This window comes from Tauraco erythrolophus, chromosome 14 (assembly GCF_009769465.1).
Source record: "Tauraco erythrolophus isolate bTauEry1 chromosome 14, bTauEry1.pri, whole genome shotgun sequence".
Lineage (NCBI taxonomy): Eukaryota > Metazoa > Chordata > Aves > Musophagiformes > Musophagidae > Tauraco > Tauraco erythrolophus.
The window spans coordinates 7,881,678-8,458,393 of record NC_141478.1 but is presented as its reverse complement, the minus strand read 5'-3'; the positions used below and the strand labels follow the sequence as shown (position 1 = coordinate 8,458,393).

The following is a 576,716-nucleotide window of genomic DNA, read 5'->3' as shown; positions in this document are numbered from 1 at the left end:
AAACTCAGCTCCCCCCACCTCCACTCCCACGCATGCCACACTGCAGGTAACTGTTAGAAAGCCAGCTAAATGAAAACTGAAACACCGATGATACCTAAACAAATATTCAAGGTCTTGAGTCAGAGCAGAAACAAATCCTTAAATTGATCTCCAATTCTGTCCATCGTAAAGCTCTCTTTGAAAGACAGCTCTTACATCTTGCCCTGATGGGCAACAAAACTGGGTGATTCCAGGCTGTGCTAAGTGGAGATGTTCCAGCAGTGTCACCTACTGGCTCCTTGCCATGGAATCACACAATCCCAGTCTACGCATTCCTTGGGGAGCACCACAGAGTGGGACAGACTGCATTAGCAGGAGGTTTCAAGTAGTTCTCTCTCAGCCTGAACCAGTACCAGAAAACGCTGGAAAAAAAGTCTGAGCTGCAGAATCCATGTTAGAAAATAAACCAGTCACTGGAGTCACCTGAGTGTATGCTCCCCCTATCTCCTCCTTCCTCTCCCATATCACACACGTTGTCCAAGGGAAAATAAAATGGATCCCTTGAGATCTCAGAGATATACTTCCCCTGAGGAAAAGAAAGGGAATTGTTCAATACAGTTCAGCCCAGGATATAGGAACCAGCCCTCCTGCTCTACCTAGCCCTCCCTCCATGGTCTCTACCCACAGCAATATCTTCATTCTCCTGAGAATACCCAGGAAAGCTCACAGGTCTAATATCAGTCTCACCTTTCTTGCAATTGTTGGAGGAGTCAAGGGCTCTTATCAAACTCAGCTCTACCTTATCACCTCCTCAGTCCTTCCCTCTTGCTTCTGACATCCTCTCCTGTAGGTGTTTCACTGTCAGCTTTGCACAGCCAGATACTTCACAGACCTAATAAGAACGAACAACATCTATGTCTGATTAGCTGATAATCACAGACATGGTCTTTGCCAAGTTTTTTTGAACGCAGAAGCCTGTTTCAGCCTTCCTTCACCCCAGCATCCCACTGCCAAAGCCCACAAATCACATCAATGTAAGGAACGGGTGAAAAACAAGATCCAGCTCATATTGTCTGCCATCAAATGGCTGCTAAATAATGCAAAGAAATGAAAACAATTTGGTTTGGATGATTGATTATAGGGAAATTGCTTATACCTCCAAAGTGTGGCACTTCCAATCACATCTTTGTTTCATTTGTCAGCAAGGAAATTAAGTTCCTCTCCTGGCACTGAGCCCGCGCTGTCCTGTTAGCTACATTTGGCACACTGTTGCTTTGCAGCAGTTTCTTACCCCGCTTCAACACCTCACCTTGCCCCACCAGAGCTATCAAGTGGTGACCAACTGGGACATGAGGTTCGGCTCCAGTTTAGCAGACAACAGCATCTCAGCTCTTCCCCGAGGCAGTTCTCCCAGCTGCTTGCGTTAACCTCAAAGACATTCACTCCCATCAGCACAAAGGGTTTGCAGCCTTGGAAAAGTCAAGAGGACACTCAGTACCTGAGGATTTGCACTCACCTTTGAAGAAGGTCTTCCCAAACTTGGAATTCTCTCCTTCACTTTGGTGCAGTTATGCGATTATAAGATCAGAAGGTCACACCTCTGTTTAAAAGGAATATCGGTAACTGCCTCACGTATGAAAAAGCACAGGGATGAAAGAGGTACATTTGTGTCAATAAAGAGCAGAACACAGTCCCACTGGCATAAAAATACTTCTTTCCTCCTCAGCTCCTAAAATCCAGCAACAAAAGGGATCTCCTAGTCCTGGCCTCCGCTATGACAGGCAGTAGTTCTATATAATCCTTTGAATTAATTTAGCAAGCTCCATTTTAAAAACAAGTTCTGATTTTTGCCCCCAGCATTCCCGTTATGAAAGGCTGTTTCAGAACATTGCTGTTCTGACAGTTTGAAACTTTCTTTCAATTTCCTGCCTAATTTATGCCTGGCCAGTTTTATACTCATGTTGTTACACCAGTGCTGTTCTTTAGTTTAAAGAGTTTTCTTTCCTCCTGATGTTTGCTCCACAATGATATATTAACAGAGCTGTCACATAAGGCACGTTTAACCTAGTTTTACCAATAAAAGATAAAGACTTTATCTAATTATAGATGGGTTTTTAACTCCTCAAGGAAGAGACTGTGCTTCTACATTGTGCTTAATTATAGATACGTATGGCAGAAAGGCAGTTCATGGGATCGTCAGGGGCAGGATCAAAGACACTTAAATAACTATTTGTCCTAATAGTTGTTTGTCTAACCCATTCCTAAAATTCACTAAGAAAGAGGATACCACATCCTTCCTAGACAGCCTGCATCAGTGTTTTACCCTTCTTGGGATTAGAAGGGGTTTCCTAACAAGCATCTTAAATAATTGTCATTATGAATTCAAGTATTTTCTTTTTCTTACACCAGTGACCGTAGAAAACAGCTCATCACCAGCCTTTTTATAAGTACTATTTATACGTAGAAAGACTTACTACATTCCATTTCTATAATTTCTCTCCTAAAAGGAACAAATGTAGTGACTTCCATCTTTGTTCCTAGGACTTGTTTGCCTAGCCTCTTGTCATTCACTTATTTTGGTAGGGTGTTGTTTGTTTTTTGGGTTTTGTTTTTTTTTCCCCCTGGACTCTATCTCCAAATTTTTTAATGGATGTAGACAAAGTTTCACATCAGTTCTGGACACCCACACTTAGCTGAATCTCTGCCAGCCCCAAGTAGGTTTGTAATAATTGCCTCGCGTATCTAGCAAAGAGCACTCTTGTAAATACAGTATCAGATACAATTAGTTGTTTTGCAGCAGCGTCGTGGGACTGATTCATATTCTGCTTGTGAACCACCACAACCCTGGTCCTCTCCTGCTGTACTACTGCCTCATTGTGTATTCCTTGCTTTGTGTTTGTGTATTCTGCTTCACCTGCCTAAGAGAAGCGCTTTGCACTTGTCTTAATTTCATCTCTTTTGTTTTCAGGCAAGATGTCTTATTTGTAAAGACTGTTGTAAACGTTGAGCCTTTCTAGCAGGGTCCCATATTTGCCTGCCACAATAATGGATGGTGTTGAAGACTTCCAGACAACAAGGTTATGATGTACCTGCTGCCCGTTATGAAGCACACCGCCCTCCAGCACAGCTCAGCCAGGATATGGATGCAATCTCCACACCTAATAATGTTGCTTTTCCAATTAACATTCAGGTAATCATAGTCTTGATTTTTAGAGATTACTTTCCCCAAAAGGGATCATACACCTTCTCCTGAGCAATCTTCTACCACAGCATCATCTAATGACATTCCACAAGATCTGCCTTTTAGATCTCTTCTCCCACAACATAAAACTTTCTATCCACCAAATGACTCTTCCTCTCTACTCTATGGCCCTAATAACTCCTGCCAACACCCTAAAATCAGCCACAACCTTGAGGTGGGACCTCGACTTTCCTTGAAGCAGCCACATGATACTATCCAAAGCTGGAATACACTAACATAAACTTTGACACAAGTTTCCTTTGAGCACAGATTAAACGAGGAGTCAGAAAAACTTACCTTCTGGTCATTGTGTCCCTGCAGCACAAGGTTCTCTTCTGCTCTGCTTCCTAGCAGCTTTCAGTATCTCTCTGCACTTGAGTATCCTCCTTCCCACCTCCACAAAGGCTGGCCAGGGCATCACAAAGCTCTCAGGAGTCTCCCAGTCTGCATTGTCACTGGCTGAGCATGCTCAAGAATCAGGCCTCCAAAAAACACCTCTGTAACAGAAGGCAATCTGGGAGAAAGAGCCCTGTACCTCAGCCAGTGCCTTTTAGCAGAACAAATCCTCTTCATGATCCCAGTGGTCAGAGAAAAAGCAAACCAAATGCTTTCACCGCCAACCCACTTTTGTTTGTTTTGACATAATTCCAGTTCTCCCCTCTCAAACCACCTCACAGCTCAATTTTGGCAGGAAGGACAGGGGCCTATAAAGCTGGTAGGTTGTGAAGAGCAAAGCCTTCTAATTTACATTTTCCTGAAGGACATGGCACTATCCTGGCATGCTTTCACCTGAGGATTTCAAAGCACATCAAGGACTGCCACCTTCCTTGGCACTGCAGTGAGATATGGGTGCAGTACAGCCTCCGTATAAAGCATGGAGAGTTTTCCTCAAGTCATCCATTTTCAAGGCAACGAGACCAACTGAAAGCTGCTGAGTGCCCAGCTTACAAAAGGCACTAAACTCAGAACCAGAACTAGGCTGACAGCAGGTTTAAAGTAGAACATAATACAGGTTAGGACTTGGACCTGGTTTCTCAGTCCTCTTGGGGATGGCTGTGTGTGCTCAGGCAGTGTGGGAGTCAGAGACTGGGCAATTGCATTATTGTACCTCTTGGAAAAGGCCTTCAAGACATGATGAAAGTCACAGTCCTTCCCTATCAGGAGGTTACCAACCAAATGACAAAAAAAAGTAAATAAAATCTTAGGGCAGCTTGGTTCTGCGAGAAGGGAGAACGAGCAGCGTATCAGCAGAAGCTCTGGGCTAAATGGAGCACGATGAAATCAGGTAGCGCTGCCACTCCTTGTAAGAGAGTGATCTTTCAGGATTTGGCTGGAAAGCTGCTCCGAACCGCTGCCATGGACAGAATGCTGATTCCACGCCCAGCTCTCTCACCCATCGCCATTTTCCAAATGGCATTTTCTTGTGCTTGCTCAAGCACGGAGCAAGCCTTCCCCCTTTCCCCCCGGTGCTGCCTGCTCTCGTTCTCACGTCTGCTCCCCGTTCACGCTAACGTAGGGCAGGATCTTTCCTGCTTGCCAGAGGTGTGAAGCCAATGTAAATTACTTTCCCTTTTACATTGAGGGAAAGTCTTATTATCAACCTGTCAGATCTAGACAGCTGCCAAGATGCTTTATAAGAAGAATTAAATCAGGCTCAATCTCAACAGATAGATTCTTGTCCCTCTTCGGAGGCCCCATGCAGGGCTCTGGCCTCTGCCAGCAGCAGCAATGTAGATCAGCAGGTTTTTTTCTTCTCTCAGTTGAGCTTTATCAGGCAAAGCCAAGCATGTGGGGGAGACTGCGGCAGCATAAAACAGTCCACTATCATCAAACCGTAGGTCATAAGAAAATTGTTTCCCAGGCTTTTAGCCAGAGACATCTCACAATAAGCTGACAGAGGAATTACTTGGTTCATCCTTGAAATGCAGCCCGCAACAATATTAGAAAGAGGCGGTCAGCAGAGACCAGCACGGCCCCCAAAGCAGTTGGCATGCCAGAAAAAAGACAGTACCCCTAAACATAAAAGAAAGAAGAGGGAATTTTGCATGACAGAACAAGATTATCTGCTTTGCAATCCAGCCAAGACGCTGAAAGGAAGCACATCTTCCCCTCCCTGGCTCGGTAGGTTCCCTCCACACACCACGGACACCACTTCAAAGCGGAGGTGGGGGTTCTGGCACTGCTGTGGCAGTGGTCGGGTAAGGTATAACCATTGTTTCTGTGGGATGCTCATTTGCTCAGTTGGCTTCTCCAGCACTGGGTATCAACATGTTTGCCTCTATTACGAGGCCTGATGAGTTCCAAAGCCACAGTTATGAGGCTGACATTCAAATCCGTGTGAAACTCAGCAGCCACAGAGTCCGTAAGCTATATGCATTTCGTCTTTCTCTACAGGAGTGGAAAAAAGTGCTTACTGCAGACAAATAAAATTAAGCTCCTCAGATTCCTTCTCACCTTGCTCCCTCATCCTCCAAAGTCTCTGCAGCCTGCATGTTACTGTAAACTAGCTGTGTTGTGGCTTTGATTTAATATGGTGACAAAGCAAATTTCCTCTGAGTGTGGAGTCCCCCTGGGTATTCTCTACTCTGCAAGGTTTCACCTATTTTGCATTAGTTTTGACCTAATTCTCAATGAGGTCATGCTGGTGGATCAGGGGCTGTGCAAGACTAACTGTACTGCTCTTCTCTTTGAAAGGTTGGCCTGAAATTAAGGGCTTAGAAAAGAGGGATAAAGATTGGTAGCCATGCCAACCCCTTCAAAAGAGACAGGCCCAAGGATGGCAATGTTGGTCTCTCAATCAGCATCCATAGACCCTGCATGATCCCACCTGTTTGGCAGATGACAGCAGTCACGTTTGGAGGATTAGAGTGCAGAATTCATGTCCAGATCTTCAACAAGCTCCTACATCAAATCTTAAAAGAAAATGTTTCCAAATGAGATGCATGAGTTTTTTCACAAACACCTGGCCAGAACACAGGAAATGAATCCTGAGCCGACTCTCATCAAACATGAAAGAAGAGAAAGGAGAGACAACTGAAAGGATCCTGGATACTTCATGTAGACAATATTGAGAAGACTGGAGGGGAAAAAAGAAAAGATTTTAGAAGGTAAAATTACGATTGTCTTGAAAGCCAGCTGCAATTTTTGCCATAGATCCTGGAAAGAACCAAATATGTCAGCAAATCCTCCTCTTCACACTCTTGATAGATTCAGTCCTGCGAAGGTGGAGATGATGAGCAGGGCACATTTCCCTGGCCAATACTGGTCTGCAGAAGCCAGATATGACCAGCTGAGGTTGCTTACCATGGTGCCCCTGGACGACATGGGTGCACAGAGAAACCATGACTTCAGCACGCTGCAATGGTTCAAATCACTTCATGTGATCATCCCTCCTTTCCCTGCTCCAACAGCCATCTGTGGTCACCTCAGCACCTCCTCTTCCCTAGGAGGAACAGCCTCCTCTCTCCTCATAAGATGAAAACTTTTAAGACAAGAGAAGTGGCAGAAACAGTACAGACATAAAACTTTTGTTCTCTCAGAACACTGAAATGGCAATTTATAGCCAACAGCTTTTTTGCCGGGAAAGGAAAGTTGTTATTTGAATACCCTTGTACCCCAGCTGTGCTCCTCACTGCCTTCACAGCAGCAACGCTGGCTGCAGCTCTGTGGGGGAAGGTTTTATGAAAGTCAGAAGTGGTGAAGGCAGTGGAAATTAGGAGGAAGCAGGAGTCCCTCCTTCTCTCATCAGTTCCATCCCACTCCTATAGTTTACAAACTGAGATATGGCTATGCAGGGTCACAGCTGCATTAGCTAGCTCTTGCACAAATCACACAGATACACACACACTCACACTCCCATGGAAACATGCTCCTGGCCCACACCGATGATTTATCTCACGCAGAACTGACACATTTTCAGATCTAATTATTATCGCAATGCTCTAAACATCGCAGAGCAGACTCTCAGCCATTGCTCATCAATGCCCAACTGCTCCCACTGATCTCTTCTCTTGGAGCAGCAGTTTTTTAGCTGCAGGAACCGTCTGTCATTTTGAACTCGGGAACTAACAAACCAGAAGAGGTTCAGGCCAGGATTTGACATCTGCCTGCCAGAGGCTCAGATTTGATGCCCAAATCTGAGTCCTTGACGTTCTGGGTATTTGGATTCTAGTCCCATGTGAGCCACAAGAGACCGTACCTCTCACCAGTGGGTTCATGGCCTGGAAAGTTACAATTTCTGCTGAGGAGCAAAGGATTTTGAAATGGGATCAGGTAGCTGCATGCAGGTGAAAAAAATCCCACCTTCCTTCCTTACACTTTGTGTGTAAACAGCCACTGTCCTCCAAGCCCTGACGCCAGGATGCCCTGCCTTGCTTGCAGCAGTGCTCTCGGAAGGAAGCCTGCTTGTTTGTCATCAAGAAGGAAAGCCAAAGCATCTTGAATTCCTCGAGTTGCTGCTCCCTCCGAGATGGCTGGATTAGCACTGTCTGTAAAAAGGAACACTTCAGCTACAGTTTTTACAGCCCAAGTCTAATAGGAAACCTCCCATTGCCAGCGTTCTCTCCGGAGTCTGTAAGACATCAGCCTCCATGAAAGCTGGCTGGATGCTTCTCCAAAATCAGCCTACACACCTTGGCAGCACAGCCTGTCACTAATCCCTAGAAAACAACCCCCTTTAAGAGCTAAAAATAGATGCTATTTTTTAAGAGAACAAATTAATTACTCCTAAATTTCTGTATATTAAAACTATTAAGTCTCTACTTTCTAGCTGCCCTCAAATTGGCTTTTCACCTTCAATTACGTTTCCACACACATCAATGATGGCAGAGACTGGCATATCCAGACAGTGTCTGCAAATTAAGTGTGCTGTGAACCTTCTTAAGCCACAGATGGAAAAGCATGAAGGTTGTGCTCAGAGACTTGTGCCATCAGTTTGCTGCTCACAGATGAGCAACCCTGGCTGGAACAAAAGCATTCAGCGTAACCGAACGCCAAGGAATAAGTATTTGGGTATTTCAGCAAATCAAATTCAGATCCCTTTCCCTTGTTAAATCTGCCATTTTCCAATGGTCATGGGCAACAGTGAGGTCTTCATAGCAGTTTTTAAACACATCAGAATTTCATGCACTGAAACTCTGGAGAGGAAAAGCAAAATAAAACATAAAATTGCTCTCTCAGCACAACACACTAGTATTACCTAGCAATGTGACTGTTTTGTATAGAATTTTTGTCCATCAAGTACCTTCCATAATTTTAGCAAAAGTATTCCTATTTTCAGAAGCATGGAACTAATTTTTTTCCTCCACTGCTTTCGGTCTAGCTTTTATAGTATGGAAAAGGAATGAGACCTAAAAGCCAGGCATCTTTCCATAGAAATCAGTGTATTTGCCCCAGTGAGAAACCACATTGGATCTACTCATGTTGAGTCTACTAATCACCATGAAAAGAGCCTTTTTGTGATCACCATCTCCATTAAGGTCATGCCAGCTTCCAATGAACTTAAATGAAAATATATCTGTGATTTTGCCAGATGATCCAGAAGCTTGATCTGGTCTGCAACAAAAACCTCTTCCCATCCAGCTGCAGGAATACAAGTCAAATCCCTTGGACCTTATAATCTCATAGCAAAATATCATTTTACCTGTTATACATCTTCCCTTACCTTGTGGTACTTAGAGCCCATCCCATGAAAGATGTCAGCTAGAACATCCTTACACTTGTTTGACCTTTCTGAGCTTGGTTGAAGCTCAAAGGCCAGGAGCAGGGGGGGCGAAGGAAAATAATTTGTTATTTGAACTTCAGCTCTGGTTCAATTACAGCCTGGGGCAAAAGCTCAGGTTGATTTCATTTTATCCCAATGGTCTATTTCTTCTTTAATCTGCCCCGTCCTTGCACCTGTTATATAGATATATAGAAATCAAGAAGGCCTTAAATCTGCAGTCCCTCGTTAAAGGAGGCTCAGAGGCCTTTCAGACCAAACACAGATGTCTCTATTTCAATTCAACCATGTACAGTGGGGCCTTCAGTGACTTTAATCAGAACCATGACACTACAATAAAGATTATAAATTAAAGAGCATTTTTGAAACCTGGCCTGGTTTCCCTGTAATAAAAACGCATAAGTTTGAAAAGGTGAAGAAACACTCACTGCGCTGTGTTGTTATCAACAGACAATCCCTCTAGCTCAGCAGTCTTGGGTTTTATCACACAAAGAGCTCACAAGATAGTAATCAATTAAGCATTTTGCTAAAGCACTTAGTCAGAATGGGAACATCTGGAGTTGAGGTTCAATTGTCCAGAACTAGCTGTCTGATAATTAATATTCCTTCAAATGGCTCTTCTATCAAGGTGTCCCTCCTATTTCACCAACCATTCCCTTGTGGCTTGGATACACTACTGAGTAGTTGTTCATCCCCCAGCTCAAGCCTTGTATAGAAACAGTGGAGACAGACGAGATGGAGAATTTATGGTTCAGCATTGCCTCAGGCACATCCAGCGAGACTATGTATGAAAAACGTCACCTCACTTCAACAGCAACAGGAGAAAAAAAACACTTGATGAAATGTTCTAGGAAATACATTTGTGTTGCCTTCATAGGACAACTGCAAGGAAGATGGATTCACCGTCATAAGACCTCATGAGGATTCACCTCCAATTCTAACATCTGCACTTTGCGACTCAAGGGTGACATCCTTCAATGACCTTTTGGACCATGCTCTGGTGCAACTCAGAAACGCATCTTTTGCCATCACTAGTCAGGTCAAGTCCTGTATCTCTGTCTAGCTTACACATGCAAGTTTGGGCTCTTCAAGCATAAACTGACATCTATATAATTGCTCCACACTTAGATGGTGCTTGCTGCTCCTTAATGCAGCCCAAAAAGCACATCCAACTGAATTGCAAATATTTCACTCTCTCAGTGCTGAGCAGCAAGGGAGTACCTTCAGCTGTCTGAAAAACACCTTGTTTCAAAGACACCTTGCTTTCTAGTTGCAGGGAAACAAAATAACTAGACTGGAGGGAATGCATACACCCTACATCAAGCAAGGATGTGTCCATAAATATTGATAGATCATATGCTAAGCATTGATAATGAGCAGCTGGATATCTTCACTCAATAAACTCTTGGTACTTCTCAACTTTAACTGAGTTTGTCCACTATTTTCTCACCTTCATTTTGCCTCAAAGCATCTCCCCCTGGCAGGTCTGCACACTGGTTTAGAGCCTGGTCCTATCTTCACAAGTCTGTCCTAGGGCATCATCATTGCTCTCGTCATTGAGCTCTGCCCTGGGGAAGGGCCAGAAAAATCGAAACACCCACACAATCTGCAAGTCCAGCTATGTATATTCGGTTTCAAGTGCATTTCCAGTCTCTTTAAGCTTCCAACAGGGAGAAAGTGATCTGATTCTATGCAATCTCATTCACACCTCTTCTCCTACCGCTGTGGAAGCATGATGTTGACTTCTCAGCAAACATAGCCCCATTCCTCAGGGTCTCTGAATTGCTTGCTTAGCTGAGCCCCATCAAATTATGTTCAAATCACACTAAGACAAGAGAAAAATCAGAATGTGCCCCTTCCATACCTGGCTTTTGTATTTATTTGCTTCTAATAGAATTTATCATGCAGAAGAATTTCTGTCTTTACAGAGCTACTTCTTTTTCCCTCTGCAATTTGGGTCAAATCCCATCAGTGAGCTCTGCTAAGTTTGTTGCAATATTAGCATTGCTGTCCCCAGCCTGGTGGGGATCTGACATGTAAACATTGCTGAGCTGTGCCCCAAATCTGATCTGAGAACACCAAGAGGGCTGTGGAAAATAGCTGAGGCATCCTAGCCCAGCTGGCTCCAAGGAGCCTAAGGCTGGAAGAGGATGAGACAGGCACAGAGGAAGTACTACCTACATCTTTCATGGGGAAGGAGGGCTGGAACAGCCCCTGCAAACACCACATTTCCAGGTACCAATGCAGAGACTCTCCTGTGTGTCCTGCCCTCTCTATCAAGAGATAAACCTGAACCATCAGCCTCTAAATCACAGCAGCCATAGGGCTGGGAAGAAATAGAGGATGACAGTGGAAGGTCAAATGGACAAGGGAGGTAAAATCACAAGGAAATAAAGAGAAACAGGGCTTTTTATTAGGCCTATTCTGATGATGCACAGGTGAGAACATGACTAGGGTTGTTCTGACATGTAATTCAGGCTGGCTGTTGCTTAGAAATGGATGTGTTTCTCCAAAAGAAAAGCTGCTTTCCTCATTTCTGTCTGGCTGGAAAAGTGGGCAGTGTGGACAAGAAAGTGGCGAGGAGGCATTGCCTATAGGGGACAAGAACTTGGACCTTTGGAATAACAACAAAATAGCTCTGGTCACCTCTGGGTACACATTTGTGGGCAACAGCACACTTCATCAGGGACTTCTACCCTCAAATTAATTCAAACCAACTACAATTTTAAATAAGCATCTTCAGCATGGAAAAGGACTCTTTCAAGTTTACTACCCCCAAAGGACACATCAGGCAGCAAATGGGAAGGAAACAGTTCCCTGCAGTAAGGACACCACCCTCCCTTTCACCTCACCTCATTCCCACCTCTTCTTCCCTCTCTGTCTCCAAACTCAAGAGGAAGAAATGAGCTAAGCTGACTCCTATTCCTGCTGCTTAGGGGCTCCCTGAAAGGTTCAGCCCTCTCATTCCTTTATTATGCTTATTATCTTTCTCATTATTATCCCAGTGCCTCAGAGTCTGCATGGAACCTTGAGGACAGACCCCATATGGAAAACATAAAATGACTCAGTCAATACGTGGAGGACATACACCTTGGAGCATATGGCACATGTGCTGACTAACACTGTAGATAATGTCAGTAATCATGCTCTACGGCACGCACGAGCTGGGCTGCTCAGCCTTCCAACTGAGGAGCTCAATGCAGGCCTGGCTGCTGTGTCGTATTTTTAACGCGTGACATAAAAGTAGAGATGTAATGGGTTTATGTTTTCAAATGGGCTTCCAACTGTGCCACCTGGAAGTCAAGGAGATGTGAGAGGACAAAACCAAACCATTAGGTCGTAAAAGCTCCAGAAGAAAGTCAGCCAGCATTTGGTAACCCAGGTCTCTGTTCTCCAAGGTGCCAGTGCTCAGAGCACCTTGCAATCTACAGAAATGCTCAAGGTTTACTCCTGCAAATTGCTACAGCCAATGAGTTTCATGCTCTTGCAGTAGGCTCATGGAATTGCCTTTTGGTAGAGAAATAAGTCCTGAAGACAAACCAATAACTACTTAATGTACAGTCCAACAGGGCTGAGATATTTTCCATATCAGTTCTAGAGCTGAAACTCACCGGCTTCTGCCCCTACAACAGTCTCACCCCGGAGGTGATTTACATCTCTCACATGAGGGATCCCTGAGCCTTGGGTTAGTTTAGCAGCTAGGGTTTTGTGGTCAGCAGTGGAGAGATACTTGTGGAAGATATTTGGCAAAGTAAATAGTACAGAACAGCCAACAGATAGTCTTCTCCCTTCCACAGCCTTCAACGAGGTCTTTGCTTCTTATCAGAACAGCAAGGGAACAGACATCCCTCTAGCCTCTCCAGCACATAACTGGCCCCTCTGAGGACCAGGAGATGCAATCATAAGCAATGAGATACAGACAAGGAGTATCTCTGAACTCATTTTTCTGCTGATAGGATTCAGGCCTTATTCCAACCTGCAAATGGGATGTGCTTCACTGGTTTTAAATCACTCAGCAGGTGATAAGTGGTTAACGCCTGGAGCCCTGAGGTGCCTTCAAAACGTAATTGCTTATTAAAATAAAACAATAATTAAGTGGAAAACACAGAACCTTGTGATTTCTGAAAACTGGATCATTTTTTATAATGAATCTCTGAGGCTGAGAGCAAACGAAGTATAGCCACAAAACAAGGGAGAAGAGCTCAGTGAGGAACTGAGGGAGCGTGCTGCTCTGGCAGCTGAGGAAGGGAAGAAGCAACAGAATTTGAGAACACTCATGGAAAGGATGCTCCAGGATGCCACCACAGTGAGGTATAGCTGTGTGTGATGAGCGGGGAGTAGTTGAGGTGTGCACTGCGAGGGACAAACTTCAGGCTCAAAAGATCCAAAACCAAGACAACCATGGCATCTTTTCAAAGTGCTGGGGGAAGAGGAAGGGGCTTACTTGGTGACAACTGCTGCCTTGTCATGTGACCATGGCCTTGACAGTATGGATGGAGGGTCACAGCTTCTCGGTTCCCTTCAGGCTCCAATTAAACTGTCTCAGTAACTGGCATCTAGCTCCGGCCCTTCTGGAGCCAGTGTAAATCAAATTTCTCACCCTCCCAGAACCATCCATCAATGATTGATCTTGTCTGCGTGGAGATCTGTATGCCAGAAACTCAAACAGGACATCCATCACAGAGTTTTTGATATCTGAGGTACCAGGGGATGGTTTATATTCCTGTATTCCCTCTTCATTCTCTCCTTCCAAGCATGGAGACCAGAAGTCTTCATCTCTTCTTCAGGAAAGATATGCCAAACCCCAAGAGCTTTGATTTGTCAGAGTAAAAACCACTGCATTAACTGCTCAGTAAGTAAATACCTGATTGTCTTCATCCTCTTCACCACAGTGTGAGCTGCACAGTTTTAAAATCATCCCTTTGGGCTTAATCCCGATTATTTCATTGCAAACTTCAAGATCATTACTTACAGTGCCATTCTGGGCTGTTACTCAGACCTTCAGGTCAGCAGATGACGAGGGGATCCTCATGGGTTACCAGCTTTCTGTGCCTCCTGCTTCTCATATGGCGACCAACTCCTGCAAGCCCTGAGCTGAGAACTAACGAGAAAGCATCAGCATAATTTCAGTCGTAAACTTGCAACTCTTCCAGCTTTGCACGCTCCTTGCAAGTATATTCCCACAGAAGAGGAGCAGGGATAGAAAAGTGAAAGTGTTACCCTCCAAACACTTGTTTTACAAGGTCACCTTAGACAGTAACAGGGAGCTGTCCCACATACCAGGCAGATTATCAAGATCAGTTTGTCTGTATGGTAGTTTTAAAATATTTTATCTTAATTCAACCTCAGTTACAAAACTACCTAGTGTTAACTGGCCCTTCGTTAACAACCTCAGCAGAGGGTCAAGGCTGGAATGGGCAATGGAGAAGTTGTCCCCAGAGTGAATTTCTTACCCTCTCCTCTGAGGCCAGGGTAAGGAGAAAACCACACACCACTGTCTGCCCTACAGCTGTCCCCGGAGCTCCCCATACTGGCAAGAGATGTCAGACAATTTTGGCTTCTAAACATTCCCACTTTAAATACAATTACCAGCACTTCGACAGATCTCCGGCCTGAGTGAGCAGGAAGGAGGTAGCAAGCAGTTAAATGCAGAGGCTATTTTTAAGCTGGGCCTCTTTTTTAGAGAAGAAATTATTCATAACCTGTATGCACGCAGGGCATCGGATAAAAGACAGGCTTGGCTGCAAGCGCTCGTTAATGGAGCTGCTGGCTCCCTCCTTTCTGCACTGGGAAGCAAGAGCCCTTCTCGCTGTGTTACAAGGGACTGCAGGGAAGCACCGAAGGTATGAGATTACCTGTATCATGCCCACCTGCGTGGTGGCTGCTGTGGTAGGAGAGGAAGCAGGGGCTTTGAGGCACATCGTAGTTGTGGCACCAGCTGCCCATCTCCCATTTCATCCCCACTCATGCTCAGAGTCATTCTTGGGGCTCACAGCTCCAGCTTCTTCTGTCCCCTTCAGCCAATGAACATGCTGGGTTCTGCACCCTTCTGAAACACAGACATTAGCCTAGCCTTATGGTCTCCAGTCTTTTCTCTACATGGGGAAAGTGCAGGTTTCCTGCACTTGGAAACCCTTTTCTTGCAGCCCTCTCACTTCTCCTACCACTTACATCCTCTGCCATAATCAGTGGTCAAACGCTTTTGGCCCAGCAAGGGCACAGATCACATTGAACTGCAGTTCTGAGAATTAGGTTTGGCAGGCAATATTTGGCTTTAAGACCTTTCTCATCTTTTTGATTTCCCTTTTATGAAGTACATGCTCAAGGATTTAAACTCTGAAGGTAAAAAAGACTATTATGATCATCTAATTTGACCTCTTGCTTACCTGTGGATGTGAAAATTCACCCGGTGGTTCTTTACTGAGCTCAGGAACTTCTAGTTGAGCTGGATTGCCTCCTTCAGAAAAGTGATCTGAACTTGATATATTGGATTTAAGTAACAGAGAGCTTGCCGCATCCCTTAGGCAACCGCTCCAGGGGTTCATCATTCCATTGTTAAAAACATCCACTTCATTTCCCAATTGGAAATCGATGTTAGACAAACACAGACATTGGATGTTGTTATATCCCTTTCTCCACTGGTCTAAAAAGCCTCTTAACATTTGGTATCGTTGTGTATTTTCCCCTGAACTGTGAACTAGCTTCTCCTACCATCCGTGTGGTGTGCCAGCTCTAGAGCAGAATACACATAACAGATACGCAGCAGCTCTAAAATATGCTGGCTTATCATCAGTCTCAGTCAGAGCAGTTTGGCTTTTCAATGTGTTTTTTTTTCTGCTTGGAGAGCCCCTATCCCATGCCTGTCCCTAAGGTCAGGTGGCTGCTTTCATGCCTTCATATCTCAGCCAACTCAGAGGTGCTACGTGCCACTGACCTCATCCTAACAGCTCTTTCGCTCACATTAATTATGAAGGCCAGGTTAGCAAACATGCTTTTGGTTCGTATTAGCCTAAGCCTCCTGCTGTCTTTCAGGCTCCAAAAAGCCTGTGACACCACTGTAAAACATTCAGTTCAGTTTAGCTGCTTAAAATTAGACTGAGAGTCTCCAGGTCCCTTGAGATGGAGACATGCAGTGGGGAGAAGGGAAGAAAAGAGAAAGGCAAAGCTCAGAAGTCAGCCAAATATTTAGGCTCTGAGTTTAGCTCACAAACAATTGCAAACCATGTTTTCAGTCTGCAGCTTAAGGACTCCTGGGATCCACAGACCACTTCTAAGAGTTCATAACAGGTAGTTAAGAGAGCAAACAGAGCCATAAATTCTTGCAAGAAAAGTCATCATGCCACTCAAAACTTTTTGGAGCCCACATTGCAAGTGGAGATAAGACCCATTGATTACAAGACAGGGGTACAACATAACTGAAGAGGAGTTTGTGCTTCTTTTCCTCCATGACAAAGAGCTTCTGCTTTTCAGTGAAAAATCACACCTTAAGAAAGCACAGACACTCCAGCTATCCCCAGAAAGCAATTGGAAAAACAAATGTGTCTAATCAGAATGTAGCTTTTCCTAGTTGCTCACACCAGACCAACAGCTCTCACACATAACTTCCCCCAGAAATAACACCAAAGAAAAACATCACAGGCAACACACAAGAAACAGTTATTTAAAGGGGATCAAAGTAGCAACATATCTTACAGCTAAAGTTTGAGGGGAAATCAACTAAAAATAAAACCCAGTCAAAAAAGCCTCCTCTCCTGACTCCAGCAGCACCAAAACACAACTTCCCCAACATGGGTCCTTTCAGTGTGCAGAGGAAATTGAGGCAAGTGATGAACTGATGCCCAGCAGCTGGGCCACTTTGCTGCTCTGGCAGTCCCTGCACTCAGTCAAGCAGCTGTGTGCCCTTTCCCAGGCAGACGAGGACTGCAATTAGCCTCTTCTCCCCAAATTTCTTCCATGAGCTCTTCACTCCAGCTTGCAGAAATACACCATGTGTTGAACTTGCTGTTGTGTGGAGGGAGATAGTACAGGTGGGATGGATTAACCAGAATATAAATAAAAAGCCTAAGATGCAGCAAAACAATAACAATCAAAATCCACCTGTACCACAAGCTCTGAAAAAAACTCTCCTCTCTCTTCAGATACTGTGGTGTATGCACACCTTCATCTTTCCCATGGCTACGAGTCCCGCACTGCTAGCCTGAAACTTCTTTTCCTGAAAAGAAATATGAGGCAAATTATTTTTTTTTCTTTTTGAGAAAAAGGACAGAGCAATCTTTGTATGAATCCATAAAACATAACTTCTATTATCCCCCTATCTGCTTTCCCACCGGATGGCATGTGTTTGCAAAGCAGCCCTTGGAGGCAAGGGAAAAGAAGGAAAGAAAGAAAGTTGCCGTGAAGAAATCCAAAGTGATGGGAAGATCTTAGGGTAGCTGTTGTAATTCATAATCAGCCCATTTAATACGGAACACTAATGCACAGCTGCTCAGAAAACTTGTCCAATATGTTTCTGCAACAGCAAAAAAGGCCTCTGAGGTCATCTTGGCGCCTACATTATGCTACAAAAATTGTCTAATTGCAGAACCCTGTGTAGTCTTCAGTATTAACCTCTTTCCCTCACAGCCAGCCAAGCAACACAGCTCTCTAGTTTAGAAAGCCTGGAGCAAGAGAACCAAGGGAAAATGGATTAATAAATCCAACATGAAGAGTCTTTTATTGTTGATTCTAGATTTATATTGGGAATAATCTGGTTTTTCCCTTGAGCAGAGTACTAGGCCAATGACGGAAAGCAGGACTCACCTTAAGACTAATAATGTTTCCAAGCTCCTTTCTTCCGTCCAACTTGCCAGTCTCTGCCACAAAGCCTCTGGCTCGTTGTGCAGGGGCTGTAAATTCCCCTGGCCTGTGTGTTCCCACGGTTTTAAGGTGATTTCAGATTCAGAAGGACCTTGATCCTGCAGACAAAACATAAACAACTTCAAGGAGAGCCCAGGACAGGGTGAAGAGGAGAGAACAGAGCCCAAGAGACCGTTGCAGTGCTTGGGCAGAGCAAACACACCAGAGTCCAGAACTTTAATGCACCATGTAATCCCTGTGTGCTGGGGACTGGACAGTGGTTCAGGCAGCTCTCAGGCTGACTGCTGATGGAAAATATTAGTAAAGCAGCCCAGTGTCTCTGGAGAGGCCATAAAGCTTGGAAAGTAACTTGGAGAGGTGGCTAAGGAGGAGACCTGTGAGCAGGAGTTTTCTCCTTGTGATTTTTAAACCATCATCATCACAAGCTGAAGCAAAATTACTTCTGTCTCAGAAGTCTAGGAGGTATCTGCAAACCTGAGGTTATGTGCAAATGGGCCCCAGCTGACAGCCAGATCCCAGGGGAAAAAGCAGTAAGAGCTGTAATTTCAGTTCTTAGAGGTCTACATGAGAATTTCACTTCTCAGGGCTTCTGCTTTGCTAAGCCTGTGTCTTTGAAAACTGGGTCTGAAACAGGCCTCAGCATTTGCTCATAACTTCCACAACCCGCCTGGCATCCACCCCACACTAGAAACCCTTGCTGCCTCTCTTGAAATCTGGCTCAAGACAACACAAATCCCAGCTTCAGGCTAAGTGAACATTTTGTGAACCATTCCGCAAGGCTGGCCTGAGGTCCAGTTGGCAGGTGATTTGTTTTCTGCGGGAAGGAGACAGTCAAACTCACCCACATCACCTGAAGGCTGGTTGCTCAGCTGGAGTGAAGGTAGAGCTGAAACAGGCTGTCTGTGCCTGAAGTCATGAGAAGTTTGGGACTGCTCAAACAAAGGCTGTAACTGACTGTTGACAATCTTTAAAAGCAATCAACTGTACACAGAATGTAATTTTAGTTATAAGCATACTAAATAAATGTAATGAATTGAATAATCTTGTGTATGTCAGATACTATTGTAACACAGCCTTACAGAAACACTAAGTTTCTTAATAACCTCCCAGAAGCCTCTGCAAGAAAACAAAAGTGCCAGTGAACTTTGAACGCTTGTTAATGCAGGTGAGATAGTTAGCCAGAGAAGGACAAAAAATTATGGCTGAGCAGGCACCAGTCTGTTCACAAAGTGTTCTCCAATTAAAAGCAAAATGGTCATGTCAAGGATAAAGCAAAGGGTTCCCGAGGTATTAAATTTTGTCTAATTAGCAATTGCTAAGAACCAGTGAGCATTTTGATTTGGATGAGTTTGAAAAACTCTACGTTAACAAAACTATATTAGAAATGGAAGTTATTCCAAGAGATCATGCAACAGAGAGCCTTAATTAGGCTAGTAGTTCTGTTTGGAAGAGGCTAGCTCTTCCCCACTGGAGTTAGGGATCACCCATGAAACATTCGATTGCATCGGGATAGTTATGGTGTGATGCAGAAAATGAGTGGAGTTTAAATAATAAATCTACTAGACTACTCCTGATGTCTGTTTGTGGTCTCATTTTTGGATTAAGATCACCAGAGCAGTTTTGACCTTTATTTTGCTGAAGCTGCTTCCTCTAACATACCCAGTTCCTTAGCTAATTCACCAGCTCTATAAGCAGTATGGGCTTCTTTCCTTTTGATCCCTGCCTACAGCCAAAGTGGTAACAGCCATGAGATCCATAGATTTCTATTTTTATTTTTAAATTGGTTTGTCGTTCTGTGGTTTAATATTTACTTTGCATTTGTGACCACAGCTCTCAGCTCATGCCTTCAGAGCCTGCAATCCCCTCTTGCACTCCCAGTCCAGTATTAGCTCAACCTGCAACTGTTGGGCTTCCAAAATCTGGACTGACTGCAGGCAGTCTGATGTGACCATAGGTGATTGTGCTACTACAAAGCTTACACTTGCAGTTATTTTCCTAGCTACAAGAGGGTGACGTCACACATAGCTCAGCATTAATGCCATTTTAACCAGAAGAAGACATGTTCCCTATCTCAATTTCCTCATGGTACTCATAAGGCAAGAGAGATCAGACAAAGTCTACAAAGACCACAGATTTTTGAGCCTAAACTTGAAAGTTCAGGTAGGAAGAACCTCTGTTTCACCAGCACTTCTAAAATTTACCTCCTCCTAACAATTGTAGCAATGGGTTTAGTTCAAACTCCAATAACTTCTGGAATAATTCAGTCTATTAGTTTTCCTTTTGAAATACAGCTAGAGTCCACACATCAAGTATGTTATGCCTGGGCCATTTCCTCTTATTTCTAGGAGCTGCTATCAGTTTTGTCCTAATAGGTATCTGGCTCCATTATTCTATAAAAAAAATAATTACAAAAATCAAGACAAAAGCATCTTTAATTCTTCAGCTCTGTGAATCAAAACATCCTCGTTCGGATGTCATGGCAAAAGTCCCAACACCTAAGTAGACAGAAGAACAAGGGTCATTTTACAGATATTGGTAGATGAAGAAGCCGAAAACAGGATTTTGTGGAACCACTTTAGAGAGGATATGAAATATCCATGGGGAATTTATTAAAGCCAACAACGCATCTATTCTGTAGCTTTTTGAGGCATACAGAGGATCAGGTCTTTAGCTTCTTTCAAGCTTGTTTCTGCACTTGAAATTGAACTTGTTATCCACAAAACTGACTGCAATTACTGTGCCAGAACAGGTTGGGTTTTGGCTGACTAGATCTCTGCACACCTAGCCTCAGGAAAACTAGATGTAAATGCAGACCATTTCATTTTGCATGTGAAAATCAGAATTTTCTCTCAAAAAAATGTGATCCTTACTGCCTCACCCAGTAAGTCAGCCAGTTTGGAGTGTGAAATGAGGATCAAAAAAATGGATCATCTATGTCTGCTTCTAGTAGATTGTACAAGCACCTTAAATGAGTCATTATTGTCTTTCTTGTACTTCAGTCTGGACATAAGAATATGTTACTAGCTCTGTAATTCACGGCAACTTTTGAGTATGCCTGGGGCAACTCTGAAGGAAAGCTGCTGCAGTAGTCTGAGTTTGATTTCTTCTCCATCCTTTCTTAAGATCTTTTCATTTTTCTTTCTCTTCTGTTTTTTTTTTTTGAGGAGGCAGCTGGATCCATGTGTTTTACTTTGTATACCATTGCCACAGCCACACGTTGCTTGTTTCCTACTTTCTGACCTGAAATGGCACAGATGAAGCAGAGAACATCGCTCTCCCTGCAAACTCACCCTGAGCCGCTCGGCCTGGGTCAAAGCTGTGTCCCTGACTTCCTTCTCAGACAAGCCTGCAGCCTAGCAGCTCTCCCACCCTTCCTGTTATACCCCACTCACATATCTAAGTGCAACCGGCCTTTAGGTGTTGCACCTATTCAGATGCCCTTTCCCAGACCTAACTACTATATATTTTCTTGCTGTGGTTGAAGCACTGGTTCAAATCCACCAGCATTTCCCATTTTCCAAGTTTCTACAGAAATAGCTGTTAAAATCCTCTTTCCGGTAGCATATACTGTGACACCCCTCACTTTGAACTCTTTCTGCACCAAGCTGCTTTGTGGAAAATGATTTAGCCAATTTTTGACAAAAGTTTCTGATATATTTTATTTTTTTAAATCAGCTGACAGTGGGGTGTGGACTGGGGTCTTGGTTTGAATACAGCACTGATGTTTCCTCCTTCTTCCTCCTCCATTTTCTCCGTATTCATTCAAGTGTAAAACAAGAAGCAAACAGACTCTTCCATCTCTTTTGGTTCCTTATGCTAACATTTACCCACAGCTTTTTGATTTGAATTTATGGTAATCACTTTTTTCAAATATTTTTTCATGGTAGCGGTGGTCTGTCTTTATCTTCTCAGATCAGATATGTTCATCCTAGCACAGCCAAGTCATGATCAAACCCATTGACCGTTAAAACACCAATTCATATTCATCAGCTTGAAAAGTCTGGCCATGCCCTGGCAGCTGGGACATGGACTGGGACCCCGCTGCACTGAGCCCTGTGTGCACACGCAGGCACACGAGTATGGCACTTTGCTCCAGACTCTGCTCAGTCACCGGCACAATTTCAAAGTGTTAAAAAGCCTGATATAATTTGTGAACTCACCTCAGTTTATATGAGCACTCAGAGAGTTAAAGCTAGCAGTTTATTTCATTTTTTTTTTATAGTGACTATGCGCTTCTCAATTTCTGTATTATTCACACCTCAACAAATCTTATTTCATTAGGTTTTGGGAACTGCAACAGTAATTTTGGTGATTAACTTTAAATTGGGGATAATACAGGAGTAGACATTAACATAATGTCAAAACAATTTTGTACAATTGTTACTTAACCTCGGTCAAATCATTTCCACCCCCAGCGTCCTCCCAAATGGACCTTTATTAATACGACAGAGACAAACACAAGAGAACCCTGGGCTGTATGCAGGGAAATGATTAAACAAGAACACTTATCAGAAATGATCACGCAGGGTAACAAGGCAGCAGGACAAATCTCTGAATTCTCATATTCACAGGGCTACATCTGGCCTTTAGAGGAACTACATGAACAAGTCCTCAACAGGATGCTTGGGAAGGGTGTCATAAATTGTCTTACCTGGGTGACAACTAGCGGAAGCTCAGCAGCACGATGTTTAGCTTTTTGCATTTATTATACACAGGTGATTTTAAAGCTGATGGATGGGTATTAATTACTGTGGAGACAGAGGATCTTTATTTCTATCTTCTTGCCACAGCTAAACTTCAGAGAATCTATTTTTCAGGGTTGAAGGCGAGTTTGTTCTCTGTGGCCTCTTCAGTCAATGGACAGACCAGAAAAAAAGCAAAAAAAACCACGAGGAGTGATGTGTCAGGGACAGGTAGGTGCCTCCCACTGTCAGGGGACATATTTTACTCCTACAAAGAAAGACTCACTGCCTCTTTGCCGCGGGAGGTTGCTCGTATGAGCTCCATTCATCGCTGCACAGGAACCCCATTCCCATCATACACCATAATTGTCAGAGAATCCCCCTGGGCTTCCATCTCGTTAACTGTCAGGGGAAAATGAAAATGTTCAGCCAGGTGTCCAGCTTTCAGTCTCACTGGATTTCCTAGGGCCTCATCTTGCAATTCCCAGAGCTTTTTTTACTATCAGTAAACCAACTCCGACTGGCATCGAGGGGAGTGGGCTAACTCCCCTGGTATTGTGGCTGGGATGGAGGGGTACAGGGCTTGTTGCAGCCGTGTTGGGGGATTGCCTGGCCAGCTACCTGCTTTGAACATTTACTTGCCCAATTTATCACTTCCATAGCATTGGAAAAAATGGAAATCAGCTGATAATTTGTGGCTTTGGTCTCCAACTGGGAGCATTAAAGGGTAAATGGGAAAAAAATACCCTAATTTGTCAACAGACCAGCTTTTATCCAAAGTGCAACCACAGAGATTAGTGCTTTTGGCAGAAGAAGAACTCCCCTTTGCCATCTAGCTGAGATGCTTCTGACCGGATCTGTTTGACGTTAGTTTGCATAGCCCCATATTCTTGGAGAGGAAATCCTTCCCACAACCTCTGCTTGGTGCAACACCTGGCAGTCCTTCAGGTCTGGACTGTGGAGAGATTCCCATCAGCGCCATCAAGCTCTGAAAATGTTTGAAAGTTTGAAAATGTTTTGCTCTGTGAGGTATATCCTCTTCTACATGTCCAGCCAGAGACACTCAGCTTTCTAAGAGAGGAAGAAGCAGATAATCACCTTGCAATCACTGGGAATAGATCCACAAATCACCTCCTGCAACTAAATTCACTCACAAGAACCTTCATTTAGATACTCAAAGTTTTAAATATTCAAGACTAATGATTGCCTTTGACAACGTTTACTTAAATTCATTCTGACATTTATTCCAAAAGCGTGGGGCAAAGAAAAATAGAAGAAAGGATCAATAACTTTTTTATTTAGTTCATGTTTTTGTTTGAGACTTTTTTTGTTTAATTTCACGTAATCGGTCTGAATGGAACATAATAAATCTGAGAAGGTAATAAACAGCTCATAAAAAATCACTTTTCAAACTGTTGCTAAACAACCTCACAACAGTTGGTGCTCTAATGGCTCACTGGAGGGATCAGAGAAAGCTTAGGTGAGCTGTGAGCTTCAGGGTAACAAAAAGTGCTGGTTGTTAGCACAGCACCGTGGCTTTACATTAGGAAAAGTCAGTACCAGTTCAAGAAGAAAGCATAAGGTAACTATTAGAAGCTGTTTACTCCTTCCTTTGCCTTTGATGTCTCCCATTTTTCTCTGTAATACACCCCAGTTTTGAAGGTTTTGTCTTTTCTACGCAGGGTCTGAGGTCTTGCAGGGAGGTGTTTTGTGGCTTGCAGCAGGTAGAGGGTATGACACAGATGTTCTGGGGAATCATCTGGACTGAACATCTGCTAAGGGGTTGGCAGCGATGTGAGGAACAGGATTTGATGCATGGGATAGTTTCTTCTCTGTTGTGTTAATAGCTCCTTTTCCATTTGGAGGCCTTTTCTGTTTCAGAGGGATGTGACAAATGCATATGCATTTACCACATCTGCATTTTACCAAAACCACATTTCTTAGGGAAAAAAGAAGACATTTATCCAAACTCTCACGGCAAAAAAAGTCTTTGGTTGAGAAGAAGCCCTTGTTACTGTCAAACCTCACTGCAACAACAAGCCCTCAAATAGAGAGACTATGCATTAAACAAAGAATCACGTTGACTCTGCTTGAGGAAGGAGGAACAAAACATGAGTCACTGTGACGTACACAAGCGGAATTACGAATTATAAGCTAAAAATAAAATGCTTTCAAATACAGTTGTGTTCCTACTTCTGACTGAGGAGTATATTCCTCCAGGGGAGGTGATACCTTCCTATCATCTCAACTGGGCAGCATCATCAGCCACACGCAGGGCCCCAAGCAAGCAGGTCCCTAATTGCCCCACAGCGGCAGCACAGGACTTTAAGCCTGCTCGACGACACCAGCCACGCTCTTGCCGAGGATGGGGAACTCTCTAGTTGTGACATCATCACTCTTCAATCCTTTGGAGGCCATTCAGAAGAGGCACCCTTCACGTCAGCTCTCCCTTAAAAGGAGACGTAGCATCTCATAGTCTTTTTCTCTGATAGATGCTGTGAGCAGCTAATAAGAATACATGAGCCAGGCTGTCAACGCAATGAAGCTCCTCTAAGCTTTCTAGTGCATTCATATATTACAATGTAAATTGCTTCACCCTGAGAGACGTCCCAGCAATGTAACAATGTAAGCGCACAAATGCTAAGGTCATGGCTCGGTTTTCACAGTTTTTCCGTAGTGTTTAGCCACCTCGCCTGAGTAAGGGCAGGGTAAAGTCCAGGCAATGACTTCAGCTCTGTTTCTTTACAGTGCAAAGAACTCGTAGCTCTTGACAACACTTCTGAGTATATAGCAGCTCCTGCTTGATGTTACCCAGAAGGGGAAAATGACAAAAGACAAAGTGGGCTCTTTTAAAGCTTATTTGCAAGCTTGAACACCTCCCTCCGTTTTTTCTATTTTCATACAAAAAAGTGAAATGCTGACATTCCTCGTGTGCAACACGTCACAAGTCCAGAGAAGAATCCCACCACCAAGATTCTGGAAAATATTTGGAATTGTACCTGTACTCCAAATCTGGGTCAGGCTCACATACAAACCCAAGCAACTGTGAGTGAGCAGAAGCAGAATATCAGAGAGACAACATCGGGTAGGACTGGATCCACCTTGAAGTAGGGGAGGAGAGACCATCAGCAGTTGAGTTGCCAGTGTGTAGTGCTCGCTTCCCTTCCTGTTTCCCAGGAGGATTAGGAGTACGGAGAAGGTGATAAATGAGCACTGAGCAACCACAATAAGTGACTCACAAAAACCAGCAGATATTATCACAGGACAGAGGAGTCCAGGACACTTCTAAGGCTGTGAGACAGTTCTCAGTGAAGAAGACAGCTTTGCCTTGATTTTTGAAGACTAAATATTGCTAACCTCCATGGGCTGGGAAGGGGATGGCGCTCAAATTTTTAAAAGGAATGAGGAAACAACAGCCATGTCTGACTCGTCTTTTTTGTTAATGAGCTATTAGAAGTTGTTTTTGAGCCGTACTCTTTGCCCTCATTATAACTGTGCTCCCATAAGCTCTGCCTGTTGTAATGAGGAGAAATCTGGACTGATGCACAGTTTTAATGAGGTACAGTGTAGATGTAAAACAGAAAGAGTAACATCTGAAGCAAATCCTCAAAGTGGAGTAACAGAAACAGGTAGAGAATTTACCTCCACAGAGAAACCTGGATAGGAGAAGAGGAAACAGCCACTTTAATGTCACAGGCAGAACAGATAAAACTTGCCCCCCAAAATTGAATGTGAATTCAAGAGGTGATATCTAGAAGGATGCAATTCACCAAGGGGAAAGGAGGGAAGCTGAAAAGAGATCCAGCAGCTAATGACATCTAAGAGTTGAACGGTGAGAGGAAACGCTCTCTGTCGACAACGCCAATGAGGAATAAAACAGCCAGCAGAACATTTCTTTTGTTCTTGTTTCATATCTTTTCATGAAAATTAAAAGGGCAGTTTTCACAGCTGGTGAAGGATTTTTTTTTTTCCCCTTTGCTCTGCCATCTGATGCTGTCTCCACTTTGAAAACAGTAAATTTATGCCTGAAGCTGAATGGCTAAAAATTGGACTCTGTTGCCTGTGGGTATATTGCCATGAAGAGCAGCAGGATCTGATGAGAGATTTCATCCAGATCAAATCAGAGAATATTCAACAATGTCTCTGTTTTCGCAGGAGACTTTTCTGAGCAGCGAGAGGGAGCCAGCAGCCAGGGCTCAGCTGGGTGCACCCCAGGATGTTCAAGACAGTCTGTGCTATGAGGGAGAGAGAGCGGGGTAAGACTGACAATTTTTCCTGCATTCTCTGAACCCAGTCTTCCATGCAACTATGTTATGTCTCAGGAAGCTGAGAAGCAGGGGTAAAACCTGTGTGAGTTCCCACCTTCTCAATAAATCTGTCTGACAGTGTTCTGCTGGTGCACAATACTGTCCTGTCCTCTTTGTTAGCATCATGTTTCTCCTAGAAAGATCAGTAGTGAAATGTTCACCAAGAGCGACCCTGAAAGAGTCCTGGTCAAGCACCAGGACAGGTTGTTGGTCTTCAGACAAGAAGGGGAAAAAATCTCCATTCTTTCAGGAGTAACTGGGGCTCTTTTCTGAACCTGGATTTACATCAGGGTAGCACTATTGCTTTCTCCTTCTGCCTTGTACCTGCTCAGACTCATGCCTGCTGCTTTGAACTGTACATAAACATATTCATGTGGGGAGCTCTGCAGTGGCCATGTTTAGAAGATAAGTCTTGCAGCCATAAAGACTAGAAATTTCTCATATTATCTTCCATGAAATTTTAAACACTTCAAATACTGATACGGCTGGCTCAGCATCCCAGCGTCGACCGGCTCATTCAGACTCGGCCTATGACTCAAAATGGTTTAGTCTTGATGTGTGTCCCTGAGAAGATTTCTGTCCTGGGATGACCATGGGCTTCAGAAAATCCCATACGTGGAGGAGAAGTTTATTCTCCAAACCCCCAAAACTGCTCATTTCCCTGACTGTACTAAACTGTGGCCAAATTTCTGTAGCTTCTCATTAAGAGAGAGGATGAACATTAAATGCAGGCTGCTTTCCGCAGTACTCGGCCAGCTGCAACTCTCAGTCCCAGAAGCCTGTTGTGGTGCATTTCCCAGCCTCTCTGTCTCCCAGGGCTCGCTCCTCACTAAGAACTGCTCTCCCGTGACAGTGTCTCTCATTTTGCAACAGGGCAGCCAACATGATGTTTTCACATGAAGAGAAGCGCACTGTCCCTCGATGCAGCGTTCGGGAAATCCAAGATTGCTGTGTTTTATTTTTGATCATTGGATATCAAGGATTCAAAACTGACTAGTTCTGAAAGGTTTTGCTATTGCAGATACTGTTGGTTTGGGATGTAAAACCATGCTCTGCTTTCCTTCATCCCACCTGGAATGAGTTAGAGGAAGCAGACAATGAGAACGCTGCTTTTTAGTAATTTTTTTCCTCATTAGCAGTCATCAGAGCAGCCACTGGCAGAAAGTCAGTGCATACATTGGGGTTGGTGCATGCATACCACAGAGGGTGTGAAATAAGGGTGAGTACTTGCATGTGTAAAATGCATAAAGCACGGATCAGGCAACTGAACACCAATATGTGCCTGATCAGGGGATGTATCTGTGCACACGTGGGTGCCTGAAGTCCCTGTATATTTCTGTGTTGTGCATCTTTTCTTTGTGTGCATGCAGATGTCTGTGTGCCTGAATGTAACGGCAGGGAGGAATTGTGAAGAGTCACTTTGGGTGTAAGAAAGGGTCACTATTACTGCCTGTAGGACTAGATACATATGTTCAGAGGGAAACGTGCTTCTGAAGGCCGAGGCTCTGTTTTCGTATGGCTGAAGGATGCAAACGCTGTAAAGCCTGCACATGGCACAGAAGGGGTGAGGCAGGGACAGGCCTAAGTCCAATTAAATGGAAGGGCTGTGCAACCGTGCAACATCGACTGTGTCGTATGACCCAGGAATATGTGGCATCCACTTCCAATGGGGGCTAAACTGCCCTTGCTTTCATGCCAAATCCCCTTTAGCAATGTCCTGACCCCCTTTCCGACCCACTGGGATGGTATCTGTCAGCTCTGGCAGCATGATCTGGATGTCGGTACCCATTCAGTTCTGGAGCCTTTCCACTCTTGGCAAGAAGCTGTTAAAAATAAAGGGGTGGTGGGGAGGGGGAATGTATCACCTAATTGATTAGCTCCGTGAATCACAGAGATGCCAGCCTGTCAAAGAGTAAATCACTGAAGCTGTCTTTGATGTCTCCTTTGGTCAAGGACACACCAGCCTGCTGCAAATGTTGTCTTTCCTTTAATGTGCTTTCTCTCCTTCTCTCTCTCTCTCTTTAGACTTGTGCATGTGCAAGTAGGGATTTTTTTTCCACTGGATGCCTGCAGCTGCTGTACCTTGTATTTCCATTCCTTCAGCAATTACTAGCTAAGCAGGGTTGGGAAGGACAGGCCTGAAGAGGAGAGATTACTAAAGAATGGGAAATGCAAGGAGGGGTATTAGAGACCCCTCAAGGGAACTCTCTCCCTCCCACCATAAAGCAGTCGCTCACTCCAAAAAATACCTCCCACTGCAAATAATCTAAGGTAAAGGGGACCTCCAGTTAATCCTATTTTGCGGTAGCATCAGTTGCTGGAGAAGAGGGGAAATACAAATGGGGATGGCTGTTGTCAGAAAGACATGGTCTTTTTGCATAATCTAAAGATCTGTTGGTTGTTTTTTCCCATTTCCAGCATGGCTGGAGATTCACTAGCAGTCATGTGGTGCTGAAAGACCATAATAAAAAGCTAAGTGATGATGCAGCTTTTGTGATGGAATTTCAGCACTCCCAACAGGAGCTGAAGCCAGAAGCCGCATGCAAAAAAAAGCGCTATTCAGACAAAACAGAACAAGTTAACCAAATTCCTCTGAATTTCAAGTCTGAGCTAGTTCCAAAGCTTCAGAAACTGTTATAAGGCACATCTGATCTTGCTGCCAATACACACCACATCTCCTATCATGTGCCATCTCAGATGGAAGAGTACTCCCCAGGAATGAACTGCTTTTCCTTGGTTTCTTGCCAATGCCACCTGTCCAGCTTTGTCTAGGTAAAGCAACACAGTGATAGTGAGTGTTGGCTCAGACAACGACTCGGATCTGGGCCAAGATGGGAGATGGCCTGTTAGTAGCTGTCGCTCGCTTGGCTGGGCTGGTTGTGTGGTGCTGGGAGAGGGTTCAGCAGTTGAAGGCTTCTGCCAAGATTTTCTGCATGACAGCACCCTCCTTACCACAGTCTGTGGCCCAACTGAGCTTCTTCCTGCGCTTCCCAAGAGCAGGCCTGTAAAGGAAAAGAGTTCTGACATTTCCAGGCTGTTCTCCTTGGAGGTCCCTGCAAACACAAGCTGCTCCCTGTCCTAGTACACACAGCCTATGTGTTAACAGCAGAGAGGTACTGGCCATGCAGGCGGAAAGAGTGGGGCTCTGGTGCTGGCTTCCTTCCTTGGAAGGTGGCCTGACCCTAAAAATGCTCATGGGACTCTTGCGAGAAGAGGTCTACATTCCCAGAATGTACTTTGCTGTCATTCCCTCTCTTTCCACCTCCCTGGAAAGTAACTCAGGGAATGTCATCACTCTGCAGGCTTAGGACAAGTCTAAAGTGTCAAAACAAATCAAACTGCTCAAGGCTTGAAACAACAAAGGTACTAGCGAAGAAGAGTGAGATAATGGAAGGATGCTTTACGCTAAATGCCCTGAAAGGCATTATCTGGTTTGTCTTTCAAGCCACTGTAATTTGCTGTTTCTGTCTTCCAGGCTGAGCTTATTGCCACAAATGTTCCCCATGTAAAACTTTCAAAATTATGGCCAAGTCAGCCCATCAGCTGGTCTTTGGTAAGGCACCTGGGTGGAGATTTGAGTCAAAGGTGGCATTTCTCATCTTCAAAACAATTACTGTGACTTTTCTTCTGAATTGCCTTTCATTTGCTGACAGCTTTCTTGAACTGTGAAGACCAGCACATGGCACAGATTTCCAGTGTGGATACCTGCCTGTAGTTAATACCAGCCTGCTCTTCCTACTCTTCCTTCTTTTTGTCTTCAGCCCATTACCTTAGAGGACAATTAACACATGTTCCAGCCTGAAATCACCCATGGACATGTGCTTCTGGGGGTCACTACTTCCCAAGAGCTAGAAATATCAGATCTTGGAGGTTACACATGGAAGCACTCTGAGTGATTTCCCTTTTCATTCTCTGTCTCCATTTTGCACTCTGTCAGGTTTAAATCCACTTCATCCATGCTCATCCTGCATTGTTCTAAATTCCTCCTCAAAACGACAGTCAGTATCTATTCAAATGCTTCATACGGCAATCTTGTTATCACTTCCAATCAAATGTCTAATTTTCTCTTCCTCTCCTCTCCCCAAAAGTATATGATCTTAGTTTATTAGGTTCTATTTCTATAAAACAAGCCATGGTACGAGGTACAATAAAAATATAGAGAAAGGTGATGAGGCATCTTATTGCCACCTCTGAATTTCAACTAGTTTTCCAGATATACAAGACATTAGGCCATCATTAAGAATAGACATGGTAATCCCTCTTAAATTAGCTTCCAAAGCAGAGGTGGCTTTTGAAGGGCATAATACTGTTGAATTTAATAGGCATGTAACTTGCTGTGACTTCCTTGTGTATCTTTAGTGAGAATCCCCTGACAGGATGCTAATGGCTGGATTCATCTACTGAAGAAGAGGTGATTATTAGAAATGTAGAGATGATGGTTTAACATCACAGTGTATGTGTAAGTTCTTTATCTTGGACTTGAGATCTTAAAGATCCTCTCAAAGGTAATCAATGGCACTTTAGTACCCTTTGAAGCTTTTATTCACAACACTTGCGTGGTACTTTTTGCCACATTGACTTTACTATTTTCCTCCAATTTTGAACAAAATGACTCCAAACCTGCATTTAAGATGCTGTAAATGTGGTGATCTGTCAGCCTCATTTGTGCAGTGTATCGAGGGCTCCCTTTTCAGTAAAATCTGTGGTCATCATCACATTTTCCTATGCTTTAGGACATCAATGGCTTAACTCTGTGCTTGCCATTCTGTGAATTGATACACCGCACCATAAGAGAACACAACAGGGTGGGCATTGACCTACTGGAGAGGTACAGTGCCTGAAAGTAAAATTGATGTAACACTGAAGTAAAGGCTCTGAATGGGGAATGTTGTATATGTTAAGTGAAGGAGGGCTGGATGTTCAAACAGCTTCTTTAAAAATGCAAAAGCAATTTCCTAATTTTAAGTCTGCACATACATTTAGAGCTTGATTTGACACCTTAAACAGGCACTTTTTTTTTCTTTTAACTACAGCTTTAATCTCACACAGGCACATGAGCTAATCAGTGTCAGAAACAGCTACACTGGTCCAGCCTGTAATAGCCTTCATGAGAAGAGGAGCCATCACAAACTACCTGTAAGAGCTGTTAGTCACATTCCTTGGTGTAATACTGGGAGCGCCCAGCTGTAATGCTGGTGAAAGTGGTGTGAAAGCCAATTTAGAACAGAATAAAATAGCTATGTGCAAGATTTTTGAAGAGACTGTAAATGTGCAACATGAAACAGGGAGATTGTTTTAGCTTCCTTATGATTTTAAGCCACATTTCATTTGCTCTGCTGTCATTGCTATCATGGCAGTAAGAACATTATAAAATCTGGCAGCGGGAGCTGAGAAGGTTCTTTATACCACAAAACCTAAAGACTCACTTTTCATAATCCTTAAAACGCACAGTACTCCAAGGAAACCCACCACTCTCTACTCCATTCCAGAATCTGCCATTCAGGCTTTTGCCATTCCTGCTCTGCCTTTCCTTGCCTATCCCACTCTGCAATGTCTAATAACCTCTTGCTTTTCTGATGATTTCTCTATATGGAAAAAGTCAAAGGCATTTATATCTTATGGATATAAATTAGAAAACTTCTCCTTTAAAAATGCATCAAAAAGTATAATTTATCCATCTGCCTGGGAATCTCTCCTTCCTCCATATCTTATATTCAGCCAAGCTCTTTCCTGCAGCTGGTGCTGTGCAAGCAGTTTTCCTTGCAGCTCAAAAGACTGGAGTCAACCTCACTTCCAAGCAAAGCTTCCCAAGCACAGCCTTGTGACCTACCTGTAAAGAAGACCACGAAGAGCTCAGGGATCAGCACCCCGAAGTCATGCATGACCCAGGCTGGACTTGGCTACACCGTTCTCTCCGACTGGGAGCAGTAAAAGTTTGGCACGAGGCGTGAAATATTTAACCAGGCTGCCACTATGTAAAAATGATAGAGTGTGCCTGAGTAGAACATCTGTCAGCAAGGTGGCAGCTGGCAGAGCCCGGCAAGGATTTTCTGGAGAGAAATGGGGCATAACTTCCTAATAGAGAGCTGCGCTGCTGCGCTGCATGGGAGGGCGAGGGGAGCATGTGTAAGCTAGCGTGCTGCTCACTCCATGAAGAGCCAGAAGAACAAGTACCCTGAGGAATCTCATTTGGGAGGGCAGACGTGAGTGCTGCAGTGTGTGAGAGGAGATACGGATGATTGCTGGAGCATGCATGCCCAGCAGGATGGTTCTTCGTGGCCCAAGCAATGGTTTCTGATTGCCCACAGGCTCTTGCTGCTCTGGCTCTGTCGGTGAAGCATGATCCCGGGCTTCTTTCCTTCCAGAATGTTTTTGCATATGCAAGGGTCTGGCTCCAGGCCTTTTAAGAAGGGGACATGTGGAGCAAGCTGATAGTTTCACTGTGTGCCCAAACTCTTGTCTTAGTGGTCTCACTGCACATGGGGCTGAACAGCCCAGTCCACAGGCAGATATCCAAGACCAGGCCCAGCAGAAGGCAAGAGCTTTTGGACCAGGCATCATCCAACGTAGTATGGGGTGAGTTGGTCTGGTACTGCTCTCCTTTCTGTACTCCTGCTGCTTTCAGAGAGCTGTGTTTGACCTTCCCCAAGCACAGACTTTGAGTGGTCCATCACCGTCTTGCTCCTTGCTTCCCTGAAGAACCCACTTCTCCCAAAACTGAGATCACAGCAAGACTTCCATGGGAAAGGACACTCGTGCTCAGGAGGGTACTACGGAGCCCTAGGAGCTCCACGCAATGGCACAGGCAGGTGAGGCTGGAGAAGGGACAGGCAGTGGAGGGAGGCAAACAAGGAGAGGCTGAAACCTGCTGTGAGAGGGAGTAGGCTTGTGGGTGCTGATGAGGGATGTTTGGAGAGAGAGCTTCAGGGATGAAATGGTCTGTGGAAGTCAGCCTGGTTGCAAAAGCTCTTTGTAAACACAACAGGGCTTCAGCTTGCCATTTCAATGCTTTAGCTCTGTGCTGGGGTAACTCCTTACGTGCACATGTGTACCCACACCTCCACTCTCTTCTTTTACCAGATAATGCAAACATTAAGAAATGAAGCAGTTAATTTCCCCATCATTACCACCCATCTTACAGACACTTTCACTGGCAGTTGAATTCAACAGTACTCTGAAAACAAATATTTCCACTTTTTGCACTAAGGTAAAGATTGCCAGGCACTGAGAGTTTTATCCATCATGCAGGGCACTAGAAAGGGTTAATCAGCCAGGGGTACATACTGTTTAAGAGCAGGAGTGTGGGAGTGAGACAATGAGAGAACAGAGTTGGACTCAACTCCTTTGCATTCTCCCCCACGCTCCTTTTGGAGGGTGTTTCAGGGACAGGCTGTGAGGAATGCACACTATCTAATCTGCATGTATAATGTAAATATGCACATTTTTATTTGCTCTCTCCATCTGCAGGGAACTTGCTGGCATCAGAACAGCCATGTGGTCTCACAGCAAAGTTTCCCTGCAAAAGGAAAGGAGGAGACTTAGCAAGGCTGCTTACTCTCTGCCTTGTGCATCCTGTGCAAATGGGTGCACAAAGTCAGTCCTACTCACACCTTCACATGTTTGCTCTTTGGTCTCAGGATCTTGGAAAAAAAGACTGGACTGGGCTCTTTACAGGGAGCTGGGTCATTGATTGAGCTGGAAAATCAGTATGGAGGGAAGGAAGAAAAGAAATCGCACTTGGCCAACCTTGAATGATCCTTTAAACCAATTTCTCTAGCAAAGCAGAAAGTTAAAAAATAATTAATATTTAGGATAGGACAAACACTTTTCATCTTTTGGAACAGACAATGTTGAATGGAGGCAAATTCAAGAATGCTAAGCTTTTCAGCATGAGGAAATCAAAATGTTTCATCTGAGTTGTCAAAATAAAACGTCTAGGCTGTATGTTTTACAATTTTTTTCCTGTTTGCATTTGAAGCAAGTTGAGTAATTTGCAGATTGACTAAAGCAGCCTGATTCTGCATTTTTGCCTAAAAAAAAGTAATTTTCATCAAGAGCTGTTACCCAGCTCCATTGTGGCCTTCTGAACAATGCTCATTACACTGGCTGGGGAGCAGCAGCAGCAGCTGGAGTTGCTTGCCCTGCCATCGACAGCTTGCAGTGCTTGAAGTCCTGGCTGCCCTATAAATTGTCTATCTCCCGACTGGCTGAAATATCTGATTTTGCTCTGAAAAACGTTTTGGACTCTGGTCGCTTCAAATCAGCGAGAGATGTTGCTGTGCAGAAACTAAGGCTGCAAAAGCATGGAAGTTTGCACAAAGTCACCTGGATCTAGTGAAAAGTTCCTTCGTAATGTCTTTGAAGAACACAGATCTGCCTTTCCATGGGTTTTTGTAAAGGCATGACTGACTCAGAAGGGGTTTTAATCTATTTTCCTTACTGTTCTACAGCATGCATGTGTATTTGTGTGAGGTATTTGTGTGTATGTGGATGTGACAGTATAAATATTAATAGCACAAGGGTGAGAATACATGTGGCCCTCAAATGAGGTTATACAAACACATAGCTGTTGCGCTATTTGTAAATTTATAAAGACACATTTCCATCAAGAGTGTGAAAGTCAAATAAGCGTGCAGAGAGAGCGAGCGCATATGCTTCATAGACTGCACAAGAAGCCTATAGGAATTACATGGTGCTGCTTAAATCCCAGTCCCACTGAGGTCAACTGGAGCTGTGTCACTGACTTCAGTGGGATCAGGACTTGGCACAGTGCGCCTGCTGTGATTTTCCTGGATAAGGCAGATCGAGCTGCTGGAGAAACAGGTCACACTCCTATCACAGTAGCAAAAGTGCCGATCTCTTGAGGTTTGCTGACATCTGAGCCTGATGGGGATGATGCAGCGGGGTAACACCTCACCAAAGAGTCTCCAGTCTTGCCTCCTGTGGACTCTGCTATTGATAGGAAACCAGGATCTGGATAGGATGGGGAACCAGGAGCAAAGCAGCTCTGTGGTTGCTTCCCTGCATTCCCCTACACACTGAGCTCTGCTAGAGAGGGACAGTGGTGGTGCATCGGTGAGGCCAACAAAAGAGCATCGCTTGAGTGTTCGAAAGGGTCATATGTTGACAATGTGCAGGTCATACCTGTGGACTGCCACACAATCCCATTTGTGTGGCTTTAGCAGCTGCTTGCACTCAGTCTCCCCGGAGAGGTTTTGTAGTCACTGTCAGACTACATTCTGGGTGACAAGAACTGATGGGTCTAAGGTTTCATCCCTTGGACAAAGTGGAAGATGAAAGTAGATGAGTCAGAGGCAGGAAGGCTTGAGGCACAAACAGGAATTGTTTAGCCCAAGAAATAGACTAAGAAATCAAAACCCCCTTATTTTCTGGGACTCTCAAATTCTGAGGTTCATTTTTCCTACTGCAGATGATGTTACTCATACCCCAATGGCAAGTGCAGGATCATTTTTTGAGCTCACAGAATTACCTTGGTCATGATAGCAGCCTTTGTTTGAATCAGAGGCATCTTCCCAAGAGGTTATATTTCTGCTGCAATGGAGCAAGTCCATGCCCAACCTAGATAAAGGCCTGGGCATGCAGATGTTTGTTTGAATCTTCTCCACACTCTGTATTCCTCCAGGTTTGGTTGAAGTGTCTGAGGACAAGCTCATGAGAAACTATTCCTTAGCTTCTTTGAGGCAGCCTACCACATAGGAAGGTTGTTGTGCAAAAATCTGCTGATTTTGGGGGGTTTTGTAGGGTCACTGATGCTTTAGTAATTAGGCCAAAATGTAGGCATGCAGTCACCCAACCCTGGAAGGACATTCTTTATGGTCACAAAAGGCCAGGATTCCTCCTTTCTAGCTGCTTCATCAAGGTGCCTGAGTTGGTATAAGTTTGGCCCAAAATCTCTGGCTACCCAGTGAAGAGAAGCATGTGTCCAGATGGCAATTCGGTCCTTAGGTCAGATAAGGAAAGTGCATTGAATCCAAGCTTCGTTCTGCCTTTGTTCAGGATAACTTGTCTTCTAATGGTCTAACTTTGTCCTCAATGGAGGGCATCCATCTGGGGGAGGTTTAATGCAACAGGTTGGGTTGTAAATGTGTACCAGAGCGCACTGCACACTCACCTCCCTCTGCAGACAAGACCTTACACTGAAATGAGAGTATGAGTTTTTCAGTTAATTGAATTTTCGGTTCACTAGCAAGAACATTTCTTTTCTGTGTTGTTTTTGACCGGTTATTTTCAAGCCAAAAATAAAGGAAAAAAAAAAAAAGGCATCTCAGTTTGGGCAATACATTTCTTTTGTCCCTTTATAAGAAGTAACAGCTGGGTTTTGAGTGTACCTTTCAAAATAAAATGGAAGGCAATTTCTAACCAAACTAAATTTACAAATGAAGTATAAAAATATTTTTTTTGAAAGTGGCAAAATGAAACATTCAGATTTGAATAACAAGTTCAATGTCAGAATGAAGTTTTTAAATTCCCCCTTCGATCTCTGAGAAGGATTCAGTGAAGCAAATATAATTTTGCAAAAATTTGCTGTTACAAAATCTGCATTGCCCACTGAAAATAAAACAGTCCTAAAATGTCTTTCAGACCTAAAATTGATTCCACAAATGCAGGAAATCAGGCAGCTGTTTCTTGGACACAGTGCAGAGCAGTTTTAGCTAAAGTTTCAGCAAGTCACCCTCAGGCTTTACAGCAATGACTCTCTTCAGTGATCACGAATCTCTTGTAATTTGGTACATAAAAATGTCCTGCTAGTGCTATCGTAGACAGAAGATAGTGACCTCATCCAGACCGCAATATGAGAGCAACTTGGGCTTGATTTATCTTACCTTTCTTTAAGTTATTTGTATTTGTTGCAGCCAGTCGATTGGCTTTTGCTATATTAGTTTCAGTCTGGGGAGAGGGCTGAAAGGAGTGATACAAATTTTACTGGAATATTTTGTATTTTACCCTAAGTGTTTCTTTCTTCCTTATGCAAAATATGAGTGAAAGAAGCAGGCGGAGGGAAATTGTGTTTTCCCAGACCAGTATGGTTGTGCAAACAGAAAGGCCACATGGGTTTTACAGAGGAAGCCTGGGGATGAGTTAGAAAGCCCTGGTAGATGTTGATCTCCCAGTCTACAGGGTGGAGGGAGCACCACTGGCCATCAGTCAGCAGCAAGCCCTGTTCTGGGTGTATGACACACGGGCAGGTGGGTATAGCTGAGAAAAGCCTGAAGGTGGAGACAGCAACTGACCTACAGGCACACACAGAGAAAAAAGCCAGTCCCTCAGTATCCTCTGGCTTGTGCATCATCATCATGGACACCTCACGTTGCCTTGCCTGGGTCAGGACTTGAGACCACATGGAGGGAAGGAGCCGCTGCCTGAACCGAGCTGGCTGATCTACAGGTGACCAAGCGATGCTACTGGAATCGCTTTTCCCAGCTGCCGCATCGCCCTCAACAGCGTTCTACAGACTTGTACTTAGCTCAGCTGGACGGCCTGGCCTGACGCACCCGCTCCATCATTATCCAGACAGGGATTTCGAAAGCTACTTGAAATGCCCGTGATTGTACACGCGTTAGGTGGCAATTTGCCGGCTGGGTCCCCGCGTTGCAGCCGGCAGGACAGCGGGCGACCGGCGGAGATAGCGGCTCACCTCCGGCAGGCACGGGGAGTGCGTGCGTGTGTGCGTCCTCCTCCTTCGCCTTCTCGCTCTTGTTCTCTGGGTTTCTCCCTTCTGCACTGGAGAGCAGCCTGCAGCAAAGCAGAGTGGCTGAACTCCTTCCTCTAGTCCCCTCTGGCTAGATTTGATAGAGGAGATAATTTATCTCTTTGTGGTTGCACTCAAGAGCTTTGGAGGTTGAAATCTTTGCCTAGTTTTAGATGTCTAAACATCTGAAATGCTTTTTGAGCCATGAGGTTGGGGATATAAAGAGGACTGTGTGTTACCACTGGTGAAGTTATTCTGCACTTGCATCATTGCATGGAACATACTGTGCTGATTTTTCCTCCCCTGTGCAGTCTGCAGGGAGGTGTGTTTGCACATGGGGCCATCAGCCCCACAGCTTCCACGAGATTTACTCAGCTGATGCATGAGACGTGCTCTGCTCGGGGTTGGTGCTGGTGTGAGCTGTGGCCTGACCTTAGAGCCACTGTTTGGACAAGAATCCCCTCTGATTTTTTCCAGGCATACTCTGTATAGACTAATCAAAGGGCCCCGGCTGCTGTCCCTCTGACGCATACACTTTTCAGTTTGATTTTCCTCTCCTGTCACACACGGAGCTGCCAAGCATCCAGGCTGTATGATTGCATATTCCCCATGTCCCTTCACGATGGATACTAATCTGCTCAGCTGTATTTCACTCTGACATCCTTCAGTAAGCACCGGGCTGGGGCACAGGGGAAGATGAAAGGAGGCATCGTGTATTGCCAGGCACAACCCCTGGCAGTGGCAGGGGTTCAGCAAGGATGGGGCTGCGGCTCTCCCCAGATTGGGAGTGATGTGTGAGAGGTAGAATGGGTACAAACACTCAGCCCGATGAGGGTTCACATGAAAGGTGCCATCCTCAACACGGAAATATGTAGATTTTTTTTTGGAATGGGAAGTGTTTTTTCAAAAGGGTAACTTGTGTTGGTGTTACAGAGTCACTGATGGCTGAGAAAATCAGTAAATCCTCCAAATGAACAAGAGCATTTGGGAATTTCTCTAGGAAAACTGCAGAGATTAAGTGAATTTGCTAATTGTTCCACACCAGGTTGTTTCGTTTGGCTCCGATTATGTCCTTCCAGCAAAATAAACTGTTTCTCATCCCCTTCCTGATAAGTGAGCAATGGAGTAATTACCTGAAATATCGCACTTGAATAGGAAAGCCACCAACACTATTAAAGCTACAACAAACTATATGGTACTGCTGACTCCCACTGTTCTCCCTGTAATATTTGTCTATTGTGTAATTCCAGATCTATGACACCTGCTATTCTCTGTCCCTTCGAAATAACAATGTCTGTCTTTACACATCACTTTTCCACCACAGATCTCACAGTACTTCACAAAAGCGAGTATCATTATTATAATTTTACGGATGAGAAATCCAGACACAGGGTGGTTAACTGCCATTGGACTATCCTACATTTACTCCTCTACCAACAGATCATCCATCTATGATGCAGGTCAAATTTCTCTGTCTCCATTCCTGGATTGCACTCTCTTCCCTGTTCATTCCAATAGAATCCAAAAGCTTATGCAGAGGTTTAAATTTATGTGGAGTTATTGACACTGTGTTCTGCTCTTTGTCTCTCTGTGGTTCCTGGAAATTCTGCTATTTCTGCCTGCTTTAGAAAAAGCTGAGATAATTTCTTTCTCTGTGAGTACAGATTACAAAACCAGATCTGGTTCATGTATATTCCAAACTCTGAAGGAGCCTGACTGTGGGAATCCAGTTAAGCCTGTTTGCAGGATAAAGGGCAATTGTAATACTCATTATTTTAGACTCAGGTTTCCACTCCAATGTTGCACCTGGCTTCATAGGGTGAGATGCTGGTGTTTCTTTACATTGGAGCCTTGTTGGCCCATCTCTGCTCAACAATGCTTATGTTTAAAAATTCAGAGGAAATATAGACAGTTGCCTGTGTCTGACCTTTTTCACCCAATACCAATTGTGTTGAGAAGAGAAAATGAATCTTTACCTTTGAATGATAAACTGTTTTAAAATTGGGCTTATAATGGCAGCACTGACAGACTGTCATTTACAGCAGCTTCAATAGGATGAGGATAGTATATTTTATGGGACAGAAAAGAGTGACAAGAGAAAACAGAAAAAGAAAAGAACAATATTTATCTCTGAGGTGTTCCCTCAGCAAAACCAATCACTGGTCCAGTTCTTCTGAAGGATGGGGAGTGGCCAGCAAAATACCAAGCAATGGTGCAGAAGATGCTTTTGTCACATCTGAATTTCCCTTTGGGACTTGGATAGGACACCAAAGACAGAACAGATGAAAGGACATCATTCAGTCGGTCTCAGTTGATTTGCAGATCATTATTTGTGCCAGAACCTTCACTCTCTGACACTCTGTTCTGTTAGTGCAATGTACACTTTGGTGGAACCAGAATAAACTCAGAACATCCTCATCAGAAGACCATTAAAATGGCTGCACAGAGGCAGCTGTCTTGGCAGGGGTCTAAAAAAGAGCTTAAGAATAGGGCAAGGATTTATGATGCTTTCTTTAAATCTTCCTGAATTCTTGATCATTTTAGCCCTTCATTGCTCTAGTTCTCCTATTGCACTCCCCATGCACAGATACTTCTGAGTGCACATCATGATACTGTACAGGCATATGCCTGTACAAATCTTCAAATCTTGAATCCAAACAATGAACCACATTGTGTAGGGTCCTTGCAAATCAAGGTCAAAGCCACTTGGATCACAAATAGAGATGACTACACAAATGCTTTAGAGTAAATTCTTAAGGAGAAAATAATTAGAGACATGGTGGTAAACGCAAAATGAGATAAAACGTTAGATAGGTTTACCAAAGACAGAGAGTGCCAGACTAACTCGATATCCTTCTTTGATAAGGTAATTGATTTTCTAGACAAAGGAAATGCAGTAGATCTAATCAATCTGGATTTCAGTAAAGCATTCGATACGGTGCTGCATGAGAAATTATTAGTTTTGTTGGAAAATATGTGGTTTATCACAGGAACTGTAATGTAAACAAGGAAACAGCTGAAGGGGAAGCAACAATAGGTTTTAAAGGGAGAAGCATCAGTTAGAAAGAAGGGTTGTAATGGGAGTCCTAAATGGGCTTCCTGGAGTCTAATCTGGCTTAAACTTTCATGAGTACTTTGTGTACAAAAAGTACATATATTTCTGTGAGTACAAACCTGGAAAGCATTGCAAATATGAAGAAAGTTTGGACTATCGTAAGAAGAGACAGATGATTTTGAGTGTTGGAATAACAGAAACAGTATGGGATCTACTAGTATAGACAACTATGTCATGTATTTCTGTAAGAGTAGTTATATTTTTTACTACGATCTGGGAATCTGTCACCTGGAAATTATATAAAAGGAGAAAAACGTAGGTGTAAGATTGATGACAAGATAGCTATGACCCACCAATGTGATATCACCATTAAAAAGGTCAATGTTGGGTTTGAGTATAGCAGCTGGTGTAAGTCTACATGAAACAGAAAAGTACTGATGCTATTGTGCAAGGTCAGATCTCTTGATCTAGTGACGGATGGTCAAGAGGGGTGGATTCAAAGTGGAGCAGTTGTGGAACAGGACAAGTGACTGAGAACGGAGAGCTGGTCCTACCAGAAGAGTTAGGAAGACTTGCCTAATATAGCCTAAAAAATTAAAGACTGAGATAACTATGTAGTGCTGTAAACACCAGGAGAGGGCAAAAGCACTTCAACCTGAAGGTCAAGGCTGGTACAAGAAGGTACCTCTTGGTAAAAGATTTTCACAGACTCATTCAGCTCAGATTTCAGAGGATGATGTCATTCCACCAGAATAGTAAACTTCTGTTAGGAGAAATAGTTTCTAAAAAACCTGCTAATTTAAAGATGGAAAGGGATTGGTTGTGACGGAGCTGTTTTGGGGAGACTTGAACAGCACATGTCCAAAATATTCAGTCTCCAGCACTGTTTTTTAGTCTCTTTTTAATCAGCATGGAGAAATGAAATCATAAAACAGTATGAATCAGGAAACAAACAGCCAGTCTCCTGGTTATATGTTCTATCAGTCCCCTGCTGGTGCCTTGGCTTAGAATTATTTGTGTTCATTCTCAGTGTCTCATATCTTACCAGTTCAAGTCGATTTCTAGCACATATTTTTGCATTGGAGTTAAGTACCTTGAGCTCAAACTGAAATACAATATTCACAAGTCCCTGATAGCCGTGAGATTCCCTTCAATATAGACTCCAGAGGTAAATCCTGCACCCCAGTGACAGGGATGTATTATTCATCTCTGAAAATGACCTTGCCTTTCATCCCGACCTCAGTGGTCAATCTAAATTGTATTGCTCCAATAAAATGTATTTAGCTGATGAGGTCAGATATATTATTTTTTCCTCCCTAGGCGTAGCCTGCAGCCTTAGTTTGCAGCGGGTTAGTTGGCACTGATAGAGTTATCTCTGCATTGGAAAAACAGATTGACATGATGGGCATGAACAGTTTAGCAGGTTGGGGGCCAGGGAAGCAGGAGTTTACCAGCAAATTGGTTTAAGTACAGATTGCTTCGTTTTTGAGAACAGCAGCAGGGTGCTCTGAAGTTGCATGCTGCTGCAGCTGTTTAGCCATTAGTTGAAGAAAAAATAAACAGACAAGACAAAGGAATGATCTTTGAATAGCAACAAAATACTTCAAAATAGGATAAAAAACTTTAAAGGGCATCTTTGTGAGTGATAGAGGACAAAATGTGAGATTGGCATCAGCAAGATAAATAGGGATAGCTATATAGAGTAGACTCAGCGAATTCAGCCTCTGTACTAATCCCTAAAATATAAATTCGACACTCTGGCCTGGGAATCCATTCAGTAAACATGAGGATAACGCAGAGCGAGCAGTGTAAATGCAAAAGTAGAGTAAAACCGAGTAGAGAGAGTTAAATGGTCTGCTGTGAGCTTACCAGGAGCACGGCTGGGAGAGGGATGACACACTGCACAGCCCTGTGGGGCTCTGCTTCTGCTACACACATCAGCAGATCAAGACATCGCAGTAATGTCAACACAGCTGCAGTTTGGAGCAACTTCAGCCTTTCATCAGGGAAAACGTAAACTCCTCTACTCACAGTCCCTGCTATTAGGAACTTAGAAGTCATTTAAAGATTAGCTGAGATGTTATTTCTGTCAAGCACTCTTTAAGCTTGGCCATTAGCAGCAAATTGGCTGTGAATAGTGTCTGAGCACCTTTCATTCTGAAAGACAGTTTACAGGTGAGGGAATTCCTGAACTAGAGATGATATCCTTATATTTAATAATCCCTTACAGAATTTTCTCTCCTTATTTATCCAGCCACTTTTTAAACCATATAAATATTTAGCATCCACAACATCTCGTGGCAAGGGGTTAAAAAACGCATTGTGTGCAGAGTAATCTCCTGATGTATGTTTTGAACTTGTCATAAACTAAATTTATTTGATAATCTCTCATTCTCTTATTGAAAGAGGCAGTGTATGATAATTCCCTGTTTGCACAGGGAAATAACAGCAGAAGGAAACAACTGCTTGTGTGCCCATAAGTATCAAATTTTGACCACAACATATTCTAGCTTTGAGGACATGTCAGACAGTGGATCACAAATATCCCTTTGCTACACAGCTGGAACAACGGGATGGCAGAAATTAAGACATCTTGAAGGCCCTATATTTTCAGCTTTTTTTTCCCTTCCCTCCATTTCCCAGACTTATTTTGAGACTGATCTGTCTTACGATGCCAATGTAACTTGCAGGTGTTTTATATCAGTGCTATTTCTGACCACATTGGCTGAAGCTCCCACTATATAAGGAACAAGGCATATGTACAAGAAATCTATATTTTGTATATTTTTGATGATAACAACAGGAGCTTAAGTTTCACTGATTTGTTGACAATGTCATAACCTGTCTACGAATAGCATCATAGCATAGTCATAGAAGCATAGTTAATTGAAGTCCATTTTGGTGAAACTACAAGGGAATTTGGCCTCTTGTTTTACAGCATTCACTTAACATACTGTGTTCCAAAGTAAGGATCAATAAACAAACAAACAAAAAAAAGTTTTTGAGTTTATTCAGCACGGAAAGAATTACGACATGAAGGATAATGTCTCCCTGTTTTATAATACCTCTGGCAATAATATATCGAAATTGTTATGAAGCCATGATCATATTAGAGACATTGAGCAAAGAAACAACCACAACAAAACTCAATTTTATATATATTCCTTCGCATGAGAGACAAATCAATCAATTCTCATAAATAATATACAAAATCCCTTGAATAGCTCAAAATTCAATACACTTATTAGAATGTCACTAGAGCCCTGGGAACCATGTGCATAAAAACATAGGTGGAAAGAGTGATCCAAGCTGCATCATTTCAAAAATTCCCAGAGAAAAAGTGGTCATTAAAGATGCCATCTGATTTTATGGGAGGGAAGGGTTTTAACATACTACAGGGACTCCACTCTGCTCTGATGTCGGTCAGCTGTGTTCGTTGAGACATTACTAAGTTTTATGCAAGGCAGATGAAATTGGTTGAGGATGTGGGCAAGACTGAGGATTAGACATACAATTTATGAGGCTGTTTGGGCAAAGAAGAGAGCAAATCTTCTGTAGTAATTTATAATATCATTTTTCACCGGTTTAGATAACCTTTGTGTCCTAGCAAGGTCATATATAAAGCTCCTTTCCTAAATATAAGTCCCTCCTTTCTGTCTTTCAGGCACGCTTGTATCCTGGTGCCCTAATACGAAAGTGCTATGGAACAAATTCCGAGTGTCAAAATTAAGTTGCTTTATGCGAATAAAGGCTGCTGAAATATCAAGTCTTACTGATCGCTTCTGGAGGACTTTACATACACAATGAGTTAAACAAAGATCACACATGGTGCTAACCCAAGGCAGAACCGTTTCATGTTTTTAACTTCATCAGCCTTGTCTGTTCAGAATTAGTAGCTTTCACGCACGCAAGAGAGAGACCTGTTCTGATTGCTTTCACAAAGGCTGACTTTGGTCTCAAACTGATATAAATCCTTGTCTTTTGGAGGAAGGACTCCACTGAAGTTGCTGGAGACACAGCTATTACATGAGCATAGCAGGCTGGCTTCAATGTGCTCATCCCCAATTTGTAAGTCACCAACATATCTCTAATCCTAAACCTTTATCCAGAGCATGGAAGAACAATAGGGGTCTCTTGGGACAATTATTATTGTCACTATTAACAGAGATCTCTAAACTGAGCCTTAGAGTTGTTGCAACCTTGTCCCTTAAAGAACTGGTGCACCAGAGTTTTCTTTCTAGGTTCTTCTCCAATACTGATCTGATGCTGCTTTGAGCATGGGAATTTCACAGAAGAGTTTTGTTTTTGTTTGGAATGTTTCTTGCTTTGCTGGTACAAATCTCCAAGGGACATTCCTGGTAGTAACTCATCTGTACCCTGACTCTGAGCAGTACAAAAAAATCCATGTCCACTGCAGGATACATCCCTGTGTTCTCAAAACCCATCATGTGCATGTTTTGCCTCCAAACATCTGTTGTTTGTTGATATTACAGTAATCCTGAGTCCAGAGACCCTCGAATTCTTTTGGTTTTTCTTCCTTCCTCATATCCTATCCCTGGTGACTTGATCCACACTAGGCCACCTTGTCCTCCAACCAAGGCTACCTCCGGAGTGAGTATTCTGCTTTCGTCACCTAAACCTTTTCCAACATTACCTCCCCTCTGGCACAGGCAGAGGAGAGTGAGGGTGTCAGCCAGGCCCACACCAAAAGTGGGACTTTGTACAGGTGGTGGGGCTGAGACAGACACCAAATTGACGGATTATTTTATGAATCGTACTGTGTATGTTTTTAAATAAACTCAGGGAAAACTTCATCTTATGCTGAGCGTACGACTACCATAACAGTTTGTCTCATAACAAGATTGTTAGCCAGAAGGGAGAGCGAAATTGTTGGGTTTTTATGTGCGTAACTAACCATGCCTGGACAAAAGGGTGCATTGGCAAAATTTGAAACACTGATGTGTCTCAATGAAAACTTCCCTCAAGACTCAGGGAACAGCCCACTTGGTGGAGTTGGGGGAGCTGGAACAAGCCCTGCATGTTGAGCGCGGAAGTTAGAGTAACGAGTGAATTACTGGAGTATTTTAGGTGCAGATAAGCTTGTCTTGATGACAAGCATGTCAGGAGCTTGGATTCTGCATCCTGGAGACACTAAAGTAAACAAGATCATTCCTGCTAAATAGCTACCTTAGGGAGGATTGTCTTATTTTTATTATTTTTAAATAAAAAGCTTTTAAATACAGATTCCAGAGGACTGAACAGAGCTAATGCATCAGGAGCACTGAATGCTGATTCTTCATTGTAACAAAAACACTGATATGAATGAGAGAGGGAACAAACCATACCAGTGTAACTGGACAGCCTATCTTGCTGGTTCGCTTCTACGCTTTGGATTAGACTTTCCCCTATCTTCACAGCCCATTTAACCAAGTCCAAGTGCTTCCTTTCACTGCCTGCCATCCTAATCTATATAAACCAGCTCAGTCAGGCATTTTCCATTGAATTAATACATATTAATGGGCAGTAATACATTTGTACTATTGCATACATTTTTTTTGAAGTACCATTTTCCATCCGAAGCATTTTATTCACATTGTCGCATGGTAACTGCATCCACAATAGTATCTTTAGTGATTATTCATTACAGGAATAATACAGCTGTGACAAACACTGTATTTTAGTGGCTTTGTTTTTTTTTTTTTTAAAGCAGAATATGTGATGATATTTGTAGACTAATTGTATTATTGTCATTAACTAAAGAAAAAGGTTTTCGGCTCAGCTCCTGGGAAGAGCAGCGGACAGGTAGAAATCACGCATCTTTCAGATATGAACTGAAATTGTTTTTAAGAAGAGATAGAAAATAGTAGATGTAGGGTTTGGACTAAGCTTGGCTCTATTATTTGGGTGTAAAGATTATGAAGCACATGAATTGTGCTAAATACACATAAACAGGTGCCAAATGTTATTAGAAATTGGGCAAAATTGAAGCTTAGATGTCTGGAAAGTTGTCAAATACACAACTCCTTCACATTGGGGTTTCCATGTACTTACAGATCTGGCAGATATCTCACTGGAGTCTGTTTTTAAACTCAGGTAGAATTGGGTATGAATGAGGGACAGTTACTGTTAATGGTCAAACAGTTGCTCAGTGTAATGCACAGCACGTGTAATGAGTAGCCGTTGGACATTCTCATGTTTCCTTTAAATGAATACTCCGTAATGGAGACATAGACTGGTAAAGAAGGTGGTGGAAGTGAGTTTGGCTTCAATTCATACTGAATGGTTTTTTCTCTGGGCTCACCTTTCTCCTCATGCCTTGTAAGATGCCCTCACTCGGCACCCTTGGGAACACAAACAGACTGCTCAGCTTGCTTCAGTCAATTTGCTGCCACAATAGGAAAAACCAGAGATGCAAGACACCATGTGGAACAAGATTGATGGGATAATAATGTGTGTCCATCTTTCTCACTAGAAAACTTCAACATCAATTACTGTGTCAGCTGTAATTGTGTTGTCTGTTGAGGAGAGGCAGACAACGCCATTGTTCTAAGGAGGCAGGAGGCTCTATCCTATCATGATTCAATATCTTTCTGAAGGGAATGAAGACATCTCTTGAAAACTAGCCACAACTAAACAGGTAAACTATAATTAGCTGCAGCAAAATAATTAGCAGTATAAACACCTTCAGGCAATAAGCATTTCCTGTTATTCCTATGGACACAATTTGACCTCACTTAGTGTCTATTACACATAACGTTCTAGACCCTTATTGATACTATAGTGCCAAGACCTATGGGATTTGCCAAAGTTTGTTTCCACCACTTACCAAGAAAACAGCAGCTCTACAGTTGCTTAGGAGACCAATTAACCTGTCAAAGAATTAAGTAGACAGCTTGTAATGAGGGTTCCCATTTCATAACTGATTTATCATTTCAGAAGCTTCCCAGATTTATCATTTCAGAAGCTTCTTTGTGTAAAGACTTCCATACCAAGAGAAAAATATTAAGATATGGCTGAGTTGAGGGGAGCTTTGTGTACATTTAACTTACTATTTTTTCTGGTTTTGCCCTGGGTTTGTGAGGAATCTGGTAGTGGCGCAATAATCACTGGAAGAATAAATTGCAAGTAAAAAGTGAACTTTTAGGGTTGGATGACTATTTTCATTTTAGTGGTAGCAGATTAGCATTGGCTGAATGACAAGATCATATTTTTAATATGAGCTACTGCTGCAATGAGTGATTAAAATTATTTGGTCATCTGCTGGTCTAATGATCAGGTCATGATCTTGGCAGACCCAGGTTCAGCTACCTCCTCTGCTGTGCAGATACCTCGCTTTCCTGTGCAATACTGGTCAAGTCTCACAGGACTGTGAGAGGTCCTGCATATGAGAACCATGTTCAGAAGAGCTTAGTTTCCACTGCAGCACTTACAGACAAGTTTTTCAGCTTGTTTGCTCATCTAAAAGGCTGGAGTTTTCTAGGAAGATAGTACCGACTGAGGATATTGGCCTCTCTGGAAAACCACTGGTCCTTCATCATATCGTACCTCATCTGTGAAATTGGGATAAATAGGATTGCCCAGCAGCCTAAGGGAGGTAGGTCTTGTGGGAGATGGTGAAGTGATCAGTGATGAGCTAAGTACCGAGTGCATTAACACTTTTTATGTACACTAGCTTGTATTTGTTTCTCTTAAAAGCATTTGCTATCTTAAGGGGTGTCTTGGGAATTTGTAGCATTGAATCTCCAAAGTTCCACTGGTTTATTAGTTATCTAAGACAGAAGGTAGTAAATAGAAATACTACACACCATTCACCTTGCCCCTGAATGTAGAACCTCATGTGAAATTGTGACACATAGAACCATGAAGGCTGGCTCTGCTGGTAAGATAAGCTCATTTTCATTGATTTTCTTAGAGGAATATATATTACTCACATGAATATGCTGACATTTTGTTGGAGCATATGTGAAAAATTCTGCCTATTTGCCTGCCAAAGACCTTCCCAGGAAAACAGTTGTGCTAGCCTGTTTAAAGAAAGCATCCACCAGGATATTACAATCCTGGGAGTGCAGAAAAATACATCAAGAAATAAATCTGAGACTGGATTTTGAGTCTGCATGTGTTCTGAGGGGACATTGGTCTGGGGCAGTTTATTCCACCCTCTAGTTAACATGAATAATCGTTTTGTTCCAGGCTAGAAACTTTCAACTATCAATAAAATGTAGTTGGTGTAGTCAGCCTCCTGTGGGGTGCTTAATGATCCACAAAACTGTTTAAAGGGAAGCTGCCAACCTGATTTTGGCCCAACCTGTGACTTTAGTTTTGATGTATCTATGTTATACACATGCACATTTGCATTTTTTGGCTGCGAAATGGAGACTTCAGAAAGTCTAGAACTGTCTGTGCAAACTCCATTTGCCTCTCTTATACACCTGGAATTGTACATCATATTTCATGACATGATCGCAACTGTAACTTCCAAATCACCAATGTCCTGTCATCCTTCTCCCAAAGTGCTGGGAGACAGGGCAACTTCATTATGGAAATAATGGAAGGATGGACAGGTCAAGGAAGATGACTGGAGGCAAAGCCTCCACCTTCAACACCGCTACAGATGTGCATGTGCTTACATAAAAGCTTTGCTATCACTTTGCTTGCCTGGCTGCAGTGCACCCATCCATGAACCTTTTTACTTTCAGACTGGCTGGGGAACACGTGGCAAATACAATTCGTGATTGCATCATGCGGCTGTACAACTCCAGCACATGAGCAGTGACACGTGCATGAGGAGCACAGCTAGGACCTTGCAGACAGTTGAGACCTTTCAGCCTCAGACGTGGCAAATGGCACAGCAACACAAATCAACTTGAGACCATCCACTTGCCTTGTCTGGACCTTGCTTCACCTAACTTTGAATGTTCTCTGCTGAGTGTATCAGGATGGGAAATGATGATGCAGATTGTTATCTCCCTGTTTCTTTTGCACCCCCCACTTTAGACTAGTGCATCTCTCAAAATTGTTTGCTGTCATAGTCGATCTCTTTAAGGACTCAGGGAAGAACACTTTAATTAGCCCTGATGAAGTGGCAGGAGCCAAGTGAAGCCTGGTGGCTCTTGCTCTCCTTATGTTTGTGTTTCCTACTGTGTATACTTGCTGGCAGAATTTTAAACCTGGCTAATTGCCCTTTGTGATGTCTAGACATCTTTAGCAAGTGCTTCTTCCCTTTCCTACCAGTGCTTATAATTTACATTTTCTTGCTCCCCCCATTCACACTGCACAATCTCCGGATAGATACATCACACAGAATTTTATGCTCAAAAAAGAGAATGAAGACAAGCTTGGAGGACTCTGGAAATTGCACCATAACTATCAGCAATGATGTCCCAGCTTTTCCAGTTACTGACAGATCCTTGCACCAGTTTTACATCCCTTGCATCAGATTCTAATCCTCACCTTCCAGTCTCCCAAGGAAGATAAATCAGACCTTTCATTGCAGATCCAGAAAAGGGTATCAACGCATTGCCTGCTTGCTGTTATTTTTCCATCACAGTGAAAAAGCTCCAGTGATGAGGAAAGTATCTTACTTCTTTAGAGAAGCCATCAGATCATGTGAATGTAGGTGTTTGTGACTAGCAATGAGAGGGCCAACTGCCCTAGACTAAATAGTCAAATTGGGATTGTGGGAAGAGATGCCTCTGTAGACATAGAGCTGTGAAAATCACACAGTCACATCAGTGGAAAAGCTTGGGACAGAAAGGAGATCTGCTGGCCTCACCTCAGGATTTGACTTCCCTGGGAGGTATTGCATTAGGGTGTTACGCAAAGCACAGGGTTCAAGCTAACAACCAATAACGCCAACATGTCACTGCATCCTGAAAGAGTACCTGGAGTCATCCAGCTATGCCAAACCTTCACCAGCAGTCTGCTCATCTCCTCTCACACCATGCAGCGGAGCACGGGCATGGCCCAGGGTGTCACAGGATCAATCCTTTCCCCTTCAGCTGACTCCCATTTGCTCTCTGCCTGTATGGAACATGAAAGGTTCTGTAAACTGTATTAAAAAGCAAAATCCCCCTTCTAATTTGTCCTTCAAGAGAAGAACCACAAAGAAGCCAGATGTCCAGCATATGACTTCAGTAGATACTAGTCTAAAACAGAGTAAACAATCATCTGGGAGGAAATTATCTCGTTGTTAATAGATCCTTCAGGAATACTAGCAGACTGCTATTGCTTATGTTAGTCTCTTGAAACTCAGCTGCTTTTTCCTCTGTATATATTCCATATTCACTCTTCTCTTTCTCTCCTTATAGCCAAAACCATCATTCAGATCCTCTTCATTTACCACTCCATTTCAGCAATTTTCCCCAACTGATGTTTCAATGATACTCCTCTTTCCTTAGTTTAGTCCATAGGATATGTAGCATTAATAGACTAATATCTAATAACCAGTTCTATACTAAGGAGAAGGAAAATGGCTTATTTCCATGGGACCAAAAATAAGCTGAAATCATTGCAATTCAATTCCTTGCCTGCTTTGTGTCCACTTGGGAAAATTTAGCCCATGGCAATTAAGAAGAGAACCTGACAAACTAATTTTCCTGTATGAGCTGATTAGAATCTGTGGAGAGGTTTCTGTAGGTGAAATGCTACTTTGCATCCTATCACGATTGCTGTCTCAAAAATTCAGCAAGCCCAGTGTAATAATTATATTAATCACTCTCAAACTCCGGTAGGACGTCACACATCATGAAGTCATAGTCTGCTACAAAATGATTATTCAAACCTTCCCCCACCAGAGAGGCCAGTACATAGCCATACCATGTACTATGGTATGTACATGGTATGTACAGAGCAGAGAAGCTGTGTAATGTGTCTTCCATGACTTCTGCTGTGAAACAACTGTATTTGAAGCTAGCAAGTTAAGGCAGTTACAACTTTTGATATCGAACCAAAAATAAATACATATGTTGATGTGACAGCCTGCGAGTGCTGTGACAAATGAACACTATTCTTTTCTGAAAAGTATTCCTTGTTTTCAAGCAGCTCCACTAGTTGAAAAAGGACAATGTGTACATGCTATCTTGAAAACATTCAGGAAAAACATTTCAGAATGACAATGCTCAGCCATGAAACCCCCAAACTCAATAAACAAGGCAGGAAGACTTCCAGGGAAGTGCTCCTTGGCTAATTTCTAAAGCAACGGCTCTGAGAAAAGCAGGTGCTTCCTTCTTGCTCCTTACTTACCTTCCTTCTCACTCTTAGTAGGACTGGCATTCACTCCTAAAATGCCAGATCAGAAACAACTGCTGCCACTTATTTATAAATACCTCCCAATTAACCACTCTGCATAATGACTGCAGAAGACAATGGGCCTTGGGTGACTCTTCCTCTCATAACAGTTCATGGGCTTCACTGCAATTATTTCCAACGATAATTGGAAAGATAACACCATTTAAAATATCTAATATTTTATTCAATGTTTTGGTGAGTTTCAATTGCTTCCAGTTATAATTCAACAGCTTTCTATTTAAAACAAGTATTGTCCTTTATAACCTGTTTCAAGTCAAATAAATTGTTTGCATTTATTCATCATTGGCTCCTTCCATAGGTATTCATTCTAGGTCTCCCTTTGGTTTTCCAGTTCCCCATTAAATTGTGTAGCCTTTCATTAACCCCTTATGTGCACTCCAACTCTACAAAACAATCAAACCTTTGACAAAAAACTGTCAGTGCAGCCCCTGAAACAATCACAATCAATTAAGCTCATTAAAAATATATATGATTCAATTACAGGCAACAAGACATAATTGTGGTTGATTGAATAGTGCTGGGATGCTTGAAGCTAAGCAGAGGCTACTGGGGTGAGGATGAGCCTCTTCCTCTAGGAAATGAAGGTGTCACCATGATCAGTGACTTCTTACAGGAATATGAGCACAAAGCAAACAAGGGGAATATTGCTACAGTCCATCTTAAAATGGCAATAGTGTGGGGCAAGACCATTCTTTGGTTCATTGACTTCATGAGGAAATGGTGCTTGAAAGGGAAGAGTCTCCCTAAGACATGCTTACAGTGATGTTAGTGTATATGTTATTTTCTTACTTATTTGTAGCATAAAATATAATCATGCCCTGATAACAGGAACTGGATATGCTGTGATTTTGGGTAAAAAAAAAAAAAAGTGTTTGATCATAAAACTATTTGAATCTACGAAAAAAAACCCTCCCTTTTGATATGGGACAGGAAGAAACCCTTCATTTGCAATTCGTTGTCTCCTTGCAGCTCTTTGAAGGTGAGAGCACCCTGTTCAAGAGCTTTATGTAACTGCAAGAGCTAGCAGGGAATAAAAAAGTTTATTTTGTGTAGATGTATAACAGAGGCACTTTGTCCTTCATTTCACTCAATTTCTTTTTTTTTTCCTTGATGAAAACTTGTCACATTTAACAAATTCTTTTTTTTTTTAAAAAAACCCAGACATTGTATTTCCCAAGAGAAAAAAAACAAAAACAAAAAACAACAATCCCAAATCTTTCAATCAAAAACTAGGAATTTTAAATTTTTTTTTTTTACTAGTGGGATATAGCTAAAAATGAAAGCATGTGTTCTTCTGTTTGGATTTTTTTTTGCCACAATATTTCTCTTTAAGTAGAATTTTTTTCCCCACAAATGAAAAGGAAATACACATCAGAATAAAAACATCCATAAAGCTTAAAAGATTTCATTTGGGATTTTTCTTTGGAAAAGGAAAATTAGAGAAAATCAAAATAGGTCAGGAAAAGATTTCCATTTAGCCAAAACAGTACTTTTGAATTAATTTATTTCCAATCAAAACAATTCACTCAGCTCCAATCGCTGGTCTGAAGTCACTCTGCAGCATTCAGAAGGAGTTGATTTAGATGCTCCCATGGGTTCCCATGAATTGGAAAAATAATCAGTCAATCATTTTCCTGCTCTCACAGTTTGCTGTTGTTGAGTAACTCTCAAGATCATACTATCCTCTTGCCGAAACACTTTGTCTGGCTTATATTTGTACCTAGCAACGACGACTGCAGTATCGACGGCCCCAATCCAACAAAGCACTTTACTCATACTCTTTAGTTAACTAGTCTCCTTAATGTTAATAAGGTATTCATGTACTTAAAAGTTAAGCCCAAGCTTAAGTGATTTGTTGGACAGAGTCCTAAGCTCTGGAAATGAGAGGTGCTGAGATCTGGTTTGTGGAAGCGTCCGCAGCTTTTAAAGAAGTGTGGCTTGGCGGCGGTCAAAAGTTGTATTGATTCAAGTAAATCAGTTTAGAAATTGATGAAGATCCACTTAAGCATCTTGCTTTCAAGGCTTCTTTCTAAGATGCCTTAAAGCTAATTCAATGAGAGATGCTCTCCAAGCAATTTAAGAGTGGGGCTTGCTCTGACTGACCAAGCTCAGTTCATGAATGATCTTCTGAGCTCCTGTAGGCATCTGCAATGAGTAACAGCTTGTGCTGAAAAGCGTGAGATTTGTCCCTGGACACCCATGAGTAATCAATCACCTTGCTGAAGAGGAGGTCTGAACAAGTGAAGTCAACTTTTTGAGGTTTTATACAAATTATATACTTTACAGCCATGTTTTACTTCAAAGTGATCAACCTATTCTGATCAAAGCTCCATTTCAGGTGATATAACTGTAATGTACTCTGCTTTAGTATTACTTACATAAAAAAAAAAAAACAATCCACTGTTATATGTAGTTGAAGAGTAAAGAAAGTTCTTCCCACCTTCTTGGACTTTGGAACCTTATGGAGTCGTCTGAAAAGTAGCAGGTGACATCAGTCACACTGTATAAATAGAGCTATACAGTGCAGCGCAGTGATATACCTGTCCCTAGGGCCTGTCAGAAAATCCCATGTCTTCCCTACAGAGGAGAAAAAATGTATATATTTATTGAAAGTCACCAGTGAATTACTTCAGAGTCTTCCTGCTGACCTAACTCAAAAAATGTATTTGAAATGTCAATTCAAATAGTTTCAGAGACAAGTTTTCCTGACTGGCAAAAGGAGACCCGTTACTGACAGTGCTGTGAGAAAAAAAATATCTGCTGAAAAATATCAGCCAACACCCTTGCCTTGGTCTGGGAAGCAGATAGTGCAAAAGGATTGTGTAATTTGATGCAGGTCCACTGCTGGGCCAAGTGTATAACAAGCTTGGGTGGTACCAGTAAAGTACATCTAATCCAGGCCCAATTCTCACCTGTTGCACCTAACATATGCTTCAGCCACTCGGATTTGAGTGGGTTTTGGTACAAGTATAACAGGTTGCCACACATTCTCACTTGATCCTGACAAAACCCAGTCTGAGTGAGTTATTCTGAGGTCTGTCAGGTACAACAAAGTGGCACAGCACATACTGCTTGCATATTAATCTCTTTTCTCTGTAGAGGTAAGCTATGAAATATCAATGTATTAAATCTCTAGTTCATTGATTTCAGAATTAAAGTCCTTCTATTTTATCTCTGTATCTGATCACAACCACCCAGACACAAGGGACAGGGATAAAAAATCCATAAATACCAGTATGTGGTTAAAGAACAGCTATTCAAGATAACACACAAACATTAAAACAAGGACAGACTGAAGTCAATATGCTCGAATATATTTTAATCGCTTCGTAATAAGTGGATAATTTTGAGATACTTCCTAACTCAATCATCTTTTGCTTTGTCTATTCATTCTTCTACAAAGCCTCTTCTGTTTCAGGATGGAGTGGGGAAAGGTGTTGGAGCACACCAGTGCCTCTCGTTGATGCTAGCTGGACTCAAGTTGTGTTGGAGTCCATCAGTCAAATGAGTTCCAGTGTATTCCCATGTCTCTGGCTTAGCCCAATAGAGAGGTTGTGCTGACCCCTTCCTTTCTCCTCTGCCATCGCTGCTGCTCTGCTGAGGGGTGAGAAGGTCCGTTTCAGCCCCTCTCATCATATTTCAGTCTGACCTCCCTCACAGCTCTGCCACTGCATCCCTATGCAGAGCCCAGTGTCCCTGGGGCAATCCATGCAGCTCCATCAGTGAACCTCATCCCTCTCCTGCAGCCCTCTTCCCTTGGGTAGCCAAGGCAACTTGGGCTGCTGCCTATCGGATCTGCCCACACACCAGCTCTCTTCTCAACCCTGGTCGATGCCAATCAGTTCCTGCCTGAAATCCACCAGCCTGACAGTCCCCATTGGGAGCATCCCAGTACGCAGCCGTTTACGTTAGCGATGGAGACGGATAGTCAGGGTCTGCTCACCTGAGGCAGGGCTGCTGCTGAGGTGAACTGATTAAAGTATTAACTGCTGGAATAGCTGTCCATCCCACTCATCTCCATCAGAGGCAATTAATATGGATTATATATATTTTGCAAGAAGAATATCTTTCCTTTCAAACCTTGGAGTAACTCCAGAGAGGATTAGGTGGAAGACTGAATGAGCTAATTTGCATAAATTAGGTAAAATGTGAATAGTAATTTGCATTCAGAAAGGCTCTTTTTGACTCTTTATGATATATTGATGCCATCTGGAGAACCTAGCTATGAACCAGACATTTGTTGGACTCATTTTCCCCAGGCTGTTCCCACAAATTTTGTGGGTATGTTCAGAAATATTCCCCATTTCTCCTGTTGCTTGGAGCAGGGTTAAAGACCTTCTTATATAATTGGCCTTTTTTATTGAACAGAAGACAATTCAGATAGCTTAAAGAGACATAGATGGTACATTGGAAAGACTCTAATTGCTGTTCTTCACCTGAGGCAAGTGTTCGCACAGAGTGCTGTGTCAAATGTCCATGTTAACATGGCAGAAGGGTACCAAGGTAAGAAAATGGTCAGGCTGGAGTTTCACATAGTTTTTCTTTCCTCAGCTTACATCATTTCCTTGGGAACCATATTTTATGAGCTTCTTTTTATTTCCCTTTGAGTTACATCGCTTTTCCTTGTATCACACGGTTTTCAGTCCCACTCCTTCCTTTAAAACAAGTGGTCTGCAGGCTGTCCTCCCAGGGCTGTGACTGTTGCTGAGGCTCACAGTAAGGACCTGCTGAGCCTCAGCATCACTGCTTTATACAGACAAAATCATCTGGCTGGAGCTAGACCAGGCAAAGGTAGCACAGTCGGGGCATTCGTGGAGGAATGACGGTTAATGGCGTAAAGACCTTACATGCCTCAAGGTTTTAGGGTGAAGAGACAAAGACAAAGGGTCAGAGAAGTTCAAGATGCCAAAAATGAACAGAAAACTTCTTTAGATGTAACCTTTTTAAAGCAGGATGGTAAAGGAAGCTGGCATCAGGTTTTTGAATGTGATTTATAGTATTCTTATACAATCAGAATTGCCACCAACCCCCCAAAACCAATTATTTCCACAGCTCTTCTCAAGACGAATGCGTCTGAGCTGAGAGACGAACACGAACTGGAGCATGAGTCACTTGTTCATGCAATTGCCAAGATCACAGATGAACTCTGACAAGTCAAGCCTCTATCAGCTGCCCATGCTTGAGAGGCTGGATTTGAAATATCTGAGATGAACAGCACTGGACAAAAACTGCCAAAACTGGGTTAAAGGTAATAATAAGATCAGATTCGTTCCAAATAAACACCTTCAGAGAGTATTTGAAATGTCAGAAAGATGGATAAAGGGTTTGGTGATTATTTGATAATCATATAAAAATAAATTTGTATATTCTGGAATAAATTTCTGACAGCTATGGAAAGCTTGCTTAGAGCTGTAGAATTAGAGGTCATTTCTGTGTGACCTGAAGGCTGAGATGGTATCAAAAATATCTAACAAGTTTTAGACTCTAAATCCCTGATCGTGCCTAACTCCTTTAGGCCATTCTTTTTCCTTTTGAGAACACCAGCAATAACTTTTTATGCAACTTTGTATACATTATATAAACTTTTAATAGTAGATGGCAAGCTGACAATTTTCAGATTAAATGTTTTTTTCTGTTGGCAAATGTCAGTAGGTCAATACAAACTGTTTGTGGAGGAGCTCAACTTAAATGAATTTCCCCATTTGAAGGAACCATAATTTTTTTAAATGGGGAAAACATCCTATTTCCTCATTTGCAACAGCCAAGTTAATTATGTTTTTATTTCAGAAAGCTCACCACCATCTAAATGAAATATTTTCAAGGTATCTAAATGAATTGTGCATTGATCCGATCTGTACCTTTTTCAGATTATTGGTTCACGAACACTCATGAATCCAGAATGGTGAAAATAATTCCAAAATCTTGCAAATTCCCACAGACAGAAAAAACATTTCTTTTACTGATCTAATAACAAATAGCAATAATAATGAATGTCATAATTACAGTGATCATGAGGACAACTATTGGCAATTTAAATCAAACCTTTCCCAGAAAACAGGAGGTGGGAAGGAGTGAGGTGGGTAGATGGTGGCTTAGAAGGATGGTTATTGATCGAGTTGTTCATGGTTGATTAACTCAGGAAGGGAGAGTTAGATTTATTTTCTCTTTATCTGTGAAGAGACATTGAATATTTTCTTGATTTTATTGCGTATGTACAGCATAGCTCAATGATTACACACAATTTGTACAAAAAAACATATTACAGCAATTAAACACTCATTATGTTAGTATTCCTGGCTCAGGAGGAGGACTAAGTATTTCCTTGGGGTCTCCTTCAGCCCTGTCTTCTATGCTTCCGTAGCCTTTACAAAAATGGTCTTTACTGGGCAGGGCTGAGAGCCGCCTGGAGATTAATGTGAATCTCCATTAAAATCCATTTTGAGACCAAAGGGTAGATGGTTCAGCCAGGCAAAATGGTAAACTCTCCTAGACTTTCCCTAGACTCTAGGACAAGTTGTCTGCAAGTGTTTTTCAACCTTTTGCAATTTGCTGGCCTCTCAAACCTACTTACTTGCCATGCATAAGCTTTATCCAGTAATTGTGAGCCTACCTCCAATAGCTTTACGGTTTTGCAAGATTTATAGCTGCCCACAGCAAATCCTTCAGAAATAACCCGCAGACCCCCAGGCACCCTTGGGTCAGTGGGTTGAAAACCACTGGTTTGCACCAAAGGACTTCAAAGATGTCCTGCAGAAGGATGGAGTAGCATCTCAAATGTGCTGAAACTAATGGGACAGGCACGAATCTCAGCTAGAGATAATGGAGTGGAGAAGCATTCAAGACTTTAAAACTGCCCACTTGGGTACCGGTAGCAACACAGCTCTGCTTGACCTAATTTACTTTATTCTCAGGTAGATCTTGCAGCTCTGTGCTGCTGGCTGGTACCGTGGCACTGCCAGAGCTACGCCATTTAAAGCCAACTTGTGACCCAGCCACCTCTGCCGCACCGCGGGCACTGGCTGCCGGGGTGAGAAGGGTGGTGTGGGCACGGCGAGCATCGGGGCTGAGCCAAGGCTTTCCTTGCACTCCCGGGGCCCCTGTCTATGTGTTTGAGCACAGGAGGTTTCAGAACTCCCTGCCAAGGAAAACCATTGACTTCTCTGTCTGCAATAACACGGAAAAGCCCCAACTCTGATTAAAGCTGGCTGGCTTGCTCGCCCTCTCTGTAGTTAACACGGGCGTGTAGGATTCGCCGATATCCGCTACACTTTTCCCCCTGGAGAAAACATTTCAGCAGTACTGAGAGGAGTCTAATCAGGTATTAAAAACAAAGTGAATTGCACTTGCTGTAGAATCAGGGGTAAATTACTAGTGCAATGATAGAGCCCCTCTCCTGTTTTAATCCATTTTAATCTAATTGTTGAGTTAATAAAACCTATTGGTTTACTAAATCAATGTAGGGTGTGATTCATTATTATGCACACTGGTACACAGATTCTAACGCAAACTCTCTCTGCTATAGACTGGAGCATCACTGAGCCAATGGAAGTTGGCTCCAGGGAAAAATTACCTCTTACCAGTTGTCATAGAAAGATACTCACTACGGTAAATTTTTGCTTGTGTGAGACAGAGGTTTTATTTGACTTTCTTGATGCTGACTGCACTTGAAATATTTTTACAAATTATTTAATCTACAAACAGAAAAGAAACCTCCCTTTGTTTGAGTTCATATTGCATTCATTTGTGACCATTAAGCAAAACAACTATGTCCTATAATGAAGAAGGATTAGTAGGGAAACAAATATATTTGTTAGTTTTATTCTTCCCCCTGCATTTATTAGAATAAGCCTGCGTTTCCAGTTTGCATTTCATTTTCTTTATGGCAGGCTGCTGGAGTTGAGACATAAGTTAAAAAGATAAATTTATATAAACTCTGAATTTTTGTCTTTTTTCTATCTCAGATCATATCATTCTTTCCGACTGTCTTCATTTAGGAGGGTCAATCTATATTTTTACTAGAGAAACAGACACCATTTTTTCATGCTGTTTCTCCCAATAGCTGGCTGAAAATGAAGAAGTTTTATGAACTTAAAAAGTATCTCTCTATTTATAGCTTTGCAGATATCACAGGTTTGACAGGACCTTTTTCTTCTTTAAAAATCCTTTGTCAGTTTTTACTTTTTTATTTTTAATTCTTGTAAAAGGACTTGGAAGGGCTTGAATCAGAAAGTGCTGGTCTCTTGGGAGGTTTACACTGGTTTTCCCGGTCAATAAAAAGCATCTAATCTGTCACACCCCATGTGAATCTGGGCTATATGCAGCCACAAGTCCTTGCAAATAAGAATACATCCCAGGGTAACAAAACCAGGACTCCCAAAGACTTCACAACAGCTGTGAAGGACTCCAGGCTCTGCCATATGATCAAGAGAGAGCAACTTAACAAGTTACTAAACATCGGAAGAGCTGAGGTAGCAGTTTGGGCACAGGTTCTCAGCTTGTGACAAAGACATAATAATGCAATTTAACTTAGCTGACAGTGAAACAAAGTGAAGCTACATCGTATTATTTTGCGTTATCTCCAGGCAAAGGGCATATGTATGGTCAGGTACGTTCACTCTGCTGATGTGCAATAACATATTAAGCCTCCATGACATGATGTTTTATCCAAACCCTCAGATCTTCCTGCTTCAAATATCTCAAGCTTTTACCACATCAGCTAAAGGGGATTCTTTAGCCAAGGTTGATCAGGGAAAGGCAGCAGTGACACACCACCCCCTGTGCAGATTAATGTAGTGCAAACAGATTGCACTGAGCTAATATGGGTTGGGGGAAATAGGGATGGCCACTTAAACTGCCATCTGGCAACGGAAAGATGATGGAACTGGGAGGGTGAGGGCTGATATTTGCTCTCTCTATTATTTATAGAATAGCAAATGAAAGAACAAGGCAGGCGCGCATGCAAACATCTAGTTAGTTGAGATTATGGTTGGCTCCTTATTGATTCCCCCATTTTTCCTAATCCTTCCTATTATTTTCTCCAGGCTGGGATTATATCTGGATGATAAATTGCCTTTTTCTTCTAAAGTTGCCTGATGAATGGCATAGGAAGGTGTTGCTCTCTGCAACACCTCCTGGCACTACTGTAACACAATTCCAGGAGATGGGGGACAGCCATGTGCCATGTGGCCTGTCTGGCTCAGCAAGTGGGTTCACGGGAGAAAAGAAGTAGGCAAGGAATAGCAAGAAGGACAAGGACAGAGCTCTCAACTGGAAGTGACAGAATACAGGTAACTTCCCTTTTCTACTTGCTACATTGGCATATCTTGGAGCTCTGAGGTTCTAGTGATGGATTAAATACAGCAGAACAGGGTCAGCAAACTCTTCCTCCAAAATGCATTGCTCAGTTCAGTGACAGCTGTGGAAGGCAGCTGTCCTTCTAGGATGCAGCATTCTTCCTTTTCAAGATATCTCCAGCAGAGGCGTTTTTTCCCAGCATCTGTCCCTCTTGCTATCTTTTCTTTCTCAGTTTCCTTCTTGGATCAATGGGTTTCAAATCACCAGGCCACCCTGGCTTTTTTACAGCAACTGACCTGGCAAGAACTGCATCAGTAAAAAAGATCCTCTGACTGAAATTCCAGCTGTCAGACTGTCAGACTTCAGAGATGTCTTTTCTATTACGGAGCTGGAGTAGATATGTATGTACGCAGGCCCATCAAAAGAATGCATTCCTCTAGTCCGTGGAGCATTTTCAGTTCTTGACCCAAGGTTATGTCTGTGCACAGAGAGAACAACAGGAAAGGAGAGGGGAGCAGGAGAGAGAGGAAAAAATTAGGACGCTAGTACGTATGCTCAGTGGTACAGATATTAATATGAATTCAGTTATTCTGCTAAGAGTAGAAGTGATAGACAGGATCTAGGGGAGTGTGACAGTGGGGGGCTGCTGAGGTTCCCCTGGTTTTACACACTCAGGCAAAATAATCATAAAAAAGCTTATGTGGAAAGCTCTGACCATTCCAGCGTGTTTCTGCTACTCCCGCTGCAAAGGTCTTTCCTTGTGCCCTGTGTATGGATATGCCTATGTACCCTCCAGATTAGATTTATGTTAAAATAAATCCCCCAGTGACTCCTACAGCACATCCCAGCTGGCAGCCGCCGCTCTGGGCTGGCCGTGGCTGATCGCCGAGCACGTTACGCTTTCTTGGTCCCTGCACAGGGCAGATCCAACAGGGAAAAGACACAAATCGTGTTTTGCATCGGGGCCAGGAAAAAATCTTGGTGCATAGAGCTCGTGGGCAGACAACTCAGATCACCGGCACAGAACTAAACTCTGGAGTCGTCGTAACACCTGGAGGATTGTTCTTCTTAACCTACTTGCATTTTATTTTCCTCGTCTCTTATTTCCGCCTCTGCCACTCCCACCGCTAAGTTACAAATCTGTCTAGTAGAAGAATCTCTGCTCTGTCAAATGGCCTCCCTGGGCTTTAGAACTCCATTAATTAGCATCTTTTAAATGGTTGGGTAATATTCGTTTCTCCTTTTCCAAACTATTTCCCCAAGCCCTAATTTTAATAAAGCTGGTGCTCATGAACATTTGAATATTAAAGCCCTTGGTTACAGAAAGACAAAAGAGGCTTTTTAAAAGACAGCCAAGGATTACTTAAACGGCTTGACATAATTGTGTGTGTGTGTGTGTGTGTGTGTGTGTGTGTGTGAATGTGCAGCACCTCTGAGATAAAACATTGTCTTAAAGGCATTTCTGTGTCAGCGTGCATAAGGTCAGAATAAGTGTAATTTGGGAGGCGGCTGTGTCTGTCAGGAGAGTAACAACATCAGGGGCCCTGAGGAAATGTAGCACAGTGCAATATGTTTAAGTGTGGATGACAATTTATTTCAAAACACACCCGAAAGGGCTGCGTTGGCTTTGTATAGCTGCATGCGCTGTTTCAGGTGTGACAGGTGAACTGAAAGTTGCCACATACTTACAGATCTTATCCTGGGAAGGGTGTTTTGTATTTTTATTGAGAGCATAAAATTGAAATTTCTTCACTCAAACTTTATAACCCCACCAGCTGGGGCTGATGGCGCCAACGGCAGAAGCAGCATGCCTAATTTTGTGTAAAGCACTTATCTGATGAGGATGATGCTACTGAAATCAGGGGGGGTTTGTTTGTTTGTTTTGGGTTTTTTTGGTTTGTTGGGTTTTTTTTTTTCACTGTCACTAAAGACGTGCAGTTCAGCAGGGTATCCCTGGCAGGGGTTTCTTCACCTTTCCAGCAAAGGTTCAGCTTTGCCGTGGAGGAACCCGTGGGCAGCCTGGACTGCGTCACCCTTTCTTTTTTTCTCCTGAGGCTGCCAGCTGAGGTGTCAGACCGATGATGTTTTTTGTTACGTTGATACATCTTGTCAACTCCGGACAGGGCATATAGACTTTCTGATTCATATCTCACAGGCTAGCGGATCAGATGGCAATGATTTCTGTCTTATCACAAATCTAAGGCTCGGTGATCAGTGAGGTATAAGTACTTCTTCAGATACTTCAGCCTGCCTGGGCAAGATTTACAGCGGTTTCCTTGCTGAAAGGCTTTATACACTGCCAAACCTCTCCTAAGTCAGAAAGCTGCCTATCGATGGACCGTTATTTGCTCAGAAATCAGCTGTGTTTTCCCACTAGACGTAATGGCACAGCCATGATTTGTAGCTGTTGTAAAACGATGATAATCTGTTATTCACAGCCCGCCGAAGGTGTGGTCACGGGGTTTTGCTGAGCTCTACCTACTACCCAAGCTAATACAATACCTTAAAAATAGATTGGAAAATTGGTTCTTCTTTTAATTCACCTGCCATGCTCCGATCTCGCTGTCCCCTCTGCTGTGGCTGTTGCCGAACTTGAAAGCATCCTGGGCAAACCTTGGGGAGCTGCCCAGCCGCCGGCCAATTCACACCGTGGTGATGGTCCTCACCTCTGGTGGAGCTCTGCCTCGCACTGAAAGACTCAGGTGAAGGAAATAACCTATTTTTCAATAGTTTCATTCTCTGTTTTTGAGCCAGTGACAGATTCAGGCAACAGTTTCAATTCTTAAGGTACCTTCTTAACAAAAAGGCTTTTCAGGAACGCTGAAGCACTCCCCGTTCCTCTTGTGCAGGAGCAACGCTCTGTGTGACAAGAATGCATGTGCTGCACTGAGTCCTCGTCCCTTCTGCTAAGTCATGGGCCTCTACCCACTTAACCTTAAGGAGGTGTTCCTTAGCTGACCTCACTTACCGAACTGTCACGGGAGTTCAACATTGTGCCCTGCCTTGCAGACAGTAGGCCAGCACACTGTATTTGGAGGTCAGTGTGTTGAATTCAGAGAAATTGCAGCAAGAAGATAAGGCAAGAGAGCCTTCAGGCTTCCATGCTGGATCTAGGGCCATGAAGATGGCTCCTTGTTCTTGTGCTATTTCCCTCTAAACCATTGAAAACATGTAAGGTGCAGAGAATCTACCTACAGAGGTCTGACTGCAAAAGTCTGGGATTTATATTCATGCTTTGCATGGTCACAAACCCCAAATGAGTACATAATCCTGAAATTTGACTCCTTTTCCCCCTGCTTCTTTGAATTGTCTCTGTGGTCTGGGCTTGTTTCTGAAGGATACCTTTGCAATTCCAAACGCTGGGTGTAAATGGAGGTTGAGTGAAGCAGAGGTTAAGTTGGATTTGCTGCAAATGAGCCTAAATGTAGTCCATGGATTTGGAGTTATTAGTGATAGGCTGAAGTTGAAGTGGCAACAGCCACACTGGTGCTCTTCAGTTGCATGTGGATTGCAAGCAGATCTATCTTCCGTACCCTTTTTTCGAGGGGCAGCCCCTCATCCTGCAGTGGAGGAGCCCAGCAGAGCAGCAATCATCACACCGCTCCTGGAGCTCCCCTGCATCCCGCTTACCCCAGGTGTGTGCATTCCGTATGTGAGTATTTTGGTCTCTGTTTGAGAAAATCAGAAAATTTACCCTCTTATAGAAGGTTGAACTTCTCTACTTAAAGTAAGAGAAATCAGCTGCCAGGTCAAGGGATACAACAGCAAATACAGCGGGACAAACAAGGCATGTTGCTGAGGTTTATGTAGGGTTTTACCAGCTCCGACCATCCCACAATATGCAGGATGTGCCTGCCTTGTTTTCTGCACTAGGTGGTCTTGTGCTTCTCTTAAATTTTGCTTGTGGTTAAAACGTAGGATGGTTTGTTTTAATACTTGGAAAGCTCTTTCTTGTTCACATTCATGTTGCAATAGAAATCTGATCTTGACAGACGGAAAGAAAAAAAGGGACTTTAAATGCTCAAATATTTGCTTTCTCTATCTTGTTTCTCTGCATATGACAAAATAATTTCCTAGAAGTGGAGACCCTTCTAGATGAGATGGAGAAGAATACATTTTTGGGGGTAGTGATGCATAATAGGTGAAAGAGATTATTACTAGTTCTAAGTGCAGAATAAAACCCAACTTCAGACCTTCTTGGCTTACGATGAAAATATCTTTTCATGATTTTTATGCGCATGAAGGAAAGTGAATCTTTTTTTCTTGTAATTGCATTTTTGGTCACAATCGCCTGTTATCTTTGCATTTCCCACAGGTGGAGATATTGGTTTCCACAGAGGGCTTGCTGTAGCTGTTCATCTCCCAAAACCCTTTGTGGTATTACGAAATGCCAGGCTGCCAAGTAATCAGCGTGTTTTTTTTCTAATGAACACACATGCGCAGGCAGTAATTTGTTTATTCAACTCCTTGTGCAGGTTTGCAATTTACTCCAACAGCAAGAAGCAGCATACAGAGACACCAAATTATGGTTCAGGAGAGAGATGGAGTCCCTTCTCAGGGACTGCCCTGGGAGCAGATCCAAAGGCCTTCCGTTCACTGGCAGTCCTTGACACCACCCGTGGGAATCTGTTTATCTTCCCTCCATTCAGCTAATTTGGATTTGAATATTTAATTTCTTTATCAAGAACCCTTTCCTGTATCATTCATGAATTCTCTTCGTCAGCATGGAAATAATTCTAATCACCTAAGTTTATTTTTCCCTTGTTCTCTATTTTTACTGCAGTCTGATGAGAGTGGTTTGGTCAGCTTCCCATTTGTTAATAGGCAGATTCACTTTCTGATTTTCAGTCACGCACAACACAGCAAGAAAACAGCTCACGGGGGTGATCAAAACACCTCACTGAAACCATTTCTGCTTATTCTGTGTTTTGCAATTATTCTTTTTCTCTATTTCCTTCAGCATCATGGACCTATTGAGTCAAAATTAGGTTGCCAACATCACTTAAAAATAGATGAACTATTTTAAATCCCTAGTCAGTGTTAGAATCCATAGGCATTCTTAAAAAAAAAAGGCAAATATTTATCCTCAGAATCAGCATAACTGACAGTTATTCTTTGTTTTACCTAACAAGCCCTGAATTTCAGATTACTTGTTTTTTTTTTTTCCACTGATGTTGGTGAATATCAAAAATGTGGAAGAAAAGACAGGATGCCATATTGCTGAGGAAAAAAATTATTAATCCACTTTCCTCTTCTGCTCTGTCCTCAGTCTGTTGGGAGGAGTGTGAAGGCGAAAAGGGTAGTGAAAAAATTTCTGAGAACCTGTGCAGTGGCTACAGGAGAACAGCATGAAAACAGGTCTGAAACTCATTGAAGTATTGTTTTATCCCTGTGATAACCTCACTTAAACCATCTTTCACCTCGTTTTTAGATTCTGCTACAAAAGAAAAGGGGGAAACAGGACAATGAAGAGGGATGGGAGAGATTTTTCTATTTCACAGTCTTTCCCAGAAACGTGACGGTAACAAAAAGGAATGGACCCATCCCCAGTCTGAACTTGGGGCTGTACGCTTCAGGAAGACCCGATTTGCAGCAGATTTCCGTTCTGCAAGGCCAGAACCACTCTTTGTCAAGCAGATCCTGTCCTAGAAGCTTAAAGAAAACTGATAGTAACATGAAGCTCGTAGTCTTGCCACCAAGTGTTGCCTCCATGTAGGGCTGTGGACACCGAGTAGTCAGTAAGTGGTGGTCCCTGGTCGTGGGTGGAAAGAGCAAGTCTCCTGGGCTTGCACATCATGTTTTCCTGTGAGGAGAAGCGAGCTGTGATATCAAAACCTTCAATCCCTCAGAGCAGAGACATGTCTACCTGTCACGACTCCTAACTTGATGTGTTTTCAATGCAGTTTTACGTGATGGATGGTTTGGGCCCCCTACCATTTACCTGCCAAAAGTTAATGTAAATGCTCCAGAAGTTTGCAGAGGAAATGAAAGCCCAGGATGTTTATGAAATCCAGGAGACAATTAGTGTGATTTACATCCTTGGCATTACAGGGAGCTTAAAATTTCTCATGTTCCCATGAAATGTTATTGGAGAGGTGGGGGTTTGGGAAAATTATATTGGCTGAAATACGTCGATCAGGATACTTGTGAATAATGTAGCTGCTAACGCAGATGGAAAGCTGATAACAGGCTGAGGGGGTTTCAGATCACGCTGCTGCACGAGGACATACTTTTACAGATGCTGGAACTGCTGAGCTAACTGCTTTTCATTTGAAAACTACTGCTTTGAATGGGCAAGAAATGTCTTTGCTATACTTAGAGGTGGATTATGCGACGGGAAAAAAATAGAAGGGCTACTTCATGTGCCAGCACATGAAACTGCCTCCGAGTATTGCCAGAAAAGGAGAAAAGCACAGCAAAAGCTTCTCAAAATCTGGCTCTAATGAGGAGCAGGTGTGAATTTTGCGCAAGTGTAGGTTGCAGGGTGGCTCCAGGGAAAAGGCGACATTATTGCCATAGGGAACGAGAACACAGAGGAGCAGAGAAGTGGGAACCTCTGGACTCCAGGCCTTAAGATTTAATTCGGTGACAGATGACAAACTGTCAATGGCCACTGTTCTCAGAGATCAGTCACTCTCATCATCGGGACTGAGGCCGCACAGCTCGGCGGCAGGACTGCTGCAGATTGGGCAGGTCTGTGGATGGGGAAAACGCTGCTTGGCAGAGAGGAGCGCCGACTGGGTGGAAAAGCCTCAATGCTGGAGGCTCTGGAGCAGAACAGAAACACAGGGCAGTGGCAGACAGAAGTGAGAGATGCTGGTGGAACAGGGCTAATAGGAGGTTTCAATCTTTCCAGACTATTTAGGGAACTAGCCAGCATAACGGCACCTTTAATTTTTTTTAAACGTAATTTAACTTCACACATTTTTGCCCTGCATAACCCTCTCTCGCCTCCTCCTGAAGAGATCATTTCAGTCCACACCAGTGAGTCTCCATGGAGACTACAAGCATGTGATGGCAAGATGTGACTCCACACCGCCGGAGCCTCACCACTTAATTATTTATTAATAGGTTTTTAGCCTCGTAGCCTCAAGAGACGCAGCATCTTGTTACTAAGGCTGGGAGAGAAACAAGAAACAAAGGCACAAAAAAGGAGGGAAAAACACAGGCAATTACAAATAATTAATTAAAAGCACTATAAACATGCCAGGAAACATGTAATAGGAGTGGAAACTGAACTCAAAAACCTGTAGGTCAATATGGTTTAGCTGAGGAAATATCTAGCTAGCACAGGAAAGACGCTTGTGTGTGAGTGTGTGTATGTATACATATATATATATGTATATGGGAAGGTAAAGTCTGTGGCCTCGGTGTTGGCAGGGTCAGTTCTCTGGGTACCCACTGCAATCTGCATGTGGAAACATGTTGTGCACGTTCTCAGCTGGAAATGAACCCCAACAACTAGAACGCCTTGCCCTGCCTTTAAATCTTGCCACAAAGATTTCAATCACCCATATCAGGGGTAAGGACCTTGGGGACAACAGGACCATGTGGCTTCCATGGCTGGTCACAATTGAAAACCTCTCACTGCCTGAATTTTTGGTTAAAACAGACTTGGTAAATAACAGGCCAATTCACAGGAATGAGTGCCAGTTTACAAAAAAAGGTCAAAATGCACAGCAAGATTTCTTTGCTTTGCATTTGTTTTAATTGAACAGCTAATCCAGCCTATTATAATGGAAAATAAGTAGAGGCAAAACACTTATTTGAGTCATCTTATTTGTATCTCTTTACTCTGCTTTTCCTCTAGACCTGTATAAGAGCTACAGCATTGGCAGATCAGGTACCATATTTTCTGGTCTTCTGCCCAATCTAATTAACCCAACAACTTTCTTAGAGATCCTTGTGGCTGCTACAATTGGTGACTTTACTGTAGGAGGACCCTGAGAACAAGTTGGCACTTTTAGAGGGCTTGTAAGGGGACATCTGTGCCCTCTAGATAAATATCAGACATGACAAGACAATGCACTGGGCACAAAAAATGAAAATCATTTCATAATATGTCTTCAAAGGGGAAAAAAAAAACCAAAAAACCCCATCCTTCAACCCCAAGTACAATATAAAGCAAAGCTAGAGGAAGCGCATGGCATGGAGCCAAGCAAATTTAAGGAACAAATCTAGCAAACAATGAAAAGTAACAGCTCTGACCAAAAACAACCATTAAATGTTAAATGCTGCTCTTGTAACTGACAACACCAACAACTTTAAAGGGCTGTTTTACTAGCATGTGTATGTGTGTGTGGGGAATTGTTACCCTCTCAAAGGGCTGACTGTAAATTTGTATTTCTAGTGTTTTGGTTTGGAATTTTTTTTTTTTTGTGGGATTTGTTTTCTTTGTTTTCCTTTAAAAATTTGTGGTAATTGCAGGTGAAATCTAGAGCCCAGCTAATTACAGCTAACAGGTTGGAGCACTTCACATGTAGTCTGCATGGGCATCCCGTGCCTGCTAGCCCTCAGAGTTACAGGGCAGGTTCACCTGGAGACACCTCTTTCTACCACACATGAATAAGGCAAAAATCTTGCAATGATTAGACAGAGAGGAGAGGCAACAGGAGACTAGGAAGGAAAAGAGTTTGCTGTCATTCCTGTACATTTTGAATAACGTTTCCGTTCGCTCCCTTTGCTTGTAATGCACTCCCCAGAAGCGTGAAGCACTGCTGGCTGTATACATAGCCACAGAGTGGCCTTAAGTGGGATCGTGGTGTTTACCTGAAGCATTATCTAGTGTCCAGGCTTCTGATGTTTAAGCATCCAAGAATCTTTATTGCATTTTTTCTCACCATTTCTTTCCCCTTTGAAGAAGGACAGTGTTTGGATCCTCCTCTTCTGCACAAAGGAGCCTAAGGGAAGGACTTCAGGTACAGAGGAATCTGAGGCAGCTTGCAAAAATTGGTGTTCTGGTCTTCCACTGCCTGGCACAGATCAGTAGTGTTACATCAAACCCATCTCCAACCACTTTTCTTGCTAGCGCTAAATGAGAACAACCTTGAATGCTTTTGTTCATGTGAGAAAATCACAGAGCCAAAAGACTTGTTCATAGTTTTGGCAACGTGGACTCAAGCTGCCCTTTTTCTTTGCTGTTCCACTCTTCTGTTATCCTCTTGTCTATCCTCCAAGAACCCCAAAGTCTCTGTCAGTTTCTCTCTTCAACCCCTGTTGACTCAGCTATGCATTTGTAAGGATTCATCCTTACCCATTCCCCTGGACTTTTTTGGAAACGGCTCCTAACAGCTCGTGTATTCTCCAACACTAGCCAGGTGATTCTCTAATCATATTTAGTACAGCAAGATTAACCTGTCATTAAAAATATAATTGTCTTCAATTTGCACTTCTTTCTTAAATGAAGGCTGAGCAGAGCTCCAAAGCCCTGACTGGAACTTTGCTGCAAAGCCTCTGGCAATAAAAAGCTTATTATTTGCAAAAAGAGGGGATCCTAATTGGAAAATATGATGGAGAGAAAATAGTGAATCCCCAGTAATCTCCTTCCAAAATGATAATGCATACAGTATAATGAATATTTATGTATCATATTTATGAAATGAGGACACTGGAACGTACAAGATAAGTTTTCCTTCTCTACGCGTTGTACTTGGCAAATAACACTTCTTGCAGTCACGTCCACCCAGCAGTCCCCCTGCACACCTCTGTCTCAGACACAGCTGAACCACTGCTAAGCAAAAATGCACCCAAAATTTCCTCTATCTATGACCCTCCAATAGCCACCATCCCATCTCTGGCATGCCTTACCCACAAGTCTCCTCTTGGTCATTACTCATTTCAATCAAACATGGCACTCCTCACACAGCCTTGCCCATCCCCGTGAACCTAGGAAGTCTCATGAACATGGACCAACTCTGCTGAAAACATAGTGTTGTTCTAATTTCCACTATTGCTAAACACTGGGTATCAACCTAAGTGATCTTGGAGAAAGGGAGATGTTTTATCTCTATTAATATTAGGTTTCAACATAATTCGACTGGATTTTAGAGTCAGGTTTTTCAGCCCTTCTTGGCTTCTTGAAGACACTGGAACTACTTGTGTGAGAAGATGCCAAGCCAAAAAAGTCAAGAACTCACAATCTAGCCCTTAGTGTTTAGATATTAAATGCTAAGAAGTACCAGAGTTTGTTCTGAAGTCCTAAGTGGAGATGTTGTTACCCAGAGATCCCCTCATATTGGCTAAATTCTTGTTTCCAGCACGGTAACCATAGTACATAAAGTTTTCTAGGACAATTGCCTCTCCCTTAAGTATAATCATTACCTGTTCTGGCAGATTTCTTTGTAATTTAACTTTGTAGACTCTAAAAATAATTCCCAGAGATCTGAGGTTTATTGGGGAGAAATATTCTTTTATTTACTTGCTCATTCCCACACTAATATCTTCCCGGTATCTGGTTCCTTCGGAATTAAGTGGTTAACATAGTTACCATGTAGAAAAGTAGATTTCCCCTGGCACTCCTTGGAGTGAAGAAAGGGTAATTTCAGACATTTTCCTCTTCAGGTAATGCATTTGCCAGAGCTATCTCAATATTTCTATGGGACAAATGAGACTGACAGCCTGGGAGAGCAGGAAAGGAAGATCACGCCGATAAAAGACCTGGGTGCAACTCCAGGGATATGCACTCAGTTCTGGCCACAGACTCGGTGTGTGACCTTAGGAAAAACATTTAATCTCCCTATTCCTTAGTTCTCTACCTGCCAAGAACTTTACTTTCCCTCAGCTCTTTTTCTACCATGCTGGCGTAAGTTACAAACTCTCAGATATGGTCTCCATCTCATCTTGTCATGTTATTTAGCAGAAAGGAACATAGATCTTTGCAGGAGCCTTTAGAAACTAGAGTAGAGATAACAATAACAACAATGACAATAGAAAATATCATCCTCAGGACTACAAAGGGGATTCCCTGTCTTCTGATTTCAGTCCCCATAATCCCCACAGAGAATCAAAGTGTTGCAATCATCATGTGGTCCCACTAGGATTACAGAAATGATTCACCTGCAAAATACTTGATCCGTTAGCTCTCCTAAGATGATGATTTGAACGTAAGGGTGGCTTTGGGGCTGTCATAGATCTTTACAAAGGGTGAACGTGGAGTGTGACAGTAAGTCATGTGCTCTGGCTTTAAACCTGGTCCCTGCTACTTCTGATAAAACAAGGTCTCAGCAACCTGCAGCTTAGAGGCTGTGGCACAGACAAGAGTGGCTTTGAATACATCCACGACAGGGTGCTGTACACAGGACACAGTGTCATATGTCCTATAGGGACAATGGGACACATCTCATTGCAATAGGTTTGGGATGTGCTTCCTTCACTCTACCTCCAGCAAATGCTAGGATTTGCATCCACATGTGTTATTTCAGAAAGTATCTAGTGCTATGAGAAAAAAACCTCCCCCAGGCTATCCAAAACCTTCAGCCACTGCCATTCAGGACAATCTCTATATATGGAATAATTATTTTAATCAGGAGATGTGTTAGAAATAGGATACGTGCAGCTGTTGTGTGGTTCCCTGCACTTCCTGGAATGGCTGCCTGAAAAAATGGATTAAAACTGTAGGTAGAAGGGTAGTTGCCATGGAAACTGCATCATTGGAAGCTTCATTTCAGTCTTTTCTTCCTTCTGATAAATTTCTACCCATTTTACTGCTCTGAACGGATACCATTCCATCTTGGTTCTCCCTTGCCTTCATCAAACTATCTGTGATGCCACAAGCCACAAGTCCAGGCTTGGAAGTGAATCTAGTGGAATGAAATATGGGAAAACAGTGCCAAGGTTGCACTGGGGGGCAGTTTTGTGGGTCACGAGAGGAGCTGATTTCACTTTTGGCTCAAATGCCAAGCAGAAAACCTCAAGGCGTGGGAAGGAGTGACTCTTACTGGGCTAGTATTGGCAAAAGCCACCCCAGTCCCTACAGGACTATACTGTGAGTGCATTGCTCTGGTGGCACCAGGTACCATCTCAGGTGTGCCTACCTGGGAGACTAATGCCCTCTGACTGCCCAGGGATCACTGGACACTTGAGCAGTTCTTCACAGGCTCATGATGCTCCAGGAGTGGGAGGAGAAATGGTGATTTTCTATCAGCTAAGTGTCGTTTTCAAATAAAAGGGGCATACAAGAGAGGTCATCTTCAGGGCTGCAGCCTTGAGCACAGCATGTGCCACTAACCATTTTCTGTAAACACTTGTCTATGCTAAGGGCTGAGATTAAGTGCCTTGGTGTATCTCTGTGACAATGAAATAAACCTGAATTAGGCCAGCTTCCGAGATGAACCGGTGCAACGCAATTCCAGGTCCCTGGAACAGGAGTGGGATATGAAGCGTGTTTTCTGCAGCTGGAAAGGGAGTGGAGATGGATGTTGGATGGAGCAAATTCACCCAACAGGCAAGTTAAGCAGGATATGGAGCTTAGTCTGCCCTGCTTCTGAAGGAAAGTGCTAGCTGGTCTCAGGCAATTTCAGGATCATATTTTGGAGTCTTGAATGGCAGAAATTTTGAATACTTCTCTGAGCCTTGCCAGGTTCACGCCTACTAATCCTGTTTCAGACATGAAGAGCTGGATAATTGTAGCACACAAAGTCCCTCCAGAGAACTTGAAGGCAGTTTGTTTTGCAATGTTGAGAGACAAAGAGAGAACTTAAAACTTCACTTCTCTGCCTCCTTGTCTGGTCTGTGGAGCTGATTCCTCCAGACACTCCAGGCTGTACAAACTTGTGTTATCAGATTTGCCTGGCTGTTCTGGTTTTCACAGCTGCCACTTCAGGCATCATTGCATCAGGTAGTGGAGGTGACTCTCCAGACTTCCTCTGCTTCATATCTGGGATGGAAACCTTGACAGACCGATTAAAATGAAGAAATTAAAGGGTGGGAGTGAAATCCAGCTACTTTCACAACAACTGTAATGCAATGGATCAGTTCCTCGCTGCTTATTTTTACAACGATCCCTACTGTTTGTGACAGTTCCACTACTTCATTAATATCATGTATTTCAGTGTTATCTGCACAGCTTCTGACAGGTCAGCTGGTTTCTCTGGGATTATTTCATAGAGGGTTGGAGGCCTGAAGGTTCATTCTGGGTGTGCTGAAGCACAAGATTTGTAGCAACCCTTAAGCCTCAGTGAATACCACTGAGATTTGGCTCATGAATTTTCTTGCTCAAGGGGGCAAATTCCAAATGCTACAAGATAAATCATCACATTAGCTAATTTGTTTATTTCTCTCCTCGTTTCAGCAGGAGTTGGGGTTGGGAGAAGTTTGATTTAGTCTAGCACTCCTGAAAATGGAAGTTCTCTTGCCAGCTCAGGCATAGCATAGTCTTTTACAATACAAGCTTTCAAAACTCTACTGAGTTCCAACGCTATTACCTACCTTAACATTGGGTACAAAACTTGTGTTGATGCCTTAAGGAAAACAAATCTGGTTTTCCTATGAGCCTTCCCCAAGCTCCAAAACCAGATGTAGCAGGTAGAAAAGTAACTGAAGAAAAAACATCCCAAACCAAAACAAATCAATCAAGAGATCTGCAGTCAAAGCAGTGAAACTTCTCAGCCAACTCCATTTGCACTGAGGACAAAGGTATACTACTTCTTTGAGAAAACAACCTGCTTGACTCACCTTAGTGGTGCTCTGTATGAACTCACAACCTCCCTGCCAGATAAAACTCATACAAGTTGCCACAGCATCCTCATGCTGTTCATGGTATGGATATTAGGGCTTCCTCATTACTGGTGAACTTTACCTTCCTTTACAAATCAGACTCTGGTTTTTGAAGCAGAAGACCCTAAACACCTGGTACTTGTACTTGGATCCCACTTTGTGTACCACCTCTGCTTCTCCTACTGCGAACTACTTGTCTTCAAAGACCCTTAGGTCTGTCGTGCTTCAGGGTGTGAATAAGATGGACTTTATACACAGATGTCTGTGTAGTATCTCTGGCCAGGCTTATATGGACAATCAGCTCTATACTCCCTTTCAAGGCTTTAAAATCTCTGACTTGCCAATGCTTAGTCTGTGAAGCTAATGGTTCTGATATTGGTACTCTCATGATACTGTGTTATTGGTTCAATATATTATTTTAACCTACAGTTTTTCCTGAGAACTATTTCCCTTAACCACATGGCTGATTTTTAGCTCCTCTTCATTGTACAGAAATACACAGGTGACTGAAACTACCCCTACGAAGTCTAGTGTGACATTCAAGAATATATTTTGAAAAGTTATCATCAGCATTTTCCTTCCATATTATTGTTCTGTAATTAAGCAATACATGTGACTCAAAAATCCTTAATAAATCTTAGCATGATTTATGGAGATGATTTGTTTCAACTTTTTGTTAAATGGCAGTAGATTTGGAGTTTTTATTACAAATTGTTTTCATTTAGACTTTAACCATCCTCTAGCCTCTGGATAAAACACTTATTTGCTGCATGCCATTTTTTATCATTTAGGTGCTAGACCTAAAGCGAAAACAGAATGGAAGAACAATCCCAGTGGAGAGAAGCAAATGAGAGAGGCAAAGGGGTGAGGAGGAGAACAGAGAGAGCAGTAAATGAAGAAGCAGATTGGGTGACTGATCCTCTAAGGAGGTAACTGGAGAAACTGTGGTTGAGAATGGAGCTTTTAACCTCATATTGTAAAACTGCAAGTCTTGGCATGGTTTTGTTCTTGGCTAGCTTTTAAGTACAAGTTCGTGCTACAGGGAGATCAGAAACTGCTTCTGACAACCAGGACATGTGGGCTTAGAGCAACCCTGTCCACTCCACAGTATCTGTGTAAGTGCAGCTATGCTGAAACCAGGCTATCCACTGAACAGGGCCACTAGCCTAGAGGACCAGCGCACAGCCTCAGGAGTCATCTTCATCCATGTTTATCTCAAACATAGCTGAGCGTCAAGGTACAAGACTGCTAAATATAATCCGAATATAAACATTCAGTTTAACTTGGGTTTCTAGTTTTGTTTTCCCCAAATACACAGATTGCTCCAGTGCATCCAGATGATGTTCCCAAACCCCTAAACCTTAATGAGCTTTTGTTCGGGTCATTGTTCGGTTAAAAAAGAACAAACAAACCAACTTTCCAGAAGGTGCCTTGTTTGTTATTAGCACTTTTCTACCCACTATTCTCAGTTTTGGAGAAAAAACAAAACCATGTGGTTTGGGCAATCAATCAAACCACGTGAAAAGTGAATAATTTGGACTAACGAACCTGAAAACGATTGGTCCAAATTATTGAGTAAATATAGCACTTAAGAGTAATGAACCACTGGGAGTGGTTTCAGAGCCATTTGCCAACCAGGCAGCAGTCTCAATTTGCAGCAAATGCTGGGCCTGATTCATTGCTGTGTTTTCTTTCCCTGTGGGACCGTGGTGGCTGTATTGCAGAGTAACGAATCGAGTTCATTACTCAAGGTGCCTGGTCCCCCTGCCCACACCAGACTGTCACTTCGCGTTCACAGAGGTCTGGCAGACCTAAGTTGGATGTTATGCAAAACTTAAGTTTTAGTCAGTTTTCAGCAGGTGTGAGAGGCAGTTGGTGGGACACAGGAACAAGAGCAGAGCCACCATCCAGCAGCAACCAGTGTTTTGCCCTGACTTACGACAATCTTTCTGTTGTTTCCTGGCCATGCCTATATTTTTTCACCCAGTCCTAGTTTTATGTGAGAAGCAGAACCACAGCCACAAAGATGGCTTGGTCTTGCAGAGTTGTCTCTGCTTTAGGCCCTTAGAGTGCTCCCCAGAGATGTCTGCAGAAGGACCTGCTCAGTTGAGTGTCTTAGGCTCACAGGAGTAACTCCAAACCACAAGACTACCAGAATTACCCAGCTATCTCCATACCAACTTTCAGATTTTCACTGTGCTAATGAAAATGGAATCTAAAAATGAAATGGATGTTTCTATGCTGATTTAACATCAGAAACTTCAAATTCAGCATCAATTGAGATTATTATGTTCTGTGCAGCCTGTTTAACTCCTTATTCCTAACGACAGTATCTGATAAGAACAATAATGACTCATCTATGTGTGTGGCAGTGCCTGCAGCAGGAGAAAGGCTTGATGGCAGAGATGATCTACTGATGAGGCTTTGACCAACCTGATCTAGTGGAAGGTGTCCCTGCCCATGGCAGGTGAGTTGGAACTAGATGATATTTAAGGTCCCTTCCAACCGAAACCATTCTATGATTCTATGAACAACCTTGACTTCTGCAGGTTTGCAGTTTCTGTATGTGAAAGTCTGCAGCCAATAAGATGAACACTGGTTGGCTGAGAAGAGGGAGAGAGGGATGTGTAAGGGAGAGCTCGGCCGCAGGGAGAGTTCAACCCCCAAACTACTTTCCCTTCTCTGGATGGGAAATGGCTAGAGCCCTGTTTTTCATGAATGAGAAATCTCATTGCCAGCTACCTGTACATCACATCCAGAGCCCTGTGGCTGGGATGTGGAAGGATTTATAAACATGTAGGCTGGACTTTTATTTTCTGATAATCTAGTTTAGTGTGACAAATAGCCCCATGAACTGGACACCCTCTGGCTCTCGCCATACACGTCACTTGGACAGCCTCCAGCTTTCCAGTGCCTGAGGTGCTGGCGTCCTTCCCAGCGCTTTCCTCTATCTGCAGCTCTCCAGCGAGTTTTCACCACTTCAGCCTCTTCAGAGGCAGTGACCCCGATGTACTTGTCACACGGTGTCCTCAAGATAGCCACAGCACTTCGTAACGTGCCTGAGTGCCAAGCACCAGTTACGAAGTCAGACAGTACTTCACTTTCTTTACCATCTCTACTCCTTCTCCTCTCTGCTCTCTTCCTCTCTCTCTGCTGCTCCATCCAGGGAGGCCTTGGATGAGGTTGTAGGTTGCTCTTCACTCACTCCTCTAGTTCTACTACTATCTTCTGTGTGATAACCATCACTCCAAGAGTGAGCTTACCCTTCTGTGAAACGGTGATATCATTTGCTTATTCTACTCGACACCTCCAGATTCAGTCTCCAGTTCTCAAATCATGTTCAAAACACCTCAAAAGGGAGTTTCAATACCACTTGCACCAGATGTTTGCCTTTATCTGCTTCTCCATTACCACTCAACTGACTTCCCACCAGTTTAACCAATTCTTTCCCTGTTGCAAGTTGTGAAGCAATGGAAAGGAACCATGTTATCTTTTGTACAGAACCATGGCAGTTTGATTCAGTATAAATAATCCTGGTGTCCCAAAGTTCCAAACATTTCTGGTTAATGGAATGAATGTTTGTGAGAATAGCAAATATCTCTGCATAAATCAAATGAGGTGGTCTGAACTGATATCGAGATTTCAGGGGTATCTTCGAAGAGGCTTGAATCGTCTTAGAGTGCAAAACATTATTACAGCAGGGTGGAACTTACTGAACTGGGTTTTTTTGCAAGCCACAACGGCAGGATATACTGAGGTGGGCAGACAGGTACATTTTCCAAAGGGCAGAATATATCATTTTGCTTGGGTACTGTAGGCAATGCCTGGCAGGCAGTTGCACCTGCAAGAAAGGTACTCTCCATTAACGCATAGGTGCACAGGTGACATTGATACATATATGTACTAATACATGTGACACACCCTCATATGCTGCACTCCAGAGCAAATGCTGTTGTGCATCTCACACTCAGATTTTCATATGAGGTAGACTTTTATCTAATCACTTTCTGATTATGCTTGAAAATTCATCTATTGCATTCTCTGAATCACTGCAGTCCAGTTCTCATATAGAAATCATTAGCCTATGGAAATACTCTCTTTTTTACCAGCAGATGAAGCCATATTCTTATCCAGAGGCAATTACTCTTCTAATGCGAGCTCTATAATAACCTTAAACAGTACAGAATGGCATAATTGTTTGCTTTAATAAATACTTCAGAGCACTTTAGCTGCACTGTAAAATGGCTGCACAAAATCCTGTTTCAGCTTCTTCCAGTCTGTCTGCAATGACTCCCATCCTTCTGGCCTTTTCTTTTCTTGGAATTCTGCTGTGACATCCAAACAGGGACGTTTTGAATCACAAATGTGAGGAGTTAAGAATTCTTTTCTCTTTTCTCTTAAATGATTTTTCATCATGTGTTGGAGCCAAGTATCTATCAGGGTAAAATCAATACCAGCTCCCAGAACTAAGAGAAAATGCCCCAGACTTACTACACTTCATGCACAGCCACTGCAGCTGTATATCTAAAAGGAAGATAATAGAGTGACTCATTCTACAGGTTACCGATGTTTGAAATATGCCCGTTGCTAAAATGGTTAGGAACTATGTGATTCTTAACATCACAACCAAAGCAGGACTCCTGCTTCTTTGCCTTTACAGATACATCAGAGCATCAACTATCTCTCTGGTCTCAGTCCTTAATATCTGAACACCTGCGCGTGCTAGAATAGATATAACCAAACAACCTCCTTCTTCCTTTCTTCATTCCTGTGGGAATTCATGTGAAAAGTTGTATGCTGAGTGACAAGGACAGATAGGAACTGAAGAGACACGTCCCTTTGCTGGGACTTCAGCATCCCATTGCCTGTTCATGTGAGGCTGGAAGCAAAGGTCAATGACCCTCTAGTCTTTTCTATTTTTATTTTCTTTTCTAATATTTCAGGTGGGTTCAAGGCTCCTTTTCCCTCTCTTCTCCTCCGTGTGTTATGAAGCAGCCAGTGAGTTGGGAAGGATCCTCTGGCTGACAAGAACTGTTATTTAAAATAAAATTATTCATCTGAGCACCAAAACTTCGTTGAAGACCATCTGAGTGATACCCATGACACTCAGCTTGCATGTAAACGCAACCTTTGCTCTTTGGGACTGTCTGGGTCAGGCACGCATGGTTGACAACAACTTTGTCTCCAGTCCCTCCATGAAGAGCAGGGCACAGCAGGACTATGAGCTGCATAACAATCAGGGAGCACTGGAGAAAGCAGCAGAAAGACATTTCTTCTCTCTCTCTCCCAGGTCCTGCGATGTGATCCATTCAGAATATAAAACACACGCTGTGTTTAGGAAACTGCAACCGAAAACCACGTGGCGACATAAATACCGTGGCTGCAGCCCGTTTCGCTGGTGTGTAGATGGACAAAACAGCAACAGTATTACATAGAATTCAGGAACATTAAAGAAAATACTTGCTGGAACACATAGTGCTGCCCTCCATCTGCCTTATCACTGGATTCCAATGGTTGGGTGCCCACAGACCTTTTGCATTAAATTTTACATTGATTTTTATGACCAGTTATTACATGTAATGTCTGAGCACTCCAACTGCTCTGTCTCCTCCCTGGTGTGGTATGAAAGAAAGTTCATGGCAGTGGTGTAATGGATGGTTCGGACCAACTCCAAAAGTAGGGGTTTATCAGGTAATTATTCGAGGGGAGTCAGAATATGTGCTCTTTTATGTCTACATATAAAAAATGCATTAAGTTTGGAAAGAGCCAAAACATGTCATATCATGGGTTCCCAGCGCTTATTACTTCAGCCCCATTTCTCTTTCCTCCTTTTCTCTTCCAGGGGAGCATTTCTAGGCCTCTGCTTTGCTGGGAGGAGGCCAATTCCAGCTTTCCATCACTCACAGACCAGGGAGAAAGCGATGCACTGGTGTATCCCTTTCTGGAGCACAAGTAGGTACCGAGCTGGATGGTAGAGCACAGGCTTTTTAGCAGCTGGCAAACCCAAAGTCTGCACATCTCCTTTTATAAGCTATAATGTGGCTTTCAAAATTGTAAGTCCTGAGGCTGCCTTAGCAGATATTTGGTAAAGACGTGCTAATACCGTCTGCATCCTGGGACCTTCTCCACAAGAAAGGCAGTTCTTGATGCTGGCTTCAAGAGGAACTGTACTCTCACCAGGAAAGCTTAGCAGATGATGGATTTGCATGGCCTTGTACTGCATATTTGCACATTTCAGCATTTTTTCCTTAAAAAGACTGCACCACCAAAAAAAACCGTGTATATGTATATGTTGAAACATTTGCTAAGGTGAGAGTAATGAGTTAAAAAGAAATGGAAAAATTCCTCCATTTTCTACACGGCATTTCCCTCTCTGAGGTACAGCTAAGTGGCTGGTGGCTCTCACTGGAAGGGGGATCAGCGTTATTTGATTGCTGTGGAGGGAATTGTGCTTTTTCTATACATCTCATTTATATCTATCTGAGAAGAGCTGGGCCCGTTGGCTCAAAATTGCTTTGAGATGGGACAGGATGAAGCAGGCTGTGGATACATGAGCTATTAGGGCTATTAGTGATGGTGATGTTAGACAGTATTGCCTGTCGGTCTGCTTTACAGTTATAAATGTGCATCATTTAAAATACAATAAGGGGCCAGATGTGCAGCTGGTGTCTGACATCTACCCACCAGGTTCCCACTGCTGCAGCTTTAGCATAAGTCACTGTCTTTCCAGGGAAGACAAATATTAAAAAAAATTGTTGTTGGTGGTTTTGAGATCCAAGCTATGTCCATGACAACTGGATTCACCGTCGGGCCACATCTCCTTGGGATGGCATTTGGTTGTGTATACGCTGTCCTGAGATTGTAAATTGGGAGTGGAAAGGAGGGTCCAAAATATTAAAATAAGACCTTTTTACTGCAAATTTTCCAAGAATGCTTGCTTGTTCAAAGGCAGAAAGTTAAAATGATTTAATTTTTAACATGTCAGGGACCAAGTAATCCCTTTCTGTCAGCCTTGACATCTTACTTCAGCAAACGCCAGTTTAAAATGGGTGAAAGAAGATGAAGACCTCTATGAATCACAGTCCTTGGGTTCACTTCACCTCCGTGTCTGCATAGTGCCTCCAGACCAGCTGCTGAGTGTTATCTCTGGTTTCTAATCCTCTAATTTCAGAGTTCTTTTGTGTAGATTATTACTAAAAACTTCATGTAATTAATATCAATTATTTAGATTTGCATTTTAATCAGTGTCAGATATTTTTCAGCTCAGAAAGCAGCATTATTGCTGTTGCTATTATTATTAATTGCTAGTCTTGGTCACCCAAATAGATGATAACAGATACAAATGCAGATTCAGTTAATAGCAGGACTATGCATGACACGAACTGATAAAAGCCAGGAAACTCATGAGAATCACATTTTTATTCTTGCTACCCTGCCTGAATCTGTCTGGTTTGTCAAATCCGATCTCTCTGTACCTTCCATGTCCCTTTGTTGCCAGCTAGCTGGTGTATTCCATTTAGTTTGCTGCTGAACTACTCTGAATAAACACGCATTTAAATACTACATTTACTCATACAAATGATGCCACGCTCTTCCGCCTACTCCAGGTCACTCTCAAACCTAGAGTAAAACCCTCATATCCTTTTATTTTTAAATACGGTCAGCTGTAACTTCTGGTTGTGAAGTGTAGTCACAGAATACTCAATACGTGTTTAAGGCCATCACGTTAGGAAATGCAGCAACGTTTTTTCCAGTTTATGTCAAAGCCAGGTGGATACTATCCCATGACCTAATTGCTAAGGGAAAGATGTCACAGAAAAATGTCTTTGCCCAGGAACGTGCAACTGGCAGCTCAGGGAGTGGAGCTGACGTCTCTCAACTCCATCACACCCCAATTCTCAGACCTAAATCGCCCTGTGTTTTACCAGCTCTATTTGGTTACAGCCCCCTGCTTCCCCTCTTGCAATACCTGGTATCAGAGGGTTCAAAATGCTACCAAAATTAACGCTGCCAGAGGTAACCATGTATTTGAGATTGGGAAGCTGGAGAAGGGGAAGCCAGTGCCTGGAAGATGGAAGCAAGTGTCTTAGACCACGCAACTTACCTTGAGCCGCCATGACTGCAGCGCAGGTGGGAGGAAGAAGATGTGCATTTGCCACCATCAGAAGATTCCTGCATTTGAGTGCTGTCCGGGCTGCACCTGGAGACAAAATGAAAATATATTCCTGAGAGAGGACTAGAGGAGCTAGAAATACTGATATTTTGGTAAATATTTCAGCTAAAAAGACATAGGTAGGTAGTGCAAGAGTATCTATAAGCTATTGGCTTATGACATGGCTTAATATGAACTGTTTAGGTGCCTGATTTCATGCCAGCTGAGATGATCATTTTCATTTTCAGTTGTGGTGGGTTTTTTTTGTGTTTTGTTTTGTTTTGTTTTGAACTTTTACTTCTCGCATCATTCAGCCATTTACTAGTATCTGATGCAGTAGAAATTCTTTGCTTTACTGATGTTAAGAAATTCTAGTAGCAATTTTATGGAAAAATTCTATAGCCCACATAGTCTGCAACAGGGGCATGAATGCAATCTGGTGAGGAGATCATCCTGTGTCAGAAACATAAACCTTTCCTTATATCTCACCTACTCTCTTTTAGCCAAGTTACAAACAGTAAAAGAGACAATATGAAGCACGTGGAATGTCACAGTGTTCATATTTCTAGGCTGTGTAGGAAATTGTAATTATGGCATGGCTTAATTTACAAGCACTTGATTTTACAGCCTTTACACCCTTTCAATGCAGCACTTTGCTCATAATGCAGGACTTCGTTCTTCTCTCAGTGGAGCCGTGTCTGAGAGTGATTTAGATGCTTAACTCCTGCTCAAGTGTCCCAGAGCCACAGTGACTGCTGACCCTCAGGTATGGGCTATCAGACCTGGCCATAAATGACTGCTCCAGATCATGGTCAAGGTGCACAGGCAGAAGTGGTGGAGGGACCCTGGCTTGCCTTTGGAAAGGCTCCATGGATGGGATGATAAGGCTCCTGACCTGCCTGCCTTTTTCTTGAGTCTAAACAATACTGCCAGTCTCCAACTTTTCAGCCCAGGAAATGCATGTAGAAAATTTTATTAGGAAAAATAAAAAGGGAAGGGGGGAAGAAAAATAGAAAATCGTACCCCACGTGATAAACTGTTTATAATAAACTCATTGTTTTGGAGAGAGAGAATGTGGCATTCTGCACTTTCAAAGAGAGCATCAGCAGAATAGAGCAGAGAGAATATTATCTCTAAAAGCTATGCATCATTCTCTTAAAATGTTAAAGTCCCATTTCCAGCTGAACAAATAAACCTCTACAAGTTGGATGCAACTAGTACTAATGAATCAGAGTGCAGACTGGGAAAATAAAGAATCAGCCTCTGACTGCAAAAAAGCATCTTTCAAGAGAGAAAAAGAATCAGTCATTATTTAAAAATTGTTCCACTAATGTGCTGCGAACAAAGGGCTGTTAGTTTGAAAGGACCAAACAGCTTTTATTTCAGAGTACTTTATTTGCAGCAGGATTATAAACAAGATCCTCAGCAAGCCCTTCAAACAGAGCATGTGTTATTAAAAAAATTCAGAAGCCTTTTTCTCATTTACCATTTCCTTGAGATGTTTTGTTTTGTCTCCCTGATGTATTTACAATGAGCGTGCAGTCTCCACGTGGTTTAACATCCAAACCAAAGTTTGGATGGAGACAGGGAGCAGCATTTCATGTCTTAGTTTTATAGTCTCCACTTAGTTCCTAGTGCCACAAAACCCATTGCAAAGATCAAGATAATGCAAAATCTGATTTCATATATGCTCATGTCAAGCGCAATGTTGAACGAAGACTTCAGGCTATTTTTATCATCTAAGCACTGAAGTTTATTATCCGTAACACATTCCTGCCTAAAAGCACTAGCCAAGGTTGTGTTAGACACTAAAGAGCCACCTGGAGTTCTTGCCCTCAGGAAGAGCTAATTTGGACAAGGTGGTTTGAAGGCAGAGATGGAGCGATTTGTTAAGGGATGCAGAGCAGGTCAGTGGTATAGATGTTTGCCTGAATGCACTGAGTCAGTAACAGTGTCCTGATGGCAGTACCTCCAGGGACAACGCTGGGTGTTGATATAGTGTTTTTCGGGCAGCAAAGTGCCTTCGGTTTTCTTTCCCAACTGCACAGCTGCAGGAAGCTTGTACGACTGTGTCTCCCATGCTGTGAGGGATCCTGAGCCCTGCTTGGGACATCATTTCCAAGCACGCTGTCTCCTCTGTATTCCTTCCGATGTCCCAGCACCCTGCACATGGGATGGCAGCGCTCAGTCCTGCCCACACTGCTCAGAAACCTTGAGCTAGTTCTAAAAGTCTGTTGGGCTCTTGAAAAAGATCATGAAAAATATCACCATAGACATAGCTGTCCTCAGGAAAGTTGATCCCTGTACTTCACAGAACTTTCAGTCTCTTTTTGTTTTCTTTTTTTTTTTTTTCTCCTGTGGTCTTTAAAATAGACAAATTCACTCTCAAAATCACTGTCATTATCAAGCTGGTGGCTTCCAGCTAGTGCTCCCCAAACATCGCGGTTTCTGTTCTTTCCATCCCAGAGAAATTTCAGAAAAGACTGAGCAATTTCTGAAAAAGGACCCTGGCATTTTGAAATTTCTCGTGAAATGAAGTTTCCCTTCCCCAAACTGATTTTGTAAATTGCCTCATTGCAATGTTTATTGGTGTATAATATAATTCATTCGAGAGCCAACGTGATGAGGCTGAAACAAAGTGCTTCAACCTTACCCAAGCAGAATGTTAAATAAAAGTCAGATGAAATTGATACTGTCCCCTGAAACATTCAGATTTTCAGAATCAGCATTTTCTCATAGCAAGCTGTTCCAGATCCCCTGCTGGCAGCAGGCTCAGAGACATTAGCTTTTTCTGGAAAAGCTTTAAAAGCTGGGTATTATTGTTATTATTATCATCAATAATATGCAGAGGAAATGGAGCTGGAAAAGAGAGGCAGGAGGATAGATTCTGCTACAGCTTTCTATGTTCACTAGCAATATCTTTTTGGATTCACAGGGTCACAAAAGAGAGGAGATTTCACCTCTACAAAATACTCTCAACCTCTCTTTGCCTCCGTGTTTCTATTTGTGAGTACATCAGGTGCGCCCAGCACATTCCTCCACTCCTTGATGGACTCATTCACATTCGACCACCGCCAGGCACAACATCAAAACTAACTCCTAAATGCTCCTTTTGTGCTTTTTGCCATTATTTTTCGCAAATTGGATAGAACAGAAAGGTAGCACCAATGCAAAGGAGGGGGAGGTCTTTGGACTGAGGTGAGCTCGACAGCACTCTAATTAGCTAAGTGAGGTGGACTCGTACGGTGTGACTGCACAGATTCATTCAAATATCTGGTTGACAAGTGCAATTTAAAAGCCTGTAGGACAGATGTTAGTGCACACACGCATGGTTGTGTGCCCGTTCGATGAGCAATCCCATTAGGTGGCTAAGCCTGGATGGCAGAGAGCCGTGGAAATGAGAGAGGGGCAGAATGGGTTCATGTCTCATGGCATGAGCTGCTCTCTCAGGCATTGGCAGTGGGTGTTATAGTAGGGCACTCTCTCTCTCAGAGAGTTTTCATCCCTGCTAGGGAGCCTGTGGCTGGCCACAGGGCTGTCATTGCCTCCGCATGCCATTAAGTCCCCATATGGTATCTATAAATATATTTTCCTTTAGAAGGAATTATTGACACACATGGCTGACACGTATCTTTCCAGGCTTGGTCCTTCACGCGTGAAATGTGTTGTCTTCCCCTTTAAGGAGTTTACTGCCTCACTGACCTTTATATCCTGCAAAGAGGCATTTTAATCTCCCACACTGCTGCGCTGCTAAGTGGTTTCTCATTTGACTTGTGCTACTCAATGGTCTTTCCATGTTGACGGGCTCTATTAAGACACTGGGAGTTAGTCCGAAACTCTTCTAAGCTGTTATTTTCAGTAATAACACTCCTATTTGTTCCCCAGGTTCGCCGCACCCACAGGAGGTGGGAGGAGATGTGCAAGCACAAATGCTCATTAAAAGAAAAAGCAGTTTTCATCGGGAGTGAGCTATCGCAAAGCAACTGGAAAGAGACAAGGCACTGGTTCCAGTATAAACCAAGCTAAGACTGGAAATCTTTGAATTAATCAATTCTCCTATTGAGGAGTTTCCCAAAATGATATTTGTCACTCGCAGCCTGTCAGCTAGTCTCTATGAGACCAGAGTGTGTCTCAATATTTTACAGCTGAACGTTATAAACGTTCACTCCTATCAGCGTTGTCTCTCTGGGTAGAGCTTGTACATAAACAAATTGCGAGCGCTCATTTTTCAGCGCTATTCTCCATGTACAAGTTGCCAGTCATGTGACTTATTTTCCTTGAGAAGAACGGGGGAAAAAAAGCAAGAAAGACCTTAGGAAAACTCTCCATGGAAGACAGAAGAACACACATTTTTCACTGGACTCATCTCTCTGTCACAGAAAGGATGGGAACAGCCAAGTCGTGTCTTGTGTGCAGGGGCCAGTTACTCACCCAGCGTGGGGTGAGTAAAGATACGGACTGAATGCAAAAATGGCAGAGCTGGTCGGTCAGCCCTGGAAATTCCCTGGCTCATCTACCTGAGAAATTAAAAAGAACCTTTTCTACTGTTCTCCACTGCTGCTTTATCCACTCTTTCTCTCTCCTTGGATCTGCATTCAGGAGTCTTGAAATACAACAGCATGGACAGCCCTAATGATATTTCCAACCTCCTTTTTTATTTTTTTGGAAGCAAGCATAGTTAGAGACCACGTAAGGAAACCCTCTGACTGTGAGGCCTTTGGTGCAAGTGCCTTGTGTTGTTCAAGCTCTTGTTGGTTAGAGATGCCTGCAAGCCTTTGCACTTTCTCTCTTCTCCCACTCACTCACCAGTTCCACCCTGTCCTTTCCCTCTGTGCCTATAATATTTGGCTGGTTTTATATGCCTGTACAGCTGTAGCATGATGAGGTATAGGGCTCCCAGCCTAGTGTCCTCAGGCACAGTGACAATCGCTAGTAATGATCACCCAGTTGGGACAAGGATGGGACTGCCAATTTTCCTTGCCTGAAGGCTGAATCCTCTGCACCACTTAGTTAAAATAATCAGAAAGGGCATTTGCCAGTGAAATTGTTAGTGTTGGAGGAATATGAGAATCTAAAGATGAGGAAGCCGCCTGTGGATGATGCCCTTTGACTCCTCCTGACTGAGCAAATGTGCAAGCGAAAGCCTGTGGGAGCCACGTGGCTCTTGTCACCGAGATGAGACTCTGAGAAATAACAGGAGGGGATGGAAGTGTTGTCTTACAGCAGCAGGCAGCCGCTGGGCAATAACCTCAAAACTGGCTGAACTCTACTCAATACTTTTTAAAGATATTCTTCACCAACAGTGACACATGGAAAACCAAGTGAGGAGCAGGACAAAAACCGTATTTTCCCCCCAAATGCTGCTCTCCTTATTTGGTTTTCTGGAGGATGAACTCTGTTTTGTAGTATCATAACTTCTCCAGAAGTTCACAACAGGGAGAAGCCACTGAGTGTCTGAAAGTTGAACCACACAAAGCTTCTTGATGTAGCTCCAGCTGGAGAAACTTCTCAGGCTGGAGGACACCAGAGAGGTAACATGCACAGAAACAGTCTCCAAAGACACCTCTCAGGGTGAGCTCTTGTTCGCTATTTTCTGGGCTAGCCACAATGAAATTGTATACACATATAGTACAATAATAAAATCAACCTGATAATGACTAGGGAGAGGATAAAAAATATGGGCTTTATCAAAAAAATGATCTCTTTTAACAACAAATTGTAACTAATTAGACTTTGAATAGGAAATCAAATGAAAGTGCATGAAGGCTCAATTTTCCATACAGCTGACGATCTGACCTTTTTAGGAGTGGGAAAGAAAATTATTTTTAATTAACATGACTAATCATTTCCTGTCATTTTCAGATAATTGGATTTGTCAAAAAAATAAGCTGTTTGGGGGGGAACTGGGTGGAGGGGTGACGGTGGCAGCTTCACTGGCGTGTTTAACCTTTTAGATTCTGCCTGCAAAGGGAATTTTGAATCCTTGCTGATGTGGTGAAGAGGCTTTATATGGAAATTTGCTGCCCTCTCTCCCTTCCCTTCCATATGGCTCATAGAAATTCATACATAGGGAAAAAAAAATATTTGACATGCTGCTAGACTTCTTTCACTTTGAAACAGTCCTTTATTAAAAAACGCAGAGGAGACAGTTTAGCTAATAGACTGTTTTCTGCTACATCTTGAGGTCACTCGTGGTCTAGGACACAGGGTCATATCTTGGAGTCCTGAATAACACTTTCTGCTCAAGCTAGTTGGGAATTTGGCTTGACTGAGTGTAACCAACTTTTATTCTAACTGAATGGCGAGCAAGTCAAGGCGGCCATCGAGTGCTGTAGGGACTATTTCGTTGTACCTGCTTGCCTGAAACGTGGAATATTCCTGTAATAGAATCTTAGGCCATGGGATATGACTTTGCTCTCTTTTAAGCAGCAATGAAACCTGGTGTATTGGAGGCTTTCCTAGGCAATCGGCGTAAGGTTTTAATGCACGCTTCAAGGGACGGGCAGAGCGATTGGAGAGAGACTAAAGGAACGCAGGAACATCAAATGTCTCCAAAACATGACCTGCAAGCAAAGACTGAACAGCCTGGGATCGTTCAGCTGAGAGAACAGAAAATTCAGGGGGGAACTTAAGTTTTGAAAATCTTCAGAAGGCATCTGTCCTCTGCTTTCAGAGTTAGCAGTGTATGTAGAAATAGGAATATTTGCAGCAAGAAAGACTCAGAATAAATATCAGGAAACACTTTCAAGTGATGGAGAGAGCAGAGTACCAGGAATACAGTAGAGTCCCTGTCTCCCGTAGTCTTTAAATGGGACAAACATCTGTCACGGATGACATGAGGACAGTTCATCCTGACCTGGGGCAGCGAAATGGATCTGCTGTTCTGCTGAAGCCCCTTCCAAAAGTGACACCCATAATTGTAGAGGAGAGGAAACATTCCTGTTTGATACCAGCAGTACTGAATAAGGTTCTAAAATAATGAGCTGGTTTTGCAACAGAAGGAATCACAGAATCATAGAATGGTTTGGGTTGTAAGGAACCTTAAAGATCATCTAGTTCCAACACCTCTGCCATGGGCAGGAACACCTTTCACTAGGTCAGGTTGCTGAAAGCTTCATCCAAACTGGCCTTGAACACTTCCAGGGATGGGACATCTACAGCTTCACTGGGTAACCTGTTCCAGCATCTCATTGCCCTCATAGCAAACAATTTCTTCCTTCTATCTAATCTAAATCTCCCCTGTTTCAGTTTAAAGCCATTGCCCCTTGTCCTATAAAGGAAGACATGAGCATATATATTGGTGACATTGGATGTCACCACAGGCACAAAAAAAAGCACCATGGTTAAACAACTAAGTCAATACATACAGATCCTTTACTCCAGCAAGGAGCTGGTGATTGTAGCATGGTTAAATAACAACGACTTTAAGTTTTTTCAAATCCCTCTTTTTCCCATTGCCCCCACTTGCAGAGCATTCTAGTTTCAGGAGGATGAGGAACAAGCAGAATAAACTCCTAAACTACATAACAACAGCAACTCCTGTCCCTTCCTCTTCTTTAACTGACATATTCCATAGCCATGCAATCCCCTGTTTTATTATATCGAAACCGTGCAGTCATTTCTATTCATGAAGCAGATCAGAACAAGTTCCACTAATGACTAAGAGATGTATTTGGGAGTGCAGAATTCTGCAAATTAGCAATCAAACACAATAAAAAAATCAAAGATACTGTATTACAAAATACACTTTGTTCATTTATTTTAACAAGTATCACTTATTTTCAATTATTTACAGTGCTAGTTAGCGTACTCATAAAAGTACTGTGGCATATTGAGTTAAAAGTAATGGATTCTTAGTGCTGGGAAATCTCAGCAGAGCACTCTGCTATTAAACACTGGTAAAAAAAATGGAAAGGAAATGTTACAGTGGGTTGTTTTCCGTTGTAGGTTTTTTTTTTTTTCTTATTGTAGAGCGCTTTTTGATAGGGTGAAGATAATTGGGTCTGCAGATTAAGAGAGTTAGGAATTAGCTGAGTTCTCACTGTGAACAGTTTTGTAAATTCCCACATCACACTTTATGTCTTCCAGCTCCTCTTTTTCTTTAACAAATCCAACATTCAGGGATTTATCTCAGGGTGTCCTTTTTAGTCTGAATTCTTTGGCTTTCTTCAGCTGCTTGTCCTTTAAAGATAGTTATTTTTCTGGCATTTCATTTCCTGCTTTTTTCCTCTTCTTCTTGCATTTTTTATAGATGGTGATAAATGTGAATAACAATGCGCCCAGTGTGAAAGGCGGAGTGTAAAACCCAATTCCATTCGATTTCTCTTTTATTCTAACTTTAAGCCTCAGATTTACCCATGTCTCACTCCACTGGACCTGTCACCTGAATTAAATAGGGACTCTTAAAACTGATTGCTGCAAGGAAATAGATCTTAGAAGTAGGAAGGTAACAGCACCTAAAGAAAATTTCCTAATAATTGTTGAACCTCATTTAAATTTTATTTCCCACCCTTGAGATATGGAAGCAGCTCAATGCTAATCAGAAAGGGAGAGAAGTGACCTTAATTTTGGATGATCTATTTTCAAAATCCTGTTGAAGGCAGCAAAATACTCTGATCATTTGCACATCATGTAAATGGCAGAGAAAGAGGGGCCGGCAGGCAGGGAATGCTGAGACACGCTTGTCTGCTTTTACGCGTCACTGCTGACACCTGCTGCGTGACCGCCTGGCATAGCCATCTTCCTCAAAACAGGGAAAGAACCGGCTCCTCCGGCTCAGTAAAGGAAGACCCAGCTTTTATAGCAGGAGGGTCGCCGTGTCAAGCTTGTCCACGCTGTGACAAATGAAGCAGGTTTAATAGCAAGAAAAAACCCATCTGTCTGGGTTGGGGAGAAGAGCCTTTTTCCAGCTGTATACTTTTTTTTTTTTTCTCCCCCTAGAATTCAGGGCTCTTGCCTGTTTTACAGTATTTCCTTGGCATCTTGGAACCTGAACTTTTTTTTTCACTGTCTCAGGCTCTGAACTGGATGGGACTGAGCTGCCCTTGGACCCTGGCCAAGAGAGAAGGGATCATCAGGAGGTGATGTTGTAGTCCAAGCTGATATAGGTCCAGGGCAAGATTGGTTTAGAAATAAAAGTGACCAGCTCGACGGTTGTTTCTTCAGCATATCTTGCTTGTTGAATGGGTATGGGTTAATCTGGTTGGTGGCTCCCTGCCAACATGTGGGAGTTGCTCTGGCAAAAAGTGTGTTTTTTCTCTCTGTTCCTGCTGTAAAGTGAGGAGTTCTCACCTGCCATAAACCTTCATGCTGCAAAAAGCTGCTCAACATAAGGAGATGTCCAGCAGTGTCATCATAGTTATCTGATGTGACACAGTAAGCATTTAGGAGTCAGCTTACTTTGGCACGGTGAAACAATGAGGAATGTGATGGACAATTTGTATTAACATCACAGAGCTGAAAGGGGGAAAAAAAAAGAAGAAATAGAAAATAATTTTCTCTTTAAATAGATGCTTGATAAAAGAACAGAGGCAGGTAATGGATAGATTTGCTTTGTTAAGGAATTGTCCATAGTATTTGCATTTTATAATTGCTCCTGCAAAGGTTGGTGTGAGCTGAATCTCAGCTCAGCTTTCTTGTGCTTTTTCTTCTTTTCTTCCCATGTGGAGTGGGAGAATGCTAAATAGTTTCATTTCCACCATGCCAGTGGTTACTGTATGATCTCTAGTCATTCTTCCACTCATGGCAAACCAGATGCCACTCCACCTTCACCCCCAGCACTAGTCTGGAGGAGAAGCCTGGCAGGAGCCATCCCTGGGGACCACCACAATGGCAGTGTGACTTATCCCCCCACCCCGCACAAAACAGACCACAACTGGCAGAACGATGCTCCCCATTATTAATCCCACTGTGATCCTAAATGTCATGCTATTACTGTACGCACAAAGATATTTGAAGGTTTTCTGATTTCAATTACGATTATCTCCTCTGAGAGATGTTTTTTCTGCTGTTGGGAAATCTCTTTAGCTGATCTACTCTGCAAAAGCAGCAGACAACCATAAATAACCCTGTTTGTATTAAGATTGCATTCCCACTGGACTTCCTCTACCTTGTTGAGGTCCCCTAGCTTTGTCCTCCTCTGTGAGAGATGATCGGAGATTCTCTCAAGATAGGCTTTGGGCTCAAGAATTCGACTATCTCTGCCAGAAACATCCTCTTGTGAAATGCTCAGGAACAACACTTCCTCTGCGAAATGGATGCTGTGGAGGACTGGGAAGTGGTGAGATTTGCTGCATGCATGCTGAGACTTGATACGGGCACAGGTAAGGGGAACCCAAGTGAAACAGACTTGCATTGTTGTTCCATTTAAGCCATTTGTGAAAAGGATGATGCCAATGTCAAGCTATGAAGTCATCCCCTCTAAACTCCAAGAAACCTGGAATGTCCCAGCACACAGAGCTGACTGCAAATTATGTGGGTTTGTACTGTTGGTTCTCTTCCACATTTAATTTACACTATCTTTCTAACTACCTATGCCAAGTGGAATTCAGGATTTTCACGCTGCAATCATCACTAAAAATTTTACTCTAAAGGACCCTTGCTAGATGTGAAAATAAGTTGAATACTTTTATCCCAGGCTATTAAATCACACCTCAAATATTAGTGTGTTCATGTAGCCAGTCTTTGAGGGCACCACATGCAGTAGGAGTTAATGCTCTGGGAACAGTGAGTGTGCTGCTGCAATGTCATCAGAAAGAGCGTGGTGACATAGGGCAGCATGAATTTTGAGTCACCAAACCAAGATTGGGGTCATCAGTAGGACTGCAGCTCTAATTTACGCATGTCCTTCAAGGAGCAGTACTTAGCATGACGTACTCCAGAGCAGCAGCAGCTGAGCCCTGAGAACATCTAGTAGGTCTCTAGGGGCCCCAGGCACCACCTGAGAGCTCCCAGGGGACAGACATCCACACTTAAAATGACCAGAACAACCCATCTCCTCTCTGTTGGTCTCAGCAAGGTAGCCAAGGGCTGAGCTGGCCAGGAATAGAAATCACAGGCAGAGCAAGAGAGAGACAAATGACTAACAGATGTTTGCCCTGCTATTCCACCTGCGCTATGGCTAAGGGGTCAGTCTACTGCAGTCTGCAGGATGTCTTTGCCCTGATGCTAAAAATGCTGAATATTCAGTGTCCCAGATACTTGCTGGTGTCTCTCCCAGTGTGCCAAGTCTGTATAAACTTACAGCTACCGCAAACCCAGTCACTTCGTTGTCTTCCTACTTCTGGATACGAGCTTCCTTTTCCCCCATAACTATCTCCAGAAGCTTCTCTCCCACACAAATTTAATATTAGAAACACCTTCACTTCAAAATAACGTTCTCTTCCTTCCTTCAGATGTCCCTTTCCTGGGGTGAAGTGTAAGCAAAACTTATGAAGATACTTCTTAACCCCAAGGCTTCCACTGGCTGCCATTTCTTATGAATGTTTTACACAGCCTCCCAGATGCACATTAAGCTTGATGTGGACTCTCTAAATCTCAAGAACATTTAATAAATGGGGAATTAGTCTGACTAAGTTGTACCGGAGATGAATTTCTTACATCGATACAATCTCCAATGAGCACTGCACTTCATTTAATAAATGTATTTATTAAATACATAAAAGATTTGTAAATGGAGCTCTCGTCTTGCTGAACCTTATTACCTTCATCCTTATTTAACATTTATTTTCCTGAGATGAGACAATATTTGTTAAATCTTGAACACGTCATTGCAAAATCCGCCCATGGTTTATTCAGTCTGACTCTAAATATTAAATTTCAACATTTGCTAGACCTAGCTCCTTGTTTAATCTACGAAGATCTCTAACAAGCACAAGGAAAGATTTGCTAACTCAAAAATAACCGTTATTGAATCTCCAGTGGGTTTGTAAAAATCTACATAATATTTAATAAATCTGCCCTAAGATTTGCTTAAATCTGTTTAACCTCCATTAAAATGGGAAAAGGAATTTGTTGGAGTCCTTGTCAGATTCATGAAAAACTTCATAAGTATATCAGATGTTACCAAAATCCTATTAAACTGTCATGTGAGTTTTCTGTTTCATTTCTCATCATTGTTGATTATTAATGTATTTGTGCATAAATTGTGCATCCTCCTAGGCATTGCATCCATCCTCCTGTCCTGCTCACTCACTACCATCAGCATTCAGCTGGTGGGAAATTATAAGTCACTGCTAGAGCTGATCCCACTGCATTTCTGCTATGCCACCTTTGAAATTGCAGACAGTAATTTTGCAGACCTTTGCTGGGAATACATAGATTGTCTTTGTCAATTTTATACAACTTCTCTAAAGAGACACGTTGTAAGAAAAAGTAATCATGCTGTATTAATAGCAGAAACAATGCTTCCTCACCTCTTATTAGCCCAGCATCTCGTCAGACTAAGACAAAATAACAAACATTGTACTTAGTTTTCAACCTACATGCAGAGCATTTTTATGTCCCTATCTGGTTCCAGTATTTCCGTGGCAGCAATCCCAAATTATGCTTGGCCCGAAACCTCTGCCAACTTGTCTTGCAGATCACCCTGCACCCTGATCATAAAATTTCACTTGAAAAGAGAAAACTGAAAACAATTATGTTTTTGTGAGTTTCTGTATACCACTCCCCCTGGCCTTTCAGAATCCAGGGATGGGTAAAGCACAGCCTGGGAACCCTTCTCCAGCACGAGGGCAGTTTAGAAACATTAAGTGAGTAGGTGTAAGTAGTCTAATTTATTTGCTCTGCGTTTCCAGCCTTTTCATTTCTTGACAGTTACCTTGAAATTGCCTCTTTTCCATGACAATTAATGCAGATCTTTTCTCTAGTAGGTCTGACCTTGGAGCAGGTAGCAAAAGGTAGCAGATGATATGCTAAAACTCTCAATGCAGGAGATGAAGGTTCAAACCTCCTCAAGGCTAGAGTGGAAATGAGCTCAGCCGTCTGAATCCCGTCGCTATTTGTCAATAGCATGAAATATCTCCCCCATTTTTCTTGCTTGGCACTCTGTGCACAGACGGAGATAGCAGGAATACAACGGTGGACAGTGCTGCTGGGTGCCTGCATGAGGACTCATCACCTGAATAGTAGGTAGTGCTGCAGTGCAGAGGGAAGGGGCTTTTGCTGAATGTTACAGAAAAGTGAGGCTGGGATAGCCACCAAGAGCAGCTGTTCTTGGAAACACACTGGCAGAGCTAATTCTGGTACATAATGGGCAGATTCAGCTCTCCTTGTAGGAGTTTTATGGCAGTGCTATCAGACTGCCTTTATTGCTTATCAAAATCCTCTTACAAAAACATGATGCCAGTGTATTATTTAATATGAGTGCTCTGATATGACAGTGAAGAAGTCCAGACAGGCCACACATGACAGATAACTGTTGGCAGTTAAAGCTGCCACTAAAAATAAAGGAATGGATTTATTAAAGGGTTACTGAGAAAGGCTCTGCTTTCCAGCTGATCCTGTCTACAGGGCCCACATATTAAACATTTGAGTTTAAGCTCAAGTAAAATATGTAAGTCTCTACAGATTTGTAAGTTTGCCTGTGATAATTTGCTACTGGGTTCAGGCTATTCTCCTAGTGATTTATAGTCTTGGATGTTCTAAGCAATATTTATTGCATCAGATAGTAAAGCCAACTTTTAGGAAACGCTGATACAGATGACACAAGCCTTGCACATTTGGGGATTTTTTAAATAGAGTGGCAGAATTGTGGGAAATTATTGAAAAAGGCAGAAAGGAAAGACATGGACAATGTAACTACAGGCACTCAGAAGCGGTCAGTGATGTGATTTTCTGAGTGCCTTAAGAAATGCTACTACATCTATTTCTGGAAAAAGCTGGGCATTAGCACACTGAAAATCGGTCCTCTTCCATGGGAACTGTGGCAGGACTGCAGCATGGAGATACGCAGTACATGTAGCTACTTCTGGAAACCTAGTCTTGTGAATTATTAATAAACAAATAAACAAAAGTGCCAAAAAAACATCCCAAAGGAGATCTCAGACTGCCTATATGCTAACCCAGTTATTTAACATATGAAATGTTTTATCCTGAAAAGAAATCCTGTCCCAGTCAGGCATAATTCTGCAGTTCTTGTTAATACATGTCTATGTATTGAGCCTGATGAATATAGAAAGGCTGGATACAGAGTTCTGAGATCCTGCAGTAGGAAAACAAACTCCTCCAGTCCTGACCAGGACTGGATTCAAGACATAGCTATTTAAGAATCAGTCTGTAATAACAAGCACAATTTAATTCAATCCAACAGTCTTGTAGGACTGAGAAACAAATAAACAAACCCTTCACTTCAGTAGCATAAGCATTTATCTTGAGGAAAGCTAACTTCATAAAAAATGAGGCAGAAAATCAACAGCTAAGAGGGTAAAAACTTTTCCTGTGGCATGAAAATTATTGAAAAGATCACATTAGACGCTCACTAAAATTTGTAGCATCAAAAATTGCAGAAGGACTGAATACAGGGAAAAGGGCTATGTTTAGTTCAGCTGTAGATTTAAAAAAAGATTCTTAAAGTAGAAGACATGCACTGAAGAGCAGAAATTGGGCCAAAAAGAGAAAAACAGAAAACAGCAAACTTGGCCAAGTTCAATGTAAAATTTATCATGCACCAGGGCAAAAAAGATTTTCAGAAACAACTCCTGAAAGGCAATTGAAGTAACAATTCCAGCACATCAGAAACAAGAAACTTGTCAGCTATTTCACACTGGCAGTTCATGATTAGGGTGTAACGAGCGCTCAAGGAAGAAAAGGCTACAGTGGATAAGTCTAATAAATTATTTTGTCAGAGTTCATCAGGGAGGAGGTCAGCAGTTTAAGAGGGATGAGTCTGAAACATTCTCTATTTGAAATGGAAGTAGAACAACTTTCAGAATATTTTGTTACAAAGCGCATTGTAACCACCCTTCCAGATCAGAAGATACTCTGTGTTGACAAATGTAAAGTGATGCACATGAGGAAAATAAATTTTAATTGTAAATACATAGAAACAGGTTCTAAATTAGCTAGTGTGTCTCAGGAGATATCTTGGAATCACTGTGAATTTATCCAAAAAAGTCCGTTTAATGCTCGGCAGAGGTCAAAGAGGCATATAGAGTATGTTAGTAATAATTAGGAAAGATCTCGAGAACAAAAGAAAAAAACCACATCAATATGCTGCTAAAATGACTCACATCCGTTGTTCTGGTTGTGGCCTCTCAGACAAATATTTTATAGAAATAGAAGGGGCTCAGAGACGGCTGGTAAGTATGACCAAATGGGTATGGAGCAGGTCCTGTACATGGAAATCAGAAGGCTAGGGCTCATCAACTTGGAAAATCAATGAGTGAAGGGTGTATGTATGGTTATATAAACCCATAAATAGCACCGAGGAAGTGACTGCAAACAATTATTCACTGTTTCTTGTAAGGCAGAAATAAGAGGCACCGAATAAACCGATCAGGCCATAGACTTAAACAAACAAAAGGAAGTCCTTTTCCACACACAAAGCACAATCAAAGCGCAGAGCTCATTGCCCAAAGTATAAATGGGTTCAAAAAGCAATTAGACAAATTCATGGAAGAAAAGTACATCAAGGGCTTATTAAACACAGTGAAGTGGATCCAAGCTCCAATTTGGGACTCTTTAAGCTGCAGATTACTGAAAAATGAAGAGAGGTGTTGGCAGGGAATTTTCTTTCTCTGATTTTCCTCCTTTTCTTTCCGCTTTTTCTTATATTAATTTATAAGCACTCACTTCTAGCCATGGACAGAGACTACTTTGCTCCATCTGGATGTTTGCTCTGAGACTGGAGGGTTGTTCTTAGGCTGTTATCTTCTCTGTTGTAGGGACTGTACAGAAATAATTTCCAATAGCTCTCAGCCTTGCTTCTCCAAGGTCAGTTGCTTTCATCCCTTGCACAGGAGTGGCTGTAGGGGTGCAAAGCTGGCTGCCTCTACAGGAAACCTCCTGTGTAAGCTAAGACCAAAGCACAAAGGTAGGCAGTGTGGTGTCTCACTGGTGCTGCATTCTGCGCCTGCTGAGTGGATAAACTGGGACCCATCAGTGCCTTCAGCATTCACGTGAAGTCAGGGTTTAGAGAAAAATCTCCTAAAGGCTGCTAGGGCAACAGGTGCAAGGTGGATGCTGATGGAAGAGCACCAGGCTCACCAGCCCCGTCAACACCCCAGGGATCAAACTTCTGCTGCTCAGACAAAGTTGGTGCTCAAAAGCATGCTTTGATTTGTCCACTCCCAACTGATAAATGACCACTAATTCACTTTGCAGACCTTTTGAAACAGAGCTCCAAGGTCCATGTGGTTTGGGTCCGGAAAGTGACAAATATGTAGCACTGAAGAAACCTGGAAGCGTCATACCACTCTTATCACAGTTAATCTTTGGAGCTACTTAATCATACAGGGCTTTCAGTAACTAAGGTCCTTTTTAATTTAGAGCAAAAGTGTGTGGTAATTAGCCTTAACCAGGTCATTGATCTTAGGGGAATATACTCTATGAGAACCTACATCCATCTTGCATACTTGTGGGAGGGAAGGGTTGATAGGCTTGACATCTCAGCTCACAGTATTAAAAAGGCAGGTTAATACTGACCTTCTGCTAGGGCCCTTCACACCTAGCTGGCCATGGAAATGCAAGGGTATTTCTCCCATAAGCCTGATTATTCCTTTGGATTCAGTAGTATAATTGCACTGACGTGAGTGGAGGGTTTTCACCTTTACCTCACTGTAAGTACATAGATGGTCTCCATGACCTGCCATCCACTTCACAAATATCATCAAGATTTATGAACAGTTTCAATGGGAACTTTGCTCCCTCCCTGATTCCACTCCTCCCTGAGGCAAAGCTCCAATCCCAAGACAACTACTTGCTGCCGCAGGAAGAGCTGAGATGTCACACGTAGTGCTGTGCAGCTTTCTGTGGTCTGCAAGGATGGAGATGCTGAGAACTCAAGATGAATAGATTCATCTCAACAGCATGCGCCTTGCTTCGGGGATGTAGGGACAGAGGCCCTGAATGGGCACTGTTCCACACTAACGTTTTCACAGCCACTTTCTTCAAAACGAGTGATCAAATTCGCCAGAATCATTCAGCACCTTACATTTCATCACAGGAGCCACTCACTGTGACCATGCTGTTCGTGACAGTAGGCTCAAGCCCAAGGTCAGGCAGCAACCATCATTCACTAACGCGCACCAGGTATTAAGGTCTCTTCAACACTTACTCTGCAAGGGTTCTCATTGGCCCTATATTTTCAAATTTCTGCTTGGAAAGTCTCTTTTCTGGCTTTTCAAGAACTTTTTGTTTCTTTTTTTCAAAGTTGGCTCTTTAGGAAACTCTACATGGACTAATATCTCACTTTCCCCTTACAGCCTTTGTGGAAGACAAAGGGTAAGTGGGTTGGACCTCTCCCCTACCCAGATTTCTCACATCATGTTGTTCTTATTGCTAGGTTGTGGTTTTCGTTTTTTGTTTGTTTTTGTTTTTTTCTGGGTCTCCTGCCAAACATTTGTCAGTTTTTTTTTTTCCTGGGGAAAAAAGCCTGTTTAATCTTAGCAAATGTTTTTTTTTCCACTTCAATAGCCTCAAAATTTTCCCTAGAGAGCTATAAGCCCTTTAAATATATTTAGGTTGCCAGATTTCTTATGTTGTCTCTCCAGGAAGCCAATTTTTCTTCTAAGCTCTTGAGAAAGGGCCAGTCTCATCTTTTTGTGCACTTTGAAGCTGTTGTACACCACCTTCCCACTTTTCTCTTTCCTTTTCTCAGTCCTCCTTAGGTTTAATGCTTGTCCCTGAGGTAGCATAAAGGCCAGAAACCCTTCCCAGGCTTGTGTTAAGCTCCTTATCCACTCCGGGTCTTTCATTCTGTATCCATCAGCAACTCATTCTGATGTTTCATGACAATCGTCCCCACGTGCATTGCTGTGCACCAGGCTGAAGAGACTAACCACAACTAAACGCTTCAATGGCTGTGTGCCCTGCTCTGATTCAGAAGCTTCATGGGGGATTTTCTTTTTTTTTTTTTTTTTTCAAAATCAGCTCTTTAGGAAACTCGGCACGGTCCATTATCTCATTTTGTCCACATTGATTTTTGTGAAAGACAAAGATGTTCCCAAGCTCCCTTTTTTTCCTACTGAACATCACCATTGGAATTCTTGCTGAGTGTGGAAACCCCAGAACGAGATGGGATTCTGGGATCTGGCCCGTTCCTTATGATCCAAACCTCTTTTCCAGATATCTTGATTTGTTTCCATACTGTTTGAGCATGATCAGACACAGATACAGTGCCTAAAAAGCCTCACTGCACACATGGAGACGAGTCTGGTTCAATTACAAAAGGAAAGTGGTTCCAGCGCGCAAACTGAAGGCAAGACAGCTTGTAGTGTCTATAACTGAACCAGTAAATGAGTTGTATAATACGTGACCTCTGGGACAAACACAAGTCCCTTCTTCAGATGTTGGCAGGTTTATAAACAATGCAAAAGAAAAAGAAGAAAAAAAAATACAGCTGAAGTGTTCTGTGATGACCTGAGGAGAAGAAAGATTTACACTGCTGACTGACTGGCTTCATGGTGAGATTGGAGCGGTGTAAGTAATGTATCTTCAGACACTGGGGAACAGGCATGGCTACTCAATAAAAAGTGCTGTTTATTTCATAATCAACAGTTCGAACTCTAGAAACTCTCGGCTTCTCTTATTCATGATGATAAATTGTTTCTGGGATCAATGAGCTTCCTTTTACTGGCCCCCTATTTAGCATATATAAAAATATGCACTCATTAATGTGCTTAAATAGTACCTTTCCAGCCAGGAATTAAAAACACATTTCACACATCATTCCATAAATATGTCAAGATTGTTACTGCCCTAAGACAAGCTTTCACTAAGGCACTGTCCATCTGGTGTCACTAAGGTGCAGAAGGGATTTAATAAGCCAAGAGTGCATCTGGGAACGGACTATGGGTGTCCTGATTTGTGCTCTAATGAGTGCACTTTCATCTCAGAAAGACACAGGGCTGCAGTGTGCCAGGAATGCTGCTTTGTCCACCCAGCATCCTGGGAACAGAGAATTATTCCCTGGGCTCATTAGAAAATTCCCGTCATGTGGGGAAGGACAAGATTTCTCTGATTGCTTGAATCATGAACCGGGATGAAAAGTTAAAATATTTAATTTTTTTTTGTGAATCAAAATATTCTGAAAATACTTTCTTTCAGTCTTATCAGAACACTCAGCCATGACATTGTATTGTTTGCAAATCCATTCAGATAATAATTCCAGTGCACTCATGTACAGAAAAACATAAGACCTTTCACACGTAACATCTGAAGCCACTGCTTGGTTAACCTGGAGCTGCTCTGCAGCACGACCTTGAGCCTGAACACTAAAAAAGCAGCTTAAGAAAGAAAAGGTTCCAGGTGTAATTACAGCAGGAGCCTGGCTACTGAGAAACACAGAGCAAAACACAAATAGGATTCGCTCCCATGAAATCTTGACGACGGCTGTGTAATTTTTACAGGGTTCTTTGGCTTGTCGGCATCGTTCTCGCTTTCTGGGCTCCACTTCTGTTATCTCAGAGCGGAGGCGGCCACTGTTGTTCTCCTGCCAGACCCAACAGCCTTTAGTCAGATTTAAGAGAAAATGGCTGTGGGAAATGAAGATTAACACTCTGGAGACAGGTGAGATTATCTCGTTGAAGGTCATTATAGTTTCCATAAATCGAATGTATACGTCTATGTATACACACAGAGATGTCCAGCAGATCTATAGCACAAGATATAAATGGAAAGCCTTGGGAATATTTAATCACAAGGACTTATCGAATGGGTCTGGGTGAGGCAATGCGCTGTGTAAGTGGCAATGCTGCTGGCCTTCACAATATACAAAACGCAACAAGCTGCAGGTTTAGCGCAGGGCTCAAGTCTCTGGGTTCTGAAAACACCGCAAACCACCTTCCTGTCAATCTGCATATAGCTGGAGAGGTCTGTACAGCAGCTCGCAGGCAAGCATCGCGTGTGCTGCATGCATTCAGTCCCCTCATTATGTAGCAGCTCCAGCAAACAGCTTCTGATTATGCTTCTCTAATTTTTTTTTCAGGGAGTAGGTTGCCAGTCACCTTGTATCTGTCTCTGATCTGCTATGGATCTGCCTGGTCATATGTCTGCCTTTGGAGAAACCATTCCTCCAGCCAGGGCAGGACCTACCTGGGTTGGAGGGGGAGAAGCTGAGCGAGCAGCAGGATTTCTAAGGAGCCCAAGGTGGGGAATTTGTTGCTATGGATTAGTGAGGCCATGAGCTCTGTGCCCTGTGCAACGTTGTCAGAAGTCAAGCATTTATCTTGTAGGGAGGTGGCTGTCTTCTGTCCCCTAGATCTAGTTCTGGCTCTCTAGTCTCTCTTCAAGCTGTTTCTTTCTCCTTAGTGCAGTTATTAAACAAAGGGAGAACCTGAGGATTGTACAGGGGAAAAATTGAACCCTGAAGAGGGGCCCATCCAAACACAACACCTCCTTCAGGGTTCCTTGGATCTTTCGTCACTGCCTTTTTGCTCTTGCTCACAAAGGCTTATGCCTACAAAGTGAGCTCTGCAGTTCACATGTGAACCATTGCCATAAACAGAGGGACAGGCATGACTCGCTTGGTAGTCTCTTGGCTGGAGCAGTGCTGCTGCAGCAACCCAAATACCTGCTGGCAATGTCAAATGAAGCATTGCTCGCTTTTTCAAGGAGACATTTTATGGGCTTGTGCTCTTACTTCTGAAATAAAAGTCAGGAATTACCTACTAGTTATCTGTGCAGAGAAGAGCATAATCCTCTGCTTGAATTTGGTCATGGTTGTATAGTCACTTGGGGAGCACAGTGTGCATCCCCTCATTGGAAGAGATCACCTCCACTTTTCCCCCAGGACCTCAGCACCCTTCAGCGTTGATGCCCATCATCTTGGCATGCCACTGAGCCTGCATGAAGTTTTGTACCAGAAGTAAATATGAACGAGCATAAGTAATCACCTGAGTCATGGTACACTGATCTTATCACAACAAAGAAAAGATACCTCTTACTTTCCTTCTTCAGTTATACTGTGTTCAAAAACCCCTGACATTGTATGGCAAATAATTCAGACTTGTTTATTACAATCTCAGGAAAAGGAGCAGAACCTCAGAGGTGGCAACGTGACAACAGTAGTTTTTTACATACCTTTCATCAGACCAGCAGACTCTCCTAGGGACTGATTTCCAGATAGGCTCCCATCAGGATCCAGAGGTAGGTAGAAACTCCGCAAATCAGGGCGGCAATCCTGGAACAACAAAGGAGAGGTGAGATCCAAACTGGATCATCTTCTGACTTTGCTAGCTCAGCCCCAGGCATTGTGAATCCCTCATACTGGCAAGGGTGATGTCGTAAAAGAAGTAGAGGATGACACAGCGGAGTACAATAACACAAATGTGTAGAGGCATCATTTGTGACTGAGGCTCCTTGGTTTTGGCATTATATCACTACCCACTGAGATATATTTACTCCCCAGGAGGGAATATGATCTAAATAAGACAGGAAAGGAGTAATAGGAAGTATTATTCTTCCAGTATTACAGATAGGTAGCTGAGGCAAGCAACTAACTCACACCTCTTTAGCGAGTCTGCACTAGAAATTGGTCTTAAATCTGCATCTCCTGGGGCCTGTTGCAACATTTAAGCAACAAAATCAGCTTCTTTCCCTGTAGACCAGCTTTCTTCCTCGTACAAATGCTCAACCAGTGTTTAGCTGTTCTGCAAAACAGGCCTGGCCAACTTACAGGACGAGCCTTTCTCATGAGGCTCTCAGTGCTGCTCACTCGGAAATGTCTTCAGTAAGTTGGAGAGTCAGGGAGGGCCACTGAAAAAACTGGCACTTAATCCCTCAGGTTTCATCTTCCACTTCACCTAAATAGTGACTTTCCTGATGAACCATGCAAGTTAGCTACACTTCATTTAATGATGACTTTTAATACGAGTCACACCTGGAAGTAACTCCATGGCCAGTGTTTCCTAACCTCTATCCACTAGAGATGGCTTAGTCAGACATGCTCACATCCCCTCCCTCCATGCCAAGGAGTGGATTTGATCTCGTTCTTTCTGTCTGTCTTTCCTGTCACACTTTTTTCCATCTTCTCATTTCCCTTAAATGAGAAAAACAGCATTAAGGACAGGGCATGTTCTACTTTCTGGCTGCAATGAGACTGAGGTTGTCTTTAGAGCCTGGTGCCTGATAGATCTGAGCTGCGTCCTGCAGTCCAAGCAAGTCACCCATCATCTTACCTACTGACTGTTTTTTGAAATTGGGAATATAAGTAGTCTTTTGGGTAGATACAAATTCATACAGCCGCTACTTACTCCTGCCTTTCCTGTCTCTCTCATTTGCAAACCATGTTTTGAAGACAGAGGCATGAAACAAAATATTAGACATATTCCACCTGTAAGCTTTTTTTTGTTGTTTTTCTTTTGTGCTCACCAATCATATCTTTGATCATGTTAATGCAGTGAAAAGGATATCTAGTGAGAAATGCTATTGAAGATAGTGAACCTCAGAAACTACCGGTTAAGATCTAGCTCTCTGGACATCTCTCCGAATCCTACCAGAGCAACCTGAAGTTCTAGCATCTGTGAAAGTGTGCTGGAAAGGTTTCAGAGACAGACTCCATCATGAGCAGAGCTGCATGAATAAGTGTGTTTTTTTGTTTGTCTGTTTGCTTACAGTTCTGGAAGATCAGAAAAGAGATTCATTTCAGGGTAAGCCGAAATACATATTTTAAAAAACATTCTCAACAAACAAAAGGTAAACTTGAAAATTGTTGTGGTTCAATAGAAGGATTTTAAGTGAACTGAAATGAAAGTTTCTTTCAGATTTTGATATTTTTTTATATATCCCAAAATAATTGCATCTTTTTTTTTTTTTTTTTTTGTCCTCCAGAATGTTCACTTTCTTGAGTTAAAACAACTGATTGAATTGACCTACATTAATGAAATGTCTGGAGTAAATTGACCAAACTGTATTTACTATTTAAGAAACAAAACAAAACCAAACCCCCTTCATTCAGAAATTCAACTCCATCAGAAAAAACCTTTCTCATGCTATTTCAGTTTTACTGTTCTGTTCAGATTTTCATTAAAATAACTAAGGTGAATGATTTGCCAAAATTGGCTCCAGTTTAGCTTGGGACATAAATAACTTCCTTGAATTTGTCTTTATTACGCTGCTGTCAGCTTTTACAAAACAAGCAGCATACTGTCTTCCTTATTTAACAGAACTTTAGAAGAATTTGAATTAGCTTCTTAAAGCAGAACAAAGCAATTAACAGGGCAACGTCAAAGACAAATTGTTAATAGGACCCGACCACTTAAGATCTCTTAATTCTGTGTCTGGCTGCTAAATATTGGTAAATCTAATCAGGGCTGGCAATAAATAAAATGTTTGTGACATCAACAGATCTGCCTGAATACTCAGCATGGAAAAAGCAAGGCTCTTTATCATCAGCGTGGAGACATTGGTATCTTGGGGGCACAGCAGGCTTGCACAAGCATCCAGGAATTCAGTTATTTATTCAGACCCTTGGCTAATATTCTCAGCACTTTCGAGTTTGCAGATCTTGGCTGAAAATCACATGCTAACATGCTCTTTGCTATTATTGGGGCAGGATATTGACTGTAGAGGTCTAAGTGGTAAACACCATGGAAACACCTTTGCCTTGGCATTTCTGCACTTCGCATGCAGAATGGGAGTGGGAGGAGCAGCAGTAATCAACACATATATTTTAAGTTATCCGTGCTCCCCTCCACCCTCTTTTTTGAATCAGAAAATATTCTTGCTTCTGAAGTTAAGTTAAAGGATTGGGGTTAAAAATCAAGGAAATTAATAGTTTATCCTTTCCCAGCCATTGAATCTTAATATATCACCGGAATAAATACTGCTGCAGGGTCAGCCCAGGCCAAAAAAAAAATCTTGATTAGTAAAACTTAAGGAAATAAGCCTACTGAAAGCAGAGCTTCCTCATCATCACAAAGACTTCAGAGCTCTTATTCTTTCCTCACAATATGCAGGCAGTTCAATGGCATTGATAGAGTTTGTCCTGCTTTGCCTATTGATGCAATTGAGATTGCAACTCGGTCCAAGAATATCCAGTTTCTTAACACAAATACTTGACTGTGCTCCATTTGGGCTTTTGGGCACCCATGAGCAGAGGAAAACTGGAACCACGTGCTAAGCACTCTGCAGTGTGAAACACCTAAAAGATGTCTATGTGGCAGAAGATGATACCCTTATAGACAGCTTCAGAGGTTTTCAGGAGGAGCTCTGCTAAGCAGAGAAAAGGATGGGACCATTTGGCTGACTTTCAGATATGCCTCTTCTCCCCTGGGTTTGAGCCATGGACAACTGCTGGGTTTCTACAGCCTGCTAGTTCTGTGCATGCCACCACCCAGCTTTTCTGGCAGACCACCGTGTCACGCTCAGTGTCACAAGCCCCAGTCTACCATCAAATTTACTTCGTGCAGCACTGGCAAAAAAACATCAGCACTGGGTGAAACACCAGCCAGGACCGAAATCAGCTGCTGAACTCACTCAGTGCCCAGGGAAGAGCCCACCCAATCATGTTGACAGTCAGCAACGTTAGGACCAATTTGAGAATTATATTTGCTTTGCTCAAAGGATATTGTAATTTACTGAAAAAGAACTAGGAGCTTGAGGTCAGAAATACTACAGTTTCTTTAAAGGCTGAAGGAAAAAGACTGGCAAAGGATAAGCAGAAATGCTCTCTACTGAAGTACGATTTATTTTCCTTTTTTTTTGCCAGGTACCTGTTAATTAGGATAAAAGTGGGAAACACTATCTAACAAGGTTCCTGGGAGCAAAGCAGAAAAAGCATTAATGAATTCAGCATTATGAGATGGTTCCTAAGCAACAGAACATTTCGGTTGAATATTAACCCTAGTCACAAAGAGACAATAAAATGGTCTCAAGAATAACCTAAATGTCAGTGAATTAAGTCTGTCTCTTCTGTGCAGACCTGCTTTTGGACATCTTAAGGCAAGCATGGTTTGGGTAAAGCTTGCACAAACTGGTGGCTGACAGTTTAATTTCCAGACTTTTTGGAGTTCATTTGCTGCTTTAGTATTAATCATAACCACAATTGCTTATAATAAAGCATGAGGTAAATCACAATAGAAAGACATAAATCCTGTAACATATACAGAAGTATACTCCAATCAGTGCACCATCCATGAGTTTGGAGTGGCCACAGTGTATCTTCAGGCAAAATGAGATGAACATTGCAAAACAGTGGTATAGAAGTTAGAGATTTTGAGATGAGAGTAACATGGTAAGGACTATGTCACTGTTTGGCTAGTTGGTGTCTAGTTGGATGGGTCCAAAACATTGCTCAGTACAAAAAGTGAGATCGCACACCTGAAAATAAGTTATCGCAGACGTCAAGTAGCAACTGAGCAGCTACGAGGAAGAAATTCATTAAACCACGGAAATTTTGTCCTTTTCAATCACTTTATCATGTTTCCGGACAAAAATAAAAAGTCCATCACTCTTTTCTGTGCCTAAGCAGGATCTAATTTCTTAAAGACATATGAAGGACACAGCTTTTCATCCTTAAAATTATAACTCTTACTCTTTGAGTATGCAATGAAGTTTTTGAAGATGCACAAGTAAATCAATTAATTTGTTTATGAAATAAAATCAATCATAAATTCAGTCCCTTCAAAGAAGAGTAGCATCTAAGGCAATTTCTTCTTTGTCCCAAATGATTTCAAAAGACTGAAAATAAAAACTCACGTAAATCAAGAACTTTCAGTATGGTTATATTTAAATAAATTAAGCTGATCACTGTATTAGAGTTTGTGTAACTGTGTGGAGGTCACCAGCTCTCTTCTGGTACATAACCAAGGGAAATCCAGTTTTGGGCAAACAGGGAAACTGTGAATGCTGGGGCAGGTTCACTGGTATGTTTTGGCAACTCTGCCAGTGCAAATCTGGTAGTAAGTCCTAGTTGTTGGTGTTTGCTGGCTGGTATCTCAAAGCAGGGGTTCGCAACCTGCAAAGTCTATGCGCTCATGAAAGACAACCAAATCCAGCAAGTTCTTACAATGTGATATATTGAAAGAGGTTTTTAATTTCAATAATAAATTTGTAGACTTACAAAGACTGAAATTCAATATGAAAAATCTGCCCTTAAAATGAGTTTTTAAAAAATACAATCTAAGGCAGATTCTATATGACTGCTAATCTGTAGCACTATTATCTAATAACAGTCTCCCTGGGTTTCTTCACCAGTCTTGTATGACATTTCTGATAGTTAAGGGAAAACAGAAAAGAAATTGAAAAGCATTCCTAGACAAAAATGAAGTTAAAGTGGAGTTTAAATTGCATCATGTGTGTAACATACAGGTGAAAACTTTTTGAAAGAGACTGCAATTAGCCGCCAAACCAAATTTTGCAAAACCTGGTTTAGAATCATTCTACTGGGGAAAAAAAAAAAACAACAAAAAACAAACAAACCCACAACTAGTTTTACATTTAGGTAGGAAAAGCAAAGGTGATGAGTGATCTTAACTCTGCCTGCAGTGCTGATACTGGGGTGAAAAAGTGTGAAACACAATTGAATGAGTCTTTAAAGACCATCACTTAGAAGCTGATGATATTGAACCTCTGTAAGTGTAACCACCTTCTCATTTCATGGCATGACAGTAGCCAGGCTTGGATAGCTCAATGCTTCTTTACGTGGCCTCTGAGCACTGGAGCAAAAGAGCTTTGTCCGTGATGGTGAAAAAGAACACCGTGAAAGGAGGACCTGCTTTGGGCTGCTGTATTTCTCATTTTCCTTTTCTCATTTTGCCTTGGCTGGTTGAATCCATTTCCTCTCATATCTTTTCTCTATGTACAGTCAGATGGTGGACAAGCAGTACCCACCTAAAAATAACCTGCCTTTATCCAGCGCAAAGCATCAGCAATTTTGCATGGAGCAGGCACTCAGATCTAACAGGCTGCACAGCACCAGGCGCGTTTCCCTGACCGACAATTACCTCCTGGTTTTGCAGAAGGCAGCGAAGGAGAAGGTGGCTTGGGTGAGGTAAAAGCCTCCAAAGGGCAGTGAAAGAAACCCTGTGCGTGACAGCGTGCACCACGCAGCAGGTTCTGCTTCACTAGGAACTGTTAATTGTCCTCCACGTGGAATTAACTCTCCAGTCATCCCAGCAACTACTGCTGCATCTAAATCTTCCCTTTAATGGGCTCTCAGGGAGCAAGCGGCATGCAACCTGAACTGTGCTCGCCACTACATCAATCTTCCCCTCATCACTCTCACGCTATGCAGCAATCCAGAGGAACAAGCATCGAGTGGAGCCACTCACTCTGGCTGTAGTTCCCAACACTGTGCTGCTCCTCCAATGCTCAGAGAGGGGATTTCATCAAAAAGGGAAGGTGCTTTGGAAAAAGCATCTCCCACAGTGGAGAAAAACCTGGGAATGGGCAAGAGGGAAGGAGAGATCCTGGGCTGGGCATCAGAAAACCAAAATGTCTCTGGATGGGCAACAGGGAAAGCAGAAGGATCTACAAGTTTACAAGCAGGAGGCAGCTCTTGATTTTAAAGGCTAATCAGATGCATTAGAGATGTACTTCAGCTGTAAGCATTCAGGGATCAGTTCTGCTTCTGTGTTTTCACAGTATCCAACACAATGGGTTTCTGAAAATAAATAGCACTAAGAGTGGTTGGTTTGGGGAGGGAGCAGGAGCTCAGGGGAAGAAACAGTCATTCCCATGAGCTGCAGGTGGTCAGCCTTTATTTCCATGCACGTCAGGGGATCCTGACCTGAGGAAGAGGTTTGCTTAATTATAACTGGTCAGGCATGCCAGTTATTTGATCAGGGATCTGAAGCATGTGTAGATAACTCTGGGAATCCAGTAATTGTTTATAAGAAGCAAAGGGTCAAGGTGAACAATTTTCACCATGTGTTGAAGGCTTAAATTGATTCCCATAAAACTGCCAGCTAAATAGTCCAGCTGGCAAATATGAACTCATGAAATATTTTTGCAAACAGGTGAAAAAAAAAAATCAGTTGATAGATGATACTGTTTATGTGGAATAAATACCCCATCTCTGCTAAGAATAAGGGTTCATAGCTAAGCAACTGATTTCACAAGAGTGGGAAGCGAGCTATTTTTCCCCCTGTGACCAAATTACACACTTTCCATTCACACATCCAGATGCAAGAATAACCTTTCTGCAGACATTACTTTTTTAACAGTTTAATTAATATTTCTGTTTACCTGGAGTAGTTCACAGATATTGGAGAAAAAAAAAAAAGACAGTGTAGCAACGCAGAAAAAAGAAAGAAAAGCCGAGTGTTACTTTAACACTGACAACAAAAGTCACCCTTAGATGAATTAGTGATAAACTCCTGGGGAAGACTTCAGCTCCATATGGTGATATTTAATATTAGTCACGTAGAATCAGCCAAATCAACTCCACATACTGTGGTACCTGCGGGACTAGGTCCTGCCTGTTTAGCATTCCACTGTGACCACCCGCGAAACGCTGCAATTGTCTCTCCTGATATAAATAAATAACTCCAGAATGCCAAACAGAAAGAGGTGGGGATGGGAATGATAAATCCTGAGTCAGAGGCGACTGCACGAGAAGGAGAGTGGCAGGGCTGGGGCTGTGATTTAGTGGTGCTAATGAGCCTCGACAGAAAGAGCTTCCAACAAGCCCGTGTTGGTAGCGTAGGTCCTGTCTGATGAAAACCAGGTGTGCAAGGTGCTGTATGGGTTCACAGGCTCCGTGTCTCTGGCCTACTTTTTCATTCCTGAATTATTAGATAGAAAAGCAGCTATTCCTTCACACCAGAGGATAACTCTAAGCCTCCAAGACAGCGTCTGCATCCAGATTTGGCTCATTGCGGCACGGGGCTCAGCGTGTTCATGCTGGAGCTTTGGGGTTTAGGCTGATCTCGATGGAGGAGGCAAGGCAAGAACAAAGCTTGTCTGGGCTCTGCTCCGTCCTGAACAGCTGTTTTTCAAAAGCTGCACATGAGAAACTCACTTTCTTTGAGGAATAAGCTTCCCTGTTTGTTTTTGCTCCCTGATGCTCCCACTACAACTACTAATCCTGGCCAAGCATTCTGTCTCTTGGAGAGTAACCCAAAAGCTGGAAGCATTTGACTCCACTCAGCAGGACCAACTGAATCATTCCTCTGCCTCTGATGGGACCACCACAAGCCCTCTCCAATTAGCCTTAAACCACCAATACACCCAGAGATGTTTCCAGGAACGGAAAATAAACTAGGCTTAATCCATGTTTGTTTGCACGTGGCACTGTTTCTCCCTCTTGAATGGGATGCTCACAGGAAAATAAATTAAAACAATCCTCTCCCAGCACCTGACTCACTCAATTTGTATACATAGGTTTTGTCACAGATTCACAAAGATCTCTTATTTGGGGCTTGTTTTTTTGCAAGACCGTTGACAGCACATCCTTGATCTGTACTCTCCAAAGCTCATCACTACGCAGAATTTTCCTGTTGATCTCCCAAGGGCCAATACTCACAGAAGACTCCAAGGCCGTGCTAAGGTGGAAAACCTCTGGCAAACAGTCTTTTTTAATAGATTTTAATTTTTTATTCTCCTAAAGCAGTAGAAGCAGTGAAGCAGCAGCCACCATTGAAAATAAAGCCCGACGTTTGGCAGCAGACGAAGCTGAGTCCTGACTTAGATGAATATCTTGGGCAGTGGCGTAGGTCAAGTTCCACCTTATTACCCTCACCTGTGTGAATACCTCCCCACATGCACCCAGCACAGATAAATGGCCCACATGCATTTACACAATATTTATAACCACAGTTTTTCTTCCTCTGCCCTAAGTCAACTTATTCTTTGGTTTCCTACTGCCCTGAAGTCCATCAAAGCCAGTTGCTATGGAAATAGTTATGATGTGCTTTCATAATGTCCTCAGTCGTGAGTGTATATCAAGAGCTCTCTCTGCTGGTCTGGAATCACCATCATCCCTCATGGCTCCAGATGGTCACGTCACTGCTGGTACCTGGAAGCTCTCAGAGGTACAGCCTATGTTTCTAAGCATCGTCAGGGTCTGAAGTCTGGCACAGTAGCTCCTATTTTTGAGCTAGCTGGAAGACTCAGCTTACTGAGAAACTGTAATGGCGAGACTCCACTTTCTCACAATTTGTTCATCATTCAGTGAAGAGTGTTTAGGTAAGTGACCAGGGGAGCAATGGGGAAGGAGAAACCTTGCCTGTGGTGGGACTGCTAGAGAAAGCTCCAAAGTAAGACCATAGAAAACTGGAGGAGTATAAGAAATATATTTTTTTTTTATTTCAGCAGTGCTGTCAGCCTAGGAAAATTGGCAGTGGGCCTAGGAAAATGGGCCTAATCCCCTGCCCAAGCAGTACTTCTTTTTTTTCTTTTCATTTCAGCAAAAGGGGGAGTTCCTTGTGTAGGGCGTGAACACACAAAAGCCCCTTTTCCGTATTTGCCATAACAGCCTTAGGAGGACTGATCTCACTGCACGACTTTTACCATACAGAGTCTCAGTAATTTTTCCACGGGCTGAGCATGCTTTGCTGCCTCCGGAATACCCCCAGGAGCAGCAGAGCTAAGGATTATTATTAGCATCATTTGTTATTGTTATCTCCTCCCTAAACTACAGCTTTTTAGGAGACCTGCACACGACAGTCTGCTACTAGGTCCCAGAGGTTCTTCCAGGCAAAAGATTTGCAGGAGCCAGTTCTAGGTTTGCTTTTCACAGCGTGGAGGTGCATGGCCATTAACAGACACAATCTGTGCACCAACCCTCTGATCTCCCTTTCTGCTTGAGCTTATGTCCTCTGTATGCTGGAAACCCACTAGAGGTTTCTTTGCAATTGGCACCCATGGAGCACCCTGAGACAAAGCCAACTCTTCCACCTTACACCACTTTCTTATAAAGTCAATCTCAACGAGTTGAGCTCTCAGAAAAACTCCCTTGAAAAACATTAGGATCTGACATAATTGGTGTAATTACCATATAAAAGGAAGAAAGTAAGATTTAATTAACCAGGCACTGCTTCTACCAAGCTTGCTCTCTGCTAAGCACACAGTTGAAGAGCTAAGCATGCTATTTCTCAAAAAGTGTTTGATTTTTTTGTAACTGTCATGGTGATGACATCTTTCTGATGGACCCAATAGCAGTGAAACAGCAAAGACAACCACTGAGGTGTTACTAGATGTCTGCCTTCCACTTCTTGCAGTGCAAGCTAATTGCTAGCTTTCAGCAGAGCCCAGATGGGCCTTTTTTACTTAAAAATAATAATTTCCAGAGTTGTATAACACTGTGGGTTTTTCTTAGGTTTTGTTTTTAAATTGTTTACTTCAGAAGTGCATGACTGTGTATGAAAGCCACTTCTAATCTATGCACAAATCATCCAAGGCACTTTCTAGTGCCCAAGCCTGGGTTAAAGATTCTTGGAGTCATAATTAATAAGGGACCTTTTGCTTCCTCCAACCACTGTATGTTTTTGCTTTACTTTACGAAAAGTAGAGAAAAAAAATCACCACAGATAATTTAGGAGGGAAACATAGCAATTAAATGATGCAATAGAAGGATAAGGAGCAGAGGGGGCTGCTGTGTTATAATCTGAAAATCTCAGAAAGAACTAAGTCGACCAAGCACAGATTATTTTCCCTCCACTCCTGCTTCATAGTTAGTAATTGGCACAAATAATCAATTGGAACCACGGTGCAAATATATAAACCAGAGAGGCCTTGGTAAATGATTCTCTTCCATGAACTTATTAGAGCTGATTAAAATCTTGCCATCGATTTTTTTGGGCCATCCTAGGGAGACCAGACATGAGGTCAAGCACACAATGGGTAAGTGTATCATTAAATCTAGCCCGTCTGAGAGTTAAGAAGTTACATGGAAGTTTTAAGTGCTCATCCTGAAATCTACCTGTTTCATAATGTTTCATTTTGACAACAGCCATCCCCCTCACATCCCACATCCCAAACTAATGAGATATTTAGTCATCGAGAAGAGAGCATTGTGCCAAATACCAGCTCACAACATTTCCAACCTGGGGGAACAAAGTCAGTTGTATGTGACCATTTTCAAGCCAGCAAAATAAAAGTTTTCCGCTGTCGAGTCTTATTTCTACCCCACATGTTTTGTCTCTCCTTCACTCAAAAGCATGGACACAGGACCATTGGGAAGGTTTGCATGGCATCCTGGAATGGAAAAGATGTTGCCAAGAGCAGGTTGTGAGGTGAAGATTAGCCCAGATTTATCCAAGTCAACCAAATTACTCCAATCTTTAACTGTAACCTCCTGTACAGTCAGTAGAAAGACCTCCAGCAAGCAATTTATTTTGCTAGTAGTTAAGCACCTCAGCTGGGTACTTCACTTAGGCACTGCCATGGGTTTACAAGGGTTGGGAATGGAGAACTTCTGGCCATCTATTACTGCCCATCAGTACAATTCCTGCTCCCATATCAGACAGTACAGTGACAACAGGGCAGTGCCTACTGCCCTTTTTTGTGTATTTGGGGCTGTCTGCCCCGGTTAGACATTAAACACTAAGTGAGGGGAATTTGAGCTTGCACACAGATTTGAGGAAGATGCCATTCAGTCTATTAAAAATCCTCAGGCACTACACTCATTCTATCGAAATTTATGCAGGAGAAGTTTTTAAGTGTGGATTAACATAGCAAGAAGCCTCTTTGATATCTATTCTGGATGCCTGGTTTGTGTGGCAGACTGCTGAAGTAAAGGAAAGGCACAGGCTAATGGAGTAAGGTCAAAGTTTTAGTCAACCTTGGCCTTTTTCTGTAAGATGCTGAGCTCAACATGTGAGCAGTTAGATACTCTCAAGGGCCACTAAAGCCATTGAGAATCGAAAGCACATCAAGCACAAGTTTGGATCAGGACTATTTTCCCACTTCCTAATCCACTCCACCTGGCCCAGCAAAACCCTCGCTGTGTGAGCGGATGGTCCATGCATGTGAAGCCTGGAGGCACCTGCTGTTCCTGCTGTACCTTAGCAAACCGCTGCCTGGGAACTTGGGAGAGATCCAGGTTCCTCCAGCAACAACGGACAAGATGCTGCTTCATGTAAACCTCATTTGCATTTCTACTCTAAATGTGTTTCAACTCTACCATCCATATGTTTATCAGGGAAGAAAGGGAGAGCAAGGAGAGAGGAAAGCAGCTGAGCACCTTTCCTCAAATCATTGCACTCTTATTTTAACTTCTATTTCATGCTGAATTCCCTCGCACCCCCCAAAAGTGTTTTCAAAACCTTCCTTCCACCTTCCTTCTTCTGTTCACTTGCCTCAGATCTCAATTATCACTACAAACCCATCCCTGGAAATGTTCTCCCTTTGTAAAGACATCAGATTTTAGACAACAACAGCGTCGCATCTTTTAATCCACTAGTGCTTTTACTTCACCTTCATGAATGATTCTGGTTGAAATTCAGATCTCTCTGGGTTGACCGATGGCAGAACCACATGAGAAGTAAATAGACAATGAACTTGGATAGCAAAGGCATCCCCGTGATCAGGAGAGGATGAATCAGTTTGAAGTGAGTGATTTAAACCAAAGAGATACTTCTTTGAACTCCCTGCATTGGTAGATGTGACAGGTTCAGCTGGAGAGGAGGGATAGGAGCTCACTGCATGGCCAGGCAGTGACTCTTCAGAATTTGATGCTCATAATATTGCTCAAAGGTGGGCAGAAAAGGATTCTGCGAGCAGTGTGTCATCACTCAGACTCCGTGAGGTGAAAACCAGCTTTTTATGGAGAGGTAGAATGAAGAAATCTAGGAGATTCTCAGTGCTTCATCTCTGCTTTTGTTTTGAACAGAACCTTTTGTGGTCCCATTTTGGAAGCTGACAGATTTTTCTTTTAAAGGTCAAACCAAACCTAAAGATGAAATGCAAATTGTTCAATTCAACTCAAGTAAAATGGGTCATCTGATCTGGGAACATTTCCCTGTGCTGCCCTCTTCCTCGGTTCAGCAAACAGTGCGGCAATGGCAGGCAGTGCCCCAGCCCAGGGCTGCTGCAGAGCCCCTCGTCTTCCTGCAGCCAGAGAGGGAGTGAAAGTTTGAAACGAGGGTTTTCCTTCTGGAAACCGAATGATGACATCCAGATCTGTGTGCTCAGCTTCTTCATCCACCGCTGGACTGAACAACATACCAAACCAGTCACGTATTTCTGTGCAGACAACTACAGAGCTCCGTGGGGAGAACTGAAGCTTGTTTTCTGGTCTGGAGGGACACTGGTTATTTTGCCAAATGCATGGTTTTGGTTATTTTGTTTTGTGTGAGACTAGGAGGAATTTTTCCCTGATGTCAGCTAAGCTTTCCTGTCCTTTCTGGTGTGCTCTGTGGTCTGCCTCATGGGCTCACGCAGAAGTTTCATGTAGCAGCCACGCTACTATTGGAAAATCTAGGACATGAGAGGCATCCTCTGTCTCTCCTGCTGTCTTCTCTTGCAAAGATTAGCTGTGGAGTTTTTTTATCTTTCATAAATCATGTCACTGATTTGGGGTGCAGGGCTGTGGGACATGTTCTTGGATGGCAGGCAGAGCAGCTGTTCTGCAAATATTTCTTAGACACAGATCTACTGTATGGTTGTCTCTGATGCTAAGGACAGGACACAATGATTCAAAATGGTCCCTTCTAGTCCTGTACATCGAACAGCTAAACAGTCCCTCACTGGTCTCAGAAATAAAGCCTGCATCTCTCGGACTCTGCTGTTCTCAGGGTTGTTTGTGAAACAGGTCAGTGCAGTGGCACAGTGAACTGAAGCTTAAGCGAGCGGAATTCCGTCCCCGCCAGCCAGTTTTCACTAACTTCCTCCCACAAAAAAATTAAGTTTAGAGTTAATTGAATTAGCAAAGGCCTTCAAATACTTCCACAAGGGACTGGCTTCGTTTTGGCCTTACAAAGCCAATCAAATCAGCAGAGAAGCAGAAAAGCCAGTAAATGACTCACATTAATCGTCTGAGAGAGCAAAGGGAAAAAAAAAAAACACAAAACCAAACCAACAAAACCAAACAAAACAGAAAGGCAAAAAAACCCCAGACTGCAACTCCTGAAAACTTGGCTCACCCCAGACATGGAACACTAGATGAAAAATTGACTCTGTGAATTGCATTATAGATTTTGAAGATGGGTCTGTTTCTGAGAGTCTGAGATTGAAAGTCTGGTACGTGCTGCTGAAGCTCACTGCAGCAGGGACCAACCTACGCTGGAAAGCCTGGAGAGCACATGCAGGGAGCCCAGGGCTCACTGCGCAGATGTCAAAGGGTCTCTGCTCATGCACACTCTGCCCAGGGCATCAGATCTGCTGCAGGTACTCAAGCCGTTTGCCCCCGCAAGTAAAACAAGCCGAGCACGTGCACCACAGGCGCATCAGCGGGTGGCCCTCAGGGTCCACTCTCGGATTGAAGAGGGCACCTGAGCTTTGCAAGAGCATTGCTACCCATCTAGGAGTTTTTTCCAGAGCTAATAGCAGGACTGCCTTCCTTAGTCTTCCAGTCAGATAAATTAACTGGGGAGCTTTGAAGTTTGCATGTCCATCCTACCTCACAACAAGGAACATGGGGCGTCCTTTACCATACCAGGAGAGCACCGTGATGCCCAGATGTGGCATCAGTATCACACAACTGGCACAAGGTGCTTCGCTGCAGATTTGCTCCTCCAGTTGCCATAGTAAAGGTGCCCCTCAGAGTGCTGCAGACTGCAGTCGTACGGTGTGTTAAATCCTCCCAACTTCTCACCCCAGATGAGCACAAAACACCTGCCACAACCCGTCAATTCAAAGGCAGCTCTACAAAACACGGTCAAAACAGGAAAGACGATTAAGCTACCTGGTTTATCTCCCTGTCAGGCAAAGAATTTAGGTCGGATTTGAGGCATATCTTTGTATCTCTTTCTAGTTTTTATTTTCAAATGAGTCTGTTACAAAAGGCACCAGACTGAAAGCCTGTCCTTCTTCCCAGTTTTCATATGTGCAACACGTAGATTCAGAGCTGGTAAATAATTTTTTAAAAGATAATTTACTGTTTTCTTTAAAAAAAAAAAGCTGCATAAGAAAAAAAATTCTCATGAAAAGGATTAGTTTTGATTAATTTCTTTGCTCAAAATATTTCAGATGATCTTTTGCACATGAGGGCTTTTTGAGGTTTTTTGTTTTGGTTTATGTTTGTTTGTGGGTTGGGTTTTGGGGTTTTTTTTTGACAGAAACCCCTGTTTCCCTTACTTAGTGATTTAGTCGGGGTAAAAAATAAATCATCTTTGTGAATAAAAAAAGATGTTTCAGATTATTGCAACAAAATTTCCCAAGTATCTAAAGAAAATATTTCCTTTAGCTTTTGTCTCAAAAAACATATTGAGACATGATTTTTCCTCAAAAAAATGTGGAGTAGAAATACTTTTGAAGGACTTGAATCATTTTATGGGACAAAAATCTAATTTGATAGTTGTACTAGAAAAGTCCTGGAAAGTAAAAGATGAAAATAGAGCCCTGTAATTCACTTCTATAGTAATAAAAATAGTAGAAAGGGATGATTATAATTTTATTTTATTGGTAGGAAATGGTTATGCTAATTTTAATGGAATAAATGTGTACAAGAGATCAAAGACAATAACATGTCCAAAGCAAGTAAACCACTAAAAATTCTTAAATGAAGTTCAGAGGCTTTTGTTTTGTTTTGTTATAAAGACTTTAGTAAGCAATGACAAGCTCCAATGGCAAGCAATCACAATTAAAAGTCATTTAATTCTTTTATTAAATATGCAAAAGAGGGAAGAAATCTCAGCTAGAAGTCTTTGTAGTGTAGAAAATTATGTAAAGCTTTCATTTACAAGATCTCTCATTCCCTATTTCTTCAGCAACAACTTCAGTTGCATAAGATGACCCCTCCAGAGAGTCTTTCAGATAGAATTAAAGATGGTATTAGCTGTCCTTTATGAGAAAGGAAAAAAGCATTGTGAAACTTGTGTTCTTGCCCTTGTTTTTGGAGCCAAGGTTTTTTCCTTAAAAACAAAACAAGATAACCACATGAGGAAACATGAGGAAAGAGAAAAGAGCAAGACAGCAAATAATGAGACCTCAGTGCTGGAAAAGGGCAGGTTAATTCTTGGTCACCTTAACCTCTCTGAAACTGGGCGAAATCATATCACTGCTGGATGTTTAAGATACTGCTTTCAGCTGCCTTTTTGTTCATTCCTGTTTTCTAGTGTTATCACAGAGATATAGTCTTAGTTGGTTAAATCTTTTTTTTCTTTCTTTTTTTTTTTTTTTTTAATGAAGCAAGATAAAGATGAGGGGAAGGGGAAAGAAGAAAAAAGATAGGGGAAATTAAAAATGAAGGGCAAAAGAAAAAAAAAAGAACAAACCCAGCTGCATGATTGCACAGTCGGCAGCAGTTTGGCAAAGCTGGTGGAGACAGCACTGTTACTTGGAGCTTTCTCTAAAGCTCACCACAGTGAATTTGTTCTCCCCAAGCAAGATGGGAAAAGCCTGAGTTGTCACAGTGACCAGAAGATCCTGTGGCCGCAGCATTTGCAGTGGTAAAGCCTGTTTCGTCTATGCTCCTCTTTTCTACTAACATCGTACAAAGGATGCTCAAGGCTGGAGACAAAAGGCAGCCTAACCTGTCACCACATTAATTCATCCAGCAGATGAAGAAAAATTAGGAATAAACCAGATGTTTCCTGTCTCCCAGGTGAATTCCCTGCCCATTGGGATGCACTGCAAACTCTGCCAATCCAGGATATCCTCAACGCCATTACCACAGGTCTGGAAAAGGCAAATGGGCCATGGCCAAGAGAGCTCAGACCTTCCTGTTCTACCTTCCACTTGTCATTTCTCACTCAAGTGATGAAATAATCTGATTAGGTAAGCTGGGAATCATCAAGATTCACTCACTATCCATACTTTCACATCACAGGCAAAGGTAGCGATTGCCAGTAGACTGTGAAACACATGCTGAGAATTTAGTTCAATTCCCATGGTCCCAATTTCAATTCTGAAATCAAAAGATCTGAACTGTTGTCTTCTTGCTCTTTTCAAAACTCTGCCTGTCTTCCAGCTTCTGTGAGAGCCCTTTTTCCCCAGCGGCATTCTGCCTGACACATCTGCACACTCAGGTGTCTTTCCTTCCCCTCCCTTCAACATGATAGAGCTTGACTAGTGACCTTGAGCTTGATCATTATAGTTATTAATTCTATTTCCTAACAATAAACATAGATATTTTTGTGACAGACTAGACAACGACCCAGACAGGTTCCCAATACACATAAAAATACTGTAAGTGAAGATGCTTCTGCTACCAGAGGGAGAAATCACTGATGCAGACATGGTGCATTAGTAGGACTGACTGGGTAGCCCATTAAGCTCCACAGATCTCAGCAGAGTGTATCTATGTTAATGAATGCCAAAACGAACAAAAAGTGGGACAGTTTATTACATCTCTTTCCAAATGCAATGTCTTTCTGGCCTCAGTTTCATGTAACTGTTTCTCAGCATGTCTTGTGCTCCATGTATCTTCAAGTATGTGGTCTGTGAGATCTTGAAGAAAGAGATGGATCAGACCTTGCATGTTTGTCATGCACGATCACCCGTTGGCTGACATCAGCCACCTGCAAAGATTGTGTCATAGAAAGTACTGAGCTTTATGAATTGTCTCCTAGGAATTGTGATTGCCTATTAGTTATGTGTCTGGGAAGGGAGAGGCTCCCACTCAGGGAGTGGGAAGAGGGCACAGGGATGGGAGGGTCCATTCTTCAGCTCAATCACAGCAGTCAATTTACACTATCATAATTAAAAAGGAAAATAAAGAAGCAGTAACATAGCACTGAATCCTCATTACTTTGCTGGAGAGGGGACTGCAGCTGCTGCTTTACTACACAAACTGCCTCATCCAAGCCAAGAGCTTAGCATTTCTGGCTGGGAGAGGGGTGGAATGTATTAGGTAGTGCCGACTTGATCTCGAGCAGTGTAAATCACATATGTACTGATTAATACATCACAAGCTTTAAGCATACTTCTCCCCCTTTATCTCCTCTTTTTTTCCTATTTGCAGATGAGCAGGTAAGACACATGACCCAGGTTTCAACAGCAGCATTTGTGTTCTACAGAGATATTTATTTTTGTTGCTTAATCCTCAAACAGGAAAAAATAATAATCCCAGAAACTGGATGACCGAAAAGGTGTCGGAGCAGAGACAGCCAGAAAGCATGGGGACTGAGGCTCTGGGCAGTGCACAGCACGGGCATTGCCTCACAGCAAGAGCATTTCAAATGCAAAGAGAATCACTACAGGACTCTCAGCCAAAAAAAAAAAAAAAAAACCCAAAACAAAACACAAGCATAAAACCCTGAAACATTAAGCAACAGGATTTCACAGGGAAAGGGAGACTTTTCTGGGGAAGATCCCTCAGCAGACATGTTTCTTCAAGTCAGTGCTATTCTCAGAAAGCCATGTGGTATTTGGGTACCACAGTGCTGCTGAGCTACAGAAGTCAAAATAGACAGTAGAAGAGACATAGTATTTCACTCTGTAAAGAGAACAATATTATCAATCCGAGTTGTGTTTGCAATGAAAGACCAGTACCCGTCCAGTGACTCATACACTCCACTGACACTCAGGAGACCCAGGCATTGTTCCTGGCTTGCTTTATTGCACAGCCTTGGAACAGTTGCTTCACCTTCTTGCTCTTTTCTAGCTTCTACCTGTATAAATCTTGATGTCTTTGGATACTGACTCTCTGTCACCATAGGATGAAATATTTCTTGGCCCACACAGCTGCATGTGTAAGAGGGTGAGAGGGACTTTCTGTAATTATTATAGTAGCAAAAAAAAAAAAAAAAAAAAAAATTATTTGAAAGTGCCTGATGCCTTACTATTGAGTGAAGGTTTTGGTTTGGTTTTTGAAAAAAAACCCACCAAAATAAATTGTTGAATGATTTCTACCTTTTTTTTTGGCTGGATTTTGCTTTATTGCATCTCTTCAGTTTTGCCTGTTTTGATAACACGGTTGAGGTTTCTTTACTTCCCAGCATAAATTGGATCAGGACATTTCTGACTACTGTACCAGATTTTCATGTGCTTGCATTCAAGCAACACTACTATAAGCTCTAGCTGAACCTTACTGGCAGTAAAACCCAAAATTCTGGAAACATAAGTGAATGATGAGAACTTGTTTAAAAACTTGAATAAATATTCACCAGGGAAAACAAAAAGACTGTGTTGCTTTCATAGAGCTAATATTAATTTACTGATTTCTTGATTAAAATGAAAATGGAAAAACAATTCCCAGCAGGTCCCTCTTTTCTTGCTAAGTTAATAGCAGGGATGCCATTACACTGAAACTGATACATTTGATGTTAAAACCTAGAAATGTGTTCATTTCTTCGATTCATTCACCTGGTGAGGCTCAGTGCTGTTCCACTTGGCTAGGACAATCTTCCTGCATTCGTTAGATTGAAAGAGAGGGTTGGAAAGAGCAACTCATCATTACATGCTCTAACAACTGGCTGTTAACTGGAGCCCAGAAGCCTGAAGCTATGAAATGAACCTGGAAGGGGAACACAGCAGCAATCCAGTATTGCTGCTGGTCAGCCATCGTGTCCTACGGAGTGGGAGCAGAGAGTAAAAGTGATTTGGGAAGGACAGGGCAATGTGGGATCTCTAACTCCATAAAAGAAGGAAATCACCATAAGCAAAAAGATAGGTGCATGATGAAAGCATAAGAAAGTTCATTTGTTGAAACCTGTTCTTAACAAGGAATTCAGTTCAGGCAAAGATAGAGGCTTCGAGAGGTGTCCCTGGGCACATGGAAGCCAGCAGTGATTCCTGTTACTTTCAGAGGTATCTCTCCAAGAGGGGTTTGGCCTGGCAGAAGGCTTTTTGCCTCTCTCTGGTGCTTACCAACTCGTATTGACATTGATGTTAATAGCAATTGAAGATCCTCAAAGATTTTCGTCCTTCACAAAGATCTGATGTTATTTATTACTTGTACTGCCATTTTGCCCTTGCCATTTTTCCTTCTTGGGTGAAGCAAGATAGTGGAGATGAAGTCAAAAAGTCCTTTCACAAGGATCCCAATACCTTCTAAGAAGGCTCATGAGGTTTAAAGGGAAAGATACAGCTGCAAAAAAATCATGTCCAAAATGCCTTCAGACACCTGTAGGATGTGCTCCCTGGCCTTCAGCTAATGGTTTCAAAAGGTCAAAGATCTCCACTGGGTCCTGGATATATCTGCAAGTCTCTGCTACCCTTGGGCACCTAAAATGGCATACCTATGTTCAGATATCCGTTTTCTGTCTCAAAATGTCAGTGGCTTTCTAACATTCAGGTAAGAGGGTTGTTTACTTTCAAGAGGAAAACTTAATCCCCGAGCGAAGAAACTTGAAGACAAAGTGTCCAGTGGGGTACAGCTGAAGTGTACAAGAGTTTTGCAGAAGTGCTCAGCCCAGCTAGGTTATCACCTGTCAGCAAAGCCTTGGCTGTTCCATACCAAAGAATAATCCTTTCTGGCTGCCAAAATGACATGAAGCTGATAGACAAATCCTGCTTGTTATACACCACGGCTAAGTGCTGCCCACACACTCTGTAAGTACCTAAGGGAAAAATGGGCTCTGCCACTGAATTAGAGTACAGATCCTCACAGTACAAGATAGCAACCAGCATGTGTAGTTCTGAATCAGCTGCTTTTGGAGAGCTGAATGCATTTGAAAAGGCCACCGCTACCAGCTGCGCTTCTTTAAGATGAATTTTGCATTTAGCACATAATTAATTTTCCCTTGCATGAATGAAAAGGATGTTGGATTTCTCAGAGACAAACATCCCTGTGAGCTTGGCCACTGGGCAGAAGATGTTCTTCATCACAGATTCTGGGTCAGGTTTGGGCAGGGAGGGTGTGTTTCATTTCAAGTATTAAACAGGATAAGCATTTTTTGTTGAATTCCAGAACTCCTCAGGAAAAAATTCCTAGTTGTAGGGAATGTGCAAGCAGTGACATTCCACCCATGCAGTGTTGATTGTCTGTGTTACTTGCGCTGCTGCTGTGCCTCCAAAATCAACGCAACGTTAAGCAGTCAAAAGCCATTATAAGGCTCAGTCTGTTTAGTTGGATGCATAATGCACTTGGATTTATGGTGAAGTCTGCTCTCTTCCCAATAACTAAAATCAAATGAAGGCTTGGCTTGCAGAAGAATGCGACTTGAGCCATTTGTGTGCAAACTGGCTGTAGGGGCAGTGTTTGGGCATGAGCTGTGCATGCCCTACAGTGTCTAAACTTCCCAGCCTTGAGAACAGATTTAGTGGGTCCTGACAAGTAGAATGTGACATAACACAAAGGCAGTGCTAAGGATCAGGAATATTGCACTAAATAACATCATAGCACATAACGGTGTAGACATAGACTACCGGGCTGTAGAATAGCAGGGCAACTTTTAAGACACAGCATTGTGAGTTGCAAAACTGATACCATCCTGCTATGACTGAAAAGGAAATCATCCCCAGAAGAGAAAAAGCAACAGGAATAGAACTGCAACACATCCTGTCATTGTGGTTCCAAGGTGGTCACCTTGGATTGGGAAGTTACCTGAAGAACTCCCTGTCTAAAAAGGGTACGTTTGTACTCCCTGTCCTAAAAGGGAGTGAAGAAACTGAACGATATCTGAAGGGGCTACAGGACATCAAAAGAGAGAAGACATGGTGATTAAATATAGTCTTCATACCATGCTCCAATGCTATCAAAGTTGGGATGGTTCAGAACCACTGCAAAACTGCTGCATGGATCCATCAGAGAAGTGGCTGAACAACCAGCTCCTGGCAAACAGATCACCCTTGGCCTGCCTTGTCATAGTTGTTCTTTCTTATTTTGCTCTTGTAGGAAAGCAGGAGCCTAATCTGAAGGTACTGTTTGGGGCTTGCTATAGTAAGAGGCAGCAGATGGAAGTATGTAGGGAAACTGCTAACAGTGTGCTGCACCCAGGCTGAGGATACCCTGGAACTGCAGGGGTAAGTCCATGCCTTTCATATGCATGAAAAATGCACAACTAAAACCCTGAAAGAATCAAAAAAGGAGAGAGACTGCTTTTCTGGAAGGGTCCTTTAAATGACCCAGCTTTTGAGTCCTCTGTGCACAGCGCCAGCATAGTTGATAAAATGATGGATTATTCGATCAAGCCTGGTGAACGTCAGAAGAACTCACACCACTGAGCTGGAAGACTTGCTCTGCCACCTCCTAGAATGCCAGCCAGGCTTCGAGCTCACATCCAAATCTGTTGGGTTTGGCCATTGCTTTCCCCACAAAAGAGCGAGGGAGCAGTACTGTGGAACACTTGTGCTTTGCCAGGGGAGCTCCAAGAGCAGGAGCTGAGGGAGGGAGGGAGGGAGGGAGGGAGCGAGGGAGGGAGGGAGCTCAGCAACTCGCGCGAGTCGATGCAGAGCTGAAAGGCGAATTCCGGCTCCAAAGAGCATGTGAAATTTGCAGTTCGCTGCAAATGTTTTTTGCTGATTGTGTCACACTCAGTTTCCTAAGGAGGAAGCAGGGGAACTCAGCCTTATTTGCATGAGTTTCACATCCCTCTCCTTGGCTGAGAACACACTGTGCTATTCGATGGACAGCTCCTTTCTGATTCACTGCTCTAATTATGTTTTACAGCCGGAATATGGTACTTATGTCAAAGCTGATGGGTAAAATTCTACTGAGAAGCAACAACATTTTGTAGCATTCTCCTGTTGTTCATTTCCATGGCTTCCCTTCATTTTTTTCCCCTCAAGGCTCATTTTCCAGGCACTAGTCATTCTGAAGAGAGATGTTCTCACCTCCTTGATGCTTTCTTTTGACTAACAGTCATATTCTTTTTTTATTTGTTTATTTATTGTACATTTGCAGGCATATGGTGACAGAAAGAGAAAATAAGTAGAACGGGCTTATGATTTGTCTAAAGTAGCTGCTAAAGAGCTGGAGTATCTGTCTGCAGGTAGACCCCCACAATGACAACAATCCTTTTACACAGGAGAATAGAACCATACAGGGTTAGAGATATGTATACATATTTCCAAGACTAATTCAGGCCCCTGGGCCACCTGGAACTGCCTCTGGTATGCTCTTCTGTCCCCACATGCAAAGCCTCTCCTGGACCGTATGTCAAGGAAGAATATTCATCAGTTGGCTCCCCCTCTCATCCCAGACAAAAGCCACCAGCAAGAGCTAGGAAGTTATTTCTTGGTCCCAGCCATCGACAGAGGGACTATCCCAAATTTAGGGGATCTACTCACTCCGTTTTGGCTTGTTTACTTCTGAGAGGCTCAGAGAAGCCGCCTCTCAATTGCAAATCTGGCCTTATCATTCCTTATGCAACTAACTCACAGCACTCTGTAGCACTTCCCAAGGGAGAAAGGCTGGTACGATGGATCCCCACCCTACATAAGAGCAGAAGAGGCTATTTCAGAGGAGACGTAGTCGTAGGCATTATAGACTCCAGAGCACCAGTGCTGCTGGGCTTAGCTTCACGCCATCATCCTTTTCTCCCATTGCTTTCTTCAGGTCAGCTGATGTTGGAGCTGTTCCCGAGGCTCAATTATTCCCTGGCTACTTCATGCTGTAAACTGCAGCACGACTCCATGCCATTATTTACAGCCAGACAGATCCAGTGTTTCTCTGCGTGTTTGGCAGGTGCAGAGAGGAGAGGGAGGGAAGAATGTTCACTGCTGCAACGGCAGCAGGATCACAGCTTGGGTAACAGGGAAAAAAAAAAAAAAAAACAAACAAAAACATGATCTCTCATTTAACTGTGCTAAATGACAAATTGCTTACAGGCAAGGCTGCCCACTGGGGAAACCAACACAAAAGAGATTTTCTCATTTCCTAGAGACTGCTGACCAAAGGAGGAAGGGGAAGAAGGTGCATTTGAAATGCTGGTCAGGTGCTTTACAGTGCTCAACCGCAGCTATTTTCTCCATTGTCACAAGAACATTTGGTACAACATTATTCTTAGTCCTTGGCAAAATTCAAACGAAAAGAAAAAAGCTCAGGTGACTGTTTCAAAGACAATTTTCTTTCTTTTCTTAACTCTAAATTCTGCTTCAGCAGAGCTTGAGGTACAGATGGTTTCCTTTTCTTTTTCTTCTTGTTTTTTTTCTAAGCTTAAACCTGTCAAACTTGGGGTTCAGAGATCTGTCTTTTCACACTGCACCTGCTAATGGTCCAAGCACCTACACTGTGCTGGAACAGTACTTTTGCACCACCCCTTCCCTGCCAAAAACCACATTCTGCTGTTGCTAAGGAAATCATGTACCCTAATCTTGGCAAGGGAAAAGAAATGCTTAATTTAAAAGAAAAAAAATGCATAAACTTTTCATTCCTTTCTTGTATTTATTTGCTGTACCACACGGTGCCTATTCATAAAACATAAGCCTCATTTTCTTAGAATTATAGAATAATTTAGGTTGGAAGGGACCTCTGGAGGTCATCTAGTACAACTGCCTGCAGAGCTAACTTCAAAGTGAGATCAAGATGCTGAAGGTCTTTTGTAGTCAAATCTTGAAAGCCCCAAGGATGGAGAGCCACACCTCTCTGAGCCCCTGTTTCAGTACTTCAAAACATTCACATCAACTTTTTTTTTTTTCCTTATATACAGTCAGAAATTCCTTTGCTGCAACTCATACCCACTGGCTCTTGCCCATTTATCGTGCACCTCTGAGAAGAGTTTGGCTCGGTCATTTCTATAATCTCTCTTTCAAAGGTTCGCTCGCTCATTAGCCAGCCACTGTGGAGAAGCAAGAATGTCCCAGTCTCACATGTGCAGGTCTGTTCACGTTTTCTGCCCAGTTTTTCCCTTTATCTTTGCCTCAGATGACCCATTCCATACCTCCCAGCATGACCAAGACGAGCAAGCCCATCATGTAGAAGATGAGAAGGAAAGATACATGAATCAGATCTGAACGAAACATCAACACAGGTGTCTGGGCAAGGGAAATAGTCCCTGTGGCTCCCCCTTGCCCATCTGAACGCTCAGTTCGTACTTGTTGGCTGCTAACTATTTTGTAAGCATGAAGAAAAGTCACATTTTCCCCATCTTACTAGCTCAGCTTTGTTCCACTTCACATATGCATATTTTGTCAAAAACAAGACATGTAAGTCCAATAACGAGTCCAAATTCAGCAACAATCTAACCTTTTCCTCCCCACTGTGAAGGAACACTTGATAGAATTAACATACACTAATTAATATATTCTTAGCATCAGAAAAGGTCTTTGATAAGTTTTGATCGTATTTTGATGCTTGATCTTTGCGTTTCAGTTTCAAGATGCTTCACGTTGTGTTTTTATTCTTTTCCTCTTACTCATTCTGATCAATACATATCTAAATTCTGGCATGAAACCTCAAGAGTGTTTGCGATAGCTCTGAGCAGGCCAAAATCTCTGTACTTGACAACTCAAAACCGCATTGAACTTTCTGGGATTGTACAACGACAGAGTCATGTTAACAGCTTTGACTCTATTTTCCAGCCAAATTGCAGATGACCTTTGAATAGTCTTATGGAGAGATTTCTCCAGAGACTATCAGGCCAGATTTGTACTTAGAGATCATTTGTTCCCTGAATAAACTGAGGTTACCAAGAGGTGACATTGCAACAAAGGCAACTAATTTCTTCAGTAATACATTTCGATAGAGCCTGGTCTGGGACATACCAACGCACTCCCCAGGTACATAAAGAGCTAGTAACAGCAGTTGGTACTGAGGTGGGCTAAACCTGACTTCACAGCTCAAATTCTGGAAGGAGCTCTACAGCCTTAACACTGTTTCATCGTAACTATTGTATTTGATTTTATATGCAAGAGTATCAACAGGAGAAGGAAAAAAATGCCAAAGGGAACAGTCTGTTGCTTTCTCTGTCAAAAATGTTTTAAAATGGTTCATTAAATAAGATAAATTGTTTTCTCATTACTATTCAAACCAGTAAATAATGCATTTTTGAAGAACACTTTATTAATTAAAAATGTTTATGTCTTTACTAAACAGAGTGCAACAACTCTAATATCAAAGATGATGTTATTTCTCTGGTGTTATTATTTGCCTATTGAATTATCAATAAACAACCCCAAACCATTAAATATTTACCCCTAGAGTCACACTTAGCCTGGAGAACTGTACAGGGAGCAGCTCTCCATGCCTGATATCCAGGTATTGACTCCCTTGAAGGAATAAGGCTGATACCTTGCATTATTTGTACCTTTTGGCTTGAAGAAAAACACCAGCATGAGAAAAGCAAAAAACAACAAGAATCAGGGAAATGGGCGTACCTAGCAAGCATTCTGGGTTGTGCATGTACCTGAGAAGGATCCTAGCTCAAGTTAAGAATAAACTGCAAAACCTTTTTGAGCGTGTGTGCGTGAATTTAGAAAACTAGTACTGATTCTCACTGTTTGCACCAGGTTGGATTGGAGGGATGGTTAGGATATTTCTGCAAAAGCAGGATCGTGAGACCAGCTGGAAGACTAGATTGCAATCTCACCTGAAAGGACTTCAGTTTCAACCTCCTGGACACAATCCTAATATTTTCTATGCCATGCCATGTGGCAGTGCTGTGACAAGATGGCATAAGAGGACGTGTGTGGCATTGATGGAAATTACTTTGGGGATGGAACCAACAATTATGACTTTTCCTCCTAGTGAATTGCTCTTCAGAAAAGTATTTGTCACCTTTCCAGTGGCAAATGGAAATTGCTCAGTTGCCTTGTGCAAAACACAATACTTTCCTCCCCGTGTGACATTTAGATCAAAGGCTGCAGAAGTTCCTACATCAAAAAATGGTGGAGTACTACTCTGTCAGAAAAGTGAGAAAGACATAATTCTTAGTGTCATTTCTTGTTCCATGACCCAGCCCTGCAAAATAAAACAAACTCCTCCTGACTCCTGAAGGAAACTGCCATCTCTACCCCTCATAGGAGATCTTTAGTATTGCTGACTCAACTGTTGAGAAATAAATGATCTTTAGTAAGGGAAATTCTTGTTTACATGTGTATGTTTTACTCTTCTTAATTCAATGTTCCGGTAAGGGTTCTGTCTTCCCTGACGGATAAATTCCTTCCTTCTGCTAACAGGACCCAACATGCCTCTTTAATGAAAGATCTGATGTTCCGTTTCTCTAAAGGTTACGATATTTCATGACTGCTATCATTTGCGCACAGCACAGTTATAAGGTAGGATTCAAAGCCACTTAAGTTGATGGGCTGAGGTACAAGGACCTTTCTTTTCTGCCAGCACTACACCAGACAGTGCTCCACAGCTAGGTGGCATCTGTCATAGTGTGTCTTGTTACAAACTAGTTTCAATGGCTGAATAGAATGACAGGACTTTCTATTTCACGTCTACATGGTCCTCTGACATCCCCTTGGTATTTTTATGAAAGGAAAAGAAGATAGAGGGATTCAGTTTGGTACATATGTGGGAGCCAGTCTGAAATTTGCTTTGGAATTGTTTGGAGTTGGTGTTACAGCTGTTCGTAAACACCCTGCAGCACAAGGTGCTGACTTATGGCCCAATTTGAAGCCGGATCCCGGCACAGCTCAGAGACGTTGTTCCACAAGAAGGAAACACCCTGCTCTGTCAGTGTCTTAAAAGTGCTGCTGAGCCCAGTATTCATTGGAAACAGTGATCTAGGAAAGTCTCATGCCCAAGGGGGAGGTTATTGCTGCTTCTGGGAAGAGGTGGGAGCATCTCCTAGACCATGCTACCCTGAGTTCCCTGGGGTCTCTGATCACAAGCCTTCCTCTTCAAGTCATGGTCTGACACCCATGTCATAGGACAGGATAGAAAATTGATTCCCTCTTCACTCTTACTGCTGTGACATACTATGATCCTTTTTATAGGTTGACACTAAGTAAAGCAACAGAGAGATGAAGACATGAAGTAACAAATACATTCCTAAGTAGGACAAAAATGCAGTCTTAGAATTTCACAGCCTGGCCATTTATACCTCTGCTCAAAATGAACAAAGGGACGTATCCAACATAATTTGAATTTTGGAGTTCTCACTTGACTATTCCCACTAAAGTAAGCGTGGGAGGTGGGCAAGGGAGGCAGTGTCATTAAATGGGAAAAAATGAACAAGGCAACATAGTTACTCTGAAGTTACAGGACTTTGGCTGCTCTGTGCTGGTTGCTTGAATGCTTTTTTTCTGAAAAGCTTTTTCGTAAGGCACAGCTTCATTTCCAAAATGTTAACAAAGCTAAGGCCCCAGGAGCAGGCAAGAAAATTAGAAATGTTCACACATTCAAAAGTATATAAAAAAATATCCCTTTCTATTTTCAGGACAGAAATACAGGGAGCTGCAGCAGTGTACAGCACCCTGCTGAGGGTACCTGGGGCGTTGCAGATGGGAAAAGGGGCAAAACCAGCCCAAGCTACAACAAGTATCATAGAATGGTTTGAGTACTTCATTATCAATGTGTTACTACCTGATGATTATCGACTTCAGATTCTTAACAGCAAACAGTAAATATTGCTGATCAACAGGACCCCCTGGGATGAGAAGCTACTCTACTCACTCATCTTTGTTCTGAGTTTTGGACCTATTCTGGTCCCAGAACCCTCAGTTTCTATGGTACATCACAAATTCATTTCAATTACACCATGCTATTCCAGCCTGAGTTAGCCAGAAGGTATCTGTAAACGTTTACGAGTGCAAGTGGCAGAGCACAGTCACATCCCAGCCAGAGTCCCTTGGTACCATCAGTCTGGAGAGGTATGGAGGGCAGTGGGAGGAAGAGACAGGAGGCTGTTTTGCTTTCTTGGCTGGGCAATTGTCAAAAAGGGCCCAGGGAAATCAGTGACAGCCTTGCTCAAAGGATCAGGAGGACAATGAGCCTAATGAACTCAGCGTGAACATCCCAAATATCTTCATGGTCTTGTTTCAGGTGTCTCACAGGCTTCTACTTTGATGATGCCCCATAGGGACCAGTATGCCTGACTTGGAAAAGATGCAGGATGTTATGAACGGAGGAGCAGCAAGGGTCTGAAAGAGGTGACCTGCTGAGGCAGGCGATGAAGGATTTAGAAGGGGAAGGAACAGAATACGGGGAGTCAGGGAAGATAAGGCAGCAAGGGATCTCAGAGACCTGCTGGGGCTGTGATTGAGAGGGAAGAGGAAGCAGAGGTGACTGATTAAAATAACGTTGGCTCTTGAATGTGTCTGACATTTGGATGAGACAGTGTCTCTAGTCAGTATTCAAAGCAATAGCTTCCCAGACTGATTTCCTTCACCAAAGGAAAAGCAGTTTCCCCCTGGATGTAAAGGCAAAAACCCCGATTTGATTTTTGGGGGGAGTGCTTTGAAATTTTTTTAATTACCAAGTAAATTAAGAAGCTTAAGGCAGGCAAGAGTCTAGCCAGTTCCCTGAACACCTCAACTGCTGAACCTAACTTAAGACAATCCCACCTTTGTGCATCTCCCATTTGAAAAAGATGATTAAGTGAACTGGAATAATTCTGTGAGTAAAAGCAAAACACCCTCTACTTCAGGAGGAGAAAAACTCGCTCTGAGCACATATTTCAGTATTTGTTCCAGTTATTATTCCTTTTGTCTTTCAACATCCAGTAATCAAAGGAATTAAAAGGATTAAAAAGCACGCACACAACAAGTGATGGCTTAATACATCAAAGCAGGTGTGACAACAAGTGGAACAGGAGCCAGGGGAAGCAACAGCTTCAAATTAGAGCTCGAAAGCCTACACGTGAGGTGGTCACGACATGACACATGGATCCCTGTAAACCACAATGGCAACTCAAAATGTAGCCTGGGATAAAAGCAGGACAAGATGCACTTGTCAATGTTAAGGATGTCACTGTGTCCTGTGACACTTTGGATTAGAGATGACCAAAGCACAGCCCCATCTGTAGTTAATGCCAGCACAAAGCTACTTGCCCAGTAAGGCACTAAACTGGGCTGTGCCACTAGGCAGGCAGGACAGTTTAGATGTGTCTGTCCACCCCTATCACCTCTCAGGTATTGTCAAATACTCTTTTCCTAAAATGAATGGGTTTTCTTAACAGTGTATTTCTTCCTTTCCCAGCTGCAGTTAACGGCAGAGACCCTAACCTGCAGTGACAGGAGTATCTCAGTACAAGGTTCCCAGACAGATTTAGCCTAATTAAAACATCCACTGAAGTAACATTCAAAAGCTACACGCAGCCTTATAAATATCCCACACAGCTGTAAATTGAGTATTTTCTCACACTTACAGGAAAGGTTTCTGGCTTCAAATGTGCTCCAAAATGATCCACAGCTATCCCCCAAAGGGCTGTAAATGAGAATAAATTAACGGGAGGTTCTGATGACCGACACTTCTGTGTGTGGAGGTGGGGAAGAGGTTCAGGGCATTACCAATCCTATTTTCAACTGCATCACGTTCAGAGCACAGCAAAAATCATACAACTAACAATCTAGTTGAATCGGGACAGCCATGGAGTTGCCTCCAGCACAATCAGCATGTCCCTGCAGATCAGAAATGATCACCCGTAGCTGAATATCATCACCCACCAGCGGGACGCTGGCTTCTTCCCCACTCCCACCTCCCTTTGACCGAAACATTGCAACAGATTGTGCAGGCAGTCCTCGACTGTTTCGGTGCAGAGTCAGTCTGCCTGGCTCAAGTCCCTTCCCTTGGGATACATAGATGCTGCATCACACTAACATGATGCTGCTGCAATTGGAACTCCAAGGGGAATGCCATTCCCTTCTACACAAATAACTAAGATTTCAGAACGTACTTTTCATTTCAAATGAGAGCAAAGCAAAGACTAAGTACACACTTGCTGCCTCACAGAAATGCACTGCACATGCTCAGATGCTTCGCTGGATCAGGTCCTCAGTGTAGACAGGATCAATAAAGTTCGTTGTTATGAACCACAATATAGAATTTCAATGCCCTGATTTAAGCAGCTCCTGGTCACCTGGGACACAAGGGCTGCTGATGCTGTTATAGTGGAACATCTTGCGGTTACTCAACAACATCAACACACTGCAATGCAGCGTGCAAGTCGGAGCATTTGGCCACTTACAGAGAGTGGTTGGTTTTCTGCCAGTACATCTGGCAATACTGCTCCCAGTGACTATCACCAGTGCTTAGTACAGCAAGGCACCATCAGTACTGGCCAGCTTTGTTATACGGTGAACGTAGGAGCCATACTTCTTCCAGACACATAATAAATCTATACAAAATGAATATTGTATTTGTTGCCCAGAGACATGAAAATTTTGTCTTTCCTCCAACTTCTAGCTTGGAAATCCAAACTGATCGGGGTAAGAAGTAGCAGGGGAGGACTCAGGATGCTCTGGCTGAATGACATGTTATTCAGCTTGTCATAACGGCCAATTGCAGACAGCCAGGTTTCCAATTAACTCCTTGTGTGTGATGGAGTCAGATAGCTCTTCTGTTGGCAGTACTTCTAAAGGCAAAAGAAACAGCAACACTTGTCCCCTTGAAGTACCACAACTTCTCAACACACTCAAAGAGGTTTGCAACTTCCAATAAACCCTGAGCCAAAATTGGATCTTGATTACTAACCTGTTAGAAGGCTAAAAAAAGTGCAAGTTAAACAGAGGATAATGTTGAAGGTACATCTCTAGCTTTCTAAGAAGAGACAAGAAGGAATTCATTTCTCATTGATGAGTGGGTTAACACAGTTTGCTTGTCTGCAAATGAGAGCTGTGTCTGTTAGTAACGCAAGTAAAGTGCAGGGCTGTATGTGGCTAAACAGGAGGCATTTGAAGATCATCTCAACAGCTGTCTGCAAAGAAAGTTTGGGAATTATAGGAGATGCAATTTATATAAGTCCTTGAGGGAGCTGAGCTGGTAAAGGGAAGTGGAGGTCTTTCTTCTGGCTAAGTTCTTCCAAGGGAGAGTTAAATGGAGAGTACCTCTGGTGTCTTTGGTGCTTTGTGTGACATTGAACAGTGTCCTTAGAATGTCTTTTAAAAGCAGAAATCCTTTCTACAACCATCAGCAGTGCAGCTGAGCTTGGAAACAGATAAAACTCCTTTTCCAGTGTATCAGTGTCCTACGTCTCTGTTGGCCTTAAGAAGCCCAGTTCTCACTCATGACTGCCCCTCACATACAATCCTATCTCAGACCTGAAGTCTTCCCCTCCATCCCATTTCTTTTCCATGTCACTGGTGTAAAGCAAGAAAAAGCCCATGTTGGTGCTATGTCAGTCCTGTACATGTGCTGATCTAGACCGAGGCAGGACGGACAATCATGGCAATCCTCCTTTAGCAGAAACATGTAAATCTCACTCCTTTGCCTATTCTGCTCAAGGGAACATTATTATTCTGTTCAGAATGGCTGAAATTGGTCAATTAATTCAGAGCCCATTAGAGGAAGACTGAGGGACAGACAAAACAGGTGAGGGAGCATACGATTATGGATTCTCAGCTTCTTGGGCAACCAAGTTAAAATTAGCAATAGACTGAGAAAGCACCAAACTATGAGATGCCCTGAACCATGCCCTGAAGAGGTCTGTCTGCAGCATCACTGAAGCAAAGCAGGGTGGGGAAATCCTTCCGAAAAACTGCTCAGAAAAGAAGTTGATCAGCAGAAAGTCAGTGCTTGCTATTATCTATCTATTCCTTGGCCTCAGGAAGAACATAATTGCGTTTCAGCTTAACTGTAAGGAAAAAAGGGTGAGACGCTCCCTGTCTTTGATCACATAAGATGTTTTACCAGGGAGAATCGCTGTCTCCCCCTACAGAGTGATCCATATCCAAGGCTAATGAGTCTGCTAATGAGGATTATACAGCTGCCGATCTCCAGCTCCAGAGAGACACCTCGCAGAGCAAAGTGTGCAGAGCTCAGTTCCCAAGGGAGAACACTGCAGGAGGACAACGCTGGGGACACCCTGGGGTAACGTCGGATGTAGTCACACAGGGTGACTGAAGGAATTCTAGGCTGATAAAATTGTATTACTTTACTGCAAAACTCTGATTTGTTTCTCTCCTCTTGTTATAAGTCAAGGGGAAGGAATATGTTCTTCCTTTCCCCCGGCAACACTCATTTGGATGCAAGTAGAAATTTCTTTTGGTGCTGTTTCTGGCTCTTCTCTTCGACAGACAGGAGAGTGCTTATTAGAGCAGATGTACAGAACATAGGAGAAAGCCTGATCACATTCCAGTGTTAGTCGGAGAAAATTCAAGTAAATGTCTGTCCACCCTGCAGTGAAACATTTGCCAATCTTCTCAGGCTGTTCAAAAACAGCTTAAGCTCAAACGGTTCTTCGAGTAACACTGGGTACTGCCGGTCTCCTCTAATCTGATGAATGGCAGGTTTAAAACGCTGCCTCTCCCACTACAAACTCCCCAGAATCCCTTGGATTAAACGCTGTTTAAGGAAGAGATTCCCACATCCTTCATTAGGACCTAGGAGCAGACTAAGCAGCCCAGGAGTCGCAGTCTCTAGCTCAGAGCAGATCAGCTCAGAGCAGATCAGCATGGCAGAATCTGGTCCTTATCTTACACTGCAGACAACACACGCTGTCCTACATCTCCCGAGTGCTTAACAGACACAAGCCTGCCCATTTTAGACCTGTTCCTAGTCAGACGCAGAAGGTGACCTCACCACTTAGCAGTCCTTCATGCCATCAGATCACCACACGCTTGAGCAATATCCAGACAAGAAGGAAAGCAGAAAGAGGAGGCGAGGGGGCCAGGAGAGGCTGCAGTCTCACCTCCCGCCTGTGTGGTGGGATTCGTGATGCTTTGCTGCTGCTGTGTCAGAGCAATGTGAAACTTTCTGCTGTCAGGGAAGGGGGAAGGAAAAAAAAAAAAAAAGAAAAGAGAACCTTGCAAGAGGCGTGTTGCTGTTACAGAAAAAACAGATACCAGATCAAAAAGGTCTGCTTAAAGACAGTACATATGCCAGCTCCAGGGGATTTCAAATATTTATGGTTTGCTACATTTTTAATCTCTAAGAGTTCCAGGGTTGCTGCGCGTAGAATATGATGTGAGCATATTGCATGTCTGACATGACTGAGGCTTGTAAACCGCTGCGGCAGTGGGAAGGGGAAAGCAGGCTCGCACAAGGGTTCCTGAGGCTCACCTCACTGCTGGCCTGATGGGATTTTTCCCTGTACCCTAGAAGCAAACTCCAAAATATGCCCTTACCTGCAGACTCTGGTCCTGTTTCTGCCCTAGCTATTCCATCCCAGGCAACAGGCACAGCACCTTCAGAAGCGCTCTCGCTGCAGGCAGAAAGGTGCAAAGGAGACACGGTGCGAGATGATCGCCTTAGGCCCATGCCACCACTCCAAGACATGTTATCCCACCTCTGTGACAGATGACAAAAGAGTCCCGGTTCTACTGCATGGCCTAAATAGATTTCTTGCCTTCCAGATGATTAATAACCCGAAGCAGGTTAATATTTAAGATCACACTGGGGAGTAATTTGCAAGGTACAACAGAGGTTTTGATTCTTCTGGTACAGGAGCATGGACTGAAGTGCTTTAGCAGGAGTTTGGTGTGTGTGAAGAACACCTTAGGCATACACAGGACTAATGCATCTAACATAGGTGCCGGAATTCATGATTATTTCAGCTCATGTCAGCTCCAATTAGAAGAGATTTCAAACATGTTTGCTCATATGCCTCTTCTTCTCTATGTTGCTTGAATAAAATAAACCTAACACCCAAAGCTGAGGCAGTATTTCAAGAAAGTCTGCAGCTGCTGCCCACTGGCTGATGTTTGTCTCTTAACTTGGGGTGCAGCTGCATAAATTATTCAGGTTCTTGTATTTTAACTGTCAGAGAAATTTAGGACCCATTTTGCCAACTATCATGTGAGCTAAGGGAGTTTGGGAGAGAGAATGTACTTTCTAGAGGGTAGAAATGTTCATTCTCACAAAGAAAATCTAAGATGTGATGTTCTCGGGTAGAAAAATCACACCCTGCTCCACTTTTCTAAGGACGACTTTACTTTCGCTCACTCCGAGGAGGCTGTAAAAGCCTGTCACACCAGAACCGCTGTGGAGGTCTCCACTTAAGTTGTCCCTCAGTGATTACACCCAGGTCTCTGGTGCTGATGAATCAACGTGCCAGCAGGCTTTCCCTGAAAGCCCTGGTACTACTCTACATCTTCCTGTGCTAGCACGCTCTGGGGCAGCACGAGCATCAGCCCCCCTCCCCGTGCCATCCCATGCACATCACTGCAGCTTATCAACCAGTGGGTTACAGCAGGAGAGGAGCACATCAAAAGGCTGGCCCGTCCCCTTTCCAAAAATGAAAGGTCTTATCCATCTTGAGCGAGCTGAGCTCTCCCATGGCGGGGATTTAAACATGCAGTACTTTTCTGTAGGGTACGTAGAAATTGATAATTGTCCCCAGCTTTTGCCTGCCTACTGTGATCTGGCAGCACTAGATGGTATAAGGAGAGCTCATTTGAGCAGCAGTTAAGGGATTACAACTGGACTGTGTCTGACTGTGCTTTCTTTCTCTGTACAATGACCAGGTCATAATTAGGACGGGAATGATGGTGTTCAGTGATGTGGAGAGGCATTAAGCTGCTGAGCTTCTGGCGCCATGAGCAGGTACATGCTGCCAGGTTTCAAAGTTCAGCAGCTTTTAGGACTGGCAAAACTGTGGCTTCCCACTGTGGCATGGCCATGGAGGTATATTGCATTTCTGCAGAGCCAAGCTGTGCTGAGAAAGGCCAAGGAGTGGGCATGGCAAGAACCGCAGCATGGTCGGAACAGCACAGTCTTGTGCTCAGTCCCTGCACCCCTACCCTGGGAAACACACATGGCCCAAACTCTGCCCCTGCCCAGGAAAATTCTGAAGCAAGGTGCTTCACTGTTAAACACAGATCTACGGCAGTTTCACTGCAGTTCAAGTGTACATCCCAATTTAGGCAGCGCTGCTGGAAAAGCTATGCCAAAACAACTGCTTCCTCATCAATCTATTTGTAAGAACCCAAAAGTGTTGCTTTACTGCTGTTTTTATTCCTTTTTGGTTTTTAATCCTCCTGACCTTTTGAACAAAAAAATTGTATTGACTGGCTCTTGCAGCGTTGTCACTGTCCTGCAGTGTTAATATTTATAACCACATAAAAATGAGGCTAAGCACTGGAGGTTCACTTGCCAAAGCTCCATCTCTACTCCCATGCATATTTTTCATCTGCTCTTCATAGCAATGTATCTGTTAAAGAGTTCTACCACCAATTCTTCACTTCTTGTGAGTACTCAGTCAAGTAAAGCATTAGTCAGGCTTGGCCACTCTAACATTTGAATTAGGAAACTGTCACCATCACAGAAATCCCTGGATTGCTCATACAATGCCATATAACCCCCTCAGCAGAAATCTGGATGCTTCAAATTTACAATTTTAAACAATTTCTAAGAATGCAATTCAATGTGTTTGGTCCACATAGATTAGAAAAAAAAATGTAGCAATTTCAATATGACAATTTGTCAAGAAACAAATGGCAGTACACAAGACCCTGTAACTTACTGGCTATTCAGTGCCCTAAGGGAAATAGCTTTCCAGTCATTTTTATAGGTACGCGTGGGTGAGTGCAGATTTCTGTGAAGACGTGCATAAGCAGGGAGTGAATAAAGGAGTGTAAAAATATGTTTGGCCATATGTGTCACAGAAAGGGTATCCTAAATATTTTTAAAGCAACTTTCTATTGATAAGACATTGGTATTTTTCTTTTTTAATTCTGCAGCCTGGCATTATATTTCGAACATGCTACAAACACATGGTATGACTTCAAAACGGAAGCTTTACTACATCTGTGCATTTCTTGAAAAAAGTAACTGTACTTTCCGGTTTCAGATGATCGGTTAGTTCGCAAAAAATGCTATGTTATGTTAGTTCGAAAATATGATTTTATGGAGTGTTAAAACATCTTCCTTTCACGTCTACTTCGTTTCAGGCAGTAGTAAAAGGTGGTATCGAAGGACAAAAAACCACACCTTTTTCTGTTGAGGAGACTACCCTGAGATTTCAGCCATACTTTCACCATCCTGAAGGACAGACTGTGAAAGATTATTCATCTGCCTTCCAATCTATCTACAGCAATATGGGTATCATCTGCTTCTATGATAAAAGCCCCCTGGGAGGCTATGCTGTGCTTATCGGATGTGGCAGCAGCTGAAATATCAGACAAGTAAGATAATAAATAATAAATGAGCCTATATATTTTAATCTGATGTAGGAAAATGTTAACTGTTAATCCAGATAATGGAGACTCCATGTCCTAAAAATCCCCTACCCGTGAACTTCAGGCAACCTCTCTCTGATAGCTTCAGCCTTGACTTTTCACTGAAATCAAGTTTCTGAAGGCATCAGCATTTCAAGGGCTTTCTCAGAGGAAAGCACAGCCCCATACTAAATAGGTTCATTTGGTTAGCGCTGATAATTAGTATTCCTGAAGTGCATTTACAATCTTGGGACTCAGATCCTGTGCTTTGAGAGACATTGGGAAACACTACTGGTTCTTCTGTCAGTTTTCCCCAGAACAGCACCTTCTGTAAGGGCCTCTCAGTCCCTTCAGCCTGCTGAAGCAGCTGATGCCTCATTCTTCTAAATCAGCCTTTTTCCCATCTTTGCTTTAATTGGAAGATTAACATTTGAAAGCAAGGTACTATGAGTTTTTAAAGATTCATTCCTAGAAGTTCCTGAACAGAAAAGTCTTGGGAGCTACAGGCACAATAAGATAAATGGAAATGCTAGTTCAAACCAGGCTGTCGTGGATTATATCTGAAGGTGTCCACAGCAGGATTACTGCTGTGAACCAAGTGGTGCCAATGAGCACAACCCAGCACCGCCTCAGCCAGGTTCTCAAAACAAAAGCTCTAAGCAGAAGCAATGCCCTCAGCTCTTGGGACCTCTGCTGACAAACCGACGATTGAAAGCTAACACTGACCTTTCTCCTCCTCATCCTCTCAGGGGAGGGACCAAAGCAGCAAGCAAAACAGCAGCCCATGTATAATTTCCATGTAGTGTGGATGCACGTGTCACATGCACGTCCTTCCCAGTAGCTCAGTTTTCCTTTGACATGGCCCACACCTTCTAGGCAATAAGGAGTTAGGAGTCCAGCTCCATCACCATACTACGCTGTGCTGAAGAAACAATACCAGACACAGGAACATAAAGCAAAAGCATCAGACACTGGAGAACCCGATTTTGACAATTCCTTAAATGACGGCAAGATTTATGTTCATGTCACAGGTAGCTTTTGCTACATGTAGCATCAAAACATAGCAGGTGTTTTATTTACAACTGCCATGGAGAAATATAATCTGATGTAATTGTTAAAGATCTGTTCATATTCCAGGCAGCACACTACCATTTACAGGATGAAATTGTTTGCTGTTTAAACACTGCCAGTCAAGGACATTAATTGCTGTGGGTTAAATTAAACTAGATGGCACAGCAATAAGATTTGAAGCCTGGGAGAGGGGTGGGGAGGAAGGAGGAGGGGAGGAACAATCTTCTCTTATAAATAATGGGATCTGAAACGGAATCTTTACAGGGACAGATTAATCTGCAAAGAGCCAAGTTCAAATCTAGTTCACGTCCTATGGGTACACCAAGCAGCCCTAGGGAAGGAAAACGCTGCCCCCATGCCAAAAGCAAGAGTTCGAGCTTCTATCGGGTATTTATTCCAAATATCTGATCAGCATCAAGTGCCGTATCACAGGCTGGCTGCCTTCCAAGATGGGACAAACCGCACTGCGTGACCGGGAGAGGAGATGCTGTCTTGCCATTTTTAAATGAAGCTGTAGTAACAGCCAGCGGCAACAGGCAGGTAAAGGGGCAAGTCCTCCTGGCAACCTTTTGGTTTGGTTCCTTGCAAATCTCTCACACACCTACACATGCAAGCAAAAGACATGTAGAGCCATATATTCATTTTACTTTGCCAGAAGAGAGGTAATTTTGGTCTGATGTCTTGCACTTGTATTCACCCTGGGTGCCTTGCAATAAGCTCTCTTACTCAGCTCATGGGGAGGCCTGTTATTTATTCCTTACAAATGTAAGCCCATTGTAAATAAATAAATAGCAGCTCTGGGCGCTTTTTTTTTGGAGCTGTCTTTAAAAAACACTAATCGAAATGTAATGACAGGCTGACAGCCAGCTTCACTATCCAGACTGTTGATAACCAGCTAAGCTTTCCAGCCACAAAATTAGCATCACACCCGCAAAAAAAAAACTATCCTCCCATCATTCACCCTGTCCCAACTCTTTGGGAAAAGGCAAAAACCCCCCAACCAAGAGCTTTATGGCATGTTTTGAAGGTCAAGAATTTAAGGCACAGTTTAGATCAAGCATGGAATGAAATTTTAACTTGAGTCCAGCAGAGAATACCTGTCATTTGTCAGACATTAATGTCATAACCAGTGTTCAATTTGCTCTAAACACCTGTATTAGGTACATCAAAGCAACCAGGACTTTCCCAGGATGACTCATTTGATTCACTCCATATGAACAAGGATTTTTTTCTTCCAGCTAGGAAGGATGCGGGTTGTGCCCATGAGGGGGACAGAAGTCTTTGTCTTCTCACCCTGAGCAGAAGGGAGAGGACACTACTACTGTTTGCTTGTAGTAATTGTAGAAAACACAACCTTCTAGGTCAGCACTCTGGGACTTCCAACATGCAAGACTCCCATGGACATCCCATCGAGTTCTGTCTCTACTGGAAAGCTCAGAAGGAGTAATTTAAATACAAGGGCAGATAGAAATTGACCCTCAGCATGAAATTAGTTTCTAATAGCTTCAAGTATTTTGATTTAAAAAATACCTTGCAGCACCCCAAATTAATTGCATGCCTAGTCAAACGAAGACCAGAATTAGAAAACCAGGACCTGACTCCTCATTCTATGCAATCATTTTACCCTGGGGTAATGCTGTTGACTGCAGATGATCTGGCACGTGCAAGTGAAGGCCTGGGGTTTTAATCATTGTTTCCAAAGTTGTCGTGCAGCAGCAGTGATAACACCAGCAATGCTTATGTCTCCCTCCCTTAGGGCCACACCAGAGCTCTCTGCTAAAAATTTGGCATTATCAACTTCTAGATGTCAGGAAAAATGAGTAATTTTCTGACAATACTATACCTAAATCAGTATTTAAATTGTATGTTAAATAAATGCTGTGATTATTAGGAGCAGACTTCTTGAAGTTGAACCACCAGGTAGCTGATAGCTATCCTATTACAAATTCCAGAAGCCTCAGTAGAGATGTACTTAATAATTGTTTGGCATTAATTTGTCATGCATAATTATCCTATTAAATCTAAATTAAACCCTCCACTCAGACACTTCACCTAAAGTGTGAACATAACAATTAAGAGAGAGGGGGAAAAGGGGAATGATTTCTGCATCATTTTCAGTATAAGATTTTGTGCTTTTGTGACTAGAAGCAACAGCAGCAAAAGGGATTTAAGATATTGCATTGAAAAGAGAAATCATTCTGAAATTGAAACACACCACAAGCAAAAATCCATCTTCTTAAGTTACATATGGTGCACAGCTTAGAATATCATCTTGCTACACTGCAAATTTCAATGCATTTATTTCTTTACCATAAGGAAATTTTGTATTGCACTTCCTTTCTAAGGAACAAAAAGGAACTAATAAAAAAAAATAAATTCAGACAATCAATGAAGGCTGAGATTGCTCTCATCTATCCAACCAAATAAAACCTCCAAAAACCAGGCTGAATTTTTCCGCAAGCTCCTCCTGTTGTCAACAGCCAGAGATCAGGCTCTCCAGAGAGAGATTCATCCCACCCACCTCAGAGCTCAGATCTGACAGCTAAAATGAGAGAAGAATGAATCCCATCCGAAAGCCAGACAGGAAGCCTGGAAAGAGAAAGACTTAACTCCAGTTCTCATGTCCTAAACTGAGATTTGAGGCACAGAGCTGTTCTTCCACACACGATAATAGAGCTTGACCGTGCTTAAATGTCATTAAGTAGCACTGCTGAGCTGAGGACAGTCCGTGGGCGTATATGACAGTTTTCTGGCCTTTTCCTGGCCGATTTAATTTTGGAATCAAGAAGAATGACTTCTTAAAACCAAGACAAGGTCTCTTTCCACTATGGCTTGCAATTGCTCAATGAATTTCCACATGGGTTGTAGAGCAACAAGGTACACGACAGTCACAGGAGGTTTTCTTCAACAATCAGAGTAATTCCTTTCACAGCATTTAGGTGTTCTTTAAAAATGCAATCTCCTTCCCTAGAAGAACATCCTCTTTAGGTAAAAGCCCTGTTTAGCACTCTTTCTTGACCATGGTTTCCTCAGAGACAGCAGTCCTTTATATCCTCCAGACCCCAAAATACTGGTTGTCGTATTGGTTTAAGGAGCATGATATTCTCTCTCCCTTCCCAGGCTGCCTAAGCTGAGTGTGTGTCTCTGTGCCGTTCTCCTAGGAGATAATACCTCTTCACCTCTCTCTTCCTCTACTAACGCCTTTTACTCTGCCAGCTGCATTTTCCCACAGAGATGGTATTACTCATCTCTACAAAACTCTGATGATTTCCTCAAATTATACTGAGCTCTCCAGTCTGACACTTGTGTCTCTGTTCTTCAGCTGTATCAGTTTGTCTAATAAATGTCTTGTCTAGATCTTTAGCCTATTACAGCTACAAACACCACAGCATTTTTCAACCAAAATATTTTCCTCTAAATCACCAAAAAATGTGACATGAAGGTTTGTTGTGGATTAAACTATTCACTGACTCCGTTTCACTCCCATGAGCCTGTTTCCAACCACACAAGTCAGCTTGGGTTTAAAAGGTTGGTTTAAAAAATGCAGAAAGTAGATATCAAAGGGAGTAGGAGCACATTAAATAGAAGAGCAACACGCTTTGATAGCAGGAACAAGAACAGTAAGTAACCAGATCTCTGAAAAGTTTATTTGTAAAATTCAAACACAGATTAAACTGGAAACTCGTATATTGAGACGTCTGCCAATAACAGACTGAGCAAGCCAGCATAAACAAGGCCTGTTCAGGTAATCATAAGCAAATGTAACTCATAGCAGATTAAATCAGATACTCTGTTTATCATGAATGGCACCCACACATGGTATATTTAGTAAAATTTTCTTTTCTTTTAAATGAATTTAGTGCTGGGGAAAGTGCGAAACAGACAGCCCGGAAGGCTCCTTGGGACGAATGGGCAGACCAGAGCAGCACACACTTCTTCACTGCAGCCAGCCTTGGAAAAGCAGAACATCTCCACACTTGTCCTGTGGATCACCCAGTGCCTTGTGAGCCATGGCCAAGCTAAAACCAGGTTGTTACACTGTCTCCTACAATATTGTGAGAAGGGGAAATCCTGGAATCTATTAAATATTCTGCAACAAGAACAGGGCATTTGTACCCAGTCCCTAATCAGGAAAGGATTGGTCTGTGCTCCAAAACATTGCTTCATGCAGAACTGCGAGGACTCTTAAGCAGCATTACCTCATTCCCATGACAAGAGGTCTTGGATCCATCATAACTATCCATAAAACATTTCCTCATTTGGCCACAGACAGGAAAAAGCTACATATGGAGCTGCAAAGGAGACCTCAGTTTTTTCTCCAAGGCAATTTTAGAAATGAAGCAAAAAGATGGTCATAGGAGGGTTGACAACACAGTTCTCTGAAATATCTGTCATGGAAATCATTACTATTTAAAGACTGGAGATTCATTATTGCTGTTGCCTTTATGGAGCTAGTGCCATTAACCCCCTTACTTGAGCAAAACCACAGGGTGTGTTGCTAATGGCTTCCAGGTTGCTTTTTGGTTGGTGTGAAACCTATTTGATAATTAGTTCTCTAAATTAGTGCTATTTCCATTGTAACCACTCCCCTCCCCAAAAGATTTCACATCACTGTTTCTTTGTAATAATTTTTTGTCTCATTTCCCATTATCACCACTGGAATCACATTGATAACGTTTATTTAATCTTTTTCCACAGCTCTCCTGTATGTTTACTGTCACCATCTGCACACACATTGCATTGATCATACGAGACTTCCCAACTGCGTTAGTGTGTGTGGACTTATGAATATATCGAGTGTTTAGAGAAGCCTTTTTAAAATTTGTTACTGGCTGGCTGTGTCCCTGCTGGTGTCCTCTGGGGAGATCCAAGGAAGAGCAATTGTTTTATCCTTCCTAACAACACTAACACTGCTGCCTACCCCTGTTCTTTCACAGGGCCCTGGAGATCTTTTATAGCATCCTACACTGGCACTGCTGTGCTGTTAAAACCTCATGAATGCAACAATGAATTAATAACACTGCTATATACCATAAACAATTGCTAACATAGAGGTAGCAACAGCTCTCCGACAACACCACCATCTTCTGATGCACAGCTAGTGGATAAAAGAAAATTGTCTGGCTCATCTTGCTCAGAAGATATTTACAGGCTGATTTCTTTCCCTGCTTCTCCTCCTTTTTTTTTTTTTTTTTTGGTAGGAGGCAAACTAGGGCTCAAAGCCAAATCCAAAATATCCTGGAGCTTTTCACTGCCTTATAAACAGTTAGTTATAGTCATTGATACATTGTTGGCATGTAATAACCTTTAATGCCCAGATTGCTTGTAAAAATACATATCTATTATTGATGTATGTAACAGTTGTGCCTGAAGGCCCTCTTTTAGATGAGCTTCCCTTAATTTTAAGACCTAAGCATGTTCACATTAAACAGACACTCGGTAGCTCAAAAAAATTAGCAGTCTAAATATAGAATCTAGAGAAACTCAGTGATTTGACAGAGGTCATGGTGGAAGTGTGGGGCATACATAGGAACAAGAGCACAACTCCTGTGGCAATTAAATGCTCTACTTATAATTCACCAACTGCCTATATTGGCAGGAGATAGAAGGAAGAATAAGCTGGTAATGTAATGCTCAGCTACAGATGGCAATATTCTGGCTAGGACCTGCTAGAAGGCCAAAGTAATAATTCAAGAAAATGATTTCTGCTACTCTCTCCTGGTGATGTTCTCCCCTTCTAGAGTTTCACCTCCAGAAAAAACAATTCATGAGCTTCACCTTTAATCCACACGATTTTTTCCAACATGCCTGCTCTCTGCACCATGTACCATAGCAGCAATATCATGGACTCCATGGACAAAGTTTCTGTCTTCTCTAGCTTTGAGACTGGATGATCACTACACAAGACCTTGCTGTCACCACACCCCTCACCAACAACAAGCCAGTGCTGGGATTCACCTCTTTTCCATCCAGGGCAATGACCCTGCACAACCCAGCCTGCTTCCAGCCTTCAACAAAACCAACGAACAACAGCTGTTGAGCCAAGCACAGCAACCAAGCTCCATATGTCTATGAGGATTTTGGTCTTTCAGGGCAGCTTCTTGACCTGCTGAGCCTGGTACAGCTAGGAATTCTGAGTCAACACATTAAATGCATACATATATATGCAGGCAGTCTTGGTAGACTGACCTTAGGCACTAAAATGAGCAGCAAAATATTTAAAGAAACTGTTAATACTGTATTTTCTGTAAATACACACTGTACAAATTGACAAAATGCAACCTAAGGAGTGCATGTTCTAGAGAAGTCCTTGTAAAAGGTAAGCAGAAATTTTAAATGAGGATAACGTGCCTCGAGGCTTATGGATCATGCATAATGGCTTAAATCACATTAATGCAGTGTTGGTACATGCATATAATTTCTAGTTGCTCCTATTTGACTTAAGCATTATACAGAGCAGTCTCACATGTGGAAGACACATGCACAGCCATTCTGCACATGCCAGGGGCAGAGGAGGAAGGACACAGAGTAAATTACTGTAGCATGCTCAGGGCTGAAATACATTAAGATCCTGTGAATTTCAGGCTGTGTAGTAACAAGTGTGTAGCAACAGGTAGGTAAATTACTTACATCAGTGTCTCATAATTTGCATCTGTGTGAGGGTTTTTCTATGTGAAAGCCTGGTTTAAAATTCCTGAGGCTTTCATAAGCCTAAGAGACATCTGCTTCCTTCAGGCATCACCACCTCCTACAGTGACTAGCAGAAATGCTCAAGCAGGAATCCCTGGATTATTAGGGCAAGGGAACTTCTCAAAGACAGTTGCTTCCTAAAGTCATCTTTCCTCTGCTTGAAGAGCTATCAGGTGGGCAGAACTCATGAAACTGGGGTTTAGAGGGAGTCACAGAGATTATGAGTACAAGGAATACAAAGATGTAGAGGAGCAGGCAAAATATGTTGCCAAGATTGTGTTTCAAGCATTCCTACTCAAGACACCAAATAAGGGCTGTTGCTACATTAGTGAGCCACTCAAAGTGACAGTAGCTCCCACCATGTCCTTAGGTTTCAGTCTGGGCAATGAAAAGTGTAAGAGCACCAACATACCTACTCTATCATGTAACAATCCCAGCTTTGTTACTAGGAGTAGAACTCATGGAAAATGAGTTCAACTGAGTTCAACTCCTCAAAAATGGCTTCAACTGAGCCAATTTAACCAAGGCTCATATTCGCTAGTTTCAGCAATGCTTTCAAAGCTAAACTTGGATGCTCAAGGGATCCCACCTCTCTGTCAGCTTGCAGCTTATTGATGTTGAGGTCCCCTTCCTTTAGTTAGCCCAGAGCATTCTTTTCTCTTAAATAATCTAGCAGTTCCTTCCAATTTCCTAATTGCTGAAGACTCTTGCCCATGTAGCAGGACTAGTAGCCCATAATACTGTGGTTTAAGGAACATCAGTGTTTCCAGCAGGAAGAGTGCAAAAAGACATTGAAAACCCCAGTAGTCAGGGAAATTTGTTAAAAAAAAAATCACCACTCTAACACATAGATATTTGCATGCCAAGTTTTAGTCCAACTCTTTTGAGAAAGGCTTTGCCATTATGCCTGAATTTAGACATTCCTCTACATTAACATACAAAATCTGGAAGCACAACTTACTAAGGTGTGTAGGACTGTGCAAGACCTGGATTTGACATTGAGGGCTCTGCAAGAGGAGCCTGATTCACACAAAAACAATGTTCCCAGTGTGCGATTGTCATTTTCACAAAATTTCTTGGCAACCTTGTTTGCTGGGCAGTGAACGTAAGAATTTAACTCCATCTTTCTACCTCCCACCTTTTCACAGGGAAGGCTTAAAAAAAATTGTTGGTTATTGTTGTCTCCCTTGAACATCCCATGGAGACTTCAAGACTATTTACTGCAGTTGTTCTGACAGACAGCTGATAAAGTTCCATTACAGATTTTTAATGATTGGACATAGCTGGGGAAACAGAGAATTTACCTTCCCTTCACTTGGTGTTCGCTGTTTCCAGTGGCAGAACTGGTCCCCTTTTCCCTGCCCCAGCTACTCCTCTCCTCTCTTCCATTTCTCCTATAAATTTGAGGGTCAACTCTAGGTCGGGCATAGATGGGAGACAACGTGAACAGATGTGACCTTGCTAACCTTGGTTTAGCTGATGGTTTCTGGATAAATTGGATTAAAACACTTAATTTGTCACCTCCAGAGCATGTCTTTCCTCACTGTCAGACACTGGCGCTGTGAGCTGCTTCCCAGATTCACCAGCTTCACGCAAGGTGCTCTGGCCGTGCTTTCTTTTGCCTATCCAATTAAAGACAAAACCAGTAATAGGCTCTGGAGTTCTGGAGGAAATAAGGTTTTGTTCTTGTTTCAGAAGATGTTTAAGCAACAGATAATATATAATTTTTTCAGTACTTTCACCTGCAAGTGTTAGGAGAAACCATAGAGAGACAGTGCCAGCAACATTCATTTTTCCAGCCCCTATCAGCCTCTGCTGCAAAAATGTTCCAAGTGAAACTTTCTGTGGCCCTCAGTAGTCATCATCCATCCTCTGCAGCAAGACCCTGTAATTTCTGCCTCTATCTTCATTCTCCTCTTTCTGCCAAAGGGCAGATAGAAGTGCATTAATACCTCAGGCCTGTGCATTTAGAAATGTGTTAGAAGGTCTCAAATGATGACAACCTGAGATGAAAGCCAGCAATTCTGCAGAAGTTTACGGGAAAGTAGTAAGTACCCCAAAATAAGAAAACAACAAGCCAGCTTAAACTGCTCTCCAGCTCCAAGATACAACTTCACGGATTCAAAAGGCCAAATTTTGCCTGTCTTTCCGTATCCCTAGGAGAGTCACCAAACATCAGCTATTCCTGACATTGGCACATGTTAAAGAAGTGGCAAACCCACCATTACTTTACTAGCTTATTCCTAAAGCCAGTTTCTTAGTACTAAGTATAAACTTGAAGTATTGTATTTCTGTGAGTAATCAAAGAGAAACAAGAAACTGTATGGATTCAGGCACAACTCGGTAGAAATAAAGATAATAGTATATGCTTAGAAGAAATTTACATGATTGCTGCAGAAAATACACTTTTGTTAAGTTCCCTGTATTACATTGTAGCTGAAAGCAGATACAGAGAAAATCCTTAGGAAAGTCTTTTCCTTACACTTTCTACCTTGCCCAAAACTAAGTAGCAGTGTTGAAATCTTGCAGGGAAGCTCATTCCCTTGAGGTTGCTAATCAGCATTTTAGACAAAAGTTTGGGGAAGCTTCCAACTAAGACTTCAAACTTTTATCTGAAGCAAACCAGACTTCCAAATTGCATTCTGGTTTTGTAAGACAATCATTAATAATAATAGCAAAATGAGAATTATAAAGATTATTTTTCATGTGTTTTATTAACATGAAGGACGACTCATTCTGGTCTGATCAGCACAGTTGCATCAGAGATGAATTTGGTCCATTATTCAATTAATCCTTCAGTGCACTCCTGTGGTCGAGGTAATATATTATTATTATCTCCACTTCTGTTATTCCCATTACAGACATTAGTTCCAAGAACGTGAACCATTTATTGTCTAGGGTCCTGATCCTGTAATAGGATGTGCTGGCAAAGACTCCAATGCCCGCACCAAACTCCACTACCCTGAATGAAACTCATCATCCTTGATTAGGACAACTGTTGCAAAGAACCATTACCTCCTATTGTGTCCACCCAGTTGAAAAAGTGCTTGCGATATTTAATTTGAGCTGGCAATAATTAAACAAAGAACCTGTTTGCATTTACTGTAACTGGGGCATATTTAATTGACCCGCCCTGCTTTCGGGAACATCCCCTTGTCCTCACTAAAAGGAAGAGGGAAGCACAAGCAATACTAAGTGTCAAAACAGAAGTACTCTCAGTAATCAAACAGAATAGATGGGCAGTCAGCACACTCCACTTCCCTGCCTGCCAGTCAATGTAGCTGACTAATTTCAAGGTAGTAGCAGTAATCTTCTTCCTCTTTAAATAACCAGTGAAACAATTCTCCTTTTGACATTTGATCCACCTGCATTCATGTTTTATTTCGCATCAGAAGGATTGTGCTTTTAAAAAGCATCTCCAGATTGTTCCCCACTTAATGTGTGCAGACTCACATTACAGAGTGATCTTAGCTGAATTTCTTCTGGGTGTGTTAACCAGATTCCTTCTGGACAACATTTAACTTGAAGATATGCTCTAGGAGAATTAAAATAATGCTAATGATTATTCAGTCTGTAAGGCCAGACTAGAGCTACCTATGGGAAACCCCTTGAAACGTATACCCCTTGCTATGTATACAATGTGGAGACACAATCCTCAGCAACATTGTTTTGTTCTTTAGTTCCTACTATTTGCTAATGCAGAGCAATCCACTGTCTCATACCCTTGACCCGCAGCTAACTCCAGTGAAAACAGTATTGCACAAACCAGTCAAGCTGATTGCGTTACTGTTACAGAGTTGTTAACACAGACACCCGCCCATTGTGAGCCAGAGCAATATTCTAGCTCTGTCAGGATTGGTCTCCAAACAGCTGTTAGATAGCCTGGGAACCTTAGCTGCAAACACAAAAATTCAGTAAGAAATAATTCTGCTTGCTAGTTAAACTGCAAAAAGCAAATAATAATAGCAAGCAATGTAGCAATGTCATATTTTATTCATTAGCATTGCTAACATGCAAAATGTTGCTTTTGCTGTGATGAATCTCACTCATTATACTTTCAATATAGGAGAACATAGTCAGAATATTGTGTCAAACACGCAAGTACATACTATATATTTAGAGTAACATGGAAAATGGCCAATTTTGAAATATTTTAAAAAGAAGGTTTTTATATTGCCACATATATTGTTCACAGATGTTCAATACATTTTCTGAAGTATATAGTATATCAAACATATAGGAAGCCTTCCCCTCCCTTTCTACGCTCCACCTTCTTTATGGGATATACTAGCTAGATTAATGTTCTTAGCAGAAGACCCAGGGCAATAAATTCATGGCGTGATCCCTGGAGCTCATTGTGCTCAAGACTGGACGATGCTCCCTAACATTTGGAGGCAATACCTATCAGGTATTGCAACCGGTAGCAAATTGCCTCAGATAGAGCTATAATTTTTTTATTATAATTCTTGCTGGAAACTGGCCCTCTTAGCAGAACGAAAAACAAAATAATGAGCCTGTCTTTTTAATCCCCGAGAGGACCTGTTAATTTACATTCGCTTACTGTTTAGTTTTCATGGGTCCTAAAATTTGCACGGGGCCTCAGGGTGTGCTCTGTTCCATGATTAAGCGAAGTGCAGAGCCAGAAATGCTGTTCTACAGCTCTTCAGTTACAATCTGCTTACAAACAATAGATCACTCCATGGTGTACAAGAACAAATACGTTTCCTCCTGTCATTTACTAACTCAGACAAATGCTTCCTTATTTACTGCCATACCACAGACCACAGAGAGATCAAGTTCTGCAGTGGACAGGTCACCTGGCCAGAAATGGGATGCCTGATGTCATTCCCAGCTCAGGCACTAAAACTCCATGTGAATTGTGAGTCAGTTTCTTCAATACTTCCATTGCAGATTCTCCTCCCCCTCCCACTAATGAGGGCTAGTCTTTTTCACAGTGGATTCCCCCACTGAGTACTTCAAAACAAACTATTCCACTAAATGAATATACTCCATCCCCCGGAGGAAGTGACCGTTTGATTTAGAACGTAAACGTTTATATGTTTTGATTCCTATATCTTTTTTCCGCTCTCTATACACACACACATATGTATATACAAATATATACGCTTCCAGAAAAAAGGTGAATCTAAGTTTTTATAAGTAAAACAGCCACAGTGAAGGGAAGTATGAGGGATGAGCATACACATAATCTCTTAAGTAACTTACTCCTGTTATGGTTTTCTTTGTAGCTAAACAATAGAAAGGCTTCAGCAAACAAAGAACCTGTGCAACATAAATCTTAACAGGGATATGCATCTCTCATTGTGTTAGCCTTGGTCTTTGCTAGTGCACTGGTGGCCAGGATGGCTCTGAGTACCATCCACCCTTTGGGGTCATTGCCAAAGCCTACAGCCCATGACCATGAGGGCCCTTACTTTGCTGATGTAAATAACAGATGCCCACATACAAACAAGGAAATTCTCAAATCATTTGGTTGAAGTATCAATTGACTAGCCTTTTACACCACATGAAATCACCAGCTGTAAGATACAAATAAAAAATTTGCTCTGAATGCTACAAGAGTACAGCCAAAGGAACAACTCTCACAACATGAGTAAGTGTGAAAAACAGAAAAAAGCAAAAGAAAAGAAAACCACATTAAAGAAACAGCCAACAGTCAACTAAGAAAAAAGCTTTTCCCCTGCTCTTGTAAGAAATAATGCCAGTTGGAATAAAGATCAAGTTTCCCATTTACACTTTCCATGGCTTATTTTTTCTCCGATGAACAAGAGAATTAAAACATGGACGAGGACGTGCTTTCTTGTTGAATGTAACTGAGCGTTTCCCATGGAGGCATGCCATGCCACCACTTCAGTGGGTTTCCATTTCACAGTTGCTTTTGCAGATAGCAACAACCTTTGCCTTTGCATATATCAGAATCCAAGCAGACAAAATAACTTCTTTACTAGAAACAAACACTTCCATAAGCAACCAAACAAACGAAGGGAAGTTTTGGTTGAAAGGAAAACAAAATAAACATGGAAGTGACAGTTAAAGATTTGATTTCTAGCGTTTACAAACACTGATAAGATAAAGAAACGTAGGATTTGTTTTGGCTTATTGTATAAATGTTTATTTCTAGAAAAGAAAGAAAATAGGTTTGCCAGAGAATAAAAAAAAAAATCCTACTTTAAGAGACATGTTTACCACAGGCATAGCCCTTCCCAAGCAGAGATTACATGAGAAACAGAGACCTGTATTTCTTCTTTAGTCATATTCAGTTTTTTTCAAGCTATGACTGTTACAATGAAGGCTGAGCCATCAAAGTGCCATTGAGCTCTGAGGAAGGAGAACGAACTGAAGCTAAAGGAAACTACTCATTACGAACACAAACCAAGGGCATTTATTTTAAGCAGAAAATGAATATATTTCATATTAACCTCATGCTAAAAATCTGATTGCAGTAGGAGGATTTCTAATTCGTCTGGTTTAGTTACTGCTGAATAAAGATCTTCAGGTTTGATCCTTACCTTATAAAAGTCCTTTAGTGAAGAGACAATGGAGCAGACTATGATCTTGCTTATGGCTGTGTAAATCTGAAGTAACTCCACTATAATCACACTGCTATAAATACTTACAGTTCATTGTAAGCATTTTGAGAATTGTAGTGGGATCAAGCTTCATGGAGTACAAGGTATTTTAAGTGTTGGATATGCAGGTTTTGTACTTGCAAATGCCATCCACAGGGCTTAAATTTACCACTGTGGGCAACACTTTATGGTGTAATGCAAATCCAATTTCTTCAGTCAAGACTCAAAGGGCATTACTTAGCCTCTTGTTTCTTCCATGTGAGTTGGAAGGGACTCAAGACAGAAATCTCAAAGCACCATTGAATAGGATCACATGCAAAGATGGTGAGCAAATTCTGCTTAGGTCCTAGCAGGAACCTGAGAGAGGGCCTATTTGAGAGAAGGTAAGGCAATACTTTGCTGACATTAATCCACTGAGCATCTCGTCATCCCTGGTTCTTTCATTTCCTAAATATGACATGCATCTTTCAAACTACACATTTTCACTTGATAATCATTTAATAAAATAGGGATGGAGTAAGCAAATGATGGCTCGAGAAGGAACATTTAATTTCCAAGAGCGTCCTGAGAGATGCCTCATTGGGGGGAGTCATAGCAATTACTTGCAAATTCAGTGTGAGACACATCTCACTAATTCAAGAGTCAGGAAGACAATGTGCATTAGCACTAGGAAGGTTGTAGGTAGTGATAATCAGATAATGAACATCACAGTGGTGAATCTACAGGCAGAAATTACACAGCTGCTTGCCTGAGATTTGAAATGCAAATTACTTTGCAGATTTACTCAATGAACTCTCGATCCTTTTTAATGCTTTGGCTTGGTATTGTTGGGATGATTCCTCATTTACCTCATGACCTTTGGCAGATATTTGAATTTGCCTTGGTGATGAGGATTTTGGCTAGTAGGTGTTGAATGCAATGTACTTTCAAGTTACAGGGAATTTAAGGACAAAGAGCAGAGAAACAAAGTTCAGCAGTTAATGGTGTTACGCCAGTGCTATTGGATCAGTCTCCATTAGTATATTTCTGAACAGCTGGATCTGGCTACATATTAATACTGTTTATACCAGGCCCTCTTGGGAGAGTCATATGCCTAAATATAACTTCCAGCGTTAGTTAAAACAAAAGTCACAGTCTGAAAAGCAAAATAATGTGTTAACATCCACAGATTAGATCAGTCTCCTGGTCGATATCGTGAAGCATAGTAAAACTGCATTAATTCAGGTTTTGTGGTAAATAATACTGAAGACTAAATGATATAAATTGAAAATGGAGATAGTCAAGCCTTGGAACAGAGAACTGCTGTCCTCCTAGTTCCTTCCACAAGGCAATTCCTTTGATTCACTCTGCACCAAGGGATGATGTTGAGCATAAGACAAACCTGGCTGCTAACCTCCCGTGTTGCTTTTCATATTGCTGCACAGAAGCAAAACTACTGACAGATCCATGCTGGAGTCTCTGGTGACTGAGAGATTTTCTGCAGAGCATTAAAACTTCTCCATAAATATAGGAATGGGCTGAACCATCTTAACAGTGCTGGGTAGTACTGTACTCCTGGAGTACTCTGCTTAAAATTATTGGTGAGGTGAATCAAAGTGCCAAGACCTGTCTCTTACCTGTGCTCACTTGGTATGTGTATCTCTAATATAGTTGGGTAGTATATTCAACAACAGTGATAGAGAATCCTCAAGTACAAACATGCACCAGGTGAAATTTCTGATGTAAAGGTTAATGCCAGTTGAAACTGCTTTTATCCTTCCCTACTGCGGATAGGAAAGTGTTCTTCAGATTTACTGTTCCAGAATGTTCTCTTTCAGGATCTCAATACTTTGCCCCCAAGATTCTCATTCTCTTCCTCCAAAGTTGCAAGAACAAATTACAAACGTGATTATTTGCAACCTTAAACGCCTTTGCAAACTACTAACAGTCTTGATTCTAAATCTTATCATTGGACATCAGTCAAACAGCAATTACCCTCTTCCGACAGCTGTTGTCCTGACTTCCTACCAATGCTAAGTCATGAGTCTTTCAATCATTTGCTAATAGATGGAATGATTTCCTTTTGCTGAAAACTGTTTTGATACTATACTCTGTTCATCTCCCTCCCTCTGAATTGTGATGGGAAATCTTAAATGCTTTGAGATCAGATAGATAGATAGCTGTGAAATTTTATCGGTTAATATTTGTGAAGTGCCTAGAGATTTTTAGAATAAAGGAGGCATGGGAAAAGCAGACGTTTCTTGTTATGTTTCAATGCATGAATGCAAAAAGAAGAAGAGAGGGCGGGAAGAATCAAGTCAAATAGTACGGCAGGCCTCAGAAAATTGATCGCTTTAATCCATGACTTCCCTGTTCTCTACCATCTCAACTGGCACTTGCAGAACCAGACTTCATTTGTTTCCTCTGAGATTTTCCTTTAAAAAGGATCTGAATAGAGCTAGGGATTTCTAAAGAGAACAGGTAATTAGTGCTGGAGGACTCTGATTATCTCTTTATACCACTCCTCACCATTTGACACAATTCCACATAATAAGCCTTCCCTTGAACAAACCTGGTCTGAGACAGTATCTCCTAGGAAGCTGATTCATGGTGTGAGGAGAAGAGCTTCAGATTTCCATCATCTACAGATGCTGCTGCTTTTCTTCTTCACCTCTCATTAATGCTTGTTGGAGAGCAGAAGAACGACATATTGCATTTAAAGAGAAAAATTCCTGTCCCCTACTATTTCCTGCTGGTAGGAACCGTGGAACAACAAACTGAACATCTTTTTTCTTGTTCTAATTTCTTTTCTATGCTTGTCCTATTTTAATTAAAAATGAGATGAACAATCCACAACAAGCTCAGGAAAGCTACACTGAATATACACCTGCATTTTAGTTTTATAAAAATTTAAAAGTTAGGGTATTAAATAAAATTAAAAAGTTTCCCCTAAACATAGTGGGAATTCAAATAAAACTCAACAGCAACAACAAAACCAGGAAAGATCATGATCAATTAATGATGAATGTTGCATTGCCTTGTGTTTGCCATATATCAGTTCATGCCCAAAGAGATAATTTGGAAGAGGGGGAGAACTATTAGGGGTGCTTAGGGAAATACCAACAAAGCCCCAAAAGCTAAGCTATAAGACAGAATAGCAGGCAATAGCAAAAGACCTTGAGGAACGCAAGACTAATTAGAGAAATCGGCCATGCGTTTTGTTATCACTCCATTACAATGAATGGAAATGAGGCCAGGTGTTGAACATCCCAGCTCAGGAACACGAGTAGGGAAAAAGCTGATCTGCCCTTGTATTAGTTATTTAAGTTCAGAGAAAGCTGCTTTCAAACAAGACAAAAAATAATAATTGTTAAAGATCAGAAATTCACAAAACATTCAAAGAAGGACTCGATAAAAAAGAAGTCTGTGGGAATTTTATTATAGTAGTCAATGGGGCAGGTGAGATAATGAGGGAACTCATATTAGGGAGAAATAACCATTAAACTTCATGGATACTTGTTTAGAAACAATTTTCTTGTGCCAATAGCTAGAAACGGTGCAAGCTTCAATACTTTTATTTGTACTTAAAAGAGAGGCCACTTGTCAATATTTGCACAGAATAAACCTCAGTTCAAAGCATTTGAATGTATGCTTTGCTTTAAATATGGTAGTAATCCCACCTCTAGTCAGCCGAATACTCAAAGTCAAGCTGTGCTGAACCACATCTCATCTGTCTCTTGAGATTCCACAATAAAATTATTGTTTTGCATTTCAGCAGCGAACGAAGTGATTCCCATGTACAGTTTGTTTGTAAAACACTTTGTCAACCAAATGGATCTTAAGCAACTGCATACTCTTATAAAGCAAAACACAAACAGAAAATTCCCCCACCCTCTTTCTACATGTGAATGGCAGTAGACAAACATGACAAACCGAAGCCAGCCGGACTGCTGATTCCTCTCGGCAAGAAAAGCTTGTCTGCAACAGCATCAAAGACAGCAGACAGCCAGCTCCGCCTGCGGCTGGGATGATGATGCTAATAAACAGTTTGAAGGTGCTAAAATAGATGACACGGTGCTGTTTCAAGAATCAGGCCCCATAACAAGTATCTGAGGATAGGCTGGTGAAAATGCCAACTGCTTCTCTTTCTAGCCATTTTTCTGAATGATTTTGCCGTTCCTGCCTAAGCTTGTGACAAAGGCAGTATTTTTCTTTCTGTAGACAAAACCCATTGTTTAATGCTTCTGAATGCTATGACAACTAGAAGGGTGAAAGGCAACCTGCAAGTGACAGTAAATGCATTCTCTCTCTTTTTTAATATCCAGTGTGTATATCTGTAATGCACCGTTCAGCAAGATTCTCCAAGGCTGCCTCAACAGACAGCTGGGAAAGTCAATCCATTGTCAAAGCAATAGCAGCTTTTGCTCTTCACTCAAGAAGTTTTGGGTTCCTTGCTTCTACATCTTATGATGATATAGTGGCATCAGCTGGTGGCAAAAAATAAAATACATTCCCCTATCCAACCAACATTGCTTTTGTTTGCCCTTCTTTTCCCTTCCTTTCTAGAGCTTGGCATAATAGATCCAAATAGCCTTCATACCACAACAGAGAAATATTTCTTGCCCAGCCAGCGGAGTTAGTTTCACATTTCTACTTAAACTCAACATTCTCAGGACAAAAATCAAAACAGAAGACAGATGTTTGATAAGTATCTAGTCTAGGTGGAAAGATTGCTATATATAAGGAAGGAAAGGAGAACTTTCTCATTCCTCCTAGGGGAAAAACACATTGTTTTTACATTTGCAGTGGAAATCTAGATTGCATTGTGTGAAGGTATGCCAGACAGTGCAAGTTCGCAATGGGCTTTGTTCTGGTTTTGGAAATATTTTGATACTGATACCCATCTCAGACTAGTAAATTTGATAGCATCTCTTCGGCCAGACGAACTGCTGCTCCCTTGCAGGTCACTAGATGGTGACGGGGAATATTTGAAAAGCTCTTAATACAGACAGCGAAGCTGCAGACCTTGCTGTAGTTAATGAGTGAAGGAACACTCGCTGCTCCCCGTCATTCCTTTCAATTCTGCTCACATCATGTAATCTCAGACAGCACAAATTACCATCAGTGTGAGATACCAGGAATGCCTCAAAAACCACCATGGAGTTCAGTACGAGAGGTGGAGACTGAACAGCATCTCTAGGCCATCCCTCTGGGGTATAACTTTAATTAACAAGGTTCTATCTAAAGAATTTGTTGAGTTGGTTGTTTGAAAGAAAAAAGTCCATCCGGGCTCCTGGAAACAGAACCCATTTTAAAATTGTGTTCCTTTTTATACAGCTTGAACACAGCAGAAACAAATGGCCAGAAGGGAAAAATCTTCAGAAGATAAAAAGAAGCAGGCTGCTCTCTGCTGATCCTTTGGCACTATGCCTACCAGTATTTGAGAAGAACAAAGCTGAGAAACAGCGATTCAGTACGGATAAGATGTAGCCGCTATCTCTGAAGCTCTTGCACCCCACAGCCCACTAGAAAAATCACTCACAGGCAAAGCCTTTAGCCTGAGAGGGAGACAGGGAATGGGAAGCTGAGCCAGTGACACTGAACGAGTCTGTCTTGTTAAGAGGAGAACTGCAGAAACAAACAGAAAAAATATTAGCTGATATCTTTTGCCACAGATTTCATGGGTGGGGAACAGAACAACTCACAAGAAGAGAAGAGGGGACAATTCTTATGTGTCCCAGGCACACTCCTAGAACTTGAAGCAGGAATTCCCAGATCTACCTACAAGAGTAGGCTTGGAGCCAAAAAACCCCTCCTCTTTTCAGGAAATCTCTCCTCTCCATGGTTTGGAGTGGGGTTTTTTGTTGTTGTTGTTTTTTGGTGGTGTGGGGTTTTTTTTATGCCTGCTCATGTTAAAACATCTCAAGAAATTTTTTAAGCGCTGACAAACTGGAAAGTATTCAAAGAAGAGCAAGGAGAAATGAGTTATGAGTGCTGGAGGGACTCACTCCCAAGGAAAGATTAGAAGAACTAAATATATCTAGCTTGGCAGAGAGATGACTAAGCAAGGGAGGGGAAGTGATAAATGTCTACAAATATTTGAAGGGTGTACACACTGAGGAGGCAGAGATTCTACAGTGTGAGCCATACCAGGTGGTAGGATTAGGAGCAAAGGGATGGAATCAGAAAAAGAAAAACCAAAAAACCTCACAAAGCAAAAATTCAGCTGAAGGCTAGATGAACGAAAGTCCCCATGAAACTGATATATATCCACATCCCACACAGGGGACGTGGAGGTTTTCTCAGAGGTGGAAAACTCAGTATATGAGACATATGGGAGGACTGAGTGAGTGCTTTGATGCATGCAGAACTAAGCGAAAGAGTTGTTCCTTGATTCTGGGAGACAAACAGGAGCCTCAGTGGACAACAGGTGTCCCACCAACACTAGCAATTAGCTTCAGACAGGAAGCGAAGGTAGTTGTTGAATCCAATCGAAATCACAAGAGGAAGGTTTGTTTGGAATAATTTAATGACCCTGAACTTGGTAGAGCTACAGGACTTTATCTAACCAGATATACTCCAGCCAGACAGTCCCTGGGAAGCAGAAAGCTTTGGGTCTGTTAAGCATTCAAAAAGATGGTTATGGAAAGCCTGAAAGATCAAGGAGGACAAAAGCATCATGTTCCTCCATCTTAACCGAGGTTAACCATCCTCCAGCTTAATGAGGGTGAGACAGGGGAGAATGTGGTTCGTCCCTCAACTTAGTTTTTGAGACAAAGCACACCAGTGCTCGCTTTAGCATCTTGAAAAGTCAGGAACTGAATGTAGCCAACTCCTCATTCAGGAAAAAAAAAAAAAAAATCTGCTTTCCTTCCACTTTCAAACATGCAGGAACTCAGACACCAGCACAGACATCCCCCCAGTACATCATTTCAAGCCCTCTCCTGCTCCACATGAGAACCCCTATCTGCGAGCAAGTGGAAAGACAAGGCAATCAAGAGATCACCTCTGAGGGCACGTAACTGAAGGTTATGTTAGTTCCTTAGACCTAGTTCAGCTGAATTCCAGCCAGGACATGGAGCTCAATTGCTTTAGAGGCACGGATGAATGCTGCTTCCTCCTGCCAATACATGAGGGCCTGACCACTATTTCTGTCTTCCTGGAGCTGTGTCACTCACAGCCCCCTGTCCACAGCACTCAGCTGTTTTGCCTGAGAAGGTGGCATGGGTCCAAGGCAACGCAATAAACTGCTTTGAGCCCTTCCTTAAGAGGTGCCTGTCCACAGTTAAACCTCTTCCTTGGGCAACCTTGTGTAAATCAGGCAAGTCTGGATACAAGAAGTATGTCACAGCCTTTCTCTTTAAACTAGATTTGATTTAAAGTCTGACGGGAAGCCACAGCCTCAGCTTGTGTTTTCAGGGTGCTCCATGTCCCTGTTAGAGGGCTGCAGGGATAAAGTCCCATGCCTGTGACAGGGAACTCTGTAAACTGTGTGATGCTCGTCTGTTTGGCAAGCAAAGCTAATTCTAATAACACGGCACTTTTGTAGGAGGAAGCAAAAGGAGACGATAATTGACCAAAGTGAAATTTCAAGCTGATGACTGTGTTCCTCTAGCAATCAACAGAAATAGGGCTGCAAATGGGGCAGCCAGAGGTAACAGCAGTTTGTGTGGTGGATCAGCTCGATGGGACAACATTACCATAAGAAAAAAGACACATTTCGCTCTCTCCCTGCAGAAAACTATCCCATTTTTAAGTATGGCACTTCACACTTGGAACAGGAGTACTAAAAGCCTCAGTACAAGGACTATCCCATTTTGGTTGGGGAAAGCACAGACAAAGGGAAACCTTCAGCTTTGAAGGACAGAGGTGATAGAGGCAGAAAGGAAGTTTTCCAGGATTTCCAGCGTTGCAGGCACTAAAATTCAAACCCAAAGCCAGCCATTGTTTCCAATAAGCCAAAACCTCTAAGTAAAAGAAGCTCTTAATAACATAATTCCCACCAGCAGTTACTCTGGAGAGCCATCACAAGGTCCTCCCACCCCAACAGAGTTGGCTGCTCAATAAACAGATTCTTATCATCTGTAAGAACCAAGTCCCAGAGCTCCTGTTTACGAGTCATCCCTAGGACAGAGCAGCTGCAATGACCTTTACATGTGGAAAAAAGCATGAGACATCCCAAGTAAAACACAGGGAAAGAGGTGACAACAGATACGTTCCTCTCTCTGCTGTTCCTACATACACAATCCTCCTGCAAACAGAAAGGATGCGAGATCCCAGTGGAGCTATTATGCAGCTCCTGCTCTTCTTACACTGGATGAAGCACCATGACATACCTCGGTCTGAGTGCAGCGTTGGGTAAAACAGGCGTTGAGTTGGCTGTACAGGCAGGCTGGTTTTTGACTCATCAAGAAAAGCAGCAGCTACCGTTCTAGACTCAGCTGAGCCCATTTCAGGCACAGTCTTGGGACCCATAGCAGTGCAGTCATAATGGAAGTCAGGCTCATCCTCATGAAACACCACAGATTCCAGTGTCCTAGCATGGCTGTAAGGAGTACAGTACTGTTACAGCTCTTTTTATTAATTAACCAGAGGTTTAACTTCAGTATTGTGGCTAAAATCCAGCATGGAGAATTACATTTCCATTCTTTACCGAGCCTTCACTCAACAGCTTCAGCTGGAGAAGTTTCCTCCCCACCACACTCCTGGTGCAGTCACTGGAGAGCAGGTGCAGTACATCACCCCAGAGCAACCTGCATTTCAGCAGCAGGTGAGAAACCACTCTTTGGTCTGCCTCACCCAACGTCTCATGGACCCTACTGTGTAAACATAAGGCACTATTATCTCCGCTCTCCACATGGAATTACTTCATGGAATTTATTATTGTTATTTGGAGCTCAAATTGAAACCCTCTGGCCATGTACAAACACTAAGCCTGCTTAGGGAACACAGGAAGGAGCTAAAGTGGTGAAGAGGCAAAGATTTATGACAGACAGAAAAGAAATTTTCTTTTCTAGCAACAAGCTTCACATTCCTAATCTATTTCTGCTGTTCTTGCTACTCTCTACCAAACTTCTGACAGGTCTTAGAGGCTAACACTTACCATACTGCAAGCTGTTCCTCTAAATCCTATTTTATCATAGTTTATAACCACCTGGCTAGATTCCCTGGGTGGTATTTTTCACTCTTTCTTGAGGTCCACTAAGAGTACATGTATTGCCTACACCACAGCCTCCATCTTCACCACCTCCTTTCTTCCCTCCAGCATCATCTCAGCTGGCCTTAACTGGACCTCCTTAAATCTCTTCCTGGGGAGCTCCCACTTAAGTACTCAGTCAAATCATCTCGTTAGTGAGACAGATTGTCTCCTAAACAGGATTGCAGCCTCACTCCCTCCCATTGCTTTAGTAAAACCTACTTCTGTAAGATCTTTACAAATATTTTTCTCTCCTTGATAAAATGATGTTAGGTGAAAAGGGAGATCTGTGAAAGGAGAAAAATAGCAGTGACCATGAGAAGTCCCTCCCAAACTGTCTTTCTGAAAGCTCCAAATGGCTTTATAACAGCATGAAAGTGCTTCCTAATTATTTCCAAGCTGAGGAAAGCCCTAAGAGTAGACAGGAGAGAGGAGAGCATGGATGTTGGAATCTGAACGTGAACTTACCTAAAGGATAGGGGCAAAGGAATATATAAAGGAAGAAGGGGTGTGGTAGAAATGCTGTGGTCCCTGACGCTCCCTGGGATGCTAGAGCAGCCCCGGTAGCAGTTACAAGAAGAACGCAGGGCTCCGTTTTTTTCCCCCACACTAAAAACTTTCGGCTATTCCCTATGGGGGGTGTGGGGTGCATCAGTCTCTTAGCCTCTAGGTCCCTGTGGACCTCCCCTTATGATCTATGATCTGCAGCAAGATTTTACAGCAGAAGTTTCAACTAGGACTTATCAATTTCCCTCCAAACTGTCAAATACATCTTCCTACTTTACAGTGCTTTATCTTTTCGGATCTTCCTCTCGTAACATAAATGGGGCTGACCCCCCACTCCCAAACCCAGACATCCTGGGAGATCATGTGGGGAAGACCTGGAAGGGTGCCATCAGTGCTGCTCACACCCATCACCAGAGCCAGCAGCGCTTGCTTGCAGGAAGGAGTGTGGCTAACACAAACCTCACGCTGTGTTCCCATGGCAACTGAAGTGTCACATTCATCATCGTCTCATTTTTGGAAGAAAAAGATATAGGTCCGATGAAGAAAAATCCAGGAGTCCCAAAGGGCTTTGCTGAGGCTGGGCAGATTTTTAACATGATTTCTTGCACCATTTGCCCCAGGGGCTGCTGGGAAGCTCAGCACCCAGCTCGGCGATGGCACATAGGTTTGAGCAGGAGGCTGTTGGGGATTAAAATGCATCCAGTCAGATACATACAGTTCATGTCTCATCTGTTTTGTCTCACTTTGAAGCTAGGGACATACGATTAAATTACCACAGCTATAGAAGTTACTAGATGTTAGTAGAAGAGGCTTCAGCTTCACCCATCCTGCCTCACATTTGACGTGACCTGGGGATAGTGGTTGATATTAGTTATCTTTGCTCAGCAGCACACGGTGACTTATTAAACTGCAATAATTTAATAATATGTCTGAAGTTGCAGTTGCTCTGCCTGAGGCAGCAGAGACCTCTGTGTGCATCAAGTCCCCTCCTGGACTCGGCGAGCTGCCACAGCCTCATGGTCCCACGCTCTTCTCTGCTGATACTCATATCCCAGAAACCAGCCCAGTTGGGCTCCAACATTTCCATTCCCAGGAATCTGTATAAGCTTCTTTGCTATGACTACACAGCAGCAATTAAAGCATTGCCACACAGATTTGCACATGAGGGAGCTCAGCTCTCAGTTCTAAGACAAACACGCTACAAAAGGGAGTCTGGAGGTGCATCACTGGACACTTTTGGAACTCTCTGATGTGTTCTTGCTGGAGGCACAACAAGATCTAAGGCTGGAGGATTCATTTCAATCACTTTAAAATCAGTTCTTCCAATTAGTAGTTTTTTTCTAAGGAAAAAAAAAAAAGTAAGAGGAACTTCCAGCCTGAAGAACAGAAAGAGACTTTTAAAATGATGCTTAGGAGAAAGCAGCATCTGCCTGCAAAAGAAGATCGTATCTGTGCTTGAGAGGAAAAGAGGAAGGGAAGTGTGAAAGAGAATGGCAGCGTTCAGTCCCTGGATAAGGCAGGAATAAGTGATTTTAGCACTCCACTGTCTCCACATCCCCACGCTGAAGCATGATTCCAGTAAGGTGCAATATTTAGATGATCTGGTATCATACGTCAATGCAGTCAAGGGGTAACATCCCTTTACATTTGGAGGTGAGGGATGTCTAAAGAACATTAGTGACGTTGCTATTAATCCTTAGTTTGAAAACCTCAATTTTATTTTTATTTGGTTTGGTTTTCCCTCCCTAAGCAGTTTTGCTGGCCCAATAGTGCAGTGTTCAAGTCAGATTTATACTTGTAACTGGGGCAAGAACTCTAGCGAAGAGGTTGTCCTTATCTGGAGCAACCTCTTCCTCCTTAAGACCAGACAGAAACCTCACACAAGTAGCTTTTCATGAGACAGATAAAGGCATTCACATGTGCTTTAATGGAAGAAGAAACTAGGGATTAAGGATGACAAAGCTTGAGGCAAGTGGTTCCACGGATGTAACGAAATTTCTGTCCCCTGCATGACATTGACAAAAGATAGCCTGCAGGAAAGTGCTCAATATTGTCCCATGGTCCCCAGGCTTTGGTCCAGAGGAGTTGAGTTTTCACCTAGGTCTCCAACTGATTTGTAGCATCACCTCGCTCAAGTCACTCAGCCATTTTGCACCTTTGCTCATCTTTTGGGAAGTCCTCTGCAACCAAGAGATGAACATCCCAGTCATTTCCATTGCCCAGACAGCAGCTCTGAGCCTCTGAGCTGAGGAGAGAGAAATAAGTTTCAAAGCTTACTGTTTCCTTTCCAGACTAACCCAAGCTAGTAATCAGCTGTGATGGTAATACAAATGGAAATACCTGAGGGGCCATTAAGGTGCAGCCTGGTGTCCTGTTATTCTCCTCATAGGCTGAGAAACAAAATGCTACCCTCAAGGTTAGGTGATGTAAAGGAGTCCATCAGCCTAAAAGGGCCTGAGATCACAAATCAAATAGCTACGGATATCCTTAATTAAACACAGCAGCGTATTCATTCATGCCTTGCGGGGGTCAAGGCAGCTAATGAGAGAGATGTGCTGCCCGTTTGCTTGCTCCTGTGACTGGCTGCCCGTTTAGAGGCTGCCAGGTAGCTGGACTGTGCCAGCCAGGTTTTTGCAAGCATGTGAAAATTAAGAAATCTCATTCTGAGCTGGAATGGGCAGATAATGGAAATAATTAAAATTTAAAAAGTTAAAAAAAAAAAAAAAGAAGTAAAAATGAGGAAAAAGAAAGAAAGAACAGGGAGATGAGCCAAAAGGAAACACTTTAAAGGCCCTTGGCTGGCTTATTTCTGCACTGCCTGGGAACATCAGCGAAAGGAAAGCACGAGTGAGTGGGTGCTTCAGCAGAAGTGTCTTTGGTGGAGAAGACTGAAAGCTACAGGAAACCAAAGGAATTAGAAACATGACTGATATCTACATCCCAGCTTCCTCTGGCTCATCTGTGTATGAACATTGCATGTAGGATGTTAACTCGAAATCCTAAGCCAGCTGAATCTGTGCTGAAGGCGGCAGGTAGGCAACCACAGGGCACTGGGACACAGAACGTCATCTACCTGGGAAGATTCAAGCAGAGATGTCAGGACTACAGATATATAGAGTGGCTCAGATGTATAGATATATACATATTTGTGTGTGACAACAAGGCTAGAGAGGGTAAATGCAACCTCCTCAAAAGCCTTCACTTCATGCAGTGAAGTCTTTGTCTCCACCGCTGAGGCAGGAACAAATGCCCACCTGCAGCCAGTGGGGCAAGTGGTCTTCACAAGAAGGTTGGGTGGAGGACAAATCAAGGCTTTTGTTGGAATATGGGTGCTGGAGTCTTTATTCCCCAGGGCATCTTTGTGAAAGATGGGGAAAAAAAGGAAAAAGGGAGAGGAATTTGAGCAGCACAAAACCTGAGTGAGGAAGAGCAGAGTAAGGCTGTGTCGCAGGATGAAGAAACTGTCCTTAGAAAACAACATGTAATTGTTTCAATTATTGTAGAAGAGACAGTGAAAAAAGGAAAAAGGTTTACAAAGGCAAAGCCTTGATTAAAAAGAAACAAGAGTGAAAGATAGGAGCATAATTTATTAAACACTCTGACTTATTTACATAAAGGGAAGACAAAAGAGGGTGCATTTAGTTGTAGTCAGAAGCCGAAATTTTTCAGGGGTTTTTTAAGGCAGTGCCACATGCAGCCACAAGCAGCAACAGCCTGTGATTTTGTGAAATTTCCATAATAGCACAAAAAAATGAAGCCCAGAAGCAATTGCACCTGGATTAACCTTCTCAGTCTACCAAGGCCTGTGTTTAGGGAGCAAGGCAATGAGGAGACATCATATTTGGGTAGAGACTCGTAGCCCAGAGAAAAAAAAATTAAGCTGCCCTTTCAAAAAGAGGTACATTTCTGCAAGTGGTAAGATGCAGAAAACAGCTTGAAAAAGAAGAAATCTGATTTTTAACACACATTAGAAACTGTTAGACTATTTTACCTAAAAACACCCGAGATGCTATTACGCTCAAAAACTCTAATGCAGAACAACAGGGGATATTTCGCATATATTGTCTACACAGGTTGTTCAGGACTTTCAAAGGCATGTAATGATTTTTGATAACACCTGCAGCATTACTACAGTGTGGGCACTTTCCATAAACAAAACTCTTGGATTGTTGCAATTGTGGGTAGTTAGGAAAAGCCAGCTTTGTGCAAACATCCCTTCTCACTCTAAAATTTTAGGACTCACTGAGAAAAAAAGGGCCAGTCTAATACTGCATGAAGTCAGAGATAAATGAGCACTTTATTCTCCCCAGAGTTATACTGAGCAAAACAGAACTTCTACCTTCTAACTGAATATTCTTTTTCACCCCAAATTCCATTTCTGCTAAACTCCCTATGAAGTTTGCTAAGTATCCCTTGATCCTCCTGCCAGCATTGGGCCTGATAACGCTAATAGCGCTCTCGCTGTGTAGGCGCCCAGAGAGAAGTGTGTTCTGGAGTCACAGGCTGCTGAAAATATCTAGGCATCTGGCAAAGTGTGGTAGCACACAAGCCACACAGGATTTGCTCTGTGTGGTCAACCGCGGTTCATTTAACTTGTAAACTTTCAATAATGCCAAAAACTGATGAAGGAATAACGTGCCTGAAAACTCTGCTTGTCAGTTTTAACAACCGGCCTTTTGTTGCAAACTTGTTTTCTCTGGCATCCTCAGACTATCAGGGCTACAACACCACTACTCCAAGGCTTGATGCTTCCGACAAGGTGGCGAGGTAGCTGTGCGATGCTGCAAAGGACAATAGGCTATTTCCAGATCCCTGTAGGTGTTTAACCAAGCAGCAGTGCCTCCGAGCCATTTAAGGTTTGCTCACAGCTAGCCACACTGGGAAGAATTCAGTGACCTTCAGGATATTAATAGATCCAAAGTCCCTTTGTTCCTGGGGAGCGGGCAGGGGATACTTCACCATTTTTGACCTGCAATTACTCTCCCACCCAACAGAATAGACTTTGCTGGCTGGCGTCTACAACAATTACTGGGCATGAGCGGTGTCATTTCTAACAGGGCCAGACAAGAGAGAGCATCCTGGTGTGCCACTGTCTCGCTCTCCGCCTCGGTCCCTCTGCGATGCTCAGCCTGCCGAGCGCTTCCCATCAACGGCGTGGAGTTGCCAAGCAACATTTGTCGTGTCCCTCGGTGGGCTGCCGCTTGCCGCTCCGTGGCAGCTCAGACTTTGAAGACAAGGGTTTGTTGTGAAGAGTGAAATAACTTTCCCTCTCCCTTTCTATCTCCTCTCTTCCAGCTTGATGAGGTGAAAAATGAATCATTCTGAATATGACAGATCAAATCCTGCATTCGGTTGCTCTGGGGTAAATCTCGCTGAAAATTGTCTTTGGGGAATAAATTCACTGCTAGATGCCAAGGACTGGAGCTGCGTACCTGGCACACGCATCCAGAATACAGCTAATGTTCCCGCATCACACACATTAGAAAAAGCAGCTAGAACTAGTCAAATCATAGATAAAATTATTGGCAAATAATTTATTCATCCGTAGTCACGAAGGAATTAATCTTATCCATTATTCTCAAACATGACTCAACCAATTCCTGGAAATAACACAGCTAAAGCCTCTTGCTCTGAGCTGCGAACCCTAAGATTTAAATTCTTATTTAATTCCACAGCTCTTTCCCTCTTGCTATTCTGTTCAACAGCGTGCTGCTGCTGTTCGTGTGCCAACGATACAAGGTTATAAGGCTTAGATGGTTCAAAATGTTCTCTCCGCATCAGTAAAGTTAAAAGTACAAAGCAGCTCTTACAACTGAGAGCAGTCAGGCCATCTGGCATCGTGGCTTCGGTGCGCAGTCCCTGCTCCAGGGCTTTTGGCATCTACCTGGGTGCCAGTCGCCAGTGCGAGCGTGTGCTCCGATCCTGCTTTCATCTGGGATGTAGCCCCCCAGATCGCCGGTATTTAGTATATTGGGGCCCGGAGGGGTGAGACTGGCAGAGCGAAGGATGGGGTTAGAGAGCTGGATGAGGGGAGCTCTGAGGCAGAGCCCCACATGGGAGAGGCTGGAGGTGAGGCTGGCAGGTGTGTTGATACAAATAGAGGTGTGTGAACAGGGAGCCGAGTTTCGATTTTGGGCTTTCCTGAAAAAATAAATGGATTCTCCTTGGCATCGTCTCAGTTGTTTAAGTAAAATAATGTCCTAGAAGTGTGAGTGTGAAATACTTTCTTGGGGTGGATTTAAAGCTAGATGTCCTGTCTGAGATCACTGTTTAGCTTCACTCAGAATTTAATGAGGCAAGGAAGTATCTCAGCACAGGATCCTTTACAAATAGGAGGTGATGTAGACCCTCTGGGAGTGTCTCTACATTTACTCTGTATACAATAATTTAGACTAGATGCCTAACTTTTAGAAGGCTAACTTTTGTGGAGATGAAACCTGGCCTTCAGGAGTAATTTCTCAACTAGTGTGCACCTACCTTACAATGATTTCATACAAACTGTGTTTCTTTAGTTCCTTATGAAAATGTAATGTCAGAAAATATTGAAAGCTTTCCTAAAGCAAAGACATATGTTACTTCTGCCTTATCCTCTAAGCCAATTAGCCAATAAAAGAAGGAAGTTAGATCAGGTTGACAAATCCATGTTGATTGTTTTTTACCACATTCTTATCCTCTAGCTGCTAATGAACTGTTTGGTTTATAACTTGTCAAGGTTTCTCTGTAGTCACTCAGCTTAGTTGGCTGATGTAAATTTCCTGGCTCTTCCTTTTTCCATCTTCACAAACAAATACCCTATTTGCCATTCCCTAGTCTGCAGAACCCTCTCAATATAGGAGAAGCTCTCAAAGTCCATTCCTAACTGTTCACAGACTGCTTTTCTTGGACATCCTGCAGGGCAATTCCCTCAACTCCAACAGTTTGAATGTACTTACTCAATGTAAGGATTCTTTAACTGACACCCCTTTATTCTGGCCTATTCCCATCCCTGAATCAGTGTGACGTCTGTTATATATATCTAGTGGCAACAGTTTTGGTGATAAACGGAATTAAAAAGGCAGTGACGATTCCAACCCTCTGCATGTGCTCTCCTTCCGTGGTACATATGGCACACTTTCATTCCTTCCAGTGTATTTAAAGGATTTCTTTCTCTTCCCTTGTGTGTTCCTAGCCACCTCTAACTCATTCTACGCCAGGACCTTTGTGATTTCATCCACATGTGCTTTGGTATCATTCTGTTCACATTCCTAGTCATCTGCTGCTGCTTCAACTTTTTTAAACTATTAGTTTCTCATTTCAAGGCATTAATGAGGTCCTCACACACCTTTAGTGTTTCAATTCTATTCTTCTCTCTGCCTTAGGAGATCTTGTCATTGTACCTCTGCTCTAACCTCTAAGTCAGTGCTTGCTGGCATGTATTCCTCTTTCCTTGACCCAACCTACCGATTCCCCGGTGTTTCACAGCCAATTAATCCTTCTTCTGCTGTTCTTACTTTCTCTTTTCCATGTGTCTGGGAAGCTGATTAACTCATAGCTTGGTATATGTACTAAGGCTTTATATTCTTCCTGTTTAGCCCTTATGCTCCTAGCACTTGGGCAGAGACATTTCAGATGTTTACCAGACTGCTCCATTCTTCTCCCAAGTGTCCCATTTTCACCTCTATTAAATTTCCCATTTTCCCAACTCACTAACCAGCACACTGCCTGGTTCTTGCAAGACCACTGTGTTGTCAAAAAATCCAAAGCAGTTTTGTTGACACTGTCCATGCTTTCCCCTCGAGGATTTGCCTGGCCCACCCGTGCCACCTTCTACGGAGACCAAACCAAACACAACTGCCCCTGGAAAGGAGTTAGCAATGATCACAGTGAAGTGCAGTGTTTTTGTTTCATGGATTGCAGATGTATGATGGAACCAGCAATTAATCCCTCCTATTTGCCTTCTCTAAGGATAACACATTGTGTTGTAAATACTGGTGATTTAAGCCTCATTGTGACCCCTTTCACCTAAAATAAATATTAATAACCCCACTTCATAGACAGGGAAACAAGCGAAGAAAAACTAAACAACTTTTCACAGAAATGCTGAGGCAATGGCAGGAAAACTTTGCAGCTCTGGTCATGAGCTGCCAAAGCATACGCTGGAAACCATTCAGGAAAAGCCTTCAGTCAGGCGTTGAGGAACAAGGGGGCAAGAAAGAGGGCTGTGGTTGCAATTACATCAGCTGGTGAGGAGCCAGCCCTCAGTGCCCAGAGCTCAGTTAGCCAAAGGCTACAGTAGTTTACTGGAACTGGAGTTATTGCCAGGGCATCCAGTGGATGATTGGTTTTAGTGGTAGATTTGTCTTCTCTTCTTGCTGGTCCCTGCATGAGCTACAAGCAGCTTAATCAAAGGTTAAAGAAAGCCTCTGGTGCCAAATAGCTGCCTCACCATCTTGGTGGAGATCTTGCTAGACTGATCGTAGGGTGCTTCTTTCTGCCTTCTCCTTTCTCTCTCACTCCCTCCTGTTCACCTCCTCCATTTCTCTTTCTTCCACTTTTTTAAAGTGACATGAAAGAAGCAGAGCAAAGTAGCCTCAAACTGCTTCATCGACAATAACATGCCATGGATCTTCCAGAACCTGTCTGAGGATGTCAGTCCCTGGAGAGGAAACCTAAGGCCAGAAATGATACAGGCTTAACCACCATGAAAAGCACTCACAAAACACAGCGCTGAGCACACAACGCGGCGCTGAGGATACAGACTTGGCTGCTGTTTGTGGAGTGGGGAATACAGTGGCAGATTTATTCTACAGCAGAGAGGGTTGTTTCTTGATAGCGTTAATACTGACACATTATCTGGGGACGGAAGAGGATGCACAAATAGGAATAGTTCTCCCATTTCTCTGTCTGTGTCTCCCTCAGTGCCCCCTACTCCTATTCCCATCTGCTCTCTTCATCCCTCTCCATGCACTGAGTCCCCTCCTTCCTCTCCTCTGATTTATTTCTTCTTTCTCTAGTCATCGCCTTCAGCTTTTCCCAATGCAATTACGTGTACAGAGTTTTTAGTTCTCCAAGCCTTTGGATATTATCTCCAGCTGGAGCCTTGTGTCCAGCCCTCTGCTTGGAAAGCCATACAAGAGTTTTCAAACACAGGGTGAAATCCTGCTCACTCTAAAACAGGTGTAAAAATTTCCACACTGTGAGGACCAGGCCATGGGACAGGATAGGCTGATAACAACCTGCAAGGACAGACTTTTAAAATTATCCAGCACTGCTTCAGAGGAACGGCCTAATGCACCATCACCATCATCATGCCTCGTCGAAGTGGAAAGTAGTGATGGCAACTGCCACCACACTCCTGCACAGAATAATTCCAGCTGCCTTCTCAGCTGACAACAACTGAAATCAGTACAGAGCAAATACCTGGCTAGTTTTACATCCTTATTTCTTCCTCTCCTTTCCACAAACCACACACTACTTTCACTCACACCTTACTGTATCTGCCATGAGGAATCAAAGCCTTGCTTACATCTCACATCAGAACTGAGGCTGGGAGCTGAGCATGAACAACTTGGGCAAGAGCACATACGAGATCTGTGGCAGAGCAAGAAATACAATCTGAGTGACCCGAATTGGCTGCCAAACAGTCGCCCACTCATGCTTTGAGTCTCCAAGTGATGACAGGGGCAGTGGATCTTGTCCAAGGACAGATAAGACAGGAGATAGCACTATCACCTGCATCTCTGCTTTTTGGCAGGAGGAGAAAAGCAGCAGAGGAGAGGGGCTGCTGCCTCTTCCCCTCCCTAATCTGCTTCCTGCTTGCCTCAAAAACAACCCAGTGCACGGTTGTTTATTATTATTATCACTGTTATTTTCCAGAGTGCTGTAAAACCAGGGGATAGAGCACTCCGACAGCCTCATAACAAACAGCAGATAAAACTAATTAGATTTTGTTCTTCCTTTAGTTTGCTGACTTGATTCTTTTTATTTTTATTGTTTAATTATTTATTTTTAGCCCAGAGGTTTACACACACGTGTATTTCACTAGACCCTGGCAAGGCATCCTTTAGGATCGTCTCATAGGAAAGGGCTGTTGTGGCCAGGCCGGCCTGAGAGCCGGCGAGAGGCTGAGACAGAGGGTGCAGTGTGAGCCCGGCTCCGCGCTGCATCTCCTACCCATGTCATGTAAACCACGGAGGGGGGGGAAGGAGAGTGGAGCTATTCACAGCCGCTAAGAGAGTCAGTGAGACAAAAGGCATCAGTAAAAAAAGTTAATGTGCCTGGCAGGAGCCCAAAACTGCTTCGGCAGCGGGGACTATGCGAGTGCCTCTAGGACACCGTCTCTTTTGGCCATTAAGGAAATATTCGGCTTTCGTCTCAACCTGACAGTCTTGCTGACTCTTGAGGAACGGCAACGGTGGGGAGCGGGGCGACTTCCCTCTCCTCCCTCCCTTTCTCCATCGGCTGTTTCCAAATTCTTAGGGATTAGCCAGCGAAAGCAAGAAAAGGCACTGGCCTCGCTGCTCAGCACTTCGCAGGCTGAAGTGAGGTGATGTGCCTCAGCGCGGGGGACAACGGCTCCATTCACTGGGGAAATACCAAACCAGAATTACAAGTGTGCAAGAATAAACAAGGCTGGAGTTAATCTGAAGTTGTTTTACACTCTGTTTTATTAAAGTCAATGCACTTCCGTTCCTCTGTGCGGAGCCTAGTTCTGCTTAATTACCATGACTCAGGGAGAATTTTAATAGCTGGGAGAGCCGGGCGCGCTGGAGGTCCTCTCCTGACCTCTACAGGTCTATCAAAAAACGGAGAGCATCTGCTCCCCGTAGACGTTCCTGGCAGAAATGAGGCAGTCCACAAAACTGCTTCTGCTGGAGGTTTCCAGGTGCCATTCCTGACCGGTGGTCACCCAACCCTTTTGCTTACCTCCTCTGCTCCCATCTACTCAGCAGTAGCCTGAGTTGCCTTGGGCTGGGGGTTTCACCTGGCCATTGCCTTCCACAGCATCCTCACCACTTGCTTGACAAGTTGTTTGGCACAAACCTGGAAAGCTGTCAGGGAGAAGACTTGGCCAGGCTTTTTGTATTGCACAGCAGCATTTATGCAGGTGTGGCTGATGTGAATGGACACTTTGCACCCAGCTCGGCTACTGCACTTGGATCCCAGATACCGAAAACACCCTAATGACCTCTGCCATCTCTCTACCTCCTGCAGCTCCTAGCACAGGGATCTACGAAACAGTGGTGCTGCTCGTATACAGTTGGCTCCAAACACACATGGAAGCTATACCTCTTCTTTTATTGTATTAAGACGACTCTCCCGCAGTCTATTGATTCAATGAATCACAACTAGGGCAGAGTTTTCCCACTGAACTGAATCCGCCCTAGCATGAGAAATTCAGAATGAAACTGCTAGGAAGCTGAGAACTGCCTATAGTATTTATAGCCAAAATATTGGTGTCTCATTAAGAAAAAGGCTGATGTAAGAATATTTTTTTTTCCTTGGCAATAGGGTGTACCATTGGCAAGCCTCAGTAAGCATCATTCAGTCCTTGCTGTCGCAGGGCATTGCTACAGAATGCAGTGTGGGAGCGAAAAGCAGCTCTGGATATACACATGTACATCTACAGACAGATATGTACAATGGTATTTTCTGCCCTGTTTCCTGGCGATGTGCTGAATGCTGAAGATCTTACAGCATGGCCTGTGTTTGCTGCAGTCTGGACTTAGCACAGGGTGAGTTTTTTGTCATGCACACAAATGTTGGATTTTGAAGTTAACTATGCACGTATATTGGTTTTTATTAATAAGCTTTGAAGCAAAGTTACACAAACTATTATAATGGGAACACCTGTTTTACCTCTCACGTGTCCATTGCTGTGAGCCAATCTCTTAGGAAAATTCAGTATTATGTGCAACAAGCTGCACACTAAGGCAAGTAGAACAGGACATCTGCACAGAGACAAACACCATACCTAATGAATTAGTTTGGTCTAAGAAGCTCAGCTTCTAAGGACCCAACCTGCCTGTCTTTTGAGCAGTATCATAAAGAAAAAGCTAGAGACACAGAGAATGCTTATGTGCTGGTGAAGACTTTAAAACACCTGGATACTGAAAACCCAGCAGGGCAGGAAGAAGCTATTTCTCCAAAGAGCAAGCTCCTATGAGAAAATATGTCTAGGAAGTCTGGGGAAAGGTGTTCAGAAATGCATCAGATAAAACCTCATTCTGCACCAGGAATTCTCTCCACAAACAGCATAGAGATGAGAGAATGATATGGTGCTTTTAGTCACGCATCAATATTAATAATAATCACTGCTAATGGAGACCTTATATGCTGTAATGCTACAACACACTATACATTCATCCTTCTCCTTGAGCTTCGTAAAGTAGTGACAGAGGTGGGAGCCTTTTGCATAGTGCAATTAGTTCCACTTGGGTTCAGGGCAATTCCCCATCTGCAGCAGCAGAGTCTAAGACATATGAGAAGTTCAGGCAATATGAGTTGTGAGATGCGATGATGTGGGTTTCATGCTTTAGGGATGTTGGGCACATGCACGGGTTCTCAGTTTGTGCTGGATTCTCAGGAGTTGGGATCTGTGTTTGCAGGCAATCTTAAGAGAATTCTAACTCTTTTTCTGTTTAGGGATCAAAGGAGCAGCTGTTCTGACTCCCTTAAGGGAGTCACTGGTAGAACACGTCCTATATATAACCTGACAGTAATGTCTTCTACTATATTGCTGTTTGGCACAATGGGGTCCTGTTCCCTGAACTTGGTTTCCTTAGTAGTATCATAATAAAACTAACAAAGAATAATCAAGTCACTGGACTGATGCTTGAGCTGAATTCACTCTTGGGTGTTGCCACCATCACTAATCTATTGACAGAACAGAGATGTGTTCAAGAGAAGACATTTTTCTCGTTAAAATGCCCCAAATCCTTCTTGCTCCCAACAGCTTTGAATAGTAGCTCTAGTTCCCCAGGATGAACTGTTGTGTCTGAACTCTCTTAGCTGGAAGGTGTCTCACAGGGAAAATGTAATTTCACAGCGTCTGTGAAACAAATTCTACACTTGGGCCCATCAGTTCAAGCATGAAGTGACTCAACTGAGGTTATGCTAGACTAGTTCATTTCAGTGCAGCAAAGAGGAGAATTTAGCCCAGGTTTCCAGAGGACTGCTCTGTATTTTCACTGGTGCTTTCCTTACTATGGCACATTGGATCTCCCACACTGTTGCTGAGATATGACCAGCTCAGAAGCATGCACGTCCTGACCCAACCTGTTGAACACACTGTAAAAATTCTGATCAGATAGAAATCGAGTATATGCTCTGCAGGTCGAGAGAAATGAATGGCAAGGAGAGCTCTGGCCAAAGGCAGCAGTAACTGTCACTCTTCCAGGCAAAGGCAGCTTGCCATAATAAGAGCCTAAACTAGGAAAGCGAGAATCATCTCTGGTTCCTTGGTCTCAGAATACCATTCCTCAGGTCAATCTGTATGAAACCACATACTGGAGGCAGTCATGAAACTGGAGAATATGTTTAAGAATGGATGATATTCTCATGCAGTACCATCTGGGCCAGCAGCCCCCCTGCTCTGCCTTGTGTACAAAGCATAAGGAGTCAATCTCAACATATATATGTATACAAATCACACAAACAGTTTTCTATTCAGAACTGGAGCAAAACACCTGGGAAGGATGCTGAAGCTGGCAAACAGGCAAACATGAGCAGTAGCATTTGCTTCCTGCTCTGCAAGTCAAAGCCTTGTTCACGCAGGGCTGCTCTCGAACCCATTGTACACCCCAAGGGCTGATGAATGCAGAGGGACAGACGTATTGTTGGATGCTGGTTGGCTGGAAATGTAGAGCTCCCTGAGAGCCTTGGAGCTGCATGTCTGTCCTGTGGCCACTTCTTCATCTTCTATCTCTCCTTCCACCCATGAGAGGCATTCCTGGATCTCCTGGTCTAGCTCTGAGAAGTCTCCTTCACTGTCAGAGCAATTGTCACTGTTATAATCAATTTCTTCCACACAAGGAGGTTCATCATCAGACTCCAGGCTGCTGTTGCTGCAGCTTCTGCAGAAAAATCACAAGAGAGACTGGACGTCATCAAAAGAGGGTGTGCTCTTTAGGGGTGAGAGCAAGTAACAGGGAAATGTGTTTCTTGGTTTCAATCCTGGCTCTGCTAATAAGGCATGAGATGGCACTAAGCAAGATCCTGTATGTCTTTGTGTCTGTTTCACCATCTGTAAAATGAAGAGTGATACTTCCCTATCCCACAGGAGAAACACATTATTATTGTTATCACTATTACTGCTGTTGCTTATGCAGAAACAGAGTGCTTTATATACAGACAACGCCATTCTTGCCTTGAGGCGCTTACAAGGTTATAGAAGCTGAAATATAGCAGAGGAGGCGGTATTCAGTTTCCAGAAGGCTGCTGGTTTAATCATAATCCACCTCACTGTAGTTCCACATTTAGTGTAAGACCTAATTAATCCAGGTGGTTGAAGTGCTTTGGTACCTTTTCCTCCTGTTCTGTGCAAGCTCAGAGCACTGCAACAAGAGGTAGCACAAACAAAAAATGGAGGCTCTGGGGTCTTTGATCACCCTGACTCCAAGGAGGGCAGAAATACCAGGAGTGCTCGTGTATTGGAAGGAGCATGAAAAGGCTTTGACAGCACGCCTTCCCAAGGAACGGACAAATTCAGAGGCAAATCTGAATGGCTGAGGAGAGACTCTAAACAGACGTCACAGCTCCCTCGCCCCGCTCTCAGAAGGGCAGGTTACACCACTTTGCCTCCTGCCATTTACTTACAGGAATGGTCACAGGCTTTCTTTCAATGTCCACTTTCTACACATACTGTATTAGGTTAGCCTAATGCAATATTTATGGCCGAATTGTAATCACTAGACTAGATGGCTCTGGGGTATAGAGTCTTTCCTCTACCTAGCTGCCTAGTTCCTATCTGGCCCTTAGCCCAAGAGGGCAGCTGGATGATGATTGAGACCAGAAAGAAGCCTGTGGCTTCAATGCTGCCTGGGTCAGAGTCTGGATGAATAAGGGGGACAGATACTGTGTTTTTCACCTCCAGGTCAATGTTTTCAATCAGACTCAAAGCAGGGGAATGTATTGCTTTGGGGGACTGGGAAAGGAATAACAATCTTCCACCACTGGGCCAGAGTTTCTAATTTGTCCCAAGTTGGGAAGAATGAATGGCTTGGCAGATGGAGCATACACGGCTTTAATGTGTGGTCTGCTCATTTACATGTCAGTAACAGGAATAATCTTCCAGCTCTCAGCTGTTTCACAGCAGTGCTAGCATCTGAGGTTTCAGAACATACCAAAGGTGTAAAGAATTGCTTTTGGATGTATTGATTTCTCTTCTGCACTCCAAAAAAGGCATAAGATTTTCCTAGCTTTGAGACTCCAGATCTTAACTGTACATAGACCACTCTGCAGGCAGAAACGAGCGGTGTCAACCCACTTCTTCTCTGACTGATCTCTGGCTTAGTTTACTTCAAAAGCTGGGTATAAAAGATTCCCTGAAAGCTTAATAGAGCTGTACAGCTTAAAAATAAATAAAAGTATAATTATGAACTTTTACAGTTTCTGGCTTCACTTCAGTCTGCCCAGAAATCTGGGTCAGGAAGAACTCATACTGAAATTGAGTATGTGACATGAAATAAAACAAACAAACCAGGACAATCCTGCCAGCACAAACAGCAACAAGCAGTGGTCTCCTGAGTCTGACCAGTGGGTTTGGTTTTGGTTTTGTTTTTGTTTTTTTTTTTCATATGCAGACATGGCATGAATTACCATGATACCAAGTACCTGTGATAACGTTCAAAGCTGACTAAACCCAGGGGAACTACAGTTTTCGTTTCTAAGCTCTGCTCTTGCAGCTTTGCAATCAAAAAGCACCAAAACAGATCTGTTTTCAATATCGCACTTGTATGTTTGGGAGGAGCTGTTAATGCCATTGAGACAGAGCATTCCTGCCATCCAGCTCACTGGTATTTTACAGATGGAATGATTCGGTTTGCAATCTAGGAACTGAAGGGCAAACATTTGCATTCAAATATAACCATTTAAAAAAAAAATCCCTATTATTACTCAAAGCTAGGAAACCCAGTAACAGAGGACCTTCTGAATTTTTAGGTAACTTAAATGATTTTAGGACTGTATTTCTGAGGAAAAGGGAAAATGACTTCTAACATAAAAGCACTTTATTATGGAAGGGAAAACTGGAAGACAACAATCACACAATGACAAAGGAAAGCACAAAAAACTGCCATTTCCTTACATTGAAGACTGAAGGGATAGCGGTTAGAAAGCGAGTATACATAAAACCTTTGTAATGGACTTCAAAAGCTCTCCCTTCTGAGATGAGTGTTGTCATGTTGCCTACATACATAATACATAAGACACCAAGACCAGGACCATTCAATACTCAGGCAGATATACTGCAGAGAGAGGTTCCCCACATGTGAGGACGTGCCCAGACCATGTTTAGAAGTCAGGAAAGAAGTCTTTCATCCTGGTTTGTTCTGTCCTTTGCTCCTTTGCTGTGACAGTGAACGAGCAAGCCAATTAGCAGTGACCTTAGTAGTGGTTTCTCCAATTTGGACTGATATCCACTGGATCGATGCCACCACCACAAATCACATAATGAGCTACTAAACAGCGAATAGATGATACCAGCTTCCTCTTGCTGCCAACACAGGCTGTAATCACACTGGTGACTTAAAAATTGAAAGGCTCTTTATCACACTACCAAACTCTGCAAACCAGCTACATCTCTCTGCTATGTGGAATTTTCCATCCCAATAATTTGCTTTCTGCTGTGGAAGGATTTAAAACACATAACAAAGCAATACAAATAGGCTAGTTCAAATCAGTAGGTTAGAGGTTCTTCTGAAAGAGGAGAGGTGGCAGCACATGGCATGATGAGGAGCCAGCTAGAGTCCCACTAAAGAAGCTGCCAAAGTCATTACATGCTGCTTCTCCACATCACAAGACCAGCTCCTTTAGGAGACAATGCAAACGGTGAAACATGGTAATGAGCAGAAACACCAACATCTATAGTATTGCATACCGTTGCAGAAGACATGGCTTGCTTTTCCAAAAAAGAGTTGTGGGTTTTCTTTTGTAGGGACAGGTTCTTGGTATTTTTATTTGTTGTTGTTTTTTTTTAATCTGATTTTTGAAAGCTGCAAAAGCATTTCCCCCCCCAAAAAAAAACAAAAAGCAAAAAACCTCTGGGGATGTGAAACAGATTTACCAAAGAATAATGATGTTGTCTTACAGAAGGTAAACAATGAGGAAAACCAATGACATTACATTAGAGAACTCCAAGACAAATATAGTCTATGAATATCACTGAATGTGAACGCGATACAGAAGAGGGGGAGGGAAGGCTAGTAATATATCTGCAGCCAACAGCCCCCACCTGTAACAATAAAACATGTATGCATGTTGGTTGATCTACTAATTCAAAAGCTACAGCCTTGTAGCCCTCATCTATTCCAGCCGATGGGAGTCACAACAGCAATTTGCAACTTTATGTTGTGATAAATAGAGTTTCTTTGTTTTGATTTTTAAATTGCATATTCATTGAGATATGACTTGATCTTAATTAGTTCTCCTTTTGTATGTGGGTGTGTTTGTTTGTTTGCTTAGTTTTGGAAAGCAAGCAAGCTTTGCTACCCTGTAAAATGATTCTGATTTCTTTGCTGACTTAACACAAGGAGAAGGAGAAGGGAGCCCTGTCCTTCTTTACATATCAGCATAATTGGAGCGTTCTGGTGTGACTGGAAAACACTTCTTTCAGGAGCTTCCAGCAAACCTCTCATTCTAAGTCAGCCTAATTGTTAGGTCACAGCTGGACAGGAACCTGCTGTCCTGCTGAACTGCAAGCAAGGAAAGACAGTCTCTAGCTGTGGTTGGTAAACTACAGATACACACTGTACATGGGTACATGGGGATGACTGATCATCTCTCTTCCATACACAATTCTCCTTCACTTGTGCATACACTTCCAGGGAATGGAGAAAAACTAGAGATGTCTAAGATATTTCTTGCTTTTTTTCACTCATATTTTTCTTGTGTAGCGGGTCACTCACTCTCTATGTTCTACCGACAAGCTCAAAATAGAATGCGTTTTCTTTTTTCTGCTGGAAAGAACAGGCACTGACAACTGTCCCTCTTAGGGAATCTGTGACTATTGTTCAGGGTTGCTGCTTGACCTTCACTTGACAGGTCTTGCAGTTGCAGTATGTTAGAGAAGGAAATGGAACATTTACTTTTTTTTTTTTTTTCAGATTGCTCCTCTCACTCTTGTGAAATTTGCTGCAGTCTTGCCAGAGAAAAGCTAGGAAGTGAGTGGTTAAATGCTTCACACAAAAAGGAGGAAAAAGCTAAGCCTGGAGACCACCGCTGGTCGTGAGCATATCAATGACTCCCTGTGAAGAATGTATCAACACACAAGCAAACACGCCTTCATCTTCTCTCTGCAGTAAAAAATAACATTCCAGTAGCTGCATAATTACCCTGTCTGTGCCCCTATTTTTTCCTCTGCCTAAACCTTCTCTCCATGATGATACGTTCCAATCCTTTGGAAGCTGCCCAATGCAGGGATATAGCTGTGTGTAAGGAGCCAAGCACATCTCTGATACAGTTCATAGACTAAATAAGGCAGGAAATGGCTTTCTTGAAATTTTTCAAGATATCAGACATTTCCCTGTGAGAAAAGAGAAAAAAGATTTACGTCTGACATAAATAGGCCAAGTTCTCAGCAATTAAGACATTGACCTGAAAGAAGGGTGTGCTTTTCTCTACTCAAGCAGGGATTGGAGACCCCAGCAAGTTACCTGACCACACACTGTTATCACCTGTGCAGAAGGGGAATCTCTCATCTTTTTCCAGCAAAGTTTAACCAATTGTATGAACAGTTATATATATGCTTGTAAGTAAAGTGTGCTGCAGCTTTTAAGATATGCTGCCCTCCCTGCAGTGAGTTGAGATTGTCTTGCCCTTCTTTTTTTTGGCATTAAAATTCCACCTACAACACCAAATCGAAAAGAGTGTGTGGTCTTGCACTGTTTTGCTTTTGAGGAATCCATACGTTTTAATAAAAGTATTTTGCAGGAAGACTGCTTCTGAAGTCTTGTAATGAATCTAAAATTAATCTTAAGCAGATGTATTTGCAGTTATCCCAGAATACAATTCTGCCTTTAATAGCTTCATAAAATAGTATTTTAGGAGATAAATGAAACAACTATGATGCTTTTAGGTAATTACACCTGTAAGAAACACACTACAGCAACAAGATGCCAAGAAAGAAGGGCTTTAGTCTGCCCTTAGTCTCTTGATTGACTTGCTACAAGGTGTGGTACACACCTTGTGATGACTTTCCAATTTGATCTCTGCAATTCAGGAACTTCCCAGACAGCAGCCTGGCTTCCCCTCCTGCCTGAGAAAAGCCAGACAAGGCTCTATTCAGTCCCTGACCTCGCCAAGGGAGCGAACCAGCTCTGCATTGATGCAAGATGGCTCCAGCTTAAGAACTATTGCATTCCCCTCCTTTGTTTCTACACGCTGAACAATGATGATATGAACTTTGTAGGCTCCTGTGAGATTTCCCTTTCCAAAGACTCTTTGCCAAGGACTTTTACATCTTACAACATCTCCTGAGAAAATGTGTGCTAAGCCCGAAGCAATGCCAGGTGTCCTGGCTTTCATCGCACCATGGCCCATCCTTTCACGATCAACATGAACATAATTAAACACTGCCTTGAATTCTGTTTGCTGTGGCTGAGAGATGTTTGGTCTTGTTTTGAGTGTCGGTTGTTTTTTGTTTTTTTTTCCTTCCTGCTGCAAATAGCCAAGAGAAAGGTGTAATTCATTGCTAAGTCTCGTACTAATTAGTTTTTCAGGAGTTCCCAGGGTAATTGTAGGCTGTAATATTTATAATTGATTTGGCCAGATTAAAAATGGATGTCTGGCGCACCAGTTAGACACGTCAGGAGCAAGTGGGGCTTTATCGTTTAGAGAGAAGGGAAGACAACTGGTAAATAAAGGGAGAGCAAGAAGAGCAAGAAATAGGCTGACTCTTGGCCAATACTGTCCCCTAATGTTCGTTCAGGCTTGCAACAATTTAGCCCTGGGCAGCATTTTACTTGCCTCTAGCAGCAACTCTCTTAGTCTTCTCAGGGATGACTGTTACCATTATTGGTGAGAAGATGGCTGACGACTGCTGTAAGAGCAGAGGAGGTGTTGAGTACACACCTCTCTTTACACATGGTTGGGAAATCGAAAAGCCTTGCATGAATGCGAAGAACTGCATTTAATTAAATTACATCACGTCACCGGTACAGCTTTGATCCTTCTGTAAAAGACGAGTTTGTAGAGAGGACAAGCAGGCATCTTTCTCCCATTTGCAAGGGTACTAGCTTGACATTAACATGACATTTCTGGATTCCAGATATCTCAGGTCAAATCCAGGCATGTTTCTGATGCTAACCAATAAAATTCACGTGAGCTGGTCTTTAGACTTGCAAGATGGAAAAGCTGGTGAGAAGCCAAAGGCTTTGGATTCGGTCTTATGAGCAATCATTAATTTCTTCCTAATGGAGAATCAATCTATATATCAGCACAGGGCTAACATTGCATCTTTAGCATTCTTACAGCTGTAGGCTTGTGAGCATTAATAAAACCCACTGACTTGAACAGATACAAGTCAGCCACGAAATCAAGCTATGACAGTTGGTGCAGACTCCAAAGATAACTAGTTTTCCTTCTCTCACCCTTCAATGGTTCTTAGGTTTCATCTCTATTTTTTCTTTTGTACATTTACATTTCAGCACATGAAAGAACCATCCTGTGTGTACTTTAGGAGAGATTTGTGAACTTGTATATTCACTATGGTTTTTGATGATACCCTTTTGCACACAGTGCAGTGCCTGGCTTGAACAAAACACTAAAGACCCTACAAATCTGCTGCTTGGAAAGGCAAACATGAGCAAAGCACCTGCATCCCCATCAGCACTGAAAAGCTAATTCAGGGTACTGAGTAAAGTTTCCAATTACCTACGGTGAGAAGTTAGTTAAAGATGAACCTAAGCATGGGAATAAGCATGGGAAACTGGCTACATGTCCACAGATACACTATGCAACCTGCTAAACTTCAGTCATAACAAAACCAAGTTCAGCCTCTCTGCACAAATGGGGAACAATTCATTCACCTGAAACTGGCACCCAGCACTGGCTTCTGAGAGAACACCTTGGCAACACAAGACATCCCTGAAGACAACTTGAGACCTGGCTGCCTATATCTGCATAGTGCTATGTTCTTGAGATTTGGGTCAAATTCTTGGACATCAGAGCTCAAGTCCTGGAATACAAATTTTAAGCAACTTGAAGACTTTTATAAGAAGACAGATGGTATATTCAGGCACCATTGGGAGACTGAGCCCGGTTAGAGTGTCTTGTGAAAGAATAGTCCTGATCTTGATTTTTAGATCCTCATTACCCTACAGCATGGTGTTTATTTAATGGACAATATCACACAGCATCAGCTCTGGACCAGCACGCAGGCAGCCCAGCCCATATTTGTTGCTGAAATCAATTAGAGATTCTTATCCAATGAGTACCTATGAGACACCTCAATGGTATGTTTTGTTACTTTTGGCTAAATGTTGCAGTCTTATGCTGAACAGAAATTTACGGCCACAGGTCCAATGAAGTAAATGGTTTAAAATTGTGTGCATTGTGATTAAATTCATTAAAAATGGAAGATAAACAGAGGAAATATAAGATGAGTGACATCAAATAGATGGGATAATATCCATCTGCCAGGCAGCACAGTCAGTGGGTTGGATTTTATTCTGAGTTTAAGACTCAAAAGAAATGCTTCCAAACCAGATAACATTTTGAAGCTTAAGCTTCCTGAGAAATTTGAGCAGTCAAGTCTGCCTGTATGGGAAAGTATAACTCGGACTACCAAAACTCATTAGGACACTGAATAATTTAAGAGTTGCTGAAAATATGATTTTGAAAGTGTTTGGGAGCTTTTCTCACAGTGTCTCTACCTCAAGCAATTTATTTTCAAAATGATAATCACGTTATTGATGACACTTAGCAGTCCAGCCACAGTAATACAGGAAGATTATTGGAATCCTTGTAATTGCTTTTTGGGTGCTTCTGATAATTGAGACATTGGCACTGTAGGGGGGGGGGGGGGGAAATGGGGAAAGATTTTGGCTTAGATGCTGAAAATTTGTACTGAGGAGGATAAATAATGTAAAGGCATGCAAGTTCTCCTGGATTCTTGTTTCCCTTGGTGCAGTTTCATATAATTCCACTGACTTCATCCAAGTTTTGTAATTGATTCTATATATTTAATTTCAAAAGTCAAAGTTCCATATGTATCTGTCCCTTAGTTTTCTCCAGTGACTTAAAAGATTTGGAATTTCGAAAGTAAAATGTTTTAAGATAGCCAAGACATGTCTAGACTGTGTTTTAGTTACATATCTGTTTTATGTACAGGGTATTTTTTTGGGACAGATAACTATGCATGCAAATACTTGCTTGCATACCACATGACAGATAGACATCTGACTATCCAACTGAGCTAATAAATGCTGTAAAAGACTAAATTCCAAGCACCACATCTCTTGGAGAAGAAAGCAACTTCTTAGTTTCTAGCTTTTCTTTGTGAAAATCTATTTTTAGCTGATAACCACTCTGATGTTTTAGAGAATCTATAATAGATGAGTATATGTGTGTATGTATATGTAAATATACCTACGCAAGCACACGAAGTAGATCATCATCCCTTATCTATCTTTGCTTATAGACAGACAAATAATAGATACACATATATGTATATATGCCTACACGCAAACACCCACACACCTACACATCCACACAATTACATGGTTTGGTCTGGATTCAGAGCACAATTTTCCTTACAAGACATAAGAGGTCTCAGGAGATACTCCTACAGCTACCCAAGAGATAACAACAGACAACCACTGAACCTTGATGCTGCTGCATTCAAGAAGAAGCAACCTCAGGGTGAGAGCTGGCTACTGACTAGGGGAAACCAGTTCTTTGACTTTAGTCTTCAGGTGAGTGTTGACAAAGCAGTAGGTCACCTGAAGGGGGACTTATACCATCTGTGTAGGACTTGAGATATATTAAGATGGCCAACAGGCAGGCAGAAATGGTTGTCTAAAACATAAAGTGCTATCATCAGCTATTTGAGAGCTTAAATAAAAGCTAAAAGCAAGACTGTGTGGCAAAAGTTAAGATCTTGGATTCTCAGTAGGGAAATACGACATATTCCTATTCCACAAGCACCTGACTAGTTCTTTTACCTTTTAAAGTAAGGAATGACTGTTTTAGAAACCCTTCTAAATAGCTCTTTTTTCTTTCACAATCACGTGTCTTCAGATAGGTAAACAATGACTGGGACTAAAAGTAGTGAGCTCTGGTAAAAAAGAATGATTCTGGTTCTGGAGTGTCCAGAGAGAGGAAGAGGGTATGGCGTCATAAGGGGGTTCAACAGCTGGTTTACCACTGGATTCTGCTTTTAAGGAAAGCTTTCGAGAAAATCTCGGCTTAAGGGTCATAGAAAACAGTTTCTGGAGCATACTGAAAACAATTAGTTTAAGGCCAATATGATAGCAAGGCACTAAAGCCAAAGCTGACAGACATCAGTGAACATGGCCAGCTCTCAAAGTAACTTCATCTCTACAAGGTCCCGGTACCCCAGATTTCTTAAAATTAATCCAACACAAATCTGCAAAATTGTAATCCCCCTAAAAGTTATACATCTCATTCTAGGGATGTTCATCATAACTGATCTGAGAAACTTTCTGTAGTGTAAAAAGGTCTGAGACTAATACCTAACTTTTATCCTCTCATTCTTTCCTGCAGAGAACAAGCGTGTTTAGTCCATATCATAATTAGGAAAGAGAGAGACTGTGTGTCTGTACTCATAAGAATAAAAGGCAGAGAAGGCGAGGTCAAAGAAATCTATCTTGCCTTTAAAGCAAATCGAAGTGGGGTTTATAGCAGAAACATCTGATGAAGTATGTGTGATCATAGAAAACCGACAGTAGATCCAAGTTCAAACTTCAGCCTCTGCCGTCATCCTAAATCTTTTCTCAGACATAATGAGATTTGGATAAAACAAATCTGAACACTGGTGTTCAATATATTTCAAAACATTTCAATCAATTATGTTTTTAACACCATATGGAACCAAATCTGAAACCTTGCTTAACCTCACTCATTACACAGCTGATTTGCATATGCTTTGGACTCCATTAAGGATAACAAAAAATGTCAGCTACAGCATATAAGTGGCAACTCTTGCTAATTCCCTGATCTTGCCAAAGCCTTGCCAGATGTTTCATGAAGAATAACAAATATTTCATTACGCCCTTCCTGCCTCCTCAAATTTGTCTGTCAGGAATTGCAAGAATGAATTTTAGTGGTTTAGCACACAAGAAAAACAATAAGCATGGAGGGCTGACACAAACACAAAGCACCATCTTCATCCTACATCAGAACTCAAACAAAGCTTAAAGGGATTCTTCATGCCAGAAGGAAGGTTCCTACCAGCCAGGAACATACGACTGCTGGTAAACAGAGGAAAGAGGAAAAACAACAACCGTTTGCTATGATCTAAGGAGATGGCATCACCTTGCTAAAAGAACATTGTGAAGCACGAATAAAAGTTGCCATTGCTATTTGTTGTACAATAGATCTCCTAATACCTTTCTGTGTTCCTGTCGTAGGTTTTTAATAATGTTTCACCTGTATAACAGTAGGATTCTGTTTTCAAACGAAACCATTTGTAGCTTGTAGCATCTATCAATTCCCAGCAGGGAAACAGTTTTAAAACCTCTGTTAACATGAGTATTCCCTGCATATTTTATAAAAATCAATTTTCAAATGCCTGCCAAAATGTTCTATGTGTTTTACCTGAAAGGTGCAATTATATTTTCTTACTTTTTCTGTATCTGAATATGTGTGTGTATATTTATATATGCATATATAAATTCCCACTAAAATTCTTGAAAATATACTAACACATCACAGAAGCAAGCATATTCTGAGTGAAAGCTGAAGGAACATAAACTGACAAAAGTATTCATTTAATCAAAATAAGACATGCATTTGAATGGATGGGGAAAATTAGAGCACAGCTTGCAGAGCAGTGAAACAATCACTTTACAGAGAACCACCCTGAGCCTTTAACGTCACCCTCAGATTTACAACCAAAAATGATAAAAGGTCAGTTCTTGTGCGCAGAGTAAGTGCCTGAAAAGATATGTCAGACTGTGCATCAAGGGAAAATTGAATCATGAGGTTAAAACACTCGTGTTTGAAAGATAAGGGTTCTACACTCAGTAGGCTGGCAGTCACTTTGGACAAACTGCTTTTCTCTCTCTGCCCCAATGGCCCAGTAACATGGACACAAAAGGCTTCATCACTCTACCTGGATGCCAAGGTTATGGCATGGAGGCAGAGCCAGGGTATGCCTGAAGCCCTCCACTATCCATCTATTGCTGATTGAGGGTGCAAAGCTATTTAATTGCCTCTTCCATGTAAGTGCCTTTCTCACTACTGGAAGCAGTAAGAATACAGGTGCTTAAGAATTATGGTGGACGTGGTCCAAAACCTCCTCTCAGCAAATCAAGACTTCAGTAAAAAAAAATAGTGAGTTTCCAGATCCATTAGGGGAAGAAGTCAGTGTTCATGATTCTGCCAGACGGGAATGTAGAGTTTAGCTGGAGGAATGATGAGGATGTAGGACTCCTGCTGACATCAGGAGGAGAGAGAGGTGCTCAGTAATACCAAGGATTAGTTGCCAGGTCATATTTCAAAGAGAAATGTTGTAATTCTTGCAGTACTGAAAACAACCGAAGGCATAAAAGTGAAGGGGAGATTATTCAGATGGAAAAGAAACTGTCGCCAGCTGCCAGATTCTCTGTACCCAGTATGGCCTCTGAATTTAAGCTGTCCAGCTAGCCTGTCTAGCAGAAAAAGCCAGCCATCCAGCTCAAGGGAAGAAAGGCTGAGAACTTGGGCATGCTGGTTCCACTGGACCTGAAAACCTCATTAGTCAGAATATCTTGTATTTCCTGGTATTCGTCTTTGCATTTATGCTTTCCTAGCTCCTCATTTTGTCTCTCTGCTTCAGGAAGCTGCTTATTGCAACAAAATAAAGTGACATCTGCTCTTCTCATGGTGGGTTCTGTCTTCCAGGAACTGAAACACCAGGAAAAGACCAGATCATGAGTTGCTCTGGCTCATGAATTGTCCCACAAGACATTGAAAAACTGCATAAAAATTACATTTGTCAGTACAAACAGCACAAATCCAAGTGCTAGAATGTACATACACACTTTACAGAGAGATTGCGTTTGGGAAGGTTACGTTCATGAACACGTACAGGGTTCCTGACTGCTGTGCACTGTGATAGGATCTCTTTTCTTGTTCCTTCTTCAGCATCAAATCATGATGGCATCATTTTCTCTACAGACCTTTTTGCTGCACCAGGTTTACATAGGTATCCCCACGATAACATTTCTAGTGTCAGTAACACACAATCCCTCAAAAAAACACTGTATGCTGGTGAAGAACCCAGACTCTCTGAATGGTGGTGATAATAGAATGGTTTAGCAAGTGCAGCCAAGTCAGACTGCCACTGACTTTAGCCTGAGTTTGCCAGGCGTATGCTGGACTTTCTCCTTTTCTGCACAGCCAACCTGCAGATAAACTGTGTCAGATTTAATGGTGCATGATACAGGCAATTCAGAGCCAAGGAGAAAAAAAGCAGCTCTGAGGCAAGGTGGGTTATCAGCTTAGCTCAAAAAGCAGCCCATCAAGAAACACTGCCAAGGCAATTTCAGAAATCTATAATTTAGATGTTACTTTAAGCCTAAAACTTTGTTTGAAAACTTCATACTTCCCACAAGCAGACTAGCAAAGCCTGGGAGTATCAGACCAGATATCAGTCCAGACGACAAATGCACTCAGTGTATATGAAGAGCTGTACACATGAAAGGTACAGGAAAGATGGCAACATTATACGGTTTTATCTTGCAAGGAATCAGAGTCTTTATTACATAGCAGTTTTCTCAGGGCTATTACACTCCATTGCTTACCCACCAGTCAGCTTTCCTTTCTGGGCTTCCCAACAATATGAATCACTTTTAAATAACAATGCATTTACTTTACGTACAAGCCGTGCAGCCTTTACCCCATGCTGCTTTCGGAGAGCAAGGGAAGCAGTCTGATGATGGCTCTGGAAAAAGTCTGCTGATGCGCTCGGAGCTGCACCGGCTGAACTCCTGAACAGCATCCTTCACCACTAATTTTGCAGCCGTTTCTGAGGCAGGGAACAACACCGCTTTAACTTGGTGTTTTTAAAACAGGAAGCAAAGAATTCCAAATTCAGTGAACAGCCAGCAGAACAATTTTAAAAAATGCAAGACACAAGAAATACGCCTTGTGTCAAAACTTGGCAAAGGTACAAGGTCTAGATCCCTAATTTCATAGAGAATTTCTTAGTTTATTAGCAAGTAAGGATTGTTATGCAATGACAGTCATTTGATAATTACAACAGCTTTCTCTAAGAAATATTGGGATAATATCGGTATGTAGATACGTGATGCCATGTGTATTTCACAGAGGTAAGTGGAAATACTCTAATTTGCTTCAATTCAAAGCAATGTACAGGCGATAGGAAGAGAGGTTCTAGCAGCAGACCGAAAAGGAACATTTGAATCCCAGCTCTTTTAGAGGCCCTTATCCCAGCCTGACCACCAGTTTGCCATGTGTTTCTGGCAAATCATAGCGCATATTTCCCATCCCACCATAGTCTGCCACGTCTATGTAGACTACCAGCTATGAGTAGCCTGGGCACTATGACAAGGCATAGTGCAAACTGCAGGCACTGCTGGAGGAGTGGTGCCTGCTTGTGTAGTTCTGGGAAAGCACGGGGCTTGGGAAGTGACAGAACAAGGTCAGAGAGGCTGTATATGCTGATCCAGGGTATCTCTTAGGCAGCCTTCTTCAGCCACGCTCCTAGCAACAAGTGTCAGTGAAAGACAACACAGATCCTGCTGGGATAATGTATTTACTGTAACTGTCTACTAGAAGTTCAAGAGAAAAAAAGCCCAGAATTAAATACACTCATAGTTAAGGTCATATTAACCTAAGCTGCTGAGGGTGAATTCATTAAGCAAAATGGGTAAATTACATGTCCAAAGATCTGTGATGACAGAGGAGCAAAACCAGGCACCACAAACCAATAGGTCTAGCTTCAGAGAGATGCTTCCTTCCACCTTCTCATGCTGTTCTAGACATTTCCAATGCAAGAGAAGTCCACAGAGAGACAATCAAGGAAGAAGAAAATTTCCTGAGTGGTCTACTCTCTTGCTGTTTTCAAGATATTCCCCCTCAGAAGTTTGGCAGACCCTTCTCCCACGCTTCTCCCTGTAGTCAGGAAATGCCTACCTTTTCACTTCCTACAGAGGGTCTCCTTTGAGGTGGATTAACCTAACATTGCTTAAACTCAGACCTATCAATTTCCTCTGTTGGAGTCTTTGAATTTAGATATCTTTGCTGTACTAGAAAATATCCACTGATAACAAGTCATTATTATTACAAGATATATCCTTGGAGATAGAAACTTGCTGCTAGTAAAGATTGAAATGAAGGGAAGAGGGAAAAACCAAAAATACTATTCTCACTTAACCTGACAGAGTTTTAATCACTTTCCCAGCGTGTTGTACCCAAGAGCCCTTGGATAACTTCCTGAACAAGACTCAATTGACACCTACCATGTGAAGCACTTGATTCTCTCACTATAACATTAAGCATGATTACTGGAAATGGATAGTAGAGTTCAATGATAATTTCAAATTTAATTTGATATTTGAAGTCATTAAATATATATACAATCTCCTTTTCTCCCCACGAACTAGTATTTAGGTCCTGAAGGCAGCATCCATAGCAAGCTAAAAGACAGTTTGTGGAGTTCTTTCTGTAAGACTTTATGAGTGTGCATTAGATCGAATGATTCATAAAACATATACCTAATGTAATGTCTGTGACAGCAAGAACTGAAATCGAACAGTTTGTGGTAAGGACTGTTTTAAAGCATTAATTGTAGTGGGCAGGAGGTGCTGCAGGAGAAGAGCTGGGGTTAATGTGCCTGTGTTTCCATCGCTGTGGACCTGCATACGGGGAATGTTCAGGTCACAGAGAAAATGAACTGAGCAAACCAGCTCTGGCATATGCCAGATTGACTTTGAGACGCATCATAAACTCTCAGAGGGTTCAGAGCACAGGCGAGCTGTGCTGGGCAAGCAGCAGTAGCAGTAGCCTGCAGGATGCCTACCAGCGCCCTGAGAAGGAACTTGTTTGCTTCAAGGGCAGTGTGATAACACATGCTAAGTAGAGACTGATAGCCCCCAAATGAGCATCTCTGACACGAGGCTAAGCAATCAACAAAAGGAGAGATCCTGCCAAAGCACAGGGTAGAAAGGTGGTTACAGCGGTGAACAAAACAGTGGCTGGTACAAAATTCCATTCAGCAGGAATATAGAAAACCTCAGTCTAGACCACAGCAAGGAAATGGGACCTCTGTAAGGCTCAAGAGAGGCCAGAGGTGAGACAGGATAGACACAATGACAATGGAAAGATGTAAAGTACAAAAGTACGTTTACCCTGGACTCCAGCCCTGACCACAGCAACCACAACAGGATCTGCCTCCCTGGAAAGGCTCTCAATTTGGGCAGCATTTGCCAGGGTGCAGGAGTAAGCCTGACAGTCTCAGCAGGAATAGGTGTCTGTGTAGATTACAACTCTTGCCCCAAGTCTGTCACAGGAGAACAGGATGTTCTGCGTCGCTGCCAGGACACTCAGTAGTGAGACATTTGACTGCTCACTGTGGTCAATAAGGTGGCTGAAGAAAGCTGGGAATGGAGCTCCCTACGAGGGCTTGTGGGGTTAGCCCAGCAGCATGGGGCATGGGACAGACAAGCTCATAAGGTCAGGCTTGAACCAGTACAACACAGTGGTGGAAATGATTTTGAAATGTGTCGTCCATTAGTAAGCATGAATACAAGATCAGAAGCTCATACCGAGATTGTTGGCTATTTCCAATTCTGAAATCCAAATATTGTGTTTTCCCATTTACTTATCCAATGTTGCTTCAGCACTTAATTGTCTACCTGCTGGCCTGGCCTTTTCTGCCATGCTGTTGCCAGGCCATCAATGATGTGTCCATCAGGGTGAAATGAGCTTTGAATCAGGTGATAAATTGCTGGTTTTGCCGCAGCTGCTAACATCTCTTAAATGTTTAAACAGTGTGATCGTACACATATCAAGTAACTGCTTGGTTATGTTTATTTTGGATGAGGTGCTACGCAGTTTCTTAGATGAGTGTGTCAAATATTCATAGATGGCAGGCTACTGAAATATCTTTCTGTAGTATTTATTTATAGAATTTATTTATCAACAGAATCAATCTTTGTGTGCCTAGCTGCAGTATTACTTGTTGCCTTACCCATTTTTCCCAGACAGTGTCTGTCTATCTAACAATATCCCTCTTCCTGCAACATCTATTCGCAGTATGTCTGTCCAAGGTATCTCTTCCCATGTGTACTCATAGTATCCATCTCTTTAATTTTAGCTATATATCCACTACACCTAATGCTCGTCATCTATCTGAAGCACTTGCTGTATCTCTCCATACCATCTCTTTCTCTAGTCAATGGTATCTGTCTCTCTGCAGTGATTCTCTGTTCCTTTCTCTTAGTCGCACACAGTGCCAGAATGTAATTATGGATTTTGGACCACAACCATAGTTTCCTTTTTTTGCCAAATTAGGCTCACAAATCACAAATTAATTTATTTGTTTTGACGGAAAGGCTAGATATGAGAAATGAACTCTGTGAGGGTACAAGTACCTTTGGGTCAAAGACCCTTTCCCAGGCTTATTTGCTTCCCTGCTGTGCGTGAACTGTTCACTGCTTCCAGGGCAGGGAGCTGCACTAAGCTGCTGTTATCTGAGAAACTCATCTTGGAACAAAGATGTTGTAGTGACTACTGTGTCCCTGTTCTCCTCCCCTTTTCCCTTTCCCATTCTCTTTTTGTCTTCCAATCTTTCTTCTCTTGCCTCCCCCAACGCTTTGCATCCGTTCCTCTGAGTTTGTCCTTTCCTTCCTTTTGCCCACTTTGCATTTGCAGCATGACAAGTAAAAGTCTCTCCTTATTAAAAATTCACTGCCAAATAAATATTAAAGCATGGGGAAAAATCCATTTGGGTCTGTGTGATTTACTGTGATCTGAAAAGCAAGGCCCAGCACAACAGGTTAAATAGGTTTCACAGCCTATTTACCCGCTTCGCAGGGGTATGAAGGACTCAATGACCCTCAGCTCTTAAAAAGCCTATGATTGGGAAAGATCTCCCCACCAAGAACACTAGTCTGAATGAGATGGAGAGAGACATGCTCTCAGGGCCAGGAGAGGAAGGACAGTAAAAACTAAAACCTCTTCTTGCTTTTTTTCTTCCCACTTTTTTCTCATCCAGATGAATCCTGACAAGAACAGTACAAAAAATGGTCAGGTCACTTGGAGTGATCAGAGACTCTGTTAAAATGTCTGGAGCATCTGAAAGAGAGGAGATGGGAGGAAAAAAAAAAAGAAAGCAAGCAGAGCAAACTGACAGAAAAGGAGAGAGGGAAAAGCTTCCCTATCTCTGGTTTTGGTTCCCTGAGCAAAGACCCCAGCAGTTCATAATTTTCCTTCAAGCAGGGACAGTATGGTTCAATGGCAGAATAAAATGTGCATTAATTAATGAACAGCTTTACAGTTTCATGGATAGATTTAACTCTTTCCCTTGTTTAGAGCTGCTGGAAAAAAGACTGAGACAGATGCAAAGTAAGGCAACATGAATTAACTGGTATTGACATGGAAGGAGCAAATGACATTTTCACTGAAGTCAGCAAATCTGCCAACAGTTTATGGACTGTAGAGGAGAACCAGATTTCACCCAGAGAGAAAAGAACCTCTGGAGAACAAGAGATCCCTAAATGGAAGCAAAAATATTTGGGCCTCGGTGGTAGCTGTCAGCTGAGGCAGGGGTAGAATTTTGAATTGCCTGCCAAGGGCTGGCACTGTGGTAGACTGGGCATCGCTCCTCTGCACCAAAATGCCTGATACGCCTCAGAATTTATCTTATCTGTCTTCATAGAGGGCTTTAAGATTTCTCTAAGAAATATTTGGATAATATCAGTAAGTAGATACGTGATGCCATGTGTATTTCACAGAGGCAAGTGGAAATACTCTAATTTGCTTCAATTCAAAGCAATGTACAGGCGATAGGAAGAGAGGTTCCAGCAGCAGACCAAAAAGGAACATTTGAATCCCGGCTCTATTAGAGGCCCTTATCCCAGTCTGACCACCAGTTTGCCATGTGTTTCTGGCACATCATAGCACATATTTCCCATCCCACCATAGTCTATGTAGACTACCAGTGCCTAAAACTAAACTGTGCCTCAAGTTTCTTCATGGTGAAGGACAGGAACACCTGTGCTCTCAGGAGTGACTTTCAGTCACATCATGATTAATCCTTAGGGAAAAAGGTGAGAGGAGGCAGCCATCAGATGGGAAGGCAGAAGAACAACCTATTCTTCCCCTTTCCTGTTCTGGTTGGGACTACTTAACAGATTTTTCAACATGCAACATAGATGAAAGAGCTGAGTGCTAACATAATTAGAGTGGGGAAAGTTTTCATGCAGGAGCAAGCCATTAACATACCAGTAGGTCCACAGGAGATGTCTGATGTTAGTGCCTGTCTCCTAAACAAGTAAGCTACTGCCACGTCCAGACTCATGGAAAGGACCATAGGAAGAAGCAGCAGTGGAAGAGAGAAAATGGTGAATGATGAGAACGGGGGTCAGCTGTTCAAGAGGTTTTGCCCAAATGTCTCTCCTCATGCTCACCTAGATCATGGTGCGAAGACAAAGTATGTACTGATTGGAACAGGATGTGGAGACACTCCAAAGGTAGATCAGAAAGAAAAATCCATCTCGTCTGACTGGGCTATATAATTTACTCATTGTGAGCAGATGGGTTATGAGGTCTGCCATCAGTGATGAATTACATTCATGATAAGTCATTCCCAGCTAATGAGGATCCATTATCATTAGCTGCTAAGGAAGAATAATGGCTTGCCAGGACAGAGTGGGGGTTTCACAATTTCCAGGGAAAAAATTCTGGGCTGGTAGCCACCTGGCAATTGAATTTTCAGGAAACTGAAAACTTTCCAAGATGGATACCTTCTGCTTACTTCAGGTCTTGGCTTTTACTTTCCTTGGGCAAGTTCAGGAGAGGGAATGTTAGAGGAGGTGGAGGAAGAGGAAGCAAAGGAAAATAGTAGTAACTGTACCTGATAAGATTGTGATTAAATCAAGGTCTCACTTTAATTACACTGCATTTAAATAAACTTTGCCTAGTAAGTAATTGTAATTAAACTGCAATTAAACATGTATTTATATCACCATTTCCTCCCCTGCGCAGCTGTCTGTTTCCACCTCCTGTTGTTGCTGTCTACCTGCCAAAACCTCTGAGTTTAGCACAAGGGACTTTACATTTCCTTGGACTTCCCAGAAGAGATGTTGGGGGGGGCACGGCCTGAGACTCACCCCACATGCTCCCTTGGTGCAATCAGCTAAAAGAAGCTTGGAGCTTCTGTTTTCAAGCTGTGTGTGGGGAGAGAGATGCAGCTGATGCTGTGATAAACGAGATGTGAACAGGGGGCAGAGATGAATGTAGGGAGGTGGGTGTCTATTTTCCTCTCATAGGAACTTGAAAAGGTGCATATTTCCCCTTTTTTAAATTCCTCACATTTGGGCTAGAAATAAAGCTATTCTTCTTGCCTTCTGTAGAGCACCTTTGATACAAGTATATTTTCTAAAGCTTCAGATCTCTGTTTACTGCATCACGGTTGTGCTCGTGCATTGTTGTACATGACATGGAGCAAAAGAGCTCACTTGCCTACACAGTACCTACAGGTGGGAGTCCAGAGCTGGGAAAACAATTCTTGAGCCCTGTTGTCAGTTCTTAGGAATGTTCACTAACTTTAACTGTGTCTCAGTTTCCTTTATTTGCAGCACTGAGCTACCTGTACATAACAACTCTATAAGTGGTCTAAGAAGTTTACTGCAGTTCTGAACAATTGGATTAGGGAAGTCTGTTATAGAAAAACAGGAAGTTCCACTTATTTAAAATGGAAACTATGTTCCTGTTAGGAATCTGAAGGTGGTAAGGAAGGGAAAGGAATTGAGGAAGAAACAAAAGAATAAATAAATAGCTAAAGGGAGAGTGAATAAAAATGAGGAGGTGAACACATCACAGTGCAAAGGATGCCTGGGGCTAACAAAAGCAAACCAGCTTCTCTACCCTACCTCCCTCCTCACCAGAGATGATGGAAAACATCTCCATTTGCGCCTCTGCTATCACATAGCTCTAATTAAGGGACTGGAGAAATACCACCATCACCCTCATCTGTTTGTGTTCAGTTGCTGAAAGGATACCATGCATCTCCCTGACAGCTAGTCATTACAGCTTCGTATCAGCACCCCTCCTTCCACCAGAAGTATTGAGCCCTCTGTTAAATACCTCAGACGAGACCCTTGCTACATTCCTGTTACTTGAGGGAGGTGAGCCATGAAGCCTTTATCATGGGAAATCACTGCCAGGGGGATAAGGGCACCTGATGGAAGAGAGACGGAATGCTAGACATGCTAGCAACACACTAGACATGTTGCTTCAAAAGATGCACAACAAAGGAGAGAATCCATACGTACACACGTGGGGTGCCTAGAAGTGCATATGGGCATAATGTAATATAATAATTAAAAAAATGCTTATTATCCAAAAGCCGTTAAACAAATCTATTTGGTAACTGGCAATTTCGCCATGACTACTATGCTATAAGCTGTATTCCCTCTCTCCATCCCTATCCTCCTTCAGACATTTCTATTTCCTCCCTGAATAACTGGTCTCGGGAAGGTCCTTATGCCAGGTATTAGTGAGAAAGAACAGAACAGGTATCCTAAGCTTGATTTTCTGATGTGACAGTAGTCAACCTGATCTGGTGTGATCTGTCATGTCAAAGAATATAGATCCCAACTCTGTGACTCTCAATTTCCTTCCAAACCTTTCTTTAACCTGCAAACCTCAGTTCTACTTCCAGAAAGAGGAGACAAAAGCAATACTACTGGAGTGACATTTATCAGAGGAAGGATTGGACGTTTCTTTCCCTGCAGACTCTCACTCCAGAATCACTGTTTATTTATCGGTTAGTTCAGCGACATTGTTCGCTCACAAACAATCTGATTTAAATGGTATCCCTTCTACAGCTTGAAGCCTCACTTTCTAAATCAAAAGGGTGAAAACCCCTAAAAGGCTGTCATCACCCATGGTTCCCCGACATAGCGGCTCACATCCTTTTTAATTAGGAACCAGTGAAAGAAACGCCTTCTTTCTAATGTACATGAAGTGCTGCCCTATCTCCCTTTGGCAACCTGATGCCCATAGAGACATGCCATTGAGTCCATGATACTTTCAGTTCGATTTAGCTCAACTTAGAGGTGTAGTCAAAGGAGGCAAGTGACTGTCACAGGTCAAAGCCTAAACCTTCCCTTCTCTTTAATGGCTCTGTGAGTGCCTTAGGCTTTTTGTTTTCACTTGCAGTTAACTCAAGTGTCAGTAATTTTGTTCTGCTATTAGGTAGATGGAACAATGTGAAAAATTATCAACTCTCTGCATTCTCTGTCTTTCTACTTTAATGTAAATACATCTATTTGCAATCATGGATGGACTTCAACCGCCTTACAGCATACCCAAGACAGATCTTTTAGAAATGAGGTTTAGACAACAGTCTTCTGAACACTTGGTAACAAGTGTCCAGCAGCATGGATGGAACTGCTTGTGTTAGTGCCAGAGAAGCCCTTCCTGTGCCTGTTTGTCGTGCATAAGTCGGTCCTCAGATCCAGGCTGTGCTTTGCAAGCACTGTGTGCACAACTGAAGACTTGTTCACTTCCAGAACTGAACGTTCACAATGAATCCTCACTCTCACATTGGCTTTAGTTGACTTATTGGAATCAAAAAGAGCCACCAGCAGATTTTAAATACCAATGAATTCAGCATTCCTTCCCCTCCGCATTCATTTGCACTACAGTGGTAGACAGCAGCTAACAACGTTTCAGTGCAGGGGCTATTTGCTTCTCAATGGCTCACTAGACTAGTAATTTTAACATTCTAGAGTGTGATCAAGAGCTACTGATAGGAATAAATGCATTGTTGTTAACTTAGCTATGGAAGGAATAAGGATCTAGTTACTAGCAAAACCCAGATATTCTTTCTAAATTCCCAGAGCAGAAGAGAGCTGTGAGGAGGAACAGGGAAAGCAGAACAGAAAGCCTACAAGGGTAGAGGCAGAGGCTATGAGACATTATCCTTCATTCAGAATGCAGATGAGTTTGCAAGGCAGGAAGCAAAATGGAGAAAAGGTATCTGACGCATCACATGTCATCTCTGCTGTCACTCACACACTTTAATTATCCTTAAATCAAGTGCAATAGCTTCCTCAGCTCTGAAATACGTGCTGTCTGTCTCCTTATACACATAATAAGGCCTGCAGGGATTTCAGAGACTTTAGCTTTGCGTGTCTCATTGCTCTGATCCTCAGGTTTCTTTAAGCATAAAACCAGCTGAAAGGCATTGAAAGGCACAACCTTATTTTTATAAATCCCTATTCTGCTTGCCAAACCTAGCTGAGTCAATGGATGCCCAAGATTGTGATTTGGAGTCTCTCACACGGAATATATTTGTGTACTGCTGTTTCCATATGCCATCACGTACTTGCTATGCTGCTTGTTCCTCCAGTCATATTTAGCCAAGGAAGCACCCACAGCAGAAAACTTGCAATATTTCTAATTTACCTGAGATTTCTAGGAACAGGCAAAATATTTTGGAAGGAAAAAACAGACGCCCAAAAAAACAGTCCCCTCCCCAGACTCCAGATTCCAATCAAAATTAGTTCCTCGTAGGGGAATTAAGGTTATGAAAATTTAGCTGAGCTCTTTTTTTTTTTTTCTTATTTCTATCTCCAGTTCTTGGCCTTCAATTTGCTAACTACTGTGGCTTGCTGTCCCTGGAGACATGTAGAAAATTAAGTACTAAACCACTGTAAGAAAGAGTGGAATTCATCTCAGGTAGTTTAGTCACTTAGAATTAAGCATCTAGGCTAAACTAAATTTCATCGCTACCCTTCAAATCAATGGAGGGAGACAATATATACATTGTAGCCATAGGTAAATAAAGTTAATTACAGAATCGTAGAAGGGTTTGGGTTGAAGGGACCTTAAAGACCATCTAGTTCCAACGCTCCTGCCATGGACAGGGACACCTTCCCTTAGATCAGGTTGCTCAAAGCCTCATCCAACCTGGCCTTGAACACTTCCAGGGATTGGGCATCCACAACTTCTCTGGGCAACCTGTTCCAGTGCCTCACCACCCTCATAGAGTAGATTTACATTAGCTATAAGGAAGATACTCTTCACTCTTTCAGTTTAAAGCTTGTCCTACCACTACATGCCCTTGCAAAAAGTCCCTCTCCAGCTTTCTTGTAGGCCGCCTTTAAGTACTGGAAGGCTGCTAGAAGGTCTCCCTGGAGTCTTCTCTGAATCATCTTTTAGCAGTGCCTTCATCTTTTCAAGAAGGTACCTAACCAGCTCTGTTTAGACACTCAAATTTTACATACGAAGAGCTACATTTTGCAAAACATCATGCTGCTCAGAAGGGGCACTCCAATGAGATATTTTAGCAGAGACAGATGGAGGATATTAAAATGGTCAATGCAGAAAGAGATGAACCTAAACTATTAAAACCACATATTCTTGCAAAGTTCAGCACCAGGGCTGTCTGAATATCCTATGCCCTGAATTTTTGATATATGTCATTGAACTAGAGATGGTCTAGACCATGCAAAAGATAAGCAGAAAAAGATGTGTTTTCCTTAGGTATTTGCTTGCTTTTCTCTGCAAAGACAATGAACGTGTTTTACATTACACATGATGCAAAGTGAGAGCAATCCTACCCCTAAAGAACTTGCATAGGACTAGGCTGGAATATAGAAGCAGTATGGTAATACATTAAGTGGCAATACAGCTATCCTGAATACAGCCTCTCAGCAAATGATAGTCTTGTTAACAAACATGATGTGTGGTTTGCTGGCTCAGTCTTGCAGGATATTTGTTGTCCCATATGGATATAAGGAGAAGATTGAGAGTCCAGGTTGAGCAGTCCTTGAGGAGTAGACCTGGGATCAACATAGTTTAACTGGAAAGCATGAGCTGGATTTTTGAGTTCATTTTGTGAATAAATGAAACATGTAAGCTGCCACCTGCTTGGGATGCACTTGAAAGCAAAGAGAATGAAAAACATTTCAGGAGCTTAGATATCATAAAATCATATTGTTTAGTTTGATTCCAATCTTGGAGGCATCCACAGGAAGCGCATCTACAGGGGGCATCTGAGGCAGGAAAGGGCAGTGGATTAGGGAATTTTTTCTACTACTGGTAGAAGAGAAAGCGCGTTAAAATGTGAGGGGGTAAAAAGTTTGGGAAAATATTATTTTAACAAAACCTAAGATTGTAACAACACTGTTGGTTCCTAATACATCAGAAGTCCCTGGCTCTTATTTCTTGCATGAAACTCCAGCCCCTTCCCATGCTAAATGTAGTTTAAGTCTCTCCTTACACAAGACTGGCCAGTTTGTTGGCAAACACTCTCTTGATCCACTCAGTCATTTTGTGCCCATGCCTGAAACCTGAATAGGAAGAGGTGCACTGGGTAAGGATGGTGATGCATTCACAGTTAAGACATTAACACTTTCACAGCACACGTACTCCTTATATCTGTCTGGTGCTACCACTGACATCACTTCGTGAGCTTCTGATTATGTTTTATCCAGATTAAAATAAACACTGCTGTAATGATAAACAACACATGGTGAGCAGGAAATATGACTGCTGACCTCACATATGTACCTACAATAGAGAGTAGAAGAGATTTCCATGAAGTATAGGAGGCAAATCAATAGCTCACTTATGATGTGGAAAGCAGTCTTGTGGCTTGCAAGAACTCACTGAACTTACAGGTTAAATTCATCATCTGGCAGTGGCACGCTAGGCACTGGTTCTGAAATGCTGTTACCTAAGCATCAGCACTGCACATGCCTGCCGTGTATATCAGATCCTCTGGTACGTGACTCGAATACTTCCCTTCCCATTTGTCTCGCTCCTCAGAAACGCTGAGTACAGTACGTAAAATCAGCAATAGCAAGGAGTGCTCAGCAAATTTGAAAACAATGCCACAGGTAGGTAAATATCTGAGGAAGGAATGAGCTGCCAAACATCAGCCCCTTGTCTCCTTTGAATATTTTGCTTCTCCTTATTTTTACATATGCACATGCTGTAAAGCCTGTTTATCTGTTCTCTGCTTGCTCGATGAATCTCCAAAGCCTCCTGTGTTCTAGCTATGATTCATTTCTGAATAATTTCATGAAAGGCAAACAGCATGTTTCCAGTTCCATACACTTGTCTGATAGTGCTGGGCACTTCATCATTTGGAGGCAATTTTTTCCCACTTGTCTCAATCTTCTCTTCTCCCCCTTTCCTCCTCTTACATGTAAAATCATCACCCCTACATTCTGACCCCTCAGAGACTGCAAATCCTTCTACGTGGAGGAAAGGTTGAGCCCCAGCTTTGTGCCTGATGCATTTTGTTTAAGTTGCTCGTGCTGTTCCAACATCTGTCATATCCTCCACAGCAGTGCAATCAAACTGTCAGGGCTGAGTGAAGTTTTGCTGATCCAATCTGCTCCGTCTGTGATTCCTGTCAAGAGCATCAGGAGGTGGTGGATACAGTTGTGTGCTCTTTAAACAACAGATCTTTATTTTTGCACATTAGAGGAACTGTTATTGTTTGTTACTCTTAAGCTCACAAAGCGCTCTCTTTGCTTGCAAAGCCCGGTCCAATGTGGTTGCAATCATGAACCACGCTGTGCTTCCCAGACTCTGCTGAGTTCCTATGGCTCTCCAGTTTTACATCCCCTCTTCCCATGCGAGGTCAGAGCCCATAAATATCTCTCAATCTAACTGGTGTCTGTAATTCCACAACACATCTTGGAAGCACCCAGGAGGAAGTTACTTCTTGGAAATATTATTAATGAGGTAATTAAGCCAAAGGGTTATGGGGTAAGGGAGTCATATTTTAATAAGCTCCCTTCTGGACACTGCGCTGTGAATTGCCAGATGAATGCTGTTCCCTGTTAACGATACCAAAAGGATCTGATACTAATTGATATTATTGATACTAATATCACTAATCACCTTGACTAAAAAGAGATGTTCTTTCATCATTTAAAAAGCAAGTACCTTTGATGTACCTTAATAACCGAAAGAATTAAGACAGAAATTATTCCATTTGTGCTCTGTTAATATGTAGCATGTATTTTTAATCAGCTTTCCAGCATGATGCACCTTTTTAGTTCTGACTGAAGCCTTAAACTCTTGCTGTGAAATGGAAACTTATGGTTTTATCGTTTAATAAAAAGAACCTAAATCTGAGGTGAATAGTATGGTTCTGCCCCATTTCTGTGTTGGTCTCATAGCCTGTGGCTTTTCCATCAAGGCAGAAGGACTTCTAATTACAGCAACACACCAATGGAAAATGGAACTTGGGACGCCACTGTGCCCTCTTCTCTGATACTTATATTGGCTGGTGACTCCTGCTGCGATGTAAAAGCAGGTTCAGAAACACTTTGATTCATTAAAGAAAAAAATGTTTTTTAAAAAATGAAAAACCCTAAGATAACAGACTTTGGTTCCCTAATACATTTGCTTCTTTAAAAATTTCCATCTCCAAATGTAGCTGGTAGGAAAACATGTTTAACTTTCCATGATCTGACTTCACTCCCACCCAAAGAATCCCAGACAGAGACTGGATTATTCTCCCTTGGACAAAGAAGAAATCTGAAAGCCCTGCCAGAGAGGAATCCAGCACTGCATACAGGAAAGAGAAAGGATTGGCTCCAACTTCCAGCTTGGATACTGAACTTTAAAATACACATATGCCAAGTAAAACCATAGATTAATGACAAATAAACTCTTTTCTTGAGTCCCGATGCACAAGGTTCAGGGCTCTGAAAATCCCACTTGGTATGTGATTGTCATCACTAGGAGCTGCTCTTCTCTCTTTTACCTTTTTTTGGCTTCTACCACAGCTGTTCTGTAACCCACTCTTTTCAGTTAAAGTTTGCAATGTGTATAAGATAGATCCCAAAAAGACAGTCTCCTAAGCAAGTACAGCCAAGGGAATGGACACTCAGAGCATACTTCTGAAAATCTGTCTCATGTGACCTGAACACCTACTGTAAAATAAAGAAGGGAAGAAAGAAGTGAAGAGCAGTGCTTCCATGAGACTGAAAGCTTAGCAGGTTGGTTCTACCTGGGAGGGCTGTTGCAGCTACTGATTACACATCTTCTCACACTGTGTTAAACACTCAATTTGACTCCAGTTGATGCTGAGATTTCTTTTGGATCACATCTGTGTTGTACGATGGAGTCCAATCATGAGCTTTTTGGCAGCTGTACAGAGTACTAAGTATCCACTAATTTGAACTCTTTTCTGAGAATATACATCTTTGGGGAATTTAGTACTTGTTCATCTCTGCATTCAAGTAATACAGTACATAGAAAAACAAAATTAAAAGATAACTTATAGCAGAAGCTGAAAACAAGAATTTTGCTGGTCACAGGATCTATCCTCATAAACAGGATCTGTTAGGCCAGATGAAGTGAAAAAGTAGTTAGGGAAGAAACAGTTGCAGTCTCTGAAGAGTAACCACTTTCTGAGGAAGAGAAAAGTGTACTAAAAATTTTTACTAAAACTATGAATTCTCTACTTTTATCTGAAGTTGAACTTTTGAACAGCGCACCCATCTTGCACTTTAAAGGAAATAGAGTTTGGAATGTGAAATAGAAAAAAGGAATCTCTGACTGGCAAAGACTGGCACATAAGAACATCCCCATTGTTTTGCTGTTGAGGGTTTTTTTTTTTCAGGTTGGAAAAAGAGGAAATTAAAACTGATTCGTCCAATTAGCCTCCACAATCCCCAAAGGCAAGATAAGATCTTTTTGTGGGAAAGCCTTGAGGTGAAGCCAATTCAATTAGTTTCCACAGCAAAACTGTCAAGACCCACAAAACTAGGTGGAATAATGAACTGATTAAAACCTGTAATTGCAATTCAATGGAGGAAACCATTAATCATGGAGATGGCAACATTCTCTCATTTCCAAACTGTGCTCAGATGAGTTGCCAACGAAAGGGACTGTAGGAATAAAGGGATAATGTAAAACTGGAAAAGGAGCATCCTGGATAGAAATTCACGTGGTTCCATAACTGACCTGAGGAAAATAATAACGTTCTTTAGAAAATAAGAGAGTGGTAAAAAAAAGGTATATTTTTTCCTTATTCTTAGTTCCTCAGCTCTCAGTACATAACACTACACATTAAAAAAGCTCATGTCCTGAGTGTCAGTGATGCATTGGACCTCACTCAAACCAAACTCAAAGTCACTTCTTCCACCTCTAATTTCTTGTGTTTCTAATATTTTCTCCTCCTAACCACCTCTCCCTTACAGGTACTTTTGGCCTCACCTTCACAATGGTGACAAAATGCTTGTGATGTTCCCAAAGCAGTTAGTACTCAAAAGAAGGGGATAGCCACCTTGCCAACCAACAGCTCCTCCAGAAATGTTTACACACCACCAGCATCCATACCCTCTGCTGATTTCTCAGGGACTTCAGGTGCTGTCATGGCACAGCTGCATTGCAAACAGAACAGCAAAAGGAACCTCACTTCTAGTGAAACAAAAACTGATTTTAGTCAAAGGTAACATTTTTATCTGAGCTTTTGGAGATAACTCCTCAGCTCAGCCAGGTCTTCGTGCTACGGCTCTTCATCTTCAAAACCTTCACCCAACTCTTTTTTTCTCCACTATTCCTCCAAGATTAAGCTCAAGAGGCCAGTAAAGTCAGTCACCCTCTCTTTTGTCAGCTTAGGTTTTTCCCTTAGCTCATTCCTCTCTATCCTATCTCTAAAGATGCTTACAAAGGGAAGGGTTAGACTGAGGCTACCACTAAGCTGCTGGAAGTGTCAGGCCAGGCTGGAATGAGAGCGTGCAGAATGATAAAGAGAATTGGGGTGGTGACAGAGAGGGTGAGAAGAGGTCTAAAAAGCCAATATTGCATTAAGTGTGCTTAGCATATAAAACTGATCAGGAAATTAAATGCAAAGCATGATGGGAAGAGAATGCTTAATTTATGCCAAAGCAAAAAGAAAGTTGGCAGAAGAGGAAAAAATTAGGAATTACTTCATTTTCAGAACTGATTTTTCAGCATGTAATATTTTCCTACCGTTGGATATCATCTGACTTAAAATTCCAGCCAACCCTGCAGGTGTTGTAACTAACAATGTTACCACTAAGTGGCTCTTTTAGGAACAAGGAAGGTTCAAACTGAGGATGTGAAAATTGTCCTGCTGGGAAGAAGGAATGTGAAAAAATAGGGTGAGAATGAGTGAAAGCTTCTCTTAGCCTAGCAGACTCTGCCTCTGGAGAGCTCTGAAGAAGAAAAGCTTAATTAATTGTAGCACCATTGAAGCTCTGCAAAGAAAAAGCCTATTAAGTCATGAGTTCCATCCCTCAGACTGCAGTCCAATTCCCATTGAGCTATCTAGGATAGTGTTCAGTGTCTCTAGTGACAAGGTTTCTGGAAATACTAACTCACTAAAGCAGTTGTGTATTGAACAGCAAAAGAGCTCTGATAACTCTGGGAAGAAAAAGGTGTAACTGCAGATCTCATGATCTGCAAGATCCCTCTCAAGTACTGGGCCTTTGCTTGAGGCATAAAGTAGAATCATAGAATGGTTAGGGCTGGAAGGGACCTTCAAAGGTCATCTAGTCCAACCCCCCTGCAAGGAACAGGGATATCTCCAACTAGATCAGGTTGCTCAGGGCCTCATCCAACCTGGCCTTGAACGTCTCCAGGGATGGAGCATCCACCACCTCTCTGGGCAACCTGTTCCAGTGTTCTACAACTCTCACGGTAAAATATTTTTTCCTAATATCCAGTCCGAATCTACCTCCCTCTATTTTAAAACCATTACCCCTTGTCCTATCAAAGACATATAAAAACATAGAAGACATAAAAAAAGTAGAACGTGGAAGAAGGAACAGGAATGGTGGATTTTCACCTTCTCTTTGGCTCCATCCAAATTCATTCTTCCCTCCAAAAATGTGTTCTGATCAGAAGACTGTTCCTCACTTCAGATGTGAGAGCTGTAGGAAGTGGCTACAGGTAGTCTTTCTGTCCCTCACGTGCTACCGCAGCAAGCAGAAATGCAGCTTATTACAAACATGCAGGATCTGAGCTGTTTGCAAAACTTACATGCTTTTGAACTCATTGGAGACACACCAAGCAACACTGCAAACTTATCTCAGTTTAAGAGTAAATAAATACAGCCTTGAATTAATGTGATGCTTGCTCCCTTGTGGGGCTTGCTCCCTTTTTTTTTTTTTTTTTTTTTTAAATTCTGGAAGCCAGCTGCAACTTCCAAATCGTGCTCTTACTATGTATAAATGCATGATTTATTTATTACTAATTTATTTTGCCACTAATGATCTGGGTGGAGACTTGCCTGTTAACTAATCTATGCCAAGGGAGAAAAAAAACCCCCAAAACAACCCGATTCCTGATTTAAAGACTGCAGCTTCTAAATTGTGGGAACAATGTGAGAGTTGAGAAGTGGGATACTAGCTCCAGGGACAGTTTAAAGGAATGGGTGTTTTTAGCATAAGGTGAGGGTGAACGTATTCCTTCGCCATGGGGAAACGAAGAGCTGCAATAAGCAATTCGTGCTCTGGACTCAACAATGCTTCCTGAAAGACCAGATGGGAGGTAAAAAAAAATAGGTTCACTAATCTCCATTTAGAAATAGCCTTCCTAGAATTTTACGGAGTGGAAAATTCACTGCCTTCAGGTTGCCTTGAGGTGTGAAATTTTCAAGGTGCTCTCTGAATTCTTAGCCCTGTTGTACTGAATAATATCAACAAGATTCTCAAAGTAAGCTCCCAACAAACAGCCTCCTATCCCATAAAACTCATCTAATCTCACTTCCTGCACAGAAGCTTATTTCAAGTCTTCATTTTTTCTGACTTTACAAGAGCAGGTGGGAACAAACTACCTTACATTCATCAAGGATAAGAGGACGCGTACAGGCAGCACCTTGACACACTTATGCTGAAAATCCACTGTCCTGTTCACTTGGCAGAAACTTGTTCACATAGCCAGATCATAAAGGGTACAAGTAAAGGGACCTGTGAGGTTGCATAGGCACTAGGAAAATTCTAAGATAGCTGAGGCGTATATACTGAGCACCAAAAGTTGAAACTATAGCACTGAGACAGACCATTTACACACCCTGGACTACCCCTGGCTTCTCTATTTCAGGATCCTGGAAAACAAAAAAATTTAGAAGGCAGCAAATGCCAAGATCCATTTTTGGAGTCTCCAAGCTCTGATGTCGCTTTCCAGGTGACCTCACCAGTCTTCCTGAAATCTCTAACACTCCTCTGGATCCCCCAGAGATCGCACTAGGATATGTTTACACTGCCTTTCACTTTTGTTTTCAAGACCTTGGCCATATTTATTGATTTATGCTTTGTTTCACAGTGCTGCATTTCTGCTGAAGGTGACCCTATGTCTCCCCAGACTGGAGGGTTACTCTTTCGAGGTCGTGCTCTAATGCCTGTCTGCGTCCTGTAAAACATCACTCTCTGAACTGCTCCTGATGGATGTTTCGGCCAAGAGTTCTGCTTATAACATGTCAAACATGGTTTGGAAATGAACACAGACTGACTGCCTTGATGAGGGGTAGCTGGGATTATATCAAAGTTCTTTGTGTTTTAAAGGTCAACACATCAACTTCTCCAACTGGCTTTCCTATGGCTGTAATTGCAAACCTTTTGCTCAATGTAATCACAGAAACATGCCTTGAAAAATCATAAGGTGGTGAAAGAAGATTTTCCATAGAATTAGTCTTAGGAAATGGAACTTTCTGCCTTCACATCACAGGAAGAAATCAACTTCTGTCTTTAGAAATCAAAAGATCTTGCCATTTCTCAGCTCTTCAGCTGCCTACTGGCTACTGATAGAGCTCCACTGGAGCCAAGCTTCCAGAGAAAGTGTTCCTACAGATATGTCCAGCAACTGATATTTGAACTCTTTATTAAGCTGCTAATTTTAAAATGTATTAAGCATGAGAGTCATGTCAATTTTATGTTTGGTATTTAAAATTGAGATTAAAAAATCAAAGTTTATTCATCTGTTTTTAAGATTATCAGCAGTACTGTCCAGCAGACACCACATCTCAAACATCACTATGTTACAATATGCTGTACATATACCCACTTCGTGATGTTAACAACCTAAGTCCCACTACAGCAAAAGTTTTCAAACTAACTCAAGATTTTCCTTCATTCATTCAAGCCATTGCTGCTTGTGTTACTACATTTAGAGTAAATAATTCCCTGCCCTGAACAATTTGTATTGTTCCCTGGAAGGTGTTTATAGACTTCGATCATATCCTTGCAAGTTCCCTCTTTTCTATACTACACAGCTTTAATTCCTCACGTCTCCCCTCCCTGTTTCCCCAGTCCCTCCAGGGTATGGCTTTATACGTATTTTTTTCTAGTTTTTCATCTCTCTCAGAAACTGTGGAGGGTGAGAATTGCACACTATTACTAAGTGCTACAAAGAAAAGCAGAGTAGCTAACAGTGCTAACAGTGTCCACGTTTAGGACAGTCGGAATAACAAAAGGCAAGGTATTCTAGCAGTACAAAACACCCAGCCCTACAAACGAGACACAAACTGTCTTGATATACATCAGCATAAGAGCTGCTCATAAATACATCTTTATGCATCTTCACAAAATTTCATAATATACTTTGCTAAATATTGAGGGGAATTCATGAAGAGTGACACTGTCTTATTTATAAATTATGTTCGAGAAGACAGACAGGAGAACAGGAAGATCCAATCTAGATTTTTTTCCCAGAGAAAAAATGCTTTGAAATATAATGGAGTCAGGTGTTTGAGTCATCATTTTCATGTAGTAACATAACACTGCATGATAGGATTACAGTGTTCATATCAACACATGACTTTCTGACGTGGTGTAGAGCCGCCAAACTGCAATGCTGAGTCACGTATGCCCCGATGAATGAGATCTGTGTGGTTGTTCACCTGATAGACTGAAAGATGTATCCCTAAAAATAGTACTGCTTCACGAGTTTGGCAGCCCTCCATGAAATGCCACCTCTGGCTGTGTAGAGACTGCTAGGAGGAGCCAGGCTGGGCAGACATTCAGGAGGGAAGGAGCTGCCACGGATCACCAATTCCCAATGGGCATTGTCCAACAGTGGCCCTTCTTAGATGCATGGGCTTTTCTTCATAAAAGGAAACAGCAAACTTCAATCCCCTCCTATAATCAGAAATGTTTTCAGGATTTATTTCTACAAGCTAGAGAGCTGTTTAATCTCCAAGGAAGATAAAGTTTAATTCTTTCCTATGTTTAACAACATCCATAAACTGTCAACGTTTTTTTTGAGTTTTGCATCTTTTGCGTAAACTCATCAGATTCAGACTCTGCTCTGCTGGCATTTCATCCTGGCCCAAAGACCACCAATGAACTCCAGCGTCTTTGTAGTCACCTGAAAGTTTACCCAAAGTGTCTCCCAAAGACCCATGAAATCTGGTGATCCAGGTATCACTTTCCCAGCATTCCCAGCATGTCACTACATCTCTCTCCTTTCCTGAGAAATCACTTCTATTTTTCAGCATCTCCTAAGGATTGCAACACCAAACAAAACCCCAAACAGAAGAATATGAAAGAGAGGCAAGACAGTAACACAGGTAATGTTCTGCCATTCTGTGTAAAAGTAGGTTTCATCCTCTGCTGGAATAATGTGTTCAGGTTTAGTCACTAAAAAGGCCAAGCAGAAAGAGACACAGTGGAGGGCAGCAAAAGTAGATTGCATTATTATACAAGGGGAAAAAGTAGTCCATTAGAAGGAAAATGAAAAGCTTTGAGATGATGAGGGGTAGAAAGTAAAAGAGGGAGTGTAGATATATGAGAGAGCACTGCAGATAATGTCTAGAAGGGCAATTACTTGTTCCCTTTCTCTTCACTCTTTCCCATAACACAAGACCTGGAAGGCAATTTGCAATTAAGGGCCACCCATTGAAAACAGACAAAAATGAAACACTATTTAGCGTGTAATTAACCCGTGGAACTCACTCCCACATACTATTCCATGGACAAAGAGCTCAGACAGAACCCAGGAAGGATTAGACACTACTAAGAAGAGGCAAGATAGCATTTCACGTTCCACCAGCTTGGATAAAAATAAAATACAAAGAATATCAATCCTCCTGCTTCAGGACCTAAGTTGTTCATTGTGATCAGCAGCAGGTAAAGCTCAGCAGGATGTGAAAGATGCAGTTCTGCCAATGAAAGCTTTAGTGCACTGCCCTTTCCTATGTGCCTCTTGTTACTTATCTCAGATGCTTATATGGCTCCCACAGTTTCAGTATGTGAGTTCATTACAATCAGTAACATATTCATCATCACAATAGCCTGAGAAGGTACAGAAGAGCTTTTCTCCCTATTGTACAGGCTGTGAACTGAAAGACTTAGGGAGACACTGGAGGTCATGCAGGAGAACGGAGTAGAGCACTGTATGGCACAGAACACCTGCTCCCTGCATTCATCCTGATCATTGGATCCTACTGCATTCCAGATCAAAGAGCTAGCTGGAGACAGTAGCTCCATTCCCAAGCCCCTTTCAAACATAGATGTCCCAACACTAAGCATACCAGCAGTTTAAATAAATAGCATCTTTTGCAGGATCAACACAAACATTTCCATCAGCCAAACAGTGACCGCTGTTTCAGGGACCCAGCCCTCAGGTGGTACCTCCCAGAGGTTTCTCTGACCTTGTTATGTCCAGCACTACCCCAGCAGTTGGTTTGTCCTTTGGGATGAATTCCAACTGGCAGTGCTGGATGGCATAAGGTCTCTCAGGATATGACACTTCCTCCTGCTGTGACTTATCTGTACAGTTTATAGTACATGCAGCCCACTTAGGGTCGAGCCATGCAGCTGCTGCATGTTTTATTTACCTAATCAGTCCCAGCGAGTCCAATGGAACTACTCCCACGGGTCACACAATCTGGCAATCTTTTAAAATGACAGATGTACGGAAACTGTGACTTTCCTCCATGTGGAGACGGGTCACACATCTTTTCAAATGGTTGTATGTGTACTGTATTTTTGTGTCACTTTTCATATTATCATTTATTTTTAATATATATTTAACAGAGGGATTTATCAGTCATTCTCTAATGATAAGAAAATGACACTGCTTCTTTAACATTCTCTTTTTTTTTTTTTCAACCTTTTATTTTCTTGGAGCAGTTTTGCCCCAAGATGGAAACTTAAAAGTTCCACTATGATCTTTGCTGGAGAAAGGAGTCCACTTTGAAGCTGTGATACAATGAATACACAGGTCATTTTGAGAATAAAACATAAAGATCATAGAATCATAGAATCATAGAATGGTTAGGGCTGGAAGGGGCCTTCAAAGGTCATCTAGTCCAACCCCCCTGAAAGGAAGAGGGATATCTCCAACTAGATCAGGTTGCTCAGGGCCTCATCCAACCGGGCCTTGAACGTCTCCAGGGATGGAGCATCCACCACCTCTCTGGGCAACCTGTTCCAGTGTTCTACAACTCTCATGGTAAAAAATTTTTTCCTAATATCCAGTCTGAATCTACCTCCCTCTATTTTAAAACCATTACCCCTTGTCCTATCACAGCTGGCCCTCCTGAATAGCCTCTCCCCATCTTTCCTGTAGGCCCCCTTGAGGTACTGGAAGACCACTATAAGGTCACCCCGGAGCCTCCTCTTCTCCAGGCTGAACAGCCTCAACTCTTTCAGCCTGTCCTCATAGGAAAGGTGCTCCAGATACACTAACCATGAAAGTTTTATTTCCTTCTCAAGTGATAAGCATGTATGAAGGAAAGACATTTTTTTGCTACCTTTGGCCAGTTGCAGAACACTTGTTAAAAAAAATGTTCCTTGATACTAATCTCCAGCTGGTGTTTCACTTATCTTGAACTCTCGAATGTCTCCAGATTTCAACTGGTGCTGTAAAAAGACCTAACTTACATATTTATAAAAGGAAGAGCTCTGTTTTAATCAAGTCTCTTTCTTTCTTCCTCCCTTCCCTCCTTTCTTCCTTTCTTTCTCTGTTTTGCCACTGCACTTCTGCTTTGATTTTGATTTCTAATATAAAAAAGGGCAGGAGTAGCAGCTATACATTATACAGACTACTCTTAATTTGGCTAAGCCCCTATTAAACGAACACATTTTCCCTTAATCTGATATGGTGCATATTTTTAACCAAATTTAGCTTGTAATAGGTTCTTCTACTTCACCAGGGCCACAGACAACTTTTCTGAACTGGCTGGTGGATGCTGAACAGATGCCAACAGCACCCTGCACAGGTGAGGAAGGTGGAAGGTGCTTCTTTAGAAATGCAAGAGACAAGGGATCAGAAAGGAAAAGTGGATGCTCACAAAGATTAGGACTCAACGATTTTAATGTCATCTATTCCAATGCAATCTGCAGCTCTGTGCTGAAATGTTACCATAACAGAAACAAAACCTGTCACTAAGACTGCATGTGCCACGATATAACTTCATTGCACAGTAAATTTTCATGGGGCCCCATTCCAAAGCCAAGTAATGCAGAGGATTGGGATATGCCTCGCATAAGGGAAGCATCAAACAATCAAGGGCCTAGGTCAGAGTGCTACTGACAAAGATCAGTACAAAATTGCTTCATTAAGAGATCTTGTTACAAATCAGTAGATCAAAAAATCTCATTAAGCACATTCCACAACTCACGTTGCAGGGAGATCACAGGCAAATGCAAGTTACAGACTGCTTGATCATTGGCTTGATGGGTGCAAGAGATGCACAGCTGAGTCATGCAGCTGGACAGATGGATTCAAGGATAATGACAACGGTATTCCTTTGGGAACAAAAGGAATCAAATTCCATGCTCGGCAAGACTGCCAGAAACTGTCAGTGCTCCACATTACTCCTTAACCTGAATCATCATTAGATCATTGCCTCTGAAGTTCACACTCTGAAAAAGTCATCTGGTTCTTTAATAACGCATCTAGGTACAGCTCCAGCGAGCCAACATATCATAAGAGGATAATTATATGGGTAGTTCTTGCCTTTCTACTAGTGTCTTATCCCTTAGATCTAAACAGCGGACACAATTTCTACAGTACTGCTCATCTGAGCATATCAAAGTGCTTTATAGACGTTCTCGATAAGTAATTACCAGCTGGCACATGTAAATAATTTACAGGGTGGAGGAAGTGAAATTCCTACCACTCCCACTTTGTTTCTCTGCCCCACACTTTTTACCCTTTCTCTTCTTCACTCTTCCCTTTTTCCTGGCCACTGTAAATTAGGAACATCAGTCATCTAAGTATCTTCCTAAATCACATCTCTAGGCGCCTATACCTGCAAATATCTGGCCCTAAATTTGGAAGCAAATCGAAAGCATGAGCCTAAGATATAGATCCTTTCCCAGAACCAGCTGTGCCAGTGGAAGGGTTTCTGCCTCCAGCTGCTTTTTAGTTTACACGAACTGCTCCATCAGCACTAACTTAGTCTTTTATTCAGGTAAAACCTAATGGTAACCAGTAAGTAGGTGTGAGCTACAAGGCAGTAAGTGGGAGAGAATCTGGCTCTAAAATACACTCCACTAATATGTTGAGAAAGCCAGAGAAATTAACAGACCTGAACTCATTAAATTCAGTTAGAGTCATTTCTGAATGTGTCTCATTAAGTCAAATACAGTTTAAGCATGTGAAGGTCCTTTATCGATCAACAGGGAAAAAAAAAAGTTTCTTTTCAAAATTGGTGGGATTTTTCCTCCATTTTGTGCATGGATTTTAAACAAATCTGTTCACTCAGTCTTTGCCTCTCATTCTTCCCAGTCGGCTTTGGGATTCTATCTCCCACGGCAGTCTACATTTAACAGCCATGAGCATTTAAAACAACTGTGAATTGTCATAATTGTCATTTTGAGCAGAAGCTGGGATTTCTGGGTTTTCTTTTTTTTTTTTTTTCCCCTCCTTACAGAATCTTGATTGCCTTTTTCATCACATAAAATAAAGTTGATGCTTGAGCTTAATATGAGTTTAAGAATGGTGACCACTCTCAGGCACTCAGAAAGGAAAGAGACTCAAAGAACCAGAAGTAGAAAGGTGTGACAAAGATCAGTGAAGTACAATGGCTGAACAAAGGAGGAAGGAAAAAATACAGCAACTGTCTACCAAGCCAATATGAAAAGGTTGAAATGTTAAATAGCCAGAAAGGGAAAAAAGGGAGAGCTTTCATGGCAGGAAAAAGAAAGGGCAATAGAGAAAGAAGCAACACAACGACAATATAGACTTATATACACAGGAGGAAAAAAAGACAAGTGTCCAATGATAGAACATAAGGACAAAGAAAAATAACCCCAACCACAGATGGATTTCCAAGGCAACATATAAAAACCAAACAAAAATTAAAGACAAGAAATGAACTAGGTGAATCACTTAAAATCTCCATAAAAAAAAATAAAACCCCAAAACATTTTGAAAAAAAAACAAATAACCTTTTCCAGCTTAGCAAAAATGTTCATTTTCTATAAAAAGGCCATTTTCCGACATAAGTTTTCTCATTTAGCTAATGTCAACCAGCTCTACTTGTGTATTCCAGGCCCCCAGGGCAAAACATAAACTGTCTGTATTCGAAACGAGAACATCTTTGTTCAGACCTCAGGCCAACAGCAACCAAGGGACCTATCAGTGCTGCGGAGAAAAGCAACAGGAAGAGAACAGTAGGGGAACGTTTGAGCACGCTCTGAATGTCAGATAGTGCTCAAGCAGTCAAATACACCTGAGCCAAAGAGTCGCTTTTAGCATCCGTAACTCATCACAACACTCCCAAAATATTTCAGTACTTCTTCCACGCCAGCTGCTACAACAGCTTCTGCTGGAGTAAGCTAAGAAGCTTCTCCAACATGCATCCATGTAGTAGCTGCAATGTGCTGTTTGCAGAGCTCTTCAAGGATTTCTAGGTCTTTAGGAAGCTGATCTCTAGCAGATCAGCCAACCCGCTGCAATGAGGAATGTACAAGCAGGTGGATAGTAAAAGTTCATTGTTTCAGTCCAGCTCATGGAAGGCTTCACCCAGGTGGGACTGCCATTGGTATCTCCATGATTGCTTACGTACAGAGCAGAAAATCAATCGTGGATTGGGAAGAGAATACTGATTGGGATTCCCTTGGGAAGAGAATACTGGTTTGGTGAAACTTTGCTCATGTACAGAGCAGAAAATCAAAGTTTCACCAAACCAACATTCCCTTCCCAAGAGCCTGCACCTGACAACACAGCACAAAACCCCCTCCATGCACTAAAGCACTCACCCAGGAGAACGTTGGAAAGCTGGAGAACGTTATGCCATTTCAAAGCTTCGAGCCCAGGCTCTTTTTTCCAGCTACCACAGCTGTGATTAGATGGAAGTATCGCTCCGCAATCAGAGCTGCCAAATGGACGGATCAATAGAGAGCTATCAGCAATTAGCACCGTTGTAACTGCCTGGCACATTTTTTATTTATTGAAGCAGGCAAGTCAAGATGCCTGGGGGATAAGCAGTTTGTGGCATATAAACACATAAGGAGAAAGGGACAAAAGGGATAGTGTTCATATCAGAGAATACTCCTTTTCCCTCCCTTCACTGCTCTCATAGCTTCGGGGCACGTGAGCACGTGTGCGTTACATTTCATTACAGAAACATCTGATTCATAGCAGAGGCCAGGTGGCACAGAAGGCTAATGTATCTCTCTTTCACCTTTGGAGTCAGAGACGGAACAAGTTTGCCAGTCTCAGGATATTCCCGTGTGGATTTTTATTTCTGCGTGTTCACTTTCTCCACCCAAAGGAGTTTTCATGACTGAAAGAACTGGCAATGTCACAGGCCAGGATTCAGTAGAAATGAGAATTGCTAGAGGGGCAGAACTGGGCAAAACGGATATAAATCAAAGACTTGGATGCATTACCAGGGCTACATGAAAAGGCTATGGTGAGAATGGCTGGAAATATGCAAGTTTATATGGAGGAGAAAAAGAGCTGAGGAGAGCCCTGTGGAGACGTGGGACTAGAAGAAGTTGCCATTCAGAACTGTGAGGTAGAAAATTGCTGTAGTCTCTCACCAGCAATATCACAACTTCCCTTCACCTTCATAAACAACAGTGAAAGCACCCAAAATTTCAATCATGAAACAAAACACCTTATAGCAAGCACTGATTTTAAAATATGATTTTAGCTGTTTATCTATCAGAGTCGGTTTTGCTTTGTTGGTATGAGCTGTTTTCTTGAGGTATGAGTGCTTCCAGTTTTGGAACACATTAGTGTTCAGCTCAGCTTTGGGAATCATCCTACAGTAAAGAGGCAAGGTGAACTTTTTTGAAAGCCAGATAGTATTATTATTTTTACACTAGCAGCTACTATTCTTTCTCGCAGGAACACCTCCCCGCTGGTACTGCCGATTCAAGTCAGCCCTCACCCTGAAGAGCACTTTACTTCTAGTCTGCACCTCACATACAGCTGTGAGAGCTCAACCATGAAAGGAAGCAGTAGGCACATCCTATATTCCAGCTGTAGCTCCCTGCCTGTCTGCTACTCCACCCAGCTGGAGAAGTTTGGCTTGACTGTGCCCTGACTGAATTAACCCAAGTTCAGGCAAGCTCAGCACGAGCTTTCTCAGTCCCAATAAAGGGGCCAGAGGGAATAATTTAGGATGCTGTCATTAGTGCAAATACATAACCTTTGAGTTCTTGGAGGTAATTTCAGCTCTGTTTCCATAGCTGATAAAGAGTCTATTGTGTAGTGACTTGAGGCAATTGCAGCAGGATATTTCAAGTCGATCTCAACTAAGCCTAATAACTCCCCCCACCTCCGCCTCCCTTATTTATACCCAACAACTGGACATTGCAAGTCGATGACCATCGACAATATGACACATGGATCTACAGACCTAGCAAGTCTAATATCAACTGAACTGACAGTGCTGGATGCTGGCTACCATCAGAGGAGAGACAAATGTTCCAGCTGCCAATAGATGTGCCCTTGCATCGACCTTGTGTGAAGCACCCTCGGCCTGAGGGAGCAATAGAAATCAAAATTCTTTGGAGTGCCAAATTCTCCATACCCTTCAGCAGCTTCCTCTCTTCCTTCCTCTGCTAGAGGGGACCACTGATCAGTAAATCTTTTTATATGTGTTTATACAGCAAACAGCTAAAGCTTTAAGGAATTAACAAGATGGTAGGGTTTTTTTGTTGTTGTTTTCTGATAGAATCAGGGATCTCACATCTTTTTCAAAGCCCAGAGGACCTAACGTTTGAAATCTTTCATTGATTCTGCAGTTTCCTTTTCCAATTTTGTTTGCAAAAAGCTCTTGAAATTTCTTCGGCACTTGAAGAGGGCATTTATAAGTTGTCACTGTTGCCTACTCTGAGCATCCATCCTCCACACAAACAGCTTCTCCCTGGAGTCAAAGAGGACATTTAATGCTTTCCAAGAGGCAGGTTTTCAGTAAGGATCTGCTCACAGGGGAGGAGCAGAGGCTCTGTGAAAGTGTGCTCCAGCAGTTCTGGCCTGCTTAAATGTCCCTTCAGGGCACGCTTCAGCTGAGTGAAAGGGGTTCAGGCCAGACCGTAGCTAACCCCAGGATCTAGTGCTACCAGTAGGCAGAGGTTTAGCACAGCTGAGAATCCAGCCTTAGGTCCCAACACAGCTCACTCCTACTACTCTGTAAACTCACAAATGTCAATTAGTAGTGAATGCAGACAGTGGTCTGCTTGAAGCAATCACAAAGTGACAGATAATTTCCTACAGCCCGCTCAAGAGCTACACAACAGCAACAATTTTGCATTACTGTGGGCCTGGGCTGCAGCTGAGACGATTGTCCTGAAGTGCAAGGATGCCAGTTTTAGCTCTAATGCTTCAAACCGTGAAACCCCTCATAATTCACTTCGTAGACTAGCAAAGTAATTATTCAGCCATGGGAAAGCACTGATTGTCTTACCCTTTTCAGCTTCCCAGAATCAGACTCTGAGAGTAGGGAGCAGAACATGGGAGCACTGCGTGGACTGGGCAATGGGACAAAATGCAAAGTGAGAAGAAATCTGCTCGAAATAACAGTAATAAATCTGAAAAGCACTCGTTCTCTGTCTACATAATTGATGGTATTGACAAACTATATCTTTGCTTTTTCCACAGTTACACTATCAACTAGGCTTTTGGAAGCAATAGAAACTCTTTATCTACTATCAGTGTACAGTGAGATTTGAAATTACTTTCAATGACAAAATGCAGGTTTGAGTGCTCTCGCTGGCATATACCAGGTTTGAGACATTAGCATCAAGAGATGCTGTGAATGTGTCGCAGCCCTTCATCGCTCTCGGAATAGCAGACTCTCTCTGCTAAAAGGGCACTGTGATTTGCTGGTCAGAACCTTAGCTTAAAAGGGACAAAGTACCCCTGGGTCTGAGAATGGCTTGCTGCTTCGTCACGAGCCCTTCACCCATCTTCAGACACAGCCCTGGAACTAATGGCTGCAACAGGCTCACCAGAGACACTGCAGAATCCGGTGCTTTAGCACAACGGCAACTGCTCATCGCTGAGCGGCGATTATCTTGTCACACCAGTGTTTCCTTCTCTTAAGCAGAGACGGTTAAGTTATCTAGGGAATGCCTAAACCACGCATTTTTGAGAGGGAACTGTGAGGTGATGGATTATGGGAGGTTGCCAACGTAGGCACCGGAGCCATTAAGACTGACTGAGGTCTGATTACAGTTTTGCATAGCGTAAGGGCACATCTGAAGAGATGTAATTTAAAGGCTCATTGCTTGCTTCCTGCCCAGCGTTTTGTGGGAAGGAAAAACTGCTGGAATCTGGTCCATTTGAAATCACCTGTTTGTGTTCTACTACGGCACAGTCTACAAAACCTCATAAAATACTAAGCAATGAAAATGCTTGGCTCATTCTGAATTGCTTCAAATTGATCAGTCAGCAATTGGAAAAATAGAGCTGGAATTGATGGAACATTCCCTGATACTTGCTTTTTGTACCTCCCCTGAAGTAGGAAGCCTGCATTTTGTTACTCTCACTTTCCTGAAGAGAACTAGCTATTTTCTTATGTGTTTCCTTACGCTGTTTATTTTCTGCCCTGCAAATCTACCACTAGTGCATGCATGTCTTACAATATAGGATCTCTATAAACCAAGAACTGGATCAGGAAAACGAATGTCACCCTCTGCCACTGAGAGAGAGAGAGAGGCTGGAAAAAAGCAGGTTTTCTTTCCATAATGACTCTTGTTTCTGGCTGTGCTCTATTACTTAGGACCAAACTCTTTCAGACACAGCAGCTCGGACTGGCAGAGCATGTTTGTCCTATTAACTGGGATGCCGGCTCCATTCTGACCCAGATAGAGAGCTGCACATCTGATTTAGGCTTTCTGAGTTTTCACACGTGTGGGCCAGCAGGCCCTTTAGTTTAGCAATATATCATGAGGCAGGGAAAGATTTGGGTTTAGCTTTGAAAATGCAATTCCTCACCAGGTTGTGATGAGGGCTTGGGGTGGTTTTGAGCTGTTTGCTTTGTGTTTTTACTGGTGGAGCTCTTGTTAAAGAGAGAGACAATTTTTATTCTGACTAGCTTCCACATCCCAGTGCCAAACAACACCTAGTCTGACAGTATCTCTCTCTTCTTTTCCTGCCAGGATCTACCTGCCAGCCTCTATCATGTTGCTGTTCAAATTCTCGTCTTTTTAATCCCAGAGTCCCTTTTCTTCATTCGCTACTGCCAGACACCTTCAACAGGAAGCTGCAGACCTCCTAAAAAGACCCCAGACCTTAAACATATCTACAGTCTGGTCATCAGGAAAACTGCAGCACCGAATAAAAGAAAACTGTCTTCAGACACAGAGAGTAGGCTTAGTTCTATGTCCAACAATTAAAAAGATGCTGCTCCTACCTGTTGTCCATGCTGTAAAGCTGGTCCTGTAGTAGCAATTTTGGTAATACACAGTCTTCAGTTTTCTCACTTAGCAAGCCTGACTTTCAGCAATAGGATATTCTCTAGCAGTTACAAAATGGGGCAAAAAGGACTATCAAACTTAGAGTAAGGGTTTAATTTTTTTTTTTTTCCCCATGGAACAGTGGTTTTCCTTTTTTTTAAAACTCCAGACTTCTTGGCTGCTGGAGGTGGCAGACTAATGTGATAAGAGAAAGAAGGAGTGAGTAGGTATGTTAAAGGTGCCATTAAAAAAATAAATCTAAAAATACACTGTGACTGGAATCATGCGAGTCCTGCTGAGATCAAGTGGAACATGCATCTAAAGAGATTACATGAAGGGGAGGAAGGAAAAATAAAACAAAAGGAAAATAATTTCGTATGGGGTAACATCTTCCCTAAAATAACCAGAAAGGCTAGGAGCCACAGAGGAAACATCAGGCAATTTCACAGCAATTCCCTTGGGACTTGGTTGCTTTCCTGAGACTCCTAATTAATTATACATGCTAGTGAAGAGATATAATGTGGCTTTGAATAAAATAAAAAAAAAACACAAAATTTAAAATGAAAAAAAGATAGGCAGAGGGAAGACAATTATTTTGTTAATCCAAATTTGAACTAATTTCACTTTAATCAGAAGGTGACAGGAAAATGGTAAGCCCTGCTGCTTGTCACATTCAGCAGAGATGTCCCCACTGTCTTTAACTGATAAAACATTTCACTGCTGACCTCCAGTGGGAGGAGAACATTTCCTTTAAAGCTGTTGAGTGCAGTTTCAACAGATCTCAGTACTTATTACAATCTGCTCCATGGTCATCACTCCATCAGTCTGAACAAATGGGATTTTTGTGAGTCTAAATCCTTTTTTTTTTTAGGACAGTAGGAGTATCCAGCTCTTATAAGCTGCAATGACCTCCAAGGCAAGGCCAGTACAGGCAAATCTGGGTTAAAAAAAGTCTTTTGGCTCACCGAGACAAAGGTGAAAAATCTTTTTCAGTTACAGTAATTTCAAAAGATTGAATATCAGATTTCTGCCTTACAAATCTCAAGTGTTCTGATCCATGGCCCCGAGTAATGCATAGAGTTCACAGAAACCATCTCCATCCTCTATATGGCCTCTTCCCCTTCTTTAGACCTTCTAGAATGTAACCCACAGCTGGTGTTCATTTATTGAGTTTTACTTGGATTTCTCCAATACGAAAAAACATCCTGGTTGCCCTTGACTCCAGTTATCAAAACAAAAATAGAACAGCAGCATATCCCAAGAGCCAAAAGGGTGTAGGTCCTCCCAAGCAAAACATAAAAGTCATCACATGAGCAATCCCCTCCTGTCCGCAGAAGCAGATGCGCTGTGTGCCTTGCATTCTGAACAGCAAGTCATAATCCCAGCTATTCCAGACCAAGGATGAGAATTTCTTCCACTGCCAAGGGCCCTTCATAAAGAGGGTTTTTCACAGAAGCTCAAATGCATCCACTGAGCAGAGCTCCGATAATAAAGTGCAAAAAGTGCCTCTCTTTTCTCAAGTAGGACATTTCAAACAACTCAAGACTTCAGGCAAGAGACAACCTTTCAATTGAATCTGAATATTAACAGGCAGGCAGCTTGGGTCCTGGAGCACATATGGTACAGGCTGCCATGGAAAGGGACACCCTCTGCACCAACATTGATTATATTCTTTGACCGCATACTGATGGCCCAGGGGGTGCCCTGCAGTAATTTCTCACTGAAGGGAAAAAAAAATCCACCAAGTCATTAGAATAGCCATATTTAAATCCAAAAGAAATGGTAACGATACCTAGCTACCATCTCTCCACGTGCTGTTATAGGTTCATATGCCAACATTACAATATCCAACATCCTCATGAGACTGAGTAACTGTGCTTTAGGTGGCAAAGGCATCATTCTCTTCATGGCTTCCAGTCCTTTCTACTTATACGAGAGCACTCATCTCCTGCCTTTATATGATCAGACACTCCTTATTTAGGGGTAAGAGGTCAGTTATTTTCTCCAAATACCATGCAACACCAGCTCCATCTCAGGCTTGTTGGATTTTCAAGCATCTCTGAGACTCACCCCAGACTTACAAGGATATTATAGACATCCTTCAAGTCTCTCATTAACATTCCCATTTGCTGTGATGCCTGCAAAAATATGGAAATGACAGGCTATAATTTCTGACTATTTGGCTGATTAGTATTGGCAAATCATTTCCTCTCTCCTCTTTTTGGACCCACCCATCTGTGCTTTCTTGCCTTACTCATAAGCTGTGAGCTCCTTGGGGAAGAAACAGTCCTTCTGTTACAAGTTTGCACATTGCCTAACACAGCAGAGTCCCAGTTCACAGCTCTAAAACTCGAAGATGCTGCAAATACAACTACTAAAAACAGCAAACAACCCATTTCTGCTCCTGCTCACTTGCATCTGGACCGAGCGTCAGTATGTAGCTGGCGTGCTTGTCTAAATCTCATTTTACAGGAAACCTAGGGGCAAGAGTCATCTTTCATCTGCAGAGATGAGACTTCTCTTTTCCCTGCCCCTTTCCCCATGGCAGCAGACCCTGGCTGCTCTTCACTAGTTGAAGACCAGATGTGCCACTGGTCTGATGCCAGTTGGCAACTCTTACATCTCTGTAAAATAAGGGTGCTCAAACAAGGCAGGTTAAAAACAAAGAGATTCTCTGGGATTGACTAGAAACAAGGCATTTGGATATGAACAAATGTAAGGAGGGATGGATTGAAACCACCAATTAACCTCTAGTAGGTCAAAGAGCCATTGCAGGCTAACACATTCTAGTCACAGATGACAGTGGCTGAATTTAAAGCAATTGCCTAAAAGAGAAATTCATTATAACACATGCCTAAACTCCTGCATCAATCTGCCTTCAGAATTAAGTCTTTCAGACTGCCTGTTTTTATCAAACCATATTTCCATGCACAGCACTGTGACCCACACCATGGCAGCACAGACCTGTCATCTGCAGTTAAACTTCACTCTTTCAAATGCATACAGAGCTATACATCGCAGAGTATGAAACCCCGCTTAGTTTTCATCAGTTATTAAGAACATTGCTGCTTTAACTTTCTTCTGACTCCCCAGGTAAACTGATTATCTGGATTACTGCTGCTAAGCAAAACTTTGTAGTATTTAATGTTCTGTCTTAACTAATAGCTCTGAATTTGGATTTTTGCAGATGCGTCTACAGTTCTCTCGACCAGATTTGGGTTGGCAAAGCCATTTCTCTTTACAAAATCACTTCAATCTTTCTTCTTGTTTTAAAATGACTTTTCACGCTCTCATTTATGGTTTTCTCATTTCAGGTATGTGCTATAGACTGAAACACTCTGATCCTTTATTATCACCAGCCTTTTAATCCAATGTTTTCTTCCTTTGTATCTTGCTCCATGTACCAACATTAAAATCTACACTGTGGGGTATGTCTGCCTGTTGTTTGTGATCTGTAAACAGCAACAGAAGAATCGTGCTATATGACCCCACATGTCCCCACATGACTAGCATTGCAAACAATGTCTAACTACAGACACTTTCTTTCTGCTGCCATCTCTCTACAGAGTACACTATTACTTTAATTTTGTAAACAGCAGCTCTTCAGCACTTGTCATAGTTCCCCATCCATCCAGCACACTTTGAAGAACATGTCTATTGACATGTGGTATAGTTTCAGCTGAAGAAATTAAATCCTGTAACATAGTAGTTTGGCTTTTCTTTGTACTAGGCTCAAAGACAACATCATCTCCCATTCTTCCAACACACTAATAAACCTTTTGTTCACAGGGTTGGTGAGAATCCATAAAGCGTTGGAACAGAAAAGAACCAATAGACCAGTCTGCTGCGTCACTGCTGGCCAGTTTCCATGTTAGGACTGTGTGCAACTGCCTGCACAACCCTTCTCCAGCACCAATCTCATCACTCAGGTCAGATTTACACCTGTCTCATCGTGCACATGGTGATGCCAGGCCAGTCACAGCAGGAAAGGTGGCAATCTCGCCAGCTGAATATACAATAACACACAATGGAGACTGCTCATTGACAGTCAAACACAACTGAGCTCCCTGCAAACCAAAAAATAATGAGCCAATATTTTCTTTTCCCTTTTACAGCATGAATCGAAGATTGACAAATGCCCTCATGTTGTCCAGACCAATATTTCTAAGAAGATTTATTCTTCTCTCTAAAACGGAGCATGTAGACAATCTCTGTCAAATTGCTGTGCAAACCACAAGCCAGATTTATACCTGTAGAGTGCACAGCCTCATGCACGCTTCCTCAAGGCTCCTTCTGCCTTTGCTTCACGCTCTGGCATCTTCCTCCCAAGCTGTCCCTAGTAATTCTGAACCTGTGAAGAAGTTTTTGCTTCTGTTTGTGTGGCCTCTATTGTACGGCCCTTGCACACCTGATAAAGGTGTCCTGAGAGACAGGGAGAAGGGTAGGAGCATGATACAGACTGTGATGCACAAGAGTTATGTTTCGCTTCCCACAGCTCAAGAGAGGTAAAAAAAAGAAAAAGTCAGGGAAAATCTGTGTCTGCTGAAGATCAAAAATCACAACAGTGATTTACAGCCACTTTTACTCCAGAATCCCATGCTTCAACCTCTAGCACAGGACCAAGATAACGAGAATTAGGCAAGAGGTTCCTGAGGACGGAATCATTCTTCTTGCAACAGCTGATAAAAGTCAGATGTAGGCTGTCATTACCTTCTCCTGCTCGAAGAACCCTTTTCAGTTCACCAAAGCAAAATGGCATCAGGGCTAACACACAGACACATTTTGATCATTCTGGTCTATATTTCTTTCACTGTCTGACAAATGAGATGTTACTTCTTGAAGTGTATTCTCTACTTATCAGCCTGGTTTCTTGTTTCACATTGGGTTTTGCAGACACTATACTTTAAGGAGTCAGAGTATGATGGAGTGCCAGCTAATGCCTGCATAGAACAGTCTCTGAATTCTAAAGATGAAATGGAGAAAAAGAAAAAATGTCTCGTATAGATACGTCAAACTTTATCCTCAAAGTGGCATACTACTTCCTTCTAGGAAGCAGCTAGGATCCATTTGAAAGAAACTTCAATCTGTGCTGCTCACAAGAGGGAAGGGGTTGCTACTCCAGCTTTTGTCTACAGACATCAGGTCACGTATAGGGAATCAAGGGAAATTCATATCACTTGGTACTTTGAATCAACTCTCCATGTATCTTTCTTAAAGGAGCACCTCGTGTAAGGTCAGTTACTCTATTTTCAGAACATAATAAATTTCCTTGAAGTATTTGTAAAGTAGGACTTGAATTTATTCCCCAGCCGCTGTTCTAGAAGCCTATTTCCAGAACTATTCACCCTATAATACTCTGATATCAATATCCTCTCTGAAGGCAATTAATCACACCTGAGATTCAAACTGTCCACTGGAAGTCCCTTTCTTCCCCCATTGATTGGACAACCTGTTGAAGAAGCACCGCGTTCTTCTACATGGCCCTGTGATGGGCTTCATGTTAGCAAGACTTGTAGTCTGTGACCTCCCAGAGGAACACCAGAACATTGCAATGCAAATTCACACAGTGTACTGCATCCTGCCTTCTCCATGCAGAGGTACTCTTAAACTGTCTCCTGTTGGTATGTGCAGACTGAGATGGAAAAGTGGCAAAGAAAACTCACAGAGATACATGATAAGGAGCCAGACACACTCCTCTTGTCAAATATGGGCTGAACCAGTTATCCAGCAGTTTGAATTAATGATGCTACCAGTTTTTGAGAAGCAAAGAGCAGGGATTAAACTGGTCCCTCTGCATAGGGCCAAACTGGTCAAGAGCATTTTCAGTAAAACACAGAACTGCGGACCCGATGTTTTTCAAGATTATAAGATTTTCTCTTCAGCTATAGCTATATTAATTCACAGAAACTCACAATACTTCCAACTTGATCAGTATATAGTTCACACCTTTGCAGACACTTCTTTCCTCTGCTATACACTGCTGTAGGAAATTCCATGCCAGAGGCAGTCACATTGACCATCAGTTAATGTGATTAACTCGACAGGCAGAAAGTGACAGATGTTGTGTCTATAAAGCAACAGGAGTTTGCCATGGGAATGTTTCTTACAAGCTGAAAATATGCATGTGAGCAGATCATCTCATGTGAATAAAAAAGAAAAAAGTACTCTACTGAACCATAACTTGTTCTACAGTTACCTCAGAAGCTACAGAAAAATAATAAAACAAAAAAATAATTCAAAAAACATTAACCATAGTTCTGGGAAATGCACTGGAACTCATTTTTTAAAGCTACCTCTTGCTTTTCAAGCCATGGCAACTGTACAGAGGCTTGGATTACAGAGCCTCTGTGGACTGGTGGGCAAGGGACAGGTGATGAGGTGAGAAATACAGGGAGGTTCATCCCAGAGCTCTGCAAGTTAACACGTGGATAGTATACATCCACAGATGTACACACTCTCCATGGCTGTATGAGTGTCTAGGAAACTATCGCACTAAATATAAGAGTTAATGCAAAGGGAGACCAGCAACAAATAGCGGATTAACAACCCAGAGCAGAAACCCTAGCTCCTCTGCAGTCCCAGAGAAAAATCACAGTTACTCCTTGGAGTGAGGTTTTCATCTCACTCGAGTCTGCGAGCCAGTTTCTTTCAGCTCAAATAAAGAACTGACAGTGGAAGATGAAGTTTTGTCTTAGCCTTTGCAAGAAAGACACGTAGATGAGTTATGGGACCCTTATGAGCTATGATACACTGGCTGAGCAGCACTAGTTTCGTTTGACCTGAATTTTTAGCAAATAAATTGTGACCCATTTTTTTTGTGTGTGCCACTTAAGTGAAAAACTTAATCTCTGATCAGTTTTGCAGAAATTGGATCGCGATGGTAGATTTTGCAAAAGGCCATGAAATCGACAAAACCATAAATGAGAACATACAGTAAATCTAATAAAAAAATCTTACTCTTGTTAATGTTACTACTAAATCTTTTGTCTCTTTTTATTTGGTGGAGGGTATAGACAGCCTTCTGGGCTATAGGTCACTTGTCTTTTAACTTGGTGCATTTCTGAGAGAGACAGAGCTCAAGAGAGTGTGCATGCCTAAAGAAAGGAAAAGGAAAAAAGACAACAAACAAAAGACAGGCACATCCTTCAGCCTTTTGTTTCCATAACATCCACTGATATTTCACTACTACTGTGGTTTTCCACCGCATTTAGAAAGTCATTGAAAAATGTTAATGGCCTGGTGGCAAAGCAGCCATTGGGAATGAAGAATGAGCCAGCGACGGAATGAGGGTGTGCAGCTAATGATTTCCTACACGAGCTGATTAAACATTGCCCTTCCATCTCTTGCCACCTAATTCCCTCCACCGCTGATTTATGGAAAAAAACCCACCATGTATGGCTCCTGCACTTTTATTAGCCGGTAACAATTTAGCACCACAAGAGGCTTTTTCCCAGCTTCTAATTTTCTCATAATGAAGAAGGAAAAAAAAGAGGATGGGGGAAAAAAAAAATACATCATTGCAATGTCTTTGCTTAAAGGGTTGGGGGGAAAGGAAGCGAGGGAAGTTAGTCCAAAAAAATCTAACAGAAATATCAAAGAGGGCACCAGGTTCAGCACTTGGGATCCTGTTTGTGATGAGAGGATCATTACTTCACAGAAATCATTATCCTTTTCAAGGCACAGAAGAAGACAAGTGCAAGTTCCTATAAATGGAATCTGTCTGGTGCTATTTCAGTGGGTTTAAAAATAGCTCTACACCTCATTTTCCCTAATACAGCAATGCCTGCTGTGAGGCCCTTTCCAGTAAAAGATTCACAACATTTCTTGAAAAATTAAGCTGAGAGGATAGGGGAAATCTGCCTTATGTCCTTCTATGATTTTTAAGTTTGTCTTTTTCAAAATTAGGCCCAGTTCTAGGAAGAGAAGCATAAGAGCAGTATACTGTACCTACGGAAAGCCTCGCTTCAGTTAGCTACACTCCAAAGAGGAGCAGGAGTACAGATGTGGGATATCCTGTGCAAAACAGATGCTGTGGAACTGCACGAGTTCATGTGGTGTTGGGGAAAAGCTGCAGTCAGCCACTACAATGATCTCCCAGTGATTCCGGGCTGGAGGAGGAGATTTTCCTAGCGGGACTCAGTAGAAACGGAGTTGCCCCAGGTTTCTACCCTCCAGGAGGAACTAGCAGCACATTAACAAGGAGTTTACAGCAGTTGAGATGCTATTTGCTCAGCCAACCATTAGGCACCTTAAAGCCAGATGTTTAATCTAAGCTGGTTGGTTACACATCCTCTATTTTGAATGGACAGACTGATCCCATCTCGGACTGAGTCCTCCTGCTGATGTCAGTGGATCCAGCAATCGGATGTTTCAGTGCACTCAGCTGGCAGGTAACCATTCACTTTTGTTTGGTTGGGTTTTCTGCTGGCCTGACTTACTGAAGTGACTGTGAGAGACAGACAAAAGCCGGAGCCAGTGGAGAAGGAGAGGCAGAGATGTGCAGCCAGGATTGGGCAGCAGTTAGATTGGAAGCCGTCTAGGAAAGAGTTATAATGTATCTCACGAATGTAGGACATGACATACAAGATCAAATCCATACATATCCTATCCCTGACATCAACCAGTGCCGGGCATTTTAGAGGGGAATGCAAGATATCTCCATTAATAAAAGATGATTTGATCTGCCTTGCTGATTTTTTTTTCCCCGCCTTTAACTCTGTTAATGGCAGTCTGGATTTGCACCGAAAAAAAAAAAAAGGGAGATTATTTTAAAGCTCCTTCCTAAGTGGCTGCAAATTTTATATATGTATATATAAAAGTTATATGTAAAATCTTGCTATTCATTTTGTGAAAATCTTACAATTCACTATATGAATATTTTAGAGACACTGCAGCGATGGCCACGTACAGAACCCAAGTGAAAGATGCAGTTTGCATAGGTGACTGTATACCTATTGGAATGGAGTAAATTTCAATCAAGTTGGTTTGAATTCAAGCTCCATATTATATTACTGGTATGATGGACTTCTGACAAGAGCTGATGGAAAGTTTCTCAGAAATTCATGTATAATTGAACTTAAGGAGGTGTCGCAGAAAGGATGGAGAAGGCTGGAAAGCCAGGCTGGCTTTTCTCACTGGTGCCACGAAGACTGAAGGGACAAGGAGCTGCTTTTACTGGATTGTGTGAGCGTGGCACATCCCAACCCCTTCCTTGGCTGCAGAAAGCCCAGCTTTCACCTGCACTGATGCAAAGAATACAAGCAAGGAGGTCAGGTTAGCTTTTCCCAGCAACCTCCTGCCCCAGGGAACTACTGTGCTGCCTATGCCTTGAGCTGGTCTCCGATTCCCTGAAAATCAGAGATGGATTTTTTACTATGTGGCATCTGAAAACATAAGACCATTGGAAACCAATCAACTTCTTTTGTTGCATTTGAATATAGTAAAAAATAATCAACATTCAAATACAAGCAAATCTCCAGGATCAAACTGAGTCTCATTTAGATTTGACTAGAAGCCCAACAACAGTGACCACTGTGCCAGTTGAGGACTCTTTTTTCTAAGCTTTCCAGTTTCTTGGAGAAAGTCTTTGTATCTGGGTTATACTCAGTACAACTTCATCTTGGCAAGGGGTTTAGCTGCCCTGGCTACAACAATGAGCCAAATCCTCAACAGGGAGAAATTGGGCAACTCCATGAAAACTCATGGAGTTGCATCTATTTAAACCAGACATGAGACTAATAATTTCATAAATCAATATTGAGCTGTAGTTGAAGACCAATTCAATAAGAAGAAACTTTTCTTCTGATTTCCCTCTAGAGACAATTGAACATATCTCTTTCAATTTTCAAAAGCAAGAGATACAAAGTTGGCCTAGCTATCTCCTCAATTATTGCTGCCAAAAAGTAGCCACCTATACCCACATATTTTTTTTTAATTCTCCTAACTCTCCACACATACATTTTTTCTTTCCTTGGAACAGACACTGACACCAGACTCCATCATTCTGCAGAAATATTTCCCAGTCTACTTTCTCTTCCCCAGACAGATATACAGATGATGCAATTTCCCCTGCCATCATTTCAGAATGAAAAGCTTTTGATAAATCTCAAATTGCAAAGGCATTTGTCCCTCTCATTCTCCTCGACTTGTGTACTGAGAATATGCTACAGCAGAATGAAATCCAGGAGAGAAAAGAACGTGTATGTGTGGAGGAGAGAGAATGATTTAAACAACAGAAAGGGCACAGTCAGATTTCCCTAGAGTTCAGAAATTCACGTTGATCAAAAGGTCATCTTGGCATTGAAGGAAAACTGAAAAGTTCTAGGAAGAAGGCAACAAAGAAACTGTTTTGCATGAAGATACTAATTCCATTAATAATTATGCATTGAAATAAAAGGTGCAAAACTGTTCTACAACAAAAGACTCGTGCTTCATGCACAGTATGCACACAGCTTCAGGGAATCATGAATTCAGAGAGCCATGTTTCTTTTTATAGTTATACAATGTCAAATTATGATGTCCCCAAATCTTAATTGGAGTCTGCAGACCCTATCATAATAATAATAAAAGCAGCTATTTAAGTCACTGCAAATAACATACATTAGTCTGAGTCAATCAAAAGCTCTTCTCAGCTCTGTATCAACAGGGTGTGTGTGCAAAGGTAAAACGAAGGAATGCATGATATACTTCCCTGGATCCAGTCCTGCTCCCACTGAGGCCAACAGCAGAACTCTCGTTGACTTCACTTACAGCATAATAGTGTTTATAAGAAAGAAGTATTATTTCCCTGTTGACAGTTAGGTCTTTGGGCAATGCCATAAATAAAAGTTTTGTATTCTCTTCTATGCCTTTTCCTCTGTTGCCCAGAAAATGCAATTCTTGGATTTACAGTCTGTACAAGACAGGTGAAACAGTTCTGACACAGAATGGCACAAGCCCACGATTCAGATTATTTACGAGTGACAGGCCAATGATTTGCACCAGCAAAATTTCATGGGCAAATTAAGGTAGGAAAGCCTTACTTTGGCATGTATAATTGTGTAAAGATATAAAAGAGCTAGTGAAAACACCAAATTTCAATGAATTCACAAGATTAGAACGTACAAGTACTGTGACTTTTTTCCTCCCAAAATAGATGTTTCATAACAAATTACATATTCTGCATTACTAATACTGAAATGATACGAAAAAATGGAGAGAAATAATTGAAGTAATAGAAAAGAAATTGAGTCAACTTTTTTCCTAAAAAACCCAAAATGGATCAATTTTACTAAAGCTGTGTTTTCTCATGGAAAATGGTTTCAATTAAGTTTTCCTGAGCAGCAATATGTCATATCCCATATGCAAGCTTTTGCTTAGATATTTATGGCATCGTTTATAACTACTCCATTATGGTGAGAAATATTTTGACTTCGTTCTTTAGATACAGCGCAATGGGGCCCAGACAGCTGACAAATGACAAATCGGATCTGGTCTGTGCTTACACCTAGCATCTTTTTAGGATGCATTTCAACCACCTGGCTGCATTGCTCCCTCAGAACTGCATGCTGAACAGGGTTGCCAGTAATCATTAAAACCACAGTGCTAATCTGTAAACCAGAAAATCTCCCGTGACAGAGATGACAAATATCAATTGTATCAAAACCCAACGCAACAGGCTCTATGTAAATCCTGGCCTAGATTTCCAACATGTCCCTGGAAAGTATTTTGATCATCGTGCATCCTTCACATGGTTTAATAAGAAATATTATGCTGTTGTTTTCATAAATTGTACATCTATGTCAATTTACAGAAGATGCAGCATTGCCTTCCCCTGTCCTCAAAGATCCTGCACAAGGTTCTCCTGCAGTCTTGAGTTATATAAAGAAAAATTTGTAAAACATCCAGAGTACAGATTTTTCCTAAAGTAAAATTTCCATGAAGCACTACCATAATGCTAATTACTTACTGATGTTTCAGAAAACACCGTATTAAGTGACTGCTGCCCTTCCATTCATATGTGCCTTACAAGGGTATTAAAGGTCTTTGTTGCAGTCAGCAGGTTTCTACTGGCCTGGTTTGAGATGTGCCAACAGCTGAGTCAAGGTCTCCAGCAGAAACACTATGTGTGTTTTTATTTCTTTTATAAGTATTACCTTTGGAACAGATCTTTCTTCTCCCCTTTCTCCTCCTTTATCTTAGCACAACAGTCCTTAATCACTTAGCTCCCAGGAAGTCCACATCGGTTTCAAGTATAAAGAGGAAGAATAGTATTAATCAGCATCTTTCTCTTTGCTGTGCCACATGAAAACAATCTGTTCCTTCAATTACCTGGTTAACCAGCTCATTCCTCTACTTGCCATGTCTCTCTGTTCAAGAAAACTCTGCAAGGACTAGTCAACAGGTATACACAGCCCCTCACTTCGAGATAACTGGCTTTCATAAAGCTTGGGTTAGCAGTGACTAAAAATAATCAGAAATTATACCTATCAGTTTGAGATATTGACATATGTGAGAGAAAACAGAAGTGTCTTAAAAGACCTCACTGTGGAGGCCAGGATTAGTTATTCCCATTTCTACAGAAAGCAAAACCAAAGCATAAAGATGTAAGAGTCAGAACTTCAGGCACTTTATGAAAAATGCACAAGTTGCTGGCTCTCAGCCATTGGGTGTGGGGGAGAGCTCAGCCTACAGCAGCCCATTAGTTTCATAAATGATCGTTGTCGAGTGGTTTTAGTAGCATTTTGTAAATGGATAAGATTAAAAAAAAAGTTTCATAAGAAGCAGGACTAGCAAAGTCCAAGTTCCTATTGATTTATCTAAGCCACTTGCTCACCCTGCAGCAGACCCAGTTCCCCAGCAAAGTCCTCCATGAACACCAAAGCACTGGAACCAGTCCACAACAATCTACAGGTTGACTAGTATCAATGTGCCAACTGGCCAGTCAGCCTGCTGCTGCAAGCGAAACACTTAGAGCCAAGTTCTGCCTGCTCTCACCAGTGGGGGTGTGACCAGGGGTCTCTCTACTGTACTTTAAACACCTGTTTTCAATACACTTTTAGGTTCTTCAGATTTTTTACCTCCTCTTCTACATTAGGTTGCAAATAGATATGAGGGGAAGATAAACAGCACTATCACTAAGGTTTTTTGAAGGAAGCCAAGTGATCAGCAGTACTGCAGACATCCACCAGTAGCCCTGCTGGCTAGATAAGAGGAAGAGTCAGTGTAACACAAAAGACCGCTTGTATTCTGATTTCTGAAGCTCGTTGATAAGAATCTTGTCTGAAGACAAAGAAAGTGGTGCTACCACGTTGTAACTCTCATGTACCAGGAATTTAACCTGTGGTATCTTTAGCCTCTGCTTTCATTAACATTTGTTTAACCATTAACAGTGGATTTCATCAACATTTCCCTTAATTTACAGAAACATGCAGAACTCCAAACCACTGCTTCGTTTGTGAGGCTAGAATATGTCTGCTAAAATATGGCAGGAAAAAGAGATCCTAAGAAGAATGCATCAAGAGATAAGGAGTGCGCAGTGGAATGAGGAGGACAGCCTGATGCTTATTATTTTTTGCTTACACAGCCAGCCCAAGGGTTGGCCTTCCAACTTTTAGATCTGGCACTTGGGTTTTCTTGTCTCTATCTAGCCTGGATCTACAGGTTGAGATATTAAAGCCAAAGCAGAATAATTGATGTTCTTGTGTTTTACCATAATTTAATGCTTAATTTTTCTTGAACTGTACCCCAATTTACCTGTTCTGTGGTTGTGAGCCTCAATTGCTCATTAGTTAGGAAGATAATTATTTTTTCAGCCAGCTTCCACTATGTATCAGCTCTGAGTACTCCTAGTGCTCAAAGAGAAAGCCACCGTAATGTCAAGACATGCATATATATATATATATATGGAATGGTATTTTTCTTAAAATTATTTTGCACTACACCTTAGTAGCCTGAGAAAGCAATGAAAACCACTAAGGTAGGTAATGTATAGACATAGAGAGCTTTGACACGAGCAAAGTTCTGTGGGGAAACATGCTCCTATGTTGCGTGTACGGGTGCATGATTAGCACTTGATGGTACACACTAGCTATTCTCTCCCTCTTTCACTAAACAGCAGGTTATTTCCTATGATGTCACCTGCATTAACACAACACTGTGGTCATCACGAAGCAGCGGATGTGTTTTTATCAGCTGTGTTGTGTTCATGTCAAACAATAAAACAGTCTCTCTTCTCAAGCTCCCAAAGAGAGCTTCTGAGCACCATACACCTAATTTAGCTTTTGGCAAGTGAACATGGGCTAAGAAAATCTAGTTTTGATTAAGAGTAGTAATCCAGTACTTGCAACTCCTTAAGAGTATGATTTCATGATTTCTTGTAAACCAGGCAGGTCTAAACCTGGATGACAGAAAGACCTCTAAGGAAAACTCAGATGCTGTGAAGAACTAATAATTAATACAGGATGGTTTTACTTGTTAATCTGCACCAAACCAGCGCCCACATGTAGCTGTCTTGGTACAAAATCAACATCTTGATAACCCTGTCCTTTCTTACAAAGCACAAAACTTTTAAAATCCAAGATTCTAGCCAAATTCCAGTTAAGACAATTACACTCTGTCTACATAAAATACTACCATTGTTTCTCTCTTCACCTCTTAACAAATTTGATGTAGTTCTTTATGGAGTAGAGCAGTTGCTGTGTTCCACCCCAGAAGTGTTGCATTTCAGCAGGGAGTGAGCAATCTCTTTGTATGCTGTGAGAAAAGCCCTCTGGGATTCTTTCGAATGAAAGGAGCTAAATAAATCTCAGTTATTGCTATTATGACTTTCTCCAGCATTTATCCACAGAATAAATGGATAGGTAAGTTGATTTTCAGGCTGCTCTTCATTATTTGCTAAATGAAACTACCTGAAAGTGCTTCACTATTACTTATACAAAATTTAATTTTGTGACTAATAGACCCAGGCAACTAAAGCAGGCAGAACTCTATAATCAACATAAGGAAACTTGTATTTATTAGGTAGTGACTGGGGACTCCCAGGGACACAAAGGTTCTGTGAACTTTCTAAATTGCATACTAGGCTTTTGTAAGGTTCCCAGGACTAATTTGAATTCACAGAACTTTTCTTCCTCTGCAACTCACGTTTACATGGATAGATCCTAGTCCCTATTTTGGCTGTTTTGAATACAGGAAGAGATCCACTATTGGCTTCTCTCATACCTGGCTGCCCACTCTTACAGCTTTCTCATAAAGGAAAATGTCTGAAGAAATAGCTCGTGTAGCCAGGGCATCTTTACGGCCTCTGTTGCTTAGCTACCAGAAAGGTCCTACATGGCTACTGATAGCTGGCACAAACATGAGCAGCTTGACACTGCTTTTTTTTTGCACTGAGGGCCTGCTGGATCCACTCTTCACCCTGCTGGTGTTTTATTTATATTTCCCTGGACTTACTTACTCCTCCCTGGCTCAAGTTCTCAAATGCAAGCCAGTAGAAAACATAACCACAGATAGCCCAGGTCTAGCTGTAGAAGCTTCAGTCTTTGAGACCATCCAGAGGCAAACAAACACACTCCTCCTGCTTAATACTTCAGGAGAGGAGTTGAGAGCACAAGCCAGGGAAGGATCATATTTACACTACTTCTCACACCTTGTCCCAGAAAAGTCAACAGTAGGAACGTTGCAAAACCAGAGCAATAAAGGTTTTTAAAGTGGGATCAGATTACCAGAGATTCAACACTGGCCTTCTGCCAGACCGTGGGTAGTCATCCTCTCCCGGCTATTTCACACCTAGCTCAGAAGCGTTCAGTTCACCGTATGGAAGTTTGCAGAATGCAGCTGACTACTATAGCAGGTTAATATCACTCTTTCAGACAAGAAGTCTATTCTGACCCAATGAGAAAGGATATTAAGAGCAATAGCTCAGAAGAGATGCTTTCAGATCAGGTTATTTACTGCCAAATCATAAGATGAACCTTCAAGGAAAATATTTTTTCTATTACCTGATGATCATTCATTACATACATTCCTAACCCCTGGAGGATAAGCCCTGCTGACTGAGCCTGTCTCTTCAGATACTCAATCTAGCACCTTTTGATAATCCAGGGGTCTCAAGCAAATACATATTAATAAACCATGGATTATTCACCCTCCTACATTAGATGATCAGGTAACCTGGCATGAGGATGAATAAAGATATACCTAGACACCTAAAGGGCAACGCTTTTGTATTCATTCTGAATACGCTTGGACTACTGAAATGCTAGAATGATTCTCAAAGGTCTGGTGGACCCTTGCACTATAAAGGTTTATAGCATCTCTCATAAATCCTTGCCGCAGAAGCAATGCACTAATATTGCAATGCTTGCTCTAGAGAGTCTGCCTGCAGCTCGGTTACTGACTCAGGTCAGGTAGTTATCTATATTGATTAAAGAGCCTGTGCAACTTCACTAATTAATTTTCATAATTAACAACTACCTTTTTAAAGTTTGTTTTATCTTTACAGCTATCCATCTCCCTAAACAGCAAATAGGAGGTGGATGTATCAAGCTTCTATGGAAAAGGGGTTCTTTTAAAGCCTTATCTGGACTAACCAGATGGAAACAGAGACTATAACAGAAACCTGTAAAACTTCCTCTTAAGTGTGGTGCTAAATTATTTGTTACTTCATGTTCTTTTGTCATAGAGGCAACCACAATTCTTTACATAACTATACTTTTGATGATAGTTTCCTATCTTCCCCTAGGACTAGGAAGTTAGAAGAGACCAACGCGTCCCTCCTCCCTATGGGATTTGATATCAAGGTGTTCAGAAGAAATGAGGCCTTTGTGCTACCAGGGACAGACAGAGATCCTGGGCCAAATACAAGTACAAGGCTCTGGGCCAAAAGAGAAAGAGGAGCAAGCCATTGTACAGGGATCCACCATGACTCTGTGATGGGCAGCACAGCTAACTCCAGAGTGATGAGGTACATGGAGGGGAGCTTCCGCCATACACGTGGAGCCAAGCAGAAGGAAAAGGAAACACGCAACATGAACTATTAATCTTGTGCTCAAATCTGAAACTGAGAAGTCTGTACGTTTAATGACTAGACAGTAGCCTCTGTCACAACAACTAAAATGACAGCCAGTAGATGGAAGAGGTCATAGTTTAATCAATTTTCTCTCTCTTTGTTTTACATAACTGAGGCTGATAGGCAGCTAATACATTTCACAGCCATGTGATAAATTGCTCTGTCACCTGTGCTTTGCCTGATACTCCTTCTTTGTCAAGGCTACTTCCACCTTCCCTACTCTCACTACAGTGCAACTGCACTAAAATCACAAGTGTGTCAACTACTTTCCCCTGACAAGTGGAATTTTTCCATCAACCTTTCTTACGCATAAGGTCTAGGATGGGCTACCTGTAGAACTTCTATGTCCCCAATCAGGAGCTCTATGTTACTGCAAAAAGAAGAATCTCAGCCTTGCCCTATGGCTGGCTGTGTTTGTTTCTTGTTGCAGAACGACCCAAGAAGCAGAGCTTGGAAGTATGATACTTCCAAGTAGAAGGAAAAGATTTGGGGTTTTCAGTGTTAATTTTCTCTTTCCAAAATTTTGTATAAGTCAGATTCTTGTTAACCAAATCATTTGTTTTTACAGTCTATGTGACAAAAGAGTTCTCTGGCATTTGGAAGGATGACTTTCCATATTCGTTCATGTCTTTGTCATGCACGATAAAGCAGCTATTCCAAAAGCAAAACTAAAAATCATTTCAGCTTATTGGGACTCTTTCTTAGCTCTTAAGAGGATAAGCTGTAGGAAGACTGCATGACAGGTGTACTGCCTGTAGTCCATCCGTCTCACAGGTTGGTCACAGTCTTCAGGGACATAGCTTCTTTTTAGCCCTTACTCATGGGTTTATGGAAACAAAAGGGGATCCTGAAATTTAGATATATACTTACAGAGTGGAATAAAAACAAGAGCAAATTCTAATTGCACAAAGGGCAATATTCTACTTACATATTTGGCCAATTCATTACTTTCAACACTCATACATCTCAGCTGCTTCCATAAAATAGGGTTCCCTGGCACTGAACTGAGGTTGGTTCAAATTGTGGATGAATGTTGCAGTATTTTTCTGCTCTCTGGATTCAGCCGTCATGAGTAAATATAGCAGCAGCACGATTGGAAAATTGCCCTCAAAGGTTGTAAAATACAGATTCATCATATTCTATATGCCCCTGAAAATGGATATTTGTCCTTTCTTGGTTCTTCCAGGCTGCCAAGCGAGACTTGGAGACACACTGCAGGGAGCAGAGCATACTCCTGGAAGGACAGAGATTCACCCTTATTTTTTTTGCCGGCATCCTTTTCTGACTCCCTATTTCTCTCTTCCCTCCACTTCTTTGATGTTTTCCTTTTGTGCTTTTTGTTTCTCTTAACAGGACTCCAGAGAAGGTGTTTCACATTGCAGCTTTAATCTAATTAGAAGCCAAGGTACTATAGCCTCACTTCACAGAAAGTTCAGCATCGATATGCTCAGAGTGTGAGCAAAATGCAAAGCTAGAGAAGCCCTCCATCACAGTAGGGCAATGATGAGCAGGATGAAGGCAGGCAGTTTCTCTGCCCGTGCTTCTGTTTTCACAGTTTTGTTATCTCGGGGCACCAAATCCCTTCCCCCTCCACCCTGAGTGAAAAAGAATGGCAGTAAGGAGAAAAAAGGCTTTTTGCTTTACTTTGATTATTCTTTAGTGAAGTTGCATGTGATAGGAACAAGAAAGCTCTAGGATGGCTGACACTAAGAGGAGATGTCAAGCACTTGCCACTTCACACTCAGAGAGGCATTCCGAGTACCTTTAACAAACTGTTTCCCTTCACACAGTCTTTTCCTAGAAAAATACACATATAGTTAATGTTTCTCAATCTAATTCTTCGCTGAAAGAAAAAACATTAACAAATACGATGGCAGATGGATGTAGGGGAATATCCCTTTTCATTAGTTTGCTTTTCCCAATGGCACTATTTTTCCATCTTTGAAAATCAGGCTGGAAACATTCCCAATTCTCATTCTACTCATTCCATCTGCATCTAAGACGACATCCCTCCCTGGCATTCAGTAAGAGAGAGGTTGAATCCAGTTATGAACACATAACTGAATCTGTTGCCTAAGATGTGCTGAGCTATTTTAGGGCAATTACGTATACAAACACTCTATTGGACTAAAAGGTGATTTAGCTAAATTGGGAAATAGATCAATTTCAGTTAATTTAATTTGGTTCACTGTTATTCAAGAATGTGAATTGTGCCAAAACCCCAAAATGGGCTATAATCCACGATTTTTATTGATTTTTTTTTTTAAATGTCTATCAGTTAGGGATGGACATACTTCTATAAAGCTGAAACAAAACTATATGATTGGTTAAGATAGAGGAAACAATTTTAAGTCACTAAATAGCACTTTCTAAACCTCATAATGTCAAGAAAGGAAGAAGGTCATAGTTTCACGTGTGACTCAAATGAGGACAATGCACTAATACCACTTTCAGGATATTGGACACAGGCTGTTATCAAGTGTCACTCACCATCACCATTCCATGTTTAAACCATTCCTTCTGAAATGACTCTCTGCATACCCAGAAAAATTACAATGAGTAACAGTTTATTCTGCAACCTTTGCCTCTTTTCTGTTTGCGAAGATCTGGACGTAAGACTAAGATTTTTTTTTCAGTGTTTTGCCATATGCATTTAAGTCATGGAGGATGTTTCTGTTTTGTTTCTGGTGAAGCTCAGCTTTCAAAATCAACAACGCACACAATCACAAGCTCTGCATGTCCTTCCCATGACAGTTCTATAACCTGTTACTTCCACCTCCCCCTGTCCCAGAACACCCCTAGCCAGGATGCTAGCAGAAAGCAAGAGAGAAGGAATGCAAACATGATCAAACCAAACACAAAAATTCAAACTTCCATTTGCTGGAAATGTTTTGCAGTATTTAGCTATCTTTTCATGACACAAAGCTGTGAACACTAGGTAGATAAATACTAAGTGTTAAGACATTAACAGCATTCAAATAGTGGAAATACATTCTTCAGTTGTAGTTCTTTACACCAAAAGCTCAAAGGCATATACTGTTTCCTTTGTATCATGTTGTACAAAAGAGGGAAAGAGCTAGTTAAAACCACCAAATTTTGTTGGAGCTGCCATGATACTCTTATAGGTACTTCACAGGAACAGAAAATTCTACTTAGAGGCTGGTTTTTTTCCATGTTCTCTATAGGTATAGCAGCTAAAAAGCTAGACAGTGTGACTGAAAGATCTAAGGTAGTACTCCTTCCTGGTGCCAGAGGTACCTACATGAGTGAAAAAAGTCATCCCTTGGTCTGTGAAGTAAGCAAATTGGATTTGGGTGTCATTGACAGAGATTGAGTACGACACCCCACAAGGTAATCTTTACTGCCACTTTTCTGAACTATAACTATATTTTAATGCAGGGGCAAAAGGCAAGCAGAAGTCAATGCAACAGTCAGGACTCCACAGAGATCAACATTGTTCTGGCTTTGTCTCAGGCTTATCTAAGGGAGCCAGGCATTATTTTCTATTCTCATTTTAAAACTAATCTCCTCTTTGGTACGTATTACAAATGCAGATTAGAAAGCCTTGGCTTCATATAATGTGGCCAGAAGAGAGGGAAAAGAAGAGGCCAAAACCATAAAAGAAGAAGAAACCATTAGAAATAGGAAGCCCTTGACACAGGACAAAGAAAGCAAGAGAAAACAGAAACAAAAGCTCCAGGTACTTCTAAGTCATGTTCTTCAGGATTTCCCTGAAACTTTTGCTTCAGAGTTTAAGTTCTCATACAGATCCTCCAAAATTACATGTGCTGGGCAAAGAAGGCAGGTTCTCTCACACACAGTAATTCAATTGGATCTATTCTTTGTTCCCTCACTAGGAACACAGCCCTAACAACAGCATTAGGTTCAGAATGAATCAGAGCCCCTGTTTGTTCTTTCAGGGACAGAGTGATGCCTAAACAAAATCAACATGTGCCTGTGTGAACTTGGAGCACGTACCATAATTCTAGTCTAGGCTGTCAAATAACTCTGCTCATGGACCCAGTCTTCACCTGTATTATCTCCTGGTTTTTCCAGTCCTGCCTCACTTCCCAGCTGCAGTCCTCTCCTATCCCTGCACTCAGTCCCAAGCCCCAGTGCAGCTCTCTGTGAGTCACATAGAAGTTCAGTCTCAAAATTAGCTTGCAGTATATGCAAGGCGGAGGATCTCATTCATCAGCTGTGAAATGAAACAAACTTTCTTCCCAGAGTATCTGATGGACTGTGCAATTCAAGAAGAGCATTTCTAAGTTCGTATAATACTTCATACCTAACCTTAGTGAATGGTCAGACCTTAGGAAATTTATTGTGAGCAGAGGAGGAGCAATGGGGGAGAGAAAACAGAAATCCATAAGAAAAATCTTGAGATTTTCTTTTTCCTTTCTTCTCTTTTTTTTTTCTCTCCTCTCCTTCCTAAGGTTACTCTTTGCTTTAAAACACCAAACTTACAAATGTGTCTACTACTTCCCTGAAGGTCTAAAGAATAAGATTCCAAGAAAATTGTCTTTTTTTCCTGTTATCATCTTCTCCTTCTCAACATTCAGATAAAAGGCTGCATCTCAGAAACAATTATTATTCTCCAGATTTCAGGCAGGACATTAGAGCACTTTTTGCTCCAAAAAAGATACAAAACATGATTAGATACAAATGTGATGAAAAAATATGAAAGTATTGAAATTTCCTTGCTCAAGACTGCATTTTCTCCCACACTGTGCATTTGGAGTCTGATCCAAAGCTCACTGAATTCAATGGAAAGACTCATATTATCTTCAGTAAGTTCTGGATCAGCCCCTTTCACCTCATGTCCACCTCAGTCTAAGTCTGTATTCACAGAACAGTTTTCATCTCTTCAGGTAGACAACAGCATTTGGAAATGGTGGAAGCTCCTATTGGTGTTCTTTCTACCAATGCAGGTGAGGTGCAGTTCCACTGAACAAGTGCTAAACATGACTGGAAAGAACGAGTCCCTGGGTGACAAAACTCCACCTAAATGAAATCACCCCACATGGCATGAATTCAATACACTTGTCCTCCTTTTATTCTGCAAGTGAAGCAGCTAGAAGCTTTGGGGTTTATGTCAGAAATTAGCTGCATGGTTTTAAATACAGCCACTTTAAAGATATCAACTGACATAAGCCAAGTTGAACCCCATGTAGGGCTGTGCTCATCTAACATGGCACATGCTCGTGTTTAAGTTCATACCTCAAGTGAAATCAAGGCAACTTTGTGCATGGGCAGTCTGGGAGAACTAGAAGTGCTCAGCTGATCCGGCACACCTCTCAGGATTTGGCTGCCACTCAGCTGCTATGTGCTATCAAAAACACGGCTGGTGAAACTGCTAAATAACAAGGATCCAAGCTACTGAGTTCCTTAGCTCCCAAAACTTTCATGGGAACCAAGAAATGCAAAAGCACAATTAATTGCTCAGGGCTCTACAAGACTAAACTTGTGATTTTAATGAAGAGTTCTTAATAAGGAATTTGGAATCCAGTATACAAACATATTCCTGAATGATATTTAGCAGTTTGTCCTTTAAGCGCTCTTATGAACGGTTCTAGTCCAGAAGACCACCCTGGAGCAAAGTGAATGCAGGTATGGCCTCCATATACTGCTGTATTTCCTCTTCCTTTCAATTTCTTCCTTTTATTTAAGCTTATACTTTCCTTCTGTCTTCCTCTATACTTCCCCCAATTCAGATAAGGTTGGTCTTTGTTTTTCATTGGTGTCTGTCCTGCCATATAAAATTGCACATCATGTTTCTATCCTATAGAACACATGCTTTTCAGCAAGCTATAAATCAGTATGAGCTAAAAGTTACTGTAATTAGAAGAGACACAGGCCCAACAGTGCAGCTACAGATTCTGATCTTCAGATAATAACCATAAAAAACTGAGACATGCACACTCCCACATCTAAACATTCCCACATGCATATATACACACAGAAATGCTGTCTACTTTATCCCAGGAAGCCTATAGTCTCTGCAGAAGAAATTTTAAAAGTTTAAACTTCTTGACTGAAGAGGTGCTAAAACAGAGAATTCTTACAGGGAGTCTAAGAAACCTTCAGAGGATAGAGCAAACCGGTTTTGTGAACATGGGATACTCCCTGACTCATCACTGTTGAGAAGTCTTTTTGCTACTCAGAGTGTTCAGAGAGTGACCAAACACTCAGAGCTCTAGACTTGAGCTCCATTTTCACCAGAAGTGGTGGAGAGGGGCATCAGTAATTATGTCTCCAGCATAACATTTATGTACAGTTCCTAGGACAAAGAAGCCTGCTGAGGACAAACTGACTATTGGATAGGAAAGAAGTTGGCTAATGGTCTTTAGGGACAGGCAAGAGGATAATTCATGAGTAGCATATGAATATGACGGTGTACAGCTTTTTCAGAATGGACAGGCAAGGGAATCAGAGACTCGTATGTTAAGGCATTCATGCACTTTCTTTGAAATACTGATTAGAGTGGGAAATGGATTTGCAGACAGTGCTTGCATAAGGACAGTAAGTAAATGAGCACTGTGACAATACTGGTACCCTGTATCACCAGTGAGATCAGTCATGAGCGCCTGCCAATAAAGCTGCTTGCATTTGAATATGTCATGTTTAGGCTCTGAGCAGTGCAGAATACCAATAAAATCATATAAGGCAAACTTTAAATGTTTACAGCATGGAACTAATAGGATATTGTAATCAAAAGCTTAGCAGGGTAGCTGACAACCCTTGCACCAGCACGAGGCAGGGAATGGCCAGTAACGAATGAGATAAAGAATTACCTACACTTCAATTGGAAGGAAAAAAAAAAAAAAAGAAATTATTTGCTGATGCTGACCAGTGTCAAGGCTATTGAACTCATTGCATTCGCCCACATTCTACAAGGTAAATCAAGGGTATCCAGCAGGAGATCTGAAAGCAAATCTTCATGGGTTCACAGTCACCAGACATCCAGCTGGTATAATCAGATGATTCAGGAGGCCAGTTCTGGGTTATTATAGAGCATCAGCCAGACTAGAGGAGTGTCGATACACTGGAGTCTACCTCCAATCTACTTTTAATACCTTCAATCGACCAAAAAGTCCTGTCAATACCTTCAAAGAATGAAGAGACTTTGGGAAACAGAACTTGCAGAATGAGAGATAAAGTGAAGGTCTTTAGATAAAATGAGCAAATGTTTTGCTTGTCATTTTGTAATGACAAGCATCTGATGAAATTTGAGCTACGCTTTAACAGAATAACGTGGTTTTATTCATTCTGTAACTTTGCCTGACCTGTGGGTATGCTTTCCAGGCAAAGCTGACTCTGAACAGGAATTCTGTTTCCTTCAGAGGCAATGAACCCTGATATTTAGCAGATTTTCTCACTTGTAAAGACTTGTCAGCCCAGCACAAGACATGTAGTTCTCTAACATTAAAGCACAAATTCACATTTTCCTTGCAAACAGCATCAGAAGACAACAAATTCCAGAACCACTAAAGGTTCTTCCATGGAAGAGATCCACTAAAGCTTAGCGAAAAGTAAGATCAATTAGACATTTAGGGATGTAATTTTTCTGTAAATTTTCCACAGTGGAGAACTCAGTGGAGATGGTTGGATGGGGGAGTGGGGATCCTTAAGCATTTTCTTTCTATAAGAGACTTAAGAAGAACTGTACATTCCTGAGAAAAATAACATAAACCCAAACAAAGAAAGATAGTCAAAGTGTTAAGAGACCAACCTGGTCATACCAACAAGGTCTTAATTGACTTCAAACGTATGGCAAAAGTACAAAGGAAGTTGAAAAAACGATTAAAATAGATTGGTTAGTACTAATGAGTGCAAAAGTACAGAAAGAACAGCTAGGAATAAAGCTTGAAAAATGAAGGCAAAAGTGAGATGAGACTAGCAAAAATATCACACAGAAAAGGATATCTTCCTTGCGTTTAATAAAAGGCAGATAAATTGTTAGTCCACTTTCCAGAGAAGAAAAAGCTATTGACAATAAGGCTGAGAACAGTGATTTTGCATCAATTTTCATAAAAAGGTCAACTGTGATGACAATTGGTAAGAACTAACGTAGGAGTAAAGGAGGCCTAAAATACAAAAGAAATAGGTTAGAGAAGTTACATAGCTTAAATCTTGCCAAATGAGCTGAATTTGCTCTTTTCCCTCTGCAGCTCTAAGGAACTGACTCAATCAATCTCAAAGCTGTTAACGATTATTTTTGTAAACCTTAGGAAAGATTGGGGATGAACTAGATAACTGGCGCAATGTAGTACCTATCTTTTGAAGAAAGAAAAAAAAGGAGAAGACAGCAAACGATAGACCTGTCAGCTTAACTCTAGTTCTCAGAACAAAGAAACAATTTGGAAGTACCTAGGAGAAAAGAAGAAGTGGGTATTAGTCAACACAGCTTTGTCAGGAACAAATTATGATGACCCATTCTAATTTGCTTCTGTGAGAAGGTATCAGGGAAATATCCAGTGGACAAAATGTCAAATGGTAAAGTTTTTTGAAATCATTTCAAATTCTCAAAGCAAATACCCAGCACGGTCTAGATGAACTACATCTGAGTACATACATAAACTGTTTAGAAAATTGCACTCAGAGAGCAGTTCTCAGTGTTTCACTATCAACACGGATAGATGTGTTGAATGAGCTTCTGCAGGACTCAGTCACGTATTTGGTACAATTCAATACTTTCATTAAAGATTTAGATGAAATAGGCAGTATGTTAATTCATTTTGCAGATGAAACTAAAGCAAGACAAAGATTGTATTAAAATCCAAAATCATTTTGACAAACTGGAGATGCAGCCTGAAGAAAACAGTTGCAATTCAATAGGGTCAAGTACAAGTTACTACAATCAGACAGGAATAATCAATGGTACAAACACACGAATGAGGAACAATGATAAGGTAGCATTTCTACTGGAAAAAAAACTAATTTGCATTACTGAAGATTACAAGCTGAACATGAGTCATCCATTCCTTTCTGTTACAAAAATGCAGATACAATACTGGGTGGGTATAAAGAATGTAAGATGGCAAGACAAATTAATCTGTTCTCTCTAGATCCAGCACTATATTAAGATCTCCGCTAGTGTTCTGTTTCCAGTTTGAGCAAAGTAATTCAAGGAGGATTTGACTCAACTGAAAAGAGGCCAGAGGGCACATTGAAAATTAAATAATCAGCTCTCCATGTCTAGGCCGAATGGGGCAAAAATGACCGGCAAGGACTTCCCATAGCAAGACAGGGCTAAGCTAGATACCCAGAAAGCATAAGGGTAGCAGGAGATGAAATAGATTATTTGGAGAGAGTCTGGTAATTCCATCACTAGTCCTCTTTAAGAAAAGATTAAACATTTCAGGAATGATACAGGTAAAGCTGATCCTCACTGGGGGGAACATATGAGCTATGGGAGATCCCTGCCAGCCCTTAACATCTCCAATTTTATGCCAACGCAAGTGAAGCTAAAAGTTCGTTCCCCACAAAGATAATATAAGAGGAATAATTTCCATACTAACTGGCAGAGCAAAGGTAAAGGAGCAACAGAACTCCAACAGAAGTCAGGTCTGCTAAAGCAGTGTGGGATGACTTTCATTGCCTTCCACCAACTGCAGCAGGAATCAGAAATGGGATGTGCTGATAAGACTGCACATAGCACCCACACCAGGAAAATCAATCACTACTGGAGACAACAGTATTCAAAAGTAAATCACTGGAAGGTCAAAAACCAGGAAGAAGAGGAATTGCAAGTCTATATCAACATGCACTGATTGAACTGTGCACTGCTAAAGGAAAGCTTGAATAAAACTTGCTCATGCTACAACTAGATGTAGGGAGTATTACAGGTCACTCCTTCCTTGCAAACTCACTCCTCCTCACAAAAACTCCACAGAAGATCAGAAGGAAGGGAATTAGAATGAGCTTTCATTGATGAGCTGTTAGACACAAATAGCTTAACGAAAGCTGTGTACAACACATTAGCAGCAACCAGGCTTGGCAGCGTTGTTATCGCTGGGTATTAGTTTATAGCAGTATATGCGAAGGAGAGGCCACTGTGGGCAGAGCTGCCAAGTGAATCATAACGGATCAGGAGCAGAGGGCTTCCCTTCAGAGGGCTGAGCTAGGAACGTGGTACTGGGAATTCTTTTTCTTACCAGTTTCATCTAATCTCTTCTCCTCTCTTTAAATCCCTTTTCTATTCTAGGCTTTGTTTCTCTGGAGCCACTTGCAACATTCCTTTGTTGTGGCTGAAGGAAGGAAACAAAAGAACTGCAAAGTATTTTCCTCTATTAAAATGTTTTGCTCACTGAATGTGCACTCTGCATTCTTAACTGTCCTGATCCAAAGCACAGTAAAGTCTTCAATTGCCTTGGGTCACATCCACAGTACAAACTGATACTTCATCAGTCTGGTGGGAATTATCCAGGACTGAATTATCAGAGCATAAATTCTGGATTGGATTTCGTATAACCTATGGATCTGATATGTCCTTTCATTTTTTCCATCTGCATTTTAGCAGGGGCTGCTAGTAGGTGTCTTTCAATGGGGTTTGAGAAGTTGCATTTCCAGCTTTCACACTCTGATAGGAAGAGGCTTAGACTCTAAAATAGAGAGGAAAACAGATTACACCAGAGACTACGCCTTCTCTTTTTTCTTTTTTTTCCCTGCCCTCTGGTGAGATAGCTTTCCGTAGTTAGTTATCCTGCTACTAAATCAAAGTAGAACCTATGAAAGATTTGTAAGATAGATGGCATGAATTGCTCTCAATGACTGTAAAGAAAGCTTTTGATAACTGATGTGGCCAGATCCTTAACTTTTAGATGGCTAATAAAGTTCTGATGATGAATCCCATTTGGTGGGCCTGGAGGACTTTGGCATAGTTTTTCTTTGTGTGCATATGTGTTTCCCCTCCACACCAACTCCAATATCAAATGGAATAAACTTTACCATGACAAGGTACAGGTAGGTACCATATATTTTGTCTTTGTCTTTCCTAGAAATTAATTAGCTCTGGTGCTATGAAATCTCTGCCGTGTTGTATTCAAAGGCAGACTCCTCTAACACTTTATGCACAGCAGAAACATGCATTGTTGCTGCTGGGAGATTTATTCACATCATAACCAAAGTGCTTCACATGTCCAAGAAGAGTAAGTCCTTTGGCTTTTACCTCTTGTGACAGCCTCAACACATTAACTTTTCCATCCACGGACCAGAGTATATTAGGGATTAATACGGCTCAGCAACTCAAAACACACAGATTGTCAGTCCCAGTAATCAGCCTGAAGAATTTTGAGGACAGTTGTTATTTACAGAAAGTGATAAGAGACCCAGCAGAACACTTAACTCTAAATAAACAATGTGGAAACTTCACTACCCGGAAAGTCCTAAGTGGCAAATAGTCAGCTCAGATGTTCCCGAGTGCAATTTGATTGCATTCATGCTGAGAGGGAGCAAAAGCAGAAGACAGGGAAAGGGTAAGTCAGAAAGCAGGGGGCCTTTCTCACATGCATTCACTCTCATTTCAACCAGTGTTTAGCTCTGGTTTGTTAGCTCATTAAGAACGTTTTACAAAAACCAGTCTCAACACACTGATCACCAGCTCCGTCACGCAGTAGTGCGGCATGTGTTACAGCACACAGCTCGGTAACAGGGACCTTCTGGCATCTGGGCAGCAGCAGGTCTCACTCCAAAGGCTATGCAGAGCTTGCAGGGAGTTCAAGGGGCTTCTTTGCAACACAGAGCAATGGATAACTGCAAAGAGTTCTCCCTTCTCCTATGTTCCTCTCCACCAGAATACCCATACGTGGTGACGCGAAGGGAGACGTTTCGCTTGCACAGCAAGCAAGCTTGTGGCAAAGTGCAATGAACATGACAGGCAATATAAACCTTGCTTTAACAAGAACACTGTGTGGATCCTAAGTTAACCCTAGGTCCAAGCTGCAGCCCAGCCTAAGAGGGGAGAGAGGCGTCTCTTTAGAACAATGAGGAGGCTGCAGCCAAACCCCCACCTCCTTAGAAACGTGCAGTAACTTACCTCCATCTCCCCCTGCCACTATGAATTTGAACAAAGAGGGAGAGTCAGGGAAGAAGCACAGCAAGTGGTTTCTGCTCACCCTAATGCTGGGAAAAACCCTCCAACAAGCTGCTGCTATTCACAGGAGGACTTGCAATCGAGCTCTAAATATAGCAAGGTGGCACAACAGAGGGGGCTCCGCACTTTCGTTAACACCAGGAACTGGAGCTCAGCGATGTGAATGGGCTGATAACAGCTCCCATCGTTGGGCACTTTGTGGTTAGACATTGCCAGCTGTTGAATTCCTTCCAGCAGCTTTTTTGATATACCAGTATAATCAGGCAAATGTTGGGCTAAAACTGAAAGAGTTCAGAAAAACAACAGTGTGCCTCCCCAAGACCAACTCTTCCGATCTTTGAACTTGGTTGTTATCTTTAAGGAAACCCTCTTCTGAACTTTGGTATCAATCTAATTAATGAGTTAATTTTCTGCTAATCTATTCTCTTCTTTGAGTCTGTGTCATGATTAATTTAGTTCCAGTGAATTTCCTTTACTGACTGCAGAGTAGAAACACATTTCCTATCCTATTAATCTCCACTTCTGACCAATCAACAGGGACCAAACAAGGGCATATGCCTCCATGCCTTTAGTTTCTGAGCCATTAGAGAGCCTAGGCAATTTCTAGAAAAGCAATATGGAGGCAAGTAGAGAAATTATCTAGGCACATTTGTGTCACTACTACAGAGGAGATGGACGTAGGCTGGACATCCAGATGATGTAAAGGCTGTAGAGTAGTTGAAAACTCTGCACAGTTACATCAGCCACAGATCTAGCCAAGAGGACAATCCAGAAGGCTGCAAACTGCACAGAAACGTCATTCAGTGGCAGAGGATCAGAGAAGAGCCCAGGCCCAAACTCTGAAAATATAAATCTCTGTTGAGGGAGACACAGGAGAGATCTGGGTTTCACTACTCCTGAAGCTCTTGAGGCTCCAATATTATTTTCCTGGTGTGGAAAAGAAGACCTTGCTTGGAGGATAGACTTCTCTGTCTCCCTCCACCTCCAACCCTCTTGTGAAAAGGAAGGAAATTTGGCCTGCCCCTCCTCTAACTATTGAGGTAATAATTACTCTTGCACCACTGAGTCCCCACCACAAAAAAAAAAAAACCACACCACACCCACAACATTATTTGCTGCTCAAATTTAAAAAAAAAAAAAAAAAAAAATTAAACTGCAGAGATGGGAAGTGTTACCTTCCTGGGATCACAGACCTGCCCTCACACCTCACATACACCTTTCAGGAAAATATTGAAAAAGAAAAGTAAAAGAGAAGCAAAACCAAACAGCCCCCTCCTCGAAAATTAAAACAAATGTATTGGGACTTTCTGTGTGACATCCACAGTAGAACAGTGCTGCCAGCAATTAGCATCACAAACCTTCCTTATGATGCCACAGTGTGTCAAGGACGTTTTTAATGATGGATCAAGGGCACCGCTGTTTGTGTGGTGGTGTGTTTAAGCTGTGTTAACAGCGGCCACCTTAGCGCACAAATCCAGGATCCCACAAGGGATGCAGTAAAGGCAGGAAAGCACCACAAGGCAGGAGAGGTCTCTCTGCAAACAGGTATGCTGTTTTCATGGCTGTTCCTGTCATACCTGCAGCAAAATGTTCACTAAATGTCTTCCTATTGCTTCTTTCCCAGTCACTGGTTACTTAAGAGTCATTCTGTAAGTGGATCAAAATGCCAGAAATGAAACATGAGGAAAAATACTCTGAAAAGGGCAGAGACCTCAAGTGATCCTATCCATTACCCTTTTTCAGATAAATTCCAGCCCCTATGCCAGAGTATTAAATTTCTGAGAAATTTAAGGAATTAGTAGATGTTGCATTACAGAAGAGCCTTACAGACATCTGACACTGGTGAGGATAATCTGCTGATGGACCATGGGCACCAGAGACACCTGGGCTGGCAAAGAGAACAAAGATCAAAGGTCATGCAAGGATGCCAAGTACACTGCTCCCCACTTTGCTGTATCACCAGGTCATGCGTGACTAGATTTCCCAAACAGGCTGGTATACAGCCAGCAGCAGCAGCACCGTGGGCTTAGCCTTCAGGCCTTGCTCTCCAGGGACTTTCTCTGCTCAGAGATGAGTCTTTGATCCTGAACAGTACATTTGCACAATAAGACTTTGGGTATGATTTTAAAAAGCGAGAGGAAAAAAAGTGAACAAAAGCTGTGTTTCTGCATCTCATGTCTCCAATCTGCTCCTTCTTGAAAGGGGCAAAGACACGTCAGAGACATTGTCAAAGTGTTTAATCCATTATTCATATTTCCACCTGTTTTTTTCATCCTAAACTCCTGAATCTAAGGCATCAGGTTCTCGTGGCATTGAGAATCACTTCCATGAGCTGAGGGGAAGGCAAGGAGAGGGCTTAAGTCTTGGCCTGCCCTTACCCTTCCATATCCACCTTTTACCGGAACCCTCCACCATCTTTTGCTCCCTGTTCTGTACCACCCACAAACTGCCAGCATCACATCCTCATCCGTTTGTTTGTCTCTTTTCTACTTGGTCCTTTCTGGGCTACTTAGGTAAGAATAAGCACTGTCTTCAGGCCAGATGCATATAAAAAAAAAGAGACGTGATTTTTTGTGGGCATGCACTTTCACATGAGAGACTCTGGTTTCCCTCACCAACACCATTTGTGGCCAGTAATCTTCCAAGGTAATTGCTTAAAGATAAAATGGTTTCTCCAATACAGTTCATCAAACCAGGTGAGGATAGAGCTGATTGATTCAGGAACCTACTATCCTTCTTGAAAATACTAAACCTCAATGGCAAGGCACATGGACAACACCGAAAATAATATAAAACTGTTACTTTAACAAATGCTACACTTTCCCTAGCAACACCAGTTTGAATTGTTGTCTTCCTATATCTTAAAAGATACCACAGAAACAAGCAGAGTTCCAAAGCAGGTCGTAAAAGCAGTTAGAGGCATAGGAAGACTAAAAAAATTAAGCATCTTTCACAATCACATGCACAACAAGGAAGGTGATAGTTGTTTACAAAACATCTGGCAATTTGGGCACTCCCAATTATTCTCTCTTACAGCAGAGGACAAAGGTGCATTTGCAAAGGTGAAAGACCAGCTGATGAAAGGAAATACTTTCTCTTTCTGCAAAACACACAGCTAATCTATAAAACTCATGAGAGAGGAGGGTGCAGCCAGGAGCAATGTAAGATTCAAAAAGCATTAGGCACTTAAATAGAAAATGAGAGCACTGGAATATTTCATTAGATAGGATTATTGTTATTATAATTATTCAGAAAGGCTACAAAGTCTTGTGTTTCCAGGTATAAATAAATCACTGTCTGAAGATAGAAAGGCATTCCCCCAGAGCGTAGGGGTACTCTATAATTGTTCACAATGGCAACTTCTTGCATCCCTCTCTGAAATCTCCAGCGCTGAGCACTGTCAGAAAGGACACTTGACTGTACTAATGTACTACAGTGGATCCTCTCTTCTTATGATTCACTTAATCATAGACGAAAACACAAGTTGTGTGCTAGAACAAAAAATGAGTATTAATAATAGGGAAAGCCTGACAAGATAAATCCAGGTAGCAATGCTTTATCCAAATTCTTGGCTGCCCCCTGCAGCTCAATGGAAGATGAAACTTTGCTTTACTATTTGAAATGGGTGTTTGGTTTCTCTTTGGATTGCATTGAATTTTTATCTTTTAATGAGATGTTGATGCTTTTTGGAGGATACTATGAAATGGCATCTTCACAAACAATTCTGAAGTACAGAGCGTAGTGTAAAAACTTGTTGGTTAGACTCGACAGAACAAACAGATTAGACAGAGAAATAGATAGGAAACCTCTTTCTATTCTTCTCCTTATTCTTAATCTCTGACGATACGGGCCTGATAACAGAATCTTTTTCTGGCATTCAGCTGCTTCTAGTGCTTATTCCACCTTCCAAGACCAAATCCTCAGACTCTAACCTATGTTGAAATATGGATTTAAGGTAGTAAGTAACTGTTAACACTTAAAAGGAAGCCATTACAGTTTAAATGGTGAATAATGTGCTATAGATAAAGCTGCTGATTATGTATTTTTAAATGGTTAGGGATATATTTGAAAGTCTAACCACCAAGCGTGCTAACATTACTTTAAAAATGAAATCTGACCTTCCAGAAATTAACTTTTCCCCCATTTAAAACCCACAAGTTTTAACAGGAACAAATGGAAGTAGGAATGGGAGATGGATCACGGGGGAATATAAAGAGAAAATCCCCAAAGAGATGCAAAAGGAATGCTTTTTTCTTCTTTCCTCTTACACAGTTCTGAGTCTGCCTCTCCTTCATGCTCCGGCAGCAGCCCTGGCCCTGGCGCGGTGGCTTTGTCAGCAGTGGTGGTGCAGACAGCAGCTGCCCGAGCCCTCAGTATCTGCCCGCAGACACGGGGACAGGGAGAAGCTGTAACCTTTCCTCGGGCAAGGAAAGCTCACAGTAAACACTGGTGTTTTTTTGTTCGTTATGGCCATGATATCCCAATCCAATTCTTTCAGAGTTACAACTTTCCACAGAGTTCTGCCAATCCTTCTCAGCTAGCAGCATCCTTTCCCACTTCTCTACCAACACACCCGCTCCCATGTGCACACTGAGTCCCTTCCAGCACATCACAGGTCTGTCTGCACTGTTCGGGGACAGAATCAGGCCCACATCTCTCACAGTGCACTGTGACAGTGATGAGAAAGTGGCAGTGCTCTGTCCTGGACTTCGCCCAGGAAAGATCCCTTATCTGGGCTGCATTGCTAAGTGCTACAGGCTGGCCAGGGCCAAAAAGGGGCAGGTCTTCAGCTTGGACTTGAAAGTAAACTTTCCCCACATTTGTGGGAATCATATCTGGGATTTTAAGCTTGAGTATATTTCTGTTCTGCAGACAAAAAATAAAAAGCTAAGTATTAATTTCATGTGGATCTTGCCCCTCACATCCTTCTAGTCTCAGCTCCAGCCTAATTCTCACGAGGCCCTGAGCAACCTGATCTAGTTGGAGATATCCCTGTTCCTTGCAGGGGGGTTGGACTAGATGGCCTTTGAAGGTCCCTTCCAGCCCTAACGATTCTATGATTCTATGATTCTTTTTGCCGATATCACATTCAACCTATACTTCCTAACAAATTCCTGGTTTCTGAGAAAATACAATGAATTGTCAGAGGCTACAGGAACTGGCTTTCACATTTGTACCTCTATGCATACGCACTAATCCACACTGGTACATGCGTGTGTTGGGCCCTGAAACAGCAACCTGCACGTATTTGCCTCATGTCTCACACAATACCTCTGCCATGTCTCTCTTCGCAATATCTAGCGCGGCAGCGAGCGGCAGGGTCTGAGCGTGAGTCACAGCCACAATACACCCAGCAGCCCGAGCCTCTGACAGAATATACAATGCAGCTGAGATGTCAGTGGAGGTGGCTTTGGAGTACTTTAAAATGCTGTTCAAGTGCCAACTTTCACCGCCAAATATGACACTTTGCTCGCCCACCTGCTTTCCTTCCAGGCTATGCACTGCTTTTACTGCAACACGGCAGCTTTAATTATGAATTCCTCTGCCTTCTCTATCTCTTTAACTATTTGGTCTCTCATTTGTCTTGCTAAGTTTTTCGATATGGTCCTAGAGAGCAGTTGTAGACTATCACCACAGTACAAGAGGGCTGGTCAAACTCTCATTTTGCAGGCTGGGCACCAGACCAAAAGGACTTGCAACAAGCTATTTGCCTCTAAAGCAGCAATTTCTGTTCTTATGCTCCTTTTGCAGAGAAAGGATGGAAGCGATGGGGACACACTGTACCTAGAAGTATCATTATATCAAAACCATTTGGCTCATCTTAGCTCATATTGTCTGAGTAAATTAAACAAGTATGAACTTTTGACCTGTTTGATCCTGAAAAACTGGATCCCACTGGTGGTTTTATTGGGGATTCAGCTCCTTCTATCCTTATACTTTGCCCATCTAAATCTACCTTACACAATGGCAATGCGTGCAGCACTGTGACCGTCTCTGCTGTGCAGGACTGTGAGGCTCTGATGCTACTGATGGGCAGGGAGACCTTCTGCTCTATACAGTCTCATAGACCCTTGGCATTCATTACAGTTTGCTTCTAAATTCTGTGATGCTTGGGCATCTGAGCCCCTATGTGGGGTCCAAGAGGTGAGAACTCCAATTAGTGAAGTGTTAAATCCAGATAATCCAGACCAAAAAGCCTCTTGTTCCTGTGATCTACATCCCATGATTAACTCTCCAACACATGGGAGAGCAAAACCTGTTTTGACCCTGAACCAGTCTCATTTTCACCTACCTGAGTGTGTTCCTTAAGAGGCTCCATTTGGAGCTGTGGGCAGATTAATTAATTGCAAAAAAGAGAGCAACTCATCAGCGGCAAAATACACTACTTGCACAAAAACGTGCTTTCTTCCAAAGGGTTAATGAAATGCATTTTGGCTAACTGCCATCCTACTCATCTATCCCATTGCTTCTCCTGCTCAAAGGAAAGTACTGTAGCATGTATTGGTATGAAATATCTGTCTGTCCTCTGGTTTTCACAAGTCTCTGAAGTTCTTTTGGGACTCTGGGAACACCATTTAGAAAAGGTCCACAAGGAAACACTAAATCACCAAGCTCCTTGAAATAGTCTTATCATTTGTTCGTGTTTCCCATCAACTCAAAAGTACAAGGATACCTGCCCCAGTCAAGCCTTGTTCATCCATATCTCTTAATATCATCAAAGAGCTGAAAACAAAGGACAGAGATCATCAACAGAGTTGCACTGACAAAGTTGTCTCCTCCTGCTCTTGTGCCAGAGCCCCAAATCTAATGCAACTGATGTTTCAGCTACAGCTGCAGTCTATCTATAGTCTATATAAGGCTATATATAGGTCCTCTGAATCTGCCTCTTCAGCACTAGATCTGTGATATATTCAGACTGAAATCCCCTCTCTGCTTGCATTCAAGATGATCAATAGTCTAAATAGACTGATCCTCCCATCATCCTTTGTACCTTCTTAGAAAAAAAAAACCCACATCTATTCTCTTCCAGTGTCAGCACTATCCTGGTCTATATAAAAGCCACCTCAGAGCAAAGTGTAGGTTCCTCATAATGCATTCCTTTGGGGACATTTTATAATGGGGAATCACTTCTGAACCCCTGATAGCAACCAGCTTTGTTTTTCTGTCCCAGCAAGTGAAGGGCTCCAGTGGCTTTTGTATTTCAAGTTAGATCTTAAGGGAAAAGGACTGCAGCACAGAAATACAGATGCTCCTAATCAATACGAAAACGTCTAATACCAGACAGTACCACAGCAATATGCCTCACAGAAAGGGCAATGCAGAGCCCATTTGTTCTGCTGGATATATACAAGTTCATTATCTGTAGTCCAGTCAGATCTGTATGTGTATGGTAATTTGAATAACCTCAGACAGATATGCCAGCGAGCAGTGCTTTTGTGCATGTTTGAAGTTCTCTCTATGATCTCTTTCTCTTCCATTTGCTCTTTTCCTCTCCTTCCTTTCTGCTGCTATTTAAATTGGTATTATTAGCTATTAAATGATAAATTAATTACTTCTGAAATAAGTGTGAATAATTGTACCCAGCCTGGCATAGCTGGGGTTGGCATTTGATAACAATCAACAGAAGCTGTGCAGCTCCCAGGGTATTTAATAATAAAAACCAATAGAAGGAAAATAGGGACAGCTCTAGAAAGCATTAATGAAAAGTTTCTGAATTACAGTGGCTTACCTGTGAACAGCTACATGAAAGCCTTCTGAATACCAAATATATTCATTATAGGCTGTATTGCTTGTCTGAACCCCCAAAGAATTCACTGGGCTTGTATTCTCAGAATAACAAAGGAGAAACGCTGAAGAGCGCAGCATAAGAAGGATGAAAAGGTGGATGGAAGAAAGTTCACATTCTTATTTAGAAAACATGATTATCAAGGTATATAATGACAATCAAATCTGAAGCCTGTAATAGAGCCAAACTCAAAATCTGAGGTTTCATCCTCTCAATATCAGAGAAAGCAATTCTTTAGGTCAGACCCTGGGGGGACAAGAAGAGATCATGCTTTCGCAAAATCAGCGTGAAAGATCACTGGTGAGTGTTATAAGGCATTTCCAGAACTGATCCTAAATGGTTACAGCAATGTGAGACCCCTCCAAACCAAAGCCCAGCTTCAGCTACTCTCACATCTGTCACATTGTGCTAATGTTAGACTTTGCTCTCAGAAGTGTTGTACGAAACATGTTAGAAACTCCTTTCGCCCCATGTTCTGCACCACCAAAGCGACGTGGTAGTTTGGCTTACTTAGGCAAACGCATTTCCACAGCACTTCTCTCTCCAGCAACCAAATACAGAAATACCACATCCAGAGATGTTCATAATGCAGTAGAAATCTCAAATTCCCTTCCTAGCAATAAAAACTGTGACTAAGCTAAAAAGTGGAATCAATAAACAACCTCCTCTCCTGAAAGCTGCCACAAGGTATTTAATGTCTACAAGATGATCAAGGTTAAAAATGCACAAAATCTTTACTTAAAGAAAAATGAAGCTTCAATCAAATAGAAATCAGAATCAAAACAGCCGTATAATTCCTGCTGTTTTTTCCCTGTGAGGTTAGATTCACTAAATGATGAAAGACCACTTTCATCTTCATCTATGTGTCAGAGGACTCTCCGGAGTCCAGCTGCCCAGTCTGCCTCAGGGGACTGGATGCCATGACTGCTGGTACACCTGAACTGTGAGGTCATGGGGTATTTTGCAGAGCAAAGCACTGTCTTGCACTCAAACTCTTCAGTCAAAATTTGTTCCAGTTTGTACAGTCAAAACAAATAATGTCAAGGAATGACACCCACATTCACGTATAAGTATAGGAAGACCCAAACCACCAGGGCAAGGGAGCCATTTCCTCTCTCTGCACACAAGTATAATGCTGCATTTCTGCTGTTCAAAAATGCACTAAAGATGCTCCAAATGAAGCGAGCATGCTCCGCTCCATCCGCGTAATTTTGTTGTTTGAACTTTCCTCTTTCTTGTCTGCTTCATCTCCCAAATTCACTCTAGTTTGATCTGAATCATGTTTTGGCCACATCTCTTAAAAGATGAGTGGAATTGCTTGCACAGCCATAATGAGAGGAAAGCGCATTACAGTGAAAAGATGGGAAATCCAACAGCTCAATACTATCGAGGATCACGATCGTGCATCAATGCGGTACAGAAGAAGAGCAAGCACAGTTCCAAATGATCTGCAAATCCTTCTTGTCGATTCTTAGATTTGCCATCCATATACTGACCAGTCTAACTCTGCTCAGTGTATGGAAGATGAAAAGATTACATCCGGACAAAGGACCAGAGCAGTGATTAAGCCTTCTGGTTTTGATTAATAGCAGAGCTAGACATATTTACCATTTGGGGTGGAGAGAGATTTGGCTCTGCACAGGAAAGGTAAGAAACGATGAAGAAACACAGGAGACCAATAATATCTGAGTCAGCAGAAAAGGCATAATGACTTCCTGAAAGCCTGTCTCAACATATAAGATGTGTCTCATGAACAAATGCCTACAATTGCTGCAGTGTATGCAAAACATTTCCTGGCACAACCTGGAGGACAGAGAAAAAGAAAATGAAGGAATATGCCATCAGTTCAAACCATGAGGAAGAGGAGGAGGATACCTATAGTGAGGGGTTGCTTTTGCAAACCTGCTTTAAGTGAGCAAACAGTCACTTCCCATCCTCTTTGTGGTCATGACAAATGTGAAGTTACCTGGACAGCATTGACTTAAAACCTAATTGCTTTTATAGCAAATGAGGCATGAAGCCTATTATCAAAAAACATGATGTCTGAAATACAAGCTGGCATTTCGCTTTCCCAGTAAAGATCTTCTGAATGCCAGAATTGACTGCAAGGCACGGCGGGAGGCTAGAAACACAAAATTAGTGATTCTTCCTGGGGCATGGCAATAGTGTGCCTGTGAGGCCAAGTTTGAGAGAGGGAAGAATAAAGTGCCTCTATCAGCATCTGACACATTGCTTTGTTATTTGAAGGTGGCTGCAAAGTCCAGAAATTTCTCCATATATTTGACCTAGGCAGAGTGGTCCATAAGACCAATCCTATTCAATACCGGTGGAAAAAGGGCTATTTGATACAGAAAGACACCTAAATATCACTTGTGAAAAGAAAATCTACAAACAACAAAGTCCCTAAGTAGGTCTTGTGCAGTGTGAGGGTGATAATGCCTGAATAAGTGTGAGAGGGAATATGAAGTGTCCCAGGAGCACAGGTTGTTAATCAAGAGACTAACAAATACCTGGAGAAATTTAACCTGTCTTCCTCACCATCACACATTGTAGCTCTGTTGTATCTTATCTGTGTACTGCATCTTATATTTTCTCTACCTTTTGGTATGTTCATGGGACCATTGCCATATAGACATGTTGAGGACCAGTGACAGAGCTCTTAGGCCAACTTCAAGATGTCCAAAGATTTCCTGGGTTTAGGGGAAATACTCTACTGTCCTACTAGCAGTACAGCCCCACTGATAGAAGTTCAGCCCCCACTTATTCTCAGATGCAGTTACTTTGCTACTCTGCCTCTGCTGTGAACTTACTCCAACAGTTACTCAACTCGTGTTTGTAAATGATTCCATTTAAAGCTCACACTTTAGGGGAAAGATAGACTGCAAACTGGGGACAGCAAGAAATTCTTGCTCGTGTACCAAACTGTGCTTAGTTAGGTCTGCTAAAGGTTTCTGCCACCTTTCTTTGGCGCGTTGGAGACAGTGCACTGAACACAATGGACCTGATCTGGTGTGAGAAATCCCCGATTCACACAGGATGCCTCCGCTAGACCAGTCGCTGCCCTGACAGCTATTACCTTGCTCAAGAGCAATATAAGAGCTGTATAAAAGTGCAGAGCAAATAGTTCATTCCAGGGAAGCAGGCAGAGTCCAGCTTGCTCCTTCATCCCCTTCAAAGCAGGGGTGAAAGAACAAGGCTGCAAAATACCCAGAGCAGAGACAGCCTGAAGAGGAAAATTAAAAGACACATACAGTTACAAATGTTGACAGGTGAAAATGTTTGCTGTCGGAGGAAGATGCTGAGATGCCAAGTCAATGCCACGCACACCAGACACCAGGGCAAAGAGACACAAATGCAGGACATGAACTGCAGGGATCTCACAACAGAAGAGACCTCTGGCTCCACAGCTTTTGATCTATGTATCTTTACAACGAGACATTCCACCTGGGAGTCAGCCTATATCCAGTGCTGGATTAACTTCTTGTTCTGTGGCTTGACCTGTCACCCAGAGTACTGCAGAGATGGGCACTCAGAAACGCATATTTAGGAAATACATTAGATCGAGATAGATGTATTTAACCTAAGCACTGTGCAATCCATCTCACTGCTCACAGCTTAATTTCAGCTTGCTTTCTGCAAAACAAACCCCTAACATCTAAATAAAGCTTGTGTTTTCAGCCAGGTTGAACAATAATTCTCTACTTTTGATGCTGGTGAATACTGCTCTGATAAGAATCACCGATATTTTTCTAGACATGTCAGCAGGACAGTCTTTGGGACGCACCTTCCTTTGCCAGAAAACATTAGCTACAGTCAGAGCCATTGCTTCCCATTTAAACACCTATTGTGTATATCATTTCCTGAGGCCAGGACAGTGCAGACTTCTGGAGTAAGGATAGTCTGCAAGCTGTTTAAAGCCACCGCTGTTCACAATGTAAAGCATTTAAGACAAAAATTGCACAGGGTAACTGTCCAGACTTTTCCTGCTTTGCACCTGAAGGATCCACAAATCTGACTGCTTTGGCAAAGGTACCTAAAAATTTGGGTATTTTCATTCACATCTACTCACACTTCGGAAGCAGAGAGTATAGAAAGCATTCAAGGATGCTGTGCATTTTTGTGGTAACCACAGAAGGTAACAGAGCTAGTTTTAAGCTACAAACATTTCATTCTCTTTAAACCCATAAAGATAGGTCTAGTCTAGCAAGCAGCAGAGTATAATCTCCATTGATGTAACGATATACCATCAGTTAACCAGAAGCCTCTGGTGACTTCCTTCTGCTATCTAAAAGAGCTAGATTAGACGTAATCTCTACAGAGTAAGATTAGACTGAGTGGTACCCCTCAGCTTCCTCCAGAGAAATGTTTTGATGGAGAATCACTTTTTTTTTCTTTTCAAGATCTGTGAGTTGAGAGAGAAGTATAGAAACAGCTGCCCCTCCTGCCCATACCAGAGTGCTCTCTGTATTCTGAATTGTTCCATTGGTTGCAGTAGGGCTCCTATTCCCACTAAAATCAAATCATGCACCTCTCTTGGCTAAACTCACAGAAACCTAGGAGTGAAGTATTAATTTTCTGAACCAGAATTAATATACTGCACAATCATTTTCTATGAATTATTTATTTTTTAAAAAGAATATGCTAGCAAATCCTTTGGTCCCTGTACGTCCCTTCCCCCAAACTTCAGCAACCAGCCTCCACTACACGATATATCTGGGTGGGATTAAACAATTCAACTGCTTACTTGGTCTGCAAACAGTAATAAATTTCACCTAAGCTACTAAAATTCCACAAACTTGCAATTATACCCAGTGGAGTGAAAATGAACAAGTCACTGACACATTGCCTTTTAGCAGTGACATTACATCCCTGGGTGCCACGGAGGTACTCAATAATGATGGGAAAACTTGAAGGGATAGAAGGCTTTGCTTTCAGCTACCATGGACACATTTGAAACAATATGGGAGTTGTACAAAGTAAGGGGACTTTTTTGTTGTTGTTGCTAACTTGTTTAAAAATATTTGTAATTAGAGAGCTTCTTATTTTGGTACTGATCAACTGCTACACAATGTTGGGAAAATAGAATGAATTCCCATTAATATAAAACCAACTGAAGGAAAATAACAGAAGACTACAAAGACCAGGGAAAATGCTCACTGAGTTACTGTGCCCAGATGGCTTTTTTTTCAGCGTCTGAGGCTAGTCAGGGTTCAATGTTTTTCTTCCCGTAAGAGAAGTTATTTTCATGCAAAGGCTCTTCTAGCTCCAGTTCAAAAGTGAGAATTTGGTTTATATCTCAAAACCATCCGCCTAGCCAGGCTTCAGTAGTTCTAATGATATACCAATGATTCATGGGACGGCTATCCACAACACGGATGGTGTTTACAACACGCCTTAATCGCTTCATTTGTATGTTCAAATGTACAAGTGAGCACAGCTAATCCAAAGGAATGTCTCTGTGTTTTAGCCCTTCTTTTCATTGTCCCTCATAAACATTAAAAACTGCGAACAAGCTTGTAAGAATGGTTTTCGGCATGAGGAACAGGTGGTGGTAATGTCGGTTAAGTATTCCTGCAGGGAGAAGACTGGAAGCCTGCTATAAATTACAGGGGCACTTCTGCAACTGAAAAACTTGCTTTCATTGATGAAGCTGAGAGAGCTCTTTGATGACAAAGCCATTAGGGAGCTTCAAATCATATCACATCACAAAGTTTTCCTTCTCTATTTGTCTTGGAAAAACATTATTGCAGGCATATGTACCCGCACATAGCACTAACGAGAGATGGTGGCCTAGAAAGAATACACATATTTCTGCTTCATCACAAATTCAAGCTGAAAACTCCTATACTCACTCACTTAGGTCCAATTCCTCGTATATTTATAGTGGGGTAACATCACTTAAATACATCCCATTGAATGTAGGAAGTAAGTAAATTAACTGTGCAATTTGGAAAAACAACTCCTAAATAATCAGTAGGATCATGACTTCTTCCTATGCATCAAAAAATAACAAATCTATGCTCTAAATGTCTGCAGGACTTAATTCAGTGAGGAAAAGAGGAACTTCTAGGAGTATCCTTGCAGAATCAGGCCTACAGTTTCTAAATCATGCTATCAAAGTCCTTTTCTAATCTCCAATACTTGTTTCCTACCCTGCAGCTCTTAGAGAATGCCTTTCTTGTATGAGATCCTCTCCATGGAGGATCTGATGTGAACCAAACAACTCCTGACACTCCAGTGAGCAGAAAAATGTTTCCTGCTGATGCATTTTTCTGGGGCAGTAACATCCCTGTCCTCCAGTAATCAGTTTTGATAGGAAAATGGAACTTCACTAGAAAATAGAAATCAGATTATTTTCTTTCACCTTTTTTATCTGCATGAATGGCTGCAGGGTATGGAACCACTGTTTTAGTAGTTTTTTGGGGAGTCAATTGCATCTTCATTTCCAATTACTCTCAATACACTCCAGTTCCCAAGACGCAAATCTCAGCCATAAGGAGAGTCCATTTCTGCATATTTAAACTCAAAACATAACCCCACCAACTTGTTTTCCAAAGGAAAACCCTCTGAATACTGCCATCACTGACCTTTGTGTCCGATCTGTTATCTCCTCCTCCAGATCTAGCAGGAGTGCTGCCTGAGCCATCACCTTCTTGCTGCAGGGCAGAGATTTGAGGTGCAGAATGAGCAAACCAAGGCAAAACTTGCTTCCCATTTCCTCCAGCTCTTGAGTTCCCAGCTGCAGGCCCTGATAGAGAGGCAGAAAGTTCAACGCTGAGTGGGCATTTCACGGCTACATGAAAAGGCATACACTTGTTTTGCAGAAGAACACCACCACTGAGCTTCCTCCTTCCATTCTGAATTAGGGGTTCATTCATTCACATTTGCTACCTATGGAAATTTCCCCTACAGAATCGTCTGTAAACTCACTGACAGCACTTGGTCTACAGAAGCTATTCTAAAAGAGCCTCTATTTCACAAATGGGGAAACAGAGGCAAATAGTTTAACTGCCTCAACTACATTTGCAGAAGTCATTGTAAGAATTAGACTCAGGCCTCAGGAGAGTCTGACTGTAAATCCACTTTCACAAATCATTAGGACCCATTTTTTCCTTTCTTTCTGTAGACAAGTCATCTCCCTAAGCAATAGGAAAAAAATAGCTCCTATGATTGTAAACACTGGGCAGTGGCAAAGATAAAAAAGGAAACTGGGAAGGGGAGAGAAGGGGGGAGGAGATCTTTAACAAGTTATGAATTGTTTTTTAAGAAAATCAATTGCAAAGTAATTGCAAAATAACAAACACCTCTAAGGAATTTCTCAGTCTATTAAAAGCTGATGTCTCTCTAACAGAGACAAGCAGAGACAGAGAAGCACAAACAGGGTTTGGATTATCAGCATCATGTTTCAAGGGAAGACTCCTCCAAGCTGTGGGTTCTTGCTTGGAAGAACTCTGATTATGAATAATCTGTGTTTGCTTTTTCACTAATTAAAAAAATAAAATAAAGCTCTAGCAAAGAAGGAACAGACCAAGGAGTGAGTCAATGTAGTCAATGGCAAGTAGTGAGAGGGCAGGAGACAAACAAGCTCAGACATCGTAAAAAGAAACTAAGAAACTGCAAAATCCCTCATCTTTGGCATTTAGTGACCACATCACATGTACTCCTCCGTGGTGGCACATCAGGGGTTGAATCAATTGCTGAGCAATTGCTGCCTCTGCCAATATCAGCCCTATGTGCTTTTGCAGCACAAAACATCTCTGCAGCCAACCTTCTGATGAGAGCTCCAGCTTCATTTCCAAGACTGTTTCCTTAGCAACTCTCAGGAGTCCACGCTCACAGTCCTGGCACTAGCTTTATGCATGGTGTGAGCTCCATGTCAGCATGGTCTGTACTCGACTCTCTACTAGATATTTGTTAGTGGACATCTTATGGGTAATGAAGCCATACATGTTCTGGAGTCCTCCATGACAAGAGGCTGATTTTCTTTTTTTTTTTTTTCCTATATAAAAGTTGTTGCATTTGTAGAGTGCTTTGAGATCTTTGAGTGTGAGCACCTCTGTAGTGCTGAAAGATTATTTCTGAGCCAAAAGCATGCAGGTGGATAGAAGAAAGAAGAGATTTTTGGACTTAAACTTCTGCAGCGCTCTTGCAAAGCTCTTTTTGTGCATTTTGTTAGAGAACACAAACTAAGTGGACAGGATGAAAACCATCACTTCATCTCTAGCAGGTCCAATGTATGCAAATATCATCTGGCATTACAAATACCTTATCTGATAAAAAATGCATTTTCTTATACTAAAGATGTTGTAATTCTGTTTCCTTTCTGAGACTCTGTGAGGGAAGCATGAATCAGTAATTATGATGATGAACATGAACAACATGAAACACAACACAGAGCTCAAATATATACCGAGTGGCCGGACAACTAGAGAAGCACAGGATCTGCCCAGAAGAGCACATAGACACTAGGCAGGGAATAGGGTCTCTGGAGAACTGACTTCTGCTCTCAGAACAGTCTCTTAAGTATTTTTATCACAGTAGGCAAATCTCTGACACCATTTCTTCTCTCTATCCTATTCACTTCCGCTGCAAGCTTTGCCAGGCAAGATCCAGGGAGAATAAACTATAGCAATAATTAATAATAGTAAGAAAACAGCAGGAGAGGCTTATGGGAACCAAGGGTCATTAACACAAAACAATGAGAGTGCTTAGCAGCTCTGCATAGATTCCTAAATGTTTTATTGTTTTACTTTAAAAGATTTAAGATATTTTAGCATGGCAGAGTTACAGTCAGCAGGCAGAAGTGGTGACATTTCTGAACAAAAATATGTCATTTCCACAGAAAAAGAGTTATTTTCTCAGGGGCAAAAAATACAAAGAACACCTTGCGGCTTTCCCTGGGGTGCATCTCAGGGTCTTTCTTCCAAGATCAAGGCAACATACTAAATACCCATCAATCCAGGAGATGCGAATAGTGACTGTGCTAAAACTCAGCCTGTGGCTTTATGATTCCCTGGAGCTTTATTCAGGATATGAAGAGGCCTTAAGAAACTATGAGCAGAGAAATAATAATAATAAAACTATAATATACCTCAGAAGCCTCAGAGAGTAATTGCTCATGCACTGAAGTTAGCTGCTGTACGATGGACCCATATTGCTTTGATACCAGACAGCTCAGGAGTAACAGCTGGAAACCTCAGCTAGAGGATTACTTGTTAACACACTTTATTCTCTTCAAACACAGACAGACTTCTATTTTTTAACTCAGATAATTCTCTCCATTTTCTTCCTCCCTCCTCAGCTCTCAACAAAGGGTGGAGCTGGAGGTGCGTAACATAACTATCATTAAACTGAAGCTGTTGACAGACCTGACATACCAATCTAATGTGTTGATGGCATCTGCCAGCAATGCCAGGAGCTGGTGTAGTGGTTAATAATCGGTCCCTCTTACATTGCCGAAAGGAAAACTTGGTCTCCAGGCATTTCCCTTGTAGCTGTAGAGCACAGAGTTGTAAAAATGTTGAGACTATGCTTAAAACTCAGAGTTGTGAAAATATTCTACAAGAACACCAGAAAGAAGAAAAGAACACCAGAAAGAAGAAAAGAACACCAGAAAGAAGAAAAGAACACCAGAAAGAAGAAAAGAACACCAGAAAGAAGAAAAGAACACCAGAAAGAAGAAAAGAACACCAGAAAGAAGAAAAGAACACCAGAAAGAAGAAAAGAACACTGGAAGTGGTGCACCTTGATTTGGTTAATAGGCTGGTAGGACGCACACCTCCATGGCAGCGAAGCTGTCTTGCTTCTACATGTAGTGACAGTACACGCTCTGTTTGCCACAGCTGCACAGGAGGAACCTGCTCTGCCTGACAGCACCTCCCCTGCAGTGTCCTGCCAGTCTGGATTCTCAGTGACCCCATCTTTCTCTCTAGCACAATGCTTTATGGCTCTGTCCTCCTTTAGACACGTCTACGTGAGCAGTGGAGCATGGTGCTAAGTCTTCCAAGCCAGCAGAATCTAAGCAAATTCCAAAGCAGGAAACAGTATCTGCACCAGAAAGCTACAGACATGCTCATCAGTCCTAATTAGTGCAGCCTCAGAAACACGCTAACAAAGCTATCCTACTTTGATGATCGACTCACATTTCCACACAGTTTCTGCTCTCTGTTACATGAAAGCACCACTCTAGATCAGCATCAGCTTGATGCATCATGCTCCGTTGCGCAATACAAATACACTCATTGGTCCCACGAGCCCTGTCATGCCATATTTTGCAAGCATCACATTAAGGGATAACAGGTTAATTGTTTCCTGGCTGTTATAGAGAATAATGGAGCTAAACAACTTCTCCTAATCCCTTTTCACATTTTCATACTGCAACCGACAGCATGAGAGGAGGTGATGCCTAATAAAGTCCAAGTTTTGGATTTATTTATTTTTCATGGGAAGAAACAAATTCCAGAGGTAGGCGACACGGCCAGTCAGATGAATGAAGCAGACGTTTAGTCTATTAACTCTTGGTCTAGTTACACCAATTCATTTATTGCCTTTTCTGCCAAAGCTGTTACTAGCATACTAGCTGGGGCAACAGGACGCTCACTTGCATCCCTTGGATTGACACTATTACAGCAATAGGAAACAGGGGAGCCAGAAAAAAAAAAAAATCTATTCTTTGACTTATCATTTGGCCATGACATTGTCAATACAAATTTTTCTAAACAGAATTGATGAAATCATACTGGAAAAACAGTTCATTCATACCCAGCACTGATGCATCAAAGAAATATCCGTAACTAAATGTTTCCATTTTCTCTCAACTTGCCTTCAAAATGCTTCACAGGCTAAAAGACAATGCAATGGAAAAACTTTGTTATTCATTACTCACATGCTTGAAACACTCCTGCAGCCAAAGGCAGCAACAGTTTCATAATACGGATATTGTTGAAGAAGGTGGAAAGACTCCAGAAGTTAAATTAGAAATTTCTTCACAAGAATAACTTGGGCTACAGTAAAATTAGTTAGAACACAGTAATAAACACAACTAGACAAAAGATTTCAGAGAGATCAATTGTTTCCTGTGCTCAGAGAAAAGGGATCTTTGGCCACTTCAGCAGCTTCTCTCACTTTTGGTCACTGTTGAGTCCTTGGGGTAACAGTTTTTCTCTGTAAACTCACTTCCAGTCAGTACATATACATACACGCTTACAGAATACTCTCTGCATCTCAATAGCTTTACACATGCACAATGGTTATGCCCTAAGGCTGGGAATAAATAAATTGACAGTCTGGTTTCTCACTAATTCCATCAGTGAGCTCTCCCTCAGAATACTAATAGAAACCATTTGGAGGCTCTAGAGGATAAACTGGGGAGCTGAATGAAACATTTGGTGCCTGGTGTCTGCAGCCTTAATTTTAGCTTGGGCCAGCCCTACAAGATACTGTCCTTTCAATTCCTGTGAATGAAAACAGGCAGACACATGCTGGGGAACTGGCTATTTAGACAACTAGGGCAGTAGGGAATAAGTCAGGTTTTCTCATGCCCCCGAGATCCCTAAGCAGCAGGTATGGCATGCGAAATAGAAGTGAAGGGGATGGGGATGGGAAATTGGGCCAAAAGATTTCAAGAGGATTAAGCAAGCAGAAAAGGCTGAAGATGTAAGAAAAAAAATAGGCTAACAGGAGTTTCTAGAAAGAAAGATGAGAGAGGCTGGAGTTAGAGACAGAAGATAAAAGGACAGAAGAGATAAAAGAATGAGAAAGAAGGAGGGGTTGTTGAGGTCAATGGATGCTGATATAGAGGAATGATAACAAGAGGAAAGTCAATGGAAACCTCTACCCCGTCTCACCCTTGGAGAGGTGTGCCTCGGTCTGAACATCTGTCCTCGTTACATCTGGTACTCTGGCCACATAGTGAGGAAACAAGGCCCAGCTTGCCTTGAATCCTCTCACAAAACTTTTGCTGAACTCAGCTGGTGTTTTGCCTGAGCTGGGGCTGAGTAAACTTCTTAGGTACAGAAACAAAGAAGTGGTTATTGTTTTAATAATTCAAATGGATTCTTTGCCTGGTTAAAGATATGTATATTACAGGCAACACCGTTCAAGGAAGAGAGTGAATGAGAAAATCTCCCTCTGATCCATTGGAGAAAGAGTGCTAAACAACCTTTTCCTAGGAGAACTGGGGATTGAGCAAAAAGAAAAACTTGTGGCCAAGTTCTCCAGCAAAACAATTATTTAGATTATGAATTCTCCAGGTCTACAGAAGGGAAGGGTTTCCTCCTTCTTTCCTCTATGCTGACTTCCTGTTTGTCTGACATTCTCATCTCCACAGCTTTCCCTTACAGTATTTCCACAGTTGTCTCCCTGTCCTTTCCCTCCATCCTTTTTTTCCTTCCCAACTTCTCCTTCTCTGCTCCTCCCTCAGCATCCTTTCTCCCTTTCTTAATCAGCTCCCATGTATTACTGCATCCTCAACCTATGACAAGCTCATCACGTGTTGGAAGAGCGAAAGAAATTGTATCAGTGTTGCACTTACCAACCTCAGTTGGCCACTTTGCTTGGCCACTCTATCCCACACACTGCTATCTCATGTTTTATGTCAACAAATTGCAAATTATCTAGAATGGAGACAGGGGTGGCTTTAACTTCCCACTTCCCCAAAGACTGCACACTGCTTCCACACCCATTGGATGCTGTTATACCTATTCTGCGTTGCTGTACAAGACTGAAGGTGGTACAGGGTACCAGAAAGCTCAGCTTTGCCAGACAGCTTTGAATAGCACAGGGACTGACTATGCTTTGTTTTTTTTTTTTAAATGTGGGCCATAATTGTGAAGGGTGGGCATGTCCAGAATAAAAGATGAACGAAAAGACAAAGAGAAATTAGGATACTTTCCCCTACGCAGACCAACCATATAGCAAGATGTTATTCTTTGCAAAATTCTTACTTTCCAATAAAGTTGAGTAGTACATTGGTTTTCTGTCTCATTATTACCACATGACATGCTAAGGTCTTATTTTTAGGCTTTGGATGGACCCAGACTAGCATCAGCAGATTATCCCTCTCTTTGCAGACACTGAGGAATTTTTCATCTCATTCCACAGTGTCTTTTCAAACAGCAGTGAAGAGGCTGAGTGAATGATATGCCAGCACTTTGGAGGAGTCTGCATTGTTTCACAGAAATGGGGTCAGGAATGTCTCAAGTTCTGACCTAAGGACTGCAGACAGTTCTAGGGAGGAGAAGCCTGCCTGCACCATCTGATGAAGAAGAGTGCTCTTGGAAGTGACAGAGCAGAGGGCAAGATTTGATAATAGATCTAACAAAAAACAATGGGCAATGTTTGTTGGTTTGAGGTTTGGTTTTGGGTTTTTTTTGTTTGTTTGTTTGGTTTTTGGGGGGGGGTCTAGTTAAAAAAAAAAGCAAACAGCAACAAAACACAAAACCCAACATGTTAATTCCTAAAGGAAAACAAATGCTGCTGCAGGATCCTTAAGTCTCCTACTTGGCAGATGGGGAACAGAACTAGGGAACTGTTCAAAGTCAGGTAGGGATTCTGGGGCAGTTCGAAGAAAGAAATCTGTTATCTTACATTGGTGACAATTGAGTGCTTTATTCAAGAAGGCACCTTTCTTCCCCACGCTCCCTGCATTTGCAACAGGTTAACTGCTATCACCCCATCTGACAGTGCCTTGAAAATTCATCAGTAGTCTATCCATGACTTTCTCACATACGTACTTTTTCCTGCTATCTGAACACTGTAGAACCCGGAACAAGTCACAGACAGGTTATAGCCTGAGGTATCTTGAGATTAAATGTGAGGTGGGGCTCTAAGTATGTCTGAAAAACTGTGTCAAATGAATTAGCTCTTAAAAGCAGTCTGGGAAAGCAAGAAGCTGAAATTTTGCAAGTCCTAAATTGGCAGCCTAATCCCTGGATCACTTCTCCTCTCTACTTCCACTTAAAAGTTTGCCTGTATAAATAACTTCAGTGTACAGAAAAGTGACCAGATTCTTGGCCCGCCCAAGCCTTATTTTCAGCTATGAATTTACCAAGTTTGGACATATTTCACCATGGGAGTAAAATAATTTTCTAATCCTGGCTGGTGATCACCATATGCCTTGGAACAAAAGAATTTATGGTACTTAAAACTTTATTCTGGCTAATGTAAAAGCAGATGCTATTCATAAAGTGTCTAACCTTGTTTGAAAAATTCTTAATAAGGTATTTGTCTTCATAATGCCATCCACTATGGGGATCCTCAGGTTAATTATGTGTTATATAAAGAACCAATCGTTGCATCTTAATTTCATGAAATGGCCTCATATTCTTGTATTATATTACACAACACCTTGTTATGTTTCTGTGTGTCTTTGAAGTAAAGTATTTAAAGCAACAATACTGGGAACTTCCAAAGTAGTTTGTATCTTAAAACTCATTGTGCTATAAACTGCAACGGAGGAAATCGTACAGCCTTTCCCTCTCATCTCAACAAAATACGTGCTATTCTTCTCATCACAGAGGTGATGAAAAACTACGTTGGCCAAAATGACACATCAAGGCTAACGTGCTTTTCTTCCCCATCCAAAATGAGACCCCAGGATCACGGCACCAACACAGGGACTGAGGCACTAGAGTAGATTTAGTGAGAGGCCAACACAGCATGACCCTTACATTGCCCCCGTTACTCCAGCCTGATAACGCTCTGCCCCACGTTACCTCCAGCGCTCTGCTCCCACACCAGCACGTTACGGAGACTAGCAGAGCAGTGAAACTGTGTCTTGGTCTGGCAGCAATGACATGGAGAGGAGAATCCAACGGGATGGCGAGCCCACTTCCTGCCACGCTGCCGCCAAACATCCACACCACGGCAACGCCTCTCCCCAGCAGAGTGCTCAGCGTCACTTCTGCACACTGCTGCGCTCTCCGCACTGTAACACTTTGTTCCTCCCCTTTATAACTCAATAGTTCCGGTATCCCTAATGCTTTCCCTGTATTGAAGCTGCCTTCCAGGCCACTAAACACTTCCATGTGCTCGCTCCAGCCCCTTTCTATCACTGCTTTGTCTCTTACAAAAGAAATGACCCATAATAAACACAGCACTCGACAGGAGGTATTGCTACTCACATCTAGAGGGATATTATAACATCTTCCAAGTCTACCTCTTTCCCTACACATGCAGGCATCTTATTCACTTTTTTCTTTATTGCTGCTGCTACATATGGCACAGACATCTTTATCAAGCTGTCTTTATAATAGCTACTTGTGTTCTCCTGAATGGTTAGAGCTAATTCAGAGCCCAACCATGTGTCTGAATGCTTTAAACTACGCCTTCAAACATGCTTTACCCTGCCCACTGACTATGTTTCATCTTCCATTCTAGTACCCACAATCTTTCAATCCTCATTCCTACTGTATAATTTGTATCAACTGCAATCAGTAAATCTTATTATCTGTTTTCCTTTCTTTCCAGTCATAAAAACTATAAATATTGACCAGCACCAACTCACAGAGTGGTAGCTGGAGTCAACTTACTATCAGTTTCTTTCCATTCCAAGGATGCTTTATGCATCCTACCTATTTTTTCCAGTCTTTTAACTAGATTTTGACTACACAAATGATCCTTTTGTGTCTCACCCTAAAACTCTCAATTTCTTGATGCCTTTTTTTTGCAGGAAGCTCTCTTTTTATCAGCTCTGACTCATCTGTGATGCCCAGCAATCCAATCTGCATAAAAATTAGTCTTGGTTCACCCTTGAAAGCTAGAAGTAAAACTTTATATGCCATTTCTCTCTCCTTCATCCTCCAATCCCTATACCTCTTTAAAAAAACCCCACCATATTATGGAGGCACTATTAACACTCAGCCACTGTGTTTCCTCATCCCTGTTTTATTCCAAAGCTTGTGATTCTGTTATTAGTGGTTCTCTTATCCCATGGAGTAAGTTTTTAAACATGAGGAATAATAATTAGCACCTTGTTAAACATGTTTTAGACAGTCTGCTATCTAGTCAGCTGGCCATTTTTAAAGATTTCTTTTTAGTAGTTCAAATCCTCTGTTCCTTACAACTCCTATAGGAGAATCACCTGATTCTGAGAGTTATAACTTTAGCCAAATATAAAATAATGCAGCAGACAACACACAAGCATTGTCTTTGTGTATAAACCAGCCTGCATGGTCCCATAGCATCCCGCTCTGTTCCTGTCCTGGCTGCCTACCAGCTCTGCCAATGTACTTGTGGCTCCAGGGCAGCACAAATCGCTCCAGAATGCATTCAAATCTCAGCCTACACAATTTCTTATTATTCCAGTCCTGAGGGTCTCATATTTTCTTCCAGAGCATTTTCATCACACCTTGAAGCATACTTCTTTTTTCCAGATCTAACTCTCCTCTCCACAAAAATCACTCGTTTCCTCCAAGATCTTCTGCCAATGGCCTCAGAGCAAAGCTTCCACCTGGGGTGGTTTTCCTGCCCGACCACATCACGTGCCACATGCCAGCTTCCACGGTGGAATGATTATGTACACGTGTTCAGAAGAGATTATCCTGAGAGACTCTGCATGTTGGTCTCCTTAAAAACATACTTTAAATAGGTCCTCACAGAGATCCACAGGTGAGGACACAGAGGCATCTACTGTTCTGCACCTTCCTCTCCCCTTCTAATTTTCATTACTCTAACATTTCCTGAACTGTATGTCCATCCCCTTACGCTGATACAACTCAAGAGCTACCGGAGGCTTTTTTCCTAAATTATAAATGACTCCCCCCAGGCTAATTTCTTTTTTTCCGTATCACAAATTCTCTTTGGTCATCTTCAGCAAACACCGTCAAAGCTGGCCTCCCCACCTATCACTCCCTACAACCTCAGGATCAGTGACAGGAAGCAACTATGGTTCTACAATTTATTGTATTAGCACTTCTGAAACAACAAAGGAGTCCTTGATTTTCCAAGCCAAAGACACATGGGAAAGCACAAAAAGCATCTCTGCTTTATCAGAGAGGAAAGAGACACTGCATAGGAGAGGGCTTCCCCCAGCCTGGTAACTGCTCCCTTTGAAGCTGAAGGATGAGAGTACAAGCAAGAAGCTTCTTGGTTGTTTTCTTACAGGTGTCAGAGTAATCATTCTGACACAGGACCTTTCTTGCCGCTCGTCACATTTAACAGAAAAATAGGCTATAACAGTGAAAATCTGACTATTTCTTTTTTCTTTTTCTTTCTTTTGAATACTCTGTACTAGTCACCTAGAGAATGGCTGATGACACTGAGGGTAAATTCAGGCAAAAGTACTGCAAGACCCTCTTTGATGTCTGCTCTGATTTAATACAGGTTACGTAACGAACATGTAATACAATAATACCAAATAAAGAGTTAAACAATACATAAGAAAGCTGAGTCAAAGGGAAATTTTACAAGACAGCCCAAGGGGAAGTCACCAATCATTTCATTAAGAGACTGGGTTAGGAGGGACATCCTGCAATAACTCCCGGGAATGTGGACTTCACAGTCAGAAATCAAACATCAGGAAAGTTCTTTCAGGTGAAACAGCTGCCATCAACTGCTAACCAGGGTTTACAGGTCTACAGTAAAGGCTCATTTTTATCACCAGCCCACATGTCCAGTGATACAAAGTAAACTGACGGGCATGAAGATGGCTGACGGATATTTTCACCTTAATTTTGGCTGGAAATAATGATTATTAAAAGGAAAATGAAAATGGAGATCAAAACTGAAGCTTCTGCTTTATTATAGGAGAGATGAAGCCATGGCACTTGTCCATGAGGAACTGAACCAGTAGTGCACACATGACCTTAGACATTTGAACTTATTTACCAGAGGGGTATCAGTTAGACCTGGCAGCTGGATGCAGACTTTTGCAAACTACTTATAAGCCTTTTCCCCTATATAATCCCACCAGTACAGGCTCAGTTTAACATCTCCACTTACTGTGCTTTTGGAGAGAAAGAGAAAAAGAAATCAGGTCTTTGAAGATGGTAAGGAACAGACTGAAGAAAGGGAGACAAGATCAGAGAGACAGAGCTGGGGTGAGGGGGAGGCATCTATCTCTAGCAAGTGGGATAACTGATGTGACTCACACAAAAGCAGTTTACGTGTCGCCTTGTTCTGCTGTCAATGTTTCCACGTTGGCTTTTTCAGAGATGGAGACCAGCAGGAAGCAAACGCACAGCAGCCGATAAATGCTTCACCTCCTAGAGCATCAGGTGAGAAGCACACAGTCCTTGTAAAAATAAACTATAAGTCTCTGAGTCTTTGAAAACCTACTGACCATTCACAGAAAGCAGGCAAACCTTTATCAGCAGACAAGATGCTGACTCCAGATTACAGGCTTTCAGGATTTCTCATTTTGCAGCCGTACTACCTGAGAAAATTTGCATAAGAACAAGCTGCCTTTTTCTTAGGAGTCCTTTTCAACCTGCTTTTATGATTTCTACTGAAAATTATAATCCTCTGTTTGTGACACTGCAATCATTTCTACTACAATCAAGTGTTCTGTCCAAAAGGAGGATTACTGCTTCATTTTGGGGAAGTATATGGACTTTCAGAGGAACAAAGCAGCCAATTTCCAAGCAAATGACCTTGATAATAGAGAACAAAAGAAGAGAAAGATGTAAAAACAACACTACAGTTGATTCCATCTGCCATTTCCAAGAGGCATCTGATGCCCTTTAAGTTCATCAAACCTGATGTTTCCTATAGATGTTTGTACGACGGAGTTGGAAAAAGCGGCAAGAGACATTTCTCTTTGCTGTGCCTCTCCAACATTCACTCAGATCTTTCCTTTGACAAGCTAGTAATGCTTTAAAACTAAGCATCAGAGACACATATATAAAAACCTCACTGCAGTGCACAGCTCCATGCTTTTAGCAGTGTCCTGTGAGGAGCATCACTGCACATGGTGCCGAATGCCAAACAACTGGCTTAAACCTGTGCCTCTGGCAGCTGCTCTGAAATCCAAAGAACAAACAGTTAAAAAAAAAAAAAAAGTACCTTTGTTTTGTCTTTTTTTTTTTTTTGCAAGAATGTAATTTAGCTTGACTCTTCACAGAACAATTTGCATGGGATTACCCACAATGCACTGCATTATGGTAATACATTTCAACCTCTGATGCATATTAGACTGACAGTGTTAAAAATCTGTCAAAGGAAAAATAAATGATACAGGAAAATGATGATGTAAGACAGGACAGTAAACATTCTGCACTTGTGTAATCTGCCAAAATTCAGTCTAAAATTGGCCTGGGAAAGAGAACAAGAGTATTGTGCACTCAGAACAGCTTTAGGGAATGTTCCCAACTCAAGCAGAAAACAATACCTGACTGAGACACGGATGTAATCGCGAAGGAACGGAAAGTACAACAAACCAGAACTAAGAGCTGAGTAAGAGACAAGGAGAGATTTTCTTCATTTCTTTGATTTCCCTCTGGGTAGCAACCTGGAGGGAATATTCCCTCTTGCTTATCCAAGGATGGTTCGATTCACTGCACTTCACCACACACATTCGCTCACTCTGCCTTCTGCTCCCCTCCAAGCCCTGTTGCATCTTTGTCTGATGCTGGTAGTGATCCCTCACAGATCCCAGACTGTCTCTGTGTTCAGAAGCAGCCGTCCTGGAACAGTGAGCCCCAGGGCTATATCAGTCACAGAATCCAAACTACCAGCATCTCCTTCCTGTGGTCACAGATGGCTACTCAGCCCTTCCGCAGGCTTCACCAAGGGAGCAAAGACTCCCTCATGTTTTCTAGCACTGAGCTTGCGCTTTCCCATAGTAAAAAGCTGCAGGAAAACAGTATCAAATGTAACTCTCCCCTTCAATTCCACACACTTTTCCTGGTAATTCAAGTCATCAGATAGTACTCCTCAAATCCCTAATCGAGAGGTGAGATGTCTGATTTGCTATCCAGTGAAGAACCATTTAACTGGCCAAGAGACTTTTCTGCAAATCCCCGATATACACAAGCGCAAAGGATGCCAAGGCAGGAACAAGGCATAGGGCTGGTTGAGGGGAGGGGATAGAGTGAGAAGCAGTATTTTCCACCTAAGTCTTCCCATTAGTCCTCTCAAAGCTAAGTCACAGAAAAACGAACAAAACAGGGGATGCGGCCAAATTATATTTGCTGAAGAGGAGTTATAGAGATTAGTGTATTAATTAATCAAGACAACGATGTCAGCAAGGGCCTGACCTTTATTCCTGCCCTAGTAACAGCTTTGTCCCTGGTGACTTTCTGCTTGCATGCTAAAGCCATTTAGATACATCCCTCAATTAATTGCAGGATACGGTCTGGGAGATAGGAGAGCAGTACTGCAAGCGGGGATGCTGAATCAGAGGAGGGACCTAGTCAAAGGCACCTCATCAAGGGCATCGGCAGAGCGAGGGAAGAGCCCACAATCCTCTTTACCTCTCGCACCTCACCTCCCATTGCTAGAACAAAATGGTTTGAAGCTATTAATCTAGAATTCTGCTGTACATTTATTTTTCTTTTTTTTAAATCAGAGACTAACAAGAAATAGAAATTAAGTTTCAAAAAAACATCCCACCCCAAAACAAAAGAGTCTGTTTTAAAAAGAATATGTGTTTTTTGTAATACAACAGCAGCAATACAGAAACTCACTCAGACAAAATGACAGCTGCTGAGAGCAGGACAGTAGTTAGATTTGCAGTTATCCTCTGCTTCTCCCCCTCCCCCTGGGACTAAGTCCTTCCCTTGGGCGGATGAGCTGCCCATCCTCATATTCTGGGGAGTCTGGATTCCTGTATTCAACGTCCGTCAAACAGCAGCTTCACTTTCAGCTTCTTGAGTATCAGCCTGAGGACAGACAGGTCCAGCTGAACACCACTGTCACTCTAACAAAGAATCTCAAAGCTCTCCAGGTGTACCTGGATGGCAGAATATAAGGTGGATAGGGAGCTCCTGCTGACCCCATCAGCAGGGACAGACGGTGGAATCTGGACAGGCTTAGGACGATGACATACAACCACAGACTTTCAGGCAATAGGAAGATTAAAAAGCCATGTGAGTTGAGGAGAGTGGTGATACTCAAGGATGGCAGCAGATGGAATCAACACTGGAAAATGTCTGCTTCTATCAGAATAGCTGTTATTATACCAAATGAGAACCTGAATCTGCTTTTTGCGTCCCAAGCAAAAGCAACAAACATATCTACCCATCAATCTTGACCACATGTTCCATCAGTCTGGACTCTGATCCATGGACTGACTTCCTGGCTTCACCTTAGACCTGCCTTGTCAACATAGACCTGCTAGGTTGACCCAGTCACCATCACTGGACCTGAATCTGATTCAGTGGCTTATGTTCCTGGCTTGAGCTTGGACCTGCTTTAGCACCACGGACTTGACTAGTGAACTGGGCTCTTGGTTGAACCTGACTGTCCTTCACAGACCTGGCTTGCTCACCTTGCTCAGCAGTGGTAAGACAGGGCCTTGGCTAGCAAAGAGAGATATCTGGTATTAACTCCATTTTTCCCATTGCTATCACTAGTGTTTCTTTTCTCAGTACAGGCACTCCAAACTGTACATCTCAACCCCAGATGAGCAACAGTGAAGAAGCTGTGACTTGAAAAAGAGAAACTGGTCTCTCAATCTGTCTGTCTATCACTAACTGAGCTGAACCTGCCTATTCCTTCCACTTCGACTCTACAGTCCTTCACATTCAGTCTCAATGTTGGGGAAATCTCAGACAAGAAGGGTCATGATGTTGATGATGGAAGCTGGACTGGCACATACTCAGCTTTCTTCCACACTCCTCAATATGGAGGTTATAATATCCTAAACCACAGCTAGATGAAGACCAACTTCACTGCGTTACCTTATGCACACTCGTCTGACACCTTTCTATCCATAGATAACACATGTGACTTCTCAACCATTATATTTGAATTTGGTCAAAAAGCTTTCCAGAACAAATAAATCTTTTGATTTTAGGTGCCAAGTTAATTTTTGTTAAAGCCAGCAGAGTTACCTCATTTTAGAATCCAGCTACAAAAGTGGTTTTCTTTTCCCCTTCCCTAGTTATTGTTGGCAAACATTGGTTCTAGTGAGAGAAGCTATTTCTGGACTTTTACTAGCAAGTCTTATGTTCAGAGACTAAAGGAAAGAACTGGCTGACAGTGGAAAAAACATCTGAAATTACTTTCAGGAAACACCAGCTTCTGCCAAGCCCCTGTGCACATTTCTCTGGAAAAATAAAAAAAAATAAATCACACAACAAAAAAACAACCCCACAAAAAAAACACCAACCTAAAGGCTTTATTACCTGCTACTAGTAGAGGTCACACCTGTGAGGATCAGCAAGAGAAAAAGGCACCTGTGGAAAGTTCTTTGTCTCAGACTGACAATCAACTGCATGGTCACTCCCATAGATGCCCTCTTATACTAATTTCATTTGTGCCTCTTCTTTGGCAGAGGAAAATTCTGTGCTTGGTAGTACAAAATGACTGCTAAATATGATTGAGGCGGAGTTTCTAGCAGATTTTTGTACATTGTGTTGTCTCCTGCTTGGGCTGGATGTGCACTCAACAGACACGTTCATACGTCTGCGCACGCACACACACACGTGATCACAGATGCACAGGGACACACTTCTAAGACACAGGTACCATAACAAACAACACCAATTTATAAGGACACGATTAAAATCATATGTTCATCAGACACACTAGTGCACATTTGCACACTTGAAGGTCTGAGAGAACACGTTTTCCCACACACATGTATGCACCCACGTTCAATCATAGTTTTACACCAGCACCCTTCCTAGTTTGCACTCACAAACGTTCACTGCACATAAACACCCCACCAGTACAAACCCTCACCTAATGTGTGATTCAGGAAAGTACAGGCAGGTAGCTAACTGGGAACAGAGAGATTCATATCTGTTTTTCTCTTGTAAACTGTGCACATGGTCTTCATGCATTTATTAACATCATGCTAATAATTTCTAGTAATTAGTGTTATAATAGGAAAGCGTAAGCATACAGATCACGGTCCTTTATAAATGAATTAATTACATCCAACAATACCTGTCACCCCCAATAAATACAAAGGGATAGCAGAAAATTGTTTTCTTATTTCCCAGACATTTGTTTCAGTGTAAAAGGGATTTATTCATCAATGAGCTAGGAAACAACACAATAAAAATGACTAAATGGAAACATAAAAATTAAGCCCTTTTACAAAGAGCCAAGCTGAGCAGTACTATTACCCAGACTCTTCCAGACTCCTAATGAAAAATCAAAAATGATTGGCAAATGATTTGGGAAAAATGTACCCTGTTCTTTTTCACTTTGTACGTGAACATAGAACACCTGCCAGCAAGTGACGGATCATGCAGGCTATAGTCATGCGTAACCATAAACCTGTGCTATGCTTTCTGTGCCTCAGTGACACCAACCTTGCCCTGTTCATGCTTCTCCACCTTGCAGTCTCTGCCATTCCAGTTTCAGACTGGAAAATGCAACAGATCCAACCTTCAACAGGCCCAGCTCTCCACCGCTTATGAATTTCCCCCTGGAGTTCTCCTAAAGCCACTCCAAAGTCCCTTGGTCTGGTGTCAGTCTTAAGCCAAGGAACAGAAAAACAAATATTCAGCTACTGAAAACATTCAAATCAACCTGTGATAAACATCTCCCCTTTTGCGCTATTCAACTCTGCAGCCCTCTTCTGCATCCAAAACCCACTAAAGATTATGTGCAATTAGTAAAGACAAAGTCTTAATTCAGTCCCTACAAGATCTCTTATCAGTAAGAGCTGTGGGCACATCCATTCATAGGGGCAGAACATTCACTTGTAGGTAAATAGTAAGCTTACAGAGACAGGTTACCACGAGTTGGATGTGGAATTATCCTCTCCACATACACTACTGCTGACTTTCCCTCCAAACAGAAAGCAAATTCTTTACAATCTTATAGACTGAGTTCTCTATATATAAAAAGTGATTTTGTGCTGTTGCACGCACAAGTGCCATGTGCCACAGAGGAGAGAGAGATCTTAAGGCTTTGTTTTTTCTCTTTTATTTTTTCCCTTTTCTTTTTAAATGTAAGCATATATACATAAATGAGATGTATTTTGGTGTTATGCCAGGCCTCTGTAGTATTGATACCAAAATATTACGGGTAAAACACTTCTGGCTGTCTTGGGAGCATTCCGGCTCTCTCAAAGAGAAGGCCTGCAATTACTGATTCTGCCTTTTTAGAAGCTCTTTCAGGTTTAGAATCTGGTTGAGGGGTTATAAGATCTCACATTTAATTCAGTTTATCATAGCTGCACACTCTTAAGTGAAATCAGTGGAACTGAAGAGTAGGATACTTAATGAAGCACCTTGGGGATCGAAATACATTATTCAATGTTCATGAAATAAACCTCTCTCCAAAATTTTACCGTCTCTTATTTCAACTAGTCAGGATCTCCAGCAATGCCAGCTTGACCTTAAATGCCATCTGGACTGTATTTATGCATTCTGAGCAAGTCTAGAAGAGCCACGTGCTTCTCGTTCTTCAGATGCATGAGCAGATAATAAGCTATACCACAATGAATTTGATATCTTTTCAGGCTGTCCCTCTTTTAAGAACCTTTTCACAAGAATTCATAAATCTACCCGAGCTTTTTCTCTCCCAGAGAGTATCACAAAAGATTACTCCAAAGAGACATAGAAAATACTGGTAAGATTTCTCTTGCTTTCTAGCAATGAACTCAGAAGATATCATTCATGTTACACCAGTCAACAGCAGACACTGAAAGGTTAGCTGAGTACTCTGATATCAAGAGTCTGCCCTTGTAATTAGTATCAAAGGCATGAATAACAAGTCACCATTTACACATCTATGGGATACCAAGTATCTCTGAATCAACAGGTTGAGGATACTTAGATGGGATCTGACTCCACATCTCCAGTTGAAATGGTCTTGCTTTGTCCTGTCCTCTTCTGCCACAAAATCCATCCATGTTGTTTTAATTCTCAAAATGTTTATGCTGAGATAGACATTTCTAAAGAGCTGTAGAAGACCCTAAAAAAAGGCAAGAAGAGTCAAGGAAGATACAGTGTGCTCCTTTCAACCTTTTTATAAAGACTAGATGAACAATAAGGAGAAAACACTAGAAGGGATAAGCCTTTTCCCCTTATTCTACAATGCAGCAGGTAACATCAGCTTAAAGAAACAGTACTAACAGGCATCCCTGTGCTGTTTTGCTTTCCACCACCTTGGCACTCCTCACGTCAATAAGGTGTCATTGAATTGGACTGTTCAGTGGGAGGAGGCTGCCCTACCTTTCTGCTCCAATCTCAGCTGGAAGAAGAGATGAGGATTGGGTCTCAAAAGGCATTCATCTCCTCTGCACATGGTAGCCTACGGGACAGCAAGCAACACATGCCAGTGTTGAGAGCATGCTGTCCTTCAGTAGGTTTCATTGAATACTATACACCACACTTCACATCTCCACTCTGATTAGGTACAAATGTAAAGGAACTGAAAGACAGATTTCCCCTCTAGCTTTGCGTTTACTAAAAGGTCACCAAGGAAGTGTGAATTTTTCCTGTGAACAGAGATATCAGAAGCTAATGAAACCTGAACTCCATCACTGCTGCGTGCATTTTCTTTTCAGTCTTCATTCCAAGATGAGCTCCCTTTCCCCTTCACAGGCTACTACAGACTCCCACATGTGCTATGCAAGAAAGATTTAGCAGGGAGGCTGAGGGTTATGCATTTCCGTCTTCTCCTCACCCTACCAGCACTAGCAACTGTGATAGTGTCACACAACAGCAGAATGCAGCTCAATCCATCATCGTTTTAGCTGCACTTAGCCCAATGTAGACCCACAAGTAGCCCCATGTGCTATTACACATGTATGCACGAGATATATGCCCTTGTATGTCTCAAGCAGTAAATAGTGAGACCAAACACATACGTTTTGCGTTCTGCCTATGAGCAGAGGTAAATGCACACTCAGGCACATACACACACCCTTGTGCACAACTTCTTCCAAGCGTAACGTGCAAACGCGTCCTCTAGTGTGCATACCAGCACACAGCTAGCTACAGCATATACAAACACACTTGAAAAGCACAATTACATACATCCTATTGTATGCTGGTGCTCACTCACCATTACAAACTTGCATGCTTATGTCTGTACTCAAACCACACACCCTTCTTGACCCCCGCCTCTAGGAATACGAGAAGCCAAGAATCAATAACCACTTACAGCCCTTCAATCCACCACTACCCACTTTGTCCTCCCCTGTTTACAGTCACAGACAAGCAGACTAAAGATATGGGACATCAGTATGCAGAGGAGGAGAGGTGGGCACTGTGTCAGCATAAGAAGCAGGGAGAAGCTGCTGAATCTAGCAGAGGCTGTTCTTACCTCCTGCAACCAACTCAGCAGAGCTGCCACTATCCCAGAAACCTTCTGCTGTATTCCCAGGACATCAGTGCAACCAGACAGAATGGAACAGGGCAATAATCACAGGCCACTTTCTTGAAATATCACAACTGTTCATAAGAAGATTCAGAAATAATCTAATTCTTATCTGTTTCCAAAGCCTGAGCAATGATCTTGTCCACATAAAGACGTGCTATGTGATCAGTATCACCCTAAAACAGCTGGACGTGGAATCCTGCAGAGGAAACAGCATGAAACTAAATACACTTCAGGCACAGCAGGTCACCTTCAAAATTGTCATGGTGCTTTACTGACCTTTTAAAGAGAATAAGCATACAAATGCAGCGCACCTGAGAGTGGTCAATATCTCTGCCAATGAATTTCAACCAACTTTGCAGCATCCAGAATAACCAAAAAGCTGTCGGTATTCCCAAAGTCTGAAAAGCTCTAATCATGTATCTTTGTCACAGCTCCCAGCCTCACCTGCACAACCAGCAGCTGAACATCCCAGAGCTACTCAATCTCAGCTCACAACACGGCCTCATTCTTACAATCCAGAGCTTCTCACTGTGTCTATATTCAGAGATCTCACTTCTGCATTATAAGAAAATCCTATTATGCCAGGCCTAAATCTCTCCTGGGCAGAGACTGGCATTAATATAAATATAATTATAGTTGTTTAATAAATGTATGATGTCTGCCGATCTATCTTGTTAAATTAACCACAGGAGTGAATTTTGCATTAGTCATGACAAGGCCCATTTTCAAAGCTGACATTTAATACCAGTCCCCAGTACAAATCGTACTTCAGGGTACACAAATCAAAGGATTTGGTGAGAATCTGAGAGGGCTGAATGTGCGAAACCACGCAAGCAGTGCTGGTTATTAGCTGCAGGTATCCAGTCTGTGCAACACGTTTACCGAGAGCTGATCAACCTGGTAAGAAATTCAAGTCATTTCAGTGTCTATGGGGGTTAGCAAGGTTGTGCTCGGCCCAGAAAAAGCTTGAACACTTTGACCCCTGGAAGCCCTTCCAATCACTAAGCATACTGGCTTCATCAGAAAAGTGACCTTTCTGTCGTTCTTTTGGAGCCAGCCTGAGCTCTGCTTTCAGATCCCATTTATTTCATTCTCCCTCACTGGAAAAGACAAAAGGGCTGCGTTTAAAAGGTCATTGCCAAATTGGTGTCCACCTACCTACTGCAAAATCCAGAAGGGCCATCATACTGCAGGGAACATAGAGCCCATGACATAGCACGTTCATGGCTTTTATTTTTGGTGGAAAGGTTCCTTCTAGTAGCATAGGCCCTAGTGTTGACCTCAGGTGCCTGTTCACCTGGGTGCAAGACACCTGAAAGCTTCGAGCAAGGTTCAAAGTTACTCAGACTTGTTTATGTTGTATTATGGGGTTGTTTCCCTTCTTATCCATCATCGCCAAACAGTGAGGCATATATGTTCTGGATCATCACGACATGGTTATACAGCTCTGCTCCCTAATGTGGACAACAGCCAGATCCAAGTCTATTACTTCTCAGGGCTGGGAAGAAAAAGGCAAGGAAGGCAATAAAAATGGAACTGAAGGTAAAGTATAATGGAAAATGAGAGTGGCAAAGTAAAGTGCTAGATTCCTCCTCCACCACTGTTTTCATGTAGAGTTAGTATTATCAAATCCCATCAGTCAGCATCCAAGCCCCATCCCTAGAAGTATTCAACACCAGGTGGGATAAAGCTTTGAGCATCCTTATCTAGTGGAAAGTGTCCCTGCCCATGGCAGGGGGGTTGGAACTAAATGATCTTTAAGGTCCCTTCCAACCCTAACCGTTCCATGACTCTATGATTTGAATACCCTTCTCGCTCCACTTTCAATTATCTTGCAAGATAAAATCATTTTATAAACTACCAGCTTCCCCTGCAAATCATCCCCTGCCTCTGCATCTGCAATTTGCTGACCAACAGCTTTTAAAGGAATTACTACAAAAAAAGAGTACTTTCCACCAAAATGCAAACTGCCCTTCTGATCCTGTGGGAAAAGCAAATCCATGTATCTATTTTAAGCTATATTTTATATAATAAGTCATCTCCAGCAGGACTAAGCTACTGTAAAATAGACAAGATTTGAGTTTTTTTAGCCCCAGTTGCACATAGCTCTACTTTGCTCTCAAATTCATTTGCAATATCTTCCTCAAACTCATTAAAAAAAAAAAAAAAAACAACATCTTTCTCATTGTTACTTTGTACGAATCTCTGATTCAATGTTCTTGTGGGGTTTGGTCATTATTTACAGCACCCTCAAAGGAAACTTTCTGCTTTATTCCAAAAGCTAAGAAGAGGTGGGACACAGTGAGAGATTTGGTTAGAAATATTTTGAGAAAAAGCTTATTTATCTAAGCCAAAACTTCTTGGTGGGAATATAACAGATTAGAGGTGACTTTTATCAGGAAGAGCTGCTTAGCTCATGTGACATTTCTGATCAGACCCTGCAAGAAAGATACCCTTTCCGGTTTTGCTCCCCTCTTCCCTATGAAAAATTAAATATTAATTGGAGCAGTGGTTTAGAGTGGGGCTGTTCCATCTTAGATGACTATTGTTGCTACTGAGTTATAGAATTAGTCTCTTTCTGGCTCAAGGAATGTCTCGTTATTTACACAAGATGTAATAATTCTTATATGGGAAGCAGGGACAAGTTCAACAACGAACTATCTGGTGATCCAAGTTCTTGCTTTGAATCAGGCAGACTAGCATCTGAGTTTTCTTCAGCCCAAAAAAGAGGGTAATGATCTATTCTGAGGATCTTTTTTTTCAGTAAGTTACTTTAAAAGGTTGTGTTTTTCCCTCTAGTGCAAAATGGGGACATAGCTTGAAATATCAGGAAGTTTCAAAGACAGCACCTGCTTTCCACAACTATATATTGATATTTTTCTCTCCTGAGGTGAAAGGTGCTGAGGAAGCATTGACTATGGTGATGATGACGACAACAGAAAATGAGGTAAATCATCTTTGAAGGTGTGTGTAAGCCCTAGTGTCAGCGTAGTAAGACGTTGGTCTCTTTAAATCTGATCTCTAAAGCAGAAAAAGGTGCTAGGACTAAGCGAACAGTCAACAGAGTGGAAGATTTCTCATTTATGGGGCAGAGGGAACAAACTGAGTAGAAATATCTTACAGATGCCAATCCATGGCAGATACACAGGGTCCTGAAAAGGAACAGTATATGTTAGCTGACCTAATAAATCCCAGAGGAAGAAGTGGTCAGGGGAATGATAATCGGTATTTAGCATCATTGTTATTAAGGATGCCCCAACTATAACATACCATAATCTTTGAAAAGACTAACAACATTATGGATAGAAAAAGAAACACCTCTAACAAACTAAAAGCACTACTTTAAGAAATATATCTGTTTAACAATGTTATCAATGTAAGAATTCCTATAATAGTGTTCTAGAACTTATTTTCTAGTTGTGGTATCAAATGCTTTCTTACTGTTCTTTAGTATCAATTGTCTACTTTTTAGCTTCTTATATCCATTTCCCACATTACATTGGGTGATATCTATTTTCCCTGTTTTCTTTGTTCAGAGACAATAAATCTATGCTTTTAACCCTCAAAAGATTATTGTCATCAGTCACATTTAGGAAAATAACCTCTACTGTTGTTTACTCATTATATTCAGAGACACTAGTAAACAATTAGTGCTAACAAACAAGAAACTGAGACGAAAATAACAGAAATCTGTCTTACTGTAATCAATCATGTTGATTTTTCATCACTATTATGATTCACTGTCCTCTACATGCTAATTGTGGTCTTCTCTTTGCTAATAAACCAGGATCGGTTTTAACTGAATATCTCCTCAATTCTTGATTAGGGAATTGTGTCTTTTTGGATATCTAACAAAATATTTTTTTAAAATAATGCAATTTTTATTCATAATACTTCTGTATATTCTTTTCTTCTTGCGGTCTACTTGTAATACTTCCTCAGCTCTAGAAAATCAGCCCTTAACAGGGAAAAAAGGAAAAGGAAAAAATTTCCTTTATATTAAGGAAAAAATATACATGAACACATGTTAATAGGAACACTGTCCTCTGCTCATATTAAATGTAATTGGGTCATGATCACTGGTGTCTAGGTAACCACAAACTCCCACACCACAGATTAATTCATCCTTTCCTATTATAATGTAGTCCAAAACAGAGCTATGCTGGATACAACATCTTTTGTGTTAGAAAATAATCATCTGTGACGTTTGGAATCTTTAATAGTATTTACTGCTGCCGCATGAAATCCCAGGTATCTCTCACCCAAACTGAAGTCCATAGCTACACGTTTACTTTTGGTGTACTGAGGACAAGTACTTACAAGGTAACTCAGCCCATTTTCTAGTTTGATTCAGTGTGCCAGGCAGACTCATCTCCTAGATTTTGTCAGCATTCCTGCAATATATAGACCTGAATTATCAGTAAAGGAAGATTAACATTCCTTCCTATCACAGCCACACATGCTTACTACCCTTCCTGTCCTTCCCAAGCTGGGAGGCAGAACAATATCCGGAGATTCTGAAATTCCAAAAGTGTACGTTTCATAGCAGGTTTCAGTATGACCAATTACATTATACTTTTATCTGTCAGATCTTTCAATTGCTTATTATTAAGATGCTAAGCAGTAGTATGTAGACATATGAGAAATTTATTCCTTGTGCAGTTTTTCCCACACAGGTTCAATTTCTTTATAGTAAGCTATTTGAGTTTGAACTGCATTTGTTTTCACAGAGCTTGCACTTGTTTTTGGCTCCCCACCTCCCCTCAACTTCATCATTATTTTGTTTTGCTTCATTAGTTCTCTTCCTCTGAAGCACAAGGCTCCCTCATCCATGTGATCCCCATGACGATTGGAACATGGCTCACTTCTCCAAAAAAGGTCTTCTGCTTCATATGAGTTGTGCAGCATATGGTTACCTTTCCATTTTTCCTTCCTTCTCTTATTTACAGCTTTAAAAGCTCTCTGACAAAATTGCAAGATTTTCGTCTTTCATTGAGAGACTTTAAGAATCCTACGATATACCATTTCACATATTTCACATTTTTCCAGCATGCATCATCCAAACTCGCCTTGGTATCTTACTCGTTTGCTCTAGGCAGACAATGCACTGTCACAATACACTTCTGTTTACTCCTCTGTCCACTTTTCCTAAGTTGGGCTCACTTATGACAACTACGTGGTTAAAAATATCAATGCTGGTTTTGTTTTACACCAAAAGGCATTCATGAAAGATATCCTTCTAATTCTCTACGTGGCAGTAGCTGTCTTAACGAGTATCTAAGAACACAACATCACACATTAGCATTGAACATCTCCAAATTCTCCTTCTTCTCCTGCCTATGAGTAACCAATGTCTTTTTTTTTTTTTTTATTTCTACTATCTTCAGCTTCCTCGAGTCTTCCCCACTTATGGCATATATGCAAATAATTTCTGAATTGTCTCTGATGTCTGAATTACTGCAGGGTGTATGCTATGCTGAAATGTCTCTTTCTATATCACGTATCTTCACTTGTAGATCTTCCACCATCTGGCAGTGGATGCATCAAAAATTTCTTCCTTGGACAAAACTTAGAATACTGCACATCCAAGGCAGATCACACCAGTTTTTTTCTCCATCATCCATATGCAGTATGCAATAGAGTCTTACCTAAAGATAAACCATAAAACTCAAAATTCCATCCAAAGCTCTCCTGCATATCAACTTCTCTGTCTCAGAGTTCACCCAGCATAAGCATGTCATTACTTTACAAGTTTATCACATACAGAAGCACATATTTCTGCTCTGTTATACAGAATTAAAGTGTTTGCAATTCAGTTTGGCTTAATTTACTTTAGAAATGGGTTAAGCCAAATTTAATTAAGGCCACCTTAATTCTGCTTCAGAGTGTTGACATGTAGCTTAATGTGGTTTAGCACAGGACTTTTCACTCACACCTTTAGCTAATTCAGAGGCACTTTCCTACATGTTCTGATATAGACAAACTATTACAGAATTCATTTTGTTTAATTAATTATCAAAAAAGATTGAAAGGTGACTTGGTTGCATTGGGTAAGTACCTTTAAGAGAACAAACTGCAAGTTACTACAGGTCTCTCTAAACTAGCAGAGAAAAATAACAAGAACGCAGCTGAAAACAGCAGGCAGATGAATTCACATTAGGATGAGGCAGTAATACTTAACAGTTACTGACCCCTGGAAGAAAATACCAAGGGACCAGACGGATTTCCAATCATGTAATGTTCTCAAATCCAGTCTGAATGTTTTTCTACAAAATCTAGTTACACAAACAAAACTTACTGGGCTTTGTACAAAGCTGCCTGGGTGAAGCCCAAAGGCTTATTGTATATAAGGGGTCAAACCAGAAAAGCTGATAGCCCCTTCTGACTATTAAAACTCCATGAATTTGTTATTAAGATTCTGTTTTCAGCATCTAATACCTTTCCCAGCCACTGCAGCCTTCCCTGCTACGGGACGGGCTGCATCTGAACATGACAGACAAGAGCAGGAGAAGTTAGCCCCCTTTGTTCTTTACAGTGAGACTGAAATATTTGCCAAGTCTTTCATCCAGACGTGAGAATTCTGCTCCTGAGTACTGCTTTATACGCCACCACACGCATATATCTCATGCGTGTGCAGTGCAGCATGCTGGCCTCTCTGCTACTCTTGATTTGGGATCCTCTACCACCTCCTTCCGATGCTGGAAGTCACAGAAGGGGAGAGAGGCTGTGGAGCTGTGCTACATAGAAGGGACACTGCTATTGTCCTCAAAGAGGTGTGATAGAAGCAGACTTTCCAGGTTGTGGGCTCATGCAATACTCACCTTCTCCATCTGGAAAACCTGACCCTAGTCAAGAACAAACCCACCACACGGCAAGCTCCACAGACATCCATGTATTATTTATGATGTTTAGAGTACCAGGCAAGGGCACATATTGTGATTTAAATAAAAAGAAATATGAGTACCCTGTCAGATAGGAAGGAATTAATTACATTCAAGGCAGAGGAATAAGTGTCAGTCCTGGTATGTTGGGTAATTTGAAATAAGTTTTGTGGTAGAATGACAAAAAGAGGAGGAAAGATAACATAATTAGTACAAGAGTTTCACACACATGAAAAAATAACTCAGGATTGGAAAAAAAAAAACAAAGCAAGCAACCAAAGAGACAAGACCTGGGTGGAACCATGATGCACCTACAGATTTTGAGACTGGATAGAATGAATAGACCATTTATTTTGATTTTAGAGGAGACCAGACATGGGGACCTGGGAGCAGATAACAGAGGCACAAGAATGGCAGTGAACAGAGAAAGAGAGCTGACAGACAAAACAGACTGGTAACTACTGTAGCTATGGGAAGCACATCTTACAAGGATACAGCAACCAGCAAAGGGACAGAACAGAGAAAGAAGGGAGGTCACATTTCAATCTATAGCTTACACTTAACATTGGACAGTATATACATATTATAGGCATCAACTAGTGGAATTCACTGCTGCAGGAAGCCCTGTCTGAAAAAGATTATGAAAGGGGATGAAAAAGTACCATAATTATTCACAGAGAATGTAGCTCATTATTTCAAGGTTGTGATAATGACAATCAGGCCTCATGCTGCAGTATATAAAGTGGAGGAGAGGCAGGTGAGGCTGGCAGGATTATTGCCTTTCCATGTCTTAATGTAATTGAATCAGTTGCATTACAGGCTGGTTTTGTTCTCTTCTGAGCCGTGAGGAACCAGCCTCTGTATGAGGCAGGATACCTGATTATATGGACCAATGGTCTGATCCAGCGTGGCAAATATTAGGATCCTAAAAGGAGCAAAATCAATCTTTGCAGAAAATCCTGTGTGTGAAAGACTTTGAAATTCAGATGCTTCTAAAATCCACGCAGAGTGAAAGACAAACATGGCTCTTTCAGCCTGTGCTTTTGCCACCTCCCCATTCTTATTTTCCATGCCTGAGGAGTTGATGATTAGACTAGGAGCTTCATCAAAGGGCAATTTTCAGCTGCCAAATAGATTTGTACAATAAATCCACACGGGGCCAGATTAACAAGCAAGAGAGACATCAGAAATCAAAAAGCTAGCTGCTGTAATTCCACAGAAAACTTGAAAGGATGACGTGCGATGATATATGGACTTTTAAAGGGACACCAGAAATACTGCAGTTAGTTTTTGTTAGGAATGTTGCTTTTCTATCCCTTATCTTTCCCAAGAGTTTTTTCTTTAGCAGATGAAATCCCATGGGCATTCAAGGTCATGCCATTCAGGATTGCTTAGTGGCCTTCGAATAGAACCGTACCATTTCAAACAGAAAAATCACATACATGTGTGTCTGACTGCAATTGTTTGATTCGTATCACCACTATAATATTTATAATAGAAAATTAAAAACAATCTTTAAGCATCTAGTTTGCTTCACTTCTGTAGTTTTCTGTTTGCTCTGATAATTTGTACTGCGAACGTAGCTCAGACTCTAAGAAATCCACATCTCAAGTCAAACCAGGTCCTCAGCTATACCCATAAATTGAATAAATACAATTCAGAGATTAGCCTGACCACAAGCTGCTAGTTGTCTTCAGCCTTCCGGCACTACAAAAGACTGTTTGGCTTCTGAGCATGGCAACATTGATTTTAATACTAGGAGAGTTTGTTCCCTCTTACAGCACACGGAAGGACCCGCTCCCTTGGTCACAAGGTGACAGCGTTTGTTGGTTTTATGTCTCTGCATGAGAACACGAGTTCTATTTATTTCCAAATGGGGCCACAATAACAGTATCTTGTCAGCAGGGTGAAAACATGGAGGGTCAGCCATTGATTCATATCTTGTTCCCTTACAAAACACAATCTCTTCTTCATGCAACCTCAAGTGCAATTGCAAATGGATTTTTTACTTCAAGCATCTAGGTTCCCAGATCTGTAATGTCAAAACCTGGGATTATTCCATCTAATCTTCTCTCAAATTCTGGAAGACGGGTACGACAAGATACTTGTACTTCTGATTCTATGTAGTCTTGTTGCTCGTTCCCTTTGTAGAGAAACAGTTTGATAATCCCTTTAAGTCCGTACCTATCACCTTCTTTCTCACTTACAGCATTGGGATACGGAAAAACTGTGTTGCAAGCAAGCATCTTGGGAAGTGCAAAAGCAGATGAGGGAGAAAGATTCAATAAACAAAGAAGAAACATCAGTTGTTTCCAATACACTGAGGAAGAAAATAAATCTAGAGGAATATCAGCATTCTTCAAAGAATGAAGATAATGCCTGTTCTCTACTCCTCAGCCCCGAGGAGTTTACTATATCCCTTGGTTTAATAGAATCATAGAATCATAGAATGGTTAGGGCTGGAAGGGACCTTCAAAGGTCATCTAGTCCAATCCCCCTGCAAGGAACAGGGATATCTCCAACTAGATCAGGTTGCTCAGGGCCTAATCCAACCGGGCCTTGAACGTCTCCAGGGATGGAGCATCCACCACCTCTCTGGGCAACCTGTTCCAGTGTTCTACAACTCTCATGGTAAAAAATTTTTTCCTAATATCCAACCTGAATCTACCTCCCTCTATTTTAAAACCATTACCCCTTGTCCTATCACAACTGGCCCTCCTGAACAGCCTCTCGCCATCTTTCTTGTAGGCCCCCTTGAGGTAGTGGAAGACCGCTATAAGGTCACCCCGGAGCCTCCTCTTCTCCAGGCTGAACAGCCCCAACTCTTTCAGCCTGTCCTCATAGGAAAGGTGCTCCAGCCCTCTTATCATCTTCGTGGCCCTCCTCTGGACCCTCTCCAACTGGTCCACGTCCTTCTTATGTTGGGGACTCCAGAACTGGACGCAATACTCCAAGTGAGGTCTCACGAGGGCAGAGTAGAGGGGGAGAATCACCTCCCTCGACCTGCTGGCCACGCTCCTCTTGATGCAGCCCAGGACGCGGTTGGCCTTCTGGGCCGCAAGAGCACATTGCCGGCTCAGATTGAGCTTCTCGTCCACCAGTACTCCCAAGTCCTTCTCCTCAGGGCTGCTCTCGATCCATTCTCCGCCCAGTCTGTATTTGTGCCTGGGATTGCCACGACCCAGATGTAGGACCTTGCACTTGGCCTGGTTAAACTTCATGAGGTCGGTACAGGCCCACCTCTCCAGCCTGTCGAGGTCCCTCTGGATGGCATCCCTCCCTTCCAGCGTGTCGACGGCACCACACAGCTTGGTGTCATCGGCGAACTTGCTGAGGGTGCACTCCATGCCACTGTCCACGTCACCGACAAAGATGTTGAAGAGGGCCGGGCCCAACACGGACCCCTGAGGGACGCCACTCGTGACCGGTCTCCACATGGACATCGAGCCATTGACCACTACTCTCTGAGTGCGGCCATTGAGCCAATTCCTTATCCACCGAGTGGTCCATCCATCAAACCCATGCCTCTCTAGTTTAGAGAGAAGAATGTCGTGTGGGACAGTGTCAAAAGCTTTGCACAAGTCCAGGTAGATGACATCCGTTGGTCGACCCTTGTCCACCGATGTTGTCACCCCATCATAAAAGGCCACCAAGTTGGTCAGGCACGATCTGCCTTTGGTGAAGCCATGTTGGCTGTCACCCACCACCTCCTTGCTCTCCATGTGCCTTAGCATGGTTCCCAGGAGAATCTGCTCCATGACCTTGCCAGGCACAGAGGTGAGGCTGACCGGCCTGTAGTTGCCCGGGTCCTCCTTGTTCCCCTTTTTAAAAATGGGGGTTATGTTCCCTCTCTTCCAGTCATCGGGGACCTCGCCAGACCGCCACGACTTCTCAAATACAATGGCCAGTGGCTTGGCAACTTCATCCGCCAGTTCCTTCAGGACCCGCGGATGGATCTCATCAGGTCCCATGGACTTGTGCACCTTCAAGTTCCTCAGATGTTCCCGAACCTGCTCTTCAAGTACAGTGGGTGGTGGTTCATCCTCACAGTCCCTGCTAGTTCTTTCCACAGCTTGGGTGGTAAGACAAGAGGCTTTATCAGTGAAGACTGAGGCAAAAAATTCATTGAGTACCTCAGCCTTCTCTATGTCCCGGGTGACCAGAGCATCAGTATCCTTCCAGAGGGGGCCTACATTCTCTAATTTATTTATTCACTAATAAAAAGTGAACTATCAACTAGGAAAAGTTAACATCATTAGCAAGTGAAAGGAATGTAGGAGAATGCAGGGATTTGCTGGAACAAGCACTCTAAGGCTGAGTCCCAAACAGAAGGGGTAAACAGCAGAGCTAAGACAACTGTTTCAATTATATGATGGTGGAGAAGGGTGGGCCAAGGAGGTACACGATTGCTCTGCTTTGCTGTTCTGCATGCCAGCCACATCCACAGAACCTCAACAGAACTGGATACCTCCCAGCTTTGCAGAGTCAGATCTATTATGATCTCACCCCTATCGTCATTTTTTATTGTGCCGTAATTTAACCATATGGCACGGGACCTATTCTCCAGTTACGCAGCCAGTCAGCACCCAATAATCTATCAAAAGTAGTGACAAAGGAGTTGATTTAAGATACTACTTCTGCCAAAGGGCTGCAGATTGGGCCAGGCTGTCTGCTTAGGAGCTGCAGAAGCAGACATCCCCTTAGAGTCAACTTTGAAATTGTTTCCAAAAGGCAGAGAAATTAGCAAATTTTTCACTTCTTTGTAGTTCGGGATCATATTTTTCTCCTTTTGTAACGTGTCTTTACCAATAAAATCTGGGCTAGGACATAGCACCTGTATCTTCCACCAAGCCATTATTTGCATCCTATTTCTTAGCCTGCATAAGTAGGAGAGAGAGAGAAATGTGATTTGCATGACTCTGAGGTCCTAAAACAGGACCTATGATCCCATGTTTTTCTATCTACAGTCTTTTGTCTATTCCATTTGATGCCAATGTTACGTTCAACATTCTTGTTTCTGCAGATATATAATGGGGTGTCTCTATATTGAAGGAGAAGGAAACTAGGGGAACGTCCATGCACATGAAACGGCATGAGGACAACGCTCTTGACTTCCAAGTTATCTTAGCTGCCAAGACTGCTCTGTGGCGGCCTGCAGCATCAACCGTGGATGCCCAGGGAGAGTTCTCATCCAGGACTAATTCATTTGACTCAGTATATCTGAACAGGACCAGAAAATACAGGTTATGTGGCTGCAAACCAAAATACATGTAATTTCAGCCTAATCACTATGTTGCTCCAGCAATCAATATTATAAACCACAAATTTTGGCACTGTTAATAAAGCTGCCCATTTTCAAACTGGAAAGATCCATCAATCCTGTGTGAAGCGCTGTGTCAAAAGTTAGGTTTGGGACTGGGATACCTGGAAATGCCAGAGATCAGTACTGACCTACACCGCAGTAATCTTGGTAGACAAACACTAACCATTATGGGAAAGTTCAGAACAGGATCGCACAGCAAGATTAAAAGATTAGTGCTGTGGGAGTAGGCTATGATTTGACTTCCCTGTGGATCATTCCTGCTAGAGACGCCTCAAACTCAGTTTGAGGTGTGTTAAAATCACCACTGTGACTGCCCTTCCATACAGATTTTCCATTTTCTTTAACAAAACATCTGGAGTAACTTATTGACCAGTACATGACTAAGGATAAAATCTGGTGCCTCTCCTGGCGGTTTGGCTGTCAGTAACAGAGCTGGCAGAGGGAGTAATTTCCTTCACGACAGGGTCTGAGAGAGAGGGAACACATACACAAGCTATTCCCAGTGCTCTGCTAATGCATCCTTCCTTCTTTCCAAGACTGTCAAGGTCTCTGGAATATCTCTCCAAAGCTAACTTATCCAAATCTACCTTGACATAACATCACTGAGCTTAGCAAGGGATACAGCTGGTCCAGCATCTCTGGAAAAATAATCAAAATAAAACATAAGAATTTAAATTAGTATCTTCATCCATGATCCAGCTACCATCAGTGATCATCTTTTGTCATATATATCAAAAACTTCCAATGTATCATTCCTTGGGTACACATCAATAATGAAAAAGAATAAAACGCTGTTGGCCCTGTGCCCTCTGACAATTCTTGTGTTGTGTTTTAGTGTTTCCTGAGTGCTTTGGGACAAGGAGGCTAAAGAAAGCTATGTGTCCATTCTTCTCCATTAAGTGTCATTCTTCCTTGTTTCTAGTAACAGTGCGAGTTCAAACACAACGGAACATCCCTCAGGCCCCTAACACTTGAGTCTTTCAAGCCAGAAAACAGAACAGGAAAGCAGATGGCCTGAGTGACAGCTGAAATCCACTGCAGCAGGTGCTGAGGAGGACTTCTTCCAAAATTTGTTTCAAGGCAGCATTCATGGGACACCTCAACAGATGGACTAGTGCACAGTGTTTGACAGGCAACTATCCCTATACTAACTTCTTGAAAGAGTTAAGAATTATTCAGTCGCTCTGTACAAAACCATTGGTTTTTTGTACAGCAGCGAACTTGGTCTATTGGATTAAGAGACCATTGCTTTTCCAGAGTAATTGGATGAGGGGCTGAGTGTTCTCAGCAAAAGACTTTGAGCAGTCAGACTAGCACCAGAAAACAGGTCTTGTCCTATATAGGGTTAAAAAAAACCTCAAACCAGTTCCCTTGCCCCTCAAAAACCCAAACCAATAAGAAATAAGCCTTCTCCAGAAATGCTGATGAGAAAAACAACCCTAGTCAACTACTAATCTCTTCCAAAACAGCAAGGTTAATATGACTGTAGAGTGGATCAGGGAATGGGAAGATGGAGCATGGAGGCCTGAATCAGCTACTTGCAAAATTCATAGACTTTTAAATGCACATAAACGACCCTCTCATCTGACAATATTGAGAACTTTCAACAAAAAATTAGTAAACACCAACAATACCCATGACTTTTTAGAACACAGATGATATTTACATCTCATGTGGTTTTGGTCACACTTGCCTTAATACAACTCCCTCATTACCCATCAAGACAGACAAGACCAGCCAGGACAATTCTACTGACAAACTCCAGTTTTCCTGGAGATATAAGGGCCAAAGAATCCCTACAAAGTTCTCCCAATTTGGGAGGTTGCTTTTCCAAACAATCTGAGAGGGCCAAAGTCAGCACACTTTCAAATTCCTGTTGTTTAATGTGGCATGAACCAGATTTGAGTACAGTTAAGCGTGTGATTTCTTAGCATTCTGTCAAATAATTAAAACAAACAAACCAAACAACAAAAAAAAACACCTAATGAGCAAAAACCCTGCAGCCCTTCATACAAGAATCTACAAGTCTCCAAGAAATACAAACACCCAGTATCTCCTAATTTGTTTGCTCAGAAATCCTTTCTCTCTTCTTCCTCCACATGCCTTCCCCCACTTCCTAAACGCCATTAACCCTTACATAGTTTTATCAAGTGAAGTCCACAAGCCTAAAAGGTACAATTAAAGTATCTTACAAATTGAAACATCAATCAATTAGTTCAAGCAGTTGGTGGAAATAAAAGCAGCAGGAAAATGAAGCAAATATAATGCAAACTTTTGCCTTGGATAACAACTTAAGGAAACAGAACAAACAAAACTCTTAATTTGAGCCTTCAGTCCTTAAATTACTATTTTTTTCTATACTTTTCTTGCTGTTACAGCTGCTTCCAATTTGAGCCATTTTGGACCAGAACTGGAAGCAGAACTATCAGAAAGAAAATCATGCTTTCTTATTCTTAGCATCTGCTTTTGAATGAAATCCCCAGAGCACAGAGGGTCAGCTAAACACGCACCTTTTAGAGATGATTTTTTTGAAAAGAAACTTTCGAATGCTTTTGAGACTTACCTATACCTAGGAAAAGTATAAGCTCTGGGGGACAAAAGAAATCAGAAACGAGGAAAAGCCTGTCAGACTTGCAAAGATCATGTAAGCACTTTCCAGAAACGTACACCAGAAAGCATAGACTATATCCTATTTCTTTACTTTTCCTTTTTACAAGTACTTATCAAACATGCTTTATGGCAAGAATATTGCTGAAACCATTTTTGCTGGTGGCTGAATACTGGCAAGAGGCCAAATCAAAATTATTTCTAAGTTTGTGCACCAGACTTCCAATTACAAGAACAATATACATCTTACTGGAGAACAGAAGCAATATCATGTGACCTGCAAACTCCATCCAAACAACTCGATTTCTGACTATTAACTGTAATAAACTGCTTATGAATAAAGCATACCTAAAAATTCCTCATAGAAATCTGGTAAGTAATCTCCAATAAGTAAGGAAAATGAAGAAATATTTCATTGCCTGCAGATAACTATAAAGAAATAGTGGTGCAATTCAATGGACAAATCATATATTAGTAAGAATTTGGTTAATTTGTACAGAAAGAGGCCAAACCAGAGAAGTTCACCTGCTGAAGGTGGACTTGAACGCTTTCAACTTAGCACATTGCTTTAGTTCAGCCACACTTCCACGGCAAATCACTGGTTCATCGCTCATTTTAAACAATTCAGCCCATGCCAGCCAGGTTAAAAGGGACAGGTAACAGCAGACCTTTCAACTTGTTAGACTAACTCACACCACTTTTGTTCAACAAAGACATTTTGAATGACTATCAAAAAAGCCTTATGAACCCTGTGACCGCACTGCTTGGTGCTGCTTGCTCTGCTTTCAGTATCTCTGCAAAGCGATGGCTTTTTCCTCTAACGCAGTTCATCGAAAAAATTTGGGGCATTCAGTTCCTCTGACTTAGAGGCATTAGACTGGACAGAAAAAAAACCACTTTTTTCTCAGCTCTCCAAAAAGCTTTCTTCAAAGAGGGATCCATATCACTAGTAAAATCTCCTTTAAAGGGCACAGTCAAGATATCTGCAATAATTTTAAAACTAATTTGTTATTCCTTGTTGTTTATAATCCCTTTGTTACAAGAAGCTAAAAATCTATTTCCATTAAAACTACATCTCCTCCACCAGGCACAACACGCCAAGGAAAATGCTTTTCCAACATGGCATGTACTCACAGAGCATAAAGCTGAATTTTTGAGATTTGCTAGATTACCAAGACATATGGTTTGGACCTCAGCTGTACACCACAGCACAAAAGATACTAACTTGTAGGATGAGAGATGCAGCAATGAGAGTAACAGCACAGTGCAATACGCTACAGAAGGGTCTTAATTAGTAGGCCAGGTAACAAGGAGTCAAGAAGAATGGTGAAACAGCGTAACACCATAGAACAGGTAACAGCAAAGAGATAGGGAGGGTTAAAAATTAATCACACAACCTCAGGAAAACGTCAATATGTGTGACTGGAGATTTGATTCTTCTGGGGCCATGATTGTACCTGTACTCAGTAGGACTTCTTACAGCACAGTCTTGCATTTCAGTCTTCTAAAAACCAAAGAGGAGAGGGGCTCTACATCCCATAAAAGGGAGGCAGCAATGGAAATCACATGGTAAGCTGGAGGGGTAAAAGTTCCAAAGAGGGAACAATGCAGACTGCCTTCACAGGAGAAGAGAAATGATAAGCAGTTTCTTCTTTTGTTTTTTTGTTGTTTTCTGTTTTGACCATGGGGCTGTAAACTGGCAGGAGCAGGAGGTAGAATTCCCTGCGGAAACTGGCTGCTTTGTTTTTAGCAACTTTCAAATGGAGACACTGCTCCTCTAAGACTGAATTGAGCAATCCAGACAAAATGAAAAAGAGTTTGGATATTTTCCCCCCTTCTTTTCTTCTTCTTTAGTTGAACAAAACCTTAGATAAGATCAATAGTTTCTTTAGTTTTATGTTTTGCTTCCTTAAGGGTAGTTGGCTTATTGTGTTTCCATTGATCACACAGACAGGGAGATTCAGAGACAAACCATCTCTTCTCCTTTCATTCCCGCTCTCCTCCCCGTTTGAAATCAAATGACTTTTAAATGAGGCTGGGGTCACTACTCTTTCTCATTTACATATCAATAGCACAGAATTCCTGCCTTACCTTTCACTCACTAAACTGTTTTAAAAACTAAAGCTATGTTTCAATCCAAGACAGACCACACGCATTCCTTGGAAAAAACTCTTAGCAGCATCTTTTCTGGACTCTCCTTCAGAAAAACTAGGTTCTGGTTTTCCTCAGTCCTTCCTCAATGTTACTCTGTGGTGAGAGGGGGCACACATACCAGCCGTGTGCAATTAATATTTTAACCTCTTGCAGCCTCTATAAGGCCTTCTTGCTCTTCCTAAATCCTTTGCACAATCCGTATCAGATGTGTCTATGCAACTCCAATCATCGTAGCTGTGCTCATGTACAGCAAAGCATGTACATAACGAGACATTTTAAATTTTACCTGCTGTTTGTACTGTACTTCAAGGCATAAAAGTATCAAAAACAGAAGGGCGTGCTTGTCCAGGGGAGATTCTGGATATATTCCTACAGGGAGATCAATCCTATGCAATTATGAAATTGATTCTATTCACACTAAACCACAAATCTACTAATCCAAATATCAGAAAGCTCTAAATATAGGATGCTGACATCTCCTGCCTGAGCATTAGTCTCACTCTATTGTTTACATACACATCAAGTTGGAGGTCCAAGAGTGAAGAAGTCAGGTTGAAGCCTCTAGAAAAATGTGACCTCTTTTGTGATTAATTTCCAGTTTACAGAAATAATTTCAGAGCTTCCAGATACAAATGAAGTAGTTTTGGCTTGATAGATGGAAGCTGAGTATTAAATGGTATTATGCAACGAAATCTTCAGGTCAGCCTGTCAAGTCTACCCTAAATAATCCACTTCTAAGAACAAGCAAACAAGCAAGCAAGAGTCAACTCTAAAGACTGGTAAAAGGAAGAGCAAATAGCCTATCAATATCAATTATTTGAAAGAGATAGTTGAAGTATTTATAGGTAGCTCCAGCATAAATGTCAACGTAAGAAATTATTTTCCATTTTGATACTAACAAGTTGGGTACTTATTGTACTTGGAAAAAATGAGTGGAAATACTTTAAAGCTGCCTGAATCAAAGAAACTGCAAAAAGTGTTTGTATTATCCTTATGATGAAGCAATGATGAGAAATGCCCTCTTATGGGAATATTTGTGTATCTTCCATCTTTGAGATGAATGATAATTGTAAACAAAGGGAAAAAAAAAACGGATTCGTGATCTCATAAAAATAACCTAATGATTCAATTCTGGCTCAGCTTTTCAGGGCGTTCAGAACGGAAATTTCAAAACTGTTTCACAGCTTACAGACTTCCCCATGGGCCATGAGAACATTGGCTTCTGTCACCAGTGACAAGCCCTCATACGTCAACTTGCTTTTGTCCTCAGTGGCTGCCTGTGGGTCCTGATCAGTGAGGAAAAAGAGCACAAGAAAGAATGTAGAAAATAGTTTCACACATTTTAAAGGATTTATTTAAAAAAAGAATCCTGAACCATCTGCATTAGGTCTTTCTGCTTATTTTTGATGCCTCTACTATATAATACATGACCCCTGCAGATGGCACAGTGCTTAAACGCAACACCTGAATGGGGCATTTAATGTTCTCTTCCTACTATTTCAAGCGTCTAAAGGCACAAATTAAGCAAATTTGGGTTAAAGACCTCAGAGATGCTGAAGGAGAACAAATCATTAGATATTGATATAATCTGATGTGTCACTGGTTTTAGGTCTTACTGTAGCTACAGTTAAATCCTCCTCTGTGGAGATCACTAGGAATTTTGTCATTGACTCCAGTTGAGGTAGATTTTTCCCCACTGCCTAAAAAAGATTCAAAACCACTGTCTTGACCTGTGGTGCCTATTAAAAAACCATTAGCACTTCTCAGGAGTAGGGAGTGTTAGATGTAATGCCCAGGGCAATTATATTCTCTTTCTTTAAACTGCTGGGTTTTTTTCTTCTGCCTTTCCTGTCTTGGAATTGATGTGTGTATAGCAGAGCGTAGTTAAAACAGCAGCTGAGCACTTCCTGGCTACATTCTACGGAGAGGTAAAAGGATTAGTATAGAGCTTCCAAAGATAATCATTTGAATGTCTTATTAATTAATTGTTATTTGTAATAATGGCTCTTTCCTTAAGGGTCTTTTAGGATCCTTAACTGCTTATTAATGCTGTATAGATAAGGATTGCTCCCTAGCGGGAGAAATGAGGTGGAATACGGAAACCTTTCATTGAAAGGCAACAGGTGTGAGAAAGGAACAAGAGAAAGAATGCACCATTTGAGTGAATGAAGAATTAGAATCACTCAAATGCAATTACCAGAATTCATTCTGTGTACTTAAAAAGCGCCAGGAGATCTCATAGACTAATGTCTCTGATGCATTCCGTACAATTACAGCCCTTCCTACTAACACTGGAACCTCATTTGACATCGAATTCAGGCCTGTCTAGATCACAGTCACAGGCATACCTTGAGCTCATGGACAGCTGTCCAAACTAATCTTAGATTAGCTACCTTTGGCTGTCAGTAACAGGCAACTCCAAACACAGGATTCTTAGTGCAGGCTCTTAAATTTAGCCAGGTGAATGCTCAGGTAGCTAGCCTGTACCAAAGAGCTTGGTGCCACTACTATTCAAGTTAATTACCTTAGAACTAGGCTCAAGATGTCCATATCACCTACCAATACGTTTTTTACAACACTGTGAACGCTCTCATAAGGATAAGTGCCCTGTATCATCTCAAAAACACTCCTTTGTTCAGCTCAACGCTTTTGGCTCTAGATTGGAATTTCTTTTTGTGCTGAATGAAACCTCAGAGCAATCACTCTACTTTCCTGCCATGGAAGGAAAAACAGTGAGGCCTCATGGAAAGATTCCACTGAGGAGATACTCAGAAGCATGGCCACACGGGTCTGGAGAGAGCAGACAATGCTAAACATCAAGACAATGGCTGTCCTCTTCGCTTTGCCCTTCCAAGCTCATGAGATGTACATTAGGAGGAGGGTAGCACAGGGTTATTTGAAAGATTTACTCACTTTGTAGAGTCCATGGCTGCAGCCGCTGTACGTGCTTTCCATAGTGTAGCTCCTCAACACACCCATTTCCTTCCATACCACCACCCGGGCTGTCGACTCCCGGGACTTCTCCACCAGGAAGCTGCAGCTGTTCATGACAAATGCAGGGGCCACTTTATCCAGGATTTTAGGAAGAGTCTATGAGAAAAATATCAACAATGATGAGAAAATTAATTGAACAGATGTGCATATGTTTATATCATACATGCATAAACAGAAACACCTGTGGTTTTTAATGTGTATATTATCAGATCTTTCTGTAGATACTATTACTGAGAGCTCCAGTCACTGTATTATGTCCATCCTGTGTGAAATCCTCAGATTCTAACATTTATTTCATCCTAAAGGCTAAAATGCAAAATAACCAGTACACTTGGTATTTCTCATTCAAGGTCATTTTCACGCCCAATAGTTTGGGACTGCTGAAGTCAGAGAGTTCTGTTTTCGAGCTGCTTCGACATTAACCTACACTTTCCCATTTTGATGCTGAAAGGGTTGTGACCATATTTCAGTACCTGATATTCCCATTCTCCCCTCCCCAGCTATACTGTATGTCCTCTCATCATGCATCCACAATTTGACAAGGGATTCAGCTATGGGAGGAGTTTTGTCTGAACCTAGCACAGAGCAGAGAAAAGGGATGTGTATTCTCACGGAAGGTTGCACGTAATTATATGAAAATAGAACTCAACATTCAAAAAATTTGTATTGTGAAACAAACCGAAATATTCTCATCTGAGTCCAAATGATATATTTTATACACTTCATTTAGAGAATCACAGTAAAAAGTAATCATGAAAACCCAGTAAAAAGTACATCTTAGCCCTGAGTGATTTTATTCTAGAAATCATATTTCCCAACAACAAAATCTATAAACACTCCTAATACACCGCACTATCAAATATTTCCATCAGTGCAGAGGCAACACTTACTTAGTCATCACAGACTGCTAAATGTGTTACTTTTACACTCTATAAAAAATTATTCTGGAAACGTTAACACCAGGTGTGCTCTATGTAGAAACTGGACCTTAGGTACACACACACACATGCATGCACGAGTGTACATGTGTCTCTGAGTTTTAATGGTGGTATACTAACCACAACATAGCCATGCCAAAAGACCATTTGATCAATCCAAAGAAGAGGAAGCAAAATGAGAACATTCATTATTTCTTTGATGACAGGTTGCTTAAACACCTGAACTGACTGGAATCATATAGAAAGAGTCCCTGCTTATTGCTAATGGAATTTACCCTTGAATTTCATTCAGTTTAGGTGGTGAAAGCCAGCCAGCTAATTTCCATTTTCAACAACAATCAGTTTGACTGACTGACTCTGAGCAATTGTAGTTCTGTTCTGTTGAGTTTTACTTCATAGCACTGTATGGGAATATTTGGTTGCACTCAAAGTGAAAGAATGTATTTTCCTAAAACGTGTTTGATGTGAATGATAAATCTTTGGCCTAAACTGTTTTGCAATAACTCCTGCAAACAGCTTAACTGCACACACCTCTGTAACAAAAAAGTAAGTTTCATTTTTCAGTATATTCTGGCTACAGCTATCAATGGACTTTACCAGTTCAGTAAGGTACAGATCTAAAGATCTGCAAGATCCCTTTTTCAGATAAAAAAAATGAGGTGGAGAAAACTGGAACAAAGTAAGAGATTTCATTTTAAATATGAAATCACCACAAGCCTCACTCTTAAATGAAGATTTCCAGTGTGCTAAGAGCTACGGCGCCCTCTTTCCTGTGGGCATACTGAACAGAGGAGTCTTTAAAACTGACTGTTTGCTGTAGACTAAGGATCCAATGTTTCAGGATTGCCTTCAAAGTGCTATTTGCTGCATGGGGATCACAAAATAGTGTGCTTTCATGCAGTGCTTTTTGGTTTTCCTGGATTTGGGTTGAACACGAATTAGAAAAATTCAGCAGCGCCATATCAACCAGATGTTTATAAGCCTCAGCACAATCATAAGATCTAGTTAAACTGCATGCGAAGGTTCAAGTAGTTTTCATTCTGCCCTTATCTGAACCAACACATAGATTTTTCGTAAATATACACTATCAAACACAGTAATCAGATCTCTAATCCAGTTTAGCTTTTTAAAACAATTGAAATTATATGCATAATCAATCTTTTACATTTAATTAAATAAAAATGCTGGCAGGTAACAGTAATGTCTCTGTAAGCAGGACTCATTTAGGAGCATTAGCAAATCTGAATTTAATATTCTTTTCATTTTACTAGCGCTCACTGGATTTCACACTAATGGTTCTTTCTTCTCTACTTATTCTTCTCATTAATTACCTTTCAGTAGTGTCTTTTGAAAGGGTGAAAACACCTTTTTAAAGGATGCTTTTATGATGGTGCAGCACTGTGACTGTGTTCCCTTTCTTATGCACAGCTGGATTTTGCATGCACAACAGCAAAGGAAGCTACTCCCTGCACACAAGACCCTGTCCATAAACCTCCAACCTCATTATGAGAGAATGGAATTATACCTCTCTACTGATGTCCCTGCAGAGATTGCTATCAAAGGGGCCTGAAGTGGCTACCAAAAGGACAAATCTTCACGCTGGGATTTGTGATGCCAATGCTGTGCAAGTCACCCAAGGCCACCAAATATTAGAAGGTAGTGAAGACTCTTACTCCCCTGTATTGCCAAGGGCTACAGCTGAGTCTATGACCTATGATGCAAAGGCTGTTCCAAAAATTATTTTCTTGAGGTATTTGATTCCTGCTCCTGGGGAGAAAAAGCAATCATGGAGGTCAGATTAATCCCCAACTACCTACAGGAGGAGGAGAGAAACAGTGCAAGGAAGCAGGTCTGAGACAGGGGTGATGATCTGCTGCAGTTTGCAATTGCAGACATTTTCTCCTATGTACCCAGTTTCCCCAGCCTAAGAAAGAAGAGGGTGACCCATATGCAGGAACTGCAGCAGGCACCCATCTCCTGATTTATGCAAAAGAGAGGATTTGAACAACAAAATCTTTCTTATAGGTCACTGCAGAGTATTCTTGGACAGCCTTGGTGCCTTTCTTCATTGCAGATTCAAGACAGGCTCCAGATGCTGAAAGCAGCATTTGAATTCTGTTTGTGTAACGGAAAACCATCCTCAGCCTTCTCGAGCCCTCTGAATTCAAACATGGAAAAAGATGTCCTGACGGTAAGTAGCCTCCCTGCTTTCTTTGTGAAATAGTGTTTGCCACAGGGACCCCTCACAGCAAACGCTGGAGCACTTTTTTCCAGTAAAGTTTCAGTATGCCATGTACAATGCCATAAGAGGAACATGGAAGTTGTGGCATCCTTATGGGAAGATAATTAGTGTTTGTGCTGAAGTAGCAAAAATTGTACAGAGACAAACACTGAAAAAGACTTTTCAGCCCCTTTCAGGTTGGAGTGAACTAAACTATATCTCTATAATCAGTTTAAGGCCACAATTAATGTTTTGTGAAATTAACCTTTTTTTAAGACTATAATTAGAGCTTATAAGATTCGTTTTTCCCACATAAATTTATCATTTAAGAGAAAAATATAATCTAAACAGACAGAAAAAAAAGAGACGGGCAGGAAATCCAGAGAACAGTTTGATGAATAAGACATTCAAACATTGTTTCTTCATTTTGTAGAAACAAAACCTATTTTAGTATTTGTTCTTTCTAATTCCAGAAAAATTTCCCTAGCTATGACGCCACGCACTTGCTGTGAAGACAACTCCACTATGTTAGATCTGAATTGCCTGGCATTTTCAGTGAGTCCAGGAGTATCTTGTGATGAAGCAGTTCAACTGAGTAAGACAGTAGCACATTGTCATCTTCTCAGTTACCATCATGTAATTCTGTCGTGGTTTTAGGCCGATCCGACAACTAAACTCCACACAGTTGCTCCTTCTCCAGTAAAGTGGAGAGGAGAAAAAATATAATAAAAGGACTGAGGGTCGAGACAAGAACAGAGGGAGCACCCACCAACCACGGTCCCGGGCAAAACAGACTCAGCTCTCTTAAAGTAAAACTATTTATTAACAGCTACTTAAAAGAATAAAGACAAGCAAAACCAGTTACTTAAAAAGATAAGAAGAAAACAAGGCCAGGTCTTAAAACAACATGTCTCCACTCCCCTTTGCCTTTTCTTCCCCGCTCTACCTCCTCCCCCCAGTGGCGCAGGGGGGCAGGGAATGGGAGAGTGCAGGTCAGTTCAATCCATGTTGTCACTGCCGCTTCTCTCAAAGGAGAAGGAGTCCTTACACCATTATCCCGTGCTCCAGTGGATCCCCTACTCACAAGGAAAATCCACAAACTTCTCCAGTGTGAGTCCTACCCGCAGGATGCAATCCTTCCCCAACAGATTGCTCCACTGCAGCCTTTACCACAGTCACGGATTCTTAGGTAGTTGTTGCCACTCGCTCTGGGTCGTCATATAGACTTTAAATGCGTAAATGCTTCTCAACCTGTGCCCATGATTCACAATAGTCTCAGGCTCAGGCATCTCCTTTAAACAAAACATCTCCCCTTCGACTGGGGTTGTCTCACAGACTTTAGATGCGTACCGTACTCAGGCTCTGGTATCTCTTCTCGACGTGGGTTTCCATGGGCTGTGAGTGGGTCTCTGCTCCTTCCGGGACCACCTGGCTGCAAGGGGGCTGCCTGCCGTCTCGCCACCGCTGGCAAGGGAAACCCAGCTCCGGCACACCTCGTCCCGTTCCATCTTCACTGACCCGGTGTCTGTGTGGCCATTTCTCAGATCTCAGTCCTCTCTGGGTGAACTCGGCCTGGTGGGCACCGTGGGAGCGGAGCTCTCCCCGAGTTCCCCAAGCGGCTCCGCCGCCACCATCCTTAGCAGGTGGCACCGGCCTGGCCTGGGCCACCGCCCGGCCGGGCGCTGGGACCGCCTCCCCTCTCCTTGCCCGTGGGCAAAGGCACACCTTTCCGGTTCCTTTGTCCCGACGTAAACAGGGCAATTCGCAGAGGCGCCGATTGGCTCAAGCCCCAAGGGGGATGGGAGTCCGGTGTGATGGGCAGCTTCTGCCACTCAGACATCCCCCCCTACATCAAACCATGACAAATTCCTATTTACTTTCTTATTATGGTGGGGTAAGAAATCAAAAGTGTATATATGTTTAGAAATTCTAAAACACACAAAGATTTGGCTGTCCTACTAGTCCGTGGCCAAAGATTATAACACAGCATCTTACTAAAATGAAATAAATAGGGATTCATCTGCTGACAACGTTCTCATCAACATCTGATGCATGACAATATCCTGTATTATTTGAAACTCTCTGGACTATTACTTCTCTGGAGTAAGGGAATATTACACGTACCTCCAAAATTTGTGAGCTGGCCTTATCTTAATGAGCTGTGTAAGTGCACATAAATGTCAGTAATTGCAGAAAGGAACAAAGCAAACCTACCCTGTAGCCAACATCTTCTGTGATAACTGCTGTGTCAACCATGCAGCCTGCTTGCCACAAGGTCTCCTTGATGCTGCAGCCATAAAGAAACACGTTCTTTTTCTGGGAGTGTCCGTGGTAGTCACAGAATACCTAGGGAGAGAAAGTAAAAAGGCAAAATATCCTGAACATTGAAAAAGTTTCTTGGTTCTTCATAATAAGCACTAGAAGACTATGGGGGTATGTTAACGTGTGATTTTTTTCAGGTCTCCTCAGAGTAGTTTAGGCTCTGGGCCATGCCTATAACCCGTGTCAAACTTTGCTAGTCAGTTGAATCTTGCTTTATTTATTCATTCTGACATGATCTCAGCAATCCAGAGTCAAGACTAGTGCATTTCTGTCTGCAGCAGAAATAAACACGACACCTGTGCAAGAATCCGTGGCAACTCAGGAACCTGACGGTTCAGGGTAACTTATGATACAACAGAGCAATTTGTCAGGCTCTTTCTACTTCTAAACTCCCAAACTCCATCTTTATTCTCATGAGATATGAAATCTGTGCTTTCCCAAGCAATTAATCATCACTTTGTTGACTTTAAATTCAAAACCTGTGCTACATAATTTTCAGGTAAATATAATTGTGCAGTTGTATTCCAAAATGCTGTCAGATCTTTTCATGAATTCCTGGAAGCCAAGCACAGAACATGACCTATCTTCATGGCAAATAATCTCATTCCACACTAATCTATCTATCTAATCCATTTCTCTTATGTCAGCTGTCATATAAACTATGTACAAGGCACATTCCCAGTTTTAGCGGAAGTTTTGATTGCATTTTATAGGCAGATATTGACTCCTATAGAAATGAAAATCACGGTTTAATGACCCAAGAGGTAAATATTGACCGAAGTCTTAAAGAATAATCAATCTCGGTGCCCTCTGAGATATGAAGTCAATATACACACTGCTGTTACATACATTCTCCATGTCTTTATCAGGAATATTCAGAAATCTGTCAATGAAAATACAAGAATTTCTAAAGGGAAGGAATTGGTTCATTTTAAATCAGTTTTCACCACTGAATAGAACGGAGCTTCAAGATTTCATTGAAACAGTTTTCCAGGGCTTATATCAGAGTCAAAAAATGGGTAGAGGAAGGTGGGGAAGAATTATAGATCAATATAAAGAGAGATGTGGGAGAAACATGGGCTAAAAAACTCTACCACGTATTCTTACATAAATACATATACAAGAAGGGAGAAACAGATGGAGTAGATGAGCTTCTTCCACCAACTGCTAGGGCAAGATTTACCCTAGTATGTTTATTTACCAGCTACACAGTAACTAAGTTTAGCTGCAGCAAGTCAGGGAGAGTTTAAATACCTGAGAATTGAGCATGTGCAGTCTTTCAGCTTCTCTGACAAACAGTAGGTTGATGTACCGAAGAGGCTAAGGCACATAGGCATAAAGAACCATCTCACCGCTCCTAATTAGGCGGACAATTATCCATATTCCATAGCTTATACACTGTTCCTTCTTTTGGTTTCTGGCCTGTCAACTTTCCTTCCTGCACCACCACTCATCTCCAGCTCTCTTTGCAGGTCTCTGAGTCTGCACATCCCCCTGTCCCTGCAGCACGCACTTTCCACACCTGAAGCACATCAACAGTGACCTACCCCGCCACAACTGCTCCTGCTTTACCTTACTCCCTTGCCATCCAGCAAAGGCAGAAAAGAGGTGGACAAACAGGGCAGCCTAAGAGCTGCTTGTCGGTGCAAACCCACAACCAGGATCATTCCCAGAAGAAAAAAGTCAGCATTGCACAGACCCCAGAGACTCAGCCCCCTCAGGCTGTGTGCATATTTTTCAGGGCTTATGCAAACCCTGCACTTGAAGTAACTCTGAACCATGTGCAGTTACCCTGTAAAGTCTCCTTCCAAAGTGCTGCATTTATTGGTTCTCTTAATGACAGATGCTTTTCCAGCTAATGTTTCATCTAAGCTCTCTGCAGAACACAGTCCTAGTTTAGGTTAACCACAGGTACCACCTAGAATTTATTCCTATGAATATCAAAGAGGATTTTATAGCTCTTGCCTTATTTCAAGGCAGAGAACCCAGCTCAATTGGGAATCAATTACCTGCCAATTTACAGAATTACCAACACACAAAAGACACAATATATTATTTGCCTAAAATACTATTTTACGTATCAGAAATCGTGCAGGGATGATCAGATAGTCAGATCGCTGGGCTGCCCGATAAGTAGCAGGTCTATAATTCTGCACCCCAAGAAACCTGCAGATGAGTCCTTAGGTACAGGTCTGGAATAAGCCTTCTGTATTGGTAAAGGATTATCAAATCCAGGTTCTGTAATACTGCTGCTGTTTCAGGTCATGAGATCTTTCACCGATTGTCGTCAGCTTCCATAGCAGAGTCAGTGCTACTGGATATACTTTCATTCTACTTGCAAGCTGCATAGAGCTACGTTTTAATTAAATTTTCTGGATAACGCAGTCACTCTCAACATTTATAATCAATTGTTCTTTACGATACGTTCTTCTGCCTTATTTTCACACTACAGGGTAGCTTATGCCTCACCATTCAGCCAAGGCTAAACTATATTCTGTAGTTTGAGCACCCAACACAGAATTCTTTCTGGGATATGTCTGGGTAAAAGCTAAGCAAACTTAGGACCAACCAGTCCTTTTTCTCCAGCCTGTCCCTCCATATGGCTGGAACACTAATATACACAAACCAGCCAAACACCCAAGGCTTGCACTTACTGGGATATGACTCAAGACACACATGCAAATTTTTATCTATTTTAAGTTATTTGCCAGCATTGATCATCCTAAAGGTAAGGACTGCTTTCCAACTCAAAAACCACCCTCCTCATGAGTCACAGAACCAGACATCTTCCGAAATAAAAGAAAAGCAAAACAGAAAACGGAAAGCAAGAAAATCTGTTGAAAACCAGAACATTTTGAATTTTTTTTTGTCTCATTTTTTTTCTTAAGAGCATTGTGACAGGACTTTGAATCTCAGAGATTCGAGATCGACATGCCTAGGGTTTTTTCCTCACAATGAGCTACATCCTTGCAGGCAGATGCTTGTTTCCAAGCTTGATATAATGCCTTTGAATGGCAGTAAACTCTGTTCAGTGCCTCCCGGTCCCTAGGAAGTTCTTTGCCCTTCAAAGGCATCCTGCTCTTCACTGAAGCTCATACTCTCTGTTCAAGCTGCAGGTTCACCATTGCATGCTGCAACTGTATCGTCAACTATAACTTCTAAACCATAGCAGTTTCTCACAACAAACATTCAAGGGGAGAGAAGCTTCCCTCTCACCGTCAGACCTGGCTGCTCCCAGACTGATCCTACATTGCTCTGAACCAAAGGAAAAGGTTGGTAAGCAAATTCGCAACTGTGAATTGAGTTTCCATAATCCTCAGGCTGCAGAGTTGAACTTCAGGGCCGCTGCCTTAGCCAAAAACCACATTCCCATAAGAGTTCACCTGGTCTCCAACACTCCCACTTTGCTGCACTCCGTCAAAGGAGATCCCATGTTGCCGAGGGCTGTAATGCCACAGTGCATCCAGTCCTTTGTCTTACTAGGGTTCCCAGAGCCAACAAGAGAAGCAAGAACAACAAAAAAGCACTTAGCAGGCTGTTGTCTATAAAACTTATCAATTAAAATGGCTTTGGTTTGAAAGGCTGTTAACGTTAAAGTTCTTTCCTTTTCTCCTTCAAGTAGCTTTTCTTTTCTTTGCTTTGAAGAAACTCTTTGCGCATCCTCGGGATAAATAAAATTAAATCACTTCAAAGAAATCATGTGGCTATCAGTGAACTTGGCTCCATGGGATCTTGGAGGTAAAAAAAAGGGGAAAAAAAAAAAAGAAAGAAGAAACAGCTCTCTTCTGGAGGAGGGAAAAAGCATTTTTGAGCATGCATAAACTAAAATCAATGTACTCTTCAAAGGCAATGAAAAATCAGTTTACTAAGTCTGACATGCAGCCTGTGAGTGAGGGAGATGATAGGATCAATAATCGCCCTTCACTCAGCAACGATGAAAACTTGCACCGAGTGCGTGTTCAACTTTATGCACCTTGATATGACAGGGATGGTTCTGTACTAAAACAGGCCAGACAGCAAATAGCAAGGGTAAACTGAGACTGATCCTACACTGCTCTGAACCAAAGGAAAAAGTTGGTGAGCAAATTCACAACTGTGAATTGAGTTTCCATAATCCTCAGGCTGCGGAGTTGAACTTCAGGGCCGCTGCCTTAGCCAAAAACCACATGCCCACAAGAGTTCACTTTAAAGAAGCTCACAGAAACTTTCACATTGTCTGGGGCTTTTATGATCAAACCCAGAGAGAATTTTGTGTATTTGGACATTTCCTGTCTGACTGTGGCTATCAGCAGCCAACCTGCCAGTCTGTGCATCCGCATCTGTTCGTTAACATTTGAACCTCCCTGTGGTTTTTCTCCTGAGATCTCAGAACTCTTTTTTCATTCTGCTGGGCAACAACATTGAGCAGATGGGATGGATGCCAGCCCTATCCCAGTTGTAGCTTTGAGAGGAGACCCGTCTCTCATGGTACCCTCCAAAATCAGCTGTTTTCTTCCCATCATCAAAGCAGCATGGAAGTTCCGACATTTTGAACGCTGCTTCCTGTGTTTTTGTAATTGCACAGGTTTTCCCGACATAGGCTTTTGCACAGTCCACTCAGACCAAATCTTTGTGGAATTTCTATCATTACCATGAAGACAGCAATAACCTACTCATAATATTTGGATTAGTTTGAGTATTTTGAGGCTATTAAAGTGCTTTAAGGAATTCATTTTCCCATTTATACTCCAGCTGTACAGAGATTCTGAAATTTGGAGTCGTTGACTATAAGATTCAGTAAGCCATAAACATCCAAGACTTTTAAACCACTTGTGCACAATGAAAGTGTAACAGTACATGATGCTTTCCAAATCTCTCTAGCTCTAAAACAAGAGATATACAACAATCCATATACAGTAACTCATAAAAGGTCCTGGAAGAGACTCACCAGAGGAGCCCGGCCAATGCTGCGCAGGTAATAGAGAAGACCTTTGGCGTGGTAAATAGTCGGATGGAGCTGGGAACTGGGTGTCAACCACTGCCTGTTCAGATCATCCCCACTCAATGAACAACGGTGGCTGAAATCAGAAGTAAAATGTCACAAACCAGCAAAACAAGAGCTGATTCCAGAAAGTTTCCAATTCTGGCAAGCCCTGGCACAAGGACAGAGAGTATCAGTTAGAACACAGATATAAAGGTTCTGAATGTTAGGCTGGAATGAACCAACAGTCTGTGTTATATTTCAAAAGTGCTTATAGTATATGAACTTTATTATTTCCTTTCCTTCCAAGGTTCACATAGTTGCAGTCATGAAAATAAATGCAGTTTTTCTTTACCTAAGTATGTACAAATCAAAAGACTACTTACAAACAAAAAGTCTTCTGAAATGTTCTAAATTCTGTTCTATCTATGAAATTCACCCAGCTTACATAGAGCACAGGGTTCTCAAAACCTCCACAGCAAACAAGTACATCCAACTCCTACTCATTCTAATTGAAGACAGGCACTTGAATCTCCTCGACCACTCTGAAATATGAATGTACTTAAATGAGATGAGCTGGATATCTCATTTAAGCTTCTCCACTCACAAGAAATGCAGCTATCTAAAGCACATCAAGAAGATCTTGATGCATGCTACATCATTATGTAGAACAATTACCTAGCTTCACTGCAGAGGCTGAATAAAAAGCTAAATAAGGATCCCAGATTTCCACTGAGAAAATGTTTCCCTCAGTTGGCTTGAACATATTCTGTTACTGACTCAGTGAAAGATTGTGCAGGATACTTGACCGTATGGAGCTGTACATCACTATACAATTTTGCAAAATCCAACTAATCTCCTTTGTTAGTGACCGTGTGTACATCAAAACCTTCTCACGCTCTCCTCAAAGGATTTGCTATAATTTGATTCACAATTTTCACATCGTGGTGTGCTGATAAAATTCAAGAATCAACCCTTGAGCAGAAGAGTGTGTGTGACAGGTCCTCATCATCTCCATACTATCTAGTTCAGCACTAGAATGCTTCAGGCAGTATTGTAAACTTGGGCTGCCTTGTGCTTAAATTTATTTTTTTTTAAAGAATAAATCTCAAGTGTTGGGTGAATTTATAGCCATGAAGCCGCATCCAGCTTTGCTGTTCCAGCCTCCTAGAACAAAATAAAGTACAAATGTATTCCTGAGGATGTGATCTGTTGTTGTATTGGCAGAGCCTTGCACTGCAGCTAGTGTGTCGCATGTAGCATCTTTGACATTACCAATGCCTTGCAAATGATGCTTGAAGAAAAAGGATCATAAAGTATATTAGGAAAAAAAGTATAAACAATGGAGAATCAGTTAAGAATAGAAGACAAAGAAATAATAAGAGCCACTAAGAATATTTCATACATTTTTAATGTAGAAAAACGAGGTCTCTGATGCCATCTTGGGGTTTCTGGCAACATCACAAGATTCGTTCCCAAGTTTACTCTAGTTTCACTTTTATTTGAATTCCCTTCTTTCTTCATAATCCATAGTTCCCATGTTACCCATTCGGCAAATCAGAAAATATTAGCAATAGCTAACTCATGGGAAGTCAGCAAATGCTGCTGTGGTGCTTCTGCCAAAAAAATATACTTGAAAATACGACAACTTCTGTTAAGCTTGTTGAAGGCTCTTCAGATAAAGTTACCTTTAGGCTCACCTCTCCTGATCTTCAAGACAACAGCTGCTCAACTGAGATTAGCAGCTGTATTTCCGCCAAGAACTTGTGTGCTTGCATGGTTTCCTTTCAATAGATACCCCTCCACATAAAGAATCATTAGGTTGCATTCAGAAACTCATCTCTCCCAAATAAGACTAGTAAAAATCTAAGACCCAAACACTTCCTTGACATAAGAGTGTGATTGTCTTCCTGCATCACAGTTATATGAGGAAGCACAACTAATTGAAAATAATAACAGAATTTCCATTCTGAGAGAAAGAATGATAGCTGGACTTTTATTCTCTTACTTCAATGTAACATCAAGAAGAAATACAAAAAGTCTTCTTATTTCAGATCTACAGAAATGCTTTTCTCAGACATTGTCACTGCTCACAAAAAACAACCACCCTACTTCCTCCACCTTTCCTGTTGGGATTGACACTAGTTTATGCCTACTCCAACCATCTGCACACATCCCTCTGCTAAAATGCCTTGTACACACTAGAAGAGTCCAACATACAAAGCCAAACATGCAGGGGAGTAGAAGCATGACAACTGAAAGCTACTCCTAAAAAGGATTCAGTAAACAAAGATTAATGTCAAACAAGCCCCACGCTCAATGTTTATTTCACTATTTCTTAGACTAAACTAAAAGCCGTTGTAAAACAACTCCTCATTCTTTCAGAACATACAAAAAAAACCCCAAAGATCTGTTAGAAAAGCATGTAAGAAAAACTCCTAATCAACTTTATTAACACACGTTAAAGCCCAGTAGATGGTGTGACAAGGCACCAGTGTTTCCTACTGCAGAATCTGGTTCTGCTGTGGCCCATGGACTGTAATACATTACTCATACATGAGCACAGTTTCCACAAGCAAGCTGCCATCTCTGCCATTCATGACACCCTCACTCTTTCGACATGTTTCACTCTATTCATAATACAACGTACCATCTCTGTTGCTCTGACACAAATTGTGACTTTTCTTAGAGGTGACCCTATGACAAGCTAATCTTCCCCTCCTGCAGTTCACAGATGTTACCAATTGCTTAGTAATAGTTTAGTAAGTGTAATCCAACTCCAAAACAATAATTTGAAAGCTTTTATTTACTGCAGGGAAGGAAGGCAACATCTCTGCATGTAGGCAAGAGCTGGGAGACAAAGTTCAGCTTTGTCCCTTCAATGCTTAACATCTATCTCTGTTCATTTAAATGACCTTTAAATATTAGCCCTCAGCCTGGTGGCTTGTATCCACAGCTCTTAAGGAGATGCAGAACTTTTAATTAAATTATGAGAGGCTGATTTTTCCCATCCTGCTCCCCCCTCCCATCATACTGTTAAAGCCTGTTTACTTTTGTAGATACCAGCTCCCTGCCAGCCCTGTTCCCCCTTGTTCCTTCCTTTCTTGTCTCTCTCCTAATAGTGATGACATTCGCAGATAATGGTTTTGTCCGTTATGCTCTGCAACCAAGGGTGAAGGTAAAATATTAAGCTGATTTCAAGTCCTCATAGCAAATAAAGGGACTGGGAAGCTGAGACCGGCTTTGAATGTTTGGCAGGATTTAATGAAATTCACTGCTCAAACCAAAGGCATTTCTTACAACACAGTTCCAAGCTATTATATTTGCTTTAAATGTTTTATCTGTCTTTTCTCCTCTGCAGCATTAGCAAGACTACCTGTCACCTTAGATGAGACTAGTAGCAGCTCAAAGGAAATTATGAAAATATTTGCCAAAAATAATTCCAATAAGTAAAGAAAATCCCATCTCTGTGTCTCTATAGAGATTACCTGTAATTCTGCTATTTGTTATATATCCTCAACACAGATGCATTATCCAGCTATATGCAAAACAATTAAACTTCCTCTTGTTCACAAGCCTGATGTTTTTGTTATAACCCTGCCTTCTCTTCTACCTTTATACAGCCAGGACATTCTATGATGTGCATCAGCCTATGGGATAACTATTAGCAGTGTCTGGGGCAGTGCATGGCTACCAGGTGGAGCACAGCAAAAGAAGATGAAACACACACATTTGACCTTCTCCAAGCAGATGCTAGTAGTATTTCTGTAGGTATCTGTAGAACAACTCAAGAGAAGCTATGGAGCTGGTGGAAGAAGAGATCCTCTGATCCTTATTAACTAAACTTTTCTTAATTGACAGAAACATTGTCACATTGATACAGAGCAAGGTGTTCAGCACTCACTATTGCCCAAGGAAAAAACCACTTGAGCAGTCTGTTCTTCAGATGTACTTCAGTAGTGCCACTAAATCCAGTAAGATGAATAAAACCAAAGCATTCAAGTCATCCAGTCCTTGGAGAAAAGATAAAACACGTGACTGGTTGCAAACAGAGTAAATTCATCCTTACGTGAATTTGTTGGCAAGTGCTGGCTTCAAATACCATCATTATATGCCACTAAGGATATTCCTATTTCATGCAATCCTTAGCTCTAAAGATGGCTAAACGCAGGTAGTCATGTAGGAGAACTGCTCTTTAAAAACTGGATCCCTGGCATGTGAAATTGATACACCACAGATGGAAAGATCAGGTTGAGATTCCCCTTCTGAAGCTGTCAGAGGTAACTGCACTTCTAAGGGAAGCATTAAACCCTTGCTCTGAAGTCAGGGACACCTCACAGGGAGCTAATGAGAAAGAGGTTAAGTAGCTAAAGAGGAGACTTGTTTGGTTTAAGATAGAATCGTATTTTAAATCTGTTTGCACTTGTAAGATCTTGCTTTTAATCTTGTACCTCAAAGCCTGACATTAAGTTTTACTAAAGACGTGTTTTCTTTGTTGTCTTACTCTTAAGCCTGCTTGGCATGAGGACAAGGTAACCTCAGATATGGCACTAAATTCTGCACGAGCCATGGGTATGGATGGAGAGATGCTACCTGGTCCTAACCTAAGGCTTGGTAAGGTCAATGGAACCTTTTAGTTGATTGCAATAAGCCTGGATCAGTGTCCTGCACAGGAACAAAAATAGGAGGGGTGGGGGAAGAGAGAGAGAAAAAGGTAGATACACAGGAAGAACAAAACAAACGGGAACAGGAGTTGCAGAGTAAAGAGACTGGGGGATAAATATAATGCACAAGATATTAGACAAGGAAGAAAACAAGAAATGGAGAAAGAGAAAAGTCACTTTTTAAAGAAACGGTGTTGCTGTGCTTGGAAGATAAAATGATTCAAAGTCTCCTGTCCATTACAGATAAACGGAAAGACGAGGCCCATCATATCGAATGAACAATGTCAGGACTGATAATAACAGCACCTGGGGCACAGGGAACTGAAAAATCTAAGGGGATGCGTTGTGTTTGATATGTAGAGAGCATCATCACCATTCACTCTGCATCTTAAAAACAGAAAGCAGTACTGGCATAGGATAAGAGTATCTATATAAAGGGAAATAGGCACAAGTAAACATCGGGATGCTGCAGAGCAGCATGGGGCAGCCTCAACCAGACACAGCATGCTGGACTTTATAAATAACTACTGCCTAGGATGGAAGCAGGAATACTTGCGTTAAGGTGTCTTTGTCTTGCTATTGAGAAAGCTCAGACTAACCTGGGGGAAAAAAAATGAGGGGGAGGGGAGCAGAGAAGATCCTTCATTTCTCTTCATTTTAAATCTTTTTAGAGAGCAAGATTCAGTGATGTGAGGAAGCAGCAGCACCAGCAAAGCCCTCCCTCATAATTTAAAGGAAGGTGTCAGAAGTATAACCATTATTTTCTGGCTTTGACTCTGGCTTTTTTCAAGCCCATGTGCTGAAATCATAATGACTATATTCATCATATGTCCATTCCACATCAATGCTCATCTGATACCATTGCGTCATGGTATTGCCCTGTGACGCCAGTGACCATTCTAGAAACAGAATACCACCAGGACAATGTAAATATTGAAGGCTTCATGCTGAGAGCAATCCAGTGAAACAGGATGCTTATGTGATTTAAAATGTCTGGATTTTAAATGCTTGGATATTTTTCAGAAGTTTCAGAAGAACTGCTAACTAGTCTTCCTTCCTCTGAAATTTCTGTCTTAACAGCAGAAGAGAAAACATGGAAGTGCTGAGGACCTCTTTGTAGAGCTCTTCATTTAATCTATTTCATTTTATAGCAGGCATATACAGACTTGCACTACAACGCTCTACAGCTGGAATCAAAGATGAAGGATTAGAGGGCAGGATATTTTTCCTAGTGTGCTCTGGACTGCATCGTTAATTGCATCATGAAATATCCTTCCCACCATGAAAGCGGGCCACTTAAAGCTCCCTCTGGGACACCTCATTTTTGCATCTTGGCAAGCCCCAGGGTTTCCCTGCAGTGAAGTGATCCCCTCACCTCATTGCTCCAAGGAATGAAGAAGGCGATGCTCTTCCTTTGTTCAGGATGTGAAGTTATTAGATTTTCCCTTGTTTACAGTGAAATACAGGTGAATAGCTGCAAGGCACATACACAGACACTGACAAATGAAACAGTTCCTATCAGCACTACTGCAGCTAACAATTCACTACTGATCATCTGCTCTTTCCTTCTGACTGCAAGCAACACGAATGCTAAAATGCCTGTATAGAACCAGGTTCAAGAGCAGTTTGCCCACCAACACAACCAAAGCAGCTGGGAGTTCAGGAGCCGCAATCCTATTCCATATCTCTTTTTCTTCAAGTGTGCATCTCATTCCTAAATTATATTTACATTTCCCTCCCACTTACATATCACCTACTGCAACACTAATTGCCCCCAAGCCTCATTTGCACCACATCTTACTATCACACGTACCTTCATCTGGAGTAAAGGCCAGAGTTAGTAAGAGCACCACGGCAGGCATGCGCTGTTTATCCAGATGATGAAAACTGAGGCCAGAAAGTCACCTTCTCCTAAGAGATCCCTGTAAAGTACCACGCAATGGTGATTTTTTAATTGCACTCTAAACTCCCACTGCCTAGTTTATTTAATCTCTCGGCCTTTAAGAGGAAATTTTTTTCCTACTTTCTTCTCTATTTTTTTAATCACATCTTACACGCACAATGCCTAACTTATGTATCCTGAATTACACTTGTGCTATCTGGATGCCCACCAATTTAAGGATACAATTGAAAGGATCAGTCTCATTTCAGACCATTGCTGCTGTAGGACTCTTCCCTCTCGGCACTGACTAATGAATCTGCGATGCATAATGCTTCCTCTCGGGCAAACACTATCCTAAAGTATCACTCTGCCAGCTTCTTCTTTCCTCCCTACAGCTGAGCACTGATACTAATTAGCGTAACGAGCCTTCAGTGTTTCACTTGCTACAACTGACTGATTTTGTCACAATGGACAATCCTTGCTTCCCAAGATAAACGACGCAGTCTGTGCTCGTCCTGTTCAGTGCATGTAACCGTGTCTCTATCCTTGCTCAGCTCCCTCTGTGATAAGGGTTCCTTTTCTCTCTGTGGACACATTTCATTAAGCCACATTTGGTCACAAACCAGTTAGAGACGCAGAATGACATCTGCTTCACCCCAGCTAATGCTGTCAATGTCATAATCAAATAAGACAAGAAGTTCACATCTACTGAAAAGGTGAGTTAACAGCACTGTCACAGATAAGCTAATCTGCCTCCCAGTTCCACATCAAAGGATGGCCATCAGATCTCTATTTCGTCTAGTTGTAACAACAGGAACTATTAAAAAACAGATAATTCATTCACTTGCAGTTGCCCACGCTTTGCCCTGTCATTTATGAGAAAAATGCAAGTAATAATACTTTGCACTATTTTATGAAGGAGCAAATAAGGATTCAAGGAGCAAATAAAAACTGAGTTCTCAGTGTCTTGACATTGGTCATGAGATAGGGTCATCTCAAGAGTCTCTTCTCATGTTCTTCAAATACTTTATATATGCCATTAATAAGAAAGCCTTAAAACAGCATTTTTAGTAACTAGATGCTTAGATGAAAGTAAATTTTCAGCTCAAGAAGTTTCTTATAACAAATGTCTACTCTCTGCAGGAAGTGTTGACTTTTCCTCACCAATCAAACACCCTATTCCCCTCAAAACTTGGACTTTTCAGTCAAAACTCCCAATCGTACATTCCAAAACATCAGAACTGTTTTAAGAGATATGTCTCAGCATATGCTAGAAAACATGTTTTTGAGGTTTCTTAGGCACCCATTCCTCTCTCTCAGAAGGTCTCTTTGGCTAGGTCACATGTCCCCTAATGCAACATCAAGACTGCATGACAGCAACTCAGTTAGATGCAGAATTATGATGCAACATGGGAGTTGTAGTTTGGCTGGGGGAGCCAGGACAACAGGGCAGCCAAACAACTCCCAAATGGCACCACAATGACACATCCAAATGAAAACAGTTTTCAAATGAGAAGACTTGGCTCCAGTTTTGACTATTCATTATTCATAGAAAAGCTTAAGCTTTCCATAGGGGAAAAAACACATTTCCCTAAACAGCCTCACTTACATCCTCGTACAAGCTATGTCAGCAAATCCTGATTTTTGTAGGCAGAGATATTAAAAAGTGAAGCCATTTATGCAAAAAAGCCGTAAATCAGTGAAAAAGTAGGAATAAAATCTGAGATCTGATGATCGCATAACAAATTAAGAAAAACTTTACTGTTAAATTAATGTCCTTTAACCTGTTTCTAATTCCCACATTGTGACTTTCTTATTTTAAATATGGCTTATATCCATATAGCTGAAGAGGATGCTTAACTGACTTAGGCTAATTGCTAGCATATGGGTTGCATAGAATTAACTGAGTTGATTTAAAATCTGTTAGATAAATCAGTGCAATCTCTGCATAAATGAGTACTAAGAATTGCAATTTGCTGGTGATCGTTCTAAAACTTAAGCTGAAATAAATTATGCAGAAGGGTAAAGTGTGACATCAAAGATTAATAGTGAGAATCACAAGCAGAGGGGCGTGTAGAATCCCAGGGGAAAAAAAAAAAAAAGAATAGAGAAAAAAAAAAAAGAATAGGAAAAAAAAAAAGAATATGCAGTGATTACTTCAGATCTCTGCTAGAGTTTCCTAGGATCCTTACTTAGCCAAGTAGTCCATGAAATAGTACTCCCTCTTGGTGTCCTCTGCTCCTGTGGAACTGAAGAGGTAACTAGAATGGAAGGAAAAACTCTCAAAGCAGTTGCTGTGAATCAGAAAGCTCAGTTTCCTCAGAATATTTTGCTAATAAATTACAGCATAATTGGATTAATCCAATATTACTGCCTGTAAACAGTAAAGAACCCTCGTACTTGTTTTTTAACAATGAGCGTAATGAGACAAGCCCTGCATGAGGAACAAGCTGCAAGATACGGTTCCTTCCTGGACCATCACTTGATCATCTTGGCCCAACTCTGCCCAGCATCATCTAAAAGGCTTTATCCTATTTCTGATGTCCAGGATTCATGAAATAAGCACTGGTTAGGGCATCATCCCCCTGTCCCAGAAGACAACTCTACTTGGAAAACTACAGTTGCTTTCCAGTCCAGGGCCTGCAAAGGTTTATATGGGAATCAGACTTGTTTCAGCAAACTAACACCTCACAGCAAAGCAGGACAGCAACCTGCCAGCTGGCAATGAAAACAGGAAAAAAAAGAAAAAAAGAGAGAAAGAGGCCAATAAGAAGAAAGAGACGAAGATAAGGAAGACTGAAGTCACTCCTCCCAAGCTGAGGTGCATTACATCCTCATTTTCCATCACCTCAGCCATCTTCCTCAATAAAAACAAGCAGCAGGGATAAGTCTCTGCGAGTCACACCTGCATGACAATGAGGTGACGGTATTCCAAAATAAGATTCTTTTGAGCACATATATTTTCAGCCCTGTAGGAGGCTGGAACTCTCTTCTGCCAAAGTTGTTCTGTTGTTTTCTGAAGAGCAACTAATAATAAACTTTAAAAAAAAAAAACATGGCTGCTCTAGATTAGGTAGAATTTGCTGCTCTCCTGTGATGTTCAGTAGGCTCACACATTCATCCTTCATCCTCATTGCTCAAAAAAAAAAAAAAAAGCCGTTTTTCCTCTCTAAAAAAGAACTGGCACAGGGTAGGTTTAGTTTGTCACCAAGCCGCTCAGTTCAGCATAGAAGCACAAAAAGGGACCTCCCTGTACACGAGGCTGGGATGTGATGTATAGTGGAATTGGGCACAGGCTGACATATACACAGACACACTATACTTCCTCCATTAGTAAATTATAGTTCTGACAAAGCAGCCTTAACTGAATATGCTGAGTGGTAGCTCACAAAATAACGCAAACCCAAGTACATGGTTTGCCAGCTCCTTTCGTTTGCAAGGCAGGCGCGGGCTGGCCAGGGAAAGTAACACTAGATTGTGTTAGCTGCTCACACTAGAAGGGTTTCCACGTTTTTCCCCCATCTACCCCTCCCACCTTTTTTTTTTTTTTTCCAGTTATGTATGCCCCATACGATTATGAAGATATTACTGCTGATATCTACAACATTGCTGGAAATTCCCACTATAGTGGGCTGTAGTGTTATGGGACTTGGCCTCTACTAACTTCATAGCTACTTAAATGACATATATAATCTCTTTGCAATAAAGTCATATTTCCTCACAGGTTACTCAGCGAAGATACATGTGAATCTAGGATTGTTATATTTCTCCTTTCTGATGTGGGACTTCTAACTCCACCTGTAAATTCCACCGAGGAGTCAAGAGTTCCTATAAAAAAACTTTACTTTCTTTGTAATAATTGTTCCCTTCTGTGGAGATGGACAATATTTATGGATCGGACCTGTTTGCAATACAGTTTCCAAATCAAAACAGAAACAACTGAAAAACCATAACACACCACTACCACCAACAACAAAACACAAAGCCAAAACCAAACTCCCACAAAACCCCAACGAAATCACCTTCTCTTATTTTTCTTGTTATGCATTGCACCTGACTTTGAAGGGAAGTGGCTATTTTCCATTTGACCAGACATATATTCCCGCATTCTTTGTTTGTCAGCACATGGTATCTTCCTCACAGATGTGCTGCCCCTACATAATACTTCTCTGTAGTGTTCTGAACTCCTGGCTAACACTTGCATGATTCCCCCATGTACTCAGGGAGACCATTAAGGCTTCGGAAGACATCAGCAATGAGTTAGAAATACCTTCATTGTCAGTAACTGGAGATCTCTTTGTGCAATAGGTAGTAACTGATGCACAGCAAACAGTTTGGTAAGTCATTCCAGTTACTAAAAAAAGTATCCCAGAATGCCACTCACTCTCTTACAGACCCTCCTGCTCACAAATGTGTGTACTGTCTCCCCTACTACATGCTTTCTCCAAGAGTCTCAGATTAAGAGAAGAAAGATTGACTTCTTCGAGTGCCCAGGCCAGAGAAACTGTGTGTCTTCGGACTGCCACCAAAATGATGAACTTGAATTGTACCTATATGAGACCTGGCAACTACTACCAAAGCCACATCCAGCCTGTAGGCAACAAAGTTTTATCAGTAAAGCACCTGTGCACCTGGATGGGCATGTCGAACTATAATTATTTAATAAAAAAAAGAGGGCTGACAAAGAGATAAAAGTTCTGCATCCTGCAATTCTCAGCCAAACAAATTCCGTTTTCTGCTAGCACACAGCTAATCCTACAGCATATCCTCAGAGATCAGGCAACGCCAGCACTGCTAGAAGGGCATTTGGGGGACTGATCTGCCAGTGAGTGGAGCGAGCAGTCACGGAGAAGGAAAGCAGTTTGAGGTTATGTCTGTAGATGCACTAAGCACTCTCTTATTTGTTTACTTTCCCCCATGCACATGCACTATGAGCCTTCAAACCTCAGCTGAATGCTAATTCTGATACTAAAAAACTAAAACAAATTGCACTTACATAACTGCTCATCCAAGCACAGTGTCTCTGGGCACTTCACAATAGTAAAGTTAAACGAAGCATTCAATACACACTTATTAAAATAAAGTATCCACTAGAGAAACCTGATGGGCTTGCAGAGCTCTGCAAACATTCAGAAAAAATTAAAAATATACACATATAAAGAGCATTAACAGACAGAATTATGGTAAAACCAAAAAAAACGAACCAAATTCTCCAGAAAGCTCACAAATCCTAGCAAGATTTGAGCAAAGGTTTAAGAGAGTTCATATAAGTGTTAAGCAAAGCTGGCACTGAAAATTCAGGGTCCATAGAGAAACTTAAGATTCCTAAGAGGTGTTATCAGAATCTCAGGGGAGCTGAAACACTTGCAATAGATATCACAGTGAACACGTTAGCTGTAGCAGTCTTGCTGGAAGTTTCTAGTAAAGGAAATCTAGGGCGCTAGATAGGAACAAGTATATGAAAGTGCTTCGTACATACTTGTGTGAGCAAAAATCTAAGCTGTTTTTGCATAGCGATTGATAAATTTTAATTGGGGACTAGTACGATCAACAAATTCCCTCTTGAAATAGATTTGTAAAGTGAAGTTACTTGAATACTGAAATAAATGACCTGATTTTTCAAAATATGGAGTTCTCATCACTGCCTATTGAAGTTCAATATCATTGCAAGCACTCAGCATCTCCCAAAGTCAGGAAACTCTTAACTAGCTTCCTAAAAAAATAAAATTGGGTCAGGGCAACTAATTTATGGTCCTTACTGCTCATTTTTAACTCCATTCTCAAATTGAATCAGGAAGCTTGAAGCACCAGAAGATATCAGCAATGTTCCAGAATGGGGGATATAGTGCTTTATCCAAAAGAGGCTTTTTTTCTCCTTAGCTCTTCCCTGCCACCCCTTCCACACACTTGTGTTTAATGTAATCTAGTAGAAGAATAACCTCTTAATGGAGAATGAACTGTTAATATTTTGGGATTGATAGGCGTGATGACACTCATGAAGAAAATCGATGATCAGCATCCAATCTTAGTAACAAAGCATTTAAAAATAAGAAGCAGATAAGAAGCACTCTCCTTTTTCAGTGAGTTAAGAATATCAGGTCCTGTTCAAAAGTTGAAATATTTCATAGGAAAGTAGATGACAAAGTACCAGGCTGACAGAGTCCCTTATTTAGAAGTGGAGAAGAGGAGAAAAGAAGGGAGTGCTAATATAACCTCTCGATCACTTATTGTAAAACATATAGAAGGGTAATTTACAGCTATAGCTCTTCTTCTTAGAAGGCCTATGGGTAAAAATGGACTCGGTGCCATTGAAAGCAATTTATATCTGCTGCCTTATCTAACTCAGCGTGCTGAGATACCACCCAAAGAAAAGGACCATGTTGTCTATCTTTATGGAAATTAATGACCGAGGGCTACAGTTTTTTCTCTGTCTAAATAGCTAACTCTTTTTGACCTCCTCACCGGGAAAGAAGATCTCACATATCTATACAAAAAAGCTGAACACATTTTAACTGTTAATACACATTCAGACTCAACAGGTGAATGACAGCACTGACGTACTGCAAAGCTCATCATACAGGGCAATATGACATTTGCCTCTAAGGAGAGACTGTGCTCAGCTCTGGCTTTGAACCAAGAGGTTTTCAAAACTGTTTTCAGAAGAGAACAACAATATTCTGTCAGTGCTGAGAAGCAACCCTAGTTGTAGCTTCAAGACGCTCTTTTCAGTGGAGACGCACCTATAGCTTTCCTCTCCATAGAATGACATGGAAAGCACAGAATAACCAAATTTTCTCTATTCTAAGATGGATTTGAAAGAGAAACAAGCATGGTGCTTGCTTAGAATCCTAATAAAAGGCAGGGGGGCTAACAAGTCTCTAGAATATTTCTGATGATATCCGATAGTGTTTTACCTTTTCTAATTTCTTCAGGACTCCTTGTTCTTTGAGCTATCCTACCACTCACAGACCCAAGAGAGATTAAAGACTGAGCTGCATAACATTTAGTCAATATAGGTAAGCTCACACAAATACCCCTACAAAAATCAATGTGCAAATTCAAGTAGGCCATTCTGATCAACAGGAATAAAGGTTGCACAAGGTTGCCAATTATTTTGATCAAGACTGTGAAAACACTGAGGAATAAAGAATGGCATAGGAAAGATCTAAAGATCTAAGCTGTCTTCCTCCTACCTATAGGCAATATAGTTCAGTTATCACGGGTTGTATTTAGCTAAATTAGTGCTTTCTCAGCCTGATGGCTTCTCTTATCTTTTTGGAATGTTTATAAGCAGGTGAAGTCACTTGCTGCCTACAGGATAGGACATAGCTAAAATTTCAACCGAACAGTCTTATACCCTTCTTGATCAGCTTCATTCCAATAATATTGTGTAATTAATAATGCTATATAGTGCTGTAAAATGGTTAATATTTTTGTAGACTTTGTTAAGATATAACAATGTTTACAACCATCCTCCAAAAAAAGTCAGAGAGAAATACACAGCATTTTCCAGAAAGCTGATAAAGTTTTTGTTCCGATTTTCTGGCCAGCTGGCAAGTTTAATCACCCAGATTTTCCAGTGAGTTAGGTGAAAAAAGTATATCAAACGAGTCATACTCGTTGCCTTTTTTTGGTGTCCAAAATAAAGATCTACTTTTTTTAATTAATCATCCCCATCCTCCCTCAGAATATGACAAATGTACTTTTAATGTGAAATTTCCATTTCAATAGGACCATCTTTTTTCAAACAAATGCTTTGACATTTCAAACCATTATATTATCATTAAATTAAACCCAAAGAGCTTCTTAAAGGTATTAGTGCCATCACTGTATAGATAGGTAAAGTAAATACAAAACAGTTCAATGACTTGTCTGAGACTCCACACTAAAGGTTTGATAAAAATAGAAAAACTATGATTGAAAGAGAGGAAACTACACATAATTATTTTTTTTCCCAAGTAAGAAAGCACTTAGTGGTCCTCAAAGGCTGATGCCATGAAGGATGCTTATCTCTACTCCTGAGCGCTAAAAATTACCAGCAACAGAGAGCAAAAGGGATTGCAACCAGGAAAAAAAAAAAAAAAAAAAAAAAAGAGAACTAGGTCTATAGAGCTCATTTCTCTTCAGCTCACAAGGCAAATTTGTTGGCCTGAAAAGCATGCTCACTGAATTGCAGCATTGAATGTATTTCTCATGGTGTGACTCCACAGCTGCAAAATCCCAGCTGCAATTAGGGAACTGTAGGGCTGGATGTTTTGTCAGTTTTATACGTGCAGGCACTCCGGCGGTGGCTGTGGCAGGCTGCAGCTGGCCTGCCATCAGCCCCCAGCTGCTGTCTAGCAGAAAGGCAGTAACTGCAATTGTGTGTAAACATTAGTAAAATACAAATTTTGCAGGTGTTGGAATGGGTTGAAATTGCTTAGCACGGTTTCAGTCTAGCACTTCCCAACTCAATCAGGCGAACGCGACTTGCCTGGAAGAAATCACAGAACATGGTTTTACACCATCAAACAGGGAGAGGTGATTAGATGACCTCCTAAGCGTTAAGTCTTCAAACAGCCAAAGAATAACTGAATTTCAAAGTAGAAGCACTTTAGAGGAAATATAAACCCCTTGTGATTCCAGTTGCAAGTCATTCTCCAATGATTAAAGAACAAGACAGTGGCTTTTCCTCACATTTGTCTGTGAGGAGTGATTCTTGTGTCTTCTGTAGGGTGCAGTACTGGTTGCTGTCCAAAAGAATACTGCATCGGATGGTTCACAGATGCTAAGGTTGAATTAACAGCATGATGGTTTACATCCAAACCCACAAACTCACGTCTTTTCAATATTAAAGTTACACCCTAGACGCAGCATATGTTGATGAACGCTTCTGAATGCCTCTCTGGAGCATGGCTTTTCTTCAGCTGGTATAAGCTTAAGATAATTCCATCAGAAGACATTGATGAAGTTAAAAGGACTTACTTAGCGCTTAACATACATTCGAACCATCATATATTTGATAGCTGTGCTTCACCTGTGGCACCTGGCTAGCCCATCTTTCCCTCCTTTGATCCCTCAGTCAAGTCCATTTGATGTTTAGAAGCATTCACACTAGTAATAGATTAATTCCATGAATTCACAACGAATATTATTTAACCTCCAGTTTCTTATCTCTCATGATAACTCCTATCAGCTGCAAAGTCTCTCTTGATCAACAAGTTCATAAGTTGTACAAAAAAGCAAACAATATTTTAAACAGCACAGATATAGTCCAACTGTAAAACCAAGGTACCAAGACTCAGAACGGATCTCATGGGTTACAGCAAACTAACACAGCATATATCCTCACTGCGGTGTTTCCTTTGAGCTTCCAGTGCAGCTCAGGACCTTCACATTTCGATCTTATTTAGAGAAGACCAACCTCTCCGCTACTCTGAGAATTAAGCAAGCCTTTAAAAAAATAAACGTTGAAAGCTGTCACAACATCAGAGACAAGACAGAAAAGTCTACCAACCATCTTCAAACATGCCTCATTTTCTTCTGCTTGTTCTATGTGTAAAGCTCCATTAAAAGATCCACCTGCTCTGCTATACGCTGTTGTCCAAGTAACTTAAAGACATTAACTAGGCCAAGAGGTCTTTTGTGGATAAATATGAGAGCATGTGAGGACCTGCAGGTTCCCTTCACTTGTCTTACAAGTCTGTCACTTTACCTGTCTATCAGTAAGGAAGAGCTCCACTTGGAAAGAGTTTTAGTGTTATCACACACTGTTGGCACACACGATGCAAGATGTATTGCCTATTGCTGCAGCAGTTGGAAAAAGAATGCCAAGCCCCGTCACTACGAGCAGACTGTTTGTCATTGACACCACAGAGTTGCAGGAATGGGAGGACGTGGGCCCAGCACTGCCAAAGCGGATGTTTGGCCTGGCAAAGAGAAGCTAATCGGATGCCACAGGGCTCTCCTAACTTATGTTACTGGCACTACCCCTTGGGCAGAGCTCACTATCTTGAATGGGCAGAATGGCAGCAGAGTTCAGCTCTGCTCTCCCCAGCCAGCCTTTCAGTCTATCATAAAGAACAACCAATATGGATACTGAAAGGAAACAGGCGATTTTTCTTCCATGCTAGTGTGATCCGCCGATATACAGTTTGCAAGAGGAAGAGTACAAGCAGGGATTAACCTAATTTAAAGATCTCTGCTGTAGGTCTGCAAACAGGATGAGTCAGTAGTCAGTGACTGATTTGCTGTCGCCATTTATTCCAAGATCCCCGTTTACTCTAATAAAGGCTCATGCTATTGCCTTACTCCAGAGGAGAAATAATCACCAGGTCTTATTCATCTAACAGGGTCAGTAAGATACATGCACAAAGCCGCTTAGCCTCGCAGACCGCGGGGGCTTTGGGCTTTCATGGTGTTCCTTCACAGCTACTTCTGTTCATCCTATGGGGTCCTCCAGGGACGATTTGTCATGGTCCATAGCAAGTTGCCTAACAGTTTCTTGCATAATTCAGTGACAGGTTCCATCACTGTTTCAACTGGGGTGCCTCAAGGGGTCTCATCTTTCTTGCTCTTCCCTTTGCCAGCTTCCACTCACATCTACCATCTCAACAGGGTGTTATCTGAAGCAATGACAACGCTTTGGAGCAGGTTCCAAGGTAAATTAATTTGCATCCATCACAAATTCTGCTACAAATTGTACTTGTATCTCACAAAAAAAATCTCCAGGATAGAAAATTTTTAAAGATAGCGGAGGCTCAACAAAGATCCCAATGTTTATTATTGACATGAGCCCTCCCTTAAGAAGCAAAAGGAATCTCACTGCAGCAGCAGTTTGGGAGATGCCGCTTGAACAAAGTAATAATAGGAATCAATTCTGTCAAATCATATTTCTTACAGGTTAGTAAATCCTCCCGAAGCAAAGGAAGTGTCAAGAATAAAGCCAGATGGATGGACACATTTTTTTATTTCCATATGTGTAAAGTAAGTCAACAGCCTCGAAGAAAAGAACAACTTCCCTGGGTACCTTGATTCAGTAAACCGAGTTGAAGTTCATTCCAAAACATGTTTCCCATCATTGCAAAGGGACATTTGACTCAACTATATTCTCAAAGTATTATTTACATCCACTTCTCAGGATTTCATCAAATGCAAAGTGACTACGCTGATTGAATGGACACAGCCCCTTAATCGCATTCAGAGTAGAGAGCTGCTTGAATTTTATTTATTTATTTGCTTACTGATTTATTATTATTATTTAGCTCTCTGCTTGCAACTGCAAATATGCCTTCGCTGCTCCATTAACCCGATCGCTTATCTGTGTTTCAAATTCAGCCCAGAATGTCCACACAGGAAATATCTATGCAACGTTTGGAGAAGCTGTGCCTTGAGTTTATGGCTGAGATTGTGGGTTACATTTTTAATGAATATCAATCCAGGTTTCCTGTATGCTAAACATATATTCTCTAAGAGAGTGTGTGCGTACACATTCACATCAAGCCTTGGCACCAGTTGCAGTGGCAAGGAAGCATCAGTACACATCTTCCTTTTGCCGTTCCCAAAGGCAACAGAGTTTTCTTGCCATCGCAACCCTACGTACACAGCGTTTGCTATTTGTTGGCAGAGATGCAAATTGCATTTCCTCTGCCGTCAGACGTTTTAGCCAGATGTTTCACTGCCAGAATCTGATTGGTTGACAGATAAAGACTAGTTGACAGTTTGTTCTTAGGACAGGGAGCTAAAAAAAAACAAAACAGAAGCAATTTACACATCACCATTGGGTTAGGCTTCCAAAGTAACTTCACTTATTACAGCAGAGCAACTGTGAATGTACAGTGGGGGTGCAGGAAAACAGCATCCAACCATAAGCCAAGGTACCTATGTTGACCAATGTGCCCTTCAAGCTAAATGCTGTACAAATGCTTCACACAATGCTACTCAGAAGGTCATCTAGACATCTATTTACTATTTCCTGAAACAGATGAAACAAGAAAATTAATCAAATCATTGTTTTCTTATTTGGACAACTAGCCAGCAGAATACATGTTTTCAAGACATTCATAGGCTAAGATTTTAATGCTAAAGACGTCACTGTTAGCATTCAGTGTGTTATGCTAAATATTAAAAAGAAAAAATAAGTAACTTGTATTAATAAGAGGAACACACGAAAACAAACAAAGAATCCTTATGTCTCTTCAGAACAAAGTCATAAGGATTGTTATTCCTTCTGTTCCTGGGCATAAGATTACCTCAGCAAACAGAAGAAAAAAAGTCTTTCCTTACCACTCATCGCCATTGTAATGACATGCTCAGAACTCAGTATTGACACTTGGTGTCACCTATTGAACGTGATGATGGCAAGTGTCAGGTTTTGTCCTGTTGGACTGGGACTGCCATGTGATACCTGTCAATTCTTTACCATGCTTTTCTACCTGCATTTTAACTTCTATTACACTGAATGTTATGAAAGAAAAGATGCTATCTATTGACTATAAACATCATCTTTACACTTCGAAGTTGCAGCGGTGAAACGGTTACACATGGTGAAAAATATTGCTCAAGAAAGAGGAAAAAAACAGAACTCTTATTTTTCGTGGGTTGATCCATCAATGACCTTCATATACCTGGATGCACCACAGACAGGACACACATCATTCTAAGCAAATAAGACGATTTCCTCTCAAATGCACCCACTAGCAAGTCTGTGGAAGAATACTCAAAAACAAATTTCCAGAAATCATGTATGAACACTTCTTTTCTCTTCCCTACTGGACATAGATCTTCTTCACCTCCAAGTATGATATCAACTCCCTTCCCAAATCCCTACTGGAAGCAACAGGAACATTACATTACAATCAGCTCCATACAGACAAATGTTTTATTCATATTACACAACTAAAAAAAGCATAAACTAGTTATTTGTATCTACATAAAAAACACAATGCAGCTTTTAAATGATTTCAAGTACTTTTCCTACCCTGCTGAGGTACATTTTACCTATTTGGAACGAGTGGCATCGAATGCAGATACCAAGAGTGAAACCCCAGAGATGTTTACAGTAAGTCATGGAATCCAGGGGTCCTTCCATGTATCCCGCAGATAAATGGATTATTACTAACACGATTTTTAAAACAAGTGATCAAACTCAATCCCACTTCACTTAGCCAAATGAGTTTCAAGGTGGAAAAACAAAGAAATTTGCTGCTATTTTCAAGGTTGATAGTGTGCTTCTCTTCTAATTCTTCCCCCCAACCACCTGTTTTGCACAATATATCATTAGTATCATAATCACTGAATTATTAGCCAGAGAATTTACAAGCACTCCTTGTTATTTCTTGGTGATGAACTGAAATTGCCATAGAAATGAAAGCTATAGTTTGGAAGATATAAACCCAGGAATCTTTTTAATGGGATTTGAGCTTGCTCTAGATCCGAGGAGAGTTTAAGCTACCCTAAAGATTCTCGAATGCTATTAATGAGATCATTTAACACTCACTATTATTTAATATAAAACAGTTCCACATAAGTAATAGGGAAAAATATTGTAATAGCGCAGGCCAACGGGGAGCAAAGCTACTTAAGGAATATGAGATTGCCTGTTTTATTGAATAGGAAAGAAAGAATTATTTTACAAATGCAAGAGAACTGCTAGACAAGATTTTCCTCAGATGATAGTGTGGATGGATTATACAGTGGCACAACTGTGTCCACAGGTCAATATTGGAGCATACTGACAGAGCAACACAGAGGGACACCAGAAAGAGAAACAAGACACATTGCAGGTCAAAATACGGTACGCTGGAGATAGCTGACAGTAATATCATACCTTTTCAACTAGTACTACATTTCCTAAAACTCATAATATCCTAAATAACTCCTAGGATCTTGGATATCGAGTCTATGTAATAACCTGTCTACCACTGAATAGCTAAAGAAACTTATAAACTTTTCTATCAGCTGTGTAGAAACTAACTTATCTAAATCACATTATTTTGTGACGTCCTTCGTTGAACTCATCTGACAAAACTATTTTCTAACAGTCTCTCTGCTAACAGGAAAGAGTAAACAGAGCTCCCTGAATGGTCCCCTGCCAGTAATGACACAGGGCACTTTGGAGCTTCCTTGGTCCTTTGTCCACATCATGTTAAACAGGAACTTTATTTAACCCCTGTGGATTACCAAAACAAAACTAAGTAAGAGTGGAAGACCAGTAGACAAAAGACAGAAGCACAATTGCATGGGGAGAGAAAATTATTCCCAGAGAAAGAAAGGGCAAAAGTGAAAGATGAGACACAGATTCTGAACCAAAAAGAAATTAGGATTTAACTCCCTATGGGGGTAAAGCAAGGAAAGAACCACTGTATGTTGAGATGGCAAGGAAAAACAACCAAAATATTTACATTTCTATTCACATAACAGAAAAGGTATAAAGCATAAAGAAAAAAACCAACTCAGTCCTCAGGGGGTTTCTCAGTGTTGTTTTGTTTACACACAGAGACCCAGGACTTTGCTTAGAGCATCTTCCATTAGCTCTACCGCAGAGAATTACAAATGAGGAATCAGGTCATTTCACTGGAAAAAATGTTAATATCAGTCTCCTATGGCTAAAAATCTTCTGCAGTGTGGTGGTTCTGGCTGAAAGTTCATGCTACAAATCCACGTAGCACTCAGTGAACATCTGATTGCAATCCTGGAAAAAATGCCAGACAGACTCTTGCTTACAACAAAAACCCAGAAGGATGAGAAAAACAGTACACTCTCATCATTTGACAATGCTTCTTTTCCTTCCCTGTCTTCTGCAAAGTGACACAAATACTGAAATGAATCTCATTTTCGGTAAGCTCCTTGTTACCAAGAATCCTAACACAATTTATGGACTATAATTATAAACCAGACAGTGAAACATACAGGAACTGAAGACAACAGCTGTTTTCAAATCCAGGGCTAAGAATGCAACTTTGTCAGTCCCAAAAAGCAATTACAGCTTACAGGACCTTTAAACCAGAAAAAAAATGAAAATGAAAGACAAAGGCAGATAAAGGCAGTACTTTGGTACCCAGCCTGCGATGTCAGCCCCTCAGCTGTGACTGTAAACTATTGACAGCCTGCTCCACCAGATTGTAAGGTACTGGTATCATTTACCTATCACTGAAGTGCAGTTAAAACATTCAAATATGATAATGAGACACCTCTAAATCATGTTGGCAAGTAAACAAGCAGCATGGTTATCACCTGAAACTAGTGCTCCAAGGGAGGGAATGGCACACGTGTTTGACATATCATCAAGGATTCCCACCCTATTTAGCAAGGTTTCTCTGCTTATAGGTAACAACAACAGTGATAGCTAGTAGTCTGGACTATAGCTTTTGAAAACCAGAGCAGAAGGTGCCACACTGTAAATCCTGCTCATCTCTACTTCTGAACTCAGTGCATGGGGGCTCAAATTTTCAAGAGTTCTCCGAGTTTACAGTGAATTCAACAGCCAGAACAGAAAGATGCGACAGATGTCATAACTGGAGTAAACATTAACCTTTATAACATCTGAAGAGAGATCTTCCTGTCAGAGCTGCTTTAGATTTCATTTAATTGTTTTTAAAACCTATTTTGTCTTAAGCATACACACTGAAAAGAGAATACAATGCTTGCCTGCTACCAATGCTCATTGGAGTAACAAAGCTAAAGGAGCCTGGAGAGATGCATGGAGGGTGTAGAGATGCTTTATTTCACTCTGCTGACTGATTCTTGTGACTTCTTACATTAAATATGAAACTGGAATTTAGAATTTCTCTCTGCTTTGCTTGTTCATCTTTTCTCTCAGCTTGACTTTTCTTTTTTAGCCTTACCCTTAGGATTTCTTACCCCTGGCTCTGCCATTCCAAGCACTTCTTTTCTCTGTACTCAGCCGGGTCTCCCTCACTGTGACTTCAGCTGTAGGCGTTAGCAAAATTGGCTGCTTTGATTAGAAATGTGTGAGTGGAAGGCAGATAATAGCCTGGTTCTCTACACCTGATCTCCCAGTGAGAGGTCATTGATAGAGGTCAACAGCTGAAATAAGTGTCTCATCACATGAAGAGTTTGTGAAGGAAAAGCTGTACTGTCAAATAAAGTGGAGCACAGCAGCGCTGGGAGTTGGAAGGGGACGAGTTATCTATATATTTAGGTTGGTTTGTGTTTAGCAAATTTTGTTCTGGGCAGGAGCTTCCAGCTCAACAGCCATGAACCTGAACTCCTGTATTTAACTACAGAACTGAGACACCTGAGGGACTTGCAAATCCATCCTCCCAGAAATGAGCTTGTTAGAGGGGCTACAAAAGTTGTAGCCACTCTTCTACCAAGATTATGTTCTTGTCTCATCTCATATACAATAAGGCTGCGATAATAATCTGGAAGCAAGGAGATTTTTTAAAGCCAGTTCACTGATGGGCTCTGATTAAATTATCTCCAGAGTAATCTATTTGTTGATTGACACTTGTAACATGAAGACCATCCCAGATCATTTGACACTGGCCACTGGTGAATCATCAAGTTAAAGCCTTTACTTTAAATGCTACTGTTATGAATGAAATGTCAAGTAGTGACATTTGATATTCTGCACCAATTACTACTGTGCATGTGGGCACATAAACACCACTTAAGCAGTCAGAATCAGGCTTTTAGGAGTTCAGGGATCGAAAGAGACAGACTACTTGTCTTGTCTAGGTTTATAGACTACATAGCTATTGAGGGTCCATTAATCAAGTAGGGAAAAAACAGCCATTACAGCTGATGGAGGAAAAAAAAAAAGAGATGGACTACAGGAGATTGAAGTGGACACATGCCTATGTTATACCACACACCCCTTGCTCCTCTTGAACAGACACTGGTACATGTGTCAATCTGAAATGAACAATAAAAATAAAAGAGGTACTATTGCGTTAAAGATGACAGAGAGAAGTCTGAAATCAAAAGGCAACAAACTTTCCAACAGTGGAAGGGACAGAGTTATGAGAGCCTGTCTCGTTACTTAACTTAAATGTTCAACAACAGTAGAAAGTGTCATAGAATCACAGAATGGTTTGAGTTGGAAGGGACCTCAAAGATCATCTAGTTTCAACCCCCCTGCCATGGGCAGGGAAACCCTCCACTACACCAGGTTGCCCAAAGCCTCATCCAACCTGGCCTTGAACACTTCCAGGGACGGGGCATCTACAACTTCTCTGCGCAACCTGTTCCAGTACCTCACCACCCTCAATGTAAAAAATTTCTTCCTTATATCCAATCTAAATCTGCCCTCTTTCAGTTTAAAGCCATTGCCCCTTGTCCTATCGGTACACGCCCTTGTAAAAAGTCCCTCTCCAGCTTTCCTGTAGGCCCCGTTAAAGTACCGGAAGACTGCAACCCTCTGTGTCCTACAGAGAATATTCCCCTATCAGTCATGCTGAGAGTCAGAGCTCTGTTCCTTCCCTCAAAATATTTTCCATTTCTTAAATTTCTAGCAGCAACTGTACCACCCTGCTACTATGCCTGTCTTTCCCATGCCTCTCAGGTATATAGGAAAGCTGTTCAGCACTGAGAACTTGGTGAGTGTTTGAAACCTTTTGATTGAATGACTTTTGAGACAACTTTTGGTGAAGATAAGGCTCATTCTTAACAAAGATGTAAAACTGGGGTACCTCAGACGTACAAACAAAAATCAACTTTAAAATTCTGAACTCAAAACTCAGAGGTTATTAATTCTCATGAGAATGTGCACTTTCCAGCTTTCTTATTTTCTCTTTTGAACACACCATTGACCCTACCTACAGCATCCCCCAGCTGTTTGTGTAGCTACTTCTCTTTTTAGCGAGAATGTGTTCAGAGGAAGCCAGCATGATGGATAACAGAAGTCCTTTGACATACTGTGTCATTTATCACATAACAGCCTCAATCCTGCTAAGAGGGCCTTCTCCATATGTCACTGTCAGCTCGTGTGCCACCCCAATGCATCAAAAAGAAAAGTTTGAATATGAAGCATTGTAATTCCTAAGTCACAGCTCATTGCAGCTTTCCAGACATGAAGAACCATTCTGTCTATCTGCTGGCTTGTTTGTTTAATTTTCACCATCTCACATATGTGAGAAATTAAGTCTTCAGTGTAGAAGAAAACCAGAAAAAGTCAGAGGTCTAGCAGAAAGAGGGAAGATAAAAATCTGTAATTCCATGAGGAATCCAACGTGACATTTTGAAGTGGAGAGACAAAAGGCAGCCTACGAGCACTAAGTATCAGAGAATTACTAAGAGTCCCATCTCCTTCCCAGCCTGGGAAAGAGGCTCTCTAATGGGCTGATGGCAAACTAGCAAGCTTAAAGCAATGCAGATAAGCTCCTGCACTTGGCTGCCTAATGGAAACATATCTCATCTCTTCAACTCCTTCAAGGGCACAAAATGGAGCTAAAACTTCCTGGAAAGCCTTTTGAGATTATCCAGCAGGTCCTGCTTTGGGCTACCTAAAGTAATCAGAAATCACTCCCTACAGCAAAATTTCAGCAAGTCAGTTCCCAGACGACACCAGAAAACACAAACAAGAGGAGCCTGGAGACACTACGTGGGCCTCAGCTCTGTTCTGTTAGACTAACACAAATCCAAGAGTCTCTATGCTGTCTCTCAAGTCTTAGCACAGATGGCAATCAAACCATGATCCATCCAGGCTCTTTTGCCATTAGCCTGTAGGAATGTAGCCTGACCACGGTACTGGCTCAGATTGATAACAACATCATGGTTGGGACTGCCTGAGCACAGACAGAAGCTGCCTGTAGCGCTCACATCTCTTTCGTTGCTTACTACATCCTAAATTACCTTCCCCACTGCAGTGTGAAATAGCCAAGGCCATAATTCTCCGCCCATACTTCTAGTCTCCAAAACATTGATGCAACAGAGAGTCAGATCCCCTTTCTCAGCTCAATCTTACAAACTTCAACCTGCTCCACTCAGAGCCCAGTCTCTGCAGAGATCCCCTAGTACCATCTGGAAATTCATGACTCTCCAGATGAGTCCAGAACAGGCTCTTTTTAGTCCAAGAGTCCTTGAAGCACCCATGATTGAGCATATCTAACCAGGCAAATTGTCATACTATCCACCCTGTGTGTCTGTAAAACATCATTTAGAAAGTCCTTTCTTTTCATGTTCTTTTAGCAATTTACAAAAAGCTTCCCACCATCATTCCTGGCTCAAACTTATATGAATCATTTCATAGATGCATTTTGTACTTGTTAGTATTTCCCAAATTAGACAAACTTCCACGTTACTTCAAATGATTCACAGACTGCCCCAGTGTGAATGGTCTTAAATTCCAAGTATTAAGATGCTGGTTTGGATCACAATGAGCAATTTAAAAAATATGGTTCATCACTTCATTAGGTCATTGTCATGCAGTCTTTGTATATTTCCATTTCATAAAAATATAATTTTCTTTCAAAAGAATCGCAGGAAAATTACAGCTTGAAAATTAATCAATAAACCTTTATTATGCTAACCTTAATAGGATAATTAATTTCCTCCTCAGCAAAGGTTTACTGACAAAGCTTCATACTTCTGTGCCATTCACGTTGCTACTGTCCTTTCCTGATGCCTGCTCTTTCTTAAAGGAGAATCACAGAAAGTATATGAAACACAATCTTCTTTACAAGTGTTATTTTCGTCAGCTGACTCAAAGGTTCCTAATTTTGGTGCAAATTTCAGTGTACTCAAGGTCTTTGAGCAGCAGTTTAGCATCAGCCCAAATGTTCTTCCAGTCCCAAGTTCAATTAGGCCTCTTCATCCTCTCTGTTAAGTATTAGCAGTAGATGCACTGTATAGATTTATTAAAGATGTGACAGGATAAGACCCTGGTGAGCCTCCAGGAAGTCTATAGGCCAAGTCACTGAGAAGTCCTTCAAAGGCCTTCATATCCCTATAAGCAGTTCTCTCTCTGAAGCTGCTAGGATGGAGCTCTGAATCAATATCACTCCTGCTTTCCTTTGTGTTTCAGAGCTTGGCATAAAGACAGACTTGTTTGTGTGTATGAAGGGAAAGTAAGGAGCAAAAGAACGATAACTCAGCTAGGGGCAAGCCTTGGTCATTATTTGGACCACTAGGCAACAGGGTTGAGTTACAGCTTGCCATGACAGTACCCTAAATAACTGTTAGCTGGAAATATTAGCTTACATTACAGAAACAATTACGAGAGTTAGCCATTTGGAAAAGGAAAACATGCTGCTGAAGAACTGCCATTCAGCCACCGCAGCTCACATTGCTCAGACTAGAACAGAAATTTCAAGGGGGGAAAAAAGATAAATCAATCCAAGTTTATGTCCAAACAAGGCAACGTGCTTTCAGGATAGCACGCAACAAAACATATGCATATTTGTGCGGCTGATTTGCACAAATCTATTCCTGCAGGATGAACGTAATAATCGAAAATGAGAGCACAAATGGCCACTTAACTGCCTAAACCCCAGCTTGAGTAGCAGTGCATGCAAATGTATATGTATTTTTCAAGCACAACTGCATCCTTTCAATCCTGACAATCTGGATCAAAATGACTTCTATTACCACGATTGTACATGCATTTACACACGTAGAATAGCTTGTCATTTGGGCCGCAGAGATTTTGGCAAACCTCAAAGCAAACTCCTTACTTAGGCTCACATCAGGTTTAAGTAAGAATTAGCAATGACAGAATCATATACACTCCACAGCTAGTTTGGGGAAAATTAGTGCTTGCTCTTTAAGGACTAACTATCCCATCTGAGACTGCACAACTGAAATTATAGTTTCAGAGCTGCCACATGTGTTCCTCAAAGATTAATAAAACGCTTAGGGAAAAAAATCCACAAAACAGAAGGGGTTTGATTGCACCTAAGTGATTTCATTCACTCTACAGTTTGCAACATCTGCTGCAGACCTAGTTGGCACAACTTCTGCCCAATGGCTGAAAATCAGCATCTCCCAGCATTCAGAGGCAACAGGTTCAGAGGCTACAGAAGAGCTACTTTGTACCAGTCCAAAGGTAGTACAGTAAGCACTGCCTGAAAGCAACGTAGGTAGATTGTTACGGCACTTTGAGACCCTTTGGGACAAAAGATATAAGAAATAAGTCGCTGTCGTCAGTACACACAATCAGAACCAATACATACCAGTTTAAAAAGGGAGGGGTATGAACACTGGCAAAGCCAGTTCATTATAAATAACAGCCCTAAGCTCGGCTTTTGTTTTGTAAGAAACTGTGTAATGGAAAGATACGTTTGATTCGGATTATTTTTGCTGTTTACAGCAACAGAGGCTTTTCTTAATATTCTCCTTTTTATTTACATTCCAGGCCATATTAGTGTTACGAGTCTGAAAGCTCAAAGCCATTGATACGGACACTATTTGTTTTTGAACAGACTGTGTGCTGGATGGGATTACACATCGTTCAAATCTGTCTAAAGACAGATAGATAAGTTGCACAGTTCAAGGGTGCCCTCACCTGCATATCAGGGAAAAAGACAGAAATTACTGTGACTTGAAACACTTAGCTCTTCTCCACTTGAAAATTAGCATATGCACGATACCAGACTACATATTGCCCAAACATGAAGTTGTTCCAAAGCAAACTCTCTTTGTGCAACATGCATGTTCTGGAGGGGGGAAAGCAAGTCTCCCACTGCCTTTGCTCCTGGGATTTCCACAATCTTTACATGTGTTTATAGTAACACTAGGTAGGTAATTCAGCAGAAGGTTTGGCTATTTCATGTAGGTGGTTCAACCCACAAGGTGTCAGCTGTCTTTCCAGAGATCTCAGCCTGATCCCAGAGATGTTATTCTTGTCACCTAAAAATATCTGAGTAAAACACAGCTTGGTCTTATCTCCCACAGCTCCTTCTACTTCACTTTCAGACCTTAATGTTATTGCTCTGCTGTCACAAGAATAATCCAGACCTGCTTTGCCTAACATTATAACCATCTAAGCATAGAGTTCTCTGATAGCTCAGACGTGGTACTAGAGATTTCTATAATAAAGACCAAGATCTATTAGAAGCTTGGATGAGAGACCACCAATTTTTTTCCACGTCACTGGAGCAAGGATTTAAAACCATGATAGTGCTCTGTAGAAGTGACTGATTAGCGCAATAAACTGCATTGCTACGTAAGACTCTTCCCCTGCTTCTTCCCATTTCTAAATGGTATTAAAATAGTTTAAGAGTGTTCAGCTGCTCTGCACTTTACATCCTCTTATGTGCCATAACTACTATGGGGAAGACAGAAAAATGATCACTTTTTTAATCTTTGCCTTTTGTTTTTATGTTAATGACTTTTTGCTAGCTAACAGACAATGAATACAGGAAATGTTGCTCCAGAAGTAAGTTTTCATTAGAGTTATTACTGTTACTGCTGATAGAAGACATCATGGACCACAGCTAGAACTGCAAACCAAATTTCTGCTTGAGGCAGTGCTCACTGGGAGCACGTGTCTCTTAGGAGCACCACTACTTCCTTCTTCAAAAGCTGAGCTTATGAACATTTTGGGAGAAAAATGGGGAACATGGAGGACAGAGAAGGAAACTCTGCTACTAGAGATGCTGTCATGGGATGTACATGGAAAGAATCCTTGCACTCGCACCTTTTTATTGCTTGGTAACTTTACAAAACAAAACAAGCATTACATGAAGATACTGACCTGATTACGGCTTGTTATGTGTACATATTTAGAATTAAATCCTTTTTCCTATTTTCATTCTATAACGTACATGCAGTAGAATATCGCAGCTCTTCTATAGATGATGTCCCATCCCTGGAAGTGTTCAAGGCCAGGTTGGATGAGGCTTTGGGCAACCTGGTGTAGTGGAGGGTTTCCCTGCCCATGGCAGGGGGGTTGGAACTAGATGATCTTTAAAGGAGGTCCCTTCCAACTCTAACCATTCTATGATTCTATGATTCTCAAGCTATTATAATAATTATGTCTTAAGTCCTTGTCATTTGTGGCAGACAAACAAAAGTAATCCAAAAGGTGAATTAGGATCTAGATTATATTGCTCACTACCACTTCTTCTCTGTGTTCTGCTTCCCCAGACATGAAAAAGTCCTATGGGATATAATGGAACATATTAACCATTTTATATAAGGACATATCCACTTGTGCAAATCAACAAACCAATACTAAAAAGCTATGGAAGAGTTGCTCAGCTCTGCGTAATTCTGAACATCACATAATTCCTAGAGATTTTACAGCATAAATCATCACTATTCCTGTGCAGTAAAATATCATCACAGTTACCTGAGAGTCCCTATCAGGGTTATGGTATCATTGAGCAAGGGTGTGTTCAAGTACTAACTTGAGAGTTTTGCAGTAAGCATAGACCCAAGGTGCACCATTACTGGAGCTCTCTTCTCTGCCAGTCTCACCTTCTGCCTTTTTTTTTTTTTTTTAAATCTCCTCAGCTCAAACCTGGCTTATATGACTTCAAAAGCTTTTCAGTTTTTCTACCCCTTCAAGACTCAGAGCTGCTCTGCAGCATTGAAACTGTGCTGCACTTTTTTTTTTCCTGACTCCCAGCAGTGCTGCCTGTTAGGCTGCAGAAGAGGTTTTGATTTCTCACTTTTTGTCGTTCCAACATTGACTCAATTTTCTGGTTTTCATTTTCTTGATGTTTCTGTGGGACGTTCAGCTGGATTTATAAATTAAGGTGGCAATTTGCTGAAATCACTGGAGCAAAATTTGGTAACGTAATTACCCCAATTGCATGTGCAATCATACGAACCATGTGCACAGGTGAACAATTCAACTTCAGCTGGTCCTCTCTAGGTGCACTTTTGCACAAGCAATTTTGAAAACATAAGCTTTCAAATGAAGCTTATTTTTGTGGATAAGCCTCTTTGTCCCATTTCTACAAACACCAGTCTGTTTCTCCAACCCAAGGCCATTAGATATCTCCTCTCCTATCAGAGTACTTTGCCAGCTTTTATTGTTACATTTGAATAACAAATTTCAAAGAGAGGGGAGGGGAAAGTGAGAAAGAAATACAGAAATAAATAAAAATGTTGAAGAACAACATTAGCCAAAACACAGAGCTAATCCAACACGAAATTATTTTTAAAGCAAACTCAGAGAAAAGCAGCTTTACACTTGCATAACTAAGCTCCAGATTTTTTTTATTCAAAGGCTTTAAAAAAGAATTTCTGTGCATATTTCACAAAAAATGATGTGTTTTAATACTTAAAAGGGACTGAATGGTCATATAAAACGTGAAATGCCACTTGGAACTCCAGGGATGTCCAGTTTTCAGGACAAAAGAAATATTGCCTGATTTATTACACAGTGTAATATATGAAGGTATATTACAAGAGACAATAACCTTCATTCCCAGGCAATTTCAGCTTTCCAGGTAGTGTGGATATTGCAGTAAAGTATTGGACATTTTTCACTGCATCTATAAAAGTGAAGTTTTTACAATTTCATTTTGTGGACTTCTCTTTTCCCATCCTATGAATAACAACTCCAGCTCTGAATCTGTAGCTTCCAACAGGCATAAACTTGAATAAGCAGACTTGATCTTGAGATGGGTGACCGAAACAGCCCCTTTAGCCGTGGCATTAGCTGATGTCCAAAATGTTCAACTTTCATATCAGTATTTGATGCCTACCACCATCAGGTAAGAATTAAAACCCAAGTTCAACAGTAATTATATTTCTCAGTGTACGTTTACCTATGCAGCCAGCTGGGTCAAAGTTTGCAGATACCTCCTGCAAATTCCAAGAAGGTATAAAGAGATTCCTGATTTTTAATGCAATTCTCCAGTCCCTGCATTACTGACGTGTCCTTCAAAGCTTCATCAGGTGGTTGTAGGAGTCATTGCAGTAGGATCTTTTCCCTATCCCAGGACATAATACTGAAGGAGATCAGTAAATACAAAGCTCACACCTCCACGTAGTGCATCACGTGGCCAGGGACGAGAAGACAGATCAGGCTGCATGAGAGCCAACATCCCAGCAATCCTTTTCATTCTCACCAATCCCGATGCACAGGCCATGCCACTAATGCATCAGTTCCTAACAAGGGACCACCTGCTCCTTGCCTGTCTCTATACAGAGCCTAGCACAGGCACAATTGTTATGGGAATAATATAGCACAAAGGGGACTCAAATAAGCATAACAACAAACAAAACAGATAATGATACACAAACAAGCTAACAAGAATAATAATATAATTCAATCATCTCATTAACTTTACTAAAAGCTAGCTTTGTACACCAGTCTCCTGGCTCCTGGAAACGTCTTCAAAGGATTGCACACATCTGATTATGAACTCTCATCGTCAATCAGGAAAAGAGACACGAATGCACAACAAAATTATCCCTTTCTGAGCCTGTGGAACATCATGTTCATATCTAATACTCATGCTAACTTGAAAACATGAGGTAGCATCTATCTAAAACTAAATAAATTCCAAGGCTAAAAGCTTAAGTGTTTAATAGTCCAAGACAGTAATATCACCACATAAAGTGATTTTTGTAGTGAAGTTCCCAAGTGACCTTGCATCCCCAACAGACAGCAGGTATGAAGGAGCCAAGGGAGATGCACTCAAGTCATGGGGTACCTTTACTATCTCAGAGCTTTTCAAAGACTGCACATGCTTTTGCAATCAGCAACTGGAAGACTAACGAAGCAAGGGAGGATGCATTAGATCCCTCCGATTCTTAATATGGCCATTAACTAATTAGTTTTCATGGCCATTTAGAAGACAAACAGTACTGTAACTCCCATTCTATTGGCAAGCAACAACATGGTACTTTCATAAGAATCCTGCAAGCAGGAGAACGAGATCCCAGACTTCAGAGTTTAACAAACCCTAGACCCTGCCATACCAGACTTTCTGCAACTGGGTCTTTTGTGTTCTCTACCAAAGCACAAAGACAGTGGTGCAGTTCTCTGGGCAATTTGTCAAAAGCTAGCAGTTGTGTTGGTCTTTCATCAGGCTGGTGATGAAAGGCAGTTATAATGCAGTAGATTGAGTATACTCTTCTGCTCAGACTCCTCGAAGCACATGGGATATGCTGGAATATTAAAGGAATGGCAGCAAAGCACCCAAAATCTCAGCTATTCAGCTTCCAGGAGACAAAAGCACCAAGCAATAAAGTCAACCACTGACACAAGGCTGGTGCTGAGTCCCATAGACCATGACAGCAGACAGGCTCCTGGTTTAGAGACTCAGCCACACAATAAATTAGGTGAGGGTGTTAGAACAACAGCTGGCTGCTAATTAGTCACAGCCCCCCTCAGCAGGGTATCAACAAAGTGGCACAGAACATCTCAAGTAAATTAAATTTTAAAAAATCCTACTGCAATCACTCCCCCGACAGACCCTTCCTTCATCTCCCCTCTTGGCTTTTTATTTATTGTAATTACTTTAGTAATAAGATTTGTTTCCTTGTTATTATATATATTACCATGCAGGGCAACAACAACAAAAAATAATAGCTGGGAAGAGTTATGTAGCTTATTTATCTCCTTGGCTGTTATTGGGCCACTGGGTAGGGAGAGCGATGAGGAGGTGGGGGCCTGGGAAAAGCAGTAAATAGAAGAGAAAGCATATTCCTCTGGAGCAGAGACGTATGGGGGCATATTTACAAAGGAGGAAACACTGACAATGAGTGAATAGAGCTAATAACTCAGGGGGCCCAGCAGCTCGGGCTGATAAAGGAAGGAATAAACAATACTGCATTGGAAGCGCTGTCAGAAGGGAGAGTACTGGGGTGCAGCCGTCTGCAAATGGATGTTTATCACAAGGAGAACCAAGGATGGGCCATTGCATCAGCACAGCACAACGGGCCTCGGTTGAAATTGGGGCACCTCCCACAACACAGAGAGGTACTCAGAAGAAGAGCCCATGGTGCAGGGCCAGACCTCACCTCTGGCTCCAACAAGGAACGGCTTGCAGAGATGAGAAGTGAGGAATACTGCAGACCTTATTTTATCTCATGTTGTGCACTCGCTCGCCACGTTTGCTATGCTAAGCTCCCAAATCCATAGACCTCCATTCTGTTTTACTTAAAGGGCTTTGTTCATTACCTCCTCAAATCCTCCTGGCCTCCATTCAAGGCCAGGTTGGATGAGGCTTTGGGCAACCTGGTGTAGTGGAGGGTTTCCCTGCCCATGGCAGGGGGGTTGGAACTAAATGATCTTTGAGGTCCCTTCCAACTCTAACCATTCTATGATTCTAAGGGAAATCTTGACAACCTTACAAGAGCAACAAGGCTGCTTCCCTTGAAGAGGTGGAGATGGTCTCCACTGATTCCAAATGCGCCTCATTTCAGTAAAAAACTATACGTAGCAGATAGGTACCCGAAACATTAAGGCTGGCCTGCTGAGGAGAAGACTGAGCTGCCCACCAAGAAGCACTCGCTCACTGTCTCTACTTCACTAGCAGTCAGGATCACTGCCCTCTTAATGGAGAGCAACAGAAGCAACACCTGAGGCACCAGAACAGCAATTAGCCGAGAAAACTTTCCCCAAGCAGGGTAGAAGCTAACCCACGGTTCATACACACTTCCCAGGGCCACATACCAAGCCAGTACAGATGCTCCCAGAAGTAGCATTTTTGTCCTCTCTGAGGTCTTGAGGAAAGTATCAATGCACACAATCATGCCACCTTACAAGAGGCAACTCTAAGCATGGCCGTTATAAACGAGTAAGAGTCGAATCTTTTACAGAATGCTCTTTTATCCAAGTATACCTTGGCTTCCACATGCATCTAACCCCAGCTACTTTTGGCATAGTGGTGTTAATTTAGATGCAGGGACTCTGAAGACAATGTGGAGGACAGACTCATACAGTTTCTGCCAAAGAACAGCAGCATGCTAATCCTGAAGTACCTCTCTCTCCTAGAGATAACCTCTCCCACTGCATTAATTAATGACAGAGTTCGAAAACACTGCTTTCCCAGCCTTTCCACATCTCTGCACTATCCTTAGAGAAACACACACATCATAGATTAGCTAGTCTGGAGAGAGCCTTTGGAGCGTGTTTGCAAAGAGCATGGTACCAATTTAGTTAGGCAAGGCTAGATTCTGAGAATCAAACTCCTCTTCAGTCCCTTGACCATAGAGAAGCAATAATGAGAAGGAGGGGGAGGAAAGGAGGGATGTCTGCCGTTGCACAGCTTTGTCTGACATCACCTCAAGATTTAATCCTTCAGGATGCAGTTCTGGACCATAAACTGACTCCTTAGACTGGCCATTAGCTTTTTTCCTGTCCCTGATCAGTTCTGTCTTTTATTGTCTGGAGAACACAATGTCTCAATGCAGGAGAGGAAGCGTTAAAGAGAGAAAAAAGCCACATATACACATAGCGCATTTTGAGTATCGAGACAAACGTGCTTCTACTCCTCCTCTTAAGAGTGTCCTTCAAAAAACAAAGGATCAGATTCCAAAGAATAAGTGAGAGCACACTCATTCTTCCCTTTGTAACTTTCCAGAGCGTGCAGAGGAAACCTGTTCCAGAAGGTATTTTAGTGGACAATTCTATCTCTCCATTTCAGTAATTATCAAAGAGGTAAAGCTTTTCTCTGTTGGATTTGAGGAGGTAATGAACAAAGCCCCTTAAGCAAAACAGGATGGAAAAAACAGCCTAAGTAAAGAGGTAGCAAATATCAATGGACAGACAAGAAACCCATCACCATCACCTGCCTCACCTTTGAGCAGCAGAAAAAGCTTACTTAGCCTGTGTTGTAGGAGGACAGGTGCAGGAGGGTGTTTTAAAATCAGATAAAGAATAGTTCATGGCTATAATCCAAAATGGAAATCAGGATTTCCTCTTCCTCACTGCTACTATGGTTACCCCATGGCTTTGAAGAAATCATGCAGCTTCCAAAAAATTCATCATCTTTTACCAAAAAAAAAGACTCACCAGCTCCTGTCTCCACTGATTGGGTCAATTCATTTATAAAATGCATCATTGAAAAGCTTCTTTGATTCAATAAGAGGGAGGGGAGAGTGAGAAAAGGACAGACAGAAGAGAAGAAAGAGGAAACGTTAGAAGGAGTAAGGGAAGAGGAAGAAGGTGGCAGCTTAGGAGTGAGACACGAATTCAACAGAAAACCATGATGTTGGCCAGTTAAGGATTTGTCAGTGGGAAGAGAATATCTGAATACGCAAAATACATAGACACTCCACAAGCAGTCTGCATGTGAAGTATTTTTTAAACCAAAAATCGCTTCCCCAGGAGCTTCCTCTTCTTGCTTGATCAATGATCCTGCAAGGCCAATCATTTTTAATTTAATACTTCTGGGAACTGAGGGGGAAAAATCCCCTCATCAAACAGGCACAGTTGGCAAGCATCGAGTGCTAGCATTTGGCATCATTTATTACTGCTGTTTATGATGATATAAATTAGTTTATACTGATATAATTAATAACCCTAAATTTAGGTGTAATAAATAGCAATACTTATCTAGAACTGCGGTGCCTGGAGAAGTCCAGCCAAAACCACAAAGCTGGTTGACTACCATGTTGTGACTGTGAGCGCACCAGTGGGAGAGCCAGGTGTGTGTGTGTGTGTGTGTGTGTGTGTAGGTGGCACGCAGGTCTGAGCAGATGCTGGGGAACAGCTGCATGAACAGGCTGCTGGCAGGAGGATGCACAGCAGGTGCCCGCAGAAGACAGCACACAAGCACATCACAAGTTAGGAAGCAACTGCACAGGCACACGTAAGCGCACACGCAACTCGATGCTTAAATGTGTGATAATGAGTTTATGTGGGACGGTGCGGACAGTAGACAGTGTTGTGTTTCGTCATAAAACCCTCTTTTAGTTCTGCCGTAATTAAGGTTTTTACAAGTTCCCTTCCTGAACCCTGCTTTCAGGATTTTACATAACTGCGACTATAATAGATCTCGTTTTGAGATGCAAAGATTTCACTTGAACAGATGAACTTTTTTTTAAAGCAATCCAAAAAGTTTCACCAAAAGCTACTCTGCAACATTCCTCTTAAACCTACATAGTTTTGCGAGAACAGTATTTTCCACATTCTACAGGTTAAAAACAAGCTTAATAGTTAAACTGTAGCAGATCTAGATTGAAGAGAAAATGCTTTGAATAGACACAGTTCAGCCTTCATTTCAAACTGCTCAAAGGTTATGGTATGTCATTATCTCATTCTCCAAGGAAGCAAACCCAGCAAAAAGGAAGGTGCAACGACCAAGGTCACATAATCCATTGGTAGTGGAGCCAGGAGCAACGTGTGCATCTCTCACTCACCCACTGCATTTTGTATCGCTTTCCTAATGAAAGTGGTACTCTTATGCATGGATTCCCCAACGCTTAATAGAGATTAATTCCTTTTAAAGCTTTCCCATTTTACTATAACCTAGTTTAAAAAGGGGATAGAGGTACGAGTGAAGGTAGTGAGCCATAAGACCAACCAGAAGTTTCTTCTGATGCTTACAGAATAACTTCTGTAAAATAAATTCAGCCTGCAAGGACACTTTCTGTTAAGTAGTTTAACTTGGCTGTCACTTCAGACCAACTTACACTGCTGGCATTGGAGATTAAGACTGTTTTTTCCTTCTAAATTATATCAAAATAAACAAAATTAAAACATACAAATAACTATCAGGTCAGACCACAGGTCTATGAGAGGCAGCATCCCATCATCAGCAGTGATCAAAACCTAGTGTCTGGCAGAAAGTGTAAGATCAGCTTTAAATAATAGACACCACTTTTCATGATTTAAAATATATAGCCATTATCAGATCAGACTAATATTATTTGACAAACCCTACCCCTGCCTGCTGTTCAGGATGGAGTAAAACACTCAGTCACGCACAGCAGCACAATCGCTCACCGATTCTCTCTGGATCGAACCAAGTCAAACGAGCTGCGATGTTTGGTAGCGATCTATATTTTTATATGATGACAACCCCACTTGTACATGCACACTTGGATCACCGCTGCCTTCGTTTAGCATCAGTGACAGGGCTGCAAGTCTCTCCATCGCTGACAGACAAGAACAATTCTCAGAGCACTGACTGAAGGGAAAGGGAGGGTGGAGAGCTGCTTCCCAGCTCAGCCACACACAGCCGGAGCATAATCTCATTACTGCTGTCCTATTTTGTGTTAGAGGAACGTTCTCCACATGTAACTTTCAGATCCCATTAACCAAAGCAAGTACCAAGGCCCTGATCATCTTGTTGCTGCACAAGGCTCCCAAATTGTGGTTGTGCAGAATCCTGCTGGGATGAGTGCTCTTCCGCTGAGCTGCGCCTGCGGCAGGGAGCCAGCTGGGGAAGGGGCACAGCTGGGCTGCTGGAAGAAATCCTTTGTAACCAGGCACCGGCGTTCGTCTCTGCGACGGGCAGGGAAGTGTTACGCACACCCCAGAGCACAAGGCTGGGGAGGAGGGAGAGTAAGGAGATTCAAAGAACTGCCAACCAAAAAGAATCCAACTCTTTCGTAAATAAAGAAAGATACTGAGATACCAAGATGAAAGCCAACAGAGGCACTGAAACAGAAGAAATCCTTCTTTCACACAAAGATACAAGATCACTGGTTACCACATGCAGGTACTCCCAGTGTCCAGCACAAAGCCAAGATACTTGTTGACCTGGATAGTGCACTTGATGAATTCAGCATGTCCAGTCCTCACGGGGAGAAAGTGTGAGAGCACAGCAACTTGTATAACGTTAGAAAAGACCATCAAGGTTGGGATGTTGGAAGAGGGAATGCCAGGCTCTCTAGCAGTCTGTTTAGTAATATCTGGCAGGACTTCCACAAAAGGGATTGTGAATCCCAGGACAAACAAGTTGCTTCACAAAATGGGTTGTGAAATGGGTTTGAGAGATGTAAAAAATATTCAACAAGTATCTTCTTACAAGTATTATAGTTGATGATGGGCTATAGACCAGCTTTCTCAGAAAACAGTTTCCCTCATAACATTGACTTATGAGGGAAGACAACAGAATTCACTAGAGCATTTAAATCTCAACAAGGTGGAATGTTAAGTAGCCAAATATCCATGCACATATATAGACATTAAGAGTCTGAAAGATAACCATGCACTTTGGAGAAGGGAGTATCTCCAGTAGACCACCAGTAAACCTGAGGTTCAGAACGGAAGCATTTCTTTCAGTATAAGACCCAAAACTACTAAGAAAGCACATGGGAAGAAACAAGAAGAATATCTGGGCCACAGGAGGCTTCACAGGATGAAAGTATTTAAATTAAATCGTAAAGGAATGTCTCTCTCCCTTCCAGGCCTCACAATCAGTAACAGAGCCATGGCCCAATCCTTGTTCCCCTGCTCTTATCCCACATGCAAAACTTACCAAATTTTTTCCACTCATCACCAGATTTAACTACAGTTTAAGCTCGTCTGCACCAGGAAAGGCAAAATGCCTTCCCATGTGACGCAAGCTCAGACAGTACACTTCATCCAGGTGTCACCGAGAGCCATGTCCTCCCTCCTGAGAGCCCCTTCTCTGCTACGCTCATTCCTGACAGCTGGAGAAAAAAGGTCAGACGTTCCCTCCAGTCCTCCATCTGCTGGAACTTTAATTAAGTGAAGTGAAATGAAAAAAAGAAAGGGGGGAAAAAAGCCACAACTTTTTTTTTTTTTTTCCGCTTCTGCTGTCTGGAAGGATCAAGGAAGCATTTGGTACCAGCAGAGGCTTTGAATACTCTGGGGCAGTATCCAGCTACTCCAAACAATCCTCCCAACCTACTGATACGCTCAAGTCCCGGGGAGCGTAGCAGCACAAAAGCTCTGGCTGTTCATAGTCGGAGACTAGAGACTGCCAGGAAAGCCCAAGCTGCTCTCTGCTGAACCCCTCGCCCCACACTGAAACGACCGTTAGTTTAGAACCAAACTCGACTCAGTTGATGCTCAGGATTGTTTTTTCTGTTTCTGCAGCACTTGATCTGCAGAGCCTGACCCAAAAACAGATGGAAGAATGCAGCTGAAGAAAAGTTGTTCCTCTACACTTCAAATGTGTTTCAGTGCTTGTCTAAGCCCACCTTTCAGCTTCGAGAGTTGTTGCATGTTTCATTGCAACAAGCTGGGGGACACAAGTGTTATGAAAACCTGCAAGTCCTTCTCACCAAAACGCACAACTCGCCAGCGACCAGTGGAGGTATTTAAAAGAGACGTTGATGTGCTGCTTCAGGCCATGGTTCAGTGGTAGACTTGGCAGTGCTAGGTTAACAGTTGGACTTGATGGTCTTAAAGGTCTTTTCCAACCTAAAGGATTCTATGATTCTATAGTGTCCTGCATCAGACACAGGACTGACGGTTATTAACTCCACAAACATGCAATGAAGTGAGCAAACTCCACTGTCCACAGAGACACCTGCCTTATCTCACTGCACTTTTCAGACCTTCAAAGGGAATTCCTCCTCCACTGGTGGCATAGCAATTCTTATTTCACATTAACATATTAGGAGCAGAGTTGTATTTTTTCCAATTGTATACAGGGAAAGGGAAGGTAAGTTAGTGTAGGTGGGCAGGGATGATGTAAAGGCAAAGAACGCAAAAAGGAATCAGTATTTGCCAAGCTCAGATTCAGTATCTCTTAGGAAACATGTGGGAGGGAAGATTGAAAAGGAGGTGGGAGAAGGAGGGAGCGTCACTATATGGAAATATTTCCATGAAAATGTGAAAATTTAGTAGATCCTTAGTCATCTTTCCCCCCACCAGCCTATACAAAACATTAATTAAAGCCAGTTATTCCCAAGCATATCTGTCTTGCAGGTGAAGTCTGACCTGTTGTTTTAGCAGAATAGACAGATCTCCATTCATCAAGACCGACCCTGTTTCTCTGGCACCACTAATGCTCCATCCCATCAACTAAGAGTCCTTATGACCACATACAGTACGTAATCACATACGTGTGACAAATGCATGCCAGCATACTGGGCTATATCTCAAATTCACATTTTACATACAGGATTGATAACAAGGTGAATAAAACATAAGGCAAGGGAATTCTCCTGACCCCAAACACGGAAGACGAGACCTGCTAGACGCACAGGGGTAAAGCCTGCAGACAAACCCAGAAAAAAAAAAACAGAATAAGTACATGTCACAACTCACTTGCCATTGATGACTCCATCAGGATTAAGCATGGGAACAATCTTGAAAATGAAACATTTCCGCAGGAGATCAGCAATGGGATCACTGCTCACAAGGAACTCCAGGGTCCCCTTCATTACCCAGCTAGCATTGCTTTCACCAGGGTGAACACGGGCCATTAGAAACACATACGGACGATTGTCTGTAAAACAAAGCAAAAAAAAAAAAACCTAGACAGGACTTATCATTGAATAACATCTTTGCAAGCAGGTTTTATTTCGTTTTAACCAAGATAACAACCCAAGACATGTTTTAGGGAAAATACATCCCTAAATAGTACAGGCATTTCCTGAAGGCGCTAATTGCCAGTTGATCCAAGGTTTAGTTCTCAGAACCAGCATTTACTAGTTTCATGCCTATCCCTTTGCTTGTTTATTCTACGATACCTTAACAGATATTTATGTGTACCATTAGAGGGCATTTTGTGTGCGCAGGTTGCTGCCTCTCAAAATGGCACCAGCATACTTTCTGGCATTTCTTGAAAGCTTGACCCCATCAAAATTCACTAAGGTTTAAAAGGCAGCTAGTAATTATTTAATTTTCCAAGGTCCTTGCTCCACTTTCAGTATTCCACCATTAACAACTGAGAACTTTCCAGATCTCTAAGCAGATCTGTCCACCTGCAAGCTGTCTGATCTTTGGCAGTAACCTGTGTTATAGGGCTAGAGTCATAACTAATCGAGTTAAACTGATATAATATGTTACCTGAGTAAGCTGCAGAGGAGAAGTACTCAAAACTAACCACCATTTCATATCCATCCAACAAAAGGCAGAAATAACAATATTCACAGCTAAAGCAGGCTGTTACTTTTGGTGGAGATAGTTGTCAGTTTTATATAATATAGACTTACACTGATTTGCAGAGCTGATTCTCAGAATTTGCGACTAGAATAGTTCAGCTGTTTCTAGCACTACGTTTGGCGTAAGAGACATAAGCTGTGGAAACTTCGGGGAAGGGAAAGGGTTCGAGAAGTTGCTTTTTAAATAAAAATAATCAATGAACTGTTTAGTAAGATTTGATAAGCTCTACTCAACCTGTTTTGAAGTAGACTTACAACTTAACAGAGAAAGTTTCCTTATTATCAGATATGTTATTTGCTGTTCCTGTGAAAAAGCACCCACATTTGGTCTAGTTATAAGTCTCCAAAAACTCTCTGTATACATATGCTTAGAAAAGACCAAGTTTGACAGCAGATTCTTTGAAGATCCCATCTGTGCAGAGAGTACTCCATGAATGGGCCAAGGAAACAGGAGAAGGCAGAGGCAGAAAATAAAGGATAAAGCAATTATCTATCTTAAAATTATCCTTTTGTGAGCATTCACAATCTCAGGCCATTGTCAAAAGTCAATCTGACAGATTTACTTTAGTGGAAACCACGGTCTGTCAGGGCATCACAACGATGCCAGGATAAGTTTGTCCTGCTCTATCAGGCAACGTCAGAGCTCAGGCTCTGCTCCCTTGAGTGAATTGAGGGACCTCAACTGACAGATCTGGGAGTGGTAACAGGACAGAAACCAAAACCAAACACATCCACTTAGTGCCCTTGCAATCAAATGCTGAATTAGCAAGTTATACGTGTCGCCTTTAGCTCCCAAAGCTGTCCTTCAGTTTCCAAACGTTTTACAAATCATTAATCAATTAACGTGAAACAGGGAAGTAGAACATCATACTCAAAAATATACATATTAGTCAAGAGCTGTTTAGCAATTTGTCTGACAGAGCAAAGGCTGTGTCAGAGCTGAGAATACAAGCGAAATTTCTCATTTCACAGTCAAACAAGGGACAAGCGATAATTTTTCTCCTTAACTGTATATTCTGTACAGTTCTGCTCTATATGTAAATTACAGTACAATTTAGTTACATCTTTCAGGGATGCAAGCTCAGATTTGGAAACAATTTCCCCTCCACACCTCCTAGCTTCCATGCCTTCCTCTTAAGCAGCTGGTGGGCACTAGAAGAGAGAACTGCACTCTCAGCTCAAAGAGCTCATGCAGAGCAATCATGTTCTGGTCCAGTAAAGCAACTGGAACCCTGTTTCTCAATAGCCATTTATTAGTCTTTCATGATTCTTACACCTTACCTTACTATGAGGTTAGTATATTTTGACCCACGTGTATACATAAGTGCCTAGGGCACTTACGGATTGCAAAAGATCCCCTTTAGCCCCTGCAGAACTACTAGCCATTCTGATTATTTTTCCCCAAAAATTATAGCACACAATTTCCATTCTGCTCCAGCTAGTTGTGCATTACAATCTACCTCAGTAATGCTTTAAAATAGCAACAAGCAGAAACCAGCTTTTACAAAGACATCAGCAGCATTTTGCCATTTCCAAACATTTTCTCCTTTCTCCCATCACCATGATTTAGTGGTGTTTTGCAGGCTCATTGCTGAGCTATACTTATGGGACTGTGCTGTTGTAGCTTAGAATGAGGCTCTTGAGGGCTCCTAATGGACAACAGCTGTAAATAGCACAAAGCAAAATAAAACGTGTTCTCTTCTGCAATTGATGAATACAGCTTTAACAACTCTTATCTCTTCTGTATATCGGAAGAGAGTACAGCATCTTAATTGAGAGGTTCTTTCCTCAGTCAAAATAAGAAAAAAAAAAAGAAAGAAACTTAAGCAAGGGCTTTCTCATCTTGGAAAGTTTGCATGATTCTGCTAATTGCAAATATCATGGGACTGGCAGAGATCCGAATTCTGTTTTTCCTCTCAAGACTGATCAAAGTCAAGTTTGTCTTACTTAAGTTCAATGTCACAAAAGCTCCTGGAGTTTCCAGATCTTAAAACCCAGGAAATGGGAGGAGTGAGAGGAGGGAAGAGACCAAACAGAGATCACCTACGCTGTTTCCCTGTGGGTGACACCAGAGGGGCCCACAGCCTGTAGGTTCAGCTGAGGAAGTCTCTATTCCAGTTAAAGCTTCCTTTAGAAGCTCCCCTCCTGACAAGCACATCCACAGCTCTGACATCTCATCCACAAGAGAGTCATAACAAAGGTATGTACCAGCAGGCAAACTGCAGAGCTTGTTATGTGCCTGTTCGCTTCATGGAAGCCATCACAGCCAAATCCCGTGTCCAAGTGCTGCGCTCCCCCAGCCTACACCCAGCATGAAGAGTAATGAAGCAGCAAATAGAGTAAAGATCTGACAACATGGCCATAAAACTTGCTACACTTGAAACGCTTGGGAAACAAAGATTTAACTCTGTGGCAGGCAGAAGTCACTCAGTCCCATACTTTACAGCATATCCAGTTACTTATCTGTCTTGAAATTATTTTGATAACTGTGATAAACATTAGAAAGTAGCTCATGAAAGTAGCGGAGAGCAGCACTGGCCAGCCATACTCAGCACTCCAACTGGCAGACACCAGTTGACATTTCTGCACTCAGTTCAGCTGTTTCACTTCTTTCCGGACTTCCAACACCCCCATGACTGCAGTCCTGACCAGCCCACCACAGTGCTACCCAGCAGAACTTACTGGTTCACACTGGTGCCTGACTGATGTTCCTCTGTGCTGTTTTAGAGCCCCTCACTGGCACCTTCCTGTGCCCCACCAAACCTGTGATCAGGACACACAACCACAAGTTCTCTCATATGCATCCTTCAAGGTCCAGGACTGAGCTTAAGTCTTCGAAATCCTCTGGCCAACACTTCAACAAAATCCTCCCCAAGTTCTGGGGAAGCTGCCAGAATGCTCAGGTTAGCCATTTATCTCTGCAAAGCCCACATGACACATAACCTTCTCTGGGAATGTAAATAATAAAAAGAGAAAGAAAAGAGAAAGCAGAGGAACCTTTTCATGCTACATAAAGCCTTATCCAACAGATCATGTCTCGTTACACTGTGTTACATTTCAACATGCCCAGAATATAATGTGGCACCAACAATACTCGAGGTGAGAGATTAAAGCGTCACTGATTCCTCTTGCAAAGCCCATTTGAGTAATAATTCTACTAATATATCACTTACTTCCCATCTCCCCTTATCTTCATTAATTTTGACTGTGGATATATGCATGAAAATACAAGCTTTGTTCTTCCACTACTGCTAACTTGCTGCTTAATCTCCTGCCTGTTATAAGGATCCTCCTCTAGTCACGTCATCACCAAGGTTCACCAAGAGGTGACTTTGATGTCACTAATCGTGACATCAGTTGGGGAAAGAGCAGCCTGAAAGAAACGAACAAAACTCCATTAACACAGCAGTGTCCCTCATCAAGAGGGGCACAGAAAGGAAATGAAATGCAGTTCCAGATGCCCTGACCTGGGCTGATGTTCTGTATTATTTCAAGCTGAGATTTGAGCCGTGCCATTTGTAAAGGGACAGGGCATTGAAACAACACAGGGCTAGGATTTTATAAGGAGTCAAAGGGAATTATATACACAGCATGTGAAAAATTCAACTTAGATCCAGGTCTTGACTAGAATTTTTCTGGCTGTGCTTCTGCATACCTCTCTTCCCTTTACCCCAAGCCCAGGGCCATTTTTTTCCCTTATGTCTAAATACAGTACGACTTTATCATGAGCATTACACAAATCAAAGGGTCAAATTTACCCCAGGACATAGTAAACAGAAACCAAGAAAGCTAAACTCTCCCTCCCAACTTAATTAGCCGTGGCCACTACAGGGTATTCTGGGAGTCAAATGCTGGGTAAACAGGAGCACCATCGCATAGCTCTTCCACGCATGCCACGGCTGCATCCTGTCCTGGATACATCAGATATGCCCAAGGCTGCATAGTTACACAAAGCCAGAGAGAAGACAGGATATAGTGTGATGTACAACGAATATATTAAAGCATGTTTGTATAAAGCATCAAATACCAAGATCACAGGAAACACGAGACTGATCTGAGGCAGAATCCGTGTCAGCCACTTCACTCCCCTCCTAAAACTTTTCCTCTAGTTGTCAGTCTTTCGGTTGCCTTAAGACAGAATGATTCTTTCCTCCCCGTCTCCTCCCACCCCAAAATTGTTGTCTCCTTGCTGACCCTGCTTTTGGCTAAATGCTCCAAAAGCAGACACATCTCAAGACAGAGGCAAAATACAGAGTCTGGCAGGACCAGCTGTTGTTTTCCAGAATTATCAATGAGCTTTTCCTTTCTTAAATAGGTCTATATTATATGTATTATTACTGTTACCTACAGCAAAGAAGTGAACATTACAAACTGCCTTGGCTGCCTGTTCTCTACCTTCATAGCTTGGTGGGGGAGTTTCAGGCTTCAAGTTGCTTGGCAACCTCCTTTTGTGTATGTGTTTTGTGAATTCGTTCACCTCTGAATCACAGATGATCAGGGAGCTGAATATGGGTACCAGCTGCCCAGCCTTGGTGCAGCTTGACATTCTACTGCCGCTGGTTTTTAACTCCAGGAAATCAGTAAGTACGTTGTCAAGTCCTTTTTGGAACAGACTCCAAAATCCCAAGCTCTGAAGGCAGCAGGAACCACTATCATTATTTAGCATGACCTTCTGTGCGACTGAAGCCAAAGAAAATCCACATGAACTAATTCCTGTTTAAATCAAAGAGTACTTGCAGAAGACTGAGGAACAAGCGAATCTTATTTTCATAACTTGCAGCCGTGGAAAACCTACTGCAATCCTTTGCAAATTGTTTCAGTTTATAACTAAATCCCCATCTTAAGCACGTCCATCTGAATTAGCCTAGCTGAAATTTCCAACCACTGCATTATGATCCGTTTTTGGATACACCAACTCACCATTCACTGGCATATCCTATCTCACTCCGCACACCCCCTGAGCTGCTCGGATAACATCAAGCTTCAAAATTGCAGCCACGGTGCTGTTCTAGTGCAACTACCTTATTAGACTGATGACAAGCGAGCTACCTTGTTTTTACCTCCTCTTGGAGCTCTGCCACTGAGCTTCAGAGTCCCTCTACCCTGGCACACCTCGCTCAGGCACCCTCGCTGCTGCCCCAAGAGTCGGGCACGCTGCGTGGCACACCCAGGAGGCAGGTCACCTTCTGGCAGGTCTCTCCGCTCCCCTCAGCCAGATTTTGAGAGAAGAAAATCAAGATGGGGAGCAGCTGGATAGGAAGAAGTACTGCCAAGAAGGATCAGGGGATTACAGCAGAGGAGTTCGTGATGCAAAGCAGCTCCAAAAAGGGCAGCTCTCCTGAGAGGTACTAACACGCAATGTCATGAGGAGACAAGGAACATTGTTACTTCACTCTACTCAATGAGCAAAACCAACTAGCTGGAGAGCTGTGCCCACTGCTGGCCACCATCGTTTAGAAATGAATCAGATGAAAACAGGCAGGTAGGTCATATTAAGATGATAAAAGGTTCAGAAGTCATAACTTAGAACAATTGCAGAAAATGGGTTTTAAACTCGGAAAGGAAAGATGAACAGAGAGGAAGGAGATAACTTTAAATTGCAAAAGACTGCTATAAAAAGAGATAGCAATCTGTTGTTCTCATTGTCCACTGGAACCATGTTGCATAAAAAAGAAAAGCAAGTTACGGTCTATCACCTAAGCCAATCTGTAGTGACTTTGCCTTCACTGGTGTCCCCACATATTTATGCTACCTTCTGCTAGGTCCTTATTCATAGAGTCCTGCATCAAGCCACTCCACAGTGCCCAGAACAGTGTCAGTATGAGGCCAATATCCACATAGGTCATTCTGTCTACCGCTTTAGAAATTTCATCCAAGACTCCCCTTCTAGTCCTCTGGAATTACCTGTGTTCCAAGAGCTGCTGGAATCACTATTCCAGTCCACAGGGCACCTCAGCCATCTTCTTTGATGCAAGGTGTCTGCTTACTACTTAATTTTAGCCACTTTAAAATACGTTAAACATTAGGGACTAATCAGAAATATTTCATCATCATGATATTTTGGGCTTCTTCCCACATACAGATCAGAAATACTTATGGAAAGTTGTCTTGCCTGCTCTCTTAGTCACAGTCCTACCACTTGAAGATTGGAGTAACATAATTACTGGGATTCCTTTCATAAGTAATTATCTTCCAAAGTCCTTCTATTATCCTTAAGTCTCCCGGTTCTCAGCTTCTGTGTATGTTCCGTTTCAAAGGGGTGAGAAGCAAAGATCAGCCCCAAGAGCCCTCCCAACAGATTATCTAGCTAGCTGATGTACGGAGCTCTAGATTATCTGTCCAAGGCAGGCAGGAATCTATCATGTCCTGCTTCTATAACGTACGCGTTACAGCCTTAATTTCTTCTATAGCAGCAGGCAATTTCAGATACTCAAGTATTTTGTACTGCCATGACCTGACCATCAATCCATATGTTCTTCTGCTAGCATGGGAAAAACAGATTGCCTTGCAGAGAGGCAAGAGCTCTGAGACATGGAAAGCAGAAAAAAAAGAAGTATTTTCAAGTTAGGTACATATGCGACTCTCTTACTTTCTGGGTTTTTTGTATGAAGATAACAACACTGGCCCAAGGGAAGTACCAGTCAGTGGACGCTTAGAAGACTGGAAGACACTGGAGCCGAGATCCATCAAAACAGACTGTACAGTGTTCTGATTCAGTATGATTAGAGAAGTGGCAGCATTGCCCTATACTGTCCCATGCCTAAAAGAAGGTGCAGGCAGGAGATAAGTGCAGTAGAGACCTGCAGGATAACTGCTGTACAGGCAGAATGCAGAGATTCATAGTGCCATGAAATCCATGGACTCTTTTCCAAGAGAAGGATTTTGTCTGAAATGAAATCAGACAGGAGGAGCAAACTGAAAAAGCTTCCATTGTCATAAAAATATCTCCCTGGGTAATCCACAGTGATGGAAAAAGGAAACTCTGATAATTTATGTGACAGTTTAATGGGATTTTGGTGACACATGATACTTTAGAAAGAATTTACCCAAATAGGACAGACAGGACTTTAATAAGGCTTCCGCTCCAAAACAGCAATATTTTCACCCTTTACTTTTATATTTCATTCTATATATCCACTACTCACTCACAGCCCATCTATCTCATTTGCAAGGCACTTTTCAACATTGTAAGAGCAACAACTCTGCACTTTCTAGTTACATCCCTAGCCAGAGGGACCTCCGAGTATCTGATCCCTAAAGGGATCAAGCTGACTGTGCACCTAGAGGGCAGAGCATCACTGAGCTGTAAATTCTGAGGCATGAGCCGCCCCCCGGCCACATCCCCAGCTCTGTGGATGGCATTAATAGCTTCTCTGCAGAAAAAAAGGGCAGCAGATGGGCAGTCTGGGGCAGGAGTCGCTTGCAGAGGGGACACCCCCAGAGCACACCCCAGGAGTAAATGACTTTCACACTGTGAGTAATGCCTCAACCCATGTCTCCCGCTTACGGGAGACACAGCCTTTACCCCGGTGTAATACCCCATGCCCTTCACTGCCATCGCTTTGAGAACAGGCACAGCAGCAAGAAGAATTGCTTAGAGGACTAAACGAGGGTGAAGCCAGGGTTAATGGGATGAAACTTCACAAAAGAACATTTAGGCTGAGTATCAGTGAGTTATATTGAAGAGTCTCCCCTGTGGAGAGGTAGAAGTTAACATTAAAACCACATTGCCCAGAGCACAAGAAGCCATTTTGTACAAAACAACCTTGCAGTAGCTGGGGACAGAAATAACCCAATAGGCATTTGTTTTCTTTACTAATTTCAACAGATCCCATTCTCAAGCTCTTATTTTTCTGGAAAAGTTCCTTCTGGGAATCCAGGCAGGAGAGGAATGGTAAAAAGCTGTGCAAAGATCTCAACATTTTGCCCAGTCTTTCTGTGACCACAGCAGGATAAGATCAACTTAGGACCTGCACTGGGGCCTGTAAGCCCTAAAATGGGCATGGAAAACAGAGCACCTGTCAGTGTTTCTTTCATCACTGGGAATAACAACTTATTTTCCTGTTAAATTGGGTTATCTGTTGTGTGGTCCTTCAAGCGGTTCTGCTCTACAAAAGACAGATTCTATAGTAAAGAGCTTTTTGCCTATAAACAGTCTACACAGAACAAAGATTTAAAACCCACCTAATGTCACCTACAGCATAAAGTAGTGTTTGTTCTTAAACGTGTTTTGTGCCTTTAAGAGGCACAGATCCATCTCCGCCTCTGACTTGAGGTCTTCCTCAGGGAATGACTTGTAGGAAATAAAATATATTAAAAGGAAGTGCAATCACAGCCTCTCATTATCAAAGGGATAAAATATCAATTTTTGTCAAGATAAAAAGCATCACAGATTGGCTCTGATGGGAAAAATTATATTCTCAGTCTTCACTTGATTTGATATTTTATCACTCCATTGCTCCAGAAATATCCTGGCAGGGAATGTTTCTTAAAAATATTAGCCAGTATTTCTCCTGCAGTAAACAAGCTGTAAGAGTTTTAACTTGTGTGTTTTGTTACATACAAAAAACTCAGAGAAAAAGGAAAGAAAACAGACAAGTCTACAAAAGGTACCTTCTAACACTTCACAGTAAAGGACTTTCGGCAGTTTTACCTCATTTGTGGCATCACTAAATTGACTCTTACATCATTGCTGTCCAAGCCTATCCTAAATTTTAGAACTGCATTGCCCAGAGCTGATCTCAAAGCAAATTCTTGTTTTCCACAGACAAGAGACTCATAAGGAAAACGTGTCTCCCAATTTTGAGTAATGAAGCTTGTCTCAGATCAAGAGCTCACGTTAGTTAAGGCCATAAGCTGAACATAAGTTTTCAAAAAAAAGCTAACAGAGATGAACCTTGAAGTTCATACCATACTATTTTCAAGCAGTTTTACTGTTGATAATACCCTAAGGATGAAGAAAGAATTAGGATTATATAGCACAATCCTATAACCCACAGAATCCTAGAGTACTTGACAGAAAGATAGGTGGAACAAAATTTACCACTGCATAAAATAAGTAACATGCAGAAATTTCAAACAGTATGTGGTAAGATACTAAGCAGTCACTATATAAGATCAGTAAGAAGTTCCTCCCTTCAGATGCTAGAGAAATGATTTCTAACGAACGATGGCTTCCTACATCAATCACTACAGGGAGCAGAATGTCAAGCTAGGAAGACGACTAATCTGTTTGAGGAAAATTGTCTCTTCTTAGGAATAAGATGGTAGGAAGCCTAGGGAAAGGAAAAATGTTCCTTTTTTCCCCACAAATTACTACAAAGCACGGAAAAAGGTACTCATGAGTAAAGGAGTCGGGCTGCAAAACAGTCTTGGCAGTCCCAGAAGGAACACAAGCAGAAGTGGAACATGTGACATCTCTCCTCACCACTTCACGTATCACTGCAAAAGTGAGAGTTGTCACACAAGAGGTTTATGCTCTTTATTTCATAGTTTCCTAAGTGATATTCATTTTTTTAAAAAAAAAAAAAAAATCTTCTCCAGAAGGTTCTTTTTGGCAAATAATTTAACAGCATGACTGACAGTTGCTGATCAGTTTGAATTTCGGATGTGTAATACACAGACTAGCTTCCTGAAGCTGATATAGTGACATGCTTCCTGAATCCCAGTGCCTTCCTGCATCTTCACTCCAACATTTCAACAGCAGAAGTTTGAACTTTTCCAGTTGGCGCTGACACAGAATCCTCCCATTGTAGCTCAGCCGCTCTGTACAGTGCGCAGCATGAGCTCCTCTCACTTACCATAAGCAGCACTCACATTGAAACCATTGTATTTCAGAGCATTCACTACCACTTCAGCTTCTCCTCCCTAAACTATCAGAATGCTTTTAAAAGAAACACTTATTTAAATAAAAGAAAATCCCTGTGAATCATGGTCACGACAGGATAATGGCTGGCATTGCAAAGATGATTTGTCTTCCTGCTACATCTAACAAAGCTTCTTATGCTAATACCTTGTTTTCAAAATACGAAGAGACTTCTAACTGTAACAATATACAAGTAATGAAAAACACCTTACATCAAAAGATAACCTTCACCTGCCATTTAACATCCCCATCAACTCTCAAAATCAAAAGATCTCCTTAAATTATTTTTGGTTTCTGTATTGTTCAGTGTGCTTCCTTCATGGATGAAGAAACCAACAATTCAGGCTCACTGCCTGTTTGTAATCCAAATTTATTTTAGAGTTTGCATGCATTAGCTGCATGCTTTAATTTGATTTATTTTATTTGATTTCTGTCTATTAAATTAGATGTGAGACAGGTTAGATGGCCTCACAGGGAGCATCTCGCAGGCAATACTCTTTGTGCAAACAGCAATTATTTCACCTGGGCTGAGCCTAATTTCAAGTCACATCTTGACAGGCTGACAAATAAGGTCATGATATCTGCACTGCAAGTAATATCCCAACTAGTGGGAAAGACCTTTGACAAGCTCGAAGGTGAGTCCTGGAAGTGTTCTTATTAAAAGGGTATGAAACTAAGCAGCAAGCCATCACTTGTGACCAAGAGCATTGTTTCAAGTCTATCTACAGACATTCAGCATAGCTTGAAGGCCCATCACCTATGTCAGTACAGAGACTATAAGCATGTCACTACATTTTTATTGCTCATTTGCAGTTAGGAAGTGCTAAACACAGGGAGAATAGGGATAGTGGGGGCACCACAGCCAGTAAGACCCCAGAGTCCTTCGTCTGTCTCTTGCTTGTTCTTTCGCCTCTGGCCAGTTGCTCTTTGTGAAGAACAATTCCCATGTGTCGAGTTGTGCTTCACAGTGACCCTCTAGCTGTTGGTTTTGTGCCCTTTCAAAATGCTTGACAAAACTGTCACAGAGGAGTTTGGCATCTGGAAGCTGTGACAGACACGATATGACCTGATTCATAAAACATAACTAAACAGCTTGGCCTGCCAGAGGCCAGGATTTACAGGACTGCGTTTCAAGAACGGCCTTCAGTGCCTGCTCCACTAAACGCACCTTCCTGCTCTGCCACAGTATAAATTCCCAAGCCGTATTAGGGTGACCTGCAACACTATGAAATAACAAAGCAGCTGTGATACTCATTTTGTTAGACACTACCCCGTTTGCTGCTGGTCAGGAAGGGGAAGGAATGACCTCAGCTTTTACACCAGGCTACAGGGGTAGGGAGCACCACAAAAAAAAAAAAAGACAACATAATTTTTCAGAAATTCCTCCAGCACAGTGAGCACAAAGGAAAAATCAATTCATAGACGGTTTCTGCTGCGTTATCCACTACAGCCTCATTTTTACAATAAAAGCCTTACAGCATTTTTATTTCTGGCAGGTGCAATCTGACCCACAAGGAGTTTAAAGACTTCCTGCCCTCCTATTCATCTCTTTTCTTCTATCTTGTTTTCCTTCTTGCTATCCTTTCCACCTCTTTTTTTCACCTCCACTTCACTCACTGTTGGGTGCTCACCATAGGACCTACACATCCTTTGGGAGACCTGTCAAAGTCACTCTGATGCCAACAATAATAAATTCCATCTCGCTCATCTTCTCTTGAAACACCTTCACAGACTGAAGATTATGTGCTTCAAGTATATTCCAAGTTAAGAAAGTAGGGATTTACAGAAAAATCAAGTAAGTTGTCCAAGGACAAAATACAGTCAGAGCTGGAAGCTCAACACGCATTTCCCACGTCCCAGTCATGAAGTATCCTGTGCCATCCATATTCCCCGAAAAAGTGGATTACTACATAATCTGTGACTTTGAAGCACTTCCTCCTCTTTTCATTAGCCAGGAAAATGAATTGAATCCTGCACTTTAATTTCATCAGTAGAGCCTTCTCTCAGTTACGTTAATTGTCCTATACCATGATGGTACGACACAGCTGTCGTTTTCACTCCGAAACTCACCCACCCTTCCTAAAATTAGCACATACACATGCATTTGCAGAGTGCTGTGATATTCCTGCATCCATCTCTATTATGTCATGCTTTCAGACTTGGGAGAAAGTGAAAGATTATATGAAAGAGGTATGGGAAGAATGAGGAAAGGAAATGGGATGTTGTACTAGGTGTCTCTGGCTTTCTTGAAAAATAAAAATGAAAAATAGAGAAGTCTAAAACACTTGAGAGACTCAGAAGAAAACTCCATGATACCTTTCAATGTTTTCCCTGAGTCATCCATGAGTCCCTTCTTATCTGTGAGTCAAGATATATCTCCAACCCCATTCTGACTTTTTCATTCACTCATACTCATCACCTCTGCCCCTCATCATGTTCTAATGAAAATTTCAGCTGATTTAAGCTCATCTATTTCAAAGACACAGAAGCAGCACCCAGGCTAAGCCAGAAAATCTTCAAAACAGTTCGTTAAACAAATTCAATGAAGAAATAAGAGAAAAAGCTTGTAAAAAGAATCACAAAGTGGCAAGGAAATTACATTTTTTTTCCCCACAGCTAAGTAGCATGACAATTGCAATTGATAGAGCAAATTAAATTCTAAATGCACTGGTGATTTGATAAATATAGTTTTATGAGTATTACTGAAAAAATGCTTTCTTTGGGAAACAGATTTAAGGTCTGGAACAAGTCCTGCTGGTTTTGGGTCCTGATTTGATTAAGTAAAGTTCATCAACATAAAGTTAAGGTGGAGCAGGTAGAAGAGGCATGGAACTTCTCTAAGATGCCACATGCCTTAAGAAAAACTGTCCTGACAAAACCAGCCAAGCAATTTATCAGGAGACCTGTTTACAGGTATAACAGGTAGCTGATGACTTCAAAATGCAACTCTCCCCTCCATCCTTCTATTCAGAAGACAGAAGAGATGCACTGACTGTTACTGTTCCTTCTGCTACCTAATCTGCAAAATCATCTATCAAAATGAAGCAGGGGAAATCAGAGAAAACACAAAATGACCTAGAATGAAAGAGACCTGATGCACAGATTTTTCTGTGAGCTAGAAACCTGTGTCCAACAGCCACATAATAAATGCCCTGAAATGATACAGGAGTCCAAGTTTAGCTCTCTGAACACTGGTGCACTTTGCAGTATCTATCATGTCACTTGTCAACTAGTTGATCTTATCAGCACGCTTGCAGTCTGAACATAGCAGCTGTCTCCACTTGTTTATTAGCAATTTCTATTTCTGCATTAGAAACAGGTGGGCAAGCTCAGAGAGCTAACAAGTTTCTCTTTGATGTAGAGATGGACAAATCCTCTCATTAACAGAACAGCATTTTAAAAAATCATTATGGAGTATTTTTAGTCTTATTTCATTTTAGTATTGCTGTATAATTGCAGCCCATTAATCACAAATACTTGTTTCTAGAATCTGTCAGTTATAAGCAACAAGAAGTGTCAGCCTGTGGTGTCTGCAAACTACTAATTTCAATATATTGCTGTACTTAACTTTACTGGTCTAAGGTTGGCTGCATCAGTTACATAGCAATGGATCCTCTTCTCCAGTTAGAGAAATTAAATTGAGGTAAACAGGTCAGGCAGAAATCTGCATATACCCTCCCAGCAAAACCAAGTTACAGGTGGGAATTAGGAATAGCAGGTGTTCAGAATTACAGATACAAAAACAGGAGAAAAACAAAGGCACACAGTGCATTGCAAAAACATCTCCTCACTAATGCTTTCAGGTAGATTAATATTAGAATCAGCACAGAGAAATACTGTTTGCTACAATTCACATGAGCAGAGACTCCCTTGCATGGATGTGGGCAGAGTAGCTGAACAAACTATCTGCTTGCAGCTCTGGCAAGCATGCAGTAAAGCTGTTCCATGCAATCCAAGCAACTCCAATCATTTGTAATACATGACTGGCTAAGTTAGCCTTTATCAGACAAAAATGCATATCTTGGAACATTAAATCCAGAAATTAGAAGATTGTTTTCCAGAAAGTTTTCAAAGCCTTGAGGTATCAGGTGAATGGCTTTTCTATTTTAAAGCAAGCTGCAGTAGACAGTCTCTCCAAACCAGTCAGCCAAGATTTAAAAGCACCAACAAAGCTTTCCAATTTAAAAAGATAAAGGTGAAAACAACATGAAAGTTAGAATACCACCCGCACGATTTCCCAACAGTCGGTTAGTTCTGTGTATTGCGGAAGGGTTTGCCTGTGCATAGCAGAGCCTGTTGTTAAAATGAGAAATGCAAGATTGCCGGAATCACGAAAAAACACCTAAAGGTAGCAGGCTTCCTTGTCAGCAGGATGCCCTCTGGCTTCTGTTACAACCTAGCAACTCTTTAACAAAATCTATGCAAGACTTGACCATTTTCTCCTAAACTGCTTTAAGATGAGTTCCCAAACTAAAAGCAATAGCTTGCTAAGAGATTGACAGAGCCCACTTTTTGCTCACTTTGCCCAATCCTGCTATTCAGTATAAGTCAAAAACCAGTTTGTTCCCATGAGATCATCAGGCATCAGAAAGCAATGCCTCTCTAGCTCAATCAGTGTATCAGCACAGTCTTTTTGTTTCAGAAGGAAAAAAAACCACATTGAACTGGAGACAAAAACTGCTCTCTATGACAGCAAGTGAATTATTTGGGTCTGACAGCAGCTGGTACACATACTACACTGGGAGCTTTCCAGCTACAGATTACTTTTTCACAGGGTCAACCTGCTGGCTGTACTGCCCCTTACTCCTTTACCACAGCTTACCAGTAGTATCAGTGAGGAGGCACAACCCAATGGAAAGGAGAACAACTGGTCACTGGGACAGCCCAATAGCTCATCTCCTCTTCTTAGAGGAGTCTTAATTGCCTTACAGAGAGCAGATAAGACAGGAAAAATTAAAAATAATCACACACAAGTAAAAACTCTACTGTCACAAAACACCAATGTTCTTACCTTACAGCAGGTTTCCCACCAAGAGGCCTCAAGAACCTTCTTACTGGCCTTTTATTCAAGGAGAGAGGACAAACCACCACACCATCCACCACTTCAGCTCTATTAGCTAGAAGCAACTGATTTAACACAGGTGTTGGGGGGAAAACCCAACTACCTTCAGGCCAACCCACTTTATACTCTGCATCAGCAGGTGTTCCAGACTTCGTAATTTGTGCAAAACAAAAACCTGTGTAGTAAGACACACAACCAGCTGGGCAACATTGAGACCAGCTGGAAGAAACCCCTTCCTGACCTCTGCTTTTACCCTGAGGCACAAGCATTAACTCCTCACCCCTTAGTAAGCATATTGCTCGTAACAACATTCAGTCTCCGCAGTCAATCTGACCCTAAAATTATGTCCCCCTCACAAAGCCCATCTCTGTCACATTGAGAACAGATTTAAATCAATTCAAATGCTTCTCTGGCTAATTTATACAGTAGCACATTGACCTTTTAGCGTGTGCCCCACGGGAACGTGTGTGACTGGAATTTATGGCTAGGCACGGGAAATGTGCAGCTCACTGACATACGGGGTTTTTTTCATGCCGTGATTTGAAGTTGATAACAGAAATCTAGTAGCAGTTTAATGCGTGTTCACCTTCTGAGGGAGTAAAAGCTGCCTGGGGGCTCCACGGGGCTGTATTTCAGTATCTCTACCAGATACACAGATTGGCCATCGGAAGCACAGCATCTGCAGGTTTTTCCGAAGTGTTTCCACCTAACGGAGAGAAAATGAAATTTTTTTTCCCCTTTTGCTAAGGCAAGAATTTGGGCCACCTATCACTCCTACGGAAGCTTGGAGCTCCACTGCCACGAGGCCAGGGCACTGGCTGTGGGACAGGCATGTTCCAAGCAGCTGGCTATAAATTTTTAAAACAATATAAGAAACACATATAACCAAACCTTTTTCAGTTTCATTCAGAATTTTCAAAGCTTTATAACAAAAATACAAGTAGTACACTCCTGTGAGAAGGAACTTCTAAGGTACTTAATAAACCAATCAAAACCTAAAATAATTAGGACTAAGATATGTCCTAGCTTAGCATTTTCAAGATGTCGAATTCATTAACATATCAGAAGAGGCTCTGATATTCTGGAAGACTGGAGCGTAGCCAGTGCTAAGCACTACCTATGTTCCAGCCCATGTCCATGAAGAAATTGCTAACTTATGCTCCAGAAAATGCTGTTGCTAATCAGAATATTCTCTGGAAAGGATATGTGAAGGTTACAAGTCTCTTAGGACAAAGATGAGACTGTTGTAACTCAAAGAAGGAAAGGTAACAGAGTAAGTGCTGAAGAGACAGCAAAAAATTCTGTAGCACTATCCCCTAAGAAGAGGACGGCTTAGAACATATCTCCAACTTTCAGAAGTAAGGCTATTTAGGAAAAAAAAACTCAAAAAACTACAGATGAATGAAAAGCAGCCACTGCAATACAAATTATCTCACTTCAGATGGCTGTTCTGCTAGCATGTTGCATAAGGCAGAGGGTGCGAGAGGGAGATTATCCTAACATTTTCTTCCTCCCTTTGGAAAAAACACCATGGTTGCCGATGCTTCAAGGGATGTTTAGCACCCTTGTTCAGCGTTTTCTGTGCATTGCTTGCTGCTTTGACTAACTGGATTCAATATATTAATATGCATTTTGCCAAGCTCACAGAAGGCTGACCGTAGTGTCAAAGCTGCCCTGAGTCAGTTCCACCGAATGCTGGGACTCAAAGAGCAGTTAACACCTCATGAAAAATACTGGACTTGGTCTGTAGACTGCCATGTGTCTGTCTCAAATTTCATGTTCCATTCAACTAACTTCCACCTATATGGCAGCACACTGGATACTTAAACAGGGACACAGTTTTGCAGGAATTTATCTGCTCTTTTTGCAACGCACTGCCACGTTGCTGCGACTAGGATATCAGAAAGAAAAGACAGAAGAGATGTTTGGCATTGAAAGGCAATCTTGAGACATTCAGAGCACACATAATCAGTGTTGTGTACCTGGAGATCATTGCTTTGGCTTCAGATGCTTGATAAACCGCCTATTTTCAAGCAGAAAAAAAATTATTGTATTCTCAATTTTGTAATTATTTACCATTGTAGATTACATGGCAATTTTATTCAGCCTTTCTTCATTACTGCATTAAAACAGGATCATGGTTTTCACAACAGCTGACTCTTCCTGTCACCAAAAACAAAGTGTTTGGTACAAAGCAACAGAGGAACTAGCACCTCTGCGTGGCACCCTTGCAAATCAGGAGCAAATCTTCAATTCAAGGGAATACACAGATACAAAACTCACTATTAGAGATGTAAGAATAAAGCAAAAAAATGTTTTTCTCCACAGTTTGCTATAATCATCATCTCACTCAATTTCTATATGCACTAAAATCTGTTGACTTTCAGGTATAATCCCAAATAAGAAATAGAGGCAGTGAAGGGATGAAAGGATAAAGCAGAACAGGTTCTGTAAATGGAATATTTTAAGGAAACATAATGCTAGTGGACTCTTTCTGCATAAGATTGCAATTTGGACCACAATAAGTACCTAGATAGCTAGAAAAACAATCTGAGACAACATCCTCTGTTCACATTCAGTGGAAATGCAGTCTAATAGGGGGGCCACCCGAGGAGTGGAGGCTTTCTTCAGTTCTTGATTTCTCTCCTAAGACTTTAATCAATAGCAGCAACAGTTCTTTCTTCTTGTGTGACACTTGCAGTGTAAAAATGCCTTTATAAAAGCCTATCAGTCCTGTTTCCAGAAAGCACTCAGCATCCAGACAAATATGGGGAACTGGATTGCTCTATATTTGGCATAGAGACATGACCTAAGGGTTCCGCAGCATTGGCTACACTGTGTGCGTGTGTGCTGGAGGAGGTACAGCATGCAAGGACACTCGAGGAAGAACAGATGCGCTTGCTGTTGTGAACTGCTACAATGCCAGGTTAGCACTCCAGCTGAATTGCTACAGGCAGTTTTTCTGGCTGCTTGAAAGATCATTACCAATCAAAGCAGGTCATTCTACCTCCCTGTTTCAACATGATTAGATGAGAGCTTCCTTTAAAGAGTGCATTTTCCTTTGGGGTGGACTAACTCCAATAAGGCGCTGATCTAATTTGATCCCTGTTTCGCTAGGAGATATGTCATCTCCAGCTTTGAAAAAGTTATTCAAGAGAAGTGAGCTTGAGCTTTTCATAATTAACATGCAACACCGGTTGCCATGCAGGGAGCAGGCACAGTTATAATAACTTGGAGTCAATAATTCATAAACTATAATGCATTATTAATCAATTATCAAGGCCTGAATTACATTTAATGAGATTAAGCTGATTGGAGCACTAAGCTGTTTGAATCATATTGATTTAATCAATGCGCTTAATTAAACTGTGTACATTTTCCACATGATCATTATTTCCCAGTATCCTGCATAAGTGGCCTCTACAATTCACATACTCTGTTGTTCTTTGCTTCGGAATTGCTCTTTGCTGCAAATTATATTTAAAGGTAAAGGGCTTTTTTCTTTCTGAGAAAAGATCAAAGTTGCAAAACAACCGTCTAAATAGCTTACGCAAGCAAATTGAGAAACATTAGAATATTTCATCCAGCGACTATGTCTTCTTAATTCTATAGGTTTAAGATGAGACCAAGTAAAGACATCTCATTAACCCCATTTTATCCCTCATTCTCTTTCTAGGAGCGTCTGCAGATTCAAAGGGCACATGCCTCCTACCATACCTATCCCAAAAATATTACTCTCTTTATCTTTAGGAAACATGCTTAGACTCAGGCAGAAAATGTGTTTCAACTCCCCAAAAGACTATGTTTAAGATAAGCAGGTGTCATTATCTCTTTATGATAATATTCATAATGGTTTCCCCAGCCTTGCATAAAGAGGATATGTGATGACAGAAGAGCAACTCAAAGTGACAGCTATTAAAGATGTAAACCCATTTGCTAGTGTCATATTTTGTTTAATTTCCCTCACCAATGCTGCTAATTAGCTGAGACATTTAGGTTTAACTTTAAACTCTGCAATTGAGCTCTATAATGCTACACACCGCTAAAAGGACACTCGTCAGGTGTGTTGACTGGGGGAAATACTCATAACACACTGCATAATTGTTATTATTAATGAGAATCACAACAGTACAATCAGCTGTGAAGAGAGCTCTGCAATTACTTTCTTTGTGATACCATAAACAACGACTGACCCACCCCACTCTGCAGAGTGACACTGTTCTCAGTGGATGCAGGATTGACCCCCATGGCAATATATGATGCTCATGTCTTTCAGCTGAGAACATAGCAATGCTGGCAGTTGTCAACTGAAGTAGTCCACTGCTGTACCACCCTCACCCATCAAAATCTTCATTCCTTTAAGGAATTCCTCTGGGACTGTTTCAGTTAGTCTTCTGTATTAGCACTACCCAGAACGGCACCTACTCTGCATCACTTCAGGGATGTCCTCGCCTCTCCCTTCTCTAACTAAAGGCAAGAGCTAACCCACCCAACTCAGTGCACAGCCAGGAAACACCTCCTGAGGAATGCTCATATGGCAAGCTCAAAACAGCACAGTGTAAACTGTCCTTCTCTGATCAGTCATTTTGTTTGATGTTTTTAATTCCATCACTCTGTTAACATAAGCAACGTATCAGTATCCTCTACTTTCTTTACTAGAAGAGAATTTTATCATTGCCTGTGTATGAGTGTTTGGATCTTTTACTTACGCTTCTTTGAAGAGTTAATCTGCCCATTTGCTCTGCCACTTACAACAGTATCCTACAGCTTGCAGGGTCTTCTCAGCTGTCTGCCAGGGAGCTTAGCAGGACACAGTTACATACTGCACATTTGCACCCATAGCACTGTGAATTAAGAGTTTGCAAACTATTGCTGTGTGTGCTGCTAACGCTGCCTTCGCTGGGTGACAAACCCAAGAAAATCAGAGCTCTGCAAGCACCTATTAACTTCATCAAGCAGGGAGTCAGTACCAAGATTTGAAGATGTATCATCCTGTTTCCTCATTTGTTTATGTTCTGAAAGACATTGGGAATTTCTCTCCCTTTGAAGGTCCCTTTAACTCCCCTCAGGCAATGTCTAAGGCTAGACCTAACATAGTCAAGAACAAAGTCACCAAAGAGTAAATGTCTGCCCAACCATTCCTTCCTCTCCACTCCCCAACTTCTTTCCTCTTCTAAGGCTCACATGTGATGATTCAATATCCAAGGGAGGTGGAACATGCAGCTTACTGCAGGTGCAAGCTTATAGAAAACTGTCTTTTGTTGTCATTGTTTTGTTGTGAGTTTTTTTTTTATGGGGTGGTGGTGGTGATTTTGTTTTTCTTTTGGGATAGTTGTTTTTTTTTTTAAGTCTGAGAAGAGCTACAGACTTCTGAGGAAAATCTCTGTGTGTGTATTACAGAAGGTCAAACCTACTGTCTAACTCTTTGTGAGAAGGAATAAGGAGGAGGGAAAGTGAAACATGGTAAAGACAGATAACAGAGGAGACAAAAAGCAGTCCCTTTGTCTCATCATTGGTGCTTCCCACACACAGCCAGAATAGAAAACTAATGGCTTTATCTTTATCACAAGACTATGGGGGATACTGCAATTGGAATGAATAGCAAGGACATCCCTCCTTGCTGGATGCTCAGTCTTCATATGATGGCAGGAAGGGCAAGTTTAAAATAAAACAACAAAAAACAAGAGTCACCCTCCTAGTTTTTATTCATACAAGTCTATGGAGCTGCAGAGCCCAGCAGAAACCACTGACCAGCCTCAGACTTCCTGTTGCAGCCTTCAGGCACCCACGGATGTTGACCAAGCGTGAATGGAAGTTATGCTGTTTGTAACTGAGCTGTTGCATGACCGAGATGCAAAGCACAGGGAGCCCGAGAGTTCCTGGCTCACTTCTTTCTTCATATCAGTCTCAGAACTGAACATTTAATTAAGATTACTCAGTACACCACTATCACATAAACGGGAGAGAGAAAGAGAGGAAGGAGAAGGGAGCCTAAAGTGAATATCAAAGCTACAGAAAACCAAGGCATAATGAAGGAAAACAGCAGCCCATTTTTCTTCCCTTCAGTACGCAGTGAATGTGCAGTGCCTGCGAGCGTGCATGGCTTATGCTTCCTATTAACAAAGCGCACGTTAATAAATGTAACTCAGACAAATTTAACCATCCTACGGCCACATTAATCAAAAGCCTGACAAGACCAATCTGAAAAAGTTGAGTAAGGAAAATAAAGCACAGCTGACACAGAGGTTGCCATGCCCTCATTGTCCCTAGCCTGCTCCCACTCTATCAGCACCTCCAGGTCAGCACCAATAACCCAGTCCCACTGGACTCTTACTGGGCTGATCACGCTGTCCTCCCAGCACTCCTCACCCACCCAACGCCTCTTCATCAGTGATGTTTCCCACTCCCCATGTATCTATGCTAGAGAAGGATTTAGCGTATTTAAGTACTATTCTGTGTAGCAGCCACAAAGTCCTGGTGAGCTTTGTTTACCTGCGGCACTGGCATTATTGAAAAGTATCTCTCAAGGTACAGATTAACAAATGTACAAAGAAGAAATAACAAATTTGACAGGAAAGCAAAATTACTATAGCTTGTGAAAACTATGAATTGGCCAGGACCAGAAAGAAAGAACGATGGCCATCAATTTTTATTCATTACCCACATGCCAAGTTCCCCAGTGCTGGAGCTCCACCTCACTTCTCAAGCTAAAGTACATATACATGGAGACCATACAAACCAAGGAGAGTTATTACTGGGAAAACCTTCACCCTTTGGTCTGTTCACATGTAACTCTAAGTTGTTGCTTTTGAGTTATGGTTTTAGATGGGAAAATACTGACAAATAGGTCCTTCCATCAGCCAAACCACTTCAGAGAAGGGCATGTCATACAAGACAAGGAAATTGCAAAGTTAACTGCTGATCAAAGCCACACAAAGCAGCACAAATTAGGCTAAGCACGTCCCCAAAAGCCATAATTAACCAAGCTGCTTAAAAAAAACAAGCACACAATCTGATTATTCAGATTTGCCTATAGGCATTCCCCACAGCATGAAACATGGTATGCTGCCTTGCTGTTCTTCCACTTGATAAAAAACAAATATTTTCATCACCTAAGAGTATTGGTGTTTACTTTCATAGTCTTGGAAACTTGAGAGAAACTGTTTTGCTTGGCCTTGACCCTCTTTCCCCAAATTTCTGCTTTAGTTCAGACAACTGGGTTTTCCACATTTTCTGTTTTGATTAAGTTCAATTGGTTCATAGACAGATCTAGGAAGTCCTCAATCTTATTACATTGCAAAGCTTCAGAGAAAGAGTTTAGTGGCACATGATTTCATGGCATTTTGGTCAGAACTACAAGCTCCCACTGAATTCATGTAAGACCACAAACCAGGGGATGAAAATAGAGGACTTTGGCCACATAATTGGGATTTGAACCCAGATGCTGAATATTACAACAGCCTGAAGTGTTCTAAACAAGTATCTGTCCAACCCATTCATAGATCCTCTACGAATCTTCCAGCAAATCTGTGCTGAATAAGCCAAGCCTTGCCTTCGCAGACAGGTGAATGACCTTTGGAAGCCTGCCAGACTCTCTTTTAATGCTGCAAAATGCATTCTGACATGTTCTGAGAATACAGGGCTCCAGAAAATGGCAATGACTCCTAATATTGTCACATTTATATCACAATAGTCCCCCAAAGCAGTGTGACTTTTGGAGTATTATTGCACTGCTCAGTCCTGTGTTGTCGTTTCCTCATGATCCTCATTTCAGCATCTGTGCCTTTCAAGTGTCTTGAATATAGGTTGTAAGTCCTGCATACACAGAGGCCATCTATTCTCCCGTGCTGTACCACACCTGGCACAACAAGGCATCAGTCCAGAGCCAGCCTCAAGGACTGTAGGTGGTACAGAGTCTACCATATTAGTAGTATATGCGATTATGTTTCCCTCTTGTGTCTGATGCTAAAAGTAAAAGCATCCTTAACTATTCCTGCTTTAGCTCCATTGGTACAGCTCTGTGATTTTCTTCCAGAGTTTGTAATCCCGATTACTGCATCTGCATGACTATAGACCTGGGCATGTTGTGGGGCTGGTCAGAAAGCAAGAATGCCATTTTACAAAAACGCCGGGGATTTTGAAATTGGTTGGTTGTGGTTTTTTGCTTTTGTATGACAAAATGCACTTTCCAGGAAGTCCTTCCAAAGCCAAAGGCACTTGAATTCAGCATTTAGCACACTTGCTCATCATGCAACTGACCCACTCCCAAGTCCTTGCTTTGATAAAACCAAACGTTAGCTTAGCTTTTGCTTTGTCTCTGCATTGGAAAAGCATACTCACCTAGGCAGAAAAACTTGTTTACTGCATGTCTCTTCTGGAGGATTCCAATCCTCAAATAAACTATTCCAACTTTCTTTCAGTTGCCCTAGTAAGACCTTCTGCCATAAGGTTTAAAAATTGCTGTCAACAGCTAACATCTAACCAGGTGATCGTCTGCAGTGTGCCAAAGGCTTCTTTATATAACCAACCTCCCCCAACACAACTCCCACCCACTGGTTTTCTGTTCTATATCATCATTACCATGGAACAAAAGTGCTTAAGGGCAGGAATTATCTCTTTATGTCAGGCATGGACAACACTCACCACAGCCAAACCTCCTAATCATGTGTTGCATGTGCTACTGCAGTGTAAATAATACTAATAATAGAAACACCAACAATCCAGTTTTCTCTGGATTTCTGCCATCAAAGCTGTGTACATGCATGCACCTTGTGAATTCCCATGTAGCCTGTACTTGGCAATTTTGATTTAAGATTTCAACCTAGAAAAGCACGTTCATTTTCAGAAATTTGCTCAATTTCTAATAAAATTATTATAATAAAAAGGTATGAGCTCAGGATGATTACACTGTAATGTCAGCATAACTGCAGTCACTGTGCTCTAAACCTGAACTAGGAAAGAGTAATAATTTTCATCAACACTGATATTTGAGCTTCCTTTTAGTTTATACATATAGCATGGACGTTATGAGGAGTCCTAATCATATAGCACCACATAACCCTGAAAGAAGAATTCTGCAATGAGAAACATGGTTCATACCACAGAATTCTTTTGAATACTTCTAGCCTAAGATCTTGGTGAGATAATGATATGTATTTGCTTAACATCCACAAAAAGATCTTAAGGCAATTTAAATATCCACAGTCCCTCAAAGTTCTCAACCTGTGTTATAGACGTGAGAAGAGCAGAGATCAAAAAGTTAGTTTATGCCTTGTTACTGAATCAAAGTCAACTTACATATGAGTAGCTAGTCGTTTAGGCTCTCAAATCAAAGCTAATCCCATGTGATTCTAACCAGAATCTTCTTATCAGTTACCTGGTATCTTAATTTTGTTATTCATGGCCACTGACGGTCTAAATCTTTGACTTTCACAATGAAAAACAACCAGTTCTAGATGTAACACCGCAGTTATGACATTTACCATTAGATAATACACCATCAGATAGGACTCGGATAGAATGCAAGGAGCTATATTGTAGCCAGATGGATCTACCAGGCATGTTGAAGGAGGTGGAATTCCACCAGAACACTTCAATCGCTGTTCACAGCTGGGAAAGAGTGATCTTGTACTTTTTTTTTTTTCCCCCCAAGTTTGAGACCTCAAACTAAATAAATCATTTCAATTTGGAACATCAACCAAATAAAATAATTAAAATTTCTCTTTAAACTAATTATTTGAATGCAATTTCTTGCTATGGGATATATTTGATATTGAACTTAGTGATTGTTTCAGATCATTAAAGAAAAATTTGAAGTAAAAAATGGTGTCAGCTCTCCTCTCTCTTCCATGTAAATCTGCAGTTTCAAAAAGCATTGTAATTGGATATTCCTGGTATTTAGATTTCTTTTTCCAATGTGAGAAAGGCAAGAAAATCAACATATTCACAAAACAGGTTGTCATTGCCACTGCTGACATGACCACAAGTCGCCAGCATCTTTTTTAATGCTTCATTTGGCTACTTACAGAACTGCTCCAAGTGGTCTCTTTTTTTAGATTCTGGCATAGCAGTGATCGTGAGCAATGGGCATGGGTTTCCTCCTAGCGTCTGGCAGAGCGTCTGATGCCTCCAGTAAACCTTCTTGGGGTTCCTATTTTGTTCCAGGATATCAAGATGGGACTGAGAAAGAAGCGAGGAAGCAGATTTATAAATGAGTTCACGGTCTATAAAATCTGATTTTATTCCACTAGCTGTATGTTATTATTGGTACTAATTTCATCTCTTGCTAACTTCCCAGCTTCTCTCTCCTGCCAGTTAGCATCATCACCTTTTACATCTCACAAACATGCACAACCCATTCAGAATACATCCCAGTTCACTGAAGCTGCACAGGACTATTTACTCTTATATCACAACCTAGTTGAAGATGTCTCTGCTACTTGCTGGGAGGTTGGACTAGATGACCTTTAAAAGCCCCTTCCAACCTAAACTATTCTATGATCTATCTAAACAGTTCCTACGTGCTTTTCTTATTAGTGTAAAGAAATTTCTATGCATACATGAAGTCCGAAAGAGAACTACCTACTCCTTAAGTTTCAATAGGGACTGTGTAAAAATGTGAGAAAACTCGCCATTTTTAAGCATTTATAGAACTGGCTGGTTAGCTGTCAATCATACGTCAGTGAAGCTCAGGAACAACTCCACACCAGAGGCAGTCAAAAAGTTTACATCGAAACAACGTTTTTGTAAAATCAGTAGGGGGAAATTTAAAGAGGTTCTTTCTAAGTCGTTATTTAAAAATGAAATTTTATTCCCCCCCGCCCTGCAAAGTTTATGGCAGTTTTAAAAAATTCTGAAGTCCAACAGCATCTTGAGAAATTTGAGAAAAAGAACTAACAGCTTAAAAAAATGACTTTTTGGAACAAATTCTGATTGCCTCATTAGACACATAGCCACTTGCCACCCACACACCAGATGACGTGTAGTTCTCTCTGTTTACATTGTAATTGCAAGTGGCAAGACGGGTGTAAGCAATCCCATCACGGGGTGTTTCTAAGTGTTGTGGAACACCACTTGTCTCTCAATTGGTAGAAATAGGTATAGTAAAGCATACACGCTTGTCCTAACAGCAGTTTAACTAAACCACACGAATTCACTGAACAACCCTTATATGATAAATTTTGTTTCTACAAGTCAGGGCTAAATTTTAATCAACGTTTATGGGGCAAGATATTCCTGTTCCTCAAACCTTAGAGCTCGCCCTCTTTCAGACTGCTTTCCAAGTATCCATTTGAACGGAAACACAGAACTGAAATTTACAGTCATTTATGTCATAAAACAATTAACATACTGCTCTATAAAGTAAATTCAATTATTAGACTCGTCTGACGATCTCGCATAGATACAGAGAACTCAATATAATCGTTTACTTATGTTCCTGGTTCCCAGTGAAGCTTAATTGGGTATAGCTGCCACAGAGATTTCGGCTAGATATCCAAACAATTAACACTGTGATGTAAAAATAGATAAATTACTGTTCATAAAATAAATGTAATTACTAATGGACAAGAAGTAATGAACTGCAGAGTGCATCCAGTTCAAATAAGATTCTGCAATGTGTATTTCCTGTAAATATGTCTGTAACTATTAAATATATATGATATTTTAAAACATTTTCAAATTACTAACTCAACGTACAAGTTTATCTTCTTCCCCAAAGCACTATGTATTTAATTGAGCCCTTGGGTTCGTAATCACTTTTAATTTACTACTGATATGCAAAACCAACATACTTCACCAATGGACAAATGCTTTAAAATGAAATCTGCTAGTGCACAAACCTGCTTTGCTTTATTTATCGAGGAAATTAAAGTAACGTAGAAACATGTAAATTGCATCACTCAACATTTTAAACTGGTCCAAGCAAAGAAGCTTTTTAGAATTATTAGAGGCAACAATTTCGCTTTTGCTAAAGAGGTGGACATGACAATCTATCAATCTTTTCCATCCATTATTCCCATTTACCAAACTTTATGGCCCTTTCTGAGTCTGAGTTCATTTAAACTTTTCCTAGAACAAAATTCCCTTGAACTTCAATAAGCATTTTATTTGAAGAGGTACTGAAATACTTCGAGACTTGGCCCTGCAAATCTAGGAATAGCATCTTTTTCATCTCTATTCTATTCATTCAGGAGCAGGTGAGATACTCAGGGATCCCCAGAGCATACGAACTCTCCAAGTCTCTCTTGCTTTTGTGCCAGCAGAAGCTAGAAATCAATAACAGTAAAATAATGATGAGGCACTGCATTTCTGTAAAGTATGGCGGTGAATAAGTCTACCCAATTCTTCAGTATCACATTTGTCTTTTCCCCTGGAGACTGTAGTACATACTTGCCTTCAAGGCTACAGGTCAAACCCTGCTACCAGCATACTCTCTTCCTCATTGATTTTGAGGAGTAACTGGTACCCATAAGCCTAATGAGAAGTGAGCTGGCAAGCATAGCTTGGACTCTGAAGGCTTGACTGGCCCTCTCCCAGATATTGGAAGCAGTTTCTTTGAACATCTTATAACGGGATGCAAACCAGTTGACAAGAAACTGTTGTTTGAGTGGGAGCAGCATGGCTAGTAAGTGGGAGAGGACATTGTCTCCCTTGAAAGCATAGTCTTTCATATTTCGTAATAGCAAACTGATATAATTGCAAAAAATAGAGTAAGTCCAAGCTTCACCAACCCACAGCAACACTTATTGCCTAGAAAAAGTGCTAGCAATGGAAACTGGGGGGAAAAGGAAGGGGAACAGAACTACCGGAACTGTGTGTCATCTTTTTCAATAACACCTTTCTCATTTTTAACAGCAAAGCAAAGCTACTTCCGAACCTATTAATTTCCCTTCTTCTATCCTACCTTCCTTTCAGACCTTGGGCTCTCGTACATCAATCATAGAGAAAGCTCATTGGATGCATTTCCCAGAAAATTCCCTTACCATCCACCCCTGGCCAGAAAAGGCTGTAGAAAACAAATCCTTCCCCAGGAAGCAAACTTGGTACAACTCAATAATACAATTTACACCTTAGACTTGTATTCTTTTAGTTTCTGTGCTGACAGCACTGGTGGGAGTGTCACAAATGCCTACTGACACTCCAGCTGGCACAGAGGTCACAGCTGACAAAGCATTCAAATGATGTCCAGCACTGTGGCACTGCTGGGTGCAGCTCTGAAAGCTGAGCTGTTACCTTGTCAGGAGGAGGAGCAGGCAAGCATTCACTTCTGACTTGTCATTATCTTTAGCTACCTGTTTCTCACTCCAGGCAAACGGAGACATCTTTGGTTTGCATTATCTTCTGACTGGTATAAGCACTAGTGCTTTGTACCCCAGATTATCCCATACAGAAATTTCTCTACACTGTCTCAAAATCTCATACCCAAGGCAGCTCCAAACCGTCAGACCAATAAGCTTATCTGGTTGGACACATCAATATTACCATCATTGTGGAGTAAGTGTAGGGATAATGGTAGGCCAGATAGCAGACATCATCTTTGTGAGGGAATTTGATACTGAAGGTGAGCGTGTAGTAGCATTTTCCTCTCATGCCTTCTCCTGCAGCTGCACTGCAGTAGTAGTGGTTTCTGGAAAAAGAGGAAAGTAGACGGTTATAGCTTCTAGGTGCATGTTTGGAGCAGCCACGAAAGAACTAAGCATTCAGAGAAGTGTCTACTCCGAATGAGTTTGTCTCGCGCTGCAGGTGGGCTCCATACTCAACCAGTCATTGCACCAAGACTGGGAAATCCCTGTAGAAGTACAATGAATCCAATCCCAACAATGAATAGGTACAAAAATATAACACAGTGCTAAACAACATCCAGCAACACACCTCCAGGCTACGCGAAAGAAGGAAGGTTAGAGAAGCCATGGCTCCACTAGACAGAGATGGAAACAGGATCACGATGGTAAGTAGACCGAGGTGATACACCAGATTCAAGGGTGTCTTGGGACCCACATGGTACACAAAGACTGGCAGGGAGTTAAGAGGCAGAACTGCGTGTGGCAGTACTAGGTACAACCAGTCACATGCCGCTGATGGATGAGAGCACTCCCATAGGAAAATAACAGTTTCATTTTGTGGAGGTGCAAATAAGAAGCCAGCTGGTACTAGTTCACATAGCACAGTCCAGACATATTCAAACTAATGCATTCAGCTAACACCACTGTATTGCTTCCTACATCTGAATTACCTCGCTCAGAGATGCAGGTACCTATTCACAGCCCTGAACAATGCCATGTGAAAGCATTCTGTGAAAGCCTGGAGATTTAGAAAGTATGAATACCCTACCAAACCAACCATTCGGTTCCACCACAGGAAGAAAAGGGATACTCTAGAAATAATTAAAAAAAGAAAATAAATGGGACACAAGAATATTTAAAATATCATGAAGGTTTTTTCTTGAGTAGAAGAGTTGGTTTGAGTAGAGACTGCACACAGAGTAGAAACCTCATGCATATTTGCAGGTTATAAGCTACCCAAAAAATCCTTATGGATCCCTCCTTTTTGAAGACTTGAGCCTCTCCCTGTCAGGGAGCAGTGAGGACCAGTTGCTCCCTAAAAACAAGGAGCTGAGCTTGATAAGGAAGCCAGCAGAGCAGGGGCCTCACCAGCCAGGGCCCCCTCCCACAGTACCTGAGCAGGTCACGCCTAGGCTAGTGGGGTGCATACATGTTCAACCACACATCCAGATCATCAGACCAGCTTGTGGTGATGAAGCAGACCTGGGTCAAGCCAGGAGGTCTGTCAGGATCCAGATCACCGGAGTTCATAGCAAAGCCTCACTACAACAGAGCTCAGAGAGGGACTGAGTGGCCAGGAGAGAGCTCAAACAGAGCTCCTGGGCCCATGGGCAGAGGGTGCGGGTGGGGGCCCTGGGTAGGCTGGTCAGGGTCATCAAGGTCTACTAGTGCACTCAGGCCTTCACGCTCCTTTAATTTAAACTCCAACACCTTAAAGTGAGCTTCTCAATCTAGTCCCAGCATCAGCTCCCTTGCAGGAGACTTACTCTGATAAATAACTTTCGGCTGAGTAAGAAAGTTTTCTTTCAGCCGAGATGAAGAGACAATTCATGCACTTTAGGGAGAAGCCTCACGGCAAATCGCATCCATAAATACATTTCAAACAATATTTTTCCCACATTGCACCAATTATGCTGTTGCCGAACCTTCTGATTCTGAAGAACTGTGAGGTTTCTTTGACAAATGTTATCATCAATGTTGCATTAAAATGCAAAATAGAAGAGGCAACCAAAAGATGCAATTTCAGCTCCTGAAATTTACAATACTAGTTTATTTTGCTGCTGTTCATTTTTATTCAAAGGGGTGGAGAGAAAAGATAATTATTCTTGTCAAATTCTCCAAAATAATCAGCTCTTTTTCATAAAGACGACACAATACAATGCTGCTGAGTTTTCACCTGAATTTAATAGTCAGGAACCTGTGGGGTGAGTGATACTGACTGGATCAATAGATAGTACAGGAACACTGAGTCACACTGGCAAACTGAAAAGCCTCTGATTTTATTCTCAGCTGAACCCTTCACCCCAACATTTCTTTTGCAAATAAACCACCTTAATATTGGACAAAGAGACTCAGAGGGGGGAAAAAAAATAATGTAATGAACTCACAAATATAGAAACATCTACTTAGCTATTACATATGTGTTTCAGTGGATCCAGGATTTCTTTTTAAGTCAGCACAATGACATTTAAACCTAGTTACTGTTAATTTTGACAGTGAAGGATAATTAAGAACCATTTCTTGTATAGTGCATAAAGAAACTACTCATCTCCATAGCCTCTATTACACTCAGTGTCACTTGGATGGTTAGATGACCTTATTCATAAAGAACTGTCACAAAGTGCTGAGATCTTCTGAGTCCTCACCTCCAAATTCGCATTTTTAGTCAGAGGTGTGGGAGGAAGCAGGTCTTTGTGGGCAGATGCTGCCTAAATAATATCTTACAAACACATTAGGGAAAGTATTCCCACCTGTCCATAACGCTCCAGTAAAGGCTTCTCCCTCTATAGTCTGTAATTGTGCAGCCAAAAATCTCTCTCCTGTCTAAAATGCCACTTAACTCGGAGGTTTTACACCACCAGACACCTCTGACCTTGATGCTATGCTGAGAGTCAATGGTCCTTACTCCTGACAGTGCTCAGATGCCATGATCCTGAGGGCACCGATGCACAGCATGCTCGCTGAACTGCTTAGCAGCACGTTTCATTCTTGTTCTGAGCACCTCTGCGGTTCCAGAAAACTGCTCGCCCAGAGCAGGTATTTCTGACCTTTGAATCACTTCTTGACACCTACTTCAATCTATAGCAAACCATCTGGTAGCATCAGGAAGTTCACAAGTGGCTTTGTGAGGCTTCAATATTCTTTCCTCATGCATTGAAAAGAAAAACCACCCGTGTGTAAGAAAAGTAAATGATCATGTATTCCTACTGCATATAATCTGGTCTCCTTGCAATCCATCATACAATGCAGTAGCTCTGACCCTTTTAAAAAGAAACCTAAAAAAATAGCATTTTTCCTCCTTGCCTCCCTCTCCTACTGCTGTCACCCCAAGATGACTCTATTGCCTTCTTGTTCCTCCACCTTTTTCATCACAACACTTTACCATACCAGCATGAAGCCCAATTAATAAGCAAGGAAGAGAGAAGGAAAAAAAGACTCTAGCAACATCTGATCCTCACACTACCTTATTTGTGTTCTCTTTCAAAAAATGTTCACAAAGTCTCACATGCTTTCTAGAAACTAATACTAAGAGATCAGTGTGGGTTTTTTAATCAGCATGCAAGCTGTAGCTACTGTGCCTTTCATTCACTTTATAATAGTTAAATCATTTTGTTTGCTGTTCTCCTTCAGAAACAATGTACAGGTAGTATATTTCTAGCATAGCTGTGATGGAAAGATAATAATAATACTAATCACTTACTCTGAACAATAATTTTTTTAGCTTAAAAGACCTTTGCAAGCACTATCTCATTAAAACCTGCTTCCAATTTATCTCTTCCCATTCTTTGGGTGACAGGTAAGTGACTAATTTTCCATCCTTTATAGAGAAGGAAACTGAGACACAGACAGGTGAAGCCACTTGGCCAAAGATATAGACAGGTCACTAAAGGAGCTGGATTGTAACCCAGGAATTCAAAAGCACCAAGTGATACGAGAACACCACCTCTTGGTCATCTCTTCTTTAGACTTCCTGTCTGAAGCATTTAGTATAGTAAAAAGCACTGATAGGTAATGGAATACAGCATTGTACCAGGTTAGACTAAAACAGTCAAAGAAAGTATCAATACTCGAGATTTCCAGGTCATTTCAAAACAGAGTCCAAATGGAAAGTAAAATATTTATCACTTCTAATCTGCTGATGGATTTTCTTTGTCCAAAATCCTTCTACTGCCTGGAGTCTGGTGTCCTCGTTTTACATGCCCTGACCTTACATCTCCAAGCATGGCTGCTAAGTGCAATATGCTTCAGTAACACCCTGCTTCATATCATGAAGAAAGCAGTATTGAACAATTTACAAGGAATAGCTGTTATTTTGGGATCTATGACATTGGAAACTGGAAAATGCACAACACAACTTCCTTTTCAAGGGCCAAAGCCATGCTGAGACATCTTTATTGCCAAGATTACAGGCAGAATCCCAGTCAAAGCAGAATATTCCCACAGACATCTTACTATTAAGGCTTTCAGTCGTATTGTAAAGGTCAGGTGCTCTCAGACTGAGACCGGTGTCTCAGCCCTCCCTTGTAGATATCATTAGAACTGAGAGGTGGCCTGCTAATGCTATGAAGATGATTTCATCTAATATGATTATAAAGATGCTGAAGGGAAGAGAGAAGACCTAGTTCTAACACTGCTATGATCACCAAACAGCCAAGTCTTTAGTGGCGAGCTGAGAACAAAACACTCCATGTACCTCATTACTATCTGTGATCTGACTATTGTCTGGAAAAGCTGGAGGTTAGATAATATGCTTAGAATGAGCCATGAAACCAAAGGCACAAGCGCATTGTTGCCAATTCAGCATGCTGCCATTGTTCCTTAAATAATTTGCCGGAAAGGAATATTATTCAGCACATAAAAGCTGCCAAGACAGCAAGTGAATTAGATGATCTTACAGTAACTCTGTTTATCACGGGTGTATCCTGTCACTTCACAGAGAGGCAATAAAATAGAGCAGAAGTGTCACTCAGCTGCCTTTTGACAAGAGCACTGCTAATACTCCCCGTAACATAAAAACTCTCGTGAGACATATGGGAGGGGTGTGCGATGACAGAGCTGTGCCACAACATTCATCTTTATGAGTGAACTATCCCATCGTCAGTGACGATGAATGTCAGCAAAGATCAGCCAACGTGCATCACCCAGACATCGTGCAAATGTGCCTTTCCTCCCACTGTCCCTCAGCTCAGAGGTTGCTTTCAATAACAAATTTGCAAAAAATAACAAGATTGCAAAAGCAATTAAGGGCATCTTTGAGTACCTCCTTATTTTTGCAAATATAACGCTTTTCCCAAACTTATTAATAACTCCTGGTAAAAGTAACTAGATGAGGTTCCCTTCAAAATCTGGCAGTCCCACCCCAGGATATCTGTGACCAGAGTGAATGGAAATGAAGTGAGCTGCTTTCCCCACAACACAAGCAGCATGATACCCCTATTGCAATCCCATCTCCTCCTATTCTGAGCCAAAGTCTGAGCAAATTCAAACATGCTTTCCTCACATTCCCTCCCCACAGTACAACTTCTCATGACTGGGAATCTCTCCTGTAATCACTGAAACAAAAAGATTTGAGCTTCAGTAGAGTTAAAAGTGCATATATATGTATGTTTATGCACGTTCTTGTATATACAAGAACATGCATAAACCTGGAATAAACAATAAATGAGACAGGCAACAAGTAGTTACCCTAGATGAATTTGTTGACATATAATTCAATGTACAGTTAGAAAACACAGAATATTCCAAATCAATAAACTGCATTCTCTCACTTATTCTGAGCAAGAATCTGATTACAAGCTTAATTGTACAATCATGGCTTAATCTCAGAAGTCAGCTGCTGTTTTATCACTGCACAATAACTGCCTAGTTAATGACACGAGAAGCCACTGCTATGGTAATGAGCATGTTAAGTTTTCCCAACCAGATGCCAATACTCACAGAAGTCAGAGGTTACAGGCATGCAAAGGGAAGCCACTGCACCACGATACGTTAGCTCTTGAGATAGAAAAGGTTAGGTGAATAAAGGTTAGTGAAGAGTATTTGGAACAAAATAAAATAGCTGCTCTCTCCCACAAAAAAATAAATTGAAGAGATTACAATAGGTATTTGGAATGACTTGGAACTTTTTGGTATCAACACAAGTTTGAGGCTCTGCTACTTCTGGAAGGTAGCCCACTGACAGTATTTCAGTTTATTGTCTCATCAAATCCACTTGTGAACATAACCACCTCTGAACCTTAACAGCAAAATTGTGAACTACAACCCAAATACAATTTCTTACAAAGAAAAAGTCCATTATTTCACATCAGTTTCTAAAATCAGCCTCAGCACATGAGTTCATGAAGAAAGGAGTACCATTTAGAACATCAGAAAAGTTCAGCTCTAATCCAGAGAGCACTACTCACCATGCCAGACAATCATTATTGTTAATTGTGTTAATACATTTCTGTTTTTTTTGTATTTCCCTGCCCATCTGCAATCATTGGGTAGCCCAAGCTCTGTTCTCCAACTGCCAAGCATTTGAGGCAAAGACTGGACTTTTGTTTTGTTTATACAGCACTTAATACAGTACCCATAGAGTCCTGAGACATTTTGGTGATGCAAATTAGTGAATAGGAATCATGATACAAAACAATATATGAATTAGAAGAACATCAAAAAAAAAACAATGGGAAGACTTGTCACTCAAGCATTCTCAGCCCCAGCTTTCAGGTTGTGACAGGTAAGGCCAGGATAAAATAGTTAACTAACCCCAAATGTCACAGTATTTGGTTACAAAGTATGTTGACTTCACCCATGATGCTCTAACCGTTCATCCTCAATGTATGACCTCTTTTTTGCAGTGCAGTGTTCCTCTTCCAGGCTGCATCATTTCCAGACGTTCCACTCACAGGCACTCGACTGAACATATTTACTCACACCTGTAATTTTCCTACTTCTTCTGTTCTGTCCCTCAGCCTTCAACTCTGCACAGATTTTGTAATGCAAAACATACCAATTATTCTAGTCCTGAAAACCCTTTCAATCATCATCTTTAAAATAGTTAATAAATGTTGTGGATAACATTCTGGAAGCCTTGAGAAAATAAAGCAGGGTTTATTCAACCTACTGAAACCCCAATCTCCACACTTCTCTCCTTTGACTGTAATAACCGGAATGATACAGGGATCAGTTTTCTGCATGGAAATGAGATACCTGGGTGAAAATATTTCTTACATGAGTCAAGCTCCAGCTCAGAGATAAGTTAAAGATTAGACTGATCTAGTGGTTTTATTCTGAGGCTCTGACACACTGCAGAAACAGCCTGAAACAGGGAACTTCCATAAATACCAGCCCTGAGCTTGTCAGAACTCCTTTACACCACTGTTGCCTGCCCCAGTAGAAAGACAGAAGTTCCCATATGACAGTGAGTAAGGCTCACCTCTACTGTTTCTGCTATAGGACAAGGTTTATAAACAGTGCTGGGGTGCCAGTAAGTGTGGTCCACAAAGCAGTTTGCCTTCTAGGATTTGAATTCCAGCTTCGCAGAGAAGGGAAGCTGGTGAAGATACTGAGGCACAGAGATAGATTCACAAACAAATAAAGGTGTATTTGTATCTGTCTATTTTCACCTATACACACATCCCCTATGTATGTGCTAACCCTTTAAGCTCCTTAGCTCCTACATCTCTTACAAGAGTTGATGTATGCAAAAGAAGAACAATGATCCCATCCAGGTCATTTCTTCTGGACAGGAGAAAAAGCCACCTAACACTACCTTTGTGAGTTAAGCTTCCTTCTACTCCTGGCCTGCATCAGCAAGGTTTGAGCAGTCCCCATTCCCTTTCCTCCTCCCTCCTCCTGGGGAAATGAATTCTGCGCATCTCCTGTTTCTCCCCAGGCATGTAATACAGACATCTCACTTGTAGCTGTTTTCCGAAGGTGGAAGCACATAACACATTGAACTAGCACCAATTTAGAGACATATGAAATAGGTGACACTGGTGGTCAGAGGTTAACAACATCAATACAGTTAACGGGAAAGGAACAGAGGGGAAAGAAAGCCACCAATTATTCACCAAAAATGTACTTACTTGTAGTAGCAGATATCATGGCCTGCCCGAAGCCAGCAAGGCCTGCCCTGGAGGGCTTCCTTCACTGAGTACATGACCAGCTGCATGCCTACATAAAACAAGACAGTTTCAAGTGACAAGACGTCCCCGGCTAGAAAATACAAGGATGGAGAGGAAAAGGGTAAACAACAAGCATCGTTATTTCATATCTGTGCTCTCTCTGCAGATAGTTTATGCAGAGTTACAGAGAGAACACATTTCCCAAAGCCCCATGCTTTGTTCTGATACAGCCATGTCTGTACAAAATACATCTCCAGAAGAATTGAGCTGAATGGAGTTCATTAGAAAATAAATTATCCTACTGGCCTTTGCAAAGACGGACTTCAAGCCGCACTGTTTACAGAGACACAAAGAGAAAGGAGAGAAGAACAGGAATCAAGATATCAACAAGATCAGTAATTTGGTTTGTCCAATATTTTATGCTTGGCTGCACTATTGTTGAAACCTTAGTCCTACCACAGCATTAGAGATCTCTGGTGCATCTAGTACAGTACCCTCAGAAAGTATCAAGCAAAACTAGAAGAAGGTTTTAAATTTGCCATCAGATCTAAGTAATACCTAAATAAATATGAAAAATGCTGATAACTGTAGCAACTATCTTTGTACCATACTATACCAAAGATGACTTCTTTCCTGACCTCCAAAACATTACCATTTCATGCCCCAAGGTACGAGACTTTCTCTGATCTGAACTGCGCACACGTTACTCAGAGCTCCATGAAACCAGCCCATCTGCAGGCAGTTTTTGTATCAAATCCCTTTGCTCCACACGCCTGCCTGCCCTTTCACGGATACGGTAAGGGTTCTGCCCTCACCAGAGCAGCTCTCTGCATGGGGTGTCCCTGGTGAGGTGCTGGCAGTGGGGGGCTGCAGGGGTGGTGCCAACCAGCTCCAGCGGACCCTGCACAGCCACGGCTCAGCCCAGCAATGCTGCCAGCAGCACTTCTGTGAAAGCATATTTAAGAAAGAGAAAAACGCCCTTTCAAGTATTTGTGCATGTTGATAAGTTGTCCCCTGAGCCTTCTCTTGGCTAGTCTTGTGCTGGGAGGAGGTGATGCTTGAAAGTCATTAATAGTGATAACATATTTGCATAAGCAGCTATTCAGTTTCCCTTCTTCCTTTGGGTTTCTCTGTGAAACTCTCCAGCACTTTAAGAGCTGGCAAGTGTACCAGCAGAAACACGTTCCCAGCTCACCTTTGGCTGTAGTGTGGGGTAGCACTAACCAGCCTACAGCTCAGAGTAGCCTCTATATTGCTGTTTCCTGATCCAGAACTGTGAGCCACATACAAGAAGCAATTGTCTTTGGTTCCAGGACACAGACCACAGTGAGTTCTGAGACACAGGCTTGCCCAGAAGCCCAGTTCATCAGACAAGGGATGTGAGGCTCAGGGTCTGCAGTGCTTTCAACATCCTAAACTCCAGCTCCTGCCCTTCCCTGTTAGTCCAAAGGACACACACAAGAAAGTGCCTCAGATCTATAGCTGATGCTGGTCTGCCATCTCATTTTAATTTAAAAAAAAAAATCAAATTGAAAACCCAGTTTTCGTTTCCACTTTCCCTATGGAAACATTCAGTTTTAGAAAACATACACAGATCAGACTTCTGATGAAATCTCATTATTTCCCATGGTAGAATAAGTTAGAGGAAGAGAGGGAGAAGGGGAGAGGTAGAGGCTGTACCTCCTGACTTGCTCTGCTCCTGGTCACAACTATTTCATTAAATATCCTTTTTGCTGGGTTGAAAGTTACACAGTGCCATCTAACCAAAGGCAAAAGGAAAGGGGTAAAATCAAAACAGATCAGTAACCAGGAGCTGTAAAGTATTATCACCCATGGCACTTTGGCATTACATGACAACAGGAAGCTTTTAGTATTACGTGACGGGCATCAGCCCAGGAAAGCACAGAGGGAATGTAGTGAATAAACAACATCTCTTACCAACAGTCTGTGTAAATATCACGTATGTGCTGGAAGGGGCAGTGAGCCTTGCTCAGCCAAGCCAGATAAGCTAGAGCTTCACTGCTCTCTCCAAACAATTCTTCTGTGTGTTATTTCTGCTGCTCTAACAGCCAGCCCCACGTACAACCCATGGCTTAGCCTCCCTCCTTAAACCGGATGGCAGTTTCACATTTTCCTTCCAAACATATTTTTCATTGCATGCTTGAATATGCGAGTCATGTACAATTTCAGGTGCACAAAATGAGATTATAAATGCTGACAACAGCCAAACTAGCAGATAAAAAATAACCTTCCACCAATAATAGCCAGAATCTCTAGCTGTGAAGCTGCTAGTGTCTGTATCAGAAGTTGGATTGAGGTTTTAAAGTAGGACCTCAACGTATTTCATTTTCAGGCTGCTACCAGCCTGAAACACACACTACACTGAATCGTTTGGTAATTCAGAATAAGATGACAAAAATTAATTTTCATTTGGGATCTATATTAATACTTGAACTCCAGCCCTTAGGGTTAAAGAGCAAATGCTTTATAATTCATTACGCCACTCGTTCAGGCAGTTTCACAAACACAAATGACAAGTCATTCCAGCTCCTAGTGCTATTTGTTTTAGGTACGTTGATCCTGAGAAAGTTCTCCTGGTGATGTCGAAGGCTGTATCCACAGGGCTTCAGAGGAATGCAAAGTCTGATATTAGGGGTTTATTAAACACACTGTGTCAGGTTTTTAGCTGGTGTAAATTAAGACAGCTCCATGGAAACAAATAAAAAAACCCTAGCCTATACCAGCTAAGAATTCAACCCACAGTCTCCAAGCAGAAGAAATAATTTCTCTTCTAAAATGATCATTGAACACTGGGATTTGCCCTGCCTATTTCTGAGCAATGGCACCTTCCTCCTGAACCATAGACTATGACAGGAGCTCTAAAAGAGCCAGGAACAGAATTTTCATTAGTATCAGCAGAAGTCTCAGCAGGTCTAAAGTCAGAGATGTCCTTCTGGATAAGCCCAAAGAATCATAAATATTTGGTTTGACGATTATCTACATTTATTAAAATCTTAGAAGTACTTTCCAATCCTATGCTGCTCATTCAATTCCAAGAGATTACCCTTTTTTTCCCCCCTCTATCCCAACCCCAGTGCCATTCTTCCTCAGTTCTGGTCTCTAAAAACTGAGCAATGACATATTTTTCCCCACAAATCCTTTCCTAGGTCTCAATATTCAGCTCACTCCTCAGTCCTCCTGAGGACAGAGAAGGGTCCTTTGACAAATCTAAGGCAATTCTTTTAGTGGATTTCGGGGCAGATAAGATTAAACTTACAATCTCCCTTATACTTATAGACATAGAAAGTTCAAAACTTTTATGGCATTAAAATGACATTATTGCGAACAGAAGACTACGTCAATTCCCCAAAAACTCATACCATAATTAAATTGGCTATTGAACTTCTCACAGTTGATAATATTGAAGCGATAGGAAGCTGCTAATTTCATGTCGCGGACTTCAAAGTAGAACCATTGGTGATGCTGGTTGCCGTTCACATCTGCATTCATAATTAAGTCATACTCAAACCTGCAAAGAAAGACCAGAAAAAACAGTGACCACAAACACCTCACCAATCTGCCACTGAACGTGCTGAGGAGAGCAAGCTGTGCAATCAAATTCGTTAATATCCCAGGACAGTCAAAGAACACCATCAAACTAGTGGTGCCCAAACACACTGTTAAACATCCACGTTCTGTTAGTCATGTCAAAACATTTTGAGCTCTGTTTCCTCACTCCCATTACTTTCATGACATCTAGGTATTGGCAGGCACGATAAGCTCTGCATTATATGACCTGCTTCCCTGGCCAATCCTTTCCAAACCAAGGAGAACTCCAGCATTTCACGCTGTGCTCGCAGCAGAAAGGCTGGCTGGGACACAGCCACTGCAGGCATACTTACTCACGCACTTGGATGGCTTTGCGAAGGTTTCCCGATTCAAACTTGGAGAAGAATGTCAGACAGCCTGGAGCACTTGGGCTTGAGTGACTGCAATGAATCAAAGCAAGGATACCTACAGCAGGTTGCTTCAAAGACAAGCCTTCCCTAGCACCTTTTGTACGCTAATATAGGACTTTACAGTTTTTTCTTTATAAGCAAGAAACTAAGAAGTAGTAAGAGGTGAGCAAATCCATAATCTTCCTACCCAATGCAGCATTCTTCTCTACTGTTTCTTAGTGATTCTAAATCATATCTTCTTTTACTTTCCTAATACTCCCTGTTGTCCCAGTTCATATTCATTTTCTTTATTCTAATTACTTTCCCCACCGAGTTACTCATTAATTAGTTGCACAAGGCAGTTTTATACAATCACTATATATTTACTCTTCCCTCATCTATATAATTTCTTTATCTAAAGGTTAGAAACTGTTGAATTCATCTTGAACAACTTCACAGCTTTCTCCTACCTCAAGACTGTCCTTCACCTTTTTTCCTTTAAAAAAGATTCTGAGTCACTCATCCTTCCTCTGAATGCAATTTCTTCAAATTTGGGACCCTCTCAACTGCCCTGTGCTACATCTTCTCAAAGACCACAACTGCTGGCCATAGTTGAGCACTTAAAACTGTTCACAAGGCTGTTTTAAGAACGTTTTACGTTTTCAGAAGCCTTTTGTAAGTGCCAAACCTTTCAGGGTACATCTACAGCCTGTGCCGCTGGCTGTACAGACGCTCAAGTGCACTCTCAATAGGACGTGTGGCTTCAGGATGTGGAGAGACCGCATCTGGATTCACAGGTACAATTCCCAGCATTAGCCTGCATGCTTCTGTTCCAAATCACGACATGCAACTCAGACGTATTCAGGGACACCATGCAGTCCCTTTGACGTACGTATTTTCTTGTTCTGTCTGTAAGTTTTGAGGGTCTCTTGCTCCAGTGACTTCCACAACAAATCCTTTCCCCAGAGCCACACTCTAGGAATCTATTCCTCCTGTATATTTTTCCTGTTGGGCCTTTACCTCCTAGATTATTTCTTGTATACTTTTATCAGAGCTGAACAAGTAAACTGAGCTCGCTATCTCACCCAGCACTGGCAGTGCCCCTGGTTACTGTACTCAGTTCAAGTTACCCACCTGGGCTCGTCTAAATCGAAAACCGTTCTGCCTATCACATCGCCCGGCTGGATTAAGCGGCGAACATCATCTAGTACTTTTTCCCTGGGAAAAAATAAAAGAGCAAATTGTAATGACACTGTGAGAAATCTCAGTATAGGGAAAGCTTGTAGAAGAAATATGAAGAGACTTAGGAAATCTTTTGAAGGACCAGTAAGAAAGAGGAATTCCATATGTTAATTCAAGGTGATTTTCTTTTTTTTTTTTTGTGTATATATTATTTTTTTTTTAACCATAAGAAAGCTCCCGCTCCATTCCTAATGGAAATTGCCGTTTGAATTAAATGATTGGTTCTGTGCAATTTTTATTCTCTACGGTATTCTGTCAAGTTTGTTTTATCCCCAGTTCTTCCCAGTCAATGTCAATCTCCCAAATGGATAGCCTTGCCCTGTGAGGAAATACCTGCCATAACTTATAAATCTACTAGTCTGTCTCAGTGAATCTTGACTCTAAATCAAGCTAATTTCTACCCATTATTAAACTGAAGTTCTCTGATCCCTAAAGATGATCAAATGTGCAACACCAGATTTTCTTCCTGACCTTTGCAGCAATCGTGTTATGCCCTGAAGCATGATATGATTATTCCCATTTTAGCTGTATGGTTACACATGTTATTATAGTCATAAAAACAAAGCCTTTAGGGCAACAGTGCAAGGAGAAGATGGTAGAGTGATTTTGCCTCTAAATAAGATTTTTAACTTTTGTATTTGCTGCAGAAAGAATCATTATCTCTCTAGAGGTCAGAAGTTAGTGGCCTCCACAAACGCCATTTGATTAGCGTTGATCCACTTTAAAGTTTAACACAGAATCCAGCCTCTTTGGTATCTACTAATAATAATTCCCTATGCGGCCAAAAAAAACATCATTGCACACAGCCACGCGTGGAACATGACAAAATGGTAGTTATAAGAAGAGTTGCTTCTCCTCGTACAGCTTCAAAACACAGTTTCCCCCTCACCTGAGCACGTGAAATAACAAGAGAAAAACAGCAGCCTCTAGCAGTGTGCCAGAGGGGAGATTTCTATTTTTTTTCCTTATGTTGCCCACCATGTATGCTGTCTTCTAGCAGGCTGGGCAGCAGGGAGGGAAAGCAGCCTGCTTAGCTTGTCCCCGCTGCTGCGCTCTGGCTCATGACAGGCTTCCCAGAAGCAGAGGCACATGCTAGGGAAGGAGAAGATTCTGGAGGATCCCATGGAGCAGGCAGAGAATGAGAGAGATAGCGAGAAGGGACACAGCAGTGGAAGGATAAACAGGGAGATTCCCAAGAACAACCTGACACAGACACGCAGATACCAGAGGACAGAAAGGATTTTTCTTAAAAAAGTCAGATGGGACTCGTTGTTGCAAGGACTAAAGGTGACTGGATTAAGAGCAAAACTCAAGGCAAAAACATATCCCGAAAGGACATAGAGTCTTCTCTGTCTCTAAATGAACTTGTTCTCACTTGTGTTCTGACAAGGTCACAGATTCACAGCTCCTTCTGGGTCATGGTCTGCTTACTTTAAGGAAAAGCCATTAGTAAATCTGTGTCAGAGCTTTGACCAGCTTAGAGTCCCATCACATACGCAGGTACATTGATACATTTATCAATAACTAGTTTAATCAATAACAATTTGAAATATGGGATAGGAGAGTCTTTATAGATTCATAGAAGCCATAAAAATCTCACTCCGAGGTTGCTACTACCGCCTTCACATACGAGACAAAGAAAGCAACTCACAGACAGTTCACGATTCACCCACTGACACACAGAAACTCCACGTCAGAGATAGGAAAGAAGCCTGCTGATTCCTAATCCTGTTTGTAATCCAGTTAGATACCATCGTCCATTCCTCAGGAGGAAAACCTAAATAAAATCATTCTGCTGTTTTGGCCTGTTGCCTTGCAACAAATCACTGGATAGCCCAAAATTTGTTCTATAACTTCTTAAGTAGTCAGAGATGCGATATCAGAACATACATAAACCAGTTTTGAGCCTGAGAGCTCTCAGTATGGTAATTACATTAAAGCACAATCACCTTTGAACCCCAGATCTGCGCTCCAACATGGGCGTGCTGTAAGGAGGTGGCTGGTGACCCCAGAAATCAGGGAATGCTACGTCTTTGTAGTCTGGTATGGACTTAACACATTTGGTCCTAGCTATGTAGAAGTGAGGGCTGTGGAACGGGATATGGTCTTGGTGTTTCTCCAGAAGATTTGTCACTATGTCTGAGTTCTCCAGCCTCCCTCCAGGATTAGGATTGGTTGAGGCCTCACTTTCAGAGTAAAACATTTCTTTGTACCAAGCAGCATCTTTTAGAAGAGGACGTAAAGTAAGTACGCGACTCCTGGCTGGATCTTCCTCTTCACAGGAGTTTGCATCTTGGGCTGATGCTGCAATGTCTCTCTTTTCATCCATCTGATCCCATCTGCATTTCTCCTTCTTTGTCCAGCTCTGCAGTGCGACTTTGAAATCCTTTTCCCCTGGATCTGATCCCATCTCTGTGACACTTTCCTTTCTCCATCTGTAGTTTGGATGTTTCATAAAAGTAGCACTTGGAATGAAATGAGAGGGAATAGAGGGAAGATTCTCAGTCCTGTCCTCCAAGCTCTTCTCTTCCTCAGATTCTGATTCAAGCTCCTTTAAATTTAAAAAGCAGAAGAAATTAAAAGAAACTAAAGATAGATTGTGCCTCCTTCCAGAGGAAACCTTTCAAGGATAGAAAGAGAAAATATTTACAGATCTCCCAAAACTGTGCTCATCCAATAAAACAGAGTAAAATCAGTCCATGGACCACCTGCTAGAATCTCCCTATCCACAAAGCTGTTTCAACAGTAGCCTTCAGAACTAAAAGGATCAGATTGAGTCATCTGGGTGAGTTATCTCCAACAAAAACTGATTGTTCTAACAAATTAGGGAAGATAACTCACATTTTTTTTTTAATATAAATGTTACAGCAGGGTAAAGAAGGCCAATCTGTCACGCAAAACTCCACCCATGCCTTCATGCAAGTGTATAAACTAATTCCATTTGTCTACTTATGGTCATGATAAATGCCACAGCATCGTGTACACAGGAGATGCATTACGCTCATAGTCCTTTCCAGACTCATATTTGAATCACAGTGTTCTGCTCTACTAAATTCCAAGACTTGTAACGAGTGTAATACTCCTCTTCATTTCTCGTCCCAAACTGCAACAGAACAATGATTTGAACAGTGCATTTCACTCAGCAGCAGTACAATCTTCTCCATCACTTCCTTCGAAACACTAGTTGACAGTATTTATTTTCCACATCTCATTCTGATCTTGATATCGCCATTGAAATTGACAGCAAGGATACGTATTCTTATGTGGCAGATTTCTCATGTGCCAATTGGTTCAAAAGTGTTTAGTTAACCCATACCCAGCCGAACGTGCACCAAACATCACTCTCTTTCTATCACTCAATTCACACTAATAAACTATAACAAAAAGTCTTAATCTTTGTTTTTCCAGTCCTAAAAGACATCTAAATTTCCTTTTGCAATAACCTTGTCCAGTTATGTCTTGTCAATACTCCCTTTCAAGTATTTCTTGAATATTCACAAATTAAGGAAGTCACACTATGATAGTACCTGAAAGTTCTGGGAAAGTTCTGGACACATTGCTTCATATTGTCCAAGCTCTTCCTCTGGACGGTCAAGGTCTGGCCTTGACCTCAGTTTGTTCACATCTGTCTCCAAGTCATAATCCTACAAGAGCAGAATTAGAAAAGCACGTGTATTAAACAAGATGGCTGTTAAAGTAGTATTCTGCATAACACCCTTAATTTTTTAATGATACCATACTCCTGTAACTGTTCTTCCCACACACAGGAAGGCTATTAAAGTCATTTTACGGAATGGAAACTAGAGGCACAAGAGGCAAAAGGGAAATTTGATATTTTGGTATTTGAGTACCTAAGTAGAGATACCATGAAAAGATGGTTTCAAAAAAGTATGAAAACTGAAACTTGAACCTTTTTATAAGCAGCTCAGCCTGGGAGGTTTCAAAATAAGAGACAGGAGCAACTACTAGTTATTTCTGAGCCTATTTACCATTCCACTGCATATGTTGTGTAAAGCAGTAGGGACAGGTCCTCAAGATATAATCAGTAATATTCTGATGCACAGAAACTGTACTCAAATAAACATATATTAGCAAGAGAATTCTCAAAGAATATTGAAGGCAAAATTGGCCTTACAGGCTATCAGCAAAGTTAGAAAGCTTGACACGTCTACCTTTGATTTAGAAACCACATGGTTTCTCTGAGAGTCTACCAATCAAGCAAAAAGACCTACATCTGTATCATTGAACTTGCAGGCATCAATTGCTTATATTTTATCTCTCAATGTTGCTTATGAAAATCTGTGAAACTCTTACTCAATCCATCTTCTATGCTCTCCAACTTTCTTGATATTTTTATTTGAGAAAAAGCTTTTTAGATCTCTACTATCAACGAATCAGGGATAAGAATTATATCTGAAACTTTCACAGTTGAAGGAGACTGTCCATTGATATGCAACCTCCTCCATACCAGATACGAGAACCAAAACTGAACTATGCCAAGCATTCAGTCATTGCATAAGAAACCAGGAAAAGATGGGGCAAGAAGGAAGGATGGAGACCTAGCACTGATGACTGGCCATTACACTACAGCATTATTTAAATAATTCAACATGTTATTAGTATGTTCCACCAAATGCCAGCAAGGAAGTGATTTGCTCCTAATAGACTAATTTCTGAAGCTGATATCAAAAGAATAAAAAAAAAAAAAATTGCCAGAATGCAAAAGCATCCATGGCATTTCAAACTCTGAGCCACACTTGCATCACAAAGCAGAGTTTGAACTGCTGTTTAGGCCTAGTTGAAAATGCAATGAAGAGCTGCACAGAGTATTTGAGGTCAGTTTAAAAGAATTTGCCATTAACAGTACAATGATGTAGAAGCAACTGTTGAAGTGATGATTCTGATTTTCATAGAACTGTCTGAACAGTTACTGATGGAAGCATAGAGCCAGGTTTCAGTTTGGTTGGTACTACTATTATGTATAGTTATGTGTTACGTAGCTGTGAAAATGTTTGTAAATCACATTAATACCAGGAAACGTTTTTGTATGAGATATCACTTGCACAAAGATAAACTGAAAGTTCATTATCCATTCCCTGCTTGCTTTTAATTTAGGAAGATTTATCATGGGAGATATGTGACCATCACACCAGACAGACAGTACTTAAAACTCATATTCAGAGCAAGCTCTTAGGCAAAACTCCCTGCCCACATCTACTTGGTAAATCTTTATGAATAATAAAATAATTCAGAGGCATACAGGTTCTGTTCCTGAATGAATAACTAATTAAAGGAGGAGATAAATTCACTATGAACTTTATTCACAATGAGCATCTCGATAAGCTCTAATATTCAGATAAAAAAATAGTCAGAAGTAAGTTAGGACATCGAGCTAATATGTTTTGGTTTTTGTTGGTTGGAGATTTTTTGTGGTTTGTTTGTTGTGTTTTGGTTTTTTGGGTTTTGGTGGGGGTTTTGTTTTAAACTTCCTTTTTTCATTGGGTGACATCAGTTTAATACTTGAGGAAAACGAAAGACAGAGCGAGTGATAAAAACACCCTTCCACAGAAGTCTCAATCATATCTAATTAGACTGTATTTGCAACTTCATTTCTTTAATTTGCTTCCCCAAACCACTTTACATGGATAAGACTTAGTAGCATTTGCTACTTCACAATAGTGTATATACTTGTATGTATTTTCATGACAAAAAAGTTTGTACTCTCATCCTTAGTTGATAGGGTGTTGGTTTTCTTGCCAGTTAGGTCATGACAGAGCAAGTGCAAAGGGAGAAGTCAGAAGAGTCTTGAATAATTCATTGTATTATCTGTCTGTGTGCAGCAGCAGACAAAGAAGGAATCTAGGTTCAAATGGCCCAGCTATGGCTTAAAAGAACTAACCTTTTTCTTAGGGTAGGTGAGCAGCCCAAACACACTCTGATATGGGAAGAAAAAGAAGTTTAGCCTTTCCTAGGTGATAATTTATTAAGTGCCATTTCTGGACTACACCCAGAGGAACCAATGATCCACCATTTATCCCTGACTGTGCACGTGATTCTAGTAGTCACAGGTCAGTGTGTCTGCAGGAACTGAGAAGTCACCAAACCCACATCATCCTGGGTCACAAGAACAGCAGTTATTAAGATAAACACAGGGGACTCTCTTTAATGACAGTCAGTGTTTTCTCTTTTTCTTCTTTCAAATATCTCTCTATTATTCATGTACTGTATTTATGTGGGATCACATGTGTATCCACATTCTCTGCTTAGACAACTTATCAGGATGTCAAAATGGACAACGAAAAATTTTGCTTCCCAGTATGTGGATGATTAATGATGTCTCATATACCTACTTCCTCCTTACTCTCCACATCCTCGTTATCCAGGTCTTTTTCGGCCTCTTCCTCTCCATCACTTTCATAGAAACCTGCAGAAGTAGAAAAGAGGTAGAGGTAAAGATGTTCAACCTACTACCCCTCTCAGGCCCTCCACAGAAAGACATGTAATCTCTTCTATGCATGCCACACATGCCTTCGAACTACAACCCACCACAGCCCTAATTAAAGCAGATCCCATTTGTTAATCTAGTATAAATGAATTTGGCACTAAATATCCCACTTTTAAAAGCTCTGTTCTCTTGGACTCGAGCACTGCCTTTCAAAACCATGACAAATGTCACTATGATATGGATCCAACTCATATTACAAAGTAATACAGAGATTTTCTGCTTGGCTGCAATGATATTACAGGATGCTCTTAATTCTATATTATCTAGATTAGGGTGTTTTACTGCTATCGTTGTTATAGAATTTGAGCATCTTCCATATGAAACTGAAAGTAACAGAGAAATTGCTTGTGTATATCATGAAGCCTGCCTTTTCTTCTTTTCTGTGCAGTGGCTGTCCTGCCTGTGCTTAAGTTCTGCTTTTCAGCAAGTGCTCACATCTTTTACTCATGCAGCGTGACTGCTACCTGCTTTTATTTTAGAAAGAGGAAAAGATAATACTTCCTGCAATTCTTTACTAAAAAAGCTGCAGGGCAGTGTTCCCCACCACCACCCAGCCAGGCACAGGTACAACCGTCTCTCTCTCTGTTGTTGTTGTGGAAAAACAGCATCTCTAATCTCTGTCACGCTCACTCTGTTCCATTATTTTTTAGATAATACAAGGATTTTCCTCCTCTGCCTTTTCCTTGTTCCTTTTAATCTTTTCATTTATTGTCCAAACAGAATCTCCAGGCTTTGAGAAGACCTAGGAGCAGTTTAATCTGAGTGACACTGCAGGTCATCAGATTAATCCTAACTGTAGACCTCATGACTGGGCTGCCAAGACTCCCTCCCCCAGATCCCACATTTAATTCTTGTGTCATGCTCCTTTTCTTCCTACAGAAATCACCCTTCAGCCATTTACCTTCAGGTCCCTCACAGGGAGGTTCAGCCTTGGCGTTCCCAGGAAGAGGGAAGGAGTAGGAACTTCTTACTGTCGGCACAGGCAGAGGCTCCTTGGGGTAGCACTTTCTCAGAATCTGAGTCACAGTGGTTATGATAGGATCCAGATTTTTGCAAGACAAACAGTCCTAGGAACCAAAGAAGAAAAATGTTAAGAATTGTCCCTTACAATTGTCCTGCCTATTACACACAATCTCCCAAAGCAGAGGCTGATTGGAATATGAAATCTTTATATTTATGGCTTTTTTTTTTCTGCTCCCTCTTGGTGTGAGTTTGGGGTTTTTTTTGGTGTGGTGGGGTTTTTTTTTTGTGTTGTTGTGTTGTTTTGTTTTTTTTTTGGGGGGGTGGTTTTGGTTAGTTGGTTAGGGTTTTTTGTGGGGTTTCCTCCCCCCCCTAATAAAGAAACATGCCTGGAACAGCAAGACTTCAAGTTCTTGGAGAAATACAGGCTTACATGGACCTCAGGGAACTTCCATTGATGTATGTCATTTAGAAGACACAGCATCTCCTAGCTCTGCTCTAAGACATTATAGTCAGGGTATGTTGAAGGAAGGCACGATAGCAACATAAATTACAACGTTCTGTCTAACACAGGTAACAGTAGCACTGAAGAAGTGTGTTCTTTAATATGGATTTTAAAAAAAGTCCTGCAGGGAGCCCACGTATGTTTTGTCTGCCAACACACGCCAAAATCTGTGCTTCTGTATCTTCCCCATGACTACATCCAGAGCTATCATGCCAAAACCAACGCAGGCAAGGTAGCACAGTTACACCATTATTTCACTGTACTCAGCATGCACAATGTGTACTCAGAGAAAGCATTCCTACTGTATTCCATTCCATATGGTGATGCATTAGGCCAAACAGTTAGTCTGAAAGATCGCTCTGTATTACCTAGTCATAAAATATTGAATTCCTGCAGTATCTCACGTTTTCTACTTCTATAATCCAGAGTAGGAAACAGAAGTGTAAGGAGCTGAGAGTCCAGATGCACTTTGAAGACACAGATTATTTTTGTATTTTTATTACCATGCTATGCAAGTTAACTCCGTGGTCTTCTGCTGCAAAGAGAACAATCCCCTCACTCCCTACTAAAAGCAAAGACCCGCTGGGAGATCACAGCAGGTCCAATGTCTTCAATATAACAAAGACAGGGAGTTTGGATAAGAAAATTACACCTGCTGTGAGGTGAAGCTGTTTCAAACCAATAGGTACAATGCTCAGAAAACCACGCCTTTGGCTTTCTCCGATTACAGAGCATCTCTACTACAGCCTCCATCAGAGAGAATGACTAATCAGTGCCATATCCTATCTAAGTTCACAAGTTGTACCGTACTTATCAGCATGTTATCTTCAGTGGCTTGGGTCTATTGCTTAGCTCATCAGAACAGGAATGCAAGTCAAATAAGTAGCATGAATGTTCTACAAGGCAAAAGAATACTACAACACATTCTAACACCATTTAATATTTTTGCATCCCTTCAGCACAGATAAAAATGGAACAGCCCAGAAGGCAGAATAGATACTTTGTGCCATTGTCTGACAGCCCACAGTTAGGATTTGGGCTGGACAAAAACAATAATAAATATTGAGCAGAACCAAGAAGATGACCAGAGAACATAAAAGTACTTTATTATAATCAGGAACAGGAAAATGGCTGTATTGAGGGTGGTTTTTTATTTTGGTTGTACAGGATTTTATTCTGTTTTCTCATGTATGATTGAATGGCATTATAAGATTCAGTGGGATTAACCAGGATTCCTGTAGGGAGGCTAGAAAAATCATCTAAAGCTGACATGCTTACAAGACTCACTACAAGAATCTTAATATGTATTTCTGGCTGTTAGGAACAAGGGGGAGAGAAAAGACAATTTGGAAAGCATCTCCAAGGAAAGTTTTATTGTGGTTAGAACAAACACCAAGGAGAACTGCTTTCTGTCTCCAGTTTTTCAATTTATTCACTCCTTCACATCGTGTTTGGGTGCCTTTGTTTGCTTGTTATTAAAGGAAAGATAAGGAAACTTTTTATACATGTGGAAATAGAATGATATTCTTAAACAGTCTTATTATAGTTTACTAAAACTGTTTTGTTTTCACTAGAATAGTGAACATAGGACTGTATAAATGACTGCCTTGGGCCAGCTATCTTAATTCACCAAGTGAATTGAGATAGTCAAGAGCAAGGCATTTTCATCCAATGAACTTCCACACGAGTTATTCAATGATGCTGTTTGAAAGTCATATTTTCCTTTATAGTAAATTAGCTTGCAAGTGCAAACAAGCCTTCAGACACCTTACAGGGAATTTGTAGGACTGTTTTCATTACTGTTCATAAAGCCCTCTCAGATTCCAACAGTTTAAAAATGACTGAAAAATGTTCCAACATTGTACTGGAAAAGCCTTTTTTACTGACACCTGAGATATAGACAGGGGACTGCTTTGTATTTGTGTAAACTATCTCATTTATTTTGCAGTAGGATGTTGTGAATGAGGGAAAAGAGTGAATCCTTAGCTCAGAAAACCTGTGTAAAGCTAACCTAAATTCAGTGGATCTGCTTTTTAGCCTCCACACTCAATCTTTTCTCTACTGAATCTGTAATAGTATAGATATTATCATACATGTGATGTATACAAAAAAAGGAGGTTTCAATATGACAGTGGGGCAAAAGATAATGATGCTAATGGATGCTACTACTGGGAGAGTAGAGCGTAGGGATAGAGAGGAGTGTAAGGATAATATTATCTTAGAGTAGATCCTAGTACAGGAAGGCTGAAGAGATACCAGGTGAGCTTAAGAAATCAGTTGGATAAATGATAATAGCAAAACAAGGTTCCATACACCAGTCTCTCCTAAAGCTAATACAAGCCTGTTTTCTTGTCTCAGAGTAGGCAGCGCTGTGACACTGCACACAGAGTCAGTCAGTTGCTAACGTGAATATATCATTTCACTGCCATGAAAGCCTAAGCAGATCTTGGAAAAAGAAATGAGAGCAGAAAGTGCTTCCTTTTCACAAATGATTTCATTATTGAAAATTATTTGTCATTCCAGGTAGAAGTAGAACTCAAAATATCTCTAAATTCTCCTCCAATAAAGTAGCAGTCACTTCTAATCTTTGTAAGGAGTCGGTCTTTGAACTATTGGCTCTTTCTGTAAAGACATAGGCTTAAGGGCTATTAAAAGCTCAAGTATTTCAGCTGTCCATCAGCCCATACAATAAGCAGCTGGAGAGATTTCAATTGAAAACCAGCCTTGTAAACAAGAGCTCCACTGGAGACTGTTAAAACAAGCCCATCTTGGCAAAACTATTTCAATTTCAATAGATTAAGAAAAAAAAAAGATTTAAAAAGTTTCAGTAGAATTTTTCTGGCCAGCTTTTAACACCTTTAAAATCTCGTTCAGCTGCTCGGAGTTTGGTCCAGGCTAGTCACCACAGCCAGCAAATTCCTAAAGGCACTAAAATATTGTCTACGTACACAAAGAGCCATTGCTTTCCCAAGCACCAGTTGTTTGTCTCACACTGTCTCTGTCTCTCTTACCACTGCCTACAGTTCCTCTCAGAAGAATAGATTCCCATTTTCTGTCCACTATGAAGATTATGAAGATTTTAGTAACAGCATTTGCCTCTCCCTCAGGTCAGAGTAGGGAAGAGCATGAGTGAGACCTCCTCCTAGGGCTGCCAGACTCCTCCTGACACCTCATGTCTTGGAGAGTCACTGTAAGACCGATAATATCCCAAAAAAGTAGTGAGGGAATGTTGAGCTTTGAATTTATTAACCTTGGTTTCTTTTCCAAGATCTCCCTAGTAGCACACTGCAGGAGAAAAGCAAACTGGAGGCCCCAAAGCTGTGGTTTCCGCTCCACTTCTAACCTTTGGAAGGATTAGTGTTATCAGTGTTCACTGGAGTCTTGGTGTGTCATTTCCTGTTTGTTCACCCAAGGTGACCCCATGTTTGCACTTTCCAAGGGGTTGCTCCCAGGCTGAGCTATCAGGAGATGTTAGCTCAGAAAGCAACATGGGCTGTAGAAGGCTCTTCAGAGGGAACAAGCTGACATCTACCCTCAAGCAGCTGTTGCCATCCACTCTATTCAAATTTCTGCAGACCAGGAACTTGTCATTAACAAAAGCCATACTCCATTGAAAGATCTACTGGTCCTGGCCACCTTATCTCAGCTGCAAAAGTGGCCAATTCCTCATGAGGAAAACGAAGTGGAAAAACTTTACCAATCTACCACCTACTACTAGTAGTAAGAAATACCTTTCAGTCACAGGACAATTGTTCACAACAGCAATGGGAAAGGGTGAAGAAAAATACACTGGATCAGAAGGTAATAGATTTTGTAGAGAAAGGGACAGGTTTTTCATTCTGCCTGTGACAGTGTTAAGATGAGATAATGCACTGGCCAGTGAGAATAACAATGGAAACACTCCTTGAGGAATCATGTGGGTCAAGAACTGAAGGTTTCTCCAAAAGTGGCTAAGGAGGCATGTTGTCAAGAGACTCGGAGGAAACCATTAATGTTCTGTACCCGTCCTTTGTATACCTTACAAGGGATCCCATCACCTTTCTTGATGGACCCACATTAATGTTTCACAAGATTAAAGTTGGGCCTCCTGAAAAACAGTTGATGGATGTTTCTTATTAGCAAAGGCCTGGCTAAATCAATGCTGTTTTTTGTTGAAAAGACTGATTATGTGGAATCATCACTCTGGATACGTGAAAGGAAATATTTCATTAAACACTAGAGCAATGCTTCTGAGGAGACACTGCCCCGTTCTTCAGGAGAGGAAGTCCAAGCAGACAACAGGATCATAGGGGAGGAAGGAAAAAAAAGCATTAAAAAGCCTGAACTACAATTTCTATGAGGCTCAATAGAAATTAAAGTTAGTTTTAAACTGAAACATTTCAGCTTTTCTGAAGTACTAACTATGGAAAAGTCAATACTTTTTGCTTTAACCTTATTGTGCTACATAAATTCAGAGTAAAACTGTGGAATTTCCTGCACCATGAGGTAGGACCTGGCACTAACTACCAATCCATCTCACGCAAGCACAAAAGCATCGTTTACCTGTACACTGGTAAAGAGAATCTCCATACCCCGGGCATCGAGGAAAGTCTCCCTGCCCAGCTGGATGTTGGTGATGTGCTTTAAGCAGAGCAGGAGTCCCCTACGAATATGAATGTAGTTGTTGGAGATATCATTGTGGTGCCAGTCTTGATAGAGTCTCAGCAATCCACCCAGGTAGCCTCTGTTCACCGCCCGTCGGCTGTTAGACTCTGAAAACAAAGAGAAAAGGTTCAGTTAAACTCTTCCCACTACTCACACCGTATGATAATCATGTGGCTACTCAGTGCTCAGACTTTAACACCCGATCATTCTTGTTTATAGTCTCAGTGTAAAAAAAAAAAATTTAAGATTTTTTTCTTAATTTAGAATGTTGTTATTTGCTAAGCATGAGCTAGGCTTTTGGAATCATACATAAAAACATAAGAACGAAGCAGTCTCTCTCCTGTCTAGGTGGAAACGGCGGCTCCAGAACCCTCCAGATGAACCAAACCATGGGTAGGGAAAGGGCAGAGCCCATATCTCCTTCCAAGTGCTAATAAGCTTAATTCCTATTGCAGCACCCTAAGAGTTTCTGAAACTAAAGAAGCTCCTGAGGCGTGAGAAAAGCTGAAGAATAGAAAGATTGGTTGACAGCAGGTCATGTAATCTTCACATAGTGCTGTACTTCAGTCCTGAGAGAACACCTTGCTGAGATCAACAAATCCAGAAACCTTGTAGCTATACAACCCTGTCACAGCCAGGGAAATTATGTTTAACTTCTAAATGTATTCCCACATATACCTGGATAATGAAAGCCATGAATCAAATGATTGTGGAAACCCACAGTATTTAAAAATTAACAAATCACCAACATGAGCAACAGCAGTTTGGGCTTTTCTGTTGCTTTCTGGCTTTGAGATTTTAAAGGTCACATTCAGGTAATGTTTAAAGGCTTTACTGCATGAACAAGAAAATAAACACATTTTTTAAAAATAAGCTTTATAAAAATACAAAGGGAAATCTGCAATGTTACCTTAATGATGCAGCTCCGGGATATTAGACTAGGAGAAGAAGATTGTGATAAAACACCAATTCTGCTGAGTATTCCAAAACACATCCCTTCGCCAGCTGCCTTCCTTGCCCTGCCCCACAGGACAAACATGAAACCATACCAGACTCTAGGCTCCCTCCCTTCAAACCAACCCTGCCTAAACATATTTTCCTGACTGGTCCTGACATTCCTCGCTGTGACACACATTAGAAGCTGTCAGGATCTCAGTAATCAACGGAGGGGCCAGGTAGCATACGTTAAGACTGGAGCTCAGCTCCCTGAATACCAATCAGCGTTTGCAGCTCTCAACAGATGGCTCTTGGTATGGGTTCTCCAGAGCTAGTAGGCTCCAATTCATTTCCAGTTCGTTAAACAAAGTGCCAGAGTCTCTCACACCTGGAACTTTAAAGTCATTGGTGGGGATTTACAGGACAGGAGAAGCTAGAGGTCAAGACAGAGAACAGAAAGATGCTGCATGAAGAAAACCAGTAACAAGGGAGGCCATGGAGAGAGTAAGCAGGAAGCAGCTAGTAGGCAACAAACTTCTATCCCAGTGATCAAGTAGAGGTATCAGAAAGGAGAAGGAAGTTGCCTGAGCCTGCTCTCTGCCGTACATTAGCAAACTCTTGTCTGAAAGGATTGGATAGTAGTTATGCTACCTGGTATTGTCCTGCAACTTTCTGTACTGTTGGCACCACAGGGCAGGTGACCAACAGCACCTCCAGACCAGTTGGCCAACTTATTTTAATCACGCTCTGCATCTTCATACCACCCTCCACTCTCACCTCTTGGTCCTACAGCTGTTCCAGTCCTACACAGCTCTGCCCAGTCTCCTACACCTTGGCCTGCAGTCCTTTCTAGCACTTTATTCCCTTGTTAACCATCTCACACTAACTCTGCCAGTACATCTTGTATTTCAGTGGTTGTCAGCATGTAGAAGGTCATTCTTCTCCTTTGACCTTCACTCTATTTTTTTCTATTTGACTTTCTGCAAGAAAACTTTAATTGCTTGAGAATCCCTTATCAATCCCAATGATTTTATTCATGATTTCCTGTTAATCCTCAACCAGCTGTCATGTTTACTAACCTGCAAGATGACTAACCCCTTAAATCAGTCAATCTTCCTTGAAGAATTACTCAGGAAGCTCTGTAAAAGTCAATAAGTATATAAAACATGACAAGAAGAAGAGAGTCAGGGAGTGTAAGGTAGGGACAATTTGGATCAAACTCAGAGCTTCTCTGAACTGTTCAGAGGCAGATGAAATTGGACTAGATCTAGGGATTTATATCCCCTAGCATTCAGTGCTTGAAGCCTAAGCTTTCTGTGTCAACGTCAATAGGACAAGGGAAATATTGGAAAGCACAGTGGGTAGAGCTGCTTGGGGAATTTATTTAAAAAAAAAAAAGAATTTTCATTAAATGTGTTTGTGATGTTTTTTCCATGTCTTTCAAGACAGACTTTCACATTTGGATCCCAGCTCCACAAGGACTGGGGGAAGCTAAGCAAAATGACTTTGCTATTTGTTTCCCCTCATGTTTTCTGTAGTACTTATCACCTTTAACATCAAAACAGTTGCTTCAAAAAGTGAAGCTGAGATAGTTTGTTCTTTGAGGAGGAGATAGAAGAGGCAGGACTATAGTTCCCTCAGCACTTTGATCAGAAGCAATGAGAATTACTTGCTGAAGGGGCAAAAAAAAAACCCATTTTGTTTTTTCTGTCTGATTTCCTTGCTTCTTCTCTGCTCTCTTATTTTGCCAGTGTTTTTCTTTTTTTTCTTCTTCCATTTTTTCAGTTGTATAGTCAATAAAGTAGTGAATAAATGAAGGAGGAAGTACGCCAAGATCTCCAGAAGGCAGAATGGAAAAAGGAGGCTTCCCCACCTGTCTGTGTCTGTTGGTCTCTCCATCTAGGGATGCACCTGCATGGGTATCTATCTATACTTTGGCACAAATACAGATGGTGGCAATGAATCATACAGATATAAGCAGCACAGCACAGATTTGTAGGCAGCAAGAACCCAGCCCTCCTGGAATGAGCATGCATGAACTGTGTGATAACTGGTAAAGTGTCCTATGCCTTTTGACCCTATTGCTGTTATTCTTTTGTTAGACCGTTTCCTTCTCCCTGGATACAGCCAGAATTCAGTGGAAATGGAAGTTGTCCTTCCATGCAGCTTTCAGGAGTGCCCAGGGATGGTACTTCCTACTTTGATTCATGCTTGGTCTGTCTTCCTATTTTTATCCTGACATCTGACAGAGGAATACTGTTTTCATCACATTCCCCAAACCCACCACTAATACGCTATTTTCTTTGTAAGAGTTTCAGTTCTGCATGCTGAGGCTGGGATGGGCAATAGGGGAATGCTCAATGTCATCTTAGTTTCCCACACTTCCAGAACTGACCCTCCACTGCTGGCTTCCAGGGCAGTTCTGCCAACCAGTGGAAGCTTAAGAACAGTAGCACAGAGCATCTGGCCTGAATAATTTGTACAGTTAGCCAAAAATATTTGACATGGATACACAGTCGATGTGCAGAAGCATCAAATGGTTAAAAATGCATCTAAATGAGCAAGGGGATCACACTACAAAGAAGTCCCCAGTTTTGACAGAATTCTGGTTTTGTGTTCGGGGACAAGGACAAACTCCAAAGCCAAGGTTTCAGTCTAGTAGATAAAAGTCTCATGACTGCCAGTGTTTCTGTGGACATTTCTGAAGCCCTCCTTGCATTCCAGTCCGCTTTGAAGTGTTTGCCAGGAACACAAGGACCACTGGAAAAAAACACGCAGCATATTTAATCACAAAACTGAATTACAGTCAACCTGAAATATGATGAGCAATGCGCTGCTTAGCAGGCAGAACAAAGAGATATTTATCTTTCTGTCTATCTGCCTAAATCTCTTTGTTGATGCCACTCAGCTGATTCATTATGCCAAGAACACACATTGCTACAGTTTGGAGATAAGAATGCTCTGCTAAATTAACCCTATGGCCCCTAAAGGAGTGAAAGGAATAAGAAAATCTCCAACTTCTCCACTCTGCTCTAGTGATTGCCTCTTGGGAATAAAAGATGCAAGGTATCTCCTAAAGCAAAGAGAAAACAGTTACCGTATTCAGTCATTGAGAGGCCATTTTTGCTACAGATAAGCATGAGGGTTCCCTGTGGAAACAAAATGAATTGTTGCCATGGAGAAACCCAGTCACCCATCAAGTGCTGGGATGAATTCAGACCCAGTGGGCTCTACAGTTCTTGTGAGAAACTAGTATTAGCTCAACTCTTTTTGGAAGCCAGAAGACTACCGCAATTGTGCTCTGTAAACTTCACAGAATCCCAGCATTTATTTAAGCATTTAGGATAGACAAGTAACACTGGCACAAAGGTAGAGAACATAGGCAGGATTTGTTAGCAATTACAAGCGCCATATTTTGCTCCTAGACCCAGAATCAGCCACAAGCTTAGCTTCAGTACAAGAGGAGCTCATTCTTTCTACTCAAAAAGTTATTTGTTTTAGTTCCAGGTGTTGGTCAATTCAGTGGCAGTCATACAAACTGTATTGTGACATGGTAATTCTTCTGTAATTTGCCTTTGTTACATTGTTCATATGCAAAAATTAAGAGAAAGTCAGTCCCTTCCAAAGCTTTTGAACTAACCCCAGATGGAAAATTATTTTCAAAAAGGTTTCCTTTTTTTCTTTATTTTTCAGTTTCACAGCATCTGCTAGGTTGTAAGTCAACAAAAAGCTAGAAATCCAGAAAAATACTTTTTGCACAAAATTTCCAGCTTGATTTTCTGACTAAAGTGGTTTGAAAGAGTTCAAATAAGGATGCCAGGATTTGGAAGACTTCTTGAAATTCATTCACTGAATTTTCTGAAGCCAGTTCATCACTGGAAGCACAAACATTGCCCATGCCAAGACAAAGGTAGTAAGCAATCACTATTAAGCATGTCAACAGAGAATAATGCAGCTCCTCAACACTTTGGTTCCATTAGGCATACCCTCAAGAGCAAAACAATGGGAAGCTGCCATGCCCCAGGAGATGAAACCAACCTTTTTCTCTAGAGCACTGAATTACTTTTGGTTTGGGATATGTCTGTGAACGAAGAGCAGTCTTAAGGAAGGAAATATAATGGAAATTCAAAAGTATTTTTTTCCCCCCTATAAAGTAGCTCTTCTCAAAGACATAAACTTAAAAATATAGAATCAAGACTATTTGCATTCTGAAATTCAGGGAGAAAGGATAGACACAGAACTTGTTTTAGATGATTATGAAAGGAAATATTTGCAAAATTAAACTCTAATCAAAATACCCTACAAGTTGTAATGATAGATTTGGGGCCAGATTGATGACAGAGTTTGAATCCAGAGGTGGGAAATGAAATGTTAAACTGATCATGAGAAACGGGTACCTGGACAAAAATTAGGCAAATCACAAACATCGTGTTGCTGGCTATAGGAACAGACATGGTTTAACCATAGGGCTATTTTGACGCAAGATCAAAGGCTTGTGTCAGTAGATCTGTTGCTAAGTGTTATGAATTCAGACAGAGAGGGTGAAGGCCTTTCAGAAACCATAATCTGCTTATGTGCTAGAACATCGCTTTCTGTTCCTCACAGAGTTACTTACCCCTCCTTAGTACCCGCATAAAAGGAAAAGAATGACACTGATTATTTTATCCCATCAGCCAGAAGACATAATCCTTATGCTTTGATGAAAAAAAGAGCAGGTGAAAGGTTAAATAAAGGTTAGTTGATGGAAGATGAGGAGGAAAGAGCAGGAAACGAAAGATGAAAGGCTGGGGGAAAAAAGGGAAGGCAAGAGGATAAAGAAGACAAAAGGAAGAAGGAAAAGATATAGAAAGAGAGGGGAAAGGCCATCTGCAATAACTGCTGTTAGCACACAGAATTGTCTTGATGAAATAAGCACGATCACAAGGTCAGCACAACCTGTCTTCTTAAATTGCTTGTTACAATTTTACTAGGCAAGCATTGCAACAAGAGCCCTGCCCATTTCCCTAGCTCTTTCCTTCAACATCCACCAAGCAAATGCCTCCGAGATCAGCTCTAGCTCATTTCCTTAAAGACATGCAAGCTGCTAATTCTGGGAAGCACAGATAGTCAGGAATAACAAATACAACCAAAATTAGATTAAAACAACCTGCTGATAAACAAATTACTCACCAAAAATAAATATTGGATTAAGCTCCGGTGGGAGCGGAGATCCCTATAATAACATCGCCATCGTGTGGCTCGAGGTGCCGCGCGGCAGTGTCCGCTTTGGGCCATCCCATTGCCTTCAGCCTGCAAGTCCCTACACAGGCACTTGGCTGCACTTATAGCACGTGTCCACTTTTCTTCCACTCCACCAAAACCAGGAACAGTTTGCCTGTTCTGCTTTGAAGGATGAGTTCACCAAAGGCAATAGAGCCCATGGTTAAAAGCCACGTGGAGGGCAGCTCTCACCTTCCATCACAGCTCAAACAGGCTCCAGCTGGGGTATGTCCCTCCACACCTGGGCCTCTCGCAGGCAAAGGAGGGCTTAGTGATGATTTTAAGGCCTCCTCAGGCCTTAAAACAGAACTGGAGCAAGATACAAAGACAGATGACCAGAGGAGAAGTAGAACAATCGAAGGAGGCTGGAAAGAGTAGCAGGTGTATCATGGGACAGAGAGAAGAAACTCTGGCAAGAATGCTGTGTCTCATCCCACCTCAGTTTATTCATAGCTATTAGTATCTACCCACACATCCCCACCCCAGGCTGTAGTAAGCATCCAGAAATTGAAGAAGGAAAGACAGACAGGTGTAACACTGGAAAGCTTGACTGTAACATCCAAGAGAAGCATAAAAGACTCCTAATGCTCTCATGGCACTTCAGCACCATTATAGACATTTACCAGGCAACATGTTCAGCCTGTGTAATACCGTAGTTCAGTCAGAGGAAGGTAACAGCATGGTGGAGACACAACAGATATTTAAAAAAAAAAAAGCAAGGCAGTGGAGGAAGGACTTCCACACAGCAAACAGCTTGTAACATGTGAGAATGTCAGGTGGAGAACAGCAACTGGGAGAGTAGCAAGATTGGTAAAGTACTGTGGGATGCTTAGAAAGAGACAGGAAGTTGGGAGTACGAAACTGGCTGATGGTCAGGCAAGAAACCTCTGTATCAGTCATCTGAGCTTCCACTGATAAAGATGCAGCACTGTTGTTAGAAGGGACCTAAACTTCTATTCCTCCATTATTCACCATCTCTATGACTACCACTGATTTTCACTACGTACAGGGGAACAAGACAACTGAGGTCACTCTTGTCTTGCAATGGGTTTCCTGGCATTTGTTCCCTGTTGTGGATGAAGCACAAGTTCGTAGTGTCTCATCACCTATTTCTTTGGACAATCTTATACTTTCCCCTCTGAAACACAACAGCAACAATTTCCCTAGGTACAACTGCAACGGTTTTTTGTTTGTTTGTTGGGGTTTTTGTTTGTTAGGGTTTGGGTGTTTTTGGTTGGTTGGGTTTGTTTGATTTCAATTGATGCCTTTTTCCTTGGCCGATCTTTACTTCTTGCAGTTATGCACCTGTAAAGTGGGCGTTTAGCCTCAGCTTTGGTTAGGAAAGAGACAGTGGTCAAAAAGTTTCTAGCCAACCCCTGGCTCTGCAGGTGGACAAATTCTCAAGTAGAGCTTAAGTAAGCCTGAGGATCTGAAGATGGATGTTTCCAAATCTATCAGGGAGACACACTGCCATCTGCCTGCTCCTTTTAAAACTACTGTGTGTTTTCCCATTGCAGCTCACTGCCAAAAGCTCCAGGAGGGATGCTTTCCTTCTAGCACAACTCTGTGTATAACCATAACCCTAGTGATCATTTTGGGCTGAAGCACTTAAAGATATGATAGCCTTACATGGACACCCTCAAGAACAGGCCTGTTCTTGTCCTGTCTGTTTTGTAGCCTTCACCTCCAGCAAAACTGAATCTCACCATCATTTCCCAGCAAGTGGGTGACTGCAAGTCTCCAACAAAGCTCACAATAACCAGTCCTGAAATTCAGTACTGTAGCACATTCTGGGATCCTTGCCTCCCATTTGGCTTGCATCCCATTTAAAACATGCTAAAAGCCACATACAGTTTTACCTCTTGTTTCCATAATCAATTTTCAAGTGCTATAGCATTCACCAGATTTGATTTTTAACTAAGAACCCTTGCACCATTCAAGAGCACTAAGGTCATGGGCATAAATAACTTAACTGTGACAAACAAACCTACCCTGATGCAATCACGAAAAATAATTCAGCTCTTTTTCAACCATGGTGAATTTATCTCTGGAAGAACCAGAGTTGTTTTTCACATCTCCAAACTCACACCTCCCAAAGGGCACAGCCTGCTCATTTGTATGCAGCTACCAGAGCAGTCTACTCCAGAAGCCTGGAGCTTCTTGTGTCCTGAGCCACAGGAAAAGGAGAAAACCAAAAGACATTCTTGACCACTCTGCATCAGACTGCAGAAAACATCAGAAAATACAGTTCAAGCTGAATTGTGGGCTGCGGTACTCTATTTGGTTGCAGAATATTGACACCATTTCCAAAGTCCCAGTTCCAGTGCCTTAAAAGAATATCAGCTGAAAGTAGACCATGTATTTTCCTAAAATCACTTCTACATGTAAGAAGTAGCTGGTGTTGCTGGAACAGCGTTGTTCGATTGTGAATGATAAAGGAGAAAAGGACACAACAGCAAAATGGGAATGGCATCTCAAAAAAAACAGACATGTCTATCCCAAACAATGTCTTTGTTTGCAATGGTCAACAGCACAAATGAACATGAGAACCCTAATCTGTACATCACAGCGATCAACCAGAGTGACAGTGTGTGGACTGCTTTGCTCAATAGACTAAATTCTCATTGGAGTTGTTTTTTTTTGTGCCTTCTGTGAAAGCACCTGAAAAACAAACAGAATGATCAGCGTGGCCTTCCAGTACTGGAAACCCTCTATGCACTTCCTAAAGTACAGAAAGTGTGAAAGGAAGAACCAACCAAGATGCCTTCACAACTTAAGTTTGTTGAGAAGAGTCACACAGAAAATTTCTAAGAGTAAATGGCTTTAAAAACATGCCTCACTCCAGCAGAAAAAGGGCTGGGAGAATTTGGAGCTGAATCCAATCCTTTTAGATTCCCTAGATCAACCTCAGTGTCCCCTCCTACTTTTACAACATGTGTTTACATCTCCCCAGGAGGTTACATTTCACAGTTTCCCTTAGTAATTAGTCCTCCACTTCTACATACTGTTCTCATCTCTAGATCCAAAACAAGCCTCTAAGTAGAAAACTTATCCTACAAATATCTTGAGACATTAGAATTTTGCTTCCTCCTTGTACTTAGCATAAAACAGGAGTGCAGGAAAAAAGCTTAAGCTACCTGATGAGCTTTCAGCTTTTGCTCCACTTTTCCAGCCTTCTCTTTAAATTTCTGTCTACTCTAAAGTCTAATTTTGCTTTTGCACTGCAGGCAGCTGTGGCACAGCCCCATAACCCCCTTATTAAGATTTAGTGCCCAAACTAGAAGGTCTTTCCTTGTTGCAATAACATGACCTTTAAATCTAGGCAGCAAGGTTAACGTTGAGGCATTATTTCAGAATTCATCACTTGAGCTGATGCAACTCAGACACTATCCCATTGCAGTGTGCTCATTTAAGCACTGCTTCCAGGGCTACAATTTTTCACACATTGCATTTATTCCTAATACTATGAAAAGGAGAAGGGGAGGGGAAGACAAGGGAGGAGACAGGGGAGAAAGAGAGAGAAGGACAATACGCCATTGTGATTCATTGTAGAGCAGATCATCTGCAACAGTAGAGTGCTCTTTCTTAATCAAAGCTTTATTAAATCCTGGTAATAAAATGCTGTGTTTTTGGATAAGATAAAGGCAAAAAGGGTTTCACATTGATTTCTGGAACAGCCACGCCAACAGTGTGTGACTGAGACCCCATGTTAAGGTCTTCAACACCCCCAGCCAGCTGGTGCAGATGTTGAGCACAGCCTGCTGTAGCAGGGCTGTACTCCGGCAATCACTAGGTCTCAGCCCTGTCTGCACAGTATCAGAACTGACAAGCTCGCAAAGGAGAATAAGGTCATCTCTCTTGGCCTACAGAAGTTTCCCAAGCCTTTGCCAACAGCATCATTGTTAGCAGGTAAGCACATAGTACAACAGCACCACAGGACAGATGGGTCCTGGCCCCGCTCTTCAGTGATGCTGGAACAGAGCAATACAGCATTTGTCACTGGCTGCAGAGGTTCCCCACTTCTTCCACTGTACCCTGGGCAACCACTGTTCCCTAAATACTCAAAATAAGGGTCTAGTCCAGTTCCCTCACCAGCTTGCTCCCTGGGACCTTGAGCATCATCTCCCATAGAGCTGTGTGTCCAGAGAACTGTGGGGCTCCAAGGATCACAGCTAGGCATACAGCAAGCTACTGCATTACTGCCTCTCTTCTAAGCAGTGCTCTTTGGAACTGAGGGAAGAAGGGCTATCAAGGGAGAATGAGGTTCAGCCAAATCATTCTGTCCAGCAGCACAGCACAGCAAGGAAAGCCAGAAAGAATATGAAGAAAGAAAAGAGCTTACTTGATTTCAGCAAAGCTGCCAGAGCCTCAATGGCTGCCCTGGGGAAAGAAGAGATGGAGAAATAATGTCAATTTCTTTGATAATTTTTGTAACCTTCATCTTCAGTCTTCTGGGCCAGGCCTCCCAGCTGGTGTAAATTGACAGCTTACAATGGACTTTGACAGAACTGCAATGTTTTACATCAGCAGAGGATCCAGTCTCTGCAGCTGACTCAGTTATTCTAAAAGACCATTAGCCCTCTAGCTTTACTGTTACACTGATTTGTAGTGACCATTAAATTTAAAGCAATACCCACATACCCAAAGTAATGAAGCACGTCTTTAAATTGCTGCCCTAGAGCTATTCCTTTGTATCAGACTCAGCAAATACCCACTCCAGACACTAGTCTTTATCTACATCAGTAGATGATAACTTCTACATCAAGCTGAGACATCCATGTCAGTATTTCCAGCCAAATTCTCCTCCCTTCTCTATTTTTCCAAAACAAGCTCCACCTCTGTCCTCCCTCCCAACAGCTTCAACCAAGAAGAAAATTTAATGTCTTATAATTATGACAATGTATTGCATTGTGGTTGCATGCAAAGGTCCCCACTCAGGTCAGGACTTGCAAGAAAGATGCCGAAGTTCTGTCATAAGACTGCTTGCCCCGCAGAGCTTAAAGATTAAGTAGGTAGAGGGGAGGGAGACAGAGATTCGTTGACCTTCTGTGTCATTTCAATGTGCAGTTGGGTAACTCAGCCTGCCTGAGTCATCGTAGCACCAGTTTGAATGGGAGCTGGTCACTAATATTTGCAGCTTGAAAAGCTGAATTGGGACATCCTTGCTCCCCACCATATGGAGGCAAGTTTCTTCCTCACATAGTATAATCTCCATCCCACTAGCCCTACAGAAGATGTTCTTTTCCAGTAGTGTTCTGCTGAAGCAAGAAGATCCATGTTCTAACCTGGCTTACTGCTGTGAAGTTTCAAGTGTCCACAACTGATTAAATAAATACAGCTACAAAAGCCTCCATGCCCAAGGATTCCTTTAAATGTAATCTCTTTACAAAGCAATCCCCAAATAAAATCGTATTAACTTCCATACTGAGCCAATTATCATCTTGCAGCAAGAAATAAACATTTTTTTTTGTCATCAAGCTGCTGTTCATTTTGTGTCCTAACAGCAGCTGAGACCAAAAGATTTGAGAGCTAGTTCTTGCTGATGTTGGGTCAACATCCCTATTTAATGTCATTCTTTCATAATGAACCTGTCAGAGTCCAACAACATCATTATAAACAAACTGCAAAAGAAACACACACAAATACAGATAGAACTAGAAATCAGCAGCTAAAAATCTCACCAGTGGAAGCACAGTCATGCTCTCATTGCTTCTTTAACTCCACCTAAACAGCAACCATTCATCTGGTAGGAGGAATACTGTCCTCCACCGGCTATTTGGCATGCTCAGAAAAAGGGATATGCTACAGCCACTGATCACTCAGTCTTTCCCTGAGTTTATAGTTTGGGACAAAGTAAACAGCTCTAAGCAAGTTAAAATTCCATCCAGAGCATCTCCCAAAGCTCACACTCAAGTATGTGTCTTGTACAGGAGACCACATTACGTACCTACATTTGCAGGCTTAAGGTGATGTCTCAATCACACGCCAGAACAGTAGAGCAACAAAGGAAGGACCAGAGTGTTTCTGGCTCCAAGCAGAAGAGATCTGAGGATTTCCTGTAGGCATCTGGTTTATTTTGGGGTGCTTATGAGCACAGCAAAGAGTTTCAGTAGAGCTACGCCACTGTCATAATGTCAACACTGCCAGCAAACCTCTCATCAACCAATCAATCAGCAAACCTGGATTCTCCAATTCTTTTTTGGGGTCTGTAAAGCAACTATACATAGAGCTTTATTCATCCTCAGACCTCCCAAATCATGTTCTCAGATAGCGTAATCTTCTATTTTCCCCAGAAGACAAACTCTTCCTGGTCATACCATAGCCGATCCTTCAACAGCCTTAACCATCTCTGGTCATTTCTCTTTTCCAGACTTGGAAGGAGCTGATCTGCTCTGAGTAAAGGATAAGAGTTATTTGTGCTTTTGACGTGACCTGGTAGAACAGGTTTCCAACTGCTTTGCTTGTAAAGCTGAGAAACCCAAGACTATCACAAAGATATAAGTAAATCAACCCAGGTAGCACTATAGGAAGGAAAACTTCCAATATGTTCTTAAAAAAAAAAAAAATTAAAGGTGGTATCACCCAGACCTCATCACCACCACTTAGCAGAATCAAAAGTTTTCACAATCACCACCTACTTCCGAAGCAACATTACAGACCTGCAGCTATAGCTAGCTGGATTTCCCACATCCCAGGCTAACAGCCTAGACGCATCCTCAGCTCAGTCCATGCCTGTACATAATACTGCAATAAAATAAAGTGGAACCAAACTAGTACATTTCATCTTCAAGTACTGCAATTCATCACAAGGCTTTTGGCACAGGCAATATGCAATGTTCTGTACGTCCTACAGCATGTACTCTAGATAGTCATAAGTAAGTGCAGACCCAGAAGACTGACCTCAATAATATGCACTGCTTTAGAACAAATTTTGAAAGAAAAAAAATAAAGCATGAAGGTAAACTGCAAAACAGATATAACAGGTTTAAGGGATAAAAGAGACTTACAAAGAATGGATCAAGCAAGCCTAACTTGGTATCTTTCTTCGATAAAATAACTGATTTTTCTAGACAAGGGAAATGTGGTAGATCTAATTTATCTCTACTTCAATAAAGCATTTGATATGTTGCCACACTGGAAATTATCAGCCAAGCTGGAGAGCATGGGGATTAGTGTAAAAATTGCAACATGGGTAAAGAACTGGTTAAAGAGGCAATGACAGGAGTTATGCTGAAAGAGGAATTATTAGTCTGGAGGGAAGTTATGTGTGGAAGTCCTCAAGGATGTTTTGAGACTGATCTTATTTTATCTTTTCATTAATGACCTTGGCACAAAAAGTCAGAGTATACTAACAAAATCTGCTGACCGTGAGAAGTCAGGAGCTGTTGCTGCCAACAGCAGGGAGTTTGGAATATCTTTCAGGAGTAACAGGGTGTTCTTGAATTCTGAAGCAATAGAAATGTGATGAAATGTAATAGTCAAAGTGCAAGGTTACACATTTAGGGTTTAATAAGAATTGCTGTTATGAGCAGGGGCTCATAATTTGGAAATGAGTAAAAGGACACCCTAGATATACGAGCCCATTAGAGGATGAAGACAAGCACGACCCAGCAGAGTCATGAAAAGGACAGATCAGGTCTCAGGAAACCCACTGCCAGTGGAGAAGGGAAAACATGAATATTTTCATACAAGACTTCACCTGAATAGCAGCGTGCAGTACTCAGAAGGAATCGCCCAGAACAGTGCTAAATAAATCATTATGTTAAGGGAGATGTATCTCATAAGAGTCTTTAAGATCGCAGTTTTGTCACCTTAGCAAAACCATGGTCAAGAGGTGACTTACTTGCTCTCCACAGACACCCTGGGTGGGGGAGAAGTAAACACAGAGGAAGGCAGAGCTTCTTAAGCTAAAGAACAAAGTTGGCACAAAGACAAATGGATATAAAATTGCCATGAATAAATTTCAATTGGAAATTAAAGGATAGTTTTTAAGCACTGCAAAACGAAGCTCTGAAACATCCTCTTGGCAGCAATGGGACAGACAACCTAACGACTTTGAGAAAGAAGCCTGAATCGCTTATAATGGGATTGTTAGGCTCAGTTGCCAATGAAGAAAGGGCCTGAAAAAAGTGACCCAGGAATGACTGAAGTCCTATATCTTCATGTTTTAAACAGGTATTCTAAGCACAAAGTTAATTAGCCAGGCCAGAAAAGAGCAGCTGCACGAGCTTAAGCTCAAAGTCCAAATAGCCTAGTATCCTGTGGCCAAGGGAAGCATTTAAGTCCACAGCAAAAACACAGTGCTAGAACTTCCAGAACAGACTCAGACTCCAGCAATTTACAGTCCAGAGATTTCATAAGTAGCAACTGTGCCTTTGGGAGGCTTTTTAACTCTTAGTTGATTTTGCTTCCATGTATTTGCCCAGACACTTTAGAACAGATGCAAACTCTTAGCATCCACAATCATCCTGGGAAAGGAGTTAACACCTACACTGCGTAAAGAGTTACTTATCTGCATTTTTTTTTTTTTTAATGTATGGACTTTAAATCAGCATTTTAATTTACACTAAGTCAGCTGTCAGAAAGTATCCCCAGAATATTACCTCTCTGATGCTGAGCAAATTCAAACATACAAAACACCCTATGGGAAACAAATAAGAAGTCACAGAAGAGAATGCAGAACGGACTTTCACCAAAAACAGCAGCAAGCTGATGGATGCATCCATAGGCTTACAACAAGCCAGGCAAACAGTGTTTGTGATAGCATCAGCACCTCTTCATATCATATGGCAGATCAACCACATCTTTTCTAGCATCGGAAGATATGAGGTGAGTAAGCCTGGGACAGGAAGGCAGAGAAAAAGGAGATAATAAATTGTGCACGAGAGCAGGGACAGTGGGGGAAAGATGGGAACAGGAGAAAAGGTTTAAGTGCACAAGAAAGATGACTTGATGAGCCATATGCTAGACGAGAGAATTTGATAGTGTGCCCAGTGTAGAACTTTGAATTTGTCTCAAGAAGGAACAGGGGGGTGAAAAGAAATCATTAAAAAACCTGCCAAATCTGTCCAGATGCCTTCCTCTGATTCTCTGTTCTTTGTGGTAATACGTTAGTAAAATCTTAGCTGTTTTGTCAATCTCAGAGTGTCTCAAAGGAGACTCATTTATATATTTCAAAAAAGAGGGATGTATGAATAAAGCTGCCCTATCTTAAAAGGCATAATAATAAATGCTGCTCCATAATCAGAAAACATTAAAAACTCCCTGTAGTAGCAGTCGAGACAGCTACTCTGAAGAATGCAAATCTTTGAAGTGTTTCCAAGTCAGCAGCTTGGATATCAGGGCAGGAGTACAACTAGCAGGCAGATAGACAAATGCAGCTTCCAGATCCTGTGCTTAGGAACCAGGAGCAACAACAAAGGAAAACTCCACTTCCCAAGCCAAAGCACAATTGGATTAGCCAGTAAAACCAGGCTACTAAAAACCATAGACAAAGAAGTCTTATGCCTAGGTCATCCTTTCAGATCTGAGCTACCAGGACACTGTTAGCTGGAAATCACTGCAGACAGAGGAGACAAAGCCAGGATCTCTTAGTTTTTCTTTGCTGCTCTGATCTCAGCTTGTATGTTGTAGTTCTGGGCAGTATGACAGACAACATTGTGCCTCTGTTTCCTTCTCTTGAATAGATAATTTATTTGTTCCACCCTAGTATTAAAAAACAACAACAACAAAAAAAACCACAACACATCCAAAAAACCCACAAACAAGATTCCTGAAAACAAAAAACCTCACTACAGAAGAGATGCATGGTGGACTACATGAAAGGATTTTAAGTCTCATAGGACACATTGATGTTGATGCCCACCTGTTCAGGACTAGCTTAGAACTATGGACAGGAAACAAGCAGAGAGGCCAAAGACTGAACAAAGAAATTATCCAAAAGGGCTCTGCAAATTAGCCCCCAAGTAATTTAACCAGACTTCCTTCTCCTGTGAGGTGGTACCTTTGACATGCTTAAAGCATGAAACACATCCTCATGTTATTGAATGAAAGCTAACGACTTGGTGCTTCATTAAATACCTCTTCAACTTGATGCTTTATCTAATTCCTAAAGGCAATCACCTGGATAATAAAGATGTAAAGTGCTATTTTTATAGAAACATAAGAAAAGGTTCTGTCCCTGTCTGGCAACCTGCATTGCTTCAGCCCATGCTCCCTCCTTTTGCCCTTCATCCTGCTATTTCATGGTATGCTCACTTGTTGCCATCATGTTTATTTATATTGCAAGCAGCATGGGGCAGGGACCATGCAATATATATTTGTACAGCTTCTAGCACAATGGGAACCCAGACTGGGGGCTCAAGGTATCACAGCTTACAGGCTTAAAGCCCCTAAGCTTCCATAGCTCCTGTCTCTGGGGGAAATTAAGCGTCCTTGAGTGTACATATCGTCTGGTTGCATTTTGCCTCCAACCCCTGGGACTCATACTTAGCTACTGGAGTTTATACAGTCACAGAGCAACTCACTCAAAAGACAATTTCACATTTGACAACTCAGAGACATTTAGAAACAACACGTAGGCCACACGGCAATCGGTCCATTATAAATCCTACCAGAAGGCAGATCTCATCCAAGACAGATGCCTTGAATAGTCATTTCCCTTGTGGCCCAGAAATACAGATCCTAAATATGCAGGTACTTGCACAGTGATTTGTTTTGTTTTAAAGGCTTAAAACCAGCAGCTTCACAAGTCTTGAAAATACGGGTGGGCAAAAGCTGCTGACGCTCCTGGCATTTTCACAGCACTGTTGGTCTAGGACTTATGCAAAAACACCCATCATCATGTCCACTTTGATTCCGGCTTGTTAGCTAGGCATTAAGACTTATGCTAAAGGCAAAACATGCTCACAGTCTGTGATGTCCCACACACTGCCAACAGGTGGAGTTTGGAGATCCAGCTGCTGTGTACAGATGTGCTTTTGGTGTGATGATGAAGGAAAGGAAATAAAAAAAAATAAAAATCACATGCTCCTTTTCTAATGGTTACTTCAGTTCCAGTGACTAGCCTTTTTATTTTTCCCCTGGAAAAGCACACACTGCTTTTAATACAAATATACATCTTCTATGGAACCTAGTCTCTGTGATGCAATTCATTTTTGCTGCATAGAATTAGTGAGTAAACAAAAATGTACAGAAATTAAATGCATACTGAACAGTATTTCCTTTCCATCTCTAAAGATTTAAACAGCTACTAAGAGCAGAGTTGTGAGGAAAAAAAGTGTACACAGGTGCCAAAAGTCAATGCTAATAGCCAACAAGACTTAACAGCAAAAGGAGTGATTATTCCCTGCTTTTTAACCCTACAACAGATCCAGGAGTGAATTTTTTCCTATTTTGCTCTTTGGTGAGCTGAAGTCACTATGTTGTCCAGAAGACATGCTGCTCCTTGTAGAGAAGTTATGGTTATGATGCAGAAGACCCGGTGTGAGGTCCTCTCTTGCTCCCATTGCTAACACAACAAGGATATCTCAGTTCCCAGGTTCAGCTCAAAGCCTTCACTGTAGCATTTTCCAAACATCTCTACCTGCCCTGGAGCCTGTTAGGTTGAAATCAGTGACAAGGTGTAGCTTTCCAGCCTCTTTCATCTCTGCCTCCCAGAAAGAAGAGTCACTTCAGGGTTATCCTCCAGGTATCCGCTTACAAGTATCCTACTTTCTCTTGTGTACCACAAGTACAGAAGGGGAGACAGCTGTATCCTAAAAATTCAACCTATTCTTTACAGCTCTAAATTAAATTAACTTCAAAGGAGTAACAAAGAAGAACAAGGCACGCAAAATACACTTAAATCCTTGCCAAACAAATGCCCAGGCATTTCTTACAGCACGGGGCAGAGCTGGCACTGCTTCCTCAGGCAGAAGCCATACTTCAGAAGACTTCCCATTCCTGTCAACTCCCTCTCTAGGGTTGGATGTCACCAATAAGGCTGAGGCAGGCTGTGACGGCTTGTCATTCACATCAAGATGAAGGGGCTGGAAGGACCACAATCAGACAGGATTCTTAACAGATTCATCACCCAGGCAGTTTCAGGCTGACAGTGTGAGAATCCAGCTCTCCCACCCCAGGGACACATGTAGGGGGACTGAGGAAGGGGCTTGATGCTATCCTTGATTGATTAAGGGGAGCAGTGAGGATACTCATCAAGGCTAACAAGCATCAGCACAGCCCTACAAAACATCTCATACACAATTAAAAATCAATGAGTGGGGTTAAATCCCTCTCCTTTCCCCAGCCAGTTACTAGTGAGAAAAAGCCCAGTGGTCTGTTGACTCACTCCTTAGGTGCCAATTTATTCTTAGCTTATCAGTTCACCACACCCAGCAGCTTTAGCTCTGGAGACCCCAGGGACTGACATGCACTTTGTGCTCATGGTGAGGTAGGTGCTCAGTGCAAGGGGGAGAGACCCAGCCCCGTTCTGCTCTTTTCTGAATGCTGTGTACACCCAGAGCGAAGGCAAGGAGAGGGACACAATCCGTGTATCTGGTAAAACTCTGCTTGCTGCATGATGAAGCCAAAGGGCGCTGCTTGGTGACTGGCATGGTTTGGGCCGCTCCAGCACTAAACTCCAAGCAGCCACTCGCTCATTCTTTCCCCAGTGAAGCGGAGAGGAGAGAAAAAGTAATAAAAGGACTGAGGGTCAAGATAAGCACAGAAGGAGCACCCACCAACCCATGGTCCCGGGCAAAACAGACTTGGCTTGGGAACAAAACAATCCAATTTATTAACAGTTACTTGAGACAATAAAGAGAAAGCAGAGCCAGATCTTAAAAAAAATACCTTCCCCACCCCCCCACCCCCCTTTCCTTTTCTTCCTGGCTCTACCTCCTCCCCCAGCAGTGCAGGGGGACAGGGAATGGGGGAGTTTCAGGTAAGTTCATCCCATGTTGTTACTGCTGCTCCTTTTCTTATAAAAGAGGAGGATTCCTTACACCCTTTTCCCTTTCTCCACTGGATCCCCTACTCACAAAGAAAATCCAGACTTCTCCAGCGTTGAGTCCTGCCTGCAGGATGCAATCCTTCCCCATTGGATTGCTCCAGCGCAGCCTTTACCACAGTCACAGATTCTTAGGGAATTGCCACTCGCTCCGGCGTGGGTCGTCTTACGGATTTTAGATGCGCCTCTGCTTTGTCGTGCATTCCGTTCTCCACGACCTCTCCCAGGCTCAGCATCTCCTCCCCGACGTGGGCTTCTCCAAGGGCCGCGAGTGGGTCTCTGCCCCACTAAGTCTGTCCTGGCTGCAGGCGGGCTGCCTGCCTCTCGCCACCGCCGGCAAGGGAAACTCAGCTCCAGCACACCTCGTCCCGTTCCATCCTCACTGACCTGGTGTCGGTGTGGCCGTTTCTCCCAGATCTCAGCCCTCTCCCGGTGAACTCAGCCCAGCGGGCACCCCGGGAGCGGGGCTCTCCCCGAGTTCCCCCGGCGACTCCGCTGCCGCCATCCTCAGCGGGTGGCACCGGCCCGGCGCGGACGCCCGGCCGGGAGCCGGGGAGCGGGGGCAGCGCCCTCCGCCCTCCTCCCCCCTCCCCGGGCAAAGCACCTTTTCCGGTTCCTTTGTCCCGACTTAAATAGGGCCATTCACAGAGGCGCCGATTGACTCAGCCCCGGCCCGAGGGGGATGGGGGCCCGATCTGGTGGCCAGAACCCAGTTCCGAAAACAGGGAATTAACAGTGAGCAAACCCCCTCTCCTGCCACCAGAAGCCCTTCACACAAACCCAGCACAGTGACATACCCAGGAACCCTTGGCTCAAGTCTCAGCAGGGCAACTGACTTCTGTGCTCATTAAGAGGAATTGAATAGCGGGTGCTTTACCACTGAGGAGCCGCTGATGGTGAGCTACAAAAGAGAAGGTGGAGCTTGGGGGTACCCAGGACTTTATCATGCCAGAAAACGAGCCTGCACTCACACTGCATTGCCTGCAAACAACTGCAAGGTCTTTGTTTTATGGATACTGCCAATTGCTGGCAGCGAGATATCCAAGGGCAGCTTGTGTGGCCGACAGTCCAAGTAGTGAAGTATCCAACACGTCACTGCTTGTGCCCAGAGCTTTTTGAGAGCACAAAAGGGAGGTTGGTTTCAAAGTAATCAAGGCTAAAAGCTGTAGTTCTCCCTGACTACTGGTTAGTATAAACCGTCTCTAAGGCACCAGTAATCTCAGGGTACAACATCTTTAAAAAGCACTTTGTAATGAAAGGTGCTCTTGAGCTGTAAAGCAGCAGCATTTGAAATAGCAGCTTTTACTGCGTGTAACCAGGCTGCTGTGATGGATGGGAAATTCGAGTTTTCATTTCAACCATTCCTGAAGTTTCACTGCTTAAGACTTTGATGTTTGTTTTGTCTAGGATTTTTTGTTTGTTTGGGCTTTTTAACCAAAAAAATAAACATCTTTCAGGGAAACTAATTTTAAAAACGTATACAATTTAAGAGACTTGAAAAGAACATGAAATATGAAGCTGAAGGACTTAGAAAACACCATCTTCCCCGATCTCTACCAAGAAAGAAGGTTGACCTGTGTGGCAGCGTTTTCTTTAAGCAAAAGTCAGATACCTCAGAATAAAAGGAGGAATGACTGATATTGAACACAAGAAGAAAAACTGTTTGTTCTTTTTAATCTAATGGTATTCTTTCTATATTACAAGGCTCTAGAAATAGATCCATCACTTTGAGTTTATGTGGCACTTTACTTTCCCCTCTGGTCCTATTCAGATGAAGCACATCCATAAAGTCCAGCCAAAGAAAACTTAAAGCTTAAAAACTCTAGAAAACAGAGCTGGCTTGCAGAATTGTCTTTGAATGTGCCAGAGCAAGAAGCTCTTTCCTGCAAGCATAGCTACTGGAATCATTCTTCTTGTGCTGCGTGACAAAATGCAACTTGAGGGATTGCAAACTGGCAACAATGCCATAACATAACCCTATAGCCTTACTCAGTTCCTCCTGTTGGTGAGTGTCCAGTTTCAGTCTGCCTGTAGTATTAAGGCCATGGTTTGGATGTGTGAGTAACTATTTACTCATCAGCTGGAACCCTGACAGCACAGTGTTACATCCACATATGCAGCAGGGAGTAAGTGGAAAAAGATATTATTGCCAATTAATCTTCTTGCATGCAACACTTTCCACTTATTAATCTCCATGTGCTTCCCAAGTAGGTAGGTATTATTTCCCTTGTTATGCATATAGGTTAGGTAGTTTCTACATATTGCTTTTACCTAAGTCCCAAAAGGATGATGGTCAGAGTTAAAGCTGCCCAAAGAGCTCACATGCAAGTGGAGTTTCAGCAAAAGATACAGAAGAAAGTATGTGGAAGCTGTCACCAATTTTCTCCTGTTTTCCAGCTACCCCCACTTTTTATCTCTCCCAATGACTGTGTTCCCTCACATACATACTTAGCCCATCAGCACTGAATTTACTGTGAATTGGGCACTTTACAGTTTGATGGTCCTAACTAATGCTAATATGAACATGCTTGGAAGTACTGGGGTGTTTGTTTGTAAGCCATGTGTGTACACAATACTGAGCTTATATGGTGCTACTAAATCAGTCTTAAACTGAGACCACCACAAACATGCTTGAGAAACACAAGGTCTTACAGATTCGCATTAGTTGTCTTGATCTGAATTTAAAAGGCATTTGTATGTCTAAACATGCAGCTAGCACTCAGCAGGATTTTTCAAAACCCTTTTGTATACTAAGGTCAGAACTACCTTTTAACTGCACTAGTTAAGCCTATAACCTGCCAAGAGGATTTTTGTTGCAGTTACGTTCCCTTTTATCTTCACACATCTCAATATCTCTGAAAAAAAACAGACATTCATTCAGAAAACTCAGTCCTCACTGCCCGAAGTTCCTTCAGTCAACACCAATAGCCAGTTTATAAGAAATTTTTCAAATCTGTCTGGTATGTAAAAGAAATGCCATTTTTACCTGCTGTGTGTTGTCAAAACAGAGGACTGCAAAACACATGTACAACAGTGCTGGAAACATACAGTACCAACTAGCTTTGCCACAGGCAAGTACAGTAAGCATGAAGTCTTTGGGAAAACAGATGCTGCAATTGCAGAGCAAGGAGGAAAGCTTATTAACTTGCCCAGGATTTTCAATAAAGGTTAAGGAGAAAAAAGCCATCCTGCTATTCACCTCCCCTGCCATAATGTGGTTTCTGTCTCGCTTGACAGGTGGGAAGGGGAAATGGGGATACTGTTTTATTGTGTGGAATACACACAGGGATACATCTTCGAAGGAAAGAGAGCCAAGGTGTGGAAAGGGAACAGCTTTCACACTACCCTGCAGCAGCTTTCCGGACATAAGATCTCCAAGCTGTGATAAGAAAGGCAGAAGAGTCATCTGAGGGCACGTGGTCAGGTTCAAACTAAATAGGATTGATGTTGCAAATAAGAATGCATCTTCTGCAGAAGCGGTCTCTGCAAGTGGGCTGAGCCACCATCACGAAAGGCCACAGCCTCCAACACAGCAGCAGGTGCACCACCACTCCAACACCTGCCATGAGTTTGTCCTTGTCCTGTTCTGCCTGAGCTGCAGAGATGAGAAGCAGAACATCTTACTGCAGGGAAGGCAATCTCCAGGCTGCAGGTCAGAGGTGAGGCTCTGCAGTCACAGTACCTCAAGATATTTAGCATTTCAAAGAGCAGCAATGGGCTATAAGAGATGGCAAGGGAATGGCATAAGTATCGGTCCGGAGAAAGGAAGAGAAGTGTGTTTAGTTTAGCAGCATACTCAAGAGTCAGAAATAGTATTTTCTGTTAGATCACCCATGTTGCCTTCCATATAGCACTTTGCACAGCTGGTGACTGAGATTCAACACAAGATGCATTAAGACTTTGGGAGGATGAGCAGGAAGACTAACACAGCCTCAGGTTTCATTCCCACATCTGCAAGCAAGGAGATTTGAGAGCAGGAGCAGACAGCATGCACTAGCCTTGAGTGCAATGTAGGTCACTTCATGGTCATGGAGCTTGCAAGGCTGGTTGAAAGGCAGCATCTGGCTGTTGTGGCTGATCCAGCCAACCACAGACTAATGACTTTCAGTTACACGTGTATAATTCCTTATTAAGCAATAACTTGGTCATATCTTAGTCCTGGTGCCTGTTCTTCACAACATTCAGCTAGAGGATTTAGAAGGAAGAAAAAGTCCATAACAAACCAAAGTGAAGCAAACACTGGATCAAATTCTCCTGATATTTGCTGTTTGAAAGCTGTGATATCACATGGCATAGCTGCAGGGGCTTTTTAAAGCAGTAATTTGCAGAAGCTTAAGTTGATATTTTTTTTTTTCCTCTCTCCTTTCATCAGAAAGATTCCATCTGATATAATCAAGCCAAATTCAGGCATTTGAAAGCAGACTGTATCAAAGCCAAGGCTGGTAGAACTTGAGCTGTAAATATAACAATGAAGTGATAGGGATAAATAATTAAAAAGCAAAGTAAGTTATGAGCATTATCAGGATGGTTCTTCCACATGCCCTTCTTTTTTCTACACAGAAAAATCTAAAAGGTGGTGAAAGCTGGAGTAACCACAAATATGTGTCATTTAAAACAACAATGAAAAACAAGAAAGAAATTAAGGTTTTGAGTAGACAGTGAGAGCTGTTGTGCCATGGCAATGTACATCCTATGATCGACACAAAGGCCAAACTGTCTCCATTTAACATTGGAGAGGCAAGAAACACATGGAGCAAATGTACCAAAGATACAAGACAATTTTCTCTTTCCTATCTGCAATAGTCTGGCTGTGGCTGCAGCCTGACAGTAAAAGCTCAGTCTTGAAGCCATGACCTTTCCAAGATTTACACTTGAGGGCAAGTTTCCATTCCCAACGCCCTAGCCACAGCCGTATTAGGAGCCAGCAGCCCTGTTCTTCCTCACCAGCCACTTCCTCAAGTTTTCAGGTTCTCCCCTCCGTATTCCAAGCCGTGTCTCCAAACACATCCCAGAGCAGCTCAACCCTGGGTTTATTTACAGATTTTACTGGCATTGCTGCCATTCCAAGTGTTGCCCTGCAGATAAAAAGACCGAGAAGAGCCCTGCCAGCGTTAGCAAGCCAGAGACCTGTGCTGCATCTGTAGCACGGCTGTTGCAAAGCCTTCTCTCCCTAACGAAACTCATTTCGCCTGCATTTGGTAAATACTCTAGTATTTATGGTTTCTCTTTTATTCTCTATAATCAGTGTTCAATAACTACCCAAAAGAGCCTGGAAGAGACCATGAAGACTTTGGAGCACTCTCTCTTGCTCTCATTGAGAGAGATGAGTCAGTCGTATTGCCTCTGTATTGCTAAAACCAGCTACCCCACTGCTGATACAGCTGGTGTGGCTCCAACAATGCTCTCAGGACAGGGAATTCTAGTGTGGAAAGGCTGTTGCTAAGGGCTTTGACACTGTGTCATGTAACTCTGCTCAGGGCAGGTCTAATCACTGTTGTGCTGTAAAACCACTGACAGTTCCAGAGACCAGCTTTCACTTCACCTTCCAGCATTGCCAGCGCTGGTGGAGCTGGAAAAAAGTCACAGCAATCCCAGGAAATTCTTAGGGCTGTTTTCCTCGTGGAAACAGCACCAGCTTAGGGCCAGCATTGTGCAAAATCGTTGCTGTAGAAGCTCTGCACTGAGGCTTCCTTTCATTGTTATTACCATCAGATTTCTCCTGGCTACCTTTGGACTGAAAGCTTTTATGGGGAGGATTTTACAGCTGCTTTCTACCCCCATCATCAGGGTAACAGGCTTCTGGGTGAGAGGAGAAACGGCAATAAACGAAGTGAAAGGCAAGGGAGAGGAGATTCCTGGCTCTCATATGCGCTGATACACAAGTGCATGTCCTCAGGTTTATCTACTCGCTCTCTGGCCTCTATCAAAGATTCACGTCATTATCCAACTCAACGATTTCTGAGGGAGGAGTCTTTTTTTTTGTCTTCTTGGCAGAGGAAAATGGATGCAGGCAAACAGGCAAGGTGGGCACCTGCTCATGACCTCTACAGGCAAATTCAGATAGGCTTTGCTTATAAATCCCTTCTCTCCGGTCCCAGTCCCGCAGGGGTGTCTGACTGATGCTTCCTAAAAGCTTTGGCACTTAACGTCCGCCTCAAACATGCTTACAAGGTCACACAACCATGTTGCTCAACTCACTCCTTGCTCTGCCAGCTCCACATTCACTCCACAGTCCACTTCAGCTGCATCCTGCCTGAGCATAAAGCCTTTCAGAAATTCACTACTGCTTTTCCTCTCGCCTTTTTCATTGCCCCCCTCCCTATCTGTCCTCACTGAATGCCTCAGACACAACTGACTGTGCCCTTGAGAAGGCATTAGAAAGGTAGAGTTTTAAGTGTGTGCATCAAGCATATGAAAAGTCTGACCTCAGGTGATTTGCCCACAGTAACACACCTTGTCTCAGATCAGCACTTCAGACATGAGAGATCTTTTGTCTTCTACCATTAGACTTTGTTTTCTTAACTCTCATAGCCCTACCACCACTGGTGAAAGCATTATCTCTGCTCCTCCAGATCAGGAGCAGCTTGCCTACTCCTCAGCTCGCAGATAACTCATCAACTTCCAGAAATCATCCCAAACCCTTTGTTTCCTCCTAGATTGCAAAATATTTTGTAATCCTTCTAGGTCTGTTCTCATTTTTTTTATTTTGATTTATCCCACTCTGTTCCTTCTGCACTACTTACAAAAGGATTAGCATAAAGAGTAGACACAAGTCTTGACCTGTCCTTCTATGGGACTATCATACTCAGTTGCAAGGAATCATTGACATAGATAATTCATTTAACCCTGGGAAGCTCTCCAAGATGAAACTGATGTATGAAATCAAGTCCTGCCTCTCATTTGGATGGGAATGACAGGGGTTTCCCCAGCTATGTGGGAGATATGCCTCAAAACTTCTAAGAGGCAACACAATTGCACTGCATTGAGACACCCAAGTACTAGCTTTAATCTAGTTAGCACAAAGACCAACAGTGAGACAGATACAGCAACATGAATGATACTCCCAGCCTGGATAGTAAGTCCTAAGAGGCTTGAGTAGCTCACGCGGGAGGCCCTGTTGCAAGCCTTAACAGTTGTTAGCAGAATGAGGTAAATTAAAGCCAGGGCAGAGATACTCTCCACCCAACGAGCACAGAGTTGCCTGCAGTATAGACATACCCAAAGCCATCATGTGAGGTCAGCCGTGAATTGCATCTGCCATAGCCACTGGGTGTGAAAAGTCAAGAACTTGAGAACAGGAGCGACTTGCCCTCATACTATCTTTCCAAATATAACCCACTAGCTCACCAAAGGGGAAGGGATAATGGGCAAGCAAAGAAAGGCCTTGAGTCAAAAGCATTGCTTCTCTTTCAAACCGTTACTTGAATCTGAAATAAAGTAAAACATACACTAGAACTAAAAGAAAAAAGCAAACACCTCTTTCAAAATAACAGTCTCACTAAGTGGGTCCATTTATAAACCAGTTCTTCCTTTCCCATGACATACCAAGTTAAGCTTAGAAGTGGATTTCTCTTTAGATAGTGTTCATTCACCAATTTTTTACGCTCCAGAGGTAGGTGTATCTGTGCTTAACTGTGCCATACCAGAGGCTACCAAGAGATGGCACCAGGGTTTCTGTATGCAACATGTTTGTCCAGCCACCTGGGACAACCTTGGTATATGGTATTCCTCTCTGCCTCATCAATTCTTCATCTATTTTCAAATCTCATCTGAAAGCATCTCTTTTCTCCCATGCCTCTACCTCTTAATTTTTCAATTTCTCTCTTCTACTGCTATTAACAGCACAATGCCAGTAAAGTATAATTCTGCAATGCAACTCTATTTAATCTGCAAAGCAACGCAGAGATACCATCAGTCTGAAATGAGATTTTATAACTTACTATTAATTTTAGAACAGGTCATTCTTTGAGAGAAACCACACAGACCGTAAAAAGAACGGAGAAGAAGGAATCACATAAAACTGGGACACCTTTGGCTCCAAGCTCATCGCATTAAATTAGAACACTAGGGTTTACTTGTCTCAGTGATGTACCCATCTCTGCTCCATGTTATCCCAAGATATTAGTCAAGTTGAAAAGCCACTTGATATAAACAAGAATTTTAAAGACAAGGCTTTTCCCTTGTTGCTGGCGTCATCTTGTTCACAACAGCATTTACCAGTTTTATTTAGCAGGAGTCCTAGGCTAAATCCCATGAAGATCAAGGCCAGATGGGAAGTCTATCAGTTAGTTGTGACATAGCTCAAGAGAAATATTTCATCCTCTCCTGTGAATTTTCTACAGGGATCAAATGAACCAAATAGCAATTTCAGAGTAAGCAGGCACTAAACATTGATTAATTCTGACCACATTCCAATAGAATCTGTGTTACTCTCCAATTAAACATCCAAACTGCTCAACATGATTAATGGCAAAACACAGACTAATAAAAGGAATTAAGGATGATTTGCTTTTGATCTCCTATCAGGAACCGTTGCCAAATAAACAAAGGCATAAAGCTGTATGTGGAGCATTCCTCAAAAAGAACTAATCACAACAGCTACTGTATCAGGTTGCAGAGAAACTAATCACCATGTTGGTGCATTGAGTTTCTTTTCATTCTCAAAATATTGGCTGGCGATGGCCATGCAACACATTCTTCTGTTCAAGCAGAGAGCAGCTTGCCCAGTTTAGGAAAACCCATGAAGTGAAATTGCAGTAAATGCATATGATGTCTACCAGCATGAAGTTATGCAGGATTAAGGCTGAGGAAACTAACTGCCTGCACTGAGTCTAGGACACATTTGCAATGGGATCTCTTCCATGTGCATCTCCCTATCATTCTTAACAGAATAGATAACAGAGATAGCCCACTGCCATTCTGATTTCTTCTGTTGTTGTTAAGGTCACAGGAAATCACTTTTACAAACACTTGTTGATGCGGCAACTTGGTCACTTTTCAATGCTATGGGCTCAACACTTAGATTTTATCCTGCATCAAAAGTATGAGTTCTAAGGTGAGAAAGTAGAATTTAAGTTGTGTGTAAATAAAACAAGTTTTATAGAAAAGCAGAATAATATATATTCATATATTTAAAGCCTATTTTGAAGCAATATACAGTCTCTTAACTTATATCTTCAGCATTTCCAGGGCCTTTGTGTTCTCCTTAGTCAATCTGACACAATGTCTGATTAACTACAGATCTGTCAAGATTTGGGCTTTTAGCTTTAGATATGCTCTCTTGATCACCTTGACATGCCTCTCTTCACTTGCACGAGCTCTGCTTTCAGTACTCCAGCAAAAATCTTCCTCTCGGCTCACATTGTGACAGAATTATGCGATATAGAAATTGCTTCCTGACCATAGCGACAGTGTCATCACTATTCTTATGTGTTTCCAATTCATGAGTCACTCCCCATCTCGAATCACCCCTGAGCACACACCACCAAAGAAAAGACATGGAAGGGCTCAAAACCCAGGAGTAAACAAGAACACTACACTAGTTGGAGCAGACTGCATTTTCCAAAACTCTCTCAGCAACCATTTGCCTGACCCAACCTTAAATGCCTATCATGCTACTTCCACGTTACCCACTCCAGATGCCTCCTCCAGTCAGGAGAAAGAAAGGAACACTTCCAAGTCACCTCAAGTTTCTAGAGGTGAAGAAAATATTGCTTATTTTCTCCTTTATTATGTGACGTGTCCAGATACCCACCTCAGATGGAATAGAGTTACATGAGAGAATTTTCTCCCATTAATGGAAATGGAGATTATCAGCAAGTGTTTGGGGAGCTGGGACCATCCAATAAGTACCAAACATAAGAACTGTGATCAAATGTCAAAAGTAGGCAATGCTAGATGTGAGCAAAGGCAGGCAATTTCTGCATGTCACATTTTCTACGGAATTAATTTGGCGTCATTCCCAGAAGTTTTTTTATTCACTTTCCACTTTTAATTAAGCAGTCAAACTTTACTGGAACAGCCCAGTGCAGAAAGCCAAGTGCTGTGAATATTCAGAGAAAGAGTTTTTAATTCTGACAAACACTCATTCTTGTTGCAATCTCTTGTATGAGGTTTATCCGATCACTCTCCATCAGCCAGCTCTGCTCATTGTGGTAAACAGATATACTCGTAAAGATCTTTGAGGCACTTCGAAAGACTCTCTGAACTGCTTTTATTAAAACTGCAGAAATAAGACTGCCCATCAACGCTTGAACAACAGAAAAAGATAACGTAATAGAGGGAACGACTCAGACACAAGTGACACCATCACTTGCCCTTTTGTAAAACACAGGTCTTCCTCATATGAAAGAATCATAATTTCTGGATTTTGTTTTCACTCACTTTGATAACCTACCTTCAACTTGAGGAGTCCTAGAAGAGGCCTGCACAAAGCATAGCCCCAGACAACATACAGCCTTCAAAACCATCAGCCCAGGGAGAATATCTGATGCTTGGCCACCTGGAGACAGTCATGCAGAAGAGACTCAGCTCCTGGCTGGCCAGAGAGCAGATGTCTGCCACTGTCACATTCCACATCCATCTGCCCACAGCACATCCAAATACCTCTCAGAACAAGTAAGTCGGGAAAACGAGCAATGTTGAAAGGGACACTGTAAAGTAGGAGAAGGGTAGAAGATACAGATCATATGAGGAATAAAGAAGGTGAGAGATGAAAGGCACAGAGGTCATTGCACTCTGTGGGGCATTAGGGATGTTGCATTAGAGAAGGTATTGATGGAGTGAAGATCTGAGTGTCCCACACACACTGATATCAGGTATCCCAGCTACTGGCAAACAGAACTGAGAAAAGAACATCATTGGGCTTTATTTTGAACTGCCCTATGAAAGGTATCAGAAAACTTTCTCCGCAGCTTAGCATCAAGACAGGTGGGCAAGACAGTCTATAGTCTCCGTCTCACTTGGATGTCACAGTGCTTGACTCAAGAGTTCTCTAAACCTCCATGCATTTCACTCCTTTTCCTTGAAATACGGGTAATCTCAGAAAGAGCTACACAGTTATGGCACCAACAACCTGAAGACCTCAAATGCCTAACGAAGACCTATAAAGTCCATGAGTCACAGTCTCAGAGGAATCAGAGCTACTTGGCATGCACCCAGAAAAGGTCAATTGGAGCATGGGAGACTATTTCTAACTAACCCAGAGCTTTGCCACTGGGAAAAATAAATAGAACCGCATATCTTGTTTCCATATCTTAGCTGGTTAAATAAATAGCTCTCATGGTGCACTCTCCAGGGCAGATTCTTAAAGTGACCTTGGTCCTGCTGCTGCCCGGGACAGAAGAATGCGGGTGTATCCACAAGAGAAGTAGTGCATTTTCTATGCTTCATTCCTGGCAGCTGATCAAAGAACAAGAGTAATCTCAGCCCCCACAGTTGCCAGCTGCTCCTTCCCAGCAGCAAGGCAAATCATGGTGGCACATAGTTGTGAAGTAGAGAAAAGGTATCAAGGGCAAATACAAAGGGAGGATCAGAGGCTTTTTGGGAGGACATTGGAGCTTTTCTCCAAAGGCAGGTTACAGATTAGTGTTCTCTTCAAGTTCCGTACTGATAGCCAAGAAGAAGCAGATGCTTTTGTGACCAATTAACTACACCAAAATAGCCTGCTCCAGATTTGAGCATAACCACAGCAGTTTTCAGAGACATACACCAGTGTCAGATGACCAGGAGCACACGCTGAATTAAAAAAAAACCCATATGCCACCTTTTATTCTTTCTCTTCCATCTCAGGAAGCCCATCCATAAGCTACCCCCCCACAGTCACCCTACAAACCTTTAACTAGAGCAGCTCAAAAATACCAAAACAGAAGCACATTTTGACATGTACCCACCTCCATTTTCTGATGGACTGTAAAGATGCCTGGGATTTTCAGACCATAGTTATCCCAAGCATTCACCAATGCTGGGAAAGAAGAGCTGTAACCCACCCTACAGCCTGGACTTCTGGTCTCAGGACTTGAATTCTTGTCAACATCTCTTGAAGTCACTTTCCTCAGTGAGAGCAGCATTTCCAAGTGAAGCACAACCCCTACTGAATAATAAGAAACTAATGCCTTTAAATAGGTTGCAATTGGTTTTAAAACAAAACAGGTTTGTGTGATGCTTCTGATGTAAAACAGACAGTTTTCTCTGAGCCATTGACCTTCTCAGCTGCTTCTAGTTATTAAATGAAACAAGCAGCTTTGATCCCTAGGCAGGCCAGCTGAGTGGCTACCAGGCTTCAGCTGATTTATGGTTCTTACTCGTTAAACCAAGTGTAGGTGGGACACAAATCACCTTTTTCTGTGAGCTAGGTCCCATCAAAGATTTTGTCCTCTGTTTACTCACTCATACAAGTATTTTTCAAGAAGAGCACAAATATTTTAGGAAAAAAATGAAATTAGGAAACTGAACTAGCAGAGAGAAATCTCAGGTAGGCAGCAATTAATGTAAGATACTTCTTTTTCAAAAGGAAAATAAATCCAAGCTTTTCAGCAGTATATAAAATGGCTTATTAGCAACAAAACTGGAGTTTTACTGGGGGAAATTTTGAGTTTGTGTTTTCTCTTGTGTGCGTGTCCCCCAAATGGAAAAAATGGTTCACAGAAGAGTTCAAAACAATTCTGGTACATCAGATAAAAGGAAGAAAGATCAAAATATTACATGCTGGCAATCTGGAATCACTGAAATAAAAAACATTGTGTTTCTCTGAAGGTTATTTTTTTCTCTTTCTGCTTAGAAGTGGGTATTCTAGATCACTTTACAGCCTACATTACAACAACACTCAGCAGCACTAGCTGCATCTCCAAATGAGTCTCAGCTAAAAGCCAGGCTAGAAATGTGTGGCAGATACCAAGTTTTCCACTTCCCTTGGAGAAAACAGCAAATGGAAAAAGCAGTTTTGCACAAAATTCGTTTTAAAAGCCTTTATGCAACTAGTTCCATTGCTCAATGGAGAACTGATACAGGACCAAGTCCAATTACACACAGATTCTGACCTATGAGGTTATCACAAAAGTAGAACTAACACTAGTCTAATCACAGCCAACACTTCCATAGGAAGTAAACCAGGGAATTGAGTGGAATTTGCTTTCTTATTTAAGCACATGCATAGACTCATCAATCACTTTTGGTTGTCTCAGAAGTCAAGCCCAACTCTGGGTCTAAATCATCCTGGGCACCCCTGTCCTACATAAAGCAGTTCTCCAGGCTCCTTGAGTCTTAAAGATTACAGTTATAACATAAGACCTGAGGGGAATATTGGACAGTGCTCATATATCCTATGCATAATATCCGGCGATAATATCCTTCGAGTTGCGTAATATGCAAACCTCTGTGTAGGAAACATCCTGATACCATACTTTTGGACAGACCACATAGAGGAATCACGAGCACTCTGGCTAAGAGAGAACTGAAGCTGTGAAGCAGTTCCAGGTACTTAGCACTATACTAGAAAGCTAAAAACACAGGCAAAAGTGAGTTGGCTGCCATTAACAAGGCAGCTGCAGGACGTCATGCGTCTGCTGGGCTCACTCCGTATCTTATTTAGCAAAGCAAACGGCTCAAATTTTTTTTATGACCCCAGACATGTAGGCAGAAGAACTGGAAGAATGCTGTATTTAGCAAGCAACAGTACCATGTGTTGATGTGCAAGTTCATTGCTTGTGGAAAGTAGTTAAAATTCTTTCTCATGGAATATATTGTGTAACCAGTAGCATTGGGAGAACTGGTATCAGTCTTTGATGGGAACAGCGGGATGGACATTATTCACTGGTGCTCTCATCCAGTGACTGGCCCCCACTTGAACCACAGCTAAACAAGTAGTGGCAAACCATTGTGCCATGTCTGTCCGTTCACTTCTCACCTACACACAATGCTCAGCCTGGGGCTGTTTCCTCAGTAATCACCAGCCGTGAACGGCGCCCACGCCAGGTCAATGCAGAAGCCAAAACTGACTGAATGTTGCCATGTCCTTGCTGAGACGTGCATGAAGCAGCAGGAACTATGTGCTCCAGAAGGCAGTGCATATCTAACACAGGTTCTGTGTTGCTTAAGCAAATGTGATTGTGTGGGCACAGGTCACAGCAGTAAATTCTTCCTCCTCTTTGTGATGAGCAAGCCACAGAAATGTGTTATGTCCTTCTGTGGGTGTTTTCCATGTTACAAAGTTTGCCTTGAAAGGCATCTGAGGACATGATCAGAATGGACAACTTGAAGACTAATGCTCAGCATTAAGATGGAGATATAAAATGGACTTGCTGTCTTCAGAAAAAAAAAAACAAAACCAACTTGAAATATTTGGGATGGGCTTAAAACCAGACCCAGATTAATACTGGTAAGAACTGTCATGCTTCCAAATATCACCATGACCTGGTCACAACTGTCTGCAAACGGAGGACAAGGCAGCACCGCCACAGTTCCACTGTACCTGCCCCTGGGCTGGTGGTGGTGGGAGGTTCTTGCTAAGGTGGTCGGCAGGAGCGGTTTGTCTGCTGCCAGCATGTGCTTCTCAAAATCCAGTCCCAACTGGGAATTGAAGGATGATACCTTGCAATCAAACTGCCATCACTGTATAGGGTACACTACAAATAAACAGCCACCAGCATGAATCATATGATGAATCAGAGCATTAGTGTGTCCTTCAGGGAACTGTTTCTGCCTCTTAAAAAACCCTGCAGATTTGAAGTGAGTGGAAATTGTGCATCCATTTCTGATTTCTTTGCCTCTTCAAGTGGAACCAAAATTTTATTTCTTGCTGTCCTGGAAAGGATGAGTTCCCTTGGGGCTACTGCCTACCTGACTGTCCTGACGTGTCTCTTGCTGTAGGGTGTGATGACTTTGAAAAGCAGCTCCATGGCTCCGCTGATGCCAAGTGTGGTTCCTGTGGTAACTAAACCAAGAAATGAGAAAAACAATCGGATGTGAAGCAGGCAGTGAGCAACACTGCTTAGAGGCAAAGAGGTGGGGAAAGGAGTAGCTGCCCCTGGGGTTATGAGCAGATTTCTCTGGGCTCCCAACTGGACTTCACAGATTATTTTACAAACACAGAAACTGAAGCCCAAAGCTGTCTGTGGACACAACCTGAGCCAAGATCAGATGCAAAAACAGATCTCAAATTCTGCAGTTCTTCCCCAAGTTCCCCAAAGCCCCTTTTCCTGTAAATATTGTACTCCCCAGAGAATAAATCATAGTTAAATAGGGTCATCTCCCAGCAAAATGACAGGGCTCAAATTCATCCTGCATTTTCCACAGGCAACTCCATGAGGACAATTTATTTCCTAGGGGCACAGACAGCAGAATTTTCTCTCTGTGCTATTACTCAGTAGTATGGAAGTGAGTTTTTTTTTGGGAATAGTGCTTCTGAATGCAGCTTAGTTTCAGCTAGCCCAATTTTACCTTTAATCCTTCACTTGCTAACACACTGGGAACTTTCATAGGTAGATTTTGCAATCGATTCCAAAAATGCCCAATGCATAAACTAAGCGCTTAGCCAAGGCTCCCCACTATAAGACAGATTTTCTGTGTAAAGAAGGGATGAATACAGCCCTGAAATATTAAATGCAAGTGAACAGAGTGAAAGGATCCGTAATCAACAGCAGCCAGAGGGAGACCTGGCTGACTGCCCACTGCTGGGTTTTGGCTGTTTTGTAAATATCTCCCAGGGGTCATCAGAGAGCTGCCAGAGGGTCCATCATCTCCTGTAGTCCTACCGTGTCCCTGCCAAGTTGTCCTGTGATGGAAAGCTTTGCAAGGCTTGCCAGCTACTTTTGCACTAGCTAGTAATTCATTAGAGACAGGGTGGTGGACAAGGCTGCTTGAACTCATCCTGCCCCAGAGTGGGACATGGGCTGCTGCACAAAACTGGTGTTGGAGATTGTGAAGGGAACAAACCAGAGCAAAAAGCTGATACACAAGACTGGGACAAGGACTTAACATTTCTGCTTTCATATCCAAGCTCTCTCAAGAGTTTTATACGCTTCTGGATCCTCTCTAGGTCCACTGCATAACAATAATTTTTAAGGTTGAGAGCATGTTTGGTATCATGGCTACATAGACCTTCACCTAACCTCCTCTGCAGCTTCCCAGCTGGGCCATGGAGCCCACAGAGTCAAAGTTACTTGTGAGAGGAAGAAGCAGATCTAGAGAGGGGCAAGAGTGCAGGAGATACTTGGAGAGTAACAGAGATGCTCCAGTGAAGGAGCAGAGTGGGAGTTCTGGGGTCTGACATTAACAGAAAGAGCCTAGTCTGCAAAGTGTATCCTAAAATCTCTGCAAAAACTACCCGTGAATTGGGATGCAGGTGCACTGAAGTAGGGAGCAGGGAAGGGTGTAGATCATCGTTTTGGGTGGGAGGCAGCACAGGGTCACGACACAGCTGTGAAACCCAAATAAAGGCACGCTTCAGCTTCTGGCCTTGGCTGCATTTTCAGTCACACTCAGGCTTTCAGATACTTCTTATTACAGGGAGAGGGGTTGAATGTTGAGGCTTGGCAGCTTGCCTGAGAAAGTCCATTGCATGAAGCTAGCTCCTGTGCAGATAGAGGAGACCTGCAGGGCTGGGCGCCAGGAGTGCTAAATCTTAGGATGTATATAGCAGACTGCAGACAGGAGGGCTGTCAAGACTTATCTGCCGGGTGAGGGATGTGGGGAGGCAGAGGAAAGGGTTAGAGTGAGCAAAGGGGAATTTGTGCTGACAAACTCAGTGCCTTATAGCAGGGAAAGCCTGTATGAATCTGCAATGATCCTGGCAGAGAATGCTGGAAATCCCATTTCTTGAATCATTTCATAGGAGGTCATTGCCAAGCAAGAAAAGCTGGGAGTGTGCATGGGGAGGGTGGGGGTTCTAGACAGAAGACCAGGATCTAATATGTACTTCCTGAGGGACTTGGAATGAGTAACTAATTTCCTGTTTCTCCACCCGTGTTTGCCTCCCTAGTGGAGATGCTCTGAGGATCAATACAATCAACAATAGTGAGACATTTGCCTACTTTGATAATGGGAACTGCGTAGAGACTTAAGGCACCTAAGTCTCAGAGCAAAGGGGTTGGCTGTCTATATTCTAGCATAGGAGATCATTGCCATGAATACTTTTCACTACAGCACTTTTATTTCCATAGCCCACAGATTAAATACACTGTAAAGGCTGTATAGGCCCCTTCGGGAGCACCTTTTTCTATGGTAGTTCTGGATTTTGTGCCTGATTCTGTATATTAATGACACGTACAGGCACTAACCTTCATCAGGAATGGTTCTTTGCACTGAAGTGACTAAAAAAGAAATCTGACGGTTGTCACACAGAGGAAAAGAGGAAAATCCAGGCACTTACCACTAGAAGCACAGACTCGCAGGACCCAGAGACAGTGGGTGAGGTGCAGGTGGTGGCCTAGGTTTCTTCTTACCAAGCTCAGTATTACATCAGTTGCTTCTGCCTTCTGCACTTTCAGCCCAAACTTCTTATCTGTGAAAAGCAAATGAGAATCAAACCATAACAAAGACCAGGTCTCTGCAGCAGTGCTGATAAACATATTTGCACCAAATCTTATAACTCAGGATCTCATAACAAAGGCATTCAAATTTATCAATGAGTTATATCAGCATTATTCTCACTGAAAACAGGAAAACATGGGATTTACTGAATGTGATCATATATAAACCTTAGAATCATAGAATGGTTTGGGTTGGAAAGGATCTTTAAAGGTCATCTAGTCCAACTCCCCTGCAATGAGCAGGGATATCTTCCATTAGATCAGGCTGATCAGAGCCCCATCCAGCCTGACCCAGAATGTTTCCAGGGATGGAGCATCTGTGCAACCTGTTCCATTGTTTCACCGTCCGCATCATAAAAAACTTATTCCTTATATGTAGTCTGAATCTACCCTCTTTTAGTTCAAAACCATTACTCCTTGTCCTATTGCAACAGGCCCTACTAAAAAGTCCGTCCTCATCTTTCTTATAGACTCATTTTAAGAGCTGAAAGGCCTCAATAAGGTCTCCACAAAATCTTCTCTTCTCCAGGCTAAACAACTCCAACACTCAGCCTTTCCTCATAGAAGTGTTCTGCCCTTCCATATCCAGAGCCTCATACCTGTTGCACAGAGGCACCTGGGAAGGTGAGGTAGGTAAGGAAGGGGTTCTCCTACCACTCCGAGCGTAGGCTTGCCTCCGTTCACTCCTTTCCTTTAAGCTACTACCTTCAGCCTGTTGGGTGAAGGATACAGGATCCCCTTGATCTTGGCTTTTTCCTAGTAGATGTTCTTGTTTCTGTCTCAGGGTGTGTAAAGCATGGTTCCACCAGTCAGTCTCACAAAAGCTACCAGCTCCTGGCAGATCTCTCCATGACCCTGGCATTTCCCTGCCTCAGCAAACACCCTGTATGCAAAAATCTGCCACTCCGCTGTGGATTGCACTGACAAAGAGAAACCATATTTACTATTTTGCTTAGGTTAAGGGTAAACAAGATAAAATTTCTGCTAGGGAAGCTTTCACCCACGAGGCCAACGCAAGAAGATGGATGAAACTTGTGTAAGAAGCATCTCTACACACATGCACGTCCTCCCACCCTGTTGCAGGATCTCTGCCCGGCCAAACCGCAGACAAGTGGCACACCCCAAAAATAAACTGACTGCCCATCAGGCACATCTCAGTGCTGATCCCTGCTGGGGCTGCCGGTTCGTTTGGAGTCCCCCGCCCGAGAAGCCCCCGCCGCTCAACAGTACCTCGTTGGCCCACCCTGGCCAGCAGCCGCAGCAGGGGCAGGAGGGTGCCGGGGTCGGGCGGCTCGGAGCGGGCGGCGGTGGCGAGAGCCCGCAGCAGCGCCTCGCTGCCCCCTCTGCTGATCACGTAGTGAATCCTCCGGCCGGTCCCTGGGGACGAAAGGAGAGACTTTGCTCAGAGCATCCCATCCCTGCCCCACCGCCGCCATCCCTGCCCCACCGCCGCAGCTGTCACAAACCCTGTGGCTCCCGTGGCCTCCTGCAGCGTTTTACTGCTTTAAAAGGGCGTCTGCAGAACTGACCATGGCTCGCAGATGCCCCTGGCCAGGAGACGTGGCTAATGGCTGCATGGTGAAACCACGCGCTCTGCTGCCTCCTGCTCTGACAGTCGTTATCTTTACAAACCCTCGTCCTGCAGAAGTTTTTCATTGTGCATTGAAATGCAGTAGAGAGGAATAAGCAGAGACACCAACAGATTTCAAAGGAGCAGAAGGCTCAGTGATCTTTTCTTAGATACTGGAAATTAAACAAGCAAAGGAATAAAACTGCAACGGGCTTCTGCCAAATGCAAAGGAATCCTAGGGAAGCTTTGGAGACAGCTTTCAAAAAATCTAGGTCTCCAAAGAAACCACATGCTAATACTGTGAGCCCTACTGTGTCAACAAACAGTGATCCACAAGTGACTTCAGTCTCCATGGTTGGAGGAAGATGCATGTTCAGCTCCTGGAGAGGAGACAATACCTCCTGTCCTCCACATAGGCAGTCCTTCCATCCAGCTGAGGAACAGCACTGCAGGGCTTCAAAAGAGAGGCCCAGCTGGATGGGCAATGTCTGCGGTGGGGCTGCAATGAGTGGGGAAGGCAGGAGGCTCCAGCACTTGCCGATGCAGCCCCCACAGCCTAGCAGCTCAGTTGGGTTGAGAATTGTTTAGCAAATGACATTTTTGAGGTGGAGCAGGAAGGAAAAGAAACTTCATTATTTTTTCAGTTCTTTTGCCAATTCGCTTATTTTTTCATGTGGCTCAGGCACATGCAGCAACACGCCTTCCCTGCAGCCCCGAGGTGGAGGTGCCTTTTGGGGAGGTGCTGACATCGCTCCATTAGAGAGTCCCTGACTCTGGCAAGTCAGGTTCCTCTCCCTGTCTCACAACCCTCTCTCCAATGGCACTGGTCAACATTGCCAGTGGTTGACAACCAGGGATTATGAAATACTTTGAAACTTATGAGCATCTTTTAAACTAAAAAAAAAAAAAAAGAAACATTCTGTCTTTTTTTTTTCCTTTAACTTACTGAAAAAGCTTAGTTTTCCAAACACAGGAGTAAGGACTGCTTATCTACATGTATAACTCATGTTTTTTCACCTTGCAAACACCTCGCCAAGTTTATGCAGGTATGAATTCCCTGACCTATTTGAGGATCCTCCTTCTGCCCCTAGCCCACAGGCATTGCCCCAGAGCTTCGCCTCCTTACCCAGAGAGAGCAGGTCAGTGAGGACACTGAGGATACTCAGGATGACATCCTTGTCACAGGAGCTCTGAAAAGGAAACACACCAAATTTAGAGATCAATTCAGAACAATGAACTTGGTGCTACACAGGGCTGCAGTGCATCATGCAGTGCAGAGGCACAGAGATCCTTGTTTCGATACCCAGTACTTTTCATGCCATCTGGCCAGTGAATATGTGGAACCATATTGATAACACATTTTAAAAGCTTCTGACAGGCATATTGATCATACCACATAATGTTTAATACACAGTAGCATTGCTGCAGAATTTACATCTAAATTCTAAATTACATCTCTCTTTTTTGGTTTGGTCTGGGTACCTCAAAGTTGAGGCAATTCTGTATCACACAGAACACATTCTGTTAAATGTGGGGTGTTTTTTCATGACAGCATCCCTTATTACTGGCAGTTGAATAAGAACATCTTTAAATTATACTAATCTCATTTACAAGAAAATTCCCCTGTCTTTGCAGCTTTGGAAGCCTGGAATTTGGGGAGCAGAAAGATGCCCTAATCTTATTCTTAATCAAGACCAAGTAAGCACCACATCTTGACATCACACATTCTGCTTTAGATTCATTCTAAATTTTGCAGTAGAGGAAATAAGATATACAGTACTTGAAGAGAAGGAAACACATTATATTTACCATCCGTCTGTGTAATACATTAGACCCCTTCTCTAATCCTCCTCCAACCAGATTTCGCTGCTGAGACTAAAGAATTAATCAGCAGTCTGTATTGCTCTATGAGGGATTTAAATTCTAGATCTCTTAATTTCCATACAGATACAATACAGCACAATACAAATTTCCAATATAATGGAAAACTTGCATTTGTGTAGGCTTGATCCTGAAGAACCTCAGATGTTTCACATAGACTATAATGGAATCACTGTAACTCCCATTAAACTACTACAATAGGATAATATCTTACACATATATGGCTCCTATATTTCCGAATGTTGAAGTGCTTCAGAAACTTAATGTACTTGTATATGTTCTAGATATATGGGATCATTTTACCAGCCAAATTGATTCAACCATTCTCTGCCATATCTAACATTATGCAATTAAGACAAGGAATTGAGAAGTAACACCTGGCAAAACGAAACTCTAGAAAGAATATTAGGGAAATCTATTTCAGTTCTGTAATAATGACTATTAATGCAAATGGACAATTTTTTTCCAGTGGATCCCTGCTAAAGTCACAGCACAAGCTGATGTGGTGCTGAGGATTGTGTAGGTTATTAGGGAGCTGCCTATTGCATCCCCTCCTCCTTTGTTATAGCTGGGGCGAGTATACATTGAGTGAGACATGGGAATGAAGCAGGAAAATGGTCAGTCTTCACAGTCAGAGCAGGTGACTGTCAGTCTGGAGAACTGGATTTCCAGCTCTGACACAGAACTCCCATGACATGCTTGGAAGCCCCTTTCAACTAAACTTTCTTCTGTATTGGCAAATTATATGTGCCAGCTTCTGCACTCAATATCTGCATTAATGCTGATGTTCCCTAACTTCTGTATCCTTAACATTATGTATTCTTCGATTTATTTTTTAATCATAATTGTCAACAAAAACAAACCCCAAATCTCTGAAAACCAGAATTCCCATCATAGAATCATAGAATCATAGAATGGTTAGGGCTGGAAGGGACCTTCAAAGGTCATCTAGTCCAACCCCCCTGCAAGGAACAGGGATATCTCCAACTAGATCAGGTTGCTCAGGGCCTTGTCCAACCTGGCCTTGAACGTCTCCAGGGATGGAGCATCCACCACCTCTCTGGGCAACCTGTTCCAGTGTTCTACCACTCTCATAGTAAAAAATTTTTTCCTAATATCCAACCTGAACCTACCTCCCTCTATTTTAAAACCATTACCCCTTGTCCTATCATAACTGGCCCTCCTGAACAGCCTCTCCCCTGAGAGGGATCATACTGATTTTGGTTGATTGCCCATGCTACCAAACTTTAACTGCTCAATATACATGTCATGCTGGTGTAAGTGAGCAACAGGGACAAGAGTATCAGCAGGGGAGTGAGACAAAAGAACCAGATGCAGGTGAGGGGAAGGGGAAGGAAGAAAGGCAAGTCAGGTGAGGATGGGAGATTGGAGCAAATAGGCAGAGAATCAGTTCTGAAATAGGTGACTCAGGGGAGGAGGGTCTGAGCACTGCCATCTTTCTAAAGACTCACCTTACTTTTGTTCTTAGCTACAATCCACAGGAAAAGTGCGTGTCTCATCCCCATCTCAGAGCTGGCCCATGCCCAGAGCGAGAGCCTGCTGTTTCCATTCATTACTGTATTAACTCAACAAGCAGAGATCTCTGCACTGAACATAAAAGTTCAGCTCTTTTATGAACTGTGTTGAAATCAAAAGGCTAGGTATGATAGGATTACTGCTCCTTTCAGAGCCAAGACAAACAGAATACGTGGCTTTAATGAAATCCAGTAACTCTCGGCTCCCAAGTATTGCCACCCTCGTCCTAGAGAAGGGGTCCAAATTCATGTTACTGGCTCAAGGGATGACACAGAAAGGAAAGTCTGCAGCAGGGTCAGAGCAGCTGTGAATACCTTACTTCTAGGTAATATGCACAGTTTCAGTCATATGCTAATCTTATTAATTCATGTCTTTGTTCATTAGTCCACATTCCTGAGCTGTCTCAAGTCTCTCAATAACTTCAGAGCAAAAAAAAAAAGAACTATCAGAGCTCTCTTCCCAAGAGTTTCTTGGCATTTTTTTAGCATAGGGACTCAACAGTCAGGGCAGGCTGTCAGGAATGATGAGTATCCGCCAAATTTACTGACTCCAGGAAGAGTTACTGTTCTCAGCACCTTTTTAAATATCAGAGTTGCCTAAATCAGACCGTCCTCTGGTTTTGTCTTGCTGCCTCTCAGTATCCCTTTCCTCTGTAGGTGGATGGATTACACATTAAGGTTTCAGTAATGAAGTCTTCATTGATTTATGCTCCTATTACACTAGGTTGTTTATTTTAACTGATTGGATTGTGGGTTTCCTAAGCCATTAACACAAATAGTGATGACATAAGATATCCCCTGACTTTTCATGCGCTTTATTCAGGGACTCAGGCAAACAAAGAACTTGAGGGGACATGAAAGATCAACCTTTAAAATGTGCAAATTAGAGCTGGGTGATATTGCCAAATATTTCACCTGTGTGTTTACCCTTGATATTTTAACACTAAAACTCTGACTGTGTTGGCTGGTGCCCCATTGTTCCCCTTCCTCCAGCACAGTAGTGAGGGAATTGGATGACTTGTGTGTTTGCTGAAACAATGGATAAAACCCTAGTCCCATTAAAAATTCTAACATATTTCCCACTAACTTTAATGGCACCACTGAATAATACAAAATATTACAGAAGAACACAGCTCCAATTTATAATAGCAAGAAAACACAGAAAAAACCCTAAAGTTGCTGTTGTCTTACAAGATGGTAGCTTGCCTTTTGGAAAGAAACAGCTCAGATTTTGACTAATTAGCTTGGGATTTTCAAAACCATCAAAGAAATTTGGACACTGAAATCTATTAGAATTAATTGTTTAAATTAATACTCATACCAAACTGTTTGTGGATGAATTGCCAACAAATTCATTCATAAAAAACATTCAGTAAATCTTTTTGAACAGTAAGTACAAATGAGAAAATCACAACTTGTGCCTGATCTAAAAAAGATGAATAGAGTAATTTCTTTAATGCAAATTACTTACCCAGCTCTGGTTAAAATAAACACATTAGTTATTTTTATTGAAAGATATGTTTGATGTTCAAGAACAGACCCAGAGCAAAGAGAGGAAAGAAGTAAAATTTCTCTTGCTAAATATTTTCCATTCCTGCCAGCACTTACGGATGCTAGATACAACATCTATATGCGCACAGACTAATGAAGATGCATTCATGGTATATGGGTGGAATGAGAGCAGAGGAAAGTTCCCAGAGGCTCAAGTTAGATTACAAAATCACCAGCCTCCTGCAGGATTTCACTAAAAGAATTTAGAGTTAGAGCCAAATTGTTACCCATTAACAACAGCCTGTAGCCGCCTTTCACGGTTTGCAGCTGGACAAGGGCTAAAGGAGCGAAAAACATCACTTAAAATATCAAACATGGCTGTACTTTCTGGCCAGAGCCCCTCATTTTAGCCTTGCTTCAGCAAAGCCTGAGGTCTTTCTCGCTCAACTGGGAGTATCACAGGGCTGAGTTCAGATGCATTTAATCAGCTCCCAGCTGATAGTTCCTCTCTGAGCCTTTTCTGGGAATTAATCCCTGAAACACTGGGGCTTTGGTTAGCTTGGCTGAAGCTCCTCATAGATAAACAGCAGGAGGACAGAGAAAGCCAGGAATAAAAAAATATCCCAGCGTGTAGTCATCGATTCATTACAGGCAGCAAGTGATTAGTTAGGGACATTGGGTTTGGAGGACAACAGCTTGATCCCAAGGTCCTTCTGACTGGCAGCTCAGGTGATTTTGCTGACCCACGATTAAGCAGGGAAGGAGTTCCTGTCTCCTTGTCCTGCTCCTGGGAACATGCCAAGACAAGCTGTTATTTACTCAAGACAAGATTATAAAATTGCAACTAAGCCACAGTAACAGGTAATCTTGTTTCGTCAGCGAAGTCTCCAGGGATGTTTTCCGTGAGATTTGAAGACCCAACAGAGGTGGGATTTTTCCTGTCCCACCTGAGGGACAGCAGCCATCAGTGCAGTTCCCCTTTTAGCAGTGGCTTAAAACAAAGGCTTCCCATAAACAGAGTGGTTTGTGTAGCTCTTGGGCTTTCATGTCTTTTGCCCAAAGGCAAGTATTTCTCCAAATGAGACATGTGAACTAGTGGGAGTGTTTACTGTCTAAGCATAAACACTGAAAAAAGGAGGATGCTCAGAAAGAAATCAAACAGGATTAATTTGTGAGGTGCAATATTTACTAATAAATATTTTATTTGGGAAAAGAAATACAAGGCTGTTAATCTCCTCACAAAAAAAAATCAATGCAAATTAAATAAGTCACTCCTGCAAGACAATGGATGACATGATTTCTAACAATACTCTTGTTAAATTAATTGTTGGATATAGTTTCACAAAGCTATACAACTGTGTAGAGGAAAAAAACCCAAACTGGCCAATTTTTCAAGAAACATTATCGCTGCACTGGGCTAGCAAACTTCCAGGCTTGTTTTTATTAAAGAGATTGAGGAATAGGATGACCAATTCCAGATTTTGTTTGTTTGTTTGTTTGTTTTTAAATAGCCTCTTTCTAAATAAGGAAGCAGGATTTGACATGTTCAAAATACATCCTTCTTTCTTCTCTTACCCTTAATAAATTTGCTCACACAATAGCAGCAGTCAGAAGCTTAACTGTCTGTGTAATGAGACTCGAATCTGCAAGTAAGATTTCTCACCCTCTGCACTCAAAGCCTGTTGAAGAGGAATCTTGGTGCAAAATTAATACCACCTCAAATCAAGACCAGGTTAGGGGCCGGGCAGCATTAGTCTTTGCTCTCTCCTGAGACCTCTAGAAACTATTGGGCTGCTAGTAACTGTATTAATGCTTAAATCAGAGACTCCCCTCCTGACGTGCTGCTGCCAGCGAGGCAGAGGTGGGTACCAGACCCAACTGCTGGGCACAGCACCTCATCACTCCATTATGGATTTCCCAGCTGGATATCGTCTTCCCAGAGCTGCCTATCCAGTCTGACAATAGTTGTGAAGCCAGGTTTGGTGTCTTATGTTCTGTGCCTTGTCAGAGTAAATTACTTTTTCTAATTTAAGAGGAGCTAAAAATTCACACTTAAATAAGAGAGCAAAATACCCTGGGGAGTTCTTTGTCTGTGTGCTCCCACCCTCGGCCTCCATATTCTGCCAGTTAACTGTGATTTCTTCTTGTTGGAAGGTTATTATCAACAGTATTGGATACATGGAGGTTTAGGGGGAAAAAAAAAAATATTTCTGAGGGGAAAAAAAAGGGTTCAAGAATCTCTGAAATTTCACTAGGCAACCTCAGAATAAGGCAGTATTCAAATTAAAGTGATTACAGCCTGAATTTTGTTATTACTGAAACACTTTGTTACAATACTGCCATCATCTTGCTTTAGAAGGATCCTGAGAAGCTATGATCCTCTTGCCCCGGTCCCAAAACACCCATCCAACTGTTCTCAGCACCACCACAGACGTCACCATCCCCTGTGGTAAACATTAAGTGCATTTCTTTGTCCGAATCCGGATATCTTCTCCTCAGGAGTCAGATAGGTCTGAATAAGCCAGGAAACTCAAAGAAGACATGGAAGGGAAAGGGGCTATTTAAAGGCTCAGAGAGGAGGACCTTGCAGCTCGGGTAGTGTCCTAAGTGACCTCTTTAATCCTGCAAGAAAGGCGTTCACAGCTGTGGGAGATCACGTAGCCCTCAAACTGTACACAGGGCAGCCAAGGGGCCTCCCAGAAGAGCACGTGGTCTGACGAGTTCTTGCTCCTGTTCCCAAACCTTAGAGATGAGTCCCTCTCGGTGCCTCCTGTGTCCCCCTGTGAGGCAGGGCTAGCACCCTATTTACCCAGACACAAGCCATTTTCACTCCTGTTGATGCTCAATACCAAGCCAGGCTCTGTGCATCAGCTCAAAGCAGCAGCTGTGGATTTTATACCCGGGAATATAGCAAATATTCATTAAAAAAATCCTCTCTCTGGCCTGCTGCAGTCAAGTGGTTGGCTTTTTTCATGGCCTGCAGTGACCTGAAGGTATGGTGGGTTTTTTTTTCATCCTTGTTTGCACTGAGGTGTGATAACCTGCAACATGTTTTTCAGTAACACACCAGATCACTGTTGGGTACAATGATCATGAACTCTTCACAATGGACGGCAGCTTGTCCAGGTGACAGGGCAGTAGTGCCTCAAAGCCAACTTTTAACATGCTTTGTTATTCATTGAGCTTCAGGACTTTGGCTATTCATCGAGCTTCAGGGCTTCTTTCTGAAGGCTGTGTGCTACACTCTATGAGACTGAACTGCTTTAAGGCAGAGATGGGCAAATTCCAAACTTATATCTCAATGTCTTCAAAACAGTGAAGTTGTTGAGATGTAACAGCTTGGCCTGAGCTGATCCCTAGCCAAAATAACTTGGTGAATAACATGGTGGAAATAATCTGTGCCAAGGAATCTTACTATATTTAATGCAATAAATTGCACTAACATAACACCTTTCATCACAGGATCACAGATTTCTTCACAAATATTAATTAACACCTGCCCCACTGCATCCTTCATCAAGAAGATCAGATTCATTGTCCTTTATTTTCCTGGTGGGAAATATCACCCAGTGGTGAGAAATTCACTTAGTCAATATGTAAGAGGATTGGTGGCAGAACCTGGATAGTTATTCCAATAAAATGAAGCAGAAACACTTTCTGCACAGAAGTATTACAGCTCTCAATCACACATTTGCTTCCACTTATTTGTGGGGGTTTCAAAGCTTTCCTTCAATGAGATCACTCTTCTCCCAGCATCCTAGGAGTAAGCGCAGCAGAAAAGGCCTTTCCTCTGTAAGGAATCCTAATACCACACTGAGAGAAAAAAGGGACTACTCACCACCAGTGGGTCCTAGCCCTATTTACAAAGTGATATTCATCTTTGTGCCCAAGAACAAGGGAGATGTTATGTTTAATTCATCCATGTAGGAATTAAAAAGCACACAGACCATGACCTGACCCTTTTCCAAAGGATGTTTTACTTGCTGTGTCACAAAGTCTCCAAGGTGTTTCGTCTAACTTCAAAACAAGGATGTTCATCATGTCTGTGCCACACCATTAGTGTGACACACTGATAAAACGTATTCACATCCAGATATCCACAGGAATTGTGCCATGATAGACTGCAACGTCTTGGATATTGTTGGCAAAGTAAATGGGTTTTTCTTTCTTTCTTTCTTTCTTTCTCTTTTCATGCCAAAGTTCTCTCTATGTTCTCAAAGAAAAGATTGTCCTTGTGCAGAAGTTCCTCCTGTTACAAAGTTCCTTTGTGTCATTTGCTCCTCTCACTAATGCATCTCTAATAGAGCAATTACTTTATTATGCAGAACCGGTGGTAAAACACATTATTATATAACCTTAAAATGCTTCTGTCAAATTGGAAGCGTTAAAAGAATGAGGAAACTTTGAGATAAATCAAAACATGTGATATTCTGCAAAAGGCTTTTAGACTTTCCTTTGAATATTTCTAATGTTCTTTCTATAATTTCTACTGCGTATAAATTCTCTCAGGTTTCATCTCCTATTTCGCAAAAAGTTACCTATGACGCCTAAAGACTTTGACTGGATTTAATGTTATATCATTCACTTATTTTCCTCTTTTTAATCTATTTTTATTTTAATGTCAAAATTATCCTAGTATGTCTTTCACACTCTCTTTATAAGTTTCTATAAGGTATTAACCATTCTTGCACAATTATCTCTATATGCACTCTAGCTCCTACTGTTTATTGCTGTTTCTTTGATTTATTCCTATATTTTACATTACTTTAGCTGTTACTGAACTATTTTAAAATATTAATGTTTCATTCAAATGCCACTCTGTTACAGCTACTTAACACAAATGCCACCCAAACTTCATAGGAAGGGATCAGTATTTTCCGTTCAGCTGAAGTTTCCTTTTACACTACTAACAACGAAAGAGCAGCATGAACCACACTACTATCTTTTTTTGTGAGACTTTATGAGTGTCAGTCCAGGGAACACTCTGCCTTTCAAAGAAGCAGCGCATTTGGGAATTAACAAAGTTTTTTTCAAGCAATGGCATTTCTCAAAGCACAAGAGTCTGGAAGATCCTCGGAAAATTTCCAGATGTACTTGCTTTTTCATAAAAGCACAGACTTCGAATTCTATCGCAAATGGGAGTATGTGCATGTGGAAATAAATAGCCATAATGAAGATGCTGCTATCCTTGCCTTCTCCGTGGTGTTCCTGCTTGAGCGAAGCAAGATAAAGCGACAGGAGTCCCTATGTCCCCTCTCAGCCCACCCTGGCACTTGCCTAGGATAATGTTCTGTTCCGTCCTGGCTTCTCTCTATATTCCAGTGCTGACCCTCCCATTTGCTACACATTAGTCTGACATTGACTTGTACAGGCTGAAGAAAAGGATCACTACACGGTACTTGCTGGTTCAGAAAAACGCCAGTCCTTTCTCTTGCCAAGGTAAGTGTCCTTATGTGTCAATCTACCCCACTTTCAAAAGTGCTTTCTGGAACAGCAATGAAAATGCCTTTAATCAATCAACACTTAATAATGATGATTGAGGTATGGGTAGTGGAGACAAACCGCTAATAACTATTGTTAGTCACAGCTTTTTTTCTTAAGAGATAGAACCTGAAAGTGAAAATGATGAACCTATTTTTCCCATCTAGTCTAAGTGAAAAATCAAACAACAAAGGAAACTTGGCATCCATAATGAATAGCAAACTCTGTTTTGAAATTCTGACGATTCAAAGTACTATTACTAGTAATGTAAAGCAGAACATCTGTCTAACTGCATTGCCGAGACCCATCTGTCTAGATTTAAACAGCAATCTCTTAAAAGCAAAGCCCTCAGTTCTCTGAAAAGGCTGCCAAGTTTTTAAAAGGTATGACAGAGGTATGTCATTTTCCATCCAGGAGGTAACAAAGTTTTTTATTGTCTTTAGTCTACACCTCGTGCAAGACACTCAGCAGCAGCAAGCCAATGCCACCAAGCTGAAGAAAGACATGTTTGGGGCTTCATTCAGCCCTTGTTGCTTCAGTTCAGTAGCTCAGAAGCACTTGCAAACTAAGTGCTGGTCAGTCAAGCTAAAAGGCATTTTATTAGCTCAGTGAATGAGCTCACTGCCGCATTTGTGCTCCCGGAAAACATGACAGGAGCTAAATTTAAAAATAAGAGCTCATTGTCTTCTCAGAGACTCCTGAGCTGAGATCCAGGCTAATGTAGATCAGGGATATCGCAAAGTGAGAGATGAATGAGAGCTCTTACTCCTCTTGGCTCCTTTCTCTGTGCAGAAGACTGTGGTCCTTCTGCAACGGAGCAAACTTCAGCACCTGCTGTGCCCATGGGTGTCTGAGAGGCCACATTGACCCAGCACATCCTGACGCAGGAGGCAAGGAGCACGATGTCTCCTGATGTGCCAACTTCTACACTCTGTTTAGCTTCACTCCACTGAGATCCTCTGTGGACCTCATCAAACCAAACTCCATGGGCTGTCTCTCCTGAGACACTCTCACACAGGAACAGGCTGAACGTGTGATGGCACATGACTCGTGTGAAAAGTGGGGACCTTTGGCACAAGCCTGCTGCTGGCACATCAATGGAAAGGAACCTCTGAGCTTTCCATAGACTCACACGTGTCTTGCTGAGTTCTAAGCAAATGTCACGGTGGGCTGATCTCTGAGAGAAAGATGAACTCTTCAGTGAATACCCAGTAGGAGATTTGGTCTATGTCAGCATCTACCTCCAATGCCTGCATCCATCGTCAGCACGAAGAGGCCACCTAAAAGTAACTGCTGTGTCCTATTTTATTTAATCATGTTCTCAGGGAGACCTTTTGGTGTACCAGTGCTCCACAGGCTTTGTTAGTACATAGCAGAGGAACTCAGCTAGGAAGATTTCCTTCTGTTTGATCAGCCAGCCACTCAGACAACCACCTTTTAGACAAAACCCTCCAGAGTTTGCAGTCAGTGAGATAAAGTCATTGCTGCAGCAGCTTTTGAAACAAACCGCTAATAAGCATGGTTTTCATCTCAGAGACCAAGTCATTCTAATGCATCTCTACTTCCAGCTATCCCCTTGAAATCCCTGTGTGTTATGGGGAGATCAAATGATCTGAGCCCCATTCAAAGAGAGATTGTCAAAGAAAAACAGAGCCAGGCACAAATTCTCTTTCTCATTTGTCATCTCCAGCTCTCTCCCCGACTTACAGAACTTTAGCATGGGGCAAGAGGCCGCTCAAATGCAGGAGATTTTCCCAAAGAAGAGGCCAGACAAATCAGGGTAGTAGCCTCTCCAGAAACTGTTTCCATGTGGATGGTGCTGGTTTATTCCTGGAAAAATGGAGGGTCAAAAGAGACAGTTCAGTTTGTTCCTCTGACTTCATCAGATCAGTATTTTAATCATAGGAAAAGGTCAGGTGGACCATTCTCCCTCCTCCCCTCCTGTGCAGTGCAGACAGGTGGGCATTCACCATGCCAAGCAAATGGCTTATGGAAGGACCTCTTTCTCTCCCTGTCACACTCCTGCTGGCCAGGTTAATTCTGAATAAAATGAATGGCCAACTTTATCTTCACTGTAAATCTGCTGCTTTGGCATTTCAGCAGGAATCCCATAAAAGAAACAGAGGATGGCAGAGAATGACAAGCATTGCACTGATTTCAGCAAGGCTGCATGAGCATCATGTGCTCATGGAGTCAGTTATTCCACCCTTCGATTTGGGAAACAATGTGAACTAAAACTCTCTTTGCCCTTACTCGACAGAAAAGTTTTATCTCCATTTACTGACCAGATGAAGAAACCTCGAGGCAAAGACATTAAATGAGTTTCATACAGGGAGTTTGTAAAAGTCCTGAGAATAAAGCCCAGGACTCCTGCTTTAGCTGTCAATACACCATCATTCTCTCTTTTGAAAAGAAGAAGTAGCAGAGAGTGTGGTGGAGCAGATGGGCCCAGGGGAGAAAAGTCTGTCTCTGTTTACTACAGGGATCAAATTCCCATTGGGCCCAGTGGGAAATCTCTGCCTGTAAATTACATCGAAAATTAATGAGCATAAAAGGCTTCACAGTAGTTGATTGCAGTAAAACACAACGCTATGGTACTTCCATGGCGCTGGTGTCAGGAAAATGTATGTTTCAGTTTCAAAGCATCCCTTGTTGAAAGGCGGAAAAAAGCCAAGATTGCTAGATCAGTTATTTCTCTCATAGGACACTTCCATGTCAGAATTACTCAATTTTCTAATAAGCATCATCACGAAAGTTTTGCTATTCTCATTAATTCCACCTCAACCTACAGCACCTTTTAAAAATAAGGCTGTGTTCTTCCAGGAGAACAGACTATGAGGAGAAAAAATAACAGCCTTGTTCTTGCAAACCCCTAAGGGAAGGAGGTTTAGCTCTGCCCAGGGAATTTCGTGTCACACAGATGTTAATCAATAGCTGGTCTAAAACATTCATTCTCTTTTGTGTATCTTAGTAGTGCCTGTGGGCAGATGGGTCTCTACAATGTTATCTTTGTCCTCTCTAGAAGACATCCTATGATATCAATGACAAATTCTTGGCTTCTGAAACCTTGATTTCTTTATAATATTGTACGTCTCCACTGAGTAAAACAAAAGCCACAACAGCACAACAGATCAAAAGGACGTACTAAGTCATGGATATGATTGTGGTGTCTCCATTGACCTGTGGAAGAGAATGACCTTATTTTAAGGGGCGTTCTTCATCACATTAGACTTTCCTTCCCAAAACTGTACTAAGACAAATTGTTTTCCCTGTATGAAATGGCAAAAGTTTATCCAGTTCTTGGAAATTTGAATCTTCACTCAAAGAATGCACCTAGACTATATTTGGGTCAACTTCTCACAAAGATGAAACAATCAGAAAAGAGCAGTTGATTTAAAAAAAAAAAACAACAACAAACAAACACAACAGAAAATGTCCACAAATATTTGAGGGTGGTTCGGACTCATGTTCTTGCTTCAAAGTCATCTTGAATTAAACTGTCTCTTCTGAAATTAAACTGCCTCTTCCAAAACAGCAACACAACAGTGCTTTCCATTGCACACACAGCTTCCAGGGTTGCAGGCACTGATAACCCACCAGTATGTCAACCAAACTGGACAATTTAGTGATACAAGAACATACCACATGCCTTCCCCCTAACACTCATTCCTCACCTCCTGCAGAAAACTTGGATTTGTCACTGGGTAGAAGAGAGACTGTGTGGTGAGATTGCGTTGTACTGTTCCTGGTCTGCCTGGGGTAGGTTGTAGCTCCCTCTCAAGGAGCATGTTTCACTGATTTCTAGGTGTGTTCTGGCTCCACAGTTCCCTGGGGACCAAAACAGCCTGCTTTGCCTAAGAATCGTAGTCTCTCATCCTTTTCTGCAGAGATGAGCAGCAACCCGGCACACAGAACAGCCCTGGCTCATGGATCAGCCCTTCTACCCTATGGCACTTTGGGCCCTGTAGCCAAACAGGTGCAAATAGACAGTCTGTGAGTCAAGCGCTTATTAAAAGAACAGGGAAAAGCAACAGGGAATTATTTTATGTCCTGGTTGGGTGAGAAGAACGTAGTCACGGGGCTCGAGTCTGGCAGAGCCCAATGACACGTGTGGGCACATGGCACGTCTATAGATTCAGGATCTTCAAAGACACATAAAAGGCTGAGGTTCTCAAGTGTCCAGACATCAACCCTAACGCGCACAGAAAAGGGCCACCTCTCCCCAGGAGCATGGCTAGTTCAACCAGGAGCTACCAGCAAACACTGCTTCACTTCTGCACTTCCCACCGACTCCTCCTGGAGCCCTGCTGAAGGAGGGGCTTTTACCTGCACTTCCAGAGGCATATATTCCCCCAAATTTCATCGTAATTGTAATGATGATGTGTGTTATGTTGCCTATCCTGGCACAAACAGGAATGATCTCATAAAGGCAGCATCCTTGTGACAAAAACAACTCCAGGAGCAATTTTGAACCCTGCTATTCCAGATCAAGTGACACAAAATTCCTCCCCATCTCTTAAATTCCTGGTACATTTATGAAATGTTTTTCTTCCTGTTAACATACACCAGTAAACTCTCTGCTGGTGTCAGTAGACACTGCTAAAGTTAACCATTATCAGCCAACACATTTTTCAATACAAGTAACTTTCTTGTGCTTTTTGTTAAATGTAATGTAATAAACTTTAATTCAAAGACATCCACAAACATATTTTCTACCACTGACACTTTTTTCCCATTATAGATAAGCCAAGAGGACTGGACCAATGCATCGGACAGAAAAATGTGTTGAAAAGATCTCTGAGGCATCACAACAAAATGCATCATAATACGCTGAAAACAAGATTATGTTATACAAAGAAACACAAGCAAGATCTATTCAAGCAAACACCTCCCTGAAAACATCTCTTTTCATATATTTCACAGAAGGAAATTATTGAAGCCTGAGAAAAGGAGAAGGTGGAAATTTTCCATTGACATAAAAATATTGATATAATATATAAAAATATGTATACACATGCAAAACACCTATGGAAGCTAGATAACCACCAATAATTATTCTTGACTTACAAATAGATAAGCAGATGAATTTGAACGTATTTTTATACTATATGTGAAAGATAAGTATTTTAAACAAATGCATATACCTTGTTATGTAATGTATTTTAATGTGTGTTCGTGTCTCTAATGCAGCAGTTGTACAAAAATACACAATATAAAGCTGCTTGATATGGTGTAATGCACCAATATATTGCACCCAAATCGTCTGAGTTAAACAGCCTGGCCACAAGTGCAAAGTCAGACAGCTCAACAGCTAAGAAGCACCAGTTTTAAAGTGCTCGTGTTGTCTCATTTGGCCCCCTGGAGTAACTGCATTGTTTAGTTTCACGACAACTTGTTTTATTTCACAAAACCTCTGCTTCAGGATGAAAAGTGCCTGCTGCCTGGAAAGTCATAGAGCCTTTTGTCATCATCATTTAACATGTGGTTCTGTGCATTATTGATGGTGCAGAATGCAAGCCCTGCACTGAAAACAAATTATTAATTTACTCCTCGATTTTTTTTACTGTGTTGTCACCAGAACTTCTGATTATTTTTTTCCAATGTTCGTTGCCTGATTTCTCAACCACTGATGTGAGGCGTGGTGGGACTATTAGCCGTTTTACACATGATTAACTCAGACGCAGAGGGTTGTAATCCATTTCTCCAGACCTGCATTCAACTGATTTAGCGACAAGGCTATCCTGTCACATTTGCATTTCTGCAGCGAGAGAGGCAGGAGATCTCTAGAAAAAGACTTCATTCATGGCACAGTCTCACTTGTCCTCAGAGCACAGGCCATCCTAGGCAAGGATGAGGGAGAGCAGAAGACAGACTGAAGCCCACTTTCCTTGTGTGACACAGAAGGTTCTGCTCAGACTCAGAGACAACACACTCTCTTGCTCAGCCCAGCCATAGTTGCTGCAGCTCCGATCAGTCTCTGGGTACATTTTGGACCCTGAGGTCCTGAATTCTCACTAAAGCAGTCACAGGAAATTCTGGATAGCCCAACTGGAGGCATTTTCAGAGGAGCTGGCAGTGCACTCAGAGAAACAGCTGCGGCCAGCCTGGGGATAGAGAGTAAAATTCTGGTCCCAGTTTGGCTGGTGGAAGCATTTCAGCAGAGTCCAAGACGTGCCTCAGCTTCCTCCAAGGGCTTTTAGTGTTCTGCACTGATTCACAAGAGTGCCAAACCTCAATGTTTCTTCCATGGCCTGGCCGGAATTTGAGGTTAATGCACGGATGCTAACCTCCTTCCTCCTTCTTTCTTGCTTAGCAGTGCCCCATGGTGGTGAGCCATGACTGTGGGGAAGAGCTCTGGCTTACCTTTAGGTTCTCCTTGGATAGGAAGGAGATGACAGTTGAGGTGGGAAGAACAAGCAGTGACCCTAAAAGTTGGGGTGAGGGCATGCACTACCTCTACAGGATTCTTTGCAGAGGATTATTCCTTTTCTTCCACAGTTAAAGCAGAAAACAAGCTCATGCAGCCTAAGTGGCATCTGCAGTAGAGACAGGGAAGTGCTGCTGGAGCATCCAGTGTTTCCTCACAAAGGGTTTGCCTTTGAACCCTATAGCTGAGTGTCTCACTGCCGTTAACTGCACTACTTTTGCTGCTCCAAAGCTAGAATATTTTTATAAGGAATAGGAGGACACTAAGTCCACTGCTGTTCACTTTAGGTACAACAATCTCTGTAAAACTCAGTTAATGAACCGTATAAAACCGGCCATCTGGTTTTGAGTTGATTTTTGTTCCCTCTAAGGCTATTCCACTAAGCCCTGCCTGCCAAGCTGCCTCCCAAAAACACAGATTCAAACTTCAAATTCCTCCATCCCCAGCCCAAACCAGTGGGCATTCTGCTTGCTGAGCAGTTCCTGGGATTCTTGCATCTATTTTGCTCAAAGCCAGGAATCTCAGCAGCTCTGCTGACAGAATAAGTGCAAGGATGCAGAGGAGACAAAAGCGTTTCACAAAATGCATTTAAATTCATTGTCACTGGAGCAGCACAGATATCTTCCCACTTGTCTTTAGGATAACAATAGAACTGCCTTGTCAGCCAGCCAGCAAAACTGCTTGGAAGAGGCAGCGCAAAGGAGTGGAGAGGTTTGTCGGCAAACAGTGGATCCTGTATCTGTTCTCTGCTGGGCACCACAACCATTCAGAGAGGAATCCCTTTCCACAAACAACATCCTCCATTGATACATCAGATATTCGCCTCTCTCCTTTTGAGCCATAGCATTTGGGAACCTGTGCAGTCCAACATAGTAGGACACGGTTTGAGCCAAAGATCTGCCAACGGCCCCAGGGGTTGCCAGCTTTGCAGAATACATGCACAGCGACTCTGGCTTTGGGAAGCATGTGAAATCCATAGAGAGAGCCAACAGGAAATCTGGGACTCCTCAGGCGACACGATCTAGACTGCCATGGAATGAGGAGATGTTCCCGGGTTAACCAAGGCAGGCTCATGTCTAGGCCTGGCAAGTGAGAAAAGGAGGAGGGAGAAAGCAGAATCAAAACGCTTCTTATTTAGCTATCTGGTTAGAGGATGGAGTGAGATGAGGGCCAGGACACCCAGCAGCAGGAATTAGGATGCTCTACAATCTCAAGGGACGCAATAGTCTGAGACACAATGAAAGATGCTGGCTTAAGTTTTGTCTTGTTCTTCTTAGCAGCTAACAGCTGTTTTTAACTAACACCCAGATACCTCCTCCTGGCATTAAAATAAACAAGAGAGCTAATCTCAAGTCTCTCTGGGATTTTGCATTAGGGAAGCTGCCTGTAAAATGGGATTCCAGACTTTTTTCCCTGGCCATAAACTGTACATGGGGAGGATGTTCATTTCTGCTATGCTGTGGCCAGGGAGTAGGGTGAGGAGTAGTAACCAGCCCAGCCTTGGTCTAGGTACTGCACTGTCCGTGCACGAAAGACAGAGCAGGGCTGGACGTGAGGTGAGGAGGTCGATGTCATGCAGTAAGAGATGGGAACAGAATGGAGTAACTCTATCCAAGGCAGAGGGATAAGAACTGGTAATTGTAGGAGCACATTGGAGGAGGAGAGTCAAGAAGAGAGAGCAAAGAAGGTAACAGAGTTAGAAGCAAAATGAGAAACTACAGCAAACTCTTAAGAGCTCAGCTCTGCCATACTGACACAAAACCTGTGAGATAGGGAGAGTTTTTTCTTAAAGCTGAAATTCATGTTTTAAAGCTGCAGCTTGTAAGCTATGAAGCAACTTTTACCTAGAGATCTGAAATGTCACGTCTTCCCCGCAGTGACATTTTGGTGACAAAATGCAGCTGCGCTTTGAAAGCAGTTTTTGCTTTTCACCTTGTCGCTTCTCAGAACATCTGTAACACGTTGCGCTTTCAGGGGTTTGAGCTGCCTTTGGAGGATCACGTTCCTCCGTCGCACTGGGAACAGTTTTGAAGAACTTGGAAACCAAATGTGTTTCTTTCCTTGACTAGAGCTGGAGTTCAGTTACAAAGTGCACATTATTCTTCTTTTTTCCTGTGTGAAACCATCCTTATCAAAGCCTGACTGGGAGTGTAGGAGTAAAAAAGTCTATGACAGGAGGAGATGGGGTAAATAATTTCTTTGGCTGACGGTGATAGACTCAGGTGGGGACATTCCTTCAAGTGAGAAAGGTGCCGGTGCTTGGAAGCGAGGTAGAAATTTAGGTCTGTGTGAGTGACTGAAGGAGAAAGGATGGTTTTATTCTGAGGTCCATAAAGACTGGCTTGGTGGCTGAATGTTCCCTCATTCTTCACCTGAAAGCTTTCTGCATACGAAGCAATATTATGTGCTAACAGAAATGGAAAATATACAGTAATATTCTGCAGAATAGCCTGTTGTATGCAGCAGACATGTTCTTCATGCCCAATAAAAGAATATGAACCAGCACTGACAATCCAGCAGGACACAAAAACAAAGCAACCATGTTTTCAACAGCTGTTGCAGAAAATAACAAAGTGTGGAGAGATATTATAAACAAATGCAAACATCAACAAAAGTTATTGCTTCCCAGGCCAGTGCTTTCCAACTGTGTCAAGCAAAGGTCTTTTTTGTCACCCAATTTTTGTAGCAGAGATAGGTGATGGCGTTGCAGAGTTATGCTGGTAATGTCTTGGCTGAAGGTAGTGGAAGGAGGGGAATCAGAACATACCGATATTGTAATTGTCATCAACCACTTATGTTCTGTCCTCTAGCTCTCAAACCTCTGCAACTAATTAAAGATATAACAAGAAAGCCTTTTTCTCTTCTCTAAGTGAATATAGAGTTTTTGGGAACAAGAGTCTTGTACCGAGCTTAGATTTTGTATTATTGGGGATGAATGCTGTGCTGCCTTGCAATTTTACTAATTCCACCGCCTATTTCACCTGCAGTGTTCTTAACTATTTCTAGCCTAGCCCTCCATGCAGCTTTGTCAATGAATCGCACTCCTGATTTGAAGCTACACCTTCCAGTTTAATCCTGGGCTTTGTCCAGCTCTGTTCCCAGATTATGCAGAGAGCACCAGTACACTTGTTAGAGAGCATAAGAAAAAAGCAGATGTACATTCAGCTCTCAGTTATCCAAAGTAATGGGGAAGGGACTACAACTCAGATGCAGCAAAAACATTATCTAGTACAAAACATGTATTAAATAAGCTTTAAGAACATAGGATAGGCAAGTTGCACTGCCAAAAAGAGAGACAGCAGGACAATTTTCTTCAGTGTGCCGCTTTACCTGCAGAACTCACTGCCACAGGGTGCCACGGAGGGCAAACCAGGGCTTGACAATGATATGAGAAATAAAAGTTGTTGACAGTTAATGGATAAAAATGTCAAGGCTGAGCAGCCCCCACAACTGTAGTTTCAAAGCCAATTACGTATCATGGGATTTTATAACTTTCTCTACACATTTGCGGCTGGTCACAGAAACCTTCTGAGACACAGGGCTGGGAGACGCGAATCCTTGAGCTCATCCAGGAGGGTAAGTCTGGTTTACACACCCTATCCCTCGTTTTCTGCTTCTGCAGCGTGTGAGGTTTTTGACAACACGTAGTGGTTAGAGGATGCTGCTGCCTCAGATGCAAAATTCCCCTCTCTGTGGGGCTCTGACCCATGTCAGCACAGCTGCACACAGGGGCTCAGGGCACCTGAGACACACAGACAACTGGCATTTCACCGTAACTATCTAAAAGCTGCTTTTTATGCGAGCAGCTTACCTTGGCAAAGCCATTCCAGCCCACCTCTCATGACAAAATGATGGCTCATGAAAGCACAGGTTGCCTCCCAAAACACACCCCCCCTGTTTCATAGGGTAACTCATGGCTCATCTTAGACATCTTCTCCTGCAAGACCAGGAGGAGCACATCCATGCTGGGGCGAAACAGAACGGAAGGGGTTGCCTACAGGCAGAGGAAGAGATACTTCTTCATCCCATGACTGAGCTTGTCCAACAAGTATCATTCTGGACCAGGACACTTCCCTTCCCTCTGCTCCTGGGGAGCATTTACTGAGCACACCCAATGCCAGCACCTCCCCAATCTCAGCATCAAGAGTTTTTGTCCCTTCCCCATGAGTGCTTAAGGGACCTGGAGAACACAATTTGACAGAGAGGAACTTGCTGCTTGCAGGCAGATTTGTTTACTCATCCCCCTTAGCCCTCGGAGCAGCGAGGTGCGCTGCTGGGGCTTGCCTCTCTCGCAGACTGACAGCGCTGTCAGGTCCCATCCATCGCGAAGCCGCCGGTTCCTCACACCTCCCTCGCTCCCCCGCTGAACGCGGCGGGATCTGGGGAGCCGAGACACTGCCCTCAGACGGCGCTCGGTGATTGATGCATAGTAGTAATTGCCAGCGTTCGTCTCCAAATAGCGAAACTTCATTTCATAAAGGCTTTTTTGGGTGGGAGGTGCAGGTCAGGACTCCTGCACGCTGATGCTTTTAAGAGACAAGCCAGCAGGGAGCTCATACGAGCAACCTCAGCCCAACAAGTTGCTGCTGGTGAATTAAAGAAGAAAACAAGCCCGAGCACCTCTCTCATTAGTTCGAGCTGTTCTTACCTGGAGGGTGGAGAGAAGGACTTGCAAGCCACTGGCTTCTTGTTCTGCCATGCTGCTCCCCACTCACACTCCCTCCTTCTAGCAGCAGACACAATGCAGCCAGAAAGCAAAGCTGCCAACTCGCCTTCCTGCTGCCCCTGTGCCGTTTGAGAAGCGAAGAAGCTGAACACAGATCCCCAGACACATGCACGCTGCTCCCACCAATAATCACAGCAATGCAACTCTAGACCTCAGCAGGAGAGATAAATGTACCCCCCTCCCTCGGAGCTCTCCCAGTGTGACGAGAAGATTAATTCCTATATAAAGAATCCTGGGGATTAAGTAAAGTGCTCGGGAAAGGTCTGGGTGCTTGGTGTGTGGCAGGGGGAGTGTGGGGAGGGTGGCAATAGCAACAAGAAAGCAGAAGAGCTACAAACCTCAAAGAAAGCCAGGGAGAAGGGAGGGAGAGCGCTGGCTGCCTGACAGGCATTCCCAGCTGACCTGCTGATCCGTTCCAGACCCCGGGTGGACTCGTCTCCGTTTGACTCCGTTCCAGTGAAATCGGAGACCCAGAGAAGGTAGAGCGAGCCGGAGAGATGCCCTCGGTCTTAACGAGCGCTGACAACGAACGGAAGATACACCCGGCATGAGGGACAGGTGGAGCGGGTTCGCTGAGGCTCGCGGAGGGTTTTTGGCTTCCGACCCCCGTGCTTCTCCAAGTGGCAGCCGCTGTGGCCGGAGGCAGTGCCCTGATGAGCGACCGCAGGGCAGGGAGCGCTGATGGAGGGGCATCTCACAGCTGCACGGGAAAGGCCATGGGGGAGAGCTGCCTCTGCAAGGTGCAGTTTGGGAGAGAGTTTGCTCCAAGGGCAACTAGTGACTCACATGTACCTACCTCTTTCTATAAGCATAGTAACTCAGCGTGTAGTTCACTCTCCGGTGCACAAACCACGCTGTAGTACAGTTGTAGTTGTAGCTCGAATTCCTAGGAGGGCACGGAGTCCACTTTTAGCTGCAGCTGAATGATATCAAAGGACTTGGTAAATAAGTAGCAGGTAAAGAAGTTGAGGAGATGTTTAGATGAGGATTGTCAATCAAAATATTTTTCAATGTGAAAAAGTCGATTAGTCCAACACAGACATTTTTTCAGGGACCCAGAGATTTCACTTCAGATTTCTTAACACCAGAATGGCATTTTTGGTCCAGAGAGACATCACTCCAGGGTGGTTTGAAGGCAGACAGTGGAGATAATGATTTGATATGCAGAAGACAAAGGTTAGATCTTGTCTTTCCAATTTGGGGACATTAATTTCAGACTTTGACCTCTCAAATAGGTACTTTACTCTTGTGGGGGACTTTCTGATCCCTCCAGTAGGAGCTTTTCCACTTTGAATGAATAACTTATGATTTTTGGAGCAGTAACATGAACCTTGGTCTCTGGACACAAGGTAGAAGCTTACAGAACTCAGTATCACACCAAGACATGCTCGGCAGCCAATGTATGCACAATTTTCTTTGCTGATGTCAATGAAGCAATCCCAGACTGGAGATAAAATCCTAATCTTTTAAGAAGCAATTAAATGAAGAATAAAAAACTCCACTCTTGGCCAAGAACTATTTTCACACAGTGATCATTGCACCCTGCAGAACCTTCACTGATCAAGCGCTTTAGGCAGGTGATAAGTCATATAGTCCATTCAGAGAGAATGCCATGAGGTTCACTGACTGATGGACAAGATGCTCTACAGATAACTAGGCAGAATAAGAAGAGAAGGTATGTGGACTCCTTTCCAATGGAAATTCAGGTTCAAAGATTTTATTTTTCTTAAAAAAATATTTTATTTCAATTTTAAAAAAATTGGCACACTCCATGGTATACCATATTTTAGATAAAAAGCTGGTGTTCTGTCCTTAGAGCACTGAATTTATGGCCATTTTGGGTAAGATCTGTGTGTATTAAGAGCTTGACAGTTCAGGAAGTACGCAGAGGAATCTCTCCATCCCTCCCTTGCAAAAAGTTTCATCCCAAAGGCAATGGAAACATTCAATGCCAGTCTTAAATTTTCCAAGAGTTAACACACTTCACGAGTGACTTTGAGGCAAGGCTGTGGGGTTTCTTTCACATCAGCAGGACTCCATAAAATCTAATAACGGACCATAATATAAGGAGGGGAGAAAACCAAGGGAATGCAGGCATAGTGGCCTCAAACGGGCTGGGTAGGAGGAAGGCGGGTAATGGGTTTTATGAGCAGTGCCAGCGCACTATGTCTTTCGCAAATTAGTACACTGACAGAAAATGACTTCAGAGATAATTAGAAGCTGTTTAAAGGAGCAGTTCCACACTGTCATTTTGTTCTCTTTCTTGTGACAATTGTACCTGTCACTAGGGCTGTGTGGAACTATTAATTCCCGCCGTGTGGATCTTCAGAGGGCAGTAATTGCTGATGGGTATAAGCAGGCAACGGCTGAAGGCAGCCTGGATGCTCTGGATCCCCTTCCCTACCACATCATACAACCACATCCTCCAGCCCTCTTGCACTAGGGCAGATTCATTAATATCACATGAGGATCCCCTCTCCTTGTTGCATCGTAAAATGCTAGTTGAGCATTTAGCTTTCTACCCTGCCTAGAACACAACAATGACCTCTGCCACAGGATCCCAGCTTCCACAAGCCGCTCCCAGAGCCCAGTGATCTGGTTCTTCCTCTCCGTGTAAAGAAACTTTAGAAACAATTGCAAAAATTTCACTGCAAATATGTCAGCCCAAGAGGAAGGGAACACTAACAGCAAAGCTTGAGGGAAAAAAATCTCTTATGTTCTTTAAAATTTTGGGGTAGTTAACTTGATTGTGCCCAGAAACTACAAGAAAGCATCATATAACAGAAATCTCTGGACCTTGCTTTTGATTTGAAAACAAGACGCAATGAGAAGAGTGATTAACAAATAGAAATGCTAATGAAAGGCCCCAAAAGCGACAGTGATGTTTATATCAGTGTAAGATGTACTGCAAAACCCCTTTGAAACCAAACTCTCAACTATAAATCTGAGGCCTCTAATTATTCACCATTCCATAGCCATTACTTCTGCATTTTGTTGACTTTCCAATTTCGTTGTTAGTTTCTAAGAATAAGAGGTCCCCTACCTCAACACACAGGGGGGAATAATTAGGAATATGTTAGGAAACCTACACAGACATAAATGCCAGAGGTAAAGCATACAGATTCTCCCTTTCCATTCATATTACACTGCCAACCTGTTTGAAGATGAGCTTCTTAGATTTTATATTGATGTCATTGTTTCCCCTGTGCCCTTAGGTTTATGTGATACTTAAACAAAATGAAAATTACACTCATGACTGCAGCTTCCTACTAGTGCCAGAGCTAATGTTCTTGTGGGGAGGACAGAGGGGATTAGAAGCAAAAAGGCAGGACCTCTGGACTCTCTGCAGGTGCTGCACGAGCTCAGACCAGTAATTTTCTTTTCTTGTGCTCCAGGGCTCAGACACACAAACAAGTTAGAGATGTCATCTAATCTCCAGTAAATATGAGTACATACTTTTAGCCCATAGGAAAGGGAAGATAATTCAGGATCATTTTACCTGCATTAAAAGATCACTCAGTCCAATTATTTCACATTTTATGAGCATATGCAGAAACCATTACCATGGATCAGCTGACACTAAGTAATATATTAACCACAGAAACTTGCTCCTATGCATAAACCTATGTTTTCCCTACCTATGAAATTCTGAAGTTTTCCTTGTGGAGATGATGTAAAGCTATAAAATTTGCAAGCCTTCATCCAGAAGCATTATACAGAAAAAAAATGTATTTTCAGCTATAGCCTTGTGCTGGAATGATATAAGGTTAGAAATCTCCCTGGATGAGATAATCTGGAAACTTTCCTTGTGAACAAAGTGATGAGAGGAAGACGGGAGTCCTCTGCCAGGTACTTAGCAACCATAGTATTATTGATTTGTGAATTTAAAGTGGGAAGCCCTTACAATAATTGAACATATTTAAATAAAATTTTCCTGTGTTATTTTCACATTTCCACTGATTCTGCCACCTCCAAACCAGAACTGAGTCAGTTTTCACCCATCTGAACCCCCACTGAATCATATTTGAAAGTAATTTACAGGCTCAAGCAAAATTAGCCCAAAGAGGACTCAAACACAGCAAATGTAGCACCAGAATCAATATCAATAGAATAAAGTGACCAGCCACAGCCAAGCTTCACATTTCCTGTCTAAAGTCTATCTCAACGAACTGCAAAACGCATTCAATTTTTGGACATTGGCATTAAATTGAGTCCAAATACAAAAATAAGCTTGGGAACCTGTGATTAACCTGAGGATATTTTCCTTCTGATTCTCAATAAATTGACACCAGTTTTGCACTCGCATTGCACACCTGGCTTCTAATAGGATTATTTCCATTTTTAAACAAGTGAGATAGACAAAAGGACAGCCAAGTTCCATTAAAAATGGGTGAAAAAAAAAAGTCTAATTGGATAAATTATTCATTCCAAAGCCAGTCTGAGTTTTATGAAATGCAATTTAAATATTACTGTGTAAAATATCCAGTTAACTGTCCATGTTTCATTTATATTAAATAGAGAAATGAGTTCCCCATCAAAATTACACAAAATGTATATATCTTAATAAGGGAATATTGCTTTTTCTATTTGGATGCTCTTTTCTCTAAAAAATCCTTCATTTTCATTGTCTTTCTATCAAGCACAATGCTTACCATAAGTGATTGCCAAGACAAAATTAGTATATATGACTGTGGAGAAGTGATGATCTTCCATTTGTGAATGCCTATGTAGAGGCTTACTCCTCTGAATAACGTCGTTCCTACCCCAGAAATAATTTACTCTTCTATAGTAGTGAAATGGCTAAAATGGAAGCAGAAACACAACCAGTCATGTCACTGAAATCGATTTTCAGATGCTGCTGGAAGTGACCCAAGGTTCCTGCAGCCACTGGATAGGAAGTTAATATCTTCTGGGTCAGAAACAGACCACTGGAAACTGCTGGTGTTATACTGGTTTAATATGAGGCTGGTACTATACAGAGCACCTGGGGCAGGGAAGGGAACAGGCAGGCTTCGTCAGAGCTTTGTTTCTCTGGAGACATTCCTATCCATCCTGCCTTTCATTTTGTTGCTGCACGACGGAATGGCCTGGGGAGCACTGGCTGGGACACAAACTACTGCTCATTTTTACAGGAGCATGATGGCCAAGGATATAGGATATGCAAGACCATAGGGCTGGTATCTCTGAGGCTACTGTGGATATGCGGTGTGCTGTGTCAGTATATGGTACAAGATATTTTCTTGCATCACTGTTCTTTCTAACTAGTAACTAGAGCTGAGAGGCATGCTTCCATCGCTGCTCCCACTTTTTGTCTCCATATCCCTAAAACCTACACCGTTTACAAGGGCATTAACAGAATTAAATAAAGAAATCCTCTGCAATAACACGTTAACCCAGGCTTGAAAACACACCCTGCATTTGCAGCCTAGGCTCAAATCGGATTCACATGACCTCCACACACTTTGGATCTCTCTTGGAATAACAAAGGACAATATTTTGGCAAATCAGACTTAGAGCTGTTGATCACTTCAGCCATGAACTATTTCATAAACCAGGAGTGGAAGTATGCTGGTTCAGTGCCATGCTGTTTTTTCCCTTCATTTAAGAATTAAAATTTTCCTTTGTCAAGAAGAATGTATGTTTCTTACACCCTGACAGGTTGTCAAATATTCCAAAATATACTTTGTTGGGCTCTTATTTAAATCTAGTTTATGAAAAGCCAGTCATATATTAAATATACATACGCAGCTTATCTTGAGAAAGATGTATTTAACCACTTGATTGCTGTCAGTCTTCCAACTTTGTCCCTACAGAGCCCCTTGCTGTGTTGTTCAATGCCTCAGATACAGCAGGTAGACAATATTTGCCCTCATATTTAATGCTACAAGTATGTCAGTATGTCCAAGTCAGACTGACCTACTGCGTTACTGATTACTCCTGGACCACTGAGAGAGGAGACACCTGCTACGCCGGTGAATCTGTGAGATACAGGCAGGTAAAGTCCCTCGCCAGGCTGCTGAGTCTTCTGGCTATTGACAGAGAGCACATAGTGTGGGGCTGACGATCTCACCTCCAGCCAAATAGCCCATAATGCCACTCTCGTGTTGAAGGACAACAGTAAGGATGCACTGAAGAAGCAGGGGAGGAAGATGAAATGATAGCAGAGAAGTTAAATTAACAGTGTTGATGCTTTAATCCTCTTTGTCAGGTCCCTGGGCAGCAGTACAAGGCAAAGGTCCCTTGTTACAACACTTGCAGCTCAGTGAATATTTCTGCTGGGCAAAATATCCTCCCCATTTTCCCACAGACATAACTGTATCAGGCTTTTTGATTGCTTATAAAAGGCAACCGTTCTTTATCCTACCCTGACAACCTGGTTCTCCTATTCTTTGTCACTTCTGTCGTCAATTTTGTTTGCTTAAAATGTCTCTATTCTAATCTAATAATACGTGGCACCTGTGTTGCAAAAGTGTGAGCAGAAATGTAAAAGTGCAAGATGGGGAGGAGTCCAGTTTGTTGAATGTTTAAGGAAATGGACTTTATGCTAGCCAGATGCAGCAGTACACAAAGCTTTCCCATTAGCAGAACAAATTATGATATATCTGTCTTTTCTGTTTGTCTCATGTTTAGTCTCTTACACACAGAGCAACAGTCACTATACAAAGGTGCCAGAAAAAGAGGTGGCTCTGAAAGGGTAAGAAAGAAAAAGTAGACAGTTCAACCCAGATGAGCATTTTGGTGAGTTAAGCATTTTAATGAACCCACAGCAAGTGGAGAAGGACAAGGAAAGTTGGGCTGTTACAGGTGATACTGTATCAGAACATGAAGAATTAACTCCAAAAGAGATTCTTCATCACAGTTTTTTAGAAACCTATCTGGGTTTTTAGCCCAACCTCCTTCATCTTGTTTTGCTTTGATTGGCACAGGCTTCAAAAATGAATGAACATCAGTTATCTTCAAGTTCAATCCAAGGCTGAAATGGACCAGCAAGAGCACCCATGAAAACACAAAAAGCAAAAAAAAAGCAAAATGCAAGAGGTACTGGCTTGCACAGATCACTGAAGACTGACAATGCTACGCTGTTAGTTCATTTTTAGTGCTGTGCAAACTAGCTTGGCTAAGGCAATGGCTGAAGGGCATCTTCAAGGGATTTTGAGAGAGGAAGCACTTAAGGAAAAAAGCATTTTAGACCACCAGACCTCTAAACTTCACCTTCACAGCAGTAACAAATGCTGTGACCCCTTATACGTTTGCAAGCACTTTATCACATGCAATCAATGTTCCCAGCAACAGTAGGCAACTGAACTTTATTAATTGTAATCTATGATCAATACTGAATGACTTTCTCTACCCACCCACCCCGATGCATCAGAAGCCATCGGAGGGACTGCTCTCTAAGTTTAACGAAACCAGGTGCAAACAGATAGACTCGCAGGAAAATCATTTCTTTATCCCTGCCCCATGAGGCAGCAATAGCCAAGACAATGATGGTGGGAGAATTCCCATCCCGTTTCCCCTGGGCCCATCAGACCTGGCTTTCTCTAAAGCTGGTGTTGAATTCTCCAAGCCTGGAGGAGCCTCAGTACATATACTGAGATTTGGCTAAGACTGAATCTGAGTAATAGTTGTGACCTAATAAATAAAGCAGAGCTACAGAGGCCTTGGAAGCAGGCTGTCACCACTGAGGGCTGCCTGAGAAACACAGATGGAACTGACGATGGACCGTTATTTACGATCCTGCATCATTAAAATTCTCGCTATCCTGAATGATGAATGGTTCTCCTGGAGTAGGAACACAACAAAATTTAAAATGCAGGGAAATCTGCACTGCAGGGAAGGAAATCATCTCAGAGACAGAGAAGCTGTAAGACTGAGGGACAGCATTTGTCTACATTTTACTTCGACTGATTGAAAGCAGGCAGGGTTCCTGGAGACTGGGTGCTGGAAGCAGTTCAAGAGGATGTTTTAGGAGGATAAGTCCTTCTGACTTTCCTTCACTCTGTAGTACTCAGAAATACATTCCACCTCTCAGCCCTTTGGTTGTGCAAGAAAAGTGGCTTTTTGCCAATGCTGGGAAGGAAGGAGTTCAAAGGAGCCGGCCCAGTTTCCCGCATCCATAAACTCGATGGAAATGCTAGTCACTGGCATGCCGTATTATGCCCACAGATCCTATCTGTGATTCCAGGCTCTGCTTCCTGTCCCCATGATAGGGGCTTTTTCCCTGCTCTGATCTCTTCTGCATCTCTGGAGGAACCCCTGCAGACCTGCTAAAGAAGATGGCTTGATACAATTTCAGAAAAGTCCTCTTCTCAAAGTGCATACCCTGTGGAAATTGTCTCTGTTTCTGGAAGCAATAGGGTTAGTGAAGCTTGGCTTCCTACTGAATGTCATTTCACAGTCGGCTAGCTGTTCCTGAAAGCACAAGCTTTCCAACTGAAGTGGTTGGGGCCATCTTTTTCACACTTTCCTGGCCCACAGAGCATCCAGAGTCTACTAGAAAAGCCTTTTCCTCATCAGTGACACATAGTGGGTGTCTCACTTATACCCAGCCACATATTTTTACTAAAATCCTATGAACTACATTATCTTTGGCATTTCTGCTTCTCTGCTAAACTCATTTTGAAATAGGCCAATGAGTTCATAAGTATTTAGGGTGAGGGGAACAAACCCAGAAAGGGCAGGATTGTATCAACCATATTTCCAAAGGCAAACTAAAGAAAAGCGATTAGAAGAGCAACCATTCAGTGCCATTTTCACATAATCTCTGAATACATCAGTAATGCTTACTGTGACCTACCTAGGCGGGTGAGTTACAGCCCTCTCCTGCATAGACCTGTGGTGGTTGCTATGAACATGACATAATTGCTAACAATCCCCAGACTAGTTCTCTTGTTCAAGCTGTGGCAGCTCATCCTTTTAGCCCTGGATGTGCCCGGTACATTCCCTGGTGTGCCTATCAATAGCTCTTGACATGTGCAGAACGCAGTAAATATTAATCCATCAACTCTCACAACTCCCTCTCGGGGAGTCAGGTAATCTTTTTTTTTCCCAGCTTACACTTTGCAAAGTTGAGGAGTCTCTCAAGGACACGCACAGCACCAATGGCAGAGGCAGGGGGACGATACAGGCCACACTGCCCTCTATGCCAGCAGGGGAAAACTCAAAGCAGTGATATCTAGGATGGAAAGAAAAAAACTTTGTCATCTATTCAGCTGTTGAATTTTTCTCCCCAAAATCAAAGAGGCTGTGACTGGTTGCACATTTGTCAGCATTTAAAGCAGGCAGTCCTTATTACTGATGCCTGAGTGTTCATCTGAACATCTGCACCCTTTTGTCCTTTGGGTAGCATTTGGCGAGCCTTTTGTCCCAGCAAGCTTGTATGTGAATCTGCTGTGTTCTGGAGACAGCCTCAGTGAAACCATGAGGTTTTTGACTCATTTCTAATTAAAACTTGCCTCAGAGGCCGGCTTCAATTAAGAGTGGTTGCAGAGGTTCATATCTCTACCTTTCTTACTGCAATGTGGAGCCAAGTAACAATTATTCCAGGACCTGTCCCTGGAGCTGCTGGTGGGACAGCACTAGCATCCGTAAGGACTTGGCTTCTCAGGTAGAAGTCAAGACCTTGTGATTACAGACTTATCCTGGGGAAGCAGGGAAACAAATACAGCCAGACAGAGCCATGTGAAACAAGCTGCCTCTCAGCTTCATCATCATAAGTGCTTCTTGATGAGCTCGTTACACGAACCCAGTTCTCCATGTATATCCTCCAAAATTTGTTAGGGAAGGGCAGCCCCATGCTCTGACACATCCACTTCGCCTCCCTCCTCCAGCTGAAAACTCTTCAATCACTGCCGACTCTTTTTTCAGTAAAACTTTAATTTCATTAAAATTTAATTATTGGTTTAATTAAAATAGGCATGCAGAAGTGTGAGATGTGTATGTTTTTTTATGGCTGAAGGAGATTGTAAAGTCCTCATTCATTTCCCAGAGTAACTTCCGCAAAAAATTGGGCTGCCTTTTTATAGGCCAATTCTCAATGCTGCTTTCAAATGGATCCCACAGCCATTTATATAGATTAATTCAGGCAGTGAATCAGATCCTGTTCATTGGCTGCCTTTCAGAACATACTGACGATGCTCCGGGAGCCCCCTGGTAGAGCCCTGAGAGCTGATGGGACTCTCCAAATGATTAATTAATCCTTATTCAGGCATTTTTTCAGTTCTGTCTTAATTTATTCACATTGCAAAACAAATTTGGTCTTGGTGAAACAGGCCAGATTGACAAGCCTTGTGTGACTGACAATTTCTTTGTTATTCCCACAGAAAATGCAAACAGGGCAAGGCTCTCCTATACTGGTGAAACCTGTGCTGTGACACAGGAGACAACCTCAAAGTGTACTCAGGTCCTAGTTTCTCCACTAAAATTGATAGCTGGAGAGATGGCCCAGTTTCAGGAAAACTTTGACCCCAGCAAGAGTTAGTTGCAAGACCCTTATTATTTTTTAAGACAACAAAAATACAGTGGTGCTTGTCTCTTCTCTCAATGGCTTCTCCAGCATCCGTGTTCCTTTATCCAGCATCTCAGGAACAAAAGCCCATACACAGTGAGAAATCAGCACAAAGCAGATGACACACAGAAGCTTGGCTTGGGCCACCATACGAAGAGGTCTCCAGCTGTCCTATGGAAAAGGTGGGGAAGGGACAGTAATACCCTGCAGTGGGTGGAGGTATTTCTGGTGCTAGAGACAGCACCACGTAAGGACTAGCATGAGACATCCTAGTGCTATAATGGTTTCCCTGAGAACCAAGTCCATTAGCTGCTAATAATTTTCAAGCAGTAAAAGTGGGTTTGACCTCACAACAGAGATGCACATCTTTAGACTCTCTTAAATCCCCAAACCATCTGGTCTCTGGATTTTTTTTTTTTAATCACTCTCTCTTTGCACCAGTGAATGGAGTTTCAAAGAGCTGCATAGCTCTTTGTAAATGCTGGTTACAAAATAATCACAACAAAAAGGGGAATATTGAAACTTTCAAATATTTTCAGCTCATGCTTCTAGGCAACGCTGGGCTGCTTTCCCGGGGTTTTGTAAGCTTCAGATCTCTTCGGCCATAGTCCAGAAAGAAAGGAGAGAAGTAGCCTTTCTTTCAGAAGCAACCCTCCAGACACTTTTGCAGGTACCTGCAATGACCTTCATTTACTCAACCCTCTCCAGCAACACTAGCTGAGAATGCAAGTAGAGTGCAGGGCTGGGAACACAGTGTGATGTTTCAAAAGGCTTTTACATCTCTTTTGTACTTGCTAGAAATCTGCTCTCATCATTTTTCATTTTAAATATCTTCCCATATATGTCTGGAAGTTGTGGATCTCTTTTCATAACAAAATTATAGATCTATCTGTGGGTAAAGGTCTAATTTTCAACATTACCACTGAGTTCCTGGGGAGTCTGGCAGCACTTGAAAAAAAATCAAGTAGTAATGCTGGTACCCCTCTCTCTCTCTCTCCTAAAGGTAAGAGTATTGTACGATAGTGAAATGGAAGGACTTCTGCCTTCTTTTCTTCTCCATGTGGCTCGACTGAGCAATACCTTGTGAACTTCTTGTTGATGCTAAGATGCTCCCTGGATCCCATTGGATCTTAATGGCTCCATGAATAGGTCCATAGAACCTCTTTGAAGTTATTAACATAATATGAAGCAGCTACAATTTAGAAAAACTTAGGGCCTAGGCTTGAAGAAAAGAGTACTTGGAGTATCAAACAGGGTTTCTTACTGGTGTGCATTCAGGAAAAACAACACTAGGCTAGACAGACTTTCAGTCTGAGCCAGCAGAGCCACAGAAGCTATTCTTATGCTGTTATGTTCAATCTCTTCGGGCTTTCTTGTCATCATCAGAAACACTAGACTCACATCACAAGGGCTTGTGAGGCTTTGCCACTTTGAGCTCCTCAGCGGAAAGGAGCCATTTAAGTGTAAATATAATTGTATATTATTGAGGAATGTTGCTGTAATAAACAGTCTCTATTACCAACTGTCCAGCTGTAATATTCATGTTTATGTCAACACTTAAAAAGCATTGATCTGCAATAAACTCAGTGTGAGGAAAAGAATCTGAACCGAAGGTCAGAGAAGAGAAATGCAATTTTCCCCATCAGAGCCTGAGACAGCAAAGCTGGAGAGCTGCTGCACAGAGCTCAACCAGGGAAACTGTGGCTGCAGAAAGCTTCATTGCCGCTCCCTTCCCCACTGCTAGAACAGCACGTGGAGAGATGACCCAAGATCAGAGATGCTTGTAGCAGCAGCCTGGTTGCAAGACTAATCACTGTTGGTCTACTTGGACTGCCAGATTGCAGGCAGCCACCCACCGCGGCGTGCTGCTGTGCCAGTGCTGCACAGGCACTTTTCAAAGCGAGAGTGAACCTCTCCATATCCCTGTGTGTGGCAGCAGCAGTGAGCTCCGCGGATGTCTCCTAACAGGTTTTGCTCCAAACAGTGCCTTTGAACTAGGGGCTGCCTCATTTCATTCTATCAGGGAACAGGAGAGTTGCTGAACAACAGGTATTATGGAGAGCAACAGACCAGATGGGATCTGCTCAGGGGACACGCTGTCGAGCCTACAGTAGTGTAAAACTCTGCTCCTTAGTACCTAAGTGCAGCATGTTGCACACTGCGTCCCCTGAATGTGCTTCTCTCCCCAAGGACAGGCTCACTATCCTCTCTTAAGAGAAACTTGAAAGCCTCCTCCTCAGACAGCTCCAGATGTGTTCCCTTGCCCAAAAGTAGCAGTGGCCATCCTGCCCGTGCAAACAATCTGGGATTCTCCTTTCTCCCACCTCCTGCAAGGCAGCTTTACTACCTGACTCCTCTTCCTTCAAGGAGTGACCCAGGAATCTGGTTCCTTGACTGCCTGTCACCATGCATCCCAAACCACCTACACAGTATGAGAGACTGTGTCCTCCTGCCCCAGAAGTGACCTGGGACCACTCCTGCTATTCACTGCCTTCCTGCTGTATCCTTCCCTAACTCCCTCCTCCTCTCTCTCTTTCCCCAGCCTTGTTCTGGAAGGCATTGCAGCTACCTAGAAGGGATACCACCTCCCAGTAACTGGGCACTTTGGAAATAGGATTTCTGGAGAATAGCGTGTTCCTGCCACCCGACCACTCCAGTCTGTGCCTTGCCACCTCCCTGCTCCGTGGGCTGCAGGGAGTTCGTGCGGGGGCTCAGATGGAGGGGAGCAGAGCAGGAGACAGGAACTGCCCCACCAGCTCTGCTGCAGCTTCAGGGTTGCTAAAGGTTGAGTAAATTTATCCTCGGATAAAGAGGAACCAGCCAGTCTTTTCTGAGTCCCTGTTGGCAGGCTGCATGGGATGAGCTAACCAAAGTTTGTCTCTTGCTGGCCCCAGCACATTACAGGGGAACTGCAGAAAAAATCCAGAGGGCAGATTGACTGCGCCCCTCTCCATGCACCAACAGCTGGGAGAAGAAGGGGTGATGGAAAGGCAGAGGGCTGACAGCAGTGAGGAACAGGGCTAACAGAGGGTGCCAGGGCTGGCTTCAGTGACAAAGCAACAGTAAAATAGCACAATATCATCACCTGCCAGCTCCTTCCTTTAATCCTCCTGAGTCTGCACATCCATAATTGGGGACTTGTCTCTACCATCTGGGGCACTTGGCAGCCTGCAGCACTCCTCCCTGGAAGCAAGATTCGTGATCAGATTAAAGCCCATTTCATGTTCAGGTCTCTGTCACACTCGCTGCTCCCCCTGATGTTTACCTATGATGGGCTGACTCATTTCCACATGAAGAGTTGACATTTCCCTCTCAAATCCAGCACAGGGGTCATCGGTTGCTACGTTAAAGGCAAAAACTACAATGAAGAGATTTTTCTAATCACGGCGTCGGATTACAAAGGAATGTAAATCACCGAGCAGTGTGTTTTGTTAGAAGCAGAGCAAGGTTACTTCAGGTAGTTCTCGAGAGCATTTTGATATTTCGCACGCGACGCCCACGTGCAGCAGCTCACGCGCGTTCACGCAGGCACCGCAGCGGAGCACGGCTGTCGCCCAGCTCATTCGGAGAAGGTCATCATTGCACAGGGGAAGGGGCTCTGATGTTGAGGAGCACTTCCATCCTGTGCTGCACCCCAGAGCTCCCACCTGGTCTCCACAGGGTCACTTTTCACCCTGTGACTCTTTCTGCCACCTGATAAACCAGGTTAGTGTCCAGCCTGCGCTCTGGCAAGGATGAGTATGTTAAAACCACAGCAAGTAAGAGAAGGCATAGCAGCAGGCATGGCAGCTACAGGACATATTACCATAAGGTGACTAACAATAAGTTAAGACCAGATTTATCCATGTGTCTTATAGTATGGTTAGTCACAGACACATCATTATAGACTTACAAAAAGGGCACCTGATGTATTTAACCTTAGTTTTGTACTCTCTCCCTAATGAAGCCGAGATGGTTCAAGGGAAGAGGAGAAGGGAACAAACCAATAAAAGGATATCACAAAATCATTTCTCTTTTGGAATAAGTATTGCTGGGTGTTGGAAGGAGAGTAGAAATTGTCCTGGCCCAGAGCATCCAGTAAAGACATTAAAGGTGTTACGGGCGCTGTTTGCAACATTCTTGAAACAAAGATGGAGAATATATTTTGTGTTTCTCACTCTTTTCTGAGATTTTTAGAGAACTTTCTGTGAGGCACCTGCTAAAGTCCTGCTTCAGAAAATGAATGATAAAAGTTAAAGAATGATAAAAGTTAAGGAGCATTTAAATGTGACCTGAAGCCCACTGAAACACTCCGGAGAGGTCTCCATGCAGTCCTGCTGCAACCCCTTGTCTCTGGAATGAAGATACAGCAGGAGCAGAGGAGGGGAGGACAGACATGAATCACCTCCCTGCCAGCCACCCAAATCAGGCAGCACAGTCAAGGAAAAAAAAAAGCAAAAACAACCTGGAGCCCATAATCATTTTATGATTCTAATTTAACTTTTATGAACATGTTTTGAGCTCCCCTAGTCAGACTCTGGTATTGATCTTTTCAGTATTGTTAACTCATAACCAGACCATATTTGAAGACATAAACTTTAAGAGGGATAATAAAGAAGAGCCAGGCTGCACTGGCTTTATTCTTCTCAGCACAGGGACTGGGAGCTGTAAATCCTGCTGGAATCAGTGAAATTATGCAAGTGAAATTAACTCCTGGCTGTGTCGATTTTTGAGATATTGGGCACCGATGACATCAGTCTTCACTTCTAGTTCAAAGTGGAAACCTCTTGGGATATAAAGCAACGGGAGAATTAGAAGCTAAACAAAGGAAAAGAAAGAGAGCACTGACTTCTCTCTGGCTGCATGTTTTTGAGAGATGGGCCAAATTGTAGCATTTTGACCCATTTCTGGACCACATACAGACTATCCCAAAATTACTCATTGTTTCGATTCAGGTTCTTCTTTCCAACTCCATTCAAGATTATAACTAAGCAGGAGCATTTAGATCTTGCAAATGATGTTATTTACTGAGCAAGCTGACCCTGAGCACTAGCGTGATGGATATCCTGGCTTTGCTGCAAGGCATGTCTGCTCTGTGTTTCAGGTTGGGGAGGTTCGTATAGCTTGCTTCATGCTTCTGACCGATGGATAACATGAAAAGTCTCAATAACAAAGTTCATGGGCTTTTTTCTCTCCATGGTAACAATACAAGCAGGACAGTTTTCCTCTGGATATTTCTGGGAAAAAAAAAAAAAAACGTAACTTGAAAATAGGTGGCAGGTTTTCTTTGTTAAATGGATCCTAATCTAATGAAGTGACGGCAGGGGTGGGGAGGGGCCCTGCTTTCTGCCCTGCCTATGCAAGATGTGAAAGATGTTCTCAGTTTGAGTATTAGGCTGAAAAAGTCTCGAGGCAAAACTTGTTCAGTTCCTCCGAGGTCTAACCTGGTATTTGAATTTACAGTACAGGCTGGTAAGCTGTCAAGTTTAAGTGTGAATCTGCATCTGTTTGCAGACAGACTTAGTGGTCCTTGTGCAGAACTTACCAGCTGCACACAGCTGGGAATCACATATTGAATCTCACAGACCAAAGGTGACAGTAAAGTCTCAGGAACTCAGTGACCCCTTTTGTTAAAAATGATCCACAGCTCTCAGTTTTCAGTTCTGAACAATGCCCTGAAATAGGTGAGTTATTATAACTTCTAGTTTTGTTGCAAACGCTTGAAATAGCACGACTCTTTTCCCTGTCAGCATCTCCCCAAGCTTGTCAAGGTTGGAGTGCATCCCACAGCCCTAATTCTGCATTTTCCATGACTCACACCACCCAGCATCTCCGTGCAGTCTCATGCCAGTTGGAATTGAAACACAAAGAGGATCTTCAATAAAAATAAAAGGCTGTGCACTACGTCGTGCCAGCAGCTTGGAGGGGGCTCAGCAAAGAGCGACTGGAATGATTAGAGAACTGAAGACAATGACTTTTGAGGAAAGATTAATATTGCTAAAAATAACCCACATGGGTAACTAACGACTAGCAGGGTCAGTGATAAAAGTCACTGTGCATCTAAGCATATAAATAATCAAGGATGGAATTAAATTATTTAGGGTGCACAAAGGGCAACTACCAGAGTGCACTACTAGGAGTGACAGAATTAAATAAGGAAAGCATGGGAAGCAAAATAGGGACATCACCTCCTCTCTCCCTGTGACCGAACTCTGTTTAACTGGACTCAAACCGAAGCCTACTGCAGGCACTGAAAACTTCCCCCAGCACAGTGGCACTCACTCCAAGAAGGTGCCAACTATAATTTATAACTACCTCTTCAGGGTTTTCTTTAGAGGTATTGACTTGTAATCCAGGACATTAGACTGGAAATCTCTCTTTTTCCCTCAGTGGCCTGGCTGCTCTGCAGAACTGACAGTATCTGGCAGGAGCCTGATCCTGCTGTCTATCCAGAAGCAGCAGCTCCCTGCAGCTGGTAGAGTTACAGCCAGAAGGGATCACTATAGTTGTTTGGTCCAACCCAGTGAGTGACACATGGTCTTTCCTTCTGTGCTGCATCTGCTTCATTGGGTAAGATGGGTCCATATCATTGAACAGAATAAGAACTGTATTTGTTGCTACTCTTTTCCATGTATGTCCTTAGAGTTACCACAGTATCAGCACGAAAATATTACTATGAGCTCCAGATTTGACTCAGAGAGAGATCTGCTCTTCCCTTCTTCACACACTTCTCTCCATTCCCTGGGCATCCCTTGTCTCTGGAGCTCACCTGCACATCTTTGTGCTAGGTGATTGCCTTCCCTCTTGTGTTGGGATCAATTCTGCAGTTTTCTTCCACTGTTAGGGTTTTACCAGATAAGGACCATGTGTATATGTTAAGAAAGTCACAGTAAGCTATTCTACTATCTTTCCAGGGTAAGAGACTATGTGCCTAAGAAAACACAGTAGCTGTGCTGTATTTTGGCTTTCTAAGGTTTTAACTGTGGTTGTTCTTGATAAACTAAGGAAACACTCATATTTTCTGTGAAGAGCTGTTTGAAAAGCCATATCCAGAGTAATAAATAGTTCATTGTTAGACTAGCATGTCTCATGGAGAATTTATGTGGTGCCTCTTAGTTCTAGTGTTGCTCAATATTTTCATTAATAACCAGAATGATAAAATAGAAAATAAACTTATTAAATTTAGTCATGACACTCTATCCAGACCAACTAAAAATCACACCAGAGGACAGGCTTATAATTCAGCACAGAAGAGATAAGCAGGGATGGTCCACAAACTGGCAACAATTGGTTAAATAACTGTATAAAAGGGGATCTAGAGTTTACATTATATTGAAAAACAGTCCAAAATGCCGCACTGCTGAGAAAGGGGCAAACCATGCTGGGATACATAAACAGCAGTAAGGCCTTTGAGATGGATAAAGTCAGCTTTTTGTTGTCTTTGGACTGATGCAGGCTGAGCTGGAGAACTGCAGCCTGTTACAGGCACCGCATGGCAGCCAAGGAGCAGATGAGCAGGGGAGATGCTGGAGGAAACAACATCTGAAGTTTGCAGAACATGACCTACAAGGAGCCAGTGAAGGAAATGAGGCTGTTTGACTTACAGACGACTAGACAAGAAGAAGAGGAAAAGAAAGAAAAATCTACTGTCAAGCAAAAAGGCTGCAGCAAAGAAGGGAATACTCTGTGAGTTTGGTACAGACAGGACATGAAATACCAATTTAAATTGCACCAGGAGCAGGTACTAGGGTAAATGAAGTGATGAGAAGACTGATGAAGCACTGAAATAAATATGTAACAAGACTGCAGCATTGAGCATGGCCAGTGTTTAAGAACTGGCTACATAAACATCTGTCAAGCCCCATATAATATAGTCAACCCTGCCTTGAAGTAGGCAGATGAGCTGTGCAGTTCCTTCAGGGTCCTGCGTTCAGAAATCCTTCCCCTTCCACGTTGCTTAAGCTCCCAGTGCTTGTCATCATTACAGCTTCGGCACCCTGTGTCACTCTACCTGGTAGTAACCTTCATCTGCGCTTGGGACCTATTTGCTGGCTTCTTTTCAGTTCACAGGGCGGTGACACTGGAGCTCGGTCAGGAATTTTCAGGATACTGTTTTGTTTTATTTGCTCTGAGACCATATTTATTTTATTTCATCTGACAGCTGTTTTAGACCATTTCACTCTGCTGGAAGCATGATAAGGTCTGAAACGTGGGTTGTAAATAGCTGGGCAAACTGCACATTTAAGTCTAATTTTATGTGTATCATCTTTTATTAATGTTGCAACATTTATTGTGTATTTTAAGTCATCATTGATTTCTATTAAAAAAGATACTTTTCTTGTATGTACATGCTGCCAGTGAAATAAAATATTATGTTTCCTCCCCCCTCAGCATGAACTCTCATTAATCTTCTTTAAGTGCACAAGAAAGAAGCCAACTCTCCCATTCCTGGGCAGCATCAACACCTAAGCTCTTTGACTGAGGCATCGTCATGTATTTGTTCCACCAGGATGCAGAAGGGCTGCTTAACTGCAGTACACCAGCATGTGTAAGGCAAGGGCTGAAGAAACAAAACACTCCCCTGTGACTTATTACATCTGGGACTGATTAGCCCTGTTATTATATAATTAAGATTCAGAGGAGAGACAAATTATCCAGCAAGGACAATAAAAGCTTTGAGGTGTGTGCAGGCAACCAAGAGGTGTGGGTACAGCCAGGCACGGGAAGATAGCAGTGCATTTTGAACTCAATCTCCAGGTGCTTTCTCAGGTTGAGCTGTATTGGGTCTTACTGATGATAAGAAGGTTTTGAAGCAGTATAGCAATGCATGCTGAAGAGATCCTAGACCACCAAGAAGCCTCATTCTTTAAGAATTTTGCTACCTAGCATAAGTAAATGAGTAACAGGTACAATTATTTTTGTTTGATTTTCAGCTAGATTGGCTAACATAGCTTCACGTTAATTGAATGCTCGAGTCTGACCTTGCATTTACTGGGGAGCTGACTATCAGGATACAATTGTTCATTAGAATGGAATGCAGGTAAACTACATCCCAGACAGTTTTGGTTCTGGGCATTTTGATAAGACACCTGCAAGCACTGGCTATAGTAACAACAAAGCCACAACAGCAGGGTTAGTGCAAACATAAACGAGTAAATGCTGTAACAACTGAACATGGGGTATGACAATGTGTACAATTAAGAAAATGAATATGTAAAGTAGATACATGGTGTATAAAAGAGCATATTTAAGGCTAGAGGTCTCCAAAGCTCTTTTCCCCAAGATACTAGCCCCAACACTGGGGTATCATCTTGTCATGCCACACCAAGAAGTTTGTGAGCACATGAAAGGAAGAACTGCCTGCTGGCAGACTTTGTGTGTCAGAGCATTACTTTGATTTTAACGATAAAGAGGGCTCATTTACCTCTAGTTCATCTTTTACCATGCAGGTGTGCAAAAATCCAAGTGCTAATTTCAAGTACCTGTTCAGACAAGTAAGCCTGCAAAGGGAGGCCACCTGGCCCAGCTGCATTCAACCATTTGTGGTCACAACCACCTCCATTAGCATCACCTCACCATGATAGGTGTCTGCTGAAGGTGCTAGCAGTTCCAGGATGGATCTACTTGTATAAGTCTAGCTGGGAACATCAGGTCTATGAGAAAAGTACCTCCATTTCTCTCCCAGAAAAAAACTCCCCAAAAAAGCGGCTCCTTTCTGAGCTTACCTTCACCCAAGCATCCATCAGGGAGGGAGAGGTGCTGGTCCAGATTCTGTCAAATGCTCCACAAAAGCAGGACCCACAATTCCCAAGGGCTTTAAGGCTCAATGGCTTTTTCAGTCTTTTTCTAGTCATCACAATTAAGGCCCTGTAATCAGCTTCACCTGACACTGCAATCAGCCCCAGCAATCAGCCTCCTGCCTCTGACGCTGATGAACGCCAGGAAGGTGCCACGGAGTCAAGAGACTAATTGACCACTTTGTTAAAAAAAACAACAAAAAGAGGAGAGGGTGGAAGTGCATTTATGTGCCCAGATTTAGGGAGCCCAGGAAGGAGGCTGGTGCCTTGCTGAGGCCTTCAAAGATAGTCTGAATTTGCCAGCTGGTTTGTATTTGTTGTGAACAAGGGCTGTACAAGTGTGATGGTTTGTGTCACCCGAGAGACTGATCTGATTTAACTCTGCATGAGCCTGAAATCAGGGGGTCAGGTGCATGGGTTGCTCTGGGATGATAAGTGTGTGTTGCTGAACTATATCAAAATTACTATCAGAACTATCTCTTGATCCAACATTTATTAGAGGAACCATCCCAAGCATTCAATCAATGGATAACCCTTCCTTTCTCTCTGGCAGTTTAGTTTTGCCAAGTTAAAAATAAATCTAGGATTGTTGAGCTTCTGTTAAATATTTATTATATGTATTTTCATGGTCCTTAAAGTCCAAGATGGAACTGGCTCCCCACTTTGTATCAAAAAGAGAAAACAGTTGTACAACGAAGGCATTTTGCATATTACTCACACTAGCTTCTCCAAGTTAGTCTTCATTTTATCCACTTTTAGCACACCCAGCTCACTGCTGGTGATTTCTTTGCCCAAGGCTCCATGATGAAGGCAGATAGGAAGCAGCTGAGAGGCAGAGGAGCTGTGCTTTTGTTGTATTTCATCCAGGCCATGGCTGGAAACAGGCAGTGCTCCTGCCTCAGAAATCATCTCCACCTAGGAAATCACCTTTGAAAAAGAAAGATTTGTTCCTGTGTTTCAGATGCATCACTTGGTTTGTTTATTGACCCATTAATTATCGGTCTGTATCTTTTGACAGTCAGGGCAGAGCAGCACACTGGGGATGATTATTCCGGTGTGACTCTCGTGGGATAGAAATAGCGAAGCTGTCCGGCCCAGTCACTGTAACAAGGTTATAATGTAAAGCACTGAGCAATTAGCTGGGAGATTTACCTCCCTGTCTTAAAAGCATTTTTATTACTTAATCAATCACAAGCAATTTATAAACAAGGCTGAAGTTTTACACGGAGCCATAAATCTGTCTTATTTGCTTCCACAATAAAGCAGGGAAAACAGACCCAAAGTTTCAAAAGACATTTGATCAATTAAAAAAAAAAAAAAGCAGAACTACCTCAAAAGAAGATGAATGATTTTTCGAAGGGAGGAAGGACTTTAGCACCAGCTGGAGGAAAAAAAGTCCATCTGTCTGCCTATTTGCTAGTCTATAACATCATCCGTGACAGCAGCTTGAAGTAGTACCGTTGTAAAGTGGAAATGTGAACCATTTGGGGCAGGGACTTTGTTTGTCTGTGCATGCCTTCTCAAGCTGGATCCCAGCCACTGAATGCCAGCACTGTGTAATTGCAAATAAAAATATTAAGAATGCTGAGTCGGCAGCAGCATCTCCTTTTTCCTTTCAGAGCTTCTGACTCAGTGCCAGGACAGGATGGTATTAGGAACCTGCTAGGTAGAGATACGATCCTTGCTGCCTCCAAAGAGAGCTTCTCCAAGCCACAGGAGTGCCACGACCCTCCTCATTTTCTCTTTTGATTTGTCTTGTCATTAGAAGGAGGTTACTGGAAATAATTCCCTGGCAGCATCTCTGCATAGCAGAAGCAACAGCCCGTGCAGTGTAACACAGAGATACACAAAGGTACACAGAGGTGCCCCGATCCGAATCCGTCCTCAAGCACTGAGGCCAGGAGGATGTTCTGCACCCCTACACCACTGCTCTCCCAGCATATACTGGTCAGACCAGTTAGATTTCCATACCGGGCCCTTGGGATCATTACCTTGGTATAGGTGGGATCAGCACCTGCTGACTGAGTGCGTCTGAGCTGGTTTGGCAGCGATCCCAGCCCTGCTGGTCCCTCTACCTCTGACATTCAGTGTCTCAGCGATACTGCTGACTTCTGCGAAACTGGGGCACTGACACAGACATCAAAGTCCTACTTTGGAGAGAGCTACTGAAGACGTCTGTGCTGAACTACATGCAAGAGCTAGACTGGAGGCTGAATTCACCTTGATTTGTGGTGATTTAATTGTTCTAGCATCAGCTTTTTTCTGGTTTTGACTGCTCTGATCTTACAACTCCCAATCTTGATTCTTCTGCTATTTCCCACCCCACCTGTCAGCTCATGATTTATGGCTTTCCAAAGCAGAAATATACTGATTTAAATTCAGAACAGCATTATTTCTACACCTCCCTTACTTTGATTAACTACTCAAGATGCACATTGATGGAAAAGCAACTGGATTTCTGAGAGGGTGATTTTAAGGGAATAAATGAGGTGGGTGTTCTTGTGTTTGCACTGTGCTGTGAGTCCGAGGCAAATTCACCTGGAAGAACAGGGGGAGCTTCACCCAGCCCCACTCCACCACATCTGCAGCTGAGGAGATATGGAAAGCTGTGCTGCTCCCCATACCAAGACAGCTGCAGGGAACAACACCTTTCCTTTTCCTCGGGGCAGCGGTAGGACCCTGAAAACTCTGCCCTAAAACTCCAGGCAGTCACTTCTGCCCTATACGCCTTGCAGGACCCCCTTTGTACCACCACCCATCTCAAACCTCAAGCTCAGACCTCGCTTTCTCATTCTGAAGTCTCAAAGGACTTCACAGGCTTTCTCATTCTGTCGGCCCCATGTTTCAGGTCGATCTGTGTAGGAGGCAGCAGTAATTCTCTGTAGCTCCATGGTGACAGGAAGGAAAAATTGCCTAGATTAATAGACCTGTTTCCAAGGTATTCCTAATCAGAGCTTCCTCTCCCTGAGCCAGGCAGGGATCTCCCGTGTCGGGTGGGCGCTTGGCAGTGGCAGCATCTGCTCCATCCGCGTGCCGCCGAGCCTCGGGACCGTGGGGCCAAGGCAGGGCGTGCTGCGCGGTGGCATCGCACACCGGTCTCGCGTTTCAGGACCTAATAGGAACAAATGTGTCATCACATAGTTCAGTGATTTAACAGCTCGGAGTGTTTTTGACAAATAGGCATTTCCCGGTGTCAATTCATACGCTTTTATTGCAGATAATGAAAGTCAGATGCTCGCGAGTTCGGCACCGAGGGCTTGTGTAGCTGAAGGAAGGCTTTTGCCCGGAGTCATATGAGAAGCCACAGACAAACACTGTCACCCCTGCACCTTTGGGGTACAGATTCTTGCCCCATCCTGAGGTTTAAGAGCATATTTAACACACAAAATGCATGACATAAAAATATCGTAAAATATTTAAAAATGAACAGAGGGGAAAATGTTGACTCATCTGATCCTTCCCACCATAACAGTCACAAATAATAGATGCACATTGTTCCTTACAGTATATATAGCATGAATTTCTCATCAGATGATTTACTGTCCTAGCCCACCACACTTGAATGAAATAAATACTCCTGCCTTCATAATTGGCACTGAAAATGCGGGACAGGTTTCCTTGCATCCTGGCACTTATTATCAACAATATTTATTATTGATCAAGTACTGACAAATGCTTTCAGTGTTCTACAAACATAAGAAGATAAAATCCTTGCCCCATTAAATTTGTACATTGTGTTTGACTCCAAAGGGCACCAAGAATCCCATGAAAGTCAGTAGCCATTTATCTTCCCAGAGAGGATCCACAGACAGACTGATCCGCACATACGCAATTCTCCTGTTGAAGCCAATTACGATGTGCTGTGAATGAGGCTGTCCCCAAAACCATGCTCGGTCACAGCCTTTTCTCCTATGAGGGCATGACAGAATTTAACACGGAGAGGCAGGGAGATGCAGGTGATGTGTAGCAACATCCATGTTCTGATAATTACTCTGGGAGAGGAAAGCAATGAGTTAAAATAACAGGACTTCAGTATCTAAGCAATGTGAATAATATTCTTTATTGTTCCATAAAGCTCACGCCAAAGAGAGAGAGATGTGGATATTTCGCTAGACTCTCTGAAAAGCTTCTGAGTCCACAGCAGTTGTGGGAGTAGATTTCCTTTCAAAATCGTTCCAAATAAGTACAACGAACTAACTAGGAATTTTATTAGTAGCCAATATGGACTATTGCATTTCATAATGTTGAGCTGCTGTTTGCATGAAAGCAGACTTTCTAGTGAGATTCACAAGGCATGCTCAAATGTGTGCTAAAAAATGCTACAAGAACAAGCTATTATGGCATCTCAGCATTTGTGAGTTCAATTCTTCTGGATACTGAAAGAGAATTTTGCTTCACTGAGTATGTCACAATACCTAGAAAAATTTTGAGTGGATTTCAGTGAAAATTTACAACCTTTTTTGAATTAGCCAACCTGTTCCATACATCACTACTGCAAAGACTGGCTGAAGCAGCACAGGTTTCAGCGATGAATTTTACAGTAGTGTGCTGCTTCCAGATGCACAGATCTTCCAGACCTCTTCAGCTTGCAGGTCTTACGTTTTACTTCTGCAGGTGTTTAAAATTTCATGCAGGATCTAAAAAGAAATATTCCGTTTATTTATGTGCACCTGCACTTTGGCATTTTGTGAGCTACTGAAATCAGGCTGTGTGGCAAGTTTTATTTCTTTCCACTTTTTTATAGTATAAATGATAGCTTGTACTTTGCCCTGTTTCCTGCCCCCAGACTGACCTCAGCAGCGGTACACATCTACCCAGGTTCTTTCAAACACTGAAATTTAGATACATTTCCTTCCCATCCCATCTCTGCCATATTTCTGAGTTGCAGGCAATTGATTAATACAATAAGCTTCATCAGCTACAAGTGCAGTACAGCAGCTATTGAGCTAATCTATCTCATTTCTAAGCAGTTTTTTATCACATAATTATTGTAATTATTTTAACAGACAAAACATTTTAAGTACTAAGAGCTTGCTTCTCCACTCAAGCCAGAAATTAGCAAAAGAGTTTTTCTCCTGTTTATTTAAGCACCAGAAGAAGTATTGGATTTCCAAAAGAAAAATAGCATATCACAAGTTTTAGAGCTTTAAACTGTGGAAGAACATGACTGAAGTGAGGGGTAGCCAGAATAGCGGTTGCTGTATCTAGGATGGGATATTTAACCTCCAGCTTTAAGAAGCAAATGTGAACAGCAGATTTTGCTCTCAACTTCTATGAACAAAATCAGAGGATGTTTTGTGAGAGTGTGGATGAAAACCAACACCAGGGTAACTATTTTCCTTATGAATATAACTCCAACAGCTCCTTGGATTATATCTTAATGCACAACCTGCAATTTATCACTGAGCTAGGGTCAAAGATGTAAGGAAAGGAATGAAGCACCGTGGTCGCTTTTCTGAATCCGTTACTTGTCAGGCCATTTTTCTTATGATGTTCGTATGATGCCAAACAGGAGGTGGTAGAAAAATGGAAAAATCTAACTCACATATGAATGAATGTTGTTCTTATTCAGCAGAAATCTGCAAAAACATATTTTTATTTTTCAGAGTATAGTTTCATTTATTTGATTTTTTAAAATAAAGAATCTATGTCAAATATTCAGTTTTGACATTCGTCGCTTTGCCTTTTTTCCTCAGTTTTTTTCTCCAACCTGTTTTCCTTCATGTTTCTTTTTTTCCCTATTTATCCCAGAAGAAGAGGTTCAAAACAGGAAGAAACCATACATTTTCAAAGACTTATTTAACCCAAATATTTACGTCTAGAAAAGAGAAAATGTAGTAAATTTCAACAGATATTACCAAGTAAATACCCACTGGTTCTCTGCTAAGTGATAAACCATTGATTGTAAATACCATGGACTCTTAGGTAACTGTCTTCATTCTTCTGCCCTGACCTCAAACATGTCAGAAACCTGCACGGCTGTGACAAGGTCTCTGGGGACAGTCAGTTTAACTTCCAGAGCTTATCTCTTTAATATTAAATTTGACAAATGCTGTAAAATACACGCCTGAAACCTTTCTGCGTGGCATTGCCTTGCAGAGCTCAGCGCTACCACAGACAGAACCTCTCGTCTGTTTCCAGCTCTGTGGTTCTGTGGTCCACAAAGAGGGTTTGAGCTTTTGTGACCTTAAAAGTCTCTGAGCTCCACTTTCTGGGGGTGGTGGGGTTGCAGGAAGGCATGACATGGCTGGGCGTTGCTCTTCCACCCTCAGCCCATCTGAGCTCACGTAGTTGTATGCTCACCTTTGAGCTCATCAACCAGCCAGCACAGAATTTGTCATCTTACCCTTCCCAAAAGCTGTTCTGCAAAGATTTGGGCTAAATCTCTTCCAAATGGATCCCCAGTCTGATCTTTCAGCAACTTAATTTCCCCGTTTTTCACCATCAGGCCCTCCGCAGCTCTCTGAACAAGGGCAGAGAGCAGAGCAAGGGAACCAAACACTGTGTGATGAACAGCAGAAATATTCCACAGCTTGCTGCCCTCCCTGACACCTGCTCTCCTGGATGTATGTTTTACCCCATATATCATCTCTAAATGGGAAATGGACAGACATGGCTGTGCTCACATACTTCTGCCTTCTGATGCCTGCTGCATCTGTAGGAAACATGCCTTTTATGCCCATGGGGCTAGTTAGCCCAGATAGCCAACAGATCAGTAAGATCCTGGGTAAGCACGCTCCACACTCATAAATTAGGTGCCAGTAACTTTGGAAATTGGCCCTTGGAATCTCATAGCACGTTCCCTTCCACTTCATTAGTGCAAAGCTGTTATGGGATTCACTGGGGCGAGAAGCATTTCTAGGGACTCTGTGAGCCAGCACAAAAAGCACTTTGCTGTACCTTGCATAAAAAGATGATCTTTTAGTGTGCCACAACATTTTATGCCAACTTTGTCAGAGGTGGTTTCTTCTCCTTGCACCCTGCTAGACTCTCTCCTGCGTTCAGAGCAGGGGCTGTGACATTCCTCGGGGAAGTTCCTGCCATCCGGTAGGATCAGGCTCATCTGTCCCTGCCTCATCAGCTCTCCATTTCTTTTCAACATTCATTTTAAAATGAATTTCTCCTGTTCTCCTTGCATCTATCTCTTAATTTGTCTCATATTCTGCTATTGAGATGTTATGAATGCTGAAATTTATTCACCAGACAATGTCTTTATGATTGCTTTGCCTCATTTCATTCTAAGAAAGAAACATTTTTCAATCTAGTTTCTATAGAAGTCTCCTTACAAAATAACTTTTTGTTGTATGTTATGGAGAAAATGTGTAAAGCTTTTGCATTGCTACATGCAGGATGTTAATTCCAGCTCGTGAACATATTTCTCTGGAGTCCCGCAGCTCTAGGAGTGGAATTACTTTGATGACAAAATTGCTAAATCAACACTTGTCTCACTCTCTTTAAAAAATAATTAAATCAACCCTCCTTCACCTGCCACTGAAACAAACAGAAAACAGACAAATTAGGTTCCCTTGTTGTGACTCAACATTTTTAGCAGTTACAGAATCCTGTCATGATTATTTTTCTCTCTTCTGCGAATAGTTTTAAATTCACATTTTATGGCAGAAGTAATAGAGGTAGAATTTCCATTTTCTTCCTACTTTCATGTGTTTCTGCTATTTGAAAAGATTTCAGAAACCGAAGAAATGGATGGATTAGCAATGAGAATGGGACAGAGGTGCCAGATAAGGCTGGGTCACCGCGTACCCCGGTCCGCACAGATGGAATAGCACTGCTATCTGGTGGCTGCTCTATGAGTCATGGAAAATGCCTCGGTTGTCTCAGGCCTCTATTTGGAGGACAGGTATACATAGCACAGAGGTTTGCAATACAGCTGATCCAAGCAAAGAAGGCGAGGATTAGCCAGGCTGCCAAGCTTAAACTCACTTTGACTGACATGAGAAAAAAAAAAAAAAGGGAAAAAAAAAGTAAAGAAAACAGTTAGGGGGGGTGTAAGGGGGAGAATATATTTGCCAGATTGCTGTGGACAGGGAGAGGTTTGCAAAAAGTTGTTTTCATGGTGACAGTTTCCTGATTGTCATCAGATTTGATTCTGCAAAAAATGAAACAGATAATATCAGCAAGTCCCACTTGTAGCAGTCTCAGATTTGAAAGCTGTCATGTTGTTGCGCAAAACAGGCTTTTGAAAAGAAAATGGATGTTTCTTTTGTTAAAAAAGAACAATTGTTTTAAAGAGCTGACATCTGAATTAAATGTTTCAATTGTGTTGAAATGTTACACTTTGACCCAAGATCAATGGGAATGTGGGATATGGAGAGGGTTCATTTAATACACAAATAAAAGTATTTCCAGTCTTTTCAGTCCCATCTTAGTTTGGTGGCAAATCAGACTCAAAAAATGTATTTTCAAGCAGAACACCAGGACCCCTGCCAGATTTTGTCAAGAAAGCAATTTGGAAGAAAGAAGTTCAATCGGAAACAATGCAGATCATCACTGCAATTTAGGTTTTGGTGGTACAGACATGAGCCAGCCACAGAGTCTGGACTCAGAGGGACGCTGATGAATAGGGCTGCTCCCAGTAAAATAGCCTGTGTCCAGCCAAGACCATCCATCCGAGCTGAGGAACTGCAATTCTGTATTGACGTATCGATGCGTCACGAAGAGGTCTGGACCCGTGACCTGAAGATGTTAATTACAGTAGACCTTTACCTCACCTTGCGTTTGACTGTCAGAGTAAACGTTGGTATTGACTGAGGTGAAACGAAGCAGTGAAATCTGTTCTGCAGAGATTGTTCGGGGACTTTTAGGCCCATCTAAGGAAGCCTTGCTTTCTCCTTGACAGTTTAAAGACCAGACATGAACAACTGCGACTGTGACTTGCTGCTCTAAATATAGAATAACACAAATTATCACATGCTGACAGGTTTCAGTTCCATGGATGAGTCTGCCAGCAAGGCCTTGAAAGCATCTCCACTCGGCCGTCTGTAAGCCCAGCAGATAGATAAGCTGTGAATAACATGGCAAAACCAGTAGTTTTCTTCATTGTAAAGGTCAGTTCATCTCACGCTCTTCCCCATCCCTTTTAGGATAAACTCAGTCCTACTCTTTCTTGTCACGAGAGAGATGCTTTTCTCATTGACATAACTCGATGGGGGAGAATTATACCTCTGTGTTAGACAGAACCCAGTTTTTCTTTTATAGCAACAGTTATAAATCTGTGCCTGGCACTCTATCATGTACATAAATCTGGCCCTGCAGACCACCAGTCAATGTATTTTCCTACTTCCCACACAATTAGAGCTGCCAAAGATTTTTTTTTTTTTTCCTCTTAAGTCACACTTCTGACAATTTTACAAAAACAGTATTATGGAGGGAAAGAGTTAGCATCAGATCAGCAAGTCGTGAAATGTAACAATGTTGAGACGTTTTGCATTCTGGCATTTCATGCGATTAACCTTCTTAATGCAAACTTATTACAGCTTTGAAAAAAACATTGATTTGAATAAAAAGAGAAATCCTCAGAAAGTGTTAGAAAAAAGGATTCCAAACATTTCAACGCTAATCCTCAAAATATTAGTTGCGACATTTGTAATATAACAATTTGTTTCATCTCTTTATGTTCCGATTTTGAATAGCAGTTGGCTGTATCAAATGCCCATTGTCATGTGCTGCAGAGCTAAACCATTGTCTGGAAAACACAGCTTGTACACTGCAAAGGAGAGTAGTGGCTGCTAGCCCATTATCAAAAAGGACCGTCATTAAGATTCGGTAACGAGCAGACACATTTAGCCCTCAAAAGCAGTAGAATCAGTTGTCTTCTCCACTTTCCTTGCAAAGCTGGATCTAATCGGGATTTCCCCTGAAGGAGCACAAAGTCAGAAATTGTTAAAAGTGGGGTCTTCTATACTTGAAGGACTCACCAAGCAACAGCGATGAGCAATGAGCATAGCACCTAGATGTGGGACCAGCCGGGATAAAAGGAAGCTGAGTTGCAAGTGGACATAGGGGCAAAAAAAAAGTGGAAATTTAAAGAAACCACATCTGTAAAGCAAATTCTTAGGACTCAGAAGGACTCTAACCAAAGATACAGTAGCAAGGAGCAGGCAAATGCAGGACAGATTTTGTGCTTCTGGGACGAGTTGGTTTGTATTCTTCTCATAAAGAGTTACTGGTTTGAGAACGTCTGGAAAATCCTGGGCTGTTTGTTTTGTTTTATTATCATGTGTCCCTGGAGATGTAACTGCAAACCCCGCGGGAGCGATTCATACCACCAAAGTTAGGCAGCTACCTCAGGCACCAAATTAGGAGTCTTATCACCTGTCCAGATAATCATGGAAAAGAGAAAGGGCACTCCAGCTTGCCTAGGATACAAATTACCCTCCAGAAGCATTTATCTGTCACCACTGGTTCTACCGAGAGCCCAAGGCGATCAGAGCTGAGTGGAGTGAACCTCCCTGATCCACTGGGTCCATAGGGTAGAGCGGTGGGAAAGAGCATGCTTAAGCCATGGGATACCAGCTGGACCAAGGCCCGATGTCTGTGATGGCGAAGGACCCTCTGTCCACAAAGTACCATAGCAGGGCACTCCCAAAGCTGTCTGAGATGTAAGAAGTAAGTCTTTGACTTATCGCAAACTGACCTTTTCCAAATGTGAAATTATTCAGCCAGCAAACTCCCAACCAACAGCCTCTCCCTCCAAGTCTCCTACCCAGAATGTGACGAGCCCCAAAGCCTTGTCTCCTCGTTTTGTATCATCTCCTGGCAGAACCAGCATTGCAAGAGGGAACAGTTTGTTCCCTTGATCCTCTCCCTGCTGATGCCTCGTATTTTTTACTTACATGGCTTCATTAATGTCTTGCTTTGAGCCCATGAATACAGGTGTTTTGTGAATCTCCTTCACTCCAGAGACTGGGACAACTCCTTATTCAGGATGGAAAAGCACATAAACAGAATATTTAACGAAATGACTGTAAGTGTCAGTTATACCCGAACAAAGAACTGAAAATGGCCCTGTAATATGCTTTATACTCACTTCTTCTCTTAGATTGCACTGCAGGCTATTTACAATTCACAATCCACATATCCCTGCATTCGCAATGTTTTTCTTTCTCACTTACTTTCTCATTAAGTGACAGAGTCTTATCTCAGCACAGCCTCCAAAGTTGCAGGAAACACAAATCTTCCCAGAGATAACCAAAAGAGCTGTTTTATTTATTTTCAATCTTTTGCAACTCAGTATTTGCATATTAAAGTGGTTTTTGGGGAGAGAAAAGTCACAGACGCAAATTTGACATTCAGATGTCAGCTCCTCCATAAATAAGGTCAACTGCGATGAGGACACTTGCTAGTCTCCAATTATAGGTCTCTTAATGCATAAATAACACTAAAGCATGGCATCTGCCATCGGAACACAACTCATAAAGATGACATTAATCAAAGCCAACCCAGCTGAAATTTGCCCCTCTTGCTGTTTCCTGGCTTTTTGACTCAGAGGAGATTAAGATGTTAGCCTGAAAGTGGCTTGAATCACTCAGCATAGATAGCTGGGTTCTGCCCAGCCCTCCTGGATCAAAACGTGTCCCATGTCACCTTCGCCCTTCCCTGGGCACCCTTCCCAGGCAAAAGCAAAGAGTGGCCTAATTTTATGAACTAGGATGAACCCAGCTCAGGTTCCTGCCCAGGCGCTGCCACCTGCAATTCAATCCCAGTGGAGAGAGAATCTTGGCCCTTTCCAAACAGGACACCAGCCACCGCTGTGAGGACACGCTCTCAGCTCATCTTCAGGCACTGAGAGTGTAGATGACATTGTGGTGAGAAGCTTAGTGCCTTGGAGAGAGGGCTGAAGGAGTCCTTGCTTGAGCCTGGCAGAAGTGCCAGCGTTTGACCTCTTGCTATGTTTTCTCAGGCAAATAGCTCCCTGCAGGGCTGTATGCTTCCGATTGCATCGCCCTTGTAGCTGGAGCTAATTGGTGATGCCTTTTTATCACCTCTCCGGTATCATCTGGATAAACTGGCTCTATTACTCTACAGCCCCAGAAATGTGAGTAGGGTAACAGGCTGAAGATGAGAACCCAGGGCTGGCTGCCAAATGCTTCTGCGGCTCGTTCTGTGAGCGTCTTGGTTCTTCACTAATACTTTTATCCCCTCCTCATAAATCTCTGGGTGCACCAGGTTGATATTTCTTGCCTTTTTTAGAGCAGGGCCGTGGCAGCTCCCCAAGCTGGAACCCCTGGTGCAACCTTCAAACAGAAAGCGAAAGGCTCTCACGACTGGCGAGGAGATATGGAGCAGGCAGCAACACGCACCGGAGCCTCCGAGCACCTGGGTTCTTTACCTGGTTTTGCCTTTGGCTTTCAGAGGGACGTACTTAAGGTTTTTATGCCTCAGCTGCTCAGGAGCTGCTTGCTGCCATCTTTGTACAGTACTTGAAAACTTTCACGGATGGCAAATACACAGCAGCAAGGGCTGCCTTGTATCAGGGTGCGATACTTTGTCTTTCTCAGATCAGGGCAATAAAGTACCAATGCAAAGAGAAAGGCAGCAACAGTTAACACTAGGAAAGAATTGACTTCCATATGGTACAATAACTTCCTTTGGGCTTTTTTCCAGCTCTACTGCAATAATCTCCCTTTTATTACCCTTTATATGAGTTTCAAATTCCCTGGCTGCAGAGGCTGGCAGAGAGCGAGGTGGAGCTGCTCTTCTGAGACAGCTCTTTTGGCTTTCTCCAACCTGGTGACCGTAAGCTGGAGTTCAGAGCAAAAGCTGCAGTGAGAAATATGGGCAAAAAGCAAACCTGCCTGCTGCTCTCCAACCTCTCTGTCCCTCCTTGTAGCAGCAGTATGCATCAATAAGCCTGGAGTTACCCAAATGTACTCGTTGGGGCTACTCCGGGGCTGAAGAGGGACACCAGCAAGTCAGTGGGCAAGAGTCTGGCAAGAACAGAGGGCAAAAGAAAGGCAGGAGCTACCTGCAGCTGAAACCTGCAAATGCCAAGCACTTGTTTTGTTTACAAGCAGCACGGAAAAAAGCTGAGGATGGAAATCAGTCTTTGGAGTAGCGATAAGAGAGCAGCACTGCTGTGAAAGCCAGTGGCTCCCAGCATTAAAAGAAGCCTTTCAGCCTTTTCCTGTCCTTGCAAGGTGTTTATTTACAGTATCATAAAAGGACTGAGCTGAAAAACGTCTGGATAGGGAAGGAGGAAACAGGGGAATGGAGAAATTAACTCCCTCTTTAAGAAGCACGAGGGAGCTGTGAACCCTGGGGCATCTGGCATCTTTGCTTCCCCGGTCATCTGTATCCCCAAAGGGGCCAACCTCAGCACTCCTGCAAAGTGATCCGTGCAGTTACCTTTCCTCTCTGGGAGAGCATCTCCCCCTCCAAGCCCACGAGATATGTGCAGTGGTCAAGTGAAAACAAGACCAAACCTTGTATAACCAGTGAAGTTAGTGCAACGTCACCAAACCTCGAGTCACTGATGAAGTTAGTGCAAAAGTCCGGACATCAGTTTTAAGACCCTTTTTTTTCTGTAAGCCAGCAGATAGCCATTCAGACAGATCAAAAAATTTCAGTCTCTAAGACCTTTCTTCATTACTACATTTAATGAAAAATATTTAAAATCCTCACATCCAGCAGCCTAAAAACAATAAAGAACAGCTGACACTCAGGCAGCAAAGCCTGGCACTCTGGGGTTTGCGTATGATCCGAGAGACTCTTGTCTTATTCCAGGGATTTTCTTATTAATATGAATTCACCAGCACGAAAGGAACTGTTAACAAATTTCTGATCACAAAGTTTCCCCTTTGTATTCAATGCATCTCAGCAAATGGAGAAAAGCAGTCATACAATACGAAATGTGCTAATATACCATAATCTCATCGTATATTATAAGACTCGCTTATTGCTCTGGTGATTGATTTATTTTTAGTATGCAAGAGGCTGAGCATCGTGCGCCTTCCAACTGCTTGAGCACAATTATTGTATTGATTTGATGTGACAGTAGCTCTGTGTTTAAGGTGGTTTATGTTTTTTAATTTGCAATTAAATAAAGGGATGTCTACTCCCCAAGATGGCTGACAGTTGTTTACACCCTGCAGTAGCTGGTGAAGCAAACTTTTATTTGACTTCATAAAACATACTTGTTCTGTCACTCTGAAGTACGTTAGCTACAGTTCTCAGAGTGGCTTCTCACCTACTAGAAGATAAAACTAAACTCCAATCTATTTTAAAATAAGCCAGGTAACATCAGTGTTGCAATGGGACTATAATGAAGCAAGGGAGCTAGCAATATTGTACTATTGATAAAAGTAATAGCAATAATGTATTTCTATAGCCCCTCTCATCCCGAAGGACCCCAAAGTCTGTTGGGTATTCACTTGTTCCTTTGCTCTCTCCTCTCTCCCTCCCTTTCTCTCTTTCATTGTATGTATATACGTACACTTACATACGCATCTATTTTATTTAAACCCTCTTCCTCCTTCACTGCTTATATATTCTCAACTTTGCAGGAAGGAGGAATATTGACAACTACTTAAAATCAGGCACTGCACAACAGTTACCAGGCTACAGATGAGATTGCTCCGTTGTCCATGACTTTAAGGGAACAACCTTCCTAGGGAAGATCCCTGTTGTCTCACACAGAAGCAGGTACCTCTTTATGCTCCTGCTAGTTGACTACTTCACAAATCTGAGGTGCTGCACAGAAAATGGAAAGATAAGGTTTTCTCTCTGAAAATGTGCACTGTTGCTTTATAGCTTTCAGTCAGTGAAGGAGCCATAAATGTGAGCTGGGCACATCTGTGGATCCGTCTCTTCTCTCCAGACCTATGTGACAATGGCAGAAGACTGATCTTCCTGTCACACATACCATAACCTCTTCTCAAGGTCCCACTCTTAAATGTGGAAAGCTTCCCCTATCAGGACTGCCAAAAAAAGAGGAAAATCACCACGAAGTGCTCCCTTGAAAGCTTGATTCATTACTTCTTGAAGTTAATAGAATATTTTCCACCATCTTCAGTGTCTTTGAATTGGTCCCAATTCAGTACAAAGGCGATGGATATTTGCCACCACCAGACAGTTCAATCAGCCCTTGCTGCTTTGGTGCCTGCCAAGCTAAAGAGTTAAAGTTAATTGGAGGACATTTAAAACCAATGCATGTTTCAAGCATAGACAAGGCCTGGTCTTGCTGACCTACATCCAGCTGGGCTGCATCCAGAGCTATAACCTCCAAGTGATGTGATTGCCATCTCTCCATTACCTTCTTCATTCCAGAGATTCTTCCTCGCGTGAATGCGGCATGCAGAAACACAAAACACCGGGAGGGTCAAATGTTTCCAAATGTTGTATAACACATCTCTCCAGCCTCGAGTGGGCCTCCAAAAATTCCACAGATTCTGGGCTACCCATTCATTGACCTAAATCGAATTCTCATGTTTATCGTGCCATATGAAACACGTGGTGATTATCAGATGATGTACTATAGCAAATATACATCAGAATTACCGTGTCACCTTGTGCTCGTTCAGACAGAAACAGAACAAAAATATTCTATAAATATCAGGTCAGACCCTGAAAATGGATTTGTTTTGACTGCAGCAGTGCCACTTTTACATGAATATTCCAGCAAGCAATTATAACAGGAATGTAGTAGAGACTAATATTATTGAATACTCCCCTCAAGGAAACTATTAAACTAGTCATCATGTCATCATTTGCCATTATTCAGCCCAGAGACCTGAGTTAAGGACTTGGATCCATCCAGTGTAGGAACCAGTATGTGCCACATAATCTCTATGTCTACCCTAAACAACCAAAGCAATAAATTATGAATATCAAGTACACCAAACACTGTTGATGGCCAACTATTTATAAGCAGTCTACATGCTAAAATGTGCATTCCATTGTCTGATCAATTTTTAGGGCAGACAGGACAATTACATCATCCAGCTACTAAACAGGAGAGGCCATTATGTTTCAGTTTATCAGCTTTAAACGACATGACATAGACTATCATCTTGCTGCATTGCATTGTTGAGATGTGGATGCACAGACCCAAAACAAGTTTTAGCAGTAGCTGAAGGCTTATGCAATGTAAGTTTGTGACATACAGACACATCTCTGGCAAGTTCTACCATGAGTGAACGTGAGGTTAACACCAGATTGGCTCCACAAAGGGATGGAGGTGGAGAGAATGCTCTGAACATTTACACAGCAACAGAAACTCTGATTAAAGGAGAAGTCTGGGATGTATAAGTTATTGCGTATCATTTCCGAGCTTCTTGCTTAAACTCCAGTCTTCTAATCCTGTGAGGTGTTTGGAGAGCACATAAAGAATAAGTATTTAAAGTGCCCAAAATATGGATAACCAGTATTGTAGAGTAAAAGAATTAAAAAGCTATTTTTCCTCCATCATGTAAGAAGCCTTTATTCCAGAATGTCTCTTATAGTTTAAGACACATTTAAAGAGACACTTCAAAGTTTTGTATAATTTAAAAAAAAAAAATCAAAAAAGGCCAGCTCGTACAAGAATGAAAACTTACTATTCCTTTCTTAACAGAAAACAGGTTATCAAGATATTGTAATTTACATATTTGCCAAGTTCCTTGGAGTACAAAAAAAACCCCAAAATTAATGGATGAGTGTAAAAGAACGAGGAAAAATGTTTAGAAAGCAAGCAAGCCCACAGGAACCCGAGGAAATGCACTCATCTAGTTACATCGCCTTCCCCAGGCTTCAGGGGAACCGCGCCGTCCAACACCTGCTGCAGATGTGGCCACCGAAAACAGCCCCACTGAAATGTGGGGCATCACATGGACCTCAAACAACTACAGTTTCGGCCCAGGATTTTCAAGCTGACAGACAAACTTAAAAAAATAAGAAAAGTTATTTAAACAGAAAGATACATTTCATGTTATGCAGGTGTCTGAGGGAGTTATGTGGTACATGGATTAATACTGACACAGTCTGTCTTGTGTGAAGAAATGACCTGGCTGAATCGGTCCCAATTCTCTCAGCTCATGAAAACTTTGTGGCAAACCTTGCACAGACAAGGAAAGACTGAATGACAGAGACCTTGTGGTTTAAGAGAGAAAAAATTTTCACCCTGCTTACTTAAGGCTGGGCATTTTCCTCCTGTATAAATGCATGTGGCAGCCTCAGGCCATCCCTGGATTACAGGTACGAGACCTGGCTCCAAACCTTTCAGCAGACCTCTGGCAAATTTCTCCCGGATGCTGCTTCCCATATACCTGCTGGCAGGAACTACATAAATGTTCCGTAAATACTGCAGCATGGGGTCCTACCCTCTGCCTAGTTCCTTACCAGACAGGAAGGTTTGGTAAGCATTCCATAAATTTTTAACGGTATCCTCTATTCTTCATGTTGAAGCTGTTTTCTATTCAGCCATAAAACACATACGCTTTTGGGGTGAGCACAGAAGGGCAGAGCGGGGTGACGTCCAGAGGTCCAGCCTTCCTTACACACTTTGCTGGGGTAGCTGCAGTGGGGAGAAGAGGAGAGGGGCACGCAGCACTATGAACCTTTACCCCCTGTGGAGACTTGTTAAACCTCTTTTCATACCGGTGCCAGGCTGCGATAACTGTAGCTGACAGCCAACTGGGGTTTTGAGCTGACAGCCCTGAGACGAGCAGCTATCGGTGCCGGTAGTTTATGCCACTTAATTTTCTCCCTCTTTATTTATGTCTCCTGCTCCCATCTGCCTTCCACCCAGAAAGGAGACACAAGTGCTCCACTTCAGTTCACACCGCACTGGCTGAAGTGCAGGCAGTAGCACTGACAACAGATGCAGCAATGAGGTCTCCTTTTTTAATTTCATTTTCATGGGTCTTTGAGCTGTGAAGATGTTTTTTGTCAGATTAAAAAAAAAAAAAAAAAGAGCAAATTAGGCCATCTAATAATTCAGATCCCTGCTTGGTATTGCCCCATAAACTAGTATGGGCAGAACATCAACCAGGAACCTTTCTCCTTTTCAAGGAAACCAAGTAATATATACATCACTCTCTCTGTGCATGTTCACATTTCTTGCACACCTCAAAAATACAACCCTCATCACAGGGCACCAATTTGTACTTATGAGGAACAAAAGAAAGACCTGCAGAGGAGGTAAAGTGGGACCAACTTCCAAACAACTTGGACTCCATTTTTAGCAGTGTTTACTCTGTATTTACCAAAGGCAACAAGTACGTACATGGTCATTATTATCACTGTTCTGTGACACAGGCCAGATTCAGATGCTCCAGTTCTAGTGACAGGGGATCCAGAAAGCACTTTAAACATCACCATCTCTCCCCACAAGCATTTAGGCTACAGCTAGGGCTTATTTACACACAGCTCTTTGCACACTGCGTGTCCCAGAAGTGCCAAACAAGATCCCATCACCCTCCTGTTCTTCACACATTACTCGTTTTCAGTGCCGAAAGCAGGGCCAAAGGCTCAGAGCCTGCTGGGAACAAAGCCACACTGATATTGTTGTGTTTTGCTGCTCAAAACAGCAGACTTCAGCTCAGCATCAGTGCAATGTTGTAATTGCACTGTGAGATGTAAGACCACAAACAACAGGCGCAGGGAAAGTCTTTCCAATCCCGCAGACAAATTTCCAGAATTACAAAGCTGTTCTTATTCCACACTGGGGAAAAAAGAAACCCTTTTGAAGACTTTTGATGCCACAAGGAACCCAAGACCGTATCTGATTCAGTGACTTGAATCTCAAGGCTTTCCTGTGCTGTACACTGCTTCTGAAATCAGAAGCAGCAGATCCACATCAGCGTGATGCCCAAACTAATGATTGCTTTCTAAAGAGGATTATTCCTGGCCAATGCAGGCATATGGTGCTGGGAACCACAGTGCTGTTGCACAGTGCTGTGCTGGATACATGTACGAGCATATGTGGGTGCTAGTAAGCCTCTGCTTCACACAGCATGGTGCACTAGCTGCAATACATTTCCCACGACCTAGTTTACAATTCAGACCAGGAAACTATTCGCTGTTTCAAGAAGACTGCAATTCTCTCTCCTGCTATCTCTCTCTGTCTCTTTTAGAGATCTTGGACTCAAAATTGATCCTAACAAACCAGCTATGAAGACTACTGTGAACGTTCCAGTGAATATTTCCATTTCTTTGCACAAGATAACCCGTGCTATGGCCCTTCAATTTTTATTGTATCTTATAGCACCAAAAGTAGTCACCCAAGGCTGTGCAAAGAGAGTATCTTCATTGCAAGGTGCTGGCTAACAAAGCAATTTCCCTCTTCTTCACAGAAAAGCTTACTGACACCCCTTCAGGTCATGGGCGCAGGAACTGTAGTACTGTAGTACTGTCACGTACCTATACCGGGAATTGTTTCAAGGATTTAGCCCCTCGAAGGATCAGTTGAGCCTTTTCCAGCCAATAGAGGATGCCCATCAAAGCCTTTGTGTTTCTGAGTAGTAGTACCAGACACGGGGACCCTCCTGCAGTTGGTGACCATCGTGTGCCCATTCCCTCACTGACAGCATCCTCTTGCTGTGCTCAGTCTATGTTACTCTCACTTCACTCAAACACAGACAGATCAAACAGCATATGGTATTCTCTGAGCAATAGCCCCAGGCAGCTGCTAGGACACAGGTTTTCATGCTGGTCTAAGGCATCACTTGGAGACACGTTGGTCATGTACAAGAGAGGCACCAGCCAAGCACTTTACATCAGCAGTGGGGATGTTCCCTGTGGTGCTCTCAAGGCTACACTTCAGGCTTTTATGAGCAAAGCAGGGTGATGGCTGATAGGCACCAGCATGGGAGACTGCCAAGGAGCCTCCAGTGATCCTGATGACCCTTTCTACAGAACTTGTTTACCTCGGATTCAGTATTGTCCCAGCTGTGAGACCCTGCAGTTGCTGTAATGCTGGAAGTGCTGGCATGAGCGAGAAATAAAAGTCAAGCTTTTGCTTTCCCAGAGTTTAGTTTTCCACTCTTTGGATCTTTCAAAGTGCCCATGATCCTTAAAGAGAGAAAGTAAAACTTTGTCCCTGTGGAGTTAAGAGCATCTCTTCACGCTTTGATTTCAGCAGCCGAAGGTCACACGCCATCTCTCCCTAGGACAGGCCTGGGAGTAACCGGAGGTAACCACATGAAGATGTCTGATCAAAAGTCCAGCGGGGAGAAGAGCACCAAAGAAATGGGAGACTGTTTTTCTGGGTGTGCCGTGCACTGGGAGTGCATCTTTGAACACACAGACTCAGCAGCATGCGAACAGATTGCAGCCAGATTTTTGTGGCAGCTCCTTTGGGAGCAGAAGCTTCTATTTTCTGGGAGTGATTTTAACCTAGAAAGGAGAAATGTAAAAGCACGAACCTGCTCCCATTGCAGTCACTGAGCATTTTGTCTTCAATTTTGAAGAAAGCAAGCTCAGACTGTAAAGTGGGGGGCTTGGCACTTAAGAAAGAAAACGAACTCTGTGGTGAATCCTGACCTTATGCTCCTCTTCTTCTCTCCTTCTGGAATGGGGGGAGAATTTTTTGTTAAGCTAAAAGACACACAATTTGGAAGTGATGAGAAGAAAGCTGTTATTTTTTTAGCACACTGCAGACACCCTGTGGAATTAGCTGTTGCAGCAGGTCAACAAGTCAAATAGTTTGTAAGGATTCAAACCGACTCAGATAGTCTTAGGAGGACAGACAACCACCGGCAAGAGCACAACACCCAGCTAAAGGCGACAGGGAGAAAATCAAGCTGCCTCCTTCAGACCCAGCTTGTCAGCCAATCTTGCCTGCAGGGAAGATGAAGGAATGGCCACTAATGCCACAGCACAGGAGGAATAGCCTCGGAGAAGGATGATGCATCTATTACAAAGTGCTACTAAATCTTACCGGCTGCGACCATCCTCCTCTCCCCCTCGGGATGCTGAAATAACTCTCTCCATCAGCTCCTCCTCTTAGCCTCATGGGTTGACAGAGCTCTTCAGGAGACAGAAATCTCATCCATGGGATATATTTTCAGACACAAAATACAAATCAAGTTACATCTGGAAGGACCAAATTAATTGTTTCAGCACGTCATATAAGGCTGCCTCTACATTAGCATTTTGCTTCAGAGCAGGAGTGGGATTTTGAAGTAAATCTCCTAGTCATCAATTTACCATGCATTGGCTCTGTTTCCAGAGCTGTTTTGATGCTCGTGAACTAGATTACTTTTGGAGAAAATTAAACCAGAAGCTCCACTCCAAATGTGCAGCAAATGTGCTCCAAACCCTAAGGCAGGCATAAGACATAATGATCAAGGCATAATGATGCCTGGTCCTCCGGACAGCTTTGAATCTCATGTACGATGGGGACATTTGGTCCATGGGACCAGACTAGATCTAGCCAGAAATAAAACTCCCAAGTTTCATGTAGCATGGACGAGGGACCTCAGCACCAGCTGCTTCAAATCACTTTTCCAGTTCTACTGCACTGATTTGCTTCTGGTCCAGACATAACCTACACATTAGGGGTGGGTCTACATCTACATCTTTCCCTGTCTAGTAAAAGGAAGAGAAACGAGAAGAAATCCATACAAAGAAGGATTTCTGGCATCCCAGGATAAATAATGAAGGTAAATAGGGGCAATTTCTGCCTGGACAGGAAACATCTGTCTTCATCAAGGAGTGATGGAGCTGACACCATAGGTGTTTTCTGCTGGTTAAAGCTAAGCAAGAAGGGTCCAGTTTCATGTTCCCTTTTGAAGGAAATCTCTAGACTCACAGAGTTAAGCCATAAAAACCCCAAACATGCTACCAAATAACCAAAGATTCACAATGCATTTGTGAGAGGCAGCTCCAGATACAAACTTAAGACACCTAACTTCAGCATTGGATACAGGAGAAAAACGCCAACCCTGGGCTTTCTCTCTTTGCCTTTTTAACAGAAAAGCCCAAGTACACATGCAGGATTAATTTACTTATTAACTGAAATATTTCTTATGTCAGCTTGGTATATTTAGGCCTTTATTCTGGCATTCCTTTGGGTTATTTCAAAACTTTAAAGAGAAGATAAATGTTAGAAGTAAAAAGATCTTTTTTTTTTTTTTTTTTTAAGATCCAACAGTCAACTAAATGTTAATCTTACATGTTTTTCTAGACTCAGGTCAAATCCATCATCTTTAATCCTTGGGGATCATCATCCTCTGATTTCTTCACTCGGCTTCCAAATCTTTTTCCTTAACAAAATTTAAACAGTCCTTCAAAGTTGTTAAAAAATATTCTTTTTCTGTATCAGAAATTGCCAGCAAGGAGGACCCCTATTGTTTCTGCTTTACTTATTTGCTGGAAATATTGGCAATCCTAGCAAGAATGGATGCAGCTTGGGAACAGTGTTTGCATGTTTGTAGACAGGATAGAACTTTAATGGTTTTGGTAAGTCTAATCAACTGAAAAGGTGCCCAGTGGTTAGTGCACATGCTGAAACGATACGTTCTTCAGATATATTGTGGATTAACATTGATGAAACATGAGATATCTCCTGTGTTTTTTTCCTCACTTGATTGTAACAACTCAAAAGCGAGCCATATTTTCACTGCCTTCTACCCAAGGAAAAAATCTGCTTCTGTCACTTCATGCTGTGAGTTTGAGGTCAGTCCATGACTTGTACAGTGAATCCAGAGCAAAATGATGGATCTCCAGCATCAGAGCTAACTTAAGCACTAAATTGCTCTCTCTCAAAAGCTTCCAGAGCAGGACAAAGCTAGTCCAGTCTAGATTTGGACCAGAAACCTGGGGTAAGTTTAATTTTCAGAACCTCAAGGTGTTCAGAACTGAGGTTCCAAACTCTGGCTCTTCTGTAATGAGAAACAGTTTGTGCATCTCTTCACACACCAAGGGAATATCGCCCAGCTTGACTTCCCTCCAGCTTTACGATTGGAAGAAGCATGATACACAGGAAGCAAAATCTCCAGACTGAAACACTGCCAGAAAATTCCCCCACTGAGTGTAAAAATTAGAGACAAAATTGGATTTCAGCCAATTTAAAGTTTTGGGAAAAGAATAGACTGTGGCCTAGCATATCGGTGCAGCATTATCTTCCTGACTCATTCTGGCAGCTTTATCAGGCTGCTCTCATTCATTCCAGTGCAGCAATAAAAAATTCTGAGACTTGTCGCCATGGCAAAGAAAGAGGTCGATGGAAAGGAACCACTCTGTGTTTGCAAGATCATAGAATCATAGAATGGTTAGGGTTAGAAGGGATCTCAAAGATCATCTAGTTCCAGTCCCCCTGCCATGGGCAGGGACACCCTCCACCACACCACATTGCTCAAAGCGTCATCCAGCCTGGCCTTGAACTCTTCCAGGGATGGGGTATCCACAACTTCTCTGGGAAACCTGTTCCAGTGCCTCACCACTCTCAATGTACAAAACTTCTTGCTTATATCCTTATATAAGATGCCCCACTTATGCACTGACTGGTCTAAAAAGTCAGCACTGAATGATGGATGGGTGCCACAACCCCTTTCTTAGTCTTAAGGTGTCCCTTCTTGAGACACCAGTGGTACAAAAATGCGTACGTGGAAGGTGAACTTGTCCTACTCCTGCCCATCCTACGGATGGTGCAGCCACTGGCCATGGCTTTCCAGTGCTGTCACTCATGCCCTCTGCTTCTCTTCTGCTCTGGGTTGGCACCAGTTTCTCTTTCCTGTTGGGAAGCTATTGAATCCCACCAACCTGGGGTCCTTCCAGCAGTTCCACTTTTTGAGAAATGGTCAATGAAACCAGAGTCCTTTTCTCAGGGCTTGTCTCCCTCTCAGTTTCCCTTAGGTCTGCAGCGTGCCTACACATATTGTACACAGCACCTAAACACATTTTAAGTAGCCTGGAAGTGGGTCACTTCTGCCAAGCTCTGAAATCCTTCTCTCTCTCCACTGTCAGACAGAGGAAGCCACTCCTGCACCGTATCGTGTCTGCATTGAGACGCCACTGTGGTTTTCTCTGAGAGATTAAGCAAAGATTTATTTCTCCACTTCAAGTTTTTTATGCTGCCACCAAGCCTGGATTTCGAACTTGAGCTTGATTGGGCTTTAATGGATTTTCTACACAGCACGGCCATTGAACACCTCCTGTGTGCTTCTGGAGTGACTTTGCTGCACAGGGATATAAAGTGCTTAAATGGTAGATGGTGTTGTTACCTACTTAGCAACCAAGGTCTGGGTCTAAACCACATCACGAAATTCATCTAGTGTCGCTCTCCCTGATAGCTCAGTTTGTAGGAGCCAGTATCCCTCTTTTCAGCTCAGGTTAATCAGCACCAGAAAACGTTATATCTTAGACAGGATATTTATTCATTTATTACAGGGCTCAAGCAGGGACTAGCTCATGCTGTCAGGCTGCCTACCAAGAGTGCCTGCTTCGGACTAGAATTAAATAGAAAAGAAAAAAATCAGTCCTTGGTGAATATCCATCCAAGGGGGACCTTTGCAACCCTTTCCCCACAGAAATGGGAAACAAACAAACAAAAAAACCACAACAAAACTCAGCTGAGCTAGTGATACAATAGTGGGAGAAAGGCAGGAATTTGCATAATGTCCTGGATATCCGGACTCAAACCAGTTCTCTGAAAGGTTATTTTGCCTAATGACAGATCCACAACAGGTTCAGCTCAGTCTGGCCATTATTAACAATTTTGGCATGGGAAAACAACAGAGCTGGTCGAGAGGAGGCTGGGATTGAGGATTGTCGCCAAAGGACATGAGGCACCCACCAGACTAGGTGACTGGAGGGGCATCATCAGCAGATGGGGCTTCAGAGCCAGTGGGACATAGTGCTGTGGGTCAGAGCTGGGTGCTGGGCTGACCCAGGGCTGACATCACCTCCACAGCAGGATTGGAAGGGCAGTGAGGAATGCTTTCCACATCACACTCTGTGAATTAGTGAGTAAACCACCCGGACTACAATCTGCCCTTTGCAGATAACCTGTACATGATAGCAAAACAGAGAGGGACTAGCAGCTTACAGTCTTCTCTGTAAAAGAAGAATCTAAACAGCCCCTATGAATATTTTGATTATCTCAGGTCTTCCAGAGCCACAAATACACTGAAATATCCTCTTTAGTGTTTGCCCGCTGCCTCTGCAATAGATACAAGCTTCACCAAGCACCCACACTAAATCTGCCAACACTTATTTTCCACCATCTGCATAGTAATTATGCTAGGAGCTGAGTTTAATATCCTTAAATTCCCATTTTGACACGCTGAAGAGCTCCTGGCGCACAAGGTGCAAGGGGTTATTTAGTCTCAGATTATTGACCCAGAATGAAGAAATCCAAGCACCAGCTTTCCTCTCCCCTCTTCCCTCACCTCAGTGGCTCTGTCAATTAAATATTTCCTATCTCTTCAGCAGAGACAGCTCTCCTATCACTGGGTCCATCCACCTTATTCTTACTTGCTTAGGTCTCCTTTCAGCTGGGTCTTTCTGTGTTTTCTGTATGATGATCTGTAGTGGACGTTTAGACATAAGCAAGAAGTTCTTCACTCTGAGGGTCAAGAAGAACTGGAACAGGTTGCCCAGAGAAGCGGTGGCTGCCCCATCCCTGGAAGTGTTCAAGGCCAAGTTGGATGAGGCTTTGAGTAACTTAATGTAGTGGAAGGTGTCCCTGCCCATGGTAGGGGGGTTGGAACTAGATGATCTTTAAGGTCTCTTCTAACTCAAACCATTCTATGATTCTATGCTTTCCCTTTTCCTTCACTTTGCCACAAACTGTGTTTTCCTGACATATTCCCATGCTGTGGGACAGGCTCTTGATGCTTCCCCACGTCAAACTATCAGAGAGCAGCTGGTCTGTGAGAAGAGCTTCTCGGCTGACTCTCTAATGAGCCCCAAGGCCCAGTCTCCCCATGCCCCCAGTAATCTGAATGAAATCGCAATTTTTGCATCTCAGACCTATATCTATCTGTAATTAAAAAGCGGACCTTTTTTCTCAGAGGAATCCTCTTTCTGCTCCCTCCCAAAGGAAGCACCTTTGGAGACTGTGAAAAGTCTGATTTACTGATGGACAGGTGGGGAGGTCATGGTGTGGATCCTTTAATCGTGAAGACCTTGTTCGTTCATTTTCATGAACTGCCTGTCTATAAAAAAAAAAAGATGCTACATAGCCTTATGTCACTTAGGACTAAATGCAAAACTCAACTCTTTGACTTGACATTCCCAAAATACACTACCAACACCCACACAGCCCCTCAGGCACACCTCTGTCCCCCACAGAGCTCCCCCAGACCTCCTTTTCTGTAACTTCTGATAGTTTGAGATTAGGTCTCTTGATCCTTAGCTTATCCTGCCATCCCCACTCATTCACTCAGAAACGTAAAACCTCCAACAACACAAGAAATCCCCCACCCTGGGGTACCTTGAGATAAAAATCTTAGTGTACGAGACAATTAAAAGTCCAGGGCTGGTGGTAAATCAGGTAACCAATTCAGCCCCACCACCTCAGAGCAATCCAAAACCTCGTTAACCTTGGCAGAGTGGTCTGTGTCTGAGCATGCTGTATGGTCCAGCGCTGCACCACTGGCCAGCTGTTGCTCTGGATGCTCTGACATGCCTTTTCCACCAAGCAAGCTCCAGAGGATAAATCTGATTTGCCAGCAGTGATCTGGATGACAGCGAAACATCTCCAGCTTGCCCGTATCTGTGCAGCACACAAACATCTCCAGCTCGCCCGTGTCTGTGCAGCACACTTCTCCAAGGCACCGCCTTGCTGAGATGGAGCAGAGCTGCTGCTGTGCACTTCTTGAAAGCTCATCTTGAGAGATAGACCAGGCTGCCTCAATGTGAGTCTGTGTGCAAGCACATGGATACTATAAAAATACCTGTCTGGATATGTGCCAGCTAGGATTTAGCTCTGTTTGCATGTTACTGAAAAACAAGCCTGGTAATACATGTATTCTTCAACATTCCCCAGTGGAAATGGTGCAGCTCTGGCACAACACAGAAAAACAGTCCTTTGTGTTGGATCTTCCTTGTATGTGCACTGAGCATGGCTTGAATGTGCGATCATATTCACAAAAGGCTCCCATCATGTTACGTGAGGGAGAAGCTCCATCCGTACGAGGATGCCGTCACGCTTGATGTAGTCTAGCAACCGGCGGGGAAACGGCGGACCTTTCCCGAGTTCTCTCCGTGCGGGTGTCACGCAGATCTCCCTCAGGAAGCTGCACAGGGAAGGAAACTGCAACATGAAATAGAGATCTGCAGCACAGGAGCAATCAGAGAGGAGAAATTTGGCCTCGGACTGGAGGATAAATAGAAAGCTGCCCTGCTCCTTGGAGTAGAGGTCAAACGAGCCTTTGCAAAATGCATTTTTTCTCCTAGAGTGAGAATGTTGTTTTTTCTCTAAGCATGGTGAATTCATCCTCACTGCAGACATCAGACCTCACAGCACTGAGAACAAAGGAGCCTTTATTATATAGCACAGTTGCTTTTTATGACTTTATTTTTATTAGTATGCAATGTCACAAAAGCATTTAGTTAAAATAAAGCAGTAGTTAGTGCTAAAATAAGCCATAAAGCACACTACAGGGCTCATATTTTGTTTAAGATTTACTAAACATATGGGAAAGACAAAAGCTTTGGAGGATTTTCCATTAATACAAAATATTATTTACTCTTTGTCAAGGGAGAACTCGCACTAAGTGTTTTGGAACACAACATTACCCATCAAAAGCGTGAAAACTCCCTAGATTTTCTGAAAGTTTAATAGCTAGTGAAATGTTATAAAAAAATAGCAAGCTTCCCATTTCACAAATTCTGTAGTAACTTTTAATGTCAGGAATCACATAAACACAATACTCACAATAGAAGACTCAGATCTAGTTTGGAGAACCGATTCCCAAAAACAATGAGGAGCAGACATCAAAACCGACGTGAAACAGAAACTGAAGCAGGTTTCTCAAGTGCTTAAGCTGACACAAGCGCATAAATATGAAATAGGGCGGAAAAAAAAAAAGAGTGGTTTAAAATTATTTTGACTCTTTTATCATTGAAAATAATTATTTATTTAAGCTACGCGGTTTTGTCTACCCATCAAGTTATTTGGTATGAACAGTACATGTGTAGAAATGTTATAATGTGGGGATAAAAGGAGACCTTATTAATGTTAAGTTTCGCCCACTGAAAATTCATTGCAATTCCTAACCTGCCTAAATCAGAATTAACTTCCATGTTTGCACAAACCCTGGGAGCCCACTTTTAAGATCCAATCCTCAGAAGCCCCCCTTTACTTTTGCATATAACATAAGATTTGCCAGAGATCCAGGGGAAAACACATCCAGAGGCACAGATGAACATTCAGGCTCTCATCTTCTAATACCCTTCTGCCCTCTCCCATCAAGTTATGCAGATACTTGGGTGCACATATAACCCCGTGGCAGAAATAAATGCTGCTCCTGCCTTTGCACAAATTGGAAATGAAGTGCACCTGACTAACACCTCTGCTGCAGCAGCTGGGAAGACAGAGGAACATCTTATTCAGAGGTTTCCTCCTTTCTTCATCTCTATGCATGTTGCATAACGCATAGTGCTTTAACATCAGGAACAAAATCTTTATTATTCAAACTTATTGTGACTATCAAGTTCTCGTTGAGCATTAATAAGCTCAGAAAGATACTATTAAATGTGTCACTTTAACTTCAAATTCAAGTTTATGTATTTTTAATTAATAAGTAGGTGTATATGAACATAGCAGGTGCTTGCATTAACTATCTTATTGGGTTAGGGAGCGGCAAGGGTTCTTCCCCAGCACTGGCTGTGACAGCATCTTCTCCTTTTATAAACTTCGAAACCAGTGTACAGTCATGTGCTTAACAAAAACCAGGCTGTGGCTCCAGAGGAGAGGGCACACTTAATTAGCCCTTTCATTTAGTCTGTGTCTCTGATCTCCACCTCCTCACTCCCATGATTTTGCCCTTTTCTTCTCTTGTTCCCATCTGCACCTGGAAGCAAAGGATGTGTGTAGGAGGGGTAGCGTGGGCAGGATTTCAAGGGTAGGGTAAGAAGTATCAGCTGGCTGATACATAGGAATAAAGGAGCCACCGGAAGTCTCTCAAAGGCTGCAGAACATAGCCAGAACATGGAAAGGAACTGGGGGAAGAAGCATCCTCACAGTGGTGGTTACTTTTGATCCTATGAGTCAGTTCCTCACCTACTGTACATGGGAGCAGGCCTTTCCAAGGCAAAGGAAAATATTTACAGGAGGCAAAGACTCAGTTTCTAATCTTCACATCCTCTGGAAAAACACCTTCCTTCCTATGGTAAATTGTTTTAGCTAGAGTTGGCTGTGACAGAGATGCGTGTCATCCCTTGACTCTGTAAAAAGGGATGGGATATTTGGGACCCTTTTTCACAGAAATCCTGAACTCCTTAAAACGCTCTTGGCTTTGGTCAAAAATTGCCAAGGGTACTAACGCCTTGAGCACTACACCCAACACCTGGACTTCCTCTGGTCTTTGAAGACGAGGAAGGGTTCTAAACAGAAGCAAAGGGATGGTTATCTTCCATAATGAGCTGTTGCTGGAAAGGTGGGACAAGCTGATTACAGTGCGGTCTGAGTGTAATTTCAAATAATTCACAGAGCACATAGAACTCATCAGGATGCTTTTTCACTGTCCGTGTATCAAAAGGAATTAAATACATTAAATAAATGTATTTAAAGGGTGAAGTGTATCGAGCTGGTAAATGGATACAATCTGATGTCATGCAAATTCAGATCAAGTGGCAGTAGATGATTTTTCTTGCAGTGCTTCTGGCTACAAAGAGTAGTCTTTCTATTCTCTGCATCTATTCCTTCCTGCCTTTGCTGTTGGGCTTTGTTAGCTGTACCTCAAAGGCTGCTGCCTTTCAGACCTAGGTCAACACCCAAAATAATGGGGGAATTTGCTCTTTGCTCTGATCCCAATAACCCTTGAACCTCGTCATTCAAGGTCATGCCTGCTCTTTTTAAACAGGTTCCTCAGTGCCATTTGGTATATGCCAGATATAAAACCAGAGAAGAGGAAGATCCCTAGAGCCTTAACTGAAAACAGAAAGCATCATTAGCTCAAACACTCTAAGCTCCCATAGACTACAGACCATTGAATTCAATCCTGGTATTTCTGTTGAGTACAAGAATTTGTGCCTTGCTAAACTGTCCAGGCATCTGGTCTGGCAACTAAAGAGATCTTCAGATGAAGAAACTACAGTTTCCCTTGATAGTTTGTTCCAGTGGTTAATTGTCCTCATTATCAAATCATATGCCTAATTTCTCATTTGAATTTGTCTGGCTTCATCTTGCAGCCATCAAGTCTTGCTGAGCCTTTCTGCACTAGATTAAAGAGCCTTTTAACACTGGTTATTTTATACTTATAAAGGTATTTATACACTCAAGTTAAGTCCCCTTTCACTCCTCCGTTTGATGAACTAAACAGATAGAACTTTCTAAGACTTCAAATTATATGGTGTTTTCTCAAGGCATCGAATCACTTCAGGATGCCTTTTCTGCACCTCCTCTGATTTTTCAGTATCAGGTTGCTAATGTAGACACTTACATCTAGATTCAATTAACTAAATTTCACCTGTTCATTCTTACTGGTCAGCTATACGACCTCAGAGGCACCTCCTGAGTCGAAATTCCCTTGTTTAGACATTTAACGCTTGTCCTCATTTTATCACTGCAGGTGTTCACATTGAGTTATTTGTTCACTCTGACCTCAAGATCCCCTTGCAGTCCTCACTTTCCTGGAGAAACCACTCTGTCTGCCCCTAGGTGTATTACCTGTCATATGACTATGTCAAAAGAGGATGATAAAAAGGCAGACAAGGGAATCACGATAAAGACCAAGGGCTGGGGGGGAAGTATGGTAAAACCAAACACTGAAACTGAGAGTGGATGAGTCAGTGTGCAGATTAGGAACAACTGGGTGAATATTCGCCCTGTTCAGCTGACTCCAGTGACACACAATCGTTTCTCTGCCTTAGAGGATCATCACTGGCTCCACCTCAACATGTTCACAGGAATCTCATGAGGCTGACAAACATCAACCTCTGCAGCTCCAAGGAGGCCTGGAGCTATGTGGCTTTGTCAATTCTGAACGCAGAAAACAAAGCATGTCAAATACATTGAAAATACTGCACCCTGCTCTCTGTTCCCAAAGGTTTAGGAGAATACAAATAAGCTTGATGCACACATGCTTAAACCAGCACACTGAATCACATGGCTGCTAAATCCATGCAGCTAATTAGTAGGCTGACATATTTCTGATTGCAGGCCAGATAACTGTTGGGAAGAAGGGATGTATACTCGGAGTGAAGGTATTTATATGTGTCTGTATCATCACTCAAAAGGGTTAAGAAAATAAAAGAGTTCTTCACACCCTCTCGCTTCAAATTTCACTTGTCAAACCAAGAAACCACTTTGGATTTGCTCTGATATCCATTTAATTTCTGGTTATTTTTCTCTGACATATGCAGCCCACTGCTGCCAATTATGTAGGTTATATTTCTGCCAACTTTACTGTGATATTGCCTTTAATAATTTATATGAACATGCTTCATATGCTTATGTGCTCCTCTGCGTGTGTGTGTATGTGTTGTCTCTTCCCATTTTTTAAGCCATTTAAGCAAAGAAATTTTATGTAAGACACTGGTTGAGGGATGACATTATCTCCATAAGTCTAGTGTAGAAAGGGAAATCTAATCCAGAGAGGGACCTCAGGAATTCAACTGTCTTAAACATCCATTTTGAAAAAGCTAGTAAGTTTTAAGGGCGTCTTTTCCCAGACAGGATGAGCAGTAATTTAAGTCAGTATCTTCTGGTCCCATAGATTTGAGAGTCCATATCTTGTGGACAAAGCCCAAATTGTTTTTCTCCTGAATTTTTATAATCTACCTGGCCACTCCAGCATAGTCATGGTCCATTGCTATAACCTAATGTGACACCAATTTCACCAGTTGGCAAACCCAGTAACAGTGATATTGTCTACTTTACAGACAATGAGCATCTTAATAGGTGACAAATATTCATCTAGGAGCTGATGGAACCAAGTTGCAGAGGATTCAGCCCTTTTGAAAGCCCTATTCAGCCAGCAATTGTCTCACTCTTGCAAAAAGTTTGCGTCTCCAAATTAAGGCTCTCATTCCTGTTGCTTCAACAGCCAGTAGGATTTATGTCTCTATATTTCTCTCTTCCACCCCATCACTGTCTAGTGTTATTTGCAGTATGAGATGGTAAGGAGAATGCCAGTAGTTCTCTCTGTCCAGCCAGACAGGAAAACTACTGACTGGCTTCCAAAGACAAGGAGAAAAAGACAAATCAAAAAAGGATTGAAGTAAGAGGACATTTGGGGGGCACAAGGGGGCATTGAGTTACATTATTACTATAGCTGGAATAAATGAAATATAAAATTCCCAATATGCTGTCACTTCATCTCCAGTTCATCGAATTGTTCTCTGATGGGCAGTTAGTTGCAAAGGATCCCTTTCATGGCAGGAGGAGGGTGAGAAAGAGCTTCTTTGTCTTCAGAAAGAAACCATCTCTTCTTTTGAACTACTTCCTTCAACACTGATAAAAAAGGCCTTTCATCCTCCTATAAGTGCATCCATTTTAAGCTGGAGTCAGTCAGCTTTTCAAAGTTAACACAACTCTATCAAAACTGAGTTAGCCTTGGAAACTGCACATTAACCAGAATTTGATGTCAGATTAAGGAAGCAGAGGAAAAGTGCAATGAGAAAAGTCATCTGACTCTTTAAATATCTCCTGTAGGAAGCGTTCAGGCACCACCTCATCTTTTCTGCAACTCAAACGAGAGGGAAAGACAATATAATGTAGCTATTATTTAGGCTTAAACTGGGAGGGATATGCCAACCCATACTCAGACACTCTTCTGCAAGAGGTCTGGCTGATTTCGCGAGCTCTTTGTGGGAGTAAAGCTAGTGCTGGAAGCTGCTGGAGGAAAAGAAGGATGCGAGAATTCTGTGTATCCCGCATCTTTGTGGTAAATGCACGTTTTCCTCATGGTGCTTCTACTCTCTCCCTGACTAAAGGCATTGTGGCTTTCAGCAAGTGATTTTGGCTACTGCATCTGAGCAGATGTTGGCTTGTCAGTTTGGCTTGTTGATAAAGTAAATGTATATAGACACAAATACAGATGATCTCTGGAGAAGAAGCCCAACTCAAGAAAAACAAAACAATCATTTTGAGAGACCAAGTTATTTCTATATAGGCCACCAAATATTAAATAACTTCTGGATGCTTCCAGCTTAGCTGTAAGGGGCCTTATTTCTCTCAGATAACACTTTAAAATAATTCAACTGTGGAGACTTCTGTAAAGTCACAATTATCATGAGAGGAAAACGAAGTTCATAATTTCTTTCTGCTATTTATATTCTGAAATTGACGTCCTGAAACATCTCATCTCACTACGTAGCACCACTAGCAAAATTTATGCTGGTCTCTCTCTCTCTTCTTCACATTATTTTATTGCAGAATAGAGAAATATTTCAGACAGAAGAGAGAAACTGATTTGCAGAAACACAAGTAACTGTAACCTAGTGTTGCAGTATCGAATTATGAGTATAATAGCATGAGTATTTCAACTCATAAAGCAATATCTTGATGGTCCTCCAGAGAATCTGTAGCAAAATTAAGCCCTATAGGTTCTCTTAGAGGGGCTGGTAATATTGTCGCTGCAAGAGTCCACATATTTCAGACCTTAGTGACTCTTCTCAGCCCTATTGCCTGTGATGTGCTTCTTAAGACAAATATTACACAGAAGGAGCCAAGCCAATTTCCTGTGCTTTAGAGGCAATTTACTAAACCTTTCTTTAAGAACGGTTAGCGCATATTTTTACTGATAAGCAAATCTCTTCAGTGCCAAAGCTACGATTTTACTAAATATTCCACTGTAGGTTATACACGTTTACGAGAGTGGAAATAATCATGTAATTAAGGTTGCCACCTAAATTATCATGCGTTTTTCTTATTTATGGGGCAAATTCCTCCACTGGAAAGTGGTTCTCAAATCACAGTCTACAGAGAGATCCTGAAATCACAGCTTCTACACTACAAGGTCTGAAATGCTCTGTCTCAGGAACGCATTAACACATTTGACCCAACCGGAGGTTCCCAAAGGAGCAACGAGTGTTGTTGCAGCTTCAGGTAACTGCCCTGGTCCTAAGGCACCCTTGCTAGGGTGGGCCAAGCTGACAGCTGGTGTAAACAAAGGTAACTTCTTCGTTTTCCTCAGAAAAAAATCCACAGATGGTGAGAAGGGGAGAGAAATCCCATTCTATATAGAGGGGCCCTGATGTCATCTCTGTATCTTTGCTGATATTTGAGGGGAAGCTGAAGCCACGAGGGCTGAGAGCAGGAGGTCTCAGTCCATAGGCAGAGTCCTTATGGCAAACAGGTAGTACCTTTCCATCCTCCTGGCTCCTGACCCTTCCAGGAGCTGAGCCGGGCCCGCTCGCTGCCCGAGCTGTCAATCCCGCTGCCCGACGGGCACATGAGTGATGCACTGGTGGCGACTGCCATCTCGTGGGCAACGCCACCAGGAAGCTTCGACATCCGCCACCAACAGCCCCAAGCAGCAGCAACCGAGCAGGGCGAGGAAAACAACTCAGCGGTGTCAGTAAGTCACTAAGACACTTTCGCTGCGATCCAGGCGAAATAGCCTCAATTGCCAAATTTCCCCTCTTCAGACGTTGACTCAGTGTGTCTTTCTCCTACTTCATCCTCTAGACAGAATGCAGGTTTATAGTAGACAAACAACAGTCCCGTTTCAGAATAGTTTAGGTGAAGGTGCTGAGTGTCTTTTAGGTAGAGGTACCTCAATGTCCCCAAAACTGCAGGCACACCAAAACTGTTGGTGCCAAATCCACATTATTGTTGTTCCCCAAGGCTCAGCCAGTATCAGGGTCTCGTTGCACTGGGTGCCAGCACGTTTCAAGATAGTCCTTAATCTGGAGTGCAAGATCTCCACCCTCTGAAAAAGTACTCGTATTTTAGATTTTTTTATACAATTAAATAGAGAAGTAAATCCTAAATCTTTGCAAGATTGGGGCCAAGGAAAACTAACCTGCTATTATTTCTCTTTTCTACTGGGTGTCACACTTCAGTGCCTTCACTGACTAAAGGTGAGATAAATCATTTAGTGGCACATTTCTGAGTACATCTTGCTCTTTTTTGCTCCCAGCTGCAACTGCCTATGCACTGCGGTTTGCAACACCCTCCATCTACAGCGCCCAAGGAATTCTACAGTCATTTCCTCAGGTAAGACAGGTCAACATGAATAAGCATAGCTGAGTAAATCACAGCACAGAAAAGTTAAGTGACATGCCCAAAGTCATGAAATGAGTCACTGGAACAACTGACACAAAGGAGCCCATTGTCATAATCACATAATACATTCCTGTCTGCTCTCCATAATATCCAAAAAAATTTCTGCCTTTAAGGGTATCAGAGCAACCTCATTAAAACCAATGAGGTTGCATAGATGTAAATAGGGACAGAATTTGGCCAGCTCACATTCTATAGCATTTGCAGATCTCTTTTTACAGACTATTTAGCTGCAATTATCCTTCAGTGCTGAGCCAAATGCACATCTGATAAAAGCCATTCTGGGTAACATCCATAAACACGACAGAAAGGGATCAACTTTAACATCTTTTTAATACATGCATCCAAGCCTTCTTTCAGCACGACTCACACTGGGGTACCCCCTCCAGAGGACTTTTTCTTTCTTTGAGGGTCTTCCTCACTTAGGTTTCAATAAGCTGAGACACTTTTTCCTTTGTAAAAGTTTCTTCAAGCCTCCAAGAGCTCAGTAAACCACATCTCTGCCACAGCTCTCCTGCTGTAATCCACCTCCCTAACACACATCCACTCTAAGTAACTCCTTCACCTCTTTTCAACTCCACAGCCTTCATCTCCTCTCCTACTTGCAGTCACACATGGCAAGCTTGAGCTCTGTATTCAGCTCCTTCAGCCCAGCTGGAAATAAGAAACATTGGTCTGGCTTCTAATGGGGCTAAATTTGGCCTCATATCCCTCAGCCAGCCACACTTAGAGCTTTCCTACTTCCCACATGTTTCTGCAGAAATTCTAACTCAGCTGAAGTCAACTGGAAAATTAATCTAAACCTCAAAGGAGGAGGACTTCATCCCTGTTCTAAGGGTTTTGATGTCATTTGCCATCACTTGGGGGTCCATTTTCCTGGATAGACCCATCAATCTCATCACAGTTTAACTTGAGTGCTACCTAACAGCAACACCAGGAGACAATGGAGACAGCTTGCAAGCCTGCCCCACTTCCAATTCAAGTAATTTCTCCTTCCCCTCACCCTTTTGGAAGGCAATGGTCCATCACTGCTTCTTCAGTGTGTTTGTTACTTTACAAGGCTGTTGTGCTAACAAGCCCACTATGTTCTTACTATAGGTGTGTCACTCACCAGAAGAAGGCTTCAGGCTGCAGCTCTAAAGCAGGTTGTTGCTTCTCCTACAGCCAGGAGGAAATGGTCCACCTTTTGTAGGAAGAGCCTTAGCTGGATCCACAATTCCCCCTTTTTTGTTTACTAATTTTTAGAACTTCATGGTGAGCAGAGACCCAGTTAAGTAGAATTCTCACTTCCCTCTTTGAGGGTAGCCTTACCTTCTTTGTTGAAGGAATTCTCACTCTGGCTCCAGCTCTGGCTCTTCTGGCTCCAGCACTAGTGGGGTCTTTTTTAGGGTCTCTTTATTACCACATCAGGGTCACCACATGTCACTCACCAGAAGAGAGCTTCAAGCTGTAGCTCTAAAGCAGGTTATCACTTCTCCCACAGCCAGGAGGAAATGGCCCACCTTTTGTAGGAAGGGCTTTAACTTCAAGGTAGCTGATTAATTGATTACAATTTCCTAGCAGCTGGATCAGCTGGATCCACAATTGTGGATCCAGCTAAGGCCCTTCTACAAAAGGTGGGCCATTTCCTTCTGGCTCTGGGAGAAGTGACAATCTGCTTTAGAGCTGCAGCCTGAAGCCTTCTTCTGGTGAGCGACATAGGTGCACTGATGCTTTTGCAGCAGACAGAGGTTCATTTGACTGATTCTTCCGTACACACCAGCTATAAGACAGTTTCCCATTCTGTGTGGGGAAAATAAAACATTGCAAAATAGTGAAAGCGTGTGAAAAAGGAGTCTTAGAACTGCAGCTTCTTCCCTGTACATAAAGTTAGCCTGGGAACATGCAAAATGTAATGGATAAATAAAATGCTTTCTAATGCATGACTGGAAGAAAGAAGCATGACACAGCTTGGCGTTGCATTCTGATCAGTCAGATGGCAAAGACATCATGCTTCACTTAGCCCCAACGTGCCCACTGTGTGACAAGCATGAAAAGACATGTGGAAGGTAGAGGAAGAGAAGGCTGCTTCTTGTCCAAAAGACCTTTCTGACCCCTCCAGCACTCACAAAAGGGGTCCTGAGTAGAAACCCAAATGAGCCGGGGGAATATTCATACGATCTTAATGTACCGTGACTGCTGCCTACCAGCTCCAGATAAGTTGGATTAATAAACTGCCTTTCGCTTCTGACACCTTGGCATGAATTTTGTATTAGGCTCAATTCAGTAAAGTTCACAACTGACACGCTTCCTTTTATGACAATCTTTTTCAATTGTTTTTTGCACTGGGATGTCATAAAGATGTTTGAGCTTTTTTTTCTGGCAGGGAACTGTCTTTTATCTTGAAAAAGAGCTTTTATAACCCACTCATGCCAATAGCACTCTTGAATTAAGTTGGAAGGCAAAGCCCCTAGTGCGTTTATACTATTAACAAGACAGGCATTTTTTAGTGTCAACGAAAGCGGTGATGTGCTTGCTTCAATGCTGGGCTTGTCACAGTGGAAATTTCAATGCAATAGGAGTGGGGCTGATTAAAACACGAAGAGGACATGATGTGATAAGATCAGCAGAACCTTTTGGAGTTATTAATGCATGGCGAGTGGATCATGTCCACCAATTAGGGCTTACATGGCACTCACTAAATTTATCAGACCATGAATCTGTTCTTCCTTAATTGATAAGCAGGTGGCGTGGCTGATCTGCATCCAGATTCTGCAAGGAGGGATAAAAGTGGATGGATGGATGGATGGATGGATGGATGATATGATATGATTATGAGATGTGTTTAGCTCTTAATGATGCACACTAATTAGCTACTACATCTCTCAGCAGCAGCTACTCAGGTCAGGGATCATTTGAAAGATGAATCTCTATTAGCACCAGGTGAAAATGAGGGGTATAGGTTTGGGGGACTATTTAAGGGAGAATTTGGCTGTAGCCTGACAAAATAACAGAAATCAAAGCTGACTAGAGGATTTATATTCCTGATCTGAAATGCAGACTCAGAGCCATTACACAAGACCAAATCCTGCAAAATCTCACAGAACTCAGCTAAAGTCAGTTCCTGAAGTTTCATCTGTGAAACAGGGAAAATACTACCATAATACTTTTTTCTCTCACCTTGTGTCTTTTGAGCATCTTTAGACACCACGTCTTTCAGAGAAGGAAGTACTCCTTACTAGCAACAGAGTCTTGATCTCCCTCAGGCTATCACACATACTCAGAACCACCTGGTTGGGCTGCAAAGACAGAGCAGGCTATGTGTGCAAAGACCCATCACCCACCTGCTCTCCGTAGCACTCCCACCATTTACTCCCAGGCTGCATTAAAAGGAATTTGGTGCCATGATACAAACCCAAATGCACTCTAGCTCCTTTTTTACCCCTGAGCTTGCTGTGAGGAAGAGAAACATCTTTTCCAGACAGCAAGTTCAAAGTGGCTATGCAGATCCTTCCCTTCTTCCATGAAATTCTCAAAGAAGATGGAAATGCGGATCTTGAAATGATATAAACACTTGACCCTGAAACATCTCAGCTTAAATATATGAAAGACAACCTGGAAAGAGTAGGCAGGTTTCATCTCTGTGTACTTTGGATGACTGCTCCACTGCGTTTCATAACTTCAAATTTGATAAACCACAGATTGGTTCTGTAGCTTATCCCAAATAAGCCATCAAGACCTATACATTACCTCAAAATTGGCCCAGAAAAGTGATTCTTCAGTTACATAAAATGTATTGCAATTATTTTTATTCCTGTGCTGACAAAGCCAGGTGTCATGGTTGTTGCTGCATTCACAGAAGCAGGAGAAGTAGCACATCTAAAAATGGCTTAAACCAGCTCTTTGCATAACCAGGGCAGGACTTCAGGGATATCTATACGTATTAGTCTGACTATGCTCCCTTGCAAAGGGTCAAGTTTCCCATTTTTCACCAGGGGCAGAGCTCCAGTTTCTGGCTTACGAGGTGGCCGACTGTAATATCATGATTTTACATCTTCAGAGCTGGTTCTCTGTTGTTTGAATTGCGAGTAGGGAACGTTTCAAGGGGAAGATGAGATTATTTGATCTATCAGAGAACTGGGGTTTCTCACAGGGCTCAGAGGAGAGGACTGATGCAGTCAGGAATTATCAGTCATAGGAAGGAAAAGGACACATGAACCCAGGAGACCTTCCTAGGCACCGGTAACTTTACAAAAACACAATCCTGCAAACCCTCGCCCCTCCAAATGAGCCATGGACCTTTCTGTTACGAGTGGCTCCTTCCCTCCCTCCCCTAGAAACACCATCCTATGTTTGATGTGCTGTTTCCGTAGCAACATTTAATTAATATAAACCCCCTGCACAGTACAGGTAGTATCTGCAACTAGCTTTTAACGTGAAATAAAAGCAAGGAGTTCAGGCAGCAAAAGGCCTTGCTCCAATCTCAAGTGTGTTTACAACAGCAGAGTGGTGCCTGAGCACTGAGCAGGGGAAGAGATGCTCTGGCTTTTAATTATATGAGATGTACATAGCAAGTAATTAATATGGAGCACTGTCCAGAGATGCTTGAGCTTCCAGCACTCTGATCAGCAGCGCAGCGCTGGCACCTCGGATCATGCATGTGGGATGCAGCAGCCCCGTGCATGATGCAGCATCCTCCGAACATCTCCGCAGCTCCCCGGGTACTCCTAGATGCGCAGCGATCTGGGGACGAGGACCGGGGCTCGCTCTCCGCCTGCCACCACAGCCATTCCCCCTCCAGACTCTCCTTCCACAGTGTTCGGGTGGTCAGGGCCCAGATATTTCTGATTGACATCCTCTCTCACCTCCTTCAGGAGCCCTTTTAGCATCTCCTGATGAAAGCGTGCAGGCTGCAATCACGGCGAGGCATTAGAAACAAACGGTTCTCATCATTTATATGAATTGCAGATGTGTGGAGGCTTTTCCGCTAATAAATTCCGTGCTGTAAATGGATCAGGCATGTGATGTTGTGGTTTCTAAAGATAACAAAGCCTCTGTGTTTTTTCTTATTTTGGCAGAGCACCTTCACAGCATAAGAACAGGTGAGAAGATATATAGACATAGAGGAGAAGGCATGGTGCTCCCTCTGAGTCGCCAAACCCCTCTTCTGATTTCTTTGGTTTCACTGTTTGTCTAATTTAATATGAAAGTATCTAAAAAGTCATCTGGAATAAGGGGGCCCCGAGCTAGGGCTGTCAGTGTATCATCTTGTATAGCCCCAGGGATCACACAGATTTTAAGGGTAAACTACTCTAATCACAAGACACCATTCAGGTAGACAATACTCCACAAGGTCTTCTCTCCTCCTCCATTTTAATGATCTAACTCTTGTTTTTTTTGTTCAAGTAAAACTTCTGTAGGTGGCAGTGAGATTCGTTGAATTTGCAAAGGTCCTTAATTTGGTGGGCTGAAAAAGGCAGATACAGTCAAAATTAAATAGGTGGCAAGGACTAGTGTTGGCAATAGCCTGCTTCAAATGGGAAGCTGTATGACCTTCACATGTCTATTCCAACTGATATTCCTGTGACCTCATGAGTATATCTTTTCCCCTCTCCTAGGGAACCCTCCTCAAGGCAATCCATGGCTGAATGAGTTACAGCATGGAGGTGAGAGCCTCACCCCGAAATGAGGGACGTTTTCTTTCCCAAGAACATGCAGACACTAGGTAGAGCTGCAGGACCTGTAGGTGTTCCTCTCAGACATAGAGAAAGACCACGGCAGGAGGCTGAGGAACAGGATGGAGAATGGGAAGAGGCACTAAAATGAAGGGAGAGAAGGTGTAGTATCTGCTGCCTCCCACACCACCACCACAGCGTAGAGCAGAGCTGTGGACACCACCATTCTCTACATCCTGATATGATAACTATGGCTTTCCCAAGAGACTAGAGTAATGGGGGAGAGAGGGAAGGAACAATTCTACCGTAACTCATTCCTCCTTAAATTTTCATTTAGGAAATTAGAGTAGGGATAGGAGGGAAATAAAAAAAAAAAAACTCAAAATGAAATGACAGACTGTCATTCCTAGGAGGAAGGAAGAGCAAACAGATACTCAACCAGACGCCTCTGAAAGAAGGTGATGCTTGGACCCTGCTCTAAAGGCCATGCATTTTGCAGCTGCCTCAGCTGATGCCTCTGAAAACTCATTATAAAAGACAGAAAACATCTGTCTCCTCTTCGTGTCTGAACATGGGCTTTCATTCACATTCCTTGGGTTTTTTGGTCTCTTGTGGGAAGATAAGGTAAGCCAGAAGCTGCAGGAGATATCCACTACTGTGCATCTCAAATCTAGCACTTGGAGAAGCAGGTTTCAGTCTCCCTCTCCCTGGGGCGTGGAAGGGATTTGCTCTGGGTGTCAGTAGTTAAATTTCATCCTGGGCTTTAAAATTAACATCTTGTTTATATGAAAAAAATTGTTATCCCAGAGCTTCTCATCCAGTCTAGTTGTTCTGGCTTGTTGGTTACCTGGTATCTGAGCAGTTTTCTTTCCTGAAACATAATCCCCATATCTGTAAAGAGGAAGAAATTCATCCAGTTAGAATTTTACAGTGAACAATTTTTTGCTAGAAAACATTTTTACAGTGAAAAAATATTAAAATACATTTAACAGTCTTTGTTGGAAATCTTCCATTAAAAATATTGGAGAAATCTAAACTACAGAAAAAACTTAAATAACAGAATTTGAAGTCAGTAGCTGAAAATGGAATTTCTGATTGTCACTGAAATTCAGCCTAAGGTAAAGAGGAGGTTTGCATGAATATGGTACTTTATTTTCTTCGTGATTTTCACTCGTGTGGAGAAGGCAGGAGAAGGAGAAAAGAGGGAACTTTCCCACTTGGATTCAGCAGTATCTGCTCTCCCAGGGCCCCGGCAATGGGCTGTTTGTTAATCCCCTTGTGAAAAGCCACTTTGAAAGTGCTTTGAAATCCTCCTGTGGGACAGGGCAAAATCAACAGCCAAACAACAGACCCCAGGGGCTCATTACTTTAGCTGAAACAACACTCTAAATCTCTATTACTTCAGCTTTATGAAACCATTACTATTTACTAGTACATAATATTATTGATCTGCACATAAGGGGATATATAAGGCAGGCAGGCAGGACCGATATGTGGCTGGCATCTCAGTTTAAGTTTACAGTAAGCACTTCTGAAATCAATCTAATTAACAGTGACACCAGCGAGCATCTGGACCCTGTGGAAGGTTTGGCAGAGACAAGCTTAAAGCCTCACTTCTCAGCAGAAGTATTAGAGGAGGTGTCTGTGCTTACTGGTGGGACATCAGGCCTGAAGAAAAAATAATTAAAGTAAATCAGTAGGAACAGACCTGTAAATTCAAGCACATACCAAATACTGCAGCTTTCAGCTAGAAAAGCTTAGCAGCTACAGCACAGAGTCTGACTATATGGAAAGATGAAATATTACGCGAATTATCTGAGTATATAGTATTGTATTATGTACAAGGGCTCAAAAGTTGGAGGAATCTCCAGCCTGGGAGACAATCGGAGCTCAGCTGGACAAGTTCTGAGCAACCTGGTCTAGCTGGGCTTATGTTAATCAGGGTGTTGGACCAGGGCGTTGAACCGGTGATCTGTTCCAGCCTAAATTATTATGTGAGTCAAGGATTGTATTATTTTTATGTGCTGGTTCAAATATAGGGCAAATATTGAAGAGGATGAATACTTTTTTTAAATGCAATTGCTTGTTAACAGGGGTTTACTAGCATTTTAAAAGGCAGCATCCTCCAGTCTGCTAACAATTTTATGATCCCTTTTTTTCTTGGCCTTTTTGATGCTTTTAAAATGACACAGCCCATCAATGACTAGCAGGTCGTCTTCAGCAGGTGCTAATACAGCTATTCCAATGCAGAAGCTGGAATTCAAAGGGTGAGTGAGTGATTATTCAGAGGGGAGGGGGAAAAAAAAACTCTTCGGAAAGGAAGAGTGTCCAATTATTTGGTTGCAGCATGAGAGAGTATATTTTGCAATGAAGCCTTAAACCTTTTTAAGATTTTTTTTTTTCCATTGGTTCTGAAGCAGAAATGTTACCACATTTGAGAAGACCCAGACCTGAAGGGAGAGAGCAGGGCATGGACATGATGGTCTCATTAGGAAGGTGAATACCCTGTCAAGGATAGTGCTTTTCTTTTTAGCAGAGGGAGCTCACAGCAGGCAATAGTTGCGTTTTTTTTTTCCTCTGTCACATATTCATACCCATTTTGCTCCAAGCTGGGTATGGATTTGCATAAGGCCACGTCCTTGGACTGACAGCACAGGAAGATAAATAAATTAGGCTTGGGGCAACACGGGAGGAAGAGGACAGAAAAGGGGATAGTGAAGAATACTTTAAATTACTTGGGTTTGAAATCTCATCTGAACTCAGCTGCTCATCTAAACCCACCGCTATGGTTTGCTGGAGGCTGAGCTGGCCTATGCTCTTCAGCACAATAATGCTGTACCACCACCCGTTTTTGTCTGGATTATAAAATGGCAAATGTTTTGGCACGTGTGTGGCGACGATTCACAGGTTCTCTCTCTTCGGTCATTTCTCTGAGCAGCAGCAACAACAGAAACTGAGTGGGCAATATCCTGAGTTTTTTAATGCATAGAGGGTTTCAACTCACTAATCTAGAAGAATATTGTGTAGCCTTGGATGGGAGATGATACTCAGAAGGGAGGAACTGAGGGATAGTAGAAAGGAAGACCAGTTTGTTTAATTTTAGACTATTGTCTTTGACACCACTTGTAAATGGTTAAAATAGTTGCATGGAGTTTGAATGTTGAAATTTTTTGTATATGCATTTTTCTGTAAATCAAAAACAGAAATGGGGGGGCGAGTTCATTGGGATCATGCTTGGGTGGTTTGTGGAATGTTCACCACTAGAGGACTCTACAGCAATAGTTAATGGTCTCTTTCTTCCTCGTTTTGTTTTGTTTGTTTGGGTTTTTAAAAAAATAAATATACGCACCCTCTGGTAATCCTTTCTCAGAGAACAAGAAAGCCTGTTCCAGAAGCCCCAGATGCTGAGCCTTGGCACTGTTGGAAATGTGTCTTTACAGGCCAGATTCTGAAACAAGTTCTCAGACAAGGCCAGATTGGAGTCATTGAGCTTGTCCTGCTTAACATGGAAAATAAATGACTCTATTTTCAAGAAAACAACCCGCATGCTATCTTGCTGGGAAGGAGGGTGCTGAGGAACTCCTGGGATCACCTTTTCGTTTCCTCCACTTGCCCCTGCCAAAAACAGAAGGTTTGGGCTGCTGGAGGACAGCCCAAGGATGTGCCCTTCAAATCCTAGGAACTGGCAGGACACAGTACTGGGGCTGATTCACAGCAAGGCAGTCTGTCCTCTCCCTCCTGCTAACATGATGCTGTCAGGACCACTGCCCAGCTGGAGCTGCTGGCTGCCTCCTCCAGAGCCCCTTGGCTCCCTTCGGTGCCCCCCGTAGCCAAAGAGGGCAGCCAAAAGGCCCGTTGTGCTCCCCGGTCACGCTCCTCTCTGCCTTTCTCAGATTCAAGGGATGGCAGAAAAGTGGCCATTGACGGATAAATTAGGTTCTTGGGAACGCTTTTTGATTTTTTTTTTTTTCTTTTCCCTCTGGAACTGCTCAGAAGGAAGTCTGGGTCTAAAACACAGACATTTAAACTCCAGGCAGCCAGCCAAAGCCTGTGTCTGCTCTCAGATCGTGAACACTGGAAAGCTTCAGATTGGGTCAGCAGCAGCCCTGCTTTGAGCCCCATGTGCTGATATATGTGGATGAGCTGGGACCAGCTCTCCAGCTGTCCTTGGAAAGCTGAGATGTTGTGATGTTCGCCATCTGCCATGTCCTTGAGCTTCAACACTCAGAAGTCAGCTGAGCCCAAGGCTTATGCTGGCAAGCTGGCCTCATTTAGCACAATCTCATGGTGTGAGGACATCTCTCCTTCAACTGGGCTGCTAGGTCTTCCAGTTCTACCCAGTGCATGGGCAATGAACAACAGGAGGATGGCAGCTGTAACATCTTGGACGTTTCAGCCTTCAACACATGAAGGAAATGCTAGAAAGCAGTTGCTTGGACAGCATCTGAAGAGAATGGGACAACCTATTCATCCACCTGCATTGCATAGGAAGACCTGACTCATGCAGCCCACTGCTGCTCTTCTAAGACAAGTTGATTCATGCCATCTCCAGAGGAGAGCAGCACCTCTACACATGGCCTTCCCTGATTTCTGTGACCTCATACATCTGAAATGGGTGTCTTTCTGCAAGAACTGCTCCCAGTGCCTGGCCCCTGCTACACACCGTGAAGACACAGTGCTTGGGAGAAGGCCAGCTCCAGGTCAGCACGCACAAGGGTACAGCCACCACTTACTGGAGAAGTCTCTTCCAAATTAGAGCAGTAATAAATCTGCTGTCAGTGAGCTACAGAGAGTCAGCAAATTTCCAAGGTTCTTCTCAAAGAGACATGATGGGGGTCAAGATGCTTAATGGGATACAGAGCACACTCACAGCCCATGGGAGGCTGTTTGGAGTCAGCCAGCCAAGCCAGGGGCCCAAAATTGTCATGGTGGAGCCCAGCAGTCCCTGGAAGAGGGTGATCAGTGCCTACAGCTTCAGCATCTGCAGCAGAGTCATTTGTCAGGAGGACCACTGTTTCTTCTAGCTGCCCTGACATTTGTGCCAGACCAGGATTTGACATCCCTCTGAAGCAGAATGGGGCTGAAGGCAGAAATGTTTTAGGATCCTGTTACATTTCTCTTCACGACTCTTTGAGGTGCTGGAAGTTGCCTTGGTGCCAAGAAAACTCTTTTCTTACTGCAGTTCTAAGTCACTTGTTCCAAAATGCCTTTGATCTCCGGTAATTTTCTGGCAACGTCCAGAGACTATTGTTTGAAATCAGTAATGATCCCTGTTTATGAACATCTTTTAGGTGTAAAAGGCCTGAGTGTTGATTTACTCACGTGGCTGTGCTCAGCCTTGTGTCCAGGGCTATTGAAAGTAGGGTGTGCAAGCAGCAAAAGGGAGGGTTCCCATTAGCACTGCCCATGAGGTGAACATTGTCCCAGGCATCTGAAGAGTCATGGTGAGCCCAGGTCCACAGAGCAGCCCCAGGCACCATGCCAGGGCTGGCAGCAGTGACCCTAGCTAGGGGAGAAAGAGAATACTAAAACAAGAGGAGGTCTTGAATGCAAAGCCTCAGCACAATGGGCACAGAATCACAGAATCATAGAATGGTTTAGGTTGGAAGGGACCTTAAAGATCATCTAGTTCCAACCCCCCTGCCATGGGCAGGGACACCTTCCACTAGACCAGGTTGCTTAAAGCCTCATCCAACTTGGCCTTGAACACTTCCAGGGACGGGGGAACCACAACTCCTCTGGGCAACCTGTTCCAGTGCCTCACCACCCTCATTGTAAAAAATTTCTCTCTGTGGTGCCAGCAAATTTCGCAGTTGGGGCCAGCCTCCTGGTGAAAGGCTTGGTGGTCTTGTTTTGCAAACAGCTCTGCTGGCTCCACATTGAGGTGGCAGTTCAGCACCCCGAACAGAAGACACTGAAATAAGGACACACAGAGCCTTGCCTGCCGGCCTGCACCTCCAGGGTGAGCTGGCAGGGCTGAGGAAGGGAAGAAGGAACAACGTCCTGTGCTCTGCTTTAGACCATGCACAGGCACTGTATGCCGTGGGGCTCATTTTGTACTTAAGCACCTACTCGGGATGAACCAGGGAACATTTTCCACCATCCTCTTGTTTTCTTCCTTTGTGTTTCTATAGAGGGATCAGCTATCCTAGGCAAGGTGTGTGTTATTTATCTTTCCGACTCTATTATTCCCATTTGCAGTACTTGCTATAAAGATCTCGGCTACCCTTTAATCTTCCCACACCTCAGAGAGCAGCCAGGGTAGGACCTGATTCCAGCGTTATGCTAGAATTACTTGCTTTGAAACTGAAAACAAAATCACCGACCACTTGCAAAGGAGATAAGTCTTCGCCAGTTACATTTTTATTTTGAGCAGCTCGGATGGATTTCGGCACGAGGGAAGTCTCCGGGTTGCCCTATCACATTATGCGCTTAATACGGACTTGGTCCAGTGAGGATTTTTGATGACGTCGTATCTATTTCCTTGTGTTTTTCAGGATCGTGTACCCACGGCCGTTGTCCTGGGGATGGGGTATGGTTCCCTCTGAATGCCTAATTAAGCTCCGATTAGCATTTCTTCTCGGAGCAGATGCAGCTTTTCCAGCCGGCAAACAATGCCATCTGTTGTTCTCTTGCTGTAATTTCCATCTGAAAGTCTGCTCGGCTTCTATATTTAATTGAGAAGTTTCCTGCTGCCAAAAAAGTAAGGTCATTTAAACCTGGCATCAGGAGGAAAAGGCCGAGGGGGAGGGAGATTGGATTTTAGTGTTACTGCAGGGAACACTAAGTTGGTCTAGTCTGACTGGCAGCGCTGCAGCCCACTCTCCCGTTCAGGACAAGCCAAAGGGTGAAAACTTTGACCAAGACTCCCATCGCCACCTTGAATCCTCTCCTTGGCCTCTGGGCTGCCTCTGCTGGGAGTCTTCAGCAGCGTTTTCCTACCATTACTACCACCACTTCCCTGGATAGCAAAGTTAGAGGTGGTAGCGTTGTCCTCTGATGCTGGCACTCGTAGCATTGTGCTGTGACCTTCTCTGAAGGCTTTTGGCATTAACAACAGACGAAAGCATTGACAAGCAACCTTGTCTGTGCTCCTAGCCTTGGGGAACTGCTGAATTTGCATGGCCTTGACCAACCTGCTGTGACTGCCAGCAAGGAAGCCAATTGGAGTACTGATTTTTGGGCATCTGTCAACTAGCGTCTGGCTTGAGACCCACTAAACTAATTTCGCACAGGCCACTTAGCAGCCATTAGCTGGTTGTGGCATGACCTGTGGTGGACTGCAACCAGTGACCGAGAGTGGAAAGCACTAAATTTAACCTCTTGACCAGTTGGGCTTTGTAGGATGGGAATGCTCAGAGAAAAACAGAAAAAGATGCAAAGAAAACAATATGTTTTTTTGGCCAGATTTTATCCCTCCTGCTACTTCTATGAATATCACCTACTTAGTCAGCTACCTCAGGAGCTAGATCTATGATATACATGGATAAAAACAGCTGGTGAATGCTGGGTAGGGTACATCCTTTGGTTCTACATAATTTTATGGGAACCAGGCAATTAGGGCTAATTTCTGTAACAAGTCAAATCAAATGCTTAACTTTGCAAACCTGTAGTGTTCCATCCGTAATGAATATTATGTTAAACAAATATGGCTAACAGGTAAACGCTATTTATTTAAAACTTTGGGGTCCTTTTTCCCTCAGATTGTAAAATATTTAACCCCTATTCCCCTTAATGGGTTATGATGAAGGAGAGGATCTCAGTCAACAGTTTTCCAACTTATTTTCAAAAAGTTAACATGTCGCAGGATCGTGTCCCCAAGCTGGCTAACATTGACTACACATTACGTACATCAAACCAAAGGCCAAGGAAGGGCATCATTTGTTTAATAATGCAAGAGAAATTCCCTATACACTGAAATCATAACCATGGCACTAGTCCCCCAAATACTCTCAGGGATGCTTGAGGCCAGTATCGTATGTAAGGAACTGGTATTAACATTCATCATAAATTAAGCTTCTTTTCCCTACACGCGCCTAGTTCTTAAATCCTCTTTAACAAGAGGTTTAAAAACATTTTAAAATGTCTGCCAGGTGTTTTCCTTTGCTATTAAGCATTCCTGTTGTGCTCTCCATGCCTTCTCAGATGGCTGGCTCAGCCTCCTCTTCACGGTGAGAAGCTAGTTGCCAGTCTGTGTGTCTGATGAGTTCATCACTGCCATATCTGGCCTTCTGCTGCTCCCTCGCAACAAAAGCAAGTATCCTAATCCCGTCTCCTTGAGCATCTTAACACCAGATGTGTGCTCTGCTACAGCACAGGATGTTTCCTGCAGTGTTTGCTGGAACTGTCCTCTGTTTAGCTTTGCCAGAGATAGAGGAATGAGTGAGAGAGTTACACAGCTAGAAAGCTGGTGGGTGGGAGATTAGCATAAGGCATTGTGTCTTAGAAGCATCTTTTCAGATAAAGCTTTGCCGAGAGCTCTTCCGAGCTTTCTAGGTCCCTATGACCAGCAGCTGCTAGAAATTCCCCCTGCCAGGTTGCAGAAGACAGGCTGGGTTCACACACACAGGTTGCTGAGACAGGATCTTGCTTTGTAGTAGCACTCTGAAAGCGCTTTGGAATTAGGAAACATGACCTGACTTCGCTCCACGGCTCTTTCATACTCCGGAGCAGCTGGGTGGAACTCAGCAGTAAAAGGGAAAATCAATTTTGGCTTTCATGTTGTTGTTGTTTAACAGATGCGTTCAGGATGCCACCACGCCCGCCTCTTGCACAAATCCCTGTGGTCTTCCTGAGCAGCTCATTAAAGTAATTAACAGGCCTCGGGACAATTTACAGGCTTTTCAAGAGTAGCTGTGCTTGTAACTGGGAAAATGGCAGCACTCTAAGAGTTAAACTGCAATGACCTGGAACAACACAGATCCAAAAAAAACCCCAGGAATTTGATATAGTTCAATATCTCTAGTGTACTTTGTTATTTACTATACACAGCCTCTGTCAGCTGTAGCTGATCTTCTATTTCAAGATAAGAGGGGACTATATTTTGTATTTATTAATATTTTTGCTTTGGTATATCCTCATGGCAGCCACCCTCCACCTCCTCCAATGCCCATACCACATAAAACTGGCCATGTAGGCAGCACTCCGTAGGGTTCATCGCTGCAAAGCAAGGACAAGCAGTGGCAGTTACTTCAGTGGGAAATTTGAAGCTATTTCCTTTACTAGGTCAGAAGGAGCAGCCCTTAAATAGTCCATCCCTGGGTGTACAGAAGGTTTAACACACCTGGGACCTGGATATTTCTATCCAGCCGTTATCTGGGGAGATACATTTAATAGAACTGTTAGTTTTTCACTTGAATCTTGTTACTGAACACTCGTGACTGAGTATAGGGAGTAAAGCCATGGAGAAATGAGGTTGTGGAAGAAGATAAGGAGCACCTATTCCCTGCCTCCTCTGTGTATCCAAAATCTATGTATCTAAAATTTCTGTATCCAAAAGAGCTTTCAGCTTTTTTTTTTTTTTTTTTTTTTTTCTGGTAGCTGAAACATTACACATTTCCCAGGGGAGGTACAGCCACTGGCAGTGAAATTATGTTTAATTCCCAGTTACCTGCTGGGCCTCTCTCCGGAGCACAGGTTGGAAAACACGTGTGGGGATCAGAGGCAGTACTGTTCTGTGCTCCTCCAGCTGCTCTTGTGTTATGTGAAAAATGTCATTGTTTCTAAATGAGCCTTTTTCCCCCTGTTTGGCCCATAGTGCTTGCTAAAGGAAGCACCTACAATTCCCCCCCTGCTCCTTCCAGATGAAAGCACTGACCGACTGATCGTCCCCACCCAGGGGACACGGACCCCCCTGCCAGTCTCCCATCTGATCCCAAGCTCCCATCTGATCCCAAGCTCTGCAAACCCGTGCAGGCAAAGGGGCCCCGTGGGAGTTCGCTGACGTTCACACTCCCCATGCACTGAGATTTTGCCGAGCCGGGGTGGGAGGTTTCAGAAACGCGCCGGAACCGTGGCCGCTTTACTGACTTCCACTGTTCTGGGGCGCGCTTAGGCCGAAGGGGGCTGAGTGACACGCACGGACAACGCACCGCGAGGTGCCGATGCGGCCCACAGCCCGGTTGCCGCCCCAGCAGCACCAGGGGCAGCCGGGCAGGACCCGGCTGAGCGCTGACTCCGGGGGCAAAGGCCGGGGTCAGAGGGGAAGGGCTTCTGCCGCGGGGATGTCACGGGTGGCTCCACAAGAGGCCGAAGGGCGGTCCCGGCGCTCACGCAGCGGGGTGCCAGCGCAGAGCACCCTGCAGGCGCTCCGGGAAACGCCAGACCCGGCGGTGCGCGGGCTGCGAGGCACCCACGGGGGAGCTGCAGGCAGCGCGGAGCCGCTCAGCAGGGCTGAAACGGGGCTTTAGGACCTGGGGCAGTTCCGCGCTGCCCTCATCCCGCCCCCAAGCCACCTTCCTCTCCTTCTATTGGTCGCTGCTCTCCGCTCGCGCCCGCCCCCTCCCGTGCACCGCTCCGCAGGGGGCGAGGCGGAGAGTGGCGTCACGGTCCCGGCGCTCCCTGAGTGGCCGCGGCGGCGGCCGGCCCCGCCCCCGAGCTCCGCGCGAGGCGGGTCCCACCGCCGGTGCCACCGTACCGGGGAGCGCGGGCGCCGCCGCGCATCGCTCCACGCGTGGGCCGGGCAGCCGCCCCGCACCGGCACCGCTCCGCTCCGCCCCGCAGCTGCCCGCCGCCCTCCCTTGTCCCCGCCCGGCGCCCTGCGGGGCTGGGGGGCAGCGGGGTGCCGAGCGCTGCCAAGGGCGTCGGGGCTACCGGAGGTTTCGGCTCGGCCGGGCGCGGAGAGAGACGGTGAGTTGTTCTCCCGGGCTTTGGGTTCGAGCTGCGTCCAGATCCGGCTCTGGCCCCTCGTGGCGAGGCCGGGTTGGCTTTTGCGGGGGTTCGGGGCAGGGAGCTCCCGGCCCGGCAGCGGATCGTGCCCCGGCAGAAGGGCACCCAGCGTGCCGCCCCGGTTACCGGCCCGGGGGCTTGTCTGCGATCTCGGAGCACCGCGTTTCGTGGCCAGGTTTCGCAGGCTTGGAAAGCTGGCAGTGAAATGTTTTGGGAGGTGAAGGGCTTTTCTCTTCTAAACAAAAAAAAAAAAAAAAAAAAAAAGCAAGCTGCTATTCATCTCTTGAATATGAAAGTAAAGTGGAATTGCTAATTGCTGCCTTTTTTTCTTTTTCCTGCCTCTCTTGTACATGTATATCTCAAAACTGTGCTTTGAGGGACACAACTTCCATTGCCTTTCTGATTAAATCGGTTCAAGTAGCCCTGTCTAGAGAAGTGCACGGGTTTGTATGAATGACTGAACTGAGCTGACAGAGCAGAAAAAACAGTTCTCCGTCCCTCTGCTGTCCTTACAGCCCCCTTTGCATTTAAAATGTTACGAGACTGTTTAGTAGTTGGTTTTGAGAGTTTTTTTCCTTTGTGTTTGTTCATCCACCCACCTGCACTTAGATGGTTTGGGGTGGGGGGCTTAGACTTGTCAAATCAGTGCTTGGAAAATCTGTCCTCAGGCTTTCATAAGCACCCCGAAGTGTTTCACGCTATTTATATGGAGAGCCCCAGCTTTGTAACTGGTTTCTGTTTTCTTTTCCTGGCAGTCTCTGCCTGTCTTCTTGTAATCTGCTGGAGTGACTTCCCTGGCCAGGGTGCCATGGGCTGTAGCTTTTGTAGTCTTCCAGATGTACTTCTGGACAAATCCAGAGCCCCAGAAAAAACAAACAACTCTGTAACCTTTATACTTGTAACAACTTCCCTTGTCTTCTCCCTCCTTCCTGTGTCTTGTGACACTTGTTTTTATTGAACTTAACCTTAGAAGCAACTCGAGATGTTTGCAGCACACCCTGCGCATTTCTGGTGGAGGCCAGCTGCTTCTGTTAATTCAGCTGTGTTATCGATTGCTGCTCTCGTAGTAGTCTCCTTTTAGAGTAAGTGTAAACCAGGGCTGAGCTCTCATGTGCTTTCTTTTCCCTGCCCATCTCTCGAGGGGTCTGACTCCTTAGTGACATGGGACCCTTTCTGGGGCCTCTCTGTCTTCCTTGGCCTGTTTGCTGCTTCAGATCAAATCTTACCTGAAAACACGTTTGGTCTCTTTTGTGTCTTTAACCTCAACCGTCTGCTCTGGTTTATCTTTGTAATAAGTCTACATATATTCTGTGAAGCACTTGGAGAGGAGGCATCGTAGGTGGGAGTTTGCTCTGCAGCAGGAAAGTGTGGGGTGGGCACAAGATTCTCAAAGACTAAAACCAGAGTGAAATTTGCTGCAGAAGCAAATTAGTCGCACCGTGATGTGGATGCAGGAGACTGTAAACCGCTTCACCACTGAGGAACTTAAACAGAAAAGGGACAGGAGGTTTATTTTCTCAAGTATTTGAGGATTGTTATCTGAAGTCCGTCTGCCTCAGCATGTGTGGGAAGCGTGCCCCGTGGTCGCCTCCCATGCTGTGTTTGGGGCAGGTTCAGGTAACTCAAGCAAGGGAGGATGGCATCTCAGATGTGGTTTTGGAGAGGAGATAAGGCCAGCTGAAAACTGTTGAACTGAAGGAGCTAGGCAGATGAAATTTGTGAAGGCAGACAGCTTGGGAACAGGTGACCAGATGCTGCATGACACATACGCCAAATATGTGAAAATGAGTGGGGTTCTGATGTATAGTATGGTCCCTCCAACGCTGGAGTGAATGCTGGGCATGGTCCTGGATGGTGTGTGCATATCGATGTGTACCTACATGCGTGTGAATTATAACACTGCTTTTGTCCCTACAGAGGTAACCAACCGCTTCCCAAAGTCTTCAGGAGCTCAGGTCCTTCTTGAACAGCCAGAGGAGGTTTAAGCAATGTTTATGAGGCAGATGGGTGAAACAGGAAGGGCAGGATGCGGCCGCCTGTGGAGGTGGAAGAGGATGGGCAGCGCGTTGCGAGACGGGGAGGGAAGTGGCAGCGTGACAGGGGGTGTTGAGCAGGGCCTTGGCTCTGGGCGCGAGCAGGTGCAGCAGGAGGGGCAGAGGTGGCCTGCGGGTGGCTGCTGCTCGGGGACCATGGAAGGGGCAGGTTGGAAGAAGCGGTGTCAGCACTTGAGCTGAGGAGCAGATTTACTCCCGTCTTTTATAGACTGTAATTGAATTGCAGCGAATGTACTGGCGTTGCGTAACACAGCGACTGACTGCGGGAATGCCGGCTGGGAAGCACTGAGCTGCAACGAGCCGCCCCAAGCCCCCTGGCCTGACCTTTAACCACCATCACATCGGTCTGTCTTTGCTGATCAACTTTATATCCCCGCAGTGACTATTAGTATCACTCCGGCCAGTCCAGCCTGCTCTGTCTTCCCCTCGTCTCAAGCCTGGGAACGCTGCGTGTCCCGTAACCACTGCCTGCTTGCTGACCATTAGACTTTGCACAGACTACCAGTTTTATTTGACAGCTTGCCAGGTTGTGGCGAGGGAAATTTATTACTGCAGCACACTGGCAATCGTTCTGGTTTGCTTGCGATGCGTGCACAGCTGCCCAGGATAGCCTGGGCTGCAGCAGAGCTCCCATGCTGGTCCAGAACTTGCAAGCTGAGTACGTGGTTGTTTGCTGTGTTAGTACTGAAATTAAAAGATCGGAGATGTGTGTCACATTTGTTCTTTCTGTCCAGAGCCAAAGGGCAATGAGCGATGCCCTGTCTTGCAGCCCCAGACCCTTCAATATCCGTCAGTGCTTTACAAACCAACTGGGAACATCTGTCTTCCATGCTCATCAACATCAGGGGCTAATTGGTTCAGGAGACATGAGGGCCTCCCATGTCCAGGGCTCTGAATTCCATCCAGAATTGCAAATGAGCTCCTGCAAATCGAACTTGGCAGTTGCATCAAGATCTCCTGCCTGGCAGGGGAGCGGGAAAGACAAAACAAAACCCCAGGTTAACTGGCCAGGCACAAAATTGAAATCCTGCCTTGACAGCAGGCAGGCAGACCTGTTTGGTATGAGTGTCTGTAGCAGGGCTTCTGGTTAGCCTGACCATTGGAGCAGTCAGCTCTGCCAACCTCAGCGCCGGGAGCCGGGCACAGCGTGCAAAGAGAGAGTGGGAGGATCTGAATGTGCTTTCTGGAGTCAGCAACTGCAGAGGTTATTCTGGCATTAACTTGATGTATACCACATCTCATCTTCTGAACTCTCCCTGGGAAGTGGTGTGTGGTTCCGCTTGTCTATATCTGAAGTACTGAAGGCCTTTTGCCTTTGCAGCACGTTAGCAAGTTGGCTTACTTGAAAAAGGACTTTATCCTGCCGGATGGAGCTGGGGTAGGTACTGTGATCAAGTCAATTGTTTCCATTCTGGAGCCTTTTTGAGTATAATTTGGGAGACGGGACTGCAAATTCGCTTGCTTCCTCTGCAGCCCCACATTCATTTTGCAAATCGCCTGTGATTGATCTGGCAGAATGGCATTTATTCACTACTGGAGCTAGAGGGCAGGCGGAGAGGACAAAACCCCACAGCAGCCTCTGAAATGAATCACGGGCTCTGAAAAGACCCACTGGGGTTAAGGCGTAGCAATGAAAAGCTATTGTCTGGAGCCTCAACTGTGGCTAAAAGCGTTATTTATCCCGATTCGGAGAGTGGTTGTAGGAGGGTGTGGTATTCCCAGGAACTGCAAAGCCAATCTGCTTAGTGGTGAACGTGAACTTTATTTAATTGCATCACAGGTAGCCCGAGAAGCTTTACGGAGTAACTCGGTTGCAGAGTAGCAAAGCCAATACCTGATTTGCCAATAAAGCTGCATCTATTGTATGCCAAGCGGATTTCCTACAGGTATTTTTATTTTAGTTGGAATGCAGTTGCCTTTGGCTCAGATTAGTCTGTGTCTTATAGATTTGAGACACTACTGCCCCTCTTACCAGTGCTTTTGCAAGACAGAACAAGAACCTTGCTAATTGGTACAGCTTGGAACGGCTGCTTTTGTTTTCTATGGTAAGTGGCATTCAGTAGATTCTTGCGGTGGCTCTGGGCTCAGAGTGGAGCACAGGTTTAAAGGGAGGAATGGTGGGTACTGGTGAGAATGGGATATGAAACAGATGGACAGACTGAGTTTCTGAGTTCAGCTTTGCTTTAGTAAGTGCATTCAGATACGTGCCCGGACCTTCTCCAGACAATCTGATCTCCTGGAGCCTACGGAATTGGGCTTGGAAAACCTCCCAGTTTCTGTCTGAGGCAACAGAAGGAGCCTTTCACATGGTCTCTCTATTTTCTGTCTAAGATACACAGGCTAGACTAGAAAGTGAGAAGAAACGATAAGGATATCTTCCATTCTCAAAGGCTGGGGCAGGATCAGGAATTCTGCTTTGGGAGGATGGGATCAACTGCCTTTGCTTGCCTGTTTGCGAATATGATGAAACGACGAGAGTTTGTCAGGAAGGCCAAATCCAGCTCTGTTGCAGAGATACCCTCTGATTCATGGCAGAGTTACGTTGCCTGAATTCCAGCGTGCAAAATCACAGTTGCATCTTTGCTGCGTTAGTCATCCTGAGGAAGACAAGAACAAATTTGGCTGACACGGGCAAACCACTAAATTCACTGGAGTTGCTGGAGAAGAACCCGATTTGTTAGAGAGCAGAGTCTGCATCCAGGCACGCCGGAGTGCAGACGGAGCAGAGAGATGGCACAGTGAAGGTTCTTTGCTGCCCACCTGGCAGCAGCCCAGGCTCCACGCTCAACAAGTGCCCTGCTGCGCTGAATGCCAGGTGCTATTTTAATTCTTTTCATCTCAAGCACTCTTTGCAGAAGGGCATTACTAGTATCGAGCATTTCGAGCAGCTCCAAGCTCTATACCTGGTAGTCCACTGTGTTATCCTAGGATGTGAAAATAATCTGAAAACATCTTTACATTTGTTCCTTCTCCTTTTTTGTTTTCTGTCTCCCTCCCCCACCGTCTTTTCCTGTTTTCTCTTGGTTTTTTTCTGCTTTTGAAACTCAAGCTGTGTCTGTGAGTACGTGAATGCCTGCATGTACTAGATTCCCCTTTCTCAAACCTTTTGACCATCTCCAGCGCCGGGAAATTGCAGCTGAAATGCAGCTGTGTCTGGGACGTGCGTTTGACAGTGAGTTGCTACGCTGATCTTCCTCTTGAGCAGATTTGCAAGGAGCTCCTCCCCATGAAGACAACACAGTGGGTGACTTTAGGTTTCTAGTTTGCTACTCTGTACAGTAAAAAGGGGAAAAATGGCCGTTCTGTGCCAGTAAATTTGTCCTGGGATGGTGTTGCTGGCCTAAGCACCAGGCAGTGAAGTCCACGAAGGCGTTGGAAAGCTACAGATGTTTGGGATGAGGGAACAAGCACGTTACTAATGAGTAGAGAATTTATCCCACTGCTTCCGGGGAGAAGCTGAACCTTGGCTGAATTCAAAATGGCATTTCACCCCAAAGGGCTGATATTGTGAAATCAGAGAGGAGAAAAAAACCTGAATCTTATGCCTGCCTCCCTGCGAAAGCAGCCATCGCTGGCCGCTCCGCGTGGGTCTGCTCTGGTTTGGAAGGAGTTGCTATAGGTTCTAGTGCCGTCCATACGTGGAGGGCCCATATGGCTGGCTGCATGGGAACGAATCTCTGCTGTGGCATGAGCAGAGTGGCAGCCAGTAGCCATTCCCTGCTGGCTCAGCTCAGGTCTTCTCAGGGAACCTTACTGCTTATTTATTTACTTATTTACGGCTTTAAATAGTTCATGGTTGAGTGGAGCAAAAAGAAACGTGTTCTGCTTGCTGCTTCTCCGGAGGTCTGATTGGCAAACAGAATGTGCCAGCTTCGGTACATGAGATTTAGGTTCTTTGTTGGTGTTTAGCCAACCTTTACGGACTTGGGAGAACACTTAAATCCTGTAGTTTTGCCTTTCTAAGCAGAAATTATTCTTGAACCCCTGAAGTCCCACTAGGGAACATCTTAAATTGCTCTCAAATATTGTCGTCTTGAAAGGAAGCAACATCTCACCTGGTGATTCTCTGCAGATAATGAATGAAACTGGAGATTCGTGGACAGCCTGCTGCTTCAAGATGGAGAGGGGAACCCCGAGCCTGGATAAATATAGTCCATGTATCTAGGCCTTCTGAGCTGTCCTTTTTTTTCCTTCATGAGCTGAGACTCAAGAGGTCTTTTCTCCCTGAGCCAACTCCTGCCCTTCTTCTGGGTTGCTGTCTGCCCTGTGTGGGTGGGTGCAAGGATTTTCAAAGCGCCTTTATCTTGCTCTGCTGGAAAAATCCTGTCTTTCCTATGTCTGCTGTACAAAGGCTGCAGATAGCCAGGGGAATATTGTAGCCAGCAGACAGCGTTGGATAGCTGTCAAAAAGCTGATGCCCCTCTGCCCTCATCCATATGGAACAGGGTTATCGTCTGCCTCTGCGTGCAGTAAGAGCCTTCTAAAAGGCTACGCAGTAGATATTTATTTTTTTCAATAACCGCCTCGCGAAGGAAAAAATGCAGCATGGAGGAGCCCAAGACCTCGTTTGTTCAGGTCATGCCTTCTGCTCCTCGCGTTGAAGTGTCTGTTCTAGCGATAGCTTCCTGCTGATGGAAGATGCAGCTGTGAGCTCCGATAAGCCCCTGAGCTCTCGCAGAGCAGGTGGGAGCTTGGAAGGAGCCACTGACAGGTTTCTTTGTGAAAAATATTCTTTGTTCCGAGTGGTTCTGGTTTTTCTCTTTAGCTCAGGGGCTGGAGAAGGGAAGCGAGGAATGTGATAGGGGCCAAATCCTGCTCTATGTGCATCTGCTTTTGAGAAGAGCCTATAAGAGCACGTCGTGGGTCCAGCCTGTTCATCGCCACAGTTGGACGTTGCCTAAATTGAAGCATACATTTGTGCACGTCGTGAAAAGCATAGATGATCCTTTTAGTTACAGGCTTCCAAGGTTTATAAGCCTGGTAGATTTTGGAAGAAACCCATCAGATGAAATAGCTGCTGCCTGCAGTTTCTGTGCATTTGATATGGGTGGGATGATGCCAAGTTCTCTGGTAGACTGAGAGATGAGTGGGGTGTGTTTGTGAGGGGAAGGATTAGTAACCTGCCACTTTTCTGCTTGTGCCCAGCTATGGCAGGATTCAAGGAGCCCTCAAAACAAGCTGGCTGGAAGTTGCTGGAAACCACAAGCAAGGCTTGCTGGTGACACCAGAGATCAGAGGCTGCTCTAGTTCCAGTTTGATGATCTGTCTCGCCCTGCTGATCTGTGACCAGTGACATCCAGTGTCATAATGTGGCTTCAAGGAGAGACCAACTAAATGGGCTGGGGACTCTTTAGCTTTCAGGCTTGCAGCTGTACAGGGGGCCAGCTGGTGCCTGTAGTGGGACAAGGTGATGTGAAGAGCGGTCCTAATGGGGACTGGGCTGGAACCTGCCAACTTATTCCCTGCATACTGTTCAGTACCCTTTGGATAGAAGTATGATTTGTTTACCAGTGCCCTGGGCAAGATATTTGATGTTAGAAGCATGAGATTTTATATATGTGTGTGTGCGTGTATACATATATATGTGTATATATATATATAAAATGACTCTGCTTCAGCTTTTATATAGACATTTCTAGTTTCTAAATAACCTGCTCCTTCCATTCTGACTAGTGGCTTTTCTAATCTTAGTGTCAGGAAAAAGTGACTCTGCCTTCTTGCAATCTCTTTGTTTGTTTCCATAGCTGTCCTATATAAATTGCTTAATTTTTTGTGCGTGAGAAAGTCGAAGATTACTGTTGAATAGCTGACCAGAGCTGTGAGCAAAGAAAGCAGTAGCAGTGGCAGGGTGGTTTCTGAGGTTGTAGGAATAGGAACCTAAATCAATAGCTTTTAGCAGACTCATAAATATTTAATGTTCATTCCTCGCTTTGGCGTTAGAGCTTTGACACGAGAATCCATATACCTCTCAAATTAGTGTTGTCCCTGCGCTGGGTGTAGATGTTGGAAACTGTTTCCCTTAGATGCGCTTTAAAGTGCTGCTCTGTAATGACGTTTTCCTTCCTGTTTTGGAGCCTTGGTTCTGCGCAGCCTCCGATCCCAAGTGAAACGAGAACCCTCTGATCCCAACCCCAAGCTGCAGGGGTTTTGGCGAGGAGCGTGCACCTATCCGACCCCAACACCCATGGCAATGCTCCTGCCCAGCTTGGAGGCCAAGTGGAGTTGTGGCTGCTTGGGCAAGCTATTGTTTCTGAATAGAGAAGCCTGGAGGGACTTTTTCCCTGGAGCTGTGACACAGCCTTGAGGAATCAGTGAGGCCCCAGGAAGACCAACCTCAGTAATTCATGGCAGCGGGTGGGGAAGGAGGGACGTGCCCACAACTATTTGTCGCATTTGGACTCTTTTGGAGGTGCTGGAGAAGCAGGGGGTAAGAAGCACATGAGCAGAGCATGAGTCAGACAGCTTATCTGGCCATCCACCTCCGCTTGAGGTCATCCAGCCATGGAGCGTGGGAGGGTTGCACGGATCCAGGTCTCCACCAGGTCAAGGCTGTGACCAGCTGGTGGCCTGGGAACAGTGCGTCCACTCTCTCAACGGTTCGTGGTTTCCCCCGGGACCCCGAGTGCTGGGCTGGGGTGATGGTGGTGAGCTCAGCCTTGCTGAGGAGGACAGGGCTGATCTGTAGACCTCGTGCTTGCAGGGAAGAAAGACCCTTGAGAAACCTCAGGCTGCAAAGAGCAAGTTAAAACAAACAAACAAACAAAAACAACAAAAAGAACCCAACGAAAAACCCTTCCCCAGCTATATCTGCGCCTAATTACTGATTTCTAAATGATTTGGTGGCTGGAGCAGGATGCTGTGGGATTTCAGCCCTGGTGTCTCCAGCCTGCAAGGCAAAACTGCAGTGATTTTGGGAAAAGGGCATAGAAAAGGGGTAGAAAAATAGTGTTGGGTGAGAGAGAAGATGTAGCAGAGCTGGATAGTGTTTCTCAAGCAACCCCTTTTTCCTGTGAATTAGGCCCACTCTGCCCAGCCTGTAGCCGTTTCTCGTGTCTGCCTCGTGCTGGCAGGGAAGCTGAGCCGGAGGTGGCAGCTCCAGATGCTCCTGTGCATCCGAACAGGGTCCTCCCTGCCCTGAGCCCTGAAACGCTCCTGGCACAGTCGAGATCCCTCTGAGCTCTGTGACCTGCCCCATCTTTAGCCCATTTGGCTGACCCTATTTTTCTCTTTTCTTTTTTTTTCTGGACTCATTTTTCATACCTCAGGACAGTCGTGCTACCAACTTCAGTGCTGGTTTTCTGCCATAGGAGGGGACTGTATGCATATCTGTCTGTCTACTTTAGTTACGTGGGGGACAAAACAAAGCTGGCTAAAATATTTTGGAGCAAGTGACTTGGATTTTATCATCTAAGCTGTATTAATTTGATTGGTCTGAAGGCTTTTTCTTCCCCAGGCAAGGATAGGTACCAGGCAGCACTTAAATGAAATAGTAGCTAATAAAGCCTTGTGTTTGCTTCTGCCTGTTTGTAAAAAAACATGATTTAAGCTGTCTCTTTTGTCTTATTCTCTGATGTGAATCAGTCCTACAAAATTTTTAAGTCACATGAAGTATCTGGTGAGTTTTTTTCAACAAACACTACAATGAAAGGGTTTGGTAAAATTTGTTCAAAACTTTTGGCTTGTGCTGGGAGCTAAGTATTCCATAAATAAAACCAGTAGCAATTGCCTTTCTTAAAGCTGCAATAATCTTCACGAAAATCAGAAGCCAAACTTGATTTCTGCTGAGCCAAGAACAGGCTGGTGCCCTTTATCCTGGATAGACTGCTCTCTTAATGCTGTTTTCTAAGGAAAAATAACTCTTCTGCGGTTTGCCAATACCCTCTGGGGTCTGTTGAGACAATTTACCATCAAGTTTGGGTTTTGATTGCTTCACTTTGTTGCTGTGTTGCTGAAACCGAAGTGCAGAATTTCCCCTCCACCCCCCTCTTCCTTCCCACTCTAAATTCAGTTTTTGGAGGGTGTGCGGGTGCAGGAGGCACGGGCTCTGCTCACCAGGGTGCAGGAGCACCCGCAGAGCAGGAGCACTGGGGTGTCACCTGGTGTTTCACGTTTCACATCTGTTCGAGTGTGCTGGAGTTGGAGAACATCTATTTTCCGTGCCTCACATCAATAAGGACAGGAAAATAACGGATTTTCTGTTTGTTTGTTTTTTTTTTTTTTCTTTGCAGGAAAAAGCTCTGCCATCATGTCAGTCAGCGTCCACGAGAACCGTAAATCCCGGACCAGCACCGGCTCCATGAATATCCTGCTTTTTCACAAAGCTTCCCACCCGGACTGCGTCTTGTCCCATCTGAACACCCTGCGGAAGCACTGCATGTTCACCGATGTCACCCTTTGGGCAGGAAACAGGTCGTTCCCATGTCATCGGGCAGTGCTGGCTGCCTCCAGCAGATACTTTGAAGCCATGTTTAGCAACGGCCTCCGGGAGAGCCTGGATGATGAGGTGAACTTCCATGACAGCCTCCACCCAGAGGTGCTGGAGCTGTTGTTGGACTTTGCTTATTCCTCTCGAATCATCATCAATGAGGAGAATGCTGAGTCCCTGCTAGAGGCTGGAGACATGCTGCAGTTCCATGATGTCCGAGATGCTGCGGCTGAGTTCCTGGAGAAGAATCTCTACCCTTCCAACTGCCTGGGCATGATGCTGCTCTCGGATGCTCATCAGTGCCGGCGGCTCTATGAGCTGTCCTGGAGGATGTGCCTGGTCAACTTTGAGACTGTTCACAAGAGCGAGGACTTCAACAACCTTTCCAAGGACACTCTGCTGGACCTCATCTCCAGTGATGAGCTGGAAATTGAGGATGAAGAAAAGGTCTTTAAGGCTGTCATCCAGTGGGTGAAATACGATCTCGATGAGCGGAAGGCTTATCTCCCAGAGCTTCTGAGGAATGTTCGTCTGGCCTTGCTTCCTTCTGAATGCCTCAAGGAAGCCTTGGCTTGTGAGGACTTGATCATGGTGGATGAAAAGAACAAGCTTGTCTTGGATGAAGCTATTCAGTGCAAGAAGAAGATCCTCCAGAATGATGGAGTGGTCACCAGTCCCTGTGCCAGGCCTCGCAAAGCTGGGCACACCTTGCTGATCCTGGGAGGACAGACCTTCATGTGCGATAAGATCTACCAAGTGGATCACAAAGCAAAGGAAATTATCCCCAAAGCAGACCTGCCGAGTCCACGGAAGGAGTTTAGTGCCTGTGCCATCGGATGCAAAGTATATATCACTGGAGGCAGGGGCTCAGAGAATGGGGTCTCAAAAGACGTATGGGTGTACGACACTGTTCATGAGGAATGGTCAAAAGCTGCCCCGATGTTAATAGCTCGGTTTGGGCATGGCTCGGCTGAATTGGAAAACTGCCTGTATGTGGTTGGTGGGCACACAGCAGTAGCTGGAGTCTTTCCCGCATCTCCTTCTGTTTCCTTGAAGCAAGTAGAGAAGTACGATCCCATCTCCAACAAATGGACAATGGTGGCTCCTTTGAGAGATGGAGTGAGCAACGCTGCGGTGGTGAGCGCCAGGCTCAAGCTTTTCGTCTTTGGTGGGACCAGCATTCACCGAGACATGGTGTCCAAAGTCCAGTGCTATGATCCAGCTGAGAATCGGTGGATGATCAAAGCCGAATGCCCGCAGCCCTGGCGTTACACGGCCGCCGCTGTCCTGGGCAGCCAGATTTTCATCATGGGAGGAGACACCGAGTTCACGGCAGCATCCGCCTACCGCTTCGACTGCGAAACGGACCAGTGGACGCGCATCGGGGACATGACAGCCAAGCGCATGTCATGCCATGCTTTGGCCTCGGGGAATAAGCTCTACGTGGTGGGGGGTTACTTTGGGACTCAGAGGTGCAAAACGCTGGACTGCTACGACCCTACATCAGACACGTGGAACTGTATCACGACGGTGCCTTACTCGCTCATCCCCACAGCTTTTGTCAGCACCTGGAAGCACCTGCCATTGTGATGAGGGTCAGGGCTTGGGGGCTTGTATCCAGGAGGTCAATAAGGTAAGAGTCTCCTTCTCTTAAACTGAAACTTGCTTTCTCACCTCAATTGCATCTCCACACACCATGCCAAAGCCACGGGCTCCAGGTTGCTCAGGTTTTATGAGGAGGCTGCATTTAAAGGTGGGATGCAGCACCAGAAAAGAGTAATCAGCTCTCTGTCATTCTGTAAGTCTAGCTGGACCCGACGTTTCTCTTGTTTCCAGATGGTCCACTCAGTATCTAAAGAGATATGTCTTCATAGACGGTTGCAAGCAGGCCAGAGCTCCTCTCCTGCCCTGAGCTAGCTGGGTGTGCCGACATCACCCTTCTGTGTGTGGGTGGCAATGGGAGGGCAGATGCGTCCACACCTGCTCCCGTGGCTGTCACCGTAGATCACATCCTGTCCCTATGCGGTTGAAGGGGTTGCAGTTTCTAAAAGCACTTACATGTGAGTCCTGGGAGATACCAGGGCAACAAGTGCTTTGGAAGAGGTCTCAGTAGTTCGATATTTTTGTTGCTGGGTATCGAGGTGATTTATTCGGAGCTGATGAATATGCAGGCAAGTGACCCTTGGGATGCTGGCAAATCCTGGATCTCTTTTTATGCTCTGTATTTACGTTTCAGTGGGTAGCAGAAGCAGAAGCTTAGAAGCCATGGTGCATTTGATGGTCCTGGTGTTTGTTTAACATCCAGACTGTTGCTTGTTAAATCAGAACTTCTGAGACTTCAGTGTGAGACCTGAGTGGGAGGGAAGGGGTTTTGTAACCAGAAGAAGAATGTGTTTATCGGTGTTTTGGGGTGTGTGAGAATAAGAAAGTTGGTGGAAACTCATGATGTCCTGTCTTGTTCTGGTGCTCCGGTTCTCACTTGCTCAGGAAAGGTGCTATTGCTACACCACTGGGACAGGGTGGTTGGTTCCTCTCTCCTCCCCAGTGGGATGCTCGGCTGCCATTCTGGTTACCAGTTTCGCTCCACAGAGCTTTGCATGTCTTCAGCAATTCATGCTGAGATGCAGCTGGTCAGGCAAAGGCCAAAAGCCTCTTCTCGCCTTGCGTTGTGAAAGCAGATGTTGATATGGGCAGCACTTGGATAGCAACATCTTCCCAGGAAGTCTATTGCACCTCTGCCAGCTCAGTCTGCAGGTTTCACAGTGCTGGCAACACATACAGCCCTGCTTTGGTGGCTGGAGACTGCCTCCCACTTAGCTGAAGGAGCTGGGGAATCCTCACGTATCGGGGTGGGATTGACAAGCTTCATTTACAGTTTTGTTTAGGAGGTGGGGACTGTGGGGAGGGAAATTCTTCCATAGACTCATCAAAATCCACTTCACTTAATACAGGGCAGAAGGAATGCTGCCCAAATCCTCTAACATCCTCCCACTTCCCTGCTTCCCACTCGCTGTGATTGGTGTTCCTGGGAATCACCCAGTGAGTGAAGTTACTGGCATCTCCCAGCAATCATCTCTTGATGCCAGCTGGGAACCGTGGAGGAGCTCCTGGCACCTCTGCTGGGCACTCGCCCAATGTGACCACCTGCTTTTCTCAGGTGGAGAAAGCACCCAGAGCATTATCCTGGCCTTGAATTTGCCAAACACCTGGATTTAACATGGGTTGGACCACAGTGAGGGCAGGGCAAGAGTGGAGAGGGTTAAAATGAGATCTCTGAGAGCTTTCCCAGCACTGGAAGATAATGGCCTTTCCAAATTCCCCTCTTCAGGCGTTGCCTAGCATCTGTCACAGTGGCTCAGTAATCTAATTAACTGGCACTCAGCTATTAAATATTGCAGCGAAGAGTGTGAGGACTCCATCGTTTTCAGCTCGGGTCAATGGGGCCTCCCTTTAAGAGCCATCCTGGAGCTGAAAATTCATTTTCTCTGGTAGCAGATGTGTCTGAATATTAAAGCTCAACACCAGCCGTGCTGCTGGGAGTAGGAATAGGGAATATTTTGAAGTGGGAGTTGATTCTTCAGCCCCTGGATAAAGAGCAGTCTCCGAAGATGCAGAGGCGTTATTTTACTCTCCTGCCTTTGGGTTGTTCAGCCCTAATAAACAGCTCGGTGAGAGTTACATAGATATTTCCCCCCCGTGTAGTCTGGAGCCTGGCACAAGCACAAGAAAACTAGGAACTGTAATATGCCAACCTGCAAATAAAACTGGTGAAAAGTCACTGTGTGAGGGTTTTATGTGCTTTTTTGGCTTTGCTTCCACTCTTCAGTTAAAAGAAGTATTTAAAATATACATGAGCTATTGCCAGACAGAATGTCTCTTCATTTCGTTTCTCTAGATGTTTTTTTTTTTTCCAAACCATTGTTATGGCCTCAGCCACTGTGACAGCCCCTTAAATAAAGCACCAAGACTGGTGAGTGAAGGCCAGACCCGAATGCGTAGCCCACGCCCCACCAGCCACGTCCCACACGCTTGCCTTGGCTGTCCTGGCTGCCCCTGTGCCAAAAGTGGGCTCAGGAACTGGGGTAGCTGGCTATAGGGTCCTACAGCAGGTCTGGCCGAGGGATCTTCTGCCTTGCAGCTCCTACCATGTGAGGTCTCTGCTGCAACACCTGTTTTGGTCCCTGTGGGATCCTTCTTCAAGAAGGAGCACCCAGAAGGCATGTTGGCCAGCATGTGCCCAGGTGCTGGTGTGCTTTGGGAATGCTAATCCTATGGGAACCTCCCATCAGCTGGAGAAGGCTCAGGACGGACCATCCAAGGTGCCCTCAGAGCAGAGCAAGCTGAGCTGGTGGGGAAGGGCCTGGGTGATCATATGGTAGGAAACAGTACTTTGTACTCATGAAAAAACCCACCCTTCTCACCTATAAGCTGGTGAGGTTGCATCCACACTGGCCCTGAAACCCACGTAATACGTCCTTAAAAAATGCCCATCATAAAACACCGAGCCTGCTTTGCATTTAAAGCATAAAACTGATCAGCTGGAAACGTTTCCTCAAGGGCTTGGCCTTCCCCCTTCCCTGCTGGAGCCGGGGCACCTTTGAGCAGAGGTCCCGCTGCCCCTGCCAAGGGTGCCGTGCGACATTAATTTCGTGCTGACTGCCGGCAGTTAATTCCAGGGATCAAGCGTGATTAGCAATATGAAACGTGAAAGCCCAGTCTCCTCCCACGCGTGGTGGTGGAGCCGTGAGGAGGTGAATCTTTACAGAAGGGAAATAAAATAGTGAGGGCTCTGCTGATGAAGACTCTCTGTGTTTATAAACACGAGCAAAGCCCGGGCGGGAGCTCGGGCAGTGGTGCCGGGTGGTCTGTGGCAGTCCCAGGTGACCTGCAGTGACAATTGATGGGGATGAGCCTACACCTCCCAGGAGGTGACTGCAGGTGGTGCCAGGAAGAGGTTCTCCTAGCTGCCTGTCTCTGAAAGAGAAGTGGATTCTCCAAACCACAGGGGGCAGAGTCACAGATGGCCAGCAGGTCGAAGGGGGGGGATTCTGCCCCTCTGCTCTGCTCTCGTGAGACTCCCCCTGCAGTACTACGTTCAGCTCTGGAGTCCCCAACATAAGGACATGGAGCTGCTGGAGCAGGTCCAGAGGGGGACCATGAAGATGATCCCAGGGCTGGAGCACCTCTGCTATGAAGACAGGCTGAGAGAGTTGGGGTTGTTCAGCCTAGAGAAGAGGAGGCTCTGGGAGACCTTCTAGTGGCTTTCCAGTACCTAAAGGGGACCTACAAGAAAGCTGGAGAGGGACTTTTTACAAGGGCCTGTAGTGACAGGACAAGGGGAAATGGCTTTAAACTGAAAGAGGGCAGATTTCGATTAGGTCTAAGGAAGAAATTTTTTACTTTGAGGGTGCTGAGGCACTGGAACAGGTTGCCCAGAGAAGTTGTGGATGCCCCATCCCTGGCAGTGTTCAAGGCCAGGTTGGATGAGGCTTTGGACAACGTTATCTAGTGGAAGGCATCCTTGCCCACAGCAGGGGGCTTGGAACTAGATGATTTTTAAGGTCCCTTCCAACCCAAACCATTCTATGATTCCATGGGCTTGGGCCAGAGAGAGGAGCCTTCAGCTGGAGGTTGGGATGGTCACTGGGGCTGAGGGAGCTGCAGATTTCATGGTCCAGCCAGAGAAGATGAAAGAGAGCAGAGTCTCTGCATCCCTCTGCGCTGCCTCCTGAGCCTCAAACACTCCCCTGGGGTGGAGATGCCAGAGCTCCCACCTCAAAAGAAATGGGGCTGAGCCAAAACCCATAACAGCTCGGAGCCAAGGGTTCCCCTCCCACTGCCCTGCAGCTTCTGCAGGACCCTCCTCACCATCTGGGAGCGGAGACTGGTGGTCAGGCCCTGCTCAGGCATTTATTCCTGGGGCTCATCTGAAAGCTCAGAGCCCATTTTGTGGCTCCCACCAGAGCCCTTTGGTGGGTTTTGCTCCTGTGAGGGCTGTGGGGTGGCGCCAGCAGCTGGTGCCCACTGTTGAGTGGGTGCAGAGCGGCCGAGGCTGCAGGTTTATGAGGCTGCTCGGGGCACCTAAAAGCTGAACTTTGGCCCCAAAGCTCCTGCAAGGATTTAGGCGGCGTGCCAGGACCAGAACTGTTCTGATACCGCGGTCACACCAAACGTCGGAGCAGTTCAGTGACTTTTCCTGATTATTTAACTGTGGCTTAGATAACAAACCTTTTGCCAAGGTGTTTTTTTGCTGCCCAGATTGGCAGCGCGGAGCAGCGCTGGGTCAGCGTTTACCTTGCAAGAAGCTGCAGGCTTTGTTGCTGTGCATCCCTCCTGGCTCCGTCCACGGAGCCCCGCTCGCAGCCGGACATCTTCCCGTGCAAAAGCCCCGGGAGCCTGTACGGAGCAGCCTCAAAAAAAAAAAAAAAAAAGAAAAACCTTAGGATAATCTCCCAGCTCCGAAACGCCGCAGCTCACCGGCGTACTGCTGGGTTGGTTGCTTGCAACCTGCTACAGCCTCGCTGGTGTTGTCGGAACAGTTGCAGCTGGTTTCTCTCGGTGGCTCCTAGGGAAACCCATTTGCATGTGCATAATAGCCAGGCTGGATAAACAGGGACTGCAGTTTTTGCCTCTGCTGCTCTTTTCCAAGCGGCTGGTTGTCTCTGAAGCCAGTTTATCAGGCAGCGTTGGAAGGGAGTGGCTGGCCTGGGGAAGAAAGTCGATGAAAATCAGGCTTTTCCTAACCCAGGGCAGATGGAAACATGTGCAGTCTAAGCTTGGCCTCAGACTGGATTAATCAACCCCTTGGAAACGTCAGTCATACAGATGGTTTTGGAGGAACTGGTGGAAAAAGAGAAAAAGGGTCTTTTTGTTTTGTCTGTTCCAGTTCTTGGCCCCACCTCCCCACCTTAAAAAAAAAAAGCTAAAAACTCCATTTCCCTCAACTTTTCATTCCCCTGTCGTGTCCACGGAGGTTTCCTGGCGAGCTCTGCCAGCATCCCGGTGCGCTGAGCCCTCCCCAGCTGAACACCCACTCTCTCCCCTCTCCTACGAAAGCAAAGCACGCTCCAAACCCCAGATAAACCAGCTGCTTTCCACCTCCACCCATCCCCGGGGTCTGGGTGGGGGGTTACCCCAACAGCTGCCACCGTGCAGCCCTTTTTCTAGCGCCGCCCTGCACGGAGCATCATGTTAATGAGCTGTCTCTTTCCCTCCCCAGGTGCCAGAGTCACATCCATGTCCCCTGTCTCACTGCTGGAGCCGACACAGTGACCAAGTCCCCTTCCGCACAGGACTCCAAGGAGCCTTTCGCATCCCTTCCCGGCACCAGGAGCAGGAGGCACAGCCGGCCCCGCCGCCGGCCCCGCGCCATGGGGGGCACAAAGGGCCACCCCGCCCTGCCACCGGCCACCGTGCGGGGACGGCCAGGAGCTGGGAGCGCTGGCTGCGGGGCTGGGGCTGGGTACGGGGGGCACGGGAATGGTTCATGGGCACTGGTGGCTCGACGGGACTGGGGAGATGGAGGGTGTGCACGGTGTGAGAAGCCAGTGGGTGCTTTTTGTTACTTGGTTGGGGGGGTGGCAAGAGATATTCATTATTTTTTTTTAAAGGCAGCAAACTTGCCATAGGCAGTGGCTGCTGTTTGGGTGACTTGGAAGTGTTTTTTTAAAGGGAAAAGGGGCTGGGGCAGCCCAGCAGAGACCACCTGGCTCTGCCCATCCTCTGGCCGCTCCGCAGAGGCGATGGCTGTCAAAACATTAAAGCGTGGGAGCTCGGGGCAGCTGCCAGCGGCGCCAGGTACTGCGGCAAAACAGGGCAGGTGCCTTTTGTTTTGCACTTTGAGCCTTTTTATTTTTTTTTTTCCCCCCTTTCCTCGCCACAATTTGGTCGGAGGACAGGCAGCTCCCCGTGCACAGCTGCTGGGAAAAGCGCAGTGGCTCTGTTAGCGTGCCAAGGCCCGGGCACTGCTGCCGAGATATTCGCCAGATAAAACCCGCTGCGTGCTCGGAGCCGGAGCCGGAGCCGGTCTTCTGAGTTTCCCTCACCGGCGAGCGCGTGGGTGAGGGCGTAATTAGCAAACGAGCAGAAACAGAGGTGCAGCTGGGCAAAGCCTCGGAGGGAAAAAGAGAATTCGAGGAGCATCGCGGGGCTGGCAGGGCAGGCTGGGGAGGGATCCCCTCCTTCCCGCTGTGCTGCGCATCCTGGCTTCACCTTGGAGAAATGGGAGCATTTTTGGCTAGACGTTGCTCGCCAGCAGTTGGGCTCTGGCTGCCCCAGGTTATCCGCACACGCGATTGTGTTTGGGGTTATCCATGCAGGAGCTGTCAGCCCGAGTCACTCCTCAGTCACGCTGCGGAGGAAGGCACGTGGATTTTGGCTGTCGATACAGGGATGCAGCTCCTGGCTGGCATCTCCCAGGGCTGGCCACTGCCAAGGGCTGGTCCTGCACCGCCCCAGCATCCCGCTTCCCTCTGCAGCAGATCTGGTCCTGCAGATGCTCCGGGCTCTCGTTTCACCCCTGGATCGGGTTAGGCTGTAGCCCGGCCAGCTGGATGATGCAATGGGATGAAAAGCCTTGACGTGGCTTCAAACAACAAAGGTCTTTTCGGAGCAGCGAGCGCCCGTTGCTGCCGGGAAGAACACGCTTCGTGCACAGCCAGTCTGCCATGCTCTGAATGACGGTTATTTACACTTTCTAGTCTATTTTTTTTTTTTTCCTCCAGCTGCCTGTGAACTTTAATAAAAATGATGATCTGGGAAACAGTTTGTGTGTTTTTCACAGGAGTCTTCATTCTTAAGCAAGTTGGATTTAGGTCTAATAACAGGGCCAAGGAGTAATAACAGGGTTGGCACTCGGTGGGGCGGTTCACAAACAACCTCCTAAGCAACCAGCCCGGCTGTAATTGTTATTGCTTCAGCGCTTGGGAAACTGAGGCACAATGTCAAATGTCTTGTCCAAGGTTAGCGGTAGGTTTGGGAATAAAGTCCAAGGCTTCTCGTGTCCTGAAGACATCACGTGTCTCCTCCATGGCTGCTCTCACTTCACTTGACCGTGCTGTGATTTTAGGAGAGCCTGCAAGTCTGCAGAGCTGGTACCTGCCAAATAGGTTGAGGGGGCCCAACCCAGACGCAGCCATACTCCTGCAGGGAAAGCCAGTAATTTCTAAGGAAGATGAGAATAATTTATACTTCTGTTCTCCTTATTTGCCTCGTTTGGCTGCTGCAGCCTCCAAGAAAGGTGCCCATTGACAGGTGAGATGGGCTTTCCAGCCGGGGCTCCTGTTCACGCTTTTCTGTGTCCGTCTCTCCCCATCCCAGAGGAGCAGGGGCTGATCCAGCCCTGCTCTGGCAAGGCTCTGGGCTCTCCTGGACTGTGAGACCAGCAGCAACAGCTTTACTCAGGACTGGGAACACGAGAGCATCGCTCAGAGCAGCTGATGGGCACCGGGCAATACACAACTGCCTCGCAAATTCGTATTTGCCTTCTCTCACTAGCAGGGGCCGTTGGGCTCGGAAAGCAAAGCTTCCCGTGGGCATTATGCGCTGTCTCAAAGGGATTTGGAGCCTGAATTTCTGACTTGTAAAGGAGACTGGGAGAATGTCTCCTTGCCCATGGGAGCTGGCTGGGCAGCAGCGTTAGCTGACATGAGCTGGGCAGATAGAAGTGTAAAGCTCCATAGAAAAGTTCATTAAAGAGCCCTTTGGGAAACCAATTCAGGGTAGAAATTACTATTTGATGAGCAGGAGAGGGAAAAAGAGGAGGAGCGCGTGACTGAAATCCCTCTCAGTTTTGTTGATTCGGGTTTTATATGGAACTCTGGGACTTTAAATACCAGCTCGGGAGGCTTTGCAACTGGCGGGCTTTGATACGAGCCATGCAAAGACCTGCTCTTTTGTATTTATTCTGGAGCTTGCCTGAAAGACAATTCAAAAGCAATCAGCAGCTGCTGTGACAGCAGCAACCTGTTGCTATGGAATTAAATGCGATGCAAAATACAAAGGTTTCTTGGTTAGCAGCGACAAGGAGATGGAAACGGATGTAATGGTCAGAATTAAGCTACAGCCGGAGCAGGGCTGGGTTTGAAATGGGAGGTACAGGGGAAGAAATGTAAACGTGATTTGTTCTGCTGTTGTTTGGGAGGAGAGGGCAGGGAGGTGCTGGGAGATGGGCCCGGGCAAGCAGCTGGTGGGACCCAGGACCTCCATCTGCAGGGGACTGACCATGCTGAACCTCCCCAGATGCAAAAGGCTGATAGTCCTGTGTCTTATTTAAATAAAACTCGCAGTGCCTTGGTGGTTTTTAAATATGCATTTTCCCAGCCTGACCCCAGCTGCCCTTGAAATACTACTGTTGTGCAGTGAAGTCCTACGGGGAATCATCATCTGAGCTCACTCTCCCTTTGTCACTAGAGTCAATTAAAAGCGGAGTAGCTGGTGATTTAATACCTCCGGTGTCTGAGGAAGCCCCCCATCCATCCAGAGGCTGGCTCAGGCATTTTAGACACATAATTGGACTGGAAGAGTGGTTTTTTTTCAGCCATCCAACATACTTTCAGATTCATCTGTGTTTATACAGATCACTGAAGCCTCGTGTCCTTGGCTTGTCATCTTCTCTTGCACATTCATTAATGCCCCAGCACTGCACATTCTCCCTGTGATACGTCCCATGTCAAATTGGTTTCCTGTTCCCCACGCACTTTCTCCCTTGGGATAAACCCAACATGTGTTAGTCTCTGAGGAGGGTCCAGGCTCACAAACTCCCACCCCAGGAAACGCTGCTCACAAATTTAAGCTTCCAAGAGCAGGAAGGGAGGAAACACCTTTGTCTCCAGCTCCCATAACCAGCTGGGAATTTAAACTGGGTCCAGTCCCTCTTGCTACATTGCAGAGCAGGACCCCGGTGCTCTCCGGTGCTGGGGAGGTGCAGATGGGACCCTGCAGCAGGGATTCCTGATGGCATTGAACAGCAGAGGCTGAGCTCATTTTTTTTCTTCCTCCCTTGCAATCTCTCTTTTCTTTCCATTTCACCACCTCCTTATTTAACATCATCGACTGTTGTGCGAAACCATCAACCCCGTTGGCAGCAGTGTGACCTACTTTACCGCGTCGTCCCGACTTCCTCGCTGGAATGGCAAGCTCAGAGCCCACCCAAGCCATTCAGCCTTTCTCAGCTGAATAACAAATCCAATTAGGTGGAAGAAAGCCTGGCTTTCACGCTGTCAGCGCCGGGACATCTCACTTCCCTCTCCCCAGCACACTGCTGACAGCCGTGTCTCAGACGTCGTGGACAAGGACCCCTCTGTATTTGCGTGCTCCTCCTCCAAATGAAGCTGGGGGAAGGGTTCAAGAGGACTGATCCTGGCTATCCAACGTGTCCTTTGGTTCCTTCTAACAGCCCACAGGGACCACAGAGCTCAGGAATCATGTAAGGTGTGGTTTTTCAGTTCTGGCTCCCCTGGGAAGCCCTCCCTTCCCAGCTGAGGCTGGAGGAATGGTCCAGGGCTGTGCCAGGATGGCACAAAGCTTGTCACAAAGCTGCTGGCACCTCAGCAAGGACGTGATTTAATCACTGATAGAAAGTCCCATCTCTCAGTCCTGGCATCACACCTAACCCCAGTCCTGCAGCTCCGTCCAGAGAAAACATTGCAATTCTGCCCTTTTCCACTCCCTTCACTCTCTTTTTCCACCCCAGCAGGGACCCTTCCTTCTCCCCGCAGCCACCAGTAGGCAGCCAGGCCCCGGGACACTGGCTCCACTCCATCGTGGGGGATAGCTGTTGTATTAAAAGGGATGAGTAGAAACAAAACAAGGAGTAAAAATACTTAAGGGCCACCAGGAAAAGCCCTTTTGGTTTCTGACCTCCCTGGCAGGGTAGGATGGACACACACACCTGTTGTTACTCCATTTCTGGCTCACTGTCTGGAGGAATTACACACGCACACACAAACAGGAGCTGCTTCCCTCCAACGGCTGCTGCTCTGCACCCAGCCCAGCGCCCGCCGACCCCAACCCACGCTGCTGCCCCGCTGGGCTTACGGCTGCTCTGGGGCTTCCCGCAGGGATCTGCTAATGACTCACCGCTCCTGCTCAGCTCTAATTAGTCTCCTGTCTAATTAGGCTCACTGGAAAGATGCAGGCGGTGAGAAGCAGCTCTTTGGTGAAAGGAAAGGGGAAAGAAAGAGCGTCTGGAGACGCCGAGCGCCGGAGGGCGAGACGCCAGGCTGCGGCGAGAGGTCAGGGGGTACTGGGAATTGCCAGCTGAACTACAGCTGTGCGAGGGATGGAGCATAAAACGAGAGAGCAAAGGGATTTCAACAAGTCCTCTCCCAGGGCTCAGCTCTGCTCCATTGAGGAGCAGGAAACAAAGGTTGGGTCCATCCCACTTGAGGACACCTGGCTGAGGTGCTGGGATGCCCTCCAGTCGAGAGCCAAGGTTGCTATTTGTAGCCTTGTTGAACAAGTTATCGATGTGCAAAAGGAGCCCCAGGACTCAGGAGAGTGGGACAAGGCTGTGCAGGCAGCGGGGAGGGGGGAGCCGGTCCTGAACCCACAGCATCCTTCCCTGAGCAACCTCGGAACCACGGGCAGGAGAGCAGGCTCCGGAGCAAAGCCTTGTTCGGGGGGGTAGTTCAAAAAAGGTGTGAAAGTAGCTTTTTTGCAGGGATGAGGGACACCCATTGAGTCTGCCCATCCCTGCAAGGGCTGGGGTGCTCATTTCTATAGGTTCTAGTATCAGTTGCTAGTGTCAAATATTCTCTTCCCCTTAATTCAAACATGTTCCAACCCCAAACAAATCAACAGTTTGCAGTGTTTAACATCCCTCAAACCAATTAACAAAACCCAGCGACCTTCTATGGCAAAAGGAAGTCATTCCTTTACCGTTCACCTTGCATCCGATCACAAGGCATCTCACTCACTCGCTGAACTAATTAGGGTTTTGCCTTTCTTTCTCTTAATAAAACCTCCATGAATGAGCAGCCTGTCTGCAACCCCAGCCCAGCTCACCTGTGTCCTCCCAGATCTTCCAGCTCCAGGACTGAACCCAGCAAGGGCAGGAAAGGGGAAACACAGATAACGCAAATGTTAAATGTGTCACTAAACTGCCTTTGCAAAGAGCTTCTCCTGCACCTGTCAGGGCAGCTTTTAGAGTCCCCTCCAAGTGTCAGGATCCTTCATGACCCCTTTTAGGTGAAGTGAAAATCCAGCTGGACCCAGCTGACCCACATGGCCCCGCACGGATCTTCTGCTCTAACCTTGACTCCTAAGGAGAAGCCAGGGCTGGGCAAGAAACCCGGGATGTTCAGAAACACATCACTACTGCTGGGGGACCATCTGAAATATTTGATCCATGTAGTCTGGGGAGAACATCCATTTCATCGTCTTAGCCATGCTGTAACATCTCAGAGCATGGACTGCAGATGCAATTGCAGAAAGCTGGTTTTGGATATTCAAATTGCCACGTGGAGATGGCCAGGAGAGGTGGGGTCCTTCAGTTCCTCCTCTGCCAAAGGCAATTTGCACTGCATCACCCACACTCCTCTAGCCTACGGAAACAGAGGTGGTTTGGTTTCCGTTGTGCAGGACCAGAGCAGCTCATGCTGCCTGGTTTGCTCGGCACCCCGGCCTTTTCCCAGCAAGAATTTGGTTTTTCTGCACATTATTTGTTATCAGTAAATATGCTCCTCCGCTTCCCATGACCAGTGCCCTTGTGTCTCAGCACCCTGGTACACCAGCCCTGCCAGCAGCAGCCCTCGTGCTTCCAGCAGCAGAAGCAGCCATTGTTTTACCTGGGAACACAAGGGCTTGGGAGAACCCAAGCGGTGCTTTTGTCGGGCTTCCAGGTTGCAAAGCCGAGAGGGGCCACAGGAAAACGGCTCTTTAAACGCCGCACAGAGGGGCCGACAGTTTGGCAAAAGCTTTTATTCACTTCGGTAAATAGGTGAGCTGGGACAAACGGGAATGCAAATAAAATGGGGACTACTGAGCAGCTGTGGAGATAAACGAGCTCTTTCACCTCCTGTCTCACACCCAGGGAACTGCCCATCTCGGAGCAAGTGCTGCGTGCCAGGGCGTAGGTCTGGGTTCATTGGCATGATCCAGGTTTTTAGAACAGCACAAGCAACACAGACATGGCAGGGAAATACACGCCGTGCACGGCTGGTAACGGGGCACAGGAGGGCGGTTGGCATTTCCCAACCCCTGTAAGAAACAGCCCAACGCCACCAAGCAGTGCTCACATCGATGACCTGAAGGCTTTGATCAACACATCTGGTTCTCCTCAAGCATTCCCTCTCCTTCCCTCTCACATCCCTGAAGACAAGTGAAATAACAGATGGAAACGAAGGGAATCCCAACGCAGAGAATGACGGGTGCGGGTCTCCCTGCTCCTTCCGCCTGGGGGAGGGTGCTCAGGTCCTGTGCAGCACCAGCGGTACAGGGGTAGCCGTGATCCTACAGCTTTTACAGGTAGAAGAAAATGACGGTGGAGAAACTCCAACCATCGTGGTCCTCTGTGCCAGCTCCTCACCGTACTGCGAGCAAGCTCTGCTTCGGCTCCGTACTTTTGGCACCCTCTTCTGCCTGGACGGCCGCCTGCAGGCACTGGGAACACCACGTACCTACCGTCACCTCCCTGCGCCAGAGGGACGACACACGCCGCTACGGCTCTTCCGCTGGGCCTCCTCTTGCAGGGGACGTGGAAGTAGGGAAAGCACAGCGCAACACCGGGGGGAAACATCCCTCCTTCTCTCCCCATCCCTGTGAGGAGACGTAGCATCTCCAGTCCTCTCAGCCAAACGAGATGAAATCCCCGTGTCCAGGATTTTAGTGGGATACGGAAGCTCTGCCGTAAGACAGCACACGCAGCCACCACCAGACTGCCACTGATGTCAGCTCAGGGAGCTGCGGTGGCTGGGAAACGGCTGTGGCACTGCCTCTTCTTCCAAAGGGGGAAAAGCCTTGTGTATGGGGGGAAAGCAAAGCAACCCGAGGGGCTGAGCATCATCATGGCCACACGCCCGCCCTCTGGCTGAATTCAAATCTTCTCAGAGCAGGAAAATAAGGCAGAGAGTCCAACAGGAGCAGGCTGGAACTCCGATGACAAAAGCAAGGCAAACATCTGGTTACAGGCTGGAGTTACCTTCTATTCGCTCCGTCTCAGTGCAACAAAGTCAACAGCAGAAACACCAACGGTGTGGAAATAAATCGGGCAGAAAACAGAAGACTTAAAATCAAATTTATTTAGAGGAAAAAAAACTTTACAAGAGGTTGATGCTGATAACTAAAAAGGAAGATAAATAAAAGCCTGTTACAAAACCTAATGGTTTCTGGCAAGTCACAGAAAAACTGAAGAATTTTACAGTCAATAACCTGCTCACTTTTTACATAATTACAAATTAACATACAGCAATTAGGTTTTACCCTCTTTTTTAAAAATTCTTTTTTCAACTTTTTTTTTTTAACTTTTCTTTTTTTTTTAAATGGTTTCAACATGAAAACGCAAAGCATTTTTCATTTTTATTTTTTAAGAAACAAACCAAAAGCAGAGGTATATCAGGTTATTACAATACACCTCCTCAACGCTCTGGGAATTACTCAAGTGCATTCCGTATTAGTACAAAACAAACACGAGGCTAAGCTTTAACCATAGGCGAGCTGAACTGGACGTAAGGTTTTTACTTTTTATTTTTTGAGTCAGTGTTTAATATCAATAAAGAAAATAGTAAAATACTTTACAGCATGGAAAGGATGGATACCTATAGACAGCTTAAATACATACGAAGCTTATAGCTGTATGCAAAGCAGGGACTGTTATCCTCTTCCCCCTCCCCCCAAGCAACGGAAGCGGAATATATCTGGGCAAAGCATCAGTGTCAGTGAAAGGCGTGTGGGAAGGAAGGGCACGGAGCCCTGAGAACGCAGGTGGGAAGGGAGCCGGCGCGACCCTTCCCATCACTCCAGAGCACGAGGTGTACGAGATTAAGCCAGTTCAGCTCGCCTATCTTTAAAACTCAGCTGCATCACTGGATCAAGAACAATTGGTTGCTGCCCCTTCTGACAAACGAAGCAAGAGTTATGAGCAGTAGGGGAGGGCTTTTTATTTAAAAGAGTGTCTTAAATTATGGTAAATTCCCAAACCTGGCCAGCAGGCAGAATAATTTCCAGAGTTCTGGTTAACAAGGAATGTTTTGTGGGATTTTAGCAGGTACTCTCCTGTGCCCCTGCCCAGTCCTCTCTTGCCCTGTGCCACAGATATTCTAGACAGCTTCCTTAGGATTTGGCACCTGATGAACCTCTTCTGACTCGGTGGCATTTGGAAGGACTGGATTTGGGTGTTTCAGCAATAGCTTTGAGATATCCTAGTGCCTCAAGGAAGGTGCAAAGATGTTCAGACTCTATGGATGCTCTTGCCTTCGAAAGGCAGTACAAATCTGCACAAGCTAACGGCATTACTGTGCTTCTCAGCAGTGGTCAAGCTTCGAGAGTGAAGAGTCCACCCTCAGTGGTGGTGGACCTGGGAGGTCTCCCAACAGCCTGGACAGCAAATAACTTAGTGCATGGAAAGTGCCTCACTTCACTTATTTGGTTGCATTCTCCCCGTCTCCTTTGCTCAGAGTTTCTCCAAAGAAAAGGAGATGGAGGGCAAACCACTGGTGGGACTCCTTCCCTACCTGCAGCAGTACCCGCTGTGAGGAAGGTGATGGTGACACCAGCATGGGCTCTCCCATGGGATATAACTGAGCCATCAGAAGTCAGCTCTCTGGTCCTGCCACTCACCTGTCTGCAGTGGGGCTGTAGTCAGATTCACACCCACTTTGGTCTAAAAATAATACAAAAAAGCTTGGCTCTTCCTCCCCTTCTGGGGTAAAGCCAAACCAAACCAGGAATATGCCTACTTACAGCTCGGATTTTGCTGGGGATGCAGAGGGGGGAGCAATGGCAAAGCTGATTGTCTCCACATAACCAAAATGAAAAGGGATAAGACCAGTTCCATTTAAAGTGCTTTATGGCATCAAACGGACATCAAGTTACATGCTGAGATGATCACTTCATTTAAAAGAAGCTAAGGCCAAGCCCACACAGCTCCACTGAGTCCCACACCATTCGCTACAGCTACTCACTACTGCTGGGGCATTCTGACACCCTCAGCTAACACTGACCACTTTTGTACCTCATCTGAGCCCACGCTTCCAGTTCCCTGGTTGTTGAAACCCCTTCTGTTGGGCAGTGATAAAGACCAGGCAAAGAAAAGCCCAAGAAAAGAAAGTCTGATTTTTTTCCCCTCCAGGAAAGAGTAGCAAAAAAACCCCTCCACAAGCCCTTGCTGGGCCCTCTTCCCCCCTCCAACAATACGGGCTTTGCACAGATATTTTTGAACCTGCTCTCTGTCCCAGGAATCCAGTGCAAAACAGAGTGGTTTGGGTGCTCCAAACTGGATCAAGGGACTGGCTCTGAGAACCAGAGACAGCATCAAGGTTGAGCTGAAGAAATAACACGCTTTCAACAACTGCAGGATGGATGCCAGGTGTCGAACTGGAACAAATGCAATTTTAAGGCCAGGAAGAGGAAAGACTTTGGTGCTGTAAAGCTGGGACCATACTCTAGCAGACAACCCTAGGCAACCTGCAGGGATCAGAGTGGGAATCCAACTCTGGGAACCTATGCTGAGCCTTTCCAAAGAAAACCTGAGAGGGAGAAATAAAAGGCTAAAGAGATAAAAACAAGCTCTCGCCTTCCTAAAGGTGAAGGAAGGAGGAAGCAGCGTGGGAGTAAAGGCTTCATTCCAAAAAAGTGAATCATACAGTAACATACATCCTCCAGGGACAAAGGTCTGTCCACCAGAATTTAAGACAAACAGCTTTGATATGGAGTATTTCTGGTCAGTGTATTTCTGATTCACGCCTGCGGTTTCTCTGACAAGGAACCACGGGGCCCTTAGGAGATGACGTAGCAAATACTGTTTTCACTTAGGGCTCTGAACGCTCTTTGTGATTTGCACAGGTCAGAAGAGATGGTCAAGCCTGGCAGAGACTCAGCCCTGCTGCCCTGGGTCAAACGTCTCCCTTTTGATGCCCTTCTCAGAGCCATGGGACATTCCCGTGTTGTGAATTCAAGATGTGCTGGGACTGGGAAAAAGACAAAGAGATAAAAAAAAAAAGCTCCTACTGGCAAAGGCTATTACAGACCAAGGAGAACTTCCAGAAATACTGGGGAACTGATCTCTGTTTACACAACAGTAAATGAGCCGTGCACTGCTTTGGTTTCCAAAAATTTCAGCTTGACACGTTCATTTTTGCAGATGTATAAATAGCAAGGCAGAAGTTACTTTGTGAAATCGGTGTTTTTCTTACGAAAAAATGTAACACCACAACACCAGCACATGCCTCCTCCTGCTTCTGAACAGCTGCCTGGCTTTCCCCAGACAAGCAACTGGACTCTCACATCACTACAAGATGCTCCCTGTTTTGTTTTTTCCTTTGCCTTCAAGAGGTATGAGAAAACCTAAATAAAATATTTAAACAAGGAAACTAACTGATAGGAGGAGTGTTGTCTGAAGTCACTGCTTCTTTTTCCAGACTTTTTTTTGGCCCAAAAATGCTCTGCCTTCAAGAAAGCTCTCAGTTGAAATTGTGTAACTCTAGGCATGGCATGGGCTGCTAAGCAGCACTGCCCAAATCCTGGTTTTGTAGGAACCAGGGAGATAAGAACATTTGGTTACCAATCTCTTGGTAAGGAGAAGAAAAAAAAAAAGAAAAAAAAAAAGGAAAGGAAAACAAACAAACCACCCCTCAAACAAAAGGAAAATAAAAAGAAATAAAAAAATAAAACCAAGTAAACTTCTTTTAAAAAAGAACTCTTTCAAATAAACAGAAAGATAAATATTTTTTGCAAGCCCTGCTTGCAATTAAGAACAAGCACCAAATAATATTTTTTAAAAAAACAAAATAAAAATAAATCTTAAACCTTTTTCCTTTCTTCCTTTTTCCCCCCCCTCCCAAGTTTTAACACTTTGGAGAGCTTCAAAAGCAAGCAGGTGGCTTAGGAGTCCTGCACCGACCCAGCCAGACCAGTCTAAGCATCCACCTCACCGCCACTGCTGCTCATCAGCACTGAACTCCGACAGCTGCTGTGGGTTCCTGGCTGGTGAGATGCCAGAGAGCAAACTGAAATCAAAAATAGTGCAAGAAGAGAAATCATTTTTTTTTTTAAAAAAGAAAAACTGGCAGGAAAGGAAATGCACTTGACAGTTTCAAATTCTGAGCAAACCCCTGAGCTGTTCTGAAGCTGATAGCGTCTCGTAACCATCTACAAATCCGCTCAGGCAATTCCCCTGAGAGGGTTTGGAAGAACAATAATTTTGGAAAAGTTCGGCTTGCTGCATTTCTTTTTCCCTGCTGAACACATCCCTGGATTCCACAGCTGCACAAACACCTCACAGTCAGCACAGCGAGAGCCACCCTCAGACCTTCCCCCACTTCTGCCGACGGCAACATGGGGACACACGGACACTTCCACCCTAGAGCCCACGGCGATGGAAACGGACCTGCCATGCTGGACCTTTGGACCTGTCCCACAGCGGCTTTGTCCATGAGAATGTATTTTCTCCCCAGAAATGGTTACTAAGTGCACGGTATCGTGTAGGCACAGGGACTAGGAGCCAGCTCTTTGGAGTTTGCTCTGCTCACTGCACGCAGCCCCCGACCTGCGACGTCTCACTGAAGTGCTCTGAAATTGCTGTTGTCTCATCCTGCCTTAGGAACGACAAGGGAAGCTGACAAAATCCGGAGAAACAGAAGCCCAACAGTAACACAAAACGTGGGGGAAGAAAAATATAAATAACAGAACAAAGGTCCCTAAAAGCACGTTTTCAGCCGTCTCCAGCAAATCATCAGGCTTGTAATGAAGGGATGTCAAACGCAACAGGAGAACTACATTCTGGCAGAAAAAATAATCTTTACTTAGGGGATGGGAAGGAGTGAGCTGGAGTTCAAAGAGATTGCGCAAAAAAATCTTGCTTAGAGTTGTTCCCACTTGAACACTGTCTGTTCTGGCTCCCTGGGGCTGCCTCACAAGCCTACAGAATTTCTCTTTTGTGCATCGTTTTAAATACACCCAAAGATGTTCTGCTTGATCCTGGGAACAGTTTGACATTTAAATCCTCTGCTCCATGGAAATCTTTCGGAATTGCT

The 576,716-nt window shown here is 42.6% G+C and overlaps 2 protein-coding genes across 2 annotated transcripts; one reads left to right on the top strand and one right to left on the bottom strand.

Moving 5' to 3' along the window:
- Window positions 1-180,082: 180,082 nt before the first annotated feature.
- Window positions 180,083-455,755, bottom strand: AGBL1 (AGBL carboxypeptidase 1). The gene is made up of 23 exons (XM_086620561.1): window positions 455,702-455,755; window positions 453,475-453,538; window positions 452,009-452,155; window positions 450,619-450,750; window positions 448,089-448,182; window positions 424,605-424,642; window positions 413,966-414,174; window positions 408,860-409,025; window positions 407,804-407,877; window positions 404,981-405,097; window positions 403,403-404,004; window positions 401,346-401,429; window positions 400,176-400,262; window positions 399,654-399,802; window positions 396,235-396,322; window positions 388,362-388,506; window positions 384,905-385,058; window positions 359,114-359,294; window positions 318,496-318,625; window positions 313,461-313,592; window positions 308,007-308,183; window positions 268,268-268,428; window positions 180,083-180,389 (listed from the first exon to the last, which is right to left on the bottom strand). Exons 1-23 carry the CDS (start codon window positions 455,753-455,755, stop codon window positions 180,083-180,085), a joined length of 3,492 nt encoding a protein of 1,163 aa, XP_086476687.1.
- A 100,592-nt stretch (window positions 455,756-556,347) lies between these two features.
- On the top strand, window positions 556,348-558,117 carry KLHL25 (kelch like family member 25). The gene has a single exon (XM_009978664.2). The coding sequence runs from the start codon at window positions 556,348-556,350 to the stop codon at window positions 558,115-558,117; it is 1,770 nt and encodes a 589-aa protein (XP_009976966.2).
- Window positions 558,118-576,716: the final 18,599 nt, after the last annotated feature.

Bases quoted from the DNA above. Each gene is read 5' to 3' on its own strand.
- AGBL1 (XM_086620561.1), bottom strand. From the start codon at position 455,755: ATGGGGATGAGACACGCACTTTTCCTGTGGATTGTAGCTAAGAACAAA. The intron at 401,430-403,402 runs GTGATTGTGCTT...ATTTTTTCCCAG, and splicing joins CGCAGATCTGGGGTTCAAAG to GGAAAAAGTACTAGATGATG. The intron at 318,626-359,113 runs GTGAGTTGTGAC...TTCTGATTTCAG, and splicing joins GATGGAGTCATCAATGGCAA to CCACCGTTGTTCATTGAGTG.
- KLHL25 (XM_009978664.2), top strand. From the start codon at position 556,348: ATGTCAGTCAGCGTCCACGAGAACCGTAAATCCCGGACCAGCACCGGC.